The sequence below is a fragment of the Lepidochelys kempii genome, chromosome 27 (genome assembly GCF_965140265.1).
Source record: "Lepidochelys kempii isolate rLepKem1 chromosome 27, rLepKem1.hap2, whole genome shotgun sequence".
Taxonomy (NCBI): Eukaryota; Metazoa; Chordata; order Testudines; family Cheloniidae; genus Lepidochelys; species Lepidochelys kempii.
Window position 1 is genome coordinate 13,746,428 of NC_133282.1, and position 507,714 is coordinate 14,254,141.

General features: G+C 50.1%; 11 protein-coding genes across 37 annotated transcripts; 6 read left to right on the plus strand and 5 right to left on the minus strand.

The window, feature by feature from the left end:
- Positions 1-28,494: 28,494 nt before the first annotated feature.
- On the plus strand, positions 28,495-255,640 carry SKAP1 (src kinase associated phosphoprotein 1). 2 transcript variants are annotated; one of them, XM_073325920.1, is made up of 13 exons: positions 28,495-28,624; positions 37,108-37,213; positions 57,078-57,103; positions 74,397-74,513; positions 201,229-201,309; positions 202,524-202,607; positions 207,191-207,315; positions 208,137-208,200; positions 209,840-210,019; positions 225,858-225,920; positions 236,810-236,922; positions 254,236-254,345; positions 255,261-255,640. In XM_073325920.1, exons 1-12 carry the CDS (start codon positions 28,576-28,578, stop codon positions 254,335-254,337), a joined length of 1,110 nt encoding a protein of 369 aa, XP_073182021.1. In that variant the 5' UTR covers positions 28,495-28,575; the 3' UTR covers positions 254,338-254,345; positions 255,261-255,640. The 2 variants fall into 2 exon arrangements, with proteins under 2 accessions (XP_073182021.1, XP_073182022.1); XM_073325921.1 differs by lacking the exon at positions 225,858-225,920.
- Positions 255,641-262,657: 7,017 nt separating this feature from the next.
- On the minus strand, positions 262,658-282,173 carry SNX11 (sorting nexin 11). Of its 7 annotated transcripts, XM_073325716.1 has the most exons (9): positions 282,072-282,173; positions 272,897-273,413; positions 272,632-272,742; positions 269,372-269,423; positions 268,725-268,811; positions 267,554-267,654; positions 266,926-267,024; positions 266,351-266,563; positions 262,658-263,967 (listed from the first exon to the last, which is right to left on the minus strand). In XM_073325716.1, the coding sequence occupies exons 4-9, from the start codon at positions 269,393-269,395 to the stop codon at positions 263,838-263,840; spliced, it is 654 nt and encodes a 217-aa protein (XP_073181817.1). In that variant the 5' UTR covers positions 269,396-269,423; positions 272,632-272,742; positions 272,897-273,413; positions 282,072-282,173; the 3' UTR covers positions 262,658-263,837. The 7 variants fall into 7 exon arrangements, with proteins under 7 accessions (XP_073181817.1, XP_073181820.1, XP_073181818.1 ...); XM_073325719.1 differs by lacking the exon at positions 272,897-273,413; XM_073325717.1 differs by lacking the exon at positions 272,632-272,742 and having other exon boundaries at positions 272,897-273,364.
- Positions 282,174-286,309: 4,136 nt separating this feature from the next.
- On the plus strand, positions 286,310-303,785 carry CBX1 (chromobox 1). Its single transcript, XM_073326133.1, has 5 exons — positions 286,310-286,541; positions 299,597-299,772; positions 300,486-300,663; positions 301,604-301,698; positions 302,327-303,785. Exons 2-5 carry the CDS (start codon positions 299,633-299,635, stop codon positions 302,469-302,471), a joined length of 558 nt encoding a protein of 185 aa, XP_073182234.1. The 5' UTR covers positions 286,310-286,541; positions 299,597-299,632; the 3' UTR covers positions 302,472-303,785.
- Positions 294,371-328,557, minus strand: NFE2L1 (NFE2 like bZIP transcription factor 1). Of its 7 annotated transcripts, none has more exons than XR_012156407.1 (9): positions 328,403-328,557; positions 325,707-325,929; positions 324,856-325,367; positions 316,078-316,293; positions 315,103-315,192; positions 314,170-314,331; positions 311,862-313,566; positions 309,202-309,323; positions 294,371-295,202 (listed from the first exon to the last, which is right to left on the minus strand). XR_012156407.1 is itself a non-coding variant. In XM_073326132.1 (7 exons), exons 3-7 carry the CDS (start codon positions 325,363-325,365, stop codon positions 312,283-312,285), a joined length of 2,262 nt encoding a protein of 753 aa, XP_073182233.1. In that variant the 5' UTR covers positions 325,366-325,367; positions 325,707-325,929; positions 328,403-328,557; the 3' UTR covers positions 310,293-312,282. The 7 variants fall into 7 exon arrangements, 1 of the variants encoding a protein (XP_073182233.1); XR_012156408.1 differs by lacking the exon at positions 294,371-295,202 and adding an exon at positions 305,874-307,369 and having other exon boundaries at positions 309,206-309,323; XR_012156406.1 differs by lacking the exon at positions 294,371-295,202 and adding an exon at positions 305,874-307,369.
- Positions 328,558-341,892: 13,335 nt separating this feature from the next.
- On the plus strand, positions 341,893-355,928 carry COPZ2 (COPI coat complex subunit zeta 2). Of its 4 annotated transcripts, none has more exons than XR_012156386.1 (10): positions 341,893-342,045; positions 343,449-343,523; positions 345,688-345,769; positions 346,474-346,565; positions 347,014-347,069; positions 347,770-347,847; positions 348,625-348,676; positions 351,792-351,830; positions 352,898-352,988; positions 354,440-355,928. XR_012156386.1 is itself a non-coding variant. In XM_073325911.1 (9 exons), exons 1-9 carry the CDS (start codon positions 341,923-341,925, stop codon positions 354,485-354,487), a joined length of 645 nt encoding a protein of 214 aa, XP_073182012.1. In that variant the 5' UTR covers positions 341,893-341,922; the 3' UTR covers positions 354,488-355,928. The 4 variants fall into 4 exon arrangements, 1 of the variants encoding a protein (XP_073182012.1); XR_012156384.1 differs by lacking the exon at positions 352,898-352,988 and adding an exon at positions 348,762-348,882 and having other exon boundaries at positions 354,440-354,486; XR_012156385.1 differs by lacking the exon at positions 352,898-352,988 and adding an exon at positions 348,762-348,882 and having other exon boundaries at positions 343,455-343,523; positions 354,440-354,486.
- Positions 355,929-389,286: 33,358 nt separating this feature from the next.
- Positions 389,287-418,265, minus strand: CDK5RAP3 (CDK5 regulatory subunit associated protein 3). Of its 3 annotated transcripts, none has more exons than XM_073326350.1 (14): positions 418,159-418,265; positions 399,117-399,162; positions 398,244-398,375; positions 397,635-397,735; positions 396,885-396,933; positions 396,111-396,289; positions 394,440-394,576; positions 393,353-393,497; positions 392,367-392,495; positions 391,877-391,961; positions 391,038-391,126; positions 390,387-390,592; positions 389,980-390,151; positions 389,287-389,563 (listed from the first exon to the last, which is right to left on the minus strand). In XM_073326350.1, the coding sequence occupies exons 1-14, from the start codon at positions 418,165-418,167 to the stop codon at positions 389,498-389,500; spliced, it is 1,545 nt and encodes a 514-aa protein (XP_073182451.1). In that variant the 5' UTR covers positions 418,168-418,265; the 3' UTR covers positions 389,287-389,497. The 3 variants fall into 3 exon arrangements, with proteins under 3 accessions (XP_073182451.1, XP_073182452.1, XP_073182449.1); XM_073326351.1 differs by lacking the exon at positions 418,159-418,265 and adding an exon at positions 401,324-401,394; XM_073326348.1 differs by lacking the exon at positions 418,159-418,265 and having other exon boundaries at positions 399,117-399,198.
- PRR15L (proline rich 15 like) lies at positions 409,360-417,074 on the plus strand. The gene is made up of 2 exons (XM_073326355.1): positions 409,360-409,606; positions 414,913-417,074. The coding sequence occupies exon 2, from the start codon at positions 414,950-414,952 to the stop codon at positions 415,259-415,261; it is 312 nt and encodes a 103-aa protein (XP_073182456.1). The 5' UTR covers positions 409,360-409,606; positions 414,913-414,949; the 3' UTR covers positions 415,262-417,074.
- A 3,719-nt stretch (positions 418,266-421,984) lies between the features above and the next one.
- PNPO (pyridoxamine 5'-phosphate oxidase) lies at positions 421,985-428,345 on the minus strand. 2 transcript variants are annotated; one of them, XM_073326352.1, is made up of 7 exons: positions 428,186-428,344; positions 426,565-426,689; positions 425,928-426,027; positions 425,229-425,282; positions 424,004-424,132; positions 423,704-423,774; positions 421,985-423,032 (listed from the first exon to the last, which is right to left on the minus strand). In XM_073326352.1, the coding sequence occupies exons 1-7, from the start codon at positions 428,312-428,314 to the stop codon at positions 422,867-422,869; spliced, it is 774 nt and encodes a 257-aa protein (XP_073182453.1). In that variant the 5' UTR covers positions 428,315-428,344; the 3' UTR covers positions 421,985-422,866. The 2 variants fall into 2 exon arrangements, with proteins under 2 accessions (XP_073182453.1, XP_073182454.1); XM_073326353.1 differs by lacking the exon at positions 424,004-424,132 and having other exon boundaries at positions 428,186-428,345.
- A 163-nt stretch (positions 428,346-428,508) lies between these two features.
- On the plus strand, positions 428,509-437,474 carry LOC140904062 (uncharacterized). 5 transcript variants are annotated; one of them, XM_073326298.1, is made up of 7 exons: positions 428,509-428,575; positions 429,739-430,022; positions 431,779-432,449; positions 433,101-433,171; positions 433,811-434,056; positions 434,746-434,992; positions 436,375-437,474. In XM_073326298.1, exons 2-7 carry the CDS (start codon positions 429,808-429,810, stop codon positions 436,482-436,484), a joined length of 1,560 nt encoding a protein of 519 aa, XP_073182399.1. In that variant the 5' UTR covers positions 428,509-428,575; positions 429,739-429,807; the 3' UTR covers positions 436,485-437,474. The 5 variants fall into 5 exon arrangements, with proteins under 5 accessions (XP_073182399.1, XP_073182404.1, XP_073182403.1 ...); XM_073326303.1 differs by having other exon boundaries at positions 434,746-434,976; XM_073326302.1 differs by having other exon boundaries at positions 428,520-428,575; positions 429,742-430,022.
- Positions 430,984-455,474, minus strand: SP2 (Sp2 transcription factor). 4 transcript variants are annotated; one of them, XM_073326296.1, is made up of 8 exons: positions 455,372-455,473; positions 451,315-451,477; positions 446,430-446,506; positions 444,843-445,796; positions 443,891-444,191; positions 440,867-441,041; positions 440,545-440,738; positions 438,807-440,082 (listed from the first exon to the last, which is right to left on the minus strand). In XM_073326296.1, the coding sequence occupies exons 3-8, from the start codon at positions 446,490-446,492 to the stop codon at positions 439,982-439,984; spliced, it is 1,788 nt and encodes a 595-aa protein (XP_073182397.1). In that variant the 5' UTR covers positions 446,493-446,506; positions 451,315-451,477; positions 455,372-455,473; the 3' UTR covers positions 438,807-439,981. The 4 variants fall into 4 exon arrangements, with proteins under 4 accessions (XP_073182398.1, XP_073182397.1, XP_073182396.1 ...); XM_073326297.1 differs by lacking the exons at positions 438,807-440,082; positions 451,315-451,477; positions 455,372-455,473 and adding exons at positions 430,984-431,166; positions 447,023-451,296; XM_073326295.1 differs by lacking the exon at positions 451,315-451,477 and having other exon boundaries at positions 455,372-455,474.
- A 36,622-nt stretch (positions 455,475-492,096) lies between these two features.
- SP6 (Sp6 transcription factor) lies at positions 492,097-501,062 on the plus strand. Its single transcript, XM_073326130.1, has 2 exons — positions 492,097-492,211; positions 499,911-501,062. The coding sequence occupies exon 2, from the start codon at positions 499,948-499,950 to the stop codon at positions 501,058-501,060; it is 1,113 nt and encodes a 370-aa protein (XP_073182231.1). The 5' UTR covers positions 492,097-492,211; positions 499,911-499,947; the 3' UTR covers positions 501,061-501,062.
- Positions 501,063-507,714: the final 6,652 nt, after the last annotated feature.

Here is a 507,714-nt window from a genome sequence, read left to right on the forward strand (position 1 = left end):
TAACTCCAGGGGGGTCAGCTCAGTTACTCTCTATTTACACAGGGGAAGGGAGAAGGGAATCCAGCTTACATTAAAGAAGAGAGTTTGTGGGTAAGAACTGCAAAGTGGTGCTCTGCTTCCCCAAAAGCTTTGGGATATGATTTGCCAGCAGTCTCCCTCAGCTGCTGTAAATTGGTATCGCTCCATGACTACACTGATTCACACTGCCCTGCTTACTCCACAGCATGAACAGAGCTTCGGGTGTCCCTCCAGATACAACTGCACAGTCCAGGTTCCTCCCCAAAGTGAACAGCAGAGTCCCGTTCCTCGGTGATGCAGCCCCTGGGTTACACAAGGGTTTTGAAATCCGAACAGGAAGTGAAAAGCTTTCTCCAGTGACCTGGACCGCAAAGTCCAGCTACCACCGGGTCCCTCTTGGATTGTTCCTCTGCTGAAGTGACGAGCCCCTTTCAGCCCTGTCATGGGGCTGTTATTGATGAGGAAGGGGGCCATTCTTAAGGACTCTGCTCCAGCCCCTTCCTTTAACACCCCTTTGTGGGCCCAGCTCAGGGAACAGTTCACGAACCCTGACCGTGAATGAGGAAAAGCGGCCTGTGAGGGGAGGAGACAGGGCTTAGAGCCACTGGGAACAGATCCCATCAGCTGGTCTAGAGGAAGTCAGATGCGGGCAGCACAGAGCAGGCCAGAAAATGAACCTCTGAAATGAAAGCACAAATATGACAGTGGTGCAGCTGATTTACTCTATAAACTTATCCACTAAAACAATAAAAGGCCCGATCCTGCAAGCTGCTGAGCACCCTTAACACCCATCAGCCCTGGATCTCCTCTTGCCTGTGCTAGTGACTTAAATGGAGTTAATCCAGATTTACCCCAGTGTGAGAGGAGAATCAGGCCCATGGACTTCAGGGGCAGTTGGGGAACTCAGTCCCAGATTCTCAATGGAACGTAGGCACCTAACTCCCACTGGAATCAACCTAAATACCTTTGAGGATCTGGGCCTATGTCCCATTGATTGCAATGGGAGGTAGGTGCCTAAATACCTTTTGAGGATCTGGGCTGGAGCACTGTTTTTGTTTTTAGGGCCCAAATTTGCAATCAACAATTAATGCATCATTCCACCACCACCACTTCCAGGTCATTGACGCTTGTCGCAAAAGTGGTGGTGGGAGTTTCAGTCAGTCTTCTTCCTGGTCTTGATTTTACCCTCCCTAGTAAAGCACGTTGAGTTCTTTGGATGAAACAATTACTTGGACTGTAAAGCCCAGATCCTCAGAGGTATTGATGCCCAATGGGAGTTAGGAGCCGAACTAACTTTGAGGATGTGAGGCAGGGGTCATCTTTTTGTTCTGTCTTTGTACAGCCCCTAGCACAATGGGATCCTGGTGTCTGACAGGAGCTTCTAGGTGCTATTGCAATATGACTAAAAGCCTGCTCGTATCAGCATTCCTCTTTTCCGTAGGACACCAGAAACAGAAAATATTAAGATGTTGAACTTGTCAGAGGAACATTCAACAATAATGTCCTTCTTGATATTTTGCTGCCCCATGGCCACAAAAGTGTCACGTCTCCTTCGGTGGCCCAGTGCCGTGGAACTCCACCCAGGTGTTGGTCTCTTCAGTTTTCCCATCTACCAAATCTTGTCAGGTACAATAACAATACATCAAGGGAGCAGCTGCTGTGACACCAGTGAAAATCACAAGCCACTAGCCTGGGTCTTCAAGATTTCCCTGCAAGGATTTCAACATCTGGAGCTCATTTGGCTTGAAGTGATGACAATTTCCAATAAGTGTGAATGGGGGAATCCTGCCTAGTCCATCCTCTGTTAGCATAATTGCGGCCGTCTGTCCCTCTGTCAGGCTTTCTGACATCTAGAGTTCACACACATAGAAACAAACTACAGCTACAGGTTACTTAATAAGCCCATTATAAAGTCAACCTGATTCATTCATAGTGACTCAGTTGGTTATTTCCCCCACGCCAGGCCCTTTTTGCCTGGGTTGCTGGTTCTCAATGCCGTGAGCACTTTGGCTTTTAGTTGAATGAGGAAGCCCAACGTCATCAAAGGGAATTCTGGGATAACAAGGAACTTGCATAGCTCTACATGCAGATCCTGATCCAATGCCCATTGAAGTTGTTTAGTAAGACTTCCGGTGACTTCCCAGTGCTTTGTATCAGGCCCAGAATGAAACACTGTGGTGAACTTCCCGCTGTTTCTCTTGAACTGGCAAAGCAGACTGGTGGGTTGGTGGTCAGGTTTCAGTCTTAAAGGAGATCCAGTTGCTGAGGACAGGATGCCGGGTTCTCCACTGCTTTGCACCCTGAGAAGCTTTACACCTGTATGCAAAATGCTACCATTCTGATATAGTGGCATTTTACATCTGCTTTGTACAGGTGCAAATGATGCCAAAAAGAACAAGGATTGCAGAATCAGGTCCCGGGAGCTGGATTTTCTTAGGTACCTAAGCTATGGAGTCCAGATCTGCATTTGAACATTCAGGCCATCACATAGGCACCTAAACCAGGTCCCTTCCTGAAGATGTGAGAACCTCTCCAAGGAACTGTGGGACCTAGTTGCGACATCCAAGTGTTAACTTTGTATATCTGTTGTTCATCATGTGCTTTTTAATTTGGAAAGGGCATCTTTGTGCCTTTTAATAGATACATTCTCCGGAAGTTATGGTGCTTCCAGTCAGATAGTAAGGATGATAGTGCTCTGCCTCTGGATCTCAAACCGCATTGCAGATGTTAGTGAATTAAGCTTCACGCTCCCTTATGAGGTAGGGAAATGTTACTGCATTTTACTGATGGGAAAACAGATATAGCGAGTTTAAATGACTTGCTCGTCATCAGGAGAGAGCCGATTTCAGAGCTGAGAACAACCTTGGTCTTTTGAAGCCCGGCTTTGTGCCAGAATCCCAAGGTTGTCCTCTTTCCCACATCCTTCTCTGAAGCCTCTGGTGCTGGGCTAGATACTGGGCTAGATGGACCTTGAGTCTGATCCACTCTGGCAATTCCTATGCTGTTGTAGCAATCTATTCCTCTCCTTTGGCTACTGCTGAGGTACATGGCTGTTTGTGTCTAATTCCAAATGGATGGTAATCTATTCTGCAAAACGTCCAGCTCTCAGATTTTAGGGGCTTATTCATAGACATTTTCGGCTGTTGGCATCACGGAGGGTTTCATTCTGCGCTCAGATATGCTAGTGTAAACCCATTGGTATTAACCTGGAGTGACTCCACTGACTTCAATGTAAATAAGAACCTAACTGGACCCAGGATCTCTCCTTTTCCCCCCTCACCCCCTCCGCTCTCTCTGCAAATGCTCTTGCCATTCAGAGATACCAGTTGCTGAGGGATCTCAGCGGTGATCCATGTTATGACTTTCCTCACGGCTAGTGAATGAGCTGCTTTTATTTTGATTCCAGAGAGAGGAGCTTGGGGCTTCTCAGTGGAATCCCTCTAGTCTCCTACCGGTTATCAGAGGCTGTTCATCAGCCTTAAGGCTGCCTGGCAGATGTAACAGAGTACGGCTTTCTGCTTCTGAATTTAACTTACAGCACCTGAGGTAGCGAGTTCAATGGGAGTTTCTTTCCTGCCCAGTTAAAATGACAAATTGGTACATGAGTGTTTAATGAAAGATGCTGGAAACGTCCGTGAAGATCAGAAAAATCACCTCTTGGAGCTGACAGGCAGGCCATCTGCATTCCTGCATTCCTATTAATTCCTTAACAATAAACGACAGGAGAGCCTAGAGGGTTAAAAGCTTAATTCAATCTCCTAGATTCCTTCCAGGGGCCTGTCTGCATATAGAATTAGGCATTTATAAAACCGTTATTTGCACACTAGATTTTTCATGCCGCTGCATGCGCCAAGTATCAATCACACCCCTCACAGCCGTGGTGTCAACATGCATCATGTGGCCCTGCAGAGACTAATGATGTGCCTTGCATGTGACATCTGCCACATAGATAGATGACATCATACCTACTGCAGATCACGTGACCCTACCCACAGGCCACCTGACTTGAATTAACCCCTTGATGAGAGATTTAGTAATAGTCCACCCTAGACTATGATACCTGAGGCAGGGCTTCATCTACTAAGTTATTGGCCAAAGGGGATTAACGCGCCAGAAGTCAGGCCCCACACCCAAACTTTGCGGAAGTTCATGGCCAGGTTAGGATTTGAATTCACCATCACAGCTCAGATCTATCTTTGTAATGGGTGGGATGCAGGAGCCCCCGGTCCAAAAATCAAAACCAGGCTCTGTGACTTGGGACCTGTCTCTAGCATGGAGCAGCAGACTCAGCAGTGCAGCTCACACAGAAGTTACTCAGAAGGTGGGGAGGGTCACAGCCGTGGAGGGCGGGTTAGTCTTTGCAGGGAGACTCTGACCGTTTGGGTGGATGGGGGCACCCCCATTTCATCTCAATTCCACCCTGGCTTTAGCCACTAATTAAACCATAATCACTGAGCAAGTACAGGGCCACCTCTCCTGCGTCTCCACGTTGAAAGTGGGAAGAGGTGTGAATCAGTGTGTCTAACACAAGTTGTCTATCACAAGTTGTTGTACCACTTCAGCGATCCCAGTGTAGTTAAAGCAGTACAACTCCCCCAGCTCAGATGTATTTATACTGGTATAAATTTGCTTATACTGGAATACCTATTCCCTCTCTGGGATGGGAAAAAAGGACATTTATATCAGGATCACTGAGTCCACACTGCGGGTTGTACCATTTATAACTAGATCAGTAAAAGAAATCCCACCACTAATTGATATAATTATACCAGTACAAAAACTGGCTGCAGACCAGACCTCAGAGACGGGGCTTAACTAAAGCACCAGTTAAAACCTCCCCTGCCTGCATCAAACTTTGGGGAAGTTGAAGTCATTCCTTCTCTCAGTGCCTCATTTGGGGGTGATAACCTTTCTGTTCCCCCCCCAAGCTGTCTGTTTTGTCTCGATTGCAAATGCTTCACAACAGGGAAGGTCTCTTGCTAGGTGCTGTGTAGGGGCCCTGATCTCAGCTGGGAATGCGAGGCAGTACTGTAATGAAACTCATAAATAGCACGTTTAGAGGCACCTTCAGGTCCAGCGCCATGAATTGAGCCTGTTTTTATAAACGGCAAAGTTGGATTGTCAAATAAATCCCTGCTTCTCTTCTCCCCTCCATTTCAACCCCTCCTTCCCATCCACCCATATCCTTCCTTCCTTCCAGCTCAGATTAGAATCTGCTTCTTGGTCCCAAGTTCACAACTTGGGTCCATGTCTCATTTTAATGAGGGAAATGACTTTTCCTTCCCCTGCCGCTGCCCCCCCTTGTCTCAATTAGACCCTGGACCCTGAAGTCACTGGGAGTCCTTCTGTTGACTCCAATAGGCATTAGATCACGCTCAGATAGCATCCAAGAGCCTTGTAAAGATGACGCAACCGTTCTCCCAAAGGTACGGTGTTCCCAGGAAGGTGGCTCTGAAGGCTTGTCTAAACATGAATGTTAATCCAGAATAAGGTAAGAAGTGAATTTAAAGTGGGCTGGCTATTCTGGAATAATTCCATGTGTGGACGCTCTTATTCTGGAACAATAGTGCCTTTTTTTAGTGGTTTAGTTTAATCCACTTCCAAAATGGATTGAGCTAATTCAGGGAAAAAAGGACTCTTATTCTAGAAACAGTGTCCACAACTAGAGTTATTCCAGTTTATCTATTTCAGAATAACTCGTGTGAAGACACGCCCTTAAGCTGTGGCATTAATTTCTCTGATGGACCATAGCACACAATGATCCTGCAGGCTTCCCTGGGACAGGGAGAGCAAATATTCCTATCAAAGCACGTTGCCTCTCAGTGTTGACTTTTAAAGAAGCAGCCTGATACCACAGGGATAAATGCTTAAACCTTGGAAAAGCCTTATGTCCATTAACTAATTCAGCAACCTGTCGCTAGCGAGCAAGGAGCTTTGCTGGAAACCTGTGGACGTTGCTGCTTGAGGAAAGATGAATGGAAGGAGTCTGCATATTTTAAATATCCAGCTGGCCACAACATGGTGAAGCTGCTGCAGAGAAGGCTGACTTGTGCTCTGACTTGGCTCACCCACTGTGGGGTTTATACCTGCTGGATTATGGGAAATGGAGATATTATATTGCCATGGAGGGTGGCTCCCCCTGTACTTTGGCCCTCGTGAAGCCATCAGTCATACCCTGCCTGGTTTGTTCAGACCAGTTCTCCTCATTGGGAATCCAGCAGGTCCTACCAGCTCAACAAAGCCACGTGATGGAGATTGCAATAGGGCAGCTAGCGTCCCATCTCCAACACAAGAGGGAGCCATGGAGGCTAATGTCCAAGTGTGACGCTTTTAAGGATGTTCTCAGGCAGACGTCATCAGGGCTCAGATCCAGAGCCCAGCACCCACCTGTTCTCAGAAGCCAGGCAGGAGGCTGTCCAGGGGAATTGGATGAAAGAAATCCCTCCTCTAGAGGCACTGCATGGGGACTACTACCGCCCAATGGGTGGAGTGGCCTGTGCAGGGTTTTTAGACCGTTCTCCATGGGTTTTAGGAGGAGGATGAGAAGATTGACACAATGGCAAATCCTCTGGCGGTAGCTTTGCGATGCTCCCCGGTCCACCCATATCTCCCCATCCTGTCCTCCCCCGGCATGCAGCTGCATAGGAAGTGCACATGGGGCAGGCAGGGCATCACATTTCACAGGGAGTATGTGTCACACGTAGCCCCCTGAGTTGCAGTGGAATCCCATCAGTTCTGCTGCTGCCATGAAGGAAGACGGTGGACATATCTCTAGGCCACAGCTCTGGTTGTCAGTAGACATCTATTAATCTAAAAACAAGGTGTGTGGGGAAGGGGGAGGGGACATAGCCAAATTAATTCACCAAATTTTCCAAAGGCACCAGTTTTCATTAATAAGCCACACGTAGAATCTCTCGATCCAGCTGATCTTGTTAGGAAATGTTTGCAAAAGGGGAAATTCTATGACTGATCTAAGTGATGTGATCTGATTATTTCTAAACTTAGCCTCCCTCCCCCCCCGCCCCAAAATAAAAAGTCTTTTCTGGCAGAGGCAACACACAAGAAATTTCAGCAGATTGGGTTAGTCTTGGTAAGGGTAGAGGGGTTGGGAAACGAGCAAAATCAGGCTTGTTCCATCATGTTAGTTGAAACCTTAACTATGGAGAAACAGTTTCTCTACTACTGCATGATCTAAGACTCCAGTACATGTCAGCAGATGTTAGATCAAGGTCTATATCACCAACACACCAGGAAATCAAATATACTGGGACAGAATACCTGTATTTGGGGGAGTTCTCAACATGAATCCCTGAATTGGTCTCTTGTAATGGAGAGTGAGGATTATAGGCATCATTAGCTCCAGCAGCATCAGTTAGGGACATAGAAAATTCTTGTGCCTGAAGTCAATGTGCTGTGCAATAGATTTTTTCCAAGACTAAGATACTGAATTCTGGTGGGAATACTTTCCTCCGTGTCCGCACAGAACAGAGCTCTGAGAGATGCAAAGAGTTTAAAAAGCTGGAGACCACGGACAGCACTGTCTCTGCTAGTTCTCCCAACACTGTGATTGTTAGTGGAGCATCACCAGTGGGGAATTTTGGCCAAAAAAGCCCTCTAGTGTAGGTACCCCCTCAATTGGTTCAAGAGGCAATTTCTTTGTCTGATCAGTGGAGGAAGGGTTACATGCTTGAGTGTTGTTTATCGGCGTAGTTGTAGCTGTGTCGGTCCCAGATCTGAAGAGCTCTGGGTGGCTCAAAAATGTGTCTCTTTCACCAACCGAAGGTGGTCAAGTAAAAGGTATTATTTCACCCACCTTGTCATTTATCAGGTAGCCATCAAAGGGCTGGGGAATATTTATGTGCCTACTTCTCACATTAGTTGCAGTCATGGCCGTGCATTTTGGGGTAGCCTTGAGTCCCAAGATTGGTACCCTAAATCTTCAACAACTTCCCTGACAGTGCAAACTCGGAGACTTTTGAATGTGTGATTGGCATATGGGAATATAGAAATCAGCTTCTCAAAGGCCTGTGCTCACTAACCCTGTCCCACTGTTGAAGAAGATGGATGACCTCCTGTAGCATTAACATGTGGAAAAGGCTAATATTTCATCTGAGCGTTCAGTCTGTAGAAAGGTGTAGCTCTGGCCCAGAGCCTCCCAGTTGTGGACATCTTGAATAAAGCTTTTCTTAAATAATTTCCATTGGAAAAATTTCTCCTGCCCCTTTCATCAGGGGCCCATTCATCTCTTGGTACAGAATCACAACTTTGCCAAAATGTCCGGCCCACGGAGTATGAATGTTTCAGGGGGCAAAATGGAAGGCTTTCTAGGGCTGAGACCAGTTGAGAAGCACTTAGGCAGCCTTTGCTGAAGTAAAACATTTGGGCCATTTTCATTGAAAAGGATGTGAAAGCAAATAACATTTAGCCAAGCAAATTCCTCCCTTGGCACCAATGGAGTTAGGGGGGAATTTGTCTGAAGACTTACAGGGCCTGATCTTCAGCTGGTCCAACTCAGCACTGAAGCCAATGGGGCTACACTGATTTATGCCAGCTAAGAAGGTGGCTCATTGGGTGCGATAAGTGTGCACACTTCATAAGAACATGAAGGAAGACAAGGTCCCTGCCCCAAGCAGCTTATGCTGCAGGGGCTGAAGTCTGAAGTCCTTACTCAGGTTTTGCTCAGTGAGTTGGCCTGGGTAGGACCGATGATGGCCCTCAGGATTTGGTCCTCATATAAGATGGGACATGGGATGAAGCAAAAATATCTGGACGCAGTTGACAAAGACCAACAGAAGGAGGAAGTAGGTCTCAAGGAGAGATTTGAAAGAGGAGAGGACTTAGCACCCAGTGCAGAGCCATGAGTGGGAGGAGACTGGTCTCAGTTAGGAGAGAGGGCACTGAAGAGAACAAGGAGCACAGTGGAAGCAGAGAAGTGAGGGCAGAGGCGTGGAGCTGAGGTAGGGTGACCAGATAGGGTGAAAAATCAGGACAGTGGGTGGGGGGAGGGGGAGATAGGAAAAAGAAAAAGCCCCGAATATTGGGACTGTCCCTATAAAACTGGGACATCTGGTCACCCTAAGATGAGGAAGCCCAGGAGACTGGAATGATGCTGTATGGAAATACTGGAGCTCCAAAAACCCCTCTCAAACCCAGGGGAGTTTCGACAGGCCTGGGACGAATGTGGGAAGCTTTAGTGAGAGACTGAGAGCACGGCCTGGCGCGAGGCAGGTACCGTGAGCACCCATCTCTGCCCAGCCCTGTGACCGCAACCTTGACCTGCAGCATCTTTGGGATTCCAGCCCTGCGGATCCCACGCAGATCCATCAGCCATCGCCAGTTCTGACCCGCAGCTCCTCCTGCCGTTCCGTTACCAGGGTCCTCCCGCAGCTCTGCCGATGTGTCTCAATCCTGCCCTGTGGCATCATCATCAGAGGCTCATCAGAGGCTGCCAAGCATGCTGAATCTGTGCAGTGGGTTTTTTGTTTTTTTTTAATGATGTGGACAGATGTCTGCTAGGGAGTAGAGATTTGAACAGCTGTCCTTCAAAGCCAGCACAGCACAAGAACAGCCCCACTGTTTCTGTTCTTCCAGGCTGCCTGTATCCTGTTGTATGTTTTGTGAGATTCATTTACTGACCTTTCTGGATACGGAACCGGGGAGGCAGGGGTGGGCTGGGGAAGGGGTAATCAGCTCTGAAGCGGTTAATTTTACTGGCTCCTAAATTGATCAGCAGTGGTACGTCAGTCTGAAATGAACTTGCCTTGTTCAGTGGGGTTCTAAGACAGCGGAACTCAATCAGCAACGGGCCACATGGTTCAAAGCCGCAATTCATCCTGCCGCGCCTCTGTAAAATGGGAGGTGACAGTTCATTTTGCCAGTGACAGTCTGTCGGTCTCGCTCACTGCTTCTCCCGTCGATTACGCTGCTGAGGTGAAGTGTGAGCTGAGAGACACCCTCGCTTTGTATTCCGCTCAGCTGAACAGGACGATCCGAGGATCAAAGGTGGAAAAATCTCCCTGAGCCCAACCCCATCCTATTCTATTCCCCCGACCTCCCTAAAAGGCTGGTGAGCTAGATCCAATAACCAGGAGCCTCCTAAACATCCTGCCTGGCTCTTTTGGGTTTGCATTTATCCTGAGCGGTCAGGTCTCTTGCCATCAATAGCTCGGTGTGTGCTGAGGGATCCACATGACAGAATGGCAACTCGAGACGCGCCGCTATGAAACGCTAAATTTGCTGCACGCTACTGGACAGGATAATATTTCAAGCAGTGGGGCTCTGTGAAATGCGTGGGATTCGAGCATAGGTTGCATTCTACGCCACCACCATTGTGTGGAGGCAGAGCTGGAAAGGAAGGAAATAGAGCTGACAGGCCGAGAGGATTCTGCTCAGAAGCTTTATCTTTAGCAATCACATAGTTCCTACGAGCACTCACATAAGCCTAGTGGGTAAATCCCACAGCTCGGAGATGGCACTGTGGTAAGCACTGGCAGGCCATAGCAAATAAGGCCTTGTGAGTAGGGTACAGCAATAAGCCTCTGTTGATGTAGGTTCTGCTCGGGTACAGTCTGGCAGACCTAAATTCAGCTCCTTTCTCTGGCAGAGCCTTCCTGTGTGATCTTGGGCAAGTCCCTTAGCCTCTCTCTGTCTGTGCTCCCCAACTGTAAAAGGTGGGTGATAGCACTACTCTACCTTATACGGCTGTTGTGAAGATAAAAACGTTAAAAGCTCGTAAGGCACTCGGATGCTATAGGCATGGGGGCTGGTTCAGTGCCCTAGACAGTTCAGGCTCTGCCCCCTTCTTGCTGTATGACCTTGGGCAAGTCACTTGGATTAAAAAATGGCTGCTGGTTTCTCAGTTTGTGGGTACTTAGTTTGAGACACCCAGGGCCTGACGTTCAGAGGTACCGAGCATCTGCAGCTCCTCCTGACTTCAGTTAGAGTTGAGTGCACCACAGCTCCGGAAATCAAGCTGTCAGGGTCCCAAGCGGGACACTCTAAATGTGTGGATGCTTTTGATCTTGATCTTTCGATGACTCAGTTTACCCACCTGGGGAATGGAGATAAACTCGATCTGCGTCACATGAAGCTAAAATGTATTAATGTCTGTAAAATGTGCTGAGGTCCTCACCTGAGAAGGCCCTGGACAAGGGCAACATTATTAGTTGAGCATCAATGACCAAGGCAGGGCAATTATTTCCCTTGCTCGAAGGGAGGTCTTGTGGATAAAGCACTGGACTGTGACACAGTAAATCAGGCTTCAATTCCTGCATCTGCTGCTGGGTGACCACAGACCAGTCACTTCAACTCCCAGGGCCTCAGTTTCCCTATCTGTAAAATGGGGATAATTATACTGCTCTCACTTTGGGATGTACATATGCAAAGCATTAAACAGCTAGCTATTAGTATTATTCACCTTATTAAAACTCTTTTTTGTACTCTGATATTTATTCCTATCTGCTTGTAGGTCTCATATACATTGCCCTGCATCACCCTTTGAAGATTTTGTGTTAATCCTATCATGTGTTTTCACAGTAACATAGGAATTGCCACACTCCACCAGATCAATGCTCCATCTAACTGCGTGTCCTATCTTGTACCAGCTGTTTTGGAGAGGAATCCCTGCAAAAGGCAATTATCTGCTAACCCCCAATAGTTAGGGGTTGGCTTATATTGTGAAGCAGGGGAGTTTATATCCCTCCTAAAATTCTTGGTTATTTTTTTACATATTTATTATTATAACTGGGTGATTGTGTTATCTGAAAATGTCTAATCTTTTTCTAAATCCTGCTAAGCTTCACTGACATATTGTGGAAGTGAGTTCCAAAGGTTAATTGTGCAGCAGGTGAAAAGAGTCTCTCTTTCTTTACTGCTTTTGAACATGTGAGTTGTGAATCCACATCCCACTGCATGTAGGAGGGGATGAGTGGTTTTCATCCCAAACCACTTCACCATCCAAAGCACATCATACAGAACAACACTGAAATGGGCCCACCTCTGGGGTGAGATGGAAGCAATCAACCAGAGCACAGTGGCAGGGAGGAGTCATTTTAACCAAGGACTTCAGGGCTAACACCAGCTCTTACAAAAAGTGTCACGGGAGAGTTAATGTTCATTACATGACCTTAGTTTTTAAGGTCTCAATCTGCTTGTCTGTTTTATATTTTGAGAGTGTAAACTGTTTCGGGCAGAGAATATTCCTTTGTAGGTGGACAGTAGCTAGCACATTACTAAAACCAAATAAGCATAATAAAAAGAAAACCCACTTGAAACTGCATGGTGCTCAGTGTATGTACTTTGGAAAGTGAAAGTCTCAGTCAACCCTGCAAGGAGTAAAGGTGTAGTTCCAAGGAATAGAAGTAGGCCACAACGGATGCTTAGACAACTAAGTTATACTTCCCAACGCTAGTGAATCCAGCTGTGGGTGTGTGGATCTTACTGTATGTAGGGACTGGGAGAATGACCCTGAGTTAATGCAGTGATATGTGAATCCTACTACATAGAGAAACTGTCAACTTCCTTCTGGGGCTGATGGAGATACAAAAGAGAGAGCAACAATTGTTGTTGTTTTTTTATTTCTCAAGTAACGGGCAATATTTTGACTCTCAGAAAATGTACCATTACCTGTCAGGTTTAAAATATTCAAGGTTTGGCTTGGTAGGAGAGGAAAAGTTCTGCCTTATTAACTACTTTGTATTGCTAGAACAGATGGGCCCTAACGGTTGCTGTTATCCCTTAAAAAGGGAACAACCTAGATCTTGTCCTGGAAGCAACCTCAGAAACAGGCAAGCTGGTGATTGCAACTGAAGACAGATATGCAGCTAAGAAAAGAAAATGAAAACAAATATAGTCCACCGCTTACCATAGGTACCCAATAGAGGCAGAGTCCATAAAGACACAATTTATGCATATGCCATGAGCACCCAGAACGCAGCAGTCCCACGTGCATATCCCACGAACAGCCCCCCCTAGCCTACCCAGTACACATACACATCCCGTAAACACCCGCCGTATGCATCAGTACATCCTCAGCACATCCCGTCAATGTCCATGCAAGCACGTCTCATAAGAACCCCCCCTACCTTAGGGAGGAATGGAGAAAGTGTTTGATTCGTAGATAGCACTGAGGTTTTTGATACCGTTCCTTCGTATTGTACTATGGAGATAGGCCCATTATAATGTCATCGTTCGGTAGCTAGACAGAGAAAGAACGAGACCCCGATTAGATAAAGGGAGAGCAAGGAACAGAGGCCAACCAATGCCTCCAAACTTCAACCCATGAAAGCCGGCAACGTGTGGCAGGGGCTATAAACCAGAGCAACAGGGGTTAGCTGGAATATTATGAATATTCCAAGGTGGAAAACAGGATCCAAGATGGAATTCTTCCCTCTTGGTGCCTAAAAACTGGGGCAAATCCGCCGCTCTGGGAGGCTGGCACTGTGCAATCCTGAAGATAACAAGTTGTCTGTCAAGTGCAGCGCTCGGGTACATGTCGGACCACAGAGCTCCCACTAACGGAGGAATTAAAGCTGTCTGCGCACACCGGTCCCAGTGCTCTGATTACATTTACAGAGGTTGTGACCTGCATTCTGTCACCATGGAAACCTCTCATGCTGCCAATGTACAGTCAGGTTGTTTCTGTGGGCGGCTGATATTTAAAGGTAAAGAGGACTTCGCTGCTGTAATATGGAAAGCCAGGGCACCAAGTTTACGAGCAGCCAAGTGGCAAAATTCATTACATTCCCCTTGACCCCGCAGAATCGCAAGTGGCAAGTAAGTCCGGGAGACAGATGGCGGGATAGAAAGAGAATCAAAGAAAGTTCACCTGTCTGTATTCAAGCCAATCGCCGTTTGTTGCACAGCATGTACAGAAAAGACAGAAGTTCTGATCCATGTGCAGTGAATTCTTCATGCAACATGCAGCAGTTTCCCGGATCCATCAAAGTTTCACATTCCCCACCGGGGGGGCTGAGAGCCATTGACCCAAACTATAAACCCTGGATATGATGGAAGCCACTTCAAGACAGCACCCTCAGCAGCCCTAGTTTCAGCACTAATATCACCCCTGCTCCAAAAGGGACTCTGCTTCCTGGGGCCCCAAACACACTTTTGCTCCTTGCCTCCGCTCCTACTAATTGAGGCTTTGATCTTATTCTCTCGCCCTCTCCAGTAGACACTTGGGGGCTCAATTGCATTAGAGTGGAGTTGCATTAGGGAGGGAGGTGGTCATTGGCGCTGTGACATGCTGGACCTCCTCAAAGCGTGGGCCCTTGCTCCCAAAGACCTCTCCTTCTCCTGTCAGCTCACATGCCATGTGTTTGAGCCACCTGGGAGTGAATGGAACACTGCACTGTCCTGCAGGATAAGGGGAGTCCCCAGTGGAACCCGTTACAAATACCGACACCGATTCGGGGAGAGGTTTCTGGGGCAAGAATTTGTATTCGGCCGTGGCTGGCAATACAGCTGACAACGATGTCAGCTACTCACACAGGCGACAGACGCTACCTGACAGGCAACTACTTAGCTTCCAATTTTCTCTGGTATAAAACTATTCTGTTAAGCATTGGAAGGGGATGCAGTGAAGGTAAATAAAACTGACACAGGACCCAGGCTCTGCTCTCTCTGCTCCTCTCTCGGACGTGATTCTCTGGTCGCTTGGTGGAAGACGGAATAGATCTGGGAGCTGGGTCTGGCGGTAGGGGATGAATAACAAGAGCAAGGCACACCTGCTGACCAGAGCAAGTTGCTGGGAACTGCCGCAGAGGCAAGCAGGGATGGCGAGCAGTCATGTGGTTAAGGCTAGCCCTTTGAACGCATCTTCAGAGAGAAGAGATGCAGAGCCAGCAGGGGCTGTTCTTGTTTGTCTACCAGCTCAGAACATCGCCCCCCCCCCCACCACCCCACACACATACAAGTCCAGCTCAATGTGACAGATCTATAGTTTGGGTACGGAAAGAACGATGATCTGGAGTAGTGTAGTCAGAGGAACCAGGAGTGGGAGATCAATCGGATCAGGAGGAGGCCGGGAAGAAAAGGCACGAGTGGGAATCCCACATCGGCTTGCCCTGAATTTGATATCTGGCCTTTGTCACTCTTTCATTTGGAATTGTAAACCCTTGTAATCCCGGCAGTTTACCTCTCCGTCCCCTTTCATGTGTGCATCCCCCCAAGGCCATGCAAATGCAGAGGGAGGAAGGGAAAGAGAGAGAATGGAGCAGGGGGAAACCCTCCTGAGATGCTAGGACACTTCTCTGCTGCCCGCTCTTTCACCTTTAATCACCTCCCTTTGCCCTGGGGGCAGGGATGAAGAAACAGGGATGGGAGTAATTTGAAAGTCAGGGGATGCACTACAAAGGACCAGACAAGGCAATAAGAGAGACGTGACTCAGCTGGAGAGAATGACAGAAGTGCTTTGGGTATGTCCATACTGCCACCACGGGGTCCGACTGCAGCTTGGGAAGACAAACCCGAGCCAGGTTCCATTTCGCTAGCTTGGGTACCAGAGCAATGAAGACACAGCAGAACCCAGCTTCAGCGTCCAGAACCCTGGGTAGTGACTTGGACAGCTCGCCTGCACCATAGCCAGGCTGCCACATTGTCATTGCTCCAGTACCCAAACTAGCTAAAATAAAGCCTGTTTGAGGATGTCTACCTGTGTTGCAATCAGCTAGGATGGCCAGGTAGTCCAATTTTCAACTGTAAAGTCCAGTCGAAAAGGGGACCTGACAGTATCCAATCAGATCTACTGACTGGTCACGCAAAGTCCGGTTACTACAGGCAGGGAGATGCCAGGTCATCACCCAAGCCAGCCTCTACTCAGCCAGGCCCACCAGCTCCCAGCCCCGGCTCTGCAGGTGAGTCCCTCCAGACCCCAGCAGACAGGAATGGGGGAAGAGGAGTGAACAGGGGCGGGGTCTTGGGGGGAAGAGGTTGGCCATGGCGGGGGGGGCCTCAGGGCTATGGGGAGGATTCTGGTGTGGGGGGATCCTGCGGGAGTGTCTGGTTTTTAAATATTACAAATTTGCAACCCTAGCAATCACACCCCGTGACGGCAGTGTGGACAGGCCCTTAGACTCTATGGTGATAGGCACAATTGATAGATTCCACTGTGAGTGCTTTACAGACAAGTCTTAAGCCAAAATTCCTGCCCCAAGTAGCTAACCTCACAATCCTCAATGGGAGAGATGCACAGATTAGATTAGATTAGATAAGGAGCACTGGAGGAGAGGGGAAAGATTTAGAGGAAAAATTAAAGAAGAAAGGTGGAAAAGGAAAAAGCCCTTTGAAGAAGAAAGAAAAAGGGTGAAGGATCTGCACAGCCGGGATTTCTTTGACGAGTAAAGCCAGCGAGGTCGGTAGTACGATGCATTTCACTGCATCAACAGGTCATTTATAACACGCAAGCCAAAGAAGCCAACTGTGTAGGGTGCAAATTGGCTGTGGAAAGGGGATACAGCACCCTGCACTTCTAGGTCATCAGGTCAAATCAAGCCCAGGTTGGTAGATCAAAAGCTGTTGACCAACTCCAGTGGCCTAAGTGAAATGAGTTTGCTGAGCAGGTCCCAGGAGCCCTGTGACTGCATCACAAAGCCACCTCCACAAATATACACTCATTGGTTACTTGACAGAGAAGCTGAAGACCGAATGGGCCATGGAGACTGAACTTCCCTCTCGCTGCTAATGCTACCGGAGGTGACATGTGGGGCATGCAGGGTCACATGCCCCCCTCCGACCCCCTGCCAGGATTTGCTGCCTGGCTTGTACTGAGCATGCTCAGTAACACTGCTGAAGCTGGCTGCCCTCACTCTGCGCCCCTCCACTATCGTCAGGCAGGAGTCATCAGGTGGCCCTTCCAAGTCAGAATAGAGTCTCATGGATAAAGTTGTTTAGGGGAAGCTTGCATTGTCACTACCCGTGGTGGAGCCATTTAGCGGTGGCCTATGGATACATAGGAAAGGAAACACTGTCCTGTGGTTGAAGCCCTGGAGTAGTACTGAGGAGATCTGGGAGTTTATTTTCCAGCTTGGCTGCAAACTTTGGGCAAGGCATGCAAGTGGACTAGAACCAAAGAATATGATGTTTAGTATCTATGAAAAAAGAAAAGGAGGATTTGTGGCACCTTAGAGACTAACAAATTTATTTGAGTATAAGCTTTCGTGAGCTACAGGGCAAGAGGCGATCCAGGCACTCGGTGTGTTTGCTGTTCACTCACAAAGCGACAGATACACCACCATCCATGTCTACACACTCACATATTCCTTATTGTTTACAACGCACCCACCTGTGCACAACAATTTCTGTTTGCACACACACGGAGCGCTTCACGTTCACACCCATACACACCCATCCTTGCAGCTTCCTTTGGCAGGAAGCATAGATTTTGGCAGAGCAGCCTGTGTACATTATCTCAGCCCACTATCCACTACTTATTATCCCTTGTTACTGCTGTTGGCAATCAACTCACTTTCCTTTTCATTTAGCAAATGTAGACAGAGCGGTGCTGCCCCCTGATTTCATTACAAATCACTTCCAATTCAGTGTCCACCCTCTGCTGAGGTGGGAAGCAGTAATTTGGTAAACTGGGGTCTTTTCTTTTTCAAAGCGCTATTTCCTTTGCGTCCTGCGACACTCCTCGTGTGCTTAAAGTTTGCTGGGTGCTTCAGTGCTTCGCGAGGTCTCGGCCAGAGTGCTTGGCACTGCAGAATGGAGCCCTTTTAGAATAATGCACTGCCGTAAGTGTCTCTAGGTGAGGACTCAAGCCAACTGTTTTTTATTTACTTGACCCAGTGGGTAAGGCACCGGGCTGGGACTCAGTAGCACTGGGTTCAATTCCCTGCTCTGTCATTGGTTTGCTGGGTGATCTTCGGCAAGCCACTTCCCCTCCCTGTGCCTCAGTTGCCCGACTGTAAAATGGGCATAATGCTATTGACCTCCACTGCAGAATGCTTGGAGATCTACTGATGAAAAGTGTAAGAGTTAGATATTATTATTGGATTAGAACTATCCCTGAAATGTGGCCTTAAGAACAGTATTGTACTGAACCTGGCTCTTATAACTGTTCAAATCGCCTGACAGGATGGTGGTATAATACCAATTGCACAAATCCATGGCCATTTTTCAAACAATGTTCTTTTGCATCTGCGGGAATGTTTATCCTTTGATTTCATAAGGTACGTGTTTTAATAATACTTTGCACTTAGCATCATTCATGGGAGGATCTCCAAGCACTTTACAAACATTCACTGATTGCTTGGCAAGCATGAAAAGGGAGGGACACCTGTTGTACAAAATGACAGAGAAGAAAGATACAAGCTCTTGGAATTTAGGAGTCTCCTGTACTTCTAGCAAATAAGATTGCCAATTAACCTCCCTCATTTTTGTGTTTAATTAATAGCAGAATCCATCCAATATCCAAGTGCACAGATAAAGAGCTTGTAATGCAGGGTAACTTGCCTCTCCTAATATTAAGTTTAACTGTCACAGTAAATATAGGGTTGTCATGCAACCTTGGCAGATCATCTTCCTTTTCTGGGGAGTGCTTCTCTAGGGAATGGCAAACTGAATCCCTGAGATGATGCCGCACAGCAGTGAAGAGAATGTGAGGGGTGAAAACAGAAATGAACATGTACTGAGGGGAAAAGTGGCTTGCTCACGTCAATGGCTTTTGCCAGGGTGAAGCGAAAACTGACAGCGAACTGACCTATGATCCATGGTGGTGTATTCATCTCAAAATACGTCTGCCTTTAGGGCTGGTTGAAATTTTTTCATTTGAACTGTTTTTTAGTGGAAACAATGTTTTTTGACTAAAAACTGTTCATAAAAGGTGTCTGTTTTCCATGGGGAATTGAATTATTATTATTATTATTTTATTATTGGTGAAAAACATTTCATGCTCACTACTTGAAATATCTCAGCAAAATAATTCAATTTAGAAATGCTGCTGTGGTGCATGGGAGCTGTAGTCTGGTTGCCTCATGGTTCCATTCTTTTCTATGGGCCAGACTCTCTGGCCAGACTACATCCCCCATTATGCACTATGACCAAGGATTCCTATAATGTATCGCCTCCCCTCTCCAACAGTGAAGACTCTGGTGTATCCTGGGAGATGTAGTCTGACCAATGAGCCCATTTCATAGAAAATGGGAGCATGAAGCACAGTGGCCACATATCCGCATCTAAATATTTTAGACGAAATAGTTCTGGTGAGTACACAAGATATAGGGCAATGCTGAACTGGGTACTGAGGAGAGTGGGGAAAATAAAGTTTGGCCCAGATCAATTCAGCCCTTACTATTCTACCAAACTCCCCCCCGCACACCTCTCCAGCAGGGTAGCAACATCCTTCCTCTAGTGAAATATCAGGTGAGAAGCACTGTATCACTAGGACCAAAATGCTCATTGTCTGACCGGGTGGTACCTTCAGGGAATAACATTGCTTCCAGCAGCCTCTGAAAACTAACATTTCCAGATTAACCCTTTCAAGGGTCAGCGGCTTGCATACACTGAGAGAGGTCATTCTCTGGTGGTTTGTCATGCCCGTTCCTTCTCTCTGCCCCAGCATGGCTGGACGTGATTGTATCAGAAGGGGAGTTCTTTGGTGTGGAGCACTGGGATGGATAACAGGGCCTCTGCCAGGTGAGGGAACACAACTGTGAAGCCTCCTAGCCAGGGACCCAGGGACTTGACTCTTTTTACAGCTGAGTCTGTGTGTGTGTACTTTTTTCCATTTAGTGAACGGTGTACAATTCAAGCTTAGATTAAGGTTAAACGGGCCTATCACGCTCTACCAACAACTTTTCCCCTCCTGCCTCTGTCAGGCTATTTAAGGAACTCCAATATAAAGTCTTTTAGCTCAACCAGGCCTATTCACCTGGGTCAGGCTCTCCCTCCCGAACCCCCGTTTCTCCCCAGATCAGAGAGAGTCTTGTCCTACATCCTTGTTCTGCCTCCTAAAGCACGGATCCAGACCCTTCTCAGCCACCTCAGGTCAGGTGCAGCCGCCTGACTGCTCCCCCTGGGTTCTCCTCTCTTCCTGGGGTGGGGGCCTGGATCCCAAAGCTCCTGCTTTGATTGCCCCATCCCTGCCCGCACTGCACTCCAGGCAGCAGCTGCTGGTCCTATCTGTTTGCGGAAAAGCGGGCCCCTGTGCCTCCTTAATGAAGTGTGCAGCACCCCTCCTCATTAGGACTCAGCGTTGTCAATAAAAGACTCATTAAAGTAGCTTGACGGGGATTGGTGAAAGAGGCGGAGGTGCGACAGCCCATCCACAGGGCAGAGGGCAGCCGCCTCACACAGTGTGACCGAACAGCCAGGGATCAATAATGCCCTCTGCATTAAGCCAAAGCCCATCAGTCAGCCCCAAGAACAACAGAAGATAATCTCACGTCTCATCTCTACCTGCCTGGCCTCCCATTCTTTGTACGCTTTCCCCTCCAGCACTGCTTCTCCTCAAGGCCCTGTGAAGGCTGGCTGCTTTATCCCTTCGCAGCCATGCTTTGCTTGTTAGATTTCCAGCAATGTTATTCTTTTCCCTCCCATGCCTCTCAGTATGAGCGTCCCTGTTCATACCAACCAGGGGGCCTGGACCGATTTGTATAGTGGGGGTGCTGAGAGCCATTGAAGCAAACTGTAAACCCTATATATGACGGGAACCACTTCAAACTCGGGGTGTGGCTGAGCCCCTAGTTCCAGCATCTATGAGTGTCTAGCTGTGTGAGCTTCCTATGTATCTAGAGACTTATATGGTCCCCTGTTCCCACAGTTATCTGAGCACCTCCCATTCATTAATGCATTTATTCTCATAATACTCCCTGTGACATAGGGAATTATTATCCCCATTTGACAGATGGGGGACTGAGACCCAGCTCCTTCAAGGTGTTTAGGTGCCTAATTCCCATAGGATTCAATTGAAATTAGGAGCCCTAAATGCCTCTGAGGATCTGCACCCCAGAGACTAAGTGAGTTGCCCAAGGTCACACAAGAAGTGTGTGGTGGAGAAGCTAATTGGTCTGAGGTCTTTTGGAGCATCTTTCCTCTCAGCTGTCTACACTGACCTGGCCAAATTCTGCTCTGACTCACACGCCATTCGTTTTTGTGGGGCTGCACAGATGCATATCCAGAACGCAGACTTGTGTCTTCAGTCTACAGATGCTACTAATAAAGAGGCAGGTAGACCTAGTACCTTTCTACCCATAACTGGAACTCATGCCCCGTCCTGGAATGCCGGAGATCTAGATGTATTAACTTTCCAAGCATGCCGCAAAACCCATGTTGGATTCCCCTCTGCAAAGACACAGGAAAGGGTGTGAGTTGAGGTGGGTATATATATGGGTTGTGTTTTGTTTCTGTTTATGGCATAATTTTTCTTTTCTGGAAGGCCACCGAACACTGGAAGGCACCTATCGATATGTTTTTAAAATTTGAATAAATAAATGAGTCTCCAGCCCCTTTCATTATTGTTATTAATTACAATAGCACAGACAGACCCTGGCTAAAACTGGGGCCCTGCTCTGCTGCATACTGCATAAGCATACACACAGCAAAAGACAGCCCTAAATGGGCAAGAGGGATGTAAGGAAACTCATAGCGAAGACCTGCCAAAGGTCTCCCAGCTGCAGATCCAGGTCTTGAACCCTGGTCTCCTGAATCCCAATGTGATTCTGGAATGGATCGACCGGTGATTTAGTGTAGTCTGGAAGGAACTGTGATATTGCGCTAGATCGGGGTGGCCAACCGGAGCCCGAGAAGGAGCCCGAATGTACCAATGTGCATTGCCAAAGAGCCACAGTAATATGTCAGCAGCCCCCCACCAGCTCCCCTGCCCTGCTCCCAGCACCTCCCATCCGCCGGCAGCCCCCACCGATCAGCGCCTCCCGCTCCCTCCCCGCACCTCCTGATCAGCTGTTTCGTAGCATGCAGGAGGCTCTGGGGGGGAGGAGTGAGGGCACAGCAGGCTCAGGGAAGGAGGTGGGAAGGGGTGGAGTAGGGGTAGGGCCTGAGCCAGGGGTTGAGCAGTGAGCACCCCCACCGGCACATTGGAAAGCTGGCGCCTGTCACTCCAGCCCCTGAGTCGGTGCCTGTACGAGGAGCCGCATGTGGCTCTGAAACCACAGGTTGGCCACCCCGGCGTGTGGGCACGTACATCCTCACCTTACCTAATTGCACGAAATTTCAGATCAATTTCAGCGCAGCCGCTTGAAAGGACCGCTATCAGCCAGGGCTTTGTGGTTTAACCTTGTTACCCTTTTTGTTGTTAACCTTCAAGAATGGGCAGGGGGCAGGGAGAGAGGAAGGCTGAGATGCTGATGCGTTAGGGGGAAAGACCCGCAGAGCTACAGCTTTGTGTATTCAGTCCCATCTTCAGCTTGGGTGACAGGACAGCTGGCTGCTTACCTCCACTGACAGACACCTGGTACCCAACCACACAGAACAGCTCCTATGCAGGGACACATCTCCTGCCAACCTCTCTAGATCCTTTGATATTTCCGACAGAGCACTAAAGGACTCTGACTCTCACATCTTGCCTTGCATCTCTCAGCTCCTCAAAGGCTGCACGGCTTGGTTTCCATAGCTACCCCCAATCAGCTCTGGCTTCCTGTGAAATTGGATTTCAAAGCAAGCCAAGCCTTCAAAGGGATTTGTCCAGTTAACGGAATATCATTAGGAGCGAGGTTGGCTGTTGAACCTGGGCCCGAAGATGATTAAGGCGGGGCTGTGATCGAGTAGGAAGGCATTTTGCATCGACAGCCCGGAAACCTTGATGCTTCGTGACAATGATGCAGTGGAATGTGCCCGTCATCAACGCCAGCCTCCTCTTCCCCAGCTCACCCACCCTAAAATTGTATCTGGTTCATACATTAAGGAATGGAAGTGGCAAAAAGGAAGGTGGTATTTGCTGTTTATCTGAGAGTCAGGACTCTTGGGCTCTGTTCTCTGTTGCAGAAGCTTGAGGGGTTAGTGCAGGGTTCCGGAAGGTCTCCTGGGTTCTATTCCCGATTTACCTGCTGATCTTGGGTAAATCACTTATGTCTCAGTTTTCAGAAATCAAGCTGGTACGCTCTCTGTGCCTCGGTTTCCCCAACTGTAAAATGGGTTTAATAATAATACCTACCACACAGGAAAGTTGTGAATCTCAATCATCATACCAAAAAGAAAAGGAGTACTTGTGGCACCTTAGAGACCAACAAATTTATTTGAGCATAAGCTTCTGTGAGCTACAGCGAAACCAATCATCATACCGGGTGCTAGTTCATTGCTGGTAAAGTGCTTTGAGATCTCTGAGTGAAAGGTGGCAATAGAAGTGCAAATGATACTCAGGAGACAGCCCTCCTATTCTTTGCAGTGCTAGGGGTTACAGTGGATGAGAAGCTGGATATGAGTCAGCAGTGTGCCCTTGTTGCCAAGAAGGCCAATGGCATTTTGGGATGTATAAATAGGGGCATTGCCAGCAGATCGAGGGACGTGATCGTTCCCCTCTATTCGACACTGGTGAGGCCTCATCTGGAGTACTGTGTCCAGTTTTGGGCCCCACACTACAAGAAGGATGTGGAAAAATTGGAAAGAGTCCAGCAGAGGGCAACAAAAATGATTAGGGGACTGGAACACATGACTTATGAGGAGAGGCTGAGGGAACTGGGGATGTTTAGTCTACGGAAGAGAAGAATGAGGGGGGATTTGATAGCTGCTTTCAACTACCTGAAAGGGGGTTCCAAAGAGGATGGCTCTAGACTATTCTCAGTGGTAGAAGAGGACAGGACAAGGAGTAATGGTCTCAAGTTGCAGTGGGGGAGATTTAGGTTGGATATTAGGAAACACTTTTTCACTAGGAGGGTGGTGAAACACTGGAATGCGTTACCTAGGGAGGTGGTGGAATCTCCTTCCTTAGAAGTTTTTAAGGTCAGGCTTGACAAAGCCCTGGCTGGGATGATTTAATTGGGGATCGGTCTTGCTTTGAGCAGGGGGTTGGACTAGATGACCTCCTGAGGTCCCTTCCAATCCTGATATTCTACGATTCTATGATTCTATGTAGGATGAAAATTTTGTCTTTCTGAATTTGCACTGATCAGGTTTCACTGGTGTTGCTGGCACAACTGAAGGCATTTCACCAGTCCAGGGAATGTAGTTCTCTTCCTGGCTCACCCATTTTTTATCACCCGCAGAAAGCAGTTGCTCTTTATTTGTATATTGTAATGAACTGGCTAGTGACTTTATATATACACATATGTACACATATATATCTGTCTATCTACACACACACACAGACACACTAATACCCTCTTCTGCATGCTGTGAGAACCACTCAAGTGTGTGTCAAAGGCCTTATACTGCTTAAAGCTCATGAAGAGTCTCCTTTAGTTCAAGTGGTCGGGACCAATGCCTCAGAAGGATCTGAGGCTGCTGTGAAATTACACATGGGTATGAAGTACAGCTTAGTGACAGATCTGCAGTCCTAGCTGATTTGTTTTCCCGGGGACACAGAACAAATCCAAGACTCTTTGAGCGAGAGAGCACAGGGTGCTCCTCACGCTGTAACTGAAGCACAAAATGGCAGCGGTCACTGCAGCACGCAGAGAGACCACATTTAACGGCGCAGCACGTAGAAAACCAGACAGCAACATCGTCCTTTTAGTTAGATACTATGTACAGTAGGTGGCCCATGGATTTGTTAAGCATTTTCTCCCTCTTTTCCTTCCTTCAAGTCATCTCTTTTGGGCACGTGTTATTTCTTTGTGGGTATTTGCAGTGTTGTACTTTACATCTAATATTATTTATAGTTCAGTTAAAAAAACCAACACTACAGCTAAACATTGTTCTGGCTTCCTTCCTTTGATGCCACCAATGTACACACACACACACACAACCCCACAGAAAACAAAACCCCTGCAATTAATCTGACATTCTTTCTTTATCTGAGTTTTACCTAACTTAGGATGACCAGATGTCCTGTTTTTAAAGGGACAGTCCCATTTTTTGAGGACTTTTTCTTATATAGGTGCCTATTACCCCCCACCCCCATCCCGTTTTTTCACAGTTGCTATCTGGTAACCCTAACCTAACTTAAACACACCACATCCTTTCTTTCTTATTTTGCATAACCGGTCTCAGAAAGTAGAGCATCACAATTCTTCACAGTCATTACAGTACTCATAACACGGACATGTAACCGTCCATGTGCCGTCGGTACTTTTGTGGCCCTCATTACCACAGTATCTGAGTGCCTCACCATCTCTGGTATATTTATCCTCACAGCCCCCCAGTGTGGCAAGGCGGTGCTACTTTACAGATGGGAAACTGAAGCATCGAGAGAGGTGAAAGAACGTGCTCCATAACACATGGTGAGCCTATGTCATAATAGGGAATTGAACCCAGGTTGTCTCTCCACTCTGAAGCCAGCCCCCTAACCACTGGATTGTTGTTCCTCTCAAGTAATACGTGTACATGGCGGCAAAGTGCTGATAATGCAAAAAACTATCGTAATTCCTATTGAAATAAAGGGAGCATCTCACAGTAGCAAAACTAAGCAGGGGCGTAAGTGTTTGCAGGGTCGGGGCCCAACACATCCCCCTTCTCTTCTCTTCTTCCCAGATTTTTGCCTTTCCTACCCTACGATAATTCGGCTTCATTCGCTGCCGGTAGGAGCATGCCCAGCGGCGCTTAGTGCCGTCTTAATGCTGATGCACGTGGCCCAAGCACTCAGCTTTGTTGCCACTTTAAGGGTATTTCCTGTGTCAGGAAAACAACATTTAAAAAAAACCATGGGCAGGCACTAAAAATTGTAGCAAAATGAAAATAACAAGATCACAGAAACTTATCTTTGTTACATAATAATAAATACTAACCGGGACCACTGTTCCCTCTAAGCTGTGCACGTGTGTGCGTGCACACAGATCCTAACCCCCGCGCACACGGCAAAACACCGCACACACGAACATTTGCACAGAAGCACAATCATTTGCTCAGAAGAAATTTTTTGCACACACGGCCTGTCAGACATTTGCACAGAAGAAATTTTTTGCACACACGGCCTGTCAGACATTTGCCCAGAAGAAATTTTTTGCACACACGGCCTGTCAGACATTTGCACAGAAGAAATTTTTTGCACACACGACCTGTCAGACATTTGCACAGAAGAAATTTTTTGCGCACACGGCCTGTCTAAAATTAGAGGGAACATTGACTGGGACGCTGGCAGACCTGGTGCCAGCTTATGACAAGGCCACTGGGCCACACTGACCACTGCAGAGCTGGAAGCCAATCTGGCTCGCCTGTGTGGTAATATTGTTAAAATAGATCTTAGAGTTCTAAGAATGTGTTTAGATTTTCTGGAATGCTTGGAGGAAGCTGCATGTATTCATCTTACTTCTTACATCTGTATTCCATGTTATCAGGTAATATTTAAGTAATATAGCGCTGGTAACAGCTCACCTCACCTGATCACTCTCATTACAGTGTGTATGGTAACACCCATTGTTTCATGTTCTCTGTGTATATAAATCTCTCCACTGTATTTTCCACTGAATGCATCCGATGAAGTGAGCTGTAGGTCACGAAAGCTTATGCTCAAATAAATTTGTTAGTCTCTAAAGTGCCACAAGTCCTCCTTTTCTTTTTGTTGATTTGGTACAGGTACAAACCCTCATCCCACCACAGCTGGAATGCTGGGGGAAGGGAATAGAAATCCCTGTTAAGGAGCAATTGTTACCCCCTATGCTGCTTGAACTCTGAGGGGTGAAGATTTCTAAGCAGAAGCAAGGGGTCCCCAGCTGTTTAGCTTGAGTTAGCCCTAATGGACATATAAATCTCGCATATTATACAGCTACTCTTATCTTCTGGAACCTCAGACTGTATCTCGTGTGTGTGTGTGTATGTTTACATGCTTTAACCTTGTAAATAATTCTCATTTCTTTTCCTTTCATTAGTTTATTATAGGATTGGCTACGAGTGTTGTCTTTGGTGAGAGATACAGGGTGCATTTTATTGGTGCTTTGGGACTGGGATTAACCTAAATATTGTTGTGATTTTTTGGTGTAAGGGACCATCTATCACAAAGGCAAGCTTGCCTGGGTGGCAAGATAGCCCGGGGCGCCCAAGGAGACTGTGACTCCATGTTAAAGCTGTTACAGGGCCTGAGAAGTTCACAGTTGGTATTTGGTTGGGGAAATCTAATCACAGAACACACAACCAATTTGGGGTTCGTGTATGGGCGGCGCTTACACTGCCCATTCAGGGACGATAGCCCCCTGCCCCGCATCTTCTGCCTGAGGCCCTGTTCTGCTTCCACCTGAGGCCCCACCCCAACTCTGCCCCTTCTGCCCCCCTCCCTCCTTGCCTGCTGGTGCCTGGAGCAGCCCCGAACCCCAGCTGGCTGGGGCTGAACCCTGAGCCCGGGCTGCCCAGGGGAGCTCTGAGCCCCACCATGGCCCGGCCCCAGGGCTGTGGTGGGGAGCCTTAGTGAATGTTTGGGGAGGCTTTGCCTCCCCCAGCCTCCATTACCTGGGTTTGTGCCCTGGTTTACTCTGAGGTTGGCACCCGCATTAGTGAGCCATTCCAGACAGCTTGACACTAGTAATATTCTGTTTCTCCAGTGCCTTTCACACTGAAGGATATCAAAGTCCTGCATAAAGTTTGGGCCTGATCCATGTGGTTAATCTAACTTGTGTGAGTCAAATCAATGGGGCCAATTGTGCTTATAAAATTAGGGAAAGATGAATTTTTCTGGTCCACGCGTAGCCTGAAAGTTCATAAATGCAAGTTAAGAATCATTCTATACAGACACGGCAGGGATCCCTACAGTCAGCCTAGGCCAGTTCATGTTTCAGAAGAGATGTAGGCTTGTGAGCAAATATAATTCAATGGCCACTTTAGTTATGAGACTGTGGAAATGCAGGAATGGGATCGAGCTGGCATTTAGGGCAGTCAGTAAAACTGGTTTAGCGGGATGGAGATGTTGGAGCATGTCAACTAGTTCAAGCCATCGGAATAGGAAAGTGCCTTGCACCTGTTGGGATTCTGGAAGTGGGCGGGCGGAACATTGCAACAAGGCAGAATACACTTCCCTCCCTCTGCAGGATGTAGGGACAGAGGAGGCTGCACTAGAATTCAGCAGAGTCCAGTTCCCTGCCCCTGCAAGATGCAGGAAGGATAGTCTGGGTTGCACGGTAACATGCACCACTCAGTGCTCCCCTATGCAAGGGCCAGACATAAGAGGCTAAATGACAATGCAGAGTGCCTGCACACACAGCCCCGTGTTCTCTCTATGCAAGCGGGTAGGTGCATACCCACCCCACAGCTCTCCCTGACTACGGGGCAAGTCCAGGGGCTTGCATTGAATTTGCAGTTGCATTTCTCCTGCTGCAGCATCATGCAGGTGTTTGCAGGCTGCAATCCTGAGGTAGGTGAAACAGGAAGCACCTGAGGTAGTCCCTCTCCCTCTACAGTGCAGGCCCCACCCTCCCTGCTTCCTCTCTCACTGGATCAGTCAGCCTCTGTGCCTCAGGGACAGCAGCAGAGGCAGCCTCTGGAGATTTGCACTTGGGACTCTTCCCCTCTTTCTTCCCGATGCAGATGCCCCCCATCATCCCTGAGGAGATTCAGAGGCTCCTTGAAGGTAACCCAATTCCCTCTGCCCCGTCTCGGCTAAATGGGGAGAATTTGCTAAAGTAGTTTGCTAAGTGGCTCCGGGAGGAGACAGTTGTGTTGGTTGGAGTAGGGGTTGCTCCTTCTGAGGAGGGGAGGGGTTCCAGGCTACCAGCTTGCATAGGCCTCCTGTTTCCAGCTGAGGATGTTGAGGGGAACGTGGCCTGACCTGACCTGACCTGGTGCTTCTGGGATTATCTTAGTGTGCCTTGGAGTGATTCCATGTCCGAAAGAGGGAGGGGAATGTGGCCTAGGGGGTGGAGTACTGGAGTAAGATTCGGGAGGCCTGGGTTCTATTCCTAGCTCTGCCATTGACCTACTGGGTGACCTTGGGCAAGTCACTTCACTTAATTGCTCTGTGCCTCAGTTTCCACATCTGTAAAATGAGGATTGTGACACCGACCTCCTTTGTAAAGTGCTCTGATGGAAAAACACCATATAGGAGATGGGTGTTACTGTTGCATATGAGGAGGGCTAGTTTTGGAGGGTAATGGCATTGATGTTCCGATGTAGGGTGAAGCTCCCCCAAAGTATCCCGCAGACAGGTTTGGATGCAACTTCGGCATGTCCCGGCATGATGGCGGCTTAGTGCAGCGGAGTAATGCCTGTTCGGCACATTGCAACATTAGGGTGTAATAAACAAGGTTGGGACAAATTCCCATTAAGTGGCAACTCTAATGGAAACAGTGGGCTTTCAATCCTCCCAGGAGACTGTGAAAATGGCACTAGCTTTAATTTCTGCTTCTGGTTACGTACATGGTGCTAAACTTCCTACTGCTAAGTATCCTAACTGATGAACCTACCGGGGGATGCAGCTGGCAGCCTTGACCTTGTTCAGCGCATAACTGCGGCAGCATGATGTGTGTGGGTGTTTTTAAATCTGTTTCCCTTTATTTCTTCACCAATGTCAAGGGACGCTTATTCTTGTGTTTATTAAAACCGATGCGTAGACTGAGCAGTTATAATACTAACCCGTTCTATCCGCAGATCCCTAAACATGCTACAAACGTGACCTGGTTAGCTCCTCACCGACCCTTACAAATATTAGTGATAACTCTGTTATAATCTTGATACTGTAATATGGTGAATAAAGGCTGTGGGAAATTTTCCCACATCTACAGGTGTCTGTTTCAGAGCCAGGGATGGATCTATGTTGCTTCCAGGCTTAGCTATGCCTAATGCCCCTTATTCCTGACTTATCTCACCTGAGTTGTTTGGGGCCTGGGCACTTAACTTGAAATCAGAGGATTTATTCTTTAACGGCAATTAAGAGCGGTTTCCAACCTTACACCCGCCCCTGAGTTCCCCTGCCAACTTGTATGGTGTAACAATCCCTTTCTGTGATTTCTCTCCTCTGTTATGCTGTGACCGGGGGTGGGGAGGCTGGAACAATTTGTATAGTGGGGGTGCTGAGAGCCATTGAACCAAACTGTATATAATAGAAACCACTGCAAGCCAGGGGGTGAGGCTGCACCCCTAGTTCCAGCACCTATTGCTGTGACACAGACAGACAGACACACACACACACACAGAGAAACTAACGGTACGCAAATTTTGATCCTGTCCCTTTAATCCAGAGCACGGCTAACAGGCCTCCCCTGCCACGCTCACTACAGTACATTTCCAGTGCTGGACCCCGTCTGAGCAAAACCTGCTGTAGCCTGTACCTCTCCGTTCCAGTAGTGGCTAGGAGCACTGACTTTCTCCCCTTCTGGGACATGCAAAGCTTTCAGCGCTGAGATCTGTCACTCTCTCTCTCAAATGTAACATGCAGGCCCATCAAAGCTTGCTTTCAAATGCTTTGTGTCTTCCCCCAGCTGTACATGTGAATTTCCTGTTCTTTATTTTTAATCATGAGGCTGCAGTGAAGTTCACCCCCTTCGCATTTTTGATGTGTAGCACTTTATTGTTCAGAGCTGACACTTTGGTAAACAACTCACTTCTGCACCTGCCACCTCCCTTTAACTTAGATTATTTTCTTGTTAGCAGACTCCTTTTAATTGAAGTCTTCAGATCTCCTTCTAAAGCAGAGCCTTTGTTTGCTGACAAGTATAGCAGGCTATGAATAGAGATTAATTGCATGTCACATACTTCTGTATCAAATTTGCTGCATCTTAACAATCTGTACAGTGGTTGGGCCTTTCCTGTACGTAAGGAGGATTCCAGCTTCCTAGGTGCTCAGGTTGTTTCTGTGTTTGCAAAGTGCATCACCAGGAGAGTTTTTATTTAAAATCAAGATCTGAAATAAGACACCAAGAACGTACACAGCGTAATGTCCATTTTCTGATATTAAAGGCATACGCTCCTGCATAACTTAGGGATGCCTAGGTGCCATACGTAGTACACAAGAATAGCTAATGAATGGCTTGTTAGTGACAGCGGTGTTCTTGTGATAGGAAATAGCTTTGAGCCCACAGCGGTTGAAAGTCTATTTACTAGCTTGCATTCTCTCTCTGGAGTTCGGCACCGATCCTGCCAACGCTTAAGCATGCGCTTAACTTTGCACCGGTGAGTAGCCCCATTGAAGCCTTACTTACTTACTTACTGTGTCCAGTTTTGGGCCCCACACTACAAGAAGGATGTGGATAAATTGGAGAGAGTCCAGCGAAGGGCAACAAAAATGATTAGGGGTCTAGAACACATGACTTACGAGGAGAGGCTGAGGGAGCTGGGATTGTTTAGCCTGCAGAAGAGAAGAATGAGGGGGGATTTGATAGCTGCTTTCAACTATCTGAAAGGGGGTTCCAAAGAGGATGACTCTAGACTGTTCTCAATGGTAGCAGATGACAGAAGGAGGAGTAATGGTCTCAAGTTGCAGTGGGGGAGGTTTAGATTGGATATTAGGAAAAACTCTTTCACTAAGAGGGTGGTGAAACACTGGAATGCGTTACCTAGGGAGGTGGTAGAATCTCCTTCCTTAGAGGTTTTTAAGGTCAGGCTTGACAAAGCCCTGGCTGGGATGATTTAACTGGGAATTGGTCCTGCTTCGAGCAGGGGGTTGGACTAGATGACCTTCAGGGGTCCCTTCCAACCCTGATATTCTATGATTCATTGTTATCATTGAAGCATCACTCATGTGAGTCAAGTTCAGCATCGGTGTCTTGCAGATTTGGGGCCCCCAGTTTTACTGAAGGGCTGGTGCCCGAGTTGATTGGCTCAAAGCCTAAACACCCTCTACAAAACCTTTTTATCTTGACATTTAAAAGTTCCTTCCCCATGCAGGTTTTTTATTTTTGACTCTGCTTTTAAAGCAAGATGGTTTAAAATAAATAAATAAATTTTAAAAATCCCTGTTTCTCAGCAGGGTGACTAACCCCGAAAACTCCAGAGTGCTGTTTGGTTTGCAGACATGCGGGTGATGTGGGTAAACCATGGCACACACCCCCCCCCCGCGCCCCTGCCTGCTGGCCCTATTCGTGTGAGCTGTGGTGTCCTGTTTCTGCTGGAGTGCGGCTCCCAGGCAGAACGGAGCAGCTGGTTCGGTGCTTGTGCTTTGCAGGTGCATTGACACAACAAAGCTGGTGGGGTCTAATTTCAGGACAACTAGCCTTGATGCTGTTGTCCCCTTTACAAATACTCTTTAACCCTTCATCCTTCTGAAGGAGACTAAGCCATGGACAATGTGGAGATCACGTCACTGGACTCTCACACGTCAGGGAGTTCAGGGATAAAGCTTCAAACGCCGTGTTAAAGCTGAAAATTCAAGGCCGAAGTTTCTGGCTCCACCCAGGCTGTCCTGCCTCAGGAGTATGGAAGCAGATGAGATGGGTGGTGTATTCAGACCACTGCAGCAGGGCAAGGTGAAGACATCAAGGTAACCTCCGTTGGTTCAGCTCCCTTGTGGGTTTGAATCAGACTTTTGCCCAAACCCTCCTGTCTTTGCTCATGGCTAAATAATCCTTTCGGTGGAACCTGCAGATTTAGTTTCCTTATAATCCTCATGTTTAGGGGAGGCGAATCTGGCCCTGCAAAATTGTGGATTCCCCAAGTCCTGCAGATCTTGAAGCATTCGTGCCGAAGCTCAGTGCGTCCACGTTGCTCTCTGGACCCCTGGGTTTCTGTAGTCCCTGAAAGAAAAGGAGGACTTGTGGCACCTTGGAGCCTAACCAATTTATCTGAGCATAAGCTTTCATGAGCGACAGCACATCCAATGAAGTGAGCTGTCGCTCACGAAAGCTTATGCTCAAATAAATTGGTTAGGCTCCAAGGTGCCACAAATCCTCCTTTTCTTTCTGCGAATACAGACTAACAGGGCTGCTCCTCTGAAACCTGCAGTCCCTGTGTTAGCAGCTGCCTCCAATTCCCTTCTGCTCCAGGGTGACGGGAGTGGTGTGGGAAGGGGAAAACACTACCCAAGAATGCTGATGCGATCAGCACTCACCTGCATGGGTCAATCCCTGCAACTCTTTAGGGAAACCCATGCCTCTGAGTCTGCGAGTAACGTCTGGGTAGGAACTGTAGCTGGATTTAAGTGCATTGATACAAGTGCTGTTATGTGCCCTCTGATATCTAGTTCCTGGGTAGCAGAGAGACACACCCATGTGGTATTTTAAAACCTTTCATCCCCCTCATTGCTGAGTGCTGGTTAGCTCCTAGCATTTAGTGCCACCATTCTAATGTTCTTTACTACCTAGACGTTTCTAGCTGTGACCTAATTTTATGACCCTGTGCATCTCACGCTGGATTAACCGCGATCTCCTTTGGAAACTCCATGGAAGCACTTGATGAAATTTCAACTTTTTTTAAAGCAACAGGAAATGAAAAGGAGAGTCCTGTAAACTTTCAGAGTGGGTCGCGGCTAGCAATCCATAAAAATCAAGAATATTCCATTACAGCTAAGCAGTGAAACTAACATCGGTGTGTGATTTACTCTAGAGCTACTTACATATTGCTCTTCCTGATCCACTTTGAAAGTTTATGGTCAGGCTTTCTTTTTCATTTCCTGGTGCTATAAACCTAGCAGACGGCGCAGAAAGGGGGCTCGCTGTAGCTTGCAGGTTTTATTATAATTTATCCTGCAGCAGATCCACACAGACTTCCTAGTAAGTAAACCCCATATTACAGCTAATCTCATACTCATGGAGTTAGTCAGCCTTTAAAAATGGCAGAGGGATGCAACTTGTATTTATATTTTTATGAAGGTGGCACATGCTTTTCATTTTTTGTCTCCACGTGTGTAGCTATGGAAATATGGTCCACACAATCGTTTTCCCTTAAGTCCCTCTTTATGACCCGTTTCTGCTGTGTTGCTTACAGGGAAATGAGTTGACTTGTATATAATAAATTGCCTGCTTTAGTGCCCATCTCTTAACCTTTGTCTGCTGGTCTGTCCTTAGACTGTGAACTGCTCAGAGCAGGGACTGTCCTTTGTAGTGTTTGGAAAGCACCTAGCTGGCATTACCATAAGTCCTCCTTCAGAGGCTTGTGCCTAGCTTCCCAAATGGCATTATTGGGCTTCTCCTGGGCCGGTGGTACCATGCCTCTGTTTCGCAAGCTAAATTCCTACAGATGTAGGAAAGGAAAGATGGCCCAAGGGATAGGGGGCTTGCCTGAAACTTCAGAGACCTAGATTCAGCTACCTGTTTTCCCACATGCCTCCTGTGTGACCGTGGGCAAGTCATTTCATCTCTCTGGCCCAGATCCTCAAATGTATTTAAGTGCCTGACTCTCACTGATTTAAATAGGGATCAAGCGCCTAAACACCCTGAGGATCGAGGCCTCAGTTTCCCCATCTATAAAGTGCAGACAACAGCACTTCCCTACCTCGAAGGGGTGTTCTGAGGCTGTACGTAAGCTAAAGATTGTGAGGGGCTCAGATAGTAGGCTAAAGGGGGCCGTATACCTAGGGCAGCTTTCCTATGTCTGCCTTAATGAGGGGTTAACAAGACACAGCTGCTTCTCGGGACTCTAATTGTGGGATGAAGGAAGGCAGCTGTGCTCTTGTCAGGACACAGGGAGAGCAGGTGGGTCATGTTAAGCCTTGTCCTAATAGAAGTGCCTGCTCTGTAGAAGGGGGCATGGGGAGAGAGGGCTGTGATAGAAAATGAGGCGAAAACAGCAAGCCAGAGAAGGCGGGAAGAGCCTGGATTTGGCGTAAGTGTATTTGTTAACTTGAGTATTACTTTAGTTGGCAACTGGAAATGGATGACTTCAGTTGAAGGAATCCAACCCAGGAGGGAACTCTCTGCTTCAGACACTAGAAGTGATGTGGGCTGAGACCCCTTGTTTCTACAAATTGTTTTTGTACAACTCCCAGGCTTCCTGAGTCCTGCTCGCTGGATCCTTCGCAGGCCAGGCAGGACTAGCACCTGGTCTTCTGGCTGCTGGTATGTGCCCAGTGCCTCTTCCTCTAGAATTGGGTACCCCAGACGGCGATTTCCAGTCTAAAGTGTTCTGGCAACTTCCTCATTCTTTTAGTGAGCCTTCGAATGTCTCACAGAGCAGATGGTCGAAGGAAATTAAGATTGATACGAGAGACAGAAAAGGATATTCCTCTCGTGCCATTTTGATCTTGAGAACATGCTACACGCTTGCCGGTGGAGTAGTTAATGTTTTAAAGAGTTGTGTGAACTCCTAGGGTGTACTAAAGAGAGAGCACTCCTTTTTGGGGGGTGAACTGTCACATAGCGTCGGTGTAAAAATTTGGAAGCCTGGCAAGCTGGATATTAAACTCTCATTAGTGTCACAGTTAGGGGCATGCTAGAACTCGTGTAGGCCGAAACACTGGCTACTCACATCAGTGTGGCTTTGATTCTAATCTCTGCTTCGCCAGCATAAACTGGCAGCAACTCTGTTGTAATGTGTGGCATTATATTGGCATGAGATCAGAACTGGGTGTTGGGAGCAATCGTTCATTTTCTTGCTCTCTGGAAGGAGAGCTGATATCCATGCAAATAGAAGATGTTTGATCATAAATCACAAAACAGTGGGAATAAGTATTATCAGAGATAATTTTTGCTTGTGAAAGTATTTTTTTTTCCAGGTGAGTTATCCTAGCTCATCTGAAACAAGAAAATACAGTTCACTGGGTATTGGAATATTTCACATGAAGCAGCTTGGCGAATAGTGCAAATGAGCCCATCTAAATGCGTGTAGTTTGAGGTTTAACGCTCATTCCGTCTTTTAAACCATCTTTTGTGCCTACCATCCCAAGTCAGATAAACAAAGGATACAGTTCATCTTGTGTTTGAGCTACAACTGTGAAGAGGATCATACACTGTGATACGAATATATATTGGACTTGACCACAAATAACCCATTGTTTGCTGCTGTCCCTTTAAAGAGAAGCTTGGTTCTGTGTTTTTTTCATTCGGTTGTCTCTTTATTTCCGTGAAGCGTAGGTGGTTACCCAGCCTCTGCGTTTTGGGTTTGAATCTGAATGATACTGCAGCTCCTCCTTCCTGTCTGTTTACCGCTGAAACTCTGATGCCCTGTAGATCCATGTGGTCCAAGACAGGGCAGTTTACATGGATGTCAAGCAAAAAACAGATGCGAATCCATGCAGTGGGACTCGGCATCCCACACATGGGGGCCTTTTCCAAAGGAACAATGGCTTGAGGGAGTGGGTGTGGCATTGGGTCAGTACATGGCATGAATACAGGTGGCCAAGAATTGGATTGGGGCCTAGTGCTGGGCGTTTATTAACACCTCCTCTAATCCTGCAACATCCAGCACTGGACAGGCTGTTTGGAGACCCTGTGCCAGCTGGGGCTCTGGAGTCTCTCTCCTTCAGCTCTGTTCAATTGCTCACAAGCTCATTCTTCTTGCTCATGCTCTGCTCTGCTTTGGGACTGATCTTGTTCTCATTGACCTCAATGGTGTGTTTCGCCGTTGATTTCAATAGGAACAGAACTGGACCCTTTGTGAGCAGTTCGTCCAAAACACTCGTATTCAGCTTCCTACTTCATTTTCCATTCTCTTATTTTTTTTTCCTTCTGCATTTTTCTTTCCATTGTGGCTCTTTCTCTTTCAGCCCCTCCCACACCCCCAATTTCACTTTGTAACCTTGGGTATGTCTACCCAGTGTGCTAACTTTGGTAGACATGTCCTTTGTTTATGCTGATCCTTGTCTTGTTTCACTCCCTCCCCCCCACACACACTCCCTTCTGTTTTGGTAGAGTTTCTTCATGGGTCCTTGTTTTTTCCCCACAACTGTCTTGACTTATATCAATGCAAACCTAGTTCCAGAGGCTGCTCAAGAAAATCTGCTGCCTTGGGCAAAACTTCAGCGTGCCGCCCACCGGTGTGATTGCTTTTAATAGTTATGGACCCTCTCCAGTAGAAGAGCCTTCAGGCCGACTGTCTTTAGCTTAGGCTGTTTGATCACATGCTCCCAGATGCTGTCAGTGCACCGTTACGCATACGTTTCTTACTTGAAAGCAGTCTTCCTCCTAATCTAATTCTTGTTCCCCACCTGTGTAGTTTCCTGACGGTTGTAACTTTCTTCCCTAACAGATACTGAAGGTTACCTGGCGGACGGGCTGCAGAATGAGAACCTGAGTGCGAGAGCGAGAGACCAGAGAGAGGCGATTCTGGTCGGCTTCCGGCAAGTCAAGGCCAGGTTTGTGGTTTTCTGCACTACGTTCCAATGGGAGCAGAATTGCCAGGGTTCAAGGTGCAAAGTAGCAGGAATGCAACGGGTAGCCCCACGTCTCGTTGAACCGGTTGGGCCCCCACAGCAGGACTCTGAAGGATGCTTCCAAAAGTGCCATTAGCCTAATGAGCAAGTAGGCCCGGATCCACAAAAGGTATTTGGTCTTTGAACTGTCACTGATTTGAAATCCGTGAAAGTTAGGTGCCAGATATCTATGTGGGTCTGGGCTCAGCCATGCCTGTTCTCTGAAGGGGTGGTTGTGCAAGCCTATGGGTGTCTGCTGCACGTTGCATTGACAGATGCTGCATGGGTGTTTAAGCTATTCACTTTCTGCAAGGATGTGTGTATGAGGCGAGCGACTTCCTGCCTGCATTTTTCAGACTACCACCCATTTTATTCTCTTTAGAGCAGGGATGAGTCCTTGTTTTGTGTTTGCGCCACTCCTATAATGATACCTAGCTCTTGCATAGCTCTTTTAATCTGTAGATCTCAAAGTCCTTTACACAGGAGGTCAACAGCATTAGCCACATTTTACAGATGGGGAAACTGAGGCATGGGGAGGGAAATGACGTGCCCCGGGTCATCCAGCAGCAGAGTCAGGAATTGAATCCACCTCTCCTGAATTCTAGTCTGTGGCTCTATCTGCTAAACCACACTGCCCTTCCTAGGACACTGGTGGCATCAGAAATAAATCGTGCAATGAATATTTGTCCTTCATGGAGGTTTTGAAAACAAGCCTGAATATTCAGACCTGTGAATAAGTTGCTTTTCCTCATTCCAAATTGGAAGAGTGAGCATCTGTCCATCCTGTTGCTAAAGGCGTACTTGAGAACGGCCATAGTGGGTCAGACCAAAGGTCCATCTTGCCCTGTATTCTGTCTTCCAACAGTGGCCAATGCCAGGTGCTTCTGAGGGAATGAACAGACCAGGTAATCATCAAGTGATCCATCCCCTGTCACCCATTCCCAGATTCTGGCAAATAGAGGCTAGGGACACCATCCCTGCCTATCCTGGCTAATAGCCATTGATGGACCCATCCTCCATGAATGTATCTAGTTCTTTTTTGAACCCTGTTATAGTCTTGCCCTTCACAATATCCTCTGGCAAGGAGTTTCACAGGTTGACTGTACATTTTGTGAAGAAATACTTGATTTTGTTAATTTCATTTGGTGAGCCTGTGTGTGTGTTTTAGAGATGCAGCCCAGGCCTTAGTGCTTAGGGGTGCCTACTCCTGGGTTTTGACCTTTTACAGAGATGAAAGTACCATCTATAGAGTTCAGGGCTAGCTCTCAATTTGGATTCCTGGATTCCCAAAACTTTGAAGATACTTGGGTTCAGGACTCTGGCACAGGGTCAAAGTGTGAAGTGAATTACTCTGTTTGGGGTTTAAACAATTGTGCACTGTGCTGATGTGCTGGGGGAAATTCTTCCCCTGGCAATCGCACAGATGGAAAAGAGTCAGCGAGGGCTAAGACAGATAAGGCCATGGAAGATGAGTTCTGCCTGTGGTTTTCAGCTGGAGATGTGCTCCAGAACTTGGTGATAGTCATGTCTTTATAGGATGTGAACCGTGGCATGTGGGGAGTTAAGATGGAATGATAAAACTCCAGGGGGTGACCGGTCTAAGCATCCGGTTTAAATAAAACTATGGCCGAGTCCCTAAGACGCAGAGTGTTTTATGCTTTGGAAGGGCACAGCCGGATTCTATTCCCCACAGTCCCACTAAAGAACTTTGCAAGATGCCCTGCTGTATCTTAATCTATCTTTCCTGCTGGCTAATTAAGCATCAGTTTTATTCAGCAACTCGGGACTGTGTAATTATCAGCCTGGGTTGCCCTGAATAATTGAAGCAAGCTGAATGCGAGAGAAGAAGGGAGCCTTCAGAAAAAGGGGCTACAGCATCTGCAAGGGAAGGGTGGACAATGATGTCCCCCAATATTGAAAAGAAGGTGCGTTGCTCCCTGTTTCGTCTATCAGTGTAACTGGCTGGCAGTGTTCACCTGAAGCACCTCCACCCTGTTAGCAGATATTCATCCTGCTGGGAAGGAGACAATTGGGGTAGGATTACCAACCTAAGCATTCAGAAATCATGAGTCAGGTGTCACCCTGGAGTGGGGAAAAACCCTGTGAGATTGGCTTAAAATATGGGATGTTAAAAATAATAAACGTGGGGTCCTTTTGTTTGGCTTCTGAGGTGAGCGTCTTGAAGTTTCACATTGCAGAGTGTCTCTTTGCAACCCTCCGGGCAATAAACTTTTTTTTTTTTTAATGAAAACTGAGGTTTTTGCGTAATATAATTCCAGGGCCCTGGGGTTTGAAAAATACCAAATAGCTTGAGACTCACGATAAAGTTGTGCGAGTTGGTAGTACTGGATTGTTCTGCTCATTTAGCAAAGCAGGAGGCTTGCTACCCTGCCTAGACCTAAAGGAAGCAGGATTAGGGGAAGAGAGAATCTAGACTGTGTGCTGAGCACAGAATGTACTTTGTGGTAGGGCTTAGAAGAAAGTAACATATCAATGCGCTAAGGACTCTCTGGTGCAGCCTTTGCAATATAACGGGGAACGTGCAGGGTGTTCCCTTCTCCATATGTATGGGAGAACGTGTGGGGCCCACTCCGGCTCCCTTTGAAACCAATGTAAAACTGGCCAGTGCTTTAAGAGGAGCTGGTCTTTGGCGTTATTCGCAATGGGCTTGTGTGGAGACAGAAGCGAGAAAGCAGCCGTCCCAGAGCAGAGGCTGCAATGCAGCGTTGGTTTTCTGGTGGTTCTTCTCTTGCTTGCTGGTGATTGGAGAATAGTGCGTTTGAACATCTCTGTTCTAACCTGAAAGAGTTCAGAAAAGGATTTGTGGTAGCTGCTTACTGTAATAATAGCCACCTTCTTCTTTGAAGGACCTAAACAGAGCTCGTTTTCAGGGCACGGCACGGGTTAGCCTCTTCGGGGAGCATGCTGTGGCTTTTGTGGTGCGTATTCAGGAAGTCATCTGCAGTCACGTTCAGGAAGCATCTGGCTCCTCTGCTCAGGCGTCGTTCTTTCGGCTTTTCACCTCTTTGTCTCATGAAAGATGACGCGGGGTGTAGCACTTCATTATTCAAATTTATAATGGAGATCAGTCACCTGCTTAACCATGAGCTGTGGGGAGAGACATCCCTGAAAGGGAAGGGATTATTCTGAGCTGGGCTGACTAGCTGTTCCTGTAACTTGGCCTTCGGGTTTTTATTCCGCTGTCCTCCCAGTGGTCTAATATTGTTCTCAGTGGGAGGATTGCCATTGACTTTAACATGCACAGTGTTGGGCTTCATGTCTGCTTATGCTGCCGGTTGAGGATGTACAGAAGAATATTGTAATTAGCTGGGAAGCAGCTTGCAGTATCTTTGTTTGAAATGTACTATTAAAAAGATTCTAGGCCCTGGTGGAGGGGCTGTTGCCGTTTGACTGGGTTGTGTGGGCCTACGCCGTTTTATTCTTAAGAATGTATTTGGCTATTTAAAGGGACACTGTCATGTTGAAATGCGGTCAATCACAAAAAAGATTGCAGTCTTTTGGATCCTGCTCCTGCCTCTCACGGATACATGTACACACGGCTTAGCCTGACCATATTTTCTGGTTTCACAGTTGTGTTTTCCTATATCTATTTTCAGCTTACTCGCCCCTATCTGCTATGTGCAAAACCCACAAAGACAAAAGCCACGGAATGACTTAGGGGAGAAGCAGGAGTGTAGCCCCAGAGGCTCGCATCCTTAAAGGTATTTAGGTGCTGAACTGCTGTGGGAGTTAGACGGCTAAATACCTTTTTGAGGATCTGGGCCTAAGGCCTTGGATTCATGAGGTGCACGTGATTTTTCAGGTGTAGCAACCCATACTCCACCTAAGCAGCTGGAATAGCACTTCTGGAACATACCCATTGCTCTGGCTGAGCACTGAGTTGTAGTCCTCTTCAATCTTCTATGAGTAACTCCTTGAACAAAGATCATGAATTTCACTCTCCTAGAGCGGTGGTTCTCAACCAGGGGTCCGGGGATCCTGGAGGGCTGCGAGCAGGTTTCAGGGGGGCTTCCAAGCATGGTTGGCATTAGACTTGCTGGGGCCCAGGGCAGAAAGCCGAAGCCGCACTGCCTGGGGCTGAAGCCCAAAGCTCTATCACCTGGGGCTGAAGCCAAAGCCTGAGCAACTTAGCTTTGCAGGGCCCCCTGTGGCGTGGTGCCCTCCCTACTTGCTACCCCCAACCCTGTCCTTGGCTTTTAGATGCAGAAACAACTGTTGTGTCACAGGTGGGCTGTGGAGTTTTTATAGCATGCTGGGGGGGGGGGGGCCCTCAAGAAGAAACAGGTTGAGAACCCCTGTCCTAGACTATCTGTATGTTCTTCTGCCAGTGCTTTGGGATCATCGCCTTTAGTTGTAGAAGTTGTTGGCAAACAGTTAATTGACCTGGAAGCAAAATATCTATTTGTGGTGCTGAAAGTCTGCTTGCAAAGCAGCCGTCGTGAAAAAGAGGAGATGTTACGCTCTTCTTCCTGAAACCGCTCAGGTTGTCAGGCCCTCTTGTTTTGCGGAACGGTTGGTTTGGCGAGTTTGTTTTGAAGCTGTTTGCTGAGAACATCAGGGTTCTGTTAAGCTGCTTTCGTGTGCCATTTGCAGGATTAGCACCAGATGCCCAACACCTGGGAAGAATTGGATACATGACTCCACTCAGGAGCCCAACCCTCCCCGGTCCTTTGGGAAGAACAGTAACCAAAAAACTGTCTAAATGCCGAAGTGAGGTCATCCATCAGCAAGGAGACAATTTATTTCTAGGGTGGGGACAGGAAATAAGATTGATTATTAAAAATGGGGATAGATAGTTTCTCAGAGGTCCTTTCTGAGCCAGTTGGTCGTCTAAACTCACTGTTGGAAGTGAGGTTTTCAGCCAGCGGAAACTAACTCAGTGTATTTTTTGCCTCTGTGAAATTGAATAATGTTAAAGTAGAGCCAGGCAGACCAAGACAAAAATGGAGAGGAAGGGTTAAATAATGTTCATAGAATATCAGGGTTGGAAGGGACCTCAGGAGGTCATCTAGTCCAACCCCCTGCTCAAAGCAGGACCAATCCCCAACTAAATCATCCCAGCCAGGGCTTTGTCAAGCCTGACCTTAAAAATATCTAAGGAAGGAGATTCCACCACCTCCTAGGTAACGCAATCCAGTGTTTCACCACCCTCCTAGTGAAAATGTTAAGCATGACGCTCTCAGAAACAAGGAAATCCAACATGTACTCTGCAATGCTACCTTTAACCTGTCCCGCCATGACTAAATGTAACACCGACAGACTGCGCTTGATGGCGGGTGGGATCGAACCTGGGACCTCTGGAGCTTAGTGCACGAGCTAAAAGCTAACGGGCTGTTAGCTAAGGCTGTAGAGTAGACTCATAATCTCTCTCTAAGTGGTCTCGGTGCCACTAGATAGGACAGAACACCTCACTCAGGAGGTGCGTGGGTTACGTAAACTCTGCAGTGGCCATGGTACCCGTTCTTGCTAGTCCTCCTATGAATTGCCCTGTTTCCCTGCACTGCTACCGGGGGGGGAGCTCTAGCATAGATGAGGCACTTGGAGTATGTCTACACTGCCCTTCAGAGCGAACCTTCCAGCCCTGGTAGGTTGGCTGGTGCAGCTCAGCCTCTCGAGCATACTTGACCCCCTGGGTCTGAGCTTGGGTGGCTCACCTGAGTCTGGAGTGGAGCTGCAATATCCACACTTGTTGTTAGCATGCTAGCTCGAATCTGTCTACCGGGCTGGGAGGCTCTCTCCCAGCTGTACTGTAGACATACCCTTGGAGACCCTTGGAGACCTTTGGCATGTTAACTGCTGTGCTGTCTGGACCTGCTTTAGAAGGGTTGGGGCAACCAGGAGGGTTTAATGCTGCAGCCTGGGTTTACACTAACACCCCAGCACTGCGATGCCGTCAGTGGGCAATCCAGTGTAGACGCAGCCATTTGACACATACCCTAGCGTAAGGAGGTGATGTAAGGGTGGCCTTTCATAGAATATCAGGGTTGGAAGGGACCTCAGGAGGTCATCTAGTCCAACCCCCTGCTTGAAGCAGGACCAATCCCCAGTTTTCACCCCAGATCCCTAAATGGCCCTCTCAAGGATTGAACTCACAACCCTGGGTTCAGCAGGCCAATGCTCAAACCACTAAGCTATCCCCTCCCTCCACTAAACCATCCATCCCCTTTGCTGCTTTGCATCTCAACCTTAGGATTTGTCTGCACAGCATTCTGGGGGGAGCCTCCCAGTCTGGGTCGACAGACTTGGGTCTCATGCCAGACCTCTAAAAATACCTGTATGGAGAGTGCTTGAGCTGGGGCTGAAGCCTAGAGAGGAGGCTGGGCTTCAAAGCACGAGCTCCAGCCCCAGTGAGTCACAGTTTGAGCACTGTCCACACAGTCCTTTGCCCTGCTAACCTGAATCTGTTGACCTGGGGTGGGGGGACTGCACCAAAATGCTATGCGGTGGCACCCTTAACGTTCAACTGTAGGGGCTCTGATTTTTTACTTTATTTTTATTTTGATAGTTTCCTTTGTATGATAGAACTGGTCTGAAAACTTTCAACACAATTTTTTGTTGTTGCAAAAATGCCTTTGCTTTTCATATTTTTCTTTGCTGCTGCTTTTTTTGTTTGTTCGTTTTTAAGCCCACCTTACTGAGTGGCCGAACCTCAATGCAAATTTAAAAGAAAAAAAAAATGGTTTTGAAAACTTTCAAGAGCTTTTGTGGGCAACATTTTTTCGATCAGCTGCCTGCGGTAGCTTATTTAAAATAAACAAATAAATAAAAATCTCCCTGGAACGTGTTTTGCTGACAGCAATATCCTGTGTGCCTTAAATATAAATACCCGGGAGTTTTAAAAATTGATCTGTCATGGACTTCTTGTGGCCCCCAAACTCCCAGTGGTTTAACTATGAGCTTCGGTTGTTCACGGAATCTATAACTGAACCCAAACTTGCAAGTCATTACTCCAGACCTTCAAGTATTTGAGAGGCAGTGTGGTCCAGTGGATAGGGCATTAAACTGGGAGTCAGAACACTGGTTCTAGGACAAGTTATCTTTGTATAGTGCCTAAAATTATAATCAGGACCCTTGTAATAATCATACACTTTCTGAATCATCTGTTCACATTGTAGATCACAAAGGCTTGTTCTTTTGTGTAATAAATACATATTAAGGCTGGTATTTCTTTTTCCGTGCAATACAGTCACGTAGCTTTGTGCGCATCTGACCCCTGCGATGATTTCAAGTAGTGCATTAATACACTTTAGCTAGCACAATCCTTAAGAAAAGTACTTACTGCATTTGGTGTCAGGCGGCTTTTCAAAGCTTAAATGGGCTGGCTACGTCCCCCTCGGGAATTGCAGAAGGGATACATTTTGACCCAGTATGGTTTTGTGTGTTGGGGCTTCAGCATCTCTAATAGTGTCGTTTACATAATTCCTTGCTAAAAATCTGTCGTCCACTACATCAGTGGGTTTAGAATTGTTCACATGTCGTCTTAAACTTCCCACTTACTCTGTTCTAGAGCTGTAGCCGAAGTGCAATATGGTCAGTCTCGCTTCTGATGTACCATTCAGTTACATCGGGGTGAACTTGACCCCATCTGAGAGAACTTTTATATCTGGATTATAAAGGTGTTTATAACAGACATCCAAAGGTCCATAGCAGAGCTAGTGGGCACTGCTTTAATAAACTTCTAATCAGATTAACTACATCTGTTATCTTAATTTCCAATCTTGTTTTAAAGTTTTGAAATCAGAGTGCAGGAGGCTGCAATTTCAGGGTAATTTTGCTTCATTAGTGTAACTGCCCTCTCTGTAATTTTCACCAATATGAGGCTCATTATCCCGCATAACATGCAATATCAAGATAAAAGGGAATTTAAGAATGTGACCTGGTAGCCAGGCGGATAATCAAGCTCTGCACATTACCTTCAAGGCTGAACTGGCCTCACTACATCGTCTTTAATTAGCCCAAGTGCTGTTTTTCATCTGTCACTTATTCAGGAGGCTGAAATTTGTTTCACTTGGTGGTGGGATTTTGCTCAGCGTGACCAACGGTTCGGGTTCATTTTAACCACTGGATATGGATTTGTCTCGTAAGGTACCCGAGAAGTCACTTGCCACCCTATAGGTATAGAAAAGTTCTTGACCTGCGTTTTCTGTCACTGCAAACCATCTCTGTTATTCCGGTACAGTTGCGTGAAGGTGGAGAAAATCGCTTGCAAAGGAATTCCTTCCATTTTGCCGTGTTGACATTAATGCTAACCTTACATTTTCAAAAAGTCTGATACCATATAGAGTTTCTGTTTTAACTTGTGAGCACCCTGCAATCTGTTCCGTGCTGTACGTGGGCAGATGACGGCTCCGTCATGTTCAAACATCTCCGAGCCAAATTCAAACCAGGTGCAACCTGATTGATTTATATGTGGGATGAATTTGGCCCCCCCGCCCCACTCTTCCAGTAACGCAGTTTGATGCCTTCCGGGTTATGATCCTTTCAGTAATTTGCATCATTTGCCATTCCAGCTGATAAAATTACCTCTGTTTCCCATCCGTTTCCTTGTGGCTGCATTGTTAATCTGAAACCTGAGGCCTGTAAATGATGGAGACTCAGTAACCAGAGTCTTTGCAGAGCTGGTGCTTCTTCTGTAACATTTAGCTGAGAAATGCATTTGAAGTGGTTCATAAGCTGACCTGGCTAATGGTGAGCTCCCAAATTCCTCCCCCCCACCTCCTCTCCCCCCCCCCCCGCTGCCTGAAATCTTTTTCAGCATTGATTTTTTTTCTCCCCAAACATTAAAAACCAACAAATATTGTGCACCAAACAAATTAGACTCAGCCTTGAAATACCTATTTAATATCTGTGGTGATGTTAGGGTTCTTAATTGGACAAGAAAATGCAGGAAATTTGATTGTAACCTGACTGGATTTTATGGTTCCTGCCAAAAATGAGCCTGAGAGGAAAGTGGGGTTTATATTTAGAGCCTTTTAAGGGCAGAAGAGAGCATGATGATCATCAGAACAAAGCCTCTGCACAACGCAGGCCACAGAATCTCAGCTGGTGATTCTTGTATCTAGCCCAACGGTTTTGTTGTCTATTTGACTCATTCTTTAGCGATTGGGATCTGTCACCTGAAGTGTCAGCTGGGGAACGGGGTCGTGTCCGGCAGCTCTCAGGATCAGCAGTGGCAGACGATGGGGGTTGAGGGGGCGCCGCACCTAGCTGTGCGATCAGTAATTTTAGGACCGATTCTGATCTTGCCTCGCCTGGGGAGAGCCAGGAGTCGCTCTCTTTCAGTCAACGGAGTTACACCAGTGTATGGTTTAGTCTTGTGATTAAGGCACTGAGTTTGGATTTTGGAAAAATACGTTCCATTGCTGGCTCTGCCACTGACCTGCTGTATGACCTTGGTCGTCTCACTTCACCTCTCTGCCTGTTTCCCCTTCTGTAAAGTGGGGCTAATGATACTGACCTTTGTGAGGGGCTTTGAGATTTATTGTTGAAATCCTCTAGACCAGTGGTTTTCAAACTCTTTTTTTTTTCTGGCGACCCAGGTGAAGAAAACTGTTGATGCCCACGACCACCTAACGGAGTTCAGGATGAGGGGTCTGGGGTGTGGGAGGGGCTCAGGGCTGGGGCAGAGGGTTGGGGTGTGGAGGTGAGGGCTGCAGGATGGGGCCAGGGGTGAGGGGTTTGGGGTGCAGGAAGGGGCTCTGGGTTGGGGGGGGGCTCATGGCTGGGGCAGGGGTTTGGGGTGTGGGCTTACCTCGGGCGGCTCCTGGTCAGCGACGCAGCGGGGATGCTAGGGCAGGCCTCCTGCCTGTTCTGGCACTGCGGACTACGCTGTGCCCCGGACACGGCCAGCAGCAGGTCTGGCTCCTTGGTGGTGTTAAATGGCATTAGGAGCTTATATTGGCTCCGCAGAATTAGATTTTTATCAGTAAATTTCACCGTGTATATGCGCGCACGCACACAGCGACGAAAAAATATTGCTTTCGATAATCAGAATGTACGGATAGGCAAAAACGCGGCTTGAGAACTTATTAGAGTTTGATTGAAGGTTATGTACATCATATGTTTTGACATGTGATGTTGACAACTTGTGTTTTAAGGGTTATAATGCTGTGACTTGTTCAATCTCAACATCTACAGTCGTTAAATAATTGTCTGATCCCCTCTGTAGCTTCCTGTGAATATTGAAACTGATTTAAAAAAGTAAACGTTGTTCTTATCTGTTGAAATGATGATAAAAAATGAATTCTTCCAAGCCTACCTATGTGGGAGCTGAGCTGTCTTGAAAATCTGGTCATTTGGTTTCCCATCTGCAAAACAGACACCTCTGCTTCATTTCCACTCTGTTCATCATATTTAGAGTGCATCCTCTTTGTGTATGTACATCTGATTGGGCTCCAGTCTTGCATAGGGCCTGTAGGTTGCTACTGGAATGTTAATACATTCGAATCAGGCCCTGTATGTCTTTCAGGAGCAAAGTGCCATAAAGTGCATCTTATGTATAAGTTTAATGCATAACCTCCTTGGCTATATGGTTGTGGGAATGTTTTTATTTAAATAGAACAAACTAGCAGAATACTCCTGTTTTGGTACAATGCATGCATTTCTGAATGGGTGTGTCTGGTTGGGTCTCGCCCACGTGCTCAGAGTTTAAATAATAGCCATGTTTAGGGTTTTCCCTCAGGCCAGATTGCCAGTGACCTTGGGGTGTTTTTAGCCGCCTTCCGCAGCAAGTCACTTGCTGGTTTGGAACTAGAGTAAATGGTGGATTCTCTGTCACTTGAAGTAGCTAAATCAAGATTAAGAACATAAGAACGGCCATACTGGGTCAGAACAATGGTCCATCTAGCCCAAGGGTTGGCAACCTATGACACGCGTGCCAAAGACGGCACGCAAGCCCGGTTTTAATGGCACGCTGCTGCCTGCCGGGGTCCCGGCAGGCAGCAGCGGGCCATTAAAAATCTGGCCTAGCCCGGCCCGCTCTTCTCCCGCGGGGGCAAGGGGCAGAAGCTTGGTCCTGCCGGCTCCCCGGCCTCTTCCCGCAGCGTACTGGGTTCCTGCACTTCCTCCTCCTCTTCGTCCCTCCCTCCCTCCCTGCTGGCTCTTGCGAGGGAGGGGGTGGGAGAGGAGCGGAGTCAGTGTACTCCCCGCTCCCCGCAGAAGCAGAGAGGAAGCGGGGGCAGGGCCTTGGGGAAGTGGGGCATATCCCCTCCAGCCCCCTGCCGTGAGCACCCCACGACCACACCCCCGCCCTCTGCCTGACCCCCCCCCCCCACACACCCAGCCCTCTGCCCTGAGCCCTGCAGCCCCGCACACCCCCAAGACCTCTGCCCTGAGCCCTGTACCCCCCCCTCAGACACACACCCAGCCCTCTGCTTGACTCCTTCACCCCCACACCCTCTGCCCTGACACCTGCACCTCCCTCACATGCCCCCAGCCCTCTGCCCTGACTCTTGCACTCCCCCACATACCCAGCCCCCCACATCCCATGCACCCCCCTCATCCTGACTCTTGCGCCCCCCACATCCCCACCCTCACCCTGAGCACCAAACAGGAGCTCCTACCCCTCCCTCCCCACATTCCCACCTGCACCCCTCCCGCCAAATGGGAGCTGCCCAGGTAAGCGCTCCACACCCAAACCTCCTGCCCCAACCCTGAGCCCCCTCTCTCGTCCTAGCTCCGGACCAGACCCTACACCCCAACCCCCAGCCTGCTCCTTCACCCCCAGCCCTTTGCTCAGTGCAGAGAGAGAGGGAGAGAATGGCCAGAACCAGGGAGAAGGTAGGTACCCACTGTATGCGGGCAGGACCGGGACCCCAGACCGGCAGCGGGCTGAGCGGGTCCGGCAGTCGGGATCCCGGCTGACAGGAGCCGGCGGACGGAACCCCTGAGCGGCAGCAGGCTGAGCCGCTCACCCCACTGCCGGTCTGGGGTTCTGGCTGCCGGCCCCTTGCCAGCCGGGGTCCCAGCCGCAGGCCCCGCTCAGCCCGCTGCCGGCCTAGGTGAACGGAACCCCAGACCAGCAGCGGGCTGAGCGGGCCGGTGGCGCAAGATCAACATTTTAATTTAATTTTTAAATGAAGCTTCTTAAACGTTTTGAAAACCTTGTTTATTTTACAATACAGCAATAGTTTAGTTATATAATATATAGACTTAGAGAGAGAGAGAGACCTTCTAAAAAACATTAAAATGTATTACCGCCACGTGAAACCTTAAATTAAAGTGAATAAACGAAGACTCGGCACACCGCTTGTGAAAGGTTGCCGACCCCTGATCTAGCCCAATGTCCTGTCTTCTCACAGTGGCCAGTGCCAGATCCTTGAGTAGGAATGAACAGAATAGGGTAATTATCAAATGATCCATCCCTTGTGGTACTGAGGACCTCAGTAACTCAGCCAGAGGTGATGGGCCTATTCTAGGAGTGGGTGGGTGAGGTTCTGTGGCCTGCGATGTGCAGGAGGTCAAACGAGATGATCTTGATGGTCCCTTCTGACCTTAAAGTCTATGCGACACGGGGAAGGAAGTGGCATATAACATGCTAAGCGGGGGGAGGAAATGTTCGTGGGAGATCTTTATTAAAATTTTAGCAGTGCATCACGAGTTTCTTGGCTTTCTAATGGAAATCGGATGTTTTTTCTGGGTTAGACCTTGGATTTACGTGTCACATCAAAGTTCTTCTCATAATAGAGAAAATTTTTTATAGTTTGTTTTACAGCCCAGTTGCTAAATCATTTGGTGACTCTTCCCTTTCTTACCCCTTGTCTGTTTCCCCAGCTCTAATGTAGATTGCTGCTTCCCTTTTTTTTTTTTTTTTTTTTTACCAGAGCTTTGGGGATCCTTCTTCATAGGGGATCCCTCCAGCTGCTGATGGCTAAACTAAATACAGAGTGCACAGGAGGAATAGTTAAATGGGAACAAAAATAACCATGCTAAATAAAACTAATAAAACACATAAGGACAAATGATGTTTAATGCCTTGTGAAACCTCAGGATTGTCAGCTACCTCTGAGTCTTCGGGCCTGATTTCGTCCTCTCACTGGTGAGCGATTTAACCGGTGAGCGAGTTAATTCCCGCGTACAGCTGCAGTGGTCTGAGATCAGGATCTGGCCCTTGGTCCTTCACGCCTCCCACTGGGTACGTCGTTCGGATGTAACGAGGCCAGTCAAACACTCAGAATTTTTAAAGTTAATGCTTTATTTGCAAGAAGAAATGGTTGCAACAGAATTATTTTCAACCGAAGAAATTTCCTGGTGGGTAGTCTCCCAGGGCCACCAGTCCCCCAGTTCAGGCAAGCGTAACTACTTGCTCCCTACTGACCTGGTACTTTAAAGTTCTGGGAATACTGATGGGAGTAGCCTACCTGAGAATAAAAATGAAAACTGGCCTCTTGCTCCATTCTCCTGTTGTTTTTCACTGACTGGCAGGAGATGATTTCCCTGACTACTTCGCTAAATTCCTCTGATAGCTCTGCTTCACTGGGTACACTTCGGGAAGACTGCGCGTGGTTACAGATACAGTTGTACTTTCTAATGGAGTGACCTATTTGAAATCCAGGTTGTCAGTAGGCAAATTTTGGGGGGGGATTTTCCCAAATTGTCACACTTCTCAAATGACTCCGCATGTGAATGGAAAGGTCCACACCTGTGATCACCTTTTGAATTTGGCTAGGACCTCTATAGAAGCTTTCATGCAGGGATCTCAAAGCACTCTGCAAACACTAGTAAAGGCATTTCACATGCAGTGAAACTGTGTGCAGAGGGTCAGCAAAGCCAGCCACTTAAATCTCCCTTTAAGCCTGCTTTTGAGAATTTAAGTGGGGCATAGGCATTGGGCAGACCCTCGGTACGAGGATTCATTTCACCCAGGCAGAGTAAGCAACTTATCCAAAGTCTCGCATGAAGTTGTGGCAGAGTCAGGAATTGGAACCTTGATCTTCTGACTCAGTTCTGTGTCTAGAGCACAAGACATCTTTCCTCCTGGACTTAAAAAAAAAAAAAAAAGAAAAAGAAACTTTCCCTTTTCCCTCCCGAACTTTTGTTCTGCACGTACTCTTTCTAGAGTGAAAATTATCAAAGCATGAGACTAAAAGCATATATTGATCTAATGAGAGTTGAGTTTTCGACGGTTTCTTTACATTTAAAAAAAAAAAAAGCAAAACTTTTTTCTTTTTTTGTAAATTTGATAAGAACGAAGCTCATGTAAGATTGCTGGTCCAGTAGGAAATGGAACTCAATTTTACATGTTTAAAACCATTTTATTGTATTAAAAATGACAGAGGTTAGAAACAAAGCTCTGATACTTCTATTGAACTTGAATTGAAAGTGACAGAAAATCGTTCTGGCCCTGGTGCAGTAAATGTTATCACTAAAACATGTTCAGGGGAGATTAGGACAGTCTCTCAAGCACAAGAGACAAAAGTTCACAAAACAAGAAGTGATTTCCTCCCCCCCCCCTTATCTCAGAATCATTAGCTGCTCAGGAGACAAAAATCTTTCTCCTCTGGGGAGGATGCTGTGCCGGGCGAACGGAGATATGAAAATGTCTCCACTCTAAGAGGAGCTAGGATGGAGAGGACAGAGTGGACCACTTCAATGTGGCCCTAGTCTGGAGATGAGGGGAGGGCCATGATGAAAAGCAAGGGTCAAGATTGTCATGATGTGCAAAGACAAACCCCAACCGTGAGACTCATGAAAGGGAAAATTCTGAGCTGTGGGATCCTCTGGCGGGAGAGGATGTTCTTGCAGTTGCTCACCTAGATTTGTTACCCGGGTTGGTTGGTTTGTCCCATCTGCTTGTTGTGTCTTTTTCTCTAGATTGTGAACTCTTTGAGACAAGGACCTTCACTTACTGTGTTTGTCCAGTGCTTAGCACAATGGAGACCTGACATAGTTGGCCTCTAGGTATTACCAAAATGTTAAACATTTGAATGTATTAAGATAGTGAATATAATCTCATCTTATGCTTCAGGGCTTCAGCCAGCAGTGGTCAGGAAGACTTCCCATGTGGCGCTCCCCCCCACCCCCAAATACACAGTTGACCTGATTAATTCGGGGGCAGGGGTTGTTTTGTTTTTTGCCTACCTCTGAAGTATCAGGTTGGACACCAAACACCAGATGGGGTGGGCCAGTGCTCTGAAATGGCCCAAAGAATCCTCTTTCTTAGATCCTAGTCTGGTTTGTCTTGCTCACGGACAGACTGACTGCCACATTTGGGGTTAGGGAGGAATTTGCCCCTAGGTCAGATTGGCAGGGACTATGGTTTTTTTCTGCATTCCTCTGCAGCATGGTTGTGAATCATCTGCTAGGATCGTCTGCGCCTCTTTTGCCTAATCAGTGCCTTACCAGTGCAGGGGGCCTCGGACGTTGGTGGCACCTGGGTCTCTTAGTTTCTTTGTCTGTGGCACACAACGGTTTAGTCTCCCAAGAACTGAAATGCTTTAATCTAACTAGAGTAATTAGGTTCAGTGTGTGTGTGTGCGGTGGTGTATCTGGCTGAAATTTAAAGGTCTGTGGTGGACAGAGGGTCAGAATAGATGATCTAATGGCTACTTCTGGCCTTAAACTCTATGAAATCTATGTTTAATAATGATAGTTAAGGAACAGGAATGTGGATCAGGAAGACTGTGTTCTATTCCTGGCCTCTGCCACTGACTTGCTGTGAGACCTTGGGCAAGTCACTTCACCTCTGCACCGTGGGTTCCCATCCATAAAACGGGATAATAATGCTGACCTATTTTGCTCAGCTGTGTGGCTTGTTGAAGCGTTCGTGAAGCATTTTCAGACCTCAGCGTAGATGTGACAAGTATTTTAAAACTGACACTGATATCCTTCCTAGTCTTAAAGACTCCATTCCTTCCTGAGATTAAATTTGGCAGAAAAGTCTAATTAGAGTGATCACTGAACCACCTTTCTTATTTCTTTGAGGCTGGTCAGGAAGAGGAACCCTTTCGTCTGAGTCAGAAAGACAAATTGTAGGTGATGGTGGTTTGCAACTGTTCTTTTGAATTTCACCTGAAAAGGAGTGGTTGAACTTCTGTCTGTCTGCTCCTCCTAACATGGTCAAAACTCAAGGTGCATCACGCTCTAAAACTGAGCTTTCTTGGTCCGTTGGCTACTCCGCTGTGCCGTGTGGGAGACTGGGTTTGATTTGTTTGCTTGGTCCTTCATTTCTGGGTTCCACAGAGTTGTGGGGGCAACAGGCTTAGCCCCAGAAGGGAACATAAGGGCCTTGCGTTGTTTAATGGCAACAATTCCTCTTCTGATTACTTGTATCTATGAGGAGTTTCTTCTGTAGTCTCTAAATCTGTGGCACTGAGGGAAAGGAAATCCTGAAGGTAGGACGATATAGTGAAATACGGACCATTCCCAGCTGAGAGAATTTCCAGGGAGGGGGTAGAGAAGAGGTTGAGTTTGGCGGGACAAGGAGATGCGGAACTTCAGATAGGGTAAGGTGAAGAGATCCCATAGAGAAACATGGAAAGTGGGTAAAATGAACCACACCCTAGAGTTTCTAAAGAGTCCAGTATGTAAAACCCTAGAGCCAGGGAGCGTACGGCAGGGTTGTGTGTGCCTCTTTTTCCAATGTAACCCACAGTAGCTTTTTTTTAATCACTGATTAAATATTAAAGTCTGTGTTCTAGATGCAATCTCTTCCTCTTCCCCGCATACATTCTGTCCAAAGCAAAGGACTGAAATAAACAGTCTGTCCTTCATCGGGATTCTGTTGTTGTTTTCTAATTAATCTGAGTCAGTCGCTCGCACGTTTGTGTTAAATCATTTTCTTCATGAAAGCTTTTAATGAGAAAACAAATGGATTGGATTTAGATATACTGGATTCTTGCCATTGATAGCCATAGACCCAGTCCTTTAGAGTGGGCAAGCTGCCTGTGAATGGCTTAGCTTTGGAGGGAATGCCACCGAAGGACCGATTTCAAAGAGCCTCCTTGCGTGGGGCCAGCCGATGTCCCCTGTGTTTTTGAGATTTTTATCCATGACATTCTTCTATTAAATAACCCAAAAGGGAGCTCCTCTGAGCATTCATCACCTGTAGCGTGGAGGAAAGGGGAACAAAACAGATGAAGAGAGTGACATAGTGCAGTGTTTTTCAATGACCGGTCCATGGACTGGTGCTGGTCCCTCAAATCTCCTGGGCACAGTTTCAGAAGGCAGAAAGCCCATCCCTGGTCTCAAATAATTGAGAAATACTGGCATAGTGAGAAGGGCACAAGCCTGGAACCTAGACGTGGGTTCAGCTGCTGACCTGCAAGTCTGGACCCGTTTCCTCCCCCTTCCCTTCCCTTTTCTGTCCTGTCTGTTCAGATTGTAAACTCTTTAGGGGCCGTTTGTCCCTACATATCTGTGCAGGATCCAACACAACTGGGGCCTTGATCTTTCTTGGGTGCTCTAGGCCCTACTATATTACAAGTAATAAATGTGGCATGAGCAAATATATATACTACCTGCGTTTGCACTAATGCAAGATTTTTGACCCGGGAGTTGTGCCCTCCCTGTGTTGCTCACTGCGAGGGGTCTCCCCACTACATGGCAACAAGGGGTTCCCAATGAGATTAGGGCTTGTCGGTGTGGCAAGCCTGGTTGTGAGTCTCCAGCACACCAGCTTGCTGTGCAGTAACGTCCCGTGTGGACGCTGCAGTGGTGTAGTGAACATCCTGGGGTGCTGTGCTCTGACAACAGTCTGCGAAGCCGCAATCCGCAACTTTTGCCGTGTTGCAGCAGTGTCCAGCTAGGACATTACCGCGCAGCCAGCAGATGCACTGTAGGTTCCGATCCTTGCTCGTGGCGCAGTAACATGCCGTGTGAAGGAGCCCCGAGAACGGCCGCGTTGGAGAATTGCAGCGCTGGGGGCGGGGGATGAGTTTTAACAGCCTGACAGTTGTGTAGCGCTTGGAGAACCTTGATTGGACAGTGCTAAAGAAGGGCAAATAATAAAGCTCCAGCAAATGCTTTTTTGTCAAATTCATCCTCTTTCTGTCCGTTGCTCAATGGCACCAGGGGCTATAGATGCCTGGAGAGATTTAATTTCAATAAATATGAAGTCCTGTGTCTAGAGCAGGGTGGGGCAGAATAAACAACACATGTACAAAATGTGGCAGGATACCCCACTGTAATGGGCAAGGCTGCTTTGTTGTGAGTTTATTCATCTAATTTCCTTATTACTGTTCCTCCATTTTAGTTAGTTTGTTCGTGTAACCAAGTGCCGTAGTTACTACAAGGAAGGTGTGAGAGGGGGTTGTGAGGCTGGGACAGGAGAGATCCTGCAAAAGTCTCTGGGTTTTTAAGAAATGATCCATAATATGAAAAGGTTTAGGAGCTTCTGGAATCAAATCGTCCTGGATTCAGGGTCTTTACACAGTACGGAATCTCAAGAAGGCCAATTAGCTTCTCTTGAGACATCCTTTGCAAGAAGCACATTTTGGACACTTACTGAATCCCTGGCCATGTGTCTGGCATAATTCTTCTCTCTATTGCCTGCCAGAGTGGAACGAATAATTAAGATAATGTATTGTGATGGGTTCCCCCCCGGGATGCCACAAGGAATTGGGGTACCACTGAGCCCCCTGACCCACCAGCCTGGGCTCCCTCTCACACTGTACTGCTGTGACAAGCTGCAAAGCCCTCCAGCCTGCACTTTCACCAGCATTCATACAGCTGCACACCCACCTGCAGTTACACACAGGCTTTCTAACCACCAGCTTCCCACCTGGGGCCCCAGAGCGGTACCGTCCTGCCCTGGTCAAATCTGGCCAGTATGTGGGTTTAATACCTGGTCAGCGTCTCCCTCAATGTGAAGTGAACAATACACAGTTGTGGTAACCAGGCAGAGATTTTCCCCAGCACTCCAGTCAAAGTTCACTGGTTTAGATTAAAACAAAAACAAGTTTATTAACTACAAAAGAGAGATGTTATGTGATCATAGTGATAGCAAACAGATCAAAGCATATTACCTAGCAAATAAACAAAAACGCAAACTGAGCATAATATACTAAATAGCCTGGATATGAATAGTAGATTCTCAGCCTAACAGATGGTACAGACAGACCTGTAGATTCTCAAGGCACAAGCTACACTTGCTTTACAGCTTGAAATCCCCAGGTTTTTCATACACTGGCTAGAAATCCCTTTAGCCTGGATCCAGCACTTCCCCCAGTTCAGTCTTTGTTCCTCAGGTGTTTTCAGGTGTCGTCTTGTGTGCAGAGTGAAGAACCCCAGATGATGTCACTCCCTGTCTTATATAGCTTTTGCATATGGTGGGAATCCTTTGGTCCAAAGCTTGGTTCCCAGACCAGTCTGTGGAAAAATACTGACATCCCAAGATGGAGTCCAGCATCATGTGGCCTGGTCACATGTCCTTGTAGAGTCACAGCAGCCATCACACACAGGCTGTCTGGAGCGTTCTCAGGAAGGCTCACCAGGTGGGAGATAAGCTTCTCCTAAGGCCTATTGTTTTCCCTAATGGCTCATTCACCTGAATAGGCCACCCACCCACTATATAGACTGAAAGCATCTTGTCTAGTGGGCATTACCCCGGTGTAACTATATTTGAAATACAGACGCATAGTCAATATTCATAACTTCAGATACAAAAATGGAACATGCATTCCAATAGGATAACCTTATTCAGCAAATCGTAACTTCGCCAATGACCCCTCACGTGACTAGTCTTGCATAAAATGCATCATCATTCTGCTATAACCATATCCTAATAATATCACTATGAAAAATATAGGGTGCAGTATATTTATGCCTGTTCTCTTTTCTTGTCTTGCAGGTACCACTTGGAATTTCTGCCCCAAGGTGAGTGCAGCTTATCCATTCTGAGGGGCAGGGCTTGTCATCGGTTTGATTGGGCCCCAGTGCAAGATGAGCAGGTGGGGAGCCTTAGCCATTCCGCGTGTGGAGCAGTTAGGAGGGGGTGGCAAAGTTGTGGGAGGGGCTTTGGGAGCAATCAGCACTGCTTTTCTCCCGGGATTCAGGGGACAGGTCTCCAGCCACGTATGGTGCTGGCCTAGGTGCCTGGTCTACACACACCATGGGCAGGCCCAAGACTGGCTTGTGCAAATGTTAAGTGACCTCCAGAGAATGTTTGCCTTGGAGAAACAGCATGGCCTTAGTGGATAGGGCATGGGACTGGGAGCCAGGATGCTTGAGTTCTATTCCCAGCTCTGCTGTGTGACCTTGGGCATGTCACTTCCCTGTTGGGTGCTTCTGTTTTCCCACTCTCAGGTCTTTTTTAGATTTTTAAGCCCTTCAGGGCAGTGACTGTCTCTTATGTGTCGTAGCATAATGTGACCAAGAGGCGCTACCTTATCACTAATAACGATCTTAACCCCAATGGTACCTTCAAGTTGAGAGCAACAGGAGTAGGTGGATGCTTCTGCATATCCAGTGGAATTGTAACTGAAAAGTCTCCTTTTTAATTGAACTGGTCCCCTTGTCTCTCACTCCTATCTTTACGTATCTATGGAATACTTAATACAGTAGGGTTCTGATCCCGGAGCCAGATCCTTTAGTGCTACCAGAATACAAATTTATAATAGTGTGTGTGTGTGTGTGTGTGTGTGTGTGTGTGTGTGTCTTTATTTCAATGATTACTGTGGTACGTGTGTGCAAACACAAGGATCCGCTAGCATTCCAGGAAGACGGGTGCTGGGGCTATCATTTAAAACAATAAATCCATGTGAGCATTCCCACTCAGCTAATTCTTCATTTGCTCCAGATAGAAATTCCAGTATGTTACCTCCTCGATCAGGGCCCGCTTCCAAGGCATCCTGTCTGTCTGGCAGCCCAGAAATGTCAGAAATGCTGCAGCATCACAATTCCCCCTAGAACGGTGTTATCACATTTTAATATGAGCCTCAGTGCAGCCTTGGTGCTTCTAATTGCTTTCAAACCATTGTTTTCGTGGGTTTGGTTGATGAACCCAGCATCTGGCGTCATTCACGAAAGTACAGCAGACAGCTGTGTTCAAAATTAGAAAAAGACGAGAGGATTAGAACACATAAAAGGGCTCAAAATTAGATTTTTTTTTTTTGATGGGAGAAGTTCACGCAGTTTAAAAAGGGTGGGGGCAAAAATGCTTCCGAGTGCTCTTGTTCTCATCAACTGTTCGCTCTTTTTTTTTTTTTTTTTAATGCCGCTGCAGGGTTTTAGCTTGGTTTGTAGAACAGGGCCAGATTTCTAAAAGGAATTTAGAGGCTTTATGCTAGGAACCTAGCTCGCTTCGGTGCTTTTGTAAATTCCGTTGCTGTATCTTCAGGTGCCTACGTGACTCTGTAAATGTGACCCCTCCCCCCCCCGTTTGGGGAAGGGTTATTAACCCGAGAGAATGTATTAAGGAGACAGCAGTGGCTGGTGGTTCAAATGAGGGCCTGGGAATCGCCAGCCCTGACTCCAGTTTGCTTTGTGACCTTGGACAAGTCTCTTTGTGCCTAAATTTGCCTATTCATAATATGGGATTATCATACTTCTCTGTACAGTGCTTTGAAGTGCTCTGATGTACTTCCATAGTCTTCTAATTGTACCTCATTAACATACAGTGGGCTCCATTGGTTAGACCAGGGGACAAGAGACTGGGTAGGTTTTGTTCCCCGTCACTGCTGTGTGACCTAGGAAAGAGGCTCAACCTTCCTGGGCCTCAGGTTTTTTTTTTTTTTTCCTAGCTGCCAAATGGAGTGCTAATAGCAAACTTCCATAAAGTACTTTTGGCTGAGCGTTCCAAGGCCAAGCGCTGGAGACGTCCCAAGTATTCCTCTCCTTGGACTCCGTTGTTTTTGGAATGCTTTACCCACGTGTCCTGGAGCACGTGAAGGAACATTTAGAAAGTCAATTAATTGATCGATGGCCATATTAGAAACCCAGAGCATTGAAATAATGGCCCTGGAGGGACGGAGTCTGGTTCTAAGAAACAGTCAGGATTTTGCATGCCACAAGCAGCTCTTGGGGAACCTCTGTATAAGGTTTTAGTGCTCTGAAAGGTTTCTACTGTCTACCCTTTTCAAAGAGGATAAGCAATGCTCTGTGACGTTTCAGGCAGTTAAAGCTTTTAATGCCGGAAGCCAACGAAACCTGTTGGCCTCTAATATGGACTGGCTGAAATTCCCAGAGCTGTTGAATGTGGAGTGAGGATCTGGCATACTAATGTGTTCAAGCCAACTTGTGCAAGTTGTCGCTGAATCTTGGGTAAGTTGTGTGATTCAGAGGGCAAGCCGCATCCGCTTAATTCACGATCACCCAAAAGACGGGTGTTTCTACGCCTCACGATGGTGGGTACTCCCTTATTTTTTGGCTAAGTGCTCTCTGCTTAGAATACAGGGAAGGCATATCTTTTTTCTGGAGAGGACTGGGATGTATAGGAAGCATTCTGTATACACGGGCATATATTTTTATACATACATGCCATCTTCTCTTGTGATATTTCCTTTGTGGAAATGGATGCAAGGAGGGTTGGCAGCGAAAATCCATGCAGGTCATGAGTCAACTTAGTCTCTGCCTCCCACCCCCAAAGTTTTCTCTCTGCTCTTTCTGTCTCCTCTCTCCCTGCTCTTAAGAGCATTTTCCCTGCATTGAATTGTCTGCAGCAGCTTGAGTGCCTCAGGAACCAGTGGTCTCAGAGAGCGGCAACAGGCCATTTCATGGTACTGCAAGGGAATCTAGGAATAAATATATAAAGGAAGGAATTGGAGGGGGGGAAAGGCGTAAGGAGAAGAGAGCACTCAGTGTAGTGTGTTCCATGTCAGGGCAGGGACAAGTAGCTTCCCTCCGTGTTTGTTTCCCCATCTGTAAAATTGGGGTAATAAAAAAAACCCTACTTATGTCAGGTAGAAGGGATGCGGGGTTAGTCTACTCACGTTTGTAATGTGCTTTGAGATCCTTAAGTGAAAGGCGTTGGAGAAAGGCAAGGATCGTTATTAAAGCTGTGCATGCTGAGCCAGATTTTCACCACTGCGCTCTACATAGGTGTTCCCACAATTAAGTGCTCCCCTATTGTGCTCTCAGTGAATTGCTGGTGCAAATCCTAGAGTGGGGTCAGCACTTACATACCAAGAGGATAATCCCCTTCTAATCAAGTCAGGTAGAAAGCACTCAGACTTCTAAGGACCTGAGTGCTCTCTCAAATCAGGTACTTAGGGTAGATAAGTGGTTTTCAACCAATGGTCCGGGTCCGTGGACCCCTGGGGGTCTGCAGACTGAGATTTCCAAAGGGGTGTGCACCTCCATTCAAAAATGTTTAGGGGTCTGCCAGTGAGAAAAGGTTGAAAACCACTGGGGTGGATGCCTCAATAATAGGATTTGCACCTGCTGTTATCTATGTTGTCGTTCCAAATGAAATTGGGAGCCCCATTGTGCTAGGTTAGGCTGGAAAATGGTGTTCCCCCTCCCCCCACCCAGGTGGAAAATTTCGGCTTGTTGGTTTAAAATTTTTTTTTTTTTTTAGCTGAAAGCAGACATTTTTCTTAAAAAATATACATATATAATTCGTGTTGGAAACCCAGTTTTCCATTTTAAAAAGAAAAGTTTTTAGATGGAAACTTTTGGCCAGTGCTGGGTGCCGTACAAGTGTGTTCTAAGAGACCTTTCTTGCCCTGAAGCACTTAGTCTAAATAGATGAAACAGGCCAAAATTGGGAGAAAGCAAGGATTGTTAGCCCCAGATGTGGGACTGAGGTGCAGAGAGACGTGCCCAAGGTTATAAAGAAGGTCCCAGCTAGGAACCGAGTCCAGATCACCAGAATCCCAATCCAGTGCCTTAACTACAAACCCAGTCTTCGTCCCTGTGGAAAAGCCGGGTGGAAAATTACGTTGATAAAGAGAATTTGGGCAAAGCATTGCTTAAAAATTAGGATCCGTTGTGTTCCATAAGAGGATTCAGTAAGTAACTGTGTGGAAAGTCTTTTCAGGCCACTAATCTTCTAGTGTAAATACTTATTTAGATTAAATGTGTAACATTTTCTCTGTATCAACCCTATTTATTTTGACTCAACTCCGTACTGCTTTACGGGTCACTGAATGTTCACTGGGTTCATGCATGAGGTATGTATAGTGGGGGCATGCGCGCAGCATCTTTCATTAACTAACTGGTGCTCTACAAAGGCTTCCCATGTTAGATTTATGAACTAGTTTTCTATGTAAAGCCTCAAACCTATTGAAGTGAATTGGCGCGGGGTTGGACGGGAGACGGAACTTTGTGTTTCCCTAACCGCTGCTCCCTGGTATCGCATACTTGGTCCATGTAGTTATGACAAGTGCAAGTAGCAAATCATTAAAGCAGCAAAAACACTATCTGTACTGTAAAGAAAAAGATCCCCTTTGAAGCCAAAGAGGGAGTGTTCCTGAATTAATGGAGTGCACAGTGATTTTACTAAGTTTTATTTATATATTTAAAAAAATACCCTCTTTGCCTTCATGCCAGAAGGTTCGAGTGCAGTTGGAAGCAGGGTTCAGACACAGAAACCTAGCCTAGATTTATGATGTGTTTGAAAACTCAAGGAAAAAAGTACCACATTGACAATATTTATAACTTTTTGTTAAAATATCTATTCTATCACCATGCCTGGAATTCCTCTCCTTTGTAAACACAAGTGCCGGCTACAAACCTTGAAATGTCATAACATGGAAAGACTTAAAAAAACCCCCAAAAACCTGTGTTAGAACATTTTGTAAAGTCCAGGGTGTGTGTGTGTATGTGTTAATTAATGAAAAATAAAACATACACAAGGCATATGTTCTTTAACATTAAAAAAAAAAAAAGCAAGCTTTAAGATCAACATTTCTGACAGCTCCTTTTGTCAGCTATATGGCTTTGCTTCCTGCAAGTTTGAGTGTGGTTTTTTTTTGGGGGGGGGCCCTGGCTGTGTGCATTACACTTTGTGCAAATTAATCTGTGTAAAGACAATACGCTGTAAATATTTTTGCAGTAAGATCCCTCCTGTTGGTATCCTTTCAAACACTGATCTGCCATGTAGCTTTACACACACTCTCTCTATATAAATGCATGTGTATAAATACTACGTGATCTGAACCATACGTTACCACACATACATTTTAGAGGCATGCAACTACCTGTTGAAGAAAATAGACTGATGTGCTCGGAAAGGTTTCATATACAAGGGACCTCTTTTACTCAGGCATGCCTATGTTTAACCGGCCCTTCTGTGTGGTGCAGTTAAGCTGGCATAAGGTAGTCCATAAGGTATCAAGTGTTCAAAAATCACATACCAGGCCCCAACAAAATCATGAGACTTTAAAAAAAATATATATATATATAGGGTTTTATTTGACTTTTGTGTTTTTGAGCATGGGGTGCCCCCAGGTTTCTCCGTAACCATGAGAGCTAGAAGCTCTCTGTTGTCTTCTGTTTTTTAATGAAAACTCAATTTCTACTGCAATCACTGGATACCAGAAGCTGGGCCTCAAAGAACACCCCCAAAGATGGCAAGGCCGAGGAGTTTGACGATGGGCCTCTCAAAAGCGCTCCGTCTTGGCCAAAATTCTGCTATTGGGTGAAGTCCTAGGGTATATTTAGCTGTATGTGAGCTAGTTTAGCTTGCGTACCAGAGCAGTGAAGTCACGGTAAGGCAGGCTTCAGTGTGAGCTGTACAAATCTGTCTGGAGCTTTGGGTAATCGCTCGGGTGGCTAGCCCATGCTGCCGTGGCTTCAGTGCTCCAGTACCCAAGCTGTCTTGATTAAAGCTAGTTTGGGTGTTTTCTACGCAAGCTGCAACGCACTCCGTGATGATAGCATAGACCTACTCAATGATACAGCTCCCATCGACTGTAGTAGGAACAGAACGAGACCAATGAGGAGGGTTTTAAAAAAATCGCAACCCTCGTCTTTATGTCCTAACCAGGGTCCAAATCCCACCTAAGCTTTGCATCTGAATTTAGCACGTGAGTCCAAAGTGCTTCATTGACCACTCACTGGTGGCTGGTAGTCCAACTGCAGTGGAAAGGACTAGATTACAGGCTGTTTGGGGCAGGCACCCAATGGTGGGAGCTCAACACCCAATCGCCACCCCCCCCATCAGCTCCTCCCCCTCCCTCCAGTACCTCCTGCCTACCAGTGGGACCTGCCAATCAGCACCTCCCCCCCAACACCTCCTGCCTGCTGTGGATCAGCTGTTTAGCAGTGTGCAGGAGGTGCTGGGGGGAAGGGGGAGGAGTGAGGGCAGGGGCAGGAATGGACGGGGTGGGGGTGGGAAGAGGAGGGATGGGGGCAGGACCTAGGGTGGAGCAGTGGTGGAGCATCCCCTGGGAAAGGACAAAGTCGGCGCCTCTGGCATGGACTGTCTATTTTGTTGTTGCTCTCTGGTTTGTACAGCACCAGGCACAACAGGATCCTGCTCTATGCCTGGCTCTCCTGGTGCTACTGCAGGTCAAATCACAATGTCCAGTAGAGTTTGATGATAGTTTCCGCCCCATGTCTGTGTGATTCCTCTTTCTACGTATAGCCGGGCTTTTGGCTTTTTTTTTTTTTTTTTAATCCTCTCCATGTAGGAGATGGGGAAGGATTCATGACTGCTTAAAGAGCAGGGGATACGCGGGGAAACAGAAGACTTAAAAATGTCCATAAAAATGCTAAATATACAACAGTTTGGGGAATCGCAGTAAGTTCAATATGAACAAATCCTTTGGCTTTCACGGATCTATTCACGCCAGCCACTCAAATTGTTAGGGGAAGCTCTAAATTACCTGGCATGCAGCTTCAGAGGGACAGAGAGCCTTTTCAAATGAGCCCTCGGTGCATCTTCTGAACCTGTGTGTGTAATAGGAAGGCACTGCTGTTTTCCCTTTATAAATAAATATCAAGGATGACTGCAGTATGCGTAGATGAATATGTGGCCCAAGCACTATAGTGTGCTCTTGTTGAATAGAAGAGCACTGAAGGAATTGCCCCGCTGGGGGTGAAGACCACATAGATAATCACCTGAGCCTTTACCTACTACTATGTAAAAGCTGATGGAGTGAGAGTGCTTAGGACTTTGAAAGGGAACAACAAGGCTCTGAGCTAGTTCTTAACAAATTTCAGAGCTCTGCCTCCAGAAGATGGAGGAATTGTGTAACGTTGAGTCCCTGCCCCATGGAAGGTGAGAGGTTTTTCGCAGGAGTGGGTGGGTGAAATTCTGTGGCCTGCGTTGTGCAGGAGGTCAGACGAGATGATCATAATGGTCCCTTCTGACCTTAGTATCTATAAATTAATAGTAGGAAAACCAGGGCCCTTTATTCCCATAACCCTTGTGGCCCGTTTAGGAGTGGGCCAAGATGCAGAGTTTAAATCCTGAGTCCCAACATTTTCCAAGCTTCCGGGTGCTCAGATCTAGAGTTTTGGGTTTGACCCACTTCTAGCTCAAGCCAACTTGAAATTCTCAAAGGGACTGGGCATGTGTGCTCTGCTTCCCGGGGGAGATGTTTTTGTCTGGTCTCTCCCATGACCCCTGTTGCTTTATGTTTCTAGCCCATCCTGTTGAAGGCTAAGTTTGGTTCCACACTGAAAAGTGACTATGGAATAGTTTGTATTACTGTAGTACCTACAGATGACCTGACGCTAGGTGCTGTATGTACCCATAGTATGACACCTTATGTAACAAAGCTGATCCCGATATGTGTTCAGTCATACTTATCACTTTATTAAGGGATAGGTTGGTTTTGATTCCTGGAAGCCTTGCCAAGCCAACACCGTATGGGAGAGCAAACTGGATTCTCTTCCTTATGCGTTATCTGAATTGTTTACTAAGTTCTGATTGGAGAGCCAGTTAATGCCAGAGCAAACCCTTTTAAGCCAAGAAGGTGTCTGCTAAGGGCAAAACACTGACAACGGGGGCATTGCATGGATGTAACTCAAGGCATACTTTGGCCTGCAGAACCGTTGTTACTGAAGATGATGCGGAAGAAGGAAATAATGGAAATTTGTGACCGTAAACCTGGAGTCCCCTCCCAAAATCCCATTTTCACCCCCTTTCCCGTAGAACCCTCTTCCAAAAGACAAACCAAGCCAGCATCCATAGACGAGCTGCTTGTTGATGAGGTGTGGGAAGCCGTATGGGACCTGTTGACGGGTCAAGTGTCTCTCTAGTTTTGTGCTGGCTCTCAGAAGTGTCCCTCTCCAGAGGGATCCTTTTCATGCGCTGTCAGAATCACTGGCCTCCTACCCTTTCCAATCGGGGGAATCCAAATCCTCGAGTATGCGGGCATTCTGGGTAGCCATGAAGGGGCTAGTACTGGTTTGACTGGGCTCTTCTGTGAAGGTGGGGGCGAGTGCTGAATGCCAAATAGGTCATAGGCAGGTGGTGGCGAGTCAGTGAGCTAGAGGGGGAAGGAAAAACAGATGTAAGCAAGGTCTCATGAGCTGAATCTGAAAAATGCAGTTTGGTTCAAGGGAAGTGAACACAATCTGTGTACTGGGTCAGGAGTCAGGAGATTTGAGTTCTGTACCCGACTCTCCTGCTGCCTCAGGATACCTCTACGCTGCAATAAAAGACCCGTGGCCAGCCCGGTATCAGGTGACTTGAGCTGCAGGCCTACGAAGTTGCAATGTAGATGTTCGGGCTTGGGCTGAAGCCTAGGCTCTGGGACCCTTCTCTCCCCCCGCCCTCCCATTCTCCCCCACCTTTTGCGGGGCCTCTGGGCTGCAGTGCAAACCCAAACATCTACACTGCAATTTGATAGCCCTGCAACCCAAGGCTTGGTGCCGGCTTTTTTTTATCGCAGTGTAGACATACCCCCTCCGTCTGACCTTGAGCAAGTCCCCCCACCCCCTCGTGCCTCAGTCTCCCTTCTGTAAAATGAGAATAATGCCTATTAAGGGTGTTGTGAGGCTTAATTTATTAGTGGATAGAAATATGAAATTATTAGAAGACCGTTTGAGCCATTTAGTTTGCCTCGAACTCTTTTTTTTGCCCTTCATTGGTGTCCTTAATGTGTCATAAACTGAAGAATAAAATCCCTTGGTTTTACTTGTTTATATCCCATGGGAATCTTCTGCTTTGCAGGGTTTCACGGTCTCTTAGCAGGGCTGATGTGAGCTTCCCCTGTCGGGCAGCTGTTCTGTGGAACTGCTACCCACTTGAGAGGCAGGGTATACACTGGCTTTAGGGGACGGTGTGAAAGGTTGCAAAACAGAAGAGCTCTGGGGAAGAAACTGCGGGAATGGGAAGATTAGGAGGAAGGCAGATTTGGGGAAAGAACAGGAGAGGGGAAACTGAGCCAGGAATTCAGCTGAGGAATGGAGTTGGAGGCGCAATCTGTGCTTGTGGAAAGATGAAGTATAGCTATTGAGGGTTGGGTTTTGTTTTTTTTTATTATAATGCCCTGAGACTTTTGGCCATATGGGCCCTATATCCTCTTGCTTCACCCCTATGTTTAGGAATGGACCAGCAGGAACATATCAGGACATTAATTTGGTTGGAACGAACCTTTTCCAGTTACAGAGCTGCCCTGGAGGTTTAGTTAATTAGCTTGGCAAACAAAGGCTGCAGTTACAAATTTCTTGTCTTCTTTTTTTTTTTGTATTGAAAACAAGAAATACCCCAAACAAATATGGAAAGGTTGATTTTGAGCATCCGTTAAGGTGACCAGATGTCCTGATTTTATAGGAACAGTCCTGATACTTGGGGCTTTGTCTTATATAGGCGCCTATTACCCCCCACCCCCGTCCCGATTTTTCACACTTGCTGTCTGGTCACCCTAGGTCCCTGCAGCAAGATTAAACTTCTTAATGCTATTACGTGCAGGGGCAGTAGGGGATGAGGTCTGGCCTATGCTAAAAAGTTCAGCCAACCCAGCTTTGTCACTCAGACATGTGTGAAAAATCCACACCCCTGAGCAGTGTTGTTAAACCAAGGTGGATTATCTACACTGATGGGAGAACCCCTCCTATCGGTGAAGGTAGTATCTACACTGAAGTGCTTTAGCGGTGTGGTTTAGCCATGCCACTGTAGCATTTTAAGTGTACACAAGACCTGAGGGAGATCATGTGGGAAACCGGAAAGAGAAGACCTGACAAATCGATAACTTCCAGGTTTTAGCATTCGGTTTTATTTAGTCATCAAGCGTGTGTCTTGGCCATGTGACAGAGGGAATTTTAACCCCCGCTGTTCTGAGCATTGTCATTGAATTTTGCCCACATTCCGCTCTTTCAGATGGCAACACTAGAATAGCTTTTGATCCAGTAACTATCCAGACCCTCTGATTTGGATGTGTTGGCAGATAACAGAGGTGGATTTTGTATCCCATATGCAGGGCTGGTATTTCCTCCTCGGAGGGCTACAGTTTGCTTTATGAAGTGTGCCCAATCGCTGTTTGACTTTAAAAGAAAGCAACAAACTTCCTGGCATTCATAATCGGGCTCTGAAGGGGTTAAAATCTTGTCCACTGTCTTCCACTCCCCCTCCCCTCCGCCCCCATTATTGGTTCCTTTTTTGCTACCTAAAATGATGCTGCACGCTGCAGCTCACCCTACTGGCCATACATAACCATTGCAGCACGGAAGAACCTAGTCTAGAAGAGAGAACTTTTTTTTAATTGGCTAGCACTTAACAGTCTGCAAATCAGTCATGGAAGAGTTACCTCTTGCCTCATGAATATTCAACAGGGCTGCCCTCCAGTTACAGAATTCCCAGGCATCGTAGCAATGAACATTCTGGAAAATAATAAGTCCGAAGTTTGTGTTTTTTCCACTTTCTGGATGTTTTAAACGTTAATGGCATTTTAGTAGCCCATTAATTTGCTTTTACTACATGTGATTAGCAACCTGGGTACCGACTGAACAGAATTAGTCTTGGATTGAATATGCTTCTGGCCCGCCAAATCCTGTGTGAGGGATGTCTTAAGTTGCATTTGACTTTAATACAGGGAGGCGCTACTGTCCAGTCAGTAGGGTGAGATATATGGGTTCTAGTCCGCCACTGGCTCAACTGCGTTGCCCTGAGTAAGTTATTTAACGGTCTGCCTCATCTTCTCTGCTATCTGGGAAATGAGAATATTTATAAAGCTGGATGAAGTGTTTGAGATTGAGATCAGAAGTCCTAATTATTAGAATTTAATTAAATCCTTAAATAGCTCTGTCATTGGTAGGGCCGGAGAAAAGAGGAGCATTTATAAGGGACCTACAGAGTAATCTACAATAGACAAAGAAGTGGCAAGGGCCAAATTTGCAGGTAGATGTAACATAACTTTCAATTTTTATGTCGCGTGCCTAGAAATGCTTGTGAATAGAGGTGTAAAACAGCATTGTGGATCTCAGCAGTAAAAAAAAAACAAAAAACCCCACACCAGACTTCCACTACTCACACGTTAATCAGAAGAGCTAATCACGCAAGTCCAAAAGGGTATTTAGGAGCTGACGAAGCCTCTAAGATGATGAGTAGGAAACGTCATACATTTTCTAGTACATAAGTGTGTTCAAAAAGGTATATAATTTATAATGGCAATGTCAACTGAGCCTAAGCTTCAGCATTGCAAATGCGAAGCTATAATATATTGACATGTGAATAACATTTACATGTGTGGGTGCGTCTGTGCTGATGTATTTCCACGTGATACTCCATAATTTAGGGGAGTGATTGTAATAAGGGATATTAAGCCATAGTATTGATATTTCCACAGCTCTGCTCTGGGAAGTGCATTACTGCTAAATTAGTCCCTGAAAATCTGGAGATATTAACACTGTCGAGCATGAAAGGCAGATGGGATTTGGATCAGAGACCTTTATTTGTAGTGTGATCCTGAGGACTCATTAGTTTTAAAGCAGGAATTTTGTTTCCTACAGGCACTTGAATATTAACTGGAGTCAGGCATTTTTACTTCCTCTGGCGTGTGCTAGTCCATCATAAAAGCATAAACAGAATTTGGTTAGTGTTGATTTTCTTCTCTCCTAAAAAGACACTTAATGAAACTCCAGGTACGCGGATAAAGACCTTCACCGAAGGGGAAACCAGCTTTAATCGGAACTCGCTTACCAATCTACTGTAGATCTGAATGCGTTTTTCACTGTGAAACCCTTTCACGCCTTTAGAAGATAAATCAGCCTGGTCCTCTTCCCGCACGTGCCAAAAGGCATCAGCTTGGCTTTTTATACCTCAGACAAGTATAGCTTTAAAAACTTCTCTCCCCGGTTCTGCTCTGTTTTTTCTTTCTCTTCACCTGGGCCCACACCAGCAAGGCCTTGAATCCCGAAGTCCGAACAGCAACACTCGGTGCTTTTAGTCTGTAGCTCTCAAAGCAGGGCAAGTCTCGCCCACGTTTTACAGATAGGGAAACTGAGCAACAGAGGTGCTTCCCCAGCAAGATGGAACAAAGCCGGGCTGAGAGCATAGGTCTCCTGGCTTCCAGTCCAGGGCCCCCTCATCCACTAGAGCACACAGTTTGCAGTGGGATGCCTGAATTGGTTGTGCTCCCGTGCAAGTAGAGGTTATACGTGGGACCCAGGAAAGCAAAGTACCAGGCGTGCGCTGAAGTCTTATGCTTGTTTACTCTTTGGCTGGGGAAACAATAGCTTTGGTGCATTCCCCAATGAGGTGGCTAGCTAGACGCTTCTTGTAGGCCTCCGTCCTGCTCCCAGGCAGCGATGATATGGTGGCTGCATGGCAGCATTTTATTAACACTGTGCTGGGCCCCTCCACGGTCCCTGCTCATTGTTGTTTCTATTTTGCACATGTTCACTTAGTACTTTCGGTCCCCGCGCCATGCGGGCTCAAGCCCCAGGGCGTACGATCATGCATGTCTCTTTCAGGGCCTGTCCTAATACGACCAGTTAAAAACCTATCGACCTTCATTCACACTGAGCCCGGAGGGTCTGCCAGATACTGTGTCTCAGTAAATGCCAGGTCTAGGTGAGGGCCGCCTGCTGTCCAGTGCGGACTCGACATAATTGATAGCAACCCAAACTGACACATGCTTCTATCTGGGGCCTCCACAATTCAAGCTTGCCAGCACCGTTCGCTCTCCCGCCAGTGATGCTACAAGTTGCCGGAGAGAGGATCTTTCCCCACTGCGGTCTGCTTAGAATCAATATGCACAAAGAACGATCTCTCCATTAATCACCCATCACACCTTTGGGCCTCTCTTTGTGTTGCTGCAGAAGACACAGCAGCTGTGTAAAATGTAAGCCAGCTAATCGCTGGTGCAATTTGTTCCTTTTCTCCCCCCCACCCTCCCAATAAGAATCGGAGGCAAGGTACAGTATTTAGTATATTCAGCGCAGCCAAATGCTGCACCATGGGACCTGCTGCAGGAAACGACAGCCCACAGTGTCCCTATTGTTCTTTCCCTCCGAGTCTGACTTACTTTGGTTCATGCTCCAAAGAGTGATAAGTTGGAGAATTTTACTGAGGGTTTGGGTAGAAAGATAGAGCAGCTCTGTGTCAGGTGCACGGTAATTATTTGCTGGGATTTCTGTGCTATTTGGTTTTTATTCCCTGTTTCTTCATTAAAGGCTAATGAGTTTTTTCTTCATTCAGGAACAATAGCTTGGCCCCTGACAAGTTTTAGGTGTTTTTTTTGTTTTGTTTTGTTTTTTTCCCCCCTGCTTGGACTCAACTAGCTGTTGCTGCTTCATAAACTCGACGGAGAAGTGAATTAAAGTGCAAGAACTTTACTCTCCTAATGCAAATCCAAACAGAAAGAGGGAAGTGGCTTACCCCCCACCCCCTCAAAGCAGTGATGTGTGTTTTGTCCTTTGAATCTCAACACAAGACGTTAAAATATTCTCAGAAACAAACTAGGAGACATTAACATGAAAGGCAAGCCTGGCTTTGCGTCTTTGTTGGCTGGTATTACGGTAACATCTAGCGATCAGCACCCCATTATGCCAGGCACTGTCCAGCTATATATCCAACTAAGCCCATACAGATTTGTGACTAGGTAATTGTGCGGTACGGCCCTGTTTGCACATGCATGTGAAAATCTGGTGTATATTCCTGTTTGTGAACGTAACAAGGAACGATGTGTATCTAGCAACACCCCCACTGTATGATCTCATAATACAACACACGTCTGTTAAACGTTATGCAAAAAACATGTCTTCCTGTGGCAGCCCCATAGCCTGATCTTGCAGCCCTTGTTCATGCAGGCAGTCCTTCCTTGTGCTGGTAGACCCCATCATTTATACGGGACTATCCCTGTGAGTAAGCATCAGGATTAAGCCCTTGTTTTTGGAAATGGCTTACTGCAGTGATGCATGGTACGTTCATTTCCAATGAACCTAGCTCACGCGGCTATGCTCCCTTTTGGTATTTGCAAACCGTAAACAGTTTGCTCGTTATCACCATGATGCTACACCTGTATCTCATTATAAGAGAACACCTGTTACCTTGGTGATTGTTTCAACAGCCTTTTTTTAAAAAATTAGAGTATTTCGGCTTGGTTGAAAGGAACCATTCTTTTAACAGATCTGTGGGCTTAACCGTAGTGGCATATTCACTGTGTCTCTGCAGCGATGTGAATCACCGGCTTTGTTCCACTGCAGTGTTTAGGAAGATTTCTTGTTAGAATAAACTCAGTGGTTGTGCTCTGCCTGGAACTACGTGATGTTGCTGCTCGGTAGCAATATTTAACCTGTTCTCTTTTAACGCTTGACTATCGGTAGTGCCTTCTTATCCCAGGGTTTCAAAGCATGGTACTAAAATGGGCAAGCGCGGGGGAGCTGAATGATAAAGTGACTTGCACAAGGTCATTCAACCGGTGGCATGTTAGAAAGAGAATCCAATCTCCTGCCTCTAACTGATAAACCACACTACCTCTGTTTAGTGTCTGGCCAGTATTTGGTATATGAGAGAGGTAAATAAACAGTCTACCAGTTTGTGTTCTGCGTCCTGCAACCTCTGTCATGCAGTTTCTCCCTGGTAGAGTATTACTGTCTCTGAGCCAATAAACACTGCAAATCCTAAAAGCAGGACAGCATCCTTGTGCAGTTGTGGGGTGGTTTTTGGTCCCTGTTTTGAATTCGCTCGCCACTTTCTGAGCATTGAAAACATGCAGATGTAGGACTGACAGAAGGTATGTCAGGAAGTAGGACTGGCCAAAGATGTAGCAACTGTATACTACTTTATAGCTCTTAATAGCAAATAGAAAAAGAGATGGGTTTGCCTAGATTTTTAAGGCGAGAAAGGACCCCTGTGATTGTCTAGTCTGACCTCCTGTATAGCGCAGGCCCTGAATTAAATCCTAGTGTGAACTAGATCATATCTCTTAGAAAAACATCCCCTCTTGATTTAAAAGTTGCCAGTGATGAAGACTGCACCGTGACCCTTGGTAAAATGTTCCAGTGGTTAATTTACTGCGCTGTTAAAAATTTACAGCTTATTTCCGGTCTGAATTTGTCTAGCTTCAACTTCCAGCCACTGCATCATCTTATGCCTTTGTCTGCTAGATTGAAAAGCCCGTTGTCAAATATTTGTTGATACTTAATGGACTGTGATCAAGTCACCCCTTAACATTCTCTGTGTTAAGCTAAATAGATTGAGCTTCTCAAGTCTAACACTGTGTAACATTCTTAACACTCAAGTTTTCTAATCATTCTTGTGGCTCTTGCCTGAACCCTCTAGTGGCTTGAGCTGAGGTCTGGGAGCCAGGAACTCCTGAGTTCTAATCCCACCTGTGATGCTTATGCCTTCTGACGTGGGGTCAAAGTTTCAAGAGTGCAATTTTTCAAGTGCCCAGCACCCACAATGGCAGCCAGGTGTTCCAAAGTGCTCAGCTCCCAGTGGGACACTCCTGGGTCAGATTTTCAAAAGAGCACAGAACCCAATAGGCTAAATTCTCTCTTGGGGGGAGGCGGGGAATTGGCCCCTTATTTTGGTGTTTGAAAGGGACCTGGGCACCCTTGAAGATCTGATTGTGAATGTGGGTGCTGAGCGCTTTGGAAAATTCTGACTTTAATTTCTCTGTGCCTCAGTTTCCCCATCTATGAACATGTGGGATGAGACCTGTGGGTGTTTGAGGATTATTGGAATACAAACTGCCATGTAAATGCTGAATATGATTTTATTTTTTTTCTTCAGCTGCTGATTTGTGCATGTGTGCACACCTCTCCTTCCCAAACCCCTCGATGCTGTTTCACTGCTTGGTTTAAAATCGCCGGGCACAAATCTCTCCATAGTTTGCTGAGATAAATGTACATGGTCTTGTTTTTTAACAATTTAGTGTTTTGAGTTCATATTAAAATCAGTTGAAAAACCCCTTCTCATTGTTTGGCGTGTGTTGAATGAATTGAGCAGCTGTCTTTTTGTCCTTTGTGTGTACACACACACTCTGTCTCTGTCTCTCTGTTTCCAGGACTCTTCAGCTTCTGTCTGTGGTTTTCAGCATCTTCCTTCTACAGAGGCCTGTTACAGCACCATCTATCTTACAGTTTTATACTGCCGCCCATCACCGTGGTATCTGAGAGCTCTCCATATAAAATCACCATCAGTAGCAAAGCCCCTAATGGACAATCCGCTTAGAATCTAATATACAAGCACTCTGTTGCACCCACACACAAATATTTTGCTTCAGTTCATTTGCATGTGGTATTCTGCCAGTTCTGGTAGTAGATCTATAATGTGTTTAATTTTTTTTTCTCGCACCTCTTTTTTGAGATTCAAAGTCTTCTATATAAGCATTAAAGGTCTAAACGTCCCTGTGAAGTAGGTGCTATAATCCTCATCTGTAAAATGGGGAAATTAAAGCACTGAAGGGGAACATTTACTTTTCCAAATGTGGTGTAATGAGGCCATAGCAGAGCTGGGGCTAGAAATCCAGTATTTTGACTCCCAGTCTTTAGCTACAAGACAGACCTTCCCTACCTACTGCTTCTACATTCTGCAGGTACCAAAGTGATAGGCATCCAATATGGATGCTTTTGGGGGCATGCATGCACCCAAACACAGTCCCCATAAATGTTGTCATGCATCAACCAGAGGACGTAACTCTTTGTTCCCACAGTCTGATCTGGCGTCTTCTGAAGTCCTTTGGAATTTGGCAGTGGCCGGAAGATAGTTGGGAGCAGCAGGGGATAATTTCCAGCATAGGCCATAGGAGCTGGGGTGAGGCTAGGAGTGTGTGTTGCTTTCTACTAAAATCAGTTCACTTCTTCCCCTCTTCTCTTCCCTTTCCAGGAGGGGATCAGGCTGATGCTTACTTCGGACAGGACAGCTTTGATGACAACCAGAGCTGGAGTTTCGTCCCTTCCACTGTGTCAGATGCATCACTTGCATCGGATTACCAGGATGACGGTAAGAGCGTCTCAATTTCCCGCAATCCTTTGTTGTGTAGTGTTTGGAGGGATAGCCTGAATCTGGTATATTTTCCACCCTCTTCCCTCTTTAACTTTATATGCTGTCATTGTTGATGGGTATTCTCTCTCTGTTGAGGACTAGCTGCTTTATCAACCAGGGTAAGTTGTACTGAATACATTTGGTACCTTTCTAAAATGAAAGGGACAAATCAACACACCAGTTGCATGAGTATAAACCAAACGGTTTCTGTTGTGCTCCAGACTTCAAGTGGCGAAGCAGAGCAGAACGTGACCCAGTGGCCTATGGATTTCAAAAGTTGGAGTGATTTTGGGTGCCTCATCTTTTTTTGGTTGCCCAATTTGAGACATCTTAACGGGCCCTGAGCTTGCGAAAGCGCTGAGCACCTGCCTTCTGAAAATCAGGCCCCATTGCGTGTCTCCGTTTGGGCATCCACACTCACTACTCATGTTTGAAAATCTTGGGCACCCTCTTCAGGGAAATGCAGAGATGCTTCAGGCTGATCTTTTGGGGATGAGCTGTAATGCAGAGGCTGAGCACGCATTCCTTTGAGACCCTACAGAAGCAGTGCTAGAACATTACTCTTTGCACAGGAGCATCCCCCGTGTAAAAGTTTCAGTAACACTTGTCTCCGCTTGCAAGTGGGCGGCTTAGCCGTGAGAAACGCGTGACGTGCCATTGAACTCAAAGCACTGTACAGTATAGCTCACTCTAGTCTAACTTCCTTGTCCGTAGACATCCCTGGTGTAATCTCACTGAAGGCTGATTGATTTTTGGTCTCCTGATACTCTGCTTCCAGATCTTTCATTTCCTCCTCTTCCTTAAACTCCCTCATTTTTTCCCTCACCCTCTTAAGTTTCTCCTTCCTGCTTAATTTTCCAGGGCTTCATTCCCATCTGCCCACATACCTCCTGATTTTCCATTCCCGGCTCCTCCACCTTCCTGCGCATCATAAGATAATGGATCGTTTTTTATTTGGGGTGAGCTCATAAGCACGGATAACATCTGTGGCATTAGCCTCGTTGTGCAATGTGGGATGCTATGCATATCTGCAGTTTCTACTGGCCTGGGCCATAAAATGAATGGGTTTGTTACATGGACTGGAGACCGGATTGGTTCAGTCACTCACCAATAATTGTAGAGGATCACCATCATGAGTAATAGACATGGAGTTTAGGTTCTGTTCGTATCATGTGTGTGTGTTAAGAAACTCTACCTTTTAGATATAAAACACACCTATATACAGCATGGATGAAGAGGGATATGACCTAGATAATGGATACCAGACTAAATGGGCATCGAAGGGTGTGAAGACCTGGGCATAGCCTCCTGATGACGAGAGCGATCTCTTTATGAAATCTGTGGTTTCTCCAGGCACATTTATTAAGCGTTCACAAACAGGGGAGGGTGGGGAGGAGAGGGTTGCTTTGCTAACTTTGAGGGGTGATTTTGGGCAGCCCTAAAGGGCCTGATTTGAAATAACTCTCCCAAGGTATTTAAAGATTTGCCACCTCTGGAACTTTCAGATGCTTGAAGATTTCAGACTTAGCGCAGAGATGCCCACGTGGAGAATTGGCAAGAGAATTATTATTATTATTTTTATTTTTTTATGCTGGCATTGAGACCAAACTAACCGCTGCTCCATTAGAACGAGTTACCCGTTCTTGGACTTCCTGTGTAGCTGGGCAGTAAGAGCAACAGCAGGTCTATATTTTTGGATAAGAAATTGAGTGGTGTTTGTTTCATCCTCCGACATGAACGATTGGATCTAGACCCTCGCCTGTGAATTGTTGGTGACCTCAGCAAATAGGGGAGCGGACCCCCCTCTCCCCATGATGTTTGATCCATGTCCTGATCTGAGAGGGCTCAGGAAGGGCCCTGCTGCAATTGATTCTTCCAAACGTATCCAGGTGGGACAAATGGATGACTCACTCACTTGTCTGGGTAGCTGTATTTCTTGAGGAGTTGCCACAATGCGCCTTTGTTAATACCGTCGAAGGCTCTTGTTTTAGATCAGTAGCTTTGCATAGAGGTTGGCATTGTCCCACATGCCTCCTCCAGGATGTGGAGGAGAGCAAAAATGATGTTAGTGGGGCCACATCCTACTTTGAAACCACACTGGCTCCTGGGGACATACCTGATGTACCTAGCTGGAGCCAGTCAAGAGGGACTCCTGCCAGACCTTTACCAGGAATAGATACAAAGGAGATCCCTTGGTAACCTCTCTTGATATAGAGGGATAGTTGCAATTACTCAGCTTCCCAGCGGGATAACAGGGCTGCTTAAAGACTGTGGCTAAGTGTTACACTGCCATAGTGAAGATGTTTAGAGGTGGCATCTTTAAGGCCTGGTGAAGAGTCTCTGTGGATCTCTAGAGGTGGTGGTATTGCAACACCTCGGATTGCTTCTGTCTGGAGAGCGCGATGCTGCAGAGTGCTGGCTGGATTCAGGAAGCAACATAATCTGCTGCTTAGGGTGCTGGACTATGACCCAGGACACGGGGTTCCAGACCCACTTTGGACATGGATTTGCTCTGTGACTGTGGGCAAGTGGCTTCAGGTGAAATTTTCCAAAGTCCCCTTGGCTTTGAGTGAGACTCAAGAAGTCACGTTTGAAAATGGGATTTAGGCACTTTTGAAAATGCGACCCTTTACCTTTCCGTGCCCCTATTTGCCCTCTCACACCAGGTCTGTCTTGACTATTTAGACCATAAGTTCTCCAGGGCAGCAACTCTAGTTGCTGTACAAACACAGCGAACGTGAGGGGGCCCTATTCTCAATTGAGGCCTCTAGACTCCTGTCTATACTGCCTGCAGGAGCTAACCTCCCCATTCAGGTTGAGAAAATTTTGTACAAATAGCTGTGTAGACAGCACTTTGAAGTTGCAGCATAGGCTCTGAAGCCTGGAGGGGAGTGGGCTTCAAAGTGTGAGCTCCAGTCCGATCTATAGCTAGAGGGCTAGTACAAGCCTCACTAGCCCAAGCCTCTTGACCTGGGCTGAGAGGTTCGCTGCCACGGGCCCTAGATGCAACTGTAATACAAAGTCACTATAAACTACTTCTCGTCAAACACAGAGGGTGGGTGGTTCATACCTGGGGAATAGCTCACCCAACTTGGGCAACAAATGAGGTATGTCTACGCTGCGAGTGACGGTGTGATTGTAGCACCGGTAGGCATATCCCTGCTAGCTGTAATCTGGCTAACGTGGGCAACAAGGGTAGTGTAGACATGGCAGCATGGGGTACCAACCAAAGTACAATCCTGCAGGGGAGTTGGGTACATCCTTTGGTTGCTAGCCTGTGCCACCACGTCTGCCCTACTATTGGTGCCCATACTAGCTAGATTAAAGTTTATCGTGTAGACCTACCTCTGGGAGGCTCTGGACTGGCAGGTTCCAAGACCACCTTCATCTCTCTGGCTGTGCCACCATTCCATGACCTAGTCGCCACCATGCATCTTCTAGCCCCCTCTTGCAACAATTAGAGGAGGCGTTCACAGAAGCACAAACCCTGCATAGGCAACTAAAGACCACCTCATCCCTTCTTCTTGCATTTCCAGGCTTGCTAACTGGAGGCTATCAAGGCAGGAGGTTCTTCCTGCTTAGCGAAGGTGTTGGTGTGCTCTGCTTCCCAATCTAAAATGTGGAGAAGGGGGTGGGACGTGTGCCTCTGGCTGTTGGCTCTTGAGCTGTCTAGCCCCACTTGTACCAAACTTTCCAGTAAGCTGTGGAACCTTTAAACTTCTCTAGTCTCTAGAACATGGAGCGTGATAGGAGAAGCAATTCTGCAAGTTGGGGATGACTTTATGCAATGAGCCACGACAGTGTTGTTTTGGATCATCCCTAATGAGTGATTAAGAAGCTAATGTTTGTACAGTGCTTGGAGGCTGTGAAGCACTATATAAGTGCTAAGTACTATTATAATGATAAGTATTTCTGGGGAGACACTTTCCATATAATGTATTCTACTCCTATCACTTCACGATTTTTTTTTAACATGTTTTCTTTTCAGACTGGTAGTTCACTTCATTTGCCAGAGTCCAGCAATTTAATTTTAAGTTCAGTGTAAATTAAATAGATGCCAGAACTTGGAGGTATGCATTTGTCTCATTAATATTTTCTATTTATCTTGCTTTTCACCCTTCCATCTCACAGGTCTTTAAAATGGTGGGGGAAGCAGGTGTATCCTTGTTTTACAGATGGGGAAACTGAGGCCAGGGAAAGAAGTGAGTCAAAGTCAAACAGCGAGTCAGTGATGGAACTGGGGAAATAGATTTCAGCTTGACTTCTAGTCCCGTACTTTTATCCACCGGACTACAGTGCCTTTCATATCACGTCTGGTCTTGTTTTGACATTATGCTGAATATAAATGTCTTTATAGAATGTATATGTGTGTGTGTGTAATGGCAAAACATCTGATACATAAATTCCACATGTTGGGCAACTTCTCTGCTGCTATAAGTGATCGCAGCTCTCTTGACTTTAACTGAATTTAACCCATTTACACTAGCAGAGAAATATGGCCCAACAGATTTTACAAGTTGTTTCTCTTTATTCTAAATTATTTCCTTGTTTAAACACACAACTGGTTGGTTTTTAGTGGGGTTTTTTGCCTTTGAAACACAATCAAAACCCAACTCTTTTTTTTTTTAGTTCTGAGCTTCCTCTGCCTTTTTTTAACCAGCAACTTTAAAAATGGCTTTGATTTCGACAAACGCCGTTGGGCAGGCAACGTTATTCTTTAGTATGATCTGGGGGAATAAAATGCAAATGGACAACAACTGAGGGGTTTTTGTTTGTTTGTTTTTAAAAAGAGCATGAAAAGTATTGTGGAGATCCCTGCTACACACACCAAGTTTCTGCTTTTAGTCTGAAGCTCTGGTCCAGCAAATGAGATGTGTCCTATTTATAATCTTTTTTATGACAGTTGTGTCCAGAGGGTCCAGCTGTGATTAGGGTGCTGTACATTCACATAGCAGGTCGGTGGCAAAGCTGGTGAATAGACTCCGGGTCTCCTGACTCCCAAGCCAGTGCACTATCTCCTAGACCACAGATTTGTGTGGGTGGCCCCTTGGGCTTGCCTGGAGCCCATTGACTTCAGTGGAGTTCTGCCTGGGTGCGGGAGTCTGCCACTGCGAGCTTATTGCAGGGAATAGTCTAATTCAGACCATTGTATCTAGTCAAGAGTTCTAATTTTTTTTTCTTTTTTTTAAGTCTTGTAACTAGTTTCCTCAGTTTACAAACCAGTTTTTCTCTGGTGGCACTTTTGCAATCCCCTTGCCTACTGCAGGGAATTCCTTCTCTGATTTCCACTGCCTTGCAAGATATAAAATTGCAAGGAGTTTTGGGGGGGATAGGCAGCAATTTCTGCTTGTGAGTAGTCGTCCTCAGAAAGGAGACCCTGGAGAACGCTCCTTGGAATCCAGCGGAAAATTGCCCATTCTCTTTTAGAAGTTCATTGTCTCTTTTTGTTCAGTCACTGTAGGCCTTTTGATGGCCTTCTGCACACAGGTGAATTCCAGCCCCTGAATAATTCCTTTCATTTACATTGTTTCCTCTTTGAAGGTATTTTGAGACCCTGTGTGCTTGTCCCTGGAGTGTTTGCTGTTCTAATTTATGTACGTTTAGTTCCCTTAGCCATTTCTTGGGTGTCTCGTTTTCCAGTCCTTGCATCTGTTCTGTTTCCATATTTTCTATAGCTTTTTTTTATTATTAAAAAAATGTTTTCTGAACTGTGGAACCTTTCTGTGAAAGTGGGTTGACTTGTTTTAAAAACCCAGCATGTACGCAGATTTTAAGAGGCACATGGACATGTGTGTCTGGTATTTGGATAGGCATGCATCTTTTTTTTGACACATGTGGGCATACATATGTGTATTAATTGCTTAATGCATTGCCTTGTAGTTGACTATAAAGCAGCCCTTAACTGGGGGGTTTTGTGGATCACAAAAGAGATGAGAGTTCTGCAGCCCCCTCTTGTGGTGAAAGAAAATAACGTTGAGTGCGCATTTTGTGGTAGCTATTAAACTCAGAAATCGGTTTGAGCTGTGGATGCAAATAATGGGCTATGGAGAAAACTAGGGTTGCTTATTGCAGCGTGATCTTATTGAAAGGTAGCCCCTCATCAGCCCACCCCAAACTTCAGTCTGAGTTGTTGTGGGTTTTTGGTGGTTGTTTTTTTAGGAGTTGTGGTGTGAAGGGAAAACAGTGCTCAGGCAAAATGAGCCAAAGTGTCGCTCCTTTTGAGTTCAGCAGGCTTATACCAGCAATGAATCTGTCCCAATAGCGTGGTGTCGATAAATAACAGAGGATCACAAAGCGAGCTTTGCAAATCGGTGTCTCTTGTAGTGTCTCTTCCTGTTCTGATGAATGTGATGAGCAGACAAACATTTTCCAGACCAAAAATGTTAATTGTTGTCTTTTTTTTTTTTTAAGGTGATAGTTATTTGACCAGATTCTCACCTCAGTTGAACTATTGTAAATCTTGGAGCGGGTCCATTGATTTCAGCAGGGTTATTCCACCAGCCTTACGGAGTTTAGAACCTGGCCTGCAGTTTGCAATAGCTGGCACAGTGTGGCTTGTTACCAGTGCTCTAGACTTGGATTTTTAAAGGGACCTAAGGGAGTTAGGTATGCAACTCTGGTTGAATTTCAGATGTATTCAGGAGAGCCTGAGATTTTTCTGCAAAATAGGAGCCTAGTGTTTTTTTGTTTTTTTTGTTTTTTGCCCCCAGGGGTGCTCAGCATCTGCAGACCCAGTGGACTTCATCTGAGGGTGAGGGTCTCAGCTCCACCACAGATCAAGTCCACAGGTGTGTGTAAAAACCTGTTGCCTGAATACTCCAAAGCTTTACCTCTTTCTTGTGGACTGGTGGCAGAAACAATTATCTGTCAGTCCTCCAAAGGTTTGGAAAGCCTCTTTGTTCTTTTGAAAGGATTATTATAAACTTGCTGTTAATGTACTTTTGAAACAGAGTGTGAAAGGTTCTGGAAATGTGATTTCTTGACAAGTGCAATTGACACAGAAAGTTCCACTTGGTCAGTTTCCTTTTTGATGTTGAGCATGGTGTATGCAAGGCCAGGAAATGAGCAGGTTAAAATGCAGGGGTATCATTTCCATAACATCGGGCCTGATCCTGCAGTCCTTGCTCCAGCAGATCCACGCCGACATTTCAGCGTGAGTTTTCCCAGAGTTAGGGTCCACAGGATCAGGCCCATTATTCAGGCTACAAAGTACTTGCAGAAATAAACCAATGTTTTCCAGTGCTGTTTGGCAGTTTGTAAGGAGTTCATGTACCGTTAAAGCTACAGAGCTTATTCTGTCCCTTTTTATCACCTTTTTAGTGGGAATGCGCCATAACATGAGAACTGTTGAACTTAGTGCTATTAATGTCTCTGACGTTGTACAGATAGGTTCCTAGGTCACTCACCTCTCCGGTCAAAAGGGTCAGCCATATTTTACATGGAGTGACTTAGCTCACCTTTCTCTTGAGAATTAATTGGGTGGGGTGGAATCCCAGAGAGGCTGCCAGAAATGGATGAAACAACATCACAACCTAGGCAGATGTTCGAAGAGAACAAGGAACCATAAGGCTCAAACAGCCAAGTTTTCAACTTTAAAAGTTTGTTTGTTTTAAATGTCATCTGTAAATATGGTAGGGCTGCATTTTCAAAATAACCCCTCCACCCACCCACCCCAGCTTTGTGCTTGAGATCTGACAGGTGTCATGAATCACGGGCACAAGGGATAGTTCCTTAGCCATCTAAATTCTGCTTGACTGGGGGTGCAGTTTACCTCAGCAGGTCAGATGGCTGTGTAAATCCGGTTGTTTGTGATAGCAGTAGATTGCACCCTCAGAACTGTGGGCTTAGTTGGGGTACATTAGAGGCTAGTTTGAGAATTCTCTTTTCAACTTGGCCCTGAAAATCTAAAGAGAGAGGGTTAGTTGTTTTTACCTTTAAAAAAAAATGCAAGAGCCATCACCTAGTACCTAGAGAGAGCATTCTGTTATGGTTTTCCTCAATCTAGGTTGAAAGTTGGGCTTTCATTGTAAAGTGCCTGAAGCATGTCAAGCTAGCACTGGTTTTCAAATAAACTCTGAAGGTCTGGTGCTCCTTTACATTAAGACCCCTCTGTACCACTTTGACAGTGTAAATAGGCCTCCCTCTTATGCTCTCTATGGGGGACTTAATGATTCTTCTTCACCCTAAGAGATGGATTGGACCCAACTCCCACATCAAAACCACACCGATCTTTTGGAGTGTTTGTTTCTAGTGTTGCCAACCTCCAGGTATTCAAAGATGAGATTGGCTTAAAAATAATGATTTTAAAGCCAAAATAAGCAGTTTTGGCTTCTCTTTATTTACCTTCTGGTTTCCATGCCCTTGTAGGGTTCACAAATATGAAAGCCAGAAACGCTTTCTAAAATTTAAAGGGAAGCTGAGCGTCTCATGTAATTGAGCTGGGATTTTAAGAATAATGTCAAATCGAATGAAATGCTCAGTAAAATTGATCTGAATTTTGCTGCTCTGGCATCCTGGGCTCTGAAAAGAGACTCACTCAAATCTTCAGGGTGGCAGTGTTTAGAAACTACTCTATAAACTAAAACTAAAGATTCTTGCACTAACAATTCTATGGATTTCTCTGTACCGTTGGGACAATTTTCTTCAAGGTTCAGTTCTGTGTGTGCCTCATGCCAAAGGGCAGTGTCTGTACAGTTACCTAGACACCTGCTGAAGCAAATATGAGCTGGAGTCGTTTGCATAATCGTGGAGCTTGATTTTACATGATTTGTCACGTAAAAGTTGTTAGGCAAATGTTGTTTTCCCTTGTAGTGGCTTAAACAGTGAATTTACATAGGAGCAGTTCTTGGACCAGCTCTTTCTTTCTCTCTCTTATCATGGTAAGACTAGGTGAATAGATTTATGTACCTAGGCTAAATGTCCATGATTGCTTTGCAAGGCTGCTTTCACCGAAGCCTTGTTTGTTTAAAATAGGGAAGAAAACTGAAAAGTGAGCACTGTTTAAAGTTAATTGAAAAATAGGGGAATGCTCTGATCCCTCAAATTTTTGGAGTGAGTATGAGTCTGTGCATGTTCCTTTAAGAAGCTGCTCCATCATGTAGCTTATTCTCATGTGATGTGGCAGCTGTCAAGGCAAAAGATTGAGCTTTCTCTTGTGGCAAATTGCATGTTTGCCATGTCAAACACACGTGAATTATCAGTGCACAAGTTACTGTTGCCGCCGGGGGCGGGGGGGGGTAACTTACACACCCTCTTCCTAAAGGTCTTTTTATTCATGAATATGTAAATCTAAGGGATAAATGCTTTGTGTCTCTGAATTCTGCCCAGTAGAAGGGAAAATATAAGTTAACAAAATGGTTGGAATTTGCATCTCTCCTGCTTTTGAATAATAAATAGTTAAAGCTTCCTACATTAAAGGACTTCATGGCGTTTCCAGTTAGTTCCAGTTTTTTAGAAATTGGAACGTAATACAGCTGGAACCTCAAGGTCAAGGGTGGAGTTGTCTGTCTTTTGGCTATACGGTGGACGCAAATGTCCAGGGCTATCATTCCAGGAGTTCTCACTAGAACGATGGCCTTGATTCAGGAAAGCACATACTTAACGTGAAGCCCGTGGGTAGTTGAAAGCACTTGGCATTTGTAGCGATCAGGCTCGGGATGTTACTTCTTACAAGGTTATTGAAAATCCAGTAAAGATTTAACTAGCACCCCCCCCCCACACACCAGCTTCCAAGCATGAAAAGATTTATCTATCTTTCAGCTTGTGCATGCAGAATTCCTTAATGGGACCAAAGGGCAAAGGATGCCCTGTAATTTTTACTAGAAATTTGCAAATACAGGCTATAGAGACAGATTTGGTTTTGGTTTTTGTTTTTTTTTAATGTAGGATTGTGATCTGGTTATTTCTTAATTACTTGTATGCGGAAGAAGCCCTACGATTTAAAAATATATATAAATGCATAAACACAGTAAGAATTTTAAAGTATATTTTAGTGTGTGTGTGTGTGTGTGCATATATGTATATATTCTTTCAGCCAGTGCATTGAGAACTCATTATATGTAGAACAGATATATCTGTATCTGTGGTTTTTGTCTGAAACCAAGGTGCAAGTCTAATTTTTACGCTGGTGGGGCATGAGTTTGGAGTGGCAAAAAAAAAAAAATCCAGTGAGGACAAGCCCTTAGTTGGTATGGAGGACTCCTGTGCAGAGAGATGGAATGATGCTTGGTGTAAAATAGCCTGATCCTGCAAACAAAGCTTAAAGGGGGGCGGGGAGGGGGGGAACGGCGGGACGGCGCAGATCACAAGGGGTTGCAGGGCCAGCCAAAAAAATGAGAAGAATAAAAATAGAGCTGCATGGCTGATGTACGCTCTTTCCTACTAAAGCTTCTGCTTCCAGACTGATGCCCCCTTTCCCCCCCTCCACCTTTTTTTCAGATCACTTTAAGCATTGCCTGCAAACACTGGAGCAAGTGCATAACTCTACTCACGTGAGCAGGCGACGGGACTGCTCGCATGAGTGGAGTTAAGCACACGTGGTATCTGTTTGCAGGATCAGATGCTAAACATTTTAACAAGCCCTGAACTTCTAGATTTACTATTGGGTGAAATGATCGAGGCACCGATAAAAGCCCCTGTTCAGCAAAGCACTTCAGCGCATGCCTAAATCCCATTAGCCGCAGTGTGGGACTGAGGCATGTGCTTTGTTGAATTGGGGCAACGGAGAATATCGGTACAATTGTCATTACTCTTATTGCACTTGAGTGGTGGTCCCTGCACTGTACAATGCTCAGAAGTAAACCCAGTCGCTGCCCCGAGGAGCTGACCATCTGAAGACCCTTGGAACGCTGGGGGCAGGTTGCCAGTCGGCGCAGGGGCGCCGCTGTAGCGTGTCTGGTGAGGACGCTTCACGCCGACTGGAGAGCGCTCTCCTGTTGGCATAGCACTGGTGTGGACAGCGCTTAGGTCATGGTCACTTGCGTCACTCGGGGCGTGTCTCCCCCCCCCCACATCCTTGAGCCACAGGCGCCGGCTTCCCCCTTTCTCCCGGGAATGCTCAACCCCCACTCAGCCCCAGGCCCCGCCTCTTCCCACCCAGTTCCGCCCCATTCCTCCGTCTCCTTCCCCCCCCCCCCCCCCGCCCGCAGCACCTCCTGCACGCCGCGGAACAGCTGATTGCAGGAGGCGCTGGGAGGGAGGGGGAGAAATTGATTGGTGGGGCTGCTGGCAGGCGGGAGGCACTGGGGGGGAAGGGAAGGGAGCTGGCTGCTGGTGGCTGCCAGTGGGCGCTCCATGCCCTGAGCAACGTAAGTTAGATCGACTTAAGCTGGTAGGGTGTGAGCGGTTGGGAGATCGGTAGGGAAATTACACCTGTGGTTTGGTTTTGTTTTTTTCTCCTCCTATTTCTCTCAATCGAGTCTCTCCACTTAAACGCAAGGGACCAAAGTACAACTCGATCCAGCAAGCTTCCTCCTGTAGCTATTGTGTCTGCCAGTGGGTTTGCTTAAGTAAATAGGATCTGCTGGATGTTTCGTCACTGTCATTTTGCGTGAGGCCATTTTGTGCATGTCTTCGAGTCGTTTTGTTAGAGGCTTATGGTGATGAACTTGTTTTTCAAAATAGTCCAACTTCAATTGTTCAGCCCTGTGAGGGCCACGGTGATTGGAAGCGAGCTGAGCCTCAAATTGATCTTGGGTTGCTCTTGAAGGGTAGCTCACACAGACTCGCATGTGGTGGTGCGGGGGGGGAACACAACCAGGGACTTACAAAAAGCCACCGGGACCTTATGCTCTCGTCCGCGTTTGCAAGAGTAGCTAAAACAATCAGTATCATCCTTCACCTAGATAATGCTTTCGCTCTGGCTAATAGCTCCTTGTTCATCAAGGAAACGAATGTGTAGCGAGGTGACATGCTCTTCACCCGCTGCTCTTTGTTCTAGGGCCCCTCAGCCTGATTGTATCACCGCCGGCACTGACAAATATTCCCCCAAACTTTAACACTACGTTAAATTGAGTTATGGGGTTTTAAGGTTAGACTCCTCTGGCTGAAGGTTGATTGTCTCCGGGAGATAAAGGAGTCGCTACTCAACAAGAACAGAATCTTTGCCAATGGGATAATTTCTTGCTACTGAGCTTATGGCTCTCTGGATTTGGTTAGAGCCTTTTCTGTTTGCGGAGGGAGGGGTGAGCAGGAGCAGCTTTGACATTGGTGAAATGCTGCTCTTCCCCTCCTCCCCGGCCCCTGAGGTCTAACAAACACTCTGGCAGATGAAGTCAGCTGGATGTTTCAGGCAGATAGATCAGCTCCTTGAAAAGTCCCATCACCTAGGGCCTAGAAATTGTTGCTGCAAAGACTAACTCGGTTACCTTCACAATGGCACCTGACTAAGCAGGGTGAAGATGCTCCTGTTCCACTGGCTCTTGAGTACCCTGCCTGCAAGGAAGCCTTGAGATTTGATTGTTGGTGGGAGGGAGACTGTTTGTTAGAAAAGGGGACCTCGCTCCACCAGTGATCCATTTTGGAGTTTATCTTGGGCCACCGGACGAGCTGGTGCAACTTAATGGCAAACTTCACGGTGCAACGTTCAGGTGTCTTTGTTCCACCCCACTTGATATCTATTGTTTCTATTACAGTAGAACTTTGACAGTTGCTGAGTTGTTGTGTTGGGTGCAGTTCAAACACAGGGCAAGAAACAGGCCCCGCCCAGGAGAGCTTACAATCAAAATAGGCAAGTCAGGCAAAGGGAAGGAGAAAGAAAGAACAAACTCCATTTTACAGCTGGAGAACCAAGGCACAGGGCATGTGATCCAAGCCTGTTGAGGTCAAAGGAAAGACTCCATTTGACTTGGGTCAGGCCCAAAGAGATTAAGTACTTCCCCAAGTGTGACAAAGGGTGAATTTTCTGTAACGTTTTCATGAAGACTTTCGTGTCTCAGTTTCCTTCTGTACTTAGCATTGCTCTCCAATGGGTGCAAAAGGGGTTAACTCCATTGTTGGAGCGGAGCAGGAGTGATGAGGTCTGTACGTTGCCTAGCTGTCTGGGGTGGCATAAACTGGTCACTAAAGAACCAGTTGAAACTGACCCATTCTGGGTCGAGAAAGACCTTGAGACCCCCAAGGACCAAACAATCAACGTCTAAGAGCGGGAAACGTGGGCAGATGGAACATGTGAACCCAGCTGGAGAACAAAGGAGAAAGGTGTTAAGGGGCTGGAATTTGGAGAGACAGGGCTGGCACCTGGGACTAAGGGAGAGAGTCAGAGCCATGGAGGCTGTAACAGCTTGGCTGGCTGATTGCACTGGTTTGGTCAGGATGGACTATGGCTTAACCTTTGGCTCTCTTTGCTAACCTAAGAAAGCCTGTCAGATTCTATAGCCAGGTAACTAATGAATTACCACCTTGTTTTAAGAAAAGGAGGACTTGTGGCACCTTAGAGATGAACCAATTTATTTGAGCATCAGCTTTTGTGAGCTACAGCTCACTTCATCGGATGCATACTGTGGAAAGCACAGAAGATCTTTTTATACACACAAACCATGAAAAAATGGGTGTTTACCACTACAAAAGGTTTTCTCTCCCCCCACCCCAATCTCCTGCTGGTAATAGCTTATCTAAAGTGATCACTCTCCTTACCAGCAGGAGAGTGGGGTGGGGGGAAAGAGAACCTTTTGTAGTGGTAAACACCCATTTTTTCATGGTTTGTATGTATAAAAAGATCTTCTGTGCTTTCCACAGTATGCATCCAATGAAGTGAGCTGTAGCTCACGAAAGCTTATGCTCAGATAAACTGGTTAGTCTCTAAGGTACCACAAGTACTCCTTTTCTTTTTGCGAATACAGACTAACACGGCTGCTACTCTGAAACCTGTCACCTTGTTTTAAAGGTGGAACAGTAAAAAGCCTCCAACAGAAATCTTGGCTTTGGCTGGAGGGAGCTACGGTCAGAGACTGGGATTGCTGGTACCCAAAGGCCCACTGTTGAGTCCTGAAGGCCATGGGCCTGCCACTGTGGAACTGGGCGAACCCTTGGGTTCAGCACACTAATACACCAGAGGCTGTGGATCTGTGACACCAAGGTCACATGGAAAGTCTGGGGCAGCACTCGGAATTGAACCCAGCTCTTCAGAGTCTTAAACCAGTGCCTTAAGCACAAGACTATAGAGTCTAATCAGGTCAGCTGGCAACGTGGCTGCTAGATTTTGCCATACCCTGTTTACTGGACTATCCTGGGTAAGTACAGGAAAGAGCATGGTAATGGGGAACCGAGGAGTGTCAGGGGTTTCAGAGGCCAGATCAGGAGTTTACTTTAGTTTGTTAACTTTAAGCTGATGGCATCTCGCCATCTAAGAGATGTCAGAGGCCGGCTGAGATGTAGGATTGGATTAGGGGAAGTGGGTTAGGAGAGGAGAGGCAGAGTGCAGTGTCATCAATAAGTGATGGTTTTAGCTGCACGAACGACTGCAATTGCCCAAGGAGGGGCTAGGACAGAGCCCTCTGAGACCGACATGGGGAGTGAAAGGGGAGAGGACCTGATGAGAGAGACTATCGATGCCACTGGAGAGATGGGATGAGAGAGAGGATCCGCGAAAGCCAAGGGAGAGTAAGATTTAATGCAGCGAAGATCCTTATGCTCTTTGAACGCTTTCCAAATCTTGGAAAGTCCTTCCTTGTTTCTACAAAACACCTGTGCATGAGGTGTAGGGTGAGCAAGAGCTCCTGCCGAGAAGTAGGGAGGGGTCATGAAACTCGCCGCTCCAGGATATTGAGGAAGACAGTCCATATTTATGGTTGGGAGTAGCTACTGCAGAATTAAACGATAAGGCTTGATAATCCTTGTGCTTCAAAGCAAAGATGATCCTCTTGGTCCAGTGGACAGGCTGTTGAACTTGTTGTCAGGAGATTCAGGTTCTATTCTCCGCTCTTTGCCCTGCTGAGTGACCTTGGACTGTTTTCCCCACTCGCCCTTTGTCTTGTCTATTTAGCTTGAAAGCTCTTTGGAGCAGAGAGTTTGGATTTGTACAGCACCTACTGCAATGAGCCTCTGTCAGGGGACCTCAAGGCACTACTGCAATGTAAATAATAACTTACCACCTACTGTGGAAGACCTTGCGTCTCCATCCTCCGTCCTTTGTTATGTAGTAACGCACAGTTAAGTGAACTATGGGTGGATATGCCTGCCGCTGGAGAATCCAACATGCCCCTCTGCTACAGAGACGACATTAGGTAGGTCAGTGGTTTTCAATCTTTTTTTCATTTGCAGACCCCCCTAAAAAATTTCGAATGGAAGCGTGCACCTTGCTGGAAATCTTAGACATAGTCTGTGAACCTCTGGGGGTCCGTGGACCACAGGTTGAAAACCACCAAGGTAGATCGGCCTGACCCAGTTTGGCCATTTTGTAGAGAGAGACATTTTGTCACTCTCGTCCATAGCATGGTACTACCTCTTAAGTAGTTCCTAATCAGGCTCTCTCTTTGTGCTGCTGTATTGCATTGCAAGTTCCTGTCCTGTTTGTTCACTACTGTTCTTCCCCGCTGCTCCACCACGGCGCTCTCTCCTTCAATGTATGTTAGATTATTTTCCCCAGATGTACTAGCTTCCACTTCAGCAAGATGAATCTCGTTTTTTATTCTCCTGCTCCTATTCCTAACCTCTTGGGTTCCCGGTATTGTTTCCTCAGCCATTAAACTGGGAGGCGATGCAAATATCAAGTAATCTCCTCCTGCTCATGGAATTAATGCAGTTTGCCCATGTTAGATAAAACGTGTGACAACACCCTACAGTACCCCAACGTGGACACTGCTTCCCAATATATAGAGACACTGATTGCTACCTTGGGTCAGTTTTCAGTCCATGAGACATTGATAGCCAAACTGATTGAAATTAATGCTTCAAGCAAGATTTGCTGGGGCACTGTATCACCTGCATGACCCTTCATCTGCTAATTTGGTAACTCCATCAGAAACCATGATCCAGTTTTCCCTATGTCAACTGCCCATTACAGACTCAGATTGCTTGTTGCCCAGAATCCAGGTCTTCAGGCTATTTTTCCCCTTTCCCTAGTTTTTACCACAGGGAAGTGGTAAATAGTGGGGTCCCCCAAGGATCTCTACTGGAATATTCATATTCATCATCAACATATTCATCAATGATCTGGGAAAGGGGATAAATAAGGAAGTGGCAAGGTTTGCAGACAGTGCAACATTAGTCAAGATAGTTAAAGCCAAAGCTCACTGTGAAGAGTTACAAAGGGATCTCACAAAACTGGGTGACTGGGCAACAAAACGGCAGATGAAATTCAATGTCAATAAATGCAAAGTAATGCACATTGGGAAATATAATCCCAGCTATACATACAAAATGATGGGATCTAAATTAGCTGCTGCCACTCAAGACCGAGATCTTGGAGTCATCGTGGATAGTACTCTGAAAACATCTGTTCTGTGTGCTGTGGCAGTCAGAAAGGCTAACAATGTTAGGAACTATTAGCAAAGGGATAAATAATAGACATAAAACATCATAATGCCACTATATAAATCCACTGTACACCCACACCTTGAATACTGCGTGCAGTTCTGGTTGCCCTATTTAAAAAAGATATATTAGAATTGGAAAAGGTACAGAGAAGGGCAACAATAATGATTATGGGTATGGAACGGTCTCTTTCTGAGGAGAGAGTAAAAAGAGTGGGACTGTTCATTTTAGAAAAGAGACTACTAAGGAGGGGTATGATAGAAGTCTATAAAATCATGAGCGGTGTGGAGAAAATGAACAGGGAAGTGTTATTTACCCCTTCACGTAACACACGAATCCGGGGGGGTCACCCAATTAAATTAATAGGCAGCAGGTTTAAAACAAACATAAGGAAGTACTTCTTCACACGATGCACAGTCAACCTGTGGAACTCATTGCCAGGGGATGTTGCGAAGGCCAAAAATATACACTCTCTGTTCAAAAAATAATTAGATATGTTCATGGAAGATAAGTTAATCAATGGCTCTTAGCTATTGTGGTCAGGGATACAACTGCATTCTCTGGGTGTCCCTAAACATCTGACTCCAGGAGCTGGGACTGAACAACAGGATGGATCACTCGATCATTGCCCTGTTCTGTTTGTTCCCTTTGAAGCATCTGGCACTGGTCACTGTCGGAAGACAAGACACTGGGCTAGATGGACCATTGCTCTGACCTAGTACGGCCATTCTTATGTTCATAGGTTAATATTCCATTATTTTATGAGTGTGACATTTGATGTAGTAATTGCGAGGTTCATCCTTATGTGCTTTTTTTTTTTTTTTTTAAATATGGGTATTGTGTTTGATTATTGTTTTCCCAAATCCTCTGGTGTCATCTTGGGTCTCCATTACTTTTCAGAATTAATTGCCAGCAGTTTAGTAATTTCATTATCCTAATTCCCGCAAGACCTGAGGATGCAAATCACCGGAATCTACAGATTTATAAGTATCCAATTCTCCAAGTATTCCCTTACCTGCCCTTTATCAATAGCTTTATTGACAAGGCCTTCGTTACTTTCTAGTTGTCCTTAGGAAAGCGGCGTGGGTGGCTTGGATGATTTAGCGCCATTTTATAGTTGGACTGGGAGTGGGAGGATGCTGAGGTGGGGACTGATACCCTCCTTCATACCTCCTGTGATCCTGGTCCTTACATTTGGAGTTCAGTGGGGCACGAGAGATGGAAATGACGTCAAAAGCACAAAAGATTCAAATGGGGGCATGGCAAAATCCAGGGTATTTGCCCACCTCCTTCTGCATCAGCTGATAGCAGGTAAGGGGGAGAGGGAGCAACCGTTGCACTCCCACAGGGGAGCTGTAGGAGTCCTCTCTGAGTGCTGTCCTTTTGCACCACCAGAAAGGTTCTGGATGCTCCATGTGCAGAATGCCTCGAGAAACTGGCTGTGGGCCCCCTGATAGGTTTCTCTTCAGCATGGCTGAGGCTTGCAATGACAAGATAGAACCCGAAGCCTCCTGCATGCCCTGGTTTATGGATGGGCCTGCTTTCTTCCTTCCTGCCCTGTTTATAAAAGCCCTTCAGCCCCGTTGATGAAGGTTCTTGGATACTACTACATGCTGATGGATGGGGCACAAAAACTAACAATAGGCTGGAACGTGGACATATTCTGCTTTTATGCAGCTGGTATCTTTTCCTTGATCCTTTCCTGCTCTCAGTTTCCCAACAGGAAGCCTTCAGATCCACCAATCCCTTTCAAAGCTCCACCAACCTCTTCTTATTCTTTCCTTAGGATGTTATTCTGGTGGGTCTTGGATACTCACGGCACCTTGCCATGTGGCTTGTGGGATGAATGCTCAGCACCATTCTCATTGGGTTACTTCATGCCCTAAAATCAGCCAGAATTAAAGTAATACCTGTGTGCAGCTACAAGCTAGGAAGCCCTTTACTGAGTATGTTGCATACAATCAGTTTTGTGGTCACTGCTTGCGCCCTCCATTGGCTCTTTGAAATGGATAAAAAGCCATGTGACTTTGTCTGCTTCCTGGATCATAATGTGTCTTCCAGGTAGCTAAGTAGCCTCCTTGGTAATCCCACGTTTAGCTGCATTTGTCATCCAACAAGTGTCTGGGTGATTGATTGTGTCTTGCAGCGAAAGGTGTAACACAATCCAATGGCTGGAAGTTGAAGCTAGACAAATTCAGACTGGAAATAAGGTGTAACTTGTTAATGGTGAGAGTAATTAACTATTGGAACAGTTGACCAAGGGTCGGGGGGATTCTCCATCACTGACAATTTTTAAAATCAAGATTGGATGTTTTTCTAAAAGATCTGCTCTAGGAATTATTTTGGGGGAGTTTTATGGCCTGTGTTGTACAGGAGATCAGAGTAGACTATCACAATGGTCCTTTCTGGGCTTGGAATCTATTAATCTATTAAAATTCCTGATGAGAGTGGCATCCTTTAGATTTTAAACTCCTCATTAGTTGGTTCAGAACTTGTTTTCATCCTACCAGTGGAAGCTACCTAGCCACCTTCAGTTCCTCCTTTGCCTTTCTTATCATTTCACTTGCCCAGACATGTTGCAAATGGCCCAGGTCATAGTCCTCGGTATCCTGACTAGCAATAGTTAAAAAATGGGAATTCTTTTCCATGAACATTTTCATTTTTGTCTGAGATTATTTCCCAGAATTCTCCATCTTTCCCTCCCTTCCTACAGGAAAACCATTTGAAATGAGAAAATTTTGTTTTGATATTTTGAATCAGAATGAAAACATTTTGGTGTGTTTTTTTGTTTGTTTTTGTTTTGTTTTTGTTTTTTTTTACCAAAGTTGAAAACATTTTTATTGGAAAAAAAAAATCCACCTTTTTTCACTTCACCAAAAAAGAAAAAGGGATTTTTTTGTATTGTATGGAGATTTTTTCCCCAAGGCCCCTCTTTTGTTTTTTGTTTTTTTTTTTTAAAAAGAAACTAAAAGTTTTCAGCAAAAAAAATTCCACTAGCCCTAATCGTCTCACCTCTTCCTTCTCCTTCAGTTCCTGGATGTTCTCTTGTGCCACTGTCCTTTCAGGTTAAAGCTCATAAAGAAGCATGCACAGAAGGAGAGGCCATTATCTTGTAGGAGGAGTTTGGAATAGTTACCAACCCTTTTAAAGCTTCCAGTTCAACCCCGGACGATGCAGATCAGCAGAGAGCCAAACCACTTGAGCTACTGAAGCCTAAAAATGGCGTAAGCTGAGGGTAGCCCTTCGACACTAAATCCATGAGTTCGGGCTGGGGCAGATTGTGGGACTTCTGCTCCTTTTATCTTCAGTGTCTGTCTATTACAGTGCAGCTCCAGGGGATCTGAGGATGGCCTTTCTCACCAGGGACGACAACAAATGGACACTTTAGCCTCAGTTTTGTGTCAGAGATATCACAGCACTTATCTGCCTGATCCAGTGCTGGCTCTTTAATTCCGGTCTTCCTCTTGGTTATAAGAAAAGGAGGACTTGTGGCACCTTAGAGACTAACAAATTTATCTGAGCATAAGCTTTCGTGAGCTACAGCTCACTTCATCGGATGCATACCTCTTGGTTATGACATTTAAATTAGAGAGGATGGAAAAGGATTTGGGTGGAAAGAACGTGCCTTGGTTGACCTTGCACACCTGTTCTTCCCTTCCACCGCCCTGTGTCACTTCTTTTCAAGGATGTGGCACTCATCTCATGGCTGGGACAATGTTCCACCCCAGGGCGTGGGCCGTGACTGGGGAAAGATGAGAACGGCTCTTTTCCCTGTGTTCGCTCTTAGGTTATGAACCTTTTTGCAATTTGGTAAATTATTTTTCAATTGCCCAAGACCAAATGAGAAGGTTAAGGAGGTGACATTTCTCACTGACCCTGAGCGTCAGTGGCTGCTGCTGTTTATTATAGGTGTGGGCGGAAATCCTTAATGGGATCTTTTAAAATCCTTTTTGGACTATCTCCAGTGTTTCCGAATGATAAAGAATCTTGAGCTTCTCAGATTGCCACCTAAAGCTGTTGAGATGATTTTACTGTAGGTTGTGTTATCTTGCTTTTTTTTTTTTGGTACTACTCTAATTTCTAAGACGGAAAAGGCTCCTGTAAAAGGACGGGAACCACGTTGCTTTAATTTCTTGCTTAGGGCTGGGTTCGAATCCGAGTCATGCACCCCACCCCCGACCACTGGAACATCAAGATTTTGTGTGTGCCGGTGTTAATTTGTGTTGCAGTTGCACCAAGAAGCAGCCAACATCAGAGCCCCATTGTGCAGCACGTACATGACGTCCGAGAATGTCCCCATCCCTGAAGAACTGGCAGTGTAAATAGATGAGACCAGATAAAGGGGTGTGAGGGGAAAATGGAAGAGCAGGTGTGTGAATTGACTCATCCAAGTTTACACAACAGTTCAGTGCCAGAGCAGGAAATAGAATCTGGTGCTGTGTTCACTAGGCCACGGTTTCGCATTCATTTACATGGTGGAGAGGCAGAATGGTCTTGCAGATCAGGCACAGGGCTAAGGGCAAGGAGGTCTCGGTTCTAGTCTTCAATCATGTGATCTTGGGCAAGTCACTTAGACCAAAAGGCTAAAATTAATTTTAGGCATCTAAGTGGCTGTATTTTCAAACGTACTGAGCACACGGAGCTCTGATTTGAAAGGAACAGGGACTCGCAGCTGCTCAGACTGTTTTAAAAATCAGGCCACTGACTTCAGATGCCTAAATTTGGGTTTAAGAGCCTCACTTTGGGCGCACAGCTTTGGAAAAATCGTCCTAATTGTAGTGCCAAAGCTCCCCCATCTGTAAACTGGAGATAATACTTCCCTGATCACACTGATGTTGATGATAATTCAAGGTTGTAAACTGTGAGATGCTTGGCAGAGAGGTGGCAAAGTATATGAATCTGTCAGATATGTCCCGTGTGCATTTGTTACACAAGGGGCAAATAACTAAAAATTAATGATAGCTAAGACACAAGCGAGCGTGACTTGATCACATTTATAATGTGCTAACAGAATAAGGTGTGGACCAGTAATGTATATCCTTGGTGCTTTAATAGGGCCTATTTCAAAAAAATGAAAACCATTATGAGCCAAATCAGCTGGGAGGAAGAATTTAATCGGAAAAATGTGAATGGTAATTGGGACTCATTTAAGAACACCTTACTAGATGCCCCAAAAGCCACAATCCCACAACTGAGGAAGAAGGCTGAGCTGGTTAAAAACCCAGTCTGGTTTAGAAGGGAAGTGAAGATCGCTATAAAATACATACTAAAAAAAAAAAACAAATGGGGAAAAAAGGGGAAATTGACTGACTGTAAATCAGAAGTTAGGAATTGTAGAAAATTGAAAAGGGAAGCAAAAGGATACAAGATTAAATATTTAGAGTTAAGGACAGTAAAAAGGTATTTTTAAAATATATGGGGAACAAAGAATCCTGACAATGGTATTGGTTCATTACTAGATGGAAATGGTAGAATTATCAGTAAAGCTACAATTTAGTCACGGGTATCTTAGGTAAAAGTCATGGACAGATCATGGACAATAAACAAAAATTCATGGGCCACAGCCCGTGACCTGTCCATGACTTAGACTAAAATTTCCTGTGATTAAATCTCGGGGGTGGGGCTATGGAGGGTGGGGTGAGGCTGCTGTTGGGGGGAGACACTGGGTGAGGGCACTTCTGGGGGCGGTAGGGCCAGCAGCAGCAGCTACTAGGGGCAGTGGAGCCAGTGGCAGCAGCTACCTGAGGCCATGGACCACGGCTGCTCTGGCCGCCTGGGGACCGCTGCCCAGGGCTGTGGACTGCAGCTGCTTTAGTGCCCGGGGCCGCAGCTGCTCCAGCTGGCCGGGGGCTGCTGCCCAGGGCCTCAGATGTGGCTGCTCCAGCTCTGTGACTTCCGCGACCTCCATGACAGACATGGAGCCCTAATGATCAGTAATAATGCAGAAAAGGCAGAAATGTTCAATAAATATTTCTGTTTTGTATTTTGGGAAAAAGCAGGCAATGCAGTCTTATATCATGATAACACTAGTGTTTCTGGAGTATGTTAAACATTTTTAAATCAGCAGGTCCAGATAACTTGCATATAAGAGTTTTAAAAGAGCTGGCTGAGGAGCTTGCTGAACCCCTAACGTTGATTTTTCAGTGTGTGTTGGGAGCACTACGTAGGTTCCAGAAGATGGCAAGAAACCTAATGTTGTGCCAATTTTTAAAAAGGGTAAATGGGATGACCTGGGTAATTATAGGCCTGTGACCCTGACGTCTATCTTGGGCAAGATAATGGAGACGCTCATATGCGACTCAATTAATAAAGATTTAAAGGAAGGTAATGCAAATCATTGCAAATAAACGTGGGTTTGTGGAAAAATAGATCCTGGCAAACTAACTTGATATCTTTTTCTGATGAGATTACAAGTTTGGTTGATAAAAGTAATAGTGTTGACATCCTCTACTTCAGTAAGGCATATGACTTGGTACCACACAGCATTTTGATTAAAAAACTAGAATGATATTAAAGTAACATAGCGCACATTAAATGGATTAAAAACTGGCCAACTGATAGGTCTCAAAATGTGATTGCTTGTGGGTGTGTCCCCTGCAGGGACCGTTTTTTGGCCCTGTGCCATTTGTATCAATGGCCTCGAAGAGAACATCACATCATGGCTGGTAACATTTGCAGATGACACACATTTGGGTCGGTGGTAAATAATGAAGAGGACAGGTGATGAATACGGAGTGACTGGTAAGCTGAAAGCCAGCGAGCAAACAATATGCATCTTAATAGAGCTAAATGTAAATGTATACACCTAGGAACAAAGAATGTTGACCATACTTACAGGATAGATCCTGGGAAGCAGTGACTCTGAAAAAGATGTGGGGTTTGTGTCAGCTGAACATGAACCCCCAGTATGGGCAAAATAGCTCATTCAGTCCTGGGATGCATAAAAAAGGGTCTCTCAAGTAGGAGCAGAGAGATTATTTGACTTTTTATTGGGCACCAGTGGGACCACTGCCATTGTGCCTGGTTCTGGTGCCCACGATTCAGGAAGAATGTTGATCAATTGGAGAGGGCTCAAAGAAGAGCCACAAGAATGAGAAAAGGCGTACTGCAGGTCTACACTACAGCAGGGATTGACGCTCTGAGATCGATCCACTGGTTGTCTAGTAAAGACCCTCCAAATCGACTACAGATCGCACTCCAGCCAACCTCTGTACTCTATCCCTGTCAAGAAGAGTAAGCTAAGTCAACGGGAGGTACGTAGCTGGAGTTGCGTAGCGCAGGTCGATTTACCGCGGTAGTGTAGACGTAGAAAACATGCCTTCCAGTGATAGACTTCAGGAGCTCAATCTTTTTATTTTAACAAAGAAAGGGTTAAGGGGTCATTTGATTACAGTCCAAATATCTATATAAGGAACAAATATTTAATCGTAGGTTCTTCAATCTAGTAGAGAAAGACAGCTAGAATCTGAATGGCTAGAAGCTTTAGCTAGACAAATTCAGACTGGAAATAAGGCATACATTTTTAACCGTGAGAGTAATTAATCATTGAAACAATTCACTAAGGGTTGTGGTGGATTCTCCATCACCGACAATTTTTAAATCCAGATTGGATGTTTTTTTCCCCTAAAAGATCTGCTGTAGGGATAATTTTGGGGCAGTTCTCTGGCCTGTGTGATACAGGAGGTCACAGTAGATGATCACAATGGACCCTTCTGGCCTCAATGAATAATGCAGGTTTCCTTATAAGAAGTCCCTTAGTTTTCCAGAAGGAAAGTTTTCCTTTGTAGAACAAAAATAGAGGATTAGCGGCAGGATTGTGTAACTGCTCTGTCGGAAGAAAACAAGGCCGCTCTTTCAAATTCTGTAGCTAAAGCCTGACGCTTTCAATGCGAGAAGTGCTTAGAAGCCTGGCATTAGACATGTCATAACCCAAGGGGCATAACGGAGTCTGAAAGGAGCGAAATACCAAAGGGGAGGGGGAAAGAGACAGACTAAGATGGAAAACCTGCATTACAATAATTAGAACAAAATTGGGGTATCAAGAATACAAGGGTCAACGTCTGTTCACACCAATATGGCTTTCACCTTGTAGAGAGAGGCCTGCACCAGGTAATTAGGTCAAATCAATGATTATATATCTTTAAGCGAAGTGGAAGGGACTGTAATTGTGATGAAATTTGTTTTGAAGAAGGGAAAGCATGGGGAATCTTGTTTTAAAGGTAACAAGTTCAAAGGGTAAATTAAGTTCAAGGTTCAGTTCCTGTGCACTCCAAACTGGCGGGGGGGTGGGAGGGGGGCAGAGACGGGAATCCAAGCAGCCAATATTTCCATCAGACTGTGTGTTTTTGCCTTTTTTTGGGGGGGGAATTAGGTTGTATCCCTGTAGGAAAATTGGAATTAAAAAAACGACAGCGCCTTAATGGGTCACCCCCCCCCCCCCCCGGAGCAGACAAAAGGGGAAACCTGTATAATCATCATTTTTGCTTCTTGGTTTATTCTTTCCTCCTTAGTACATGGGTGCATCTAGCCACCCTGCATGCAAATACATGGCATCTCTACAAGGGGCTTGAATAGAATATGCACATATGCAGCTTGTTTACAGGAACTTTGCATCATGGTCTGCAGGGAAATATAGCTAGCATATAGGGTTCAGGATGTCACAGTGGGTGAACTTGCATGCGTTTGGGTTTTTTTATTTTTAGCTGGGGTTTCAGTTTCCCTTGAACTTGATTAAAAGAGACCAAAAATGTATTTGAGTTCGTGCTTCCGAAACAAGGAATCCATTCTCCTTTCGCTAAGTGTATAACTTTCTTCAGGGTTAACAAGCGTCAGGTTTGACAAACTATAGAAACAGCATCTTCTACAGATTGATCGCGAAGCATTTTGATAGTGATGGGGTTGGGGAAGTAAAACCGTGTGGCCTCTTTTTTTTTTTTTTTTTTTTAAGTTGCTTTGGCTTTGAGCAGAGAGGAAGGATGGGTTAGTGGTTAAAAACGGCTAGAAATCAGGCATTGTGGATTCTTTTATTAGCTTTGCCTCTAACTCGCTATGTGACCTTGGAAGTTGCTTCAAGTCATGTTGTCAAAAATGAATCCTTAACTTTAGGTACTTCAGTTTTGGGCCTGATTTGTTTTGGGGGTGCTGCAGCCCCTTTTGACATCAGCGGGCGGCCCCAGGTGCTCAAAAATTAGAGTCTGCTCTTGAAAAATGCTTACCCTCACTGGGCCGGAGTTCCCCCCCGACCCCCCATCTGTGAAATGTGGATGATGACACATCCCAAGGGTGTTCTAAGAGTTAGTCCACTGTTTGTAATAGGCCGATCCTCAGATGGGAGGTTTACCATTAGGACAAAGGATTAGTACGTACGTACGTATTACTTGCTTAACATCACCCCTGAAATAAACAACAGTATTTTGTACTGAGCCATTTACAAAGGAGAACAAATACCAAAGCAGGAAAGATTTTTATCAAGAAACGTCAAATCCCAGTGAAAATAGGAGGAAAAGGGCCTTTGTTTTAAACAAGAAACGAACGAACCCTATAGATTCTTCCTTTGTATTTGGCTGTATTTCACTGTGAACTTGGACTGCCCCACCGCTGGCTGTAAAGGTGGTGTTTGTCGTGCGGAGCAGCTCTTGTTGTGTGTGACTTGTCTGTCAACTGTAATATATACCTTGGGTTGTGGTGTTTTTTGTTTTTTTTTTAAGGTTGAGGAACAGGCTGTGACATGGATCTTGATAGATTTCTTTTTGAGTATAAACCGTCCTATCAGTAGACGAGTGAATAGTTTGGATTCACGGAGGGATCCCTAACCCGAGCGGCGGGAGGGGTGCGGAGGCTGGCTTCTCACCTCTGTTGAACTCCAGCAACAAAAATTTCCACGCCGACGAAATTTACTAGAAGTTCAAGGAACAACGTCGCAACAATATTAATGACCTCAGAGGGCATGTAAAGTTCAGAGTTCATCTTCTGTTTACCCCTCCCCTTACTTTTTTCCTCCTCTCTCTCTCCTCTCCCTCCCCCCCCCCCCCCCCCGCACCCTTCCCATCTTTTCATATATATAGTTTTAAAGACCATTGGGACACTTCAATCTTATTTAATTTTTGGACAGTGGAAAATACAGCAGCTTTGTATTGGTAATGGATTCAGTTGGGGTGGGGAAGCCAGGGTGCTGAGGTGGAGTGTGTATATGTGGGGTGGGAGGTGACTCCTGTGTTCAGTTCAGGGTTCATTCTTTGTTCACATGTAATAAAAAGTCTTCAGTTATCAGGTATTTAAACCCAAATCAGCAGTTCCATATCCGTAACCTGAGCTAAGTGTTCCTCCATCTAATGGCCATGCTGCTGTCGTTTGCAGTGAGTTGGGTGACACTCGATTTGTACTCTCTGACGGGAACAGATGGGCCTTCATTGTGAAACTCCGCCTGTATGCAAATGTGAACGGAGTTTCACCCGATCCCGGGGCCTGACCTGACCAAGCACATACATTTACACAACGCGGCTCAGCCTGGGGGGGCGGTGAAGGGGGATAAAAAATGGCAATCGGATAGTACCAGCGGCAGGTCAAGTTTACCATCCGTCTTTCAGCGGGACCAAGATGGGAACACAGTTATTTAGTTTCAGTGTTGATGTTCGTTGCAATAAACTCCATCATTTCACCTGTTTATGAACCCAACCTCGTACCAGTTCCCTGCAAAATCAAACCAGCTTGGACAATTGACTCCTTTTTTCACCCAGATGAGGGGGGAGAGTGACTTCCCCCCCCCTTAATAAGCTTTATTTTATCCCTCTGTTGAAATCCTCCTCTTCCTCTTATTTTTAAGTTTCTTTGTTTCTTCGTAAGCAACAGAAACCCGTCTGTGCTGGAACGAGCTTTTTGTTGTTTTGTTTTTTAATTTAAAAATTGAGAAAAATGATCATTGATGTCAGAATAAACAAGCAGCATTTTAGGCGTCAATTAACAGTTTTGCATGTACACAGGCGATGTACAATATATAATAAATCTTACCATTTAAATGTGCAACCCTTCATTAGAGTGAAAATATGAACAGCTGTAATAGCACATTTACGCAGGCGACAGAGAAGAATCTGGTTACAGTTGTAATTTTTCATGCTGATGAAGAACTGGAAGCAGGTTCTAAACACGGGTGAGACTCTAACTATGTGGAATTTTATTCCCTTCCCTCCCCCCACATACAGTAGTGTAGCAAATCAGTGTCTTTTCACTCCCAGCAATGCTCCATTTTATTTGACTGTTCAGCTCATCATAAAAGTAGATTTCTCACGCCAGCCGTAGCCCTTTTGGCCTGGCACTCTTATGGGACTGACCCCCCAAACTGTTGTTAGAATGAATAGTTGCACTTCCCCAGGACATCTGTTCTTCAAGGGATTCTGCTAGCTGGAGTCTGGAACTGATATAAAAGAAACAGTCACTACAAATACAGTAAAAGCTTCTTGATGCAGTAAATTTGGTTCCTGGAACTTGGTTTCCAGCAACCCGCACATCTTGGGCGGGAATGAAATGTCTGTTTTGCAGAATCGGAGACCAAAATGTAGGAGCTAAACCTTTATGCAGTGTCTTTAAAATCTTTCTTCCTTGTTTTATAGCTTATTGTTCCTTCTGCAGAAGATGCAGAACCCCGTATAATTGTGAAAACCTCCGGTCAGATCATCGGGAATAGAAATGAATGGCCAGAATTTGAGCGAGTGTTTGTCCAGTCAGGAGGACTTGTCATGACTGACAGGGAAGATGAAAATAAGGAGCTTGTATGTTATCGAGAATTAGAGGGCTTTTGAAATAGGTTTTGTCCCCCGTCATGTTAGTCATTTGAAAAGTGGGTGGATCATTAATTCCAGATCCCAGAATAGAGAACTGATATGAACACGTAGCAGGCTTCAGACGTGCACAAAACATACGCTTCTGTACCGGGATGGATGATTAGCATTTGACCTAATATTCTTACCTTAATCCACCAAGGCCCTTATTAAGTCATTACTTGGGCATTACTCAGAGACTTCAGTGCATGAGGCAAAACTCTCATCAAAGACAATAATTATTAATAAAGCTGAGTATGGACTAAAGGAGTTGGCCCATTATTTGCAACCTTAAAATTGCTCCCTGAAGGAATTGGATTTATGTTTTGAGGTGTAAAATTCTTGTCTTCTGACTTCAGTGGGAACTTGATGAGAAGCCCTTTGAGGCTGAAGAATTTGTAATTGTGAGGTTTCTTTGGAAGGAGGAACAGGGCAGTGGGGAGGTGGGATTAGAGATAAAATCACCGATAATTTGAAAACTCTAAAAGCAAGCAGCTGGCACTTTAAAATCCCAAACTTCTGTTTAAAACAAGCTGCTTTTGCAGAGCATTATCTATCAAAATAGGCTTTGGGATCAATATTTTGTGGTCATTTTTCAGACTAAAAGCTGCTGCTCGAGCTTTTGTTTTTTTATGTTTCTATTTTTTTTTTTAAATCCTAAGAATAGAAAGTTGGGACGTACTGCTTGACACAAAGGCGCATAGGTACTTATTACAACCAAATGCCCTTTTGGAAAAAACAAAAATGATAGCCATAATGGTCCAAAGTGCTGCAGTTTCTGATTACTGTAGAAGACTCGAGAACCCCTCTAAACCTGTGACTCTGTTTCTCTTAAATGTGTTACAGAAATAATCTGGCTAATTTTCCCCTAAAAAGCTGTCTTGTGTTTCTGAACCCCCCCTCCCCCCCACCATTTCATTCTTTCTGCCTAATCTTGCAGATCCTCCCTATGGGGAAATGCCATTTGAGTTTGGAAGGAGGGATGCAGGATCAAGGTTTGTGGGTAGCTCTGAGGTTAATGTTAGAAATCTAGACCCCATCCCGGGGAGCCTGAAGTCAGTGGGAGTCATTTCTCTGCATTCAGGGGGCTTTGACTGTGGCCCCAGTGAGTCAGCAATTCAGAGAGTGACTTACAACTTGATTCTGTACCTGTGCTGCGTGTTTCCATTGGAAACGCTTTTCCCCCCCTTTGCACACCTGTGCTCTGCAATGGCAGGTCCCACCCGTTGGACGTTCTATTATCTTATTTTTCTGCTATTTCTTTCAGTCAAAACAGGAAACAGAATGTGTGTTTCCCTGTCAAGGGAGATGGGATTTGGAGAGAACGAGTGGCAAGAAGAGCATGACCAGATGTCCTGATTTTTGATAGGGACAGTCCCCATATTTGGGGCTTTTTCTTATATAGGCACTTACTACCCCCCACCTCACCTCCATCCCGATTTTTCACAAGTGCTGTCTGGTCACCCTAGGTAAGAAGTGCTGAGGTCTCTGTTCTTTCCATCCGGTATTGCATTGCAGTTTATTACACCAGTGGATATGCTGTGGTCCATTTAGTTCGCAATGGAAATACACTGCATTTATGAAGCGGTCAGACCCGGAACAGTTATTGTTCCATAGTATGGAGCCAAGGTAGATGGGCTGTTCGGTGAGGAGAAGGGGTGTAGGGAGCCATCTTGTGGCTATTCTAGGAAGGTTTTTGGTTTGAAGGTGTGTATCAGGGAGAGGAAAGAGGGAGGACTGGACCCAAATATAAATCAAAACGATCAATCACTGGAAATCCAGAGAAAATGGCACTGGATATAAATAGAGGCTATAACAGCAATGACACCAGGGTTACAGTTGTAAATACTCATTATCTTTCTTAACATGACACAGTGTGGTTTGGGGAAGTGGGAGAAATTACAAAGGATAAAATAAAAAATCAGATTGGAAAAGAGGATCCAACATCTTTAAAGCTAAAATTGTCCGGGTGGGGTTTTGTTGTTTTGTTTTTGTTTTTTAGTTTTGTTTTTTGTTTTGTTTTTTTGGTAATGCAATAAAGAAAATCCATGAGACACACTAAATTTAAAAATATATTTATTTTCCTACCTAAAACTGAGAGCGAGCCTCCAAAGACATCTGTTTGCATACATTGTGTGTCAGGCAACATCAGATCTGAATGGAATTTATCTAAATTTTATATGCATGGCTTGATGTAAATTGAAATAAATTGTACAGCATACTCTGCATGGACATATTGGTTTTTGCATCGCTGCTTGAACTTTTAACCTCGGGGTTTGAGCCTGTCACACGCTGACCCGTCTGAACTCTGCTGGTAAAGCCAAGTCTGGAAGGCTGACCTTGCATCCATGGCAACCATAAAGTGTAGTCCATGCCTCCTCTTTCACTCCCTTCCCCCCCACGGCCCTTAAAAACAAAACCAAAAAAATCCCAAACAAATTGGCATATCCCCTAGCAGGCCAGTCATCTCATCTTTGTACGTTACTGCCAAGATGCAGAAAGTTTGGGTTCCCCACCCATCCAGCCCTCTGGCAAAAATCTCCTGACACTCCTTATAGCTTGTCCGAGCACAGAACGAAACATCGCCAGGAGTTGGTCTTCGTGCCCAGCGGACAGCTGCAGAGTTCGACGGACCACTAGATGGGGACTTTCAGTTTCCGGCTCCGCCACTGACTTGCTGGGTGACCTTGAGCAAGTCACTTCCCCTCTTCATGTTTCTGTTTCCCCATGTGGCTGTAATGAACCTCTATCGCCATTTGCAAGGTGCTTTGAGCACCATGGATGAGAAATGGGGAATTAAGAGCTATGTATAACGGATCGACGTGCGAGATATGTATGATACCAGCGCCAACTTGCACACAGCGGGGATGCATGTATAGTTATACATGCCCACACACCTCCGCTAAGCAGACCATGGGTTTTTTTATATTAAAATGCACTTATTTTCCACTGCCCCAAACTTTGAGTGCTGCAGATTGTTATGAACAATGTGATTGCATCATGGCATCTTTCAGGGGAAGCAGGTGAATTGGACAGCTGAGGGGAGAGGGGTTGAGACTTTTGGCACCTCAGGAAGGCGTGGTGTGTTTTGGCCGCTGGAAGTCAATCGAGGCCTTTGGTCCCGGATCAGGGGTATATTTTGTCTTCCCCCTTTTGAGCTAGGGTGGGATGTCACTTTAAATTTGGGAAAGGAGGATTGGCTTCTTTCTTTCTTTCTTCCCCTCAGCAAACTCTTGACAGCCATTAGCTGCCACTGCAGCCACTAATGGGGCAATGCATGTGCTTCATGGGTCTGCCAAAATAAAAGAGATACTGAAATAAGGCATTCAACGTGTCCTACTTCAGCATCCTATGGAGTTCGTCCTTCTCTTAAAGCTGCTGTTGCAGGCTGTCCGCAGACTCCAGCAGATACAGTTTGAAGTTCACTTCAGGTTTTCTTCAGAGCCATAAGTGCTAGGAACTTTAATGTTTGCTTTTAAATGATTTTCTTAGGGTGGGTGGGTCCAAATGTTGTCATCTATATGCAGTATATTTGCAATACAGGCACGTACTTTGGGTTGCTTGCTTACTCTGTGCAATCCTACCCTAGACAAAGGAGTTTGCCAGAGTAAAAGATAAGTGGGGATTTGATCCTATATACATTTCCATTACACATACACCTAAGGGTGGAAATATATTCACTGTGCATATTCTATGGAGCAGAGGCAGTCTGGGATACTGGATTGGAACTGGGGAGACTGAAGATAAATTCCAGGCTCTTCCGGTGACCTTGGGAAAGCCTCTTCCCACCTTTGCCTAGGTGCTGACTTCCTCAGTTCCTGGGGGGTGCTCCACCCAGGCCCCACCCCTGCTCCGCCCACGTCCCGCCTCTTCCTGCCCCCCGCTTCTCCCCTCCCCACCCGGGCCTCCTGCACGCCGCTGGATAGCTTATCACAGTGGGTGGGAGATGCTGGGAGGGAGGGGGAGGAGCTGGTCCATGGGGCTGCTGGTGGATTCTAAGCACCCACTCTTTTCCCCTATGGGTGCTCCAGCCCGGAGTCGGCATCTATGCACCCTTCGGCCTGTCTTGTCTCTTTACCCTGTAAGCATTTCAGGGCAGGGGCTCCGTTAACCCTGTGTACATTCAACACCCAGCCCAATGAGGCCCAGATCTGGGTTGACGCATTGAGGTGTTACCTTAATACAAATAATAAGTCTAGCATTTGTACGTACGTTTTGGTCTTTTATGCTATGCAGGGGTTTAGTGTGTGTGTGTAAGGGCTTTGGCAGGTCACTGCTACGTTCTGCCACAAGGGATGGAATTTTCTGTGGCAGATTCGTTCCCTAATTCTGAAAAGATCCTCATGGGTCTGTAGCCATCGGGCTGGGATAACTTGAGCTGATACAAATCTGACCTGAAATCGGATAGGGGATATTGTCGACTTCATATTATAAAACAAAATAAAGGCAATTGTTTTCCCCCCTCCCCACGTCTCAGGACAATGGCTATGTACTTAAGTGCTTTCCTGAATTTGGGGGCCTAAGAGTATAATCTATACTGCTGTCCCATGACTTTAGCCATGCTCACATGGCTAAAAATAGCGGTGGCGAATTCTGCACAGGCTCGTAAGGTCAGTACGTGTCCCAGGTGTGCTTGTACAGCCTGCCGTATGTACGCTGCTGTTTTAGCAGTGCTAACGAGGATATGTCTATGTAGTCGCACTTTAGATGGCAGGACGTACCCTCAGACACGAGTGGCCACTGCAAGGCTTGAAGATTTCAAAAACAGCTGCAAAAATTCATTCTGTCTAGTGCAGTGGTTTTTAACCTCTTTTCATTTGTGGACCCCGAAAAAAATTTCAAATGGAAATGTGGACCCCTTTGGAAATCCCCAGGGGTCTGTGGACCACAGATTGCAAACCACTGATTTAGTGCAATGAAAATATTATTTGTTGTAACCATAAAAGCAAAGCCCTTTTGTGGGATGATGTTGTCCTGGCAGCACGATCAGCTCATGATAACATTCTTTTCAAGAGGCCTGCTTCTGTGGCAAGTACATCCTCAGAACCCAGCAGCGAGGCCAATCCTGGCCACATTGGCTTGGTTGGGAATAGAATTGAATTCAGTGAATGGTCTCTGTAATAATTGTATGTGTCCCAACATGGAGAAAGTGTGGTCAAGAGGTTAGAGTAGCAGAGTGGGAGTTGAGGGGCTTGAGGTCTATTCCTGGTTATGCATGAGACCCAAGAGAATACTCGCAACCTACTTGTGCCTCAACTTTCCCCATCTCTAAAATGGGGATAATTATACTTAGAAGTTTTTAAAGTGTATGAATCCTTTGAGAATCCTGGACGAAAGGTGCTGAATAAGTTCAATGTATTATTTCCTCATATTAACTACTTGTGACATTACTTTGTATTCCTAGAGCACCATACATAGGCATGGCACTTTACAGACAACAGGATTTGTCAAGGATGTATTTAATAGATATAGCCAAGACATTCCTGCCAGCTAACCAAAAGTAAGTCATATTTCATCATCACAAAGCAATGGGAGGGCTATAGATCCTTGTTTTGTCATAGCCATGAAATATGACTTCCAAGTGTCTCTCGTTTTTCAGCAACTGCTTCTAACAAATAGTTACAGGGCTGTAACTTTCAGATTAATACTGAACAACGTTTACAGCATTTGTACTAGTTCAGTGCAAATGAGCTACGGTCCAGCTTTTATCACGCAAGGAGTTCTGTGTGGCCACATCCTTGTTCCTGTTGTGGGCTTGGGATTTATGGGGGTTAGCTGTGAGATCTGGGATACCACCGTCTATACTGAAGTGGCATTTAGAAGGATCTTGGAACCAAACCAAAACCCAAAACAATGACGTGTCTCTTTATTCTTTTGATCTTTCTAGTTTTCTTGTATCAATAAACCAAATCTTACAAACCCAATATGCAGGAGAGCACACCGTAAATTTTATAGAAGGTTTAATAACTAACGCACGCACATGTGCTCTCTTGCTGAAATCTTGTCACCCTTCAAATATGTACAACATGGCGGAGGAAAACTGAAAGCAAAGCTGTACACAATCACGCCTGTTAGGGCTTTGACAGCATTGCAGACCACTGGAGCTCAGCTACCATCTTGAAACCAGAAGTCCGTATGGCAGTTTCTTTACTATCTGATATACTCTTGTAGTGGCTGTGAAGAGGAAAGTAGCTCCCCGAAGCTTTGATCAAGGATCAATGCTCTGTTCTTTTAGGGGCTGGTCACGTGTAGCAAAAAGACAATGCCTGACCTGAAGAGCTTGCGCCCAAGAAACAGACGCTAATGTAGGTGCATCAGTGCAGGCCCCTAATTTAAACAGACTAAGCTGCTATAAGACATGGTCTGAACCAATGCCACTAACCCCTGCTTGAAGCCGGGTGCAAATCGGGACTTGAGGTTTTGCCAGCCTAATGCACTACAGAAGTCATGAGCATGGTAGAAAATCCTATATAGAATAGGGATATAAATAGCGTTTTAAAAAAATGTAACCCTTTAAACTATTAAAATTGTATCGGTTAAACATTTAACTGTTAACAAGTTCACAAGATAGGTGTGGGATCTAGAGGTGAGGGTCCCGGCTGCCGGCCCTGCACCCAGGGTCCCAGCTGCCAACCCTGCACATTAGGCATTTAAACATTAACTGAATACGTTACCGGTAAGACTGATGCTTATCGGTTAACTGGTTAACCTTTTACATCCCTAGAATAGCATACACGAGTGGTTTGCACTGGTGCAGCTGTACCAGTGGCTGATATCCATGCGGTAATTTTTCCTTGGTCTAACAATGCAGCAGCTGTTTCTATCTCCTATTGCTCACACGCCGAATGATATCACATCTCCTCTTCTAAACATGGCACAAAATGAATTACTACTTGCAATGTGTCCTGGGGGTGAGTGAGAATTATCCCCATTTTGCAGATGGGAGGGTGGGGAACTGAGTCCGAGAGAGGGTAAGTGAGTTGTTCAGCACCACAGAGGAGTCCGAGATGGATTAGAACATCAGGGTTCCCAGTGCTCAGACCCATGCTCGGGCCACTGGGACAGGCTGCACTGTCTGTAGCACTGTGTATACCCATCTAACAGGGGAAATGTCCTATCTGTAGATTGCTACACACCAGACGTATGCTGTGGAATCCAGAACGTCGTTAAAACCTGCAGTGTTGCTCTGTGTATCTTTGCTTCTGTCCTTTTTTATTTTTTTTGTAGCAACGCTGACGAAGGCAGCATTCAGGAGCATCTTCAGTGCTGCACAAAGGATGAGGCAGAGCGGGCAGATACCAGTCAAAATCATAGGGGGAATTTTAGGCAGGCAAAATGTAAATACCCCAGTCAAAATTGGGTTAAACCACTCACATTTTTACTGTGTAAAACTGATCCTGAGATCACCAGTGACCACTAGCGGTCCCGATTTGAGTGGTACATTAAGTCTGATGGACGATACGCCCCTGGAGCACAGAAGCCCTTTGCACCAGGCTGGGCTATTAGTTCAGAACCCACATAATAGGATGAGCACCCCATACCGAATCCCCAGTCTCACTTCCTGTAGCATCTGACTGTTTTCTTCGGAGGTCTCTGATCTAAATACTGATAGGGCTCAGTCCTGTTTGATATCCAGCAGGGTGATTCTCTACTCTTGCTCATATGTAGCAATGTTGTATTTTGTGTATTGTAATTTTGTGTCCTCTCTCTCTCCGCCCTCTTCGTTGCAGAACTGGGCAACGTCATTAGTATTCGTCCACTGCATGCCAGCAAACTCCCTCGCTGCATTTGTGTGATTTCCCACCCTCTTCTCTCTCATTTTGACTTCAGACAGTTTGTAAAATGTGCGAGTCAATGTAGAAGCCTCAGGATTCAAAGCTCTGGCGTCTTGTGCATCCTTGCTGTGGGTGGGAGCGGGAGCAAGAAGAGAGCTATTATCTTTTGACTAGTTTGTGACCCAAGTTCAAGCCTCTTTAGTGAAATAGGGTGGGGCCTCTGGCATTCAGCCCCTGATGGAGCATGATTCCCATCACATAAACCTGGTTGTGTCAAGTCAGATTGCGAGGCTCTGGCCTTAACAGAACCTGGAGGTGAGGGAGTTCAGCAAACCATCTACCTCCTCTCCTTTAGAAAGAGAGTGGCCCTTTCAAGTTCACCGTGAGGTCATTTTCAGGGCACTCGGGGCTAGGCTAAAGTTCATCTACCGCTCCCAAAATGGTGGGAGGCATGGAGAGGTCGGGGAAAGGTGTAGGCTTGAGTTTCTGGAACTGCCAGTCTTTTATTAAAGCTGACAGGATGCAAATATTCATCGGCACTGTAGGCACTGGGCATTTCTTTTAATACCCTGTCTTGTTTTCAACAGGAAGTTCCATTATCAAAGGACAGGGTTGGGGTTATGCTCGGCAAGCTGAGATACAGTAGATTTACTCTGGTGTGTAGCCCCAGCTAGTCATACGGCTCTTTCTCTGAACAAAAACCTTCACTCTTTAATTGAATAGTTCAGAGGCCAGAGTCAGAAATTTGGGGTGGTTTTTTTGTTTTGAGAATAAACGTCCGTGTTCCAGTAGGTTATATGCAAAAAGAAAAGGAGGACTTGTGACACCTTAGAGACTAACAAATTTATTTGAGCGTAAGCTTTAGGTTATATGGTGAGTCTTGATTTTACTCCGATAGGAAATATAAAATCTCGACGTTAAAATACATCCACTCTGCTGCTCTCGTCTTGTGGATATAATTTGAATGAGGTTTCTCTTCGTGTGTCTGTTCTTATTGTTACTATTTGAAGGTGGGGAATGGGGTGGGGGGGAATCAGAGCCTTGCATCATTTTCTTTGCTGTTTGCAACCCTTCTGAATAGTGAAAAACAATGCGATTAATTTTCTCCAGTGCAATCATGCATAGATTTAATAAGCATCCAAAGGTAGGATCCATCTGTAAAGTATGTGCCGCATGCTAAATTACTTCTCTTCTGCAATTTTTTTTCTTTCCAAACCTTAATTAATTGAAGAAAAAAAATTGTTTATTAAAGTGGGAACAGGGTATGCTCTGTCTCTCCATCTCTGGTTCAAAAGTTCATACAATTCCCCGAAGGCTCATCTGTGTGTGTGTGTGTGTGTGAGACACACACACACAATATCTCTCTCCCCTATGGTAAGAGACAGCTGTCCAGAAAGGTGTCTTATTTTATGCAAAGGCTGTTTTTCCAAGGGTAATCTGAAGTCTGTGTTGTTTTCCACTCCTGTTCCCGCTCTCCTTATCCTTTTGGCTCAGAAAGTTTCAGGCACTTCCAGCTGGCATTTTCCAACAGCGGTGGGTGAAAGGTGTCATAGTACAGAAGGCAGAAAGTCAAATTCTACAGGTCGATGCCCACGGGAAGCAACGACGTGCTCCTGAGAGAAATAAATAGGGCCCTTGTGAAAGGAGAGGGGTTAGGGAGTGATGGGCACATGTGGGGAAAATATTAACATACTGAGCCACGCCGGGTGAGTACAACGTGAAGAGATTACCATATACTGCCCTGTCCTGCACTCCCAAAACTTTGCCCCCTGCTGGAGTCCCTGATCACCTCCTCTATCCCCTTCATACTCCTCCTTCTCAGCTTTAAGACCCTGCACAGGTCTGTTCCAGCTGCATTTAATCTCCAGGGGGTCGGCTGACTCTGCTCACCTTGATGTTCCTTTTATCTTCCCCTCCCACGGGCAGCTCCATGCCTGCTCCTGTGTTCTCTATCCCAGGCTGTAGACCATGTGGCCGGTCTCCCCTTCGAAGCTTGGTCCGGTCAACCCTGAATGGCTGATCCTCCAACCGATGGAGAAGCTAACACACTTGTCTCATAAACATCTGATCTTTTTATGGTCTCTTGCTTGTATGGTCTCTTTTATGGTCTGCTTTTATGTCTCTTGCTTGCTTGCTTGTCTCTCTGCTCTACTCTTCTTTCTTTGTCACCCCATCTTGGATTATGTCTAAGATGGTGAGCACCTTGGAGCAGAAACCTACAGTACCTCCTTGAGGTCCCAATCAAGATCAGGGGAGGGGATCCATTGTGCTAGGTGCTGTACAAACACCTAGCAAGAGACAGTCCCTGCTCCGAAGAACTTACAGACCAGGCTGGGAGGTGAAACAGAAGCACAGAGAGGGGAGGTGACTTACCCAAGGTCATGCATCTGGTCAGTGGCAGAGCTCAGACTAGAACCAGGGGCACCAGTCCCTTTCCAGTAATGCTGACTTCATCCTGTTGATTGTATTGACAGAATTCAGTTTGTATTGCTTTATTTTTTTTTTTAAGATTTTTGTCTACTTTAAATGTTCATCCTTGCGGGAAATTGGGGGATGGGGATCAGGCATTTAGCTAATGACTGATGCTGAGATGCAAAAAGTTTTAAAGCTTTATAAACTGTTAAAATGCAAACCGTTCAACATCACATGTCGAAATATACAAAGTGGGTCTCCTTAAATGAACAAATCATACATGTTTTTACTATTCATTTGTTGGCCCGTTTGTAACCAGCCTGCTTCAGAAGTCTAAATCCACTAGATTTTGCCTCTAAGAAGGTCTCGGGCAGCATTTTTCTTCCTTTCCTCTCTGTAAATTTTGATTATCGATGGAAATGTTTTCCCGTTGGTTTGTGGGTGTACGGTGAAATCCACATTTACCGATTTTAAAAATCGAATCCTTCCAAGCCTGTAAAGCAGCACCCAACAAATAATAATAAAGGGAAGGCTATGTAGAGTTATACAGAGGACGAGAATGGTCTTATGGCTGAAACACAGAACTAGGAGTCAGGAGATCCTGTTCTCAGCTCTGTGCTGGGAGGCTCAGACTGTCCATCTGCTGCAAGGAGATGGTAACATCGCCCTCTCTCGCAAGGGAGTTGAGGCTTAATTCACCGCTTCTAAAGTGTTTTGGCATCCTCGGATGGACGGCAGCTGAGTGCACAGTGTATATTGTAAGTAGGAAGCAAATGAGCATTTTCTGGGCCAGGGTGGGGCTGTTAATAGCGGTCTAAAGTGATGTCTAAAGAAATGGTGCAAACGCTTTTAATCCAGTCTAGGTAAACTTGTACTCAGCCAGACAAGACTTTTTTTCTAGGATTCGATTCCTGCACCCGATGCCTCTGAAGTTCTATTTCTTGCCAGAGTGCTCTGATTTTTAAAATAAACGTCCCAAATCATTCCTTTATGTTGGCTGCTGAAGAAGAGTGACTGACCCACGTGCCACAGACGCAAAGTGTGGTGCCTTTGTATTACCCATGCCAAAGAAATGGCAAACTGAGATTTTGCTGGGCTGACTGATTTCCGAGCGTGGCAGGGGGGATTCGTCAGTTGAAGGTAAGGTTGTAACTTGTTCAGAGCCGGATTCTGATATCCTTGCTCACATTAAGTAACACCTTCCTTCACAGGTAGGGCCATTGCTTTCAACTGTGTGCTGGGTGCTTCTGATAATCTTGACCCACTATTACAATTCCAACTAGGAGATTTAAAAAAATACGGGGTGTTATTCTTATTCAGGTTTATAAGCCTTTAGGGTTCATGTTTTTAAGCCTTTGCCCCCCCCCCCCGTGCAATCACCTGACTCCAGGAGTTGAGGCTTTAAGAAAAAAACCCACCAAATGCAGCAAGACCTGCAATAAAACTTCAAGAGTTGGCAAGGCTGCTGGGCCTGTATCTCTAAGGCTGAATCGAAGAGTGGATGAGAACACACCCGAACTTCTGTGGCTCGGGCCCATCTCTGCCTTGAACGTCATTGGATCCCTCCATGTTAATGACTTTGAGAGCTGTAGCCTGGGAGCCGAACTGCCTGGAGCCAATAGAGGGGTGTGTGGGTGTGTGTGTGTGAGGTAAGAGCTACAAATGAGAACATGAAGGCTTTAGGACCATTGGCAACTGTTGATAGCGCTCCCACTCATTGGATGTAGTCAGCTGCCAATGCACGCTGGGTCTGCTTCCGCCAAGGTTGCATTCGGCTCATTGTCTCGATCTCTCCATCTGTGATTCTAGGGGCACTTCTACCCTGGAGGCGGGACTGGGGAAACGTGCACATGCTAGCTCTGATCAAAATAATGCCCTCAAAGGAGCCGTGCGTGGCTACGGCCGCTCGGGCCTGCCGCTCAAGTACGTCCTTAGATCTCAGATGGGATCGGACTCAGGCTACTAGCCCAAGCGGCCGTCAGAGCTCGCCCACATTTGTCGGCCGCAGCTGGGAATGGCGCCCACCAGCTGCTGCGCTGACATACCGTCAGAAGAGCCGACGTTGCTCTTCGATCTACGGAGTCTCCGTGTTACGGAGATTTGGGTAACTGTGATTTCAGGTGTCCCACACACATAAGCATCTACCTGTGAGGACCCATCTAGACGTCGTCCCCCCCCCCCCAATACGCTTGCTCTTATTGCCCCGCCTGACAGTAAGCAGCCGATCATCCTCGGCGGGCTATTCAGTGTCAGCTGAGAACAATTCCCCTTTGCACGAAACATGGTGCTTCGCTGACACTAGGGCCCTGGTGCTCAAAATTGCTAGTTAAGAAAGAGGGCGGCCGTGGGGAGCAGGCGGGGGCGGCGGGGGGACGGTGAGCGGGGAGGAAAAAAAAAATGTAGAGGCCGGTGGCTGTAATCATCCTTGTTGCTGTCTATTTCCTCAGACTAATAGCAGAGCGATCAGAGCCTGGGAGTTCAAACAGAGGTTATCTTTCCCAGGTACCATCTCGTCCAACGAGAATTTGATTTTTTTTCTATGGGACTTTACTCCATTAGATTAATGAAATTTCAATGGGAGCCTGGCGCCCCCCGAAGCTTTGTTAACAAAACAAATGGTGATTCTGTAGGTGTGACAGCTTGCTAGGAGAGTTACGAGAAGGTGAATACATCCTCTCAATCCGCCTGGCCTGCAACGCATTGATCTCTATTTAAAGCCCCAATCGGATTTTTGTTAATTATAAATGATTGATCTGCAGGTTTCTCTCCCCCCTCCCCACACGTGTTCTCCCCCCCAGCGCGTACACACTTCTGACTTCTTTGCATGCTGCATGTGATGCTTTCTATTTAAAAAGACAGCCGTTGCTGGCAAATGGTTGAAACACCGCATAGCAATATGTTCACTTTACTGTTACTGTCAGCGGTTTCATTGCAAACCGCGTGTTTTTCATGGATTATCAGCTGGACATTAAAATTAACTTCAGGCACAGAGCGTACTTTATAGTTGTTGGTTTTGTTTTGTTTTTTAAAAAAAAACAACCTTTAAAACAAACCGAAGTGCAGTAATTAAACCAGAAAATACATTTGGCTTGTATTAGATTCCAATTTAAAATCTACAAGAGCCAGGAAATTGAGCTGCCATGCTTAAATCACCATTTTAAGTCTAGGTTTTATGGGGGTCATTGTAGGGAACATGGGCTTACATACAGTACAAGTGTGAACCAATGCCTAGGTGAAGGTGACGTTTCAACCATCCCTGAATCTTCTGGAAAGAGTGGGCTGAATTCTGCTCTGGTGGAGCGTTCTACATTGTTAAAGTTGCTCCAGAAGAAAAAACAAAAGTAGAATTTGGCCCTTTATGGGTTGGGTGGGTATGTGGGGGTGGTGGGTTGTTTTTTGTGGTTTTTTTTTAATTGGATCCTTAACACCACTCAAATACTGCATATTTTTTGGTGGCATAATTTTGCAAACTGTTTGAAATTAGTCCCCAACATGAGACACATGGACAAGTAACAGTATTGCTAAGGCCTAGGTCTGAAGGCCAAAATAACCATCGCCAGCATAGTTCTTCTCAGCTGACCCAGGAGCAGTATTTATCTGAGAGAAATTCTTACGTGGAATAATTTCAGGTCACAATTATCTCCTTTTTTTTTTTTTTTTTTTTAAGCACAGGTATTGAGTGGCTGGAATGACCTGGCATAAGGGGGATCACAGTTGAGAACTGAAATATGATGTTCACCCACCACCAAAGGATGCTATTAAATGCATACAAGAGGCCATATGGATTACAGTAATATGACATAAGGCATAATTCTGCATTTCTTGTGCACCAAAAATCTCTCATTGCTGTCTATGTTGAGGGCTAGAGTTTTGCAGGACACTCTCTAAAAATTAAAACAGCGCTCCTCTCTGTTGGTTTAGGAAGTTGGAACAGGTTTGCAAATACCAGCCTTGTAAATAGCAGAGACAAAACACTGATCATTACAGCAGTGAGGTTTTGTGTCAAGAAACGTTATATAGTAATGTAATCATCTGATCTATTTAACAGGCTGTTACAACATTACAATTTACACGATTCAGGACATGACTCCCTTCTTAATAACAGCCTGCAAAATCTAGGAGGTGGGGGGGTAGGTTTGGTTTCTTTTGTGGCCTGGTTTCTTGGAAAACATCCTGAAATCCTGTTCCTTTCCCAAACGCTCTTTCAAAGGCTGGGGTGCTTTGAATGTGCAGAATTATTTATTTATTTATTTAAATTGCAAGGCTCAAAATTCTGCCTTAAAAAAAAACAAAAACAAAAATCCCAGACCAAAGACTAGTAACTTGAATTAATGCGGCAACATGTACAGTGGTATTGATATGGATGGGGAAGGTGTTTATTAAAGATCTCCCTTGTGAGATACTTAGTGGGGGAGAATCTAAATTAAACATACAGTTTTTATTACTAATGTTCGAATAACAACCCGACGCAAATGTATTTAATTTTACTCTCCATGCCCCCCCAGCGCACACTGCTTCACTTTGTCCTATGCGGGACCCAATCCTGTTTCCCATGGAGGTTTTGCATTCAGCAGGATTTGGCCTTTACTTTTTTTTTTTTTAACTGTAATTCCTCAGATTGCTGAAGCTGGATCACATGCTCTGTTCTTGAAGAAGGCACACGGGTGTTTGACATTTATATCGGTAGTTGGAACTAAATTCTGCCCTATCGATGGTGATGAAACCATGTTGTTCAGTCGGGTCTGTTTGCTTTAGGAAGCCAGCAGCAAAGCTTTAAAGGGGACTCTGGAAATTTGCGGGAGGGGGAGGGGGATGTGCATTCTGCAAAAATATAATATACGGTTTCTATTGGAGTCACAGTCAACGGTAGTCCCAGACCATGGATGAGTGCCCTGAATGATCAAATCTCAAAATTGGAAAGAAAAAAAGTTGATTTTAAAATATATTTAATTCTGTTCCTGTTTGTCTTTTTGAATAGCCTAACTAATGATTTTCATTAGTGTGGCTGTAATTTATTGTGGTCCCAGTGGGCTCTACCAAGGTTAAATAATTTAAAGAAATAAAAACCCTTATTTGATGTAATGTAGCTAATGAAGTAGATTAGACATTTTGCACCATTGCCTCGTGAAATAGATCTTTGAAGCAAAACCGCAGCTTGGGCGCGGGGACACAAATCTCGACATAAATATCCAAATGGAGCAAGATGTTGCAAATTTTTAAAGATATGCCATAAAAACAGATTAACACAGGGATGCAGCCCCTGTTTCCCTGAATTACAAAAGGATATCATGGGATTGTGAGTGACATTCACATAAATAAAAAATCAATTCTTAATGATGAGGCAGTCTTGTTTTAGCGCATTACCCAGGTTAAATGGGAGCACGCAGAAACATCAAGTCCTATAAGACTAGTGGAATCATTGTATATTAATATGATTTAGAGAGCTGCATACCTCAATGGAATAATTGTTGTTATATCTATACAGCCAGATGGCACTTGGTGTAAACAGCCATTGAGAACCTTAGACACAAGTGCTGTCAGTAGATCTTTCAGGTGTTCTCTCCGCGTCCTGCCTGCTCGTCTTATCGTTGAAATCTCCAGTTCTGTTTGGGGGGAAATGGGTAAAGCCTGTGAAGTAGACACATTTTTTTCAGCCTTGTCCCTTGGTTAGTCTTTTATTTATTTAATCTCTGCTACCTGTCACTCTTCCTAAGTAAACTTACAGAGGATGACAATGCTGCTTCGCCAACGAGCGAATAAAGACTGCAAATCCACCCCTGGCTTTTTATTTTGTGCATTTATGGAGGTGGGTGTCTTGTATGTCCCTTAAACTGAGCACCTGTGGACTTCCCCCTTCCTCCTCCTTACAAAAATATGGGAAACAAACATCCAAAAACTTATGTGAAGGTTACAAAATGAAAAGTCAAAAGTCAAGATGTATATTAATGATAGCTCATAACAGTAACTTGGTTCCCATGCACTCTTAAATTTCCTGTTCTGTGTGCTGTACTTGAATGTAACGTTTTTGCTTGTAAGTTGCTCAGGCATGAACAGAGATTTTTAAAAATGGAAAACACTTTATAAGCGGGGGTTGTGCGTGAGTTTTTAGTCTATGACACACCCACACCTTTCCTGCCTTTTTTTTTTTTTTTTTTTTTTGAATGCTTTGCAAAGACATTTTGGGGGCTGAAAAAAACAGAGTCCTGAACCTCACCCAGGAAGTAAAATAACATGAGGAATTTCACAGTATTTTGTGCTTTGTAAATATCTGCCTTGTGCAAAAATAGCCCAGGTGGGGAGGATGCAAATGCTGAGGTGCTCTGGTTTATTTGGTTAGCTTTATGTATACCATATAGAACTGAAGTATTATTAGTATTTATTTTTATGGCTCTCTGGCACCTGTGGCAGGAAATAAGGTCTACATTTGTGTTTTATATATACTATCTCATATTTTTAAATATGTTACATATGTGAGCCAACTATAATACAAGGAAGGGACCATTTTCCTATTAGTTCATCGACCAGTCAAGGTACAATCCTGAGTTAAATACATAAGTAAAATACATAAATAAATACATAAATAAGTAAAATACACACTACTAACATAGTTTCCACATATAAACTTTAAATGTTCTTCGTTTAATGTGGGACAGAATGACTTTGGTATGGATTTTTACATGTTTTCAGTAAAACACGCAGGACTCTGAGGCTGATCCATCGAGAGAATCGGAGGAAGAAAACGAGAGAGGCTGTTTTCTGTTGATATCGTAGGGTTCTGAAACTCCCTGTGTATTTGTGACCCTGGTCAGTAGTACGGTGCTATTGTTTCGGTGATGGAGGGGACTGTCAGCTTTTGAAATATTGGCCATCATGCCTGGCTTTCCTGTTTGAGGGAAACAGGAAAAACAACAACCCAGAGACCAGAAGAAAAGTGAAGTCCTTTTGCACCATTTACATCTTTATTTACTGGTAGATCATTTTTAATTTTTCTCAGGCTCCGAATCATCCCTTGAATTCCACCCTTCACTTTAAGAGGGAAAAAATCCATCTGCTTGGAAAGGATCTTTTTCTTTTTCTTTTCTCCTTTACTCACTTTTTTTTTTTAAAAGCTTTTTAGGGCACTCTTAAAGTTAAACGTGTGTGTGTGTGTGTGTTTGTTTGAACCAACTCTGCTTGCGACAATCTCTCTCATAAAATGGAACCCTCGCATCCTCCCGCTATTCTGTTCCACAGAGGGGCAGATCCTCAGCTGGCGTAAATTGTCACAGCGCCGTTAGAGAGCTGTGACAAATTTCTACCAGCTGAGGATCTGCCTCCAGGAGTTTTGCCTGAGTAAAGGGAGGATTCAGCGCGTAGCTCTGCGACCCTGGGCATTGCAAATGTCTCAGGTGCTATATGAAGCATACAGAGTAGCATCTCGCAGGCGTCAAAGTTCAATGGGATGAGGCGCTGATGGATTTTTAGTCTTAATTCTGAATTTCTTGGCTTCTGTGGCTTTTTTTTTTTTTTTTGCTCTGCTTTGGTCCTCCTGTTACTAGAAGTTGTTACTAGGTCATTTAATTTCTTCCCCTCTTATGTTTGTGTTTAAAGTTTGCATCAAAGTAATTTTGAGAACTGCTATTGGGGGGTAGGGAGAGTGGGTGCATGCTCCCAATTTCCTCACCATCCCTTGAAGCATGGGGAAACTGAGGCACGGAGCCATGAAGTGCAAGTTCACATAATGAATCGTGGAATTGTCAAGACATCTGGGTTCTACTTTCAACGGCTAGTCTTGCTACCTCCTCCTTATCAGTGATGTCCCGCTTTATACCCATTAGGCCGGTAGGGAGAAGCACACCCCTTTTAATTAAAGGTGAAAAAGACATAAAATCAGGGATACTGCTGTTAGCTCATTAAATCCTGCTCTGCCTGCAAATAACCAGTGGATTCGTTTAAGGGCTGTAAACAGAAGCATCACCCTCACCACCACTTTTCTGAGATAAGAAATTCCGGGAAGGTCTGTGAATCAGACGTTCTCACCATTGAGGGAAAGCTTTTGATTTACAAAAAGGCAGGAGGCTTGATACCTCCAGCTTTGTGATGCAACAAGAATTTTCTCTCCTCTTCCCCGCCCCCCTCTCCTGGATTTATTTCTAAAGTTCTTAGAAGGATATGCTCAGGCTTCGGAAACTCCACCTGTGGCCTGTTCCCTTCTCTGTGTGCCCCCCTTGCCGGTAACTCTCCATTAAAATTGTTCTGGCTAATTTATAATATTGTATTAAACATTCACACAGGGACACAGCACTTTACAAACCTAGATCATGCAAACACACCACGGCTAGCCCTGTTTAGCTCAATAGAGCTACTTATCATTGTGAGCCCTGTGGCCCCCATTCAGCAAAATGTGTTTAAGACAATCCCTTATTCTGTAAATTGTCAGTGGGGCCGGGGATGCTGGAACAGTTTGTACAGTGGGGGTGCTGAAAGCCACTGAACCAAGCTGTAAACCCTGTATAGAACAGAAACCACTTGCAGCCAGGGGGTGCGGCAGCACCCATGAGTGGGGCTTTAAGTATGTGCAGAAGTACTTTGCAAACTAGGGATTGTCTCGGAATACCTGCTTTGCAGAATCCGAGCCCATGTCTGTTAAGGCCTTGTGTACACACAAAGTTGCACTGGTTTAAGTATACCGGTATAATTAAAATTGGTACGTCTTCCCCTAGCGTGCATGCAGTGTATAAAAAGTGTATAAAAGTGCCTTATACCAGTATACCTTATGTCCATACAGGAAGGAGAATACGCTATACCAATATTAAGGCCCTTTTATCTTGGTATCCACACTGGAGCCATGTCTACACTACAGATTTCTGCTGGCATAGTTATGTCGGATGGGGGTGTGAAGAGGTGTGACCTCAGACCAACATAACTATGCCTGCAGAAATCCCTAGTGTAGAAGCAGTTATACTGCAAAACTGCCCAGTGTAGATTGTTTCGTTCGGAGGAGGCGGGAACATGGAATAAGGTGTACCGGTCAAAGCGCAGCTCTGCCTATAGCAGCTGTGTCTGCTTTGCCAGCATAATATAGTGCTAAAGTGATCCTAGTGTAGACATGGTCTGGAAGGTTGGACTAGTATATAACTCTTTTGGTTAAAAAAAAGAAAAAAAATCACAGCCCTAAACTATAATTATATTGGTATAAAATCTCTTTATAGGCCGGACTTAAGAATTTACAGGATTGGGCCTGTTGATACGCTATAATTCTGCGTATGTGAGATCTCGTGTTTACTTTAAATGCTTCATTATATTACCTTCTCACTCACCCCCCCTACCCAAACACAATCGTGAACACCTCCACCAGCACAGAACTGGGGAACACTCCTCCGCGAGCCATCCAGTCTATGCGCCCAACGGAGGAAAATGTAGTTTGACAAAGAAGCAGGTTTAATTTTGAAGCTCCCGAGTGGGGGAAAAAGCAATGATTTAAAAAAAACCCAAATCTTGGTGCGTCCCTTTATTTAAAAGACAAAGAAAAATTCAGAAACGTTGACTAAGATTTAGCCAACCAAAGGCCCTGACTGTTTAAACATTCCTCCCCTTCTGATTTGGATTCTATCTCACCATGTGCTCAAGGGGAGGAAACTGTTGTTAATTTCAGTGAAATTAACTTACGTTGTTTTGCTGCTATGTCATAATTTTTACGCAGGGCCCCAGGGGTAGCTCTGTTCTCTGTTATAAGATGTCACAGTCTCTGGGATACGGTATTGCTGTTCGGCTTGACTTCTCATTTCTGTTGCCTGGAGCTCAACTGCGCTACAGAAACCCTATCATATAAATCGAGGCATCTCTGGGCATTGTATACACTTATATATAATTTATCTATTTTTAAATATTTTATGTATACTCTTTAAAAGCCGTGTGTTTCCATCGTGCCTTTCTCACCTCCAATTATTTTTGGAGGCTCCTGCAGGCCTAATTCAGCTCTGTCTCGCCAGTGCAACCCCGGTGACGTCAGTCAATTTGCACCCTTATAAATGAGAGCAGAATTTGCCCCTGCGTATCTGTGCAGAGGTGCGCCAGCTTGTTTTTTCCCCATGGTGCTTGGCAATAGATTTATTACAGAATAGGATCTAGCTGATAAAGATGATATTCTGGATAAGGCTCTGGACTTGAACTTGTAAGATTTGGGTTCAGTCCGTGGCTCAGCAACAAACTCCTGATGTGACGCTTGTGCAAATCCTCTTTATGCCTCATGGTATGTTTACACTAGTGGTATAATTTCCGATATGCGTACTAGCTTTGATTGAGCTAATTTGCTAAAAATTAGCAATATAGCTGTGGCACCATGGGCTCGTGCCCCAAGTACGTACCTAGGGTCTTGGATGGGATTGTATTCAGGACATCTACCCTGGCTTGCCATCTGCACCACCATGGCTATATTTTAGCACATTAGCTAGATCAGAGCTAACCCAGGTGCATCTACCCAAGTTGGAAATTACACCTCCGACTTCCATGTAAGATGTATCCTCAGTTCTCCACCTGCAAAATGTGGATAATGATTTGTCTTGTCTATTCATCATGTAAACTCTTCTGAACACAGACTGTCTCTTGCTACGTATCTTAGAACACCCAGTACAAGGGGTCCTAGATCTCAGCTGGGGCGTCTGGGTGTAGCTGTGACATGAATTTTGATTTTTACAATATTTGTAAGCGCTCTGGAGGTTAATCTACCCTTTTGCTCGGATGACAGCGAATATTGCTTTCCCTGTGATTCACTGTGTTGCAAGTGCCTTATTTCTCAATACACAAGGACAGCATGAGCACCAACGATGCAGTCAGCTCCACCACATACTTTCCCTATGTCCCAAAGGGGACAATCTCTAAGGGGAGGGGGGGGAAGTTAATTCTCCATCTTTTTTTTTTTTCCAGACCTTGGCCTCTGAGTGCCCACAGCGATGCCAATTAGTGTCACTTCTCATGGTGGTTCATATGATGTGGACACCTGTCCACTGTGAACTGTACTGAGAAGCATCAAAATCATATTGGATAAAGCCACTGACCTCCCATCAGGTGGTGACAACTCGAGGTCCATGCAAACTGTGGCTACATTTTGAACAGGCAAGGTAGGGGTGAAAGGCTCATTACCAATGGTCCCTCTAATTTTTGATAGGCTGTGTGCGCCAAAAACTTCTTCTATGCAAATTTTTGACGGGCCGTGTGTGCAAAAAATTTCTTCAGTGCAAATGTTTGTGCAGGTGGTGTTTCGCCGTGTGCGCGGGGTTTAGGATCTGTGTGTGCGCACACAGCTTAGAGGGAACAGTGCTCATTACCAATCCCTTTGACTAGCCTGTGCTCGGGCATGTCTACATACACACATGGTGCTGATTTATCCAGATCCAATTTCTGATTCAGTCCAGCCCTCCCCTCACCCTGGTGTGAACACTCTTGAGGGATAAATGTTGATTTTTATTAGAGGCTAAAAGCACAAAGAGATTAAGTGGCTCCAGTTTGAGCTAATTGATCTTGGGGCATCTTTAAACCCATTTGGTTATCCCCACACAAGCAGGTTGCACTAATTTTACTACATCTATTTGTAACCTGATTTAGTTAAATGGGTCCAATTTCTGTATCGACCAGGTTTCATTCCAAGAAACTTTCCCCATGGGTCTGGTCTATTCCAATCTTGATTGGCATACAAACCAGAAATAATAATTAGTCCTGCTTTGAGCAGGGGTTGGACTAGATGACCTCCTGAGGTCCCTTCCAACCCTGATATTCTATGTCCTTAATGGTGTTTCTTGCATCTTCCTTGGAAGCATTTGGTACGGGCCGCTGTCAGAGAGGGAGATACTGGACTAGATGGGTCTTTGGTAATTTCCATGAAAGTCGTTTCAATGCTTTGTGTCCGTTTCCTCCTCTGTATGATGGATATGATGATGCTTTATACACCCTTGTGAAGCACTTTGGGATCTACAGGCGAAGAGCGTATCGTGAGGGTTTAATGAGCTAAGGTTTGCTCGGCTCTGAACATATAAAGTGCTAAAAATTGCAAATGGACTTTTTTTCAAATTTAAACTTAGAATTGGGAATGGTCGTAAAGAAGGAACGGTGTGTGGGGGGGAGAGTTTGTCCTCCTTCTGTGCCCCCCCTTCACCCTCATCATGTGTGCGCACACACACCCTGTTCTCTCAGAGCAGGGCTGGTAAGAATTTGATGGACGAACAGCTCCCGCAGTGCGTAGAGCACTTGATGCAAAGGCTAGTAGACAGCCACTGATCTTCAGCTGTCCTGAAGTCAGGAACTAGACAACTGCAGCTGGTCCCAAGTGACACAGGTATAAAGCATACATTTACCTTCAGTGCCTTTGTTCTACGCACAGTGTTGAGACCCGTTGATTTTCCTCTTCCAGACCAAAAAAATTCCAAAGGGCAGCTTTGCTTTGAATGATTTCACGTTGGTAATGTTGCAGCCTTGGGGTGCTGGGGTGTAGAGTCTACACTGTGCTTGGATTTGGGATGGTGCCGCTTTTACGATATGCTTATGCAACCAGAGTTTCCAAAAATCAGATATGTAAACTGGTCTTGCTGTTGAAATCATAGGAAAGAAGGGACCTCGAGAGGTCCTCTAGTCCAGTCCCTTGCACTCACAGCAGGACTAAGTATTATCTAGACCATCCCTGACAGATGTTTGTCTAACCTGCTCTTAAAAATCTCCAACGATGGGAGATTTCACAACTGCAATCTCTTTGCAGAGCATGGATCCCTTCTTTGGATATTGCAGAATGACTTCCACGTCCTAGTGCTGCTTTTTAAGTTGTTATAAAGCTGCCTGTTGTGTAGGGTTTTTGTAGTTTTCTCCTCCTACATGAGACACCATAATCCCAGTGTAGGGTCGTCACATGGAACTTCTGCCCATCTCAGCACGCTGTAGAAGCTGTTGAGGGATAAAGAACCTGTGGAGCTAACCCTGCAGTCTTCACTCGAGCAAAGCTCCCATGCAAATCAGCGAAAGGATCAGGCCCAATGCGAGATTTTTTTTTTGCTTGAGTCAGGGCCACAGGTTCATGCATAAAGAGGGCCCTATTGCTGCCCCATTAACACTCACAAAATTGGAGAGATTTCTATGTCTGAGAACGTGGAGATTTTTTATACCCGTAACCTTGTAAATGATTGATTCAGAACCCTTTCCTTTCACCAGAGCATGTCAGCACATTTGTTAAGAGTGGGAAAGACCTTGTGGGAAAGACACTGGAGCAGGACTTGAGAGACCCGGGTCCCTTTCCCAGTTTTGCCCCAGACTTCCCCTATGCCCTTGGACAAGTCTCTTCACCTCTGGGTCTTGGGTCACCATTGACAAAATGATCTTTGTCTCTGTGAAGGACAGTTGTAAAACAGAGGCAAACTGAGGCTAGGAACAACATCGCTGCCCTTCCTGGCTAATAGCCATTGATGGACCTATCCTCCATGAACGAATCTAGTTCTTTTTTGAATCCTGTTATAGTCTTGGCCTTCACAATATCCTCTGGCAAGGCGTTCCACAGGTTGGCTGTGCATTGTGTCCAAAATACTTCCTTTTGTTTGTTTTAAACCTACTGCCTATTAATTTCATTTGGTGACCCCTAGTTCTTGTGTTATGCGAAGGAGTAAATAACACTTCCTTATTTACTTTCTCCACAGCAGTCATGATTTTATCGACCTCTGTCATATCCCCCTTAGTCGTCTCTTTTCCAAGCTGAAAATCCCAGTCTTATTAATCGCTCCTCATACGGAAGTCGTTCCATACCCTTAATCATTTTTATTGCCCTTTTCTGAACCTTTCCAATTCCAGTATATCTTTTTTGAGATGGGGCTACCACATCTGCATGCAGTATTCAAGATGTGGGCGTACCATGGATTTATATAGAGGCAATATGATATTTACTGTCTTATCTGTCTCTTTCTGAATGATTCCCAACATTCTGTTTGCTTCTTTGACTGCCGCTGCACACTGAATGGATGTTTTCAGAGAACGATCCACAATGACTCCAAGATCTTTCTTGAGTGGTAACAGCTAATTTAGACACCATCGTTTTATATGTATAGTTGGGATTATGTTTTCCAATGTGCATTCCTCCATTTATCAGCATTTAATTTCATCTGCCATTTTGTTGCCCAGTTACCCAGTTTTGTGAGATCCTTTTGTAGCTCTTCACTGTCTGTTTGGGACTTAACTATCTTGAGTAGTTTTGTATCCTCTGCAAATTTTGTCACCTCACTGTTTACTCCTTTTTCCAGATCATTTATGAATATGTTGAATAGGACTGGTCCCAGAACAGACCCCTGGGGACACCACTATCTACCTCTCTCCATTCTGAAAACTGACCAGTTATTCCTACCCTTTGTTTCCTATCTTTTAACCAGTTACCAATCCATGAGAGGACCTTCCCTCTTATCCAATGACAGCTTACTTTGCTTAAGAGCCTTTGGTGAGGGACTTTGTGAAAGACTTTGTGAAAATCTAAGTACACTATATCCACTGGATTCCCCCTTGTCCACATGCTTGTTGACCCCCTCAAAGAATTCTAGTAGATTGGTGAGGCATGATTTCCCTTTACGAAAACCATGTTGACTCTTCCCCCAACAAATTATGTTCATCTATGTGTCAGAAAATTTTGTTATTTACTATAGTTTCCACCAGTTTGTCTGGTACTGAAGTCAGGCTTACTGGTCTGTAATTGTCGGAATAACCTCTGGAGCCCTTTTTAAAAATTGGCGTCACATTAGCTATCCAGTCATTTGATTTAAGTCATAGGCTGCAAACTAGTTAGTAGCTCTGTAATGTCACATTTGAGTTCCTTCAGAACTCTTGGGTGAATACCATCTGGTCCTGGTGACTTATTACTGTTTAGTTTATCAATTTGTTCCAAAACCTCCTCTAAGGATACCTCAATCTGGGACAGTTCCTCAGATCTGTCACCTAAAAAGAATGGCTCAGGTTTGGGAATCTCCCTCACATTCTCAGCCGTGAAGACCGATGCAAAGAATTCATTTAGTTTCTCCGCAATGGCCTTGTCGTCCTTGAGTGCTCCTTTAGCGTCTCAATCGTCTAGTGGCCCCACTGGTTGGTTAGCAGGTTTTCTGCTTCTGATGTACTTTAAATTTTTTTTTTTTTTTTTGCTATTACGTTTTGAGTCTTTGGCTAGCTGTTCTTAAAATTCTCTTTTTGGCCTTCCTAATTATATTTTTACACTTCATTTGCCAGTGTTTATGCTCCTTTCTATTTTCCTCACTAGGATTTAACTTCCACTTTTTAAAGGGTGCCTTTTTGCCTCTCACTGCTTCTTTTACTTTGTTGTTTAGCCATGGTGGCACCTTTTTGGTTCTATTACTATGTTTTTTAATTTGGGGTATACATTTAAGTTGAGCCTCTACGGTGTCTTTAAAAAGTTTCCATGCAGTTTGCAGGGATTTCACTTTTGGTACTGTACCCTTTAATTTCTGTTTAACTAACTTCCTCATTTTTGTGTAGTCCCCCTTTCTGAAATTAAATGCTACAGTGTTGGGCTGCTGTGGTGTTTTCCGCACCACAGGGGTGTTAAATTTAATTATATTATGTAAAAAGAAAAGGAGGACTTGTGGCACCTTAGAGACTAACAAATGTATTAGAGCATAAGCTTTCATGAGCTGCAGCTGCATCTGATGAAGTGAGCTGTAGCTCACGAAAGCTTATGCTCTAATAAATTTGTTAGTCTCTCAGGTGCCACAAGTCCTCCTTTTCTTTTTACAGATACAGACTAACACGGCTGCTACTCTGAAACCTGTAATTATATTATGGTCACTGTTACCAAGTGGTCCAGCTGTATTCACCTCTTGGACCAGATCCTGTGCTCCACTTAGGACTAAATCAAGAATTGCCTCTCCTCTTGTGGGTTCCAGGACTAGCTGTTCCAAGAAGTAGTGATTTAAGGTGTCAAGAAACTTTATCTCTGCATCCTGTCCTGAGGTGACACGTGCCCAGTCAATATGGGGTAGTTGAAATCTCCCATTATTATTGAGATTCTTCTTTATTTGTATAGCCTCTCTAATCTCCCTGAGCATTTCACAGTCGCTATCACCATCCTGGTCAGGTGGTTGGTAGTATATCCCTACTGCTCTATTCTTGTTATTAGAGCATGGAATTACTATCCAAAAAGGTTCTATAGTACAGTTTGGTGCATTTAAGATTTTTACTTCGTTTGATTCTACGCTTTCTTTCACCTCTAGTGCCACTCCCCCACCAGCACGACCTGTTCTGTCCTTCTGATATATTTAGTACCCTGTGTCCCATTGATTATCCTATTCCACCAACTTTCTGTGAAGCCTATTACATCAATATCCTCATTTAAAATACAAGGCCCTCTAGTTCACCCATCTTATTTAAACTTCTAGCATTGGTGTATAAGCACTTTAAAAACTTGTCACTTTTTAGCTGTCTGCCATTACATGATGTGAATGGGACTCTTTTTTTCATTTGATTGTTTCACATCAGATCCTACCCATATTTTACCATATTCCATCCTCTCCTCTTTACTAGGACATAGAGAATCTCCATTAGTAGATCCTCCCCGAAGAGATGGCTCTGTCCGAATCACATGTTCCTCGGCACCTGTCCATAATCTGTTCCATTTTGGTTTAGATGGAGCCCATCCTTCCTGTACAGGCTCCGCCATCCCCCAAAGTTTCCACGGTTTCTAATAAATCTAAACCCCAACCCTTTTGGAGTTGATCGTGCCGGGTTTGTACTAGACCTGGTCAGGGGTTTTTTTTTTGTTTGTTTGGGTTTTTTTCCCTCTTTTAATTTTTGTCCCAATTAAAAATGGCTTTACAACAACATGAAATTTTTCGGTTTGGTTAAATGTTTCTGGATTTTTTTAAATGGAAATATGGCATAAAAATGAATATGTTGAGAAATATTGTCCCAACTTGCAGCCTGGAAACTGGACTGGGTTGTTTCTTCCTTTTTTTTTTTTTTTTTTTTTTTTTAAACGTAACCACCTTAAATGTTTATTAATGGCACAAAAGCAAAATAGGCCATTTTTTCCCCTTCTAAAAATTTTCTTTTTTTTTTTTAAATCGATCTTTCTGACAAATAATTCACAGTGTGGCGTACTCCCTTTTTTGTATTAAAAGCAGGTGAGGTAAATGGTCCTGATGTTTCATTTCCAAGCGGGTCATAGTGCAAGAGCAGTAAACTTCCTCATGTGAAATTTCATGAGGTTTCTTCGCATCCGGCCTCATTCCTGGAGTCCGACAGCTGCATCGATCCAATTCGGAGCTGTTACTGTCTATCGGATCAATGATCAGCAAACTAAAAAGTCACTTAGCTCCCGTGACCCAGGCTGCATAGTTAGGCCCCGTCGTGTCAAGGATCCTCATTTTATTAACTCTGTAATTACCTGTTAAGCTAAACCAGCCAGTTTTATTGCACATTTTCTCCTACCTGAGTGGGGACCTTTGCATTCCTATCAGAACCTTGGACGTTGCCTCATTTTTCTCAGCGTCCTCGGGGCCCTATGCTATGATCGCCGTCCCTTTGGCTGAGAACAATGAGATGAGTCTTTATCTTTTGCTGGATCTTTCTTACATATAAGCAGGCGTCCACCCCTCCCGCCTAGGACTTCCGGTACCTGCCAGATTGGCTGTTCTGCCCCTGCCTCCAAAGGCTGCAATGGGTTTATGCTTTTTAAAAGGGGCTTTTAAGTTGGGCCATGTTGCAGAGGATACTCAGTGCTCTATCACTCAAGAAGCAAGAGAATGGGACTGGCACCTGGGTCTCCCCAATGGTGGTATCAGTAGGTACCGTTAGATGGGCCCCAGAGCAGGTCTGTTTCTTCACAGCCTTGGAGGCTGGTCAAGCCCATGGATTTTTACAGACTGCGCTGGTGCTGTCAGACCTGGTCTCCTTTTCTAATTGGGATGGGAGGATGGTCCAGTGGTTAGGGTGTTAGCCTGGGACTTACAAAGCCTGAGTTCTGTTCTCTGCTATAAGCTTCTTTTGTCACCCTGGGCAAGTCTCTTTATCTCTGTGCATTACTCTGCAACACTGGGTCACTTGCTGGTTTGACAAGCAGTGGTTCACAACCTGTTTCACAATGTGTTATGTGGGCTGCAGGCTGAGAACCACAGTGCCCCCCCCAACCTCTCAACAATCCCCTATGCCGAGCGCCCCCGCCCAGAGTGGGGCCAGGAACAGAGCCCTGGGTCCTGGGCTGGGTACTCGGGTCCCAGACCCCGGCGTCGAACCAGGCAGCTGGAGCCTGGACCCTGCAGCGGGCCAGACCCCGGGTTGAGAACCGCTAACCTAGAGTAAATGGTGGATCATCTGTAACTTGAATTCTTGAAATCAAGATTTGAGGACTTCAGTAACTCAGCCCAAGGTTATGGACCTATTACAGATGTGGGTGGGTGAGGTTCTGTGGCCTGCGATGTGCAGGAGGTCAGACTAAATCAGTGGTGGGCAGCCTGCGGCCCGTGGGCTGCATGCTGCCCATCAGGGTAGCCCGCTGGCGGGCTGCAAGACAGGTTGTTTACATTGACCGTCTGCAGGCACGGCCGCCCACAGCTCCCAGTGGCTGCGGTTCAATCTTCCCGGCCAATGAGAGCTGCGGGAAGCGGCGGCCAGCACGTCCCTGCAGCCCACACTGCTTCCCGCAGCTCCCATTGGCTGGGATAGGCGAACCTCAACCACTGGGAGCTGCGGGCGGCCGGGACTGCGGATGGTCAATGTAAACAAACTGTCTCACGGCCCGCCAGCAGATTACCCTGGCGAGCGGCCGGTTGCCCACCACTGGACTAGATGATTATGATGGTCCTTTGTGGCCTTAAAGGCTATGAGTTCCCCATCTGTAAAATGGGTGTAATAGCACTACCAATCTCTGCAGTGGTCGGAGGATAAATACATCAAAGATTGTGAAGTGCTCAAGGTGTTGCTCAGCTCGCCGGTTGCTGTCATTAGCTGTTAGAACGTGGCTCCTGGTAGTACCTTGGCTTGCTACCAGCAAGGTCTTGGAAACTTTAGAGAAAAAAAACCCACCTCAAATAAGGGCAGGCTAGGTTGTTAAGTGAAAGATTCTGTTTAAGAAATCCATCCTGGGGAATTCAGCAGCTCATCGTCCAGTATAACATGTAGAGAACTAGATATTTTTATCTCTAATCTGTGCCCTGGGCATTCAAGAGGACCCAGGAATTGCCGACCTGCTGTCATTTATGGATGAGCTAATTCTTGCTGTGCTAAAATTAGATGGTAAAGTAGTCCTGGTTTATACCTAGCATGCATAAAGAATTTCTGTTCAGGAGCCAGCTGCAGAGATCGAGAACCTGGGAGTTCAGAATTAAATTTCTCTCTCAGACTCAAGGGATTCCAGCAGGATCCTGCAAACAGCCCACACCGTGAAGAGCAGCTTGCAAAAAGATATTAAAGCTTTTGTTCTTTGCCTTGGATGCTCTGGCCAGGCTGAAAAATCAGGATCTGGTAATGCCAACCAAATCTTGTTAGAGAGTCGATTGTTCAGTTCAGTTCCTGAGGAAGGGGGCTTCAGGCCTGGGCCTTGTGTTTCCCGGGATTGTATTAGGGTGCGCACGGATTTGGGGGAGAGAATATTGCCACCGTGGTGCTTTAGATAAAGACATTGGTACAAAGATCAGACATGTCTATAGATGAGTGGTACTGAACTTTCTAAAGTGACTACGGATTTTGGAGGGCTCCACTTTTGTTCTGTGTATTTACATTTGATCTATTTACCGAGCAGCAGAGTTTGAGCCTTACCTAATCCCGGGAGAAATTTCTGTGGGAGAATTAGGAACAGAACCATAATTTCTGGCTCAGTCTTGTGCCTTAACCCTACTGCAGTTGGCCGTCTGCCTTTTAAGGCTCCGGAAAGTTACTCTGGATCTCCCTTCCAGATTTTGGCCAGACAGAATGGCTTATGGTGCCAGTGGTGACTCCATCTCCAGGATCAGCAGGGTTTGATTTTAGCAGGCCTGTTAAATCACACATGATGACGAGTCCTTGCTTTTAATAGCTAGGCAAAGGGGGAGGTTATAGCCAGCACTGAACAAGCTTGCTGTAGAATAAGCTGAGCTGCCCGCCCTTGAGTGTTTACTCTGAACATATTTTAGTGCTGCTGGGGTCATTGTCGCTGACCCAGGGACTAGTCTATCTCACACTGATGTCAAGAGACTGACATCCATAAAAAATTAACAGATCCCCGCGCACCTACAGACTTTTTCTTGTCCCAACGTCAAGACAGGAAGAAAGGGGAAAGCAACCGAGGCAGAGGGCCAAAGCAATATCCCTATCCTGGTTCACGGACTCGTGAGGGAGAATTGGAATCTTAAAAGACCATTTTGAAAAGCGGTCGCCTTAGGCAGGGCTGCGCTAATCATAACGACGGTGGCTTGCTTCAGTGATTTGTGAGCAATCTGGAAATGAGGACGGAATGCAGTTAAAAAATCTGGACGGTAGCGCGCACATGTTGATCCACATGAAATGCAAAAACCACCCTTCCCCTCACATGTCCCTGTATTGATTCTAGGACAGTGGCACTTGGAGGCCTCACTCCATTGTGCTGGGTGCTGTACAGACACCCAGGCAGAGTGACCACCTGTCCCATTTTGGGTGGGACAGGCCCTAGATGCAGAGTTCGTGTCCCGGTCTGAATGACTGCGAGATAGCATTTGTTCCACATTCCCTGTGCTGCCATGCCACACCTGCCCGAGGCTCAGGGATGGTGCCAGTCTCTTACCAGTGGTGGGAGAGGGAGCTGAGATGGGCCTTAGGCCCCACCCTTGCCACAAGGCCCCGCCCCCTGCTCCTCCTCTCCTCCCCCCTGCCCCAGCCAGGCCAGAAGCCGGAGCCAGGCAGTAGTAAGAGCCACGTGGGCCGACCCAGACCCTCCACCTGCCCTGGGTGATGCCCCACAGGGGGCAGAGTCATGGGCCGGGGGCTGCTCTCAGGCCCCCTGGTCTCCCTCCCAGGGCAGATGCAGGGTCTGGAGTTCCCCACAGCTGCCCGGGTTCCCTGGGCGGTTCTCACCATGGCCCAGCTCCAGCTTCTGGCCAGGGGGCGGGGCCTCGGGGGGGGGGAAGAGGAGTAGGGGTGGGGCCACAGAGGAGGGCGGAGCTCTTGCATGTGTCCCGCTTTTGCCCGTTGAAAAGGTGGTCACCCTACACCAGGGGTAGTCAATAGATGGACTGCGAGCCACATCCGGACCGCCAGACGCTTTTGAACAGACCGCAAAATCTTTTTATTCACTCATTATTATTATTATCATTAGCGATATTTTTGTGTTATTTTATCTGGCGTATGGACCTTGACCAAGAAATTTGGACCTTGGCAAAAAAAATAGATTACCCCTGCCCTACACGCAGGATACATCTGCACAGCAAAAAACCCTGCACACAGGGGCTCTGAAACCTGGTGAGTGGGGAGGGTCTCCGAGCCTGGGTGGCTATTTTTAGCCCCGTAGTATGATCCAGAGTCCATTAATTTGGGATCTGAGACTTGCTGCTGTGGGTTTGGAGGCGGGGGGGAGCAGGGTTGGCAGTGTAGACATACCCTTTATAAGAGACGCTCCATGCCCCAAAGAGCTTACAGTCTAAACAGACAAGGCAGAGAGAAGTGACTTGCCCGAGGTCATACAATAGGCCAGTGGCAGAGCCAGGAATAGAACCCTATTCTCCTAACACCTAGTCCAGTGCCATGTCTACTAGACCCTGAGTTAGGGCCATGCAGATCCCACTGTGCATCATCTACATTTCCCACAGGCTCTTAAGGTGGAACTCAAGTGGTAGGAGGCCTTCTCCTAGCTAGTTCAGGGCTCAGATCCTGTTCTCATGGTAGGGAATGGCTGAAACTTCCCTGGGAGCAGGATCTAGCCTATGTTCTCCTCGGTGGTGTGACCGTTAACACGTGCTCCCACGCTGTGTCTTTGCCGTCATCCTCCCCGTTTTATCTTTTTTTTTTTTTTTTCACCCTTTGCTAAATAGGCTTCCTACTGTAGGCTAACGGGCTGTTTAGGAGGGCCAAATTTGCGGAGCGCTCTCAATGATCTGTAACCTACAAGCGCATCTGTGCTATTGTGCAAAGCGTATTAAGCCATTTGCAGGCGACGAATCTGCAATTAAACCAGTGATAGTTAATTTAAATAGTAGAAAATGAGGTTGATTTAATGCTTATTGATTTGGTAATGGGAGCCGGCTGCATGTGACCAACTGACTCGGGGTCATAGCCACGCGTATAAAAGAGTGTTGCTCTTTTTGCAGCTTATTTGCCCCTCCAACCCAAAAATGAAATCCAGAGTTTAGGGAATGATGATACCTAAAGTTAATTATGGTGGGTTCAAAGCCATAAGAGGGTTGGTCTCTCCTTGACACTCACAGGATTTACATGGAGGTTTCCAGTGGTAATTCCTAGTATAAAATTCCCCTGCATATCAGTGGCAAAATAGACTATCCAGTCCGGCTAACCAATAGCAATGGTAAAAATGGCCATGTTCAACATTAAAGTGGAGTGTTTTTAATTAAAATTGATTTTGGACTAAGTCCCTAACTGCTGTTTCTAATGGCTGCCATTTTTTTTCTTTGATTGCAAAAACCTGAAGTTCAAAACAAAACCAGAACAGCAAGAGTCAGTTACAAAAGGAGGAGTGGTGAAATCGGTGTGAGCTGAAAAGTAGCCTTTGGTTAATTTCTTCCAGTGGCAATGTGTAACGGGCTAGCGGTCTGTAGGGATCTGCTTTTGTAATTCAACTTCACTTTCCCTGCATAACGTTTTTATAATGTCTGAGTGCCCATCATGCTGGGGAGAGCGAAACGGTTAAAGGCATGGATGGTAGACGCATGGCTGTAGGCCTTAAGAAAGAAAACCTTTATCTGATGCCAGTCTTGTCCCTTATGGTGATGCCGTGCTGTATTTTTGTGGGGTTGTTTTTAAAATGATTCAAGAGGGGACAGGGCAATACTCTTTATCAAGATGCTTTTGGTTGTCAGCCACTGGAAAGGTTAATCCTATGAACACACAAAAGATAATTCTCTATTACTGCGTATCCCAGCCTGGCAGATGTGCAACTGTGTTTGTGAAATCTGGAGATTTTCAAAGTAGCTGAAGAAGTTAAGCAACCATTTCCAAAGTCAATGGGAGTTTGGTGCTTGCCTTTGAACACCCCCATCCTAAATTTTAAGGGCTGATCCTGCATCCATTGACCTCCATGGGAGTTTTTCCTAGGTCCCCAAGGCCTAATCCTGGAAGGTGCGGTGAATATTCAGCTTCCATTGACATCAGTTATTCCACCCTGCATTGCTAGTGTTTTCCCGAGAGTAATGGAAATCAGGACTTGCGTTTGTTTTTAAATGTTACTCATCTCAATGGAGCAGAGAAATAGGGATTTCTCGAGGGCCGTTGAATGTGTGTGAATGTTTATGCTTGTTCCTTAAGTCGTCCGGGGATTTGTGGCAGCGGAGTTGAGGGGAGGGGAAAAGATCCCGCGTTTGCAAGGTGTCATGAGTAGAGAAAACAGAAAGACGTTGGAGCAAATATGAGCCGTTCCATAATTCCACTCTCTTCCTTATTTTAAGATGAAGCCATCTCTTTAACGTGCAATGGCCTCTCCATAGTCTCAAGCACGACCTCTGTTTTCGCAGGTGCGGTTTGTGCCGGCGGAAACGAGGCTCGTATTTTTTTGGGTGCCTCCACGTTTCACTGCGGTTGCAAATAACCCTCCCACGGCTGATCCCTGTGCTGATCAAACAGGGTCTGGATTTCCAAGAGTGGCCCCCAACAGTTCTGACGCTTTGTTAATGCTGCTCCTGCAGTCGGTGCGATCCTGGTACAGTATTGAGTGTTACAGTCTTCCTCCAAGAATCAAGGCGCATCTTTGTCTGGACTGAACGAGAAATGCACATGGTGAATAGTATGACTCCCGCCAACCGCTCATTCATGTAATATTCCTCATGATCACAGGTTTCAGAGTAGCAGCCGTGTTAGTCTGTATTCGCAAAAAGAAAAGGAGGACTAGTAGCACCTTAGAGACTAACCAATTTATTTGAGCATAAGCTTTTGTGAGCTACAGCTCACTTCATCGGATGCATTCAGTGGAAGTGAGCTGTAGCTCACAAAAGCTTATGCTCAAATAAATTGGTTAGTCTCTAAGGTGCCACTAGTACTCCTTTTCTTCTCATGATCACAGTTTATAGTCTGTAAATGCTGCATTTGGACAAAACTAATTTCTTAGATTGCTTTTTAAGTAAACCCAGCAGCAGCTTATTACCCGCAATACCAAACGCTGACAAGGACCAAGGGGGAAAAGGGGAAAGTATCCCAGGGGAGAAATTAAGGTGCAGGTTTAACCTTCAGTCACATCCGTGTAAATTCAGAGTAACTCATGTAAATCATCAGAGCCACTCTGGATTTGTACCAGGACGGGAGTGCCTAAATTATAATCAACTTTGATTAAAATGGGGAAAATTCCCATCCCTAGGTGGAAAGGGTTAATGTAAGTTTGTTGGGGGAGGCATGTTCCGCAAACTCGGATAAAGGCTAAAAAATGCAGATGGAGGGCCTTGGAGGCGGCATTCTGGGTGCAGGCCAGCTGCCTTTTCCACATGCCTCGCGAGTTAGTCTTTGGACAGATGGCACTCTGGGGTCACTCCGAGAAAACTCTGGTGAAAAGGTTACCTTCTGGGACCATTAGACACACCGCAAGCCAGAGCCTAGGGGTCATGCCCACTCTCCTGTACAGCCACAGCGCTAGAGAAAACAAACAGCCAAAACAGCCTGCAGAACATCAGGAGCAGTGGGAAGCAGCTTTAGAAATAAATAAATAAATATCGGCTCTGCATGCTTTCCCGGAACATAGAGCGCACTAGGTATAGTACCGGGGGTTCATTCTGACTCCTGTTAATAATAAAGGGCTTCTGTATTTTTTCATTTCCCCAGCAGAAACCGAACGGCAGCAAAGGAAGTTGTGTGTTTAAATGGGCATCAAGTGGCCTTTGAATTCCAAACCCAGACTGGGAAATGCCATTAACAAGCAGCCCCCTAATGAGCGTATGCAGGACAGATCCAGGGCTTTAAATCCCACGAAGCCTGGGAGCTGCCTTGTCTGCTTCAGAAAGGCTGTTTCCACTGGGAGAACTGCTCCTGTGAAAGTGGCATTCACTTATTAACTTATTTTAGTCAGCCTTCAGTGCCCAGTGCCAGGTTTAGGAAAGTCAGCTATTTCCTCCCTCTGTGCGGCGGAGTTTGTCAGTCATCCCCAGAGGGAGATTAAGAGGGGCCTGGGGATCTGCAGAGATGAAAGCTTTAATTTTTATGTATGTATTTTTTGGTGTGTGTTTGACTTACATACTTATTCCCTCGTTATATTTTTAGAGCGAATAAATCGTGCCTTGCAGGGGTGGGGGGAGTTGACATTCTCTTTCATTCCCTCTCAACTCCAAACACACTTGTTTTTTCTTTCTAGCAGGATTGGCCCTTTTAAGTGATAATTCTGAGCAAAGTAAGATAGCTCAAGACAATGCCTGTATTTATATATTGCTGGGTGCGCTAGGTGCTTAATAATTTGTGCTTCCCCAGCCACAACGTGAACCTCCAGAGTGTTTTGCAGACGTAATTCAATGGCTATTAGCCAGGAGGGGCAGGGATGGCGTCCCTAGCCTGTTTGCCAGAAGCTGGGAATGGGTGACAGGAGATGGATCACATGATGATTCCCTGTTCTATTCATTCCCTCTGGGGCACCTGGCATTGGCCACTGTTGGAAGACAGGGTACTGGGGTATCTGATCCAGTCTGGCCGTTCTTATGTTCTTAAGGGAGAAGGATTAAATATTCTCCTCCTTTTGCAAGTAGGGAAACTGAGGCATATGTGGCATTCAGTGACTTGCTTAAGATCACAGAGCAAGACCCTGGCGAAGCCAGGAAGAGAATTGATATCCTGGCTGTGTTGAAGTCAATGGCAAAACTCCTGTGGACCTCACTAGGGCTGGAACCACACCCCTAGGGTCTGATGCAAAGCCCATTGAAGTCAATGCGAAGGCTCCCGTTGTCCTCACTGGGTTTTTGGATCAGGCCTTTTAGTCTGCCTGTTTAACCTGAGGACTACCGTTTTCCTAACCTTTGCACCACTTGATTTTGCTGCGGATTAATAGGTTGTTCTGGACTATTAGCAGCAGGGCTCATTCGCGCTTTGCCTCATTTTGCATGAAATAATAAGACCCAAAATTATGGCTCACCACATGAGAGCGGCAAATAAAACATACTGGAGTCTTGCGTTCCCTGGCAAAGCAAGCCGGGAACCACAGCCGGTACCAACCAGGATCCTGACGGATGTTTATCGTTTCATTTGCTTAGAAAATAAATAGCAACAGAAAGCACAAAGAAAGGAGACTGGAAATATTTCCTTTTGTTGCCCCAGTCGTGCAGGACACAGCGGTGAGAACCGGAGACCTGCATACAGTCTTTTTCTAGGGGCTGCCTTAGTATGATTTTTTTTCTCAGGCTTCAGAGAATGCTTGGGGTTCGGGGGCTCTTTGTGCTCTGAATTCCCCTAGCCTTAGGCCCATAACCCAGCGGGCAGGGTCATGGCTGGTTTAGATGGTTCGCTCTCTGCGAGCGAGCGGAGTGATGTCTGTGTTTCAGGAAAAGAATGTGTGTTTAAAAGGACTAATGGTCCGACTGTCCATCAGGCTGGGCGGCCCTTCAGGTCATCTGGCGGTCAAAACCAAATAATTCCAGCTTGTTCCCGAAGCCTGATGCTGCTGGCTGGGCTGCTTCGAGTTCACTGCCTCTTGTTCCTTCAGAGCCTCTGCAACCTAGCAGGGTTTGGGGTTAGTTGTTTTTTTTTAATTATTATTTTTGGGGAGATGAGAACGGACATATTTGCTCCTTAGCAACTGTGTTTGCACAAGGCTCGCGATTCAGAAATGGCTCAGTATCGCCTATGCAGAAGCATATTCAGCGTTCACCGCTTAAAAAAAACAAAAAAAACCCCAAACTCCCAGTGCTTTGTGCTGATGAATAGACAATAGGTCTAATCTCAGGATCCATGCAAGTCTTGGGAGAATTTTGGAATGACGTGTGTGTGTGTTTCTGGGGTGAAGGTAGTTTTTATTACAAAGAAAAGCATTTACAATGGAAAGAGCTCACTTCCTCTGCTCTGCCCTTTTATAAACGTGCAAAAAATGTTAAACCAGATGAAATGTTACATTGTCGGACAGCGCAGAAGTCTCGTGTTCGTGTCCGAGATGGAGTGGATGGAAATGGAGGCAGTGGCCGCTCCACTTTGACCCGAAGAGGGGAGGAATCTATACTATATTGTGTCCTGTCTTTATCTCCTAGTGGGGGATGTGTTGGGAGGGTGTTTTCTGTGCCTCATTTGCCTATAGTGCCCCCTGCTGGAAATGGCCGAAGTTCATCTGCATTGCTAAAGGTCTGGGCGGCTCTTCTGTCCTGAAGGCAGATTGCAGAGTGAGACCCGAACAAAAGTGAGGAGACAAGCATCAGCCTGATGGGTGGAGGTGTTTGAAAACCAAACCCAGATCGAGATCCACATTCTGCCAATGGCCCCTGTCTTTCAAATGAGCCAGTCCAAGTCTCTGGGAGCTTAGAGTTTGCAATGTGGATCCAGATGCAGATGTTACCTCTGAAGACCTCTAATAGATCTCTAATAATGCAATCTCATTTAATCAGCAGAACTGCAGAGACTGACACGTCATCGTCCTCTTCCCTCCTGTTTCAAATTCTGGAACTCCGTTATTTTCATTTAGCACTGGGCACCGTTCTAATCAACGGATGTGATGTGCCGCTTCCCCCGCAGCGGTGAAATCAAACAAGCAGATGGACAAAGTTGCACCGCACATCCTGTGGACACGCGCCACCCAGAGTCCTTATCTACTTGAGGAGTCCCATTGAATTCTTCAGTGGGGTGATTCAAAGAGTAAGGATCATTCGTCTAAGTGTGTTCAGGAGACTCTCTGGCCTGTGCCAAAATTGAGAATGAGCCAGGAAAATAGAAAAACAAATCTAAAATGCCAAAACTTAGAGCTGTTCAGAAGTAAGATATAAAAATGAGGGTCTGAGCACTTATGACCATTAAATAGCCTGTGAGAGAACCGAGGGGCCATAATACTGATTTCCTGACCAAATTCTGAATCCAATAATTATTTTTTTCCTCCCTAAATGCCCCCATCGATCTTTCTTTCCCTTTCTGTCTTGAACTGCTCTGCGACGTTGCTGTGTGCTGTTACTCTTTTTATGTCATCCCCCAGAAGAGGTTTCATCCCCGTGGTGGGAGGGAGTGGTCCCTGCATACTTGTTCTTTATCCAGCTCTTGCGTTTAAGGGAGCCTCTGGTAGAACAGACAGTTGGCGTACTGTGAGTTCACCACTGGATTCAGTTCTTTAAAAGGGATAGTGAATCTCACAATGGATTAGAATACAGCTGTGGCTTTCAAAGTGTGGTCTGTGAGCCCCTGGGGGCCTGCAGACTACCCCTAAGATTTTCCAAAGGGGTCTGCGCCTCCATTTGAAAAATTTTAGGGGCCCATAAATGAAAAAAGGTTGAAAACCACTGGAATACAGTACGGCCTCTTATTGTAAAATTGTATTAGTTATGATTAAAATTGAATTTATGAATGTACTGGAATACACAGGGATTACATAGAAACCCCCCCACTATTGTTAGAGTAACTCTTCGCTGTCCGACAGTGCTATGTGTTTCTTCCCATAGTAGTCTTAAAATGTTTGTACAGTACTTTGAAAACACCATTAATTCTCAAAAACCCAGTGAGCGTGGCAGCATCCCCACTTCACGCAGGGGGAAGTTAGGGACTGCGGGGTTTCCATGCCCTGCCCCTACTCATGAAGAGCTGCTGTCTCATGCAGCAAAATATCGCTTTGACAAAAGCTGTATGTGGTGTAAAGTTGTGAGATTTCATCTGCATCCTTTTGCGCTGTTTTAGCTCAATCCTTCCGCTTGCACCATTAAGCCTTCCAAATCTTCTCCACGCGTTCAAAAATTAAGTGTCGTCTCTCCCTCCTCCCCCCCATGAGCTTGACTTAAAAAGTCATGAAATTTAAAAAGAAACCATTTTGGGTCTTTGTATTTGCCTTTTAATTTACGAGCTTCAAGGGTTCCCATTTCAAGCTTTTCTTTGTAACCGCAAGGGCTAAACCCGTCTGTATATATTTAAATGGAAGCCAAGAGTCACATGACTACAGGACAGGGGCCTAGAAGAAAAATCACCAAACATGATGAGCTTTGCAACACTGCAAATCCTGCTCCCAGGGTGTCTCCTGATTAGCCTGGCTGTGGACCTGAGGACCTTCCCCAGGGGCTGGGTGAGCCGAGTTTGCTACTCTGGGGGGGAAGGAATCAGAGCTACAGAATCAGAGCAGAATCACTGCAGTCCAGTGGCAGAGAGGGAACAACCTCTGCTTTCCACTCTTATCTAGAATGCCTCACTTCTTCATGAGGTTGGTCCATTTAGCAGTGCATCCACTGTCTCCATGTCCCACGCGTCACCCTGCATTTCCCGCAATGCAAGCTGCCCTCCGTGGCACAGAGGGCTCGCTCTTGTCTGCGCAGAAGAATTGTTTCAGTTTTGTGGGCTGGACCCCTCTGGGATCGAGAGGGGGAGGCAAGAGCAGTATGTGCCCACAAGTCTCTCTTTGGTTGCCTTCTTGCAACATATCCAGACAGAGCAAGGCTGGGCTGCCCCTTTAATTTGGCCCCGGGCCAAAACCCAGACAATGAGACCTTCCCCTGGAGACTGCTTTCCAGAATTCTTGGATGTAACTGGCAGACATCCTGAGTTCTTTCTAGCCTGCTAATGCCAGCGGGTCACGTCATCCCGGAGGCAGCTTCCTTGTCCCCTGCTCCTGGTATTTCAGACTCCTTTGTCATTAACATCCAAACAGGCTAAATGATAGCCACCTGGAGTTCTGGGAGTTTTGACTCTCCAGATCTTCATCTGGAGCATGCTGCATGGGGGAGGATGCCGTCCGTCGCACAGGAAGGCTTAACTGGATGTTTAGGAGCTAGGCGTCCGCTTCCATGTGACGTGTATTGTCAAAGCATTGATGAAAATGTTAGTTTGGATCCACTGTTCAGTGCAATAAACAAAGGGCGGTTTATGGCCTCCCTCCAAATAAGCGCACAGGGTATCGCAAGCGAGCGTATTTTCTAGGGGGTCTGTAGGACTGGTAGCCAGGACTCCGGCAGCAGAGCCAAGAATAGAACCCAGAAGAATCACTTGCGCCCTGTGCCTCAGTTTCCCCATCTATAAAATCGGTGTGACAACATCCCCATTGCCAGGGTGAAGTTTGTTTACATTTATAAAGTGCTTTCAGATCCTCTGGGAGATGCTAGAAAAAAGACAAACCATCATCAGCTGGAGAAAAGTGCCTGCAGTTAGAAATCCCTCAGAATCCTCCCAAGGCAGGCGTGGCTCCAGGCTGCTGAGGAGGAGGGAGTTCTGCATGGGGCCTTCTTGTCTTTGCCAGGTGTTTGCCACAGGAGGAGGCAAGTAACAATGGAGCTACCAGAGGCAGGCCCGCTATCGCATCCCTGAGAGCCTTCAGGCCCGTGCTGCAGGCCTTCCAACTGGGCGCCCCCTTCTGCTCTCAGAGCCAAGACCCTCCAGCTGCATGCAGCCCCTACTGCTCGTTTAGGACACATTGCATAGCTGCTGCAGGCTGTCTCTCTGCACACCCATTGAGACAGGGGACAATGAGGGCTGAAGACTTTCCTGCCTCTTGCTTGTGCAGGCCAGGAGTTTCCATTATCCTTACATTGCCACGGTCTTGCTGTGCAAACGCTTGACCTTACCTAGTTGGCTGCAGGCCCACTTTTCCTTTCTTACCTCTCCCACAACCCCAAGCTGTACCTATTCTGCCAGTCCACCACTATGTCCTCTTAAGCCTGGTGTCTGATCCAAAGCCCGCCAAAATCAATAGAAAGGCTTCTGTTGACTCCAGTGGTCTTTGGATCAGACCTTAATAAAGGAACCAGATTCCAACACCCCTCCCCCCCCACATTAGCTCTCCCTAGAGAATGTCTGGCACCTTGTCTCCTACCCCGTCAGTCCTCCTCTTTTGTCATCTCCCTGTCTGCTTCCCTCTTCTCCTTATTCTTCTGTCCCATTCACTGCAAGTCGTCATAGTCCAGGACAAAGACCATGGTCAACTGGATGATGTTCACGGCTCTACCGCTGGCCTGCTGTGTCAGCTTGGACAAATGACTTCCCCTCTCTGTAGGATGGGAGGTAACGGTATTTAACCTCCTCTTTCTAGCACATTAATATATATGGATAAACGTGCACGACAACAGCCAAGAATTATTAATATAATCTCCAGGTTGCGTGCGTTGGCTTGCTTCGTGTACCTGTAGCGGTACCCGTTCCCCATTCCAAGATCACATTCTCCGCCCTCCTGGGGCCATTTTGGTAGCCCTGTCCAAAGACCTGACTTCCTGCCGCTTATTTTAGCCTGAGAACGTGTAACGGGTTTTCAGCTGGTCATCAGTCTTGCGCTTCCCTCTCCGCTTGCCTATCAGCGGCACGTTCTGCCAATTAAAACTATGAGCAGAGTCGCTCTTCAGATCATGGTGGTGGCTGTCTTACTCTTCCGTTAACACTTGTTCTGCTCATCACATAGTGGTTATTATATGCGTGGTATATCTTTCCCCTCTGTCAGTCCATTTACCTGTCTCCTCTTGTCTCCTGTGACAGATATATGTTGTCAAGTGTGTCCTCATGCTCTCTCCAGTTTCCAGCCTGACGTCCACTAGCCTATTCAATTAGACTGAATTGGGAGTATAATTTACTGACCCCAGTCTCTCCTTAGCAGGTAAACTAGAAAATCATATACATGCATCTCCTGCACTCGCTGACCTTGGAAGGCAAATTTAAGAGGATTTATTGTCCTTGGCTGCAGGCAAATATTGAAAACGGTACATTTTGTTTGGAGAGAATGCTATATTTGTACTTTTGCATTGTTTAATAACATTTCACTTAGCCCATTATAATTAATTCAATTGATATTAATTACGATGCATTCTAAGAGCACAGACTGTAATGCTTTGTCATATGGTTTTCCATGGATGACTCATTTAAAATATGGCATTTTGCTAGTGGGTGCGTCTTAAAAATGGTAACCAGGAGTTATAATAGCTGTGCTTTGAGCTGTTTCTCCCCCTCCTAGAGATTGGTGACTCACAGCTCCTGCAGACTCCACGTTTAATTTTACAGGAAGCAATTGTTCAAATCTTCTGACCCCTCTGTTTCTCCGAATGGTGTAAAAACCAGCAGATCACTTTTCATTCCTGCAATTTTCTTTATTAGGGGTGGATTATATCTTGGGTCCCTGCAGACAGATATTTTATTAGCTGTTAACAATGATCTGATACAGGGAAAGAAGTTAACGTTTCGAACAGTTATTTATTTTTGTATGTTTGTTACCGTTGGAGGATTATTTCCCCCCCCCGCACCCCTCCCCCTTCTCCTTGTACATTTCCTGCTGAGAAGACTTATCCAGGAATGTCTCCACTGCCACCTACTTGCAGTTTGGAGACTGACAAGCACCTGGATTTTATTTTTTTCATTGCGTTACTGCTTTCCCAAAGTAGTAAAAATTCTGTGTGCAGGATGTCTTGAGCTAGCACTGTAGACAGATCTCTTGGTTTTAAAGGTTAGATGCAGTGGTGATGGGCAATATACAAAAACCTTAAGAGAGTTAGATGATATTGGACAGATTTTGTTTTCTGTTCTGTTAGGAAAATATTCCCCCATTCTCTTCAAAAACTGGGATGAAAAATTCTTCTGGGATTTAGGGTAATAGAAACTTGCAGAATTGTGATGAAAATATCTCCTCTTCCTCCCTCCCCCCAACTGTTCACCCATCCACCCACCCTGTATTGTTGTTTTTATGGAGTTCCCAAAATTGTACTTAGGGGGGCCATATAAATGCATCCATAAAGACATGATCCCTGTTTCAAAGAGCGTGATCCTGCTCCTGCTGACATCAATGAGAATTTCGCTCTTGACGTCAACGGGCGCAGAATCAAGCCCCTAAATGATTCAGCGAAGGGACGACAAAAGAGCGAGGCATGCGGGGAGGAGAGATCGGAAATGCAGCAGCGAGAGGGCACAGTTCCTTGGCAATGGCCCATGCATAGCGTGGTTGAACTTCTTAAAATTTATTATACTATTTTATAGAATAGATGACGTATAACATAAAAGGAAATAGTCTGAGGGGACGGTGAAAGTGGGTCTTAAGGGTAATGATGAATGAACTGGTATTTTACTCTCTCCCAGAAAAGAAAAAAATCTGGATGTCAAAATTTTGCAAGGCTGGGATACATTCAGGGAGGTGGGGGGGTCTTTCCTCCAAACGTGCATGCGTCTCCTATGTTGTTTATAACGCTTCAGTATTCCTGGTTAACAGTTTAAATGAAGGGGCCATTTCTTAAATGCTTTATTCATATTGTACAATGATTACCAGCTATAGCCATATTCCTTAATAACCTCTTATAAAGCACGTTATAAAATCCATTAGTGATGATGCTAGGAAAAGCTGTTACAAAGCATAACACACCGTAATGAGGCTGTGCAAAAATGACAAAAATGTTTGTAGTTTCATGCCGAGGTTTGTAGAAGAGCTAAATAATTTCTCTATTATTTTGTGATCCCGATATTTTGGGTGCATTTTTTTTTTCCTCACAACATGTTTGCAGAACTGCCTTTTGAACACTGAAAGAGAGCACATTTTGGCAGCTTTTAAACAAAATAAATTTGCACTCAGAACATTTAAAGGAAATATTGATTTTTTTTGTTTTTGATTTTTTTTCCCCCTCACCAAAATAGAATCATTTGGGAGTAAAATAAAAGGACCCTTTTTCCTTTAAAATTGTTCTATTTTAAAGCAAAAAAAAAAGACTTATTATTTTGTGAAAAATGTGGACCACTTTCAAAAATTTGAAATTTCAGTATTTTTCATACACTTCTAAGTGCAATATGTAGAAATGATTAAACCATGCATTTGTACATTTAAAAATGGCTTTATGCTATTGTGCACCTTCATTTCATTTTTTTAAAAGCCCCAATGTTTATAAACCTCTCCTTGATCCTTGAAGCCGCTAATGAGAGCCTAGTTTTAGGTGTTTTGTGCTTACAGAAATCAAGATATAAAAATAATACAGCGGAGTTCAGCTGGGTTGAATCTAGACACCGATGTTGGTCCTGATTTATATCTGTGTAAATCAGGAGCATTGCGGTGAAAGAAATTAAAACCAGGGTGAAACTGATATAAATGAAACAGAATCAGGCCCTTGGAGTGGTGTATTCTGAGCTTCAGTGGGAACATGACAGAGGCATACACCCCCATCCTCGGTGGATTTAGCTGGGATTGTTTGTGGGCTGTATTCTTCTAGGCCTTCCAAACATGGTTGGGGAAATGTTCTAAACAGCCAGATTTCTGTTGGTAGCAACAGCACACACAGGTAAGATTTCAGCCAGCCAGAGGCCCAATCTCCTATATCCACAGAAAATACAGATGCAAAATTGGCAGGGTGGAAATCACACCCAAAAATGGAAGTCTGGCCAGGCAAAAATGCCCCCCTTGGGCATTTATAAAGACCCCTGCTGTTCTAATGTCTCTCTCCTTCCAAACCCAAATGTGAATATAGGCTGGTTTTAGTTGTTTTTTGCGTTGATTTGGAGTGGGGGCAGGATTTTCAAAAATAGGCACTAAAATTGCACTCCAGCTAACTCTGCTCATGCAGATTAGGGAGCTGAATGAAACTAACACCCTGACTTCCCTCACACACAGATGCAGTTTGGACAGGCAGGTTGGGGTTTGTGCATGCAAATTTGAGAGCCAGTGGGAGGTAACATTTTACCTTTAGTGAATGAAAGAGTTAGTGCACCTGTGTAAAGTTAAGCAACTTACCCTGTGTATTTTGAAATCTGAAGAGGAGACAAAGGGAGGAGAGTTTCACACTGTTGTTGCTTTATATCCCATTGGTCCTTTTTGGACTAAATTCTGCTGTCAGTTACACAGGTATAAACCTGGAGTGACTCCTCTGAAGTTAAGATGGAATTACTCTGGATTTGCTCCTATTTCAATGAGAGAAGAATCTGGCACCCTGCTACTAAGTAACAATTTTAAAACAGCTGTACATTTTATTAGCTGGTTAGGATCAGTAACTGCAGAAAAGTGCCTGGGAGAGCATTATCATTTTATTTGCAATGTGACAGCAGCTAGGAACCCTAGTCACAGACCAGGACCCTATTGTGCTAGGCGCTGGACAAACCCAGAACAAAAAGACCGTCCCTGCCCCAAAGAACTTACAATGTAAGTCTAAGACAAGGGACAACAATGAGACGGGGAAGCTTTGAGTAGGGGGTTGGGCTAGATGACTTCCTGAGGTCTCTTCCAACCCTAATCTTCTCTGATTCTTGGTCAGCAGGGTGGACAGTGGTCTCAGCTTGTCAGCCAACAAACCATTGTCAAGTTTTTGTAGGAATCATGGCAAAGGAGAATCTTTAGTCCAGTGCTGAGATGGTACAGTGAAGACTATAGGATGGTTAGACACCAGGTATTCTGTGGCTAATGATCTGCTAAAGATTAAGGGCAGGTGATGGTTACGGTCCCTTTCACATGCTGCTATAAAGATGCCTTACTGTAAATGAGAATCATGCCCAGTATTTTAAAGACATTCTGTCCGCTTATATGGTGCGAACCGTGGTGAGTTTTCTAAAGAACCCCATCCAGAGAAAGTACTGTTGGATTCTCTACCCTGCAGCGCTGATGTATCTAAACCCTGTAAGTATTCTTCATGTTGCAGACCTCCCAAAGTGAAAAGATATTAAAAAAAAAAAAAAAAACCCTTTGTGGTGAAGTCCTCTTGGAGTGGAACATTGAAGAGTGGAAAGAAAACTCTGTGTGTGTCTGCTTGCAAGTGTGTCTGTGGCCAGGTTTCTTGGGTTGTGTGTCTCTTGCATATGGTAGATGAGTAAATGTCTGCTACCTCTAGGGGCAGAGCTAGATTTTGGTGCGTGGTGGTACAGTAAAGTGCTAGATCTTCAAGTTTTCATGATGCAGCATATGGCTGGGGGGGGGGGGGGAATTAAGCTGTGCAATATGCTCCATTGGTTTACAGATGTGTCTGGGTGCATGGTCTTCAGTACCAGAAGCACCAGCCATAGAGGAATACACTACTGGGAGTAGCATCCGTTCCTTACATGGGGATGAGGCCAACACTGACAGCTGATTCTGAAGTTTTCCCGGATTACAAGATCATCGCTTTGTACTGACCTTGGGATCAGGGCGAGGGTCCTCTGTGTGGATTTCCGTTCCCTCCCACTTGTGTTCTCTCCCACCTGGCACGTTCCCACAACGTCTTCCCTGGTTTGTGAGCGTTTAAGCCTCTTGGGCGCATTCAGGAGCGACGGAGGCAGCCCCTGAGTTTCTCCTTGTCTGCTGCCAGAGAAACAAAAAAGCTTCCTCTACCACGGTCATTTTTAAAGGGTTGCAATATGTTACAGTTATGGGTCATTGCGGGGATTTTTTTTTATACTGTTGTTACCGTTATTGTCCTCTCCAGCAGTAAAAATTGATCGGTGGGATGAGCGGTGTGAGAGACCCTCTGATTCTGGCTGTGGGACTGAATGTTTCTCTCCAGGTGCCGCAGAGGAATGAGAGAGGCAGCCCTTCCTTGCCCCCACCCCTCCACAGGAGTTTCCTTTGCATACGTCTATTTTGTTCGCATCCATAGGAAACCCTAATGGTTTCAAAGGTCCAAGCAGCGAACCTGGTGTGTGTAGCTGCCAGACGCGGGCCAGGGTCTTGTTTGCCCAGGTCTGAGTTGTTGCTGCAAGGCGGAGGTCGGCCAACAGGAGTTGGAGTGAAAACTGAGTAAGAATGTTAGGATTTGGTCCAGAATTTCCAAACTCAATAAATAAGGGGCCTGTTCTTGACGTACATTTTTTGTATTTGTAATGCAGGAGTTGCACGCTTTTTGTGTCTGTCTGTCTGTCCGTCCACACACACATGCACCTCCAAGAGACAGACAGACTGAAATGAGGTTTGAATACCAGGAGGCAGAAGCATTGTGTCTAGTGGGTAGAATAATCCATCTGGGGATGTCTCTAAAGTAACAGGGTGTTGCAATATATCCCCTATAATAATAACGCTTAGCATGCATGGAGCATATTTTTATCTGTAGATTAAAGGTGGTGAAGCATTATCATCACTGGTTTATAATGTGGGGAAACTGAGGCACAGAGAGGCTGACTGACCTACCCACGCTCAGATAGCAAATCACTGTCAGAGCTGGGAACAGAACCCAGCAGTCCTGGCTGCCACCCCTCCTGCACAGTCCACTAGACCACAGCTGCCCCAAAGCTGGAGATGGAATTTAGGCATCCAGCCTCCTCCTCTGTTTTCTCTGTACCAGTGGCCTCGTACAAAGTCAGAAAACGATAGTATCCACTCTGGTTTGTTCTCCACAGACTCCAGGGGCATCGGGCTGGAGCTCTCGGTGTGTCATTCGCAGAATGTGAGATCCAGGCTAAGTAATAGGTACTCTGGGCATAGGACCCTTCCCTGATCATTGCTGGAGATTCCATTTCCAGCAGTGATGGATTCGGTCTGTGCCCTATCGAGAAGCTTTAATTATTTCTCTTTTTGGAGGTGTGGGGAGGAGAGTTTGTCCCCTTCCTTGCCAGCGTTCTGGGGAATGCTCCAGCTTTCCTCAGGCTTATCTTGTGCTGCCCAAGCCCCACGTCATGGCCACCAGCACCATCTTTCTGCTGAACTGGATGGCTGTGGTTCTGGGCTCTCTTCAGTTTGCATTTTAACTGCTCAGGAGGGCTGCTACTTGCCAGTGCCTGGCCATTCCCTCCTCCTGGGATCTGACTGCTCTGCTTCAAGAGCACTTTTCTCATCTCTAGATGCAAGGAGTGCTGGTCTTGGGAAGTCATCTGCTTCAGAGGATAGTACACCCCTGGGTTCTCTTCCCAACTGCGCCACTGACTCACTGTGTGACCTCGGGGCAAGTCAAGTCTCTCCGTGCCTCAGTTTCCCCACCTGTAAAATGAAGATGGTGGCAACGCAGTCCCACCTTTGTGACATTCTGTGGGTATAAAACAGTAAGTCAGTTCAGCCCTGGGGCAACTTTCAATGGACTTAGACCTGGGATGAATTTGGATCCCAATTCAGCAAAACACAGGCTGAAGTCCCTTTGCCTTCAGGTTAAAGAGAAACACGTGCTCAAGTGCCTTGCTGAATTGGGATCTTGGTCCCTGGTCCGGAAGTCTGGTGCCATGCAGAGAACCAGAGTTAATCTTCAGAACTGTTGCCCTGTGATGGAGGTGTGTCATCCAAGGGGATCATGGATTCATTAGTGTGGATACTATCTAGGACTGTGCAAACCCTTCTGATTTTGTCATGTTGTTTGTGCGACCTGTCCAACTGAGGCCAAAGACACCTGCTCAGAGAACCATCACTTCAGCACCTATCACACTTATCCGTACACAATTTCAGTGCAACACTAACATGCTAGTTTAAAAGAGAAACCGCAATCCCGAGTGGTGCCGAGTATCTTCAGATGCCACAGTCCTTAATAGGTGTTAAGGGTTAACTCATTATTTGCAAGCTTGGGCTGTAATTTTTTTTTAACCTTTATTGTCATATTATTGGAAACGATCCTAGGAAACGAAGCAATCGTCAAACAGTAAGGCATGTGTCCTCATGAAACATGCAATGTCTGGTTGTTATGTAACCATATTTGTATTGATTTGAAAAATATACCACACAGATACCTTTCTCCCTTCGCTCTTTCTCCTGCTTTCAAATAAAATAAAATAAATGGGGAAAACCTCAGGGAAAAATCTCTGACAGCATTGAGTGCTGCATGGAGACGCCGGCTAGTTAGGAAATATTGCCATGTCAGTCTGATTTCATTTATACAATTTATTTTATTGAGAAATATTGGCTAAAATAAATTTCCAAAACAAATGTTACGACTTTCCACCCTCCTCCAGTGAGCTGACTGGATTTCTCATCAGCTGAGAGCACAGATCTCTCCGAAGGTGGAAATGTGAGGGCTGAAATAACTGCACCTCTCCTAACGAGGCAAAAATGGAGAGAAGACGAAAGAGATTGGAGAAAGTTGGAATAACACCGGGGCACGTTCTTTAAGGATCATGCTGTCTGATCACACTGTTATTATTACTTTTATTAATATTCCCACCGAGGGCCATAACCTAGAATGCTGTAGATGGAATGTGTGGCTGCCCTAACGTGGGAGAATGGCTGAGATAAATTTCCTTTTAGAGGAATCGCTTTGTGTTTATGTGCCTTCCTCCATTCACCTAAGCCCATATCTGTTCACTTTATTTATCTATACATTTGTATTTATAAATATGGATGCATACTAGTGGCTATGGGATTCTCTTATTTTCATGAGCCGGAAGACGGGGAAAATGTGAAGTAATGAGGGGTGGGGGGAACTGGAGCATGTGGGAATGTATTTCTGCACCTCCTGACTTCAGTAGGTTTTGTGGTGACTCAACACCCTCTTGGAAGGGGCTCAACACCTTGCAGGTTTGAATCCCGGGGGGGGGGGGGGCAAAATTTCAAAAGGGTGCAGGTCCAGAGTTTTAAGGGAGCAGCTCCTCCGCCTGGATTGTGAGCACTGGGCACTTTGGAAAATTCTGGCCTTAAATTTTTTTGTTTGTTTGTTTGTTTTTTTCCCCCTCAACTCCTCCCTGTTGAGCAGAAATTCTCCCCGTCTCTTAGTTACGATAATTGAAAGTTAAGCCTAATTAAAAGCAGAAACACATGCCATTTTATATTCAGCTTCTTTATACTACAGAATTAACTCCCATCCTAGTCTGCCTTTAAATAACAACATTTTAAATAGAGATGGATCCAGAACAACACCGAGACATGAAGGCCTCTAAACCGTGGGGAAGTTTGTACGATGACTCATGTGAGTATTCGGTGTTTACAGTGGGGTTTCATCCATCAATTTCAAAAAGCTTTAAAGGGTATCATAGTCCTCATTTTTAGAGACAGAATAACTGAGGCCCTGAAGCAACTACATGCATACATTTTAAGCATCGACTTCAACAGGACCATTGGGTCTGTCACTTAAAACTTCCTAATGCTTCAGTGGCAGACACAAGAATTAGAACCAGCTCTCCTCTGCTCTAACCTCCAAACCACAACTGCCCTGTAATCAGAAGTTGACTTCGCGCCTTTCTGTCATTTTAAGGGAGGAGGCTAGTTCAACTTTAGGGTGAAGCTTATGGCTCTGACTTAATTTTGGGAGGGGCAAGGTCTCTGTCAGATGTAAGGCTCGCTTCATAAATGAATGGGCAAGAAAGTACATTCTCAGATGGTTATCAAGCCAGGCCTGTTAGATTTAAAAAAATAACCCAGGGGTTCTGGAGTCTCTATTCACCACACCACAAAACCACTAACCCAGGAACCTATCCTTGCAACAAAGCCCGTTGCCAGCTCTGCCCACATATCTATTCAGGGGACACCACCATAGGACCTAATCGCATCAGCCACACTATCAGAGGCTTGTTCACCTGGACATCTACCAATATGATATATGCTATCATGTGCCAGCAATGCCCCTCTGCCATGTACATTGGCCAAACTGGACAGTCTCTATGCAAAAGAATAAATGGACACAAATCAGACGTCAAGAATTATAACATTCAAAAACCAGTCGGAGAACACTTCAATCTCTTTGGTCACTCGATTACAGACCTAAAAGTTGCAATTCTTCAACAAAAAGACTTCAAAAACAGACTCCAACGAGAGACTGCTGAATTGGAATTCATTTGCAAACTGGACACCATTGAATTAGGCTTGAATAAAGACTGGGAGTGGATGGGTCACAAAGTAAAACTATTTCTCCATGCTTATTTTTCCCCCTACTGTTACTCACACCTTCTTGTCAACTGTTGGAAATGGAAAAGGAGGACTTGTGGCACCTTAGAGACTAACAAATTTATTTGAGCATAAGCTTTCGTGAGCTACAGCTCACTTCATCAGATGCATTCAGTGGAAAATACAGTGGGGAGGTTTATATACATAGAGAACATGAAACAATGGGTGTTACCATACACACTGTAACAAGAGAGTGATCACTTAGGTGAGCTATTACCAGCGGAGAGCGGGTGTAGAAAAAACCTTTTGTAGTGATAATCAAGGTGGGCCATTTCCAGCAGTTGATAAGAACGTCTGAGGAACAGTGCAGGGTGGAGGAGGGGAAATAGTTTTACTTTGTGTAATGACCCATCCATTCCCAGTCTCTATTCAAGACTAAGTTAATTGTATCCAGTTTGCAAATTAATTCCAATTCAGCAGTCTCTCGTTGGAGTCTGTTTTTGAAGTCTTTTTGTTGAAGAATTGCAACTTTTAGGTCTGTAATCGAGTGACCAAAGAGACTGAAGGGTTCTCTGACTGGTTTTTGAACGTTATAATTCTTGACGTCTGATTTGTGTCCATTTATTCTTTTACATAGAGACTGTCCAGTTTGACCGATGTACATGGCAGAGGGGCATTGCTGGCACATGATGGCATATATCACATTGGTAGATGTGCAGGTGAACGAGCCTCTGATAGTGTGGAAATGGGCCATCCTGATTATCACTTCAAAAGTTTTTTTTTCTCCTGCTGATAATAGCCCGCCTTAACAGATCACTCTCGTTATACTGGGTATGGCAACACCCATTTTTTCATGTTCTCTGTGTGTGTGTGTGTGCGCGTGTGTGTATATATATATATTTAATATCTTCCTACTGTATTTTCCACTGCATGCATCTGATGAAGTGAGCTGTAGCTCACGAAAGCTTATGCTCAAATAAATTTTAGTCTCTAAGGTGCCACACGTCCTCCTTGTTCTTTCTTCTATTCAAAGTGCGAATCTAGTTTAGGGTGGTTCTGAGTTCAGATGCTACTAGCCAGGATCTTATAGCATTTGTCTGGTGGTAGTTTGAAACTACAGCAGGAAAGAGGAAAATTTGGAGGTGAATAATGAAATCCTTTCTCTTGGTTGGTTTAAAAGGAGCAGGATTTTTTTTGAAGCAGCTCCATTTATCCTGCAGTTTAATTCAGTGAAGAAAGGTGCCTTGTCTGTGACACTTAGCAATGATGAAGGCTAATAGTTCTGGCCGGGATTTTCAAAGGTGCCTAAGGGAGTTGGGCACTTCTCTTAGGCTGGGATTTTCAAAGGGGCCAAACTAAAGCCTTGACAGCACATGTCAGTTTTTTTTTGTTTTTTTTCCCCCCTCCCTCCCAAATATACTGAAACACAGATAGGTGTCTGGCTAGGCGGGGAATCCGATCCAGATTGCTTCCACCAATCTAAATCCAGAGTTTTACTTCACAGAAGTTACTACAGATTAATAGTGCTGTAGCTAAAAATCAAAATGTGGCCCAAAATTGTGTGTGTATATATGTGTATTTTTGTGTGTGTGTCGTGTGTGGCATTTTTCACACACCTTGCATGGGTATGAATGATTTACACAAGGTGCAGGTCAGAGAAGAATCAGGCTCTTGCTGAATCATTCAAACCTAGAGAAATGTGAAGACATTTTAAAAAAAAAAAAAAGTATGCAAACCATACTGAAAATCTGATTAATTAATTACAACCAGAGGACTAAATTCTGCTCTCAATTAACACAGGCAGCCCCGCTGAAATTAATGGGGTTGCACATGTGTGAGGGCAGAAATTGGTGTGATAGGTTTATTACAACCAGTAAATGGCAATTAATAGTAGCCCTCCTTTTATATATTCTATTTATAGCCTATTAATATTTCCAAACCTTGGAATCGCACCCTTACCACGACAGCTGTTGTGAATTAGGAGCTGGGGGAAACCCTATTTTTCCCCCCCGAATGAAGTTTCTGTTACCAAAAGTTTGCCTAGTGTTGTTTTTATAGCCGAGTGAGAGAGAATTTACAGGGAGCTGAAATCATTGAAGCTAATTAGTTGAATGGCCCTATTATTTATCCAGGGACACGTAGTACAATAATTGCTATTGCAGGTTTGAAGCATCTCAGGGATATTAATTCCAGAGCTTTCATGTCATCTCAGTACAGTAAAACTTCCTAATGGCACCCTGAAGGTGCATAATCTCATTTTAAACCCACTCTTTCTTCTTTTTTTCTGAGGGAACTGGCAGAATCTCCTTCCATAAAAGCTGAAAAAGGGGAAGAACTCATAATATTTTCCTCATAAGAAAGCAGTTATATTTTCTTATTATTTTTTCCACTCTCTGACCTTTCCTTCCTCCCGATGATGGGCTTTGCTCTGGCACTTCATCAAAAGTTTCCCTGAACTTTAATCCTCTGCTTCCCCACTTGTGCTGTTGGTGGTGGTGACAGCTTCTCCACCACCCCGTAGGGGAGGGAGAGGGGAGGTGGGAGTGGCGTTCTGCCCTGTATGTTGCGTTTCAAAGATGAGGAGGAAGGTTGCATTGAGTTTGGATGCTCTCGTTAGCAGGGTTCAGCTCAGGTGTAGAGAGGCAGTTGCATCTCTGCTGGTCATCTTCTGCATTTGGAGGTCCACCTCAATCCAGGTCCCCTTAACGGGCACTCTACCAACTCACACTGAGGAATGTTAAGCCATTTGGGAGCGAAGCTCATGAGCTGGTGGGATGGGTCACCTCGACCACTCTCCGCTGGGATTGCTACCGTCCACATGGGCCCCTTGAAGCTGATGGCACCAAGGACAAAGCTCTTGGGAGCTGGAAGCGATGTGTGAGGTGTGCCAGGTTGTGGAGCGCCCGTAGGATGAATTCCTATCTCGTGTCTTCACTGCTGGGTGCAATGCATGGTGCATCTTGTTACCTGGGCCTTTGCTAGCCTATTGTTTGTATTACGGTAGATGCCTCAACCTGCCCCTTGTGGAATGTGCAGTGCAAACACATAATAAGAGAGAGTCCCTGCCCCAAAGAGCTAATGTTCTAAGTTTCCAAGTCCAAGAGGGGAAACAGAAGCACAGAGAGGGGAAATGACTTGCCCGGCAGGTCGGCAGCAGAGCTGGGACAAGAATCCAGGCCTCCTGAACTCCAGCCCGATGCCCTATCCGCTAGGGCACAATGATTCCCAACGGAGGCTGCAACATATTTGCTGACCATCTTTCTCCTTACCAGAGTTGTCTCCCTCTGAAACAGGGCCATGAAATAAAGCTTCCCTGAGAGAGGACAGGAGCTGTGATGCTGAAACATCTTTAGGCTTTTATTTGGCACTTACATGCTGCCATGGTTAGTCCTTTAGAAATAGGTGTATAGGGGAACAGAGCGGGCATGTGCTGTATAAAAATCCTTCCTACCGTCTTGCCAGTGCACCTCAATCCTGGCCTGGAAAACCACCCTGCCATCCTCTTGCACTGAGCCTTCTCCTGCTGTGTCAAATTCTAGCACCCACTCTTCAAGGAGGAGGTTGATAAATTGGAGAGGGTTCAGAGAAGAACCATGAGAATGATCAAGAAGTAATGATCTCAAGCTGCAGTGCAGGACGTCTAGGTTGGATATTGGGAAACACTATTTCACTAGGAGGGTGGTGAAGCACTGGAATGGGTTACAAAGCGAGGTGGTGGAATCTCCGTCCTTAGAGGTTTTTCAAGGCCTGGCTTGACAAAGCCCTGGCTGGGATGATTTAGTTGGTGCTGGTCCTGCTTTGAGCAGGGGGTTGGACTAGATGACCTCCTAACGTCTCTTCCAACCCTGATATTCTGTGATTTTATGATTCTGTGATCAAAAGATTAGAAAACCTGCCTTATTGTGATACTCATAGAGCTCCATCTGTTTAGCTTAACAAAGAGAGGGCCCAGGGGGTGACTTGATTACAGTCTAAAAATATCTGCGTGGGCCACACATATTGAATAATGGACTCGTCGATCGAGCGGAGAAAGGTCCAGCGTGGTCCAATGGCCGGAAGTTGAAGCTAGACCAATTCACACTAGAAATAAGGCCTACATTTTTAAGAATGAGAGTAATTAACTGTTGGAAAAATTCACCAAGTGTCATAGTGAATTCCTTCCCGCTGGCAATTTTAAAATCCTGATTGGAGTTTTTTCTAAAAGCTCTGCTCAAGGGATTGTTTTGTGGGAGTTCTATGGCCTCTGTTATACAGGAGGTCAAACTAAAGGATTGGAATGGTGCCTTCTGGTCCTGGAATCGATGAATCCTCGACTCCCAGGGATATGAGCCACTGGAAGGATCGGGCCCCCTGGGTTTTTCTTTGTTGCAGCCAAAACAGTTATTCCCCACCCCCCCCCACACGTTGCACCCCCAAAAAAGTCTGCTCAGAGGTCCAAGACCTCGTCGTCTTCTAGGCCCAAACTCCGGCTGCTCCTCGGTCTCTGACTCGACAGGCCTGAGACGTGAGGAACAAAGAAGTAACGCGGAGCCCTGGTAGGATGAGTGGACAAGCCCAAGTGCTGGGTAACACAGCTGCAGTAGGGCTCCTAGCTTAGCTGTGTGCTGTGGCTGTTTGGGGACAGTACTTGAGGATCCTCCAGTTGTTCCTTATCCATTTTCTGGAGAGACCAGCTGCAGGCCTACTCCTTTGGATGGATAGAGGTCCCCTCCGCCGCTAGGATTCAGGGTTTAGACAATCGGATGGAGGAAACCGTGTGTTTGTTTGTTTTAACCAGCCAAGGTTTGTAATAAAAATGGTGCTGAGCCCTTAAGTGTAGCCACCTGAATGGCCAGGTCTGTGGTTTAATTCCATGTGATTTTTATGAGATTGGCAAGCCAGGTGCACTTAGGTCCCTGGGGCTACAGCGATTTGCGCCAGCTGAGGATCCGGCTTTAAATGGATTTACCTACGCTTTGTTTGAACCCGACAGTCTTTACATAGTTCCATTCAAGCTCTCCACCAGGCATTTCTCCTGCTGCAGGAGAGGATTCAGCGGAAGAAATAAAGCCGTGAAGATTCAGTTTTCACTTTCTTTCTCGTAAAGACAGTCACCCTCCAACATAAACAACAATTTACACCCAGCATTTATTCTGGAAATTACAGTATCGTGCAGCTAACGCACACAGATAAATAATGTTTTATGGGATTCTGTGGAGTTCTTTCAGGGTAGCGGATGTTTAGTAGAATGAGAAGATTTAGACAACGGAGAGCATTGGTTCTAGCTGTTAATCCTGGAAAGTACAAATGCAGAATAATCTCCTGCAATTAAAAAGATAAAAATAAATTCCTCAATATCCTATTTACTTTCTTTCTTTCTTTCTTTTTTTTAAACCCTCTTTATTAAATACTGTGGGGGCGGGAACTCAAACCTTGTAGCGCAGCAAGAGACTCAGGAAGTGAAGAAGAAATTGTAAATGCAAATACTCTGTTGAGCAGCTTTGTCACAGATCGATGTGCACAATTATATGATGCCTGTGAATATTCCCCCCTCTCCTGTCCTTTGTGTGTCTCTCTAGATTGTGGATCCTCTAGCAAGGCTGGCTTACATGTGAACAACCTTCAGCCTGTTGGGGAGGAAGGGATACTGGTTGGAGCCGTTAGGTGCTACCTGAATAATTATTAACCACACTGATTGCATTCGCACCAGTTTTAAATGCACGGGGACTTCAGCGAAGTTATCTTGATGGACACCAGGATTACTTGTGAGCAGAATTTGGCCCTCATTGCTTGAAATGCTGCCGTTTGCAATCAAAAGTGTATGATTCTGGCTTAGTCTTTACTCGGGGGGGGGAGGGGGAGGCATGATGCATTTATACTGAGAGAGCTAACTTGAGTCTGTTTTCTCATGTAAAATCCTAGTGGAGTCCAGCCGTAGGTGGTTTTTTGTCTTGATGCAGATAGCAGAGGACCTGTAACCCTGTGAGTGCCAGGATATTGGAGAGACAAGGTGGGTGAGGTGATATGTTTTATTGGACCAACTTCTGTTGGTGACGGAGCGGATTAGGGTTTTGTGGGGCCCCTGGGCCAGAGCAACTGGGGGACCCTCCCCACCCCTTCCACCTGCAGATCCCCCTGCTCCTGCCAGGGAAATGGGGTCAGGGCACAGGGGCTTGGCCCATGCCACGCCCCTGCCCAGCAGGCAGAGTGGGACCAGTCCCCGTGCCCTGACCCCACTCCCCGCAGGAGTGCTGGGCCAGCCCTCACGCCATGACCCTGCTTCCGGCCTGGAGTGCCTGGCAGGCAGAGTTGTTCAGAGCACAAGGCTGCCCATTTTTCCCATGGCCCCCAAATTGGCCAGGGCCCCTGAGCATGGGCCCTGTTGGCCCACTGCCTAATCTGCCCCTGGTTGGTGAAAGAGACAAGCTTTTGAGCTACACAGAGCTCTTCTTCTGGTCTGGAAAAGGGACTCAGAGTGTCACAGGTAAATCCAAGGTGGAACAGATTGTTAAGCGTAATACCTCTGCAAAGGTAAGACAAAGGAGGGTTAGTGGGTTACAACCCATGCGTTACCTGCCCACAGCAGCGTGTGATTTCGAGGATTGTCTCTTTTGGCCAGCATTCCCCTGGTGACTGGGCTGCAAAATGTCCCTGGTTATGTAGTTTAGGAAATAAACCATGTTTATTTTGCAACCCAGTCACCTAGGAACATACTCCGGTGGCTACCTCCTCCCACCACTCTCACCACCGCAGCGACCTGTCCATTTTTCATGGGCATGTCTCGAGCTGGAAATCCCACCTGGTTTACGCTGTAGGAGAGGGGTCGGAGGTACTGATCCTCTTCAATATAGTTCAAACAGACGTGGTGGACTTCATGCGGAAATTACCGGCCGAGGTTCTTTTTGCGGGAGATCAGACGAGATGATCCTAATGGTTCCTCTTGGCCTTAAAACCTCTGAAGGAACTGATGCACTTCTAACTGTAGGCAGCGATGGCCAGATGCTATGGGGATTGATGTCTTATGAAGGATGATCTAACTGGTGCCCTCTTGTGGGACAAATCCAGAAGGACCTCAGGAAGGGGTCATTTCCATTTCACGTGCCTGTGAAAAGTCGGAGTGTGAGTAGCAGGAGGGGCTAGCTGCTTGGGGTCTTGGATGGGATTGTACTCGAAATGGCTAATTCATTTACACACACACACACACACACACACACACACACACACACACACACACACGCTGCTGCAGCTATGCAGTTATCTTGTGGTGCATTACCTCGATGCGCTCCCACAGGTATGGCTACCGGACATGGAAATTATACCTCCAACTCTAGTGTAGCCATATCCCTAATCAATGGCTTTTGGCCCTATTGGGGCAGCTACACTGCAACCAGCATGGCGAGGAATGTAGCAACTCAGGACAGTCAGATAAAGCGATAAAGAGAGCTGGAAATGACGTCCGTTGATGCTGAGTTGGAACATCCAGTATTCGGGCTTCAGTGGACCACTTGTTATAAAACACCCTTCCCCCCATGAACCCTGCACCCGGTTAGCCAGGATGCACGCAAAAAACAATATATGTAAAATCAAAGGTCAGGGCCCAGTGTAATAAACCAGCACAGGGCTTCCATTCTCTAGGCAGGAGGAAGCAGCCTTTCATAAACTGCTGTTTAAACAAGAGTCCACTTGTTCTAATTAATGTCAGCCTGTCACTATTATTATTAGTTAGGGAGTTTTAACTGCTTTGCCAGAATTTGTTCTTTGAAGCACAGTGTCTTACAGCTGATTGCAGCTTTGTTGTACAAGGGGTTACCTCCTCTCCACAAATATTGCAAGGGTCAAAAGCGTGCTGTCTTCTGTCAGGATTGTCCTGTTTGCTGGACGGTGGAGAATGAATGTTACCCGTGTTTATGCTTGGGCTTTGCTTCCTGTTAGTTTGTCAGTGGCCACAGAGAGGAAGCATTGTCTGATGGCTAGGATAGGGATTCCTGGCTTCTGTTCCTGACTTGGTGCACAAGTCTCCCTAGGTCTGTGACTCAGTTTCCTCCATGTCTCATATGGGGATCTGGAGAGGAGGGAGTTGGTAATATTGTATCCCAGTTCCACACAAAATATGGCCTATGTCTGCCAAAATGATAGGCAGTAAAAATTAACAGTTGGTGCTTTTGTTTTGTTTACATAGTAAATAATTAACTTGTGGAACTCATTGCTATAAGATACTGTTGAGGTCAAACACTTAACAGGACTGACAGTTATCCAGAACGTGGCAGTATGCAGAACCAAACATGCACCTAGATGTAGGCTCCTGCAGTTTCTGCAGCAATTTTAAGCTTTCGATGCCAAAAAATAACTCTAGTCCTGGTGGTGGAAGAGGAAACCTTCTAAGCGTGGCCTAGATGCAGAGCTGCCTGCCTGAGTCTTCAGACAGAAGGATCAGGTTGAGGGGAGTTGTGAATTTTCCCCACCCTGCTCAATGGGGTGTTAATTCTGAAAGCTGCAGATGTCAGTTTCAGCACAGGAAATGAGAATATAAAATCTTCATGGCAGACACTGTCGTCTTGTGTTTGTTGGCACCAAGCAACACACAGACCCTGAGCCTGATTGAGGTATTTGGGTGCTTCTCGAATGCAAAAAATAATAGGAACGTGGGGATTGCCACGCTGTCTGATGGTCCATCAGCTTAGTCCAGTAACTTGTCTCTACAAGTGATCCATACCAGCTGCTTTCGAGAAAGGTGCAAGAAACCCCATAAAAGGCAATGATGGAATAACTTGCCTGGAGTACAGATTTCTTTCTCACCCTCCTCACGGATTGGCTTATGACTTGAAGCGTAAAGGTTTACAATCCTTGTTACTCTTTTAGCCTGTCTGTTGCAGCTGCAGATGTTCACGCGATCCATGTAAATGTCAAACCCATATCTGAGCTCAGATTCATCCCTGCCGCAACTCCTGTGACCTTAGTGGAGTTAACTGGGGATGGATGGGACCCTTGGATTGGAAGACGATCCTTTTAATCAGAAGCCACCATTGTAGCTGGCTGGCTTGCTAGCCCTGGCTCCACTGGCATGGAAATATCAAACATTGCCTTTTAAATATGAAACTCAGAGAGAACCCGCTTGAGGACACATCCTATATTGGGCGCAGGGGGGGACGCTTCCTTCCTCTCCCTTTTGTTTTTAAGATCCCACTCGGATTGCACCCCCTCTTCATCTCTGTTGTTTAAAATGAACCTCAACAGGAAGTAAACTGGCCTGGCACAGTTGTGAAAGACCGAGCGAGAGGTATTTACGACCTGACAGAAAGATAAAGATAAAGATGAATCTGAAGCTGCTGTGGCTGTTAGCAAAGAGAGGAGGAAATGTTTATGGCCCCATCTGCTGGCGTTTCAATAGGATGGAACCAGCTTTATGGCATAGCCTCCACTGTGACTTCCTTCCCTTTGGGGGCTGATATCTTATTTCAAGATGTTCTCACGGGACTCAGCGGTTTGCCCCCTTTGTCCGGGGACTAGAACAGGAAGGAAGGAAGGAGGGGTTGTGGTGTTGGGATAGCTGGGCTGGATGTGGGCACTATTTACATTTACAGCCCGGGATGTAGAACAGGCCGCTTTTGAGATTATAGCGCCGGCCCAGAAAAACTGGGTTATTTTTCTACTAGTTTCTTAGCCTCCGATCCTGTTCTGGAATCTATTTGTGTTAGAATCCACAAGCCACACAGGCATTTCCCTGTATGGCCCAGAGCGAGTGAGACGGCTCCATCTCTGAGGAAATTGGCCTGTAGTTTCTCATCTTCCTCCAGACCGATGGGTGCTCTCCTGTTCTGACCTGTAACCTGTGAAATCTACACATTCACCCAATTAACACAAATTGAGTCTCATGCTAATCCGAATGATATCCTGGATAATCTGGGATGTTGAGGGTGTTTTTATGTATTCTATTTGTGATCATATTAGAAACATTTACCACAATTTCTTACTAGTTTTACTATGTACACAGTCAAGGCTTAATGGGAAAGGATGGAAATTTGTGTTCCTAAATCACCTAGGCACTCTTGATCAGCCCACTTCGAGAGTTTATTTCCATGCTGCATCAAGGACCAGAGGAGCCTCTGTCTCTCTCTGCTTCAAAACGTATTTTGTTTTTTTTATTGAGCAGTGGTATTTGATGCTCCAGATAAGGGGAATTGCACCTTGGATGGAACTGCTTCCTCTTTACATACCCTTCTTTCTCTCTGGGGGCTTCCCCTATAATAGACTCCGTGAATTTGGCTGAATGAGGCTCATCCCACTGTTAGATTCTCTATTAACAGACAAGATTATGAGAACACAAGAGTATTCGTGTCTTTTGTTCAAGGATGGCAAAGCCGTGCACTGTTTTTATGGTTGGGGAAGCTGAGGGAGCAGAGAGAGGTAAAAATGGTTTGTTTGTTTTTTCTCCAAGGTCAGCGGCCGAGCTGGGTTTAGAACCCGGAGTTCTGACTTCTCCAACCACCAGAACGCTGGCCAATAGTCTAGTGAGTTGAGTTTCCCTTGCACAACGACTTTAGTTATGAGATGCAGATCACAAAGCACAACAGGGCAGAAAACTTAGCCCACCGATCCCTTCCTTTTCAAGGGCAGTTGTCACCAATCCGGGGGCACTGAATTGAAGCCTGTTAAACGTCACCCCAAACTATTGGCCTTTTGTTGGTGTCTTCTGCAGAAACCCTTTGAAAACTGTTCTCCAAGAAGATCACACATCCCCACCCCTGTCTCTTTGCTGAGCCTTTGCAATGGACTTGACTGCAGCATCCACAAACATTTACTCAGTAATATTATTAGGTGCCAAAGAGACGCAGAGCAGCATGACAATCCCAGGGAGAAACAATTGCAACACACCTGTGACTTCCTCCCCCCCCCAGTAACCATGGTGATAATCTTTTATATTGCAGGGTTACTTGGCAGCTCTTCAAAGAGCTTTGGGGCTGCATCACCAAGGGCCCAGTCCTCCCAGGTGCTGAGCACCCTCAGTTCGCCGGGCAGCTGGCGGGAACAGAGCCCCGTATGGTTTTCAACCATATAACCTCCCACCCTGTGGTCTCAGCAAATCGCGTGTGTGTAGCCCTCCCTTGAAGTGGTTAACTCAGCTGTGAAGCCTTCTATCAGCCGTAATAGCTTCAAGGTGGGGAATAAAAAATGGAGAGTGTTTAAATTGTTAATGGGTTTCATGTTCTTGTCACTGTTGAGGGTTTGTTCCCTTTTATAAACTCATAGTTTTTGGTTGACATTGCTTTTATGTGAGCCATCAGCCGGTTGGTGATGGTGTTCCTGTGTTAGACCATTACTGCCGGATTGTATTTGCAGTAAAGAAAGAGAATGGAGGCTGTAAATCTACAGCCGGAGATTTAGCGGCCTGTTACCCTGCAGTTTAGGCCCGTGTGCTCAGGAAGTCCGTTCTCCTCCGGCAGAATTACACCCCTCAGAACATTCCTTCTCGGGCACTGATCGACGATGTTCATTGCCTGGGCCACTTTGAGGCACTTAATACAGCTAATTCAGTTAAAGGAGCCTGGAGGACTGAGGAAGATGGGCCTCTTTTGCAGCGGGAAGCCAAACGCCTAGCAGGTTAGCTGCCATCTGCTGTTTTATTCCTAGGTTCTCTGTGTGCTAAGTTTTAGAAGTGGAGGGGACTGAAATCCTAGAGGAGAAGAATCCAGAGACCAGCACACCTGCAGGCACAGGGGCCAAGTGGTGTAAATCTAGAGTGACGCTATTGAGGTCAAGGAGTTACTCCACATTTGCGCCGATGGAACTGAGAAGATTAGAATCTGAATCACAGGTCTTAATGATCCCTTGGGCAATTCTTTAACTGAAGGACATTAACCCCGATAGCGTGGAGCAGCGTACCAGAGAAGGCCAAAGGACACAACCCTCCCATGCGGTGGTTGTGGATGCTGCTTGTTCCGGGTGCTGGAAGGGGCAGACGGGTCAATAACAAAGAGCAAACTGGATAGGCCAGGCCCAAAAGGTCCTGCCCTAAGGGGGAAATAGGAGTTGTCTAGTCACAGCATTAAGGGTCATTCCGTTGACAGGAGAGCAGGTAAACCTCCCGTGATGTATGACCTGGCCAATCTCGTTCCTTACCGGATAATCCGCGCTGGATGATTTTAGAACTGATTGTGTCCTGGTGTGTGTCAGTTACACATCCTCAGTGGCTTAATGGGCAGCCCGGAGCTGGGACCCAAGAACTCCTGAGTTGTAACCATGGCTTTGCAATCTTACTTGCTTCACCTCTGTTCCCATCTGGAAAGGGGATGTGACGATCTTCATTGGGTTACCGCAAGTTCTAATTGAATACGTGGGACCAAATTCTGATCTGTTACCCATAGGCAGACTTAATCTGGATTTACACTCACACATGTGGGATTAGAATCTGGCCTGTTAAATGCCGTCCTATAATAGTGCTCAGTGTTGTAAGGTGAGGGCAGAATCAGGTCTGGTGTGCAGGCTGGTGAAGTGGGCGTCCCAAAACCTTTTTTCCCCCCAGAGACGAGCAGGATGCTCAGTACAGAACAGTCCCTGCTCTCCCTTCTAGCACATCTGGGTCTGCGTCCCCCTCTCTCTGTGTCACCAATGTGCATGATTAACTCCGCACAGCCCCTGAACCTGTGGGCTCCCATTAAGGGCATCAGATGATCTCTTCGTGAGCTGTCAGTCCAAAATGAGTCTAAAGTCTGGCGCTTAAAAGATCTAATTTTCATAATCACCCTCTCCCCCCTCACCCTCCCACCCCCACCCATCCACACGCACAGAAGGGCACGTTGTCAGGGGACTCGTTGCTCCGTTTGCCTAAAGATGCATCAGGGTTCATCCAGGGGTCAGGCCCGGATTCTGCTTCCTGTTTAGCAAGCATGGTGTTGCAGCCTGGTCTGTCGGACCAGAGCTCATGCGTTGTCAGGGATGCGGCTGGCAGAGAATCGGTGGTTAAGTAACCCCTTCATGCTGCCCTATTGCACCAAGTGGCTTTTAGGGAAGGAGTCCCCTATGGGTTGAAATTGGATGAAACACTACTTCATTGTGGTAAGGGTCTTGGGTGATGCTACTGCAGTGTTGCAAAAGTATGAGTCGGCCCTCCCCCAAAATCATGAGGTGGGCTTAAAAATAATAAAGACGAAGTTCTTTTTGTTTGCCCTCCTGCCCTTGCCTTTTGGGTTTGTGCCGTCGAGTTTTTTCTCCTCAGGCACAAGGGCTGGAAACTTTGTTTTAAAATGAAAGCTGAGATTGCCCCATACTCCTGGGACTCCAGGAGCTGGGGCTTTAAGAAAAGCAACAACTATTGCGAGACGTGTGGTGAAGTCATGAGGGTTTGCAGCACTGCTCTGGAATTACTGGTAGATGCTTGTTCAGCGCTGGTTTCAGGGTGATTCTGGGCATTGCTTCCCCACCAGAGGGATTTGTCATGTCACTAACAGCCCTTCAGTCTGATAATGGGGCCAGTTAAAGTAAGAGATGCTTATAGATAGGGCCCTACCAAATTAATGGCCATGAAAAACGCGTCACGGACAGTGAAATCTGGTCTCCCCCATGAAATCTTGTCTTTTGTGTACATTTACACTATACAAAAGAGATTTAATGGGGGAGACCAGCTTTTTTACAATTGGAGGTCCTGACCCAAAAGGAGTTGGGGGGGGGGGTCGCAAAGTTATTGTAGTGGGGATGTGGTATTGCCACCCTTACTTCTGCTGGCCAAGGGCCCAGCTCTGAAGGCAGCGCCGAAGTAATGGTGACAATACCATGAAACCCCCCACCCTACAGTAACCTTGTGACACCCCAGCCCCCACTCACTTTTGGGTCAGGACCCCTACAGTTACAACACTGTGAAATTTCAGCTTTAAATGTCTCTGAAATCACGAAATTTACAATTTTTAGAATCCTCTGACCGTGAAATTGACTGAAATGGATTGTGAATTTGGTAGGGCCCTACTTACAGATTCCGACCCTCCCATACTAGGATGGTCTGCACTCCAAGGTTTGGGTCATTGGTACTACACCTGCAGTCGTTTCAGTGGGCTCACAGGTGATCATTGGGGTAGTGTAGGTAGCATATCGTGCCCGCTGCAGACAGAGCAATCCTAGCTCCTGCTCCCCGAAGAGCTGCCCACAAACGCCAGGAGAGGTAGATGGTATGTCTTATATGCTCAGAGCCCTGCAGGCATTAGGCATATCTCCTACAAGCAGAGGTCCCTGAACCCGCTAAGATTTAAATTCCTCGTCTAAGCCCAAGCTGAGTGTATTTCCAATGCTGGCAGTCAGTCATGGTCTGCCCCCTGAGCGTGGGCGTTGCAGGGAAAGGTCCAGCAGACAGAACCAGAGTGTTTATTTCCGACATTTACTGCTCTTTATTTTATTTGTATCGTTAAGTGAAGGCCGAGGATGTTCCACAAACCTCAGCTTTCTCCCCGAAGTCCGTTGTTTACAGAGACTGTGTCAGTCCCTGGGGCGCTCTCTCCCATAAAACCTGATCGTATATTTCAGGGTATAAGCCTCAGATGTCAGCTCTGGAACGCTGTCTCCAAAACAATGGCTGCCCTTGTTTACCCTCCATTCTTTGTTTGTTTTTGCTCTGGTTTATCTTTCTGCTCTGGTTTTTATTTTCCTTAGGATGCTTGACTTTTACAGTGACGCACTCCTTATCCCTCTAATGAGGCAGGAAGTCCTAGGAGGCTGTTACTGGACCCTGAATACCTTTCTCAGAACCCACGAAAGCTTTTAAATACTGCACAGATGTTGCCAGCACTAAAAATTCTTCTGATTTCCGAGGCTATAGTCTGGTTTGCGTTGTGCTAGCGATTGGTCCATCAGTGGAGTTGCTCCTGTTTTACCCTGAGATCAGAACTGTCATTTAATGCATTAATTATACTCCTATTCAATGTTACCGATGGCCAGAATTGACTAATGCTACCCGCTCCCCCCTCCCCCACCGCCCCAGCTCCATGTTCATGTTATCCATAACTGTTATTTAGTAATGCTGGGTTTTTTTCCCCTCTGCTCTTTGCATTATTGTCACCGATAGGTTCCGTGCTGCTGGTTTTCCATTGTTTTGTTGTTGGGGGCATTTGCCTTTATTGATTCTCTCTGCTGATACCACAAAAAGATCTGAGATCTCTGTATGGACTGACAGCCTGTCTTCCCTCAATAGAAGAGTCATCCAGCATTATAATACAGTAACTGCAAAAAGACACCTTCCCCCCCCCCCCACCCTGTTTCATTCTTATTCTTTCTCTTTTTTCTTAATTCACTGTCTAGTGAGTTTCTGATTGACTCAAAGACCAATTAAAGTAAAATTTAATGGGAGAATAGATTACCTCCCTGAGGTTTCCCTGCCATCCATCACTTTTTTATAGCAGGAGCTGTGTAGAAGCTCATAACTTCATGCTGTGAATGTGATAATAAAGAGGGCACGGAGAGGATTCCGATTTACTGCCGGGCTGATGTGCACCAGGATGGGATTTACTGCCCCCGGTCCCTTCCCCTTTTTATTCAGGGGGAGGTCACCGGATCGGCACCGGCTCAGAGACGCTGAAGGATGGGATGTCAGGTTGCGATCTTTTCTCTTCGTGGCGGGAGAAGAAGGGGGGAAAGGTTGCATGTAAATGCAATTTGTCCAAAGTCCGGGGGTGCACAATTTTCCTCTTTGTGCTCAAGAGGCTGCTGTTGCCCCAGTCATGCTTGTGCTTACACATGCTTGTGTAAAACCCCCACTCCTTGTGCAGAAATTTCGGGGTGAACCCCACGTTTGGCAGCTTCTGAATCACACATGACACTTCCCCCCCCCCATCCCCCACTCCCAGTGATTGTTTGCTGAATTAGCTGAGGTTAGTTGTCCAGCCTGCCCTTTTCAGGGCATCATTAACATCTCCAAGCAGCTCGTTTGCAGAAAAGGAGACTTTGGAGTCAGGAGATTGCAAGGAAATGCCAGGAGCATACATCTGTGTTTATTAATATATAATATATTGTGTGTGCGTGTATTCAGAGTCTGGCCCTTTAAAACGCCTCCTGTTTCCCTTTTTATTTCCCAGGATCTCAGTGTGGTTCAGTGGAATTCACCCTGTAAGAGCAGAGGGATTTTAAAGGGCCAGGACCATAAATCAGCTTAAAATGTTTCTGCCATGGGTGTGATTTTTTTTTTTCCTGATTGTGGGTGTTGACCCTGTTGAGAATCTTTTCCTTGGGACCCTGTTTGTCAAGCCTCCTGCAGTGTTACGGGAAAGATAACAGGCTGAGGCAACCGTTGGGGGGCCATGGACTGTTTAAGGCCAACTGAGATCTGAGCTGTGGGCACTGTTGAGTTGCTAGTATTCACCCATCACGATTTGCCCACAGTTGCCACCCAGGAGCATGTGAAATCCTACACTTGGATCCTTCCTGAAGCATAGGGAGATGCTAGGATGTCCCTTCCTAATCCAGTAACGCCCTACGAGAAAGCGGGTAAATGTTGGCTTCTCGGTGGCAACAACTGTGTTCTTGATTAACCTCCGCCGTGCTCCCAGCTCTGAGTCTGCCTTCCCCTGCAGAAGTAAAAAGGAAAAAAACAAAACAAGTGCTGAGTGTCGTTATAATAGTGCCAAGTGATGGCAAGAAGACCCTGCATGGGAAGGCGTGCCCCCATGAGTACCACAACGGCAATTTATCAGGTCCGAGCTATGCCGCCCCAGGGAGGGAGATAACAGCCAGACTGGCTCAAACCTGAGGCCCCTCTAGCCAAGTGTTCTGTCTCTGATGGTGGCCAGGAGCAGATGCTTCAGAGGATGCCTGGCAGTAGGTGGAAAATCACCCCATACTCAAGTGTCCTCCTGATCACTAATAGTTGGAGAGCTCGAATGTGGTGAAGGGTAGGGTAGCTACAGGCTGTATCATGGAGCTTTATTGGCTGCATTCAGCTGATGGACCATACTTTATCATTATTTCTATTACAGCAGTCCCCTGAGGGCTCCAGCTGAAACCAGGACCCCACTGTGCTAGGCCCTATACAAACACATTGGGACAGGATCCTGTCTACCTCGGTGTGCACATCAGGGGCAAGGAAATAAAGGCACAGAGAGGGGAAGTGACTTGCCCCGGGTCCTGCAGCAGAGCTGGGACTAGAACCCAGGCCTCCTGACTCCCAGGCCAGCGCCCTTTCCATTGGACCGTGCTGCCTCTCGGCCTTTGACCACTCTCGGTCCTATGGGTTGCATAGGGGATTCGTTTGCCTTAGCTGAGGGGCCAAAGAGAGTGGGAGGGTAATGAAAAGCTGCGTTTCCCTTGGGTGGTTTATAAGGAGCCGGGGGCTCCAGGAAAAGATGCATCTCCCCTCGTGAGTTTCAGAGAAAAGGTCTGTGTATGAAATGGCGATGAACTGAAGAAGGGAAGAGAATTTATCTGGAATTAATAGAAACTATTTGTTGGATTTTTCTAGGCTGAAGATCTAGAATTAATCATTATTCCAAGAAACCCTGAATGACGTTTCTTGCGGCTTTCCTACACAGATAGTGTCCCGGTGGGAGCACTCCTCGCGGTATTTTGTCAGGCACCATCAGCAGTATTGAGCCAACCCGAGCACCCTATTATTAATCCCTTTCTCCTGATGACATGACGGCAATCGATGGCTGAACAAGCTATTGAAACTGCAGCAATCAGCTGGACTCCCGTTAATCCAATGGGGTGCAGACTTGGGGCCGGGTAGCAGGACAGGGAGTTTAAGGACCTCTGTACTGGTTTATCTCTGGGACTTGATGCCCATGATATTGAGCGTTGCTATGCACAACGTAATGCGTAGGAGGGACAGTGTCCTGCAAAGCGGGAGAGTTGCAGACGGTTATAAGGCGCGTTTGCAGCACTGATTGTGTTGTCCTCATTAACGTGCATAGGCTTCGATGCATTTTGTTACCCCACTGGCAGAGAAGGGGAGTTTGCGCATATGTGCACTTATAGATGGGAGGTTGTGCAAAAAAAAAAAAAATAGCCACCTGCTGGTGAATTGTTTTATTCTTAACTTTGGGATTTCAGACCCTTGTACAAGTAGAACCAGCTTTATCCCCAGGGCTACAAATTCATGCACATCCTCTCCTGTCAACAAGCTGGCTGTGTGGACTCTCTGCTGCTCGGCTTTGTCCTCGCCCCCAGGTGCGGTCGCTGAGGTCACCAGAAGATCTGAATGGATGAGAAGTCCACCCAGCAGTGTTGACAGAGGGGGAGAGCAATGAGAACTGTCATTGCAAAAGCGTTTCTTAGTCGGTTCAGAACTGCCCTGCTTTACATAGAGACCTGTATCCAGGCTGCTTCCCAGCATGTGCATCAAGGCCTGGATGGACCTGGGATGTATTTGGTCTCCCTTGGTCACAGCAGTTCAGTCCCCGTTGGTCTGTTTGGGTCCAGACTTCAGCTGAGGCCACCAGCAAATGGGAGCCGTTGCAGCAGTGGGGTATTGGTGGTGTGGATGTAGAGCGAAAAGGAGGACTTGTGGCACCTTAGAGACTAACCACGAAAGCTTAGGCTCAAATAAATTGGTTCATCTCTAAGGTGTCACAAGTCCTCCTGTTCTTTTTGCGGTTACAGACTAACACAGCTGCTACTCTGAAACCTGGATGTAGAGTGAAATTTGTCACCCATAGTGCCAAGGGGCAGTACAAAGCGTGTGTCTCACTTAAGCCCTCTCTAGTGGTTTAGGGTCTTTGGGAAGTCCCATGTGAGCACTTAAGTGGTACATAGGCTTTGAGCTGGCCCCTTGCATACAATGAATTTCACCTACTGTACTAAGATGATGAACTAAGACCTACCAAAGTCACATCACTTACCAGAGGCCACTAAACGGTCTCAGCTTGTAAAGACTTTGTCTTGGTCTGGCTCGGATCCAGTGACCTGGAGGTGAGAACCTGTCCTTGTCCCACTCTGATCTATCCCATTCTTTCTTCTTGGACTGGCATGTACTTGCCTGAAGAGGAAAGGTTTATCACTCTGAGACGCCTTTAAAGGGGCTTGATTTTCAGAAAGTGTTGGGCACCTGGGCTCTGAAAATCAAGATGGGCACCCAAAACTTAGTCATCTTTGAAAATTTGGGGCATACATATAAAACAGAAGGTACTCCATGTTGACAGGTGGTGAACAGTTCCGTCCCGTGGTGGTGGTGAAGTTGGAAACACGTCCAGGAGGGCCCTTCACGTTTGGAATTGCTTGGTGACCTCTTGATCCCTGTTCTATGTAATTTGCACACATACCAAAAGAAGTAATAAGCATTTAGGCATTTAAAAATGTTGTTCGAACAACATTAGTGCATTGAACTTCACCTGCCTGCTGTGAGGTTGGGCTGGTACCATTCCTCCCCTTATCAGACTGGGAAACTGAGGCCCAAAGAGGTGATGGGATTTGCCATGGCTGCTGAGAGAGGTCAGTGGAAGGGGGATGGGTTTAGAACTCGGAGGTTTGTGGTTCACGCGCTCCATCCATAGGCGTCGACTCCGTGGGTGCTCCGGGGCTGGAGCACCCATGGGGAAAAATCAGTGGGTGCTCTGCACCCACCAGCAGCCAACCTCCCCTCCCACCCCACGCTCCACCTTCCTCCCCTGAGCGCACACATCCCTGCTCCTTTGCCTACCTCCCAGTGTGTCCCTCCTTGCCGCCGCCAAACAGCTGTTTGGCGGTGTGCTGGGAAGGAGGGGGAGGAGCAGGAACGTGGCTTGCTCAGGGGAGAAGGCGGGGAAGAAGCAGGGCCGGAGCAGAGATTTGGGGAAGGAGTCGGAAAAGGGGCAGGGAGGGGGCAGAGTTGGGGTGGCGACTTTGGGGAAGGGGTTGGAATGCGGGCGGGGCAGGGGCGGAGCGCGGTCGAGCACCCACCGGCAGGAGCAGAAGTCGGCGCCTATGTCTCCATCCCCCCACACGTAACAATAAACCTTCTGTGACTGAGCGGGGCATGAGGTTGACGCTATTCTAGAGGCAGGTGTGCATTTCACGACTGTCTTCTCGGTTTGGTTTTGCCCCAGCGCCTTGCACAATGGTTCACGATGGGTGCTCCTAGGCACTACCGTAGTACTTTTACCTGCCGCAGTTCGTAGACACACTCACGCACACCCGGCCCCCTTCCCTAGCTAAAATCTGGGAAACACGCTCCCCATTGAGTAGCCTATCCGCACACCCTACGTAAGGGGTGGGCGCCAGTCCCTGCTCTCCCCAGCACCATCCTGGGTCAGAGCTGCCCGGTGAAGCAGTGCATTGTGGGGTTCAGAGGAAGGCTCCTGCACCGCTGCACACGCTCAGGCCCGGAGAGAGTTTACTGATCGGACTGGCCATTAAGGGGGTCAGTGACGGATGGAGTGTGTTCCTGTGCCCTCGCCCTGAGTGTGCTTTGACACCCCCTGACCGGCAGCTGTTGTCCCGGCTGCCTTGTTAAGGGTGTCGCTCGGTGACTTCAGCAATACATCAACCTGGATGATGCCTTGGAGTATTTGGACAGCTCGTGGTGTGATGAATTGTTGGGATTGATCTGTCTTCGTTCCTGCGCGCCCCCCGTCCTGTCCCTCCCAACCCTTAAACCACGGATCCTTTAAAGGTTCGCTCCTTCCGGGGTGTCCCATTTGAAGATCCCTGGCATGTAAAGTGTGATGTTGAGAAATCTGGGAGAGAGAGAAACACCGAACTGGAATTGGAGGAAAGCTTGTAGAGCTCTTAACATGACTAAGAGGCAGCCACGGCGATGGAGAGAATCTTACAGCTGCTGAAAACTAAGGTGGAGAAACTTTCCCTGCGGTTGCAGAGAGCTCTGGGTATCGAGGGTGCAGACTTGCTGGCTTCTGCATGTCCCAGGGCTCCCTGCAATGGCAGTGGGCAACACAGAACAATCAATCAATCAATCGGATTCCCATTGACTCCTGCAGTCTAGGGAGAATAGCACACACAATTTGTTCCGTTACCTCCAGTGATAACAGAGACCTGAAAGGAATTTGAACTTTATTCCCCTCCAGTAAATATCCCATTATGACAAAGCTCGTGTGTTACAGTAAATTATTTCCTTGCCAGTTATAGCCTTCTATTGGCATGTGTCTTCCTATCAAAGCCCCGATCCAAGGTCCACTATGCTAACTGAGCATCCCACGTGGGGACAAGGGATTTCCGGGGCAGCTGTGGGAATCTCCACTCCTGCCTGTGAGACTAGGAGTCGTGATTTGCCTCTTAGCAGGGCAAGTGGGGTTCTCAGAACGACACAGTCCCCTTTGACCCTGTCCGTACTATAGTTAGAACCACCTGCGCTGAAAAAGGCCCTGAAATGCTCATCTGCCAGTTACGTTTATAGATCAGTCCTGTGGAGCAGTCCATAGAATTGAATAGAGGTGTATGTACCCCTCTATCGGATGGTGCAAAAAACTCTCATAGGAAGGACATCGTCCTCTATTAAATTCTATAGGCTTTTAGAGTAATTTCCGTTGAACCCTATTGAAAATTTAGAGAGCCCCACTGGGTTCTCTCCAACTAAATGCTCTAGGGCTTTCCCATAAGAGATTGGTTATGCACCCCAGTTTGTTCACTGACCAGCATTGGTTCACCTGGTGTACGAGTGCTGGCTTGTCTCTCCTTGCCATGCTGCATCGGGGCATTATGGGAAAATCTGGACAGTGCTCCCATCCTGCCTCAGCTGCTGGTGCCAGAGGCAAATGCTGTGTGTGTGCGGGGGGGTGCTTAATGCATTTTAGGCTGGCCAGGAAAGCAGGGTAAGTCTCTCACAGAGGCCTGTTGGGCTGTCCTATCTGCACAGCGGCCCCATTGTGTTAGGACCCGATGGTTGTGCTCAGTGCCCTGCTCCAGTAATCCCCCCACGGTTAGGAGCCTTCTCGGGTTTGGACACAGCTTGCCCGTGGACCCCTCTGGATTTAAAAACCTGGTTACAAACGGCAGTGAAGCAAGGCCCCTTGCCGGAGTTTGTCTCTGCCGCAGCAGGTTGTGGGGTTGGCTCATGGCCTCGTTTGCACAGCTCTGAACTCTTCTCGGTAGCGTCTACTGATCCTTGCTGGGGCTGACGTCGGAGGCCCGTGGTGGGGCCAGCTGACCTTTCTCTCGTTCATTAAGGACCCACTTAGTGCTCCACAGGACTGACGCGAGACAGCCAGGAAAAGCAGCACCGAACGTTTATGGCCATGGAATGCAAACCTCATCGATAAGCATCCAAATGCTAATGCAGAATTGAAATAGCATTGAGATGATATTAGCCCACAAAAGCACCCCTCCTTCCGTCTGCGCCCCCCCCCCCAAAAAAAAGTTAAGGCAAACTCTCTTCATGTCCCTCCTGTGCCTACATAGTATTCGTTTGCATGGCAAAGTTTTTAGGGACACCTCTAGTACCATGGCAGGCTGTCAGGACTTTGGGGCAGGGCCCACCAGGGCCAGTGGAGAGAGCAGTTGGCTGGACCTCAGGAGACCGGGCTCAGCAAAACTTTCCCCTCCCACTCTTTGTCCAGCTTGTCTGTTCAGACTGTAAGCTCTCTGCATTTGGACAGCCCCAAGCACGCCGGCGGGGGGCCTGCTCAGTCAGGGCTTCCATCACAGGCTTCCTCTGTGACATCAGGCAAGCAATTTACCTTCTCCAGGCCCCACTTCCCTCCTCTGTAAAATGGAGATACCGATGCCGACTTTCCTCTGAGCAACATAAAGTGATTTGAGCTCCCGTGGTGGGGGAAGGGTTGTGTGAGTGCAAATATACTTATCATTGCAACGTATTATTGACGTACTCCTTAAACCGGCGGCTTGTTGTGGTTTTTTTTTCCCCGCCCTTGCTGCCAATCGTGGGGAGCATTCCTGACGAGGCTGGGCTGCGACAGTCTGCAAAAGTCACGTTGTCCTGTCTTTGATCAGCGGCCAGTGTGGGGAATTACATCACAGGCCAAGCTTTGTATTGTGCCCCAGTTACTGATAACTCTGCAGATGCTCTGACAGTGACCGCATGCAAATGGAACTCGGGGTGGGGGGGGACTCAGATGTGGTTATGCTCACAGCAGGAAGGCGGGGTCCCTGTCCAGCAAAGTATTTCAATGTCATGAAGTGAGTGGGGACGGAAGTGATTTTCTGAACCAAGGTCCAAGTTTCCTTGGCTTAGAACGTGTGTGTTCGATTCCCCCCACTCAGGATCACTTGCTCTGATTTTTGATCCGAAGGGAACTGAGGGTGGGAAATGCCCCCCCTCCAAAAAAAAAAACAACCCCAAAACAAAAACTGGCTGTGTCATAGAAACAGCCTTAAACTATCATATTTCAAGTATAACGCCATCATAAAAGTAACAGGATAATGATTTTTTTCAGTGCAGATATTAGAGAGCTGGATATTGATTGGTTGTTTCCCTTGTCGTTCTAACCTCTGATAGAACTGCATTTTTTGACAGAGAGTGCAATAAAATGTACAGTTTCCAATTTGAGAGCCCTATAAATGTCATCTCTGCGTGCACGGTTACAAATTCTTCATGATGTTCCCTTTCTCTCCCCTCTGTACCGAGAGGCTCTTCCGAGATCAGAGCAGTAGTACAGTACGTCTCTTCCCGGAGAAGAAAGTTCACATGAACTGAAAATCCTTCACACCGTATTTATAGATAAAATGATGGCGTGTCTAAAACAATGGCCTGTCTCTCCTTGGGAGCTGCAGGGAGTTCTCTTGGCTGTGGGCATTTTAGAAAAAAAACTAGCCCTATGGAATTATTTTATTATTTGAGCAGGGCTCAGATAAGAGCAGCATAAATACATACAGGACCAAATTATCAAGTTCCCCCACAAGGGACCACATTTTGCAAATAGCTCAGCTCAGCCCTATTGTAACACTCATGGTCAGTACCCAACGGACTGAGTTCTTCTGCAGATCTGACCCACTTACTCTGGTGTTCAGTGGGATCTCGGCTCTTTTGAAAATCTGACCGTGGGCGTCACGACAGGGAGGCTTCTGGGAGCTTGAGCTCTTTGGAAGATCTGGAATTGTGGATGCTAAGATCTTGCCAAGCACTGTAAAGAAATTTAGGAAGATGATAGTTCTTCCATGAAGGGCATGCAATTGAAATCGCTCAGGGCTGGCCTACACTACAAAGTTAGGTGGTCTTAACCAGTGGTGAGCTGGAGCCGGTTCGCACTGGTTCACGCTAACCAGTTGTTAAATTTTGAAGCCGGTTTAGGATCGGTTGTTAAAGGAGTGGGCAAACTCCAGCCCGCGGGCCACATGCGGCCCGTGGGACAGTCCTGTCTGTCCCGTCTGAGCTCTCGGCTGGGGAAGCTCCCCTGAGAATTTTTACTCACCTGGCAGCACTCCAGGCCTTCAGCAGCGGGTCCTTCACTCGCTCCAGGCCTTCAGCGGCACTTCAGCGGCAGGTTCTTCAGCGCCGCCGAAGACCCGGAGCGACTGAAGGAACTGGTTCTTCAGCTTCTGGCAGCTCATCACTGGTCTAAACTACATGGCTTGGGGCTGTGAAAAATTTCACTCCGTGTGATGTAATTAAGCCAATCTAAGCCCCCATGTAGTCATTTCTAGGTCACCAGAAGATGCAGCGTCTTCCTAAATGATTTGGATAACGGCCCAAAGAGTGCCCTTACAAAGTTTTCAGCTGGTTGCAAGCACCAGAGAGGGAGAGGAATTATTTAAACTCAATACCAATGTGGACACAAGAACAAATGGATATAAACTGGCCACTAGGAAATTTAGATTAGAAATTAGACGAAGGTTTCTAACCATCAGAGGAGTGAAGTTTTGGAATAGCCTTCCGAGGGAAGTAGTGGGGGCAAAAGATCTATCTTGCTTTAAGATTAAACTCGATAAGTTTATGGAGGAGATGGTATGATGGGATAACATGGTTTTGGTAATTAAATATTCATGGTAAATAGGCCCAATGGCCTGTGATGGGTTTTTAGATGGGGTAAGATCCAAGTTACCCGGGAAAGAATTTTCTGTAGTATCTGGCTGATGAATCTTGCCCATATGCTCAGGGTTTAGCTGATCACCATATTTGGGGTCGGGAAGGAATTTTCCTCCAGGGCAGATTGGAAGGCCCTGGAGGTTTTTCGCCTTCCTCTGTAGCATGGGGCACGGGTCACTTGCTGGAGGATTCTCTGCTCCTTGAGGTCTTCAAACTACAATTTCAGGACTTCAATAGCACAGATATAGGTGTGAGGTCTTTTTTAGGAGTGGTGGGTGAAATTCTGTGGCCTGCATTGTGCAGGAGGTCAGACTAGATGATCATAATGGTCCCTTCTGACCTAAATATCTATGAATCTATGAATCACTGTGGAGGACAGGATTAGAATTCAAAATGATCTCGACAAACTGGAGAAACGGTCTGAAATAAATAGGCAGACATTCAATAAGGTCCGAACCTGTAATAACTTTCCTGTCTTATCGACAAGCAATGTCTGCCCTTGAACATTGCAGCATTGTGACATGGCTGATTGGAAACTCTTGGGGGCAGGGACCGTGTTTTTGTTCTGTTTGTCCAGCCCCTAGCACCAGGGGGTCCTGGTCTGTGACTGGAGCTCCTAGTAAGCTACTGAACCATCAATGGAATAAATAATCACATCCACTTGAAAACTAGCTTGAGGCCACCAAACTCATTGCACTTGTGACTAAAGAGAGGTGTGGGTCCAGGTCTCCAGAGGAAGGCAAGTTGCTGTGTTAACCCAACATGCTGCTTGTAAAAATTAATCCATTTTACATAAACATCCTCCTTGACTTTGGGGAAGTCGCCTCAGTCTTGCCCACAAGTTCTGAACTCTGGAACGAGCCTGGATTTGTAGCTGGGGACCCACGATTCTGACCTATTAACCACATTTGCTGCCTTTTTATAATAAACTCCTGATCTAGCTGGTCCTGGATTTATCACTGCTGGTGGGTGACGGAAAGATAAGAAGACAATGATGCTTTTTTTTTGTGTTTTGTTTTTGAGCAAACATTCTTTCTACTGCCCTGTCACTTTCTTACATTTCCAGCGATGGGATACAGCGAGCACGATCAATATTTTATTTTATCTCTCTTTACCAATAATTTTTTTTTTAAATCAGAGAATCCTTCTCTTTCCCTGTTCCCCCCCCCCACCTTTGGATAAATAATTGGGAGGGAAGCTGTGCTGCATTCAGCACCTTTTAGAAAAGTTTTCGGAGTTAAAGGCTGATGTCAGGGAAAGTAATAGTCCGGGAGAAGGAAGGCCAGGCCTCTGCTCTGCTTTAACATCCTGCTCCTGAGAGGAAATGAAAGCCAGAGAGTGGATGAGTGTTGGCTCGGGTGACTCATAAGAACAGCCATACTGGGTCAGACCAAAGGTCCGTCTAGCTCAGTAGCCCGTCTTCCGACAGTGGCCAATGCAGGTTGCCCCAGAGGGAATGAACAGAACAGGTAATCATCAAGTGAGCCATCCCCCTCGCCCATTCCTAGCTTCCCAGGAAGCTGCTGCTCTAGCTTGGTCACATGAAGTCTGAGTAGGGCACCAGACTGGGACTCTCCTAACTCCTACTCTATGTAACCTCAGGCAAGTCATTTCTCGCTGAGTAAGATCTACACTGCAATAGAAGATCTGCCGCTGACAAGGGCTGGGGCTGTAAATTGCAGTGTCAGTGTTCAGGGCTGGAGCCAGGGCTTTGACACCCTTCCCCCTCGTGGGGTCTGAGGCTCCAGGCTCTGCCCTGAGCATGAAGGTCTACGCTAGTTTTTGCCCTGCAAGCCCAAGTCAACTGACCCAAGCGCTGAGATTTGGTGCAATGGGTTTTTTATCGTGGTGGAGCCGTACCCTCGATTTCCCCTCCCACCCAGACTGTGTTGTAGGAGCTATAGGAGACGAGTCATCAAGTTCGTGAGCTGTAGCTCACGAAAGCTTATGCTCAAATAAATTGGTTAGTCTCTAAGGTACCACAAGTCCTCCTTTTCTTTTTGCGAATACAGACTAACACGGCTGTTGCTCTGAAACCAAGTTTGGTTGGGTTTTTTTTAAGTGCCTTTCATGGTAAAATAAATCTTCATTTTTTGGGTGACTAGAGATCTCTGGAGCTCAGGTCAAGCTTGTACTTAGAAAGCTCCTGAGAACAGAATTTGTCCAAATGGTGTAAGCCAGTGCACCCACCTCAAACCCACTTAGCAATGCTGGAAATCCAAGCTGCATCTCAAATGTAGGGACCCAAGATGCTTAGCAGCCTGGGATCTCCGGCTTAAATAAGGTGACCAGATGTCCCGATTTTTATAGGGACAGTCCCGATATTTGGGGCTTTTTCTTATATAGGCATCTATTACCCCTCCATTCCCTGTCCTGATTTTTCACACTTTCTATCTAGTCACCCTAGGGATAAACAACATCCTTGGAAGCCAGAGTCATGAGAGAAGTCTGTGTGGCTACGGTGTCGAGGGCGAGACCTATAGCTGGGGAGGCGACGTGAGATGCAGGCCGTGACAGGCCTGGGGAGAGCAGGGCAAAGCATTCGGTGGCAGCTGCCTGCGTCTCTGAGATTGCTACACGTGAAACCTACGAGAATGTCACCTCCTTCAGAACAGCAGCACAGAGCAATCAGCAAACAGATCTAATGATGCGGGCCGAAGGGGGCATGGGCAGCTTGGCACTGATTGGGGTGCATTTGCTAGGCCTTTTATTGCTTCCTGTCTCTGTGCACCCCTGGGAGGAGTGTGAGCCTGGGTGAGGATACGCTCACATGTGTGCTTGGAAGGGGGATTGTGGGAAGACAAGTTTCCCTGACCCCGCTGCCCATTTTACGCACTGCTGGGAAAGCAGGATAGGTCCTAAAATCAGAAGCAGGGTGGGGAGCGAGATTAGGTGGGGCTGAGCGCCTAGTATCTTAAATCCTGATCTTACGCTGCTTCCCTGTGGCCGACCTTTGGAACTGCACCTTCCCTCTGCAGTCCTCTCTGCCATTGCCAGAGGCTGGTTTGTTTGCAGGACACAGGCTTCCCTTGCTGTGCCGGACCGAGCAGGCACCCGCTACCCCAGGTTGGCAGAGCCCCGATTTCAAAGCCGTTTGCGCCGTCCGCCTCGAGCCCCTGCTTCCCCATGCTCACCAGAGAGAGGTACTTCACCCCTGTCCATCCATCTGTTGACCTTTGCTTGGCCCTTTATAAGTCAAAGTCAGATTTCCGTCTGAGAGCCCTTTCCTAGTGCCCATAAATAAGCGAGAGAAGCCAATGGAAGTGCTTGATTTTATTCATATGTGTTTTTAAAGACCTGAAACTCAGCCCCGGTGTCAGGATGGGAATTCATGCAATCTTTATGGCACAAACCTCTGTGTTTGTTTATTTTTGCCCCATTCACCCAAATTTAACTCGAGTGCAGCTTGGAAACAACCAGGATTGTGTTATGCATGACGGCACTCCCCCAAACCTGGGGTCTGTCTCTCTCTCTCTCCCCCTCCCTCCAGATCATCAAAAAATCCTAATAGACTCTCTGCTGGCACATGCTTTCTCCGTAGAATGCACGCTACGATGCACACGCTAATTGCTCATGACCCCTTCTGCCAACCCACCCTGTTCGAGTATTTGGGGGGTGTTCTTTAATCTCGTCCCACACAGGGACACATGTCTGGTTTTCCCCACACAGGTTTCCCTGATTGGAGACCTGTCAGGTGGAAATCAGGAGATAGGCCCTGGTGGTGCACCTGCACGGCCCACCGGGGACCTGCAACCTAGGCAGGAATGTTCAAAGTAGTGTGTGATGGGAGAAGATTGTCTGGTCACGTCACACCATGTGTCCCAGGAGGGTTGGGAGAGGGGGTTAGAAATAAATGGTTCCTTCTGTGTCATGTCTCGGTAAAGAACTGTGATCGGTGTGGGGTAGATGAAGGGGGCACCATATGAGCATGTCAAAGCCCACTGGGGCAAGTCTTTGTGTTTTGTGTTTTGTGTTTGTACAGCGCCTAGCACAATGGGGTCCTGGGATCATCATCCATGTCTGGTGGAGGAAGAGAGAAACGGGTCATTTAGAGGCATGTTCCACACAAGATCTGTGAGCAGCAGTGGGTGGGTAGGTGCCACAGGGCTTCAGCTTCCAGGCAGCCTGTGAGCAGGGATGCTGCTGGAGGGGAGGGGAGTGAAGCTGGCATCCCCGGGCATGTCTCAGTGACCCACTATCGCCCTCCTCCCCCACTCTCTCGCCTGGCGGCTGCAGGGTGAAAGCTGAAAGTTGAAGAGTCCAAAACCGTCAACCCCCGGCGCTCGGCCGGTGATGGGAAATGAAAATATTTGGATAAGCCGCGATACAGAGCTGCTGCTATTTACAAATCTTGATCCCGCAGCCGGCACATCAAAAGCTCTCCCTTTATACAGCGAGCTTAGCACGCCCGGCTCTGTTTTCAGGCTGTCAAGGGCATTATTTGATGTTCCTCTTCTGTTTGTTTACATTAATTAAGATGGTCAGATCCATCATTGTGATTTTCTCCCCCCAACCCGCACCTCCTGGTAAAAGCATTGTGGGGAGGGGAGCGCTGAAGGGGGGCGCGCCTGCCGCAGGTGTTAGGCTGCTCTTGTTCTGCTGGTGATAAAACACACATTTGTTCTCTGGGGGGTGTGGACAGAGTGACACTTTCTCGATTAAAAACCCGTTTCCCCCCCCCCCGCCCAAAGTGATGAATGACGTTCTTATCTGGAACAAGTCAAAGCAGTGGCCAAGTTTCATCCCCACTTGACATACGGGGTAGCGAAGACCGCGTGGCTGGCGCTGCGTCCCGGCCAGGGTCCTGATTGGTGGCTGGGTCTTTCTGCTAGAACAATCGGCGAAATAAGAAACATTCTCAGCGTTGGGCCCAATTCTCCGTTGCCTTGCACCTCTGTGTAGTTGTTAGTGGCAGTGCAAAGTGGTTCTGGAACACTAGCATTTCCCACTCACTTTGCTGTGGTGCAAATAACACCAGGGACAAGGCAGTGGAGAAGAGGGCCCGGGTACTTGTCATTGTTAGGCTTCAGAGTTAATGCTGAAGGAGGCTCATTCATGCTTCTATCAAACCAGACTCGGTCACCCAAGCACTGTGTCAGGGTCTCGTTTGGAAGGTTTTCTCTGCAACTATAAGCACTAGAAAGCTTGTCTTTTAAACGGAAGCTTAAACACTGAGCCCAACAGAGAGATGTTGGGGCACTGTAATAGACTCAGACTTTAAGCTCAGACGGGACCATTATGATCATCTCGTTCAAACTCCTGCACAACGCAGACCCCAGAATCTCGCCCACCCACTCCTGAAACAAACCCCTAACCTATGTCTGAGCTATTGAAGACCTCAAATCATGGTTCAAAGACTTCAAGGTGCAGAGAATATAATAATAACCGTAATACCTAGCTCTGATATAGGTGCGATGTTGTAGCCATGTTGGTCATAAGTTATTAGAGAGACAAGGTGGGTGTGGTAATATCGTTTACTGGACTAATTTTGTTGGTGAGAAAGACAAGCGTTTGAGCTTCCATGGAGCTCTTCGTCAAGTCTGCCTGCTCAGAGCGGCTGAAGTCTCCTGTTCCAGTCCACTTCCTGATCTTGTATTGCACTGGAGAACCGCTCTTGAGATGCTTGATGTTGGCACCGTCTGCTCTCTGTATGACTGAGCATCCCCGTAGCAGCAGCACCTCCCATTCCCTGAATTGCTAGTAGCCTCTTGCAGTCGTTACTGGCTTTCCATGTAAGTTCCTCAGAGCGTGGATCATGGGCCGCATACAGCTTGAAGGAAGAAGGGCAATCCATGGGGCTTTGGGATAATCGGTGGTGATGTAAGTGGTGCTGTATGTTGTTCATCGGCTCGGAAAGCTGGTGTAAGCCACACAAAGGGGTAACGTGCACCAGTTTGGCAACCGGTGGGCCTGATTCTCATTTTGCCAAGTTGACACCAGTCTCCTTCCATTGGCTCCGGCCTCACAGGTCTGTGTGTGCAGCGCCTAGCACGATCGGGGTCCTGGTCCTTGGCTGGAACTCCTAGGTGTTCTCACAATACAGCTAATAAATCATAACGCTCATCTGTTGCTAAAAGCCATAATTCCTATTGTTGGAGCTGCAGCCACGCTGAGCCCAGCCTGGGCTTTGCCCTGGATTGGGCGTCAGAAGTAACGGCAGTTCTCTGCAAATGCAGGACAAATTCAGGACGTTGCTGAGCTGAGCTTAGAAATGACATACAGCCACACTGCCCCGTCATGTTAATGGAAAGAGAAGAGTCAACATGGTCTAATGAATTTAGCATGGCATAGGGATCTCTGCCGGTGACTTCCTCGGTGAGGGAAAGTCACTTCGGTTCTCTTTTGAGAGCCCTGCGCCTTAGTGTCCCCATCTGTGAAATGGGCCTCATAAGATCTGCTCCCCCTCACCAACAAATGGTGAAATGGAAGAATGTTTGTGCAGGGGTTAGAAACTGTAGACTGAGATTCCCAAAGCTTCCTACGAGAACAGATCACCCCAATTCCCTTTAGAAGTGAACGGCTTTGAAAATTCCACCCCGTGACGCGTGTTAGGACTACAGTCAAATCCCCCTTTCTATCTGCCCTGTTGCTATCGTTTCCTAGGGAAACTCTGGTGCTGATGGTTGGCACTTTTTTTCCCATACGCTGCTTTACCCGGAATTGATTGAAAATGGTCCAGTATGGCTCAAAATTCCAGCCATTCCCAGCGGGAATTCTGAGCCCCTGGAATTCCAAGAGGAAACCATGGGTTTTTTTGTTTTTTTTTTTTAAGGGGGTAATTGGCACTTCATTTATCTGGGAGGTTTGTTATGACTCTGAGCTAACAGATAACCGCACTTAGCAAACTCTCACTCTTCACTAATGGAAGAGACTTTAATCTAATAGCCATGTATCATCTGACACGGGGCGGGGGGGGGGCTTTGAGGAACCTCCTCCCACCACGCACGCAATGTTCTTCCTTCCCTGGAATGAGTCCCGGCTCACAGGGAGGTTTCCTGACTTCCCAACTCCAGAATGGCTTGATGCCAGACCCCAGGAAGAAATTGGGGAGTGCGACTGGTGAAGGAGATTGGAGCAGATGAGTCGAGGGAAAGGGCCCGGTTAGGGCGGCTGCTGCTGGTGGTTTAGGCGACGGAGAAAGATGAGGTTTAAAATAAGAGCTATGCTAGCAGAGGTTGCCAGATGACCATGTCTCTGCTGACATGTCCCAGGTGTAGTGCTGGAAAAGTCCCAGCCGATCTCCAGAGCAGAGCTGCCTTCAGCTTGGTGGAAAAATTAAGGTTGATGCCTTGCTTTTATCACATTCTTGAAGCCTTGTTCCTCTTACATGGTGCCTCTGGTTTCCTTCTGGTTCCTGTCTCTCTCCATGTATACAGGCTGCAGTTCACTGACCAGTACCATCTCCTGTCCGTAGCACAGCCCAGCTTGCCATCTGACACCCGGGATCGTTTTCCTTTTGCTTCTGATTTGCTCTGCTGCGTTCAGGGTCCCTCTTCTCTCGGGTATGACTGGCTCCTGCTCCCTGCCCTGGCACGCTTTCTGGACGGATGCTCAAGATGAGCCTCTGCCTCTTAACGGCTATGTTTGTATCTGCCTCAAGTCTCTTGGTCCTGCTTCTCAGTGCTCACTCTGCTGAGACAGAAACCACCCGAGATGTTTCATCCCTTGGGCTCCCAAATGCAGGAGCCCGGCAGGGCTTTAACCAGAAACATCTTTGTCCAGGTCAGGGCAAAAGCTGCTAATGAACTCCAGAGATGTTCACACCACCCTCGCTGCACCACTTCCCTGAATTGTTCGAGAAGCAAGGAAGCTGAGTCAAGCCTCGGAAGAGACTTCCCCGATCCTGTTCTGTTTATCCTGGCCTGCTTCAGACATGAAGATTTGGGGCATGCGCATACTGCAGTCCCAAGGTGTGAGTGCAGCTCAGGTAGTCATGGCTGAGCTGGCTTTCATCTAGGTCCTGGAGCAGTGAAGCCCTGGCAGCCCACAGGCCATACAAGCCCATCCCAGGCTCGGGGGTAAGTACTTGAGTAGCTCGCCATGCTGTAGCCCACGCTGATTCGGCTTCCCTGCTCCAATCTAGCTAGTTTGCGAACTGAAGAGGGGTACGGCTGCAGCCGCACCTCCGTGAGGCTTCCAAACCTCCTCCAAGAGTGTGAGTTTTCACCTGAAAATCCAGGGCATCCATTTGGACACAGAGGAATTGTTCCTCACCATGGTGGTTCCTTGATGATGTCCTGTAATAGAAGAGAGGGGGTGCAGCCCTGTCTCGGGAGCAAGGGAAGTGAAGTACCCCCGTCATCCAACAGAAGTGTCTGCTTCCCCACACCGGTTAGGCTCATCTTTAACTTCAGTGGGCATTCAGTCAAGCTGCCGCTCTACGAAGGCCTGGGATGCACACAGATTTTGTCCCTGTATAACTGCTTCAGTTAAGGGCGTGATTATTTCCCCAATATAGTTAGAATCATTGAAGATTAGGGTTGGAAGGGACCTCAGGAGGTCATCTAGTCTCACCCCCTGCTCAAAGCAGGACCAACCCCAACTAAATCATCCCAGCCAGGGCTTGGTCATACCAGGTTTTGTTATACCAGTACGGCTTCCAGTGTGGACACAGTTAGACCAATACGCCAATAAAACTCTCCATGCTAGAGAGGTTGCACTGCTTTAACCATGCAGGGATTGTCACAAAGCAGCACAAACTGTTTGTACGTAAAGAAGCCCTAACTTTAGTGGAGTTGCTCCTGGTTTGCACTCAGGGCTGGGTGCGTCCAGATGAACGGCTCTCATTCCGTTGAGACAGGACCTTTTTGACATCGGTGGAAATCAGCTGAGAGGGGAAGCCCTTGAGACTGCGCCGGCATTTCAATCGGGCTACACACTTAAACCCGGGCTGCTGCGGTATCACTGCTCGATTAGAGCTAGCTTGGCTGTAATCACACTCCGTGACTGCAGCGTAGACCTGTCCTTTGGCCTAGCTGGCACAAAGAACAGCACTGAAGCCATGGCAGCGCGGGCCAAACAGTCCCACCCGGGACCATCGTGACGTACTCGAGCGGCTCGAGCTTGTGCTGCTGTGGCTTTACTTCTGCTGCTGTTCAAGCTGGCTGGATCAACGTCCACCTGGGCTGCGGTCACGCTCCTGATTCCACATAATTATGCCCTAAGGGCTTGTGTACGCGTGCGTCGGTATAGAGCTACCTACGCCAACAGGAAGGCTTCTCCCGCTGGAGTCGGTAATCCACCTCCCCAAGAGGTGGGAGCTAGGAAGGATTCTTCCGTCAACCTAGCACTGTCTACACCAGGGGTGGGTCAGCTTAACTGTGCTGCTCAGGGGTGTGAAAAATCCACACCCCCTGAGTGGCTTAGTTGGGTCAACCTAACTTTTTAGCATAGACCAGGCCAAAGCTTTATACTCTGCTTCTCCGTCGCTAGCCTGCTGGGCAGCTGCCCGCTGCGTAGTTACAGACTAGCCACTCCACTGTGTGACGGCAGGATTGTTTGTTCGCAGTGATGTTTCTTAGGGAGAACCTTTCCACAGAGGTGACCTGACCTGCTTTTTTAAATGAAATAACTTGGCAGCTAAACGGTAAAAGCAATTAGGCCTAATTACCCTTCAAAATTTGTTTTTACAGAAGGATGCTGGGTTTGAATGATGAAATAATGACCCCACTTAGCATTTCTGTGGGGCTTCCCATTTGCAAAGCCCAGCACAAACATCCGCTAATTAACCCCTAGAGCACCGCCCTCCCTTCGCCACCTGGGCGGTAGGTACCCGCCCACTTTTAGGGCACGTCCACCACTCCTGATTGGACCACGCTCTGTTGATGAAAGAGACGCTTTCAAGCTAAACAAAGCTCTTCTTTGGGTCTGAGACGGATCCTGTGTAGCTCGAAAGCGGTCTTTCACCCACAGAGGCTGGTCCAATAAAAGCTACGGTCTCTCCCATCTGGTCTCTCTAATATCCTGGGACCAACGGGACTACAACAACGCTGCAAAGAGGTACATATTCATCAGAATTCAGATGGAAGCAGCAAAGCAGCATGAGATACAGGTCGCTTGCTAGGATCATCTGGGTATATCTCACTTAGTCAGCTCCTTCCCGTTGCAGGGTCATTGGGGACTGTGCACCTCAATCCTTCCTGCTTTCTGCCTGGCACACACAATAGTTTAGTCTCCCGGGTGTCGTAATGCTTTGGGCTTGTTGAGAGGAGGTCATACTAGACAATCCAGCCTTAAACTCTATGGCTTGGCCTGGTTGGTAGATGGTAGATATGCAAAATGAGCGTAACTTACCCCCTAAGATCATGCCAAGGTTAGAGTGAGTCGCAGAAAAATTTACTAAGAAGAGGGTGTAAGATAAATTATACTCCTGGGGGGATTCTGTGCCTAGGGTGACCAGATGTCCCAATTTGATAGGGACAGTCCCGATTTTTGGGTCTTTTTCTTATATAGGCTCCTATTAACCCCCACCCCTGTCCTGATTTTTCACATTTGCTGTCTGATCACCCTATCTGCACCACTGCGCAATGCAGAATTTTGCAGAAATTAATGTTGTGTGTGCAGAATTCCCTTTTTGCCCCCACAGAAATGGGCTGCAGGGATGTTGGCCGACACTAGGGGCTAGTGGACCAGACAGAGGCCACGGGGAGGGGGAGGGACCTGGAGGGTTCCCAGCAGCTCCAGTTCCCAGCACACCCTGAGGGAAGGAGGTGATGGCATGCAGAAAACTCCATGCAAGCCTGGGACCCAGCATCAGGCTGTTTTTCCATCTGGATCCCTGAGCTCTAGAAGGGTAGAGGGGGTGAGAGTGTCTGGCCCCCTGGCTGGGCTCGGAGGAGGAGGAGACAACAGAGAAACGGGAACTGGGTTGTCATAGGGGTTTCTTTAACTCTCTACTCCTGGGGGAATTTTTGTGCATGTCTGTATTGTCACAGACATACTTGCTGACAGGTATTTTGAAATAAATTATGAAAATAATTGAAACTGGCATGATTATACAGTATGATTTTGACAAATAACATTTGCAGAATTTTAAAATATTGTGCGCAGAATTTTTAATTTTTGGCACAGAATTTCCCCAGGAGTGGATAAGGCAGCTTCCTCACCCCTCCCCAAAGACACACTTTTGAATGTCTGCTCCACCATCCCCTACGTCTGATGGGAGTGGCCACAATTACCATTGACCCGAGTAGGAGCTGCGCTCTCTAATTATCCCAAGGGTTCTGCCTGGTCCCCACCTCACATCAAATTGGTGTAAATTACTCCCCTTAGCTGCTTATGCCCTTACATGGGTTTTCTCACCCAGTTCACACCCATCCTGCTGCTTTTATGAGTAGCCTGACTGCTCTCTGCTGGTGTAACTCCTTGACCTCAGTGGACTTGCTCCTGATTGATGCTGGAGTTCAGAATCAAGCCCCCTGGGACCACACGTGAGTAAGTTCTCGCAGGACGCACATGCAACCTGTATAATTGAGTGACTCACCCTCAGACCCCACTGCAAGCGAATGCCAGAGCCAGGATCCGAACTCGGGGGGGATTCCTGACTCCTCAAGCTGTTCTTGTTGCTAAAGGCCACATTACCCCTATAAAGCACAAGGAACCACTTGCTCTGCTGACCAGCAGGATTGTTTGCTTAACTCGGGAACAAGCTGTTGGATCTTGTGCGATGGCTTCTGATCGGGCTTCCAGCCCAGTGGGAGAGGGAGGTTCTGCAGGAAATACAGTCAAACCTCTTAATTCCAGTGGCGTGGTGCAAAAGGGCCCTGCAGCATAGAGCCCTGCAGCACAAAGCATGGACTAGAATAAGCCCATTCTCCATTCATTGTTTGGGGTTTTTTTGTTCTGTGCTCCTCTCCAAAAAAAGGTGGAAGCTGGTTGTTTGACTTATTTCTATAGTTCATTCTATACACAAATTGAGGTCCCAAGGGACAGCTCTTCTTTATGTGCAACACGACTCTACGGTTACAGGAGAGAAACAGAGTAACAATCAAAACCCTCGGGGAAATCATTTAATATTTCCAGCCTTCTCACATAGGTTCTTGACACTTGGGTCTGCGGAGGGGAAACACTGATTTATGCCGTCAGTCATTAGACAACGTAGAGGTGAGGTCAGGTGCGGGCATTCTTCATCTCTTCTCCGGTGCTCAGAGATCCCTTGGGCAAGGTGGAATCAAAGCCTTTCAAATGGTAGAGGTCATGAGTGACACCGTAAGAGGTAAAAGAGCATAGCCCCTCCTGCCTCCTCCAGTACGGTTGACACCTATATATCTTCATATTGCCATTGTTTCTGCTTGAAAAATTGCATGTCATTTGTTTCACTTTTTCCTACCCTCCTCTGTCCTTAAATCCTCTTGATTTTTCCACCATGATCTATAGGAATAGTTTGTGTCAAGGCTGACAATTATGTGCTACAGAATTTTTATAGAAATAATGGGCTAAGCCATGAGATAGGCGTTAGCCAACAGGTGTCTGGTCTTTTGTGGCCTGGCAGAGACCCTGTAAATTAAAATCACATCTGCAACTTTGGGAATTTTTCTGCGTTGATTTTGTGGTCGCTGATTTTCCTAGCAGAGAAGTGCCAGGGGCTTGGGCTCCGTGTTCCGGTATACAGGGCGGCCTGCAGGAGGACAGAACATAAGGGGAGGTACAGTGCGATCCAGAAACTGGTGAAGTTTGTCAGTTCCCAAAACCCAAGTACATTTCTGCATGACCTTGACTACAGCACAGCTATCTAGATAATTACTTCCGGTACCCTAGCAGCTCCACTCCTTAACATTCCTCTGCTTTCTTCCCGACTCCAGAGTTTCTGTCTGTCCATTCAGAACAAACCATGGGGAAGGTGGAGGAGGAGGGATAATTTGGGCTTGACCAACACAAGGCTAGATTGTGACAGTATCTTGTTACCGTTCCGCGCCCATGTGACTACTGCCGTATGAGCACGCTGCCACAGTAGATCCAGTGGGACCCGCTTATTGGGCGCGTGGTTTAGAATAAGTTCTAGAGATGGGCCCCAAGCTGTGAAGTTGGGACTTGGATCAAACTCCTACAAAAGCCTGGGGCTGTTTGGAGCCATCAAAACTACATGTTTCCAGGGTGAAACTCAAGAGGGCAGAGCATCTCCATGGAGGAACCCTAGCCGTTGAATTTGCTCCTGTTAGGGATCAGGATGAGCCCGAAACCAGCCGCCTACTGAATTCACTGTAAGAACCATCTATATCCTTGGTCCTGTTAGATCCACGAGTGGGTACTTAATGAAGCTAGAGAGCAGCCAAGCAACATTCCTCTGGACAGGAGGAGCCAGTATTGCTCAGCCGCTCTCTGTGTTGGTAACCATTAGCAAGCAAATTTAGGATGTGGAGGATTTGAGTTTTGGTCCCTTAGTAGCTGAATTGACTATTCCTCCTTTATGGACAGGGTACCAAGAGTCTGTGGTCTGTATCTGCTCTCCTCAGCTGAGCTGGTCCTGATCAGTGCCAGAGCAAAGGAGAGGAGAAATGGTTCCAAAGAGCCCCAAAGCAGGCGTGGGGTAGAGGGTCTGACAGGCAATCGTCAGGGATCAGCCTTTTGTTCTGGGTTTGTACAGCACCTGGCACCATGAGAGTCCTGGTGCTTGACTGGGGGCTGCTGTGTGCTACCACAGTACAAATGCTTTCTAATAGATATGGGGTGTGCAGGCGTTATCTGTGTGTATTGAGGGGCCTGATCCTGGGGCAGCTCTGCAGACCGGACGCTGGTAGACCTGAGCCCAGATCAATCTTAATTGGGAGCAACCCTCCAATAACCAACTCCGATGCGTGCATGATGATGAGATCCTAAAGTCCTGTGGAAGCCAATGGATGTTTTTAACTGAGGAAAGACCTTGGGCTTTGGTCAATAATTAATAACCTTATTATTATTACATGCTTTTCCTTGGAGAGAGGGTACTATACAGGGAACTGCACGTTCCCCTCTGTTCCTTTGAGATGGGGTGAGAGGAAAAAATTCAGTAAGGCCTCAGATTTCAGGCTCAGGTTTCAGCGTGGTAGTGGAACCTCAGTGAGGAGCAAATATTTGGCCAAGTGCACCCTGAAGCGAGCTGGTATCCGGTGTAACTTCACAGCTTGCCCATATGTTGTTACTTATACATCAGCCTTTTTGAGTAATGACGTACGGGGCCCAGGCGAGAGTTGGCTTTTGTCAAGCATATATTTCAGTGGCGTTTAAATAAACCCATCGAGCTGCATGTCTCGTGAACTTTTTTCTTCCATCCATCTGCACCGAGCTGCCCGCAAAACGAAATGGATGAGGCCTTCATGCCTTCTTCAGTCCCCGGAAAATGAGCCAGTCCAGTTAACAATAAATGGTGGTCAATTGGAACACACATGACTGGTCTAGTGAAGAAGAAAAGAAAGTTGAGCGTAATGAAGTCCCTGCGTCCGTGTCCCTGTGCGTGGACAGGAAAGGACGGGTGGTTTATAACTGTTTATTGGAGTTAATGGTAATAAATTCCTCACTTGTGAGGCATTAACTTTAATGTTTTCATTCTGTGATGATTTAGGTTTTCCCTTTTCACGTTGTAAATCATGCTGTCCCAGTAGCACGGCAGGTCGAGTGGCTGACATAATGTTATGTTTGGGGGAGAGAAGTAACAGGGGAGTGCGCGCTCTCTCTCTCTCTCTCTCTCTCTCTCTCTCTCTCTCTCTCTCTGTATACAAAAAGAAGACTTGTTAAAAAAAAATGTCTTCATAAACTCCTCGGACGGATGGACAGACGAACAAGCGCACCGGAGCAGAAATGTGCAAAGGAAATGTGCTCAGTTGCAAAGCCGGAGCAAAGGACTGGTTTCCATAGCAACTTCCAAAAGGTACTTGGTGCCGAAGGGTTGGGTTTTTTTGTTTTTTTTTCCCACCCTCCCTCTTTGCTGAGTGTGAGCCCTGAGCTAATGAGCTGTGCAAATAGATTGTGAGATTGTGTTTTTTATTTTGCAATTATAGACTTAGTGGCTTGGATGGAAACTTTGGGGCCAAAGGCGCTGCCTCCTTTCTGAATTCCATTTTTGCATTTTGCAAAGTTAGTTTAACTTCAGACTTGCTGGGAAATTTTCCAGGCAGAATAAAAGGCACTGAGAGTCTCCCTACATGCCCCAGGCCTGTACTAGTCCCATCTGAAGTCATGGAAGTCTGTCTGTTCTGTCGTGTTTCGTTGTCAGTCATAGATACCACACGGACACTTTAGGAAAACCTACACTAGCTAGCTAGCTCTCTAGACAGAGGTCTGTCTCTGTCTCTGTCTTTCCGATCTACCGATATTATGCCAATAACTATGTGGCATCTACAAGAATTTTAAAGTACAACATCATTCCAATAGGACAATCTTCCATTCTTTGATGGGTTTGTAACTTCCTAGGATGACTTCAGTGGGACTGGCGTTTAGTCCTTTATGTCGAAAGTTGTCAAAGGAACACAGAAATTGCCATAAGCCATCTAGCTTTGGATCCAGGCTTCAGTGTTGACTGGTGGCAAATGCTTTAAAAGAAGATGTATAAAACTCGCACCGTGGCCAGTTCTACTGTCACATCCCCCTGAGGGCCCTTTCTTTCTTGACCTGTCTCCGACTTTGAATGCAAACTTTAGCTGAATTGTTTGTATTCAGACAAAACAGCATTGCAAATTGGGATACCATGCAGTATGTTAGGCTTTTGTACCTTGAAAAGAACGGGACCCAGGTCTGAGCCCTAGGAAATTTCAGTTGATAACTTCCTCCATGTGATTTGCTGCTTTTGAATGTAAACTGCACCTTAGTTATCCGCCAACTTTCAATCCCGGTAGCTATCCTAAGGTAGATGCCTATCCTTTGAACTTGGCTTACTAGCCTCTTATGAAAAGTCTTATTGAAGCCCCAGTAAATCACCTCCACAGCCTTTGCTTCATCGACTTGCTTATTAACCTCCTCGAAAAAAAAAAAAGAAAAAAAAAAAAAGCAATGCAATTAGTCTGGCACAAGATCTACTTCAGATGATGCACGCTGGCGATTGTTTAGTTTCCCATTTTCTGTGAAACGGTTGCTCATTTCATTCCCATTCTTCTATAAATGGTTCTAAGTTTTCAAGGCACTGCAAAATTAGACTAAGGTCCAGAGCTGGGAGACGGAGATAGAAATATGGCTACAGGAAAATGGGGAGCAAGGAGGAAGAGAGAGACTAAAGAGAAGAATAGGATGAGGAGCAGCAGAATGAGAGAAGAAAGAGAAAACGGGGGACATGAAGCAGATATTTTGATTTAAACAAAGGAATAGTGGAGGGCAAGGAAAAGGTGCAAGAGATGAGCTTGGGGGTGCAGAGAACACAGGCCAACATGATGCCATTTTCAACCATGAAGTTTGCAGGAGATTTTTGAGCGCCACTCATTAAACGACGTTCTTTTACTGGTGTAACTCTGTTGATTTGTGTTGACCTACACCAGGTCCAGTGTTGTCTGCTTAACTCTGGCTCTCCAGCTTCTTCATCTTGCGAATGGCTTTGTGAGAAAGACAGCCTTTCGTGGGCCCCCCCTTCCCCCATCATCCTGTTTGCTCCCCTCCCCTCCCCCCACACACCCCTGCTGCTTGACTTGCCAGGTGCTCCATTCTGCAGGCCACCAAGGAGGGCTTTATGGACCACCATCCTCCATGGTCCCGTGTCTTAGCAACACGAGGCCTCCTACAGAACCCTCTTGAGTTTGACAGAGATGGCGGTTCAGCAGCTTAAATAAGGGGAGACTCACCATCTTCTATGGGGGCCCATAAGATGCTGACTGAAAGAGAGAGGGGTTTGATCCTGCACAGTGTCTTACAGCAATGGTCCAAAATACTGCAGTGAGGTTCGCATAAGCTGCCATGCTCGTAGACCCATTTACCGCCAAATCCTGTCGTACGAGTGGGTGAAGTTGCTTCCGCAGTCGGTTCCTCGGCGTTAGCCTAATTCCACTCAACAGCAAAACTCCTATTGACTGCAATAGGAGTAGATAGGTCACTGCGGAGCGATTTGGAAAATCCCACCTCTAGGTTTATTGTAATAAGGTTGCTCTCAGTACAGTGTCTAACCGAAGTGAGGGAGCAGGAATGACAAACGCTCAGGAATTGACTGCAATAGCAACATCTCCACGTGTCCTGCCTTTGAACGTGCAGGTAACATGGTAGGGTGAGGGCTGCCGTGTCCTCCAGGCCTGTGTGGCTTTAGCTCCCATGACACCTGGGATGGGATTTCTAGGGGCGGGAGGGGTGCCTGGTGTGAGCACAGCTCCCCATCTCGGATGAAATTAAAATGCACATTTTTAACAGGGAATGTTAATCAATCATTTGGCCAGTTGCCAAAGGAGGGGCTAACTTCTCTATCGCTTAGGGCTTGTCTATTGCAGCTAATGGCAAGCCAGGCGGTGAGTCTACACCGCACCAGCTTGCCGGCCAGTAACTTGCCATGTGGCCACTGCTACAGTGCAACAAACATCCCAGAGTGCGGCTTAGCATACTAGTAGCTGGTTTCGGGACTCTCTTTGCGCGGTAGCTATGTCCCCCTGGCGAGTAACTGCCCGGCAACCTGGTGCGCTATAGAGTCACAGGCTGGCTTGCCACGCTTTAATTGGCTGCAATAGACAAGCCCTAAACGATAGAGAAGTTAGCCCCTCCTTTGGCAACTGGCCCAATGATTGATTAACATTCCCTGTTAAAAATGTGCATTTTAATTTCATCCGAGATGGGGAGCTTCGCTCACACCAGCGCACGGTCTCGCTCTTTACCCTCTAGACAAGGCCTTAGTCTTTAAATCGAGGCTCTGGTTGACCGGTCAAGTTGTTTGGCCTCGAGGCAGGAATTACTGGGTGAAATTCTCTGACCCGGAGCGTCGGACTAGATATATTGTATTGGTCCTTCCCGGCCTTCCTATCTGAGCTGCTTGGCGTAGCATGTGTCCCTGGCTAGTTTGTGACTAGCCCCTTAGGGTTTGTTTTTCTAGCTCATGAGAATGAACTGGGGGCTTTAAAAAGTTAAGCAAAAGGTGAAAAGAAAAGAAAAAAGCCCAGTGATTTTCTTTTCAGGATAATTTAGCCATCTGCTGCCAGCTTGTTCTGTAAAGACCCACCCTCAGCACTGGTGCCCTGTGCAAGCCAAGCCGTGTGGCCTCTTGTGTTCTGATCCCCGTGGCCTGGTGTTACCAGCTGACTGTCCCTGATTCTCTCTTCTCATTGAGTGAGAACACACCTGGTGAAACAGACCGTGACTCCTGTAGGCTCCAACGTCTCTGCTTTCTTGGATACACAACGCCTGCTGGGGAGGGCTCTCCCGGGGCAGCCCAAGTCCACAGCTGTCTCTGAGAGTCACGGAGCTCCCGAGAGATAGAATCCTGCTCAGCACTTGTGTGGCAGACTTGGCTGTGGGTGCTCGGGGCGAGTCTGGAGGGAGAAAATGCTCTGCCTCACAGCTTCTGTCTTCTCTGTGTCTCCCCCGATAGGGCAGTAGGTGCAGAACTGCCATGTCCTCTGCAGTAACACGCCTCCCGCAGATTTCATCTTTATGGCTCCGGGTGTGTTACGAGGGCTGTATCCGGGAGGTTCTGACAGTGATGTTTGTCTTGTGTGCTGCAGTCATAAGGGTGCTTAGCCTTTAATGTTTCCAAGGTCTCGTGTGTGTTTAATCTAAGCAGTCACATAGCATTTACAAAGGAGGGTAAGTTTCATGATTCATATTTTACTGATGGGGAAACTGAGTCACAGAAAGGCAGTGTGACTTGCCCAAAGAGAGGCATCATTATTTATTAGTTGTATTGTGGTCGTGTCTAGGAGCCCCAGGCATGAACCAGGTCCCCACTGTGCTAGGCGCTGTACACACACCAAGAACATGGTTCCTGTCCCAAAGAGCTTACAATCTAAGACAAGAGACAACAGGTGGATGCAGAGAGACGGGTGGAGCAGGACACAGTGCTGATACAGTGAACTCAGTGACGGAGCTGGGTTACTTATGGATGATCCTGGCTCCCAGCCCCATGCTCCGTCTCCTAGGCCATACTGCCTTGTTTTTCCCCCCTTCTTGGGGGTGTTTGAATGGACCCTTTATAGCTTCCCAGAATCCTCCTTGACTCAGGAGACCTTAGCAAAAGACAGTGCAGGTTCTGCTCGCCCGTGAAGGACAAGCGCATGGAGCAGGAGCGGACGGGAAAGATCTGTAGCTTGCAGATGGCCCCTGGAGCATGCATGCAACCCTTCTCTGCAGCCTTGTTTCTTGGGGTGGGGGGGACACTGAGGGAAGCTCCATGCTGATAATGTACTGAAAGTAAATGAAATTAAATAAGCAAACCAGCGCTCGCTGCTCCTGCCTTTCCCCCTGGGTAATTCAATTCCAACACTCGTACTGATGGGATCTCACAGGGGCTGCCTGCGTCACCCCGCTGGGGCCTGGAATCTTAACGTCTAAATAAAAGTTTCACTCGAGCATTTTTTATGCGCCTGCCAGCGGGATCAGTGAGCTGGCATCGGGCACACTAATGTAATATTCATACTTGCGGGTTCCCCCTGTGTACCAGGCAGTGTCAGCCCATTTTCATAATTATAAATGTCCCATAAAATGACATTTAGATTTGCATTAACAAAAGGGGCCTGGATTCCGATTAAAAAAAACAAAACAAAATGCTTACTGTACCTTTTTTTTTCTTTCCACCCCCCCTACAGTCGGAAGTTCAGCATCTCAAAGCACGTGGTGTGTCTGTGACAAAGGTTCTGCTCCCTGTGTGAGTGGGCTGCAGCAATGCCAGGCGGGTGGCCTCTGCACCAGGGTTCTCGGCGACCCCGGTCTCTCGGAAGGCCATGGATTCTGATCCGAACTGCTCAGCCGGCCCCTATGTCAATAATGGGGCCTTCTACAGCAAAACCCCATGTCCCGCTTTAGGAATGCAGGAATTGCTGTAGTGGGTCAGACCAGTCCAGGGCCCTGTGACTGGCAGTGCTTGAGACCATCTGCTTCAGAGGAAGGTGCCAAATTTCCACCGGACACCAAATAGTTACCGGTCCAGTTATGCCCTGAAGCTTGAGGCCTTATATCCCTTCCAAACAGATGTCCCGTCTTGGTTTTGAATCCTGCTGTGCTCTTGGCCTCAGCAGTATCTTGCTGCAGTGAGTTCCATGGATTAACGCAGGAAAAGCATTTGCTTGAATCTGGTTTTAATTTGCTGCCTTTCTGTTTCATGGGGAAAGGCCAGGCCTACTGAAGAGGGGTGAAATCACCCCTGGCCAGAGGGCCAACGTGGGGCCGATGCACCACTCAAGCCTTCAAACTAGAATTTAAGTGATGGGCCTCTCCCCAGAGGTGAGTTTCACCCTAGGCGCCAGATCCTCACCTGGTGTAAATTGATCTCAGTGGCGTGATGGATCTGCCCCTGTGGATGGCTCCGATTTCCAGGTAATAACAAGCACAGAGGGGGGTGCCCACGTAGGGGGGATGTTTGTACAAAACCAGACTTTGTGCCTTTGGTGCCGCTCTCGTGTCTGGCGTTCGCGCCGAGAGCCGTGGGCGGGGATTTATAGCAGCCCCAGAGTTTGCAAACTATAAAACACGAAAATGAAAAGAGTCGGCAAAGGAGGGAGCTGACACGAGGGATGGATTGAGCCGGGAGAGAGACACGCTAAGAAAACAGGAGCAACCCTTCTGGTCTGGGATTCTGGGAAGTTACTCATACTTAAAAGGCTGCCAAGCTCAGGCACTGGAGAGATGATTAGTGGCGTTCAGTGAGTCATTTCTTATTGTGTTTCAGCACAAATTATTAAGACACAAGGCGGCAGGGTGGGCCGCTCTCAGCGGCAGGCCCTGGGCTGTGGAATTCGAGGCTGGATTTTGGGGATGAGGTGCAATCCAGTCAGTTACACAATGCGCTGCAAGGCACAGCCTCCCCTCCCTAAGTCTTGCAACCCGCGAGGGGTTTGGCCTGGATGCCAGAGTCGCCGGATGAGGGTCTCCGGCCCGAGATATGCAGGAGGTCAATCTAGACAATCGCGATTGTCCCTTCTGGCCTCAAAGTCTGGGAATAACAAGCCTGATCCTGTCAGGTGGCAAAAGCCTCCTACAACTTGCTGACACCCCCGGAGCTCTCACTGGGGGCCGGGGGCTTAGCCCCCAGAATCAGCCTTAGCCTTTTGGGGTGGAGGAAAAGGATCCTGAGCTGCTGAAGCCTGCTGTGGGGGGGGGGGGCACTGACCCCCACAGCTGTGAGCTGTGGCCCATGACTAGCTGCTCACAGACGATCCATTCTAGCCAAGACCTTCTGTGCATGGAAGAGGACTGTAAGGGGAGCTCATGACTGAGAGTCACCCCAATATTTCCAGATCTCCCAGGTAGGTGGAGCATGCAGCTACAGGATTCATGGACCCCAAGTGCCATCTCTGTCCGCACAGCGTGGGGCCGGACCCAGGGTGACCTCAGCGTGGCTAGTGGGCCTGATCCTCCTCTCGCCAGGGCCTAGCCCAGAGCCTGATGGAAGGACTCCTGCTGACTCCGGTGGGCTTTGGATCAGGCCCTAAATGAGTGACGTCCCCGTAGTCAAAGCGGACTTTTCACTGGTGCCCGACCCCTTGTGCAGACACTGACGCCAGGGCAAAGTAGCTGTGCAAAGTGGAGTGCAGAGAGGGCTCGTTGGTGCGAAAGCAAGAGGACCCAAAAGAGAGCACCCTGCTTAAGATAGCAATGGCGATGACGGGAAAGGTGCCATCTGGGATCCTGCCGGAGAGGCTCAGGACTTTAATTTGTGGGGGGGTGCTTTGAAATGACCGGGTCGGGCACGATAAAAGCGCATGAGATGGAAGGAGCTGAGCGGCAAACCTAACACCCGAGGGGGAGGGGGGTTGCGTGAATCGTAGGTGTGGCTATCGATACAGGTGTACAGGGCTAGCCGTGGGTGTTCTGCAGTATGTTGCTATGTCAGAATGAGCTGGTGTGTCTTCAGCGGCTCCTGGAGTCCTGCAATATTCTCCCTTCGCGCTTCCTTTGTTTTCTACCTGTCAAATTCCCCTTGCAGACTTGATGGTGTTCTGTGTGTTACCGTGTTGCTCCTGCTTTCTGCCCCCGTCCCTCTGCCTCCCTCATGCACGGTGACATTAAAAAGCCCAAGTGGTGGCAGATGGATGGACATCTCAATAAAGTTTAGTCTAACAAGGTTCGTTATGAGCCTAGTTCTCAGAGCCGCCTCCTACGGATAAAAGCTGATGTCAGTGCTGGGATGCCTCATAGTTTGGAAAAGATCTGTTGACCCTTCTAGCGGGCTGGAGTATCCAATTTGGGTGTGACGCGTACGGAAGGGTTCAGAGAGGTCATGCATGTGTGTGCGTGCACATTGGTTGCATACATGTTTGGCCATGCACTGTGTGTCTATGGCCATGCCTGGTCGAGGCGGAGCGCAGTCCGCAGATGGGAAATCTTTTGTGTATTTCACAAGACTTTGCTCTGATCTCTGTAGGATCAGAGGACAGCATACAGAAACCTGCCCAAGGTCTGGGGATTGTTTTGAAGCAAGGCTACTTGGAGAAGAGGTCCAGAGGTAACAGTCAAATAAACCGGTTTAAGGTGACCTACAAAGCAGGGTGGGTGGGTTTATGCCCCTTTATTTATGCCTCTTGATGATGATATATAAATAAGTCTGAGAGTGGGTGGTGGTTGTGGTTGAGGGGGTGAAAAAGGTTTATTTGCTGCTTGTCTTTTACTTTGCAAATTCAAATCCAGTCTCTGTGGATGACTGGAGAACTGAATAGGTTCATGACAGCAGGGATACCAAGATGACACCTGGTAAACCGAAAGGGAAAGACTTTTTAGTCAGGTGATTTAAAATACCATGGGTGGGATTTTGAAAAGCATCCAAGTGATTTAGGGACTCGAGTCCAATTGAAAGTCAATGGACTTGTGCGCCTAAACCACTTGGGCATTTCTGAGAAGCCCAGCCGTTACTCCCTGTTAATACCTACTGTATTTAACTAAAGCACGTGGGAGGAAAGCTCTCTTCGTTAAAGATTCAACACCACTTAAGAGCCGGGAGAAGTCTCCACCATAGTGTGAGTCATACAAGGAGCTCTCCAACAAAAATAAGATTTGAACTCTTAATTATTCTCAAGGTGAAGAACAAGCAGGAAAAAAAATCTTTTCTGCAGGGTGGGGTGTGTGGAATCTCTCAGGTTTTGTTTATGCATCAGAAGTAACAAAGGGTGCAACTTTTGCAGGTCATCATTCTGCCCAAAGAGCAAAACCCAGAAATGGGATTAAACATTGAGGCCTTGTCCTCACAAGGAAAAAAGGTGAATTCTTCACTCAGGTTAGATCCCGCGGAGCGAAAACTTAGGGAAGATGAGGCATTTGTAGCTTTCACATACATCAGCAGGTTGAGGAACAGATGGTGCGGGAGGCTAAGGTTTGCTTTGCCTTGCCTTGCTAATCCCTGTGAAAGCTACAAATTGCCTGTCTTCACTAGGCTTTTACCTCATGTTAGTTACCATGTGTAGCAAAACTGGGTTAAGAACACACCTTTTTTCCTAGTGAAGAAATGCCCGCGGGGGTCAAAGGCGTGGGGCAGAGTCTTGGGCCATCAGCACCATATCTAGTGCTCAGTTCTGAGAGTTGATTCCAGCCCGACTGATGCTATGGGGAAACCTGTGGGATTATGCAGGGACGGAGGGTTTATACTGACTAGAAATACACAAAAGAGATCATGAGACCTTTTCCGCAGTGCCCTTAACTCCCGCTTTGTTTCCCATTTCCCCACAGAGCATGGTTTCTTTGGCTCAGAGTGGCAGAAGCGATGGTGCGTCCTCAGCAAAAGGACCTTTCTGTACTATGCAAATGAAAAAAGTAAGCGGCAAAGCACCTGCCTTGTGTTCTCCAAGGGGCGGGGAGCTCAAGTGGGCTGGGACGAGACGGGGCAAGCCCTTGTTTAACGCTAATGCCTCTTGGGGAGATAGTTCCAGAGCATTCTCTCTTGAAGTCCCTGGGACTTCAGGGGATAAATTTGGCCCCAGCGAATTGGATTCATTCCTTAGTTTACTCTGTTGAATCCTGTCATTTTCTGTTATTTGTGTTACAATATTGCCTAGAGGTTCTATTACGCTAGGTGCTGGCTGGCTTATGCCTTGCAGGAAGGTTGCTATCCCTTGTTTTTCATCCCCTCTTACGTTGCTATGAATGTTCTCATTAGCCATACAAATCATTAATCTTTGGAGGAAGGTTTAACCCTGCTAAGCTCTTAGCCTCAGTGATGTCTTGTGGCAGCGAGTTCCACAGGTTAATGATTACGCCTATGCACCAATTTCCTCCTCTTCGTTTTGCCCCAGAACAAGGTGTCGGCTGCCATTTTCAAAGGTGCCTAAGAGATTTGGATGCTCAGTTCTTCTTACGATTCATAGCTCAGTCCTGGTTTCCTTAAGAGTCCATTGCTTCCTGCTGTCCGTTGGTTTCGCACCTGAAGCTCCTGCTTCTCATTTCACATGGCTGGTAAATAATTATGATGTGCCAGAGGGTGACTGATGCCAGATGAGGCATCAGCGCCGGCACTTTTAGAAAGATCTTGGCTTTGTTTTATTTCAATATACTTATTGGTAAAGAACAAGAGAAGAGAAACACAGGACTGGAACTGTGTAAATAAAATGCTGAACCGAGTTTTCCATTAGGCATCACCTGGGCTTTAACTCCCCAAGTGACTGTATATAATCCATGTGTCAGTGTATATAAATATTTTGCAGTTATGCTCCATCAGGTACATATAAACACACAGCTAATACCTCCAGCTGAGTTCAGCACGGCTAGATATATGGGCTTCGTTATACACTTCCGCCCATCCAGAAACCCTGCATGCTAACAGCTTTAATGCATGCGCAAACGTGCATCATATTCTTCGTTTTATGACGACTATTCCCCTGTTAGGACAAAATGAAAATTTGCTGACTCTCACTGACAGCGATGGTTTTGCCCTTCTCTAGCACCCTTCTTCTGAGGATCTCAGAGCACAGTAACAAGATTAAGCTTTGCAACCCCCATCACCCAAGGGGGTCGATCTTTTTTTTTAAAGTGACATTATTAAAGGCACAAGACTAAACTATTCCAATGCATAGGAAAGATAAGAAGTAGGGTAAGAGGCTGCCCTGGCCTAAGCAAATCTTCAGCGACTTGAAACTCAGAAAAGAATCCTACAACAAATGGAAACGAGGTCAGATTCCAAAGGATGAATATAAAAAACCAACATGTAGGGACAAAACTAGATAGGCCAAGGCACAAAATGAGATTAAACTAGCTAGCGACATAAAGGAGAAACATTTTACAGTAAGCAACAAGAGGAAGACCAATCACAGGGTCGACCCTCTAGTCAGTGAGGGGGGAAAGACAATAACAGAAAATGCAGCAATGGCCGACGTGTTAAAGGCCGTTTTTGTTTCAGTTTTCACCAAAAAAGTTAGCAGTGATTGGCAACTAACATACCAATCAGTGCCGACTTCCTCTCTACCCAGGGGGTGCTTGACCCCTCCCCCCTCCACTCCTTCCTCCACGCCCCTGCTGCGCCTCTTCCCACCCCCACTCCCCCCCCGGGCCCCGCCCCTGCTCCACCCCTTTCCCCAAGCCCCTGCCCTGCCTCTTTCTGGCCCTGCCCCCACTCCACCCCTTCCCCCAGGGCCCCACCCCCACCTGCCTCATCCTGCCCCCCCTGAGTGCACCCCATCCATGCTCCTCCCTCTCCTTCCCAGCACCACCTGCACCCCGCGGAACAGCGCTGGGAAGGGTGGGGGAAGAATTGATCACTGGGGCCGCCGGCTGGTGGGAGGCTCTGGGGGGAGAGTGGGGGAACTTGGCTGCCGGTGGATGCTAAGCACCTGCTAATTTTTTTCCATGGGTGCTCCAGCCCTGGCGCCTATGAACATCCATGTCAGTGGGGAGGATCTGAGGCTAAAACAGGAAAATAAACACTTTAAGAATTACTTAAACAAGTGAGATGTCTTCAAGTCAGCAGGGCCTGATGAAATATATCCCAGACTACTTAAGGATCTGGCTGAAGAGATCTCTGAACCATTAGCTATTCTCTTTGAGGACTTATGGGGAGGATGGGAAAGATTCCAGAGGACAGGAAAGGGGCAAATATAGCACCTATCTATAAAAAGGGGAATAAGGACAACCCAGGGTATTGTAGACCAGTCAGCTTCACTTTGGTACCCGGAAAGATAATGGAGCATATAATCAAACAATCCATTTGTAAACACCTAGAAGAAAATACAGTGATAAGTAACAGCATGGATTTGTCAAGAACAAATCATGTCAAACGAACCTAATATCCTTCTTTTGACAGGGTAACAAGACTTGTGGATAGGTGGGGAAGCAGTAGATAGATTACATCTCAGTGGTAGTAAGGCTGTTGATTTTGCCTCATGTGACCTTCTCCTAAACAAACTAGAGAAATACAGCCTAGATGAATCTATTATATGGTGGGTGCACAGATGGTTGGAAAAGTGACCTCAGAGAGTAGTTCTCAATGGTTCACAATCAAACTGGAAGGGCGTCTCGAGTAGGGTCCCGCGGGGATCTGTCCTGGTTTGGTTCTATTCAGTATCTTCAGAAATAATTTGGATAATGCCAAAGACAGTACATTTGTCAAGTTTGCGGATGATACCAAACTGGGCGGGGTTGCAAGCACTTTGGAGGATGGGATTAGAGTTCAAAATAATCTTGACAAACCGGAAAAATGATCTGAAATAAATAGGATGAAATTCAGTAAGGACAAATGCAAAGTACTCCACTTAGGAAGGAACAATCAGTTGCACAAATACAAATACAATGCAATACAAATACAGAATGGGAAATGACTGCCGAGGATGGAGTACTGTAGAAAAGGATCTGGGGGTTAGAGTGGATCACAGACTAAATATGGGTCAACAATGTAAGACTGTTGCACACAAAAAAAAAAAAAAAAAAAAAAAAGGGTAACGTGCTTCTGGGATATATTAGCAAGGGTGTTGTAAACAAGCCACGGGAAGTAATACTCCCACCGGCTCAGCACTGGTAAGGCTTCCCCTGGAGTATTGTGTCCCGTTCTGGGCACCATGTTTTGGGAAGGATGTGAGCAAACTGGAGAAAGTCCAGAGGAGAGCAATAAAAATGATTAAAGGTCTAGAAAACATGACCTACGAGGAAAGATTGAAAAAAAGCGGGTTTGTTTAGTCTGGAGAAGAGAAGACTGAAGGTGGACAAAATGGTCTTCTAATACCTAAAAGGTTGTTAAAAGAGCAGGGTGATCAATTGTTCTCCTTAACCACCGAGGACAGGACAAGAAGCAATGAGCTTGAATTGCAACAAGGAAGATTTAGGTTGGACATTAGGTGAAAATTCCTTACAGTCAGGGTAGTTAAGCCCTGGAATAAATTACCTAGGGAGATTGTAGAATCTCCATCACTGAAGGTTTTTAAGGACAGGTTAGACAAACACCTGTGAGGAATGGTCTAGAGATAATACATCGTCCTGCCTCAGTGCAGTGGACTGAACTAGATGACCCCTCGAGGTCCCTTCCAGTCCTGCATTGCTCTGATACTATGTATCACCACCCTCATTTTACAGATGGAGAAACTGAGGCACAGGCAGGTGGCATGACTTGTCCAAGATCACCCTGCAAATCAGCAGCGGAGCCAGGAATAAAACTCCCAGTCTTCTCCTGTATCCACCAGATGTGCTCTCTCCCTTGACGCAAAAAGGAACCAGCTCATTGCCAGTTCCAATAAGGACATGATGGGCTGGATCTGCAGCTGGTGTATATTTGGCATAGTTCTGTTGACATCAATGGAACTACGTCAGTTCGCCCCAGCTGAGGATCTGATCCAATATGTGAACATGTCTGCATGTCTACAAGCTTCCAGAGGCAAATTGTCAAAGGCCTCGCTAAATCATAGAATCATAGAATATCAGGGTTGGAAGAGACCTCAGGAGGTCATCTAGTCCAACCCCCTGCTCAAAGCAGGACCAATCCCCAACTAAATCATCCCAGCCAGGGATGCACCAAACCATTAATCCTCTACTAGCAGCAGAATAATCGTTTGTATCATATTTCCCCAAGTACACACAGGTCTCTGCTTCATTACAGGCAGCTCATCTTGTGTGTCTGTGTGACCCTAACAACCTTTCCTTTGCTGTTACAGTCCCGCAAGGGTTGTTAGAAGGGCCTCTGCTTTGCTGGTCCTTCACCTAAGAGGGAAAATGCTACAACCCTTCCTTCTCCTGGGGATACAGATGCTCACACCAGGGGGCTTAGGAGTTTTTTGTCCATTTCCCAGTGAACTTGCTGAGACCCCTTGGGCAGGTCATGGCTTTGTGCCTCAGTTTCCCCCATCTGTGAAGCATTGTGAGCTCCTTCAAGGAAAGGTGCTGCAGCCATACAAAGCCAATATTATTATGTTTCATTGCAGGCAAGCAACCGAAAGGGACTTTTCCCATTGAGTACTACAGTGCCCAGCTGGCTTTCCACCTGCGCAAAGACTCCCGAAGAGAATCCTGTTTCAAACTCATGAGCCCTGGCAAACGCAGCTATGAGGTAGGATCAATAGAAGAAATGGTCCTATTTCTGTGCTCTCTGAGCCCCAACCGCTTGAGCATGAGAACGCTGCGTGTATCATACCACGGCATGCACCTGGCATGTTGCTATTTACTGTACGGTCTACATGGCCTGCTGTGTCTGAATCTCTGAGTGGGGTGAGACCTTTTCCCATGTCGTCATCCCCCAAACCCAAATCTGTGACCAGAGAAACAAGGCCAGAAGGTTTTGGTGCCCCTCATTCTTGAAAGCTCATCTGGATGCAAACCTTTCCAAGTGTCTCATTGTGACCTGCTGCACGGTGTTGAATCGGACCTACTTTACCAGATTGACAATCGGCAGCAACACTGACTTCCATTGCCAATTGGCTAGTCTGATTCTCCACAGCCCTGCATCTTGTACAGGCCTTTAGACCAGTACAAAGCAGGTGTAAAACACAGCCAGAACCAAAGCACTTTGCCCTCATCTGGCCCAGCAGTAAATGAGAATGCAAGCTCCAAGCAACAGAGAAATTGGGTCTGGAGTTGTGGTTCAGACTCAATAATAACCCCACTTGACACGTTTTTATCTGATAAGTCCAAATCATTTAACTCATGAATTAGGCCTAACAACCTTCTCTGCCGTAGGTCAGCAGCATTATCCCCATTTTACAGATGGGGAAATGGAGGCATAGAGAGGTGACCCAAGGTCACCCAGTGGGTGAGGGGCAGAGCCAGGAAAAGAACCCAGGAGTCCTGGATCCCAGGCCCCTGCTCTAGGAGCTTGTCTACACGACCTCTGCTTAAGACATTAATGACATAACAAATGAATTCCCTCCCTAGTTTACAGCTTCCAGTCCTGCGGAGGCTAAAGACTGGGTGGATCAGATCCAGTTTCTCTTAAAGGGTAAGTAGCTATGGGGGAGTTCTATAGCCAATGTGCTTGACTTTACAGTTCATTCAGTCCATTATCTGTAGACAGCTTTGCATGTCTTTAGCTGCCTCCATCCCTGGATCTCAAAGAATTCCCCAAATATTGACGAATTAGACCTCGCAGCCCCCAAGATGGGTATCTATATTATTGTTATCCTCATTATACAGATGAGAAAATCAAGAGAGGTCTAAGGTCAGAGGGCAAGTCGATGTCAGAGCTGGGAAAAGAACCCAGGAATCCTGATTCCCAGTCCCCAGCTCTAAAACCAGACAATATTCCCCCTCAGAGCGCTTGGTCCAGTGCCTTTACCACTAGCAAGTCCTTCCATTCTGCTTCTCCTCCTGGCACTGATGCCCTTAAACTCTTCTCTGCAATAAACGAAGGCGCCCAAATGAATAGAAAAGCAGGATGTGGCTGACGCAGCCCATTGGCGCGGGGCAAAGAACGTGGGGGGTTAAATCCTAATTCATGGGTTGCTGAATGGCTGTTCTAATGGCACCCTCTGCTGGCCAGTCCAGGGGGTTGGCACTGACCGTGGGGTGTGGGAGCTATAATCAAATATGGTAGAGAGAGAGAGAGATGCAGTCATCCCTGGGTAGAGCGGGTTATTGACCATATCCAGTTGTCCCACAATCAGCTAGCCCAGCCGAACGTACGAGGAGGGAGACTGATGTAGGTGGGAAAGGGCCCAGTCATCCAGCATTGCTTACTGGACTGTGAGCTTTTGTTGCGGGAGAGAAAGACGCTGTTGTTATTTGAAGGACAAGGGCTGCCAGCTTCACTCTGTACCTCTGCTAACAAGAGAACCAACCACTGTGATGTTTTTATTTTATTTTATTTTATTTTATTTTATTTTATTTATTTATTTATTTGCAAGAAGCTTGAGTAGAATTTGAAAAACAGGAGTGGGCCTGTTCTGGGTTCATGCATGTGACTTGCCACTAAGGGCCAGATTCTGAGCTCTGTGTTTCTGGTGGAAATCTGGAGTCACTTCTCTGACTTCATGGAAGTTACTTCAGATTTACACCAGCATAGCTGAGACCAGAAGCTAGCCTGAGATGTGCAAACCTCCTACAGAGGGAAGGCAGCTTTAGTGCACCCTATGCTATAACACTGTTCAGTCTGTCTGTTAATACCTTGGCCCTGCTGGCAAATCAGTTCTGTTACATGCTCGGCGACAATCCACTGACCACGTTTCCTTTCCTCAGTGCTCCGCTGAGGTCAGTCTGCCCTGCAGAGTGTTCTCGGGGTGGGGGGGGGGGGGGGGGGTAAGGCTCATTCAGAAACCTTCCATCCTATTTTCCTGCTTGAAAAGAAGCATAGCTTTGCACCCTGGAGACTTCCTCCCCTTCCCCAGGGTTTGTCATCCCCTTCCCGATCCTCATTCCATGGGCTCCTAACCCACGTGTTAGGCCAGACACCCATAGTCCATAAAAGGGGTGCCCCCCCCAAGTTCTGTGTTGTTGCAGAACAGGATGAATGATGAGCGCTGCGGGATGGTAGCCTGACTTCTCTGGTAGATTTCAGCCCATGACGGAAGCACCAGCATTTAACGCAGTGATTTTTGTTTTCCTTTGATTCCTTCCTTCTTTTTCATCGTCCCCCCTGCCAGACATGAGCTCCCTCACCATCCCATACGATGAGGAGGAGGAGGAGCAGGAGGAAGAAGCTTATGATGACATCGACGGCTTTGGCTCTCCAAATGCAGAATCCCGCAATACCCTCAACTCGGAGGAGGACGTGGCAGCGGCCAGTGGGGAGGAGGAAGAGGACATCTATGAGGTTCTACCAGGTGAGCAGCCAAGCGGTCAGGTGAAGAAACGCTCTGACCACTCGCAATGGGCTGTAGACGCAGCAGAGGGGTATTTACATCCCCTCAAGAAACCACTTTCTTTGGAATAAAAAGGCTTGGTTCATGGAACGTTTGTTTCTACTGAATATATAACGTGTTCTGACCTACGTGGCTTTTCCCAGCTGTGTTCAGCTTGGTCCACCACGGACCATGAGAGTTAACCTGCTTCTCTCCCAGTGCAGTGGCTTCTCTATGACTTGGAGTCTCTTAAATCAAGGTCAGGTGTGTGTCTGAAACATGTGCTCTAATTTAACCCACTCATTGGTGGGCTCAAAGCAGGAGTCTCTGGCCTGCATTCTGTAGAATGATCACAATGGTCCCTCCTGGCGGGCTTCGGATTTGTAATTGTGATGCAGCTTCTGGTCTGGCAAGGGACAATATACAGTGAAACTTGCCAAAGGTGCAACACGCATGGGCATGAACCAAGCTGTAGTGGCCGGTTGAGGGACTCGGGAGCAGCCCTCCTAGCGCAAAGTCATACAGTTCAGAAGGGCTTTTGCCAGGAACAGATCAGGAATGGAGTCTTAGAACTTAGTAAGTAATCTAGCTAGATATGCATTAGATTCTGTTTTGTTTAAATGGCTGATAAAATAAGCTGTGCTGAATAGAATGGATAGTCCTGTCTTTGTGTCTTTTTGTAACTTAAGGTTTTGCCTAGAGGGATTCTCTATGTTTTGAATCTGATTACCCTGTAAGATATTTACCATCCTGATTTTACAGAGGTGATTCTTTTACTTTTTCTTCAATTAAAATTCTTCTTTTCAGGACCTGATTGCTTTTTCATTGTTCTTAAGATCCAACGGTTTGGGTCTGTGTTCACCTATGCAAATTGGTGAGGATTTTTATCAAGCCTTCCCCAGGAAAGGGAGCGTAGGGTTTGGGAGGATTTTTGGGGGAAAGACGTTTCCAAGCGGCCTCTTTCCCTGATATATATTTGTTAGACGCTTGGTGGTGGCAGCAATAAAGTCCAAGGGCAAAAGGTAAAATAGTTTGTACTTGGGGGAAGTTTTAACCTAAAAGCGGTAAAAATAAGCTTAGGGAGTTTTTCATGCAGGTCCCCACATCTGTACCCTAGAGTTCGGAGTGGGGAAGGAACCTTGACATGAAAGCACCATGGGACCTGCCCCGGAGCCTGCTGTCAAGTGTGGCGAGACCAGAGAGGTGGCGGTGCGGACCGCTATTCCTTGGTGGTGCGGACCGCTATTCCTTGGTGGTGATTCGACTGTGTTAGCATGTCTGTTTGTCAGAGGAGTCAGGAGGGCTTGTGCATCCTCACTTCTGCTATTAGCAAGGTAACGAGAGAACAGCTCACGCCAGTGCATCTACACAAGCTGCCATTCATACCCCTGGCTGTGGTGGAGACGTACCCTGCATTCTTCACGTAGCTCCATTGACGACTGTCCCTACTCAGGGAACCAGACGGACGTTTACAAGGATCCCAGGGTGAGAGGCTGCTTTACCACCGCTGCTGATTTATGCCCTACCCTGCTTTGCTCCAGCTTCCTCTCCTCTTGTTCCGATTTCAAGGCGGCCTAGAGAAAGTTGGAAAATATTCTGGTCGGAAACAGTTCTTCCATTGTCTTTTTTATTTCCCTGCCCCCACTCTGCTCCGTCTTCCCCTTGGCTAGGGGCATTTGCATGAAAATTAGGTCCTTGTTTCCTTTTATTTTTGGAGCTTTGTATTTTTAGCAAGTTAAAAGCTAAATTAAATACGTCAGGAAGGTTCCGCTAGGCAGCAATTAAGAGCCCAAGCTCTCAGGCATAAGGGACTGGGCTCAGCAGTTGGGCAGCAAGGTAGAGGTGGCTGCAGGTTGCAGGGCACTGGATAGATTCTGTTCCTCGCTGAGCCACTGACTTGCTGCGTAACCTTGGTTGAGCTGCTTCACTTCCCTCTGCCTCTGTTTTTTCCCGCCAACCTATTGTTTGTTTAGCCTGGAAGCTCTCTGGGGCAGAGGCTGTCTCATGCTAGGTGTATGTGCAGCGAGCGCCAAGCACGACGGAGCCCTGATCACAGTTGGAGCCTCTAGGCTCTAGGTGGTGTAACCAGAGGCGACGCATGGGGGGCAGCATGCAGGGTCACATGCCCCTGCCGATTTGGGTCCAGGGTGTTGGTTTTGGCTGGACTTGGGTGCACAGGGGCCGAAATCCATCCTTACACGGAGGCCTTTGCCCCACTTAAGCAACTGCAAAGCATTGTGGGATTGCGCGGCTCATGGCACAGGCGGAGAAATCCTTGAGAACCACGGCACTAGGAAATGCCCTCGAGAATCCAGTGACCTTCACCGTGTGCATCGAGAAGCTGCTGCCGCAGCATCTAAATCTGCCTGACCAGCCTTTGGCGGACCCTGCCTGATGGCCTAGCTGATTCTCTTTCCTTGGGACTTCGATCGCTCTCTCGTCTGGGCAGGGTGATAACTCCGCATAGGGGCAGGGGAAGATGCTAACCCCTCCTGTGTTGCTTACAGGATCTCGGATGGATGTGGGGAGGGATACACTGAGGTTTGTCTGGTGAGAGCTAAGGCTTTTGCCACCCCCACCCCACCCTGTAGATGAGCATTTTCCCCGGCAGCTCCAAACAGTATTCGTCATAGGCACCAACTCCGTGGGTGCTCTGGGGCTCAAGCACCCATAGGAGAAAAATACTGGGTGCTCAGCAGCCACAGCTGTTTGTCAGGACTGCCGATCAGCTGTTTGGCAGCTGAGGGAGGCGCCTGCAGGAGGGCGGAGAGCAGCGGGCAGGCGGGGACCTTAGGGGAGGGGTTGGAGCAGAGGCGGGAAGAGGCAGAGAGGGGGCAGGAAAAGGCGGAGCAAGGGCGGGGCCTTGGGGCAGGGAGGGGGGAGCATCCCTAGGGGAAAATAAAAGTGAGCACCTAGGGCATTCGTGATTGCAGGATGGGAGGGCAATACTGGTCTGTTTACAGGACCCACAACCAGCTCCAGAGCAATGAACGGTGACTGCACAAAGGCAGGTTTCCGACTACGGGTGGGGGGACAAACAGCAGGAGCAGACTAACCTTGGAGCTGCAAGGATCAGATTGTTGTCCGAATGCCCCGAAGTAATAAAAAGAACCGGGGAGGGGAAATATGAGAGCTATGATTGTCTGGAAATAGGTTGCTTTTCAAAACTTTCCCTGAGTTGGTAGCTGCTCTCCCAAGGAGCACTGTATCCACCGACTTCAAAATTATGGGCCCCCCATTCTCCGCTGCCTTGCAGCCCAGTGGTGTCATTTACCAGGAGCATAAAGGTGACGGTGTGTATGTGTGGGGGCGGCGGGCGTTTAAAATGCCACCATACTGATCTAGGTAGCACTTTGCACGAGTGAGGGAAACCTGTGGACCAAATCCTCCATCGTCCTGCACCCACCGTAGTCAGCCATACCAGTGCAAAGTGGATGAAAGATGCTACTAAATTGGAATAGTAAAGGTTTGCATGCACATTTGTGCTGGTGCAAATAACCTCCCAGCCTGCAAGGAAGGAGAGAATCCGACCCCGGGTTTCCTTGCATGTGCTGGTAGTAATGCCTAAAATCATTAAACCTCTTTTCAGCCTTTCTGTTGCTCCCCGGAACAAAGGTTGGGCCGGTTGGCTTCCCTGGGCTAGGGCTAGGGCTGGGACAGGGAGGTTTCCCTGGGCTGCTTGCTTTGCCATTTTTGCCTTCCTGAGCTTGGCCGATGAAACCAGGAGAAGCCAGTTTCACGTCTGGTTTTCCTCCATCTCATTTTCTGGTAGCACGTTTGTGCTACCAGAAAATGAGATGGAGGAAAACCAGAGGTGCTGTGATGTTCAGGCTGCAGCGTGCCACGGCGGAATATTTGAAATCCAAATAAAACCCTCTCTTTACCTGGGCAGGTTTTAGAACACGCTTCAGGCGAGTCATTTCTGTCCATCTTCACTTGGTCTGTAACAGCTTGCCAAAAAAATCCACCTTTGGGGCCGAGGTCAACCCAGTATCTCCAAAAACTCTTTGCCCCTCCAGCCAGTTCCCCGCCTTGCTGCTCCTGGTGCTGCAACAAACTATTGGTTGGAACCCCTTGACCTGGCCATGCCTTTCCGAGGTTCTGCATGCCCTGGTCCTCTTGCAGCCCAGGTCCTTTACAAGCAACGAGGTCAGGTCCAGCTCAACGAATATCCTGTTTTCTCCTCCTGCTTCCCCGTGCGTGGATGGGAAGTAAGAAGTGGTGCAGAGGCACTGGTTCAGCTAACTGGATCCCACACGGAAACTGTCATGATGGGAAATTATCTAGTGGCTCCTGCTCCCAGCAACTTGGGCTGGGCTTCGTGGGTAGATGCTCGAGATTCCCAGAATGCACCAGCTGGGAGGAAAGGCGAAAATGGGTGCCACAAGAAAACAGCGTTGCTGTGCGGTGACAGGACAAGTGAGACAGCATGTCCCCTCCCTTTGATGCAGACCCCCGTGGCCTTTGCTAGCCCAACGTGCTGGGCTGCCTCTCCTCACCTCACCTGTGCTCCCCAGTCATGAGCGGTCCCCTCTGCAAACTACAGCAGAACCTGCTGATGGCCAACTCGGTTGAAAATCGATGTCCGTTGGTGTGTGCACAGGAAGAATGGAGTCGTTCTTGCTAGAGTATCCTGGGGGGAGGGTAGGAGAAGGTAAAAGAGGGATTGCTAGGTCCCAGGCCTTCTGATGGGAGCAGCTGCAGGAAGCATAGATGTGGGTTGTCCACCTTAGCAGCCGTTTTCCCTTGCAACTTCCAGGGGTGGGTGACAAGCTCCTGGTGGAGCTCTTACCAGACAGGCCCTGTCTTGTCCTATGTAAACTGGGATCATAAGAGAAGTCTCGTGGATTAAAGCCACTTCACTATGGTGCATGTCCTGTCTGCACATGGGCCTGGAGGGTGTCAGAGGCAGCGGATCCACCACCGTTCCCCCGGAGAGGGTTCGGGCGATCCAGGTCCCTAAAGCCACTGTACACCTTTCCCTCCCAATGGCGCCACGATTGCTCAGCGTTCTTTGGATGAGAGGTGATCTTTGCCTCCCACGCTGGATGATGCAGGAGGCAGGTTTCAGGGGACCGTAAAGAGAGGAACCTTTAGAGAGGCAAGGATGGTCCAGTGGTTTGGACAGTAGCTGAAGACCTGGGTTCAAGACTTCCTGTGTGACCGTGGGCAAGCTACTTCGCCTCTCCGTGCCGCAGAACCCCATCTGTACAGTGGAGAGAACAGCTCTGCCCTGCCCCACAGCGGGTGTTGTGAGGATAAATACATCAAAGATTGTGAGGTGCTCAGATCCTGCCATACCGGGAGCCAGGTAAATACCCAAGAGAACTAACTGAGGAAGCGTCTGCGTTCTCGAGCTCTGTCCTCCCTGGGAATCTCCATGTTGTGTGTGTTTTATTATGCAAATGACAATCTCTGCTGAGGTCGAGCTATTTTTTCTCTTGTCCCAAGTTTAAAAAAAAGAAAAGGGGGGGGGAGATAATTTCCTCAGCAAGTCATCGTCGTTAATGAAGTTTTACAAAAACAGATACAACCAAGGAAAAATAAAATTTCACAGGTGATAAATTTTTCCAATTTCCCTGGCAGAATTCGATAGGATTGTTAAATTAAGAGTGAAGGTGTCTGTTAGGAAGCAACGAGCAGTGATGGGTAATTTTATAGAGTGGAAAATTGAATCAAATTGCTACATTAAAACACAACTCCTCTGAGAATCTGCCCCTCATGCAGGCTGCTCCGGCATAGCACCGGGGGCTCGGTAGCTGTGCCCGGGGAGGGGGCGGGAAAAACCGATTCCCCGGTCTCTTGGAACCCGGGGGTGGGGAAACCGGTTTCCCCTGCAGGGGTTCAGAGGGGATCGGGTTTGCAATCCAGCTGTGGTGGAACGTGCCACATCAGTGCCTCATTAAAGGCTGCGTATTCAGCCTTTTTGGGCACTGGTAGATTTCATGTCGGCGGGGGGAGGCAAGATGGAGGGAAGCGGGATCAGAAAAGACCCATCAGGGTTTTGCCGGAGGCTGTATCTTTATTTTTCAGCGTTCCCTTATTCCTCATCTCTGTAATATCTGAGACCAATCCCTGCCCTAGAAGGCAGAACTTGTCCTGCCTTTTCTTTTAAGGGCCTGTCTACACTATAACCAACTCAGGGCACCTGGTCACAACAGGGTGAAGGGGTTACAGTGTAAACAGCCTAATAGTATCCATAGAACCATGCGTGGTACCGAATTTTAACACTCTTCCGGGGACAGGACAGTACGGCAAAACGGTGCTCGAGCCAGAGCCTATGATGTGGTCATTGTACGTCTACACTGCAAAGAAAAACCCTCAGAGCCCCGGTCAATTGACTGGGACTTGCAGGGCCCAGGCAGTGGAGCTAAAAAGGGCAGTGTAGCCGTTTGAAGACACTGGTCTCCCACCTGGCTGCTCTTCTGGGAATCTCCAGGCTTTGACGGCGGCCAACCTTGCTTATGAGCAGGGGGCTGGGTCAGTTCCTTAATCGCTGTCCCCCACCCTAGCCTCCAGCACTTGGGGTGTTTGCCTGAGCCACAGGCAGAGGAGGGTGACCTGCCAGCGTGCACCAGCAGGGAGCAGTTTCAGTGGGTCCAGTAGATGGTGCCATCCCTTGGGATATTTGCTCCTGCACACTAGACAGGAAAGGGTCCCACAGCACCCCAGCAAGCTGCTCCCCAGGAAAATCCAACCAAAGCTTGCGAGTTCTCCCCCTTCCTTCCTAAAAGCCTCCATCCATCACAGCCCTTCTGGGGTGCTGTGCAGCTGGGAGACAGGCTGGCATTTAATTATGAGATTAATGTTTCAGCTCACGGCTTCCAATCCACTCGCTCAGCCTGCCACTTGCGGGCTGGCATCAGGCGCGGAGCATGCCACACACGGCACGGGAAGCCTGCTGTGAATGGAATTAGAGCCCCAAACATGCCAGCGTCATGTGAGGCAGGGTCCCCTCCGCCGTCACACCGTGGAGCTTGCTGCTTCGGGAGGGACGTAGCCTTGAACATGCTGGCATCTTGTGGCTGGTGGAATTGCATAGCCCGGCGCATGTCAGCATCGTCTGACTCCCTGGCCCTCTGGGTCGTGCAGGGGAGTGGTTTGACTCACTGGGGAGATAAAACTTTGACACCACCACCCCCCTCCAAAATCCCAGGGTGGCGTGTTCATTTGCGGTGTGGCACCAGGTGAGGCTTCGGGGTAGGGGAGGAGCGGCTGAGGGATGGCGAACGGCCGCCGCTTGCCGCTGTGCAATTTGGTCTCCTTAGAACATGTGAATATCCCAGCTGGCAAGTGCTAACTCGGTCCCTCGGGGCAACACGACCTGTGTGGAGCACAGACGCTGCCTGCCCAGCTAGAATGGGTAGAAATAGCAGCGTAGAAGGTGAGGAACTGCTTAGGCTGGAGGTTCTCAAACTGGGCAGCACAGAATTTACCGTTTTCGGGGGGGGCCGTGAGAAGGTTTGGGGGGGTGGGAAACAATTTCCTATGCACGTTTTCCCCTCAGCGACGAATAACTCTTGAAGGTTGAGGGGAACAGGGCTTCCGTCTTAGAGCACGGCAGCTGTTTCAATCCACCACCCTCGCTTCTTTCCGAGCTGGGTGGCCAGAAAGCGGTGGCTGCTGGCCGGGCGCCCAGCTCTGAAGGTAGCATCTCTGCCAGCAGCAGCGCCGAAGCAAGGGTGGCGTGAAATAATATTGCCAAAAAACCCAGGCTCACACTAGTAACAACAGTGTGATGCCAGGAAGTAGTATCTTACTTCAAATTTACACTTAAATGGCTGTGTTTGAATCAATGCCTTTCTGCTTTTAATATTTAGTGAGAGTTACATGTTGATTTTTTTTATCGGTATATGAACTTGTGTGGCGGGGGGGGCGTTAACTCCTACACACGCAAAGGAGGGAGGCATGATCAAATAAGTATGAGAATCACTGCCTTAAATGCGTAGAGAGGTGCCAGAACCTTAGGCTACGTATCCTACACGGCTCTCTGCGTGCCCAAACAGTGCCTCCCACTGCTATCTTCAGCAGCGTGGTGTCCCGCTGCCAAAGTTTTATCTGCGCCTCTCTCTGCCGGGGCCTTTCACTACCTCGTGTAGCTAGGCACTGTAGTGCAGACTCAAGTGTAGACGTGGCCCTAGTCGTCGATGCAAACCGTACCTCGCGCCGAGCTACCCCCATCCCAAGAAGGGGCAGACGTTTGAATTACCCCGCACCTCGCTCATTGCGCATCTCCTCGGGCATCCATTTCGGTGAGGTCTTAGAGGCTTCGCTTGCTCCCATCGAAGCAATGCAAAGAGAAGCGGGATCAAGGCTCTGTACCTTCAGTAAAGTACAGGAGGCTGTCGGGATCGGCTGAAAAGACTTTCCATTTCCATAGGCCCTTTCCTCGGAGGAGCTCAGAGCACTTTATAGAGGGTGTTTCCCTGTTTTTCACTGGAAGGGAAGTGACTTGCCCAATTCCGTGACAGAGCTGGGAAGAGAATCCAGCAGAGAATCCTGACTCCCAACTCCTTCCTCCAGCCGCTACATGACCCTCTTTTTCAGAACCAGGAAGAGCACTCGCATCCAGGCTTCACTCTCCTCACGCTTGAGAGTTGGAAACAGAATCCTAGAAGATCAGGGTTGGAAGGGACCTCAGGAGGTCCTCTAGTCCAACCCCCTGCTCAAAGCAGGACCAATCCCCAACTAAATCATCCCCGCCAGGGCTTTGTCAAGCCGGGTCTTAAAAACCTCTAAGGAGTCCTGACACTCAACCCCCTTCTCTACCCACTAGGCGACACTTCTGCTCAACATTGGGAATAGAACCCTGGAGGCCTGGTGCCCTGTTCCCGGCACCCATGACTTGAACTTTTAACCTGTTGGGGGGGTGGGGGTTGGAGGTTCTGGTTAAAATGTTCTGTGATATGTCAGCTGTGAAGTTGGGGTGAGGTGACGGAGGAAGGAGACTTGCTGGGAAAGGTGCTCTTTCCTTTCCTGTGCCAGCCATGGTACCTCGTAGCTGAGTGCAGAATAAGCAAAGGGTCTTGGGTAAAGTTTTGTCGTCTTTGGGGGCAGGGGGCTGGAACCAAGCAAGCCGCCTGAACCCATTAGAGGCGGGAAATGCGGATCCGCAGTAGCTGTAATGGCAACAGGAACCGGCCCTGCTCTCTGGAGGGGTTTCCCGTAAAGCAGAGAGAAAGCGAGACAGATAACCCTCCGTGGGAATTTTAGTACACACTCTGCTGTCCAGCAGAGCCGCCTGTGTTACTGCTAGGAAGGGGCGGAAAGGAGCCAGGCTGCCTGCTCCACCACAAGGCAGGAGGGGGGAGAGACACAGAAGGCCCGATGGGCTTAGCATAATGGATGCAAACTTTTTTTTTCCCCCCACATACCGAAAGTCACATAGCAGAAAGGCTCCCCTTGGAATGTCATGTGTTTTCCTGCACCAGTGCTGGCTGATGGCTTCCCAAGAAGGGAGGAGAGGCCGGAGGGTTTGGGGAAAAGGGAGGCCTAAGGCAGCTCTGCTCGGATGAGGGCAAAGATGTCCACAGGGAGCAAGCCAGGACGCAATTAGGGGCGTGTGGAGGCTGCAGATTGTGGTAGATGAAAGGCCCAGATTGCAGGTCTGTGGGGTTGCAATAGGAGTGTGCAGTGAGATAGATGAGTGAGCATGGGTGTGCAGGGAATAGATGGGGGTTGAAATCCGATCCGCACAGACCACAGGGGGCCGGGGTATAACCACATATAGGCAGGGGAGTAGGTTGGCAGGTAGATGGGGTTAGATCAGGGGCATGTCGGATGTGAGTGGATGGGGTGTCTCCATGTGGGGGGGCAGAGTACGGACTGAAGGGGTGTTCATTATTTGTATTATGGTAGCCGAAAGGCCACAGTCAGGGATCAGGGCCCCATTGTGCAAGGTGCTGTACACACACAACAAAAAGAAAACAAACAACAACAAAAAAATCTCTGCCCCGAAGAGCTTGCAATCCAAGTCGAGCACTGCTTGTTCCTGAGGGTTGCATTTGAGTTCCTGAAGGCCTTAGCAGCGGCTCATGGAGACTTAAATGATACTGAGTACCGCTGAGTGCAACGCTCTGTCGATGATGCGTATAATGTGCCGGTCAGCATGGGAGCTAGACGCCAGGGCCCCCACTCAGGACATACAACAGAGGTTTGTTATCAGGGCTCATTCCTCCAAGTTACGGACTTGCCACAAAATGCTCATGGTAACTTTTTGATATGCTTCCCAGCATGCGACTTACAGACTGTGGATGAATAAGGTACAGCTTTGCATAAACGAATGGATGGCAGACCTAGAAGGCTATTGCCCACTTACTAGTCCTCCGTACTCCCAGGCTGTACTTCATTGGGGGAAATACACACAAACTAAAATCTGGGAAATTTAGTTTTGGGGGTGGGGGGAATATCCATTGAGCCAAACGGATGGAAGGTACTTTAGAGAGGAAGGATGGTCTAGCGATTAGGGTGCTAGGCTGGGATGTGGGATATCTTCATTCAGTTCCCTACACAGCCTTTCTGTGTGACCTTGGGCAAGTCATTTAGCAACTGGGGTGTGGTGAGGATAAATATATTAAAGAGCGTGGGGCGGCTTCCATATTACGGTAATGGCAGCAGTAGATGGGTTGCTTGAACAGCTTGCTATGTGCAGTCCCAAATCTGTAGCATGGAGGATTGCTTGTCTGATATGCTGATTGGAACAGTGATCGTTAGCCTCTGGACTCAGCCACGTGCTTGTGACCTCAATGCAATAGGGAATGGGTTATAAGTGCCCCAATGGCTCCTTCATCCTACTGTTTAAATTCAACTCCAGATTGTGGCTTTAGGTTCCTTCTGAAGGGACGACGGGGTTCCGTCTTAATCATTAACCCTCTCTGCTAATTATCCCCCCTGCCCACACGGCCATCAAGTAGAGAAGCTTTAGTCTGGAATCTGTGCCATGCAGGGTCACTCCTGTTCTGCATCGGAGCAGGGGAGGCATTTCAGAAAGCTTCTCGCCAGCTGTTTGTTTCATTTGGCACCGGGTGGATCCGTGGGTCTCTGCAGGGGGCTCTTTCCAGTGTGGCAGCCTTCATCCATTCCTCGATTATTTATTTATTTTTTTTTTTAAGCAGGGCTTTTGCCTGTCAGAGTTGTAGCTCTGCCATTCCAGTTGCCTTACCCGCCCCCCTCCCCGCTGCCAAGCCCAGGGGAAAATGCCAGCAGAAGACAGGGTGGATGTATGTTCTCCCCTTCGAAGGGCCGGGACCTGTGTGTGCACTCGCCAAGCCTCCCTGGCGACGGATACAGACTAACACGGCTGCTACTCTGAAACCCGTCTAATTTTTGACAGTCTGTGCGCGCAAAAAATTTCTTCAGTGCAAATTGTTGTGCTTCTGTGCAAATTTGTGTGCACGCACACGCGCACAGCTTAGAGGGAACCGTGCTCCCTGGGACGTTCCCGTCTCTCCTCACATCGGGACGCCGGCGTCCAGCTGACCTGAGGAGCGAGAGTTATGAGAAGTCGCTCCCTGCAGAGCACTCCAGAACAGCTTAGCCATCTGATGAAGAGATCTGTAGCTCACGAAAGCTTATGCTCAAATAAATTGGTTCGTCTCTAAGGTGCCACAAGTCCTCCTTTTCTTTTTGCGAATACAGACTAACACGGCTGCTACTCTGAAACCTTCTCACCCAGTGGCAGCAAAGGCAAGACACGTGCCGTCGTTTGCCAGGCATTCTTTGACCGCGTGACTTTGGAAGAGAGAGGACATTTAGGTCCCTTCTATGCTACAGCGATAATTGAGGCAGAGGAGGGATTGCAGCCGTCTCCGGGCCCAGTTGCAGCACTGTTCATATGTAATACAAGGGGAACCTATCGATATTCCCCCAAACCTTGGACGGCCCCAGGGTTTTAACCCCGTTGCACAACTAAATCCGTTCTCACTGCAGTATTTAACCGGGTTGCAACTGGCTGGATTATAATCGTAGTGTAGACTGAGTTCTTTGCAACAGTGAGGTGGAGAGACAGAGAAGGATCACATTGCAGATGGAATGGCACAGGGAGAGGATGTTTGGGTTGGAGAGAGAAATGATGTGGCCAGCCACGAAAGTGCTAACGCAGAAAACAGAGCTTGGAATGGGACCACCTTCGTGCAATTCCTGCTCTTCCAGGAGCGTGTTTCGCTTGTACATGTTACTTTGCTGTGTAGCGGAAAACACATTGTCTCTCATTAGGGCCACTATTTTCTCATCCACTGTGGAGATTGCAACCGGAGCCCCCGTGCGTTCTGGCTCTCAACACACCTCCCTGTAACTTCCAGATGAGTCCCGTTAGCACTAATTAGAATGAAAACAATACGTTGAGTTTCTGTAGCAACACTCAGATGAGTCTGGTTTTACAGGAATTAGCCAACTAATCTCCACAGCACCCCTCTGATGTAGGCAGGTAGGATTATCCCCATTACTGATAGGTAAACTGAGGCACAGAGCCTGTGAAGCCTGGGTAGCTCTCCAATCAGGAGACCATCTACTTATCGATCAAGATATGTATACAGTCACTGTGTAATCTAAGCCTCTCCTTAGTATTTAAAAATGCAAGTAACAATAGCAATCTTTTTCCCTTTCCAGCCCAGAGGAGAAACAGCTGAATTAGTTTACAGGGCAAGTAACTTCTTGACGGAAAGCTAAATCAAGTGCATTTAGGGCTGAAAGTGGTTGGCCTCATTTCTTGTGGCCAAGAGTTCCGCTGGCTCCAAGAGCTGTAAAATTCCGCCTCCTGCATTCGTGAGCCTCTCCTTTTTAGTCCACTGTCCCAGTGGAATAGCTGCATCATTCTAGGTCATGATTGCAGAGAGGATCTCGCCGTTGCTCAAATGGGTTTACGAAGCAATTTATGGTCTGGATAAATTCTGCCAGGGGGTGGGGGGTGGGGCGCGATGTGGGTAAAAGAGGGGAAGTCAGGCAGGAATTCTGTATGTCCAAGGCTGGGTCAGATCATTTTTTCCACCCACACCATTCTTCCATCTCGCTTCCTATTATCCGAAAAGCCTGGAGTTGTAAGGGTGGGCGCGGACACTTTGGCATTAGTATCTGCCTCAAGTAAGTGCTTGTATGACCTCCATTGCCTTATTATCGGAGCACCTCACAATCTTCTTTATCGTCCCAACCTCCCCAAGAGGTAGAGAAGCGCTAGCATCCCCACGTTAGAGCACCAGGAGGCTGAGTGACTTGCCCAAGGTCACACAGGGAATCTGTGGCAGAACAGCCACTTGAACCCAAGTCTCCCACCATTTGGAAATGCTACCTCTCTATAGCTTAGCTATAGAAGTAGCCAGGGAGCTGTTACAGCCCTTTCCCTAATCGTCATCCTCCTTGGCTGGGGAGAGTTTGTTTCTGCTGATAAGTGTCCTTGTCCTGTACTAGAGGTCATGAGCTCCTCATTGATAGTCATGCTGTTCTGCATATAAGACTGGCCGTAGCCTGGGAGATGACTCCAAAGAAACTGAACTCCCCTGGAAGAATCGGTTTTATTTGTTCCCTTTCCCATTCTCATCCCAGGGCCAGATTAAGTGCCGTTGTCTGAAAGGATAAAGGAATCTACTTTTGACTGCCTTGGTAGTGGGGGTTTTTTTATCATGGTTGCAGATACATTTACATTCTCTTTTACAAATGCAAAGAGCAGGCAAAAGCCACTTTCAATAATTTATTTTAAAATCAATGCTAATGAGGTTATGTCTCGTCAGTGGCCGAGTTTTACAATAAAGTCTGATTTATTTAGAAAAGATCTTTGGTGCCACTTCCCGTCTAATGGGGGAGCCGTTACAGTGACCCTCCAACTTCGGATCCAATTTGTAATTCACAGCGGAGCTCTGACCTGATTTGCATTGATTAGAATCGGGAGGCAGAGACAGCTGGGTCCGGGCCGTGGAGGGTGGGGAAGAGCACTCTGTCTTCCGAAAGTGTCTAAAGGCAGCAGATTATCTACCACCTTGTGATCAAGTTGCATGGTATCAGCAAAAGACCCATCGCTGACTTGATTAGAAAGGCCCTCCCCACCATGGTTCCTCATGAAACTGGGCTACATACGGCTCTGCCCTGAGATTAGAGCAAAACTTGGTGCCTTTGGGTTCACAGACTGAGCTTCAGTGATGGTACCTCATGCTCCTTCCGGAGACATGGAACAGCACTGGACTCTGGGTTTTGTTTCTAAACTTCATGGTTGCAAAGAGAAACCTGCAAATGTGACCCAAGCCTAACCGATGCAGTGACGTCTTCCTGAGTCTGCAGACAGCCTCTGGCAGAGGGAGCACGCTAGAGCCATCTGGCCCCGCACCCAGATCTCCTGTTCTGGGTAGGTGGGGTGTGGCTAGGATCTTGGATTGCCTTAATCCAGCCCTGATTCCTGTCATTGCCTATGCTTGCCGCCAAACTGAATTCAGCACTGGTTTGGCCAAGTAGTGCATACACGCCTGGTGTGGATGCCGCTACGTTCAGGGACTCGGAACCTGTATTATTGTGCCAGTGTAAGGACCTTGCACCAATCAGCCCCTGGGAGAGTGAATGCCGGTGCTAATGATACGTTACCCATTTCAGCTAAATCACCAGAACCCAGCTGTAAACCGATTTAAGGGTGTGCCCAAAAGGGGCTTGCACTGACTTAGTCCAAACTGGTTTTAGTTAAACTGGTGCGGCTTTCTGTCACACTGAATTAAATCTCCTTTTGTGCTCATGAGTAGCCTAGCGCCCACCGGCCCCCTGCTCTTGGTTTCGTCTTACTCCTGTTGTCTACAGTCCTCTCCCCTAAGGCTCAACCCTTCTCCTACTGAAACCAGTGGCTAAACTCCCATCACCTCCGCATCTTCTACCATCTGCCCTCTATGCCTGGATCATCCTCTCTCTTCTTCACTAGCAGGTGTCCTTTCTCTCTCCTTCTTCAGTTTCCCCCTTAAATCTGCTTCTTTCGAGAAATTGGTTAGTCTCTAAGGTGCCACAAGTACTCCTTTTCTTCTTTCAAGAAGTCATTCCACCTCCTCCATTTCCTGGAAATTATTGTTCGGTCAGTGTCTTGTGTCTCACAGACCATAAACTCTTCAGTGCAGGAAACGTCTCTTCCTATATGATGCTTATAAAGTGCCATGTAAATTTATGGGGCTATCGTAAGTGATTTGTTTTTAACAGTGTTAATAGGAATTCATGGGTTTATGCAACATGCTTTAAAATATTACCTGTCCCAGGAGCAGGGGACTTCCCCTTCCCGTTTTTCAAATGTACGCTCTGAATTTACTGGTTTGAGAATCAGATGTTCTCTCTCAATCCAAATCATCCGATCTATTTTATCTAATCTAATCTCTAATCTAATGTAATCTATTGGTTTCATACTGCTGCTTGGCATTGCTGAAGTATCTCAACTTCTTCCACATAATGGTTCTGTCTCTTCTGAAGGCCGCCACTCAAGGATTAATTCCTTTGGTAACCATTGTGCGTGGAAGTCTTCAGAGTCACCATTTGTCCATAGGCTTTTCTGTGGGCCATGTCCTTTTTTCAAACCCAGGGCATGGACTGGCATCCACTACTCTCTAAAATGAGAGTGCCAGGCATTGGGAGACCCTGGCGGTTGGCATCACGTAAAGCCTCCAGGGCAGGATTTTCCAAAACGGACGGCATTGGCGTTGTTCTGCACCCAGAGAAGTCAATGGGAGTTTTACCACTGACTTCAGGGGGATCAGAGTTAGGACAATGTTGAGAGCTTTGGAAAAGTCCCACCCCTCATCTAGGGGACAGGGTGAAGGGACCTTCCATAATCCCTCACTAACCAAGTTCTTTCATTTCATTTCCCCTCCAGACGAGGAGCTTGACCCACCCGGTCTGGAGGACAGAGAAGACGTTGGAAGTAAAGGGAAAACAGGTAAGAGACGACCACATCGTTTGGAAGCAACAGGCTCCTTGGGGCTGGGCTGCAGGAAGGACCTTCCTCCAGCTAGTTAGATCAGGAGTCAGTGTACGTCTGACTGTGTGGCTGAGAGCATAGAGGAGTGAAAAGGCCCTGGGAGTGAGGCTGCTGACGGTGCGTGTGGAGGGGAGGAGGCTCTTAGCTGCTCAGAACCCTTTTGAGAACCTTCTCCGTTAGCTTCCTCCCTTTCTGTTCCTGAATCCCCCAGCAACCAGCTGCTTTACCTACGCCCCCCTACTCCACCAATGGGCTGTGAGGTACCTCCCCCTACTATCTCCCCCCTCCACCCCCGAGCCTTCCTTCAGGTCTCGCCATGACCAGCTGTGAGCCGTTAAGGCTGGGTGGGCTCACCATGGGGTTTCCTCTCCTTCCAGTCTTCCCTTGGCTGGTTTCCAGCAGCCCAAGACCATCCAGCATCTCTCTACTCTCCTGTGCCCCTCTACCTGCTGTGACAGCACTGAGTCCCTTTCCGAAGGTTGGGCCGAGAGCTCCAGGATCCAGCTAACCTCCAGGCGTATCAGCAAAGGGGGAATGCACAGCCCAGTGGGGAAAGGAAAAGGAGATGTCATGATCTGACCCTGAGGAAAGGTTCAGGTTCCTCTGGAAGGATGGAGGCCGCGGTTCTTTACCTTGTTCCTGCTCCTCAATGAGAGCGGAAGTGGCTCCTTGACCCTGAGGGCCAGGGGAGTGGAAAGACCTAGTCTCTACTCTGCCGTGCCCCGAGACTGGAAGTTCAGAGGGCAGGGCCAGGGAGGCATGCAATCAGAGCAGCGACCGTGGAACTGCTGGCTGGTCCCAGTTCTGGATGCCCAGGTTTCATTCCAGGCGCATTTGGATATGACTATGGAACTGTTTTTTTGGTGGATGCGAAATTGCACCTCCTCCAGCCCCCTGCTGTTATCCATGCTACAGGTAACTAGTTGATCCTGCGTTCCTAAGGATGGACGCCCTGCTGAAGCCTCCTTCAGTGGCAGGGAACCTTGCCAATGGCCTCTCCCACACTGCTATCTGCAGCAAAACGGGGCATATCTCAAGTGAGGACGCTCCATCCATCAGCCATGCCTGACTTAGAATCCAGCAGCTCGTTTCATGTCTGCAAAGATCTCGGTTGTAAATGCACGTGCCGTTGCTCTGTCTTCCCTTGCTCCATTTTCAGCAGGTGATCGGGACCAGGGAGCACTCAGAGAGGGAGCCAGGCTTGTAAAGTTCAGGCCGCAAACGGGATTGGGGAGAGGGGGAGAGAGACGCACCGAAAAAACCATCGGAAAGAGCGGAAAGTGAGTCACCGCCAGCAAAGCCGAGAGGAAAACGGAGCAGGGTGGGTCTGTGTACTGGAATGCTGGAGGCACCAGAAACCCAACCCCAAACCATCGCTGCAGAACAAGCTGCCTCCCCGGCATGTGCCTGGAATCCAGCGTCCCCACCCCTGCTTTTTCCTTAAGAACCCCTCGGGTGGGAGCTGAGCGGAAGGTCTGTTTCCTGCCCAGTTCCCCCTAGTCCCACCTGCTTCTCTTCCCATCGGGCGTCCGCCCCACCCACAGGAAAGAAGCCCTTGTGTGCGAGCAGCCTTGGGCGGTGCAGCTGTGAGCTTCCTGCAGCCCCAGTTCCCTTTTCACAGCTCCGTTCAGGAAATTGTGGCCACCTGGCAAAAATCTGGTTTGAGACCCGCCTCCTTGGGCTCTTTCCTCCCCCCTTTCCATGGGGCTCATGTCCCAGAAATTAAAGGGGGAGGTTTAACCACATGAGCAGGGGAGATTCAGCCAGGTTTAAAGCTTTATTCACCTCTCTGCACACACACGAAAACCTTGGCCGTTAAGGTCTGACTAGCTCAGATCTGGGTGGCTGTCACTTCGCGATGCACTCTGTGTGCACGAGAGGAAAAGGTGACCGCACGGCCTGTACAACGCCTTGTGTCTGCTGGCTTAGTGCACGTGAAGAGGTCTCCGTCTAGCGACCTGACTGGGAGACTACTTGCACAGTGGCGTTCCCCTTTTAGCTCAAGTGGTAGAGCCCTGGTGGTTTTGGTGCTGAAGGTCTCAGTCCTGAAAATCTGTATCGGCCTGTCTGTGCGTGGCCATGCTGGTTTACTTACCTGTCCACCCACTGTCCTAGGCCTTCGGGTGTTGGGCACAAGTAGGGTTGGTGAGGAATTTTTGGCCAGAAGACTTGTTTTCATTGGAATCAATTGAAACAAAACTTTTCGTGGCAGGGACCTGTTTGAACAACAATTTTGTCAGGAAGGTTTCTTCCAATCCAGGGTGGAATTTCTGGTCAAAACAGAAGAGCCGGGACAGGAGCCTTGAGGTTTCCATATCCCGAACGAGTGCCCTCACCACCAGGCTATTGGCCGTTCTGGGATTCCTCGCTTGCTCTCTTTCCATGACAGATTTCCAAAGCTCTCTGTTTCCTCCCAATGAGGAATGAGAACAGATTTTGAAACTGCAACGTTTTCTACAGAATGGAATTCTTGTTTCCTAGCCAGCCCCAGTTACAAGAAGCCAGGTGGGGTTTTTAGCTCAGACCTGGCTGAACCAGATCTGCCTGCGATGGTGTCTCCCCAGCATTGCTGTGAAGCCACAAGCTAAGCACAAGGTCCAGCCATAAGTCCTTTTATCTCCTGGAGGGTCATTCCCTGAGTGGAAAAGCCCTTGAGATGGGCCATCGCTGCTGCAGGGTCACTGGCTCACTCGGCCAAATGAGTTTGAGTTCCAGGTGCTTGTGAAGATCAGAGGGAATGAGAATTCTTCTGAATGTCACGTTTCTGTGGTGCTGTTTTCCCACCTTCATGCCCCACCAGCGTGATGAGTTATTAGGCCACTGGAGCATATGGCAGCTACAGCAGGTACGAGCACCCCAAAGCTTTGAAAACAGACGCTGTCCCGTTATTTATAAACCATGCTTTGGTCATGACACAAAGCTGCACCTTCATCTGTGTAGGATCAAATGCAGCTGACTAAAGAGAGAAGGCAGAGGGGAAACAGACGGAAGGAATATTGGAGGGGCATGTTTGTAAAATATAAACAAATCAACCTAAGCAAGTAAATTAAAATAAAATAAACTAGTTCCATTTCCCCACTGAACTTCCTAATTCTCCCCTCAGAACTGGCTCCTAGGAGGATGTTGGAATGTATAATCAACAGAAGCAGGCCCTAATCCTAAAGCGGCAGCGGCGTGTAGTGGGTAGAGCACTAGAGTGGGACTCGGGAAGCTTGGGTTTATTTCTGGCTCTTCCAGTGGCCTTGGGCGAGCCACTTCCTTTCTCTGTGCCTCGGTTTCCCCACACCTCCTATCGTATCTATTTAGATTGTAACGTCCTTGGGGCAAGGACTCTGTCTCACTATGTGGTTGTACAGCCCCTAGCACAATTGGGCCCTGACCTCAATCTCCGAGTGCTCCGGGAATACAAATAATATATCTTCCTTGGATCAATTCGGTCTTTGGCTGCCCACACGCAGCTCCCACAAAGTGGCACTTCTCTTTCCTGACTAACCCCTACTGAAGGGCTTAGGTTCAGTACGTGCAGAGCAACCGTGTTAACTTCTTTATCCTGGAAGCACCATTGTTCAGGGAGGTGCTGTCCTGGGCTACAGTGAAAAGGTGTGCTGTTGAGGTCCTTGGAACAGGTACAGGCTGGGTTCAGTCAGCTAAGATCCTTGCTGCTGAGTGGCTTCCATTTTTCTCTTTCTATTTTGGGTTCCCTTTTCAGTTATTAATGTACTTGGAGACTAAGGGCTTGTCTACACAGAGATACTAAGGAAAGTTAATCCGAATTAACTAAAGGTGTGATTTTAAAGTGGATTAGTGTAACCGCATTAAACCCCTGTGTGAGCGGTCACTCAGAATTAAAGTGACCTTAAGTTGGTCTAGCTCCCTAAAGCTGGGGACTTGAGAGGTGCCAGAAGGAGTAATGCACCCAAGTCCCATTGAAAATCAAGTCCCTTAGGGCACCTAACTGCCGTCGGTTTGGGGTTTTAAAGGCCGTATTTTCCACGGTTGGCTCATTTTGGCCTCGGATTTTGTCGGCCCAGCTTGCAATGCCTTGAGCCTGAGGGAATGGAGTTGCGAGTGCTCTGAAAAATAGGCCCCAGGAATCTCAAGGGGGGACCCCAAATAAGAGGTCATCCTTGAAAATTTTGGCCCATACCACTACAGCCTTGCCAGCCATTCAGATGCCCTACTCGTATTCATTAGTATCTTCCTCATGGAGCTAATTGTTCATTGTTATAACTATTTTAGTTATTAGTGTGGTCATGATTGCTTTAGGACCTGTCTTTTTTCATGCTGAATAATATTTTAGACTCATCCCTGGGCAGGATTTCAAGGGACAGGTTTGTGGCATTGCTGGAAGCACTTGTCTCTGTGCTTTAGTCCTGTATTTTTTTTTTTGTTCTTCAGTCCAAACAGAATAAAAGACTAATTAGGTGGAGTGAAGTCCTTGAAATGAAAGCTGAGAGGATGGGGGTTGCAATGGGCATTTTTCTTAATTATATCAAATGGTCAAAATGCCAGATGAGCATTTGGCTAATGTAAAACTTATTGTTTCTCATTTCCGAGAGCCACAAGGACACTGTGAAGCCAGCCTCTCCCAGCAAATCAAACTGAGAGCTGCAGTCTCATCTTGACAGGATACTCATTTTCTTCTCTTAGCAACTGGTTGCTTTTAAAGCCTGTGGTCTGAGCTAGAATTCGCTAAGGGGGAGGTAGGGTAGCCGCATCTGCAAGGCATTTTACCAGGACAGCCAAATTCCACCACTTGACAGTCACCCATAATCTCTGGCTCCTCCCACGATCCACAGCTCCGCCCTCTCCTGGAGTAGCAGATGAAAATAACAAAAGAAAAACCCCTGTTGCTATTTAGACTGCTATTGTTATGCTTCAGAGTCAACAGGCCACCCCTAAAATGAACAGGGGCAGCTTGCACACCTCCCTTGACTGTTGTTTCAAGCCATGCAGATGTGGGAAGGAAAACATGGCAGTAGCCCCGTTTGGATGGTTTTCTTAATGACCATTGAATCTATAAATATAGAGCCAGATTCTGATTCCCACTTATGTTGATGTGAATCAGCAGCAGCAGCTGCACTGAAGTAACCAGTAAGCAAATACAAAATCTAGGCTTGGTTTGTTTGTTTGTTTGTTTGTTTGTTTGTTTATAATGGAAAACTAATTTCTGTAGAGACAGATGGGCCCATCTAGGTGCTGGTATGGCATATGACCGAGTGTAGGCTCAGCCTCACCCCCGAGGGCAGTGGCAGCTGGGCTTAGTAATGAATACAGGATACAGGAATGTGAGATTTGACAGACTGGATCAGATCCGAGGCCCATCTAGCCCAGTATCCTGTCTCCAATTGTAATCAGTACCAGCTGCTTCAGAGGAAGGTGTAAGAACCCTGCAGTAGCAGATGTGGGATAATCTGCCCTCCACATCAGGTCTCATGCTGATCTCTAATAGAGATTGGTGTCAGCCCTGAGACATGAAGGTTAATATCCCTTCCAAAAAATGTGTTGAACTTACTTCTATCTCCGATTAGTCTTTCTATCCATATAAATGTCCATTCCCTTTCTGAATCTTGCCACAAGTACTCCTGTGCTTTTTCCCCAGCCTCTGTTTGTCACAAGCTGGGAATGGATGACTGGATGGATCATTTGATGATTACCTGGCCTCATTGGCCTCAGTTGGAAGACAGGATACTGGGCTAGATGGACCTTTGGTCTGAGCCAGTGATCTAAGCTCTTGGCCTCAACAACTTCCAGGGGCAATGAGTTGTGCAGTTGAATCAGACGTTGTGTGAAAAAATATTTGCTCTTGTGAGGTTTAAATTCTCCAACCTTTTAATTTCATCCAGTGCCCCCTTTTTTTCTCGGGTTATGAGACCAGGAGAACAGATGTTACCAATCTAGGCAGCCTTGGCTAGTGAGGAGAGCACTGGACCTGGAACTCAGGAGAATTGGCTTCTACTCCAGCCTCTGCCACTGGCCTGCTGGGTAGCCTTGGTCAAGTCATTTCACCTCTGTGCCTGATTCCCCAGCTGTAAAATGAGGATGATGATGCTCTTTGTGATCCTCTCATCCGGATCCACTCTAAGGTAAACAATCCCAACCTTTTCCATCTCTCTTCAGATGAGAGGTTTTACAGGCCCTTGATCATGATTGTTTCCCTTTTCTAAACCCCCTGTAGGACAGCAATAGCCACAGTATCTGGAAGAGGCTGCATCACTGCTATATTTTAAGTTTTTGGCCGTGGTGGTGTAGCCCTGTTGGTCCCAGTAGATGAGAGAGACAAGGCAGGTGAGGTCATGTCTTTTTTGTTGGTGGAAGGTACAAAACTTTTGAGCTTCTCAGAGCTCTTCAGGTCAGGACTCAGAGCTGAAGAAGAGCTCTGGGAAGCTTGCGAGCTTGTCACTTCCGCCCATAGACGTTGGTCCAATAAAAGAGATTCCCTCACCCGCCTACTTTATATAAAGCCATTATACTCTCTTCTACCTACTTTATACAAAGGCATTACAGAATCCTCCCCCCTTCTATTCCTTATTCAACCTAACATCTGAGCTTTTTGCTCTTGTTTTTTAAACCACAGCTGCGCATTGCTCAGAGGTCTTCATTGAGCTGTTTATAACGATGCCCAGGTCCCTTTCCAGAGTGGATTCAGTTAATTTAGATTCCTCTAAGGTGTCAGAGTAGTTCCACAGGGCATTATTTGGCACTTACTGACATTGCGTTGCCATTGCCATCCTGTTGCCCGTTACCCTCGTTTGGTTAGGGCTCTCTGAAGTTCCCCGCCACCCTCTCTGGTCCTGATTAACCTAAATAACATTTCACCATCTGCAAATCTTGCTGCCTCGCGGCTTACCCCCCTTTCCAGATCATTAATAAATACAGCGCACTTGCGGTTTTTCCAAAGCCCTTATTATCCGAACCCTGTTCTTGGGCCCCGTGCCGTTACTCCTGCCCTTTCGATCGCGTGTCCCCCACGCTATTCAGACAATGGGGCATACACTGTGTATTAAACAACGCGGGACCTTGCACAGAACAGCTTAGCCACGTCGTGCTTCAGTTTCTTTAGATCTCCCCTATGAGCCTAGTGACTTGCTGCTTTTTAAATGATCAATTTGCCGTCTCTTCTGCCACTCCACTTCCAAGACTCTCTCTTTTTTTATTACCAGGGAAGAGCAAATCCGGGGTAGGGATCTCCAAAGCCTCCTCGACCGAGTAGCAAAAACTGACACAAATAAACCATTGAGCTTCTCAGCAATGTCCTTATCTTCCTTGATTGCTCTCATTAACTACTGATATCCAGCGGGCGCACCAGTTCTTTCAGCAGTAGAGCTCCACAGGAGGAAATAGTTGGTGGCCCCAGTTTCTGCATGAGGATGTCTGCACTGCAATCAGAAGGTGTAATTTACAGCAGGCATAGGCGTATCCAACATACCTTTTGATCAAGTTAGCTCACTAAAACGTGCAGAGTAGCTGTGGAGGCCCGGGCGGGACTGTGTTCGAGCAGCTAGCCTGTGCCAGCACCACCCATGCCACCGAGGTTACACTGCTATTTTTAGCAAGCTGGTGTGGTCAAAGCGCGGCCGGTACCCCTATATGTTCTGCAATCCCACGTATAGACCCTCCGACTTCTTACAGCGTGGAACGTGGTATGTTTCAGTCCCAAATCTCCTTCCCACCCCCACAACATATTGGGAAAATAATAAACCTGTTCTTGTCTGAAGAGGGAAGTACGCTGAATTTGGCCATCACTGTATTCAAACCTCTTTGTCAGTGATTTACTTATAATGATCTGTAGGATCACTAATATTTTAGTTAATAATCTGAGCAATTTCCACCCCCCAAGAAGTTCCATCCTCCTGGAATACGTTTTGTGTCTTTTTCTCCAAAATTGAGTGGCTTTGTGCTCCACCAGAGAGACCCAACAAGTCTGGGGTGCGTCCCGTCCCCTGGTACTGAGTTACTCTGGGCTTCACAGGATTGTCTGCCTTTTAGTTCCCTTAAAAAATATTTTTGCACTCATTCCATTTTTTGCTGCCCCCTGCCGTCTGCCATCCGCTGTTGACTTTGTGATGAGATTCTGCCTGCTGATACTTCCTTTGCTTCGGTTCATAACCGCTGGGTCCTGTGTTTTATACAAGCTTAAATAACCCAACCGCTCCTGCTCTTTCTATTCCCTTCACAATCTTTGCCCTGCCACTAAGTTCCCCCTTTAATATTTTTCCAAAGGATACAGACCTACTTTCTTCCAGCCTTTCTCCTGAAGTTCCCCAAGTCCCCGAGTCATTCTGTTTGTTCCCCGCTGCATCATTACCCATCTCTGTAATGTCCTTTCTCATATTTAAGTGATCAAATCTGGGCACAGATCTCCAGATGTGCCCTTACCATTCAATCCCTTAGACCATATTAGGAACATTTCCTGCAACATGTGCTCAATATTTTCTATTTATGCTTCACAGGCCTGATTCCCCGCCCTGTCACTCCAGTGATTTCCCTTCGGTGGTCGAATGAGACCCCTTAGCTTCTCGTTTTACTGGAGGTTTTTTTACGCATATTGGGCCACAGAACTTGGGAGCTCTCAGTATCCCAGTATCTTGATCTACCCCTTTAGAACGCTCTCCTGCCTCACCCTCCATCAGGGAAGTGAAGCTGCTCAGTTCTGTTGTCTCTGCTACTGATTTGCTGAATGATCTTGGGCGAGTCATTTCCTCCCCTTCTCTCTGCCTCAACTTCCCTGGTTGTAAAGTGGGCGTAACGGTACTGCCTCAGACGAAAGTAGCTACATGTTATCTCCTCTTCCTGGCCATGAGAACTCTCTCTATTTTTATATAGACCACAGTATGAGGCTTAATTTTTAGGCTTCCCAGGCCTTTGAGGGTTTGTCTACACTATAGGGTAAACCTGGGGTTCGAACTCAGGCTCAAGCCCAACCCCCCTTCAGGCTACACATGCATCATGTTAACCGGGGTCCCAGCACCGCATAGGGATGGAGAGTCCACGCTTGAACCAGGCCGGCACCAAGGGTTCAAGCCCTATTGCTTTGCGGTGTAGACGCAGCCCCTCTAGACTCGTGCTCTGGGAGTCCTCCAGAAGTATCCCACAGGCTGACAAGTTTTGCCACACTGCCCCACAAATAAAGGGCTGGAGTGGCCACACAGCGGGAGGACATTAGGAAGTCTGGAATATGGGAGGTTGGACTCGGGCCTATATAATGCAGTGTGGACGCTGGAGCCCTAGGTTGGGATCCAGCGTTCAGCCATTCCTAACCTGGGGTTACAAGCGCGTGTAGACGCTCAAGCCCTAGGCTAACAAGCCCAGACTCTGCCAACTCGTGTTCTACTCCCCCTGGGCTGCTGCTGCAGTGTAACCAGACCCTCAGGCTGCATGTTACGTCTACCCTTCACGCTGGGGGGGGGGCAGGGGTGATGCCAAAAAATAGTGTAGCCATGGCAGCAGGAAGGGCAAGCAACCCTGACGGCGTGCCTGTCCGAGACGCTAGGCACGGACCCGGGCTGCTAGCTCCTCCCACTGCGGCTACTCTCTGTTTAAACAACACGCCGAGCTGGAAGTGTAGATACTCCTTAGAATGTGAGCGTCTCCCTCAGCTGCTTAGTCCAGCGAGAATAAGAGTCCACAGCATTGAGAGAAAGTCCTTTAGCTCAGGTGGACTGGTAGGAGCCTGCTCTGCTCCTCTGTATTCACTGGCTGTGGAGGTGACCGCAGGGGCAGCATAGAATCATAGAAGATTAGGGTTGGAAGGGACCTCAGGAGGTCATCTAGTCCAACCCCCTGCTCAAAGCAGGACCAACACCAACTAGGAGGGAGGTGTCAGTGTTGGTTGATTAGAGGTGGTAGGTTTGGACTTATTCCTGGAGGTTTCATCACATGTCATAATCTTTAAATAAAGGTGAATCTTTAATTCCTGGAGACTCCAGGACAATCCAGAAGGGTTGGCAACCTTAGAAGGGGAGCCCTGAACAATGAAGTGAAACCTCCAGCTTGGTTTCTTGAATCAAGCCGCTTGTCCCCTTCCCCAGCAGCCTCCTCCCAGCGGGGCTGTGTAGATATCTGGCGTTACTTCATGATACTCTTCTTCCACTGCCCTGAGCTTGAACCAGCCGCAGCTCCCGTGCTTGGGGCTCTGGGCTAGACCGGGGGCCGGTGTCACCTTTTCTTACTGAAACAGATTTTTGAGGGCAAATGGCTTTTTGAGCAGAATGAAAACTTACCTGGAAAACGTTCCGAGAGGTAGAAACTTTCTGGTTTTGCACCGGTAATAACGTCTTAGCTTTTGATTAAAAGGGGAATGTTGGGGGGAAACCATTCGATTTGCAGTTCAGATTTTAGTCAATATTTTTGGGCTTAAGTATCGGGAGGTAGCCATGTTAGTCTGTATCCACAAAAACAACGAGGAGCCCGGTGGCACCTTAAAGATGAACAGGTTTATTCGGGCATCAGCTTTTGTGGGTAAAAAAACCCACTTCTTCAGATGCCGCATGAGAAGTAGGGTTTTTACCCATGAAAGCTTATGCCCAAAAAATCTGTTCGTCTTTAAGGTGCCACCGGACTCCTCGTTATTTTGGGGCTTGTCTTTTCAAAAACCTTTTTGATTTAAAAAAAATGGTTTTGAACCCACTTCTTTTTCTTTCCATTTTTAATGTAACTGGAAAAGGTCACCTTTTTTTAAGATACAAAATTTTCAAAATTTCCTACAAGAAATAATGGAACTCTTCCATCTGTTCTCATTGGGGCCCACTGCTGAATGGGTTCCTAGTGGCCACTAGAAACCAATCCCCCTGGGAAATGGGGGAACCCTCTGGTAATTGTCCGCTGTTCTTAACCCCTCTCTCTAGGCCTTCGCACGAGAGATTATGCAAACTACTACCAAGGCATGTGGGACTGCAGCAGCAACCAGCCCGATGAGCTGTCTTTTCAGCGTGGGGATATCATCTACATCCTGAGCAAGGTAGGGAACGGTTGCACCGTTCCAAAGCTAGGAGGATTCTTGGCCTCTGAGCTTAATGGGCCAGATGTGGAAGTGGCGTCGGTGTCTAGGTGTTTACATGCCCCCGCCCCAGCACTGCAATATCTGAATGCCCGGCAGCAGGAAGACAGCATGAGCAGCAATGTGAAATGATTGCAGCCCAGCGTTCTCCTGTGCCTTATAGCCTGGAGAATGAGTCATGGAAGGACTTGGCCTGACATCTGGAAGGGAGCCCAGGTCCTTGCTGGCTGGCAGCACAAAGAGAGATTGATGTGTCCAGGTTTCTCTAGTGGCTCAGGGCACTGTGACTTGCTAAGAGCTTATGGGACTGAATCCAGGATAGAGTCAGACCCGGATGGTGCTTCCTGGCCAACAGTATTCTGCAATACCCTGAGAAAGCAGGAGGGTGGGCATGCATAATAATGCTCCTTTGCCCTTCTGTAGTGCCTCCCGTCTGCACATGGCAGACACGAGTGAATTAAACCTCACAATCCCCCTCTGAAGTAGGTCAGTATCATCATCCCCGTTTCACAGGTGGGGAATCTGAGGCACGGAGCATGGTCGTTTCCTCAGCAAGTCAGTAGCACGTCTGGGAATGGAACCCAGGAGTCCCGGCTTCCAGTCCTGTGCTCTAATCACCGGACAACTTTCCCTCCCACGGCTGGGAGGCGAGCCCAGTGCTGACTCCCCGCCCCTCCCCCATTGGCTCTTACTGTTCTGTAATGCTTCCTCCCCAGTCCCAAGCATAAGCGCATGGTATTTAAAATGCCCCCAGGCAAGATGTTTCTCCGTAATGGAGTCTGTGTGTGGTGTTTCTCTGGCATTACAGGGGTAATTGAGTTGCTCAGCCAGGTGTGACCGGGCCTTTCGTTGTCAGGAGCATGCAGGTAAATAAATGAACTCTGTGCACTGTGCTGAACGTGCCCGTGGGGGGAGGGGGACGGGGACGGAGTCAGGATCCTCAGCCAGGCTCCTGTCTAAGGGGGGCCGGGGAGCGGGGTTGCAAGCGACCTCTCTTGTTCTCTCTGTTCAGAAGAGGCCAGGAAGTGGCCGCGGGGCGGGCACCAGCTGCGGCTATGCCTGGTCTGGTTCACAGTGACATTGGAGCGTGTGAAGAGCGTGGCTCTGTCACTCTCTGCCGAACAGCTTAAGGGGCATTATGTTTGTACAGCGCCTAGCACGATGATTTGGCCACAGGGGGTCACTCACGACTCAGGCAGGCTGTTCCCAGCCCCTTCCCTGGATCTCGCATCACTCAAGCACCAGTTTCCCGGCAGAGTTAAGTGTTGTCGCTTCCAAAAGGCTCCCTCGACCAGGGATGAGAACATCCTCTCTTGGCTCTGCCGACAGGTTGCCGTACTGGCTCAGGGGGCCTTCCCCGTTGGACCTGTATGGGTCGGCAGGTGTTTTTTGGTCCAAATGCCCAGCACGTGCGTCTATCCCGGGAGGGCTGGAAGCCGGGCGTGTTCAGGTTCTGCTGAACCGAGCCCCTGCATCCCTTCGGTGAAATCTGCAGGGGCTCAGCACCTCTGAAAATCTGGCCCCCTGTGACTAATGGGGCAAAACCCAGATGTGCCAGTCTTTGTTCCAGTTCCCTTGGTGCTGTTCATCGGGCCAAGCCGGGTCAGAAAGGGAGACACTGCTCAAGGGCTGTGTTTGCATGACCGGGAAAACCCCCTCTTCCAAGGGGAATCCTGAACTCGTGTCACATGATGCTACTGGACCCTTCCTGTGGGCCCGATTCTGGAAGGAGCTGGGCTCGGCCTGCCAGCTCCCACTGGGAGTTGTGGGTGCTCAGCACTTCGTGGGAGTCAGGCCCTTTGGGAGCACAGTCCCATGGATCAGACTCGGTCTCTTCTCTGGAATACAGTTCACTTCAGGAAGAGGGCACCCCCTGGCCCCGTTCCCAAGCTTTGCTTTCTTGAAAGATTCCCCCAGGCTGCAGGTCTGGATTAGTGTGGGGCCTCGGCCAGGGCTTGGCCCATTTTATTTTTTTGAATAGTTACGCCGGCTGTGTTCTTTTTATAGGGAGGTGCAGCCTGAGCACAGGAACTCCTGCTTCCATCTCCTGTCTGCCACTGATTCCCTCTGTGGGCCCTCGGCCAAGCCATCCTGCTCTCTAAGTCTCACTCTATCCTTCTGTAAAATGGGAATGCCCATTGCCTATTGCTGGGCAGCTGTGAGAGGGGGTGGACTAATCAGTACATGTTAAGTTCTCTAAAGGGTACGAGCACTGCTCAGTCCAGGATGGTTATCCAAGCAAAGGATCTGAATTGCCCCAGTATTGACAACTGGATATTTCCTATGGTGGAAATGTGAGTGATCTGATACCCCGGTGATGGGCGTGGTATAAGAAGCAGAATAGAATGCAGCAGAGTAGATGAGGGCAGCTCCGTGCGGGAGTCGCTGGCTGCTTGTTTCTCCCTCTCATTGCCACAAGAACTGGCTGCGCAGAACCTCGTCTGGTCTGATCTCATATGGAGCCCTAACTCTGAGCCAAAGGAATTCACCCAAGGTCTCGCCCTGGTGAGCATAAGGACCCAATGGAACACCAAGATCCTACAGGAACCTATAGAGTTCCCTTCTTAGCTCTTCCCCTGCTTTTGAGAACCCCATTCAGCTGCTGGACCATTTCAGCCTTCCGCTTCTAGGAGGCCTTGGTTTTAACAGGACAAGCTGAAGGCTTTAATTGCACCGCAGGCTGCTCTGTGCTGGGTCTGAGGGTGAGCGGCCCAGTTGTTTCTTTCTGGCAGCAATTCTTGGCCCTTTCCATCCAGGGCTCTCAACGCACTTTCCGGAAGAGGTCCACTCACTTCATTTCCCCACCCTTTTGCAGACGAGCCAGCAAGCGGAAGCGACTTGCCCACGGTCGTGTTGGGCGCGCAAGCCAGACGGCCAGATTTTTGACCTCGCCTAGACCCCGGGGTGCGTGGGGAACGACGCCACTGAAATCGGTGGAGTTACACCGGTGTAAAACCCTCCGTGAGAGAGTCAGGACCCTGACTCTCAGCTTGGCGTTCTGCCTCCCAGCCTCTCGTCTGTGGACTCTGTTTGGGAATCGGCCTCTGCTGCCCTCCCTCACCCCCCCACTTCCCTCACCCCAGCGCAGGGAATGCAGCTTGGAACCACGGCAGGGTTTGAACTCTCTTCAGTGGCTCCAGATTGTGACTCTTCCTCTGACTTCCTCACACGTAACCGATGGGTCCTGAGAGTCTCCCTCTCGTAAATTACTTCGCACGACGGACACTCGTGACCACAGCAGAATGTGGGTCGGAATGAAGCAGGGGGAGGGCGGGGAAAGAAAAGGTGTTTCAAGAGCCTGTTCATTCAGCTGCATTTTAATTTCCTTTTCAATCTTGTCCCAATTAATTCCCCAGAATTAATCTCATCGAAGCAAACTCGGCAGCGTCGTGGCTGCCGTTTTAGCGGTGCGGTCGCTCTGTCTGAACATGAAATAGTAGCTAATATAAAAATCCATCTGGTGCGTTTGAAACACATGCTGGCTGCTGCTCAGGTCCTGTCTGACATTTCCAGCTTCGACAGTGGGAGGACAGTGATTTGGGGGTGAGCGGGCAATCAGGATTCAGCAACCCAGCATGCTCAAGGAGTGATTCCAACCTTAGCTCTGGGGCGCAGGGCACCGGGGCGGAAATGCTCTGATCAAGTTTCCAGGAGGGGATGTAGAAACAGGGTCCCCACGGAGCACACGCACAGAGGGGTAGCATCATCTAGGGGTTAGGGCAAGAGACTGTAAATCAGGGAATCGGGATTATATTCCTTGCTCTGGCAAGTGACTCGCTGGGTGTCCCTGGGCAAGTCACTTTGCCTTTCTGTGCCTTCGTTTCGGGATCTGTGAATTGGGGCTGTTGCTACCTACTCGCCTTCCAGCAGGGGTGGTGAGGCTTGATTCATTAACATGTGCAAGGTGCTTTGAGATCCTTGGTTGGAAGGCACTAAAGGGGGTGAGGGGCATTGCTATTATTGTGTTTTCTCTGCTTCCGACCACAGGTCTAATTGTCTGTATAGTCTGTCGTGGCTGTAAGTAACCTGAAGCAACCAGGTGAGCCGCTAAACAGATCAGTGTGTCAGGTCCCTTCCCTCTGAATCCAGGAGAAGCATGTGCACCCCTGACAGAGGAAATGGGCAGCGGCCCTGCCAGAGGCCCCTGGCATGGGGCAGGGAAGCCGGGCCTTCTCTCTGCAGATCCGGGTTCTGCCGAGCTCCAGCTGGTGTGCTTGGCATGAGTGCCGCAGTCCCAGCCTGCCCCTTGGGAGTGGAAGGAGTCCAGCAGCAGTGCACCGGTACCTGCTAATCCCCAGGACGGGCGTAGCCTGCAGGCGTCCGGCGTGCATTGCCTGATCTGCAACATGATGGCACCGGCATGGTTCGACAAGCACCGGGCCTTTTCGCTGCCGGCACCGGTACTAACGCAGGCTGTCTTATTGGTACCGCAGGCCAGAGATTTGTTGCTCCAGTTCTGGCACCGGGAGTGCCGCGGGGGCCTTCACCGGACTGCCAGTGCTGTGACTGTTGCCAGGGCTGGTCCCGTTACCGCTTGGAACCACTCTGGGCCTGTACCGAGCCTCCAGCGTCGCTCGGGCCCTGGGGCATCCCGGTGCCATTGTGCAGCACGTCTGGGCCGCGTGACGGGCTAGCAAAGCGAGGTTCCGCTTCCCTTCCCTTTTCCCGGCAGCTAAAGGACGCCGGCCCCCTCTCCCCCGGGCCGGGTGATTTGTACGTTATGATAATTATTTGAGCGCTGTGAGACTTCCTATTTTAAGTGGACTTAGTTGGATGTGACACGCAGCCCATAAAACCGGAGAAGTTAATTCTCTCAATTGCTTGAAATGAAAGTGTATTTGGGGGGGAGAATGTTTTTATTCCTTGGACCCTGGAGCGAAAGGAGGAGTTTGGTGACATCTAGTGGCCCTTTTTGTCACTCTCCAACAACTGTACTTGGTGGGGGTGGGGGTGCAGGGGGGGTCTGAGTGGCACAATGAACCTGGTTGCTGCTTGTCAAATAGCTATTATCCACCTCTGACCTAACCGGAGGGGAATGGTATCTGCAAATCTCTCCCCCACCCCACCCCCACATATTTATTATGGGCTGGGAGGGGGAAGCGGAAAACCGCCCCCGGTCCTGTGTTAACAAGCCGCCGTGCGCCGTGCTGTGATGACGGAGGGCTGTGATGGCGATGAAGGGGTTTCGCGCCCATTAATAACCCCGATGGGAGGCTATCGAGTGAGGAGGGATGGGGACGGGATTTGGGGTCAGCTGGAAGGCAACGGTCATACACCGGTCAAATTCAGGCGAGGGCTATTCCTTCTCCCCCCCTTCCCCCCCCCGACAGGAACCAATCGTCTAGAACAAACCCCTGGCAGCCTCATTCCTCCCAGGTAATTTTTATAAATGAGGGGACACCCATTCCAGAAGAGGACAAAAGCCAGGCAGCACAATGACACATCCATGATGCCCCCGCTGCCCAGCGGCCATTTATTATAAACCCAGAAAGAAAGAAAAAGAATAAACCCCGACGTTTCCACTCGGGACACTCTAGCCAAACCCCGCTGCATGGGTCCTCCATCAACACCCCACCTATTCTGGAGCCTAAGCTAGGGTCCCGATAGCAGGGCTTTGTCTTAGATAGGCAATATTACCTCCCCATTTCGATGTTTTTTCCCCCCTACCCAGAGCAGGTATTGGAATAGAGCTAGAGTCTGCTCTCGATTGCTGTGGAGGTGCTCCGGATTTACACCAGCGTCCGTGTAGAGCAGACAGAGCAGGATCTGGCCTTTACTCTGGTCTACATTGGTGTAGGTTAGATGAGAGCATGTTCTTTGCGGTGAGTTCACCCTGCTGCCCCCGGGAGCAAAATGTTCCTCCTTTCCGTGGAGGATCATGTGTGTCGCTGGGAGCAGAAATTCATCCCCGATCTTGGGGTTCCCCTGATAGAAGTGAGATCGGAGTGTGTTCTTTGCTGTGCATTTACGCCGCTGATCAAAATCACAAACACACACACCAGCCTCCCTTTAAGTCTGAACATGACCATTTTCCAGGAGCGTACCAAAGAATTTACCCAGAACTGTGCAAACTTTAGCAGCGCTCTTGGGTTCATCTTCTGAACCACCAGTGCATTTTCAAACTCCGGCTTTTTTTTTTCCTTTTAATATTCAGACCATTTATTTTGTGCTGAATTTTCTAACAAATGCTGTTAAAGACTTCGTCTTTGACAGAGGTAATAATAAATTCACTGTTTAAAGACAGTAGCTTAATTCCTTACACACTCCAATACTGCACAGAATAAACTATATTCATCACTGAGTAATTTTTTACCACATAAATCTTTAAAACTAACCGTTGTAGGCTGTTGAGGCTGAAATATTGTGAATTTATTAGATATGACCATGTAGTATTGGATTCAGAGGTTTCCATTCGAATATATTACAGAGGAAATTTGTGTCTTTAAGTGTGACAATCCTTCTATTTTCTGAAGCCAGCATTATAACCGGCAGCTTCTCCCGAGTCAACTCTGCCTTTATTTGACAGAGATTTAATAATAAACCTTTTGCTAATCTGCCAAAGAGGGTGGGGGTGACATTTCATTCAGATGCCCTGTTTAAAATGTGTGGCAAAAAAAGCTTTTGTTTCTAATCTAACAAATGTCCACCGATTCCTGGTTTTATTTCTTAAAAGGAGGACGACATTTTATCTGGGGTTGCCAAGATGGAAAAATATTCAAGCAGGGTGTCATTTTCAGAACCATCTTTCTTTGACAATAACTTTTACATGACTTGGCTGTCTTTTTTTTCTTTTTTTAACTCCTGTGAGAGTTGGTTTGTTGTTCTGTTCTGTTGGTTCATCAGCAATAAGTTGGACAATGGAAAAATTTAATGTGAAATCCAAATTACACACACACAAAAATAGATCATAAACACTAAAACTTACACTGATTTGTCCAATATGCAAGGGAGGGAAACCTCCTTTTGCAGGGTCACAAAACTTATTTGTAAATTTCTTTTCTTAATTGTAGCCTGTTGAGCTTCTGTATTTAAAACTACATTGTTGTTTCCTCTGATAGTGTAAAATATCAGTGGAAATCTGTTTGTTAGAGAGAGAGATAATTATAAAACCATATCCCGGTTCATGAGGCGCGGGTAACATTTAAGCCAATTGATGTGGTAACATTTAAAGCAGTTATATTGCAAAATGTCACGTATGGTCTAGTTTCATTAGAGAGAAGTTAATAGATTGATGGCATTGAAACTCCCATTCCTGGGAATAAAATAAGTTTGCCTTTGCCATAACTCCTCTCCGTCCATGGCCCAAAAAACTCAATCAGCTCTGCTCCCCTTGATCACAAATGAAATTTCCAAAAACTTCTCCTGCACGGAGCCAGTAACAAATCAACAGTTTAAAAATTAAAAGCTGGCTATTAACTACTAAACAAAAGAGGCAAAAAAATCCCATGGCCATCAGTATAATTGTTCAGACGAGCCCAGGTTGAAAGATAAGAATAAACACACACAATTAATACTCAGCATAGCCCACTTATGATCAAAAGAATTCTCTCCTCTGTCTGAGAATGCTTGTAAACCATGAGTATTTCAGAGTCAGCTTCTATAGTGTGTTTTCCCCCTTTTTTTTTTCCACACTGCTCCATCTGTAAATGAACAAACATCTTGATTTTATAGCCCTTTGCTTTGTAAAACTGAGAAATGGAGGGGTGGGGGGATACACTGGATGCCTAAATAAGACTTTAATTCCAAATTCATTTACGCTATAGCGATGAAGTTGTCACAAACCATAATGCAGTATTTAATTAAAATAACAGAAGTGTATCTAGATATGTCCTGGGGTAGCTATCACCAAATTATAGCCTGTGCCATCCGTATTGTATTTATGAAACAGCAGCTTCGAAGGTGCAGCTGAGCTGATACAGAAGAGTAAACATTTAAACCATTGTTCTCACAAAAGCTGCCTTTTTCTTTTCTTGCCTTAGTTCCCCCTTGCACTTTTCCCCTTTTCTGATTCCTCACTAGTTCACCAAGATCATCTTTATTTCAACTGTCTGTGTGTGTGTGTGCGGGGGGTGTTTTCCCAGTGTTTTTGATCCCCTAACTCCTGGTCTTCAACTATTGACCTCCAAACTCCTGTCGCTCTGAAATCCCCTCCCGTCTGTTGTCATGGAAAGAGTTGTGAGCCCGGTGTCAGAACAGAAAATCTCAGGCAGAACTTGGATGTGGGATTCCAAGAGGGTAGGAAACGAATACATTTTTAAAGTCACTTTCACGCGCGTGTTTTTGTCTCATCTCCTACAGATGCATAAAGTGCACAGACTTGGCAGAATTCAAGTTTTCCTTTTTATTTTTAAATGATTTTGACAGATAATAGCGATGTTTCTTTTTAAGCATTGGTTTCCATTTTGGTCGGGGGGGGGTTCCCCAATTTTCACAGTTACAGGAAATTCTGGGGGAGGTCCTCTGGTTATTTAACGACCGTAGATGTTGAGATTAAAAAAGTAAAAGCTTTATAACCATTAACACTCTAATTGTCAAGATCAGACATCCAAAAAGACAAAGTAAATAGCCTTGAATCAAACTCTAATATGTTCTCATTCAGCACTTTTTGTATATTTTGTTGATCATCTGTGGAGCAATTTTTTTCCATCGGATTGTGTGTGTACAGTGAAATTCACATTTACCAACATTTACGACTAATAATCTAATCCTTCCAACCCTGACTGCGAACAGTATCTCCTACGCACTGCTCTCTAACTGTATGTGTGCGCACATACACACTTGACAAACATCTCTCTTTTCCACAACAACACAGTTTCTGGAGTCCCGTTCACCTCCTTGTCTGCAAAATGATGTTTAGTTTAAGTTTATTCCCAAATTAAAAGGAAATAAACAGCAATCATAAAATGACCCTGGGAATTAAGGGAAATGTTCCCATTTGTTACTGGTCTTTGTACTTTTCAACTGCTCAAACCATATGTGAATAAAACAGGGGCCTTTTCAAGTTCCTGAAAGCTAAACTTCTAGACTCTATTCCCCCTGTAGCATCACTTCTGTCTCATTCAGTTTGCCAGCCCCCAGCTTCCTTTGTAAATTCTCCATCCCTCTCCCTTCTAGGATCAGTAATTACAGGTAGTGCCTTATCTCCTCCTCTTTTTTCCACACAGTCTTATAAGATCATCAGAAGAGTTATGAACGAAACAGAAATAATTGCAGTGACCTTTTGAAAGGAAGTGGCCCTGGGGGTTACTGTATAAAGATATTTTGATAGCACTGATCTTCTAATGGGTGCTCTCTCTTTTTTTTTTTTCCCCTCCCCTTTCCTTTTTTCAGCCGGGGGAATCTGAAATAAATGGCTCCTTTTACACAAACACACACACACACACACAGAGCATCATTTCAAGCCCTCTTCACAGGTCACGCACAAAGTTTAACTCTGGTGACTGCTAATTTTCATCAGGCCCCCATGTTTGGGACTTTCAAGCTGAATCTAATTGGCGGCAGAACACATTGAGAAAATCGAGCGTGCCGTAAAGCAAATAAAAATCTCTCCCTTTATTATTTTTATTTTCCCTCATGGGGAGGGGAGAATAGAAGGGGGGCGGGGGGAAGGTGGAAGGGGAACCAGCCGCTCCTGCCTCTCTGCCCTCACAACTTTGCCATTAAAGTTACACCTACAGCTAAGAAGTTTGGCCGTGAAAAATGGTCATTTTGTTTCCCCTGCTCAAAGCACGTTATTAAAATGCTAATTTAAAAGAAAAAGGAGTTAAATATCTAGCAATGGTGCCGTCTAATTGCAGCCATAATGAGCTCTCTAAATGTGAGTGCCCCTGACACACGGAGCATAAACAGCCAGCAAACAGATCATTAGTACCCGCGTTCATTTATTCTGGCGACCTTACTATGACCCCACCGAGGGTAGGGTAAAGAGCAGGTGGATCCGGCTGTGACACCCCCCTCGGGGGATCCAGGAAATGAAGCTATAAGCAGCTGCCATGGCAACACCTATGTGTGCAGATGATGTAACACACCGGCAGGCTGGGGGCCACCACAATTGGGACGCCTTGTCCACCCCGCGCCCCTCCTTTGCCAGCGAACGAGCCTGAGCGTTCAATTCTTCCGGTCTTTTCACGCGCAGAGTTGCTCAAAGGGAGCCCGATTGTTTGGGGGTTTTTTTTCTTCCCCCAGCTGGAGGCAGGTTTGGGGGGGCCTAGCGCAGAACGGGACCTCGTGTGCACACGCGTGGCCCCAGCTCCACGAGCCAGGGGTGCCAAGCACTTCCAGCAGATGTTGAGCACCCCCAGTTTCACCCCCTTTTCAGAGGGAGGCCAGGCCCTCCCCCCCCGGTGAGGGGCCCTAAGCGTGCAGGGGCTGAGCATCCTCTCGGCTTTGGTGGGATGTCAAAGGAGCTAGGCACCTCTCAGGATCAGGCCCCGAGCCAGCCCCTGCAACCAGCTGCCCCCCACCTGATATGGAAGTGATGGGTGTAAAAAAAAGTAATAATAAAAAAATGTCGACTGTCTCACATTTAGTCTCTCTTCTGCTGTACACTGTGCATGCATTATGTAGATAAACCTCAGCTCCCCCCCCCCAGCCATGGGGATCATTCAAGTTTTACAAAACAGGGGAAACTGAGGCACGTAACACTGTGCCGTAGCTGGGCGTGGAACCCAGGTGTCCTGACTCTCAGCTATAACCACCCGACCCTGCTTCCTCTCAGCACCTGGGATGGTACCCGAGAGCCCTGACTCCCAGTCCCCTGTGCTTTTCCCGGCTCTAGGAGGACGTTCTCTGCCAAAGGGCTCAGTCCTGTGGTCGCGGGCGGAACCCACTGTGGATTGGGCCTGCAGGCCAGCCGAATAAAAGCCGTGCCTGAATGAGAGCGGCTGGGCAGGAGATTAATAAAAACAATTCTTCGGAAATGATTTTCCTCCATTCCAGCCTGTTTGGTTCTAAACAGTCTCACTAATCACCTTCACTTTTTCCAAGGGGCATGGAAAGACTGTCCCTGGAAATTATTTTGAAATAAAAAATAGCCCAAGCAACACCCTGTCTCTCCCCCCCCCCATACCCCTGTTCTTCGGGGGGGCTCCCCCCAACCCAGTGCACTTTAGATGAACCTGTGATATTGTAGCAATGGCCCTTGAAGTGCAGTGGGGAGGTGATTTAGGAGAATATTAAAGGCGATGTGGAGATTCGAAGGCGTCTCTCTCAGGGAGAGCTGGAGAAATACGCAGCACAGATGGGCTGAGCAGATTAAACATTTCCGTCACATTGTTTCCAAATTGTGTTGCTGTGCCTGAGGGTTGGTACTGCGGTCAAAGCGCGGCAGAATGGTGCAAAGCTGTGAGCTGCATGCTTTATGGAATAAATATTAATACTGCAGTTTCACATGATCTCACAATCCCATCATCTTGGAAATGGGGCAGCCGGGGTGGTCTCCAAATTCAGCACTCCCCCCCCCCTTCCTTTTTTCTCTTGCAAATGAAAGTACCTCTCCCTCCCTCTGCTTCGGTGTGCACCTCCTGCCTCAATTACAGAGCTGCTTTGCAAGTCTTTCCTGCAGCTGTCTGTCTGTCTGATCTAGCTGGGTTCCTACACGGTACCTCGTGTCGTGCTATCCATGGGCCTCCTAAAATAGCCCTCGCTTGCCGATCCGGAGTACATCTGCACCTGTGTAAACGCAGAGTAGCTCCTTTGCCTTCCATGGAGTCGCTCTGGATTGACACCACTGTAACTGGGAGCAGAGTTTTAACCTGGCAGACGACACCCCCTGTGGCTTGCATACGCAGAAAGACCACGGGCCCATCTGATTCACAGTCAGGCAATGTCCTTGGGCCTTGTGCACCCATCTTTATCTCTGGGCCAAATTCATCTGTGGTGCAAGTCCAGGGCCCGGGCCAGGGATGAACTGAGCTTATTGTCGCAGGCCATCGAAATGGAGGGCATTGCACAGATGATTTTTTTAAGTTCCCTGCAAAATCCTGACCTCCTCCTGCAGGCAAAGCTCCCGGGGGGGGGCAGTCATCGGGAGTAAGCATGTTCTTGCACATCACAGGCCTGGGCAGTGGCCAATCCCTTCCTAAATTCTTCTGGTGCTGTCCAGCATGAACTGGGCTAAGCCCATTCACCCCAAATGGCAGCTTTGCCCAAGTGGGGATTGCAGCATTTCATTTGACGCCCTCCCTTGCTACCTCCCATATTTCCTACGCTCCGACCGGCCATCACTTTGCTTTTCCCATCCGCGTGTGTTCTTGGGCCTGTCCACCTCCCGCCTGCAGGAATTCATTTAACCAGTTCCTGGCAAGAGCAAATAAATAATGGTTGGGGGGGGTCAAATTTAATCATTCATTTTTATTGTGCTTTATCTGAAGAAAGGTTGAATAATAAACAAGAAGGGGGGGGAGGAGAAAAGGATGGTTTGCTGGGCGCCAAAGTAACGGGGAAGCCGCCTCCCGGTTTAGCACAGCACCGAGCCTTTGACCAGTCCCCTCTTCCTCTGAGGAGATATCTGATAAAAGTCCCCCATGCTGGGAAAACATAAGTGAGCGCTTTCTAAATAAACAGTGTCTCTGAGCAGTTACTGGGCATCTTCCGCTGGCTTCAAGTTTTGAATTCCCTGAGGGGGAAGGTAAATTTTAAATTTCAGAGCTAGCTTCTGCTCCGAGCCAGTTTTCTAGATAAACAGATATATAGCTGACCTGGTATAAAATTCCCTGTGTCAGCTGACCCTCTAATAGCACAAGGCATGCCTCACCTATGAACGAGGATCCTCCATTTGACTAACAATAATGTATGACACACACACACGCTGATAATGGGGCCGAGCAATCATAAACCGATAAGTCCCTGATTGATTGGCTTTTCCTTGGGCATCCATCAAAGCATCATTGATCTTCTGTGCGAAGGGGGGCTGATTGATTGTGTTCCTGAAGGAGGCACGGGTTGTTTACGAGGCCGGGCAGAAAGCACGTGGATGTCGGCCGGGGCCAGAGGCCGGGGTGAGGAGTAAATATTGCCGGCTCCACTTTCGGTAGAAGGAAAGGAAAGGAAACGCGTGTATTTCGGGGACGGCGGGGGGACGCTTACTCTGGAGGAGCAGATGCTGTCTTTGCAGCCATGTTAATATCACGTTAGCGTTCCCCCGACGACCCTAGGAGGGGAGCCGCCCAAAGATGCAGCCCCAGTTTCAGGGTCCAAGCAACGGGCTCGTGGCTAAAAGCACCGGCCTGAGAGACAGGAGATGAAGGGTACCGTTCCCCGCCTGTCAAAGAGGGACAACAGCTCTGCCATTCTCCAGCAACTCTTTCTTGCTACGTATCCATGCGGCACCCAGCATCACAGAGCTGTCCTCTCGCCATACAAATAAGAAGTTCTCCTTCCACGCCGGAAGCAGAAGATCCCTCCAGGAGTGGAACCGGATGTGTGGGGAAGCCCCTGGCTCAGTGAATCTGGAGGATTCATTGGCCTCTTGCCCCCGCCTGGTTCTAGGGCCCTGTAGGGTGGGGCTGGGGACCCATTAGCATGAGACCGGGAATTAAATTAACATTGGAGGCTGGGAAACCCCAACAGGTCTTGGCCTGAACTTTCAAAGGCCAAGGCCAGCTCCTTAGCTGCCATCAGTCGCCGTAGCCCCATTGAAGTCAACAAGACTACGCCGATTTACAGCTGCTGAGAATCTGGCCCGGCCATCTCATCTGTGCCCAGGACAGGGATGGTCATTCCAGGTCATGGCTGAGCTGCCTTGCAAGAGATCACACAAATAGGAAGCAGCGGGGGTGGCTGGAAATTAAAATGCGGCAATCATGTAGCAGGGGGGCTCCAATCACTTTTTTCCAGGCTTATGAGGAGCAACCTGCTGCTTCCCTCCCCCGACACCTACTGGCAGGGCATTTGCAGCCCCATGGAGGGATTCAAGGCCCTGTGACCGGCGGATCGCTAAGGAGGGCCGTGATGTTTGCGCGGCCATAAATGGCAACAGGGAAACCACCGGAGGCTGATTCAAGCTGTGAAATATCCCGTGCTGGTGGCCGTGACGTGTTTTCGGTTATAGAATTGGCTGCTCCTTTTACAGGGGGAAGGGGATTGTTTGTTCTCCCCTTGCTGATGGAGATTAGCAGCATCAATCCTTTTACGGCCCAGTGCGCAAACCTGCCGGCTGCCGGTTATTGGAACGAGCGTCTGTTTCAGGGGCGCTCGTCACCGCCGGTCGCAGGCAGGAAATGCAGAGAGCTCCAGGGCCGGTGGAGTGGGCCGTCCTGCTGGGAGCGGATCTCTGAGTTTGAGGGAGGAAGTCTCAGGGCTGAGAGCAGAACTGGGGCCTCCTGGCGTGCCGAACAGGTGCTTTTTGTTATCTGTGTGCACCGAGCGTCGTCCTGCAAGGGGTTGGTGGCAGTGTATCCTCTTGCCCTGGGATGAATCAGAAGGGACATGTAAATCAGCGGGGTTAAACAGGTGCGAGTAAGAGGAGGATTGGGGCGAGGAGGGGGAGGATGTTGACTCCCTGGCTTGTAAAGCAACCTGGGCTCAGTTGCTGACTGTGACCGTGTCACTTCCTCGTCCGTTGCCTCAGTGGCCGCACCTGTACAATGGGGCTACATGAGGCTATGCAAAGTGCCTGGAGATCCTCCGGCCAGGTGCACAGTGGTGTTGAACCGCAGGTGTGTATCGCCCTGCAGGGAGTGTGCGTGTCAGACCCCATCTCAGCAGCTCCAGGTGCCTGTTCACCACCTCCTCAAAGCAACGAACGTCCAGATGATTGTCTCAGCTAAGTTCTTCCCCCCTCTCCCCCCACCGAATCTGCGCAAGCACAGAGCACGCAGGCCCTGCTGGAAGTTGATGAGGTAGATTCCAGGGAAACAGTCCTCCATCGCTCTCTTCCCTTGCCCCAGAAAAACCCAGCTGCTCAGCACCCCCTAAATCCAGGCGTCAGCATCTTAGTAAATTAGCACCTCCAGACGAGAGCAGGGTTCACTCGGTGCCGGGCTTTGGCTTGCTGTGCCAATGCACTCCTCGTTTTAATAGTTTAATAAAAATTAGCATAATTAACAAACATCTGTATGATCCAGAGTGGTGCAATTTGGCACTTGGAAACGAGGACTTAAACATTATTGCTGGGAGTTTAATGTTGTTTTAATTCTTTTTGGCACTGTGCAGTGGAATAAACGTTTGGTGCCGATAGTTCTCGACTGGCTCTCATTTGCATTTTCCTCCCTTTGATTATGAGCAATTGCAAGCTCCCCGGCAATTCATCAAAGCAGAAATTATTTTAAAATACCTCGTGGTGTCCGGGCTGAGGCGTAGCTGCGGTGGGCAGAGGAGGGATGGGGCGGGGAGGGTTGGATTGCTCCATTCATGCGTTGGACGGCTCTCTGACCAACCGCCCACCCCTTCCAGCCAAAGGTCTCCTGGGTGGGTTAGTTTCCTCCTGCTGCGAGTGCAGATCCCGTTCATTTCCGCACTAAGGCAGCTGATCATCCAAAGCTTTTTTTGCTCCTCTTTTGCCGCAGGATTTTCCTTCCTGTTTTGAGAGGGTCGCAATGCGGCCAGGGAGGGTCTTTCATCGCTCTGGAACCTGGCAGGTCTGCTTGGCTCAAAGGTTCTGCAGCGTCTGCTGCCACACGGCACCCTGGTGAGCACATCGCTTGCGGAAACCAGCCACCCTGCCAGGTGTTTGCTCCTGTCTCGCACTCGCAGCTGGGAAGCTGGTTAGCCTGCGGTTGGGGAGGCCGTAGGAGGGCTGGGTTCTATCTCTCACCCTCTCTAACTTAACATGTGCCCCTACCCCCAACCACGGTCCGTCTGTGCCTCAGTTTCCCCATCTGTAAAATAGAGACGTAATTCATGCTGTGCAGGGGATCAGCACCTGGGCTCTAAGCCTCCGTGCCTCAGCACCCAAACCAACCGCTAGCCAAAGGGTTTAGGAGGAAACGTCCCGTGTGAAAATTCATCCCACGTGGAAACAACCCGCTGCAGAATTTGCTGCACCTGCTTCTGAAACAGCTGGGGCTGGTGGCTGTCGGTGAAAGCATACCGGGCGAGCTGGGCCATGGGTGAGATCCTCTGCGTCTATGCACTGCTTAAATCCTGCCTACACCCTGAAAAGGGGGCTTAAGTGGAATTTCGGGGGTGCCTAGAACTTGTGCTCAGAGGCCCTGACTTTCTGATTTGCCGGGGGGGGGTAGCTTGACCCCTGCTCCGCCCCAGGCCCCACCCTCACTCCACCCCTAACCCCCAAGGCCCCACCCCCTCCTCTTCCCACCCCATTCTGCCCCCTCCCCTGAGCACGCCCTGCCCTCACTCCGCCCCCCTCCCTCGTGCACACCGCTGAACAGATGATCCTCAGTGGGCGGGAGGTGCAGGGGGGGAGGGGGAGGAGCTGATCAGCAGGGCACCCGCGGAGTCCGTGCCTATGCTTGGGCTGCCCCTCTGTGCAAGGTTGAGCGTCACCCTCCTGTTTGCAAAGTGCTGTGAGATGCTTGCCTGGAGAGCCCTCCCTCGCTCTACGGTATTATTCGTCTCTTCTTGATGTATTTCATGCTTCAGGGCTCCAGCCAGTCACCTGTCGGGGTCAGGAAGGATTTCCTCCCTCCCCGTCTAATTTTTTGGGGGGAACGGAGGGGTGGTTCTGTCTCCTTCCTCTGAAGCATCACAGATTGCCCACAGCTGAATGTGGGACACTGGAGGGGGGGGCAGGGCTCTGGGTTGGCGCCGAGCGTTCCCTCTCTGAGGTGCTTGGCTGGTGGGTCTTGCTTGGATGCTCAGGGTCGAACTGATCACCATAGGTGGGGCTGGGAAAGAGTTTTCCCCCAGGTCAGATTGGTAGGGATCTTGTGGGGGGAGGGGAGGGTTGCCTTCCTCTGTAGCATATGGGTGTGGGTCACTTGCCAGGATTATCTGGGCCCATCTCACTATTCGGTGCCCTACCAACAGTGGCTCCTCGGTCTCTCCTGTTCTCTGCCTGTGGCACGCGAGAGTTTAGACTCCTGAGGACTTTTAATACTTTGGTCTAATTCTGGTTGCTGGCCTTAGTGATACATGTGTAAATTAGGCTGTAAAGGATTTGCCTAAGGAGTCTGTGGCAGTCAGGAATGGAACCCAGGCTGTCTGCCTAGTGATTTAACGGTGACCCCCATCCTCTCTATCTAAGATCCTAGAATCGTAGGACTGGAAGGGACCTCGAGACGTCTTCTGGTTCAGTCCGCTGCACTCAAGGCAGGATTAAGTTATCTCGTCCAGGATGTCCAAGATGGGCCCTTTCTTGCTTTGTTTTCTCAGGAATACAACATGTATGGCTGGTGGATCGGCGAACTGAACAGCGAGGTGGGGATCGTCCCAAAGGAATACCTCACAGCCGCCTACGAACTGGAGGAAAGATGATCCTACAGGTAAGAGGCATGCTGCTTTGTGATTTAACTCTTCTCACTTCTTCAGAGATCGCTCCCCCACCCCAGCCCTCGCTGATAACAAAACTGTCTTGCCAGGAGGTCTGAGATGTCTGTCCAGAGGCTGGGGCTGGGACAGTCCTGGGGTATGTTTTTAATCTTTTGTGAAGATCGACATGGAGAAACCTGGGAGGATTTTGCCTTTGGCTCCATCTTCTGGTCTTCACCTTACACTGGAGCTAATGAGGCAGGAAAACCATCCTGGCGATTCAAAGACAAGGTAGCGTGGGGTGGGAGGAATTAGCCGTTGACGTTCAAGGAGTGAGGGCGGCCGGTTCAAGCCCAGGACTGGGGAATCAAGGATTCTGCATTCCACTCCCAGCTTTTCTGTGACCGTGGGCAGGTGTCTGAAGTGAGTCCAGCTGTGACCACGAGCCAGGGGCTTTGCAATGGAAATGTCCCTGACTTTTTTCAAGTGCTTTGAGATCCCTGGATGAAGCACAGAAAAGGGTTGTTACCTTCGGGTCAGATGGAGCCAACAGCAACTCAGAAGATTTTGTTCCCAGAAAACATTGTCTCTTGGTGGTAGTCATAACAGTACTTAGCAGAGCATTGGCTACAGATCACTTTTCACACAAAGATCTCAAAGCCTTGTAGAGAGGTGGGGAAACTGAGGCAGAGAGCTGGGCGATCACACTCCGAGTTAGCTGCAGAGCTGGGAGTAGAACCCAGGAGTCCTGACTCCCAATCACCTGCGCTAACCAGTGGCCCACACCGCCTCTTGCTGAATCAACTGGTGTCACCTCATCCCATGCTGTGAGTCGCTGTGCGTGCATCACGCAGCTTGCTTGTGCCATGGTCACGCCCTTTTTCATCTTCTCCTTGCCAATATTCACTCCTGTATCTCTTTCCTCCTAGACCCCCTGGTGCCTCTCTCCCCGACATACTGGACAGCAGCCCCCAGCTCGGTGTCCTCTCCCCTGCTGCCCCTCGGGCACCTATGGAAACCTTCTCCACCTCCACGTGAAGAGACTCATGTCCCAGCACCCACGTCGCTGCTGATGTTTCACAGAGCCCCCCGTTCGCCCCTGAGCCCGTTATCGAGCTAATGTGCCCCCCCACTCCAGATTCCATATGATCGGCCTCATTTCCCACTTGATTCTGAATGACATTTGTATGTGGCTCTTACCCCAGCTGGCGAGACGCCTGAGCAGTCGGCCAACGCAGGGGCCAGTTTTGTTTTCTTTTGTGAGCCGGGGGTGGGGAAAGACCCAAAATAAAGGATTCTCTTTTCGTTCTCACAGTTTCTGGCAGCATCTCAGCTTCCCTGTAGGCTCAGTCCCTGGCTCACTCTGTGGCTAGATTCGGCGATCAGGGAGGAGAGACGGGCGTGTGCCAGGAGAGGACACGACACTGGAACTGGCCTTCCCTCTCCGGCCCTGGTAGACCCCAGCGCAATAAACCAATTCTGCCCATGACCAGCCTCTTCCGATAGGAGCTCCATCAGCTCCTGTGTGGGGCTGGGAGGACAGGTTCTCTGTGCTTCCCCTATCTCTGGGGAGCAACAGAGAACTTCATCCTCCAGGACGGTCCAGCCCAGAAGTCGGATGGGTTGGTACCTTTCCATCAACGTGGGGCAGGGGGGAGGAAAGAGAGAGGCTGTGTCCCCCATGTGCCACTAGGTGGTGGTAGCTAACTGTTGGCCGCAGCATCGGGCCAAAGGGAAAAAAGCCATCAGCCTTCCTGAAATTACCTCCCACATCATAGCACATGGCCAGTGTGTTGATTCTCCCGAGCCAGCTACCATTGCTGGCAGGACTGGCCCTTTTAAGTGTAGTCTTGTCCGTATTCAGCCCACCTCTTACATGGGTGCTCGGACTTAAGCAGGTGTTTTAAGGGCCTTCCCGATTCAGGGGCTCAGTTTCTCCAGGAGAGGCTCCACGAGTTGGCTACACACCTTTGAGGACTAGGGCCAATTAGAGATAGAGCCACGCTGCGACTCGGTGGTGGATTGCCAGTGCTCTCAAAAGCACAGGGAGGAGGGCTGGATCGGGGACAGCTGGTTCTCATTTGTCTCTAACTCCTTTGGCATTTCAAGGCCTCTGATTCCAGCCCTTGCTGCTGGCAGGTAGCAGGCTGAGCTCATTGCCCTCCCTGGCTGCACGGAGGGAAGGATTTCCCTGCTGCAGGAAGGGGCTGGGGGTAAACCTGCCCCCTGCCCCGTTGCTAGCTCATAGCAAAGCACCTGGAAGCCTTTCCTGCCCCCCTGCTGTTGGACGCGGAGCAGGGAAGAGCCTTGACAGCTCTAATTAGTTTTGCTGCTCCACTGGCAAGGGTGCCAAGATGGCTCACCTGCGAGCGATGCACGGCCGCATGGCGGGGGGAGGGAAGCAGCCGCGGCTGGGCAAGAGGAAGGGACTCGGAGCTGTCAGATGTCCCCCCACCCCTCATTCCTGGCTGGGCTCCGTGTAGCTCATGGTGCAGATGGCAGCTTTTGCAACGTGGAAGGCCAAACACCGCTCCTGCTGCAATGTGCAAGGCCAAACACCAGCCCCTTTGTAAGCTGGAGGCATGATCTGTGCCCTGCCTCCCGTCGTTGGCCCTCCAAACCGGGCAGCCCGCCAGGTCTCCCGCCAGCCCTCGGCTCAGACATGCAGGGGAGAGGGATGCGTTTGTGGCTCAAACCCAGGAGAGCTGGGTCTGGAGTAACTCCCCGGCTGCTGCATGGTCCTGTTGGACTCGGCAAAGCTGGGAATGAGCGATGGATAAGAGGGGGGCTACTGATCAGCAGTAGCTAGCAAGAGTCCAAAAATTGGCAGCCAACTCGAGAAATGGCTTAATCGGAGGCTACTGGGGCTGAAATGCTCCGAGCAAGTTAGCAGGAGCAGGTGTAAAGGCTGGCAGAGTGGGGCTCTGTAGGCAAGGGCCTGTGAGCCCAGAGCCCCAGGTTCTGTTCCTTGCTCTACCAAGACATACTGTGTCCTTGGCCAAGTTACTTAAGCCCAGATCAAAGGTATTTAGGAACCTATCTCCTGTTGGAATCAATGGGAGTTAGGCCCCTTTAAGAATCTGGATCTCTCGGGGTCCTGGCTATAAGGTGAGCGTTCCTGCCTTGCGCAGAGGTTGGTGGGTCTTTTTTTTTTTTTTTTTAAGATCACCCAGAGGTTCCTTGCCATTGACTGATCTCTCCTGGGTTGTTTGCAACGCACTTTGGGCTCCTCAGCAGCGAACGCAGGGCGAAGACCCTCTCGGGAGACGCTAACGTGCTCTCTCCACTGCAGAAAGGGCGGGAGGAGACAGCGGGGGGACACTGAGCCAGGCTTTAGCATCTGCCTGTTCCTGATCACCCGCCCTATGATCCCCTGGAAACTACGCGCCCTTCAGAGACCAGGTAGATGTGGGGCCACGGCCAGCTGGGGGTTGAGATCCGGGGGGGGTGCACGGGGCTGTTTCCAAGCCGGGCCCTGACTTAGAGCCCAGTGCAAGGACAGAGGGCAGGTGGCTCAACCATCCCTACTTCGGCCCCCAGCAATGCATAAGGCAGCCCTGCCGGCTTCCCTAACTTATGCCATTCCAAGCGCGCCAGGGCAGGGACCCGCTTTTTGTTCGGCGTCCTGCTGCATGTCTGGGGCCGGTAGATGCTACAGTAATGTAAATAATATTAATATGGGTCCTTATGGCAGCTGGGGTGCGGGAACGCCCCTGCCATGCCCCCTCCTGCTCCTGGGAAGATGGAGCTGCACCCAAGTGGTTAAGGTGATTGGAAGGGTTGGCCTTAAGGCACCGGCTGGCCTGTCCTCATCCCGTGATATTTAGATTTTTGCAGTAAACAGCAGGAGATCTCCCATCCTGTCCATACAGCCAGTTTTCTGCTCCTGTGTCAGGGGGAGCATAGCCAAGCTGGGAAAGACCTGGTGGGACAATCCCGGCCCACTGCGAGGCAAAGAGCTAGTCGCTCGCTGGAGGGTGCGATGGAGGATGAATTTGTCGCTGCACCTGAATTTGGAGTTGGGGATTTGTTGTCTGGGCAGAGAGCCACATTGCACCAAAGCGCCATGCCCAGGAGGCAGAGCCCACTCCGGCCCTGCCTAGGCCAGAAATCTGGGCAGCTTTCTTCGGTCTTTTAGCAGCTCAAGGAGGCCAGGGAGCTGGTTCCTGTGGGCTAGGGAAAGAGGCACCTGGCCGGGTTATTACCAGGACTGGAGCTCATCCCTCTGCTGGGATCCAATTGTAATTACAGTAATTTTCTAAGCGTGCTCTGCACAATGAGTGTTTAATCAGGGCCTGACTGCCTGCATCTCCCAGCTCTCATCACTCACTGGGAGGGCTCTTAAAGAGACAGGTCCCCCCCCCACCCCCACCCCTTCAGCCGGTTGAACAGCTGTCCTGTAATTGGTAGACATATTTGAGCCTCCTGGCATGCAGCAGGGTGCAGCGATTCTGCTGCAGTGCTGGCCTCTCTCCCCGCTGGCAGGAGTCTGCATGATGCTCTAACGGGGAGGCTGCAGCGCGGCAGGGCCCCAGAGGCTGGGAGGGGTGCAGGGGGTGGGGGAATTGGGCCTGCTGGTGGCAGCCAGGTGAGCTGATGCTTGGCTTGGTAGCTGGTTTCCTTTGAAAAACACTCACCCTAGCCTCTGCCGCTGGAGGCTGAGAAGACATGGGCCTGGGTCTGCCGGCAGCCCAGAACAGTCACTCTGAGGAAGGTGTGCACGGCCTCATTCAGCTCAGTGGGGTGTTGACTCCGAAGCCTAAGGGCAACTACTTTACATTTTTATCACACTTTCACTGCTGATCCAAGCAAACACGTGGGCAGAGCTGCGCCTGTGGGTTGAGCAGGAGTGGTTATCGCTCCTCCCATCCCCTGCAGTGGGGTTATGAGAGGGCACCTGCCCCACGGAGCACCTACGGCATGCAGCAGTTCTGATTCCAGCGGTGACACATCCGCTAAGCAGCTGGTGGCAGCAGAAGGCCTAACTCAGCCCTGCCCACAGTGAAGGGTGGGCTCTGGGGGGCAGGGGTTGGCCCTGAACGCTGGGTGCTTCCCACTCGCTGGAGAGCAGGGAGAGAGACCTCTTCTCTTATATTACAAGAGACCTTTGTTGAGGGCAAGGGGGACTTTATCTGCTGTGCACTCTGGGTATCTGCTCTCTGGAGACGGGGGGACGGGAGGCCCTGCTCCCTCCATCTCCAGCTAGGGTCACCAGACAGCTAGTGTGAAAATTGGGACGGGGGTTGGGGGTTAATAGGACCCTATATAAGAAAAAGACCCACAAAGCAGGACTGTCCCTATAAACTTGGGACATCTGGTCACCCTATCTCCAGCAGTGGGCGGGATGGGAGCCAGCAACGTTCTCAGCGCTCAGTCCCGGGGCTGGTGATTCCTCTGTACAGCAGGGGGTTGGCGTGAGGCAGCAGCAGCTTCCCAGGGGGCAGGTTCAACGCCAGCACCGGAGCAGGCAGGTGGCTTAGCACGGTGGAGGTAGCTGGCTCCGGCCTGTAATTCCGATCAGTCAGTGCCAGGCGCCGGGGGCTCCTCCCTCTCTCAATTTGAGCTGGCTGGCTGGTACATGTGCTACAATTTGTTTGCACAGACTTGAGAGACAGCCAGGCCTCCTTCGGGGAGCTGGAAAGGATGAGCCTGGATTGCTTCCAGCGCTTGGATTGCTTCCAGGCAGAGAGGCTGGGGTGATGCCAGGCTTTGTGGGGAGTGGGGAGTCATCTCGAGAAGGCCTCAGCCACATGGGCAAAAGAGAGGTTACCTTGAGCCGCTCTGTGTGCCGGTCACATACCTGGCCTCAGCTTGGAGGCAGGCAGCAAGCAAGGACTAGGGCTTGGGATCCAGGAAGGAAGCCTTTCGCTTCCAGCACAGCGCCTGCCTGCAGCCCCTCTCAGCTGGCCGGTTCCACGTGAATCCACAGCTGCCCTGGCTGCCCGTCGCTTACTGGGTCTGCGGTGGGCACAGGCCGTGCCTTTACCCACCCCAGCTTCCATGCCACTGGCAGCAGCGGCAAAATTAGTTTCCCTGTTAAAGAGACAGGCTCGTGCCACGAGGAACTCCGACTGGAGCAGAGGGCTAGGAGAGCTGGGGTCTAAATGATCCTCCCGCAGCAGCTGACCAGCATTCAATACATATACAAGCCCTTCCCCGGTGAAAGGGAACAGAACCTGCACCTCCCCGTGATCAGAGCCGCGTCTCCCAGCATACCAAGCCGTGTTCTGGAGCAGGACTGGAGCTCAGCTGCTGCTGTGGAAAACATCTCAGTGTTATAATGCCCCCCCTTTGACGCCCCAGCCCCTTTAATCACGGTCGAGCCCCAGTGCTCTCGAGTTAGCCTGACACCTGCACTCAGCCGGAGTCCGTTCTGGTTTGGTCAGGCCCAGCCGACAGTAGAGGGATTTTGTTCCCACCCTCCTTGGAAAAGTCAACAGATTTTGCATCCGGATTGATGGGTTTTCATGACACTTTTGCAGCACCTCTAGAAATAATTTTTGCTGTCCCTGAGATGCAGCCAGCTCTGGGGGTAGGCACTGTTTAAGCAGCAGCCAGGACTAACCCTCCCCCAGAGCGCTTGCTCAGGTGGCTTTCCCCCTTCCCCAGGGTCATTTTGTAGAGTTTCAGCCAGCGGTTGCCTAGGTTTGTGCCAGACGGTAGGTGTCAAAGGTAGGGGAAGCTGGGGCTCTTAGCTGCAGACCCCAGGGCACCTCTGGCCCCGGAACGTGACCTGTAGCGAGAGGACAGTGGGGAACTGCCTTTCAGTGACCACATGCTAGCAGGGAGGGGAACTGCCCCAGTAAGGCATTTAGGAGACTGTAGTTCAGTGTGTTTATCCAGCAAGCTTGGGAAGCCCGGTCGGTCGTGGCAGAGAGGCGTGAGAAGGGAAAACCCTAGGGCAGACTGTGCTCCGGCAGAGGTCTCCAAGCAGGGCAGCCCCATGCCCCAGCCAGCCGCATGCTGGGATTCTGCAAGCCTGGCTTCAGTACCCCCGCGGCTCAGGCTGATGGGGGCTCAGCTCACCCCCGGGTGCAGCCCACATGCCTCTTGGCCCCGTGTCTGCCCTGAGTTCCGCTGTGCCTGCGGGTCAAGCCTCCGCTGAGGGGGCAGAGCAGGGACAGCCCCCCCCCCACCTGGCAGGGCTGGCGTTTTGGCTGCATCGTCAACCCCACCAGCTCCTGGCTGGAAGTTTCTAGATCAGAGCTGCAGGCACAGCTGCACCGTGTGGAGCTGTGCTCTCATGAATATTCAGGAGGCAGCCCCCGCCAATCGGCAGAGCGGCTACCGCTAGTGAGCATCTGTCAGGTTTTTTTTAAATGAACTTCTTTTGACATTTTAGATTTTCCCCTCTGTCGGCTTCATTTCCCCTTCCCCCCCGCCCCAACCCTTCGGCCTGTGAGGCGGGGACCACGCCCGTGTGAAGGGGGGGGCGGGGAAGAAAATCCTCAACACAAGCGCCCGGGGAAATCGACCACCACCCAACTTGACTTTCACAGCCAGGCCCTGCGACCACCAAACTCCGACCGTCAGTGAAACTGAGCGTGGTACGGTGTCGTCTACCCCCCCGCTCAGAGCGGGCTCTGCTAGTGAATACGGCAGGCGCCGGGAGGGAAACGGACTCCAGCCTTGCTAAGCGTCGCGGGTTGCCTTCCTGGCTGCAGGGCGGCCCTCACCTTCCGCCAGCCCAGCCCGCAGGTCACCCACCCCTGCTGAGCTCTGGGCACCGAATAGCAGAGCCTGGCCACCGCCAGGTGCCCGCTCAGCAGGCAGCCTCTCCGCCGTTCTCTAGGGCCCTGCCGCTGGTCAGCCCCCTGCCGCAGCCCAAGGAAGGAGCGCAAGGACATAACTGGGCCTACGTCCTTGTGTCCCTCCCACCCCAAAGCCACATGCACGTGCCCCAGAAACCAAGCCCCTCTGCTCCCCGGCCACGCCGCTCCATCCCCTTTCAGCAGTACTAAAGCCAGCTCGGGCTGGGTCTCCTGACCAAGCGTCCCACGGAGCCCGAGAGAAGCAGGTTCTCTCGCCCTGCAGAGACGGAGGATAATACCGAGGCCCATTTGTCCGGCCCTGTAGGAGCCTTGAGTGAAAGATGCCCTAGCAGGGATGTATTATTTGGGGAGCCCAGCCTGGAGGAAAAGCCCTTTCGCCCCCCTGCCCCCACACACACAGCTGCAATTGGACACTAATCAGCTGTCACAATCTAGTGCCCAGTGCGACAGACGCAGGGATGGTCTCTGATGGCATCTTACCCTGCCCCAAGCCTATTGCTTAAGATACATCAGCCCCATTCTCCACCAGACGTAAATCACCAGCACCCAGTAGCTCACATGCTTCACATTTATTGCAGGCCAGAGCACCTCAGCTCTGCCCTCTGAGCCAGGACAATGCCAGACGACGGGCTGGTGGAAAGATACAGGGAGCAGCAGAGTAAATGGACCCGATGGGCTGAAAGCAGAGAGGCCCTGGTGGAAGCTGCAGCGTGGGATTGCCCATTCTTTACTAAGGGATTCTTTCTTCAGTTCTGCTCCCTTATGGCTGGCTACAGGGATCACCACCCTTTGCCCTTCCCCTTTGCCCTCTGAGCCGTTAGGCAGGTCTGTGCTAGCCAAAAGGGTTGTTCTCCTGCAAGAAAGCCCAGCTTGAGGGGTGTCCCACACAAAAGGGGAGCACAAACAAAACCTTCTGGCCTCATTGTCCCACCACAACACATTCCCCCACCCCTGCTGCAATGGAGGAATCAATCCTGCAATATAGAGCCCCTAGGGAAAGCTCATTGGCTCATTCCAGCTGCACGCAGCCTGCAGGCCAAGCCGGGCTAGGAGTACCCAGGTGTGGAGGTGGTATCCATACCCAGCATGTGGGCTTCCGGCTCAGCAGCTGTTTAAATGTGGCTCTCGGATGTGCAAAGGAGCACCGCTCGTGCCTACGTGGCCGGTGGTTTTTCAGAGGGGAATGCTACCAAGACTTAATTCTAGTTCTAAGAACGAGAATTCCCTGGGCATTGCTGGGACAGCTGCCTGATCTGTTGGACAAGGAGGGACAGCAGCTCAGCCCAGGGATCCAGACAACCTCTCTCCTGGAGGATCTCTGCACAGATGAGCATCCGCCTCCATGACCCAGCTCCAAGGGGACGGAGGATCAAGCCAAGATCAAGGGAGCTGGCTTTTGTTTTCAAACAGCCCCCATCCCTAATACACACAGGTCCCCCCACAAGAGCATGACACAGCCCTGGGGAGTAACAAACTTAGGTTCTACTAAGCACTGGTTCCCTTTTCGTACAGCTCAGCTGTGTATTCACCCAGCACCTGCCTCATAAGAGGACCGTCCAGAGGCGGCAGGAAGTGGCCACAAGCTTCTGGGAATAGAGGGGCTGAAGGTGAGGACCACATGCCATGCAGGGTCCCAATCCTGCACCAATGGGAGCCACTCAGCTGCCCTCCTCAGCTCTCCGCAGAGCAAGAGCCGCTGCTCCCAGACAGGGCGTACAAGATCGTTTGTGCTGCTTATTCCGTCTCCGGCTGCTTCGTGGGAGAATCCAGGCTATCCGAGTGGTTGTCTTCCAGGCCGAAGTCGCTCCAGCACGAAGGGGGTTTCAGGCAGCTCCGAACAGGGGGGCTTCCGAGACCAGCGCAGCTACGGAGAGAAGGCACAAGAAAGTCAGGAAGGAAGAGGGGTTCAAGGCAAGATGCACCGCCCCAGCTGTCCAGAGCTGCACAAGCACCCTGCCCCGTGTAACAGCAGTGAGCCACTGGCAGAGAAGTTGTGTGAGCACCTCGCTCGTTCCACCCTACCCCCGGCTCCTGTGAGTGCTGGGGCCAAGCTGACAGCAGCATGAGGACCCGAGTGCTCTGAAGCCTGGCCCCCGACCCCAGCAATCCTGGGAGGAGCAGCGGGGGGGCTGGGAAAGTTGCCCTACTCCAGATCCACCTCTGCCCAAGTGCTCCCACGGAGCGGGGAGAGAGCAGCAGGCGGCTTCCTTTCAGCCACCTGCCCCCATCTGCCTGCAGCCGCTTCTCCAGGCTTCCACGGGGGCCTCTTCCGCAGCTGGCCCAAGGAGGAGGACAGGTGCAACCTGCTCAGCCAGCCAGCAGCTCCTCTCCTCCAGCTCCGCACGCCCCTGCACCCTCCTCCACTTCCAGGTGCCCCATCCACCGAAAACAGCACAGAGCCCTCTGCGAAGAGGGGAGGGGAGGGGAAAGAGATGGGTGAATCCCATGGTGCGGCCAGGACAGGTGTTGCCAGGGAGGGGCTTAGAGCACGGGCAGCTGAGCCGGCGAAGCATCTAGCCTGCCGAGCTGCATGGATACCTACCCGTCAGCCCAGCTCACCGCGCCCATTCCAAACCCTTCGTTAAACCGGGGCGGGGGCTCTCTTAAAAATGAGTCTTGGGCTGCAGCCCGCCCACACCTCCTCTCCTGCTATTTAAAACCAAGAGTGAGAGGCTTGATATTCCGAGCCAGAAACTGATCCCCCCGGAGGAGCACAGGGACACAAGGAATCTCAGCTAGGCCTGGACTGAGCCCACCCCAGGGTCTTCCTAACTGGTGGGGGGGACCCAGCACCAATTAAAGAATTTGGTTAATTGGCAAGGGAACACACAAGCAATGCAGCTGGATTCATTTGCCTCCACAGTGGCTTACAGCAGATGTTCAAGGAGCCTAGGCACGACGATCTTGTCATGGCTCTATTCACCTCCCTTCCGGTTTGCCAGGGTGAGAAACGCATCTCCACTCCTCCAGGAACTAGGATTTTGCACAGCTGCTGGTGCATAGGAGCCTCTGTGCTCGGAGGGCAGCGGAATACAAAGTATTCTCAGCACCGCCATACCCTGGGGACAGGTGCCTTGAGGTCTTGCAAGAGGCCGCACGACAGCACTTCTCTATTAAATGGTTGCTCAGAGGTGAGGGGGTGGCTCCCCCCACATCACACAGGAGGCTTAGAGAGATTCTACTCTTGGTGCTGCAGTAGAGGGGCTGAGGGTGAGGACCACAGGCCATGCAGGATCCCAATCCTGCACCAACTACCAGCTCCCTGACCCAACGACTCCCCCCTAGAGGAGAGGGGCAGCTGGCAGGCTGCAGAAACCGACTCACTGAGTAATGGAAATTGGTACAAATCCTGAGCACGAGACGCTTCTCCTGTTACAAGATTACCACTGGGGCCACGGGTGGGGACGCGCAGGAGCTTGTCTGGTGGTGTCCTTTCCCCTTCCAGGATCCCTCCCCTCCCAGAGGGTGCTCGGGTCACAGGATCCCTCCCCTCCAGCAAGGAAGGTGGAGGCGACTCCCCCCGGGCAGAGCCACGTCAGCCACAAGGCAGCTTTGCCACTGGAGAATGACCATCATTCCTCACCCGTGCCAGTCTGAGTTGCTCAGGACACGGTCTGGGTTTGCCTTGGGCCTAAACCAGGATGTGCGAGCCCGGCTGTGCAGTAGGGGAAAGGCCAAGGGAAGTGGGTATTAGATGAGTCAGGTGCGGGCTCCGCATTCAACACAGGGAGCATCAGGAAAGCGGCGTGTGATTGTTTTGGTGCCCAAAGGGGAGCTGAGCCCTTCGGATATGCGGCCCCCATCACTCCAGAGTGCCAAACCTTTGCTCCTGATGAAAGGATGCGCCAGAGGCCCCTGGTGAGCACAGAGCAGCGATGGGACTCTGGACTGCTCCTTCCGGGCAGATGGAGCACGGCGGGGAGAAATCCTCCAAGCAGGCCGTGACGAGTCCTGGGGCGCTCAGGAGCAGATGGGGGCTGGGGATTGTGTGAATTAAAGCCACGTCCCTATTTGGATGTGGTGTGTTCTTTGGGAGGATCATACCAAGCACATTAGACCCCACTTGGTCACAACAGCTGATGCAGTGGCTAAGTTGCGGTAAGGCCCATAGCCACTGCCTTGTCTGGAGAGGGCACAGCCAGGTTCCAACTGATCTCCAGCTCCAAACATGGAAAGGGGCTTGGTTCTTAGCCTAGTTCCAGCTATCAGTCTCACTGCCAGCAAGCCCCTCAGATGGCTCCCAGTACCTGCCGTGGAGTTCTGCCCTAGCCCCGAGCGCAGGGCGGGTGTCTTCTTCCTGCACCCAGCCGCAGTTAGACATGGCGTAGCGGAGGATGGCGTCCGTGACGGTCAGGGGGCTCTGGCCCTGCATGCATGCCTCGATCTCTGGCACCGACAGCTGGCTCTGCAGGAAGAGATGCAACTGGCTGTCTGACAGGAGGACCACGTTCTGCACCACCCTGGAGAGAGACAGGAAGTGAGGGGACAATGCAGAATGCGGTATAGTCCCCCAGGCCTGCGTACCAGCCACAGGGGCTGGTAGACAGCAAGGGCAGGGGAGGATCCTGCTGAAGAGGATAGTGAGCATTTTCCTGCTCCCCCCCCCCAAAAACTAACATTACCCTCTCCCAGCTCAGGCTCTCTAGTGGGAACACTCTTCTCTGACTCCAGACCACCACCACCCTCAAGCCTGGGGGAACGGAGCAGTTAGGCAGTCTTCTTTCCTCCTGGGAAGCAGGGCTTTGGAGCGAAATAGCCCTTGCCCCAACCCATTTTAGGCACCAAGCGAGCCGTGTGGGAGAGCTGCATCCCTTCCACTCACTTCTCCAGGAACTGCTGGAGCCCCTGTCTCCGTTTCTCAATGAACTCATCGGTGCTGCCTGCAAAGAAGGTGGATTTCCCTGGCAGCTCCGGGACAGGCCTGAGGGAACAGAGCAGAGGAAGGAAACGGCTCGGTATCCAGAGACGGAACAAGGTGCCATGGGACGGACCTGGTGGGAAAAGCGGCTCGGAGCCAGCCTTGTGCTCTTGCCGTTTGCACGTTTTCTCCCACCGCCAACCTTGGGCGATTGTAGAGATTCTGGGCCCAGGAACAGCCAGCATTTCCACAGCTGGAGCTTTAGACACCCTTCCATCCCCTGCAAGCGAGAGGTTGCCCAGCGGGGTGAGCGCTTTGGGTGCCGAGTTCAAGGCCTTTGTTTAGGCATCTACTTTGGTGCTGGGCACTCGCTCACGCCACATGACTGGCCCCCGGTCACAGTTACTAGAACCCAGCTCACCTGACTTAGAATCTGTGGGTGCAGCCAACCTTTTGGGCCAGTTTCTATTTCCCCCGCTCTCTTCTGCCTACAGTGCCTTATCCTACGGAGGGTCAGGATACCCAGCACCTCTGTGCTAAGGGGAAGTTGGCATCTGGCATCAGGGAGGCACAGGAGGAATTTCACACTCACACTAAGCCAGCGTTTTTCTGGAGCTGCTTCCTCAGCCACACGAACTCACGGTACCGTCTGCGCACGCACGAGGTCTTGGCAGTAAAGGCCTTGCTGTTGGTCTGTGAAACGAGACGCGGGAGGAAGGGAAAGATCAGAGGCAGCTCCCTGTAAGATGCCCCAGGGGTGTGGGGTCAGATCGCCCTTCAATGCCAGCTCATTCTTCCCATAAGGTCCTGCTGTCCTGTGCTCCCAGGGGAACGTTCTGATCTGAACCAGAACATGGTATTAAGTTGCAAGCGGAGGGTCCAAGCCAATCTTTTGATGTCAGGAGAAGCAACAGGACTTTACGTGCAAACGAGTTGGGGGACAGCATGGTGTCATGGCCTGAACATGGAGCTGAGAGCCTGGAATGGCTCTAATCATGACCCCAATCATGACCCCAACTCGCTGCTGGAACCTGCTCCGACACCAAGGGGCTAGGGATCATTTAATTCCCTACATCAGGGGCTCTCCACCTTTTCCTTTGTGAGGCCCTGCAACATGCTTTAAAAGCTCCACGGCCCAGCTGTGCCACAACTGGTTTTCTGCATATAAAAGCCAGGGCAGGCGTTAGGGGGCAGCAAGCAGGACAATTGCCCGGAGACCCTCACCACAGGGGGCCCTGCAAAGCTAAGTTGTTCAGGCTTCAGTTTCAGCCCCGGGTAGCAGGGTTCAGGGCCCCAGGCTTCAGCCCCATGTGGCGGGGCTTTGGCTTTCTGCCCTGGGCCCCCGGAAACCTGCTCGTGACCCCCCCCCCCCCCCCGGGGGCCCCGGATCCCTGGTTGAGGGCTACTAATCTAGATAGGGGCCTGCAGAGATGGCTTTCCTCATGGGTAGGAGTCAGAGATGATCTAAAGATCAACTAGTTAAAGCACTGTACAGGGCTAAGCAAGCTCCCCAGACCTGAATCCTGCCGAAGGGACTGAGTGGACCATGCTGGGATTTGAATTAGTTGGAGTGCAGCGGCCCTGGGGCTCCGATTGGCCAGCACCCTGCACCGTCTCAGACACGGCTGCAAAGTGGTGCCAGATTGGAATGTGGCGTTTTACACCTTTTCACGGGGGAGAGGTGACAGCATGGTGCCGCGTCAGGCAGGCCTGTGCTGCTCAGCTCCATTCCTATGTCCCCCCCGGAGCCGCTCTGCACTTACATGGAGGAAGATTTTATAATCCACGTAGGAATTCCAGGAGCCTTCGTTCTGGAGCCGAGGGTCCTGAACACGCACCGTGGTCAGCTCCTGAGGGCAGAGAACCTGTTGCCGAACTCCAAGGAGATGTTCACAATGACCCCATCCCGAACAGCCTGTCCCTGACTTCCTGTCACCCAGCTGTAACCCACAGCTGGTGGCAAGGTCTGCAAGTGGCAGGAACAGGCAAGCGGTGCTGCCTTTGAAAGGCTGGGTACTGACCTCAGCAGCACCAGACTTTGATGGGGAAGTGTCCCAGCCATACTCTGAGGTTCGTTCTACCCGGTGATTCCCCCAAACTATAATCCTCCCACCCCATCCTACCCTTAAAGGCCCACACTGCTGCTGCCATGCTAAGCAGACAGCGCCTGCCCTGACCACTCTGACTAATCCCCCCACCTGACCCTGTAAAACACTTTACGTTATCCCCCTGGGTACCAGCTAAGGGCTGCCCACCTCTTCCCCGTATGTGTACCTCCCGCTTTGCTAGCATTAAGGTGCTCACACTAGGGTTCAATCTTTGACTGAATTCAAAGGCTCCATACATCCCCCCAACCTGCCAGCCCCCCAAACATGGAACAGGAAACGGCAGAAACTCGGGAGAGCCTTACTTCTTGCTCTTGATTCTCCAACATCCTACAGCCAGAGCCCAGAGGGAAGCATCTGTCCAGATGAAAACAAACAGACCCTCAGTTAGACGAAGCAGAGATGATCCTAAGCTACACGTGTGCCTGGACTCATTACAGGCTCACATGTTCAGTTGAAGGTGATGCCCCCATTCCCAGTCCTTCTTACTCTCCACACCAGGGTCCCCCAATCTCCCCCCTGCTAGAGATTCTGTACCCCCTCCCCCTACACCAGGGTACCCCATTTTCCCCCTGTTTTGCCCCACAGCTGTGTGCACCCTTCTTCTGCTTCCCCCCATGCCAGGGTCCTCCATTCCTCACCTCCATGTGCCCGTCCCCTTCCCCCACCATTGTTACTTCTCTTGTGTCTGGGAGATTAGTCATTCAGGGTGTCAAGGTGCTAACCCATTGGGAGGACAGGCAGAGCGGAGACAGGGGTGGCGTTCTACTGAAAGGCGGTAATGGGTGCCATCAACTAGTTCTTTGATCTACAGCCCATTTGCAGAAGTCTTGAAGCTGTGCATCTGCTAAAGGGTTGACAAGGGCTCTGTACAGCCCCCAAATCAATATGGTTCCCCCCATGGATGCCTAGAACCATGTGGAATTGATCAGATGCCACGTTCAGAAGTTACCGGAGTACAGACGGAGGCCATCAGATTGAGCGCCCGGCCTCACAAGCTCAGCCAACAAAGGTGCTGATCTCCTGCAAAGGGAGTTCCCCCACCATAACCCGAGTACTGCATCAGAAAGGCTACAACTCCGGCCAGCTCTACGCTACAGACCTACGTCGGCTTCAGCGCCTCACTCAGGGGGTGTGAAAAATAAACAACCCGAGCGACGTCGTTATACCAACCTAACCCCCGTGTGGACAGCGCCGTGGCGACGGGAGAGCTTCTCCCGCCAACGTAGCCACCACCTCTCCGGGAGAGGGATTAACCGCGCCAACAGAAGCTCTCCCATCGGCCAATGAGCGTCTTCACTGAAGCGCTAGAGCGGTACGGGAAGACAGGTCCTCGGAGAGGCTATCCTAGCGGCGATGCTCAGCCTTCCCCCTCAGAGAGAGGGCCAGGTTCAGGTCTGAGCGTCCCAGCCCAGCAGGGATCCAGAGGCCATGCTCCCACATGTTGTAAGGAAGCTTGTGTCTGGATAAGCAATAGCACCCACTGTGGCTCAGGAGACCTACAGCTGGCCCGTAGCAACCATTCGAAAACTGTTGTTAAGCTCAGTCAACCTGTGGAACTCCTTGCCAGAGGATGTTGTGAAGGCCAAGACCATAACAGGGTTCAAAAAAGAACTAGATAAATCCATGGAGGTCCATCAATGGTTGTTAGGCAGGATGGTCAGGAATGGTGTCCCTAGCCTCTGTTTGCCAGAAGCTGGGAATGAGCGACAGGGGATGGATCACTTGATTATCTGTCCTGTTCATTCCCTCTGGGGCACCTGGCACTGTCCACTGTTGGAAGACAGGATACTGGACTAGATGGACCTTTGGTCTGACCCAGTAGGGTCACTCTTATGTTCTTATGAGAACATTTTACCTGTGTAGCACCTCTCATCCCAGAGCACTTTCCGATCTCTCTGTGCATGGCGCCACTAAAATGCGGCCAGCTCTGGGGGGGGAGCGGGGGGGGAAATGGTAGCCAGCTGCTGTACAGCGCAACAGTCACAGAGGTTGTTTTAAGCAAAGGCCCTTTCACAGGAAGGGTGACCCAAGATCTTTGGCCACGCAGGACAGAGAGGACCCCTGCTTTTAAGGTCTAGTTCAAAGAGCCTGTGTGGACTCTGTTACTCTACCTTGGAAAGGTGGAGGGTTGAATCAGCCTCACTAGATTTTCAACCTGTGCCAAGGAGTGGGAAGGATATTTCCCCTCCAAGGTAACTGGTACTTCTGCCAGCCAGTCTTCCTTTACAGCTAGGTTACATTTCTAGCCAGAAACAGCCTTTTTTCCTCTGTGTTTGTACTTTGCCTAACACAATGATGTCCCGGGTGCTGCGGTAATACGCAGCGTAAGAAATAATTGGTGATCAGACAGGACGTTAGTTCAGTTCTTCAAAAACCGAGAGAGATCAGTCGAAAGGACAGGTAAGTTCCACCCAGTTCTCCATACATTTTTGGCGGTTTCAAGACCAGCCCTGCAGGCAGAGAAATGTAAGCCTGCCCTTTGGATTCATTAGGTCCTGAATGTGTACGTGCACAAGAGGATGGCTGAAGATGGTCTCAGCTTTTGCTAGACCTCAGAGGAAGTTATCCTCTTAAAACAGCTGCAACTTTCATTCACTCCCCATGCTGGGAACTTGATTGATTTTTGCAGTTCACCATAATAAAATCTCAACCCAGCCTAGCAAACATAAGAACGGCCATACTGGGTCAGACCAAAGGTCCATCCAGCCCAGTATCGTGCCTTCCGACAGTGGCCAGTGCCAGGTGCCCCAGAGGGAATGAACAGACCAGGGAATCATCAAGTGATCCATCCCCTATCGCCGATTCCCAGCTTCTGGCAAACAGAGGTTAGGGACACCATCCCTGCCCATCCTGGCTAATAGCCAATGATGGATCTATTCTCCGTTAATTTATCTAGTTCTTTTTTGAACCCTGTTATAGTCTTGACCTTCACAACATCCTCTGGCAAGCAGTTCCACAGGCTGACACTGCGTTGTGTGGAAAAAATACTTCCTTTTGTTTGTTTTAAATCTGCTGCCTGTTAATGTCATTTGGTGACTCCTAGTTCTTGTGAAAAGAAAAGGAGGACTTGTGGCACCTTAGAGACTAACCAATTTATTTGAGCATGAGCTTTCGTGAGCTACAGCTCACTGCATCCGATGAAGTGAGCTGTAGCTCACGAAAGCTCATGCTCAAATAAATTGGTTAGTCTCTAAGGTGCCATAAGTACTCCTTTTCTTTTTGCAAATACAGACTAACACGGCTGTTACTCTGAAACTAGTTCTTGTGATCACATGGATGAGATTGTGGCAAAAAAAGGGGCAAACAGAGATCCCATCTTCTGAAGCTTTACAGCCCCCCTACCCCCAGTTTTCAGTCTTATCACAACTTATTTGCTTCAATATCCTGTTTTGCCAACACCAATGGAACCTGAGGAAGGATTACACTTTAACCTGTGTGGTGGAATCCAAAAAGCCAGCCTCCCAAGTTGTCTTGATAAGCTATACAGTGGAGGCAGTGTCATCTAGTGGTTAGAGCAAGAGACTGCGCCTCTATTTCTAGCTCTTCTGATGCACTGACTCACCTGGAGCAAGCAGCAGAACCCTTGTGCCTCACCTTCCCCCATTTGTAATTATATTCGTCATTTGTGCTGTGGTCGTACACAGGAGCCCATCAGAAACCAGACTCCATGGTGCTGTAAACACAGATAGCAACACCCAGCACAGGGTTAATTAACCTTTGTAAAGTATTTGGTAAGCCCTGAATAAGAGGTGCCAAAGGAGACCCGTGTATTATTAGTCACCAAGCTTTAGCAATTAAGTTACATAGCAGAAATATTAGCACAGTACCGTCATACAAACCACTTCCTTTACTGCATCCCTTCAGTAATTCCAAGTTGTACTGGATGGCATCAGTTGATCTGATGCACCATTAAATGCTTCTGACTTAAGCTGTTTGCAATACCTGTTCTACAACATAATTAGCTTTCACTCTCAATAGTTTGAAGAGAAACAGATACAACAACAAATGGTGGCAATCGTCCAGCCAGTGGGACCCTGCAGATTTCAGAGACAAGGTTCTTAAACCAGTTCAGCTTGCTTTATATATTGCAGACACATCTGGGTCACTCATTGGGGCAGCTGGAGGGCTGAGCCTGCCCAGGGCATCCTGGCTTCACCTCTTCCAGCTTGATTGTTTGTAGACTGTTTTTGAGGGATGGATTTATGGCTTTGTATGCAGTGTTGTTGTAGCCATGTTGCTCCCAGAATATGAGTGAGACAGGGTAGGTGAGGTAATATCTTCTATTGGACCAGTTTCTGTTGGCGAGAGAGACACGAGGTCCAGGAAGTGTACTCAGCGTCACAGCTAAATACAAGGTGGAACAGATTATTTAGCATACTGTAGGAAGTTAGCATATATTTCAAGAGACCATTCAAGGTGAAGTGACCCATTTACACCTCTCCTGTCATAAGGGGGGGAAATCCAGGATACACACTTTAACACCTTCAAGGTGGGTATGGGAATATCTTTTATTGAGCCAACTTCTGTTGGTGAGAGAAAGACACCAAACAAGGACACTCCGCCAGAGAAGTAGATCACATTCTGGAACATGAATGTGATCACTTTTGGGGACTATGTATACCTTCACGTCAGCGGCGCTGCTATGGTACCCGCATGGCCCCACAGGATGCCAACATTTTTATGGCTGACTTAGAACAACGCTTCTTCAGCTCTCATCTCCTAACGCCCCTACTCTACTTGCGCTATATTGATGACATCATCATCATCTGAACCCATGGAAAGAAGCCCTTAAGGAATTCCACCATGATTTCAACAATTTCCATCCCACCATCAACCTCAACTTGGGCCAGTCCACACAAGAGACCCACTTCCTGGACACTACAGTGCTAATAACCGATGGTCACATAACCACCACCCTATACCAGAAACCTACTGACCGCTATGCCTACCTACATGCCTCCAGCTTTCACCCAGACCACACCACATGATCCATTGTCTACAGCCAAGCTCTAAGATACAACTGCATTTGCTCCAACCTCTCAGACAGAGAAACACCTACAAAATCTCTATCAAGTGTTCTTACAACTACAATACCCACCTGCTGAAGTGAAGTAACAGACTGACAGAGCCAGAAGAGTACCCAGAAGTCACCTACTACAGGACAGGCCCAACAAAGAAAGTAACAAGACACCACTAGCCATCACCTTTAGCCCCCAACTAAAACATCTCCAGTGCATCATCAAGGATCTACAACCTATCCTGAAGGACAGTCCTTCACTCTTACAGACCTTGGGAGACAGACCAGTCCTCGCTTACAGACAGCCCCCCAACCTGAAGCAAATACTCACCAGTAACCACACACCGCACAACAAACACACTAACCCAGGAACCCAACTCTGTCCACATGTCTATTCAAGGGTCACCATCATAGGACCCAATCAGATCAGCCACGCTATCAGAGGCTCGTTCACCTGCACATCTATCAATGTGATATGTGCCATCATGTGCCAGCAATGCCCCTCTGCCATGTACATTGGCCAAACCGGACAGTCTCTATGCAAAAGAATAAATGGACACAAATCAGATCTCAAGAATTATAACATTCAAAACCAGTCGGAGAACACTTCAACTTCCCTGGACACTCAATTACAGACCTAAAAGTCGCAATTATTCAACAACAAAAACAGACTCCAATGAGAAACAGCAGAACTGGAATTAATCTGCAAACTGGACACCATTAAATTAGGCTTGAAATAAAGACTGGGAGTGGAGGAGCGATTACACCAACTAATTTTAGTATTATTTTCCCCCTACTGTTACTCACACCTTCTTGTCAACTGTTTGAAATGGGCCACCCTGATCATCACTACAAAAGTTTTTCTTCTGTGGATAACAGCCCACCTTAATCGATTGGTCTCGTTAGAGCTGGTATGGCAACCCCCATTTTTTCATGGTCTCTGTATCTATATCTTCCTACTGCATTTTCCACTACATGCATCTGATGAAGTGGACTTTAGCCCACGAAAGCGTATGCTGAAATAAATGGGTTAGTCTCTAAGGGGCCACAAGTCCTCCTCGTTCTTTATTTTGGAACGTGCCACTCCAATGCCCTGAACCTGCTTCAATACAGAAATAAAACTCACTCCAACCACACAACCCTATCTGTCACCTACCACTAACACTGGAACCCATACTGGGTATTGTCAAACAATTACAACCTATACTCAATGGGAACCACATCTACAAAAAAAAAAATCCCTCCTGAACCCCTCTTCTGGCCTTCAAAACACCCCCCAACCTCTCCACAATCATCATCAGAAGCAAGCTCCCCACACACTAGGGCACACCAACTCGAAGCAGCACCAGATCTCACCAGAACAACAGATGCGAAACCCGTAGACATATCTCCACTGTTACAACGATCAACACTCCTCACAACACACCTTGCAAGATCCCTGGATCCCACATATGCCTATCACAACACATGGTACACCGCCTCCAGTGCTAAATACTCCAGCAACAACTAAGTGGGTGAACCGAGAATCACTATGCTTGCGAATGAACTCGCACAGAAAAAAAAAAAATCATACATGACTAAAACACTGTCACTTGTGGATGACAAGGGAGGTGGTAGAATCTCCTTCCTTAGAGGTTTTTAAGGTCAGGCTTGACAAAGCCCTGGCTGGGATGATTTAACTGGGAATTGGTCCTGCTTTGAGCAGGGGGTTGGACTAGATGACCTTCTGGGGTCCCTTCCAACCCTGATATTCTATGATTCTATGATTCTATGAACACTTTTCACAAAGTGATCACTCCATATCTGACCTCTCAGTCCTCATCCTCAAAGGAAACCTGCACAACACTCTCAAAAGATGAGCCTGGGGGCTTAAATCCATAACTTTGCTAGATACTAAAAATCATGAACTGAATAGCCACTGGATGCTCACTATAACAATCTCTAAAACCCGCTCCCCCGCCCCCCTGCTTCTTCCCCCATCCCATGACTGGAGAGGCGTTAGGCCACTTCACTTCACAGCACAGCCGTGTCACTAAAAGCTGCGTAGTGTAGCCATAGACTAAGCTGGAAAACTCATCTCTCTCACCAACAGAAGTTGGTCCAATGAAAGATATTCCCTCACCCCCACCCACCTTGCGCTTTGTGTCAGGCTACCCAAACTGAAAGCTTCCCTCACGCAGGAAAAGTCCCCTTCCACCTATTCCTAATTTACCAGGCTCGTTCCATTTAGGTCCCTAAGTGAGGGCCAAATTTCCAGAAATGCTCAGCACCTAGATACTACAATGGGAGCTGCTGGGTGTGCAGTAGGTCTGGAAATATGGCCCCAATTTTGAGTGCGGGCCATCGGAACAAACAAGGCACTGCATCCACAGTTCTCCCCCGCGGGAGAGGATGAGAGAAAGAACAGGCCACACACACATGAGAGATGTTAGTCACAGCACTTAATGCAGTAATGGAAGGTGCTCAGACAATAGAACCGGCACCAGATGGCTTATCCCCTATGTTCCCTCTCCTCCCCAGAGATGTATGGTTAACAGTATTGCACACATAAAGTAGTTTAAAAGCATCAGCCCTGTTCTCATAATCTCATAAGGCCAGAAGGGACCATCATGATCATCTAGTCTGACCTCCTGTTGGCTTAGCTAGGTTAGAAACACACAGAAGGGGAAGAGGAGAATCAAAATGTGCCTAATGGAATGGCACAGAATTGGAAGGAAGAAGAATTCAATTTTCCAGCAACTGAATGGCAGAGAGGACACAGCCTAGCTCATGTGCCCAAATCAGCCAGGAGCCTGAGAAATAAGAGTGAGGGAGGATCAAGACAGATATTTAGGACTCGTCTACATGGGAGGTGATTTCTGATTTACTCCATATGTTGATACTATCTGAATCAGCAATGGATTAAGCTCTGGTTCAGAATAAAGCAGTCTTACTCTTATTCTGCAGGGGTTCTCACAACAAATTTTGCCGCTCTGACAATTTTTCCTAAAATACTTAATTAACTTTAGGAAAAACAAATGATATGCACATATTCATATCCAAATCATTGTAATTAATTTAGGAAGGAGTTGGGTTTTTTTGCAGACTCAATAATAAAAATAATGTACAGTTGTCTCTATTCTTTACTGGACCCAAACAGAATAGAAACACAAATAAGGTGCTTTGCACGTTCTTGTATTTTTTCTTATTGTTTCTTTTGCTTTTTGGGTGGCTTTTTTTTTTTTTTAGACTTGCTAGCTACTAAGTCTGCTGTGAAAAGTGATATTAACACACACACAAATATCACTCTTCACAGCAATCTTACTCAGCCCTGGCAATCCTAGGGACAAATTGAGCCCTGGATGGGGAGGTGGGTACGGAAGCAGCGGGAGCCAGGAGCAATGGGGCACTAGGGGGGGCAGCAGGGGCCAGAGGTGATGAGAGGGGTGGCGAGCTCGAGGAACAGAGCCCAAAGTCCCATGGCTGGAGCCTGCAACCCCAGGGCTGAAGCCAACTCCAGCACTCCGGGAAGGTGGGAAACTCATTGACTGCCTGCTCCTCCAGCTTGTGTGTCTCCAGAGAGGGACCATTGTTTCCCCCCCACACACACACACACACCCCAATAACCACCCAGAAGGCCATGGCTGCAAGAAAAGCCCCTGGTGGCCGCATTTGAGAAACGCTGTTCTGGAGTAGTCACACATGGAGTTAATCAGGAACAGTTAATCTATTTGAAATCAATACCCTACCTTATTCCAGAATAATTTTCAAGACATTAGAAGAGGCAAGAAGGGAGAGAGAGACCTTTCATGTCACTCTGCACAGTGAATCTGGACCTCTCGGAATTGCCTTTGAAGACCTGGTTACTATGAGCTTTAGCCTTTGCATTTCCTCTGATATTCCTTAAGACCCCCTGCCTAACGGCTTTAAGGAACGTGCTTCTGTCTGGTGCTCCCTTGTACGTTAGAGATCAGGAAATACCCGACAGTGCCTCTGAGACCCTATGTGCACAATCAGAAGACAATGTTATATTCACAGTGTAGATAGGATCTTAACCCCAGTCGTCATTGGCTGTGGAACAGCACTTTGAACAGCCAGAAACATTGATTTTAAGCATGGATTTATCCCTATTTGGACTCATCTACAACAGACTGCTTAGACCGGGGTTCTCACAAGAAAATTTTTGGTGGCTTCAGAGTATGGCCACCAACTCTTGCTGGTGGCCACTCTGGCAATTTTTCCTAAAATACTTAACTAACTTTAGAAAAAACAAATAAATATGCACCTATACATGTCCAAATCATTGTAATTTATTTATGTATTTTTTTTGGGCAGACAAAATTATCTACAGTTGTCTCTATTCTTTACTGGACCTAAGCAGAATAGAAACACAAATAAGGTGCTTTGCTCTTTTGGTTGATTTTCTTTTTCTTTAGACTTGCTGGCTAGTAAGGCTGCTAAGTGAAAAGTGATGTGTTATTACTTTTCACAGCAGACTTACTGAGCCCTGGCAAGCTGGGGGACAAATTAAGCCCTGGATGGGGAGATGGGTAGGGAGGCGGGAGGGTGCAATGGCGATTGGGGGTCTATTGGAGGGCTAGAGGAGGCAGGAGGGGTCAGGGCGATGGTGGGGGATGAGCCTGGGGCCAGAGCATGAAGCCCTGTTGCTGGGGGAACGAGCCCACCGCCACAGGGCCAGAGCCTGCCATCCACCACCCCAGGGATGAAGCCTGAGTCCCACCCCACCCCCAGGAAGGTGGAGAACTCCCACTGATCATCTGCTCCTACAATGTTTGTGGGGCTCCAGAAGGGGGCAGGGACCAGTGCTTTGCCCCCCTGCCCATCACCATCCAGGAGGCTGTGGCCACACAAAAAGCCCCTGGTGGCTGCATTACAAAAACTCTAGCTTACATGGCGCAGAAACCAGTTTTTGCTGCAACTGTGTTTAAAGAGACAGATTCAACCTAAAAATGCTTAAAAACATGCTTTTTAAAAAAATCTAGAACCTCTTAAATTAGAAGTGAATTAAAATACCCAATTTGTCACTCTGCTCTTTATTGTTTGGTGGATTTTTCAGGGGGTGGGGGGAGTTAGGAGGTGCATTTGTCATCTTGGACAAGGAAAATAAATGAAATAGGTTTCAGAGTAGCAGCTGTGTTAGTCTGTATTCGCAAAAAGAAAAGGAGGACTTGTGGCACCTTAGAGACTAACCAGTTTATTTGAGCATAAGCTTTCGTGAGCTACAGCTCACTTCATCGGATGCATAGCTTTCAGTTTTGTTTGTAGTCAGTTTCGCTTTAAGGTTCCAAAGGCTGAAAAATTTCGGTCTCAGACACTGCCAATGCATTTTTATATGTTTAAAGGCAACCTACAAAGAAAGTTGGATTGCAACTTTGAGTCATGTCTCTATTCAAAATTGCACCAGAACACACTTAAATTTATAGAAGCAAAGTTCAAATTGGATTATCTTAACCTGGTTTATGTAGATTTAGCTTAACTGGATTCCTTGCCATCTTTAATTTGCATGAAACAGAGGTGCCAAATCTTGCGATATTTGGAATTTTTCTTAAAGACCCAGCTCCTGGAGTCACATGACAGTTTGAGCTTTAATTTTTTGTAAAAGTTACCAGCCCTCATGGTTGTGGAAAAAATGCTTTAAAATAGGACCCTTACAGAGACAAAAACCAGAAGCCAAATAAAAAACCCAATATTTATTCTCTGAATCTCATAATTTTTAACCTGATCTCATGACTGACTCATGATTTTTAAACAATTGTGGGTGACCATGCTGATTAGGGGTGTCTTCACTAGGTTTAGCTAAGGCAGTATTTAAACTGATTTAAAATTCAAGTAGTGCACCCTTGAATATAGGCTAGGCCTTCGTTTTTGTTGTGAAGTATAAAAGAAGTCAGCTCCACGCCCCTGAAAAATTTAAAAGTGACTTATTTTTGCCTTAAAAATAAGGAACACTGGTTTGCCTCTTTTGCTGGAGAAGTTCCTAGACGACTCAAATGTCTCCTTGGGGATGCTCATCCTCTTCTTCCTCATTATTTGACAGGATGTGCTTTCCTCCCAAGTGTTTGTTGAGTAAATGTTTCAAAATCCTTGGGGTTTTTTAACGGTCTGAATAAAAAAGTGACCGCCACCAGCACTCTCTCTTCCTTCACACCGCGTGCAGGTCTTAGCCTCATCTGTCTAGAAATCCACACCAGTAATCTTGGTTACTGGGGTATCAAGACTCCAGTCAGCACAGAGACTTCCAGGTTAAGAGCTAGAGAAGACCTAGATTGCCAGGGAAAATCTTTTGGGTTGGCTTTGCAGGGAAAGAAGGGAACAAATCCAGTTTCATTCCTCCTTGTGCAGGTCATCTTTAGATGAAGCTATTTTGCACAGGATTCTCTTTTAAACTGTGTAGATTTCAAAGACAGACTTTACTCTCCTTTGACTCTCCCTTCTAGTGAAGGAACCCTAGACTAATCCCTCCACTGCCCACATCCATCTAGACATCCAGGGCCAGCACTTACAGGGCTCAACACTTCTTACAGTTGGAACTAGGTTTTCAGAAGAGCTCAGCTCTCGTTTAAGCACCTAAACTAAGGTCCAGGCTTTCAGAAGTGCTAATTGTGACTGACTGACACTCTCTCTCTCTCTCTCTCTCTCTCGTCCTAACTGCATTGAAATTGGAGGTTTACCATTGACTTCAGTGGAATTTGAAATCACTTCAGGATTTCACCCACATTTCCAAAAGGTCAGCAACCAACATACTGAGCTCTTTTAGAATCTGTCCTCAGACTTGCCCCATACAAAACCCCGTAACCTGTGCTTTAAAAAAAACACCCAAAAGTTTTAAAAAAAACACCCAGAGAGGCCCGTGGGCAGTCTCAGCCCTCAGCTGACCAGCTACGGGGCAGGGTGGGGGCTACATTCCAGGCCAGCTGCAGAATTTGAGAGATGCCCCCGCCCCTTTGGAAAGAGAACAATCCACCCCTCTCCCCCGCCCCTTTGAACATGGTGGTTCCCTCCCCTACCCAATGCCCCCTCTCTTCGGACATGGTTCCCTCCCCTCCCCATTTCACCCTCTCTTCTCCTTCCCCCCTTCCCCCGACATGGTTCCCTCCCCTCCCCATTTCACCCTCTCTTCTCCTTCCCCCCCTCCCCCGACATGGTTCCCTCCCCTCCCCATTTCACCCTCTCTTCTCCTTCCCCCCCTCCCCCGACATGGTTCCCTCCCCTCCCCATTTCACCCTCTCTTCTCCTCCCCCGACATGGTTCCCTCCCCTCTCCTCTCCATTTCACCCTCTCTTCTCCTTCCCCCCCCCGACATGGTTCCCTCCCCATTTCACCCTCTCTTCTCCTTCCCCCCCCCCGACATGGTTCCCTCCCCTCCCCATTTCACCCTCTCTTCTCCTTCCCCCCCTCCCCCGACATGGTTCCCTCCCCTCTCCTCCCCATTTCACCCTCTCTTCTCCTTCCCCCCCCCCGACATGGTTCCCTCCCCTCCCCATTTCACCCTCTCTTCTCCTTCCCCCCCCTCCCCCGACATGGTTCCCTCCCCTCTCCTCCCCATTTCACCCTCTCTTCTCCTTCCCCCCCCCCCGACATGGTTCCCTCCCCTCTCCATTTCACCCTCTCTTCTCCTTCCCCCCCCTCCCCCGACATGGTTCCCTCCCCTCCCCATTTCACCCTCTCTTCTCCTTCCCCCCCCTCCCCCGACATGGTTCCCTCCCCATTTCACCCTCTCTTCTCCTTCCCCCCCCCTCCCCCGACATGGTTCCCTCCCCTCCCCATTTCACCCTCTCTTCTCCTTCCCCCCCCCCCGACATGGTTCCCTCCCCATTGCCCCCTCGCTTCCCCCCCCCCACCTTTGGGTATGGCTCCCTCCCCTCCCCACCTTGGACATGGTTCCCCCCCTACCCAATTCCCCCCCACACTTTGGACGTGGCTCCCCCCGCCCCCCAACACTCACCCCCACCCTTCGCAGACCGCCCCCTGCGCCGAATCCTCACCTCTTCCCCCAGGACAGCGGTCGCCAGTGCCGGCGCGGCCCCTTTAAGAGCGGAGGGGCTCGGCTCCCGTTCCCTTATAGCCGAGCTCCCGGGCTCCTTCCGGTGGAGCCAGGGGCAGGATGGGAGATGTAGTTCTACTCCTAGGCAGGACGTCACCCACCCCACCCTGTAGATAGGCTGGCGAGGAGGAAGGAAGAAACTAGGATGAAAGTGAGAAAGAATAGAATGAGAAAAGGGAAAGAAAGAAAGAACACAGTGACAGGAGAAAAGAAAGAAAGAGGCTGATGCAAACAAAAAAGAGGCTAAGAAGACAGTGTGAAGAGGAGGAAGAGAAAGAAAGGAGGGAAGGACAGGGGGAGAGAGAGAGAGAGAGAGATGGGGGGGGGGAAGAGAGCATAGGAGAGACTGGGGTCTGGGTGTGTTGGAAGGTCCTCACCCTGAGGAAGAGGCAGAATCTGACCTATGCACCTATTTGTGGAGGTCACCTGGTGCCCTGTATATACAACAGCCTCACAAGAGGACAAGGTGGGTGAGGTAAGATCTTTCCGTTGGACCAACATCCGCTGGTAAGAGAGACCAGCTTTGGCGCACATGGAGACAACAGCTATGTCAAGGGGAAAAGCTCGCCCATCCACATAGTGCTCTCTTCACAGGGGGTTACAGTCAGGAAAGGAAACCTGAGCAGTACCTTCAAAAGACGTGCCTGGGAGCTGAAATTCATAATTTTGCTAGGGTTCAGAGTAGCAGCCGTGTTAGTCTGTATCCGCAAAAAGAACAGGAGTGCTTGTGGCACCTTAAAAGAAAAGGAGGACTTGTGGCACCTTAGAGACTAACCAATTTATTAGAGCATGAGCTTTCGTGAGCTACAGCTCACTTCCTCAGATGCATATTCATATTCTCTGTGTATATTTAAAGTCTGCTGCAGTTTCCACGATATGCATCTGATGAAGCGAGCTGTAGCTCACGAAAGCTTATGCTCTAATAAATTGGTTAGTCTCTAAGGTGCCACAAGTACTCCTTTTCTTTTTGCGAATACAGACTAACACGGCTGTTACTCTGAAAAATGTGGCACCTTAGAGACTAACAAATGTGTTAAGAGCATAAGCTTTTGTGGGCTACAGCCCACTTCATCGGATGCATAGAATGGAACATATGGTAAGAAGATAGATACAGATAAGTTGGAAGTTGTCATACAAACTGTGAGAGGCTAATTAGTTAAGATGAGCTATTATCAGCAGGAGAAAAAAACTTTTGTAGTGATAATCAAGATGGCCCATTTAGACAGTTGACAAGAAGGTGTGAGGATACTTAACTTTGGGAGTGGCTGGGTCATTACACATATTGAATCTATTTCCCTGTCTCTATTCAAACCCAAATATCTATTCCACCTTGTACCTTCCATTTCCCAGACCTGAAGAAGAGCACTGGGGAACTTGAAAGCTTGTCTCTTTCACCGTCAGAAGCTATTATCTCCCCCACCTTGTCTCTCTAAAATCCTGGGACCAACATGGCTACAACAACATTGCATATCACAAGAGGACAGCAGCCCTTCAACCTTCCCCACCCCTATGTCCACCTTATAATCTCCTCCTGTTTCACCAAGTCCTTTGCCACTTAGCCGGGTGGGGCTTTTGGACACAGGAGGTGTTGCCAACTCCCATTCTTTTGTCATGATGATTCTCATGCCATTTGATGTTTTTCTGGAGTCAAGTGATTAGGTGGGAAGGGAATCTCAGCTTTCATTTAAAACAAAAGTCAATTCCTAGCCCTCCTGACTTCAGAGATAAGCTTGAAAATGTGACCTGGATGAACCCTAAAGGCTCAGGTTTCAGAGTAACAGCCCTGTTAGTCTGTATTCGCAAAAAGAAAAGGAGTACTTGTGGCACCTTAGAGCCGAACCAATTTATTTAAGCATAAGCTTTCGTGAGCTACAACTCACTTCATTGGATGCATGCCTTTTCTAAAGGCTCAGAAAACAAAACTACAGGGCTTAAAGTGAAGGGAACAAAAAGGAGCTCCCTCTCTTTTCCTTGACTTGGGTAAGCAGTCCTTCTGCACCTCACACATGGTTGGTGCCATGACCACTTTCTTTCCTGTTTCACAAAAAGAACAGGAGTACTTGTGGCACCTTAGAGACTAACCAATTTATTTGAGCATAAGCTTTCGTGAGCTACAGCTCACTTCATTTGCTTTAACCAATAAAAACAATCCACTGAGAGAAGCAAAGTGTTGAAGACCGGATGCTCCAGGCATGTTGGAGTCAGACCCTGTAACAGGAGCCTCTAAAGCTGTAGCTCACGAAAGCTTATGCTCAAATATATTGGTTAGTTTCTAAGGTGCCACAAGTACTCCTTTTCTTTTTGCGAATACAGACTAACACGGCTGTTACTCTGAAATCTAGTGAGTCCGTATCCCTGCCACCTGACAGTGCTATTAAGCTTTGGTAAACCTGACCCATTTCACTGAGTTCTGGAAATACAAATCAGTCCCATACATGCAGGTAGGTCCCAGGCCTTTCTGGACATGCATGGTATCACCAGGCCCCATTGTGTCTCTCCTACAAAGTGTATCTCAAAGATCTCTCCAGAGTTAAATAATGCAATGGCAGGGGAATACATTGGCATTGAAGCTCCTGGGGCATTTTTTGCCCAGGTAACAGTGGCTGTTGGGTGTCATAGGGTGTTGTATCAGTGTATTGTTTTCCACATTGTAAGGAGAGTGATCACTTTATTACCAGCAGGAGAGTGGAGTGGGAGGAGGTATTTTTTCATGCTTTGTGTGTATATAATAAGATCTTCTACACTTTCCACAGTATGCATCCGATGAAGTGAGCTGTAGCTCACAAAAGCTTATGCTCAAATAAATTGGTTAGTCTCTAAGGTGCCACAAGTCCTCCTTTTCTTTTTGTTTTCCACTGTTTTATAGTGAATAGTGTGTTGGGTTATGGTTGTGCTGTATTACATTGCATTGTATGGTTTTGTGGTGTATTGTCATTGTGTAACGTGCTATAGCATACTCTGCAGTACAGAAGCACTATTGTGTAGCGCATGGTGTTGTATTACAGTGTAGCACGCTGTATTGTAGCATATTAGTCAGTGTGATCTCACACGCTCAATGTGTTCTCATTATATGGAGCGTGGTGCAGTTTTACATCTTAGTGACCTGTGGTGTGCTGTAGTAGTATTGGCCACCTCAAGCTTTCCAAAATCATGAGTCAGGCCCCTAAAACTCATGTGATTAGCTTTAAAACAAAAAATAAAAAATAAATTAATAAATGCCATGGTCTTTTTTTGTTTGCATTCTGGTTTGAGTCTTTGGGGGCTTTTTAGTATACAGAAGGTTGGTTGAGAACTTCTATTTCCCTGTCTCGTAATACAAGAACAAGGGGGCATTCAATTAAACTAAAAGGTGGGAAATTCAAAACCAATGAAAGGAAATTCTTTTTCAACCAAGCGTGATAAAAATGTGAAACTTGTTACCACAGAAAGATACTGAGGCCAAAAATGTAACAAGATATAAAAAGAGACTGGCTGTTTAAATAGGTGTCAAGGATATGCAGTGTCATAATTAATTACAATACAGTTTTGAAGGGATATTAAACCTTATGCTTCAGCTAAATCAATCTCTAACTATTAGAGATCAGGATGAGATCTACGTAAGAGGAAGACAGTCCCATAACTGCCTGCTGGACTATTCTTACACCTTTCTCTGAAGCATCTTGTACCAGCCACTGTCAGAGACAGGATGTGGGCTAAATAGGCCTTGAGTCTGATCCACTCTGGCGATTCCTGTGTTCTTACGGGGTCATGTTTTCGCACTATTCTTCCTAACCATGAAGGTAGAAATTTCCTTTCTGAATTAAATCTGATTCTCCCCTAATCACCTGCCTCCTGGAGCTAGAGCTTTAAGAAAATCTCATGACCTCTACTAGTTAAGAGTTTGGCTTGAATCCTGAAATATTCCTTTGAAGGCTTTTGTGGTCATTAATTTTGACCCCATGCTATTTAAAAAGGGAAGAGTTGGCAACACAGTGTGCGCTGCGGGCGGGCTCTTGTGCTGCACTGCCTCGCTCGGGTCCCGTTGGTTGTGCAAGGTGAGCAAGGGGGTGTTGTAGTCCCAAGGCTTGTCCAAGCCCCGCCCCGGACTACCACACCCAGCAGGCAGCGCGGCGAAAGGTTCGCCGCAGAGCCTGCTGGGAGCTGTAGTCCACGGGGAACTTCACGTCCCATCGTGCCGCGGGAGGCGGGGGGTCGCCGCGCAGGCGCGGTGCGCTCGGCGGGTACAGGGGGTTGCTGGGCTCTTTTGTTTGGCGGAGGGCGGATCGCGAGCGGCCAGGCCTGTGGCGCGGCGCCGACGGTTACGGTTCCCCGCCGACCTCCACCGCCTCAGCTCGGCCCGGCCGCCGCAGCGCGCAGCCTCCGCCCCCACGGCTCCCTTTCCCCCCGGGCATCGTTGGCGAGGCTGTGAAAAGTGAGCGGGGGCCCCGCGGGGGGGCGGGGACGGAGCCGCGCCGCGCGGGGGGGGGCTGGGTTGAGGGGAGCCGCGCGGGGGGTTGCGCGCGGACGGGACGAGCTGCAGGGGCTGGGGGCGCGCGCTGGGGCTGGTGGGGGAGGGGGAGCTGCAGGAGGCGCGCGCGCGCACGCTGGGACGGGAGGGGGGGGGGCTGGGGTGGAGATAGGGAGGGGGAGCCAGGGGGTGTGTTGAGACTGGGGGGGGGAAAGCCAGGGGGTGTCCTGAGAGTTGTGGTGAGGGGAAACCGGGTGGGGGGGTTGCAGGGGGGGTGCTAGGACTGGGAGGGGAAGGGGAAGAAGCCAGGGGAGCGCCATGAGATGGGGGGGGCAGTTGCAGGGGAGATTGTTGTGGAACTAGGATTAAACGAGGGTATGAAGCTGCTGGGGGGGGTTGGTGGGGAGCTGGATTTGGGTGGGGAGGGGGAGCTGCAGGGGGTCCTTTTGTAGTTGGGGTTGGGGAGGGGGAAGGAGAGTTGCGTTCGTGGTCTGCGGGGGAGCTGGGATTTGGGAGGGGGAGCTGCATGGGGAGGGTAATGGGGAATCTGGGACTTGGTGGCGGGGGAGATGCGTGGAAACATTATAGAGCTAGGATTAGATGGGGGTGTGATGAGCTTCAAGGGGAGACCGTGGGGAGCTGGGATTGGCTGGGGAGGAGAGCTACATCAGAGGTCTTTGGGGAGGTGGGATTGTGGGGCTTGGAGGGGTGACGGGGGCGTGGCTGCACCTGGGGTCATGGGGGGGGTGAGGATGTATGCATGGGGGAAGATGGAGCGTCACAGAAGGGGGGACCACCTGGGTGGGAGTTGTGTGGCTATAATGGAGCAGTAGGAGCTGTGGGAAAGGGCGTAAGATCCAGCTGCACCATGACCTCTCCAGAAGCTAGGTGTGGCAAAAGAGCTTCTACCCCAGGGAGGTCCTAGGGAATGGGGGGGAGATAGAGCTGCACCAAGGGCTGTCTGATGGGGATGGTGGATATGGAACTTTTGGGGGGACAGAACAGAGCAGCAGTGGAAATGGGTCTTGAGGAAGGGACACGTGGAGATGGAGCTGCACTGAAGAGACAGGATGAGGGCACCGAACATGAAGCTGCGTTCATAATGGGAACAATGGGGCGTGTAGAGCAGGAGCTGCACCCAAGAGGGGGACCAGGGTAAGGGGAGATGAAGCTGCACTGGGGGAGGTGAGGATGGGGCAGAGACCTGGTGTGGACCCCTGTTCATCTCGAGAGTGCCACGGTTGGGGTGATAGTAAAACTGAAGAAGGGGAGAGAATGAAACTATGGAGTTGCACCAGGAGTATTGGGGATATTTGAACAGGAGATGCTGGAGTTGCACTAGTGTGCCTGGTGAAGAGGAAGGTGTGGATGGAGCTGCACCAGGGTGACCTAGGGAAGCACTGAGATTTGTGCAGAATTGGAGCTGCTCCAAAAGATCTTGTGTGTGTTAAAGGGGGGAGGGGAGAGGAGAGACTGGAGCTGATCCGAAAACTGGAGCTTGGTGAAGCTGTACCAAGGGTGTCAGTTGGGGAGGTGAGAGCTATCCTGGGGGCCTGGAGATGGTGGAATTGTGCTGGGAGTGTTGGGGACAGTGGAGCTGCAGATGAGAGGCATGTGTCCTGTGACCACAAAATCCAGTGGGTAAGATAAAGAGACTGCTAGGTTGTTCAGGTTCTAAATGTAAGTTTTATTAATTAAAATAAAAATAGTTTTAAAAAACATAACTAACTTAGAAAGATTCTACGAATCTTGGATTTGTTTGGATTAAAGAGCCCCTGCCCAGGTTTGCAAACCAAACATCACAGCCTTGTGTTAGTGCTAGAGAGCTGTGCAGTGAAACTGACTAGAAACTGACAAGACAGTCTAGTGTTTCACTGTCCTCCCAAAATGAAATGCAAGAATAACTAGCAGAGATTGCAAGTGAATAAAGGCAGTAACCAGTCTCAGTTTTCATGTGCTAGTAACACAGGCAAAAGGAGCGTGTGTGCTGAAAAAAGATTTCTATCCCAACACTGCCTTTCTGTGTCCTGAAAGCACTAGTGTTGATTGGAAAAAGTTGAGTAAAAAGGTATATGTTTATGGGAAGGGAGGTTTGCATTGTCCTGCAGGCACTAGGCAGTTGGGAATCTTATGCCATTTTGAGCAGCATCGCCACATGCTAAATCTGTCTTTACTAAAAATGAGTAATCAAGTCTGTGCCCTGCCTCTGGTAGCATTTCCCTGATTAGAGGAGAGAGTGTAAAAATACTTCTGTCTTCTCTCTGCTTCCTCCTCATGCAGATAGAACCTAGAAAGCCCAGCCAGGCAGACAAGACTTTTCCTTAATCTCTTGTTCCCTTGCGCAGATTTCCGTAACTTCAGAGGTACGCTTCCCATGTGAGTTGTGAATGTAGTCATAGCTGAGAGTGACAGGCCATGCTCAGTCACTTATAGCTCTCCCAAATTCTCTATCGAGCTTTCATCTTGCTTCATCTCAGCTCAGGCTAATATTTCTGGAAAGTCTGAGTGAAAGTTTCTCAGTTGTGCTCAGGTTTGGAGGGTGGAAAACTTAATACACTTGTTCCCACTTAAAAGAAATACGCATGCTGTCTTTTCCTGGCAAATGCTGAATAAACTTGGCATGTTCATAGACCTCAAAGAGGGGTGTGATCCTAACCAAATTTGGGAAGGGGAATTGGGGGAAATATTTCAAGTTACAGAGCATCAAAGTTGCACTTAACTCTTAATTCTCTGAGTCAGTAGAGTTAGACTGAGTGTATTCAAAAGGAAATAGATCTCTGGGTCCTCGTGTTATGCTGGCTTAGCCTTCTATCTTAAAGCTATTGAAGTCTTTACAAATGCATCTGACATACTAGAAGGACACTATGTAGAACTTACCTTCCTCTAAAGTCCGCACATTTTGCAGCTAAAGAGGTTGATGCTCCATTCAGCACTTTTGTTTGCTTTTTCTCGGGCTTGTTTTATAATTCTCTCACTACCTGGATGCTGCTCTGCAGAAGGCCATGCAGTAACGTGTGTTCTCTGCAGTGTTGCCAGATTCTGGCTCTTACCCCTCTGTCTGCTATTCTTGTCGCAATAAAGGAGGCTTTTGTATATACTTTGTGCTGGGCCTCTTTCCTTGTTGCCTTTTACTGGAGTTTGAATTCTTTTCAAGTGGTTTAATGTGTCTTGGATTTTCCCTTTAACTGCTGACATGAAGCTCTTCTCTCTCTTTCCAATGTTCTGCTTTATCCTTTATAAAGAATTCCACCTTATTCCAAATGCTGGTGTTTAAGATGGTCCAGTGAGGGAATTGTTAGCATTTAAGTCCTTTTTGGTCTTGGGTCAGAAAATATCTTTAATGCAAAGTTGGCTGTTTTCCAGACAATAAGCAAAAGAGAACTGAAAGTGAATATTAGGAAGAACATCCTAAATGTGAGGTCTGCTTAGAGTAGAATAGCCTAGCAATCAGCCTGGTCAGATGGGACCAATTTCCCCAGAAAAATGCGGGGGGAAATATCTTGTACTAGCCATGGGGATGGGAAAAGTGACCTGGTATCTCTTCCAACTGTAACTTTGTGTGAATGAACATCATGCTGATGAAATCTGTTTGCTTGATGACCTGGGAGATCAAAGAACCCTTAATTGGTGCATCACTCCTGACATGTAGGGGTGAAAATGGCTCAGTCTCAATGTCCATTCATTCCTCTCTGCTGAGACTGCCTATAAGGAAGCCAATTAGCACTTCTTGTGTCTGGTGCTGTGGTAACTTGTTTTCTAGTGCTGTGGACACTTGTTGGTTCATTAATTTCTGTGACTGCTGACATACTCTAGGAGTCACCAAAGGCTCTGTGCCATTAAGGTCAGAATCTCATTGGAAACAGCACAGCTTCTCAACAGCACTCCTTACTTTAGAGCTGGTCTACAGTAGAAAATTAGGTTGGCATAATTGTGTTGCTCAGGGGTGTGAGAAATCCACACCCCTGGGCGGCATGGTTAAACTGACCTGAGCCCCCATGTAGACAGCACTAGGTCGATGAAAGAATTCTTCCATTAATCTAACTACCGTCCCTTGGGGAGATGGATTACCTTTGCTGATGGGAGAACATGCCACTGTAGCATTTTAAATTTAGACAAGCCCTTTGTTTGATTACTCTTTGGGTAGTGCATGCTCGGAGTTTGTACCATCACTGGGGTCTTCAGTCTCTCCTCTCTCAAACTTCAACAGGGTCCGTCATTTTATTACAGCAAAAAACACTGATTTATTCATCTTTCAGAGTAGGAAGGACAATATATGCAGTGTGTGTAAGAACAGATTGGAACTGGAAGCTGTAGCCAGGCCATGTATCTGCCCAGAGCATCCTACTGGATGCAGGCTGTTGAGAGCAACTCTGGCAAAGCCAGATGCAGTTTCTAGCGTAGGAACTATTCCAAAAGGAACAGCCTCTCCGCATGCCACCCAGAACAGACCCTGCATGTGAATGTCAGGGTTTGCCCTTGACACAAACCTCTTTGGAGCAAAGGGAGGTAAGGGGGCCTTTAACGGGATGGAGCATTCTCTCTCTGTGTGGCACAAACTTCATCATTTGAAAGCTGAATTTTTAGGCTCTAATCTCCGTGAGTTAGTTTCAAGTTTACCAAAACCAATCCGAGAACCACAAAGATCTAATAAATGCATGCGCTAATGTGAGAACCTACTCACTGCATGGATTTAAAAAAATAAAATCTTGCGGATAATCTGAATCCTCGTAATTTGAAACAGGCAAGTATTTCTCTCCTGATAGCAGCTGGCATCAGAGGAACAGACCCAAGACAGTTCAAAGCTCTAACAAGGGTACATGAGAGTCACCTTATGGCCTGGAGATTATATCCACTTACCTCTTGCTGATCAGTATGTTGTTGCTCCCTCCCTTGTTTGGTAGATGTTGGGCCTTCCTTGCAGTGCTTGTGGCTTCTCCATCAAGTCACCCCTGCCAGTCTTTTGCCCAGGAGCTGGATCACAGCAGCCTGACCTTTCCATAGTGTAGTTCTCTGCCTCCCGTGCTGTTTGCAATCTGAGGGATGTTAGAACCCATCACCATTCTCTGGTTTCTGGCTGTCCTCTTTTTTGCCCGCTGTTCTTCACTGTCTCCTTATTTCTTTTGCTCTTTCTCCCCGTCCCTCCTTGTTTCAGGGTCTCTGCAGGAGCAGTCACAGTGCTCCTTGACTAACAGCACAATCCACTGGCAATCTTCTTAAACTCACACAGTCACCAGACAGCTATCTCACAGTACAGAGCCCCCTGTCTCAGTTCAAAGTGAGGCTGCCCCATGGTTTGGTCTCATCTGTGCTGGTCCACAGCATGTTACATAGGGACTGTACTGTGTTAATGCAGAGTCCATGATCCAGTTGCCGTAGACAGGATCCTAGACCACAGAGCCAGCTGAATGATCTCCCTAGCTGAATATTAGATGCTTTATGAAAAACAAGCTCTGTCTCCAAGCATTAGCCACATTCTGCAGCATCTGTGACTGAAATTCATTAGACCCATGGTGAAAAACGTGGGTCCCTTGCAGAGAGAGACAGGCTCCCCGAGATCCAAACTGTATTCAAGTAGGTCAACTTCCTCATCACTGGTCACATTGGGGGTGTGACGGGTTCCGTCACAGAGATCCCCTTGGGACTGTCACCTGATGTGCTGAAATTACCTCTGAGCTGGTTTTCCCTGCCAGCTTGGGACTTCCAGAACTCTGTCTTGTTGAGCCAGACACGCTAGCCTGCTGCAGCACAGACCCAGGGTCTGGTCCATGCCCCCAAAGCTGCAGACTAAACTGAAAACAGCTCAGCAGGTTACCTGCCTCCAGCACCCAGACACCCCGTTCCCAATGGAATCCAAACCCCAAATAAATCCATTTCACTCTGTATAAAGCTTATACAGGGCAAATTCATAAATTGTCGACCCTCTATAACACTGATAGAGAGATATGCAATGATAGAGAGAGATGTTTGCTCCCCCAGGTATTAATCACTTACTCTGGGTTTATTAATAAAACAAGTGATTTTATTAAGTATAAAAACTAGGATTTAAGTGGTTTCAAGTAATAACAGACAGAACAAAGTCACCAAGCAAAATAAAGCAAAACCACACAAGTCTAAGCCTAATATATTAAGAAACTCATTATAGGTAATAAATATCTCACCCTCAGATATTCCGATAAGCTTCTTTCACAGACTAGAGTCTTTCCTAGTCTTTTTTCTGGGCCCAATCCTTTCCTTTGGTACAGTCCTTGTTAGTTCCAGCAGACATCTCAGGTGGTAAGCACGGGTTTTCTCATGACTGGCAGCCCCCTTTGTCCTGCTACACCCCCTTTTATAGCTTTGGCACGAAGTGGGAATCTTTTGTTTCTCTGGATCCCCACCCTTCCTTCTAAATGGAAAAGTACCAGATTTAAGATGGATTCCAGTATCATGTGACATGGTCACATGTCACTGTAAGACACCCCGCACCCCCCCCCCCCCAGTCCTACACAGGGAGGCTTGCAGGTAAATAAACCATTTACAACCAAAAAGAAAAGGAGTACTTGTGGCACCTTAGAGACTAAACTGCATTTAGCGCATGGAGTGGAAATCTATCAACTTCATGAAAATTAATTGGTTAGTCTCTAAGGTGCCACAAGTCCTCCTTTTCTTTTTGCGAACACAGACTAACAGGGCTGCTCCTCTGAAACCTGTCAGTTACAGCCAATTGTCCTAGTCAATGGGAGCCATCAAGATTCTAAACCACCATCAATGGCTCACACTTTGCATAATTACAATAGGACCTCAGAGTTATTCTTCATATTTCTAGCTTCAGATACAAGAATGATACATGCATACAAATAGGAGAAATATATTCAGTGGGTTATAACCTTTGTAATGATACATTACAAGAGATCTTTTGCATAAAGTGTATTCCAGTTACATCATAATTACACTCATAAGCATAAAGAAAAGGAGTACTTGTGGCACCTTAGAGACTAACCAATTTATTAGAGCATAAGCTTTCATGAGCTACAGCTCACTTCCTCAGATGCATATCGTGGAAACTGCAGCAGGCTTTATATATACACAGAGAATATGAAACAATACCTCCTCCCACCCCACTGTCCTGCTGGTAATAGCTTATCTAAAGTGATCATCAGGTGGGCCATTTCCAGCACAAATCCAGGTTTTCTCACCCTCCACCCCCCCCACACAAATTCACTCTCCTGCTGGTGATAGCCCATCCAAAGTGACAACTCTTTACACAATGTGCATGACAATCAAGTTGGGCTATTTCCTGCACAAATCCAGGTTTTCTCACATCCACCCCACCCCCATACACACACAAACTCACTCTCCTGCTGGTAATAGCTCATCCAAACTGACCACTCTTCAAGTTTAAATCCAAGTTAAACCAGAACATCTGGGGGGGGGGGTAGGGAAAAACAAGAGGAAACAGGCTACCTTGCATAATGACTTAGCCACTCCCAGTCTCTATTTAAGCCTAAATTAATAATATCCAATTTGCAAATGAATTCCAATTCAGCAGTTTCTCGCTGGAGTCTGGATTTGAAGTTTTTTTGTTTTAAGATAGCGACCTTCATGTCTGTGATTGCGTGACCAGAGAGATTGATAAAATATATGGAGTGCACCGTCACAGGGGGCTTTCCAGAAGTGGCGGTTGTCTCCCTCCAACCTTATCAGGTGCCCTTGCTGAGGCATGGAGCCTCTTGGAGTTCTCCTTTTACCAGCAGTGTCACAGACTATTAGTCTCTAAGGTGCCACAAGTCCTCCTTTTCTTTTTGCGAATACAGACTAACAGGGCTGCTACTCTGAAACCAGACTATTCATTGCCTCCCTTCCTGGCACCCCTCTGCATTTTTGCTGTAGGGGATGGAGTATTACGCTCCCGCCTGAGAATCTGCTAGAGAATTCTAGAGCCTCTGCAAGTGAAACCTGAGCCCTCGGTTTCCTGCTGCATTGCTGGCTCCTTCTGGGGGATTAGATGTTGGTGGTCGGAGTCTGTGCATTGTTGTAGTGATGTGGTGCCAAGCAGCCTGGCCTCCATCAACAGCAAGTCCACAGGCAACCCGGAGTCTTGCTGCTTTGGGTTTGCCTCTGTCTGGCATCTGATTAAAGACCCTGTCAGAGTGTATTTAAACCCAGGAGTTCAGAAGGCAGCAGCCTCATTTCTCTCTCTTGATGTGTTTTTTCTAAGGTTGCTTTTTAAAATGCCACTTCAGCTTTCCAGCCATCCCTGATGAGTGAGACACTGAATGCCCTCGGCTCCTATTGGACCCAGTCTGTGTTGGAGGGCTCAGCACCTTGCTGGGTCAGGCCTGAATACCCTGGCGTTAAATCCGTGATTGAGCTACATTTAATGTGGGATCCTTAATTGGAAGGCAGGAGTGCTCATCTAGAGGAAAGTCTTGTCTCTGTTAGTCACTTGCACCTAGGACTGCTGTGGGAGAAATTGTCAGCACGCTGCCCATCTTGGGATTCTCCCCTCTTTTGTTTAATATGTTAGATGAATTTAGTTTTGACCAAAGGTGGAGACCAAAGCCCTGTGTCCACAACAGCGCAGGCATAAGCAGAGCAAGCTGCCACCACACTAGCCGGTCCTCAACCTTGATCTGCAGGAGCCACCTGTAGCGGGAGAGGATAGTATAATCTTCACAGCCAGTTCAATCTCTGATCCCACTGCTGAGGCTGTCAACAAGGGGGCTGGTTAGTGCTAGTTGGGATGGGGGGGGCGAAGGGGCGGGTGTGAAATTTGATTTGGGCAGAAGTTTTTGCACAGAGTTCATTAATCAAAAATGCGGTTTCTCGTGAGAAGTATTTGCAAGTTTGATGTAAATTCACCAAATAGTTTCAGCCACACCCTCTTTTCAGGATTTAGGCACTGTTCATAAAATATGGGCTGGGAGGGGGTGCCCTCCCATCTTTTAGCTCAGTGGTTAGGGTGCTCACTTGTAATGTGGCAAACCTGGGTTCAGTTTCCCCTTCTGCCTGATGTGGAGAAGGGATTTGAACTCTGGTCTCCCAAGTTGCAGGAGAGTGCCCTAGTTACTGGGCTGTGGGATATCCTGATGTGGATTTCTTTGTCGCCTCTTGAATCCGTTCCACTTTGTATCAACAGTCATTGGAGTAGGGGGCTTGAGTTTGGGTCTCCCACATAGTAGGTGACTGCCCTGACCACCAAGCTGATAGTCATTCTTGCCCCGCTGTAAGTCTTTGCTCCAGTGGCTATTTAATTATTTATACAAATTTGAACAGCTTCAATAGCAGAAATTGGGGGGGGGGGGCACGGCGGGAGTGTCGTCAGAATATTCCACAGCCCGGTGACTAGGGCACTCTCCTACGATGTGGGAGAGCTAAATTCAAATCTCTTCTCCACATCAGGCAGAGGGGGGGAATTAAACCTGGGTCTCTCACATCCCAGGTGGGTGCCTTAATCACTGTGCTAGATGTTAGAAGAAGGGCACCACCTCTTCCTCTGGCCATTGTGTGACTCTAGCCCTCTAAGAATCCAGCATGTGGGGGAGGGATAGCTCAGTGGTTTGAGCATTGGCCTGCTAATCCCAGGGTTGTGAGTTCAATCCTTAAGGGGGCTATTTAGGGATCTGGGGCAGAAATTGGGGATTGGTCCTGCTTTGAGCAGGGGGTTGGACTAGATGACCTCCTGAGGTCCCTTCCAACCCTGAGATTCTATGAATACACAGAACAAAGCATTTTGGGTTGAATGATGTTTGTTCGACCCAAAATGTATTTTTTTAATTCACCAACACTTTTCGCAACGTTCAGAGTGTTAGTTTACTAAGTATTTTCGGAAGTGCCAGCAAACCAAAAACTCAGTTGTTTGCCCAGCTCTACTTGTGATGTGGGACACTTAGTCACTTGAAACTACATTGAGACCCCCTGACTGGCTCCAAGGTCACTGAACAGCAATCAGAGTAATGGCTTCACCTGGTCTGGATTCCGTTGCTAATCCTGTGAACGCCCTGCTCATAAATGGCACAGGGCTTTCCGCACTAAGGCAGATTGCCACCTAGGGGCAGGTATCTGGGAATCTCCCCTGTCAGGAAATGACTGACCTCTGAGGATGTCTGAAGCCCAGACTGTGTGGAAGGCGTTTCCTGATGCCTCTGTCCAAAGCAGGGCACAAAGGGAAGGTTGCCTGTTGTGTGCGGGTCACTTGGATTTAAAGTCTGTCTTCCAGCAAAACCCAGCTCCAGCAGAAGGCCTGCGGTGCAGGCGTGGAGCACTGAGTGACAAGTGAATGGTCCAGAATTGAGCAGCTGGTGGAACTTACATGCTGAGATCAGTTTGAGAGATTCAGTCACAGGGTCCAAGACAGATAAACGTGAGTTACAGCATCTGCCAAAGGGAGAAGCCCTCAGAGGCCCTGCCTTTCCAAGCCCCTCACTGCACTTAGAGCATCTGGAAGCGATACAATAGGGAGCCCAGGCAGGGTGCCTTCTCTAGGAGAGATGACTTTTGGTGAGTCTGAATTACAGTGCCCATAATGAGATCTGTTTGGCCCATGCCTGTGCCTCCCACTTCAGAGAGTCTTGTCAATTGAAGAAGATCTCTGTGTGGCTCGAAAGCTTGTCTCTTTTGGTCCAATAAAAGATATTACGCCACCCACCTTGTGTCTCTTGTTAATTGCATGACAGCTGTGCAGCCTTGAACAATGTGGAATTGTACCCATCTCTCTCGAATGTTGGGGTTCAAAAACCATTATTTAGCTGTTAAACCATCTCCCTCAGTGCAGAGGGATGACCCACAGGCTACAAGATTCTCTTTTAATTTTCTGCTTTTCAAGCTAACCCAAACTCGCAAAATTTTTGCCAGCTGAAGTTTCTCACATGCAAGTCAAAATGGCTTCAGCTGGAAAAAATTGTCTCTTGACAGGTGACATGTCTGACCTGCTCTGTAGTCATTTGCTTGGCAAGATTCCTTTCATCGGGACTGTTCAGAAATTGTTCCCTGGCATTTAGGCTGCAAAAACTCTAGCCAGCTACACACACTGTTCTGGTTGATTAGAAAAGAACAGTTCCTGCTGGAAGCATGATCTAGCGGTTAAGATACAGGACTGGGAGTCAAGAGATCTGCATTCTCTCAGCCCTGCAACAAGATTGCTGTGACATGCAGGGCAGGTAACTTCACCTCTTTGTGCCTCTTTTCCCCGTCTGTGATGTGGGAATAATAATGCCTATCTCCCTCACACAGTATTAGTGACCAAAGACTTACTTGCTTTAGCTTTCTGACCTCCTCTCCCAACAATGCAGATCCCCAAGACCTACCTACTCTGCAGTTAATACTGGGGGCATCCACCGTGTCAGCTGGACCATGCTGCCCTGGTGTAATGCTAGAATGTGAGTGCAGCTAATAACTGGGACCAAGTATCCTTGGTGGCTCAGAATTCCACTGATTGCTCATACCAGAAATGCCTGAATTGCAGGGAGAATAGAGGCTGGGTTATCAGGGGGCTTTTCCATTCTCGGAGTCCAGATCTATGTTGGGGGAGTCTTGATGCCTGGGAATGGTGGGGAGAGGTCCCTACTGCGTGAGTTGCAGCACTGAGACCCAGTGTGAGCTGGAGGTGTTTGTGGGGCTGTGGTACTCTTATGCTCCCTGTGTATCGTGTCAGTTAGGAGAGCAATTAGTTTGGCTCACTAGCAGGGTCAGACTGACGCTTGGCATGGGTGTGCCTTGCTTGCTGCAGACTTTCCTGGTGTGGAGAGGAAACAAGCCAGAGTATCTGCTCATTATTACATTCCCTTTACTGATGAGGAAACTGCATCAAAAGAACTAGCTGGAGGCCACACAGTGAACCAGTATCTTTCCCTCCCATGCCCTCTCCACTGCTTCCTAATAGTCACTGGATTTAAACGGAGAATCTCTTACTGAAACTACTGGTGCAGATGGGTGACACCCATATCTTGGGTAGGGGAGCTATATCCCAGGGTGTGCATGAGCTAGTCCCCTCCCTGTTTGCGTATAATAAATGAAAGGGGGGTAGTTGATTATCAGGGAATGTGGCTTGAGGTTACCTTGGAGAAGAAGCAATTCTGTTATCTGCCATGTGCCGTTCTCCTACTACTACATTGTTTGGAGATGCTTTATGCAGCACAGAACTTTGCAAAAAGGGAGTTGAATTAGGTAGATGAAGGGAGGAAGGCTGGTCATATGAATAAGGCAAACATAAAGAACAGCCAGACTGGGTCAGACCAAAGGTCCATCTAGCCCAGTGTCCTGTCTTCCCACAGTGGCCAATGCCAGGCACTGGAGTCAGGTGACCTGGGTTCTGTTTCTGGCTCTGCCACAGACTCCCTGTGTGACCTTGGGCAAATCGCTTAGTCCCTGTGCCTCGGTTTCCCATTAATAAAGTGGGGATATTTCCCTGCCTCACGGGTAGGTTTTGAAAATAAATCAAGTAATGTCAAAGTGGGGGTAGGGAATAGAAATTCCTAGATAGGAGAATAAAATGAAGCAAGATGTAGGAGGCTATTTCACAAAAAGGCAGGTTTTGGGAGTCAGCAGTGAGAATGGAGCAGGGATATCCCGAGTGTGGGCACTTTGTAAGGCGGAAAACTCAGAGCGCTATGCAGATAGGGACTGGGACACTGCTCCACACACAGGCTGGTATGGTGGCAGGTACCATGAGGTCAGGGAATTGGGTGGGGGCGGGCATGTGTTGCAGAGATCCCATAGGGCCTTGAAGGTGATGGGAAGCTTGAATTTGATAGGATAAGAGATGGAAACTGAGGGCTGGGGGGGCGGGGGGAGGGTATGGACTGTTCCGCCTGGAGAGGAGGCTGGATCAACATGTATCTGTTTAATAGCATTATCCAATGGGAAGCATCTGATCTTAGATGAGCCAGATTATTCTGCTGGCCAATCTCGCTCCAACTCTCCGAGGCTTTTTACATATGTTTCTTTTTCTCTTTTAGAAGGCAGCATTAGTGTCCTGGGCTCTGCCTCCTTGTATTGCAGCTTTCCCCGCCCTGACTTGTGTGTGTGTCTCCCCACTTTAGCAGCGTCGCCCTTAAGCTGAAAAACTGGCCAGCACAATGGGAAAAAAGCAGAACAAGAAGAAAGTGGAGGAGGTCTTAGAGGAAGAAGAGGAGGAATATGTGGTGGAGAAAGTCCTAGACCGGCGAGTGGTGAAAGGCAAAGTGGAGTATCTGCTGAAGTGGAAAGGCTTCTCAGAGTAAGTGGAGAGGTTGCATCCCAGTCTGTGATCCCTCCTTGTGCTGACAGTGGTTAGGGTGTCAGTCTGGGGCTTGGAAGACCCGGGTTCATTTCCCTGCTCCAGTACAGACTCCCTGTGTGACCTTGGGCAAGTCACATAGCCTCTTTTTGCGTCAGTTCCCCATGTATAAAATGGGGATAATTGCCCTGCCCTGCTTTGTAGGGGGATGGTGATGATTAAGACATTCAACTACAGTGAGAGAGTGCCAGTCCGACTGGGGGAGCAAGAATGTCCCACTTCCTTTCTCCATAAGGAGCCTTTGGGATGGGCTGTTCACAGGCCATGGCAGTCCCCAGCCCCTCCTTCCTCTCTGATCTGGATGGTCAATCCAGTTCGGTGTACGTGGGAGGAGTGGGGGAGACATTGCCTTAAAGGATTCCCCTTCCTGTCCCTACAAAGCCAAGTCTGAACTTGTGAGTGAAGTGCATGTGGGCTGGTATAGAAATGGGTCACACCTACCCATCAGGGCAAGTCTGTGAGAGGCTTCAGCTTCTACAACTCAGCCTCCTCCCTTCCAGATCAGGGTACCCAGAACACAGCTAAGGCTGTAGACAGGGTGTAGACAGCTACGGCTCTGGTAGCATCTCTGTGGCCCTGTGTCCAGGGCGTCCCTTCACTGGCCTGAGCCACAGGCTGTAGTAGTGAGAGCAAGCTGTCTCCTTTGATTTCAGCGAGGATAACACGTGGGAGCCGGAGGAGAATCTCGACTGCCCCGACCTCATTGCAGAGTTTCTCCAGTCCCAGAAAACCGCACATGAGAGTGAGAAATCGGAGGGGAGCAAACGCAAAGCTGAATCTGACACAGAGGACAGAGGGGAGGAGAGCAAACCAAAGAAGAAAAAGGAAGAGGTGAGGCAGGACTACGAGAGGAGAACCTTCCCATCCCCTATCCATGAAGACTTGTTCCTGGATTCATCACTAGTGTGTAGTAGTTAGAGCCGAGGACAGGGAGCCAGGCCCCTCGGGTTCTATTTGCAGCCCTGCTGCTGACAGCCTGTGACCCGCCCCGCCACTTCCCTGCTGTAAATTGGAGATGATAATAGTCACCAACCCCACAGAGAGGCTAATTGTGTCTGTGAGGTGCTTTAAAATCCTTAGGCGAGCAAAAACATCCTTTCTCATCTCCCCGTCTCTGTTGGCGTGACGGCAGTTAGAGATCAAGCCTCACCTTCTGAGCCAGCGGCCAGCTGATAAATCTGGGGCAGTGCTTAGGGCGAAGCTGAGGTGCCCTCCTGGAATGGTGGGCAGAGTCCACCGCCCCCCACTGACCTCAGGTCATCACTGACTACAGGGGATAAAAAAATGCACAACGGGGACAGTGGTGCAGGTTATTAGGTCAAAACAAGGGAACGAGGGGGAACAGAGAACCCTGGACAGTTTCCCCTGCCCCCAAAGGGTTGGTGGACTCTGCCAGATATGGACAAGGAACCAGAAAAGGGCCCCACTGTCCCAGACAACGCCCCCAGTCTGGCTTCCTCCTCCTGGGCTGATGAATGAACATCTTGGCTGGTGCCAGGAGGAGGCTGGCAAGCAAGGTCTCAGAACTTCGTAGGACCCCAGCCTGGGAGATCAGGTCCTTTGTTCCACATCATGGGCCGCAAGGAGGTAAGCACCACGGCTGCACCTCAGACCTGACCTGGCAGGATCCCCTCGTGGTGCTAGGAGAGTTCAGCTTTCATAGCCCATTCAGTTTTCTGCAGGCACAGGCCTGAGGCCCACCTAGTCTGTCTCCCGCCCTCCCTCCTGCCCCTCCGGACAGCAAGTAGAAACTTCCCTCTTTGTCTTTCAGTCAGAGAAACCACGAGGCTTTGCCCGGGGGTTTGAACCTGAGCGGATTATCGGCGCCACAGATTCCAGCGGGGAGCTCATGTTCCTGATGAAATGGTGAGTGTGTCTGTGTCAGTCACTTTCTTCACTTACTCTGTGCCAGAGAGGCAAGGAGCTGCACCTGGGGAGTCTCTGCTCGCTGGCCTGAGAAATCTCACGGTGGTGCTGCCGCCTGACTTGACCCTCGGCGCTGAGGCTAACGTGGATTTGCTGCCAACAGGTAGGACCCTTGGGATTCTGGGATTCTTAAGATCTCTGCCACAGGCACAAGCTTGGGGAGAGGAGGGTATGGCTTGATGGTGCTGGCCTCCAGTTCCGTGTCTGGAATAGAGCCACGTCGGACACTGCTTCCCTGGTCAGCTGTGCCAAACAGGGTTGGGCCACTGGGGCAGGGGAAATCGAGGTCTGTTCAGCCCCAGCTGTGGCCGGAGGTGGGAGCTACTTGTCTTGCTTGGTGTTGCGTACTGCAGATGAGATGCGGGGCCGGGGCTGCAGCTTTGACCCCTGCTCCCCACGGTCCCTTACAAACCAACAGCTGAGCCCAAGCTTACACCTGAACTTGTTTGGTGGGCTTCCTGCATCTCAGCCATTTGGAGCATTGCTTGGAAAACCCATCTGGCTGAGGCCTTCCTTACCTGCTGCCTCTTGGGTTACGCCAGTGACACCTGTTTCCAACCCCCTGTAGGAAGAACTCTGATGAGGCTGACCTGGTCCCCGCAAAGGAAGCTAACATCAAGTGCCCCCAGGTGGTCATCTCGTTCTATGAGGAGAGATTGACATGGCACTCTTACCCCTCGGAAGACGACGACAAGAAAGAGGACAAGAACTAACCCACACCTGCTCTGGCCAACCTTTGTATCAAGATCAGACTGTGGGTTGGAGCGACAGTGAGAGAATGCAGCTCTACTTAGCGGAGAGGTGGCTTGAGAAGATGCCCTTTGAAGAGGCAGTATGGTGTCTGTGCCCTGCAGCTGCCCGAGTGTTCTGTGCAGCCCCATGCCAGTGTCCAGCTTCAAACCAGCCTGACATGAGGGGGAGGGGGAGATGTGTTTCAAGGCTGTCTGTTCTGCAGCTTTCTGGAGAGGAAGTGAAAGCCCCTTCCGCTGGTGCTGGGTAGGCTGGGGAAAGGGAGAGCAGATGAATACTGCTTGTTCTTCAAAGACCATCTCAGCAACCCACAGCCTTCTTCCCAATAGTGTTAACTCTGCATTTTTACAACGTAGCATGTGTGTAGGTTTTTTTCTTTTTGCTATTACTGGTGTATCAGTTTGAGGTGGGGTGGGTCTTTTTAATGGGGTGGGGGGGAAACGGTTGACAGTGTTCCAGATCCATGACCAGAATCCTCTTTTATAAACATCTTTATTAACTTAAAACCCCAAGTATTGGTAATAGGACTAGGGGGAGGGACAATGGTATGAGACTGAAGCTGTGAATGTCCAAATCCTCAATCCCTAGAGCAATGTTACTGGGAGCGAAGGGGGGGAGGCACCGGCAAAGATGCAAGCCTGTAATTAGTAGTGTCTCCAAACAGAACTGACTTGTGCATTGTAAGTGAGAGGGTGGGGAATGGGGAGGGAATTGATAACCCCTTAAAAGCCTTCTACCCCCTTTGCGTTAAGGTGCTATTTTGTGAAATTAGGGAAATAGAAAGTTCTGATTTCTATTTGATTTTGTTTCAACCCCAATTGGATTCTGTCCAGCTGGCAGCATTGGGAACCCCTTTATTCTCTGTATGTATGTATGTATGTATGTGATAACATGTTCCTCCCTGTTTTCAATCCTATTAGTGTAATGTGAGAGGGAGGTGAAATCATTTCAAAATCCTCCCCTAACAAGTGATTTGTTTTTCAAGCCCAAACTTCAGCACTGGAGCCAGCTCTGTTGCTCTGCTGACATTTTTTTAATCAAACGGATTTATTAAAAATACTGAAATATTTAATGTCTGGAGTCATGAGCTCCTACAGGCTCCTGGCACCTCCTTGTAGGGTGATATGTATCTAGAACTGCATTGTACAAACCTTTTTTTAAAAGCATGTGTTTAGGTTTCTGTGAAAACATTGTTTAAATGTAAAGTAAGTGTTTGGATTTTAACTTCATACCAAGCTCTGTCCGTTTTTTGTCTCAATAAAATTTTAGATTTATAATCCCGATTTTTACTTTCTCTCTTTAACTTGCTCCCTTCTGCAGCTGTTGTTGTGTGAGTCGATCGCAAGGCGTAGAGCAGTTAATGGAGAGGAGTGAACATGTTGCTGCAGATGTCCGCTCTCAACAGGACTGGATCACTGACGCAGCAGGGGTGATAGGCCCGTGCATTTGTGAATTAGGTGGCTACAAAGGCAGGAATTTCAGAGCAGACAGCAGTCTATTTATTTTGACTTCCCATCTGAAGAGAGCAAGAGTCTTGGAGGTTAGTGTCTAGTGCAATTTCCTGAGTCAAATCTCCTAGGGTTTGAGTAGCCCTGGTTCTGATCATCACTGGCCAGAGACTACTGGGTCTGGATGCAATTTGCACCAGTGGGACTTACCCCGGCTTGAAGTTTGTGTGTCTATAATGCCACGCGTCCACGTGCTCTTCCCCACTTAGCCAAGCGGTCAGAGGGGAACGTGCAGCACAACCGTGGAATGGGTGTTCTGAGGCTTCCCTCATGTTTAAAGTACTTTAGGATTCTGTGCAACGAGTGCAGAGTGTGGTCAGCTGTCTTGCCTGCAGCAGTGGTTTTTATAAAGCTCTCTTAATGGTTCCAGGGCCTTGGGTCCCAGGAACATCAAAACAGGAGGTCAGACCTTCAAACCTCACTAACTCCTGCGCCAGCCTTTCAGGAGTGACAGAATGCCGCAAGCTGGCAAGAATGAACACGCAAACCAAGGGTACTGCGTCACGAAATGTACTGTGGCTGGTTTGTTTCAGCCAACTAAGGCATCCTGGCGTAATAGGAAACGTGCTGTTGCATATTCTGAAACCTGAGTAATTCAGACAGCTGCAGCCCTGGGTCAGCGGGATGGGTCACTCGAGTTTGGAGTTCTGCAGTTAGGGCAAGAGGAACTAGGGAGATTCTCATCTGTTCAGGGCCAGTGAAATCAGGGTCAGCCAATCAGAGTGCTGGTGCTTAGTGACGCCAAACTGTGCAGCCAATCGGAATGCAGCTTCTTTGTAAAAGTGCACTCTGGACCCAACAGTAAATGAGGTTAGAGCCTCTGCTGGGCCAGCTGAGGATGTTAAACCTGTATCAGTGTCCAGCTAATTGAGCATCCTAAGGCTTGGATCCCATAGGAGGTTGTGGTGATATAAATTGCAGCAGGTAGCGGAAGAGGTTCTAGTGTAGTCAAGACCCCAGGGATGGAACTGCAGCTTAACAGGTAGCGTCTGGCTTTCCTCCTAACAGTGTTAATGCTGCACACATGGGGGGGAGCTGCCTCGAGTGGCTGGAACAGGGCCGGGACTAGGGGCTGGTGAGCTAGGTTCTATTCCCAGCACTGCCTTAGTTTCTCCATGTGTGAAGCTAATCCTCCACCATTGTAAAGCCTCATAGAGGCACGGAGCAGGACTCTTCCCTGGGCTGTGTTGAGTGGTGCCCCTCTGCTCCTGGCAACAGGCTGGTGTGCTCCCTGCCTAGAAGTCTCATTAGGAGTGGGGCTTTGATGGACCCTGACAGGGGAACAGTAGCTATTTCCTTGGCAGGCTCCAGCCGCAGTCCTTTCACCAGAGCCTGCATGTCTGGGAAAAGCAAGGGGCTGCCCTCTCTTGTCAGGTGCTTAATGAGACTGTTAATGTTGAACTGACTGACCCCAGTGGTGTTTAAGCCCCTTCCCCTCTACCTCTGGTTTGTATTTAGAGGCCAGAGCCTGGCTGCCTAAAGCAAGACGCAACAGCTTTGGGCAGGGAGCCCAGAAGTAAACGGCTCTGTCAGGCTAATTTTCCTCTCAGACTTGCTGCTTTGCAACTGCATGGGTTTTGAGGCAACAGAGTTTTGGTTTTGTTTTGTTTTTTCCACTTGTGTCTGGCCTGCCAGGTGGGCAGGCTGAGAAACTCTGACTCCAACTCACACAAGCACAAATTTCAATCGCAGGATCAGACACAAAGGTGGAAAAGACCCTGTTGGAACGGATTCCTTCCCTGCTACATTCTTCTGGAAATCAGCATGATCAGTGGTTAAAGCAAGACTCAGGTTCTCCCCCCTTGCTCTGTGGCCTCAAGAAAGTTAATGAATCAATTTGGCCCTTAACACAAAAAATGGGTGAAAATATTCCTTTATTAACTGTTTGAGCTTTGAGATCCTTTGCTGAAAGGTGCCATCACAATGCAAATGTTGGCTATTGTAAAATGAAATCCAAGACACATTGCTGGAGTAAGATGTGCCCTGAGCGCTAGGACATTGTAGTTATCTTTGCTCAACAGCACTCTGTATGTGGTCAGTTTCATGGTTTCCCTCCCTTGTGTAGTCAAGGGGGCCAACTCACACACCTGATCAACTTTCCTCATGTAAGCATTTGTAGGAGCAAGGTGGGAATCAGTTTCCTCTGCTCACACCAACAGGAAGAAAGTTTGGAAAAACCTTGTAAAACAATTAACATTTTCAGGGTGTCTCAGCACCATGTGCAACCTCTAAAAATACTTTGAATTGACTAGATATCACATGAGTGGTGTCCATTTTGAGTAAACCCCAAGAAGTATTAGCCCAGGGGAGAGTAAAATTTACAACGCAAAACTAAAAATCCTATTTAAAACAAATATCCTGAGGTATTTAAAACAATTTAAAATTAGCTGCCTTATCGCCCGGGCTGCCTTCCTTTTTGCAATTCAGCTTGGAGTGAAGCTGGACTGCTCAGGGTCACATACTAGCAGCAAGACTGTTTCTAGTCCTGTAAAAGGTTTAAATCCTGCAAAGAAACCCATGTCTTCTCAGGAAAACACTTATTTATAGTATATAAAATCCCCACTTTCCTAAATGGGAAGAGGGGCTATTCCAATGGATGTACTAAGAACACTTGCAGATCATCTCACACATTCATTTGCTTTAAAGGCCCTATTCTGCCCTAAGTTTTGATAAATTCTACAGAGAACTGGCTAAAAAATATTAGGGCAGGAACCACTTTGGCCCATAGGTATAAATCCATAATAGGAGCTACAGGAAATGTTTTAGGGCCCTTCCTGGGGGTTGTAGTCACTACTAGAGACTGAAGCTGATTTTCCTTACCCAGACTTTAATATGGGAACTTAATCACATCTTTAAAAAACTAGTTTGTGTTCCTAGTGATGTGCGCTTTGCTGAGGAAAAACAGCTATCTGTTTCACTTTTGTTTATAGCACATTTCCTTAGCGGAATGTTAATTAAACCCATCCACTTATACTATTTTCAGGGGGATTTAAGTTTAGTGAAAGCATTTCTAGTACCGGTTTGACTTTTGAAATGTAGAGTTTTGGCCCATAGGTTACAGACCCTTTAATGAACAGCTATTTATTCTCTCATAACCAGGGGGAAATTGCTGTAGTATGGTCATTTTTGAAATGCACTTTATTTTCATAAGTAATTTGGGGGATTTAGAAACAGGATGAGCATGAGCTTTCACGGGAGGCTGGGCTCCAAAGTACTTGTGAAAACGTTAACCTGTGTCTAATGTGCAGGATGCTTGAGTCTGCTTCCAGCTTTGGCAGCCCTGTTTCCTCAGCTGTAAACCAGGGGTAGCTCTTGTCACAGACCTGTCTGTAAGGCGCTGTAGGATCCTGGGACTAGAGAGAGAGGTAAGTAGAAGTACAGTGAGTGGGGGAGCAGTAGGGGGCTTTTAGCAGGCCCAAGCCTCTCCTCTCTCTGTAAGAAGTGGAATTTTTACTCACAAAAGCTTATGCTCAAATAAATCTGTTAGTCTTTAAGGTGCCACCGGACTCCTTATTGTTTTTGTGGATACAGACTAACACGGCTGCCCCCTGATACTTGTAAGAATAACAGACCCCTAAGCCTGGGAGGAGATGCCACTGCCACCAGGATTGCCTCAGAGCACCTCCTCCTACTTGCAAAGCTTCTGGCACAGGAGCAGCTCATCTTTAGGGGAAATACAGCGGAACGGGCTGAGGCTCAGAGAGGAGTAAAGGGGCTCTAGGCCCTCAGCTCAGATCTTTGAATGATGGGCTGCAGATTAAGGTACTGAGCTGGGCCTCAGGAAGTTGGGTTCAATTTCCAGGTCTGCTACAGCTTCCCTAGACTTTGGCCAAGTCACTTCATCCTCTAAAGCAGGAACAATTACTTCCTTTCTCTCACTGTTTATCGTGGAAGTTCTTTGGGGCAGGGTCTATCAAAAAGGCCAGACTTTCAGATGACAAGATAGAATAATAGCTCCATTAATATCATAGACTATCAGGGTTGGAAGGGACCTCAGGAGGTCATCTAGTCTAACCCCCTGCTCAAAGCAGGACCAGTCCCCAATTTTTGCCCCAGATCCCTAAATGACCCCCTCAAGGATTGAACTCACAACCTTGGGTTTAGCAGGCCAATGCTCAAACCACTGAGCTATCCCTCCCACAAAGTAACATCAGGATCTGGCCCAGACAGGTGCTGGCTGAGGCAGATCCAACTCCCCCAGCATCTGCCTCGAGAGAACTGGGCAGGGTGAGTGGAGGGTGTAACCCCCTGGGTGGGTTTGGCACCTGGAGAACACCCTCACTGCTCAGGTTATTAATCATTAGTTCTGCCTCAAGAAAGGTCTGGAAAGGCAGCAAATGTGCAAAGAGGCACACTGCCTGCAAATGATTGAGCTTGGATTTGTCTCAAGCCTCTGCCCGACAACCACCCCATGGCGCTGTGCCAGAAGTTAACACCACAAATAAACCAAAAGGGGGAGGGGGAAGTTAGGTGCTTTGGAAAATTCTACTCACTAGCTCCTTACCTAACTCCCCTTGACTTTGAGAGACACTCCTTAGTACTTGTCACTTGACAATGGGAGGGAGGTGATGTTGAAATATTTATCCCCTGCAGACAAGGGAATGAGGCTGTATCTCAGGATAAACTGCCATCCCTTTCTCTCGGGCTACTTTCATTTTTCTTCTTATTCCCTTTCCCAGCTCCTGGCTCAGGTTAGTCCCTTAAGGGAGTGAGAGAGCGTTATTTGCAAGGTATCAGGTGGATTGTGTCATAACCAAGGATACAACCTATCACTCACTAACTGCTGGTTTCAGAGCAGCAGCCATGTTAGTCTGTATCCACTAGCTGCTGTGTCTGCTGAGGACTGAAGGGTTCTTGTGATATAACAACCCCGCTGCCTTGACTAATGTGATATTTTAAGTATTCATGGATGTTCCTAGCTGTATTTTAGGCTGCCTAACAGGAAGCAGGACTCCTGGGTTCTACTGGAGCTACTCAAGCCTAGGCCTGTACTTTTCCCTCTCTGGTTTAACCAGAGGTTTACAGGTCAGATGGAGAAACAGAACAGTTTGTTAAAATGGTCCACCCCAGGATTGCAGCGTTAGCATCATGAGGACCTTCCCTTTGGCAGGCTGCTTTGCTGCCTGCAAGCTTCAGTCCAGCAGTAACCAGGCTGCCCACTCCCTGTAACATAATACTCACGTACCCACCGCTTCTTGTTTAAGCTTCCATCAGGACTTTGTTTTTGACACACACCTGGCAAGAACGTCTCTCCTATTCCCCTTCTGTGCAGCTGGCTCTTGTATCAAGAAGCTTTCCAGAGAATTACTGCAGCAGGAGGAAGACCAAGCATTGCCATCACATGCAACTCAAGGCACCCATGCAAACTGAAGTCACATTCTAAATTGCCTTACTACTGCTGAATGGGGGGGGGGGGAATATTGTGGTTCCATTCACAATATATGCACTCTCACTCCTAGGGCGGGAAGGAGGTAAGATTTTGGCATCTGGCAGGTGCAGGGGGAAGGGAAGCTTGTCTTAGTAGCTGCTTTTCAATGGGGAGGGTATGGAGATATGAAAGTAGCTGCTGTTTTCCATGGAGCATCCCTGCTTCAACCCCCTCCCTTTCATGCTGGTTTTTCTTAGTCTATCCCTGAAAAGACCCACCCTCTGCAACCACCACTCAGACTCCAGGGGAAGGTTAAGGGCTTATTGATACCAATTAGTTGATCAAGTGTGAAACCTTTTAACCCACTAACACAAAGTCAGTTGCTCAGAAGTAGCTCTACTCCATGGATGTCAGAATCCAATTCACTCCCATCAGGAACTCTGGAGAAAGCCTTAAACCAGGAGCGTCTCCCTGCTGGAGGGTACAGCAGTGTACTTAAATCAGATATGCAGCACCCTTGAAACAGAGGCTATTTTATCTTAAGAGTCTGACCCGACAGTGAGGGAAGCACAAACTCAGAGATCTTTAAACAAGAGGGCTGGAGCCAGAAAGAGAAAGGAGAGCCTCTTGACTGGAGACCGTAAAGACGCCCTCTTAAGGCTTTCCTTTTTTTTTTAAAGTAGGAATAAGAATTAAGCCAGTACCAGACACATGCAATGGTTGGACCAGTTAGTGCTCAAGAGGTGAACCCAGTTTACCCCCAGAATGTCTCTAATCCAGGAGAGGGCGCAATCGGTGCAGACAGGGCAGTTATTTTATACAAGCAACTGCCAGGTAGGATCATTAATATTTTAGCTTCCCTTCTGCTCAGTAATAATAATTTAAAAAAAGACTCCATGAAACAAATGCACATACAGCGAATAAGCCATTTTATTTTTGTCCTGTGCGCTCACAATCTCTCCTCTCTCCCTGACAGGTCACAGATCATTAAAATAAAGGTTCTAAGAGGAAAATAATTTAAAACATACACTCAGGGCTCCATTCCAACCTCCCTGCACCCGGCCACATCTCCACTACTTGTGCTTCATCTCATGCATATAAGAAAGTAAAGCCATTGAATCACAGAAGTTAAAGATGGAAGAGACCTGTTTGGTCCTAGCAAGTCCATCTCCTGCTGTTCAGCATGAGATCATGGCACAGTGAATATACTAACCAAGTGCCCTAGAGTTCTCATCGTGATGCACTCTGACAAGATGCAGCTGCTTTTAAAATAGCCTGGAATACACATTTTAGACAGATGTCTTCTTTTGCAGTACTAGAATATGAAAGTAGACTTCTCCAGGCTGTCCACAGCAGACCTTTGCTCTCACTTTTCATTGCAAGGTTACTTTCACTGCAGATACTGCCTCCCTCCCCAAGTCCTCCACAGGATGCACACTCTCCATTCAGTGCTATGCCCTCACACCATATGACATGCACAGGACGGGCTAGGAAAGCCATTTTGCTTTTCAGTTGCTGGTAAAGTCAGTACACGCCCAGCTGTGCTATATTGTAAATACAGCTTCTAGGATTGTCTCAGTCTTACAGACCAAGACCAGCAGCGATCAAGGCACTACCCCCACCCCCCTTCTTAAAACAAAGGAAGTCAGACCAACACCTAGGGACAGAAGAGACTCCTATAATGTGATCACACACGGGTACACTGAGTCTTTATGGCAAAGAGAACACTGAGCAGCTTTGAACATTGGGGCTTCCCTCTTTTACTCAACACAAGCGCTCCAGAGCTTATTGGGAAAACAGGGCTGAAGCCCTAAAAAACAAAGCATGGTGGAGAAACAGGAATCCTAACAGATGTCTATTTCTAATAAGTGACGAGCCCACTTCATGGGGTAGGAACCCTTTGCTCCCCCTATTGTGCTCTATACCAACCAGAATTGCTACACCCCAACCCCACATACCTCTCCTTTCAGGCCATCCAGCAGCCAGTTCCCCAAGCTTCTGCAGCTGGAAAGGAACTGGTTGCAGACACGCTTTAGATTCAAGTCCACCCACCCCTTTCCACCCTGGTTCCTCAGCCAGTCAGTGGGAGAAGACAGTGTTTGCATGCAGGCTACTGCTTGCCATCATCTAACGCCATGGTGTTGGCTCATTGGCAGTGACATGCTCCGAGTTTTGTGGGGGATAAATCATCACATTGGTTCTATTAACCCTTTCCAGATCCACCAACCCCAAAGCTGTAGCGCACATGAGGATTAACAGCTCTAGAGATGGTAAAATAAGAGCTCTCCCACTTCTCCTAGCCCCATCTAAGGTTCCTCAGAATGGAAAGAGTTAATGAAAAACACACCACTTTGTGTTTCCATGCGTGCACTGGTCTGATCTAGGAAGGGAAATTGGTTAATCTGGAATTAAGTCAGGTTTTATCACACACCAATGTCAAAACTGGTTCAGAAAAAAAAAACAAAAACAAAAACTACCTGAAGTCATAGAACTTTGGAAGTTCAGAAAAATGTCTCTCCTACAACTTTAAGTTCATTTGCTTAAATCTTTTTTAAAGCCAGTTCCTAAACAGTAGTTTCTCCATCTTCTGCAGATTCTCACCACCAAGGATGCCAGCTTATTCCCCATACTCAAAGGATTCCAGGTTGTAGAGGGAGCTGGGCTTGCCCAGTTCACTGTCTGTTCCTCCCCGGTCACTCCCTGACGGGAGCCATCAGAAATTCAAAGTGCAGGTCCTGCACCCTCCACGTGCAGCAGTCTCTTCCTGTACACTGACCGGCAGCAGTCATGTTTGAGAAGATATATTGGATAAGAAGGCATGAAAGTTCCTCTAGTACTTCCAGGCTCAGCCCTTCTCCAGTTTCTAACTTTAGTGAGCTCCCTCCTCCTCCCTCTGGCTCACTTCCTCCTGTCTTTCTGTTTCCTCTCCTTCCGCCTGGCCTGTTGGTCTGCCAAGGCGCGAGGTATCAAGATAACACTGCCATCACTGGCATACTGTAGGGAGTATTGATTTGGAGAGTAGGGCTGGCCATTCTCGTCACGCAGGTGCCCAAACACTTCCTGGTACAGGTTTTGCACCTTCTGTTTCATCTGGCGAATGGACTTGAGAAATTCCACCTTCTCCCTGAGCAGTTTGGACTTGTCCCTCTGCAAGTCTCCCACATCCCGTTCTAAGTTCAGGATGGTGTCCAGTTTCCTCTTTCGGCAGTTTTGGGCAGCCATCTTATTCTTGCCCCTCCGCCTGATATCCCGGATCAAGCTCAGCTGTGCCTCACTGAGCTGGTACTTGGAGAGAAGTTCATTGAACTCCTCCACTGGCAGGTTTATAATCTTGTCATTGGTGAAAGGGATCTTCATGGCTCTAGCTCGGTGCTCGTCCCGGCTCATCTGCTTATCCAGGAAGTCAGATTGCTTCTCCTTGCTCTCAGGTGCCATGTTGTAAGTGTGGTTGTGACCAACATGCTCCAAGTAAGGCAAGTAGCGTAGCTCGGATGGGTCTTGATAGCTCATGCGGCAGAACTTGCTGTACTCCGGTTGGTATCCAACTGCCCCTTCCGTTTCTTCGAAGTCCACATTTTCAGAGTCTGAGCTGTAGCCTACAGCTCCTTCCTCAGAAAAAGAGGAAGAAGAAGAAGAGGAGGAGGAGGAGGAGGAGGAAGAAGAGGAGGCTTCTGAGCTACTGAAAGAAGCAGGACTATGGCTAGAGTCCAAAGAAAGCCCTGAGTCAGAATCAAACTCTTCTTCAAGCTGAGAGGCTTGCACTGGGTTGAAACCTTCTTCAATAGCCAAGTCCATCAAACTGATCTCATCAAGCATGGCTTCATCTAGAAGACCCCCTAATGGATCTGGTAGTTCAGGGCCAGTTGTCTCATTGACTGTGCTATTCACCTGCGGAGGGAAGAAGATGCCACTCAAGTTGGTAGATCCAAAGGTGGTGTTGAGGCCCGTGGAGTTGTCAGGAGCCAGCTGGAGCAGGGCTGAGCTGCTAGCCATGGAGGGGCTCTCAATCTCTGAGCTGAAGAGGGAGGAGAGGTCCTGTGTGCAGCTACCCAGAGATGCCTGATGCAGGCTGACATTCTGATTGATGGGAGTGTTTGGAGCTAGACTGTAGTTAGCAGTCAGCAGGTCTCCATTTGTGCCATTATACAGGATTTCAGCAGTTGTGTTGTTCACTTCCATAGCCTGAAAGAGATTAGAAGCAGTTCAGCAAATGATCCAGCCTTGGGCACGATCCTTCTCCCCCATTTTCTATATGCATTACAACCACCACCAGAGGCTAAAAATAGAAGAGAGAGGAGCCTGCAGAGATCATGGGGTGAGTTAGTTCCAGCAGCACTCATGAGGTCTGGAGGATCTGGAAGATTTAAGACTCATGTTGCCAACAGTAAGAAATTCCCCTCCCTCTATGTTCCCTCTCCCCACCCCAAAGACACAGGCAGTTTTGATCTCAGCTGCTTAGAACAGCCATCAAACCACTAAAATGAACAGAAGCAGCTTGAGATGGGAAGGGCACACACCAGGTAGCGCCCTCACCTAAACATTCAGCATGTTGACATATACTTCAGCTAGCCCAAAGGGGATGAGATACCACATCCTGGGGGCATATGTATCAAGCATTTCCAATAGCAATCCTGCTCTGCACTTACACATAGCTCAGGAATGCCCACAATCCCCCCCCACACACCCCTCTCCATCAATCCTGCTTCGGATACCCACTGGAGAGAGAAAAGGGAGCAATAGGGATCCAGACAAGTAACCACCATAAAGCGATTAGCAAGAACTAACCTGCATTTCCATTATAGACATAAGGTCCTGCCACTGCTGCTCCAGATCGAATGGGGACTCTGTCTCCGTCAGAAGAGGAGACAGGAGGCCGCTCTGGATAACAGAGGACTCGCTTTCACTAGGCACAGCTTCGTTTAGGTGGGTGGCATCCGCAGCTGGAAACTAAATACAAAGCAGTGTTCGTCCACATCTGGTCTGCCAAGGAGAGGCAGGTCAGCAAAGCCCTGAATGCCTTTCAGGCTCCACAAAAAGGAACTGCTTTTGTTTTATTCAGACTGAGAACTAGCTGCTGTTATTCCCCTACAGTTCACTGCGGACTAATTAGAAACAAAGTCAGAAGCCCTTAATTAATTGTGACCATCTTCCCCACTGGCTGCTTCACAGGAGCTGTGCCTGGAGCCTCCTTAGACAGATTAACCCAATTTACTGCCTGTTTAGTGGTCTCTGATATTTGTCTTAAATGGGAGGCAAAAGGCATCAAACCCCAAAGCACCAACAAAAAAAGGCTCTGGATCTGTCACACTTAGAAATGAGTCATGGAGAAATGGTGTTAGATGGGGTGGGATCTGAGTTACTACAGAGAATTCTTTCCTCGGTATCTGGCTGGTGAATCTTGCCCACATGCTCAGGGTTCAGCTGATCGCCATATTTGGGGTCAGGAAAGAATTTTCCTCCAGGGCAGATTGGAAAAGGCCCAGGGGTTTTTTTGCCTTCCTCTGTAGCATGGGTCACTTGCTGGAGGATTCTCTGCACCTTGAAGTCTTTAAACCATGATTTGAGGACTTCAATAGCTCAGACATAGGTGAGAGGTTTATTGCAGGAGTGGGTGGGTGAGATTCTGTGGCTTGAATTGTGTAGGAGGTCAGACTAGATAATCATAATGGTTCCTTCTGACCTTAATGTCTATGAGTCTATAAGAATGCACAAGCTCACCTCAGAGTTCTCCCCAAAGGGGAAGGTGGCTTCCAGCAACCTAAGGCACTCCTCCAGCGACAGGGCCGTCTGATCCGCCACGCCAGGCACCTGGGACAATGAATCATTTCAGCACAGTTTACTGAAGGGTAAGGACCTCCCTAAAGGGTAGGACACAAGTTTCTGAACCAAGGGCATCAGAGACTCAATGGCTTAGTATGTTCTTCATAGAGCCCAAATATCCAGAGTCCCCCATGCTTTTGATCAAGTTGCAATCACTATCCTGCTAGTCAAGGAGAACCTGCCATGACTTTCTGAAGCTAGTCAATACTGCTCCTAAATGGGCCAGGGGTCAAATGAACTCGTGTTCGGGTTAGTTTCACACTGACTTTTCTGCATTAGCTTCGCTGACCCATGCTGCAGATAGAGATTCAGCTTCAAACTTCCCATAGCCTAGTGAGGATTTCGCTCAGTGCCTAATCTCTCTCTCCCGCCTTGTGCCTCATTCACGACTTCTGCAAAGAACCCAAAAGCCGAACAGGAGCCAATGACTCCCACTCCCTAACCGCTCACTGGAATAAAGCTTTGTCAACACTCAAAGAGACTCTGGCCTTGTCTTGCTCTGTGTTAGTGACCCTGGATCCTCCTGCCTATTTCCTGGCAGCAGATAATCAAGGTGCCAACAGCTTCCTGGTTATTTCCCCTAGTTCACCTCTGTATTTGGTTCTCTCTAGCCTGGGAGAGACTGTTCTCCAGCATCGCAGCCTGTCATCCAGATGGGTCAGGTGTTCTTCATGCCCTTTCTTACTTTAACAGCCATTACCATCAGCCAGAGGGGAGGAAGAGTGTCCCCTCTAAAAATCACTCAGTGCCACTGCTAACAACAGCTAGCTGATGGTTCCCTCTCCTCCCCTGCTGGGTGGCAGACACAAAAATCCCAGAACACAGCAATACACCCTGGAATGAGGGGTGAGCCCTACTCAGGGGGGCTGTTACCTGTGCAGGGAAACTCTCCCCCGTCTCTCCATCAACTAGCAGGTTTCTATCCAAGGTCTCGTTCCCTCCGCTCCTCCAGCTGTCCGCATGCTCCCTCCCATCACTCAGTTCTTTGTCCACTTCGCTCTCCTTCTGGCGATGGCTGTAGTCAAAAATCTCTCGCCCAGCGCCGAGATCAATATCCTGTCTCCACAGGATGTCAATCAAATCGATGTCCTGAAAGACACACAAGTTTTCCTTCAGCACTTGGCACCCCACCACAGAGGGAAGACCCTCTTCTCCCCTTGCCTCCCACCCTCCGTTCCTGCAGCACGTCAACCTCCCCAGACAAGCACCCCTTCCACCCTACAACACAATGTCCTCATTCCACCCAGCTTCAGAGCCACCCTTCCTGTGCTACATTGCATCCCCCACACCAACACTCCCACCCACTACACCACCTTCCTTGGGCACAGTGCCCTGTCCCCACCCATCCATTAGTACTGGACGCAGTTCCAACCTTCCACGATGGTTTCTTTCACATACCACCCCACCCCCACCATCCCCATCGGGGACTCCAGACACCAGTCCTTCACCCCTGCCTTGCGCAGAGGCCAGCTGCTGTGCCTCCTTTGCACAAAAGCCCATGGTCATTTTGCCCTGCTAGGTCTCTAACAGCAGCTGTACAAAGGAGCCAGGCTGGAGAAAGAACAGAACTCCATTGGAAAGCGACTTTAGCGGTCTCCTCCCTGCTCTCCATGCTACGCTGGGGCCTCCTCCCATCTCAGGGAAAAAAAGGAGTCTGCAGCTTTAACTCCTCTGGGCTGCACGATGCCGGCTGGATGGCGAGGGCCAATTGTCATGCAGGGTTGCTGCTCCATAGAGGAGCTTGCATCAGCCTGTGGTGCCATTCTCAACATTTGCATAAAGGGGTGGAGTGCGTTGGAGAGGAAAAACCCTGCATTCCCAGCCACCTGATGCAACTTGAGATCCTTGCCGCCGGCCTGCTGCCTGCTCACCACTCCTCTACAGAGGGCTGAGATGCCAGCCGTGCCCAGCCCTTCACCTACAATGAGAGACAGCGCAGCCTTCCAACTGAAAGCACCCCCCACCCTGCCGGAACTTTAACCCCATTCTGAGAACTGTCATCTTCCCTCCCTGTACAACCCCAGGGTCCCCATGCAGAGTCCGTGACCCTGAGCGTGACGGGAAATGCCTGCTACCACCCTCCTGCTCCCTTGCATCAACATGTTCAAGAACCCAAATGCCTCATCCCTAACCACATATCATGAATCTGCAAACACTTGTGTCTCTTCACAGCCACCACCACCCGCTAGCCCCTCCCTCTAATGCAAGCCTAACCCAGGGCACACCCCACCCCCCTGTGCTGGCTCAAACCTCAGGGGCTTTTAATATGACCAGGAGCCAAGGCCCTACCCTAGAATTACCACCTAAGCCTGGGAAGTACAGATTCCTCCCCACCCTGCATCCCACATCACAGCACAGATGGTTTATTTTACTGAAAAATTATGGCAGTCGACTTCAATTTATCAATGAGCCCTTAGCACCCCTCCCCCCACCTCAAAGCAAGGAGACAGGACATCTCTGCTTCCTTAAAAAGCTTCTCCCCGCTCTTGTTAAAAAGGCTCCCCAACAGCTGCCATCACATTTGGGACTTGCAGAAACTGACAAGAGGAATCCACAATAGCCTCCGGCCCGGACTCCAAGAAACAACCAGAGCCCCCTAGACATCAGCCTCTTGTGAGGTCAATGTCACCCTACACACTGTCTAAAGTATTTAAGCTCTACACTCCACAGTATCCCAAATGCTACCGTGAAACCATCCCCTGACCATTCACTATCACACCCTCCCCAAAGACCAGTCCCCCCAGGCCCAAATGTCACTCAGCAAGGACCCTTTCTCTGACTACCCCAGCTATCTTGTGCTCTGATCATATATCTGTCTCCTTGAGACAGACTTCCTAGGTCTCTCCCCACCGTCTCTGCCTCGCCTGGAGCAGCACACTATGCTGGGACAATAAAAGGGTTAAGGTAAGGGATACCTTTTTCATGTCCCCAGCTGCTGCTCATGGAGCTGTCCCGGCAGATCATGGTCTATGTGGGGCGCATTCCAGGCAGGCAGAGCTGTGAGACCCGGGCACGGTGCCGCACAGACATCTCCGAGTTCAGTAACGGAGCTTTTTTTGGCAGGCCGGACCCCGGGTTGTTTGGAAGCCCCCCTAACAGCATGTGATCCACAGGTGCTGCGTGCCAGCCAACCCTCCGCCCCCTCCTCCTTCCCTGAGCCACAGCTCCAATAATGGGCCCCGCTTGTTGCTTAGGCAGGAGTGAGACCGAATCCCCACCCCCTGCTCATGGCCGAGGCTGCAGCGAGATGGAATCCCCACCCCATGCTCAGCGCTCAGGCTGCAGCGAGACTCGATTTCCCCCCCCCCCACCCCCTGTTACCTAGGCTGCAGCGAGAGCCAATCCCCTCCCCCAGGTCACCGCGGAGGATGCGGAGGGAGCCAGTCTCCTCCCTCCGCTTGTTACCTAGGCTGCGGCAGAGCCAATCCCATGCCCCGGGTCACTGGTGAGGATGCGGAGGGAGCCAGTCTCCTCCCCGCCCCTCCCGCCCGCGCTCGTCACCTAGGCTGCGGCGAGAGCCCGGCTCCTCCCCCCGCCCCTTGGGCTCAGCTGCTCGGGCCTGTGTCTCCTTGAGGAGACGCTCCCAAGCCAGGGCGCCCCACCCACCGCTGCCTGGGATGGTGCAGTGGGGTGGGGTGGGGTGGGGGGGAGGGGGGCAGCGAAGCGTCAGAGGGCTCTCTCTCCCCACCCCTCCCTCTCCAGGGACACTTACAGCGTGCTCCGGGCAGTGACACCCCACAGGAGGCCTGGCCTGGGCCGCCAGGAGCTTGGGCCGAATGGCACCTTTGCCAGGATTCCTTATATTCGCCCGGGAGGTTCCCAGCAGCTCAGCTCCCCTCTTTGTCACAGGCAAAGTCTCCCCCCAGTCCCGTCCTGGTTTATCCAGGCCGGAGAGGGGACCCAGCTTTGCTGTGGCAGGGCCCCATATCCTGCGAGACCAGAACCCACTAGGAAACAGGCACCTGGCCTCCCCTACCATAAGGGGGGGAAATAGGTCAGAACCAGAGACAGGGTGTCTGTGTCATCTGCACATGTGCAGTGATGTCACAGGGAGATTGGGGAGGATTTGCACATCATATTTACATGCTGGATGAGAGCACGAGCCTTGCCACTGAGTCAGTCATGGACCTGCACCCATCATTCCCACACCAGCAGGAGGGGAGGGAGTTAGAAATAGGAACTGTTATACCAGTCAGACCAGTAGTCTATCTAGTCCAGTGCACTATATCCCCAGTTGTGGCCAGTAACAGATTCTTCAGGAAGGTGCTTGAGTCCTCTCATTGTATAACTATGGAGTAAGCTGCCAAAAGAGACGTTTCTGCCTAACCCTTGGCAGTTAGCATTTGGCTTATGCTCTGAAGCAAGAGGTGTTTATCCTTTATATCAGTGGCTCTCACCCTTTCCAGACTACTGTAGCCTTTTCAGGAGTCTGATTTGTCTTGTATACCCCTAGTGTCACCTCACTTAAAAACTACTTGCTTACAAAATCAGACATAAAAATACGAAAGTGTCACAGCACACTGTTACTGAAAAATTGACTCATTTTTACCATAAAATTATAAAATAAATCCATTGAATATAAATATTGTACTTACATTTCAATGTATAGTATATAGAACAGTATAAACAAGTCATTGTGTGTATGAAATTTTAGTTTGTACTGACTTTGCTAGTGCTTTTTATGTAGCCTGTTGTAAAAAAATGAGGCCAAAAAATAGATGTGTTGATGTACCCCATGGAAGACCTCTGCATACCACCAAGGGTTCATGTACTCCTGATTGAGATCCACAGCTTTATAGCTTTTGGCCTAATAACTGTGGATGTTCTCATTTTCTATATAAAGGTCTAATCCTTTTTTCAATCCTGCTTAGTTTTGGCCTCACTGATATCTTGGGGCAGTGAGTTCCACAAGTTAATTATGTGTTGTGTAAACTGTTTTATCAGTTTTTAATTTGCTGCTGTTCAATTTCACTGACTATCCCCTTGTTCTTGCATTATGGGTAGGGCTGCAGATTTGTCACAGCATTTAATTAAAGAAAAAAAAATCACAGAGCAAGCAGTCATGGTAAATTTCATAAGAGTCACAGGTTCAGTGACTGCTCTGTAACCTTTGAGCAAAAATGCCCTGAAAAAAAGAGGGGGCACTGACCACGCACAGTAGAACCTTCCACACCAGCTCGTCCAGAGGGGGGAGAAAGGCTGGAGACAGAGCCTGCCCCGCACGGATCCCAGGGAAGGGCAGCTCCCGGAGTTGAGATGGAGCATACCCTGCACTCACCTCTGACCTAAGTTGCTCCTGCATCCCATGAGGCTGGGCCCAGCACCATGTTCTGGGTATTGCAACCTGGCATGCCAGGTCACAGCACTGTGTAGGTTTAACCTATCCCCCTCCATCATGACAAAGGGGCATCTTAGCTAAATCTGATTTGTGTTGCAACCTCACACTCCTGATCGTAATGCCCCGAGAAGGGAGCTGGGCCCAGCCCTGCGGGGTGAGTCATGGACACACACACACACACACAGGACGCCACAGATAACAGGAAAATCAGGCTATCCTTGACTTTTTTCCCTGCTGACACAAACCTGCAGCTTTAGTTATGGCAAAGAGGGAAAGGATAAACAAGAGTGCCCAGTTCACCTTCGCTATATTTATTTATTTATTCCCCCCCTCCCCCCGTCTCCTCTCTAAACTTAAGTCCTATCCTTTTCAATCTCTTTATGATATTCTGTACACGTTTCAAATCATTTTAGCTCCATGTCTGGATCCCTTCTGTTTCTGCTATGTCCCTTAGTTATCACAGCCCCACCCCCCGCTTTATGTACAGTCTGTCCTGGCTCCCCATGGAGCTTGATGGAAAAGTCTTGCACATCCAAAATGCTCATCTTGAAATATCCACTTACTGATCCTTATCTGACCCAAGTCATAACATCTTGATTGCAAGCTGAAGTCTGTAACCCCAGAGCTAACCCTCAGTACCTGCAGTCTCTGCCTTTCTCCTCTAAATACACCACTCCTTGGAGGCCTCTCAGAAGAACCAGCACTTAAAGTGGATGCAGTTTACAGTCTTGTGGCAAATTAGAACTCAGGACTGAGAGTTAGTAGACCTTAATTATATTTCCAGCTCCACCTCTGACTTGCTGTGTGACGATGGGCAACTCACTGAGCCTCTCTGCGCCCTTGTTTCACCATGTAAAATGACAATACTTGGTACGTATATTGGATTTTGCATCCATAGATCTCAAAGCACTTTAACAAAATGGATGGATGTCATTATCCCCATTTTACAAATGAGTAATTCATGAGTTACCTGTTTAATAAGGTTTTCCTCTTTGAAAGAGCTTTGACATCTACAGAAACACTTTGTAGTCAGTAAATACTATTTCAATATTTAAAAGGAAGTTCTATATAACCTTGGGCTATCCCTGTCTAACATTGCACCTCCCAGTCCAAGCAGACACCTAAATCCTCTCAACCGCCCCCCACTACCCCCCCCCCCAAAAAAAGAGCTCCCATTATCCCTCATCTCTAAGGTTAACAGAAACTGTATGTGCTCAGCTGGTCACTTTATCTGGTTGCTGTCCCTAGGAACTGACCATAAACAAGTCCATTCTATGCAGACAGCCAAGTGTAAGAAGATCTTCCCCAGGTTCTAATTCCCTGTTACCAGAGTACTGGTTGGAGAGGGGCTTTGTCATACTGGGATAATACCCAGCACCAGCAGTTTGTCACATGTTCCACTTGCTGGGTATTTTTATCCTCTTGTTGTGGAAACGTTATAGGGACATCGCAATCCACAGGGCCAGTCTTTCCAAAGATCAGCCAACAGGACAACAATTCCCTCCCCCATGCTGTGCTAGAGAAGAGGAAAAACCCCAGACAAGAGACACTGAGGACAAAAAAACCCCAAAACATTGCCCTTGGGATGCTAGAATAGCAAAACAACAAGAAAGAGCAAGCACTGGGATGCTCCTGACTATAACCCTCCCCAGGATACAGCAGCATTAGTATGTTTACAGAACAGGATAGTAAGTCAAATTCCAAGTCAGAACCATCCTCAAAGCTAATCAGAACAATGGAACAGAGTGTCTTGCACCATACCACAGGGTGAGCTCCAGCTCCAAGATACAATGCATTTCCCCCACAGCAAGATCTGGTCTGGACCATAAAATGTTGCCACCCTATTCAGATTGTAAGTGCCAGGAGAAGACCTGGGATATGCATCTCCCCTACTTCTGCAGCTGTCTGCCTAACACTATCCTCCTGTCTGCTTCCCACAGGATAACAGCAGGAGAGTCAAACCTCCAGCCAGTCTCAGGTGAATTCCAATTACAGTGTCTGCCAGGAACCGCACAGCACACACCTGACAGAAAAGCCCTCTACATTTACCAGCCACACGGTTCAAGGTTCCAGACAAAGAAAAATGATCATGTAGATAAATAATGCTGGGAATCAAGACTTCATGCTTTGTAGCCTCACATCAGCCGCAAGTACAGTCTTGTCCACCCCTTGGGGAACATAGGGAGGTACGAAATGCACGTTCACCAGGAGAGGAGGGATTGGGAGGCAGGATTTCCAGCACTGCATGCCATCAGTGCCAAAAATAAATTGGGGGTGGGAGGGGGGAGAGGGGAAAAAAAAAAATAAAATCAGGGAAGTGCCATGTCCCAAAGGAAGTCACAGCGCATCTTCTGGGTGCCGGTTTAAAGAAAAACTCTACAAGGTGTGAGCCAGACTTCTTAGTGAAAAATGGAAAAGATGGGAGGAGAAAACATGTACTTGAATATGTAGAACACAGAAAGGGTTAGCAATCCCCCCTCCCAAAAAACCAGCAATAATGGTAGTCCAGACAAGTACACTCTCCAGAAGCCTTGAATCTGGATCATCCAGGAGACTCATTTGCAGCAAATCCAGTTTGAGCTGGCCAGGTTTGCACCAGGGTCACTGCATCCTGCTTACGGAGAGCTTACAGTTGGAATGGTATTTAATGCACAATTTTAGTTTAAAAAAAAACAACACACAGCTGAGCAGGCATTAGGATACCACTGATACCACCAACCTACAGACTACACAAATCAGTAGTAGGATTCTTCCTACAACCCATACACTCTGCCTCCTCTCACTCCTCTAACTACCGCTTCCTACATACCACTCCCACTTTGTATTTATACAGTATTTGTCATCAAAAGATCTCCAGGTACATTATCCCCATTCTAAAGAGGGAAAACCCAAGCCACAGAGAAGGCTGATCTTGTGGTGAAGCCATAGGATGGGAGTGGAAGAGCTGAATTCCTTTCCCCACGCTACCACAGACTGTTTTGACCTTGGGCAAGTCACTTCAATCTGTGCCCCAGTTTCCCATTTGCAAAATGGGGGTAAGTATACACCTCTCTCACTGGACTGGTAAGAAGCTAGATTTGTGAATGCTTGTGTAAAGTGTTTTGAGATCCTCGGATGGAAGGTACCATAATTATTGGCTTGTCCAAGGTCACACAGAAAAGTAAGTAAGTAATAGAAATGAAAATAGAAAGTACTTCTTACTCTGAGTGCCCTGCTCTAAACACTAAGGAACATTGCCAGACTTAGCTCTCTTAGCCTTTGTTCCTTCCCCTAGCAGATACCTTTTCCAGTGGATAGGGGAAGGGTCTCATATTCAAGCAAGCTAAGCTCCATGCAGGCTTCCAGTGGCAAGATTATGCCATTCAGTAGATTATCAGATCTGAAGCAAGTTTCACCTTTTTCCTCTCCTGGAACACTTTCACATCAGAGACACATTTATGCTGTTTCCTACCTGTAGCTATACTGAAATCATGTGACAGAAGTTCAAGACAGCCTCAACAGCTGCCTGCAAAATTCCCCTGCTTCTGACTCCAAAGAGCTGCCTCTAAGCTTCATCACAGGAGATTAGGGATCAGGACAGTTAGGAAATCCCCTGCCTAGTCCCCACCATACATAATGGCTTGTCTGAGCTGCACAGTTTAGGAGAGAGGCTGTAGCATCCAAGCGAACATTCTCCACTGGAATCCATCACTAAAAGCAGTACAATACAGCCACAGGGAAGCGAAGTCTGAACATGCCTTGCCAAAGAAACCTAATGGAAAGAAAGAGTAGCAGCTGCTGGGAGGTCAAACACATGACTGTGTCATAGCAACTGAGAGAATACACTCAGATGGAAAAAAAGCCACTTTCTAATTCACCATCCTCCCCACTCTCTGCTGGCAACCAAGCTGTAAACATTATTTGGACAAACTCCAAAGTCAAGTAATCTACCACTCAGGTGACTCATAGGATGCAACTGTTACCCAATACTGGGAAAGAGAAGGTGCTATTGTATCATTCCCATAAATGTAAATCTGCACTCAAACTGAGTTACTGACTAGCCACCCAATTTCAGACCAAGACACAGCACACATCAAGAGAAAGTGCCCAGAACCACCCAACCTCAATATTAAGTTCCATGCCACGTGGCTCCCAAATTAAGGGACCCGATATTTAGAGGTGCTGAGTACACATGGCTCCCATTGACTTCAGCAGGAGCTGTGGAAGCTACGCAACACTCAAAGTTAAGCTCTAAACTACTCCTCTCCCACGGAAATCCTCAAACAGTTCCCTTTCTTGGGCATGTATCTTTCATAAAAGAAGGTGCTGCCTACCTCTTTGGTCAAGTCTCCATTCCCTGGAGAAGCCACTGCTCCAAGGTCTTCCAATTCTTCACCAAATCCTTGCTCAGGTCCACTCTCCCTCACGCCATTGTCAGGATTAGTCCCATCTTGCAGGCCACTGCTGTTCTCTAGGATGATGGCTGGGCTGGGCTGGGCACTGGACACAGAACCTTCAGGGTCTCTGTGCACCAACCAGGCATTTACTTCAGTGGTGGGCACCTGAAACCTGTCCAGGGCCCTCACCTGGTTGAGAAGCCTGCGTGCTGTGAAATAATAGTCCAGGTCTACACTTTTTGGATGGATGCCATATCCGTCCAAGGTGTTCCGTAGGTTGTGGAACTGGGTCTGGGTGTAAGCAGAGCTCTGGCCCAGAATGATTTCCCTCAGAGGGGGAAGCTGCGAGTTCAGGTAAGTATCCACGTCCACACGAACACCTATCAAGCTGAGTAGAATGGTGAATTGGATGAGTCCTTCAGTGAAATATTTCTTCAGAGAAAGCATTTCTGGAGGAGGAAAAAAAGCAAACATAGGTGGAAGGTTTAAAAACAAAACAAAAAAAAACACCAACCACAGCCAAGAACTAAGAGCTCAAAGTATCATAATTCATCAAGATTAAGAGTTTAAGGGAAAATTCAAAACTTCAGTTTTAGATTCTCTTGAACAATTAGGAATTTTTAAAAAAAAAAGTCATCAGGTTACTCAGATGAGCCAAATTAATGATCTAAATCTCCAGAGGAAAGAAATTATACCCCAGTAAACAACCTCCACTCTCCCCTCCTCTTCAGAGCTACATCTATTTGATAACAATCCACAAGGCTACATATAAACCCCACGTGACTTACTGTCTCAAAAGTCCACATGCAGTCACTTCCTCTAGCCTTCCTGATTCCCCACCCTGCTTCCAGAGCGGGGTGTATTCTCTGATAGCTGGCTGCTGCTTCTCCCCCTCCTCCTCCTCCTCCTCTTTTGAGAAACTGCCTGCAGGAAACTTCAAATTGAAGAGTCAAAGGTTTCCACCAAGGATGGGTTCAACGACTACTCCAGTCCTGGCCGTTTCATCAGAAGCTGAAATATAACCAGAGAACAAACACGGTAAGAGGCTGACGAGATATCACCCTATGCATTACATATTCAGTTACTATACTAGGAAGTATCAGTTTCACCACTGTTTTCAAGCCATGTACAAAATAAAATCTATTTCTCTCAAAAGGATGGTTTGCTGACAAAATAGCCACAAACACACATAAAACAAAGGTTATCTTTTGAATCAATATTGTCTGAGTTCCCACTCCCTGCTCTATTCTTAGGCTGGTGCGTCAGCTTCTACTCTCTGGAGCAGGAATTCAGCTCCGACTCCCTTTCACTCCAGTTTTCAGAGAGATTATAATAATCCAACAGGGGCTTTCTGTGGCAAATAAGCAACCGAGAACAACATTGCAACACACTAGGGCTTGGTACCTTCCTCTGCAGTCCTTTCTCCTCCGCCTGCCCATCACTCACAAGGGAACTTTAAAAACAAAAAACATGCTTATGATGCTTTTATTCCACAATGTGACCTTCCTGGGCAATTCACCACACAGCAAGAGTCCCAACTGAGGAGACTGCAACCCCCAATTTTGTAGCAAAATTTACCTCCACCATCTGTCCCTTCAAACACCTGTCCCAGTTCAGGGTATTTTGAGGCTGTCAAAGGATACACCCCTATATTCCTCCTTCACCCAGCGTCCCTGTTTTTTTTTTTTTTTTTTAATAGATTTCAAAGGTTGCTAGGTGTGGACTCATCATCACCTGAGGATTGTTAGTTGATAGATATCTGTTCTCAACTCCCAACATGGGCAAGAGTGGGAGGAATGTTTAAATTAGCCTCTAATCCCAAAATCTCAACTGTCCCTTCTGAAACCAAGTAACGCATCAGTGCAAAACAAGCACAATTTCAATTCTCCACCTCATCTGTTACAGGTAAACATATAATTAGGTTTGACAGAATTCTTCTTTTACAATTTCAACAGATAGTATCAATTTTATTTCTTTTAGCATTTTTTCAATTTTTATCAATTTAAATTTTCACAGTTGTGGGAAATTATGAGGAGGACCAGACAATTATTTAGTGATAGTAGATATTGAGACGTGAGATTCAAAAAGTTAACGTTTTATAACAATTAAAATCCAAATTGTCAACATCACATATCAAAATACACAGAGTAAATATCCTTAAATCAAACTCTAATAAATTCTCAAGCATTGTCTAAGTGTTGATTATCATCCATCAAAATATTTTCTCATCCGTTTGTGTATACAGTGAAATCAATATTTACTGCATTCACTGACAAAACCCTAATTCTTCCAAGCCTACATATAATTACAGTCCAATTTTTCTAATTTATCAACTCACTCACTTGTCAGATCTCAGTTAATTAATCCAGTAGCAAAAATATTTCCTTTTGTATTGGAAAACTTTTGATTTCAGTCACTCAGAAATTGAAAGGAACAAGGAGCCCCTCCCCACCAGGTTACAGTTTCCTTCCAACCCTTTAATCCCAGCATCTAGGTCACCATGCTTTTCTGAGCTTTTTAGTCCCTCTAACAACAATTTTATCCTCACTAAATCTTCCCAAAGACACCCCCCCACGGCACATGTGGGAGCATCAGGAACTCCCCCAGTGCTGAACACTAAAGTAACTTTCATGCATCCGATGAAGTGAGCTGTAGCTCACGAAAGCTTATGCTCAAATAAATTTGTTAATCTCTAAAATGCCACAAGTCCTCCTTTTCTTCATTCATGAGACTATAGTACGGGGTTTACCACCTCTTATTTAAATAGCATCATGGGGTGCACGGTCCTCAAAGCCATGCATTGCTTAAATCTCTTTAGTCCCCAGTCACCCAAAAAAAAAAAAAAACCCACCCCTTAACAAATTCCCCTCCAGCTATTTTACTCCGCCTTCCTACACCCCTTTATCTCCTACAGTTCTCTAATTCACTGACCCCCAGTTCTGACCCCACAGAAAAGACAACCCCCTCCCACCAGGGGGAACACACTCCCCTCACGCTTCCCATTAGAACTGCCCCATAACACTCCTAACCCCCGTCCCAAACCTTTTACCCCGTATTTCGGGGGGACGGTCAGCGCCCCCACATGCACCGGGAGGGGGGACAGACTATCCCTATAGCCCCCCCCCAGGCCTGGTCTCCCCTTATCCCCCGACTGCCCCATATATACACACACTCCCATACATACACCTCCTGCCTCTCTTCACCCTCACCGTCCATTACCCCCAGGTACCCCACTACTCCTGCCCCCCCACTCCTAGCAGCCCCTTGCCCCTACTCCCCCTTCAGCCTCCCCCTAAACTTACCCCGCCTCCCCCGTCTGCCCCACTCCGCTTCCCTTCCCCCTCACTCCGCTTGCCCCCCCCACTCCACTTCCCTTCCCCCTCACTCCGCTTGCCCCCCCCCACTCCACTTCCCTTCCCCTCCCCCGACTCTGCCCTCTCCCATTCTGCGCCCCCCTCCCCCCGGCCCGGCCGCTCTCCGGTACCCGCTCTCCGCGCTCCTCAGTCGCGCCCCTCCCGGCCCCACAGGCAGCCACCGCCGGCCGGCCGGGCCCACTCTCAGCCGCACCAGCAGCCGCTTCCCTGCCACCGCGGGCCTGAGCCCGCCACGCGCGGCACCCCCTCCAATCCGCCACCGAAAGGACAGGGACTGACAAGGCGGTCGTCAAATCACCGGGCGAGCAGTTACACCCGCCCTCAGAGCCTGGGGAGTGGCAGCCAAGACACCCAATCGGAGATCGGCGAGCTCATCGCCCCCTCTCCCAAACCCTCTTCAGTGACGGAGCGCGGGTCCAATGAGCCAAAGAACTGCGCCCGCCTACCCTCGCGTCTGATTGAGTGACAAACATGGGGACCAACCGTGTGGGCCACCTTGGCCGAACGACAGCATTTCTCACCAATCCTCGAACGCGCAGGTGCGCCCGCCTACCGAACAGCTTGAATAACAGCATCTCTGACCAATCACCTCGTGCAATACCACTACCTCTCCCTTTGCCCCATTGCTGTTGCCATGGGGACTGTGTGTCCTGGTCTCTAAGCAGAGTAGGCCTGTGGAGAATCTAGGCTCGGCCTGGCCATGTGAAGCCATTCCCTCGCTCCCAGGCTCTCACTAGGCCTTGCGGATCCTACTGTCACCCCTCACGGGACGCCACCTTGTAACCCTCACATGACACCGTTCCTCAATGCCGCCGCGGGGCCTCGAAACCACCTCAAAACTGCCGGCTGCCATCCCGGGGGCCTCGAAACCATGCACTGTAATCGCCGGGGGCCTCGACACCATCCACTGCCATCGCCAGAGCCTCAAAACCACCCGCGGCCATCCCAGGGGCCTCGAAACTGCCTGCTGCCGTCCCGGGGCCTCGAAACCGGCAACAGCCATCGCGTGGGCCTTGAAACTGCCCACTGCCCACCTGGGGGCCTTAGAACTGCCTTTAAACTGCCTGCTGTCGTCGTGGGGGGCCTCAAAACCCTCTCTCCCTGGACCTTTGTGTCATAAACATGTTTATCCCCAAGCAGCGAAAAGCTCATGTCAAACACACAAAGTAATGGGGTCCCCCAAACTCCTGGAGCTACCTGGGCTTCATCACCAGCTCTCTCTGGGAACTGCCCTTCGGTACCAATACACTATCCACACTGCTTTTCTGGCAGGGGAAAGACAAAACCAGGTGCAAGATCCAAGATGCCCGTTGCATGGACACATTGCACCACCCAAGAGGCTGAATTCCAGCAAAAACTTTGCCTCCAAAAATCCCTTACCCCAAAATCCTCCCGTGGAAGGCTACAGGGTAACCAAATGGCGCAGGAAATGCGGATGACCTTAGAGACTCTGGCTCCGGCCAAACAACTCTTTCCAGGAACGAACCTCGAACAAAAACATTGGCGTGCTCTAAATCGAGCGAGAGATGGGATGGCAAAGGCTGGAGACTATATGACCAAGTGTAAGGGGAGGAATGACTCCAAATGTGAATGTGGAGAGCCTAGGCAAATACTTGAACACTGCCTGGTGCAGTGCCCTCTGTCAACATCCTATACTCCCAAGGAACTATTCGAGATAAGTGATCACACCAGGTCTTGGCTGCGGTTTTGCAGCAATAAGCTATGGTGATGATCCTCTCTATTATGAATCACGCATAAGATCTCCCCAACCCCACCACAAGGCCTTGAAATGCCCCTGCCCGGCACCACCAAGAAGCCTCAATACATTCTCTCCCACCCCCAGGGAGGGTCAGATTAAGGCATTAGCGCCACACAGGGTCCCACGAAACCTTAATCCCTCTCTGGCATTAGGTGCTATAGGCCAATGCCTAGAGCTCAGCTCCTGGGCTCACATGATTACAACAGAATCTCAGCTTTCATTTAAAAAAAAAAACCAAAAAGTTTCTAGCCCTCAGGAGTGCAAAGAAAAGCTTGAAACAACAGCTCAGAGGTGTGAACTGACCCTTTCGTCTTCACTCTGAAAGTTGCTGCTATCCCCAAGGCCATGGCATGTGGCCTGCCTAGGGCCCATGTTGTCTTCATCTGGCCCTTTCCAAAATGATATTTATAAAGCGGCCAGATTCCGCCAGAACATCGCCCACGCTGTCAAAACATGTCCTTATCAAACACAGCTGCGGGGCACCCACAAGACACAAGAACAAATGGATATAAACTGGCCACCAGGAAATTTAGACTAGAAATTAGATGAAGGTTTCTAACCATCAGAGGAGTGAAGTTTTGAAATAGCCTTCCAAGGGAAGCAGTGGGGGCAAAAGATCTATCTGGCTTTAAGATTATACTCGGTAAGTTTATGGAGGAGATGGTATGATGGGATAACATGGTTTTGGTAATTAAATATTCATGGTAAATAGGCCTAATGGCCTGTGATGGGATATTAGATGGGGTGGGATCCGAGTTACCCAGGAAAGAATTTTCTGTAGTATCTGGCTGCTGAATCTTGCCCATATGCTCAGGGTTTAGCTGATCGCCATATTTGGGGTCAGGAAGGAATTTTCCTCCAGGGCAGATTGGAAGAGGCCCTGGAGGTTTTTCACCTTCCTCTGTAGCATGGGGCACGGGTCACTTGCTGGAGGATTCTCTGCTCCTTGAAGTCTTTAAACTATGATTTGAGGACTTCAATAGCACAGATATAGGTGTGAGGTTTTTTGCAGGAGTGGTGGGTGATATTCTGTGGTCTGCGTTGTGCAGGTGGTCAGACTAGATGATCATAATGGTCCCTTCTGACCTAAATATCTATGAATTTATGAGTCTGTCAAAACGCCAATGGCCCAAACCATCCAAAACATCGCTGCCACATGACATAGCTCTGCCGCGTCAAGATGCTGTTGCCTCATGCTGCGGTGACACTTTGCTAACACCAAACGGGGGCTCTGTGAGGCTGTTTTGAACGGCACGAGGTTTCAACACTGCTTCTTAGTGGTGATTTGATGCTGCATCTCAGTGATCTTTCACTGTGCTGTGGCCTCAAAATCTCAAGATACTGCACCATGGCGCACCCTCCTGCTGTGGCTGCTGTCCACAGTAAGAACAACTCTTTGCCCTCACATAGCTTCTTCATCTTCAAAGGCCTTTCCAAATGTTTATAAGGGAAGCTTCAGAACCCCACTTCACAGTGGGTAGGTTAATATTTTATGCGGATCAGCAATAGCTCAGCAGAGGACAGCGTGAACCTCTTTTTGTCCCATTCAGGAGGAACATGGGTCACCAGGCGGTTCCATGGTAGTTGGAGAAGAGTGGGCCATAAAGGCAGGGTGTCGGGTAGGATTACAGTAATTGGACTACTACAAAAGGCCGATCGGGTGCTAGAGCAGACATACCAACAGCACTTGCTTAGGAGTGTCACCAGGGATTGATGTACTATGGCACCCCAAGACAGGGTAACAGTTACAATACTATGCACAAGCAACTAAAAATGGTCCGGAACTTAAAGGTCACACTGTTTGAAAATGTTTTACCTAATATTCTTGCAAGTCTCATGTGAGACAACTAGAAGGGAATGGTTAGAGAAAATATTTTTGTAGTGTGTTTATTTTAAGTAGTTGGTGTCTACTCAATTTCACTGTTTCTTTCTCCCCGTCCGCTATCTCCCCCAATCAGTTTCCTGTGTTGTGTCTATGGATCCCAGTAACAGGAGAGAAAAAACGCCTTGTAAAAGAGAGGGAAGTGTGATGTAAAAATTGGCAGAGGGATCAGAGGCAGATGTAGGACCAAAAGTACTTTTAATGGGCTGGTTTCCAAGTTGACCATGTCCCTTTAACTGAAGCACCATGAAATACAAGCCAGTGGTTCGATTTTGAGCAAGGGCCAGTTTTGGATGCTTCTAGGATCAACGAGCTCTCCATCCAATGGCGCCATGGCGGCAAGGCTGAATAAGCCATCAGTCTCAAGTGCCATTGACAGTCTACTCCAGGAAACTGCACAAAACGATTGTAACCCTCTCTCTGTGTGGGGCTCCGTATCCTCCTCACCAACAGCCAGAACTGAACTGAAAACCAGCCAGAAAGGGCTGCAGCTGCCTTTTGTAAACTAGGGAAAGGATGTCAACTCATAAAAGGATGTCTCCCTCTAAATATCCATAGCTTCATCACAAAAAAACCCAAACTTTTTCTACCTCTCCAAAGGAGGCACAATCTATATTTCAGCACGTACACAACAGCCTCTCAAACAGCAGAGTAAATCAGACACACTAGTGAACTGGGCTGAGTGGAAAATACAACTAGAATCCTAAGATGACCCACTCTAGAAACTTTGCATTCAAAGATCTCCAAGCATTTTATGGACATCATGGAACTGAGCCTCAAACTCCCATGGGAGGTTGGTAAGTGTCGTTATCCAAAATAATTGCTGTTTAGATTGCACGGCAATACACAACCTAAAAATATTATATTGTGAGTAGATTAAATGCTCTCAATCTTCCAGACTACTGTACCCCTTTCAGGAGTCTGATTTCCTTGCATACCCGCAAGTTTCACCTGACTTAAAAACTACTTGCTTACAAAATCAGGCATAAAAATACAAAAGTGCCAGAGCACACTAGTCTGGAAAGTTGCTTACTTCCTTGTTTTTACCATATAATTATAAAATAAATCCATTGGAATATAAATATTGTACTTACATTTCAGTGTGTAGTACATAGAGCAGCATAAACAAGTCATTTAGTTTGTACTGACTTCGCTAGTGCTTTTTACATAGCCTGTTGTAAAGCTATGCTAATATCTAGGTCAACTGATGTACCCCCTGGAAGACCCCTGCATACCTCTAGGGGTATGCGTACCCCGGTTGAGAACCATTGGGTTAAGGGATTTACCCAAGTTCCCACAGTGAGTCAATGGCAAAGCTGGGAATAGAACTAAAGAATTTTGTCTGCTAGCTCTATGCTTTAACCACTGACCCATGATTCCTCATCTCAGGGTCTAATCACTGATTTCTAAGGTCTTTAATCTAGTGCCAAGGTACTTGTTGGACCATTTTTTGTCCTATGCCTTTGTTTACTTTACTGAGTTTCGGACAGTTTTAGACCAGTCACAGAGCAGTCTCCCTTAGTTCTAGGGCCTTGTCTATGGAATGTTTTGCTTTAATAGGTTGGTCAGAAACCCCCTGCAGCAGTTTTCAGATCTCACTGTAAGTCCTTCATGTTCTTAAAATGAAACATTGAATGTTGTTCATCTGTAGATCTCAAAGCACTTCACAGAGCATAGCAGTATTGCTCTCCATTCTGCATTTGGGGAAACAGGGGGGAAGCAACTCGCTCAAGGTCATCCAGCGGTAGGGTGACCAGAGAGCAAGTGTGAAAAATCAGGACTGGGGTGGAGGGGAGGGGGTAATAGGCGCCTATATGAGACAAAACCCCGAATATCAGGACTGTCCCTATAAAACCAGGACATCTGGTCACCCTATCCAGTGGGCCAGTGACTGAGCTCCACCCTATTGCTCTGTCCACTGGGTCCCTAATGCGGGACCTTTAACGTCTCCTCTTTCCATCTGCCCCTCTCTGCATGGCAGGGGAGTTTAGTGCACAGTCTGATTATTAACTATTGGATTATTCCATGAACAGCACCCAGGAGCCTTTCCGGTGATGGATACCCTGTAAGTTATTTAAATAAACTAGCAGAAATGGGCATTAGTGTCACAAATCATCACATCCCAGCAGGTTATTTGTATCTTTCCCAATTGATCCACGTTAACGAGGGCTGGGCTTCCTGCCCAAATCAACGATGGCTACTACCAACCAGCCTTGCCACGAAGTGGTGGATGCTGCTGGCTGGCTCGGCCCAACTCCATGCCACGCCACCACAAGGCAGCACTAGTCAGGAGGACAGCGAACCTACAGGGTCAGCCCCTTGGGTGGGTATGTTCCCAGTGAATCCCTACATTTGTTTAGCACCAGTGATCTTCTTTGATGCACAGAACAGGGCACAGGATGGGCCTTGGCAGGCAAGCTTTCCTCCTGCTGCCCCTCTGGGAAGGAGGCAAAAGGTGAGTCAGTCCTCGGCATCTCTGGCCAGGCTGCCACTTGTGGAAACATTTTTTTCTGAGGCGGACATCTGGGAGCTGGGCTCAGCCGACCAACTTACTGCATGTAGGTCACAGAGGGGTGCTGCCAACCTCAGCTGGATTTGAACTTGGGACGGAAAGGGTCTTCATCCTGCTACCCTGAGCCATGTGCGAAGTAGGATGATCAGGCGCCATGGAGAAGTTGTGGAATCCCCATCATTGGACTAGGGATACTTGGTCCTGCCTCATGGCAGAGGCTAGACTAGATGACCTCTTGAGGTCCCATCCAGCCCTACATTTCTATGAATATTCAGCTTGTCTCCCTCGGTTGTAGTCTTACATGGGCTGTGGAAAATGGCCCTCAACCGGGAATGGGAAGGATCATAGAGATTCATAAATTCTTAGGCTGTAAAGGACCACTGTGATCACCCGGTCTGCCCCCCTGATTTACAAAGGCAATAGGACTTCCCTGAATTAATTCCTGCTCCAGGCCAAACAGCTGTGGTTGATCAAGAGCATCTCTTTTAGAAAAGCATCCAGTCTGTTTAGTTCCAGGTTCCACCCACCCTCTATGATGGAACTTTCCCAGCAATTGTCTGAAGCTGGGTGGCTAACTGAGGGCGGATCCATCAGGAAGCTAAGGCATTTAGCAGCACCACCCAGCTGATTGCTATTTATACAATGCCATAGCTGCACAGAAAACAGCTGCCTAAAACAGACACCCTCAGCCCCTGCCCCAGGGAGCTTACAGCTTGGCAGACAAATAGGATGTTTGAGACAACAGTGCAGGCACAGGAAGATGTGAAGGCAGTGCTGTATAACTCTGAAGCCTGATGAGGTTGGGTTATGTTGAAAGGTGAGAATGGCTGGTGAGTCCTTGATTTAAAAGTAGGGGGACCAGATGTCCCTATTTTATAGGGACAGTCCCAATATTCAGGGCTTTGTTTTATATAGGTGCCTATTACTCCCCACTCACTGTCCCGATTTTTCACACTTGCTATCTGGTCACATGATTTAAAAGCCAATCACAAACCTAGGTAAAGTCAATGGATGGGCCAAACACACTTGTTCAGACTCAACAGAAGGTGCAATCAAGCCCCTTTATACAGGAAACAACAACGGCAATCATCAATGGAGGGACTACCCAAAGCACATGGCAGGTTTGTGTGGGCTGAGGGGTTTCCCTGAATATAAATGCAGGGGCTAGGAGAGTGGTTTTGCAGCTTCCTTTTGTGTGAGTTAGAGGCAGAAAGCCTGGAGAAACGTTTGTGAGAATGACCCTGAGAGAGAAGGAGGTTTTTTTGGGTGCAGCACTCACTGGAGAGGCAGACTTGGTGATTTCTGAGCAAGGAGCCTGCCTTCTGTTTGTCTCTGCTGTGTGCAGGTGAACAGGACTTTGAGTGACAGTATACAAGCCCGAGCAACGAGGACAACGCTGACACAAGTGGGCCATCGAGCACATACATAAGCCTACGTTTTATAGCTCATCACCGGTTAATGCCGGAAGGTCCGATGTAAACTCCTCCTAGCTGTTAGGAGCAGAAAAGGTGGAAGGTTGATTTCCCCTAGATGGGCAGTCCGGTCTCTGATTTCACATGCAGCCTCAGTGTCAGGATAATTAGGGTGTCAACTCCACTGGGGTTAACCACATCTACAAAGAAGAAAAGAAACAAAACTTCTCTCGAGCAAACCAGTCCCCTGAGCAGCAAAGCAACTGTGACTGCATGGAATTCAATTCTCCCCGCAGCGTAGAGAGTCCTACATAGAAAGGTTTCAGACTAGCAGCCGTGTTAGTCTGTATCTGCAAAAAGGAAGTGCAGAAGAGGGGGTGTTTGATGCAATCCAATCTAGCTGTCCCTGCATGGGTTTATTTTTAGTTTCGTTTCTGTGCCATTTGAAGGGAGTCACTAATATCCAAGTCATGTGATGATTAACTGCCGTGACTGTTCCCCACATTGGTCTGCACTTAGGGTGACCAGATGTCCCAATTTTATAGGGACAGTCCCAATTTTTGGGTCTTTTTCTTATATAGGCTCCTATTAACCCCCACCTCTGTCCTGATTTTTCACATTTGCTGTCTGGTCACCCTATCTGCACTCTTCAAAGTTAATCTGATTTGGAGATGCTAAATCGCAGCCAAGAAAGGAATTCTATGCCCCTGATCCTGGAATCCAAGCCGTGCAGTCAGAATCTTAGCGCCCACACGTAGGCCCCATGAAATCAATGGCCGGGGGCCTGCCCACACAAATCAGCTGGCAGGATCAGGGCCTGTGTAGAGACAGAGCTCTACAATTATTATTATTATTATTTATAATTCCGTAGTAGCTAGTCATGGATCAGGACCTCACTGTGCTAGGTGCTGTACAAACACAGAACGTAAAGACAGTCCCTGCCCCCAAGACCTGAAAATCTAAGCTTCCGTGATTCTGCTCAGCCAGATTTATTTGAACTTCAAGTATCAGAGAACTTCATTTATCCAAAATATGATCATGGCCCACAATACTCACCAATTGCACTGAATATTCTCTCAATTCCCTGCACCCTCATCTGTCCAGATTAATTCAGTTTTCCCAATGCCAATCACACAGTTGAGGTTTGACTGCACATCATGTAATTTAGGCCTTTCCCTGTTGCCTTGCTCTGGTATCATTTACTATATTATAGAGATAGGGCTTTGCTGGACTGTTTTAAACGTTCTAATGATGCCTCTAAATGTGGGACTGGACTTGTGAATTTAGTGGTGGGATGCCATCCGTTCAAATTCAGTCTGGATCAGTAGAGGCTAAAAGTCATTATTACCCTCTGACAGCTGTTCAGTAGAATGAGTTTGGTGGGTCTCAACTCTTAGTCAATTTCCAATGAATAAGTGTCCCTCCATTACAAGACTCTGTCTCAGAATGGACACGAATTGGCCTTTTCTTAGCAGTCTCAAGAGAGAGAAAGAGACCTCCAGCCCCTGTAACTGTTTATCCATCACCTTTCACCAACGCTTACATTCATCAGGATATTTTTTTAAGGCTTCTGCTCTCCATCCTCTTTTCACGTGCAAACGCCTTCATCTCCTGCACTGAGGTGCGTGCCTGGTTTAAGGCCTAGGCCTTTTCCCACTGACATCAAGAGCAAAACTCCCCTGGACTTCAGTAGGGCCAAAGCAAGTCCTTACTAATTGATGCATCCCTCGCATTTTGCTCCGAGTTCTGTCAGGGGATGGAAAGAGACAGCCAGCCTTCTTCAGAAGCAGCATGTGGCAGCCGGGAGTGAAAAGGTCACAGCATGCTGCAGGAAACTGAAATACCCACCCACTGGCTGAGTGGAGGGACAGCACAGCATGGGTGCGAAGCCCTTAATAATAACTATACTTAGAGACACTTCTATAGCATGTTCCGGGCCCAAGTCTGTGTTGGGGAGGTGCAGCAGAGAGGGAGCAGCTCGGAAGAGGAGTGGCTTTAAGCCACCTTTTCTTCTGCAAGATTTCAGGTAGCCCCATGGGTCAGTGCAGCTCCTGGCATAAGTAATTCTAATTCACAGTATCTGCAGCCCACAACTGCCAGAGCACAGAGCGCTTCTCCACTTCCCCTGCTGTACCCAGCACACCCGCTTTGAAGTCTCTGGCACTAGGAGGGATGGGAGGCCGAGGGAGGCCTGCCTGTGCAACCCTTGGCTCATCTCGGTGGGAGGTAGAACTTTCCCAGGGGCTGGTCCAAGACCATCTCACACCTCCCCTCTTTCTGCTCCTGGGACAAGGCGTGTTTCTTTGACCCGCCTTCTCTAGCATGAACCCAGAGCAATGTGTCTATTTTCCAAACAGAACCTAACCCAGCCACAATATGACACTCCGCTGCACACGCTTCTGCCCCGGGACAAGGCAGTGAGAGGAAAGGCCACGTGAGGCATGTGTGGGCACGTTGCTAAATGAAGTAACTGGAAGGCGCTCGGATACTACAGTGATGAGCCGTAAAAGAACCTCTATAGCATAGAAGAGAATAGAGCAAAAGCGTAGTTCCTCGGGAGAAGTGAAGTCATGTTGTTTATTGCTGGTGGCTTGTCCCCTTTATTCAAACTCAGTGCAGAATGCAGTGGTATTTTTTAAAGTGAATCAACCCATTCCCAGCACGCGCACACAGACAGACACACACGGGTTAAAACCTTTCCATTGTCCTTTTTAACCCTTCAAGTCTGGAGTCTCCCACACTGCAATATTTCCTACGGCCCCCAACTTTTCCCTCAACATATCCCATCAGTTTCCAAACAGATCCAGACAACGGGACCCTCTACATCTAACATCAGTATCTTTAGCAAGTTCATCAGGCCTCACGACAATGAATGAGCTGCTCTGGGTTTGACTAAAACAGCTCCAAAGACACAGGGCCGGATTCAGACCATGCATAAGCAAGCCCAGGACCATTGACTTCCATGGAGCTTGCACTCATTTATCCAAACTGAACTTGGCCCAATAAATTCCAGTGTGACAGGGCTTAAAGCCTAAACCTCTAATCCTGGCTCTGCCACTGACTCTTCCTGTGGCCTTAGGCAAGTCTCTGTGCCTCAGTTTCTCCCTTGGAGAAAGGTACCATTGTCTCCCTATCTAATTCACAGGGGTGTTGTGAGGCTATTTTAGATACTGTTTTCTGCATCTGACTATGAAAGGGGCTAGTATAACCTACTGGTTCAGTGACCTACATACAAGGATAAGAGCCTACTGTTGCTGCCAGTTAATAGCTTTACTCCTTTAGCACAAGTGGTAGAATTCTGTGCATTTAGTCCAGAGGGTCTTGGGCTCAATCCCCAGTGATGACCCATGTGGTGGATGGGAAGTCATTACAGCGGGTGACTCATACACACATAAAGACTTGGGTACCCAGTACAGGTTGCCCTGAAAGTCCCGATGTGACAAGGACAGTGATCAATTAGTCTCCGTGCTCAAGTGAGGACAGGACAAGAAGGGATCGGCTTGACTTGCAGCAAGGGAGATTTAGGTTAGATATTAAGAAACACTTTCTAACTCCCAGGGTAGTAAAGCTCTGGACTAGGCTTCCAAGGGAGGTTGTAGAATCCCCATCACTGGTAGGTCTCAAGAACAGGTTGGACAAACCCCTGTCAGGGATCGCCTAGGGCTACTTAACCCTGCCTGAGCGCGGAGAGATGGGTTAGGTGACTTCTTCAGATTCCTTCCAGCCCAACATTTTTATGATTCTAGGTACAAGAGAATGGTACCCATCACTGTGAGATATAAAAGGGAAACTTACTGGAGGGGAGGAAAGAGCTTTTCCTCCACAGAGAAGACTTGTGGAAGGGCATTTTCTAAAGATGGAGCTGAATCTTACAGTCCTCGCTCAGGCAGAACTCCAAGAGACAGCAGTGGCAGCGAAGCCTCAGCAAAAGTCTGCAGGACTCCTCTCTCGTGGGGGCACAGGCATGACTGGAAATTCACTATAACAGCTTCAAAAGGTCAAAGCTGAAAGGTCAAAATATGGGCCACAGCCAAGGCCAGATTTGCAAAAGAGCCCATCACTCAGTCATCAGGGCCAGCTTTTCAGCAGCCCCCTACTCCGACCCTCCACACCCAACATGCTGGGAACTTCAGAGGATCTGTCCCCCGATCACCAGTGCAGGAGTCTGTCTCCTTCCATCTCATCACTTGCCTACAATCCCAAAGGTGACAGCAAACAAGGAAATAAAACAGGTGGCACTTTCTGTGAGTCATTGAGAAATCGAGCAAGCAACCCGGTTACACCATTTCAGCAGCATCAGGATGAGTGATAAGACTTGAATTACCTCATGTCAAAAGAGAGAGTGTGGTGTGCAGGGGTGTTTGGTGTGCGGCTGAATGTTCCAGGTACAGCCTAAGAGCGCAGAGTTGTGTGTCTTAGAGGGGGCCCCAGAGAAGGAAGCTGAGAGAGAATTAGTGGGAGTACAGGAATGTGTCCTTTGTAATATTCCACTGTAATATTTTATGGTTGCTGGCAGGACAACAGGTGCCGTTGAGGACTGGCAAAGAAAGGATTAACATTAGTGTGTCTGCTGCTGCTTCTGGCATCAGTGCCAAAGGCAAATGCTGTGAACACAGCACAGACCACACTGAAAATGATTGCCCTTGAGGCTCTTGCACCTGATCTCCTAATTCCCCCTTTCAGATGTACACCCACCTACCTTGCATCACTCTCTCCAACCCGCAAACCTGTTCCACAGGAATCAGAGCTACTTCTAGAGGCATATACAACGCACGCCATCCCATAGGGACTTCGCTCTCCAGACCCCCACGATGCAGGAAGGAGGGGAGAAACAGATGCTTCCCCTGGGAGCTAATCTAGAAAAGCCCTGATCTCTCCTATCCCATCTGAATCCAGATGACAAGAGCCCTCCACCCAAAAGGCAGCACTCAGATAGTGGGTGATTAGAAAGATAGATAGATCACCTTCACCTGTCACTAAACTTTCTGATCACCCCCACTTAAGTTCCCATAACCCGAAGCCCCAGCTCGGAGTGTATTATGGAAGCCTGCCTGTCCATGCAGAACCCCATAAAACCTTGATGCTGTCCCAAGCCTCGCCAGCCAGGCTGGTTCTTGCTTCTCAGCTGTTCGCTCCTGTGTCTCGCTCATTCACTTACAAGCCATTTTCTCTCCTGTGCCAATCCCAGCCTGTTCCTGGGCCCAGCTGTGAGTGTACACAGACACACCCATCCACTTTCTCTCTCTCCCCATGCTCTGCCCTGGATTCTTCTGATGCTTCCATGTGTCCCATCCATAGGTGACACAGAGGCCCCCTGAGTTTGAGCCGCTGGACCCAGGGATCGGGTTAGCCAGGAGCTCTTCCACAGTGGAGCTATAATCCTTGTCGTCCCACGCCTGCTGCGAAGACACACCTCTGGGCCATCTGCCAGGCCTTCACCTTCCACCTGCCCGCCACCCCAGGTGACACATACATAACTATATGGACTCACCTAAACAGCCAGATCCTCCCATCTTCCCTGATTAGGGGGGACGTGGGGACACAGCTCTCCAGATCACCCACATTACTACAGACTGCCCTGGGGTGCCTGAGAGTACCCCCAGATCCTTCCTATTATTGCAGGGTGCAGGGGGGAGCCCATTTAGGGAATAGCCCTCCCCCCCTTTTCTCTCTCCCCCCCCCCCCATTGCTGACTGCAGAGGAGACAGTTTGATGGGGGTAGAAGGGGGGAGGAATCACCCTAGGTCCCGCCATTATTTCTGTGTGGTGGGTGCAGGGGAGGACCCTGATTTTCGCTACAAGCCCCCCTCATTATTGCAAGGCTGTGGGGGTAGATTCTCTAGTATTGCGGGGTGGGGGGAACCCCCGATTCCCCCTCTTAGTGCAGGCTGCCCGGGGGGGGGCGAGTTCTCCCTAGATGGTCTAGTAGAGAGGGGAGCCCAGCGCCCCAGGACTGCGTCCCCCGCTACACCCTTCCTACAGCTCCCAGGGGGCGCGGCTCTGCTTCCCCCCCACCCCGCGGTGCATGGGGCGGAGCGGCCCGGCCGAGCTCTCTGTGCGGCGGGATGCAGCGGCCCGAGGCCCGGCCACGTCAGCACCCCGAGGGGGCTGCCCCGGGGGGCGGAGGCGGCGGGGACCGGACAGCTGCAGCAGCCGCCGCGGGAGCCATGGACCCCACGAGGCCGCTGGTACGGTGGGGAGCTGCGGGGAAGGGGGCGCGGGCGGCTCCCCTGCCCCGGGGTTCGGGGGGCGCCGCCGCGATGCCAACTCGCCAACTTCCCGGCCGCCGGGCAAAACTTTCTGCGCTCGGAGCTCCGGGGGCGGAGCCGGGGGACCCGCGGGGAAGAGCCAAGGGGGTGCAGGGGGAGTCCCCGGTGGGGGGAGTCCCAGGAGGCAGAGCCCCTGGGGCCGAAGAGATGGGGGGACAGCGCTGGGGAGAAGGGGCAGTGCCAGGGGGCTGGAGGGGAGCCTACGGCAGCAGCTGTTCTCAGCTCTGGTTCTGGGGCCGGGTCCCTGTGAACCGTCCCAGTCCAGGTTCTCAGGCCAGGCCCTTCTCTCAGCTCTGGTTCTGGGGCCAGGTCCCTGTGAACCGTCCCAGTCCAGGTTCTGGGGCCAGGTCCCTCCCCCAGCTCTGGTTCTGGGGCCAGGTTCCTGTGAACCGTCCCAGTCCAGGTTCTGGGGCCAGGTCCCTCCCCCAGCTCTGGTTCTGGGGCCAGGTTCCTGTGAACCGTCCCAGTCCAGGTTCTGGGGCCAGGCCCCTCTCTCAACTCTGGTTCTGGGGCCAGGTCCCTGTGAACCGTCCCAGCCCAGGTTCTCAGGCCAGGCCCCTCTCTCAGCTCTGGTTCTGGTGCCAGTGGGGTGATCAGACAGCAAGTGTGAAAAATCGGGACAAGGGGTGCTGGGTAATAGGCACCTATATAGGAAAAGGACCCCAAAATCGGGACATCTGGTCACCCTAAGTGCCAGGTCCCTGTGAATTGTCCCAGCCCAGGTTCTGGGGCCAGGCCCCTCTCTCAGCTGTGGTTCTGGGGCCAGGTCTTTGTGAACCGTTCCTGTCCAGGTTCTGGGGCCAGGCCCCTCTCTCAGCTCTGGTTCTGAGGCCAGGTCCCTGTGAACCGTCCCAGTCCAGGTTCTTGGGCCAGGTCCCTGTGAACCGTCTCAACCCGGGTTCTGGGGCAGGCCCATCTCAGTCCTCTCGGCCCAGGTTCTGTGGTACACTTGGACTTGGACTCTGGAGCAGTCAGTGCATGACAGAACTTGGGTTTGGATGGACCCTTTCGCAGACCACCCCTAGCCCTCAAATCCCCTCTGGCCCTGGGACTGGGGATCCGGCGTGGAGCGGGGCCTTTGGGTTCACAGGGATGGACGTGAATCAGAACAAGGCCAGGTGCAGAGAGTGCCAGGCTCTCTGGGCGCTTTCAGTGGGAGGAAACAGTGCTGTGGCCCCATTTCAGCCTCAAGGAGTCACTGAGGGGGACAACAGGGAGAGGCGTCGCAGACCCAGTCCTGGGGCATGGGAGGCACCTGGGTTCTGGACACACCTTGGGGGCTGCTGGATGCAGCCTCTGGCTTCACCCTGTCCTTGTGTCAGTTTCAGGAGCCTTCCCTCTACACAGTCAAGGCCATATTCATCTTGGACAATGATGGACAGCGACTCTTAGCCAAGGTAAATGCCACCCACCTGCCCTAGAAGAAAACCCTAACCCCAGGTCTCTGGCCTCCCCGTGAGGTGGGGAAGACGCTCCTGTGAGGCGAGCAGCAAAGCCAGGGGCATCATGGCTTTATGGAGGCCGCTGCCCTTCCATGGCAGTTCTAGACAAGGTTAATTTCTCTTTTGCAGCAGCCTGGAATGCTTTTAGGAGATGTATAAAGCTACCTGGGCAAAAGTTACATCCTTGCCCATATGGGCCAGCATAGAGGGCACCCATCAGGCCTCCTGGGTTCTTTTCTTGGCACTGTGTGGCATTAGGCAAGTCATTTCCCCTCTCCGTGCCTCAGTTTCTCCCATCTGTAAAATGGGGGTGATGACACTCGCCCTGCTCTCAGAAGCGCTTTGCTAACTCTAGCTGGGAATCATGCTAAAGCACAGATCCAGTTGCAGGATTGGGTCCTGTGATTATAATGTTCCCATGCTCATCTCCCAGCACCTGGAAGACTGCCACTGACCTGGGCCAGGAGACCTCCTCAAAACACACTTCCTCCATGAGGCCTGTGTGCCCTGTAGGTACTTGCTAGATAAGGCAGCAACCTAATGAGCCTACAAGGCCTGTAAGACAATAGCTTAGCAGCTAACCCTAGATCGTAAGTTAGCACAAGAGAGAATGCTGCTGTAATGACTGAACTGCTGAGAGGTAACCACAAGATGCTGGTCTATAGCAGTTTGGGATATTTTACATTAGGAACATCAGCAGATGTTTGACCACAAGAATGCCATGGTAACTAATTGACAGATATGCTAATAAACTTCAGTTAATCTGACTAGTAACCTATGGGAGAAAGGGCACCCCAACAGTAGCAGGATGAGGAAATACAAACAAGGAAAAGGGGAGTATGCCTTAGGCATAGGGATGTCATCAACTGGAAGATGATGCCAGGTTGACAACCACTGGTGATGATGATGATGGTGAGGAGGAGGATGACTTACGCTTTGGGTCCTTTTGCAAGGGATGGCGTGAGTATATGGACGCTCAGGTGCACATTCTGTGTTGTCTCTATCTACCTTGCTGGGTTGGAGTGTTTGTAACTTTGCTAACCGGGTTAACAAAACTATTGCAAATTCAAAAGTGTGAGGGTGAGCGTTGCAGTTGCACATGTCGCGGTTCCCAACTAAACTTTAATTTTAATAATACTGGGCATGATCTTGGGATAAGAACCTACTAAACCTCATAGTGTAATCAATGTAATTAATACACAATAATAGATCAGGCAACACCTATATTCAGTTAAGTGTTAACATGCACATGCATACACACACACGCAAATCATGGAACTAACATGGCAGGAAGCAAACAAAACCCATCAGTCACTTGCTTTGCTGTATCCATTCCTCCCAGCCTTTGTCTGTTCAAATTATGAGCCTTGTCTTTGTAGCTGTCTGTAAGACACCTGGCAATTTCCTCATTTTAACAGCATTTGCCGTTTTAAATGTTCACCCCAGACAGAATGGTGTTTTCTGATACCTCCGCTGAGTGGGCCAGGACTGCGTTATATACTGGACTCGCTGGGTGTTGGGCTAGTTGATCTTTATAATTTCTTGCATCTGTGATTGTTATGGAAGCTCCTGGGGTAATGGACATGGATTGCAACTTCTTGATTATTATTACTGGTATCATGGTAGCATCTAAAAGCCCCAGACATGGATGAGGAGTCGGGGAGGGGGGAGCTAAGTGCTGGACAAGCACAGAACAAAAAAACAATCCCTGCCCCAAAGAGCTTCCAATCTAAGTCTATGAGAGACAGACCAATGCAGGGAGCACATGGAAATAACACAGTACTGGTGGGCATGATGAGCAGCGATCTCATCACACCTATCTGATGTCCAGGTTTTGGGGGCACCACTGCCCAGGCAAGTTTTAAGGAAAGAATTTGAAGAGGGACAATGAAGTGGCCTTGACTTGCTGAGATCAACAGTGATCCCAAATCTATTTAAGCAACGATTTCCCAGCCACTCCAAACTGTTCTTTAACATGCCTGTCAGTATAGATAGGGGTCTCTGTATTGATTCTGTGTCCATGATTGGTTCCATCTAGCCAAGCTCTCCTTCCTTTTTCTGCCTGTCCCATTGGCTGGTCCCAAAGCTGCTCTAACTCCTTTGTTCCCATCCCCTGCAGTACTACGATGACACCTTTCCATCCACGAAAGAACAGAAGACCTTTGAGAGGAGCGTTTTCAATAAAACCCACAAAACTGATAGTAAGTAGCTGAGTTTTGGGAAGGGGAGCAGAAGATGGAGAGGAGGGTTTTCCTGTGTGTTCGTTCAGGCGACTGGCTGTTTATATTGCTGGGTTATATGAAGTTTGCCAGCAGTTGTGCATCCCTTGGGTTGTGTGATGACATCTTTCTCCCACGGGCACTGCAGTCCAGGGAGGGGTCCCGATATTGATGATAACACCATGGAGGCGATCATCTCAAATCACTCCAAAGATAGCGCGAGGACGCTGGCAAGGCCTGTACAAAATCTCACATCCGCACACACCCGCTGGCCCAGGAGGTTGACAAGCGGAGCTTGCAACACATGAGATGAGGTCTTTCGCTCAGCCCTGTGCCGTTTACGACACTGCGTCCAAGGGTGGGTAGGAAGCTGTAAGACGTGGAGAGGTTTTAGGAGTCCCAGAATGCACTGGGGCCGTCACAGTCACATGCTGGCAAATCAGAGAACCAGCATTGCCATGCTGGGCACACTGGGGTGTTGATGGCGAAAGGAGGCAACCAGGAATTTTAAGCATTTGATGGCCCTCCCATGGTGTGGATGCGTTGCCTGCTGCCCTGCCATAGGGGTGAGGCCAGGTTTCCCGTCCCATCTCCCCGTCTGGACGGCCTGTTCTTATGTTACAGAGATCTGTGCTCAGCAACAGCCTAACGCTGCCCCCTCTTCTCCTTCCCTCCCGTTGTGTCAGGTGAGATCGCCTTTCTGGAGGGGCTGACCATTGTCTATAAAAGCAGCATTGACCTCTTTTTCTACGTGGTGGGGAGTTCCCAGGAAAATGAGGTAACTCCCTGGGGCCTGCTCCTCCCAGAGGATAACAGAGCAGGCGGTCCCGCTCCATGCTGGGAGTTTCTTCTCTTTCCCCACTCACCCTGTCGTGTGGGAGAGAGGCGCTCCGTTCCCACTCACCAGGCCCCGCACACAGACAGCCCTTCATGTCCTCAGGCCCAGCCCCAGCTCTGTCTGCTCTTGCTCTGCCCCACAGGAGTTTGAGGAGGGATTTGTCTCCTCTTCCCTGATGTGCCCAGGTCCCGTTGCATGAGCATGTTCCTAGGAGACCCGTGGATGCTGCAGCCATGGCTTTCTGTCCAGCTGCCAGTAGTAGGATTGGTGTCCGTCAGGCACCTCGAGACCCAGGGGCTGCTGGCAGAGCAAGCATGGGAAGGAGGTTCCTGTGGGCAGGAAGGCAGCTCTGCACTGGGTTGACCCATGTCTCCTTCTCCTCCTTTAGCTGATGCTAGTGGCAGTTCTCACCTGTCTCTTCGACTCCCTCAATCACATGTTACGGTGAGTACGTGGTCACGGCCAGCGGTCCCGATCCCATCTAGCGAGATTGCCCAGGGCCAGGTTCCAGGGTCCCAAACTGGCTCTAATAACATCAGCGCTTGAGCCTTGCCCCAGACCCTTCCACCCAAGGGTCTCAAAGCCCTTTACCCACATGAAGGAATCAAGCCTCATAGCCTGAAAACCTGGGGTGAAGTGCCTAACACACCCTGGGCGCTAGCAGAATATCCCAATAGCAGCCCTCTGTGGGGTGGCTGCTGTGCTCTCTATTTTACAGATGGGGAAACTGAGGTGCAGAGAGGGAAAGTGACTCACTGAAGGTCACCCAGAGACTCAGTGGCGATGCCCAGGAGTCCTGACTCCTATTCCATGCTGTAACCACTAGACTGCACCTGCTCTTGTGGCTGGAAGGGAACCCAGGAGTCCTGGCTCCCAGCTGATTGCTCTCAGCACGAGACTCCCGTATGCTAGGCATGCCGTAGAGCTGGAGACCAGTTCCCGCTGCAGGGCCTCAGAATGAGACAGCGGGTGTCACCCTTCCCCCGCAGATGAGGGCCTCTGGCAGCTGGCATTACTTGGCTGGGAGTCGGGGGAGGTCTCTGCAGCTGTGTTGGGACTCAGAGCTCCGGAGCAGCGCCAGGTCTGGGGGCTGGTTGTACGGAGCATCCCAAGCTCTCACCAGCTCATACTGTCTTACCCTCAGGAAGAATGTAGAGAAGCGCTCCCTGCTGGACAACCTGGACGGGGTGTTCCTTGTGGTGGATGAGATCGTCGACGGGGGGTGAGGCGCCATGTGCAGTTGCTCTCTGGGGCTTCGCTTGGAGCTGGGGAGGGGAAGAGAGGGAGAGGGCAGATGGGCTTCCCAGTACAGTGCTGGGTGTGGGACGGCTGCTGGCTCGGGGCGGGAATCTTCTGTCTCTGGGTCTCCAGTTCAAATCTAGCCATGTCGCTAGTAACCCAAAGCCTTTACCATCTGGTGGCTGTTAATGGCCAACGTGAACTGAGTTTGGCAAGTCTCTGTCCCGCCCCCTGTGGACCAACCACAGCCACCGTCAGCGCTAGCCGACCCCTTTGTCAGCCGAGTACTGAATAGGCCGAGACCACGGAATTTCACTCCCACTGCTAACACCACAACCCGGTTCTTACATCGCGCACCTTGCTATCCAGAGATCTCAAAGCGCTTTGCTAAACCAACCCCATTTTACAGATGGGGAAACTGAGACACAGAGAGGGGAAAGTGACCTGCCTATGGCCACTCAGCAGGCCAGGGCCAGAGCTGGGAATTGAACCCACATCTCCTGAGTCCCAGTCCAATGCCCTATCAGAGCTGAGGTTTGCTGGTGGGGAGGGGGGAAAAGCTTGCCCTGCTAGGGCCTATGCTGTACCCATTCCTGGGGCAAGGAGAGGGGGTCAGTTTCTATGGCTGTCCATCTGGCCCCTTGCCCCAGCTCAGAGCTCATGTCCCATTTTATGGCAACGGGGAGTAAATGCACCATGAAAGCGCCCTTAAGAGAGCTGTGATCTGACTGGAAAATCCCATTTCTCCCCCTGGTCATAGCGTGATTCTGGAGAGCGATCCTCAACAAGTGATCCAGAAGGTGAACTTCAGGGTGAGTGCTTCCCACTGCTCCCCTTCATTTCTCTGCCCTTCGAGCCCTCTGCTCTAATCTCCCTCTTTAACTCTCTCCACCCCAGACGGTCTCGGAGCCTGCGGCATACGGGTTTGTTCTCTTTGATTACATCGCCAGTAACTCAGAGCAGAGTGAATCCGTGCCTGCCAACGGCGGTAAATAGGCAGCAGCCAGCTGGGAAGCAGGTGTGAGGTCACTTCTTTCTAAGCATGTCACATGTGGCCCTGCTACATGGCCATGGGGGCCCTGCTACATGGCCATGGGGAGCTCTGGTGGGCTAGCTGGATAGGTCACACCCTCTTCTGCATGCCATGGGTGACTTTGGAGTGGCAGTCAGGCTTGGAGAGATTCTGTTTTCATTAGTAATCATTATTCATTGTCAGTTTCTGCCTCCATCCAAAAATCTTTAACAAACAAAACTGACACGGAAGGAGCGGGAAGGGATCGATTTTCACACGGATCCGGCACCCAACCGCTCCCATTTCATAGAATCATAGAATATCAGGGTTGGAAGGGACCTCAGGAGGTCATCTAAACCAACCCCCTGCTCAAAGCAGGGCCAATCCTCAACTAAATCATCCCAGCCAGGGCTTTGTCAAGCCTGACCTTAAAAACCTCAAAGGATGGAGATTCCCTAGGTAACGCATTCCAGTGCTTCACCACCCTCCTAGGCATCTAAACAGAGCTGCTGGGCTCTGAGCACTTTTTAAAATGTTCCCAGTAGGACACCATGCTCTCATAGAGAACTAGAGTCTCCCGCTGCCTTCAAGTGTATCCGACAGGTATGATGATGGAATATTAACGACGGGACCTGATTTTTATCAACAAACCTACTGCAAATCTCAAGTGTTGCTAGATTTTGACAAGCTAGCAAGGAGCATCCATGTTCATTTCCCGCCAGGACGGAGTTTGTTGATAAAAATATTGTAAAAAAAACAAAAACCAAAGTTCTCCGAAATAAACATCCATTGCCTTCAAAACGGATTGAAGCTAATTGGATCGTTCCAAGCCTGGAGTAGCCATGTGTGCTTGCTTCTGGGGTTATCCCATTTGAACCCTGGGCTCAAGGAGAGATCTAAATCACAGTCTGAGCAACGCTAACAGAGTGAGAATTTTGCTGTCTGCTCAGGAGTTTTCGGCAATACCAATTTGTACTGAGGTTGTACAAAGTTCATGTCAAGGCGCAGCTGGGTCCCCAGCCTTGTGGGGTTACGGTGTAACAACTCTGCCCATGACGCGATTATCTGGTCATTACCAGCTTCTGGCATGGTTGTCCTGCTGTGGAGGTTGGATGATCTAACTGAGTAGGTGTAATCAAATTAACCAGTTGTCCTGCCTCCCAGGCTTCTGGCCGGGAGGATATCCCAGAGCACACTGCACGGGCAGTCCTGTGCACCAACAGCTAAGGCATTGTGGGATAGCCAACAGTTTCCCAGCATGCACTGTTGTATAGTAGGGCTGGAAAATCCAGCATGGTTGACACAGGGCACCCGGGGGAAATGGTGCTCCATGAACACACTGAGTCACGTTAGCTGTGTGCTGTCTGCTGGGCACGTCCAGAGCTACGCTTGTCATGCTTGTACCAAGGCCTAAGAGAAGCAGAACAATCCCAAGCAAGACTTGCCTCTTCCACAGCAGCTGATCTGTGCTGATGTAATGTGAGCCCAGAGCTGCCCGGGCATGTCATTAGCCAGAGTGGAGGCGGTTGTTCTATTTGAGAACAGAGTAAACAAATACAGCGGACATGCAAGCCACATCGGCGTTTCCTAATCCAGCTCCTCCCAAGATTGTTGGAAACAGCTGTGACGGGAGGCACTGCTATGTCCGGCGCTCTGTGTTTGCGTAACACAAGGCCTGGGCAGATAGCAGCGTGGCCACAGGCAGCTGGGAAGGAGAATGGCATTCCACCGCCATGATGTCATCCCAAGGGGTTCCAGGGGGCTGAGCAGTGGGTTGCAGGGCAGCATGGACAGCTGAGCGAGCCTTCCTCATGGGTTCTCTTGCACTGCGCATGTGTGTGGGCCAATGAGAATAACCATCGTAATGTCGTGCCCAGTTCCGTCTGAGGATCCCAAAGAGCTTCATCTTATAAAAATCCCATAAGGCAGGGGAGGGCTCTGCTGGATTCACTCCTCCCATGGCTGAAATGCAGCCACCTCTGGGGTGGAATGTGGCAGCTGTTTTACCAGCTGCCCAGCACAACAGGAAGTGAAGCTGGTTTCATTCAGATGAACCTACAGAGGGAATTTAGATGGGCAGGATGCGATCACCTGACTGGGAGCATGGCCAGGACGTTGGGGTTAATGCCCCTAAGTGCGTACGGGTCTTTAATGCTGGCAAACAGTCATAATGACCTCAGGTTTGTGTGTCGCCCCAAATCTGACCCTCCAGAGAACAGCTCACCCTAGCCTTAGGCATTGGCTTTAGGGGCTTGCTAAGGAACGAGGCAACCAAGTCCCTATAAGTGCTTTTGAAAAATCTCACCAGGTATTTCATACAGGGTCCCCCATCCAAGGGCTGAGCCAGCCTGCATCCACCTAGCTTCCTTGTAGTGCTGGGATCCCAAAGCAGGTGGCCTGGCTGTAGGTGAAGGTGCATGCAGACAAGCTAGCACCCGTGGGGAGTGGTGCAGAGACACAGCACCCTAGCAGAGGCTGAAAGCAGGTGCCAAGCAAGGCCATGCCCCGGTGGGATTCCCCATCACATCTAGTGAAGGGGAACTTGCCCTCCAGCCTGCGTGATCTCTCTCCCTGCCCCCATGCATACAGCCCACATGCACTATCTCCGAGCCATGGCTGCCAGCCTGCACCTCCTGCCAAGCCAAGGCAAGAGGCTGCAGCTCAGAAAGGCGCAGCCTGGGGAGAGCCAGGGAAGCCGCAGGTTGGTTTCTGCGCCTCCCTTCGGGCCACCCCAGGTTAGCTCCCACTCTGTCTCCTGGCCATCGTCCCCTGACGATGAAATTGTCCGAGCTCCTCTGATCTGCTCCCCCCATGTACCCTGTCTGATCCAGCACCCCAGCCCTGCACTCGCTCCTATTCCCTTCCCCCCCATCCATCTGCCTCCTTAAACCTCCCTGTCCTTTCCCTTCCTTTAGGTGGACGACAGCCCTCTGTCTGAGCAAAGCGTCGCCCAGGTAAGGGTCCCAGGACTCCCCTTTCCTCTCTGGGGGCTGGCGTGGGCGGGCAGCGCCTGGGCAGTGGAGGAGGCCTGGTGAAGTGGCCTGCCCCTGGGGCACCAGCATGGAGGAGATGGACACCATGCGCTGCAGGGATCAGCTCCTGAGCACACTGTGCTAGCCATTGGGAGCACCCAAGCAAGGCTGTGTGACACAAGGAGGAGTAGTGGGTATTCTATAGTCCCAGTCCCTGGGGGCACACGGACCCTTGGAGGGGTTCTTCTACCCCTTGAGGCTGTCCGCATGGATGGGTTGATCAGAATCCCCCCCCTCGCCCCCTCCCCCACGGCACCTGTAGCATCAATACAGCACCTCCCAACATTGGGAGCTGTCAGCCTTTAAATCACCAGGTCCCACTCACAACAGTGTGTCAATATTCCTTCCGTGGCCAAGGACGCTTCAGAGCTCCCCCCGGGATGTGTATCTTTATCTCCATTTAAAGACCTTGTGGCACAGAGAGGTGAAGTGAATTGGCCAAGTTCACACCGCGTGTCAAACACAGGAGAGGGAACTCACCAGTCTTGATTTATAATCTTCTGCTCTAACCCCAACCTCCCTCTCTAGAATAGAACCCAGGTGTCCTGACTCCCAGTCACCAGACCACACTCCCCTTCCCAAGCCAAGCACAAAACCCAGGGTTCCTGGCTCCCAATTCCCCCTGCTCTCACCACAAGGCATCACTTTGGGGTCGGGGGGAGGTCGGGAAAACCTTGGAATAGAAATGTGCTATGCCTGGAACTCACGTGCCTCTAGCAGGCTTTGCTCTGCTGGATCCAGCCTTGTAACAACGCGCCCACAGCAGGTTTGAGAGTCATCAGACCAAGCCCCCAGCTCCACCTGGTTCCTCAGAATGGGGCAAGGTGAGTGGGTGGCTTTAGGACAGGGTGTCCCTCTCTGGGCAGGTTCCTTACATCCCATACTGGGCGGGGGGATGGGCGGCTCTCCAGGCAGCTGGAAAGGCAGGGTCTGCATGGGGAGTATCAGCGGGAACCTTGCAGTGCCCCTCATACGCTCTTTCCTTGCAGGTCTTTCTGTCTAGACTAATCCTGTCAGCATGAGCCCTGCGGCCGAGTCCGTGTCTAACCCAGCACTAACCACCTTCTCACACCAGGCAGAGTAAGTGACTCCCACAGCTGGGGCCCATCTCTGCACATGCCTCTGTTGCCTGTGGCTGCAGCACCCATGTCACTTCACTTAACCCCTTCCTCCCCTCCCCTCCAAGGAACCAGCTGGAAAAAACCTCCTTGCCTTGGTGCCTGCTCTGTATCCACGGTGCAGCCAGTGCTTGCCGCCACCTGGTGTACCCACTCACCTCTGTGCATGGCTGGCATCATACCTCTCCTAGGGAACTGCCTCTCTCTTCTGTCCTAATTCCTCTCGCCCCAGGTGGTTTAGCATGTTTCCACCCATAGACACGCTCAGCTCTGCAAATCGCCAGGTGGTCAGGACGGCTGGATGGAGAAACCCATTTGAGATTGAGGGCGGGGTGGCTAAAAATGACATTAAACCGCGACTATAGTTACCCGGGTTCTTTGACAGTACATGGTCACCTGTTGTAACGGTCCCAACCACCGGTTTCCCTTTGCTGGCTGCCAAACACACACTGTGGTATGTAATTGGCATGTGTATCCAGGTTGATCACAGCTTGGAGTCCCTGGTCAGGTGGACGGGTCTAAAGCCAGTTCCCATCAGCACTGATGTCTTTGCTCCTTGGAAAAATCTACCCTCTACGTTGGATCAGGAACTGTATTTGGTGGACAGGTGCAAGACCTGGTTTTAAACATCAGTTCCAGCCAGCATTTCCCCTGAGCTGCGATATGAAGACCCCGATGTGAAGGCCTCCTGGATCCAAGGATGTTCAAACCAGGGGTTCTTTCTAGGATCCAGCTCTAGCCCCAGCAAACTCTGTTGATGAGGTGACACCTGCTGATTGGTGCTTAGTGTCCAGGTTGCTGACTGAGGCTAAAATGGGGTTCCCGGACACACCGAATTCCTGGAATGGAGTTTGCTGGCTCAGGTAGAGCCCTCCTCAGCTGGAGGGAGGGTCGCTGAGACATGGCGAGTGGAGAGAAGTGCCTTCCCCCATGACATTGCAAAACTGCTTGCATCTTCCTGAGCGTCTGAGCCCAGAGAGCAGCCTGAGCGCTTGTGAGAACGAGGGGAATCTATGGCTGTCAGGTCTCTGGGACTTGAGTCCCTGTTTCCTTCCAGGGATGGAGGGAGCTATAGAAATATACAGGCAAAAGGAGCTCACTCACCCCCTTGTCTGGAGTCCTTGCTACAGCCGGTGCCACTCCTAGTGTATCGAAGAGGCACATCTGCCACCAAGTGGCTGTTTGAGAGAAATCAGGACGCAAACCACCTGGCTTGTCTCATGGAGACACATCAGAAATCTCCCTCTTGAATGGGGCAGGTTTATGTTGGCACTGAATGGGTCTCCTGGTGCCCGTGAAGGAGTCCTGCTGAGTTCATATGGAGCTGTAATCCGTTTGCAGAATCCCTGAGGCTGTGGGGCTTAATGTCTCTCTGTTTTTCTTCTCCTTTCCCTCCCCCCACTTCCTTAATAGGTTCTGCAATCTGCCAAAGAGCAAATTAAATGGTCCTTATTAAAGTGAACGTCCCAGAGGAGAGCGCCTGGATCTTCCTGATTGGATGGGTCTGAACCGCGACGGCAAATGATTCCTCACCTTATTCGATTAGCCGTTTGCAAATTGGCATGAAAAGTCTGATAAAAGCTTTGGGGTAGGATGCAAGATGGCTGACATGGGCCGTGCCTCCTGGGGGAACTCCAGCCTTTCACGGACACTGCTTTAAACCCGGTCTCAGTGCCATGAAATTCTCTGCATGCTAAAGGGGAGGGTTGGGGTTGGGAGAATTGACTGGTTAACAGACCAAATTCTGCTCCTTAAACCAGTGTAAATGTGGAGTGACGTCAATGGGTGTAACTGAGAGCAGAACCTGGCCCAAGATCCATAAAGAACGACAGAACTCCTCAGAAATGAATAGGAGGGTTGATCATTTGTATTTACACCACCTAAAGCGCTGCGTGAGAGTCAATTACAATTTGTTTGGTATGAGCAGAGCCAGAACATACCATAGTTGAATCTTCAGTTTCACCAGTAAAGAGCTGGCTGCTTTTTTTGCGGGGCTGTCACTAGTGCCTGTACCCTTGTTGATCGATGCTGCGAGCCAATGCTTGCTTGCTGCTCAGTGAGGGTTGAGCCTGAGACTTTCAAAACCATAGGAAGGGATTTGCTTGCCCTTTTCTCATTCAAACAGCTGGGGCTTGGGCATCCAGGTCCCCCTAAGCTCTTTGGAATATCTCAGCCATGTCCAAAATCTCTTCCGCTGTCTCCCAAGGCAACCAACGCTTTGATCCCTTTTGGGGATGGCCAGGCCTGTGCAGAGGGTCAGCGTGAAGTAAGTGCCTCTGTCACGTCCACTCTCACGTGCAGGGTGGAGATGAGTGCACAGGAATCATTGTCACCCTGTCAGAGTAAGATTCAAAACATCCCAATGATGAGCACTAATAACCCCCGCTCCCCAAAATACCCTCTTACAAGGCGCTTTTCATCAGTAGATCTCAAAGCACTTTACAAAGGAGGTCAGGTCATTATACAGATGGGGAAACTGAGGCACAGAGCAGGGCAGTGACTTGCCCAAGGTCATCTAGTAGGCCAGTGGCAGAGCTCGGAATAGAATCCAGGTCTCCTGAGTCCCAATCCAGCACTCCAGCCACTAGGCAGTACTGCCTCCCTCGTGCAGTTTTGGCTGTTGTTAACTTTGTAAAAACAATCCTGTTGCAAATAGCTGTCGGCTCAAACATCATTAAAGGACCCAGCTATGGGAAAAATCCTATTTCAAGAGCTATCATTTCCTTCCCTTTAACACCCCAGATTATCAATAGCAAGAAAAAAATGAAAATCGAATGAAGGAGAATTGGCTAGCTGTGTGATACTTACCTCATCAAGGGCTTGGTACGTTTCAATCCACTTCTGTAAACTGGGCATGCCCAGCTTCTTTTATGATCAACAAATAAAGTTTTATAGCACATGGGTCATTTTTCCCGATTGGTCTCTCCTGTCTGTAATGCACGTGGGTGCCTGCGTGCTCCTATTACTGTACCATGCAGAATTAAGACTGTCACTTTTTCCATTACAGGGCTTGATTTTTTGAGGGGTTTATAACTCATCCATTAAAATCACTCTGGATGCAGGCACAGCATCAGCCTGGGCCGTGTCTATTTTTGTTAAATGTTTTTCCTTCGGTGGCAGCCGTGCTCCCGAGGAGCCTGCATTTGTTATCTTTGCAGTGAACTTCTGCACCCTGCGGCTTCATACCATAGCTTTGAGGGGGCTGAAATATTTATTTTACTTCGGGACAGCAGATTTGTTTCATGGCCTAGTGTACATGAAAAACGGTCCATTCTGCCTTCAGCCCGCATGGCTGCTGCGTGTGTTCTCACAGCACTGTAGGACCAGGCGTCTCTCTGAGAAAAGGAAACGGCAGGTGATTTTTCATCCGGAGCTGCTAGAAGCAGCTCAGATCAAATGCATAAGTGTTCTAGGGTGACCAGACAGCAACTGTGAAAAAACAGGACAGAGCCTGGGGGGTAATAGGCACCTGTATAAGAAAAAGTCCCAAAAAACAGGACTGTCCCTATAAAAATGGGACAACTGGTCACCCTAAAGTGTGCGGGGGACTATCTTTTCACATCTTGCTCTTTAGCGGGGGCAGGAAACATGTCTGGAGTGGACCCAGGGTGATAGAACGAATTAATGCAGCACGGCCTCGGCAAGGTTCCAAACTGGGTGACCAGATAGCAAGTGTGAAAAATTGGGACAGGAAGGAGGGGTAATAGAGTCCTATATAAGACAAAGCCCCTAATATTGGAACGTCTAGTCACCCTAGAGCCAAGAAACTCACTCTGTTGGGGGTGGCTTCCAGGAGATTCAGACCTGGCTCCTCATCTCTTGGGAACATCATGCACCTGGCTGGCCTGGGCTCCCCCAAAGATCTTCGGGTAAAGCCAGAGCTCTCTTTAATCATGGCTTGATTTCTCCGTTTGTGACGGTCCCTAACGCCTCGGCTTGGGACTGTCTCTTGTTCCCCACTCCCTCGCATGAGACAGAACCTTTTCACAACCCCGCCCCTAGCCACTTGAGACTCCGCCCACAGTCCCACTTAGCCCCGCCCCCCGCGGCTCCCCATTCGTGATCCTGCAGCGCCACCTGCTGGCGGAAACTGGGATGGCAATGTTCAGGGACCAAACCCCGTCTTTAGAGCCTCAAGCGCTCCCAGTCTCCATCCCTACCCTCCACCCCCAACTTCATCTTTTCCCCATAGCCCCCCCGCCCCAGACCCCCCCAACTTCACCCTTTTCCCCATGGCTCCCCCCATCCCAGAACCCCCAACTCCACCCTTTGCCCTGTACCCCTTCAGCCTCACAGATCCCTTTAGCCAGTCTCTTTGCCCACTCCCAACCTGCCAGGCTCACTACGCCTGCCCCAAAGCCCTGCACTCCCTTGTCTCTAGCCCCTCCTAGTCCAGAGGGCTTAACTGCCTGCTCCTCAGGCCCCAGCCCCATTTCATCCTCTCAGTGCCCCCACCCCCAGCACCAGCCATTCACTCTGGGGCCTTTGCTCCACTTTCCCAGGTGTGGGAAGGAGACATGAGGGTCTTGGCTCGTCACAGAGATGCCCCCCACCCCCAATTGCTGGCCTGTGTATCCTGAAGACTGGGGGGAGAGGGGGTTAAATTCCCCAGAAAATCTCAGTGGCCCAACATTCACAAGCAACCCTACACTAACAAACTAGTGTACACAGACCAGCCTGGAGTGACCCTACAATAACAAACCAATGCACACAGACCAGCCTGTGGGGGGTGGGGGGGAGGGGAGTGAGCTTATAATAACAAACCAGTTCACACAGACTAGCCTGGGGAAGGGTGTGGCCCAACAATAACAAACCACTGCACACAGCCCAGCCTTGGGGGTGACCCAACAAAAACAAACCAGTGCACACAAGACAAACTGGGGAGCAGGAGGGAGTGACCCTACAATAACAAACCAGTGCACACGGCCCAGACTTCAGGGAGACCCTAAAATAAGCCAGTACACCCAGCACTCATCAGCGACCCTACAATAACAAACCAGCACATCCCTCCCAGTGCCTGTGGGTGTAGAGGGATACTTGAGAACTACTTTGATGAGCCTCCTGTAAAAGTGTGTCTGGCTGGACGCTGTTGCGGGCAGGTGCCGAGCAGCAGCAGCAGCAGACTGGGGGGCTCTCTGACCAGCTGGTCCCCACAGTGGCCGGAGCAGAGCCTTTGCCTAGCTCAGACCAGCATTCTCATCTGCAGGTCGGCGCTCGCAGGGACACCACGCTTCGAGAGCCCCCTCCAAGGCAGGGCTAGGGGACTTGGGATACAGATGCTGCTTCTCAGGGCCTCTGCTGGGTGAGGGCTGGAGGGGTGGGGAACTTTCCTCTTGTGGTTACCAGTAGCATTGTCCCCCTGGGGCTGTGACCTCCTTGGGAGATTCCAGCAGCTCATTCCCTCTGGCCCCTGCCCCTGGCAGGGAGTGAGGAAAGAATCTTCTCTTCCTCCTGCCTTTTCTGCAGCCAGCCAGCCAGCCAGCCAGCCATTCTTTCTTTCTTTCTTTCTTTCACCTTTTGTCCTTTCCTTCCTTCTCCCTTTCCTCAGATCCCCCCTCCAGCTGCCTCTGACGTGCCAAAGATGCCAGCGACCGTCCCTGACAAGATGGCTCTGCCCTGCAAAGCATCTGCCATGCAAGCCTTAGCCTGTACAAGGCAGAGGGCTGCTGGTATAAACTCTACGGCCCAGTGGCTTAAGGGGCTGGGGTCAGGGTTAGGGAGTGCAGGGTCTCTGGAACCACATTCAAAATCCAGCAGGACCCTCCGTCCTTGCTAGGCAGACATTGCTTTGCGCCGTCATTAAAGATGCAGGGCACTTTATGGAAGAGGAGGGAAGGGTCTGCCCCAGTGGCGGTGGGGCTGTATGAGGAATGATTTGGGGATCACTCAGAGCATTAAGGGTTCTGTCACCACCTGCCCTGTAATTTTGGGTGTCTTAAAGTGATGCTGCTTTGGCTCAGAGCCCTGACACCCGTAGCCAGCCCACAAACATAAAGGTCTCACCTCGGCTTCCACCAACCTAGTTACTCCTTTCAGGGTCACTCTACCAGCCCTTCCAGTTGCAAGTCTTCCCGAATCATCTCCCCGAGGTCGCAATTACCAGACACGCGGACTTTCCCCCTCTGGTTCATCACCCCCGAAGGAGAGAAACCTGCCTATCAGCTCAGTTTGTCACACACAATCCGCACTGTTTGCACAGCAGAGACCTGGGGGTAAAAATAAACAGAAGGTATAATGAAAAACCGCAGACTCAGAGCTGAAGTAGTGAGGGAGAGCTACCACAGACAAGCCACACAGAAAATACACCTATGCCTAGATGCTGGCTCTCGGTTTCTGGTTATGCCTTACATCAAACCCCTTCTCTTTTAAAACACTTTGCCATTCTTTTCCTTTCACTCAGACTATGGTGATTCATGGTGGGGGAAATTCCTGCCTTTCCAGCAGCCTGGGCTTGAAATGCTTCCATTAGCATAGATAATCCACCTCCCCAAGAGGCAGTAGCTAGAAGAATTCTTCCACTGACCTAGCGTTGTCTACACGAAGACTAGGGTTGGCTTAACTATGCCACTTGGGGTGTGTGGATTTCTCACACCCCTGAGTGAGGAATTTATACTGACCTAATTTTCTAGTGTAGACCAGGCCTTAGTTTTCCAAGACTGGGGTTTTCTTTTCAGTTTCAAGTTGTTTCCATGTTTTCCCATTATCTCTAATGGTCTGCCATTGTCCCTCCCTGGCTGGACAATGGATGGGTACTTGAAGTTACAGAGTAACAGCCGTGTTAGTCTGTATTCGCAAAAAGAAAAGGAGTACTTGTGGCACCTTAGAGACTAACCAATTTATTTGAGCATAAGCTTTCGTGAGCTAAAGCTCACTTCATCGGATGCATACTGTGGAAACTGCAGAAGACATTATATACACAGAGACCATGAAACAATACCTCCTCCCACCCCACTCTCCTGCTGGTAATAGCTTATCTAAAGTGGTCACTCTCCTTACAATGTGTATGATAATCAAGTTGGGCCATTTCCAGCAAAAATCCAGGTTTTCTCACCCTCCGCCCCCTCCTCCCCCCACAAACTCACTCTTCTGCTGGTAATAGCCCATCCAAAGTGACCACTCTCTTTACAATGTGTATGATAATCAAGGTGGGCCATTTCCAGCAAATATCTAGGTTTTCTCACACACCCCCCCCTTTTTCCAAAAACCACACACACAAACTCACTCTCCTGCTGGTAATAGCTTATCCAAAGTGACCACTCTCCCTACAATGTGCATGATAATCAAGGTGGGCCATTTCCAGCACAAATCCAGGTTTTCTCACACCCCCCTCCCCACACAAACTCACTCTCTTGCTGGTAATAGCTCATCCAAACTGACCACTCTCCTTACAATGTGTATGATAATCAAGGTGGGCCATTTTCAGCATAAATCCAAGTTTAACCAGAACGTCTGGGGGGGGGGGGGGTAGGAAAAAACAAGGGGAAATAGGCTACCTTGCATAATGACTTAGCCACTCCCAGTCTCTATTTAAGCCTAAATTAATAGTATCCAATTTGCAAATGAATTCCAATTCAGCAGTTTCTCGCTGGAGTCTGGATTTGAAGTTTTTTTGCTTTAAGATAGCGACCTTCATGTCTGTAATTGCGTGACCAGAGAGATTGAAGTGTTCTCCGACTGGTTTATGAATGTTATAATTCTTGACATCTGATTTGTGTCCATTTATTCTTAAGTTAGTTTCATGTAAAGAACTGGTTTGGGAGGAGACCCTTCCTGCTCTGAGGTGCATTTGAAATTGTAGTTCTGGTCATGAGAATGCTATTCTATATACATCAATACACGGATTCATATCCACAGTCTATATACATATCTCCTCAAGCCCAAAAGTTCAGAACACTACAAGCTTTCATAAAAGACGTTACCTGGCATATTTTTATACACAATAACCTTGTATACAACCCATTGATCCAATTGCTCATTTTTTGGGGTTCAGACCCCTTGTTCTTCCTTTGCGGTGTCTGGATCCTGATTGTCACATAGCCCCACCCCAGAACTGGCTGTTCATAGCTTTGAAGGCATTTGGGATGGAAGGTGCCCTGAAACGTACGTGGTTACGTTAAAGCAGAGGCGAGGCGAGTTTGAGAGAACTAGCACAGGATGAGGGAGAAAAGAGGTGGGGATAGAAATGCGGTGGGGACACAGGGAGGGCTGCTCTTGACAGCAGGAGCTGCAGAGGAGATGGCTCTTGCAGTACCTGCGGGGAGAAGTGAGGTGAGGTGGGCCGGAAAACCTGATCGGATGATTGGAAGGGGAATGGGAGAGTCCCTGCTTTTGCCTCCAGGCTGTGACTGAAGGACCTAGAGCTCGTGTTCTCACTGCCTCACTGACATTCTCTATGGAGCCGGATTGGCGAGCTCCAGTCACTTGGCCTGGCCGCCAGCCAAGCCCCGTTCCTGCTGGCACCAGTCTCCCCGGACAGCTTCATTAGCTGTTGGCATGTGGCTGACTTGTCCCAGCTTGGAGACAGAGTGCAAAGGGCAGTGCATGGGTACCAAAGGCACAAATTGCTCCTCACCCACCCACATATGAGCTGTGCCTAGCAGCTGCTGCTCAGCAGAACAGCCTCAGCAGGGGAGGGTCTGTGGTCCAAGAATCCATTCTTCTGCCTCCCACCCTCACCCATCTCATTGTCTCGTGCTCTTTTCTTTGGGGGTGGGGAGGATCCCCCCATTTCTCACTTTCACCCCCCCCCCAAGCCTCGCCTGCTGGGCTCACGCTACACCCTAACACTGCTGCTCCCCAAGTTTAAAGGAAGCTGGGAGGCCCTTGGGGAAAGTGCAGGGGTTCGGGTACACCATGCAGCGCACAGGTCTGGTGCGGGACGCAGGGTGGCGCTGGGATGCAAAGCATGGTACCAGGGTTCGGAGCAGCTGCATTGTAAGAGTGTTATGGGGACACAGTACAGGATCACTGTTTGGGGTGCAAGGGTGGAGCAGTGCTGGTGTTCAGTGAGTGTAGGGCAGCACTGGGGCTTGGGTGGGGCCTTGAGGTTCGGGGAAGAGGCAGGATAGCACAGGATGGCCCTGCAGCCCCTCCCTGAATCCCAGCATCATTCTGCTCCCTGAACTCCATCCCCCAAACTCCTGCAACCCCTCTTTGAATACCAGTGCTATTCTAGCCCCTCAAACTCTGGTACCACCCTGCCTCCCCCCAAATCTTGATGCCACCTTGCACTGCACTGGTCCCGTGGTGCCACCCTGCACACACACCCTGAACTCCAAGGCCGCACGATGCCCCACAAACCCTATTACAGCACAGCTCCCCTGAATCCCGGTGCTGCATTTTGCATCCTTGAGCCCCAGCACCACCCTGATGGAGTTGGAGGTTGTGGGGGGATGCAAGTTTTGGGGTTCCACAAGTAGGCGCTGGGTTTCAGAGGGGTGCACAGGCTGGCACTGGGGGTGCAGTGCATCTGGGGGACTGGTAATCCACTGAGCTGGTTTCCCTGCAGCACCTGGGAGCTCTGGTCCTGGCAGTGTGGGGTGGGGGAGATCAGTGTGTGTGTGCCTCAAGTTACTGTCAAAATATGTGTGTGTGGCACTCCAGTCTGGACGGGTCACTCTCTTGCCTTGCCCTTGGGGCACCCATGCCAGGCCAAGCCAGCCTTACATCCACCCACCCTTTCCTCCCTGCCTGGCCTGGCCCAGTCTCCACGCCAGAAGGACCAGTCCTGACTCCCAGCTTCCCCCACGTGCCCTACTTTTATAGCCACTGGCCATGAAAACAGGCCCTCTTGTCATTGACTGCGTGGCAGCAAGGCAGCCCTCGCCTGATTGGCCCCTGGCCAGACATTGATGAATGGCTTTTGCCTGTGACTGGCTGGGACCCAGGTGGCGTCACTGGCTGCCCAGACCCCGCCCCTTTGGAGGAGCCTTGGTCCCAAGCTAGAGGGAGCCCAGTGGCCTAATCAGGCTGCACCCAGTCCCCTTCCTGCCCTCACCCCATCTCCCTGGCTGGGCTCTGGCTGCTGGGGATGGGGTGACTTTCCCTGAGCCCATCCGTCTTCCCAGTACCAACCAAAGAGAACCACAATGTCCTTACCTCTGCCCTACACCAGGAGGCGCTGTCTGGGTATCCCCCACCACATCCCCGAGCTCCCCCGTCCCACACCAGGAGCGGCTGTCTCTGTACTCACCCTCATGCATCTCTAAGCCCTCTCCACCCCACACCAGGCGGGGCTGTCTGCGTACCTACCCCTCCAGAGCCCCCTCTGGTCCACACTGAGAGGAGCTGTCTCTCCACTTTCCTCCCCTCCCCTCTGCCCCACTTTGTGATGGGGCTGGTCTTATTGGATTACTTCATGCTGCCACCCGCAACCTAACCCCCTTTAAACCATCAACAGGGGCAGAGTATGTGGGGTGGAGAGGGGGCGGCACCATGACAACTGCTGGAGAAACTCCTACCTCCCCTTTCACAACAGAAACCAGAGCCGTGGGGCAGAGGAAGGATCCATGTGTCCCCAGCAGATGGCAATGCAGGACCAACCAGAGTCTCTGCAACGACCCACAGACCCCAGAGAGAACCACACACAGATATAGAGGGCCCACAGCACGCCGGCCACAGGCTTCAGAGTGAAGTGGGAAGTCATATGAACAGTGCACGGCGAAGTCCAATTACACAGAACCAGCTCCCCCCAGGGCTGTGGGTTAGCCCCGATGTCCAGCCCCAGCTTCCCCAGCAGCCCTGGGCGTTACAGGCACCACTCAGTCTCTCCATGCTGAATGCTTTAAGCCATTCTTAAGAACTGTTCCTAGTCCAGTCTGCGTCAGGTAGAAAACCAGAGCAAGGGAGGAGACGAGACTTGGCAGCATTTCAGCACCTCCAGCCGTCAGCTCCCAGGAGCACGAGGGGAAAGCCCCTGGTTGCCACAGGACTGGTCCTTGCAGTGTAAGGCCCGGGGCTTTGCTGCCTCTGCGTTTCATGACTCATTGGGGCTTTTCTTACACACACAGAGGCGGGCCCTGTGTGAGCCCCAGGCAGGAGGCTGGGGCACCCTGTGGGCACCACAACTGCAGCCACTGGAAGAACGTGCATCTCCCCCGTGGCCTCCCCATTGACACGGGGAAGAAGAGGAGAAGCAGGCCAGAGAACAGGACAGTACAAGAAAGCAAAGACTGGGAGGGAAGCTAAGGAAACCGCCTCCCAGCTGCTGCTGCCTGCTCTGCCCCCTGGAATGCCTGCAACCAAAGGCCAAGTACGGAACCCTGTCAGGGCATCCCCTGAGGTGACAGGGCCCATCTAGTCTGGCAGGGACCACATGGGAATCTAGCTGTCCTGGCTAGAGAAACACAACTCCATTTCGCCCCAGCACCACGTTCGCTGCAGGGATCGGTTCCAAGTCCCTCTCCTTGTCTTACACGGTGTCTGTGTACGTCTGCAGCCCTCCTCACCAGAGTGTCTGAGCACCTCACAGTCTATAATGTATTTATCCCCTCGGTGAGGTAGGGCCGGGGTGTTACCCCTGTGGTACAGCTCGGGTACTGAGTGACTTGCCCACATCACACAGGAAGTCTGTGGCACAGCAGGGAATCAAACCCTAGTTGCCTAGTGGTATAACCCCTGGACCATCCTTCTTCCCCAGCCCCATGGGCTTACTCCAGCCGACCGCATAGGCTTATGCAGCCAGAGTGTTTGTTGCCCTGTGACCCTAGCTAAGTTCGTGCAAAAGGGCCCCAAGGCAGCCATAAAGCCCTCTTCCCTTCTGCTCCCACCCAAAATAAACCCAATGCAGGGAGCCCCTCTGCCTGGTGTGGTGGCCCGGCACAATAGGCACCAGGAGATGGCCCGGGGGGGCAGGCTAGGAGCATGGCTGGGTTGTGCCTATGCCCTGATTATTCTGAAGTGGTATTCTCAATACCCCCACACACCCAGTATACTAGGCAGCAGCAAAGTGGGTACCAGTGCCTTCGAAGAGCATTTCCAACTAACAGCACTGGGTCGGAGCAGTGGAGAGAGGGGAAGTCTGGAAGCAGCAGGACCTGGTGTCTGAAGAGGGCTAGCCTTGGGGTTGAATCCTGTCCCTGAGGCACTTGTGTGATACCTACAGCTGCTCCCAAACAGGGTAGGAGGTGGGGAACAGATCTGAGAGCTGGCTGCAGCAAAAGAAGGGACGCTGCATCCAGGGAACATTGTATCCATGTTCCCGGATGAGCGGGCCACTAGTAGAGATGACAAGGAAATAACTGCACCTAGGTAGGGCAGGGTGGTTGAAGTTTGCCCTGTCATTGCTCAGGTTGCCTCCCACTCTGGGGCTACTTCATTCTCCAGCACTGTCAATGCAGCCCCTGCTTAAACCCTCCTTTCAGGAACAAAGAGGGTTTGGAAGGAGGGAGAGGAGCGGTGGAGAGGGAAGCCGGGAACAATGGCTGCACTGCCCACTCCTTTCACCGCCTGCAGCATATCCCTCCCACCCCCTCCTCAGTGACTCACTTTACCCCCTACCCTGACCTCCCAATCAGTGGCTCACCTCTGACACACACACTGACAAAGACAGAGCTACAGACAATCAACTCGGAGGAGCCTGACAAAAGACATCGCTTCCAAGGGGGGCCGCCACTGTGTTGGTCATAGATGATGGGACATTGCGATGACACTGGAGGGGTTTTGGAAAGGCACCCAAGTGGCCAGGATTCTGGCTCAGCTCCTTGGGAAAACAGAGGCGGCTCTGGATTTCAGCTAGCTGCTTGCAAGGTGTGCACTGAGGGACTGGGGAGGGGAAGCCAGAGAGCAGAGGCCAAGAGGGCAGAGAACAGAGCTCCCCTCCCAGCAAAATTATGGCAACTGGTCTATACGTCAAAGGAACACCCTCTGCTGGGCAGCCCAAAAAATGAAGCGATGGTCCCAGTGGCTGGTTAAGGATCAAATGGGCCACCTCCACTCTTACCTCTGGGGATGGTCCCTCCAGGTTGAGACACATGGGTAGGGTAGGGTGCGAAGGGGAAAGCTCCCTGAAGCTCTCTGTGCTGCACCTGTTCTGGACATAAAGAGGAATGTTTGGTCTCCGGGCTGTGAACCTGGTACCTTCCACCTGGTACCTTCTACCCATTTCCTTCCCTATGTTCTTATGTTCCTGCTACTCTCCCCCATTTCGCACAAAGTCAGAGGGTTTCTAGCGAGGCTGGTCTTGTTATTAGCACTCGGATAATGCTTCTTCCTGTGCCTCACGATTGCGGGATTTCTATGGAACTGAAGCTGAGAGTCATGCAATATTTGATGTTTTACATAAAGCCCCAGCTCCTAGAGCCAAGTGATTCTGAGAGAATCTCAGCTTTCATTGAAAACAAACAAGCAAGTTTCTAGCCCTCGTGGTTGCAGAGAAAAGCTTGACCACTGGACTGGAGTGTCGTTTTGTTTTGTTTTAAATCTCATGACTTCACGGGGCAGGAGGTGTCCGACGTATGATTTTTGAACATTTGGGGTTGGGCAATATTGGATTTCGTAGGGGAAAAGGCTGCTGGTGTAATGATACCACTACCTTGCGTGCTGACCGGTACTGTCTCATTGTTTTCTCGTACTCCCCCATCTATTTGTCTGGATTCATCTGGTGACTCTTGTCTTAGACGGTAAGATCTTTGGGACTTTTTGTTCTGTATTTGTGCAGCATCTATCACCATGGAGTCCTGGTCTGTAATTAGGACCCACAGGCACTACAGAAATGCAAATAAACAAAAATAAATAAATATTTAAAATAAATAAATAACTAAATAAATAAATGGGGCCTAGCTCCAACAATGTGGACCCAATCAGGCATTGTTTACCCACATACACTACAGACCGTAGCCCCAATAAGCACAGCCCCTTCCCCGGCACAGACAATCCTTCTTAGCTAGCAACCCTCAATACCCAGCTGGACTCTTTATCTTCTGCCTCCTGAATCGTCTTTCCCTTCTGTCTCAAGAGAAGTCGCTCAGATATTACAGTGGTTAGGATTATATACCAATAGCACCCAGCGGCCCCGGGGGATCAGGGCCCTGTTGTGCTAGCAGCTGTAAAAACGTATAGGAAGAGAGAGTCCCTGACCTCAAGAGCTTCAAATCTAAACACAATAGTGATGGGTGTATCTGAAATAGAGTCAGACAGGAATGGGGGATCCATCCCTGCCCAGCACCATCCATCCCCCCAGGGAATACCCACAAGGTAGGGAACCTCGTAGCAGGCACTGAGCTGGCATAGCTGACCCTACGCCATCCCTCACAGGATTCCCCAACATAGGGGCAGTGCGGGGCCATGCCCAGGGTCTTCCTATGGCCTGGCTATTCCCAGCTGCCACAAGGGCCCATGGGAGTGGTGTGTAGTTTGGCACAAGTTAGGGCAGCCTAGAGATCAGGAAGGCACACTGTCAGCCTTCTCAGTCTCTGTACTGGTGAACTGGAACCACAGAAAAGGGGAGACAGGGAATGGGGGTGGCAAATTGCAACGGCATCCCAGCAGCTGCGCGCGCTGATCTGGCTCCCAAATCTCATTGTTCCTGGGCAGACCTCGTTGCCCACGGAGCCCATGTATTGGTCCCTGGTGGAAAATACACATGGGCAGGCAGGGCTAGGGTGGGGTGGGGGTGGGGGGCCAAGATGCCACCGCAGCCCAAATATTCGTACCCTCCAACCCCCGCCAGTCCCAATGGCCCTTCATTCTTCTCGCCAGCCTCACCCTTTCACCTCCCACCCAATGACACAGCCAGGCCTCGAGGAGCCATTGAAAGCTGCCTCCGTCTGAACGCCCGCTCTGTGTGCGTGGGTGGTGGTGGGGCTATCCCGGGGGATTCCCCGGACCGGGGGTGGGGTGGGGGCAAGGGGATTTGATTCTAGCCCGGGCCGTATGGCGAGGGCTGCGGAGATGGAGATAATCACTGAGCCAGCGAGACAAGGCAGAGCATCGACAGCAGGAGGTCTAGGCAGTCGTCATGGCAACCGAGGCCTACTGGGCCACTTGAGCCTCGGCCTAGCTCCATTTCCGCAGCCTAACATCTGCTTTCCCAAGGGCTGCTGGGAATTTGAGGGGGGGGGCGGGGGGAGGAGAAACAGGCAGCGTTTCGCAGTTAAAAAAAAAAAAAAAAGGAAGGAGGGGGGAGAAATTAGGCCAAGTGTCCAATGAGGGGAGGGGAAGGTATTTATTAGTGCCAGGGAGAGGTTGTTCCGCTGGCCGCTTTGATTGATGCCCCAGCCCCCATCTTGTCAGTCTGTTTTTGTCTCTGGGACGGGGAGGGGGGAAGAGGGAGGAGTGGGGGGGCTGCAAAGCACTGGGGCTGTTAATGGGAGCTGGGCGTTTTTTCTTGTTTCCCGAGGCTGTCACCCTTGATTGATAGCTCAGACAATGATTGGCCGGCGCAGGGACCGGCTGCTTATCCAGAGCATCTTCCGAGAGCCCCACGCGCTTGAGGAAGGGAGAGAAAGAAGCGATTCCAGCGGAGGGCTGCTGGGCAGAAGCAATTAAAGAGCCATGATTGTGCAGCGTCCTCTCTACCTGCCGCCTACCTGGGTGCAGGGCAGGGGAAGCACGGTTCCCGGGAGAGGGGTGGCAGGGGCAGGAGACGGCTTCAGATCTCGAGAGACACTGCCCACCAAATCGGACGGCACACTTAGTCGCACGGGGCAGCCTGGGTCCCGGGAAGCCGGCTGGGAGGAGGGGGGCTGGTTCGACAGAAATGCCACTCAGGGCCAGAGTATTTATTGAGTCCTTAGCTTGGTGATCTTAGATGCAAGATCCAAGACTGGCAAAAGCTCATGTTCTACTAAAGCACCAGAGCATCAATGTCCTGCTTCTCTCTCTTCCATACCCTCTTTCCCTCTCCTTCTCTCTCTGTCATTTCTCTCTCCCTTTCTCTCCCTCTCTATAGTCTTCTTTTTCATTCTTGCTTTCTATACCTCGTCTCCTCCTCCTCCTCTTTTTCAGCCTTCTTTCTCTCTCTTTCTATCCCCTTCCTTCTCTGTCCGGCCCTGACCCCACAGCCCATGCACGGCTCCCCCTGAGAGGAGGAGGCTGCTGAGACAGGAGATTGGATTCCGAGAGGCCAGCTTAGTCGGATTTTATAATGAGTCTTCCTGCCTTCGCTTATATCTGTGATGCCCTCCCGTGCAAGGTGAGAACCAGAGCTCAGCCAGCCAGGAGTCAAAGTCGACAGTCTGCTCAAGCACAGCTCTGCCAGACTCTGCCTCGCCTGCTCCCTGCGCAGCACGGCTGAGCACCATGTCCAGGGGCCATCAGGAAGCATCGTGTACAAGGGCAGGAGCACAAGAAGAGGCTGGTGGGGTTGGGGGCACTAGCAATGTCTGCCAGTAACTAACAGCTTCTGGGCATGGGCAAGACGTGTTACACCTCCAAGATCATCCAAATGCAGGGGATGCCCCCCCAGTCTGAAGGCAATGGGCATAGCACAAGAATTTGCACGTCCTTCACACTGTCTCTCGTGCTGGGACTGACAGATGGACCATAAAACGTGGCCTCTACACACTAACCCTCTACTGCTAGGCATAGCCTCGCTATCCAACACACAGACAGGGGCCACTTCTGCTCCCATTGACTCTATGGAAGCAGTTCCATGGCTTGTCATCTATTTTCTTATGCTCACTGTCTGGATCAAATCTCGAAGTGGGCGAACTATACCTCATACAGTCTCGGCTAATGTGTCTCGGTCCTAATTTACACCATCCTTGTTATTCCAGTCCTGGGATCCCCCACAGCGCTGTCAATGCACCTCAGTCATGTCATGCAGCACCCCGCCACTATTCCAGTCCTGCTCTCCCTAAGCAGCTTTGCCAATTCTCCTCAGTCCTCACCTAAAGCATTTGCTGCCGATCCACTACCAGGCCACACCCAGCATTGTCCACACACCTACCCACATCACTTTCAGCTAATCAAGTTTAGGGCAACACGTAAATCTTTGCCGGTACAATTTAACTCTGATTTACCACCGGCTGTTCCAGCCCTAGGATCCCCACACAGCTCTGCTGATATGCCTTTTGGTCTTCACTCACAGCTCCCCTGCTATTCCAGCCCTGAGCTTCTCTGAGGCAGAAATTGATAATCATGCAGGGGGAAAAGAAAAACACAATAGAGTTTTGGGGATGTAAACAAAAGGGCTGGCTGACACCGCCCAACTCCTGTCACCTCCTTAGGATTTAAAGCCAGGTATCTAGAGATGGAAATCTGAGAAAAGAAGGTCGCTCTTCAAAGCAACTTTCCTTAAAGGGAGAACGTTAGGAGCATCTTGGCATTAAACAGCAGGGATCGGGGTGTTTTTCTAATATGGTTAGGAGGGAACGTTAGTTAGAAAGAAATGTTCTGAGTCAGGATAGATGCAGGGACTTTATCATACTCTAGTGCTGGCTGGCAAGGAATGTCCCTATCTGGAACCCCCACTACGGTGAGGGATCTTTATATTATGACACAATGTTAGCTGGTGGCTCTATAGAGTTGAGGATCTTGGGAGCAACAATATCTAAATGACCAGGCTCAGGCTTGACCTGGCTTTGCTGTATTTTTGTAGGCTGTCTTAGCTTTCAGCTGTTGGTTTGCCTCCTGTTTTCTAGGCCATGGTTTTTTTGCTACCCAGCTGCTAGGCAAAGCCCCTTTGAGAGGACAGTGAATTCTGCTGTGGTTCAGACAATGCATGCACCTTGACTTTTCCCACAATGCTTTGTGTCCTTTTTGCCTTTGCTTTTGCGGGGGGCGGGCTGGGGGGGGTGGGGAGTGTTTCTAGAGCAGTGAAGTGAAGACTGAGGCCTGGGCTATGCGGGCCCGCGATGCTAATGCTATAGCCCAAGCAGAACAGTGAGTGCTGGATTAAGCAACAACAGACCTCCAGGCTGGGCATTTCCTGCCCGTTAACAGCCACCTGGGTTAAGGGCCTTAGGCTCCTAGATCATTAACAGCCAGGAAATGCCAGGACCTAGAGGTCATCACTACTGTTATAAACCAAAGAGCTTATTTTCTCCCTGATTTTTTCCTTGTGTCTGAGGCTCCACATGCAACAGCTGGCACGGCTTTTCCGTTCAATTTCAGGAACAGAACCTGCTCCCACAGGAGTTTTGTGATTGACTTCAACCGGGAGCAGGGACAGGCCCTCTGTCTTCAATAGTTAAAGGCAGGTGTAGAGTACGCTAATCAGGGGTTCAGTCTCAACCTGTTATGATGCTTCGAATATTTGCTTTGGAAAGTACGACACCTCCACCACATTCCTGAGGCATTCGATTTTTAAGGGCTCAGCACCCCCAAATGAGGCTGGATTGTCAATAGAGATCCGACTGCTCCCACCTAAATAAGGGCCAGATTTTGGCATTGCCAGCCACTAGGGTTCCAAAATCCTGTCAGACCAATACTCCCCCCCCCCCCAAAAAAAAAACACCCTCATGAAACTGGCATATAAATAGCCAGATTTACAAACAAAAATAATAATACATTTTGGCCCCAATCCTCAGAGGTATTCAGGCATTTGAAATCAATGGGAGTTAGGCATCTACATACCTATGAAGGTAGATCTTTGGGGTTCTTTGTATTTACCCTTTGGTTTTTGAGCCTTGGCTCCTGTTCTCAAGCTGTTCTCTGCAACTGGCAGATGCTTATATTTTTTTCCTTTTAAATCAAAGCTGAAATTCTTCCTTGTTCACATGATTCTGGGATCTGGGGCTTTAAGGAAAACCTCATATATTGCAAGGGCTGGCAATATTGAGATTTTCAGCAGTGTTCTAGACCCGGTGGCAGCTGTTGTGACACCAACATGACAACATCTTTTGACCGTCTAACTCTTAGTTTGCTGCTTAGATGGGAGCTGGCCTCTTAAAGAACCCAGCCCGAGATCTCACTTGGACGGAGAAAGGTCTAACACAATCCAATGGCTGGAAGTTGAAGCTAGACAAATTCAGATGGGAAATAAGGTGTAAATTTTTTCCCAAGGGTCATGGTGGATCTTCCATGATGGACAATTTTTCAATTAACATTGGATGTTTTTCTAAGCAATCTGCTCCAGGAATTATTTTGGGGAAGTTCTCTGGCCTGCGCTATACAGGAGGTCAGATGAGAGGATCACAGTGGTCCCTTCTGGCCTTGGACTCTATGAATCGATGAGTGCTTTCTGTTACTACAATTGCACAGAGAGCGAGTCCCTGACTGGGCTTTTCCTACTCTGGTAGGTGGATTAGGTTGCACCTAAACAAGTTATATGCCTTTCAAGAGACACAGATAGGTCAGCTTACTTGCCCAAGGTCATACAGTATCAGAACCAGGAGTCCTGGTTTCCAGACCCCTGCTTTAAAACCAGACCACATTCCTGAGAGACACAGCTTGGAATATGGACCAGTATCCTTCCCCACCTCCTACCCTAAACTATAGTATGGCTGTGAAACAGCTGCCAGACTCCACCCCAGATGTGACTGCATTTCAGAGGCAGATGAAGTAATCTCTCCATGTTACTTACCTTCCTCCCTGGGCTGTTGTGAAGAGAGGCAGCATTGTCTAGTGCGGTGGTTTTCAACCTGAGGTCCGCAGACTATGTCTAAGATATCCACCTCCATTTGAAATTTTTTAGGGGTCTGCAAATGGAAAAAGGTTGAAAACCACCAGTCTAGTGGTTAGAACATAGGCTTGGCAATCATGTGATGCAGGATCTAATGCTGGCTTTAACACTAACCTGCTGCATGACCTGGGATAGTCATCTTTCCTCTCTGTGCTGATCAAATGCTTTGAGATCCTCAGGAGGAAAACAGCCGGGGTTCAGCCCAGTATTTATCGTTCTCCCTTGGCTGGTTTGTATTGATTAAACCTTTGGGGGTGGGTGGGTCGAGTTGGTAAGACAGGAAAGGAAAGTTGCCTTTCACTGTTTGCAGATCTGGGTCTATAATACATTCGTCCCAAGGTGCACTGGGGCATCTGTCGCACAGTTAAGTATTGTTTTAACGGGAAGATTTAGAGCTCTTTAAGCAGCTGTATTGTCTACACATAAGAAAGCAAAGGCAGAATAAATGTTACCAAGGGGGCTCTGAAGTGGCAGGACAAAAGCGGGTGGGGGGGGAGTTTGAGGTATGGGGGAAGGAGAAGCATGGGGGGAGGGGAGGAGAGTGAGCCATCCTAACCGTAAGGCACTGGAGGAGGCATAGAAATTGGCTGCTTTGCTTCATCCATTCTGCTTTCTCCTAATACAAATATTGCTCTGAGGTCTGGAGTTCTTGTGACACAACCGAGGGTGGGGGGACTGGGTGGACAGAATGATTGGGGGGGCAGGAGATGGACAGAGGGACAGGGTGGGGCTGGGACAAACAGCGAGGGAGGGAAGGAGAAGATGAGACGGTGTGTTAGGCCCAAGGGGGAAAATAAACCGTGCAGGCAGGCTGGTCAGATGCGGAGAGCGGGATACAGATGAGGTGGTGCAGGGATGGAGATGGATGGACACTTTGCGAGGCCGAGGGACAGACGGGCCGAGGTAGGCGATGGAGCTGGACACCCAGATGGGCCAGCCGAGAGGGCGCCCCGGGTTGCCTGCATTCTGCCGTGTTTAGCAGCTAATTGAGTGAAACTGTTGTCAGCAATGTAATTAGAGGGGAGCGCGAGCTTTCGGGCAGGCCTCAGACAGATGGAAGGCCCTTTAATTGGTAATTAAATTCCAGCCTGGCAGGTGAGACAGGAGCTGCAACCTGAGCCCCACAAGGCACAGGAGGCCTGGGCTCCTCTCAGGGGTGCTGCGGAGGGGGCTGCAAAGCAACCCATCCCCCGGCAAAGCGGGCCTCGCTCCCCCTGGATCCCCGTCACCTTCCACGCAGGGACCGCCCGGTGCCTTCAGATCCACAGTCATGACGAATACAGGGGACGTGGGATCTACACGGGCTCGGCAAAGGGGCTCTGTCAACACCACCCCATCTCATCCGCTCCCCGCGCGTTGGGCTGCTAGCTGCACCCAAGCATGGCAGCTGTTTTCCAGTGCGAAGGGGTTTCCCTGTCTGGTGGGGGGGGGGCAGGCGGCTTGTAGCAACTCTGCTCGCCCAGATGCCGCTAGAGATGTCACCCTCCTGGGCTGTGTCCGCCCCAGCTGTACCTGCCCCATTATCCCCTCAACCGGTGCCCAAATCGGTTATTTCTCTGGCAGAGGCCCCATCAGCTGAGCTCAGTGGCACCCCAGTGGAGCTAGGGGTTTGCCTTGATGGGGCTTGAACTCTGCTGGTCCCCTCCACGCAGCTGGGCCACCGTTTCCACCACCGCCTGAAGGGCGGCAGGGCACCACCTTTGCCCCCGTTGCCAGAAACAGCCAGGTTTCCTAGCTTACATTTCAGCATGGCTCCTTAACCCCAGTAGTGCCTACCTGCCTCTCGCTTGTGTGCGTCTTAGGTCCGAGCCCAGGGTTCCTTGCAGCCCCTGGGCCAGCATCCAGCGTTGGCAAAGCCAGTTTCCCTCTGGGGAATGCCCCTAAAGGGGATTCCCTGGTAGCAGAAGGACATACAAGGGGTGTTTCTGAGGAAGGCAGAGGCAGACATGCTGGGAGAAGGAAAAGGTGTGGCCAGAGTTTACTGCTCTGGGGCTATTCCGGACAGCAGCTCCTCTGAGCTGTTACAACCCCCTGGGGCGGCTCTAGCTCATGGGGGGAGCTGTAGCCGTCCCTGCCTGGACGCAGACTCCAGGTGCCTGTGCTGGGCACAGCCAGAGCAGACTGGGGGCCATCACAGCTGTGTTTTAACCCTAAACTTGTAGCTAGAACGGGGAGTCGTTTGTACCCACACAAGCAGAAACTGGGTGTTGGCCACAACATGCTTATGTCAGGAGCGTGGACCCTAGGGGTGGCAGCTCGGTACCAGGCTCGAAGAGGCTTTCAGACAAGGCCTGCGTGTCCTTTAAATCACAACGTTTCCCGCCCCTCCTGCAGAGCCCAGGCAGCCAGGGGCGGCACTCCATTCTCCTTCGCGCTCTGTCTCTGTCTCGAGAGCAGACTCGTCCTTCCAGGCCATGAGGTTTGGCCCTGGCTTCAGACCAAGCCGCGTTAGCCAGATGCGCCTGTGAAGAGGATTTCTGCTAGGAAGGGGATAATGGGTCCAATCCCCAGGGAGCCAGGGTCTCCTACTCCAGTGTGTTGTTGGCCAGGTCTCTAAAGAGCAGTGAAGAAATCCAGCTCTCAGGTGGAATTTGCAGTGCCAAGCTGTTGGGGGAAAACCCCTGTGGGATTGAGGAGGAAGCATGACTGAGCTGGAAGGGTGGAAAGAAACCAGCTCTGGGACTTGCCCAGATTGCAGGACCTACAAGTGCTCACTGATTTTGAGTGCCCAACCTGGGGCCTGCTTTTTAGAGGCCCTGAGCACCCACAGCTGCAGTCCATGGGAATGTTTTGCAATCACAGGTTCAGCTCCACCTGTGAGGCACGATGGCCAAGTGCTAGCTTAACTCGGAAGGCCAAAAGTTAAATTCCCTACTCTGCTACAGATGTTCTGTGTAACCTTGGGCAAGTCACTTAGACCTGGATCCTCAGAGGTATTTAGGAGCCCAACTCTCATTGATTTCACCCCTTTGCAGTGTGAGGCACCCAGACACTGCAGTGACTGGGGATTATTTAAGTGCCTTAGATCAACAAGGGCGCCCACCACTGGATCCAATGAAAGAGGTGATCTCTTCCTACCATCCTGCTCTTACTGATGGTTTTTTACCCACGCTCCTGTAACCACGGCAACTGGGGCTTCACGTTTGCGTCGCCCTGGGTGCAGTTGACAGCGGTCAATTCCTCTGTACATCACGTCAGCACCAGGACTGTGCTGATCATCACAATCATTATAATCAAGAACTAATAGGATTAATCCCTGCAGCAGAAACCTTCCTCCTTAAGACCGCAAAGAGCTTGCCAAAAACAGGGCCAGATTCTGATCCCCCTTCTGCCGGGTTAAATCCAGAAGGAGTAACCGCACCGGAGCAAGGGGCATGAGGCTGATAGAAGTGAGAGGGGACTCGGGCCTGTCTTTCCCTTCGGGCTAATCCTCCATTGCCCTCTGTCTCGTGAAGTCTTGTGCACCGTGGGCAGAGTGGGTGGTTGAGGGCTGCCATCCGCTGCCATGTTCTGGGGGCAGCGCTTTGCACTGGTGTGCGTGGCGGCATGAGGGGCCTGATTCTGTGCTGCCCTGTACCTGGCGATGTCACAGTTCCACTCTGGGTCCTGCCTCCACACCGCTTTCTACCTGCACGGAGACCCAGCCAGCCAGCACTGTCCTGGGAGCTAGCATTGGCCTTCCATCCCTTTCCTCTGGGACATGCCGTTTTATTCTGTGCGTTCCTTTCTCTGTATGCTCTGACTGCCCTGCCCTGCCCACACCCCCCACACCCCAGCCTTGCAGAGCCCCCGGCTTCCTTTCTATCGCAAACCCTGCAGCGCTATCCCAGCCATGCAATGAAAGGGACAGCTGATCCCTGTGGAGGAAAGGCATGAAGGTAAAGGGGTGTCAGGCTGGTGACCAATGCTCGGTCCTTCCTCCCCTGCTGGTGCTATGTGTCCATCTAGCTATCTCAGGTGGCCACTGTCACTATAGCATCTAAGCACTTCACACTCTTTAATTGACTTAACCTCACAACCCTGCTGGGAGGAAGGGCAATTAGTCCCTTCTGCAGATGGGGGAAACTGAGGCACGGATCACGTAAGTGAGTTGCCCAAGGGCACACAGGAAGCACTGTAGCAGAGCAAGTACTTGAACTCAGGTCTCCCAAGTCCTAGGCTAGTGCTCTTACCACGGGACCACCCTGTCTCTTGTGTGAGGCAAAGGGTCAAGGGATGCAGGTGCCTGCCATTGGGGAGCACTGAGGCTGTGATAGGCTGGCTAAATAAGGATGCAGCCAGATCCAGCTCCTTGTTCCAGGACCCAGGCTGAGGGCAGCATCAGGCCAGCCAACCATTCCCTTCAGCCAGCAGGAGTCACTAAAGGGAAAGGAGCTGACCAAAACAGGGTGAGATCTGTGGGTCAGGGTCCCACCGGGGCCCAGATAACACTAATCCTTAACTCTTCAATCACAGATAGACCTCAAAGCACTTTACAATGGAAGGTAACTGTTCTTACAGGTGGGGAAACTGAGGCACAGAGCGGGGCCGTGGCTTGTCCCAGGTCACCGGAAGAGCCAGGCATAGAACCCCGGCATCCAGACTCGCAGCCCAACCCCGCCCCGCCCGCCGGACGCTGCTGTCCCCCCAGTGTAGTAGCTAGAGTGCAGCCTGGCCATGCTTACACCACCTCAGCCCGGCTCTAATAGCTTTCCCCAATGGATGCTCATGGGTCTAGGCTCGACCAGCAGCCTCTTCCGGACCTACCCGGCCGAACAGCACAGCAGCTCCAGGGCTCGAGGAGGGGACGGGGCCCATCCCGGGCCCCAGCGCTGCTCGCTGCTCCGGCCACTGCCACCCCCTCGGCTCTGGTCGCAAGAGGCGAGGTGGGTTGTGTGGCTTGTCGTGCCGGACAGCGACCCTCTCCCTCCCCTCGCCTTTGTCTGCCTGAAATGGATTGTGCTGAGCGAAAGCCTGTTATCGCTGCTCCAGCGCTGTGTCTGCCTGATAAAAACCCAGCCCAGATCTCGCGAAGGGGCTGCAGCCCCCCTTTTTCGGCAGCCCCATCGATCTCTGACCGGCCGGCTCGGGGCGACAGTCACTGGGTGGGAGGGGAAGGTCCCGCACGCCATGGCGGTTAATGGCAGGTGGGGTCAGAGGTCGTCCAGCTGACAGCGGCTGCAGATCCGGCAGGGGAGAGCCGCAAGTCTTCCCAGAGGGAGTTCAGGGGTGGAGGAGGGGGGGTCCTTTTCTCATCCCATGGCCCATCAGCTCTGACATTGGCACCTGGGACTGTCAGCAAAGGGTCACCCGCTCGGGGCCACCCCCTGCCTTTGCTGAGGTTCAGAGAGAGCCGCTGAACTTTTAAAATATCCGGGCTGTGCACACATATTGCGGGGGCCGGACCCTGTGCTCAGAGAGAGGACCCAGCAGCAAGGCAGCCGCACTGGACACAACAGGTTCCATTGGTTTGGCTAATTCCTTACGAGATAGATAGATAGATAGATATTGGGGTGTGTATGGGCATAGATAGATAGATAGATTAGATAGACAGATGCAGAGGGAGTTACCCCAAAGTCCTTGGGGTACAGAACTGGGGAGTAGGGGATAATCCTGTGCAGATAAAACGACTGGAGCAGGGGGAGGTGACTGTACCCCAGGGGGGGTCACTTGTATGGCAGTGGGGGAAGCTATTGTGCTGTTCAGGAGCGGGGGAGCAGAGGGAAGGGGTTTACCCACATCGACTAGGCCCCCGACATTCCTGGGGCATGAGAGATTTCTAGGGGGAAGGGGGAGATTGCTCTGCTGCGAACAGGAAAAGCACTTGTTCCTCAGTGAGGCTCTTCAGCACCTGCCCCAGGTCCGACAGCCAGACTTAGGGGAGAGGGCTCAGGGTCCCGTGCACAGGGATGCTCTTCAGGCTTCATTTGGCCTTGGTTCAGCTGGGGCTTGAGCCACAGGATAGGGGCAGCATCTCTCCGCCGACATCACTGCAGTTTGGATCAGGCTCCTCGTCCCACCGTAAAGTGAAGCTGCAGGCTGCCCCGTGCGCCGGGTGCACGACTGGGCCCTCTGGCACTGCGCAGCCCAGCTGGGGGCAGGGGGGCCCAGAGCACTCAGCTCTGGGAGAGCCCCTTCAGCAGGCTGGATCACTCTTGGCACTGTGCCCCGGGGACCCTAAGACTACGGGACCGCCCCGCTCTCCCAGATGCCCACATAGGAGCCGGGGGGACCCCCTTTCCCCTGACAAGGCCCTCGCCGCACTGTCCCCCACGAGGGGGTGCACGGCAGCTCAGGCTCTCCGAGGCGCTGCCCGCTCCTGGCACGGGGAGGGTCTGGCTTTCTGGGCGGCGAGCAGCGCGGATGGTCTCCATTAGCTCCTCAATCTTGCGAGGATAATGCATTGCCGACGCGCGGCTGTGCAGCTCATTTGGGCAAGGGGAGGGGGTGGGGGAGGCAGGGGGCCTGCCAGCAGGGGAGCGGAGAATGAGGATGGAGTGGCAAGCACGGAGTGGAATGCAAATCAGGAGCACGGGGCAGGCAGGCCTGAGCTGGGGAGCCAGCTCAGCACAGCCCTGCAGCCTGGGAGATGGCGGGGTAGCTAGTGGGGTGAGGATGACAAGGGGAATTAAGAGGTGAACCCCCAAAAGACCCTCAGATCCTCCTTCAGCTGGGCAAAAAATCCCAGGCCAGGGAGCTGTTAACAATGAGGACCTTCCACCCGCCCCGACCCCCCGGTGCACACGAGCTCATTCATCCCCTCCTCGCTGTTGGGGAAACTGAGGCTCCGAGGGATCGCGTCACTTGCCCGAGAACGCAGCACCAGCTTAGATCAGGCCTCCGGAGTCCCTGGCTCTGGGACCACCAGGCCACGCTGCCTGTCTCTGTCCACTGGGGTATTGCCAAGCGCAGAGACAGACTCGGGTCGGGGGAATAATGGGAGGGGTTTGCTGGGAGCTGGGGTCTCCCAGATAATCAGGATAATCTAGAGCATGGAGCCCCTCCTGCGGGGGTCCCCCCAGGCTCTGGCCCAGGCAGAACACCGCTGCCCACCTTGTCTGCCCTGCAGAGCAGCACCACCCCCCTCACACCCATCTGCCAGCCGCTCTGTGTAATCCTGCCCCCCGCAACAGCTGCCCTAGAGGCTCTCTCCCTCGGCGGCCTCTTCAGACCCTGCCCCGGGGGGAATCCTGCCTTCCACACCTGCCATGTAAAGGGTCCCAAACACACTCCAGTGGCCAGCTTCCCAGCTGGTGTCAATCAGCGCTTCCCCCATTGAAGCTAACAGGCCAGATCCCTGCAGCTGGCGTCAGGCGGTGACGTGCCAATGGACACCAGCCGAGGACCTGGTGCTATCCTCAGAAGCCACTTGGGCTGCTACCGAAGCTGGCTCCCCGCGGCGTGAAGGGCAAGGGCAGTATCCGCACAGCCAGCAGGGCGGCATGAAGCAGGGCGAGGAGGAGAACTGTAGGCCGAGGACCCTGGGGCGACTGCCCTGCCCGGATAGAGGGGCCACAGCCAGTGGAGAGGGCCTCAGATGTGAAAGGCCTCATTGGAAAGACCCCCACACAATACACATTTCTCCTCCTTCTCTCCTGCTGCTGGTGGTACCTGACAGACGCTCCACAAAACAAAGCTACCCAAATCCGGCCCTTCCAAAGACAGGGCAGTGGTGACGTCCTGACCACATGAAACCTCATCCCCACCTGGCAGGGTTGGGGGTACGATGCCCTGAGCCTTCCTGCCAGCCAAGCGGCTCTGGGATTCTGTACACCTTGAAGATACATGATACAAGAATCCAGTGGGGGCAGAGATACCCTGGTGGTAGATAGATAGATAGATAGATAGATAGATAGAGGGGGTGTATGGAGATAGATAGATAGATATTGGGGGGTGTATGGGGATAGATAGATAGACAATTTGGTGTGTATAGGGATAGATAGATAATGTGCTGTATATGGGGATAGATAAATATTGGGGTGTGTATGGTGAAGATAGATAGTGGGGTGTGTATGGGGATATATAGAGAGAGATATTGGGGTGTGTATGGTGAAGATAGTGGGGTGTGTGTGGGGATAGATAGATAGATAGATAGATATAGATATTGGGGGTGTATGGGGATAGATAGAGAGAGAGAGAGAGATTGGGGTGTGTATGGTGAAGATAGATAGTGGGCTGTGTATGAGGATAGATAGATAGATAGTGGGCTGTGTATGGGGATAGATAGATAGATAGATCCCAGCTGTCTCCAGCTTCCCCCTCTATCCCTTCTGTTTACAGCTTGCCTGAGTCCTCAGCACAAGGCAGACCTGCCTTTCTCTCTCTCCCCCTCTCCCCCCGCCAGCCCAGAATGCTAATTACAGCAAGCTGGGGAAGAGGTTTATTTTATTTTTCTGTCATTATCGCCCGGGAATGTTGGAGATAATGGGAACAGCGATCGGCATTAGAGGCCAATATTTCATGCGCGATCAGATCTCGGGGACGGCGCCCAGACAGTTATATTAATAACAGAACTGAACGGCATTCTAATAAAACACTTTTTCTAGCAAGAGGGTTTTTTGGGGGGAAAGGGGCGAGGCGATGCCAAGTGGGACCTATTAAATTATAGCAGCGGGCAACAACAGTAATAAGGTGGGAAGGGGAAGGGGAAACACGGCAGACCCCCCCCCCCACTGCTTCCCACACAACAGCAAAATCTGGCAGCACCGCCAACGGATTGCTCATCTGCAAAGAGTCTTTTAATTTCACATTAAAAGGACTCCCCCCAGCCCCAGCCCTCCCGATCCCACCCCTTCTCCCTGCCAATCGCAGGCGTGACCCCTGAGGGGGGAAGAGAGTGCAGCCCTTTGCCCTCTGCCTCCCCACCCTACCCCGGGAGGCCAAGGCTTGACCCCTCCGCTGACCCCGCTGTGTGAGAGGAGGAACAGCTGCAGCGCCCGGGGGCGAGGAATGGCCCCCAGAAAGCGGCGCGGGGTCACGGGGGGTCGGGCGCGGGGCTGTGTGAAACTCCCCCCTGGCCTTTTGTGAGCCGAGCAGCGGGGGGGAATTAGTTCCACAGGCGACTCCTGTGTCTGCGGAGAAAGGGGCTATTATGGATAGGAAAAAAATACACTGTCCCGGATTCTTTCCCCTCTCCATCGCCATGGAGACCGGACAGCTTTCCTGATTCATGCATGGAAGGGTGGGGGGACTCGAACAATAACCCCCCCCCCCAACACGCTCCCCTTGGAGAACCGACAGATCAGCAGTTCCAGGCCAGAAGCTGTCCCCCTCCTCTTCTGGACCCATCCCCTGGTTCCCCGGCTCCTCCAAGCCAACGCGGGGCCTGGGTTTTCAGCACCAGGCAGGATCAGGCCCGTTGTTCCCTGGGGGCAGCTGCCATTGTAGGGTAGGAATTGCCCGCCCGCATCACATCCAGCCCGCCCAGGATCCTGGCTCCAACCGGCCAGGGCCAGCTGCCTGAAGCACCCCCAGAACAGACCTTTGGGCACTAGCCTGCCTAGAGGGCAAGCGGCATCCTGGGTACAGCTCGAGTGGTCCCGTTAGCAACCCTCAGGCAGACACACAGATCCCTCCCTCGGGCGTAGCAGCTGGTGTGATCAGGGGTGTAGGGCAGGCCTGGGGTGAATCTCCCTTGAGAGCCAGCAACCGGGGCCACCTGCAGCGTCTGCCTCTTGAGTTTAGATCAGGGATGCAACGAATCTTCGATCCAGGTTTGATTCACCCACGCATCCTGCACCTGGATTTGTCCAGTGATCTGGGGCTGAGCCCCAGGCCTGAGCAGAGCGCCGGGAAATCGACGTTCTAACCTCGGCTCTGTCTTGGGCCAGTCACTTCTTTTCTCTCAGCTTTGGGGTGTCCCTGGATTTACCAACACAAGTTGTGGTTTTGTGGTGCCCACCTGAGTCACCTTATAGGGCCCTGGTTCTCAGAGGGCAAGTGCTCAGGCCCCTTTAAGGCATTTCCAGATGGGCAGCCAATGTCACAAGTCACTTTGGCAAATCTGGACCCCCGCGGGACTGGCAAGGCTGAAGGGCTCTGAGATCCCCAGCTGGAGGGAACGCTCTGAGTGGGACACATCATGGGGAGGTTACCCAGGTGCACTAGCTCACCTTCAAGGGGGGATCCTTTCAGAGGGGGAGAGGGGGCTGGGAGGCGCCCCGGGGAGCACTGGACGACAGCACTAGGAATCCCAAGCGAAACCAGCCGCTGACCTGAGGTCTGACGCCCCAGGGATAGAGATCTGGGTGCTCTCACACCGGCGTGAGCGAGGGCTGGAGGCGTCGTGTTTGACTCCCGCCCGTCTCGTGTTGTTTGGCGAGAGGGTTCTCAGAGCCGGCAGAGTGGGGGTGGGGGAGTGAGGTCTGTGGTCACGCATCCTCGGGGTCTACAACATGGTATGGGGCACCAAGGTGCCCTGTGATCCTTGAGAGTCTGTTGCTCTTTGCAGGAATCAAGGGGATAATCCTGCTGGTATTTCACCCTTGGCCATTCCGTTCTGCAGCTTTCTTCAGCTTAGTATCGATTATTTCTACTGCGGAAGCATGGAGCAGCCCCAGTCGTGCACCAGGGCCCCGTGGCGCTAGGTGCTGGACAAACACAGCACAAAAAGACTGTCCCTGCTCCCAAAGAGCTTGCAATCTGCTTTTCACTACAATCTCTTCAATGTCCTGTGCTGTCATGCAACGCGGCTGCGCTCTGTTAAAAAGCTGCTGTGCCCTTCCCCAGAAGTGGCTGCTGCATCTCACCCTGGCAACAGGTAAACTGAGGCCAGATTGGGGTCCTTCAGGGTGAAAGTCCCTGGAGAGGTGGAGGATGCTATTGCTGACGGGTCACAACCTAGAGCAATGAGCTGCTGGGTCGCCTTCTGTCTGCTGCCCTCTGCTGGCTGGCTCAGGCCCTCTCGTAAGCCCTCTACTGCTACCAGCCGGTGGAGATTCTCCTTTCGCTCATCTAAGAAAGGGCTCCCGTGCTTTCGGAGCAAGCGGAGTGGAATTCAGTTGCAGCGAAGCTGTGAGCTCGTGGCATAGCAGCAGACATGACAGGCAGTGAGCGTGATTCACAGGCGGAGGGAGAGCTGGGCGGGGTGGACGTCCCGCCAGCTGGAACAGGGACATGCCCAGCACGGGGCCCCTCACTGAGGCCACACCAAACTGAGCCGCGGTAAGAGCCAGGCCCCAGGACAGCATGGCTGAGAACAGGAGGTGGGACAGAGAGAGAGCGTATAGTGGGGATGGGGGCTGTTGGACTCACCTCTACCCCTAAGGATGGGGCAACAGGAGCAAGGCAGGGGCCTCCTCTGATACTGGCAGGGGGGACTGGGTCAGCCCCGCCCCGATATTGGAGGGCGAGTGGGGGAATTGGACCGTCTCCCAACTCAATACTGCAGCAGGGAATGTGTGTGTGTTTGGGGGCCCTGCCCCGATACTGGAGGGGCAGTGGGGGCACTGGACTGGCCTGTTGCATCCACCTGAGTGGGGCCATTTAATAGCCATGACAGCTGGGTCTGTGTGAGTAAATCGGGGTGATGGGAGTGGCCCGGCTGAGCCGTCATCCCCTGCTTTCTGTGACAGCCCCCCCAACTCTGATTGACAAAGTGACACCACAAAAGATGGGACCTAATCCTGTCTCTTCCTCTTTGCTTTGATGGACTGTCCGTCCGTGCCGCCCGTTGGCCTTGCTACCCGGGGCGCCCCGCAGAAACGCCCAGGCCCTTGGCACAGGGGGGAGGATCCCCCTGCCGATGGCCAGGCATTCCTACCCCCTGCCCCCAAGGATAGCACCTTCTTGCTCCGCACCGGGGAGTCTGTCAGGGCAGCCCACCCGGGGATGGCACCCTTCTTAGTGCAAAGGGGGGCAGGGCTGGTCAGCCTCCTGCTGGGGCTGTCACATGCCTACTGCCTGCCCATCTCACTTACCACCCTGGGGCCCTTATAAACATGCCTGAAAGAGCCTAGAGCCGGGCTGTGAAGCAGGGGAGGGCTGCAGCCTGCCTCTGGCTAATTGCCCCTACAACTATCTCCCTGTTACACTGCCCATACCCATGCCAGGGGGCACGCCCAGAGAGCCCTCGCCTTGGCAGACAAGAATGACACACCCAGCTTGTGATCAGGAGTCAGGACTCCTGGGTTCTCTGCCGGGTGACCTTGGGCGGGTCACCGCACCCCTCTGGGCCTCATTTCCCCATCTGGACAAAAGGGGCCAAACGATGCTCCCAGCTCATCTCTTCAGGGCAGGGACTGCCTCTGCACAGCACCTTGCGTGCCAGGGCACGGATCTCAGCTGGGGCCTCTGGGTGCTACTGGAATACACACAATACCCCTATTACTGCAATGGGGACAAGAGCAAATCTGCCCCAATCGCCGGAGTTGGGGGAGATGGAAGGGGACTAGTGCCAGGCTCTGCTCCTGGGTAAACTCATGCATGCCTGGGCGGGCCCTGGAGACAAGGATGGGGCCGGGATCAGAGCAGGGAGATGGGGCTGGAGTAGGCCAGGGAGAAGCTAGGAACCCCCAGGACCCTCTTCCCATCCTGGAGGTGGCTCCTTCTCCCTCCCTCACAATCCGCCCCCCCTCAAATTCACAGGTAGCTTCTGCACCCCCTGCACACAGTGGGCTGGGAGACAAGTGTTCATCTGCCCCACTCTGACACCCTCTGCCGCCCGGAGCAGAAGCCTCCTCCCGCTGCAGAAAGGGCTCCACCTGGATTCGCTGCCATCTCGCTCTCCTGGCACCAGGCAGGGAGTTGGGGCCTTCGTGCCTGTGGCCAGGAACGAGTTAAGGGCGCCGTTTAATTCGTCCGTTAATCACAGTTACGAGGAGTAATGAGAGTCTCCCCCAAGCCTGGGTGTTTCTCTGCAGATTAAGCAGCAATTTGCATAGCCCCTTTATTCATCTTCACCTTCCCCTGCCACGGCGCCTCGTCCTTTCAGACACAGCCAAGCACAGCCTGCGGCAGCGTTTGACAAATGGGTTCGCAGCGCGGGGGGTTTTGGGGGGAGGCGGCGCGGGGGGCCAGGGCAGCGGGGCGACGTTAATGGATCGCCAAGGTGGGAAATAGCCCAGAACTTTGGATTAGACGTGCCGGAGAAGTTTAAATATTTCACCTGTGTTGATTTCAAATGGGGACCGGGCGGAGTGGCAATGGGGCAGGGAGGCCAGGCAGGGCATGGTGGGGGGGCAAGGGCAGCAGGCAGGATGGGGCATCTCTGCCATGCTAAGGTAGGGCAGTGGGATGGGGTGGGGGCAAGGAGACAGGGGAGATACCAGGCTAGGGCAGTGGGATCCAGCCAGAGAATAGCTCCCCCCCAGAAGTGGTCCATCAGCTCAGTGTGGGGGAGTCCCGCTCACAGGGGGAAGGGCTGCGTTGGACCTCCCTGTCCCAGCCGACCCTGCTAATGCCCAGCTGGGAGCACTAGGAATGGGGCTGTTTTGGATCCACAGGAATGCAAGGCTGGGGACCCTCGGGAGTGGACTCAGACACAGAGCAGGCCCACGGGGAGGTGGGTATTGAGGAGGGGATCAGGCCCGCACGGGCCAGCCGCACAAGGGAGCCCGACGAGGCTGGCTGAGCTGGGCCGAGAGGGCATGGCGAGGGCAGAGGTTGGGCTCATTCCATCCAGGAGAAGCTCAGCAGTGACCCCTCCTGGCTGGGCAAGGGAGCGGGATGGGGACAATCTCGCTGGGGCCACCTGAGGCAGAGTCCACAGCCCCTGCAGGTTCCCACAGGGGGATGTGGGGAGGAGGCGTCCACTGGGTGAGGAACCCCCCCACAGCCACTGCCCCTCGAGCGGTCGAGGGAGCTTGATCTGGAGCAGTAACTGCCGCCCAGCATGGGCCGGTCCGACGCCAGGCCTGGGAGCAGGATGGGGAAGGGGCCTGACTGGGGAGGGGGCTGGGGGAATGAGATGTGGGGGGGAGGGATTAGGACAAGGCATGTGTGTGAGGGGAGCTGCCGCAGGCAGATGAGCTTCTGGTGTCTGGGCTGCAGCCTTATCACCCCCAAACCCAGCCTGGGGAGGCAGAGACCCAAAGACGAAGCTGGTTACGAGTGGAGGAAGCTCTCAGGCCAGTTCCTGGTTAAATTGCAAGCCCCTGTGCGGACAGCCCAGGCGTGGGCGGGCCATGGAGACAGAATGCCCCCCTGAGCCCGGGGGGGCGGGGGTTCCAGGGCCCTCGAGCCAGCACCTCCAACCAACTCTAGATTCACCCAGTAGAACGTAAACTCCAAAGAGGGAGCCACTGACATCAGCAAGAGCCGGGGCCACCCCCACTGCAGGGGGAGGGACTCCCCTTTCACCCTGCAGGAGCTCAAAGCGCCCAGCCAGGCTGAGATGGCCCCTCGGTGGCCCTCTTGTCCCAGCGAGGGGCATCTGGGGTGGATGAAGGGCCTTGAAAGGAAAGTTAAAGAACAAGGGATACCAGCAAAGGGCACTGAAAGCCCACATCTGAAATCAACACACAGCTCAGCTCAACGTCTGGCCCCGTCAAACAGCGCCACGCCTGGGACCATCCCTGCCAAAGACGCTGTGCAGGGCAAAGCTGCATCGTTAACCGGGGGAACTCGCTGCCCCTGGATTTATTCTGGCGAACAGCTGACAAGCTCTCTGCCTGCCTCACGTGTACCTAGCTGCAGAGAGGACGCCACCCGTGTGGGGGTGCCGGGGCAGAGCTGACGGGCCCTAATGGAGATTGGCAGCGCCTGTCCACGACAGCAGCTCACCAAGGGCTGGCCCCGTTGCCCACTGAACTCATGGGCTCTGGGCCCAGCCCGTAGGCAATGTCACCAGCACTATGTTATCAAGCTACAAGGGGCCCCACGTCTGCTGTTGCAGGGTCTAGGTGCAGGGCAGGCACACTCCAGCAGCAAGCCCCACAGCAGAGGGCAGGGGTCTGCCAGGACACCCTAATGCCAGGCCCCAGCTGTGCCAAGCCCAGTGGATTCCCTGCTATGTGGGGGTGGTGGCACCGGGATGCCCCCAATGCTCTCTCCTCCCCCAGGGAGTCCCACAACAGCCGTGGATGCAGAGCCATCAGTCTCCAGCCCCTCACTGCTCACGGCAACGCCAAGCCTCTCCCCTGCTAGCTCGGCTTCGCCCCGTGCCACGCACCAACCCACCTACTCCTGGACTCTCACACTGCTCCTGGCACAATGCCCCTCCCTCAGCCCTTGTCTCTTTCTACCCCATCACCCGCCTCTCCCTACCCCCAAACCAACCTGGAGCCAAGTCGCTGCCCAGATCCCCACCTGCCTAGATTTCTCTGCTGGTGGGCTGCATCCCTTCTCCCACCCCGGATGTTCACACAGGGAACTCCTTGGGGCAGGGCGATCTCTTCCTCTCCAACTGCACAGCTCTGAGCACGTAGTGGGTGCTCTCCCCAACACTGCCAGAGCTCAGGTGGACCCCCCCGCTCCTTGGGGGGAGGGCACAGCAGGAGCTGAGCAGAGAGCGGGGCGGGGGAAGGACTGGGGATGGGAGGTGGTTTCTTTTGAAACTCCAGGTAGCATCCAGGTCCACGCTGGAGGTGGGACCAATGGGCTGGTGGGAGAGGACAGGAGGCGGGACAGCAGACGGGATTGGATCAGTGGCCTGTGGCAGGGAGAGCATGTGCAAAATAAACAGCTTCCCGGGGGTGCCCTCTACTGGCTGAAGAGCCACGAGGGGGTTACAGGCCTTCCAACCCCGGCACGGAGCTGGCCTTGGGGGCTGGCGAGCACTGGAGGGGGATCCAATCAGTGCAGGAGGTGCAAACGCTCCTTTCCTGTGCCTTGCCCACTCCCGCCATCACCGCCCCCCAAAGGGGGCGAGGCCGAGGGGTGACGCCTCTTGACGTTAATTGATCGGAGCGGTTGCCGGTGCCTTATCTCTCTCCCCGTTCTCCTGCGGATAGCGCGTGTCCGCCGGAGTCCGCGGGGTCGGTGATTAATAGGGACCATCACTCACTGTCCGAGCCGGTTGAAAGGCAGTGGGGAGGGGGCGGCCCTCCCCCACGACTGAGATAACAAGCAGCAGGAATAATGAGCGGTGTCACTCCACTTTTCATTTTGATGGAAAGTCATTACGGGAGTCAACGCCAGCGACAAAGAGCCATGAATCAACTGCTCTGCTATGAAATTAAAATTGAATCCCCCCCAAACCCTCACCCCAAAAGCCGCCCGGGAGCACAGCGGGAGGGGTGGGGCAGGGCCCAGCCTGGAGCAAGGGTCAAGAGGGCCCCTGGGGAGCAGAGGCAGTGGCTGGGGGGCATTTCGCAGCACTGCCGGCCTCCGCACTTGACACGGGCCAGCTGGGTGCTGCAGGCTGGACTGGGAGCTGTCTTGATAACAAGCAGCCAGGTAAAGCACTTGGCAGTGGCTTGATGGAAGAGCGTCGGGCCGGGGAAAAGGAGGGCTCCTGCTGGCAGCCCCACTTCTTGCCTGACCCCGGCTCAGATCCCTAGGCGCTGGGCCAATTGCGGGGGGGAGCAGCTCCAGGGAAGGAACACTAGGTCCCCACCCAGTGACAATCTTCCTGCTCAAAGCGGGGCAGGGATCAGGGTCCCCGTGAGATGCACAGGGGGTCTGCCCTGGGCAGGGGGAAGAATCAGTGTCCTGGGTAGACGCACAGGGGAGGGGTCTCTGCCCCATGCAGGGGGCGGGGCCAGCATCCCAGTGAGAGACACTGCAGGCCGGGCCAGAGGAATCGAGGTGTGAATTCACATGAGGAGCAGGCTGAGGATGGAGCTTCCCCCGCTTTATTGAACAATTCCCTCCTGGCTGCCTGGAGTCCCCGGAAAGGGCAAAAGCCGCAGTTAGCAGCCTTCCCCCCGTACATGTCTACTCCTTACAACGTGAGCAAGTCCTGATTAGCAGAGCCCTGGGGAAGCCTCCCCTGTCCGGCCCCTTCGGGGGACCCCGGCTCCGTAGGGGGCTGCGTCACCGTGGGGAGGTCACAGGGAGGTGCCCATCAGATTCACAGGGCGCCCGCTGTACCGTTTGGAAATGTCTGCTTCAATCTGAAAGACAGGGCACAGGTTCAGGCCCAGGGTGGGGTTACTGGGGGAGAGGGCAGCCCCCCCAAGGATGACTGGTGGGAGGGGCAGGGACTCCATGGAGGGGGAGGAAGTGCTGAGGACAACGAAGCCTGAGTTACACAGGCTGGGAGCCGTTGTGCATGAAATCAAACTCAGGGGCCTGCGGCTACATGGGAAAGAAAGGGGGCACCATGCGGGCAGCATCTGATTCGGGACCCCTGCGTCACAGGGAGGGGGCACCGTGAGGGCGAGATCTGACTGGGGCCCCGTGTCACAGAGAGGGGGGCACCGTGTGGGTCAGATCTGACTCGGGGGGCCCCGCCTCACAGGGGCGAGATCGCACCAGCGGCCCCGTGCCCCAAGGCCAGGGGCGCCGGGGGCCCTTCCCCATTTCTTACCAGTTTCTGCAGCTCCTTGGTTTTGTGCACCAGCAGGTCGAGTTTGGGCTCGAGGGCACCCTGGTCCTCCAGCGTCTCCTGCCTCTTCTGCGCCGTGAGCTCCTTCTTCAGCACCAGCAGCTGCGCCTGCTTCAGCTTCTGGCGCAGGAGCTCGCTCACACGGTCCACGTACCTGCCCCACGAGACCCAGGTGCGCCATCAACACCCTCCCCTTCAATGCCACCAAGACCACTGTCCCCCTGCCCCAAGGGGCTGCCTCTGCAAAGGCTACCCCAGAGCTAGCTTCACTCTGTCCCCCCGACCCTACCGTCCCCTCCCTTGAGGACAAACCTCCCCATCCCCACAGGAAAGAACGGGCTCGCCCCCCCACCGCGCAGGCTGGGAGAGAGGAGGGGGCCCCCACGCACCTTGGGGAGGCCAGGATCAGGAAGAGGTGCTGCATCCGCAGGTTGATCAGCCGGCCAATCAGCTCCCGGACAGCCGCCGCCATGGCGCCCACCTTCTCTGCGGTCTGGCCCTGCAGGACGGGCGGGGCCAGCTGGAACTGACTCACTGACACCACGTCGGCCTCTTCGCTCATTTCCACGACGCGCTGGGACAGGAAGGTCTCTAGCTGGGGAGGGACGGGGAGGCGGAGAGTGGGGAGCAGGCGTGGACACCCCGGCGTACGCGGAGCACGGCCCTTTCAAACCCCTTGGAGAACACAGAGTTCCCGCAGCCCAGGAGAGGCCCGGATGCGGGGCCCCTTCCCACCCATGAGCCAGCTCAGCCCTCACTAGAAAGGCAGAAATCCTTTGGATGCAGGCTCTGGGCAGAGCTCCCAGGAAATAACCAGGAGTTTGGATCGCTGGGTTCTGTTGCCAGCTCTGGGGGGTCCAACTGTCCGAACAAGGGGGTCTGGAACTCAGGACTCCTGGGTTCTATTCCAGGCTTTGCCATTGAGGCAGTATGTCTTAGACTGCTCCGTGACTCAGTTTCCCCAGGTGTATGAGGGGGATAGCAACATACCCCACTCCCCCTTAATTCCTTAGTGTGTGCTAAGCCCTGTCCCGGGATACCTCCATCAGCTCATCGATGAACTGGCTCCGGGTCTCCGGGTTCTCCAGGAGGGTCAGAGCATCAGGCCCTCGGGCGACTCCAGCTGGGACTGAACAGGAGAAGCACACAGGGCAGGGGGGAGACCTCACTGAGCAGCCGCGGAGGGTCTGGGTGGGCTCCCCACCCGGGCACCAGATCGCCTTGAGTCACTGCCCCTCACCACAGAGCTCCACACACTTTCCTGGGGCAGCCGCCCAGCAAGACCGGCCTGGCGAGCACAGCGCTGGGCCCAGCCGCCCTGGCCAAGCCCCCAGGGGAGCAGCCGGCCTCCTTCCAGACCTGGCATCCTTCTGCATTGAGAGCCAATGCGAACCCAGTGCCCGAGGTAGGACGTGCCATCCCCCGGCGCCCTCTAGTGGCTACCTGATTTTCCGTCTGGTGCTAACGCCACTCACGTGCCAGGTGTGCCCCGCTGGCCGTGCCAGGGGCCTGACTCCCTTCCCCCACCCCAGGAAAAGCTCTGCTGGCTCCACGCATTTGGGAACCTCAGCCCCCACCGCCCTGTCCCTTCCGAGCAAAATTCCCCCCACCAACACCCCCGAGCTCTGCCAGGGAGTCAGCCGGCACCCCAGTGTGACAGAGTCTCTGAGGCCAATATCGGCGCAGGTTAGAGACTGGGAAGGAGAAGGCCACAGACAGGCACCTTGGAGGGTGGCAGAGGTTATGATCCCAGCTGCACGGTTCTCAAGTACCTTCCCCGCCCTGCCTCCGCACCAGCCACCCACCCCACTTTGCTCGACTGCCCCTGACACTGCCAGCCGCCCTGGGGCTGCGGAGAGACAGAGAACGAGGACCTTACCCTGGATGCCAGCCTCCAGCACCGTGATCTGCACTGGGTCACCGCCACTCCCGTCTCCCCAGTCTATCCCGTCAGTGCCGGCTCCCTGCAGCGAGTCAAACGCAGCCTCCTGTAAGAACAGGCGCTCTGCCCCATAGCGCTGCCCCCAGGATGGGAGCCCTGAGCTGCCCTCGCCTTGAGAGAGAAGCAGCCAGGAGCTAGCACTTTACATAGGATCATCCCCATTTTACAGGTGGGGAAACTGAGGCATGGGGCGGGAACTCACTCAGCGGGGCCAGTGGCAGCGCTGGGAATGGAACCCAGGTCTGAGTCCCAGTCCAGTGCTCTAGCCACTAGGCCACATTGCCTCCACAGTTTACGCCTTCCCCCAGGGTCCCAGCCAGACCGGATCCAGCCTGTACTGTGCGGCACAGCTGTGATCCCATGGGGTGAGTAGCTGCCCGGCTGGTGGCTGCTCAGCGGGGGGAAGAGGGGTACAGCACACACCCACCTGTGGGTCAGGTTCCAGTGAGATCCCCCAGTCGACCTCCTCGGCCTGGGTTCCGTCTTCACCAGAGATGCTGTAATCAACCCCCACGGGGGCAGGTGCGGACTCCACCCCTAAGTCCCCCCAGTCGATCTGCAATGAGAAGAGCAAGACACCCCCCGAGAGAGGAGCTCTAATCGGCACCAGGCTGCGAGAGCCTGGAGCATGGGGCTGCCTGCCCTTGTGCTCTCTCTAGCTGGCAGCTCCAGGCTGAGCTGATCTCCTTGGCCCCCGGAGACACCTCTCCTCTCGCTGCTCTGGACCCCCAGGCGCTATCCCGGCTCGCTCTGGAAGATGCTGCCCAAGCACCTGGGAGACCAGCATCCCCTTCACACAAGCCAGGGGTGACCCTCAGAAGCTTGTTTCAGATGCTCTCCGGGAGGCTGGAAATCACGCCAGAAGTCCCGGAGGAGCCGCCGGTTCTCGTGGTACCTCGGCATGACCAGGCAGCGCTGGAAAGTGCAGGGAGGAGGGTGATCCTGTATGTTTACACTGCACTGAAGGACCCCCCAAGCGCTAGGGATTCCTTTCCCCAGCAAAGAAATGCAGCCACCTCTGGGGCGGAACCAGTGCCCAGCGCAGCCTACAGCACGGAGGGGAAGGAACATTCTGGAGAAGGACCCAGGAGCAAACCCCAGAGCAAACCACAGGACCTGTGAGCTCCATGCAGAGCAAAGAGGACCTGCTTTTCTCAGGTCTCTGCCTGCCAGTGAACTCCTGGGACTCAACTTCTCTCCCTGGGGAAGATGCAGGGCTGAGTTGGCCTGGCTGGGCATGAGAATAAGCCAATCAGGAAAGACTGGGTTGAGTCTGGGTCAATTCACTGGGCCTGCCCCACTGCCTCTGTACCATGCAAGGCAAACTGGGCATTCAGACTTGGGCCCACCTGCTTAGCAACCCCCCTCGGGCCATAGTTTCTTCCATTCGATGGCAGCCTGGCGGGCACCTACCGCCTCCTCGTCCTGCTTCTCGGGCGCCTCCTCCGCCGGTGGGCGCTCCACCGTGGTGGGCTCCACCCCCCTCCTCCACTCATAGACGGTCGTGTTCCCGCGCTCCTGCACGTGCCGCAGCAGGGGCACCACCCGCTCCGGGGGGCTGGAACACACGACAGGGCCGGGGCAGCGTCAGGGCAGCCGGGCACTGGGAGCCCTTCTGCTCCTGCCAGCTGCACCGATGCACGCAGTGCCACGGGGCTCCGGGGGAGCAGGCTGGGGGTCTGCATCAGCTGTGAGGGCCTCAGCTCAGCTCTGAGCGGGGAATCTCCCTGACAGCAGCTGCCAGGAGCAGCAACAAGGACCCCGCTCGACTCTCTGGCACTGAGATAACGACCCCTTCTCCCAGCACTGCCACAAGCTGGACGTGGGCGGCTCAGAGAGGGGGAACATAGAGCCCAGGGATGGCAATTTACAGCCACCTTTCTCCTTGCAGTCACAGCAACCTTATTTGGATTTAAAGCAGGCTTATTGCGGTCTCTGATCCTCCCAGCCAAGGAGGGATGGGGAAGCTTGGAGAGACACCAAGGAGCCAGCAAACCAGGCAGCTCACTCCTGCTGAGAGGGTCTGGGACTGAGCCCAGCAGTGCTCTGTCCGGAACGGGGGTATTTAAAGACGGGCCCAAAACAGCCAGGAAAAGCCCAGGGCTTCCACAATCAGCAAATTCCAAGGGCAGATCTCAGCTAGGAAACTGAGCAGCAAAGGTGGGTTTGAAACCAGAGCCGGGGCGCGGGGGGGAGGGTTAGACCTCCAGAAACCACGTACCGGCAGGATCGGGGAGGGAGGAAAGAGACACCCTGGAGCAGAAGGAAGCTCCAGAATCCCCCTCCCACTCAGAGGCTCTGCACATCTGGCCTGCCTGCTCCTTAACATGCCCAGACCGGGGGGCGACCCAGCAGCGTTAACACCTCTGGATTCGAGTTCCGGAGCACAGGGAGTCTCAGCACAGAGGATCAACACTTGCTCGAATTGGGGGAGAGGAGAGGGACCAGTCTGCCTCCCCCCTTGCTCTGCTTGGCGTTCCCAGTGCCGGTGTTTGGTTACCTCTCACACACGAACTGCACACAGGCCTGGTATGAATCGATGGCTTCCGAGAGCACCCGGGCCCCGGCCCCGATCTCAGTCAGCAGCGCCGGCAGGTCCTTCACCAAGGCCAGCAGCTCCCGCCGCACGTTATCACCCTGCCCAGTGAGAACAAGCGGGGATGCATTAGAGCAGGGACCCGGGTACTCAGGTCACCAGCCAAACCACAGGGCTAGCTTGAGCTGCCAGGATGGAGCATTTGATCCCAGCAAAGGGCAATGGGTGGAGGAAGGAGCCCTAGAGAATGCTGGAACGCAAGCTGGCCTAAGGCCAGGAGACCACCAACAGAGCCAGGGGGAGCTGGGGTGGGGTTGCCAGGGGACAGCCCCCGGGGAAGATGCTCAGCTGCTGGAGCGCAGAACAGGCAGGAGCGAGTGGATCCGATTGTCCTGTCAGCACGTGGTGCTGAAGCGGCAGGTGGGGCAGCTGACGAGAAGCAGAGGAACCGGAGCCCAGTGGATCTGCAGGGGTGAGCAGTGGTAGAACGAGCAGTCCCACGGGCACAAACCTGGCACTAGCAGCCTGGGCGCAAGGAGCCAGCTCAATACTGGGTGCGGGGGTGGAAGAGGCACTTTCCAATGCAGGTGTCCCCCTCGGACAGGCACATCTGGCCCTCGGCTGCTCAGACAGCCTGCCAGGGGTGCGGGGAAGGCATGCCCAGGGTCCTGGCGAGGCCCCGAGGTTTGGAAACGGGGAGGTTCCTGGGACGAGCCATTGGTAACAGGCAGGTGAGGAAGAGCCAGGGGCAGGGCTGTTCAGGGCACCGGTGGGAATGGCTGTGCAGTGCTGAGAGCGGTCCAATACCATGGGGGTGGGTCACTGGAGAGGGCACTGAAGGCCCAGGGATCTAAGCGATGGGGGAGAGGTGGCAGGAGCTGGGACCCTCTCAGAAAGGAGAGGCCCAGCCCCTCCCGGGCACAGGGGGGCACACGGTGGGTGCTGTGCGGGGCTAAGGCATTGCCCACGCTCTCTGAGCAGGCCCGGCCCCTCCTGGGCACCGGGGGGCACATGGTGAGCGCTGTGCGGGGCTAAGGCAGCGTCCAGGCTCTCTGAGCAGGCCCGGCCCCTCCCAGGCACAGGGGGGCACACGGCGAGCGCTGTGCAGGGCTAAGGCATTGCCCACGCTCTCTGAGCAGGCCCAGCCCCTTCCGGGCACAGGGGGGCACATGGTGAGCGCTGTGCAGGGCTAAGGCATTGCCCACGCTCTCTGAGCAGGCCCAGCCCCTCCCGGGCACAGGGGGGCACATGGCGAGCACTGTGCGGGGCTAAGGCATTGCCCACACTCTCTGAGCAGGCCCGGCCCCTCCCGGGCACAGGGGGGCACACGGCGAGCGCTGTGCGGGGCTAAGGCAGCGTCCAGGCTCTCTGAGCAGGCCCAGCCCCTCCCGGGCACAGGGGGGCACATGGCGAGCACTGTGCGGGGCTAAGGCATTGCCCACACTCTCTGAGCAGGCCCGGCCCCTCCCGGGCACAGGGGGGCACACGGCGAGCGCTGTGCGGGGCTAAGGCAGCGTCCAGGCTCTCTGAGCAGGCCCAGCCCCTCCCGGGCACGGTGGGTGCTGTGCAGGGCTAAGGCAGCGTCCAGGCTCTCTGAGCAGGCCCGGCCCCTCCGGGGCACAGCGAGGGACTCACAGTGATGCCGTACTGCTTGCAGGAGGCGTAGAAGCGCTCCCGCATCTCGGCGGCCCCCAGCTGGCACTCCTCCTCCTTGCGGCTGCACTCCTGCTGCAGCTGCTGGCACTTGCTGATCTGCTTCTTCAGGGACGGGATCTCGTAGCTGACGTTGCGCAGGAGCAGGCTGGCGAGCTCCACTGTGCAGGGTGGGGAAGGGACAGACAGGAGAGGAGATGCGTGGGGCACCGACCTTTCCTACCTGGAAAGCCAGGCCAAGCAGGTTACGGGGCCGAACAGCCCCTAAGCCGAGGCCGCAGGAGGATTCTCTCTCCTAGCGCTGCCCCACTCGCCCCAGCCCCACCACTCACTTTAAGGACATGCAATTCCAGTGCTGAGCTCTGGGCCGGGAGAGCGAAGGCTTCTATGCCAGAATGGGCACAGTGCTCAAGCCACCGCAGCCACGTCCCCGCCACCCCTGCCTACGTGCCTTAGTTCTGACACTGCTGAGACGGTTACTGCCGCCGGTGCAGAACGGCTTCTGTGCTCCCCGCCCTCACGCAGCTCTGGGTGAATGACTCCTTTATACGGGCTGCAAAAGGCAGAGGGAAGTGGGGATGGGACAGGACGCAGGGACCTGGCTCAGCACGTGAGAGCTGGGAGTACAGGTGAGCTCACGCCAGGCAGATGCCATCCCCAGCAAGTCACACCCAGAGCTCCGGCAGGAAGAAAGCAGGCGGCTGCCCCCTGCTAAACACCTGCATGTCCCACTGCGGTGAGGTGAGGCTGCCTTACCTAGGTAGGTGTTTTCCTTTTCATACAGGGACAGGATCTCCTGCCAGTCCTGCAACAGAGAGCAGAAGAAGGGAGAGGCTGAGATGATGCCAAATGCAGCTGGAGAAGCACAAAGCCCCTGAGCACCAGCCCATGCAGCGTGAGAGCCAAAGAACAAGCAGGGGCAGGGCACGCGGCCACACTTGGCGGCGAAGGGGGAGTTCAGTGCTTGGGAAAGGTGCCCAGAGCCAATCAGGCAACGGCAGCACAAGCTTCCCGCAGACCCGTGGCTCAGTGGTGCAGGGCCTCTCAGCTGAGATGGTGGGCTGTGCGCCAGGTACCCTCTAACACAGGCACTGAACTGACAGCATCCACCCATCTGGGTTGATTAGTGGATACAGCACCTGACTGAGCCTCAAGAGACCTGGGTTCTAATCCTGGCTCTGCCACAGGCCTGCTGAGTGACCTGGGGCAAATCACTTCCCTGCTCCGTGCCTCAGTTTCCCCATCTGTACAATGGAGATGACGACACTGATGGAAAGCACTAGATAAGAGCTAGGGATTATTGTTACTTGTTTCACATAGGGGCCGCTGTACAGGCCCCAGAGAGCAACAGCTTCTAATTGCTGTTGACTCAGGCTGGATTCAAATCGGCACCCTAGAGATGTTGGCTCCATGCATCCCGCTAACAGCCCAGCCCAGCCCGACTTGCTTGAAAGTGGAACCAACTTGGCAAATTCTTGGACAAGTCCGACTCCACAGGCTGCTCACCTTCATACGCTGGGAAGAGTAGCGACCAAAGATGTTTTTAGTGGAGGCCTCGGTCCCTTTAAGAATTTCCACAATTCTCAGGCAGTGAAAATAGTGAATATCTGGAATGAGACAGAGAGAGCTGAGATGGCAGCAGACGGGATGCGATGCCCTTCCCCCCCTCAGCCCCGGGTGACAGGGTGAGGAGCCCAGGTTTGCTGAGCACAGCTCCAGCCCTTGGCACTGTACACTGGGGCAGCAACAGGGCAAGGGGGCACATGTCACTGGGCTTCTGTCTCCTTTCTAAACAGGGACGTTTGTAATACCCGAAGCCCTTGGGGCTGGATTCCTCTGGCATCTGCAATGGGCCTAGTGCATGCGAGAGGTGACTGGGGGCAGGGAGGGAGACACACAAGCACCTCAGCCCCAGGATGGACACGCTCACGACCCTCGATCGCAGCAGCGAACTGCTACTGGGGCCACAGAATGCCAAACAACTGACCAGGCCCCACGGACGTCAACAGCCTTCACGGCAAATCCCCTGCATTAATGGGTCCTGCCACCCCTGCTTCAGATGCTGGCACCCAAGCCTGCGTCAGGGAGATCCTCCCCCCACCCAGCTCCACTCACAGGATCCCGAGAGCAGCTGCTTGATCTCCTCGCTCTCCGGCATGTCCTGAATGGCCACGTTGATCTTCTCCCGGATAGTCAGCACGTGGCTCTGCCATTTCAGGTTGCAGTGTCTCCTATCCACCAGCCAGTCTGTAGCGGGGACACACGGACGTTAAACACCTCGGTGTCTGCCAGCGGGAGCGAGGGGCAGCCGGGAGACAGCAGAGGGAGGGCACTGCTGGGGGGGGCGTTTCCGGTCATTGGCTCAGGGACAGGAGTCCCTCACCTCTATGCAGCTGCTGCAAAAGCGGTCAAAATGGGTAGTGACTAGAAGCCATCGTCACCCTCTGGCAGCTGTTCAGTAGCCTCTCTGAGCTGGAGGGTCTCCGGGGGGGGGGGCTGCAACACAAGCTCCCCCCCTCACTCCTTGCTGCCTGTCTCAGCAGAGAGAGATAAAGAATGAACTAACTTCTCTCTTACTTCCCTGAGCAAGGAGGAGGCACGTCAGTGTGCTTGGGGATCCGCACCCGGCCTGTTCGGGGGATTAAGGGAGGACTCCAGTCGCCAGGACTGGCAAGCCAGCACCCCACCCATACGCTGACCCCACTAATCTATACAAGGCCTGTGCTGACAGGGGCAACTCTGCTCCGCTTCCTCTGGGGTTTCATCCCAACGGGAGAAATGAAGACAAATTCTCCTCATTCCTGAGTCCTGTTGAAATCAGAAGGACATGAGCTTCACGGTGGAAGGAAACTTCTGCGCGTGCTGACAGCCAGTTCTCTGGCCGACCTAACCCCTCACCCTCTCCACCATGTGCCCCTCTCCCGGTGCATAAAAACATGCACCACAATGCCCTCCCTCTCCAGCCAGAGACAGGAGCGAGTATCTTACCTAGCAGCTTGCTTGTCTGGATGTCAATCGGCAAATTCTGACAGTCCTGGCGAGGAGAGACATACATTGCAATAAACAGGGAGAATCTTCTGGATGAACAAAGCCTGATAATGCAGGAAACAAAGCCAGTGCACGGCCTGTAATCCTCCCCATCCAACACACCTTCCCACCCACACCCCTAGCATCTGCCATCTTCCAGCATTTCCTGCTCCGAGCCCATCTCTGACACTCTCCTGCAACCCCAGCTCCTAGCAAACGATGCTCCCCAGCCCTGGGGTTCCATGTCCTAACAGAGGGCAAAGGTCTAGTCTCTTGCGGTGCTGATCCAGACTTGGATGCTCTACTTTCCTGGACAGACAAAAGATGTCTGGGGACAACGGGTGAGGTTACGCTCAGCCAGCATATGACAAATGCATTGTCACGACCGCACCAAACGTTTGCAACTGTTTTTGTTTGGAGACCAAAGTCAGCGGGAGGGTGAGATTTCCACCAGAACTCTGAAAACAGCCGACCTAGTACAGGGAGTGCAGGAGATGGAACTCAGACAGCAGTCAGGCCTAGACTGGGGAACTCCCTGCCACAAGAGATCCAAAGGACTAGGGGTCCCACGGTACTTAGAACTAAATGCAAAGATTTAGCTCTCCTACAACACCTCTTGACATATGCACACACGGAATCAGTGTAACCTGCCTGATTAAGAGAATTTAGTGTGTTTGGGTTTGACTCTTCCAGGAGTAAAACAGAGAGAAGTTATTTCTCAATTGTTTCTTTGAAGGACTTGGGCCTAAGTGCCTCCTAGGTATCTAGGCATCTAACTCCCGTAGGTACCTAAATATCACTGGGGATCTGGGCCTTAGATACCAGGGGGATGAGGGCCATGTGAACACCCAGGCATACAGATCAGAGCAGCGGTTCTCAAGCTTTCCCACCGTGGGGCCCTTCACTCCTCCATCGACCTGTTCCACAGTGGAAGCCCCTCCAGTCTAGCTGAGACTCCCCTCCAGCGTATCATGGGAAAGGGGAGCAGCTCTGACACCTGCTCAACACCCCCCAGCTTGAGAAGCCAGGACTCAGAGAAACGTATACGGCGGCAAATCCAAGACAGACAGCATCCCCAGGGAAGGGGGGGGGGTGGGGGCGCTGCTCTGGCGGGGGGGGGGGAGGAGACACTTTTCGGGGGGGTTGCTCTGGCAGGGGGGGAGGCTGCTCTAGCGAGGCAGGGAGGACACTCTCCTGGGGGGGCTGCTCTGGCGGGGGGGGGGAGAGGACACTCTCCTGGGGGGGAGAGGATACTCTCCGGGGGGGGGGCCGCTCTGGCGAGGGGGGAGAGGACACTCTCCGGGGGGGGGGAACCGCAGCACTCTCCGGGGGGGGGCCGCTCTGGCGGGGGGGGGGAGAGGACACTCTCCGGGGGGGGCCGCTCTGGCGGGGGGGGGGGAGAGGACACTCTCCGGGGGGGGCCGCTCTGGCGGGGGGGGGGGGGAGAGGACACTCTCCGGGGGGGGGGGCCGCTCTGGCGGGGGGGGGGGGAGAGGACACTCTCCGGCGGGGGGGGGGGCCCCGCTCTCTGGCGCGGGGGGGGGGGGGAGAGGGACACTCTCCGGGGGGGGGCCGCTCTGGCGGGGGGGGGGGAGAGGACACTCTCCGGGGGGGGGGCCGCTCTGGCGGGGGGGGGGGGAGAGGACACTCTCCGGGGGGGGCGCCGCTCTGGCGGGGGGGGGAGAGGACACTCTCCGGGGGGGGCGCTCCTGGCGCCGGCCTGGCGGGGGGGGGAGAGGACACTCTCCGGGGGGGGGGGGCCGGCTCTGGGGGGCGGGGGGGGGGGGAGGAGAGGACACTCTCCGGGGGGGGGGGGCCGCTCTGGGCGGGGTGGGGGGGGGGGGGGAGAGAGGACACTCTTCCGGGGGGGGGGCCGCTCTGTGGCCCGGCCTGGGCGGGGGGGGGGGGGAGAGAGGACACTCTCCCCGGGGGGGGGGCCCGCTCTGGCGGGGGGGGGGGGGGAGAGAGGACACTCTCCGGGGGGGGGGGGCCGCTCTGGCGGGGGGGGGGGGGGAGAGAGGACACTCTCCGGGGGGGGGGGGGCCGCTCTGGCGGGGGGGGGGGAGGACACTCTCCGGGGGGGGCCGAGGACACTCTCCGGGGGGGGGGGGCCGCTCTGGCGGGGGGGGGGGGAACCGCAGCCCTCTCCGGGGGGGGGCCGCTCCCACCTGCATGCCCCTCCGGCCTCGCTCCTTTCCGCTCGACCCTGTCCCCGGCCGAAATTTGGAAACTCCGCCCCCTCCCCCCCAGCCAATCACCGGGCAGCGCCCCGGGACGGCGCCGCCAATCAGGACGTACGCGCGCACGGGCTTACCGCGCCCAATCCAAGGGAAGCAAAGTGCCACGTGCCCGCGCTCCGATTGGCTGGAGCGCGGGGGGCGCTTTGACCAATTAGAACGTGGCTGGGGGGGGGGGACAGTGGCGACAACTGCCCGGCAGGGTGGCCCCAACGAGCTGTAATCTCAGACGCGAACGGGAGGGGCGAAAAAATGTGCTCTACGACGCACGCGCAGTCAGGGTTAGGTTACCCCCACGTGCTGTGGGCACTTGAACCCAGCCCTAGCCCCCAGCTGGCCTGGCAGCAGCCCCGGGGCACCCTGGGACCTCAGCTCCCTGCAGGGGGTGCAGGGTGCAGCAGTCGGTTAAATCAGCTGGAATACATGGGCCAAAGGTGTTCACATCACCCACTCACTGTCCAACAGCATTAAACAAGGTCCGGGGTAGAGACCCCAGCCTGCCTAGTGTCACAGCAAAGACAGCCCTGAAAACCCTCCCGGCCTTTCCTTAAAGAGGCAGAAAAGACGGGAAAACAGCGGAAGCCTTTGAAACGTAAAGGACCGAGTAAGGCTTTCGTTCTAGCACGTCCCTTGAGCTGCAGAGAGGCTTTCGAAGGAAAAGCCCCCTTGTCTGACAGCATCAAAGATGTATGCAGGGTCGGTCCCACGATAGTAGCGAGACAAGGCGGGTGAGGGAATATCTTTTCCTGGACCAACGTCTGTTGGTGAGAGAGACGAGCTTCCTGAAGAAGAGCTCGAAAATCTGTCTTTCTCACCATCAGACGTTGGTCCAGTAAAAGATAATGACCTCACCCACCAAGTCTCAAAATATGGTATTGTTTCATATTCTCTGTGTGTATATAAAGTCTGCTGCAGTTTCCACGATATGCATCCAATGAAGTGAGCTGCAGCTCACGAAAGCTCATGCTCAAATAAATTGGTTAGTCTCTAAGGTGCCACAAGTACTCCTTTTCTTTTCGTCCTTTCGCAGAAAAGCAAAGACCTTAACAAGGGCTGCGGTGGCTGTTATTACAGTCCGATCCCATTTCATCCCAGGTGGCATTTTGGATTTAGCTGGAGGAGGCAGATGTGTGATGCTATCTAGCTCCCTCTCTCTGACCTGGTCTGGTGAGGGCATCTCTTTAAGATTAGGAGGATGAAGACCCAGGGACTTTGGAAACTGTGGGTGGCAGCCATGCTGGTGAAACTTGCTCCAGTGGCCTCCATCTGTTCTTCTGTCTTTTCTCCCCAAAGTCTTTTTCTTTAAGGACCAAAAAAAGGAGTGATGGGTGGACTAGCCCACCCCTTATTTTGTCCACCAATTAGGCCCAATATCTGACACATCCATTTTCATTCATTAATTTCTGGTTCCACGTCTATCTTCACCAAGCATGATTGCAAAATAATCCTTGAATCATATCAATGTGGCCTTTTTTGTTTGCACTAATGTAGTCTGTCTGGTTCTCTTGCATCTGTTCATTACAGTTATTATTGAAAAACAGCTTGATCTACTTTCCATCAACAATTGTTATTATAGGCTATTGTAACATCTTATGAACTTTCATGTACTTTTTACAATTGATCTCATGATTAGGGTAAATGTATAGTCCCAATAATCACAAAATGAAAATTTTCTGCAGAACCCCCACCCCCGTCTTCTGAGCAGCACTTTTGTGGGTGTCCTCAGTAAACAGGGAGTCAGCCACCTTCTTGATTTTGTTTTGCTTCCACTAGCCTCCCACAAGAGTTGGTCACATTATGTAACCTTGGTACACATGATATAATAGCTGGTATAGGGCAGGTTGCCAGCTGCTTGTTGTCCTTTTGCAGGGCCTGAAAAATACTGTTTTTGATCTTTTTTCCTCTTTCCAGTCCAATACATGCAAATACACCGGGTTAACGTGGGGAGAGATTGTTTCCTTGTATTTTTTTTTTTAAGGCTGCCTTTAAAGCCACCTTAAATCCCAGACATCCTGGGCAGCTTTCTGGGAGGAATCCTGAGTATTGAAACCTCTAGGCATGAGTTTGTGGCCAACGTGAGAGCAATGTGAAGCCATGTTTTGTGCCCAGTGTGGAGCGAGGGCACTAGGAACTGGATTTATATAGATGCTGGTTTTCTTAAAGAGCTTCTGCTGGCCACTGAGTAATGACCTTCATGGAGGCAGGTGGAGGGAAAAGTTGTTTCTGTATGAAGCACTTAGGGAATGAGGCAGGATGTGGGGTGAAGGTTCAGAGGGTTTGGATCTGCCAATGAAGTTCTAACCCTGGAATGTCTGTATTGGGAGCAACTGACTAGCTCGGGGATTGGTGACAGGATAAAGAGCCTTTCACCTTTGTCAGTGATTCAAAGCCAGCCTAAAGTTATCTGATCTATGTGAAATGAGTTTGATGGGCCTCAGCCCAGAGGTCCCTCCACACCTATTACACGTGACACCGATTGGCCCCTATGTTGGCAGTCTCAGCAAGGAGGCAATGGCATGAATCAAGAATAGGTGTGCTGGGCACATGGGCGGCATGTGAACCGCCAGCTGGGAGAGGCTAGCTCCCAGCCCCGCCCCTTTCACACACACACACCCGGTCAGAGCCCAGAGGTCCTCCCAGCGCAGCTGCTGGCCCCCGCCCCAGGCTAGTGCCCCCAGCCCCAGAGCACTGGGAAGGCGGGCGGCGCAGGTGAGACCCAAGCTGGGGCCATGAAGACTATTGGAGCTGCGGCGGGGGGAAAGCCAAGGGGTAGTGGCCTGGAGTGGAGCATGGGCACGGCCACACCTGGCTGTTTGGGGAGGCACAGCCTCCCCCAGCCTACGATACTTACCACCCAGGGCTGTGCCCACTGAACTCGTCTACTCTTGCCACATGCAAATTCCTCGTGAGGTGGGCAGGTTTCCCCCAGAACAACAGATCTTGACATTAGCCCCCCTTTGCGATGAATGGGGCAGTTCACAGCTCTCAGAGCTGCTGCACCAGGCTCTCTGCAGACTCAGGCAGACACCATTTGCTTCACATTTTCAAGCTTTCCCTTGCAGCCACGAGAGGTTGAGACCTACTTCCTTTTGAAAATGAAAGCTGCGTTTCTGATGTAGTCACCTGACTCAGGAAACCACAACCCTTACGCACAGACCTAGAGTGCCTACTGTCTTCATCTGGGCCTGGCCAGGTCCTGAGGCAGAATTCACGAATGGTTGTGAAACACAATAAGATCCTCAGAGGGAAGGGAATATATATTGTTGTTACTAGTCATTATTTAGAATCGAATTAATATTCATTCATTTGCATGCAAACAGGATCTCGGGAAGCCAGAGGCAACCACTCCAGCTGGGAAAGAAGCCGAAGAACCACTCCAGAGTTTACTAAGCCAGTGACTTTAAAAAGGAAAAAAATGGGGCCAAGGTCCCAGAACCCCAGAGCTGGAATCGGAACCATGGAAAGGCTCCCCAAAATGTCAGCCGGGGTAGCATTGGGGTGTCTGAATGACAGAGGCTTTGTGCTTCTGGCCGATGGCTCGGGAGCAACTTGCCATCTGTCATCCCTGCAGGTTTCCTGACAGCAGCGCGAGACTGGCTAGCACGGCGTGGCTCCAGCCCACGTCGCTACTTGCTGAGTGGCTCAATTGGATTGGATTTTAGCAATAACGAGGGTTCAGCCGTCAAACAAGGCAGCTGCAGGAGATTGCATGTGGGAAACTGAACAGGAAAAAGGCAAACAAGTCACCCTGCCCGCTGGGCTATGCCTGCACATGGAGACACGGAGAGCACACACACTCTGAGCTATACATGCCAGATACACACCACATAGAGCTATATATGCATATAGGCCCTCATGCGTGCACAGCCAGGCGTCCCCTCACCTAGGCACACACACACAAACAACCCCTGGATCCAAGATAAGGCTTGCATCCATCAAGCAGTTGTTTCCACTGACTCTGTTTGTAGCCTGGGGCTGGGGCTGACCCCTTGGTCACTGCCACACATCATGCCGAAGTGACGATGATTGCCCCACTGCGATTGGATCTGTCTCTGTGATGAATGGGGCCAGGCAGCCCCCTCCTTCGATCTGCCCAGCACCATGTGTTCAGCCACCAGGTGGCTGAGGTCTTTCACCTGTCAAGAGAGGGAGGTGTGACAGTGTCTGGGACAGCTGGACACCAGCAGCATGGAGAGGGCTAACGGGAAGGGCAGCTAGGGATGGTGGCTCCTCTGAAGGGCCCCGACACAGGTATTTTCCACCGGACCCTGCTCCCTGGAGATGGGGTTGAAACCGGGCAGTCCTCCAAGAGGTGGTAGAGGGCACCCTGAAGACTCCCACTCCCACTCGTGGGGGAGACCCCACAGACTCTGACTGCGGCGTCTCCCACTGGAAAAGAGACCTCCATAGAGAGGGGGGAGATCTGATGGACAGTAGGTTCCATAGTCCCACCAATGCCTCTGTCAAGCAAAGCCCGGCCTCCAGCCCCAGCTCCGGTCTGGAGTACGGGTGGGGAATGCAGGTAGGGCTGCCTGCGTCCACCCCCAAGTCATGGAGCTTGGCAAGGAGCTCAGAGCCGCACCGATGCTGGCAACAGAGCAGTGAAAAGTTCCCCTTGGGGCGAAAGTAAACTGCAGCTCAGAGCTGTGTTTTCCCAGGCAGGCCAGCCACTGGCATGGAGTCAATGCGCTTTCTGTTGCTTCCCGAACACACACTGCTCTTTCTTTCTGTTCGGGTTGTTTGTTCAGCACCCCCCTGCCCCACACCCCCACTCAGTATCACCCTCCTCTGCAGCCCCAGGCAGAAGGAGCAGCATCCATTGCCTCTGGCTAAGGAATCGCCTCAGATTCCTTGGCTGAATTCCACTTGCTGCCTGGAAACACAAAGGATCCCAGCAAAGATTTACCTGGAACAGATCAGCCTCCCCACGAACCAGGGAGTCCCGGCAAACCCACCCCCCCGTGACGTCAGCTGCTTCAAAGAGGAGTGTGGTCTGGCTGGCCAACCCGAAGGCCACCCCCGCCCCACCCTGGTTGGACTGGCTCCACCATCTTGGTTCCTTTGCTTATTCCCTGCATGTCAATGTTTCCTGGCTTGCTCTGTTTCCAGCCCCATTTGTTCCAGAGTCCCAGCTGTAGGACTCTGTCTTCCTTGTCCACCCCTGCCCCATTGGGGAAGGGTTAGAAGGCAGCACTCACAGAAGCCTTCAAAGGTCATCAGAGAATCAGTATAACCCTAGAAATAAGCGGCTAGAACCCACTCCATCAGATGTATGAAGTAAAAGGTACAGGAGCAGGTATAAATACATTAAAGGATGTCGGTTGCTTTACCAAGTGTTACATCAGTCTAACGAGATAAATCAATTAACAGCAGGATACCAAGGGAGGAGAAATAACTTCTGAAGTGGTAAGAGAGTGGCCCATTACAGACAGTTGACAAGAAGGTGTGAGCAACAGTAGGGAGAAATTAGTATGGGGGAAATTAAGTTTAGGTTTTGTAATGACCCAGTCACTCCCAGTCTTTATTCAGGCCGAACCTGATGGTATCTAGTTCGCAAATTAATTCCAGTTCTGCAGCTTCACGCTGGAGTCTGGTTTTGAAGTTTTGTTGTTGAAGAATTGCCACTTTGAGGTCTGTTGTTGAGTGACCAGAGAGACTGAAGTGTTCTCCTACGGGTTTTTGAATGTTATGATTCCTGATGTCAGATTTGTGTCCATTTATTCTCGTGCATAGAGACTGTCCGGTTTGGCCAATGTACACAGCAGAGGAGTATAACCCTCTGGGAACTTGCCCTTTTATCCTGTATATAACTTGGGACACAGCGCCATCTAGTAGCTAGAGCAGGTACTCAGGACTCCTGGATTCCTATCACGCTTCTCCCATTGATTCGCTGCGTGATCGCAGGCAGCCCACTTCCCCTCTCTATGCCTCAGTTTCCCCTTCTGCAAAACCGGGAGAATGATAAGTCCTTATCTCCTGGGGAGTAGCGAGGCCTAATTCATTCATGGCTTTAAGATCCTGATATGGGTAGCACCAGAGACAGGCAAAGCACTATCATCCCCGGGCCTTCTCAGTGCAGGCATAGCTAGGCACAAACTCCTTCTAGCTAGACGATCAGGGGCTGAAGGTTGTGCCAAGCGCTATGGAAAGGCCATTTTCCTTAGATTTACACGCAGGTCCCAGATTTAGTCCACAGAGGTGAAATGACGTGCCAAGTCACCTCAGCAAGTCAGTGGCAGAGAACCCAGGAGTCCTGACTCCCCCTTCGCTGCTCTAACCCCTGCCCTGCCCTGCCTCTTGTACGCATAACCTGAGCAGTAGCCTTCAGGAGCTGTAGAGTGAGCAAACAGAACGGCTGACCTATAAAATGGCCCAACAGAAACGCTATTTTATGCAACACACAGTTAACCTATTGAACTGGCTGCCGCAGGACAGATGGATGGGTAGATAGACGGGATGTTAATGAGTCAAACGCTGGAGCGTGCGTCAAAAGAGCATCAGACGTGCAGACGGATAATAATCATGTCTACAGGGAAACCAGCTAGGATAAAAATAAGCAGAGCCACTAGCTCTTCAATTACAGGTGATTGCCAGACAGGGGTCAAGAAGACGCTTCTCTCCCTGGGATAGCATAGCACAGCTGGGGCTGCACCCTCAGAGCACTGGCCAGCAGAGAAGATCAGCCTGGATACACCACTGATCAGAGCTGCAGCAGCAGTTCCTATGTCACCAGGTCTGTGAATGGAAGGGGAAGCTGACTTGGGAGTCAGGTCTGGCATTCCTTCCTGGTTCCGCTACTGACTCACTGTGTGTCACTCGCTTCCCTCCCTGTGCCTCAGTTTCCCCCATCTGTAAAATGGGGATACGGGATCTTGGCCCACCTTTGGAGAGTGCTTTGAGATCTATGGCTGGATATTGCTAAGCATTAGTATTGTTAAAATTATAGCTAGTACCAAGCAGCTAAGAATGAATGAGCGCTCAGCTCCGTGGTCTTGAAATCTTGCCAGGAGCTAGGCGGGGCTGCTTATCTCGGAAGTAAACTAACCAGGCCTCATGCCCTCCAGAGCTGATCCAAGAGCTGGTTCCATCCACCGGGAGGGGAAAGGGGTGATATTCATGGCAGCTTTGGACCCAATTTCACTCTTTCCCTGGAGCTGCCCGGAAGGACTGTTTATACAAAAAGCGGAAGCTGAGCTTTGGGTGAAGGGGAATGGGTCAGATCAGCAGGGTTTAAAGACCACGTTCTGCCATCAGCTACAGCCGGGCAACCCCACTGCAGACAAGGGAAGTATGGGGCAGCAGGGGCAGCATATGGCCCTTCAGATAGATACAATTTCTGCTTGCTGGAGCTTCACGTGTTAGCCTCGTCCTAACCCATAACGCAACAGATTGCAATGGGGCACTGCTGCCTCTGGGGCCGTGACAGTAGGATCTTATAGGGTCCCTGGATTCCATACTCCTCCTCTCGGCCATTACTCTGATGCTGTCCCTGCTGAGTGCAAGTGGGGAAACAGGAGACCGACGAGGCTCAAGCCTTCGGCCTGGCGCGGGCGGGTGCCGAGAAGGGGGCAGGCTGCAGAGGAAAGCAGAGATGGAGGAAGGACGGAGGCAGAGATGCACAGAAAGAGGAACCGGTCTGGCAACCAGTTTAGCCAGAGTCTAGTTTCGACTAATCCCTAGAAGGCAAGAATAGCGAACATACAATATCCTGCTAGGCAAACGGCACCAGCCGCTTTAACCCTTTGCTGCCCAAGCATCAGGGTGTCAGGCCACCTAGAGACCCTCCCCCTAGCAACCCCATGCTGGAGAAGCCCCTGCCCCTTCCTTTCCCCATGCCCCAGGTGAGCGTAACCTGAGCTGTTGTAGAAAGTCAGTGGCAGCAGCTGCCCAGATCAGGTTTCCCCTGTCATGAATATTCAGCACTCCCCTGGCCCAGCCTCTGTTACTATTTACTTAGGCAGGAGTGGCTGGATCTCGGGTTAACCTTGACACAGAGCAAAAGGGAGCAACAGGTAAAACAGCAGCTCCCCTGCACCTGCCTCCACATGCACCTGAGATGTGACAGTCGCGGTCCCCACCCTCTCCGGGCGCAGTGCAGCCCCTCAGTCCGCAATAGCGCCCTGGAGCTATCCCAGCCCCCGGTTCCCTCTCTCCTGCCACTGAGTGTTCCCTCGGGGAGCAGAACGCAACCAGCAAGGGGCTGAATCGAAGCAGGTACGTTGGCCAGGGTGTTTGGGGGAATGGGGGGCAGGAGAGGGAAACCTGAGCCCCGACGTCGTGCCTCAGTGCCTCCATGAATGTTTCATTGATTAGTACTGCCGAGGACCGGCCAACCTGGTGCCGAGCACCTTGAGCTCTGGGGAAGTTGAGGGCGCTCAGCCCCTGGCAGGATCGGGCCTGAAGCCAGCTTCAGGAGGTGGCAGGCTTGACCATGATCCAGGGAGGATCTGGACGGCTCGTGGGGGAGTCGGAGCCTTTCCCCTCAAGTGGGACCTGTTACCTCTAGCCCAGGCTGGCAGTGACCAAAAGCTGCTCCTGTGTGATTGGGATCCATGGGAATTGGGGCGGCGGGGGGGTGGGGAGGGGAGCGCATTAGGGGCATTCATTTGTTGCCATCTCAACAGGGAGGCCAAGGAGTCAATGGGCCAGGGAGACTCAACTCTTCTTAGCCCTGGAGATGGAGGCACATGCCAAGGGGGGCGTTTTGGGGGCATGGTTACCTTGTCACTCCCCTGGCTAGCCCTGATCGGTAGCTATCACTGGCCATCAACCCAGCAGCTTTCACGGGATGCTTTTTTGGTAAAGGTTCAGCCTTCCCAGGTGGAACAGACAGCTGGTGCCTAATGGGGTGGGGAGGGCTAGCTCAGTGGTTTGAGCATTGGCCTGCTAAACCCAGGGTTGTGAGTTGAATCCTTGAGGGGGCCATTTAGGGATCTGGGGCAAAAAATTGGGGATTGGTCCTGCTTTGAGCAGGGGGTCGGACTAGATGACCTCCTGAAGTCCCTTCCAACCCTGAGATTCTATGATTTCTATAACCCACTAGCCCAATTCATCCCTGACTAGAACTGCTGAAGTCTCTCTGGGGCCTCTCCGGGACAGACCTAATGACAGCAGCACCTGCCCTAAAGAGCCCAATGGAGGGGGAAACATTGAGTTTGTTCCATGCAAAATGAGCTTAATCCTTGGCCTGCTGGTTGCCAAACGAATGCTAAGGGGGTGGGGGTGTAGAGATACTGGCCATTTGAAGCCCCTGAAGGGTTATACCAGCCCTCCCCCGTGCTGGGGCTGCCCCCCGTCATATGCAAACACCAGCTAGAGATGGCAAGGGGCTCCCCCACCCCCTTGTGGGTCACTGACATAGGAAAGCGACTGCACGCGGGATGCACCACGGCAGCTCCTTCCATGGGAATCTCCTGCTTGGGGTAGAGAATCTCCTGCTTGGGGTAAGGCTGGGTAGGTTTTGGAGCGGCCAGTGGGAATTCTGGAGGGTTGTTTAGGGGGTAGGTAACAGCAGGAGAGGAGTCTCATCTCACAGGCCCCCAGGAAGCGCTGCATGGAGAAGGGTCTCTCGTGCCATCAGCAGAGCAAATGGGCCACTCAGGGCACTGAGAGAGTGAATACGGGGGGAGGGGTAATCAGGGGGGATCCAGAGGGCAGAGATCTCGATACTGGAAACCTTCCCCACCAGGCATGAGGAACTAGCACCCCCCCTGCACCCCCCAATATACCCCTGCCTGGGCTCTGCTATTCTGCCTGAGCTATGAATGTTTAACTTGCTGAAATATCTGATGGACCTGGCCCAAGGTTATTGCTACTTCTCACGGGATGTGCCCTCTCGTCACCCGCTACCTGCGAAGGCTGCCTGTGCTGAAATCTCCCTCCTCCCCCCCGGCTGATGTAACACCGACCGCCCAGCTTGCAGGAACTCCGCCACTCGGTCACAAGGCTGCAGAGGGGAAATGGAGCCCCTATGGCTAACAGCACCTGTGGGGGCTCAGGCCCGTCTCAGGTATGCTGTGCTCAGGGAGGAGGCAAGAAGACAGTTGAGCAGAGAAGCCCAGGGAATTGCTGGCCAGATCCTCTGGCAACCTCCCTGTGTCCTCTCCCCTCCCTCACATTGTAAGGAGAAAAGAAAAGGAGGACTTGTGGCACCTTAGAGACGAACCAATTTATTTGAGCATAAGCTTTCGTGAGCTACAGCTCACTTCATCGAAAGCTTATGCTCAAATAAATTGGTTAGTCTCTAAGGTGCCACAAGTCCTCCTTTTCTTTTTGCGAATACAGACTAACATGGCTGTTACTCTGAAACCTGTCATTGTAAGGAGAGTGATCACTTTAGATAAGCTATTACCAGCAGGAGAGTGGGGTGGGGGGGAGAGAAAACCTTTTGTAGTGGTAAACACCCATTTTTTCATGCTTTGTGTGTATAAAAAGATCTTCTGTGCTTTCCACAGTATGCATCCGATGAAGTGAGCTGTAGCTCACGAAAGCTTATGCTCAAATAAATTGGTTAGTCTCTAAGGTGCCACAAGTCCTCCTTTTCTCAGTACAGGAGGTCCCTGCACGTGACCGTGGGTTCCACTTCCCCAGAGAGACCCACTGGATTTCAGGGCCAGGGTGACTTTGCCTGGGATTTGGCTACTGGGCTCATTTCTGATATGGGAATTTTCCCTGTACGTTTATTTGGGGGGGAGGGCGGGGGGCTAGTGGTGGTGCTGGGTGTGTCCTTCTGTGACTGCCTGTCACTGTTTGCACTTTACCCGGGGATCTCTGCGTACGCATGGGTCTGTTTGAAGGTGGATGTACGGCCACGCTACGTATGTGTGTGCTGGATTCTCAGCAGGTGCATGTAGGTCTGCACAAGAGCGTCTGTGCATACGGGTGCCCAGACAGACAGACAGACTGAGCACTGTGGGTGGTAAGAGCTCAACATAGGGCTGATTGGGTGTCCAGCAGCTCCGTACGGGATGTTCGCGGGGCAGCTTCTCGCCCCGAGTGGGACGGCAACAGAGCACCCTCTCTTGCTCTCCAGCTTGGAGCTGAGGGTGTGAACAAGTGCAATCTGCAAAGGAGCCTGGGGGAAGCAACCAGGCTCTGGGCTGGGATAGGGACAATGCTAACAAGGGGTGCGGGGGGGGGGGCGGCGTCCTTGAACCTATGCCAGGGTTCCAACCTCAGCCTGACGCAGGGGCCCCGAGTTCGACATTTATCCTCAGCACCCCACCCCCTCGCCCTTCTCCCTGCCCTCCGCTCCCAAACGGTGACGTAACCCCACCAGCTGGCCGGCGTTCACACCGGAATGGGAGAGGTGCCCCCGCAGAGCCAGGCGCCCGAAACACCCCCTGTCGAATGCCCTGTCTGTCATTCACACTGCTTCCAACAGAACCCCACCTGGGTTAACCCTTTGGGGACTAGGCCCAAGTTTCTATCGGTTACGTAAAGACAAATCCAGGTGAGCTGCACCAAAGCCAACAGAATGGCAGCAGCTCTACCGTAGGGTGACTCTGGCCCACAGCCCCTAAAACCAAGCTGCCTCTATCAGCGGGTGCTGTTCTGTAGGGCAGCGGCGAATGGAATGGGTGATCGAACAGGCCTTTTTGACAGCTAACAACCCCAGTGCTGCACATCTTCCTTGGCAGTCAGCCTGCTATGGACAGATAGGGGGAGACCAGTTCGCCACGGAGTGGGCCAGTTTTTCTTACCCTTCCCTGGCTGCACAAATGGACAGACCGACCCAAGGGAGGCCGCCCAGCTGCACCCATGTTAGGTTTTTCCGACTCACTCCAGTATATTGCTGAATGTCAGCAAGAGCTCTGCTGTCTCTCTAGGTCAGGCAGGGCTGATGCGCCTGTGTACAGGACACCCCATGAGGGACTGACCATCTCCCTCCCCCCTCCTGGCTGCCACCCTGGCTACAGAGCGATTGAATGTTTCTATACAAACAGCTGGAGGGAGTGATCAAAGGGTGAGATACGCCTTCAGCAAACACCCAGATAGGATCATGCCGGAGGCTGTTGCCGTCCAGGAAAAAACCAGGGTGGAACCCAAGGACTTGAAACTGAAGGGACTAGCAGCAGGAGCATTGATTAGACCCGATCTGGGCATCAGGAGACCTGGACTCTATTTCTGGCTCTACCCTTGGAGTATGTCACTTTGCCATGACTCAGTTTCCCCATCTGTAAAATAGGGATGAACAGGAAATGGATCATCGTTACTCTGGCCAAATTTCCAAACAGAGTGAGTTTTACCTTGGGGCTTCAGGACTGGGTCTTTCATATGGACAAAATGCCTACAGAACCCAGAGATGGCCCAGTTCAATAGAATTATTCAACAGGTTTTTCCGATTACTGGGAGCATGCTTAGGCGTGGCAAGACAGGATAAGAGATGGGCCGTGACCCCACACCATCTTCTGTCAAATTAAGACAGGATGCAACAACTGAGAGTAGCAAAGAATTGGCCAGGGGAGAGAGGGGGAGAAAAGTAGCAATGAGAACATGGACTGACGTGGGCAAAGATAAATGGTTTGGAGGTGGCTCTTTGACGCACCGTAGTGACTATAGGCCCCAGGCAAGATCAGGGCTCCATTGTGCTAGGCACTGTGCAAACACATTGCAAGAGAGTCCCTGCTCTGATGTTTAAGTAGACCAGAGAAGCAACAGAGAGGGATCAAAGGCACAGACAGGGGTAGTGACATGGGCCAGTGTCCCACCGCAGATCAGCAGCTCAGCCGGGAGTGGAACCCCCCCCAGGCCTCCTGCCTCCAAAGCTAGTGCCCTAGCATCTTGCAAATGAATAGCTCCCGCTGCGTGCGCTGAAGGCTCGCTGCGCCAGGCTGCGTCATCACGTTGCAGTGAGTCGAGGCTGCAAACCCAGCGCCACAAAGTGACAGCTGCAGGGGCCACCGCTCCTTTGACCTGGGTCTCCCCCGAGGCCTTGCTGAGACTTGGCTAATTTTTGAGCCCTGAGTTTCCCTCACAGCAACCGTTGCAGCAGCTTCTTCAGAAACAACCGCAGGGGGAATGCCCATGCTCAGTGACCGAGCAGGTAGCCCTGCCACCTGCCAAACCCAGGCTCCGTTCCTGCTCCCCTCCTCCTCTGTTGTTGGCAACGTTGGTCTTTGTGGGGGGGAGGGAAAGGGAATGGCCCTCTCCCTGGGGGGCAATGGGCTCTGAAGGGAATCTCAGCCAGCAGGGGGATGGTCATGCTGACCCACGACCATGAAAGGGGACAAGCGAAAGTGAAGACAAATCAGATGGCACAGAATGGATAATGTAATATATTGGCTTGTGTGCACAATCAATGCTGCCCTCTAATGATCAGCCCACAGGGTAGAAAAGGGACCGGTCCTTACTCTGCCATCTGAAGGGGCTCTCCCTTAGCATAGCTGCGGTTTTGGAGCTGAAGATCTAGGGGTCTCATCTACATTCCAAGGGAGGGCATGGTGTAAAATTGATCCGATTGTCCAGGCAAACAATAAACCCTAGGAAAAGGTCTGCTAACCTATCTGGCTTCTCTCTAGAGACACACTCCTCTGCCACCAGAGAGGAGAAACCACCATGGCAGAGAACTACAGCTGGTGGAAGCTCACCTTCCTGCGGAAGAAGAAATCCACCCCCAAGGTCCTGTACGAGAGCCCAGACATCTACGCCAACGAGAACCACCAGGAGGCCACACGGACAGAGGTGGGGAGTGATGATGGCGCCGAGAGTGAATTCAATGTCCGGCTGGAGAAGATCGTGGATAAGAACACAAAAGGCAAACATGTCAAGGTCTCCAACTCCGGGCGCTTCAAGGAGAAGAAGAAAGTGCGATCCACGCTGGCTGAAAACCCCAACCTCTTCACCGATGGTGAGCGGGAGGAGAAGTGAGGCAGGGGAAAGCGGGCATTTGGGGGAAAGCGCTGCAGGGTGGAACCGACGCCCTGAGGCCATTGCGCATGGACCCTTCACGACTCAGAGCCAGCCTAGATGTCAATTCTGTTCTCTCCGCAAATGAAGTAATGAGGGGGCAGGGACCGCCCCGCTGTAGATTTCAAAGACTTTCGGTTCTGATGTGCACTCACAAAGGAGAAAGGACTCGATACTTTTTATTTAATACCAATCATATTTAAAATAAATGCCACTGGGTGATCGTCACGAGATGGAGGCACCCAAGTCTCGCTCTGAAGCCTTGGAGGTGGGGAGGAGTCAAACACAGGGCAGTTCAGAGGCCCCTTGCAAACACTCTCAGTAGTGCCCAAGGGCTCAGAAGCAGCGGTTGGCTGCAGGGGGCCATGGGATGGGAGGAGCCAGCTGATTCTCATCCACCATTCTACCACTGCACCTAGAAGATGGCTGAGAAGAGCTAGGAACTTCAGCTGGCTCTGCCCTGGGGGATTTCACAGCAACTAGCCTCAGCTCTGTCCGCACCCACTGACACGGGAAAGGTAAACGTAAGGCTGGCTGGGAAACAGGGTTGCACCTTTTAATACCACAGAGATTCCCTGGCCTGGGAAAGAGAAATACTTGGCCACAGGCAGTCACCAGCTGAACTGGTGGAGGCAGAACTGGGAATAGGACCCAGGATCCTCATTTCCTGGATAGCAGCACTCAGCCAGTTGAGCTAAAGGAGAACCAACCTTAGCTGGAGCAAGAACGTCTCTTGGCCTTCAGTTACTACAGACCAACACTTGAGTAGATCTGATCTTCCAGCCAGCGGGGGCACGGGGGTAAGACAACTAAAGATTCCACTGATAGGAGAAACTGCGGCCAGTCGGGTGTGGGGTCTGGGGGCTTTGGAACGGGGCTACAGCCCTGAGAGCTTATTTTCTTTGACTCACTGTTGGGCACTGGTTGATGTAGAAACCAGCTGGAGTCTGCTAGGGTGACTCTCTAAGAGAGGACAGATGGTCTAGTGGTTAGCACAGGAGCACCGGAACTGAGAAAGCCTGGATTCTATTCCCGCCTCTGCCTCTAGCTATGCCTCAGTTTCCTGCTATGAGTACGAAGGGGCCATCTTTCGAGTCAGCTTTTGGACCATAATCTTGCTTTGACGTTTCCTTCTCCACAGGTAAAAAAACGCTCAAGGACATGCTAATGTTCCCAGTAACTTAAATTCAAGGTTATTTGTTAACTTCTTTCCCTGCATTCATCTGCCTCTGAGTGGCTACCAGCCACAAATAGCTGGCAGCCCAGGTGGACTTTAGCAGCAGAGATTCTAATAACTCACTCATCAAGCCATTTTGCACTCATAAAATCTGCATGTTTTGCTGAACTTTGTGCACGGGAGCAGTTGCTGAATTCACGTGGTTTCTGGCAGAAGTGCCTGATGCAATGATGCAGAATTCTCTCCCCCCTCCACTGGGTTACAAAAGGAAAAGTTTGATGGCCCTTTTAATTTCCAAGAGCCATTTTGCTGCTGATACTTTAGAGGCCTTGATCTTCCTGGCTGGTGCTTTTTTCATGTTCAGTCGCTAATTCAGGGGGCGGGCAGTTAAAAGGTGAACTGTTTCCCGTGCTGGGGAGACTGAGAGTTGGCCACCCTACGCACAGTGTAGGTGGTGGCGTGGGGGAAGAGGGGGAAGGTAACACCTTGCACCCTTAAGAGACAAAACATGCTTGTAGTTAGGGCTCATAGCCGGAAGAGGCATCTTCTGTAAGTGTTTGTAAATGTTCTTTGTTAATAAACAAACCTGAAAACAAAGGAAGCTCAGTGGTTGATCTATGAAAACACCCCAGGGTTGGACCAGATGGAAACCTGTTCTGCTTGAAAAGATCGAGGGACCCTAACTCTCCACCCCTGCACAAGGGAGCAGGTGATACGGTTTCTAAATTAAGGGAGGTGGTGTCTCCCTGCTCCTAGCTGTACGTAATGAGTCTTCAGGGCCTAACTGGTGCCACCGTTGAGCCTATGGAATGCTATCTTCAGGACTCTACGGAGGCCGTAGAGGTGAAGTGCGCATGCAGACGTACTGGGGGAGCTCCAGAGAAACGGGGGTAGTGCTCTAGGAGGAGGGTGCATTCGTGCAGAGCTCTCCGGGTCCAGTACCGCTTCAGCGGGATGCATTCAGACACACCATTTCAGCCAAAGCCATACTCACGCACACACAGCCCTGTCGCTTCCTCTCATGTTACCAGTGCCCAGCATGGACTCCCTCCCTCCCCCCCATCTCCTGATGCCAGGAGTCAAACCTGCTGCCCCAGCAGACAGGAGGGCGAGGCGAATCAGGCTGGGCCCCTCCTTGCCTGAGCATTGTGATCAACACAAAGTTTCACAGGGACGCTCAAAAAGATTTTCTGTTTATTAGCAGGGAGTGGCTGAGCCTGAAGCTGAAAGAAAGTAGTGACCTTCTAGTTATTATAAAGGCCATATTATCCTACCAGCTTTGATTCAGACAGCCCCCTTCCCCAATATTTAGCCACTCTACAAACACACAGCCCCTAGATAACCCAGGCATATTGTGTTCCCCAGCAGCCTCCACCCTTATAGCTTGTTACCAAAATAAACAGAGGAAGAATTCTGCAGACACACAAGGTGTTCTTTGTCCCAGACAAGTGATCAGTGAGAACCAGGGATCCTTGAACAGGTGGGTGGAGAGGAAGAAGGATGTAACTATTGGCTAAGACCTATGGGGATGGAGAAGGAAAGGCAGGAGGCCTCTGCAGATCTGTTTACACGGCAGCCCATGCTGCAGCATCTTGCAACACTATTTGAAAGCAAAATTCAAGCTGCAAGTGGCAGCTTGCTGCCCATCAGCGGCGGCTGGGAATGCTGGAAATTTACTCACCTTTGTCATTAGTCACTGTGAGCAGAAAATCCTGGTCTATTTCCCCGGGCATCAGATTCACCGCAGCTACTCTAGCTGTCCTCAGCCCGACAAACCAGCTTACAATCAGCTATGTAGGAGGTACAGCGGCTCTAAACTGACAACGGAAAAGCTGCAAGGGAGGGGGAAAAAATAGTCTCATCACTTCATCGTCTATCAAAGAGGATTACCTTGCTCATGCCTGGTTAGAGCACTCGGTGAAGGCTGGGATAGGAAATAACTCAGCAGGAAGCAGCTGAGCTGTCAGCTTAACATGTTGGTACAGAACCTAGCACAAGAGAGGCCCGATCCAAGACTGGGGCTATTAAGCACCACAGCTATACGAATATGAAGGGGGGCAGAGCAGAGCTGCAAGCAGAAGCTGTCTGCTACTGTTCCTTTAAGATAGGTTCTGTATTTTGGGGGAGTTCATTCATCCATGTGGTACTCTCTGATCTGTCCGAGCAGAACCTCCTGCTCTTTCCTGTGTCTCTGTCCACAGTTCTGATCTCCCCAGCCAAGCGGAAGATTTCTCAGCCCAATCACTGAGCCGGTGGCCCCCTGGGGCTTACACAGCTGCCTGACTCCTGGCATTGGAGTAGGAAACATTTTCGTCTGTTTTAAAGACACTGCTTTGAAATGTTCTCATTTTAAAATAACCTTCTCCGGGGTAGGTACCTGGCCACTGTCTCCACCGTATCTGAGCACTGCCATCTTTAATGTACCTGTCGTCACAAACCCTGGGGAGGCAGGGCTCCTTTTACAGCTGGGGAACCGGGACACAAGGAGCCTAAGACCCAGATTCTCAGAGGTGTGTCAGCAGTGAATTCCCAGCGATTTCAATGGGAGTTAAGTGCCTCAATAACTTTGAGGATCTGAGCCCAAGTGACTTTTCCAAGGTCACCCAGGCAGCCTGTAGCAGTGCAGGGAACTGAACACAGGTGCCCCACTGCCCAGGATAGCAGCCTAACCCCTGGGTCATCCTTCCTCTTTCAGAAACAGACGTAAGCAGATTCCATTTCCGGTTGGTGACTACGAAAGCGGCAATGGAAAAGGCTGGCCAGAGTTTTGCTTAGGATTTAAAACCCAAACATCAGTGATCTAACCCTTTCCCTCTTCAAAGTGGCGTCACAGACGCTCCCCGACTCTCACCGCCCCCCACCCCCACAAAGCAGGCAAGTGCTATTGCAATTTTATGGATGGCTGAACTTCCACCTGCAGAACTGCGACAGCTCCAAGGGCACACAGTGAGTCAGTGGCAGAGCTGTGAATAGCACACGAGGATCCAGCCTCCTAGTCCCCTGCTCTAGCAGCTTCTAGGCCACGCTCCAAAGGGCCAGAGGAAAACGAACCTGCATCTTAGCAAAGGAGGCTCTGCAAGAGAGTGAACTGTGGGGCTCCACGCAGAACCAAAGTCAGCTATTGTCCCCGGGTAGGAGCACACTGGGGGGGGTCTGGGTGCCTCCAACCCACATCCCCCCATGGTCCAGTGGTTAGAGCAGGGAACCGTGAGTCAGGAGCTCTGTGTAATCCCAGCTCTGGCACAAGAGTGGTGATTACAGCAAGGCAGGGGAGGAGGTCAGGATTCCACGGTTCTATACCCAGATCTACAACAGCTGTGCCAGTCTTTTCACCTCTCGGTGAAATGGAGCTCACACGTATGTAAAATGCTGAGAGATCCCCTTGGAAAGGAGCTGTGGAAGGTTCAAAGTACTTGCAACCTCAAGCCATGTTAGGCAGAAGTTGCCATGGCAACCACTGCAACAACAGACACTATCTCCCTGTCATTTGCTAGTTTTATTGTGAAACAGCCCAGGAGGGGTGGAGGCAGCTCTCAGCGATTTGGCCTGAGCTCCCTTCTTCCTGCCCTGGGCACACAGCTAGCCCTCAGGCTCTGCAATGCTCCTCTCTGTTTAGTTAGCAGAGGGTGTGGAGAGTGACTCACTCCCCAGCTATTGTCGCTGGATGATTTTCCACCCCCATTCACACAGAGCTGGGATCTCCCCTCTCCTGCAGAGATCAGCTTTGGGGGTTTGAGGTCATGCTTCCCCGCTGCTCAGAGCCAACCCGTGACCCACCCCAAGCACTTCCCATTGCTGCAGCCAGAGGCACCCTCAGAATTTATTCTAGGCTGACAATCCTGCCCCCCCCATTGGGTCAGAATTTAGGGGTCCCCCTTCTCCCCAACTTTCCCCCATCTGCCCCACTCCCCTCAGGCATTCAAAGATGAGTTGCAGCTTTCATTCTCAAACCTTCATTTGAATACGAACCATTAAGCCTATGCAAATGTCTGCTCAGAGTGAAACCTGCCTGCCGTACACCTGGCTCCCTGAGCCTCCCGGCAAAACAATGGGCCAGGCCTGCCACTCCATTACAACCCACTGCACCCTTAAGGGAATCCCAGGTAGGCGAACCCCCCCACCACCACCCCCGACAAGACAAGTGAGTTCAGGACAGCAGCAGATGCTGGATTGGAAATAGTGCCCGTCTGTCAACAGAGCAGGCAGCCTACACTAGAAGTGGGGGTATCCGTGCACACAGTGTAAGAGGAAAGGGAAAACTGCCCTGTGACTGGTCTGGCTTTAGCTATTTTATCTTACAGGGAGGGGGGTGTTGAAGAGGAGGTGTATTTTGATGAGAGCCACACAACTTTTGCAGCCCCCCCCCCCCCCCCCAAGTCTGCTGTATGCAGCCATGGGGACTTCAGGCACCTGCTCCAGTGAGGGCTGTGAGAGTGGTCAGGGGATACGTAACAAACCCATCCCTTCGGTTAAAGGCACCAGTCACCTATAGTTCATGGGGGATTGGCTCAGCCAGGCTGCCATGCCCACAGCTGAAAGAACAGCATCCTGATTAGCTCTGCAGCTGGACGAAGGCACACGCGGCAGGACAGCTGTTGCACCTGTTTCTCCCCTGCCCCATCCCTCCCTTCCCTGCGCCATAAGAAAGGGCCACGGGCTGCTGCTGCTTACCCCTCGCTGCTCCCAGCACAAGGGGGCAATTGCTATACCAGAGCAGACCTACTTCCGACAGCAGCCAGGCAAGAAACCCAGACACGGACAATTATGAAACACCCTGCGCAGGGGAATGGAAGCACTTCGCTTGCAGCTCATTGCCATGCAGGAGACAAAGGAACTCAGCAGCTACTGCCCCATTCTGATCCTTCCTAAAACAATCCCCACAGGGAGAGGGTCTCATTGTTCACAAGTGTTTATAGTGGATAAAAGCAGGACTGGAAGATAAGAGGGGGCTTCCTAACTGCAGTCACTAGATTTTGCTTTTACTCTTACACGGTGATGAGGTGGCAAAGGAGGGACGGGGAGGCCTGGGGCTAAGGGAGAGCCCTAGGCTAAGAGCAAAGAAAGTGCTTAGGGCGTGCGGTTGGTCACTCACCCTGCGGCATGGGAATCCTGCCACCACATGTGAAACAGCCAACAGATCCTGACCCCGATTGGCTGGGGGAGGAAGCAAATGACTAAGAGTGCGAACTTGCGCAAGGAGCCGAGAGAGGGCAGAGGTTATCAGGCTGCAGTTTCACTGGGACACAACCCAAGAAAGTGAGAGCAAACTCGGGGAAAACACACATTCCGGCCAAGTTTCTGCTCGGAAGCTGGGAGACCAGCTACCCCTGCTGGGGGTTACAGGCCCCTGGCACGGCCTGCTTGCCAGGGGGAGATTGAAAAACAGACATAGCTCCCCCTGCTGGACAGACAGAAGAATACAACCAGTCCCTCCCACACTTAGGCATGTTTTTTCCCTTTAACAACTGTAACACACAAGTTAATAGTAAACCAAATCCCCTTCCAGCTCTAGTCATCAGCTTGGACTTTATTTGTGAGTTTATACATTTAGGGAGGCGTTACACAGCAGCACTGATAAAAGCAGCTCTAAGCCCAGAGGCATTGCGAGACACGCCGGTATCCCCAGGCTGGAGTCCAGCAGGGATTATACACAGAGATTACACACAGATCATACGGCTACAGACATTACCAACAACATGACTGCTCCGTCTGCATCCAGAATCGGTTACGTTATTGCACTCAAAGCAGCACTGGACAAAATTAAACACCTGATTACAGCACACGACCACACAACATCTCTGCTCCCCATGTCATGTTGGCCCTTGAGGACTGGCAGGCTAAAACAGGGAGGCCCTCAGGCAGGAGGCACTTACAGAGAGGCTGTCCAGGAGAGCCAGCCTGCCTGTGGTTTTGTCTCAGCCACCCCCTTGGCAGGCGGGTCCATATAATCAACAAGAGGTCCAAGAGAATCACTAGCCAATGGCCTCTCTGTGAAATGAGTTTGGCGGGTCTCAGCCCAATTCCCTGTAAAGCAGCATCCACACGACACAGAAACCACCACAGTTGGTACTAACTGCCCCCCCTATGGAGACTAAACTGACCCCATGCCCAGAGTTATCCCTTTACGTCAGGGCAGACATATCTTGGCAGGGGAAGCTCACACTGGGATAGATAGAGGGCTTCAGTCTCCAGGGCTGTCAATCTGGTACCTCTGAGCACCCCAAATATTGCCTGGTTTTGTAAAACTTAAGATAGTTGCCCTGTGAAGTGCAGGAGCAAGGGGGCCATACCCCATTCTCCGCTGCTCCTGGGGAAGGGGGTGGGGGGGGGGGCAGAAGGGTACTGAATATATCCCAGGTCCCTATGTGAAATGATCTAGCTCTTGGCCTTCAAGGGGCAAGCCTCTCATACACCCAGTTCCCCTCTCCCTTGTGTGTCATGAGTCCCGTGGGGGCAGTGGCGTCCCGGAGGTGCCGGAAGACGATGCGGTCATGTAAGCGGTTGGTTTGGCCCTGCCAGAACTCCACAACGTCTGGTTTCAGGATGTATCCCCCCCTGAGGGAAAAACAGATGCTGTTAGAAGCGCCCATGCAGAGCAGCAGCCTTCACACAAAGCCAAGTGGGACCAGGAAGTTCCCTACGACGAAGCGGATGGAGCTAAGCTTTTACATAGCACAGATCACGACCTGGGGGCACCTCAGAAGGATGCGAGGCGTCCGCACACACACACGCCAAGCCCAATGATGCTCACCGTTCTGGGATGCGCTCTGCCTCTTCTTGCAGGGAACAGCTCAAAAGCAGGCCAATCTCAACCCTAACTGACTCCCCGAAGAATCCTTTAAGTAAATCCAGGCTTTTTCAGGCGGTGGTACTCAGCTGCACGAAAGCTTTAGGTTCAAGCCCTGCACCTGGCCTTCAATCTAAATCTAACCTCGATGCTGCAGGGCAGAGCGTGGCAGAGGGGGGAGCAGCAGCAGCAGCAACACTATGGAGAGGTACCACCCTTTGGAAAGATTAAATCTAGGTGCCAACTGTCCATCTCTACCAGCCGGGAATCCGAGATCTCCTGGCACTTTTAAGGAGACCAGCATCCCCCCAGTTTCTAATAACCACAGCTGAGGCACTCAGAGCTGTAGCAGAAGAATGGGAAGGGACATCAAAGGAGAGAGGGGGAGACCAGGCCTAGCTTACACAAAAGCTGATTTTAGCAACTAAGCACCACTCACCAGTACGCAGGCTTTGGCACAATTCCCTCCCGGTACCGCTCTTCCAGTTCTGTGTTCTTCTTCCTTAAATACTGCAAGGGAAAGGGAGACAGTCTGAAGGCCTGGGGCTTTCTGCCATGGAGCAAACATGCAAAAAGGACGCAAAGCATGGCCTGGGGCCCTCACTGCCCCCCAGCAGGAGATAAGATGCACTGGGGGGACACAGCGAGGGAACAACAGTTCCCAGAGAAAGCTCTGACACACCCAAGGGGCTGGAATCCAGCACAATCCACCCCACCCTCAAGTCCCACTGCTCCTCACCTCCCTGTCAGGAATCACTGTGCTCTGGCAACTCACAACTGCCCCGATCTGGCTGCTTCGGGGCCGGGAGTGGAAGTAGTGCTCCGATTCCTCCTCTGGGAGTCTCTCCACAGAGCCCTCAATACGCACCTGCGACAGCCACAGTGAGATGGGACCTGGCCCCCGGAAGGTGGACACACTTCCGCTAGGGGCCAGAAGGAGACCAAGTACATTTTGAAAACAAGATTAGGATCGTGGTTTCCACGAGAATAAGGGTGGGACATCAGTCTATCATCCCCCTGTGGATTCGCCAAATGTCAAGTGCTCCCTCCGTCCCCCTGCTGTTATTCCAGGTGATCACCAACCCCGGCCTGAGATGGGGATGAGCTAGACACAGTCTGAATCACCACCACATCCTGCAGGGTAGAAAGGGATTTAACTCCTCTCCAGAACCTAGCTCCCTGGAAGGCAGCCAACTCACCAGCCCCCCACCTCAGGCAGAGTCAATTGGGAAGGTCTAGAGAACCCACCTGAGAGCCACTTAGAATTCAGTTGGTTTCAGTGCCTCTCTCCCCACTGTCCATTATTAAAGACCCAGATTTCCTTCCCCCATAAGAAACCTGCCGTGCCCTCCCTTTTTTCTCCGGTACGTAGCTGACCTGCAAAACAGTCTCCTACTCTGGTAATTACAGTTTGCTGCCCTAAATGACCCTGCAGTTTCAAGTCAATAGACTCACTTCTTGGCGTTATGCTTCAATTCCCCTTCTAAGAACTATTGTGCTGCGTTGCTGAGGGCTGTTACACCACTACCACCTTCTACCCCAGAGGCAGCTGCTTTCAGTGGCGTGTGAGCATTCTCTGTAAGCGCAATTCATAACCTAGAGGCTAGCCCAGCACGCTTCTGGCGCGGTAAGAATACCTCAAGTTCTCAAAGTCGCAGCCCCCAAGGAGCTAAATAAGTTACAGATTCCAACCATCCGTCCCATCTGGTGTAAAGCAGTTTTTGATCTCTTAAGAAGCCTCTCCAGCCCAAGATGAGCAAACAGAGGGTCTCTGCTCAGTGCTGCAGTCTGCATTTTGAAAGTGAGGGTGTGGCTCTGAAGTAGACTGCATCTGCCATCTCCTCCAGCACTTCTCCGCAACAGGCCTCACCAGGGCATCCCAGGGAACGAATGTAACTATGATACTGCGTGCAGGGTGCTGAGCCTCTCCCCTCTGCCGCTTGGAATCAGAAGGCACAACTCACCTGGCGGTTAAGGGGCTCCCAGTAAAAGACAACTGAGGCAAAAGGATTGGAATCCTAAAGAGTGGGGAGGCAGGGGGATAAAAAACACAAAACAAAGGACTTCCATCAATTAGGTAATAGTTCAGATCTTAAAAGCTAGAGAAATTACCCACCTCTCCCAGCTCGATGGTTTGGGACTTGGAGGCACTTAAGAGCGCAAGACAGACTAAACCAACACAGCCCATGGTGAGGAGTCAACATGCTATGCATCACCTTGATCAAAGCAGGATGGGGAGTGGAGAGGGGCACACGGAGACATCTCCCTCTCACTCTCTGATCCCCACACCTATGATCAACATAGACCAAGGCACTTTGGTCCCTGAGGCGTATCTGTGGGCTGCTCTTCCATACTGAAGGAGAGAGGCAGCTGTCGTCCACTTGATTCAATGCAAGCCTGGTGCAGACCTTGAGCACCTGGCAAGTCGGCGTCCTGCCCCTCATCTGAGCAAAGTTCAGGTGCCCATCGAGTTATGGAAAATACAGGCCAGTGGGTAGTTTACCTGCTTGATGGTCAACTTCTTACGTCCCCCAGGATCCTCCCTCCTGGCACCACGCCCAACCCTCAGAGGTGCCAGAGCATGACCGAAACCTGTCCCCAAGTGACATGCCCCACACAAATCAATGAACGACATGGTCTGTAACCCACGAGGCAGCTCTCACCAGCTCCTTTCCTTTCCGGCTCTCGTGGTTAGTGAAGAATCGAAAGCCATCCTGGCTAAACCCCTTCAGGAGCACCATGCGGGCAGAGGGCCTCCCATCCCTGAGCCAGGGAACAAATGCTCGAGTCAACACAGAAGTGCAACCACATACACAGATACATTCCAGAGACTGCCCGCCCACCCACCCAGGCAAAGGTGAAGGGAATCTACCCTCTTCTTTCCAGTCATGAACTGAGCATTGCTGAGATCAGGAGGACGGTTCACCACCCCCTCTCACCCTGTACCTCATTATAGGAGGCTGCACATTACAGGCTTTTGTGCCTTCCTCTAAAGCATTTGAGATTGGACCCCACTGGAGCCAGAATAATGGGCTGGATGGGTCACCTGACTGATGTAACAGGGCAAATGCCTAGTCCCGTTCCAACACATAGCTGTGCCCCTGGATCTGCTCCTTACTATCCATACAAACATGCCAGAAGCTGTCTGCTTCCCTACGTGCCAGGTTACCCAGCCTAGGATACGAAACCTAGCAGTGCACGTCACCGCAGGAAAGCAGCAAAGGAAGCCACCCAAAGATGCAGATAGGAGAGATTCTGGGCCAGCAAGCACCTTGCCAGCGACTGTCTTGCAATGCCCACCTGGTACAGGTGGCCAGGCACATAGCATTGGCTTCGCCGATTGAGGGACACTGCATGGCCTCTTCAAACCACATGGCAAACTGCTTAATCGGGTCAAAGGAGGCGAGATGTTTCTCCTCAAATGCCTGCACAGGACAGAAACAGGGAGAGGAGCAGAAGAACCGAAGTGTTACATCCCCACCCATCAAGCGTCAGGATCCTTCACTTCCCCACACATCATCTCAAATCCTGCTAACCCTGTAGCTGCAGGAACCAGCCCACATGAGTTTAGCTTTACAACTCCCAGCCCGCTGAACGGTCTCTGATTATCCACATTTGAAAGGAGACACATTGCTTAAAGTCACACAGTGAGCCAATGACAGAGTCAAAACAGAACCTGAAGTCCTGACCCTGCCCTGCCCGACTCCCTGTTCTAGCCACTGGAGAACGCTCCCTGGTTTTTTATTTCATTCACCGCTTGTTGATTTTTTAGGTCAGCTGAGCTCTGTGAAGCTGCTGTCTTATCCCATGCTGAGTAATGGAAAGGCTGGTTTTGAAGCTTAAAGCATGGGCCTGGGTGTCAGGAGACCTGGATTTTAGTCCCAGCTCTGCATGACCTTGTCCTCTCGTTACCTCTCTGTGCCTCAGTTTCCCCTGTAAATTAAGATTAGTATTTAGGTCCCTCACAGGTGGTTATGAGGATTAATCCACTGGTTTTAACATGCTCAGAGGCTTAGGGCTTGCCTACATGGGCAAGTTTTACCATTTATACTGATATAATTATACTGGTGTACACACAACCTCAATGCACACCTTATCTTATACCGCTATAACTCTCTCATGTAGCCAAGTCCTTAGACAGAAGGGCAGGCTATTAAAGCCAGGCACAGCCCTGTGTGTAACATAAAAACGGCCACACTGGGTCATATCAACGATCCATCTTGGCCAGCATCCTGTCTTCCATCAGTGGCCGATGCCAGGTGCCCCAGAGGGAATGAACAGAACAGGTAATCATCAAGTGACCCGTCTCCTGTCATCCGGTCCCAGCTTCTGGCAAACAGTGGCTAAGGACACCCAGAGCATGGTGGGGTGTCCCTGACCATCTTGGCTAATAGCCCTTGATGGACTTGTGCTCCAGGAACTCATCTCATTCTTTGAGCCCGGCTGTACTTCCGGCCTTCGCAACATGCCCTGACGGACGAGTGGCACAGGTTGGCTGTGAGCAAGGAACCCAGCCCAGCCCCTAACGGGGCCCGAACAGGGCTTTTCTGTGATCCCCACCACAACCCCCCGCCCAGACTTTGGATAAGGGCAGGATCTGGGGGAGCCTTGGGGGGTGGGGGGGGGAAGCATCATGGCTCAAGGGGCAGCAGGGTAAAGACTGGCTCACCTGCCAGCCCGGGCACCTCTGGGGGAGGGGTGATTGTGCACCCCATCTGTGGGGGGGGCACCCCACCTGTGGAGGGGGGGCAGAGATCTCTGATCCCGCTCCTCCCTCCTCCTCGCCCCCTCCCCTCCCTCTTTGAGCCCCTCCCCCTCTAGAACCCTCCCCCCCGTGCCCCTCCCCCAGCGGGACCCCCCCGTAGCCCCCCCCACCGCGACCCTTCCCCCCCCGTAGCCCCCCCACCACGACCCCCCTCACCTCCTCGTCCCCCCGGTAGCTTTTCCTCAGGGGCCCCAGGTCCATGGCTGCAGCTGCCACCTGCCCAGAGGGACGGGGGCCGCGCCAGGCCCAAACGCGCAGCCCGCTCCGCGCCGCGTAACGCATCATAGCCCCGCCCCCGTCCCGCGCACGCGCGCGCAAAGACCACGCCCCTTAAGGGGGCAGGACGCCGGACGTGCCGCACGCCGGGGCGGGGCGATTTCAGCTCACGCCCCCTGCCCCAGCGGCCAATAGGGAGTTGATGCCTGGCCTCCAATCAGGAGGGAGACAGGGCCAGGCCTCGGCCAGTGGGGAAGCGGCAGGGGCGGGACTTGGGGACCAGGAAATGGTGTCAGGGCTGTAAACAGGCACATGGAGGGGCTGTTAAAGGTACAGCGTCCCGGGGGGGAGGGAAGGATGGGGGTGGCTAACAGGAGGTGGGGGACGGAAGTGGGGGGTCCATACAGGGGGCATATGGGGGAAACAGAGGGAAGGGGATGTGGGGGAGACAGACAGGAGCAAGGAGGGAAGGGGCAGACAGGGGACATGTGGGGGGAATAGACAGAGGGAAGGGGCAGACAGGGGACATGTGGGGAAAACAGAGGGGGAGGGGCAGACAAGGCTCCAGACAGGAGACAAGTGGGTTCAGTTAGGGCGAGGAGGAGCGGATGGGGATCAGACAGATGTCATGAGTGGAGGGAAGTCAGGCAGAGGACAAGGAAAGGAAGAGGGGAAAAGAGACAGGAATAGACAGGTTCAAATACATGAAGGGTTGTTACAAGGAGGATGGAGAAAATTGGTTCTTCTTGGCCTCAGAGGATAGGACAAGAAGCAATGGGCTTAAATTTCAGCAAGGGAGGTTTAGGTTGGACATTAGGAAAAACTTCCTACCTGTCAGGGTGGTGAAGCACTGGAATAAATTGCCCAGGGAGGTTGTGGAATCTCCATCATTGGGGATTTTTAAGAGCAGGTTGGACACACACCTGTCAGGGATGGTCTAGACAATACTTAGTTCTGCCTTGAGTGCAGAGGACCTCTCGAGGTCCCTTCCAGTCCTATGATTCTATGAGGTTACAAGAAAGGGAGGAGGCCAGACAGAGGGCAAAGAGGGAGCAAAGTGGGCAATCAGGGCTAGTAAGGGTGGAGGAGAAGGGAACAGAGAGCAGTGAAGGGCCAGACAGGAACAGGATGAGGGAGAAGCAGGTGTCAAAATAAGCAAAGGGCTGTTTTTACAGGGGGGTTGGGGAATCAGATGTGGGACAAGGAGGGGAACATGTGCATCAGAGAGAGGGGAGGGAGATAGGGGAGAGGGGTCAGAGGCAAGGGTGATGGGGCTACTCAGAGAGAAGGACGGAAAGCTAAACTAATCCTGAACCCAGAGAATGTGTGTGTGGGTGCTGGGGGGAGGTAGAAATTGGGGGCTGGATCGACAGGACCAATGGTGAGAGTGTTAGGACAATGTCAGATCAAAACTGGTATTTGTATATAATCCTTCTCCATTTCTTTTTCCCTGCTGGTGTCTCTTCCCATCTCTCTCTCCCTTCTCTCTTCAGCAGGTTGAGTTTTCCTCCCTCTCCTCCACTATGTTTCATTGGGGCTGGAAGCTGTGGTGATGAGAGCCAATGTCTGGTGGTGTAACTGACCTGCAAGCTCTGCAGAGCCACCTCCAGGCCATGGAGCAAGGGACAGGAGATGGCAAGCAGCCAGACGATCACCCACTGTACAAACTATCTGAGCCTGGGCTGGACGGTGCTGCTCTCTGCAGCCCTGACTTCCAGCAGCCCCAGGAGCTGGAGCTCCAGGAGTCCCGAGGACATGCCCCCCCAGAATGTACCAGGTAGGAGGTGGGGACATGCCACAACTGATTCACCCAGCTGGACCCACGGAGAACTGGTGGGAAGGCACAGGAGTGGGGCACTTGCGGTGACTTTTTCAAAACGCAGTGTGGCTTAGAGGCTAGAGCACTGGACTGGGACTCAGCAGACCTGAGTTTAATTCCTGGCTTGGCTGCTGGTCTGTTGGGTGACCTTGGGCAAGCTACTTCACCTCCAGCTTTAATGGTGGCTGTTGTTATGGGACACCTGCCCAGCAGGAACTGAATTGTGACCCTGAAGCTTGTTTCTTACAATTCCTTGAACAGCCAACTGATGGTAACAGCTGGCAGTCACTGGGCTGGATTTGAACTGTAACTAACAGGGGAAAGGCCCCAGCTCCCTTAGCCCTCTGGTCCCACTCATTAGATCCCAGTTCCTAGGGAATGACTCTGCAGGGCCCCAAAAGCAGCAGCTACAATTCAGAATCTCGTGTGAGTGTAGCAGATAGGGCGCTAGACTTGGGTTCTATACCCATCTCTGCTGTGGAATCTCTAGGCTGCTTATTCTAATCCCAAACCTTAATTCCCTGTCCATAAAGTGGAGATAATACTTCCCCCATATCCCAGGTGTGCTTTGAGGATACAGTCTCGTTCTGGTGTCCACAACTGAAGATGAATTGGAGAGAGGTCAAAGAAGAGCCACAAGAATGAGTAAAGGATTAGAAAATGCCTTGTAGTGATAGATTCAAAGAGAGGGTTCAGGTGTGACTTGATCACATTCTGTAAGTACCTACATGGGGAACAAATACTTAATAATGGGTTCTTCAATCTAGCGGAGAAAGGTCTAGCATGCTCCCACGGCTGGAAGATGAAGCTAGACCCATTCAGACTGGAAATAAGGTGTACATTTTTAATAGGGAGGATCATTAACCATTAGAATAATTTACCAAAGGTCATGGTGAATTCTCCATCACTGCCAAATTTAAAATAAGACTGGACGTTGTTCTAGAAGATCTGATCAGGGAATTGTTTTGGGGGAGTTCTCTGGCTTGTGTTGTACAGGAGGTCAGACTAGATGATCACAATGATCCCTTCTGGCGTTGGAATCTGAGTCCATGAATAAGGGTGAGGTGCTCTGATGCTGCAGTGAAGAGGGCCATCTAAGTCCCTAGATAGAGTGAATACAATAGCTTTAGCTGGGGAGAAAATGGAAGAGCTCTTTGTCATTAGGACCTGTCTGATCTCACAAGCTAAGCAGAGCCTAGTCTTTGTCTAGGAGACTTCCACGGACCACCCCAGTGCTGGTGATTTGGCAGCATACCAGGAGGTTTTTGCATTAGTTTAGGTTTTTGTATTAGTGCAAGGTCCCTGCAATGCTCACCAAAGTCAGACGGTCTTTGAATACGCTGTCTTTTGAATCTCACCGAAAGCCACAATCCTGAAGGCTTGTGGCCATTAAAGACCCTCTGGAACTTTTCACAAGAGTTAGCCCCAGTAGCCTGCCCAGTGGTGGAGTTCCAGCGGTTCCAATCTACCTCCAGAAATTCCCCCTGGAGTTTCAAGTGGATATAACATTCTCCTTCACTTCCTCCCATAAATTGCTGTGTTAAACAGCTGCCACATACCACCCCAGAGGTGGCTGCATTTCACTGGTGGGTGATGTGGTTGCTGCATGCGCACATGTGCATACACACCGTTTGTACAGTATTTGGAGACAGTAAGGGCTGGAAAGATGTGATTTAATTATAATCTCTTCTTTTTGGCTTTTGTCTGCTTCCAGCGCCCAATCCCATGGAGCCCTGAGCAGCCTTGGGAGGCCCAGCCACTCTCTGCTGTGCGTGGAAGAGGAGGTCAAGAACCGGAAAAGACCCAGGCTCTCCAATGGACCCGAGGCCAGTCCTAGCCTTGTCTCTCACTTCCGTCGTGCGCTGAGCGGGCCACAGCCCCAGGGCCCATCCCCCTTTGGACACATCCTTCAGAGCAATAGCCTGGATCTCCACAGCAGACGTCCCCAGGACGGGTTGCCACACACCAGGACTCTGGACAATCCCAGAGCCACGCATTCTGGGGCCTCGGTGCTCTACAGGCCCAGCCCAGAGCCACTGGAGTCTCCATCCCTGAATTACGGACTCGAGGATTGCTGCCCATGGAGCGGCCGAGCTCCCTCAGGAGGCAGCAGCATTAGCAGCCAAGCGAGCAAGGTGACGGGTCTATACGCCGAGCTGGTCAAGGAGCTGGAGCTGCAGATGGCCGAGCTGCGGAATCTCCTCGCCTCTCGGGAAGAGGCCGCCATGTGGCAGGAGAGGAGGATCAAGGAGCTGGAGCTGGAGAACCAGCAGCTGAAGAGCCAGCTGCGGAACCTAGAGGAGCAGAACGACCTCCTCTCCAGCAGGAACGGGGCAGGGGCAGCGGCAGCCAGGACAGTGCTGCGGTCCGGAAACAGCTGTGTTGGTAACCGAATCCTCCTTCCCTTCCTGCCTTAGCATCGTGGAGGCAGTTTGCAGCTATGCCAGCTCTGATGGCGTTAACCCGATCTCGGGCTCCAAGGCCTCTGCTGGTCTCTACATTCCCCACTTAAAAAGGCGCCCAGCCGGCCAGAGGCATCAGAGCGTGTATGGTGGGGGGGCGTCACCTTATCCTGAGGTGTCAGGCCTTGGCCCAAGCTGGATGCAGCAGCTCAGCCTGATGGACCAATGGTCTGATCCAGCTGGGCAAAGCCCATGTCCCTAGGTCAGAGCTGGGAATACCTGTGTGTGAGCTCAAGGCTTGGTAGCAGACTCTGGCCTCCCCCTGCGCGTTCCGTGGGGTCCTGCCTCCAGCTCGAGTGGGGTGGCTGGAACTCTAGCGGTTCTGCCAAGAGAGAAGAGCACGGCCAGCAGCTCTGTAGAGAGGCCCCTGGGCTGGGATCAAGGGACAGGCACCTGTAGGAACTCTGGGCAAGAAGTGGGCACCAGGGTGGATAGGGAAGGACCCCTATTCTGCGTGTGTGCCTGGGACTCTCGTGAGACCCAGCTCAGCCTGAGGCCAGGCCAGGGATGGAATTGGTTTCCCATGGGCCTCTGCGATGCTCAGTTCTGTCTCTGTGTGCTTGTCTCTCCCCAGACATCAACGAGAGCAACATCCAGTTCCTGAAGGGCCTGGTGGGGCTGCTGGAGAGCAACACGGCGTTGCAGGTGGGTGCCCCAGTGTCTACCCTTGTCCGAGCAGTAGCTACCAGCACCTTGGAGGCAAAACGCTTCCCTGGCTTGTCTCCCTTCCAAGGGTGCATATGAATCAGAGAGGCCGGAGATGAAGAAACCCCATTCGAGCCCATCTGCCCAGCCTCTCGGTCCTGGAGAACATTTTCTAGGGCGTGGCCCACTGTAATTTTAAATATTCCAGACAATGGGGGGATTTTGCTCCTGGGGAGATGATCCCACACTCTCTGCTGTCATTCTTCCCTCCCCCGCACCCCCCCATATCCCAGTTAAACCCTATTGTATCATTGCAGGGGCAAGCCGAGTCTCCTGGGCACCCCCTTGGTGTTTCCCCCCTTCACAGCCTCTGATCACGTCCTCCTGTTAGCCAAGCCTCAATGATTTAGCTCAGTTTCTCCAGCCAGGACCCTGCTCTTCTCTGAACACCCTCCAGTTTCTGTCTGGTGTTGAGGAGCAGAGAACTGAAAGCAGGTTGGGTCAGAGTTGTATGGAGGACCTGTCCTCTCCTGGGAGGCGGGAAGGGGTGGAGGCAGAAAGGGATAGCTCATTCGTCACCCAGTTTTTCCACCACGCATCCCTGTGTGTGGCATCCCCACGCATTCGTTCCTATTGCAGGCCAATGGCCTCCAGCCATTCTCCTCTCCCAATATGGGGGAGCAGAGGTGCACCTCAGCTGAGGTCCCCAAAAGCCCCCCGGTCTGGAGGATGCGAGCTGGGGTCCCAAGCAGCTTCCCACCCTGGATCAGCACAGAGGACAGCTCGGGGAGCCCCGTCACGCTCAGTGATGCCACCTGCTTATGGGAGGAGAACGTACAAGATATGCTGCCCGATGGCACCCCAGTGTGGGCATCACCTGTGGAGGTGGGTGATCCGCGATCAGCTCCTATGTGGGCCATTGCTCATTGACTGCATGGGGATACTGCCTAATGGGACCCCGGGAGGGCACTGGCCATAATTGGGGGTGGCGCACACGCCTCGGGAGGGAGGGGGGATTGGGCATTATCTTTTCTCCTTGGCGCCAGAACCATCCCTACCCTTCCAGGTTTGCCCTATAGTATCTGGGGTGCTCTGCAGCACTCAGCTTGCAGTTCTCAGTGTGGCCGCTGCTCTCGGACAAACACCTTCCTGCCCTATTTTAAGTAGGCCCTTGCCTAAATTCCAGTTTAAAGGCAGGAGTGCAGGTGAGTGACTAGAGCAGGGAGGCAAGAATCCTGGGTTCTAATCCTGGCTGTAGGATGGAGTGTAGGCTAGTGGTTAGAGCAGGAGATGAGTCAGGACTCCTCGGTTGTATTCCCAGCTCTGCCAGTAACGTGCTGTGTGACCCGAAGCAAGTTACTCAACCTTTCAGTGCCTCAGTTTCCCCATCTGTAAAATGGGGGCTGATATCCCCTCACTGAGATCCATGGGCTTGGGCCTGAGAAAGGACAGCTGGGGTTAGCCCAGCATCTGTCGCTCGTTTAGCCTACCCGGGGGGGTCTGCCTGAGTCTCCCCAGATTTCAGGCACCCACAAAGAGCGGAATGACGAGGGGCTTCTCTCCTTTTGCCCTAGGAGAATGGGAGGCCCAAGCTGGAGCTGATCCCCAACTCGGGGGTCTACATCACCCACAACCAGCTGGACGACCTCTCGCAGGTTTCCACCGACAAGCCCAAGCTGATGACCAGGCGCCTGCTGGATTACTTCTTCTCCCGGGAGACGCTCGCCAGATCTTCGGCCACCGGCCAGCGCATTGCCCACAACAACACGACCATGGAGAAACCCATCCGCCTGCCGGTCGCTGTGGTAAATGCTATCAAAGGTAGGGGGGGTGGGTAGGGGGCTTTGTGGCGGGAGATGGGGTGAGGCTGGGGCTCCCAACGACGCAGAGGGTGGAGAGCGCGCATAGTATCGATCCCCTGCAAAAGGGACAGGATGACGCTGTTTGATCCTGGCCGATGGGTTTCTTCTGCTCACCTCCTCCATTGTCCTTGCCCAGCAGGAGGGGTTCTGTTTGGTACAAAGTCGGACCGCCTGAGACTGGATCCACAGAACTGGCGGATAGCGCAGGCAGGGGCAGTTCAAGCATCCGTCCCATAGCAAAGCCAACAGGACTCAGGCCTGCTTGGGGTTTTCCTCGGGCAGCCTCTCCCCTCTGCATGGCCTGTTCAGTTCTCAGCTCCCCTGATGAGACTGCCAGAGCTGGCCAGTTAATGCCAGGTGGTGATGGCTGCTGAGGATTGGGACTAGCTGCCTACTGACAAGAGGACCGAGCCGCCCCACTCCTTTCACCTTGGCCCCAGGGAGATAATGATTTTCAGTCCCTGGCGAGCCGGGCTTGATTTGAATTGGGGACCTAGAGAAGAAATGCTTAGAGCCCATTCCCAGCCCCTCGAAGCCTCCAATCTGCTATTTGGGAATATATTTTATCCGTACCCTCATCCGTGCTGGTACAACTTTCCCTTCTGCCGTAGTTCAGGACCCCCAAACGCAGCAGCGTTGTTACTGCCAAGGAAGTCATTGGGCCTGACCCAGCGAATTACAAAACGTAACCACCCAGCATTAGTGGTGAGATGCACGTGAGGCTGCAGAAAGAGAGGGTTAGTTTTAATACCCCAAGCTGTGTGCCTGGGTTGGACAGGCAGAGACGCCGGAACAATTCTGACAGGAGATGCAGGCCAAGGTTTCCAGAAAGGGTCCACTCGAGGCACCTGAAAGGGTCCTGATTTTCAGAGTGCTGGTGCTGAGTCAAGGGGTCTCAGATTGGGCACCCACAAGCCAAGGCAGCCCAGATCCCCAGTCACGCCTGCCAGTCTCGCCCCCTGCACTTTACACACCTTCAACTCACTAGCGTTTCTGATCTAGTTAATCAGCCACCCTCGCGCAGTTCCTGTGACGTAGGGATTACCACCCCGTTCGGCAGCAAAAGATTCAGACTCAGAGGGTGAAGATACCACCGTGCTAAATGCAAGATCAGATTGGATGGGTGATGCCCAAGGTCGCAGAGCAAGTTAGTAGCACATCAGGGATGAGAGTGCAGGACCAGGGGCATGGTGTCCTTGTCTGGGTCCCACACGCTGCATTGCGGGTGAGCGTGGGTTTTGCATGATGGGATCTGGCGTGATTCATCTCAGTGGATTCAGAAAAAGCCAGAACTACGCTGGTTTTTTGCTCCACTTCTCTGCCCTCCCCACTCTCCTCCAGAGTACGTCACCAAAGTGTGCGGCAAGAGCTGCAACTTCAACGCCGTGATCAACAGCAAGTGCGGCACCTCCCGGAGGGCGGTCAAAAAAATGATCATCAAAATGGAGTAGACGGCAACGTCCATCGAGACAACGGCGAACCAGCTGCCAGCTCCCAAGACGCTCCTCAGAGGATCCATCGCCCCCTACTCCGACGTACGCTGGCGGGAGATCGACACAGCGGTGCTGGTGGCCCAGGTCCCCTCCCACACAGCTGCATTGGGGGTGAGCATGGTGGAGGTAACGCACCCCTCCCAGCAGACGTTACGGGGGCCGCCGTGGTGCAGTTTAGTACATGCACCACAAGGCCTGAAGCGCCTGCTGTGTGGCCGTCCTGGGGCATTCAGTCCTAGCATACAGACCTCGGTGCGTGCATTCCTGGGGAGGGGAGACTTAACGCCTTCTAAGGAAGCATCTGGGATCTGCCGCGCCTGGGGGAGAAGAGAGCTGGCGGGTACGTTCTGGCACAAGAGCTCTGATGTTCCGTTCTAACGAGTCCCTGAGGAGGGAGGGTTGATCCCAACTGGGACGCTGCACTCACCCATGGGAAATCTCGGTCCTCTTTCAAAACTGGCCAGCTCCAGTCAGGAATCCCGGCTCCGTGACGCTGAACATTAACACTGCGGCCCTCTCCTCCGCCTGTGGGCAAACTCTTCTCCCCTCACATCGGACTGAAAGAGGGACAATGCTGGCAGTGGAACGGGGTCCAGGCTGCAGTCACGGCACTGGACTCTCTGGCCAGAGCAGGGGAACTTCTGCTTTGAAACAGTTCTTACCAGACTGTTTAACCGACCGGGCCTGTAGATTAACTCAGAGCCTTAGTCTTTGTGGTGGTGGTGGGGGGATTTCATCTCCCTCCCACAGGGCAAGGTCTGCTCTCATGCGGAGGCTCACGGTGCGGCTCAAAAAGCAATTTCTCTGCTCATTGTAGGTGTAATAATTTAACTGTTGGCGAGGCATTATTCCCCCCCCCCGTAAAGAAAGTTCCCATAAATATTCGTTCTTGTAAATAAAATAATCTTTCCTCTCCCCCCAATTTCCCTAATAAAGGCTGGAATGTAACAGTTGTTTCTCCCGCCTGCTTCCCCATGCTGAGGGTGGAGGGGGAGCATGGAGGAATTTATAGTCTCTAGGGTTGTCACAGAGATTAGAAGTAGCGCTAAGCTGCCTACGGTAGACACAGCCAAAACAGGCGGGGTAATTTTAACCAGGAGTTCTTTCCATCGTACAGCATCTGGGGCAGGAGGGCTTCCCCCCACTCCCAAGCCACGATTCAGCCTGAACGTCTCTGTCGGGTGACCTGAAAGAGAATTCAAAGTGGCCCGTTTGGTGCAGTTATTGGCCTCCTCTGGCAGGCTCAGAATGGAGCAATTCCCACCTTCCCATTTCCGAGGGTGAGCTGACCCCGGACGCTGAAGCTGGCTCCTTTAAGAGGATCCTTCTCTTGCTTCCAGGAGATGCTACCAGAGCACAGCAGGGGCAGCGTGTGTGTGGAGGGGGAGGGACGGAGGTGGTGGGACACTTTCCAATGACTCCAGTTCCTGAGCAATTTCCCCTGCCCTCCAGGTCACCGGGCAGCTTTTGAAAGTCATCAACTGTACTTTTTCCTGCCCAGTGCTGGTGAATGGGGCTTGATTGAAGGCCTTCGGGTATCCGGAGCAGGGACAGCACCAGGGCTTCCCCAGCATTGCCCCTGCCCTGGAGAAGGGGGTTTAAAGGGCCGAGCCTCCTCCATCTGATTTTTGGTTAAGAATGTCCCATGCCCCATGTCCTCTCGACATGGACACTCGTCTGTGGGGAACCAGCAGCTCATTTCCCAAGGTCAGGCAGGTTAGAGGGTAAAGCTTGTGTCGCCCTATCCAGGGAAGGACTCACAGACCCACAGATGGTTCTGAGGTCCGGCCTGACTGTACCAACGGGATCCTTTTTTGGGTGAAGCTTGGGAGGATGGAGAGATGCTCCAAAAGACAAAAGCCAGTGGGCAGCAACTGGAAAGCTCTTTGCAACAAGGACTGTCTCTTATTCTAACGCACAGCTCCTAGTACAATGGAGCCCTACTACAAATAACAGTGTGGTCCAGTGGGTGGGGCATTGGCCTGGGATTCAGGACACCTGGGTTCCATTCCCAGCTCTCCCACTGACCTTGAGCAGGTCACTTCCCCTCTGTGCCCCGACCTTTCTCCTCCCAGCTTTTGCCTTGTCTAGGTAGATTGTCAGCTCCTTGGGGCAGAGACAATGTAGGTGGCTCCAGTGGATGGGGTTGAAATCTCAGCGGGTCTCTTGGTGCTACTGTGATACAAACAACTGACCTGGTCACCCCCCACCACTCCCCAAAAACTGGTCCCTTTTACCAGGCGTCACGCTTACAAGACAAAGGATCCTTTGCTTCCCATGCTGGGTTTGCCTCTGGCGACTAAATTTATTTAGCAAGAAAAAACTCTTGGCTGACTCTTCACCAGCCAGCCAGTTACATCGTTAATAAAGAACAACAGATCTGTCACTTAATTCATAAAACATACCTCAAGCAGTTACAACTAAAAAATAAAGTGGATTTTTTTTTTTAATTTAAAAGCTCAAAAATAACAAGCCATATGTTTTTGAAACATGTAGTAAACACGGAAGCAATATAGTCTATGATACAATATACACTATACACAGTGATGGGCTGCCGGGGGTGGGGGTGGAGGTTGGCATTATGGGCAAAAGAGGATTTAAAGATCCAAGATTCAAAAGGAAATGCCATGTCACTGAGAAATGAAAAGGAAAAATAAATCAGCGGAGAGGAAAAAAACCTCTTCAATTCATAATTAGAAAAGAACTTTGGAGGGAAAAGGATTGGGAGGGCAGATTATTAAACGGGCTCAATTAAATAATAAAAAAAAAAAAGCACTCACGATACACAGTGTTCATACTTGGGAGCTGGGAGCATAAGGCAACAATTTCCATAGAAAAAAAGGGCCTTCCAAAGGAGTTTATAGAGAGAGATATTTATAGATATTTATAGATTTTAAATATAAAGTAGGAATGTGCCGCAGAGCGCCAGGTGGGCTGTCTGTGGAGTGCTGCCCCCCGCTGTGTCGAAGCTTCACAAGCGCAGGGAATGGGGGGGCACCGTGAGAAAGTTTCACCGGCATCCTTGTTCCGTTTACATGAGGATGGCACGGCACGGCTTGTTCAGTCCCCCCAGCCCGCGACGCAGCGAGGAGCATCTGCCGCTCGCACCCACGTTAGCATTTTCCTTTGGAAATAAGGGCTTCCCCTTCGTCCCGGCCCGTGCAATCAATGTCCGGCTCTGACGCGCTCTGCGGAGGAAGGAGCTGGATTCCCAAGGACTGTGCTGGAAGGCGGATGGCTTCCGAGGAAGGAAGATCAGCAATGACTCCTCTCCCCGCGCAGACACCTCTGGGAGGGTATCAAAGCCAGGAGCGCGACTACGGCTCTGGAGTCCCAGGCTGGCCGTCTGCCCAACCCCTACGCCGTACCCATGCCGGGGACTGTCCATGGCAGTGCGGGGCTTAGCCAGTGCTCGAGGGCCAGCTGGCGGCCCCCGCGTCTGGCTGCCGCTAACCCTACAAGTTCTTGGTGGCCAGGTGGGTTTTATAGTGCTTCGTCAGGTGGTCACTTCTCATGAAGCGCTTTTGGCACTGTGCACACTCAAAACGCTTATCACCTGCCAGGGAAACAAGAGCAACGTTCAACGCGCCAGAGGCCAGTGCTTGCTGCTGCAGCCGAGCCTCGATCGCTCCAGCTCTAGACTTACGCCCGGAAGGGCGCGTGTTGCGTCCTCATGCCGGGAAGGGGGAATGCACCGATGCATGCTCCCCTTCCCGCCCAGCTCCCCGTGTGTACAGCTAACGCCCCGTCCCTCCCCCTGCAGGGAGATGACGGATCTGTGCCAAGCTGCAGCTGGGGCGACGCGAAAGCAGCAGAGACCCCATATGCTCTGGAGCCCCCCTCCCCATCGCCTAGTCAGCAAAGCGCTCGGCGGGCAAGGCGGCAGCATGCTCTGGGGTTACTGGTGAAGCGGAAGCAGGAGAGGGGGGAGACAGTCCCACAAGACCAGCTCCGAGACACGGCAGGGCTCTCCTGGTGGGACACGGGAGATGGGGAGCAGGTGCGGCGGGCAACAGACCTGTGTGCGTCCGGGCGTGCCGTTGCAGCTCATCGCTGCGCGTGAACCGCTTCCCGCAGAAGACCCAGTTGCAGACAAAGGGGCGCTCGCCCGTGTGCAGGCGGACGTGGGCCCGCAGCAGCGAGGTCTTGCGGAAAGTTTTGCCGCACTCAGGGATGTGGCAGATGTGTTTCTTCTTCCCCTGATCCCCTGACCTGCAGGGACAGGAAACCATCGCGACTGTTACTCTTGCTGATGTGGGGGCGGGGAGGGGCAGAGATGGCTGGCACTGTCTGTCTCTCCCCCCGACAATCACCTGTCCCACCCCCATCTGCCCGCTCACCTTTTCTCCCCGTCCTTGCAGTTGGGGCAGGTGCATGCCATGCGCCGCCTTTTCTCCCCAGGCTGGATCTCCCCGGACAGCGCCTGCTCCATCTGCAGCTGGATCTGGGTTGGGCTCAGGCCGCTGATGGTCAGGTTGTTGCCAGACACGTTTTGGACTGTCAGCTGCTGCTGGCCTGCGGGTGAGAAGCAGAGGGAGAAGGGTATTAAGGCTGCTGCTCGGCGTTCCCCTGGGAGACCCCCAACCCCAAGCGGAGACGCAAACGTCTCGCTGCTGGCGTTGTACACGCCTCTTTTCCCATATTCCCCACACAGGCAATGCTCCAGCTGCCTAAGCAGATCAAATCCTTAAAAGGGAGGCCTGGCAAAGGGAAAGGAACCAGCTCCAATAATGTGACCAGTCCCTACTCAGCACCCCCAGATTTTGCTTCCTTTCTCCTCTGTGCCACCCTAGTATGCAGTGTCCCAACGGCCCTGGACCCCCCTGTGGTGCTGGCCCTTTAAGGGGGAGGCAAGTCCCTTTTTTCTGAATATACTGTGCGGTTTTTCAAAGTTTTCAATTTAACCCTTGGGGGCGGGGGGGAACAATCGGAACAGGAAACGAAAAAGAAACTTTGAAAAAACGTGCAATATATTTACAAAAAAAATGGGACTTACCTGGCACCCTGAGGGGCCAGCTCCAAGCTCCGGCTTCAGGGACGCGGGAGCCTGGGCCGCGCCGGGGGCTGGAAAGAAGAAAACTGATGTCAATGTCAGCGAGTGGAATTGATCCTCCCAGGGCCCCTGGGTGACGGAAATCCAACATCCTTCAATGCTGCTGAAAAAGGTCAGCTCAGCGCCTCTTCAGACCGAAGCCCTGTAGCTACTGAGCAGATGCTTTCCCTTCAGCAGGCCTCAAGACTGCTCTGCAGGGATCCTTTCTCTGCAGCAGAGAGGGCAGCTCAGCTTCCACAGTGCTTGGCTTCACCATGGGGGCCCTCCAAGCAAGTGGCCAATAAGCGCCAACTGTGGAAACAGGGCTGAGACACCCATCAACTCATCTCACGTATGGAACAGCCAGCAGGCCCTGCAGAGCCTGGGCTGGATCTGAACTTGCAACCCTTGAGGTGGAAGGTTCCATCATCATCTCAGGACTAGCCTCCTCAGCTGGTAGCTGGTAATTTACCATGAAACCACTACACCACGGTGGATGATGCAGACAGGAGTGAACATCTGGCCAGTGCCGATTCATTTATTTGCTGGTTTCGGGACAGATTTGTGTGCAAGCCACAAATCATGGCAGCTCACTTAGCAACCGTTCTGTATTTTACACTGCTTTGGTTTAGCCAAGCGAGGAAGGACAGCTTCCAACTTAAAAATCCAGCTGGGAATCTTGCCACTTCCTGCTGAGGAAGAAGCCCTCTGGCAGGTCTTTCTGGATCAGAAAACAGATTGCCTTTTCCCAGACAGAACTTCCTTTCCTGATGCTTCCTGCAGCAAACGCCTCCCAGCTGAGCTCTGGAATGCAGAAACGTGCCACTGAGAGCAACAGGTCGATCTACCACATTGGCTGGGGGCAGATGCAGGCAATGATGGAGCACACCACAGAGCCATGATTCTCCGAAGTCAGTTATGAAAGGAAGTGTCTATGTCTGCAATGCCACCTTGGAACAGGAGGAGTTGAATGCAGTGCAGTATTTGCAAACTCTCTGTTGCTAAAGAGATCTGGAGACTGGGCTAAGACTCACCATTACTTCCAGCCTGCACAAATGCAGGATGGCAGTTGTGGTTTTGATATTTTCTCTGGCATGGTAGGAAAGTCACTTGCCCTAAGAAGAGGACACAGGGCTGTGTCCAGAACTGAACAGCAAGGGCATTATGAAGCAGGAGCTGTCATGGCTTGGGATGCTCAGCCACTCAGAATTCACTGGATTTCTTTCTCATCACTAGTCCGTGACCAGCGCTTGGAAAATTTTAGAGATCCTGAAAGCATCTGTAGTGGTCTGACTACTGGAAGCACTTTCGCAGTAGCCTTCCCCATGTGATTGTGGCAGGGAATAACCCACCACCTGCTAGAGCAGTGGTTCTCAAACCGTGGGCCGGGACTCCAAAGTGGGCCGCAACCGCATTTTAATGGGGTCGCCAGGGCCAGCATTAGACTTGCTGGGGCTCAGGACTGAAGCTGAAGGCCGAGTTCCAACCCCACCCAGGATGGCGGGGCTCGGTCTCCAGCCCCCTACTTCCCCCAGGGTCATATGGTAATTTTCTTGTCAGAAGGGTCTGTGGTGCAGTGAAGTTTGAGAACCCCTGTGCTGGAGAGAAGAGATGAAGGCTTTACACTGCTTGGAAACTGGGATTCCAAGCTTTTGGGTTCTAGCACTAATGGTTTTGTTTTAAATAGCCGCTGCCTAAACAACAGGCAGTTGAAAGGCAAAAGAATCAAGATGGAAATCGGCAGGAGGGCTGGTACAGTACCCTCTCATACCACCTGACAGGGATAGACTAGGACAAAGCAGGAATTCCAGCTCTCCAAACCATCTGCCTCTAGTCTCGGGGTGGTCTGATAAGTAGGTGAGCTTAAAACTCACTGGGTCCGTACATCTACCAGGACTTTCGGGAGATTGGTTCAGGACCCAACAGAGCAAGTCAGCCCTCAGACAGGTGTGACTATCAATCCCTGCTTTCATTAATTAACTTGGTTGCTCAGAGAGGCTGTGAAGCACCCTTGTAGAGTCTGGGGCTCAGCACAGCTGATCTATCAGGCGAGGCCTCCCTAGGGCTGCAGTGAGATACAACGAGGGATCTTTTGGGACAAAAGGGGCTATAGAATTGTAGGACAGTTAACACTCTGAAGTACTCGGTCACGGGCACCAGGGCTTGGCTTAAGATCCAAATGAAATCTACGCAGCCAGCGAGGAAGTTCCTGGCCCCCAGAACCTTTAAGGCTTTGGGAGCTCAGATAGTTTCTTCCCCCCCTACCCCGCCCACCTCCCCAATCAGCACACATCACATCCCTAGCACTAGGGTGTAACAGTGCATATCCCACCTCCGGTGTTGGTGATTGTGACAGGTACGCCTTGGACTTGGACACCGTTAATGTTGATGGTCTGCATCGCCTGGGCCGCAGCCGCCAGCTGGGCGGCGTTCAAGCTGATAATGCCTCCAGCAGGGGCGATCTTCGGCAGGGGGCGCTCTTTGCGGGCAGCTGGCTTTTTGCAGCTTCCTCCTGCTTGGGCACTGCGGGACATGGGGCTGCTGCAGGAGGTGGGAGAAGGGGCCACCGTCACAGCCGGGGTTTCCTGAAGTAGCACGGTCTGCAGCTCCCCTGAAGGTGTTTTGAAGTAGACCTGAAGGAAGAAGGAAACGGGAAAGGACTCAGACCAGCCGTCGCTTAGCCAGAGCACAAATACGGCCCCGTGTGACTCACAGGATTGGGACGATGGGCTTCGGGTCCAGGACACCCAACGCCACCATAGTAAGTCCGCAATTCGCGAGGAATTAAATGTAATTAACGTACACTACGGCCAGCCTGTGAGAGGGGTTTTCTGTGCCCTCCCAGCGCTGGGGCCGCCCTGGATCTCTCCACCTAGTCATGATCAGTCAAGAATCAGGAGTTGGCTATGTAAAAATAAGGCAAGTCCTGCAAGGATCCATCACAAGAAAGGCTTCTAACACATAGGAAGGTGACTGCTTGCCACACACCAGTCACATCCACCCCTCTCCCTACAACAGACGAAAAGACGCCTTCCACCTCCCTCGCGACACATCAAACCACCATGCTTGCATAACATGGAAGTCTGGGCTTCCAATACATAGCTTGAAAGGAGAAGTTGCCCAGGTATTTCTAAACACAAACCCCGCCTGCAAAGAGATTCCTATCTCATGCAGTACCCCCCGGCCACTCTGCCTTTCCTTACACACCACCAGCTGAGTCACTGATCGTCGGTGGATCTCCCAGACACAGATGTACCCCCCAGAAAGGGTTAAGGACCTGGTACCTGCGTAGGAGTTGGCTCAGCTGCCTGGATCTGAAAGTTCTGAGAGGACTTCTGGGGGACGGTAGGGAGTGTGGCAGAGGCCGCCTGGACCACTCTCAGGGCCTGCTGGGGAATCTGTACCACCTGCTGCTCTTGCTTGGGTTGGACCACCTGGACCTGCTGCACCACCGCTGGCTGGCCTGAGCCAGGACTCTGCACTATCAGCAGGTTATTTCCTGCCTGGATTATGTTATCTGCCGTAGTCTCTATCAACACTGTTTCCACTTGCTCGGCCACAGCCATGGCTGTCGTCTGGGCTGGTGACATGGCTTTCTTTCTAGTCTTTTTACAGGGTTTTGACGGGCTCTCGGCTATGATCTGAGCCGGAGCGCCAGGGTCCGCGGCATTCACCAGGTTATTAACTGGCAGGGTTAGTGTCATGTTGCCGCCACCGGTCAGCTTGACAACATTGCTTGCACTCTGCACAGACGATGCCCCGGCCTTGTGCGCGGGAGCCGGCTTGATTGGCACAGGCTTGTGCGTGGAAGAGGAGGGGGTAATGATCGCTTGGTTAGTGCCGGGAATAATCTGAATCTGGTTGGCTAGGTTCTGTTGAACTTGTATGGTCTGCCCCCCTGCTGCTTGAATCTGAGGGACAGTCTGGTACTGGATGTTCGTAGACGAGCGGGCCCCTTTGTTGATCATGGTTGGATTCTGAATGGCAAAAACCAGCTGCCCCCCAGGATAGGATGTCCCAAGCTGAGACCCTTGGATCTGGAAGAGGTTCCCTTTCGACGACAAGATCCCAAAGCTGTTCTTACTGGAACCCAGAGGAACTGGTGCGGGTTTGATGGGGACAAGTTTTCGAGGTGTGGGCTGAGGAGGGGCCGGAGGAGTGACGGCGGCTTCCACGGCAGGAGGACCGATTTTGCTACATGTCGCTGCAAGCAGGGCTAGTGGAGATGGCTGAGAGTCCTAGAGGAGGAGACAGGAATGAAGAGACGGGTTCGAATTGAGTTGGTTCAGCTGATGCAGGAGATCAGTTTCAGAGGTGATGTAAACACAAAGCAAGCTTCTAAGGTTTCTGTACAGCTGTCAGAATCTTCCTTACCCATCACCAGTGCCTTTGATCTCAAAGCACATCCCCCTTCGGAGATAGGCTGGTGTTACTAGACCCATTAAGCAGATGGGGAAAATGAAACACAGAGGGGAAGGGACTTCTCCAAGGCCACAAAGTGACTCAGTGGCAGAACTAGGAAGACAAACCAGGAGACCTGGCTTCCGGTCCTGTGTTTTACAAGCAGGGCTTTGGAGCTGTGCTCCGGCTCCACTCCAGCTCCAGGCAAAAACCTGCAGCTCCACTGCTCTGGAGCTGCTCGCGGGCTCCGCTCCAAAGCCCTATTTACAAGGCCACCCTTCCTTCCAAATCAACAGCACCAACCTCTACAGAGACAGGGGAGGAAGCTCTGCAGGAGATGCTGATCCCCTGAGGGCGCAGTAAAGCAGCCACTAGCAAAACGGTTTCACAAGCACATTACACAGTTGTGCGTGGTGTGTCCCCCGCAGTTCTCAATGCCACAGTAAGGAGCCACGCAGTCGCCCTCTCACCTGTGCTGTGGAGGCAGCAGGCTGCAGGTATTCACTAGGACTGACTGCCGCAGTGGCTGCCATATTGTCCTCTTGACCTGCAGGGAGGAAACACACAGGAGGAGGAGTAAGGCTAACGTTGACAACAAGGAGTAGTTCTCACCCTTCTGCATCACCCCCAGCCCCGACGCCTAAAGGAGTCACATAACGCGTCCGTCCTCTGAACTAATCTTGCCTTCCAAAATCATCAGCGCTGACGCAACGAATGGCTCAGTTCCTGGCAGCATGCGCCTTCATATGAAGTGGGATTTTATCGATTCGCAATTTGTTATTTCAACCTTTGCATGGATTGTTGCTAATGGTAGAAGGGACCATTACATCACCATGGGCAGCAAACAGAAGCAAAGGATCAGAAGACAGAGGGAAATGGATGGACTTCCTCGATTATTTATTTGTGTCTTAGCAGCACCTAGGGGCCTTGCATGGAGGTTGGGGCTCTGCTGCACTGGGCACTCTACAAACACAGAGGAAGAGACAGATAGTCCCTGCCCTGAAGAGCTTACAGTCTACACAGACCAGACAGAGAAAGGGTGGGCGGAAGCCCAGAGACTTGCCCGAGGCCATGAAGATCAGCAGCAGAAAGAAGAGTAGATCCTCTGGTCTGACTCCCAGTCCAGTACTCTCTCTGCAGGTCCATGTTGCCTTCTGTTTGCTTCCAAGGGAATGTCTACACTGCCAAAAAACCCCTGTGCAGGGCGTCTCCGAGCCTGGGTCTATAGACTAAAAACAGCCATGTAGACATTCTGGCTTGGGCTGGAGCTCAGGCTCTAAAGCCCACCCCACTCCCTGGGCTTTGGAGTCCAAACAGTCTACACTGCTGTTTTCAGTGCCGAGGCTGTGGACCTGGGCTCGGAGATTCACTGCCATGGTTTTTTTTTTTTTTTTTTTGCCGTGTAGACATACCTGAAGTTTTCTATCAGGGTAAAGTTTTAATGCTGTTTTGGGTTGGAAACAGAGTCAGTGCCGATTACTTTGGTGTGTTATTGGTGCAGAATGTGTAGAAGTCATTATGCAATTATGGGATAACTCTCTGCTGGAGGTCCCCTGCTTGCAGTGCAACTGCGGGAGGTCGAAAGGAAAATGCTAATGTGCAGATGGACAGGGAGGACATATAGCTGCAGCACGCAAAACAAAAGGACAAGAAAGCACGGCGGATGATTTCATGAGAGCCAAAGCTAGAGAGTGGAGTACACAGGGTTTGAAATAGGCAACTGAATAGGAAGAGAGAAGAGCTCAGGACAAGGATGAGGCTACACTAGGTGGAGACAGGGTAAGAAAAGTGCTTGTTTGACACATTTAGCAGATGGAAGCAGAGCCTGCAGTAGCAACCATCTCAATTATTTGAATACTCTGATTAGATACTATATTCCTGTTACACAGCATCAGAACCTGACAGGTCCAGCACTCGCTGGAGGTTTCCAGTATGACCGTCAGCAGTGAAAAGGTTAATACTGTTAGCACTTAATGGAAATACTTGCGCTTCTCCACTAACACCCTTCTGACAGGAGTGGGCAAGTTCTCAACTTCTCAGCCCTAACGCTCATGCTGCAGACTCCAGCGAGACAGAAGGGAATGAGGAAGGTTGCAACGAGCACAGCAGAAAGGATTGCTTTGTTACAGGCTTAAATACAGTGAAGCCAGGAAAAGACCCTCCTAAATCCTTAGAACTTGCAGAGTCTTTTGTCCTGGAGAAGACATTTTGTCCATGATATTTCCTTTGGCAAATTCCCCGGTCATCCCACCTAACATTCTTGGTATGGCTCAATAGCTTGATAATATTTACCTAGAAGACATGCCAGTAGGAGCTTTTTTAAGCCCAAACTCTCTGCGTTACAATCACTGGCAGGGTACGGATTTGAAATGGGGAGTTATGGACATTTGAGGAATATGGGTGTTCACAGACACTCTCCCATCTCAGAGAGACAAAGGGAGGGGTGATCTTCAGCCTAAAGGTCTGGCATCCTCTTTCAGAAACACTGACAATACACTAGCCCCAACCAAAGGCTGCATCTGCACAAGGAAAAAGAGGCTGGTTTTGGACCACATGGTAAAATGCCAGTGTGGACAAGGCAGTCTGTAGTTTCACAAGTGTCGAGATGAATGCGGGGAGGGCCTACGGTTTATCTCGACTAGCTAACACTTGTAAAAACAACAATTGCCTAAGTCCACACTAGCATACTAACAAATGATTCAAAACCACCTTTTTTCCCCCTGGTGAAGACACGGCCTCCCCGTAAGCAGAAGGCAAATGCTGAAGTCCAAGAAAAGTGATCCACTCATGACATGGAGAAGCCAAGTCTTAGCTAATAGGGAGGGGAAGCATTTAGTTCCAGTTTGCTTCGCTTTGCTGCTATGAGCAAAATCAGCCCATTTACAAGGAGACGGGTCCTCACAGCAAAGCATGGAATGATCTCAGAATGGGTAGGCAGCTCTCCAGCTTCGGCTCCCAACCTTGGGGAGATGTACAGTACCCATGCACCCTGCACACACCATGAGCCATAGCAGTCAAATCAAGGATGCAGTATCCACACCCCCCAAGAACAGCAACCAACACCCTAAGTAACAGTGTAAAGGAAGACACCACAATGGGAGAGAAACAGAATGGCAGGCACGGTCTCTATACAATCGGAGACACACCGCACATGACAGCTCAGTCTGCCTCAGCCTATGAAAAGATGGGAGGAAAGGAATACAGTCTTGACATGCCAGGAGTGTGAACCCTGGGGCTATTTACCACCAGCTACAAGATTTGACTACTTCTCCGGTGATTCAGACAAGGTGGATATTCTTGACTAGTGCTTGATAGTACTTTCTTCCACACTGCCTCTCACGTATGGAAGGAGGATATCTGTAACCATCCGCAAAGCCACCCCCCTGACCTCCTGCAAACTCTCCTAGGCCATGATGCCTCTAAAAAACTTGACAACGGTTAGGCGGCTGGTGTGCTAAGGCCACTGCCCATCATGCTGACCAGGACTGTCTTATTGTTCCCTTCTGCTCCCCAATCTGTTGGTATTCACCTGCTGTCTCATGTCTTATCTCTAGATGACAAGCTGTTTGGGGCAGGACCCTCTGTCCGTACAATACCTAGCACCATAGGGCCAGGGTCAGTGACTGGGGCTCCTGCAGGCTACCACAGTATAAATAATAAATAGTAAATATAACTGAATTACATCAGTATTTCTTACAGGTAGGTCAATGGAGAGACCTAGTGAATTAACATACTGTGCTGCTTAATTTGATTATCAGTGTAAGGAGTAGCTCTAGGAATCAGTGTGTGTCTACACTTTACTCAACACAGGAGCCAGTCATAAGATCTCAATACAGCTCAGGGCTAGGAGAAACGCTATTTATATATTTCAGATGCAATTAAACCCATAACACTTAGTAACGTCAATGTCCTTTGCCCTCATTCTCCTGTTTGCTGTTTTGACTGCCCTGAATGTTACTGACCAGTCTTTAAAACTATCGTTGGTCAGCAGAGACACAAAACTTCTCTCTGAGCAATGCCGAACGTTTCCCCAAACAGAGAGTAGCAAACAAACTGAGCTAGCGGGTTCCAAGCCAAGTCACCAAGGAGTCCACTTCCCAAAAGCAGACAGTTCAACACTGAGTAAGGAAAGACTCCAGGCTTCTCCCAAAGCTACACAAAGGCTGTTTCACATCCTGCCATGGCCAAGTGCATAAATCCTCACAGAGAGCCAGTTTAGAGATCCCAGAACCTGGGACATCATCAGATGGAAATTATTTGCACCAGTTCTGACAGAAGGGCATCCATTCCCTTCAAGCCACTCTTGCTCATTCACTGTGGTAACCTCTCAGCCACCGAAGCATCAGATGTTAGCGCCCAGCTCGCTGGCCTTTGATAAAAGGGTAGATTTTTCCCAGAAAACCAGGGGCTTGAACTCCTGCCCAACCTAAATGACTGTACCCTCCCTTTCAGCAGAAGCAGGAACTGCTATGGATTAATTTCTTGGATGGCACATGAGTGACATTAAGCCAGGCCAAAAAATGAAACACATTAAAGGGGCGTGGGGGGGGTGTCATTAACCTTTATAAATCAATTAGGGGGATAAATGTGGAGAGAAAAGTCATCTCTCTGTGTTTGCTGTTTGAACCCAGTGTTAATCTGTCACCCAAACATTTCCTCCCAACATCCCCTGGTGACAGTTTGACATTTTGAAAAGGCAGCAGAGTACAAATCCACTTACAGCATGGTAAGACCAATGGGCTACTTAAACACAACTTCCAGGAGCCCATCTCTCTGTCCAATTCAGATTTGGGGACAGAACCATAATTTACTAGAGTAAATGTTTCCAAGCCTGTAGTCTTCTGGGCTACAGACCTTTATGAGAAGCAGGAGAAGTTCCTCCTTGGCAAACTATCAGCATTTGTCATCATCTAACAGCAGTTTGCTGTGAGCTACTCACTTATTCACCAAGAAGTCACTTAACAATTCAGAGTCACTTTGCCCTTCTGTAAACCCACAACTACAGTCAAGTGCCAAACGGAACAGAACACCCCTTGAACCTGTCAGAGAGCGCTCACTCAAAGTTACAACCTCTCTGTCCACCCCATTCCCACTGTACTTTGGCTCTCTGCCTTGGAAGACTGCTGGCTGAAGAGTTGTTTCTTTTATCAAGTTATCTGAGCAAATACAATTAGGACTTGTTCCTGCCCTCGGATACACAAACAGGGACACGTAGGTACTAGCTAACTGTCCAGATACCGAGTCTTTAAGCATGCAGGCTAAACAGCTCTCTTCGTTAGTTTAGAATGCATTTAAAAACTCCACCGAACTGCAAACTGAGCAATCAAGCTGCACAACAAGAACAAGAAAACTTACCAATCGCGCCAGCCAATAAGAACCCATTTCCAGCCAGTAGTAACGCCTGTTAGAAGCCAGCTGGAACATTCACACCAGCACGATTGGTAGGTTTTCTGAAAGGCGACTGCTTCACTTGTCACAAGACTTAATTTTTTGAAACTCTGCCATTATCTTCAACATTCTACAAAAGATATAAAGGGAAGAGTGGTTTGGGTTTTTTCCCCCTAATGATAATTAGCCCCTTTCATTGAAGCTCTGCCATCAGGAAATTTTCCTTTGTACCCACAACTTCCTTCTCAGTATAAAGAGCCTATGCAAATACTTACATAACACACCTATCAATACTCAGTACCACAAGTGGCAAAACATGTCTCCAAGTCCTGCAATCTGGTCTACGCAGGCAGTCTTCTACAGAGATATGAAGACTACGCAGGTGTAAAAGATCTATCTATGGTACTTACTACATTACTGTAGGATCCAAGTGCCTCACAATCTTTAATATATTTATTCTCACAACACCCCTCTGAGGTAGGAAAGTATTGCCCCCATTTTACATATGGGAAACTGAGGAACAGAGAGGCTGAGTGATTTGCCTGAGGTTGCAAGTCTGTGGTGGAACAGGGATTTAATCCCACAATTCTCAGTTCCCAGGCTGGCCCCCTAACCACTGAACCATCCTTCCCACCCATATGGATCACGTTGCATGGCTGGAGTTCATGTGTGAAAGAAACTACACTGGAAATAAAAAACACAAAGGAACATCCACCTAACCAAAAGCAGCCTTTGTACATGTGGCTACAGCTGACCTCACCAAATCACAGCTTTAGGTAACATGGCTCTGTTCTTACTGGGGACAGGCCTAAAAAGGAATAAGATGTTAAACCAATTGAAAGATGGGGACAGAAGCTTCCTCTTTTGCAGAGGATTAGAAATATATGTTTACTGCAGTCAGACAGCAGATTCAGGAAATTTAAAAATAATTCCTAAACCCACAAGTCAGATTTTGGTTTTATTTCTCAATTCTTCACAATGGTTATGTATTATTTGTTTAGTGTCAACAAGATGCTTGGAGCTGCACATTGGGTAGGTGAGCAGAGCTCTAGTTCTACATTTAATAGGACTGCCAGATAGATTAGGTCCAAAATTTAAGGCTAATGGAGAAAAAATGGATCTTAGTAAAATTGTTCATAAGGATTAGATGGACCTTTGGTCTGACCCAGTATGGCTGTTCTTAAGTTCTTATTAGCTTGTGATGCAACACACACCCCCCTGAGAGACGTAATAAGCCAATTTAACCCCCCTGTGTAGCTAGTGCTAGGTCAATGGAGGAATTCTTCTGTCAATCTAGCTACCTTAGCCTTTTGGGCAGGTGGATTACCTACCGCACCACGAGAACCCCTCTTGTTGCTGTAGCGAGCGTTTACACTGGAACACTACAGCAGCACCACTGCAGTTGTGCTGTTGTAGCATTTTCAGTATAGACACAGCCAAAAAGAAGTTACAGGAAAAATATTTTTTCAGTGTGTTTACTCTGTGGATTGGCAAGCACGGTGTGTTTAGTTGGTTTCACTGTTACCCTGTAGAGCAGTAGTTCTTAACCAGGGGTCCACATACTCCTGGAGGTATGCAGAGACCTCCCAGGGGGTACATCAACTCATCGAGATGTTTGCCTAGTTTTCCAACAGGCTACATGAAAGCCCTGGTGAAGTCAGTACAAACTAAAATTTCATATAAACAATGAGTTGTTTATACTGCTCTATAAACTATACCCTGAAATGTAAGTACCATTTTATATTTAAATTTATTTTATTATATGGCAAAAATGAGAAAGTCAGCAATTTTTCAGTACTAGTGAGCTGTGACACTTTTGTATTTTTATGTCTACTTGTTTACCAAATCAGTTTTTAAGTGAGATGAAACTTGGGGGTACTCAAGATAAATCAGACTCTAGAAAGCAGTACAATCGTCTAGAAAGGTTGAGAACACTGACATAGAGGCAGCTAGCAAAGGAGAAACAAATATTATGAATTTAAGGCCAGAAGAGACCACTGTGATGATTTAGTCTGACCCCCTGCACAACACAGGCCAGAGAATTTCACCAAATGGTTTCAGCATCCAGCCATAACTTCTGGTTGAAGTAAAGCATGCATCTGAGAGAGAGAATCCAATCCTGATTTATTAAAAATCTGAAGTGATAGAAACTCAACTGCATCCACAGATAAGTTGCTCAAGTGGTTAATTATCCTCCCTGTAAAATGTGTGCCTTATTTCTTTTTGCTAGATATTACTTATTCTTTAGTGCCAGTTATACTAATTTATAAGACCCTTGTAAATATCCACAAGGGAACTGAAAATTTTAAATAAAATTTATTTTCAGGAATTCAAAGGGTGATCTCTAGTAAAAACCATTTTTTAAAAAATGTGTCAATTTCAACCTAACAGCACCCCTCTAATATTCTTAAGTGTTTATCACTAAGGCAAACTGTTTTTAAGATACAATGTTTAACCTGAGTGGTCTCTCTAGCACCAAAACTTCAATATGTTAGCTCTGGAGTTTCTTCATCATCAATTCTGATTCTGTAACACCTTCTTTTCCCTCAAAGGAGAAAGTTTTCACTATAACCAAATTTGTAACCAGCACATCAGGTTGCACTAAGGCAACACAAGACTTACATTTTACTTTGCTATACTAAGTGTGCTGTATTGCTTTGTCCTCAATAGACTTTTTAGGGAAATCCCCCACTATTTCAGTTTCATAGTACTGTAACAGTGGGAGTGCTACCGTGGACAAAGTATAGATGGCTACTAGTGCTTTGACAATATATATGTCATGTTATGCAGATGACTGGCTCCCAGGCACATGCCTGCACACACACACTCTTATAAGTTAGATTTAACATAGTCCTAACCCCAAGATATTGTTTTGAGTCACTTGGTCCCAGACTCTGGTCTCTAAACTCGTACTTCACAGCCTCCCTATAACAGACAGTAGGAGACATCTGGAGGGTGTGGATATTTTAACTGCTTGATAGTAAACACAACATGGCCCTTGGGACTCCAGCAGCATCAGGGAATGAGAGGGTGATCAGGCCCTGCAGAGACTTCCATCAGCATCAGTCCTGCTGCACACTGTGGTTCCCAAAGCATCCCATGCAGGTGAGGTTCTCCAGCTCCAAGCACCCAGGGACCAAGAATCCCTACATCCCCACACACCCCTGCTAACCCCGTCAGTTTCACCCCCACCATACCTCCTGTACTGTAGGGAAGTAGATATCCAGTTAATCCCCTCCATGCCCATCCCCGGGCAGCCTATTCACCCCTTTACCCAAGGTGCCACACCAAGCCCTTAGGAACAAAGTGCCCTCCACACCCACCTCAATGCACTTGGGGTTGAGGGGTATGGAGATTGGCATGGTCCCAATGTCCCTCACCCTATCCCCATACACTGAGGACGATGCAAACCCTGAGCCCCCTGCCCAATCCCAGTGTCCCCAATGCACTGGGGGACCACACAAATCTCCTGACTCCCTATCCATCCCTAAGGCCCCCAAGTGCCCAGCCCAATGCACCGGGGAACCATGCAAACCTCCCTCCCCCATGCCACCCCCCCCAATGCAGCAGGGGACCATACAAACCTCCCTGCCCATCCCTAGTGCCCCCCAATATCCAGCCCAATGCCCCGGGGGACCATGCAAACTTCCCTCCCCCCCACCATCCCTGATAGCCCCCAATGCCCCGGGGGACCATGCAAACCTCCCCCTCCCCCCCGAGACTCCGGCGCAGCACGAGCTGCGGGTTCTTAGGGAGGCGGGTTATCCCCGCCCGCCCCGCCTCCTCCCGGGCCCCGGAAGCGCCGCCCGCCCGCAGCCCGGGGAGGGCGGAGCAGGGAGCCCCACGCCCCCTTCCGGGTCCCCGTTCCGCCCGGGTCGGCGCCGCTCCCGCCCCGCTGCCCGGGCCCCGGAGCCCAGGCCCGGCCCCGGCCCCGCCCCCGCTCTCGGGCCCCGGGGCGGGAGCTCCCGCGCTCTGCCCGCCCGGCCCCCCCCGCCCCGGGCAGGGGTGAGCGAAGTGCACAGACCCGGCTGGAGCGGAGGCGGCGGCGGCGGCTCCGACCCCCTCACGGCGCCATCTTCCTCCTCCTCGGCCGCCCGGGCACCGCCCTGAACGCCCCGCCCCCTCGGCTGCCATACGGCCAATCCCCACCCGATCCGCACCTTCCCTGGCCAATGGGAGCGCGGACACACTGGCAGTGCCCAGTCAAGAGCCACAAGCCCCTGATTGGCGTCTCCGCCGATCAATCGGATCCAGTGATGGAGTGCCAGCTGCACCAATGAGCGGCTCATTTGAGAATGACGGACGGATCTGGGAGATCAATAGAAAGACGGCTTTCTGATTGACGATGCGGCTTACCAATAGACGGAAGACCAAACTATCGCCCACTGGTAATTGATTGACAAGTGAATGCGGGGGGGGGGGGAGTGGACTAAAAATAGGCGGGATTTTTTTAGTAGAATTCTACGATTGGTCACTACAGACGATGATTGATATGTATAATAGCCAATTAAAAAGCCAGACAGTCCAGCTCAACCTCTTATTGGTTCTTCTAAATCAGCTGGGCTGTGAATTCTGGAAGGTTAGTAACAGCGACAGCTGTTCCCCTTCAGAGGTGGTTGCATTTCAGTGTTGGGCCTTTCACTCCTATAAATGTACATAACTTGTTCCAAATTGGCTGCAGAGGTTGGGTGCCCAGCTCTGGACTGTAAGAGGTGCTGACCCCACCCCCAGCTCCCAAAGAGTGACTGGCATTGTGGGCACTCAGCACCTCCGCAACATCAGAGGCACATAAATCAACAGCCACTTTTTTGGGAAAATGATGCAATTAGCCGCCCTGTTCCACCACAGAAGTGGTTGCATTTCAGTGCATTCCTGTAGGGAAAGTGTTGTGGGATCCTGTGTGATGAAGGAAGTTACATATTAATACCTAATTCCTTTTAGTAACATAAAATACATAGGTTTCAGCGTAACAGCCGTGTTAGTCTGTATTCGCAAAAAGAAAAGGAGTACTGGTGGCACCTTAGAGACTAACCAATTTATTTGAGCATAAGCTTTTGTGAGCTACAGCTCACTTCATCGGATGCATATTATTATGAACTGTATCACACACTTCAGTGCTAGGTGCCAGGAATTCACAATCCAAAAGCAAGCAGGCAAGGAAAAGGAGATTAAGGGAACATGCAATTTAAATGATAGATCTCTGCTTTTTAGAATCCTTTGCCTTGTTCCTGGCTCTATTCTTGAGTCCAAATTGTCAAAAGAGCAAGATTGTCAAATGTTCAGCATGCAAGACTGGAAACAGATTTTCAAAAGAACTCATCTCCTGTTTAGGCTCTTGAAAACTGATGTCTGCCAAAGCTGGCTGAAGAGGTCATTCTGAAACTCCAGGGGGCATCAAATACTTCTGAATTTGCAAATCAGTTCTCAGGGTTCCTACGTGACAGAGTGATTTGGCAACCAGATGGTCTGGCCAGAGTTTGAAAGCACAGAAAAAACATATTCCATGCATTTGTTCTCTCATTCTTCCTTTCTCTTTATAATAATAAGGGCCCATCTGATTGCTCTGCGCATTCTTACAACAATTTAAAGAGAACATAGGGGCCAATACAATTCACTAAAGGTACAATCTAACCCATTGGATGGCCCTGACCTTAAAATACAATCTGTCTGAAGCACCTAGCACGCCTTTGGGTACCACACAAATCAAATATTAATTATTATAGGTTAATAATTAGGGCTGTCAAGCAATTCAAAAAATCACAATCACACGATTAAAAAAAATAATTGTGATTAATTGTGCTGTTAATAATAGAATACCACTTATTTAAATATTTTGGATGTTTTCTACATTTTCAAATACATTGATTTCAATTACAGCACAGAATACAAAGTGTAAAGTGCTCACTTTGTATTGTATTTTTGATTTGCACTGTAAAAAGCAAAAGAAAGTATTTTTCAATGCACCTAATACAAGTACTGTAGTGCAATCTCTTTATCATGAAGGTTGAACTTACAAATGTTAGAATTGTGTACAAAAAATAACAACATTCAAAAATAAAATGTAAAACTTTAGCACCTACAAGTCCACTCAGTCCTACTTCTTGTTCAGCCAATCACTCAGGCAAACAAGTTTGGTTACAATTCGCAGGAGATAATGCTGCCCATTTCTTGTTTACAATGTCACTTGGAAGTGAGAACAGGTGCTCACATGGCACTGTTGTAGCTGGCATCGCAAGATGTTTTCATGCCAGATGCACTAAAGATTCATATGTCCATTCATGCTTCAACCACCATTCCAGAGGACGTGCGTCCATGCTGATGACGGGTTCAGTTCGATAACGATCCAGAGCAGAGTGGATCAATGCATGTTCATTTTCACCATCTGAGTCAGATATCACCAGCAGAAGGTTGATTTTCTCTTTTGGTGGTTTGGGTTCTGTAGTTTCTGTGTCAGAATGTTACTCTTTTAAGACTTCTGAAAGCACGCTCCACACCTCTTCCCTCTCAGATTTTGAACGGCACTTCAGATTCTTAAACCTTGGGTCGAGCGCTGTAGCTATTTTTAGAAATCTCACATTGGTACCTGCTTTGTGTGTCAAATCTGCTGAGAAAGGGTTCTTAAAATGAACATGTGCTGGGTCATTATTCGAGACTACTATTACATGAAATGCGGGTAAAACAGAGCAGGAGACATCCAGTTCTCCCCCAAGGAGTTCAGTCACAAATGTAATTCACACATTATTTTTTTAAAGAGCATCGTCAGCATGGAAGCGTGTCCTCTGAAATGGTGGCAGAAGCACGAAGGGGCATACGAATGTTTAGCATATCTGGCACGTAAATATTGCAATGCCGGCTACAAAAGTGCCATACTAAGGCCCGTTCTCACTTTCAGGGGACATTGTAAATAAGAAGCAGGCAGCAGTATCTCCCGTAAATGTAAACAAACTTGTTTGTCTTAGCAATTGGCTGAAAAAGAAGTAGGAGGAGGAGGATGACGACAAGAAGAAGGACAAGGACAGGGACAAGAGTCTGGAGGTATGCTGTGAGACTTGGAAAATCAGTGAACTGAAGTAAGGGGGACCCTGCCTCAGTAGGGGAGGGAGACTCCCTTCCCTAGCATCTAAGGACTGCAGGTATTTCACCCAAGGGGGAAAGAGGGTAAGAATCTGCAGAGGTTGAGAGGGACTGGGGCTCAGATTCAGGAGCAAACGCAGACCCCTCCCCTGCTTCCCTCCTTTACCACCTTCCTGGGCCACTAGCAGGGCCATTGGTGCCCCAAGACCAGGGGCAAAGGATGGCATCTTAGCTCCCCACCAAGAAAAGCACAGGACCCACCAGACTAACATCAGCCATCTTGTCACACAATATAATTGAAAATGCAGAAAAACATCACACAATAGAATGCCAATTGAAATGTATTAAATATTTTTGATTAATTGCAATTAATTTTTTTCATCATGATTAATTTTTTGGAGTTAATTGCATGAGTTAACTGCGATTAATCAACAGCCCTATTAATAATACATGTTCTTGCCCATCAATAATAATTATAAACTCCATGCCTGGTGTTGGTCTTTATTATTGTTTGTATTGCAGGGGTTTGTATTGTATAACCCCTAATAGCACCTGTCTTGAACCAGGAGCCCATTGTGCTGGCTGCTGTACAAACAGAGAACAAAAAGACAATCCCTTCCCTAAAGAGCTTTACCCTTGGGTTCTGATCCTGCTCCCATTAAAGTCAAAAAGGGGGATTTGTCATTCACTTCAATGGAACAAGATAAGGTCTTCTGTTGTTCGACAACCTTACCCAGATGCTTGTAGTCAGGGGCCATCAGGTGCAGGTTGGGTTGCAGGCCTCATCGAAGGACCATCCTAGCTAGATTTATGCAGGAGGGCTGAGGAGATCTCAGGCCATCTTGCAAAGGGAGCCAGCTCTTCTTAGAGTTCAGAGTTTGGAGCCTGGGCTTTGATCTCCCTGCAAACAGAGAGCCGGCAAGGGATTTTACAGACCCCCGCCCCGGCCTGACTGCGGTAGGGAAGACCGGTCCCAACATGCCCTACAGGCCTAGAACCAAGGCCTGGTGGGCTGGAAATAGGAGCTTTTTCCAATGCAGTGCAGGGCCCCTAGGCTCTTAAAGCCTTTGGGGGGCTAGGAAAATTGGGGGTGCCCAGGGCCCGAGCAATAGAGAGAATCAGAAAAAGGCTCCAGTTGCTCCATCCCTAGATATCGGTGCAGGGATCTTCCCAATAGTCCACTCTCCTCCCCTGTCCCCAAGGGACAGGACTTCCCTCGTTCCCCTGGGGAGACTATCCCACAGCCAGACGGTTCTTGCTGTTCCCTAGGGGAAGTGCCTCAGCACAGGCCTGGCTTGGGGATTAAGGGGGGATTCACTCCACTTGGCTCCAGAGGCCCGGAGAGGCTGGGGAAAAGCAGCAGCTGGAGGTGAACGAACTGTGCTGGGAAGGGTCAGGTCGGCTGGAGGAAGGGACTGGAGCAGGGAGATGAGGAGCGTTAAGGGACAGGCCACAGCGCTGGAAGTAGGGGGTGACAGAACAGAGCACCGAGGAGCCAGGGAAGAGCGGCAGGTGGGAAATCAGGCAGGGAATGGGATTGGGATGGGCGTGGAGCTGAGATGGGAGACCCCAGGTCCAGGGAAGGGGACCAGTGCCCTGGCAGTTTCATGCGTTAGTCACTGATGGTCCTTTCTAATGCCTCGGGGAATCGCCAGATGGGGCTGGAGGGGAAGCCCTGTGTAGTGGTTAGCGAACAGTGGGGGATGAAGGGCACAGAGGAACTCAGGGCTCCTGGGTTCTGCTCTTGGCTCTGGGAGGGAGTGCTGCTTAGTGGTTAGAGCCACTTTTCCTGGGTCCTTTTCCTGGCTTTGGGAGGGAGTCTGGGGTGGACTTCTAGATTCTATTCACAGCCCTGCCATTGATCTGCATGTGGCCATGGCCACGGTGAGATGGGAAGAAGCGTACTTGCCTGCCTCTCTGCGGGGGTCAGTGCATGATGGAGACCCTCACCTGAAGGAGAAGGAGGCATGTTTCCAGCCAGCTAGGACTTTCCATCCAAGCCTCTTCCTTGAGGCTAGCTCCAGCTGAGAGTCCGTCCACACGTGCGCTCAGGAGTCCGATCGCCGTGGCCTGCGTCTCTGAAGGGGCTGGGAGGTTAATGCCACTGGCTTGGCAGCTTCCGGGAGCTCCAGCCCGATGGCAGCCCTCCTGGGGTCAGGGCACCCTGCACGGTGCGGCCTCGTGGCCTCTCCCTGGAGCAGCAGTAGCCGTTTGGAGGCTCCTGGGCTTATCACCTGTATGGGGGAGGGGGGGTTTTAAAGTGGTTACAGCCAATCTCCCTATCCCTCTTCTGGGCCTGAGGGCCCTGTGGGGGCAGGTGCAGAGCAGAGGCAGTGCATGCTTTGGAGGGGCTCTTCCTTAGCAGCTCCCCTTTGTCTGATGGGCAGGGGTGGACTTCCCCTGCCCTCAAAGCCTAGAGCCTCTCCTGGCCTGGTTTGGAGGGCGTAGGTTGGGAGGGGAGCTGGCCTGGAGACAGATTGGGGGGGGTGGAATCTGTAGGGGGACATGGGCAATGAAGGAAGCTGCCTTGCTTCAGAAACCCTCACAACAGTGTCTGTCACAGGGCCCGGCTTGAGCACCTTGCTGGCCAACCATCGCCAATGCAGTGCAGGTCCGGCAGAAGGCCAGGGGAGAGATGTGAGGGGTAGCCCAGAGTGCTGGGTCACGGGCCGGCAGGCAGGGGTGCTGGAACAATTTGAATAGGGGAGGTGCTGAGAGCCATTGAACCAAATTGTAAGCCCTGTATATAATGGAAACCACTTCAAGTCAGGGGGTGCTGCAGCACCCCCCGCACTCGGAGTTCCAGCACCTATGCCGGCAGGGAGAGGGTTAACAACCGCTGAGCCGCAAAGCTGGGATCAGAGGGGAGCACAGCTGGGCCTAGCTGGAGTGTGGGGGTGCCCACGGGGTGAGGTGAGACTCTACTGAACAGGTCTGAGGGCAGCCCTGCCGAGTGTGTCACAGCCCCCCTGCCCCAGTGCTTGATCCGCTGAGGATATGAGTTTGCTGCGGCCCAGCTGGGGAGCCTTAGCACTTGCGCATTGAGCTCTGGCGGGTCCCCAATTCAATCCTGGTGCATTGGCCAAGCTAGCAGCGATCACGCATGCAGCTGCAACCAGATCACTCTTGTCACTGTCTTGCTCGCCTCTGTGCCCTCCCCGGGTGGTGAGGAGCCAGGAGATGCTGGGTCATGCTCCCCCCTTTGCGAGGGCTGCAGCCGTGAGGCGTCTTTCATTACAGCACCACCCCATGCCGGGCAATGCGATGTTCATAGCGACTCTGCGAAACTAGGCTGGCTAGAAATATTAGTAAGTGATCCAATTAGAGAGGGAAATTGCCTCCTGGCCCAGCCTGGTGGAGCTGCACCTCTAATAGGCAACTCTGAAATAGCCTGATAGAGCAGGGTGGTTATTAGGCTGCAGAATTTGCATGCATAGGAGGGGTGCAGAATTCCAGCCACCCTTGCTTTCAGGCAGGCAGCACTGTCTAGTAGTTGGAGCTCAGGACTAGGACACCTGGGTTCTTCTCCTGGCTCTGGGCAGTGGTACCAGTATGATCAACTAACATTTCAAGAGGTGGGAAACTTATCTGCAAGAGATCTTCCAAAACCGTGGCGGGTCCCCTATTCACTGTTTCATTCAGGGAATTCTTGCTAGGTGGACAGGGCTCAAATTGCAGATTTTCCCTCCTTCGCTTTCCAGACATCACTGCCCAGGCTGCTCCTTTCCTGCCCACTGCTGCAGTTTGAGCTCTAGGCTGTGAGGGCCTCTGAGCTCACAAGCTAAGCAGGCTTGGGCCAGCTGACCGCTCTGGATGGAAGATGGGCAGGTATTCAGGACAAGGTGATGGGATGGTAGCTAGTGCTCTTCCCACTGAGTCAGTACTCACCTAACGCCCCAATGAGATTCTGTAGGATGCAGGGAGCGGTGTGGGTAACATCAAGCTGTGGTCTCCTCTCTGAGTCACTGCTGACCAAAAGCCCTGCCATCTTTCTGACAGAGCTCCTGATAGTCATTAAATATCCCCAGCTGCTTTTGCAAGAGCAGAGTGGGCAGCGCCCAGCCCTCACCTGCTGCTTTTCCATCAGCAACTCTCAAAGCACTTTACAAAGGAGGTCAGTAGCATGATCCCTGTTCTACAAATGGGGAAACAGAGGCACAGCAAGGAGACATGACTTGCCCTAGGTCACCCAGAAGGCTAGCCGCAGAGCCAGGAGTTGAACCCTTGTCTCTGGAGTCCTAGATCAGGACTTGATCTATTAGGCCACAGGGGTATAACGGAATCAGGGGACCACAGCTAAAAGTCAGAGAGGACCCAGTGATGCCCCTTTGGGCTCTGTAATTAGGAGCTCCGGGCTGGATTGCCACAGGGGACTAAACCTGCTTGGAAGGTGCACCTGGCAGTGGCCTGACTAATGCCAGAGATCAGCTAATGCTGGGAGGGGGACCCGGACCGGCTGGTGGGCAGGACGAGGAGAGGAGGAAGAGTGGCTGTGGAAGTGGGGGATGCAGAGGGAGGGGAAACGAGGTAGGGAATGCGGTGTGATCTCTCCCCAGGGGCCATGTGGTCCCAGCATGCACACCAGGTGCCTAGGCCTTTGCTTGGGACAGTTAATTGGGTAATTGCTTTGATTATCAAGGGGGTGGGCAGAGATCTGAGCTCTAGCATCCCCCATGGAGAGAAACCCAGTTCCCTTAAGGCCTCTCTCTCCCATCCCCACTGTGAGTCAGGAGCCCAGAGACATCTGGCACCGGGTGCCTCCCAATTTCCGCCCCCCCCCACCTCAGGGACTCTGAAAGGGCTTGTGAAACCTGAACTCAAAGCCACCGGCCTAGTCAGCACTAGTTCGCATCATCCACTACAGCGTCCTGACTTCTAAACCCAGCAGCCTGGGCCATGGGCTTGGGGAGCACTCGTCCAAGAAAGGGTTAAACATCATATGCTGCTTTCTGCCAGGGCTGCCTCAGATTCACTGCCATCCCCATGCTGATTTGGCAGCCTCTGGTCTGGGAGAATCAACAACTGAAATAGCCAGGGAGTTGTGGGGGTGGGAGTGAGAGGTATCAGCAGAGCCATGGGTGGGTTGCCCAGGACTGGGATAGCAGGGGGTTGTGGGGTGGGAGTGAGGGGTATCGGCAGAGCCATGGGTGGGTTGCCCAGGACTGGGATAGCAGGGGGTTGTGGGGTGGGAGTGAAGGGTATCGGCAGAGCCATGGGTGGGTTGCCCAGGACTGGGATAGCAGGGGGTTATGGGGTGGGAGTGAGGGGTATCGGCAGAGCCATGGGTGGGTTGCCCAGGACTGGGATAGCAGGGGGTTGTGGGGTGGGAGTGAAGGGTATCGGCAGAGCCATGGGTGGGTTGCCCAGGACTGGGATAGCAGGGGGTTATGGGGTGGGAGTGAGGGGTATCGGCAGAGCCATGGGTGGGTTGCCCAGGACTGGGATAGCAGGGGGTTGTGGGGTGGGAGTGAGGGGTATCGGCAGAGCCATGGGTGGGTTGCCCAGGACTGGGATAGCAGGGGGTTGTGGGGTGGGAGTGAGGGGTATCGGCAGAGCCATGGGTGGGTTGCCCAGGACTGGGATAGCAGGGGGTTGTGGGGTGGGAGTGAGGGGTATCGGCAGAGCCATGGGTGGGTTGCCCAGGACTGGGATAGCAGGGGGTTGTGGGGTGGGAGTGAGGGGTATCGGCAGAGCCATGGGTCGGTTGCCCAGGACTGGGATAGCAGGGGGCTATGGGGCAGGAGCGGGGGGTATCGGCCGAGCTGTGGGTGGGTGGGTGGCCCAGAACTGGGATAGGAGGGGGGCCATAGGGGTTACTCAATGGGGACGCTACCCTGGCCAGCCCCTCCTGCCTTTCGCTCTGTTTGGCCTGGGCCCAGAGGGGCAGGGCTGGGACTCCACTTCCGGCTGTACAGATTAGCGCCTGCGGTGCGCTAGGAATCCTGTCGCCGGGGGCGGATTCTGCACCATAAATAAACCCGCGTTGTCTCTCCCCCCTGTGTTTATCTGTCTATGGCAGGGCTTCCGCCCGTCAAGGAGGGGCAGTCTGAAGCGTCAAACGTGACAGGGGCGGCTGTGGGGGCAAAGAATAAGGAAGGGGAGGGGGGCAGCCGGGGGAACGGCACGGGACTCTAAATCAGATGCAGTCCCAATCTCTCTCTCTCTCCATGCTCCACCCCAGGGGGCTCCACGACCAACCCTTTGGGTGATGTCTCAAAGCCTGTTCGAGTGCCCATCCACTGATTTGAACGGGCTTGGGACCTCTCTCTGAACCTTGCTAGCGGGATGGGGACCATGGCCCGGGGAAGAGTTCCCGTGGATCCGTGAGTGGCACCAGCAGCAGGGGGTGAAGGGAGGTGGGGAAAGACCGGACAGTGGCCCCTAGAAATGGAAAGGATCGGGAGCAAGAGGCAGGGTAAGCGTCCTCCTCACAGTCTCTCCTGCCCATGTGCCTCTGGCCTGCAGGGCAGAGGGGCAGCTGGACCTGCCAAGGAAGGGCCCCATGGTTGCTGGGATCTGGTCACACCCACCTGCACTGGCGTGGGCCCCTGAAGGCCCCTCGCCTACAGTTGGGGAGCATGTCCCTTCCCAGCAGTTATTGCAGGATCCCCTCCCACCCCAGGAGAAGACCTCTAGGGGAGGATTAGGCGGGGGAAACAAGCCACTCTGGGGCTGCTGTGGGGGGGGAAGGGGGTGTACGGCCCCTGGGCCGTACGTGGCTAGCAGGACGGAATGGGTTCGGGCAGAGGCGGCCGCTGCCATAACTCCAGCTCCGCATAAGGATTTAGTGGGTTCAGTGTGCCACTCCAGAACCAAGATGGGACTCAGAATGGTGCCCAGATGCCAGGGTGATAGCCAGGCAGGGCAGAAACCACATGGCTGGATGAACGGGTGGATCCCCTTTTTATTAGCATCTGCAATGGTACTAAAGGGATTTATTCTGAGCAAGGTGGGACTGCAGCCAGAGTACAGTGCTGGCTTTGGGGGCATGAGGCAGTGAGTTAGGTTGCCTTATCGGTTGGGTCTACGGGGAGGCTAAAGGATCTACTACTGCTAGTAGCTGAGGGACAGCTCCTTTAGTTCCTGTGCGGGGGCCTGTATGTTTAAAATCATAGAATATCAGGGTTGGAAGGGACCTCAGGAGGTCATCTAGTCCAACCCCCTGCTCAAAGCAGGACCAATCCCCAACTAAATCATCCCAGCCAGGGCTTTGTCAAGCCTGACCTTAAAAACTTCTAAGGAAGGAGATTCCACCACCTCCCTAGGTAACACATTCCAGTGCTTCACCACCCTCCGAGTGAAAAAGTTTTTCCTAATATCCAACCTAAATCTCCCCCACTGCAATTTGAGACCATTACTCCTCGTTCTGTCATCTGTTACCTCTGAGAACAGTCTAGATCCATCCTCTTTGGAACCCCCTTTCAGGTAGTTGAAAGCAGCGATCAAATCCCCCCTCATTCTTCTCTTCTGCAGACTAAACAATCCCAGTTCCCTCAGCCTCTCCTCATAAGTCATGTGTTCCAATCTCCTAATCATTTTTGTTGCCCACCACTGGACGCTTTCCAATTTTTCCACATCCTTCTTGTAGTGTGGGGCCCAAAACTGGACACAGTACTCCAGATGAGGCCTCACCAATGTCGAATAGAGGGGAACGATCACATCCCTCGATCTGCTGGCAATGCCCCTACTTATACATCCCAAAATGCCATTAGCCTTCTTGGCAACAACGGCACACTGTTGACTCATATCCAACTTCTCGTCCACTGTAACCCCTAGGTCCTTTTCTGCAGAACTGCTGCCGAGCCATTCAGTCCCTAGTCTGTAGCCGTGCATGGGATTCTTCTGTCCTAAGTGCAGGACTCTGCACTTGTCCTTGTTGAACCTCATCAGATTTCTTTTGGCCCAATCCTCTAATTTGTCTAGGGCCCTCTGTATCCTATCCCTACCTTCCAGCGTATCTACCTCTCCTCCCAGTTTAGTGTCCTCTGCAAACTTGCTGAGGGTGCAATCCACGCCATCCTCCCGATCATTAATGAAGATATTGAACAAAACCGGCCCGAGGACCGACCCTTGGGGCACTCCACTCGATACCTGCTGCCAACTAGACATGGAGCCATTGATCACTACCCGTTGAGCCCGACAATCTAGCCAACTTTCTATGCACCTTATAGTCCATTCATCTAGCCCATACTTCTTTAACTTGCTGGCAAGAATACTGTGGGAGACCGTGTCAAAAGCTTTGCTAAAGTCAAGGAACAACACATCCACTGCTTTCCCCTCATCCACAGAGCCAGTTATCTCGTCATAGAAGGCAATTAGATTAGTCAGGCATGACTTGCCCTTGGTGAATCCATGCTGATTGTTCCTGATCACTTTCCTCTCCTCTAAGTGCTTCAGAATTGATTCTTTGAGGACCTGCTCCATGATTTTTCCAGGGACTGAGGTGAGGCTGACTGGCCTGTAGTTCCCAGGATCCTCCTTCTTCCCTTTGTTAAAGATGGGCACTACATTAGCCTTTTTCCAGTCGTCCGGGACCTCCCCCGATCGCCATGAGTTTTCAAAGATAATGGCCAATGGCTCTGCAATCACATCCACCAACTTCTTTAGCACTCTCGGATGCAGTGCATCTGGCCCCATGGACTTGTGCTCGTCCAGCTTTTCTAAATAGTCCCGAACCACTTCTTTCTCCACAGAGGGCTGGTCACCTCCTCCCCATGCTGTGCTGCCCAGTGCAGCAGTCTGGGTGCTGACCTTGTTCGTGAAGACAGAGGCAAAGAAAGCATTGAGTACATTAGCTTTTTCCACATCCTCTGTCACTAGGTTGCCTCCCTCATTCAGTAAGGGGCCCACACTTTCCTTGACTTTCTTCTTGTTGCTAACATACCTGAAGAAACCCTTCTTGTTACTCTTAACATCTCTTGCTAGCTGCAACTCCAGGTGTGATTTGTCCTTCCTGATTTCACTCCTGTATGCCCGAGCAATATTTTTATACTCTTCTCTGGTCATTTGTCCAATCTTCCACTTCTTGTCAGCTTCTTTTTTGTGTTTAAGATCAGCAAGGATTTCACTGTTAAGCCAAGCTGGTCGCCTGCCATATTTACTATTCTTTCTACACATTGGGATGCTTTGTCCCTGTAACCTCAATAAGGATTCTTTAAAATATAGCCAGCTCTCCTGGACTCCTTTTCCCCCTCATGTTATTCTCCTAGGGAATCCTGCCCATCAGTTCCCTGAGGTTGTCAAAGCCTGCTTTTCTGAAGTCCAGGGTCCATATTCTGCTGCTCTCCTTTCTTCCCTGTGTCAGGATCCTGAACTCAACCATCTCATGGTCACTGCCTCCCAGGTTCCCATCCACTTTAGCTTCCCCTATTAATTTTTCCCGGTTTGTGAGCAGCAGGTCAAGAAGAGCTCTGCTCCTAGTTGGTTCCTCCAGCACTTGCACCAGGAAATTTTCCCCTTCACTTTCAAAAACTTCCTGGATTGTCTGTGCACCGCTGTATTGCTCTCCCAGCAGATATCAGGGTGATTGAAGTCTCCCATAAGAACCAGGGCCTGCGATCTAGTAACTTCCGTGAGTTGCCGGAAGAAAGCCTCTTCTACCTCATCCCCCTGGTCTGGTGGTCTCTAGCAGACTCCCACCTCGACAGCACCCTTGTTGCTCACACTTCTAAACTTAATCCAGAGACTCAGGTTTTTCTGCAGTTTCGTACTGGAGGTCTGAGCAGTCATACTGCTCCCTTACATACAGTGCAATTCCCCCATCTTTTCTGCCCTTCCTGTACAGCTTATATCCATCCATGACAGTACTCCAGTCATGTGAGTTATCCCACCAAGTCTCTGTTATTCCAATCACATCCAATCCAATCACATTTAGCCCTTTAGAGCCAAAGGCGCTAGAGTTCTAGGCCATCTATCCACGCTAAACACTGCAGCTTCAGTGTAGACACTTCCTACAGCGACAGGAGGTGTTCTCTTGTCAGCGTAGGTAATCCACCTCCCCAAGAGGTGAATTCGTCCGTCAGCCTAGAACTGTCTACACCAGGGGTTAGGACGGCATAGCTGCCTTTCTCAGGGGGTGTGGATTTTTAACCCTCCTGAGAGATGTAGCTATGCTGAAGTAAGTTTTCAGTGTAGACCAGCTCCTATGTCTGCTTTTTGTGCATGTTATTTATCTAGATTTTGTGTCTTTGGTATGACGGGTGTCAGGGAGGTTGGGACAGGTTGCTATGAACGGTGTTGGGGTGGCTGGATGTTCCAGTGCAGGTTGCTATGACAGCTCTTGGAGTGTCCATGGCAGGTTGCTATGTCAGGTGTAGCACATCCAGGGTGGGTTGCTATGACAGGTGTTGGGGTGACCAAGGCAGGTTGCTATGATGATCGAGGTGGCTGAGGCAGGTTGCTATGACAGGTGTCAGGGCAGCTGGGTGTTCCAGCGTGGGTTGCTAGGACAGGTGTTGGGGCAGCCAGGGCAGGTTGCTCTGACGGGTGTTGGGGCGGCCAGGGCAGGTTGCTATGACAGGTGTTGGGGCGGCCAGGGCAGGTTGCTAGGACGGGTGTTGGGGCAGCCAGGGCAGGTTGCTCTGATGTGTATCGGGGCAGCTGAAGTGGGTTGCTAGGACGGGTGTCAGGGTGGCCAGGTGTTCCAGGGTGGGTTGCTGTGACAGCTGTTGGAGTGCCCATGGCAGGTTGCTATATCAGGTGCAGCATATCCATGGATGGTTGCTAGGACAGGGCCTGGGCATCCCTAGAGTGTTGCTATGATGCGTGTTGGGGCGGCCAGGGCGTGTTCCTGTGACTGGCATCTGTGGTGGGTTGTTATGATGGGCGCTGACCCCGCCCACTCCAGAGGAACTCTCGTTCCCAGCCCTGCTTTGGGGTTGCGGAGCATTTGGACTCCCGGTGCCCATCCCTGCTCCACACAGAGCCCCCAAGCCCTGGGCACTGACTCTGAATGCCCTGGACAGGAGGGTGTGGGCTTGGGTGGGTATCGCCTCCCCCTCACCTGTGGCCCAGTGGGTGGGGAGGGGGTGGCTGTGGCTGCAGGGTGCTCACCCACGCACTGCTCCCGACCTGCCATGTCCCCTTGTGCCAAACCTCCGAGAAGCCCCAGGGCGGGCAGCTGAAACCGGCTCCGAATGGGACCATCCTCTCCCACTGGAGCCAAATAATTGCTCAGTGCTTTGTTGTGTAGTGTCTGTGGCCCCGGGGCCTCCATTTGTGGGAACTTGCTGTGGCTAGTTGCCTCCCTCTTTAATTACCTTCCCCTCCTTGCTCGCTCTGGTGCTTACTCACTGCCTGCCAGCCGGGTGCAACTCCCAAACCCGGCCCGACACTGCCTCCCGCCCTCTTTCTCCCCCCGGCCTGCCCCCCGCAGCCTTGCATCTCAGTCTGTGCTGACACAGCAAGAGTGCTGAGGGGCCGGAGCAGCAGGAAGGGGGCAGCAGGACTCCTATTCCCAGAGCTGGGAGGGAAGTGGGGACTAATGGTTATGGAAGAGTGGGGCGCCTGGGATTCAGGACTCCCGGGTTCTATTCCTGAGTATGGTCTAGTGGTTACAGCAGAGGGAAATGGAAGCCTGGGTTTTTCTCCTGGTTCTGGGAGGATGTGTTGTCTGGGAACTGAAGCAGGCAGAATCCGAGCCAGGATGCCTGGGTTCTCTTTGTTGCTTTACGGGGGGGATGCTGTCTAGGGGTCCGAGCAGGAGGGACTGGGAGGCAAGACTCTTGGGTAAATTTCCCAGCTGTGCCACTGATTTACTAGGTGACCTTGTGCAAGTCACTTAACCTCTCTCTGAGTCACTTGACCCTTTTGAAGTAGGGACTAATTTCACTCCCGCACCTCCCAGGGCTGTTCTGAGGCTCAGCTGATGTTCGCAAAGGGCTCCATAGAAACGCAAAGCATTCAAATAATGCTGAGACAGATCCATCCCCCTACCGCCCTAGACCTGCCCCCGAGGCTCCCCCTTGCATCGAATCAGCTGATGACTCACCATAACCCTCCCACAGAGACGAAGACCCCTCTCCATGGTTTGCCTGACAATTTCAAACTTGCCCGGAAATGGCCAATAAAAAGCTCAGAGGATGCATTAATATGAATCTCGGCCTGGGAAACTCACTTCAAAGCCATTTCTGGATCCAGTCTTTGAGCTTGCTCATCAGAAGAGCCACTTGGTGAGCCCGTCAGGATTTTGCCCAGGAAAAATGATCCACTGGCAAAGGTATTTTGGATGAAATGACATTTTCCGTGGGCAAATGTCGATTCCGATGCAGCGTTTCGATTTTCCTCTCAGGAGAATTGAAGTGGAAGGTTTCGATTTGAGTCGCTGTTTGTCAAGGAAGTGACGTTTTGGGTTCGGAAGCGCTGATTCTGAGTGCAAACGTCCAACTCTTGTTTCGTTTGTTTGATTCGACGTTTCCGATTTGAAACCTTTTTTCTTCGGCAACATTTTCCACGATGGCGAGTTTCTCCTTCCGAACAAAGAAAAGGAGTACTTGTGGCACCTTAGAGACTAACCAATTTATTTGAGCATGAGCTTTCGTGAGCTCATGCTCAAATAAATTGGTTAGTCTCTAAGGTGCCACAAGTACTCCTTTTCTTTTTGCGAATACAGACTAACATGGCTGTTACTCTGAATCCTTTCGAACAGAAACTAATGTTGAAATTTCCTGCAGGACAAAAATTCTATTTCCCAACCTGCTCTCCATTCTGGGAACAGGATCCAGAATCCCCACCTCAGCTCACCCCCCAAAAAAAGAGTACCTGCACGGCTGGGTTACACACATGTGCATCAATTTAGTGCTGGATTATTTGACGACAAAGGGGTGGGGAGAGGGACCTCAAAAAGGGCCCTCCCACTCATACGCTATTGGCTCATCCCCAGACAAGGGGAGGGGCCAAAAAGGAAATGGACTCGACCAATTGGGGTGAAACGAGCACTGGATGTACCGCTGTGGATTCTGCAGTGCTCTGTCCATCCAGAAACCAAGTGTGGGCATGCGCAGGGCAATCTTCGGCCCCACTCCACCCACATGCCACGCCTCTGATCTGGGGAACCCACTCCAGGGGCAAGAAGGGTGTTGGTTGACTCCTTCAGCCCATGGCTTCTCCGCTGATGAGGTCCACAAAGGAGCCGACTGGGCTGAGAACCAACTTATTTCACCTGGGCCTGGCGCTGTCCCTAAGAGATGGGTTTCCAAACACTCAGCACCACCAATAACCAACTTCCCTTCCCTACTGGGTGCTTGAGAAGCCGAATGTCGTAAGTGTTTGTGGCGTGCTTTGAGACCCGCCAACTACAGGGGCTGGAGAAGAGCTATGACAAACCCTCCATCGTGGAAGGCCTCCTTCGGCAGGGCTGCATGAGGGTAAATTGAGGCAGATGCAGCTCCTTGTTTCACTGTCATCCAAATAATAACTCCTAGTTCTATCACTGTCGAGCTCAGAGCAGTTTACAAAAGAAGTCAGTACCATTATCCCCACTTTATCAGTGGGGAAACTGAGGGACAGAGCAGTGACATGACTTGCCCAAGATCACCCAGCAGCCAAGCCAGGGATAAAGCCTAGGTCTGCTGAGCCCCCATCCAGTGGGCTACCCACTAGACTGCACTGCCTCTCTACAACAGCCTGCCCTTAGCCCTGCACTGAAACAATACAGGACTCTCCGGCTTCTTCCCCCTGCAGTTGTTTACATCTAAACCTGCAATAGACCCAAGTCCTGATCCTGCCGTCAGCAACCCTGGTTAAATCTGGGGTCACTCCAGTGAATGAATGAATAGTCACTCAGGGCTTAACCGGAACAAAATCAGACCCCAAATGGGCAAGTCTCTCCTTGAAATTAGTGGGGATTTTGCCTGAATAAGAACACTGCAGGGCCTACTTTAAAAACCTTAGATCACTTTCTCTGAGGCTGTCCTGGTGATGGTGTTAAAGGAGCCTTGAGCCCCACTGCCGCCGTGAAACACAGATTCTTGTGACCCGAAGGGGCTCAAGTGACTCAGAAGGAGCTGCAAAGTGAGGAGGAGGACATCCATCCGTCAGGGATGATTTACACAGCAAGTGAAGTGGATTCAGTCCTGGCCCGATGCAGGTAGGACTAGATGACCCAGTGTATGTCTGGGTGGCCGCATCACCTAGTGGGAAGGGCACTCGCTTAGGACTCATGAGGCCTGGGCTCCATTCCTAGCTCTGCCCCTGGACTGATGTAAGCATTTGCAAGTCACTTCCCCCCACACCTTGCTGTCTGCCTCAGTTTCCCCAGCTATAAAATGAGGATAATGGTGCAATATGAGAGCTGGCTATTACTGTTATTTAGGTCCTGTCTAATTCTAATGATACCGTGATCACAGCTGCTCTCAATCCCAGGCATTGGACTCTCCAGTTCTTTCACAGACAATCTACCCTGCAGGAATAGGTTGTACTACTGTGATTCCACTGAATTTAGATTACGGTCTATCACCATAATCCCACTGCTAGAGCCACACGGGCAGGCCCCACTGAAGTCAAGGATGCTGCCTGCAGGCATTAGGGACCACCTGGAATGAGCTGATTACAGGGGGGGGGCTGAAACCAGGAAGAGGGCGAAGCCCTGCCTAGTGGGATTTACTTGCATCCTTTTATAAGGGTTGGGAATGTGGCCTAATGGATCGAGCACTAGTCTGGGACTCGGGAGCCTTGGGCTCTCTTTGTGGCCCTCCTACTAGCCTGGTGGGTGATCTCAGGCAAGTCACTTCCTTTCTCCGTGCCTCATTTTCCCCACCTATCAATTGGGGGCATGTTTACAAAGCATGTTGCTATCTACTGATGGGAAGCAGGATGAGACCTAGGGATTATTACCGATAAATCCTAGAGTACTAATATAAGACCCAAGCCTGTACCTGGACCCTTGGAGGACTGGGGCCAGAAGCTGCAGTGGTTCGAACCAGTGCTTTTGGATCTCGTAGTATTTCTGTTTAATAGAAGGGATGAGACCATTGAGTAGTTGTTAGTGGTTGGTAACAGAAGGCTGGAATGGGGCTATTTAAACCCATGTGATTTGTGTGTGTGTGTGTTGTATTTCTCTGCAAAATATAAAATTCTCCTGGTAGGGTCGTGGCCTTAGCATGTAACCTAAATTTAAGGGAATGACAGCCTTAGTTCTGAACAAAAAATGAGAATTTTTCCTTGGGAAATTGACCATTGTCAGTGAAACTCAAATTTCTGACTGAGTGAGGGACAGTCAGCTCAAAAACGTTTGGAGTAAAGTTAGGTTTGCTTCCTTTCTTTCATAAACTTTAAGGCCAGAGGGAACCATTGCGGTTATCCAGTCTGTCCTGTATAGTTCAGGTCACAGAACGTCACCCATCGAGTCCTGCATTCGGCCCAACTCCTTGTCTCCTTGAGTTAGAGCACATCCTGTCTTAATAACTCCTAGTGATGACAAATTGACCCCAACCTCTGGGAAGCTCTTCCAGTCACCCTCACGGCACCTTATTTCCAGGTTGAACTTTGCCGATTTCAGCTTCCAGCCACTGGATCTTCCTAGGCCCATGTGTTTTATCAGTGTCCACCTTTTTCCTACACACAGAGAGAGCAGCCACTTTTACTTTAGGCTGATGACAACAGCAAGAAAGAACGAAAATAAAGTCTTCAGGACTGAGAGAACACGGCGTGGGTCTCCCCTCCTGAAACAGGCTGCTTGTTCCTGCAGAATGGCAGAATCCTCAGTGATTTAAAGGGACAGAACACAGAAAACAAAGGCATCACAGATTCAAGCTACCCCGTGTGCGCATTGTAATATATGAAACAAACAAATCAAACACCACATGATCGAGAGTGACAGTGAAATATCAAATCCTTCTCAATAATATTTGCTGAAGGCACAATAATAATATTTGCTGATGGGTTATACACTGTGGCATGGATCCATGTGCTCATTAATTCTACCAGGAGCTATGTTAATAGCCAGCAATTAGATGCACCATCATTTTTGCCCTTGATCAGGATGCTGGTCCAAGTAATTCTGTGCTGTTGAAGTTGGTGACTTGACTTACCCTGGAGGGTGGGTGCGTTTGCGTGCACAAGTGTATATGCAGCATTTGTGTCACTGTGCATGACTGTGTGCACACACGCATGTGAGAGCAAGTGAGGCAGGGAGGAGGAATGGGGACCAGTGTGTAAAGAACCTGTGTAAAGAACCCTGTGACAATCGCCCTGGAGCCGACTGTCTCCATCTACGCCAGCCTGCCATTTCTGACAGTGATCGGCCCTCCTCCTTGCTCCTTAATGGGGTAACAGCCAATTGTGCAATATTCCCCCATGGGGCAGGAATTGCCCCTGGACCCCCACTGTCAATGGGCCTACTGGGTCACGCAGCGGTGCACGACCTGTTGGTCTCCTAGTCCTGGCAGCACCACAGGAGCTGGGGTATTCGCTGGCGGAGGGCACCTGCTTGACCTACCTAAGGGAGTGTCTCACCACCCAGCTGTGAGCTGATGAGCAGCCAGCAGGGAGCTGAGGGCTGCAGCCCTTAGGTGGACTGTGTACTCAGCAGTTCTGCAGGAAAGCGGAGCTGGTCTGACAGGTTTGCCCAGGGGAGGGCTTGCAATCAGGAGACCTGGGGGATGAGACAGTTGCGTCTCTCTCTCTTGCCCGCACAGGGCTGTGAGGGGGGACACCAGCTGAGGAGCAGGAGTGTCACGTCTCTGAGCCTCACCCGGGGCCCGGTTGCTTGAGCTGGTGTGGGGGGGGTGCATCTTTGAATCTGGACGAGGTGCAAGGCCAATCCCGTTGCTCTGCAGCTGCTGGGGAAGCCCCTGCTGGAAAAGGGGCCTGGCGGGGGGGAGGGGGAATGCTGCGATCTCAGGCTCATTCTTTGCAAAGGGGCTTCTGAAACATAAATCCGGCCTGCTCTGCACCTAAAACTTAGGTCGACCCAGGTATGAAAAATTCACACTCCTGAGAGATGTCATTAAACTGGCCTAAGCCGCCGGGTAGATGCCACTGGCTTGATGGCAGAATTTCACCGCTTCTCGAGGGGATGGATTTACTACAGAGATGGAAAAGACTCCCCCACCTCTGTTGCTATAGCAAATGTCTACACTACAGTGCTTCGGCAGCTGTGCCACTGGAGTGTAGACCTACCCTCCACCTCTGCTGCGTGTGCATTCACACATGCGTGTCATCAGCATGTCTCTGTCGGTGACTGTATGTACCCAGCACTAGTGCCATGTGCGTGGTGTGCCGTGTCGTCCCTGACGCAGTGGGTCTGGGCGTGGGGTGCAGAGCGTCTGATGTAGCATGGTGGATCAGTGGGTGCGGATGCTGTAGTAGGTCTGGGTGTGGGGCACAGTGCCTCTGATGCAGAGCATATGTGCCAGTGGGTCTATGTTGGATGCAGGAGACGGATGCAATGGGACTGTCCTTCCCACAGCTCCAGCCCATTCTAATTAGGTCAGTTTCGCTCCACAATGAATATATGACTCACAAAACTTTGCCGGCCAAATGGGACCTGCCTAGCTCACTGGGGCTGGGCACTCTGAAGACTGGTCACTGCAATACCCTTCCTTCCTCCTAAGAAGAATTCCCCTGCAGGGTGAGCTCCTGCTCAGCAGCAATCTCAGAGCCAGCTGCATCCCATTTATAGGAGGAACGAGTGCCTGGTGTCAGGAATAAAGGCTCCCAGCCCGAGAAGAACAGGGAAGTGAATCCAAACCAGCTCTCAATTGGAGCAATTACGGCGCCTTCGTAAGACGAAATCTGATTTGCTCGTTTGGGCCTAAATCATTAATGTCGTTAATGATTTCTTCGAAGAATTAGAAAGTGGTTTGTATATCTCATTGCAGGGCTCATAACCCAGGAAAGGTGTAATTTACAAGTGGGTGATCCAGCCCTGGTGGTGTCATCCGCGCCTGGGGGAGGCACTGACATCACGCCACTTGGATGGCTCACAAGTTCAGCTCCCTTTGATCGCGCCTGTTAAACAAACCTGTTCCTGCATTTGGCTTTAATGACAATCTTTGTCTTTCTCTAATGCCCTTGGCGCAGATCCTGAAAGGGATTTAAGCACCTAATTCATATTGATTTCAGTGGCAGATAGGAGCCTAAATACCTTTGTGGATCTAGGCCCTTCTGCTTGAGGAGCTTAGAGCCAGTTTCCCTGAGCTGTGGTGCAGGGAGCACTTGCTGGGGGTCTACAGACAGCTGGCTTTGCTGGTGGGTTGCAGTTTGCTCCATGCTGGACAGGAAAAGTACTGTAAACTAGTCAATTTCACAGTGGTTCTAATCAGTCATCTTGCCATTGTCCTGGGGTATCTGGGTTTGCAGGAGGGCTGTTTCAGTTGTTCTCCTTGCACTTCAAAGACCCATATGGGGACAGCACCGGGGCTGAATGGCCGCAGTTTGTTTGCCATTAGTTTTTGATAGGAAGTTCATGGGAAATACACTGGACTTGAGTCTCTCTTTCTTTACAACTCCTGGGCCCGATCCTCAGCTTGTGTAAATGGGTGCAGTTCCATTGACTTCAATGGAGCTATGCTGATTGACACATCCTGGGGATCTGGCCCATTGACTTTAATGGAGCTACATTGCTTTATACCAGCTGGGGACCTGATGGCAAGTCATCAGTGACACCAGTGCAAAACACCACCCAGCCCGAATGCTAGTGCTTTACACCCAGCTTTGCCCAGGTGTAAACAATGGCACAAGGTTCAGGGCGATAGAAAGATTGTGCCCATGGACAGCCGAATAGGGGAAATCTGGTGATATCTGGAGGAATGTAAACCCCCTAGAACCTCGAAAAAAGTTCTAGTTTTTGCAAAACTTTCCTGGTGTGTCTGAGACATTGTTTTCATGCTTAGTTTAACTCTCGCTGCTCCTGGGAAATGTTTATCCCTAGACAATGGCATGTCTAATGGGTCGGACTGCGAGTGACTGCGAGTCAGGAGATTTCAGGTCTATTCCTGACTCTGCCCCTGCACCTGCTGGGTGACCTTGAATGAGTCACTTCACCTCTTTCTGCTTCAATTTTTCCTCCTACCCTTTGCCTGTCCTGTCTATTAGCTTGTAAATTCTCTGAGGCGGGAACTGGCTGTCACTGTTTACGTACAGCGCCTAGCACGGGTGGGGGCTTGATCTCATTTGAGGTCCTTTGGCATTACTGTAATGCTCAATCGTATAGAATTTCCAACTGAATGGCAGCTTGTACTTTGCAAAGAGATGCTCCGGGCAGATCCTCAGCTGAAGTCAGAGAAGACCCTGTCTTGCCACGTGGCCCATGAAGCGCCAAAGATTTGAGATGATTTTTCTTGGTGATTTTCCAATGGGTTGGCAAAGGCGAGACCTCCCCTCCCTTCCGGACAACACGCTCGTGGGCTGCAGATAGGGAAGGAGATTTGCCGGGTCTCATTCAGAGGTGGCAGATTTCAGAGTAACAGCCGTGTTAGTCTGTATTCACAAAAAGAAAAGGAGTACTTGTGGCACCTTAGAGACTAACCAATTTATTTGAGCATAAGCTTTCGAGAGGTGGGTTTCAATGGTTCAGGGCTGTCAGCTCTCCTTAGGAAACGCACAGGGAGGCTGTTCATTTGAAAGGTCAAACCCCCCAGGCCGTTCAGACTCCTGGTGATGAATGCTACTTTGAGGCACAACACGAACGGGTGAGAACCTGACTAGAAGGCAGTCTAGAGATCCTGCCTTTGTTTAGAAAATAAAACCACCCAGGGGGTGGAGGGCGTCTCTAAAATGTTACCCTCTGAGACAATCTACTGCTGCAATCTACGCAGGCTAGAAATAATAGATTTTAGTAGTGAGGGTAATTAACAGTGGAACAACTCACCTACGGATGTGGTGGCTTCTCCACCACTTGAAGTCTTTAAATCAAGACTGGATCTCTTTCAATAAGATCTAATCTAGCTCAGCCAGCAGTTTGGGACTTGATGCAGGAGTCCCCTGGTGAGTTTCTCTGGCCTGTGACGTACAGGTCAGACGAGATTATCAGAATGGTCCCTTCTGGCCTTAGAATGTACTGGCCGAGTCTCACGGGGAGAGCTCGCTGCTGTGTCCCGGTGCAAATTTCGCCGCTCAACCAGTCTGCGCTGGGAAGTTCCATGATGCCGCGGCCTCACTGCTCCGGTACCCAGCAAACAAGCTTAAAGCTGGTTTCAGAGTCACAGCCGTGTTAGTCTGTAACCGCAAAAAGGAGGACTTGTGGCACCTTAGATACTCACCAATTTATTTGAGCATAAGCTTTCGTGAGCTACAGCTCACTTCATCGGATGCATTCAGTGGAAAAACTGATAATCTTAAAGCTAGCTCAGCTGTGTCTACGCGAGCTGCAATCCCAGCCCCTGTGATTGCAGCGCAGACAAACCCTCTGACCATGTAATCCATGAGTTAACCCTCAGTGTAGATGAGAGGTCGGATACTGCACTGCTCCCCCAGGAGAGCGCAACACTGAATCCCCATTGCGCTGTCTATAGACCCAGCCCTTCCTGACGATCTGCCCCTTCTGTCCCAGCCCCATCTTGGCCCATGCTCAGCCCCATCTGGCTAATTAACGACCAGCAGCCTATAGGGACTGGAGATGGGGACAGCACCCATCTCAGGGACTGTGCTGTTTAACTGCAGGTGAGCGGGTAGCCATTAACTCTTGCACTGCCTCATAGGTGCTGGAACTAAAGGTACGGGGGCTTGAAGTATCATTGAAGTATCCATTATATCCAGGGTTTACAGTTTGGTTCAATGGCTCTCAGCCCCCACCCCTCCATTATACAAATTGTTCCAGCCCCTCTGCACTGCCTCGTGATCAGCTGCCACGACACAGGCCCTGTCTACACTGAACGCAGAGTCAGGGCTAATACCTCACGTGCTCTAATGCCGGGGAGACCAGTCCTGCATGGCGATGACGTGTCAGCTTCCAGGGTGGTTTCAGCCCTGAGCAAGCCTGGCTAAGTGTTCACCAGCGTCCTGAAGGTTGAGTGGTCTAAGGTGCCAGGCCAAAAGCTGAATCCCCCCCTGACTGGGTTTCCTGGTCTCCCTATCCCACTTCTGACAGTTCCAACGTCAATCACAGACCGCTTTGAGGCAGGATTTGGCTCCAGCACCTTCCCGGCCCTCCTGACTTACTGCTGCTATTGTTCCTGCCCGGACTTTGCAGTCCCGGCTTGCAGCCCTCAGGTCTGAATTTGCTGGAGAGATCAAAGTCTTGTTTAGCTCTCCTTGAGGTTGGACCAGCCACTTAGGGGGCGGAAATGATAGCATGTGACAGCCCCAGCTGGCCAATCCCACAGCTCAAATCTGGACAGCTGCCAGCTGGCAAGTGACCCATGAATTGAGGTTTGTTGCCCTGGCACATGAGTCAACCCATCTCAGCTAGTGGATGAAGGGGAGTGAAAATCCCAGCGAAAGGGATAAAGGTGCCAGATGTTCGTGACCCGACATCTGATCTCCTAGGGCGGCGGGAGAGGATGAATTAGACATAACCTCCAGAGCAATGGCTGGTCCCCCGCGGCTGTGCATCCTGTCCGCAGCCACCCTGCGCAGGTGGGAGAATCAGACCCCCAGATGCTGGCCCAGTTCGTGCCCTGAGTGGGCTGACCCTGGACTTACCCTGGTGTCGGTGAGCTCAGAATCAGGCCTTTTGTCTTTTTGACCTCAGGAGTTCACTGCCACACATGACGATCCTGGGATGGGGGGCAGCTTGTGATTGATTGTTCTCTGCCCCCCCCAGCCAGCCTCAGCATCGCTGCTGATCTCTGCATCTCCCTCACGCACACGCCCCATGGCCACCCCCTGCCCCACGGCCCTGTGCAGTACTCCGGGCCTGTGGGACATGCATGCACATGGCCCCCGAGTGCTAAGCGGCCAACCCAGCTCTCCTGACAAACAACAATTTGTTTTATGACAGAAGAGGAAATTGCCCGTCAGTTTCACAAATGCTAGAAGTCCCTTTGAAGTGCTCTGCCCGCTGGGGAGGGGCGGGGCCTCTCTTCTCCCTCCATCTCCTCTGCCCCCCAACCTCTAATTAGTGGTTGGGAGCAGCTCCCCAGGGAGCCGGCTGGCTGGAAGGAGCCAGGAGGGAGGGGAGGGGAGGTGCTGCTGTGCCACTCTCCGTGGATGGGAGTTTTACTCCGCACTCCCATCACCCCCCCACTGCACCCCATCTTCCTTCCATCACCCCCCCCCACTGTCCCTTGCCTCCCTCCATCATCCCCACTGCACCCCATCCACCTTCCATCACACCCACTGCACCCCATCTTCCTTCCATCACCCCCCACTGCCCCTTCCCTCCCTCCATCACCCCCCACTGCACCCCATCCACCTTCCATCACACCCACTGCACCCCATCTTCCTTCCATCACCCTCCTGCCCCTTCCCTCCCTTCGTCACCCCCCACTGCACCCAATCCACCTTCCATCACCCACACTGCCCCTTCCCTCCCTCCATCACCCCCCACTGCACCCCATCTTCCTTCCATCACTCACAGTGCCCCTTCCCTCCCTCCATCACCCCCCACTGCACCCCATCCACCTTCCATCACACCCACTGCACCCCATCTTCCTTCCATCACCCCCCCACTGCCCCTTGCCTCCCTCCATCATCCCCACTGCACCCCATCCACCTTCCATCACACCCACTGCACCCCATCTTCCTTCCATCACCCTCCTGCCCCTTGCCTCCCTCCATCACCCCACTGCACCCCATCCACCGTCTGTCACCCCCACTGCACCCCATCCTCCTTCTGTCACCCCCCACTGCCTCTTCCCTCCCTCCATCACCCCCCCTGCACCTCATTCATCTTCCCCAGACCCCCTCCCACCTGAGGCAGTTCAGGTCTCCCCTTGCAGATCCCACCCTGTCCACCACACCCCTGGCTGGGAAAGCAGGAACAGGGGTGGGACCAGGCGGGTGCTGAAATAACCCCCTGGCACCTCCCTTCCTAGGGGAAAGCCCCACAGCCTGCCCCCCGCTGCTGTATGCTAAATCCAGCAAGGGCACTGTCCTGTCCTTGGGGGAGGGGGGGCTCAACCTCTTCCCTGCCAGCATCTACAGCAGCTCCTGCGCCCATCCCCTTTGCAGGGGCTGAGAGCCTTTACTTAAATAATCAGGCCTCCACCCCAGCACAGCGCCTCCCCCTGGGCAGAGCAGCCCCTCCAGTCCCAGGGCCTGTCTAGGCCCTGCGCTGCCCAAGGTGAGGGATCCATTCCTGGTGCTGGTGGGGCAGAAACAGAGGTGCCGTGTGGAGGCTTCCCGTGTCCCCTGAGCTCTCCTAGGCTGATTGACCGTCCGGTGCCTGGTATCCCCAAGCCAGGGTCTCGCCCAGAGTCCTGCTCTGGCCCACACAGCCCCCAGACACAATGCTCCAGGTGGGCACGACGCCCCCTCCAGGTGGGACGGAACCCACAGTCCAGCCCCACTTCCTTTACTCTGGGACCCGGAGCTATGCTGGGCCTGTGCCAGGCTGGGCCCTCTAGCCTGGCATCCTCAGCTGGACTCGGGCAGGTAACCACGAGCCTGATGCCGGGGTTGCTGCCACCGGCTCCCTTTCTGAGCCAGCAGGGAGCTGTGCCAGGAAGTGGCTGGCTCAGTCCCTCCTGGGGCTGGGGGGAGCCCCAGCATAGGCACCTGTTGCAGGGTGACTGGCCCCATTCGGAGGGAGCAGGGGCCCGTGCACCTGTTGCCCGTTGCAGAGGGTGTTTGCTAGGATCGGTCGCAGCCCGGACAGGGGAGGGACAGGGTTACAAGGGAACTGGGGAAAGGGTCCTGCGGGCGCTGCTGTGAGCGGGAATTATCAAGGTTTCCTGGAGACCTTTAACCAGGAGGAAACGTTTGGGCCAGTGAGAGCACAGGAGTGGAAAAGACTTCAGCCAGGGAGGGCGGCGAGTGGCCTTCGGTGGCGGTGAAAAGCTGCAGAGACCAGATTTGGGTGGGAGCGTGAGTAGAAAAGTCCCCAGGGCTCAGCCATGTTTTATACCAGTAAACTAGGCCCTGGGAGACCAGGCCTCTTTGGGCAAAAAGAAAGGCTGTGTGGAGTTTATTTAAGGTGCCCCTTGAAGGGGGAAATAGAGGCAGGGCTGGTGCAGAGCCAGGCCTGGCCAGCAGGGGGTGCTGCAGGGCAGAGGTACCATCACACTGCTGCCTAGAGTCAGGGAGCACTCCAGGGCGGGGCCGGGGGGGGGGGAGGGGAAGCATCATGCCCCTGTCAGTCTCCCTCCGGGTCAGTAGGAATCACTAGCCCAGGCCAGGCCATGGCCAGCAGGAGCCCAGTGCTGTGGAGTCAAAGCTGGGTGCTCTGCCCTGCCCAGGCCACTTCCCACTGGGGTCGGGGTAGCCTCACGCACTGTGCTGGCCACCCTGTGCCAGCCGGGGCCCCGACTCGCCACTGGTCCTATGGCACAGCAGGGTCCCCAGCCTGGCCTGGGTCTCCACCCATCCCCTAGAGTTTGGCAACTTCTCTCCATCTCCCCTGCCCTCAGCTCCCAGGGCGTGGCTCCCGGGCGCCCCTGGCTATGTATCAGCAAACTCCAGCTGAGATGACTCACAGGGTCCTGTGGCTGGATGGGTGAGGGTGGAAGGGGGGTGGTTAAGGAGTGAGATGAATCAGGAGAGTTGTGGAGGTGGGGAGTGGGATAGTGCGGGGGGCTTGCAGGTCAGGATTGAGGAGCATCAGCAGAGATGGGGGGTGGGGGATCCCAGGACTGGAATAGTGTGGAGAGGGCTGTGGGTCAGGATGGAGGTGAGTTTGGCAGAGTTGTTCCACAGAAAGGAAACCGAGAACACAGGACAGATCCCGAGAAGGAAGCAAAGGCTTAAAGCCACAAGGAGGAGGAAGGGATCTGAGGTAGGGATGGGAGACCCGGTAGGTGCTGAGAGCGAGCAGCTTCCAAGCTGCCTGGCAGGGGTGACACTGACCAGTGTGCGACCCACTGTTATGGAGAAGTTCCTGAGGATAAGGCTTGAGAGACCCCCACCCCCACCCCCATCAAAAATCGTTCTGGACTGTTCTGATCCTGGTCCTGGTTCTGACTGTGGAAGAGGACAGAGGCTCCCTCCCCACAGATCTGCCCCCAAAACCTAGATCCTTTAATCTGAGGCATTTGCCACTTTCTCAACCCTCCCAACTGGCTTGGGGAGCAATCAGGCACTGAGGCTGTGTCTGCAATAGGGAAAGGACAAGGGGTCCGTTCCCCCCCGCCGCCCCCCCGGAGCAGGGTGGGAAAGGACCGTCCCTCTGCTTTGGGCAGGGCCAGCTACATCCCGTCCCCCCTCTCCGTAGCAGGGTGATCCCGGAGGAGTCCCAGAACCACAAGCCTTTGCTGCAAGGGGTGTCGCTGTAGCAGGGCTAGGACATGGCTGGCTGGGCCCACATTGGCAGGGAAACCGCTCCCAGCAGCACTTTGGAGGCCCGTTATAACTCTCAGCTGATCCATTTCCCCCAGCTGGGCATGGTCGGTGGCGGCTCCCTCAGCACTGATCCCCCTCCCCATGCATGCCGAGCCCCAGGGTGCAGGGAAATTAAAGGTCACGTCTCAGAGGCTCTGGTCTGGCTGAGCTGCACACGGCTCAGGGGCAGGGGATGTGGTGCGATGCGGGGGAGTCACTCTCACACTTTACGCTCCGCACACCCCTGGCCTATCCTGGGACCAGCCAGGCCGTGTGTGTTAGAGCAACCTGGAGGCTGCTCTAACTTATGAAAAGCTGCTCCTAAAACTGGGGGTGGCCGTAGTGCAGGACAGCGATCTGCTACTGTGGATCCCCCTTACTCAGGATCAAGCTGGCTTTCAGGAGCAGAGCAGCCAGAGCTGGCCATAAGTCAGGCTCCGAGAGGCCCAGGGATAGTGAGTTGTGGGAGCATGGATGTCATGGGTCCAAGAGAGTTGGGGATGCGGATGGGGAGTGCGGGGAGCAGGGACATCTGGGGATGGTGAATGCGAGGATCAGGGACGTCCGAGGTCCGAGAGGGCCGGGTTTGGCGAGTGTGAAGAACGGAGACACTGCTACGCTGTGGAAAGATCCCACTTCAGCTTGTCTCATCTCTGCTGGTAGCTCCACGAATCTGGCTTTGCCTCTGACCCCGTCCTCCAGGTGAGTCGAAGAAGCCTTTGGGGCACCACCCGGACTCAGCGGGGCTCACTCTCGGCCTGGTGCAGCGAATGGCAGGAGCGGAACCTGCTGCCTCAGCACATGGGAGAGATTGAAGGAATTTGCCTCTCGCCTTGTAATTTATGCAAATGGGCTCTGTAATTAGCTGTAATTTCAAGGCACTGCTCAGTGTCTCGGGGAGGAAATGCCCCCACGTTGATTCTCCCTCATTAATGTTATTTACTCCAGCTGGATGGCCCTGGCAGGCTCTGAGTGCTAGGGATGGGAAAGCAACTCCGACCCCATCTCTTCTCAGTGACTCCTGGAAAAGCTCCCAGGCTGGGAGCAGGGGTATCCTCATGCCGATTGCTGACCACTGGGCTGTGTTGATCCCTAGTGCAGACCCTCTGGCTGCAAGGATGGCATTTGCCTGTGGCGTGGAGTAGTAGTGAAAGCAAAAGACACCAGGTCTGCAAACCATCATCTCCCTGGTTCCAGTGTTGCCAGGGATGACTCAGCCATTCCTGCCTCTGAACTAGAGGAGCTGAATCCCTTTCTCTGAGCACTGGTTGCGAGCCACTGCTCCTCCCCAGAGGTGGCTGCATTTCAGTAGGGTTGCATAGGCACAGTTCATGAAATGCTGTTTTATTTGGATCGGGGTGGCCCCTGGGAGAGTCCGTCAGGGGCCAGGATCCCACGGTGCTAAGTACTGGATAAACGCAGCGCAAAAAGACGGCCTCTGCTCCGGAGAGTTTACAATCTACGCAAGTTTCCAGAAGGCAATCACCACTCGCTTCTCCACTGTCCGTGCAGCTCTCATTCGGGTGTCCCTGCACTGGAGGGCTGGAGCAAGCTCAGCACGTGGAACCAGGAATGCAGCCTTTCACATTCAAAAATTCTGCAGCCACTTCTCGTCGTCCCAAACCTGTGTTACGCTGCAATCCCACCAGTCAGTGCCTGTTCTTCGGGCCCAGAAGGAGCACTCCTCTGTCAGCAGCTGCTCTGTGAACTCCACCAACAACCTTGAATTGTTCTTCACTCTGTCCCTTAGCAAAGTGTCCTCAGATAAATCATCGTGTTCCCCTCGCATTGGCGTGGTGCGTCCTGCCAGGCTGCAAATACAGAATGGAGAGCGGACTCCTCTGCTCTGTTCACAGCTCTGAAAGGGGGTTCAAGCAATGGACTGGGGGGTTAGGACTCCTGGGTTCTGTTTCCCACTTTGCCATAGATTCCTTGTGTGACCTAGAGCAAGCCCCTTTTCGGCTCTGTGCCTCAGTTTTCCCACCTGAAAAAGGGCATAATGACTAGAACCGGACCGGAACCGGATTTTCCGTTTTGTGGAAAATTCCATGATTTCAAATATTTTGCTGATCCAAAATGGATCAACCCCTCCTCCAAATTTCCCACACAATGAAATTCTGAAAAAAAAAAAATCTCCTTTTGGATTGACGGAAACGTTTCCTTTCGATCAAGCTGAAACATTTTGTTCGGTTTTCAACCTTTTAAAATGATTTTAAATGTATTTTTATATGAACAAGCCAGGCATTTCATTTCCCAAAGAGAACTGAGACCTCCCACGGTGAAAATGTCCAGGTGGGGCCTTTTTTAATGAAATTTTGTTGAAATCCACACACGTGGCTCGAAACGTTTTGATTGAGACTAAAATGGCCTTTTTCATCAAAACAATGACAAACTTCCAGCCAGGTCTGCTCCTGAGCCTTTCCCCCGCAGTGACCCATTGTTATGGCGCGTCTACACGGCAATGGGAGGGGGGATTGTGGCATGGGAAGACGCCCCCATTCCAGCTTTGGTCTAGCTGGTACGGCTGAAAATAGCAGTGGTGTGCCCCACAAACCCACGAAGAACCCTGGCTACGTTCTGGCATTCCAAGCCCGTGCTGCCATGTCTTCCCTGGTATTGATAGCTGTACAAGCTAGGCCAAGGCAAGCGTGGGTCTGTGGGGTTCCTCACACCAGTGCCCTGGCCCGTGCCATGATGCCGCTGGCAGGGAGGGACTCATCTACCAGCACAGATCGGAGCTAGTTCCTGAGCCTTATTCCCCTCCAGCGAGAGGAAGACCTTCTCCCACTCCTCCACACCACCCTCTCCAGGGAGCGGAAGCCCCCACAGCTGCTCCCTCGAGGTGCAATCCTCTTTCCTGTGGGATCGCTGAGCTCCTTGGAGCTGTTCCCGGCCAGGACAGAGCTTCTGGAATTAAACTAAAAGCTCCTCCACAAAGGATTTGGCAAGCGCAGGGGCCTCTCCTCCTCCCTGAGACTGTCTCTCAGCACCACAAGCTGGGATCCCCCACCTGGCCCGCAGCACTCTGCCCTGCACCTCCCCAGAGCAGCAAGTCCCGCGTGGATGGGAAACTCTCTGGAGTCTCTGTAGGGTGCTGCTCTAGGTATAAACAGCCCTGAGGGGAGGGCAGGGATGGCGTTAGGAATACCTATCCCTCTCTTGCTTTGGGGTCTCGTGGGCTAAGCAGAGTTCAGTGTTTGGATGGGAGAGGCCTGTGGAACTCCCAGCTGCTGGACGGGATGCTGGTGAACCTACAGATGGCGCTCTTCTCACTGCTACTGAACTCAAAGATCTAGCCCAGGTTCCTGGGGTGCATATTTTGTGTGAGACCTAAAACTGAGCCCCTGCAAAAGCGGGGATATTCAATCCCGATGTGGGTATTTGCTTCTGCCTTTGTGCATTCCCCAGCTGAGCTCCATTGGAGCTGGGACCCTTCGGAGCCGCCCGTCCGAAACTGCGGCCGTGTGTTGCAGGTGCAGCTGTTATAGTCGGCGTGCGCCTCTCCAGGAGGGGCTGCATTTCAGGGAGTGGGGAAGCGATTCTTGTACACTCCTTGAGATGAAAGGCATTTTAGAAACGCAAGGGATTAGGAGAAGAAGGCGAGTGCTCCTTTCCAGAGCCAGACTAATCCCTTCTACAGGCCATGTAATTTAGTGTCTGCAATTCAACCTCCATAGCTTCCCACACCTTAGCCACTGTACAGCCCCACACACCTTCAGCGGTGCGTGACACATGGCCACGCCTAGTCCCCATCACGTCCAGGGCACTTAACGAACGCTGTTCCCTTGATTCAGCTGCCCAGGCAGCCAAGAACTAAACTGGGGGCTGAAACTGAAACCAGGAGACAGCATGCCAGATTGTGATGTGAGAGCCATGTAAATCGGGGAAACTCCCAGGGGATTAACGTGGCGTAAGAGTCAAAGCAGCCCTATATTTCCTACTTGCGCTTGATGTCGTTATTTATATTACAGTAGGGCCTAAAGGCTCCAGCCAAGGCTGGGACCCAGTTGTGCTAGTAGGAGACATTCATTCTTAGAATCATAGGATATCAGGATTGGAAGGGACCTCAGGAGGTCATCTAGTCCAACCCCCTGCTCAAAGCAGGGCCAATCCCCAATTTTTGCCCCAGATCCCTAAATGGCCCCCTCAAGGATTGAACTCACAACCCTGGGTTTAGCAGGCCAATGCTCAAACCACTGAGCTATCCCCCCCCCCCAAAAAAATAATATAGAATTCCTCTGTGTGAGCAATTCATTTGCTGCTACTGCCCCAAAGGGTCCAAATAGACAAGGGCTGGGAGGGGGAGAGAGTGACTTGCTCATGATTGTCCACTGGCAGAGCTGGGAAGAGAACCCAGGAGTCCTGCATCCCAGCCCAGTGGGCCATACGTCTAGAGGGGCATAGCCCCTGGCGAGGTATGGTAAACAAATTCCCCATTTTCAGTCTCAGGAACAGCACAGTGAAAGGGTTAATCCTGAAATTCCCCTCCATGCAGGAACAGACTGACCCCTGGGCCAGGTCTGAGTGCCAACCTGAGCCTTGCCTGGCTTTGGATGGGGACAGTCGCCCGCTGCCTGTCCTTTCCCATTACTGACACATCTCAGGGGGTTCCACAGAGCGGCTGGGCCTCCTGGCTGCAGATCTGTCACCAGTTCACAGGAATCCGCAGCCTTTCATCTTCCCATGGGGTTCCCTGGGAACCATCTTTTTCATGTTAGAAGCCAGCGCTGGGTTACCTACCTGGGAGGAGAACACCAAGGTCTGGTGCTTCTGGGATGCATGAAAGGGCTTGATTCCTAGCTACAGATCCACACCAGAGCCTATCCCCGCAGCCGCGGGATTTCCAGGACATCAAGAGTTATTGATGCTGGAGTTTAGGATTTATTAGACTGCAAGATCTTTGGGGCAGAGGCTGTGTGCAGGGCTGACGAAAGGAGGGAATAAGGGGGGACAGGTGTACTGGGGCCCTGAGCTCAGAGCTCCCCCGCCCCCAAATCTGTAGCGTCTGTGTAAATAAAGTGAAATGGGAGAGCATGGGGCCCCAGAAACCTGGATGTAGTGGGGCCCCAAATTTCTCTCTACAGGCCTGGCTCTGTGTGTGTGTGTGAGAGAGAGAGAGAGAGACTGGAAGGCACCTCGAGAAATCGTCTAGTCTGGTCCCCTGCACTCATGCCAGAACTAAGTGTTATCTAGACCAGAGGTGGGCAAACTATGGCCCGTGGGCCACATCCAGCCAGCAGGACTGTCCTGCCTGGCCCTTGAGCTCCCAGCCGGGGAGGCGAGCCCCTGACCCCTCCCCTGCTGTCCCCCCTCCCCTCGCAGCCTCAGTTCGCCACACCGCCAGCGATCTGAGCGGCATGGTAAGGGGGTGGGGAGCAGGGGGGTTGGATAAGCGGCAGGGGGTCCCGGGAAGGAGAGGTCAGGGGACAAGGAGCAGGGGGGTTGGATGGGTTGGGGGTTCTGGGGGGGCTGTCAGGGGATGGAGAACAGGGCAGGTTGGATAGGCATGGGAGTCCCGGGGGGCCTGTTGGGGGGTGGGGGTGGATGGGGGTGGGGCAGTCAGGGGACAGGGAGCAGGCAGGTTGAATAGGGGGTGGGATTCCGGGGGATGGTTAGGGGTGGAGGGGGTCCCAGGAGGGGGTGGTCAGGGGACAAGGAGCAGGAGCGTTGGATGGGTTGGGGGTTCTGCGGGGAGGCCATCAGGGGATGGAGAACAGGGAGGGTTGGATAGGCGTGGGAGTCCCAGGGGGCCTGTCGGGGGTTGGGGGGTGGTTAGGGGGAGGGGCTGTCAGGGGACAGGGGATAGGGGGTGGGGTCCCGGGGAGTGGTTAGGGGTGGGAAGTGGGAGGAGGCAAATGGGGGCAGGGGCCAGGCTGTTTGGGGGGGCACAGCCTTCTCTACCCGGCCCTCCATACAGTTTTGCAACCCCGATGTGGCCCTCGGGCCAAAAAGTTTGCCCACCCCTGATCTAGACTGAGTTTTTAGATGCTACTCAGCAGAAATATTAAAGATGAATCGGTGCTATCTGTCTCAGTGTGCTCGGCACTTCGGAGTACAAACAGAAGGCCATGGTGATGGTCCCTGCTACAAAGCGCTCCCAGTCTATTGGTCTAATGAGAGACACGCACTGTTTGTATTCCATAAAGACAAGATGCTCTGGGCAGCTTGGAGGTAGGCTGAAGGAGTGAAGTTGACCCTCCATTAATTGGAAGTCATAAAAACATAAGAACGGCCACAGTGGGTCAGACCAAAGGTCCATCTAGCCCAGTGTCCTGTCTGCGGACAATGGCCAGTGCCAGGTGCTCCTGAGGGAATGAACAGAACCGGGAATCATCAAGCGATCCATCCCCTGTCACCCATTCTGGCAAACAGAGGCTAGGGACACCATCCCTGCCCATCCTGGCGAATAGCCATCGATGGACCTATCCTCCAGGAACTTATCTAGTTCTTTCTTGAACCCTGTTATAGTCTGGTTACAGTCTGCTCTCTGCCCTCTAGTGCTCTTCCTCCTGAAGTGGATGATCCCGGTGATCAAAGAGGTCTTTTCCAGCCCAGTTGCCAGTGCTCGCCGTCCTTAAACAGGGACGTTCGGAGAGGAAAGCAGGGACATGGCTGTTCATTCTATTGACGTGCACCAGCCGGTGGGCCCGGTCTGACAGATTCACAGAGTTTCAGGCCAGAAGGGACCATTAGGTCATTGAGTCTGATCTCGTGTATAGCACAGGCCAGACAACTTCACCCACTTACCCCTGCCTGGAGCCCCGCGAGTGTTTGACAAGCACTCATGGAAGTCAATGGAAAGACCCTGGCTGACCTCCGTGAGCTTTGATCAGGGCCCAGGAATGGTCTTTGGAGGGGCGGGGTAGGGAATGGCCAATATTCCTGACCACAGAGACTTGTCCCTCCTAAATCAGGACGCCTGATTTGCAGGTGCCTCTCAGTGCTATGACCCACAAACAGCCAATACGGCCCTCTTGCTGAGATGTATCCCAACCAAGAGCAGCAGCTCTTTGCATTGCATCTACCGCCAATGGGTTCTGCGGGAGATGGGAGGAGGGCTGGTGAAAGGACAGGGTGTGCGCCCTTGTATTCAAATGGCAACGTCCCTCTGTGTCCACAAACTCAATCAACAAAGTTCAGAGAGGGAAGAGGTCTCTCCAGTTCACAGTGCCCTCCCGTGACCTCCGGGTGACCCAGAGCAGGGTTTGGAATGGGGTCAGCCGTGTTTCGCTTTGGGGCTTTCTCCAGAATCCGCCAGGAATGACAGTAGCTGTCAGGCGTGCACCATGGGTCTAATCTAGCCATCTGATCTCCCTGAGCTACCTCTTTTACTTGATCTCTCAGATCTCTCTCTGTTTGCCTCATCTATTCTCATGTACTCATTTATCTATCTGGCCCCCTGCACACCTATCTAGCTATCCGTCCCCAAGCACCCACATCTATCTAATCATCATCAGTCATCTATCTAATCTATCTATCTATCTATCTATCTATCTATCCTTTACACTGGTCCCTCTTCTTTGCCTCCAGCCATCCATCTATCTGTCCCCAGGCACCCACACCTATCTAGCTATCCGTCCCCAAGCACCCACATCTATCTAATCATCATCAGTCATCTATCTATCATCTATCTATCTATCTATCTATCTATCTATCTATCTATCTATCCTTTACACTGGTCCCTCTTCTTTGCCTCCAGCCATCCATCTATCTGTCCCCAGGCACCCACACCTATCTAGCCCCATGCCCATCTATCTATCCATCCCCATGTACCCACATCCATCCCTCCCTCCCTTCCCTGTCTCTCTTTTTACAGGTGTGCTGAGCAGGCTGCCCTGCCAACAGAAAGGGCTGGGTCCCTGCTAAGAAACGCTGGCTCTCTACTAGACAGGGAGGCGGCAGACCGGCCGGGCATCCAGTGGCCACCCCTCCAGAGGCGCTAAGAATCAGGCCTGACTCTAGTTACCACCCCAAGCGCCCCAGAGCCGGCGGGTCCCGGTGGGTCCGGCTGGGGTGGGTGGCCAAAGCACGTGTTGGTCGCCCTGCCCGCGATCCGGCCCGTGGAGGAGCCCAGCGCTGGGGCCGGTCTCTCCCCTGTGACCGCCCTGCGTGTGGGCTGCCGGCCGGCCGGAGCCGGGTGACAGCGGCGCCGGCCCTGCCGGGAAGGGTTAAAAGCCGCCGGGGCAGGTAGGTGGGCGGAGCCGGGCCGGGAGGGAAGCGGAGCCGAGTCGAGCCGAGCGCGGCGGTGAGTCAGGGCGGGTTCGCTCCGCTCACCTGCGCTCGCTCGCTCGCTCCGCACGGGCTGCGGGGACCGGCAGCGGCCAGCGGCCGAGGGGCTCTGCCCGAGGGGCGGGCGAACGGACGGGCCGGGCGCCCCGATGAGGACGGCTCCGCGGGGAGATCGCGGCACCCCCGGGCCCCGCTGAACCCGCAGGTAGCTGGGCTTCGTGGGTCGGCCCCGGGGCGCGCTCCCCACGGATGCTAACGCGGGTGGGCGGGGGTGCAGCGGTCCGCGGCGCTGGCGCTTGGGGGGCAGCGATCCCGGCCCCCCAGCAGGTGTGGACCAGGGGCGCTCAGCGCCCCCGGGAGCCGGGTGGGCAGAGGCCTCGGGACCGGCTCCTTCCGTCTCCCGTCGTGGGGCACCTGCTGCTGAAGTCCCGGCCCCGGGAGCTGCTGCTTCCCCGGCCAGCTGGCCCGGCTCGCTCCTGCGGGGGTGGGAGAAGGGGCGCGGGGCCCCCAGGTGAGCCACCCGCCCCGCACACGGCGGTAGCTACGCCAGGGCAGACCCCGCAATGCACGGGGAGCCGGGGTGCAACTTGGGGTTTGCTGGAGAGTGAGTCGCTCCGGGGGGGCGGGGGGGATCTGGAGTGGGACAAGCTCCCCCAGGCCAGGTAGAGCCTCCGAGGGCCTCTCCTCTCTGGAAGCTAAGGGGGCATTGCTGGGGCTCAGGGTGTCCCGCAGAGGCGGCTGCGGGCTGGGGCTGGCTGGTATTAACTCAATCCAGCCTCCGGTCTGAGCTGGCAGGATTGGGCCCAATCCAGCCCCCCCCCCCCCCTCCCCCGCCCCACACACGCACTGAAGATTGTGGTTGACTTCAGTGAGGGCTGGATCGGACCCCTGGCCTGGATCGATGGAAGGGGAGATGGTCTTGGCTCCCTGCCACCCCTATCTTCAAAGCCGGTCACCTGCAGCTTGTTGTTGGTTTCTGGCCTCGTGCGAAGTGCTCTGCGCTCAGGACGGGCAGCCAAAGATTGCCCAGTTCCAGTCCCGTCCCAGCCCAGCCGAGGCGCTGCTCTGTGCCTCAGTTTCCCCACTTGTAAAATGGTGCTCGTGCCTCTTAGACTTTCCTCAGGGGGTGCAGGGGAGGAGGCTTGAGGGGTTTATTAGCAGAGCTGGTCAGGAATTTGTCAACACTTTTTTTTCTTCTGGAAACTGTTGACCTGTCAAACCCCAAAGTGCTCACCAGACCTGGCTGGTTTTGATGAATTTCCTGTGTTGAAAACCGATTTGGAGGTCTAATTTTTGGAAATGGTGGCGTTTTCTGAATGAACCTGCTCCTGGCTTTGGCTCAAAGAGCGATTTTATTTCAAAAATATGTGCTAAGTTAAAGTCATCTTTATAAAGCTGAAACTGAAACCAAACTTTTCAAAATGACTGACCTGTCCCGTGTGTTCACAAAAAGTGTCAAGATTTCAACGTTTTGTTCTGACTGGGGATGGGGGAAAATGTTTCTAACTCTCCTGGGGTAAGAAGCCTGGTCCCCTCCCTGCCCCACTGATTAGTCTGTACCGCACACTGGGGACGCAAAGCCAGGATCAGAGGCCATGTGTTAGTGACCTGGCCAGGAGGGTGGGGACTCTGCTTTGTTAACCAAGGGTAGAACTGGAAGGAGGGTCTGATTTCCTCGCAGTCACGCTGGTGTCAAGCCGGAATGACTCCCGGGAAATCAGGGGGATTATTCTGCCTCTGTGCGTGTGTCACTGAGGTGACACGTTGCCCCCAGGTGTGACATCCACCATTCTAGAGAGAGCTGGTACAGGAAGAGTCCTTGGTTTGCCTTATGCCTGCGCTGGGCCCTTGGCATGGGGATTAGACCGCTCCCTGTGTCCCCCAAACCCCCTTATGCTGAAACTGGCCACACAGAGTCCTAGCCTGGTCCTAAGTGAGATCGGGCCCTTTCAGGGCTTCTTAAGCAGTTTTACCATGCAGCGTTCCACCTGGCTTTGATGGCCCCTGTGTTCAGGTCTCCCCCAGACACTGCTACCCTTTGGCGTTAACCGGAGCCCCGTGCTGGCAGGGCTTGGCCTGTTGGTGATCGCTCTGGATCCCGGCAGGAGCCATCCCCGGGGATCTGGGAAGCCGCGTTTGTGGAGGCTGTGTGCATGTATGCGACTTACAGGGGAGAGGGAGGGGTGTCGGAGCCTGTCGAGTCCAGCAGGAAAGAGCCATTGAATTGCACATTTTACCAGGGAGGGAGGCCGGGGTGGGCCCTGCAGGGCTGGGCACTGAGCCCTTCGAGGGGCTGCTTGGCCAAATCTGTTTATGCCATGGGGGAAGGGACCTTGGCCTGTGACTCCGAGTGGAGAGAGCACCACATCTGTTCCTGCCCCCAGCTGCTGGCCCGCTGTGGGGTTAAGTAGACTTGGCAAGGGAGTCCAGCAATTGTTTGCAGGTCTTCTCCTGAGAGACCCCACATGCCCTCAAGTGGTTACTGATGTCCGAGAGACCTGAGGGCCCTCAGCACCACTCAGGATGGGGCTTAGGGCAACTCGGTGGTTGAAATGTTCAGTGCCGGGGTGGGATCTTCTTTCTCTCCTGATTTACCCCCAGCATGGTGTTAACCCTTTACACACCCCTCCCCATCAGCAGCTGGACCTGCTCAGTTCTATGGAAGCCAGCCTAGATCATATCGGCATCCTGGGCACCTTCCCAGCCGGCTCCTTGGTTGGTTCCCTCCCCCCGCCTTTGCTTTTTCTAGGCATTTTTGCCTCCCCATCCCTGGTGGTGGAAGGTCCATGGAGCCTTTGTCCAGGAGATCAGCTTCACCCAAGCAAGCTAAACCCTGTTCTGTAGGGCCCTGTCTGGCCTCAAGCGTGCTGACGGCAGCTTCTGGGCCTGGCTGTAGTTAGCAGGGCTTTAGTGCAGTTTCCCTGTCCATGCTGGACTGGAGGAATGGGGTGGGAAGAGTTACTCTTTAAGCCACTCTGCCAGCGAGGATCATGTGCTGGGGCCTCACCCTCTCACGAGACCTGGTCGGAGGGGTGGGGTTGTGATTTTTGTTGGGTGTGGACATACAGTCACCCTATGCTGTAAGTGTGTTTCAAACCTGGTCCAGAGCCTTAGCATGGTCAGCGTCATGGAGCCTTTGGGTAAGGAGCTAAAGATGGCATTGGAGCAATGCCCTCTGGGAGGGCATTCCACGCCCAGCTCCACCTCCTCGCCAAAATGTGGGGGAAAGAATGTTCTTAGGGTTAAGGCTGATGAAGAATTGGACTCACTTCTGAACCCTAGAGTTTGTGCATAGGCAGAGAATTGGATTTGGTGTCCTGAGTCCAACTATACCAGGAACCTATTTGCTCAGTCAGGCACCGTCAGTGTGAACTCTAGTCAGTTTCTGAAGCTGAAACAAAAATAACTTCAGGCTTTGGGCCTGTCCCCATCTGGCTGTCTGTACAATAATTGCTCTCCCCCTCTCCTGTTGGGATGAGAGAGACCCACACAAACTAAGAGGGGAAATTGACTAGCCAGGGGGAAGCCATGAAACTGACTTGACACAAAGTTAAAGAGGCTGTAAACAAACAAGGGAAAAAACAGAGCAATGTATTTTCTCCTCTGATCTCTGTCACATCCATCTGCTCGGATGGCCCTGAGTGTCCCCCACCGGAGAGTGAGTGCTATAAATCCTTCTCTGTGCCAATCCCCAGACACTGTCCAACTATTTCAGCTCCCTAGCTAGAGAGGCCTGTCTCTAGTAGATCCTGCTTCTAGCTCGGGAGGTCACTGGTTCAGTCCCTAGTGTTTTGGCCAACTCTCACATCAGCACATTCCCCCCCCATCCCCCCCCGGGGCATTACTTATAACAATGGGGCAGGGGGGGTGGGAAAGCTTTCCCATGGTGTGGTTTTCTTTTGTTTTGTTTTTAATTGAGTTTGGGTGTCCCTATTAACACTACTGCAGGTCCTTTCAGTGAGAGGATCTGTGGGGGACAATGCATGAGAAAGGGGATAGAAAACTCCCATCAGCTGCGCTGGTGTTATGGGGAAAGTTCAGGATGCTAGTAGCGACCATTTCTGGAGCTGCACCGTTCTTGATCTCTTTACACCTGGGGCTGGCGCACACATCCTCTTTCCAGGACACCTTCTCTTGGTGTGTCTGTGGATTTTTCTCCATGCTTTCCTGCTGTCAGGGCTGTCTTTGCCCTATTCTCTCACCCCCCACCCCTACCCCTCCATGTCATCTTATGTGCAAATCAGCATGTATTTGTCCACAATAATGCAGGGCAGGGTAGGGGGAAGTGGGGAGAGCAGTGTGTTAGGCCGAGAAGGGGAGAGAGTAAGGTGAATGGACCTTTTGGTTTCCCTTGGTTCTGTCCAAATGGAGTCAGGATTTTCTAGCATCCCATGGCCTGAGGGTGAGGAAGCAACTCTGCAGAGAGGATTCTCCTGTGTGGTGCTGGGCTGCCTGGATTGGCTCTCCAGCGAATGGTCATTAGCAGGAAGATGAGAAAGGTTATGGGGGGCCTGGGAGTGTGCATGTGGGCAGGATGAATGGAGAGCTGCCAAGCGGGGGAGAGATGGGGTAAAGGGTACCAAGGCCAAGCAAGACTCCTGGGGGCAGGAGACAATTAGAGCAAAGCGAGGGCTGTGCCCCAAGGAAGAGGCTGGGTACCGCTCCTGGTGGAAACTTGGGGGTGGGGAGCTAGTCCTGACAGGTGGATTTCGACATTGGGGTGGGGCGCCTCGCCCCAATGGGGTTTCCGCAGCTCGGCAGGGTGAGTCACCGGCTGGGATCCTGAGAAACAAATGGGGATCCCGTGGGACCCAATGCAGACCCTGAACCCTGATCTCAGTTGCTGTGGTGCCCGGCAGGGCTGGCTGGTGCCTCCAGCCCCGGGACAGTCAGATAGGCCCTGAGCGAGCTGCTGAAAGGGGAGCTGACGTGGTTACAGGGAGGACAGGACTCCTGCCCCCCCCTATCATCTGGGGCAGTGGGAGCTGTAGGCTCTGTGTCCCCGCTGCCTGGGATCACTACTTTGGTGCAGTGGCTGCCCCGGGGCAGCGAATGGTGCTGTGGGGGCACTGGCCGCAGTTTAACAATCCTCTCGATTCCCAGTTGACTTTCCAGACCCTGATGAATTTCAGGGCACTGGCTGCCCAGAGATCTGCCCATGGGGTGTTAAACTGACCCCTTAACTCCCCAGTGCCACCGTCAGGACCCCAGGCTCCTGCTCGTTACCCCGGCACTGTTGCCCAGACGGACCCCAGGCTGCCTTCTGCGTCACTGCTGCAGCCCCCAGTCTACTAGTGCAGTGGGGAAGGGAGAGGGAACTCGGGGGGGGGGGGGGGTGACAAGCAGCGGCCTCTGGTGAAGGGTTCTAAACCACTGCACAGATCTCTCCTGACCAGCAGTCGGACGGCCCACGGCTGTTGAGCGCTGAAGGACCGCTGGCGCCAGAGCAAAGGCCACTGGCCTGCCTCATGTGAGAGGATGGATGGCCCAATGGTTAGGGCGTTAGGCAACCCTGGTTCACTTCTCTGCTCTGGGGCAGGCTTCCTGTGCAGGCAAGTCACTAAATCTCTCTGTCCTGCAATTGCCCCTCGCAGGGGTGTTCTCGGGATAAATGTGTTGGACTGTGAAATGCTCCGGTCGTACAGTGGCCAGATAAGTATGTGAGAGAGAGCTGAGGCCTGTGAAATGCCCATGGGCTGGATGCAGTGCTCATGCCAATATCGCTACGCTGGCATCCGGCTGCATGGAGTTAGGTTGGTGCTGGAGAACAGTTGAGCTCCAGGTTGGACCAACCCTGTGGAACTGTCCCCTAGAAGGAGCTGGTGTCCCTCCCTCCCTCCCTGGGATTAGCTGTACGGAAGGGAAAGGGAGGAGGCCATGCCCCAAGATTCAGGTCACGGCCCTGTATATTCTGCAGCAAAGGGTAACCTACATTCTGGCGGCCTCCTTGTGAGTGATGCAATGCAGTGATGTTCTGTTCTGTGGGACAGCTGAGCTCCTCTTTACATCTACTGCTAACCCGGCATCATCCCAGTCCCCTTAGCACTTCCCCATTGTCCCTTTGCTGCACATCACAACCTGTCAGCTGGGGCAGCGCTCAGAAGCTTCAAAAGACAGAGCCAGGATCACTTGAGCTACGAAGACCCATGGCAGTATTGGGTCTATGGCACACGGCTGAGCAATTCTGATATCCATCCAGTAGGTCAATGGGCCAGCTGACGATTGTTTATACTTCAGTCAGGGACTCGGTCCTCCCCCATAAGAGGGCGGGGGCCTCGTCTGCCTGGGGAGACCCCAGCATTTGTATCCTGAGCGATGGAGCCTTGCTGGCCAGCACTTGCAGTTTCCGGGCTAGTCACAAGGGTCAGTGAGGAATCCCCTCTGCTTTTCCTTGTGCACGGCACTGCACGACTTGCCAGCTGCCTTATGGAGGGCGGGAATGGGGGCAAGGTTTGGCTTGCTTTGGATTGGCCACTGCCCCAGGCAGGATACCTCGATGGGCCAACTCCTAGGGATGGTCCAGACCTGACCGACCAGCTCCTGTGTTCTTAAGCGCCACTCCCGCGGGGATGGGCCCAACGAGCCGAGCAGGGCCGCAGGCCCGTTCTGGGGCCCTCTACGGAGCCATGCGAACAAGGCTATAAATATCCCATCCGGTGTCCCCACACCCCTGCCACCCCAGGCCCAGCTCAGAGGTGCTCCAGAATGCAGCTGGAGCCTCTTTCATCCAGCAGCACAGACAATCAGACAGTAATTACTGTAATCCACCTTCCAGAAGCTGCCTATTAGAGGGGCCTGTCTCCGAGGGCCTTTTAGGAACAGAGACTAAACTATACTTAAATCTGCAACCCCCCCACCTCCTTTTTTAGGAGCCTCTAAAATACCTTCAAAAACCTCCTGGCCATCTGGACGGCGCACAGAGCCGCTAGGGGAAGATGCAGAGCTGAGATGCTGTTCAGGACCATACGGGGCTGGGCATCTTGGGGGCTCTGTGGACCGAGGGGAGCTGTAAGGGGATAGGAAGCAGCATCCGATCTATCCTCCAGGGTGTCTGGCGCTTCCGGATCCTTAGCGCCACCTGCCGTGTGTTTCACAGCCAGAGCCCATTGAAATCAACCTGAGCTTTTCCACTGACTCCAACAGGATGATGAGGGTGAAAAGCTCATGTTCTGTCCTGTCCACCTCTCCTTCCCTGATTCAATGACCCAACTAGACCGCCTCCCAGCTGGAGGGCATCAGCCCTTAGGGCTAGGGTCGGGGGCAAGCGATGGGGACTCGGAGATCTGGGTTCTATTCCTAGCTCTGCCACTGGCCTTCAGTAAGTCACTACCCTTCTCTATGCCTCAGTTTCCCCATCTGTAAAATGGGGATAATGATACAGACCTTTGAGATCTACTGATTGAAAAACTCCCTAGACAAGTGCCTTAGGCTGTAAGCTCCTTGGGATAAGAACCATCTTTTATGGTCTGTGTTTGTACAGCGCCTAGCGCCACACAGTCCAGAGCTCCTAGGGGCTACGGGAATACAAATAATATGTAAAACCAAGGTCTTGTGGTTGTCCTGGTGTCCTCTGTCAGGTTTCTGGGAGGGTGGTGGCGCAGCCATATGAGAAAGGAGCAGGCTCTGGGCCAGATTCATCCTGGATGGAAATCCACTGAAATCAGTGGGGTTACATTTGGGATGCATTTGGAGTCCTGTGCCGAGCTCGGTGCAGAGAGGGGCTCAGCAGGATCCCAGCCCCTGGTGAAACAATGACCTGGCCCAGACCCATCTCTAGCTCCACAGTTTAAGGGAAACTAGGGCCAGTTCCTAGGGAAAGCAGCAAAGGGTTAATTGCGTGGGAGGGGAACGAGCGTGACTCCTGTCTCAGACCCCTTCCTTTCCCTCTCTCTCTCCTGCTCCAGGTCTGCCGGAGCTGCGGCCCCGCTCTGGAGTCCGGCAATGCTCACGGCCGTCTGCGGCTCTCTTGCCAATCCGCGCTCGGAGACGCCGCGCGTCGCCTCCCCGCACTTGGACCTGCAGCCCCTGCAGCCCTACCAGCCCCACGCCAGCTCCGAGGCGGGCGGCGACTTCCCCTCCCCTCTCCAGTCCACGGAGCCCCAGCACCTGCCCTTGGTGGGCCCCGGGGTGGAGTTCGTGGCCGCCCCCGGCTACGGTCTGCATGGCTCTTCGAGGCTAGACCTGGATGGTGACAGCCTGCTGGCCCCCGGCGCGTACTCCAAGCTCCTGCAGCCGCCTCCCGAAATGGCCCACCCCTATGAGCCCTGGTTCAGGCCCTCGCACCCCGGCAACGCCGCCGAGGATGGCGGCGTGAATCCCTGGTGGGACCTCCAGGCCGGATCCAGCTGGATGGAGCTGTCGCCGGGACAAGGCGGCCTCCAAGCCCCTGGCCCCGCGGGCGGACTCCAGCCGGTGCTGGGGGGGTACGGCTCCGCCGAGCCCCAGCTCTGTGGCCCGCCACACCACCTCCTGCCCTCAGCCCAGCACCTGATGGGCCAGGAAGGGCCGAAGCTGCTCGCCTCGCCTCCGGAGCCGCACGTTCTCGAGCAGGCCGTGGACGGTACCGCCAGGGCAAAGAGCTCGAGGCGCTCGGTGCCCCGGAGCGCCGGGCAGGCGGCGTGCCGCTGCCCGAACTGCCAGGAGGCCGAGAGGGTGGGGCCGTGCCCGGACGGGGCCAAGAAGAAGCATCTGCATAACTGCCACATCCCCGGCTGCGGCAAGGCCTACGCCAAGACCTCCCACCTGAAAGCCCACCTGCGTTGGCACAGCGGGGACCGGCCCTTTGTCTGCAACTGGCTCTTCTGCGGCAAGCGCTTCACCCGTTCCGACGAGCTGCAGCGGCATCTCCAGACCCACACGGGGACCAAGAAGTTCACCTGCCCCGTGTGCAGCCGGGTCTTCGTGAGGAGCGACCACCTCAGCAAGCACGTGAAGACGCACGAGGGGGCCAAAGAGGGAGCGGAGGGGGAGGGCAAAGGCGGGGCAGACCCGCCGGGGAAAGGCAAGAGGGAGCCCGAGGCCGGCAGCTCCAGCCCCGTGACCCAGCCCAACTGAGCCTCTTCCCCCCCCCCCGCCGAGACGCCCCCTCCTCTCTCCGTCACCGCAGGATGGACGCTCCCCCCCTGACGCCGGGTCTCCCTCGGTGGGGCCGCGCTTTGGGCCGTGGCCCCGGGGCGTACGTGGCGGTGTGCTCTGAGCAAGAAGCTATTTATTCTGTAGGAGGGAAGTATGCAATCTCGGTGCGTGGGGCACGGGGCCTCTCCTCCCACGGGGGGCTGGGAGGGTCAGGCCCGGGGGCTGGTCTCCGAACCGCAAGAGGGAGGACATTAAGGGGTTAAGGGCTGGGACCTTTTTTTTTTTTTTTTTTTTTTTTTCTTTTGAAGGATCTGAGTTGAGACACTGTGCCGAGGGGGTGGGGGCAGGGGGCAGGAGGAGGGGGCTTCCCCCATGCAAGGTGGTGGGGGGAGGGATGTCTCTGGGGTAGGCTGGGGCCTGGCACCGAGCCCTGGGTCCAGACCCTTCCCTCTGAGCAGCAAAATCCGAATCTGGAGAGCTGGGCGCTGGGCTCTGGGCTCAGCTGGTACAGGAGGCAGGCAAGACGCTGTAACCGAGGGTGGTTTTAGGTCCCCCCAGACTCCCCCATCCACTGCCTTTCCCCTCCCCCACCCAATCACCTCCTCCCCTCCCCCGCCCGAGCATTTTCTCCCCTCTTCCCCCCACCCCCCCAACTCCTCTTCCAGCCCCACCCCGCTGCAGACTCTGCACTCCACCCTGCAAAATGACCCTCCTGGCCCGATCCCCTTTGCTCCCTGACGCCCTGCCTGGGAAGCTCCCAGAAGCCGGCTCCTGCCCTGGGGGGGTTTCGCTCATCTGGGCGGCGGAAGCTTCCCCGCTTGCTCGGGGATCCTCCCGCCCTCCCCCTGGTTTGTGCTGCTACGACTTCTGGCAGGAGGGAGGCTGTTTGGAAGGAAGATCAAGCGGGACCCAGAGCAGCGAGGGCCCTTCCCTCTCTGCTGCACCTGTCCAGACACGTCTGGGGCCAAAAGGGGACGGCGGGTTGAGAAAGGCTAGTTTCCAAACAGCTCACCCCAAAGGGAACCCCCTGGAGAGGGGGAGCAGAGGGGTTCACTGCTCTTCCTCCTCCCGTACACCCCCTTTGCCCCCCATTCCCCCCCAGCAGAGGAACAGACCCCCACCGTTACCCAGGACACGTAGGAGCTGGGATCGGCCCTTAGAATCCCAGCCACGAAGTTGCAGTAGGGCAGAGCCATGGGTCTTTACTGACCCGGCGTGGTTTGTCCGTGCCCAGCGCTACCCCAGGGTGGGGGTGGGGGGAGGTGGAGCTGCCCTCCCCCACCCCGGGTGTTCATGGGAGGCTGAGCAGCTGCTGTGTTGTAGACCCAGGTGGCAGGCCCCTGAGCGGGGTTCAATTGAGCTGCCCAGATCATGGAGTTTAGGGGACGAGGTGGCCCCAGGTGGGAACCCATCAGCGTCAGGGGCATTGTGCTTGCTTGGCTCTAGGTGCGGGGGTGAATCCCTCCCACCCCCATGGTAGCTCAGCCTCTCCTGTCTCGCTGCCTTCCATCAGAAGGTCCCATGTTTAGCCATTACGGCCCCGCTCCCAGCTTTTGGTCCCTGCAGCCAGTGTTATGATCCTCCAAAGGGACAGGGGTTCCCACCCCGCGTCACCCCAAGCAGTGGAGGCCCTGGACGTTCAGGCCCTCGTGAGTCTGCCCCAGGGGGTTCCCGGCTCTGCCACGTGACCTCTACCCCCTCCTGCTTTTTGGCTGCGCTGGGAGGACCCAGAGGACAATCTTCCCCAGGTGGGGTGGGTGAGTCCAGTCAAGGCCAATGCCCAGGGACAGGGGCCGAGCCGCAGGGAAGAGATCCTTCTCGTGGCGGGAACCCACTGGCCCCACGGGGACTGGGGTGTGCGGGGGAGAAACCCCGCGATGAGCCGCCCGGGCGTGGGGAGTGGCGCTCTGCGGCAGGGGGAAGCCTCGGGGGGGGCTGCGCTGAGGCTGCTGGGCGAGTTGTGCAACATGCCGGCCTTTGTACGATTGCCCAACGTGTGCAGCTGCTCCTTTCCCACGCCCACCCCTCTCCCATCCGTCCATCACCCGCTCTTCCCCCGGGGGGTGAGCCTTGCCTTGGAAAGCCAGTGGAGCCAGCAGCAGCCAGATTCCGATCCTATGGCCCAATCGGGCCAGGCAGGGAGGGAGGGAAGCGTCAAACCACCCTCTCCCTGAGCAGCCGGGCTGGGTGGGTCTTGTTTTGGCCTGGAAGCTGAATCCAGGCAGCTCTGAGCCTGATCCCATGCTCTGCACTCCAGCTATATTTATTGAATGCCTAGATTATCAATTGGGCTGTGGAAGCTGATGGGTTGGGAAACATCCCTAGAAATCCCCCTCCCCCTTGCTTTTTCGTTAAACTGTTGATTTTTAAACCAGTTTATCCCGAAGGAAACTTTTTTCTCTCTCTCTCTTGATCCTACCCCCCCCCTTTTTCTTTTTTAAATGAAGTAGTTGTTTCATCTAATTGTTTTCCTAAATGTCGGCAGAACCCTCGAGCAAGTAAGACGGGCTCTTCTGCCAGTGCAAATGTAACTGTGGGGAGTGGAGGGTTGGGCTTCTGTCGGGAGATTGGGGGAGAGGTTTTAAGCTACGGCTACCTCTAGATCCAAAATTCTGGGGGCCAGATCCTCAGCTGGCATCTTGCAGCTCCCCTCCATTGAGTGCACTGATTGACGCCAGCCAAGAATCTGGCCTAGGGATTTTTCGCAGCTAATATCATGGTTTGGTCCATTATTAAAATGTGGGGTAATTTGCCAGATTCAGAGTGGAGTTTGGAGACCAAGAAGCCTCTAACTTCCAGAGTGTTTGGAGTTTGGAGGAAGTTCAGGCCCATCTCTGGGTATGAGCCGAGCTCTTTATTTTAGACTGTTTTATTAATTATTATTATTTTATTAATATTATTATTAATAAGGTGAAACCAGGCTTTGCCAGTTGGGGAGGATGGAAGCTTAGAGACTAAACTCATTTAATGTGCATCTTTGGTGGGCCAGTTGGCTGGCTGTCCCCAGTACTGGTCTCAAAAGCCAGTTGCTTGTCTCTGGTCCTATCTGGGCTGGGATCTGAACTGTGCTTGCTGCAGACAGGTTTTGTTAAAGGGCTGGGGAATTCTGAGACCTCTCATGGGTAGCTGAGGGCAAAGAGCCTAAATATGTTTCAAGTTTGAGTCTTGTTGGAACGACTCGCGAGGAAAGGCTGCAGGATTGGACCTCCATTCTCTAGCACCGTTTCCTTGACTGGTGTCAAGGACCTTTTCCCTCTCTGATGTCCATCCATGTGGCTGGCTTAGTCAGAGTCCCACCGTCTCTTCCAAAGGATAATTCCGATTTTTCAGATTCTTCTCCATTTGCATTTTTACCCTCTCAGGAAACGGACAACAAAAACAACTAGGACACCAAACTAATTCAGACCAAATGTCACAGGTGTAGAAATCAAGATTCATCCGCCACAAATAAAACCCTCCTATTAATTGACGGATTACCAGATAGAACAGAGGGCGGAAAAGATGGACGGCTGCCTCCCTGTGTGGGGAAAAAAAACAGGCCTGGTTTATCCCTGGTTTAACTTCAGAGATACAGCTGGCTCCTGATGTATTCAAATTTCCCTCCTTGTAAACTTCAGTGGAGATTTTTTTTTTAAATCCCTTTCTAGATGGAGGAAGAAATTGACAACTAGTTGTATTCACCACTGAAAATCCAAAACCTTCTAACCTTAACTAGAGTCTATCCCTGTCCATGCTGGTAACAAGGAGACTGTGCTAGATTCTTGCTAATAACTAGGCAAATTAGGTTGGTTATTTATGCAGCAAAACCAATGTGGGTTTAGATCCAGACTGTGTGTCCTACCCCCAGTATCAGGAGTTGGAGCTGGGAGAAGTAGGGTTTGCATCAATGATTCTAGTTTGGTCCATCTCTGGTAAACCAGAGCCCTGCTGAACTTTGAGCAAGTCTGTATGTGAATCCAAACTTTGCCTCTTAGGTCATGTCTATAAAAGGACATTCAGGAAAGTAGTTAATTCGGATTAATGAAAGGTGTGAATTTAAAGTGCATCAGTTAAACATGAATGAAGCTCAATCAAATTAATTCTGAATAAGGCCATCCACACAGAGGTTTAATGCAGTTGAACTAATCCACTTTAAAAGTTAATTCAGATTAGTTTTCCTGACTGTCCCAGTGTAGACAAATCCTCTGGGCTTGATCCATCTTCTAGTGAAGCTGATGAGAGTTGGGCTGGGTGACCTGACCACTTTGTTAGCAGTGACCACAGTTTAAACATGCTTATGGCTACAGGTTTCCATCCTGGAGCTGATGTGGGGCATCCCCTGGGAGCTCTGAAGCAGTGCTGTCTGATCTCTCCCTTCTGCACCCTACAAACAGGTCCTGAGAACACGAGGGTCTTTGGGAGTTGGGGTGGATTCCTTTGCATCTGGGCTCAGCTCGTCACATCTGGCCTGCCCCCTCCATCGATATTGGGCAAAATCGCTGTTCCCCTAATAGAATTGCTCCTGCCTGGTTTCTGCTGGTGAAGGCATTGGAGTGGCTGGGGGCGATCCCACTTTTTAAAGCAGATATCTGAATTGGTTCCTGGATCCAAAGAGCCACATATAGGATAGGTCCATGCCGGCCTTCTGCTGTCCCAGGGCAGCTGAACAGTTTGGAAGGGAAACCAGTGGAAGTAGGGGATTTAGGCAGCCACTCCGCCACCTCCTTCCCTGCAGCTAGAATGGCTCAGAACCCAGCCGCTCCCATCAGGCCTTTGATTTATGGGGCAATGAAGGCTGTAAAACTGGGTGGGGAGAGACTGCTCACTAGGTCGCCGCCTGCCACAGCCAGCCCAGCCTGCTGCAAGGTGGGGATTTCAGGAGGGGCTTGCCGGTGCTGTGCTCCAAAATTGGCTAGTCCAAGCGTCTCCTAGCCCACTGTCTCCCTGCAAGGGGGCTGCCCAGGTGAGGAACATACAGGCCTGAAATACCAAGCCAGCTGGGGTGGTGCCGTTGAACCTGGGCATAAGCTGATCCCCAGCTGGGTGGTCGTGGGGGAATTTCTGCTCCCCGGGGGAAGAGTATCCCGTAGGTAGATACAGCACAGGAGCATCTGACGGCAGACACTGCTGGAGGCGGGGTAGCAGAATAGATGGGCCTGCTGATCTGAACCACTGGGGGCAGGATGCTGGGCTGGTTGAGCATGTTGGTTTGATCCAGGGGATACCAAACTAGATGAGCATGTTTCTTTGATCCAGGAGATACCAGGCTACAGAGACTATTTGGCTTGATTCAGGGAGTGGGGATACCAGGCTAGATGGGCCACTAGTTATATCTGAAGTGGTAATGAGGTGGGGATACCGTATTGCAGGGATAGTCAATAGGTGGACCGCAGGTCAAATCCAGCCTCCGTCCAGATGCTTTTTGAATGGACCCCTGTTATTTACTTATTGTATTGTTTTGTTTGGTTATTGTCTCTGGAGTCTGGACCTTGACTAGACCTTGACCAGGAAATTTGGACCTTGACAAAAAAGAATTGACTACCTCTTTCTTATTGGATGGGTCCATTGGCCTGATCAGCGAGGCAGAGAGACTCAGATAGATGGGCTGTTGCGGATGGAGTTGGCTAGGAGATCTGGTGTGGCAGGGATACTGGGATAGATGAGCTATTGGCTAGATGTGATGTGGTCGAAAGATGGGGATCCTGTACTAACTGGTTCCATTGGTCTGATCAGGGAGGTGGGGCCCCTGGGCTAGATAGGTCATAGCCAGGTCCTGTGTGGGAGGAGATGAGACACCAGACCAGCTGGCTCATTGGTTCATTCCCATGTGGAGGTCCACACATAGGATACAAGGATGGAATTGGCAACAAATGACACTCCGCTGCCATGTACCTGCTCCTGGGAGGTGGCAGGAAGGTTTTGCTGACTTCCAATGTCTGATGTGGGGCATGGGAGACAGGAGAGGCTGCTGCCCAGCCCCCCATGGTCGGTTTTGGCTAGGGGAGCAGTTGGCTGCTAGTGACCCTGGGTACTGGGCTGCTTTCCTGTCATTTCCCGCCCCCCCAAGCTGTTACCATAGGAGCCCCACAGAGGAAACCATGTAGGATCCTTCGCTGCTATGAATCGACCTGGAGTGATGGTTTGTGTTTTGTACCATGTCAGGGTTCCCTCCCCACTCTGAACTCCAGGGGACAGATGTCGGGACCCACATGAAAGACACCCCCCCCCAAGTTTATATCTACGAGCTTAGGTTAAAAACTTCCCCAAGGCACAAATCCTTCCTTGTCCTTGGATGGGTACTGCTGCCAGCACTAAGTGAGTTAGACAAAAATTCAGGAAAAGGACCCCTTGGAGTTCCTGGTTCCCTATAATATCCCCCAAGTCCCTTCACCCTCTTTCCTGGGGTGGCTTGAGAATAATATACCAACCAAATAAGTAAACCAGATTCTTAAACAGAACTTTATTATAGAGGGGAAAAAAGTAAAAGAAGCACCTCTGTAAAATCAGGATGGAAGGTAACTTTACAGGGTAATCCGATTCAAAACTTTAAAGTTACAAAAAACAGGGATAAACCTCCCTCTTAGCACAGGGAAAATTCACAAGCTAAAACAAAAGATAATCTAATGCCTTTCCTTGCTTTACTTACAATTTTTG

Excerpts from the sequence above, each read along its gene's own strand:
- SP2 (XM_073326294.1), bottom strand. Across the intron at positions 445,797-446,429 it reads CTGCTGCCTCCACAGCACAG|GACTCTCAGCCATCTCCACT; the intron begins GTGAGAGGGCGA and ends CTCCTCCTCTAG. Across the intron at positions 440,739-440,866 it reads TGCAAGGACGGGGAGAAAAG|GTCAGGGGATCAGGGGAAGA; the intron begins GTGAGCGGGCAG and ends CTGTCCCTGCAG.
- SNX11 (XM_073325720.1), bottom strand. The coding sequence starts at position 269,395 with ATGTTGGAGAATCAAGAGCAAGAA. Across the intron at positions 267,025-267,553 it reads CAGAAAAACGCTGGCTTAGT|GCCTGTCCCGGAGCTGCCAG; the intron begins GTGAGTGTGAAA and ends CTGTTCCCTCAG. Across the intron at positions 266,564-266,925 it reads CTCCAGCAGTTCCTGGAGAA|GGTGGTGCAGAACGTGGTCC; the intron begins GTGAGTGGAAGG and ends GTCTCTCTCCAG.
- CBX1 (XM_073326133.1), top strand. The coding sequence starts at position 299,633 with ATGGGAAAAAAGCAGAACAAGAAGAAAGTGGAGGAGGTCTTAGAGGAA. Across the intron at positions 299,773-300,485 it reads AAGTGGAAAGGCTTCTCAGA|CGAGGATAACACGTGGGAGC; the intron begins GTAAGTGGAGAG and ends CTTTGATTTCAG. Across the intron at positions 301,699-302,326 it reads CTCATGTTCCTGATGAAATG|GAAGAACTCTGATGAGGCTG; the intron begins GTGAGTGTGTCT and ends AACCCCCTGTAG.
- PNPO (XM_073326352.1), bottom strand. The coding sequence starts at position 428,314 with ATGATGCGTTACGCGGCGCGGAGCGGGCTGCGCGTTTGGGCCTGGCGC. Across the intron at positions 426,028-426,564 it reads TGCCTGGCCACCTGTACCAG|GGATGGGAGGCCCTCTGCCC; the intron begins GTGGGCATTGCA and ends TCCCTGGCTCAG. Across the intron at positions 423,775-424,003 it reads CAGTGATTCCTGACAGGGAG|TATTTAAGGAAGAAGAACAC; the intron begins GTGAGGAGCAGT and ends TTTCCCTTGCAG.
- SP6 (XM_073326130.1), top strand. The coding sequence starts at position 499,948 with ATGCTCACGGCCGTCTGCGGCTCTCTTGCCAATCCGCGCTCGGAGACG.
- CDK5RAP3 (XM_073326348.1), bottom strand. The coding sequence starts at position 399,183 with ATGTATGTCTCTCCTCGCCAGGACTGTCAGAATTTGCCGATTGACATC. Across the intron at positions 396,934-397,634 it reads ACTCTTCCCAGCGTATGAAG|GACTGGCAGGAGATCCTGTC; the intron begins GTGAGCAGCCTG and ends TCTCTGTTGCAG. Across the intron at positions 391,127-391,876 it reads GCTGGAGGCTGGCATCCAGG|TCCCAGCTGGAGTCGCCCGA; the intron begins GTAAGGTCCTCG and ends TCTCCTGTTCAG.
- PRR15L (XM_073326355.1), top strand. The coding sequence starts at position 414,950 with ATGGCAGAGAACTACAGCTGGTGGAAGCTCACCTTCCTGCGGAAGAAG.
- COPZ2 (XM_073325911.1), top strand. The coding sequence starts at position 341,923 with ATGCAGCGGCCCGAGGCCCGGCCACGTCAGCACCCCGAGGGGGCTGCC. Across the intron at positions 342,046-343,448 it reads TGGACCCCACGAGGCCGCTG|TTTCAGGAGCCTTCCCTCTA; the intron begins GTACGGTGGGGA and ends TCCTTGTGTCAG. Across the intron at positions 351,831-354,439 it reads CTGAGCAAAGCGTCGCCCAG|GTTCTGCAATCTGCCAAAGA; the intron begins GTAAGGGTCCCA and ends CTTCCTTAATAG.
- NFE2L1 (XM_073326132.1), bottom strand. The coding sequence starts at position 325,365 with ATGCTTTCTCTGAAGAAATATTTCACTGAAGGACTCATCCAATTCACC. Across the intron at positions 316,294-324,855 it reads ATGGAGACTTGACCAAAGAG|GACATCGATTTGATTGACAT; the intron begins GTAGGCAGCACC and ends TGTGTCTTTCAG. Across the intron at positions 314,332-315,102 it reads CCTTTGGGGAGAACTCTGAG|TTTCCAGCTGCGGATGCCAC; the intron begins GTGAGCTTGTGC and ends CTTTGTATTTAG.
- LOC140904062 (XM_073326298.1), top strand. The coding sequence starts at position 429,808 with ATGTCTGGTGGTGTAACTGACCTGCAAGCTCTGCAGAGCCACCTCCAG. Across the intron at positions 430,023-431,778 it reads GCCCCCCCAGAATGTACCAG|CGCCCAATCCCATGGAGCCC; the intron begins GTAGGAGGTGGG and ends GTCTGCTTCCAG. Across the intron at positions 434,993-436,374 it reads TGTGGTAAATGCTATCAAAG|AGTACGTCACCAAAGTGTGC; the intron begins GTAGGGGGGGTG and ends ACTCTCCTCCAG.
- SKAP1 (XM_073325920.1), top strand. The coding sequence starts at position 28,576 with ATGCAGATGCCCCCCATCATCCCTGAGGAGATTCAGAGGCTCCTTGAA. Across the intron at positions 28,625-37,107 it reads GATTCAGAGGCTCCTTGAAG|ATACTGAAGGTTACCTGGCG; the intron begins GTAACCCAATTC and ends CTTCCCTAACAG. Across the intron at positions 74,514-201,228 it reads ATCGGATTACCAGGATGACG|GATCAGAGGACAGCATACAG; the intron begins GTAAGAGCGTCT and ends TGATCTCTGTAG.